The sequence below is a fragment of the Coturnix japonica genome, chromosome 19 (assembly GCF_001577835.2).
Source record: "Coturnix japonica isolate 7356 chromosome 19, Coturnix japonica 2.1, whole genome shotgun sequence".
NCBI classification, from domain to species: domain Eukaryota; kingdom Metazoa; phylum Chordata; class Aves; order Galliformes; family Phasianidae; genus Coturnix; species Coturnix japonica.
The window spans coordinates 3469288-3902004 of record NC_029534.1 but is presented as its reverse complement, the minus strand read 5'-3'; the positions used below and the strand labels follow the sequence as shown (position 1 = coordinate 3902004).

The window sequence follows — 432717 nt, the reverse complement described above, 5'->3', positions numbered from 1 at the left end:
TCAAAATGAAAGCAAAACTACTCAAGGCATCACACCAGAGCCAGGACACATCCACAGCCAGCAGCCCAATGCTATAAGCCACCCCCAGCCAACAGCCCAATGCTATAAGCCCTTCCCATCACCCAGAACCCCACAGCCTGGCATCAACTCCCCCCCTTGCAGATCCACGGGTTTCTTTGCTCTGCTGTTGGAGCTCACAGAGCTGCACTTCAGATGACAGCACATGGTATCCTCGCTGGGGATGGGATAGTTCAGATTAATCTTAAATGTCACTACCAGAGTTGGGTTAGCGCCGCGTGGGGAAGGCTAAGCTGGCTATCTGAAATACTGCTTTCAAGATGGCATTTAAAGGGATCCCAGAGTTAATGAGATTTGGTCACTTACTTAAAAAAGCAGCTGTGCTTTCAGACACCATCAAGCCCAGCCAGAGGAGAACCTGACCCATAGAGGAGAAAGGCCCAAATGAAAACGTATCTGTTCAGAAGAACAAACATCTACCCACATCCCAAGCTTCACTCAGTTTGGGGCTGACAGCAGTGAGATGGTGCTGATAGAGCACAGAAAGATGTAATTGTGGACAAAACCCAACTCAGGATAAATGGGGCAATACAATTATAAAGAAACATTACACGTACTCAGAGCAGTTTCTAAGGAGAAACGAAAGAATCTCGCACAGATGCAGTACATTTCCTCCAGGCAATGGATGATGTTTCCCCTGTACACCTCGAATCTGTTCTCTCCATGATCGGTTTCAAGTAGAAAAGGCAAACAAAAAAGATGAAAAATACATCCCTGCCTCCATCTCCCACAGCAAAGGGAGCACAAAGGCAGCAACATTGGTGCAATCCAGAGGGGAGCCTTCCTCCTTCTCCTCCTCCTCCTCCTCCTCACTGTCTGAAGGTGCCAAGAGCTGCTCCCACCATCCTTCATGCTCCACTCCCAGGTGTTTGTTCCCTCCATTGCCACCTCTCTCCAGTCCCACATTTCTCAGGCAAAAATATGTCCATACTCAAACCCTTAACCCCGAGAGAACATAAAAATACTTAAGCTGCCGGAAGCAATACATCTCCCCTTCACGTGATGGCTTCGGCTTTTTTCCACTCCACGATCTGGATGCTGTGTTTATAAAAGCAGAAGACTGTTTACACAGGGTCCAGAAGTTGTTTAGCAAGAGGTTGGAGCTGCCAGCAGGGCTCGCTGGATGTTTGCATGGAGACATCTCCCAAACCACCCTCTCCTTTCCCTCCAGCTCTTTACAAATAGGCAGGATTGAAGCAGATTGGATAGCTGTCTGCACTTTGGTCCACTGGGAAAACTATAGCCTCGCTTCGCTGGATAGAAATAATCAATGAGCATTTTAATGGGGAGTCATCCCTTGGTGCTGGTAAGATTTTCTGCGGAGGAATGGCCAATTCAATGGGTCAGAACCCCTGAGCTGCATGCTGGTGTTTTTCCATAAGGCTGCTCCATGCCTGATCACCTCCCTGTCCCTGCAATGGGACATGAGCACATCCCTGTGATGCTGATGTCTTTCATTCCTTCCAGGCACTCTGTTTACACCCGGTGCTCGTCCTTGGGCCATTCTCTATTGATTTGACCCCCCTGAGCCACCCCAATGCTTGTAGGGCATTTTGGCAAGCTTGAGCTCGAACCTTTCCAAACGCTTCCCAGCACTGCACGGAGACAGATGGTTTGGAGCAGTCAGCCCCATCCATCCCACCAGCTCAGCTCCCACCGTGCTGAGATTCTGGACACGGGGCCATCCATCATCATGGGAGCTTCTTCCACTGAGCCCATTGAGCACGTGGCTCTGGCTGACACGCTCCATTTATTTCCTCCGCTGTTTCTCAGGGTGAGAAATGTTCATCACAGTGCTGGGGTGGTTCTGGGGGACAACACGGAGCCACAAAGCCACCAAAGACTTAACTCATATTGCACCAAGGACAAAGCATGTCCAGCCATTCCCAGTTTGGACTGGTGGCTTCAGAGAGCTTCAAACACCACCAGCACCAAACTCATCAAATCTCAGCACCAGAGGTAGCGATGCTGATCAAATTACCTTCCCAAAGGCACCCACTGATTGCTGGGGGGGCTCAGGCTGCCTTTTGTTAAAGGACAGACATCTCCACCACCACTCAGCCTGCAGGGAGGGCACGGGAGGGGCTGAGCTCAGCGGCTGTTTGTCAGAAACAAACTGATGCAAATCCTATTTGTGCAAAGCTGCTTAAGTGCTCTCACTCAGTGAGCAGAGACTCCTGGCTTGGTGTGGGGCAGGGGCTGGGCAAGCATGGGGAGAAGGCTTGGGGATGAGCAAGGTTACAGCCCGAAGGTCACATCCCACAAAGGCTGGGAATACACAGCTCTCCAGGATTAAAGTAATCATAATGTACAAGGTCTAGGCTCAGTTACCTGTTTTTCAATGGTGCCTGAAAGGAAAATAAGTGCAGATGGGATGGGTGGGTAATAAATAAATCCTCATAATTTCATCTCCCATTTGGATTGTGCGCGCCCATTGACTGTCTGTGTCTCCATTAAGCTGTGTTGCCATCAGGGGCTTTATCTGGGATGAAAAATTATTTTCAGGGTATTTGAGAGAACAGAAAATTTGGGCTTAAACTCTCAGTTATGAGGAACAAGATCCACACTGCACAGCACAACAGCACAGCCTTGGGTCAAATGCAAAATACAAGCTTGACCCTCCTCATTTTAACTTTCTTAGAGCTATTATATGTATTTATATGTATATATATCTACATACACACCGTTCTGTCGACAGAAGAGCCTGGGACAGCACTTTCAGGCAGTAATGAGACCCCTGGTTTGGGCTGCATTAAGGTCCCAAAGCTCAGGGCGAAGCTGAGATCCAACATGGCCACCTCCTCTCTGTCCATGAACCAGAAGAGATCCATCTCCTGAGAAGGAGCAGGTGAAGATTTTGTGTCTGCAGTTCAAACCTCTCAAGCCGTGGTGTAGAACTGACCTGAATCCAAAATTTCCTGGCCAGGGTGAGGCTGAAACCACTGTATGTTTCGTTTTTTTTCCAGCATAGAGTGAAAAGTTGCTATTTCAAAACCAGCTGTAAATCAAAGTTGAGCTTGTGCAAGGAAAGCTTTCTGATTTGGAAAAGGCTGTTTTACTTGTTGGCTCCCTGTGACAAAGCGACTCAAAGCAACTCAGCTGCAGTTGACACAATGCCGTGTTTCTCTTTAATATCACATCTCCTTATGCCTTCCTCCCCCGGGAATAAACAACAGCTTGCAGCAGGCAACGCATCAGCAGCGAAATTCAATTTCATTTCATTGAAATAATCAAATGCTTTGGGGTCACTTGGGTAGAACACAGCAGTGCAAGTCAGGCTGACCTAATCCAGAGATCCATCCATGCTGTGCTCCTGGCAGACGACACAGCAATGCTCAAAGTGGGATTTGCAGAGCGCTCCAAGGACCAGTTTGCTGTGCTCCTTCCCTCCTGCTGCAGCAAAGCACCCAGAGGCCTTACAAGACCAAATCCACATGTGGTTATTATATGTGTGTATCTGCAAAACCACCTCATACCCATCCAGTGCCACCCATCATCACTCCAGTGCCCTGTGAACGCAGCTCTGATTTCAGCCTTCCCAATGAACCTGCTCCGACCAGCACTTCCCTTCTCTCTCTCTTCCCCATTGGAGAGTGAAAACTTTTGGTAGGATTGAGGGTTTTCCCATTTCCAACCCAATGCTGAAGCCAAGAGCCCCATTCCCAGCTGGTAGCTGCTGATCCACCTTTGAGCCAGTCTATGGCATAAAATATTACCTTCTCAGGAAGGCAAGGAGGGCAGAAGCAGCTTAAAATATTCCCTGAGATGTCTAAACCATGCAGCCAATGTGTTTGTTAAAGGAAGATGCCCTCAAAGAGATGGAATAAGACAATAATAGCTCAGTCTTGCTAGAGAAGGCAGGAAAGAAGCAGCAGATCTCTCAAGGAAGCATCCGAGCAGCTGAAGCTGACACAGATGGATAGTCCAGCTCCCTGCACACGCAAACAGTGAAAGTTTAGGGCTGGGAATTGGAAGATCAAGCTGAGTACACATCTGACATCCCTTCCCTGGGGGATTTGGGCTCTTCGGCCTCTGAACTTTGTTTCACAGCCATTTTCAAAAGATAAGCTGTGCAGATGAGCTGCAAATCAAAACATATAGAGTGCCCAGAAGTCTCAGTAAGGAGACATGAGCACACAGCTCCCCTGAGCACCAGATGGCAGCAGGGCTGACCAAACACAATCACCTCTTCCCTAGTTAGTCTTCTCAGCCCTAATCTAAAGCCGATGCATCTTCAGCAAAGAGCTTACTTTCCTCAGTAAGAAGATGAGGTTGTTACATCTTGTAGACCCAGGGAAAACCGCTACATGGAGGATCAGATGAGACATCCCAAGACCCAACAGTCTCAGGCCTTGCACCAAATATCCCCAGTGGGAGCAGGTCAATAAGTAGCCTATGCTGAGCACAGAAGAGGCAAAGCACTTCAAAGGAATTTCAGGTGACCCTGAGCAGAGCTCAGAGCTCCAGCATCACTCTTTTGCCAACATGCATTGACATTCATGGACATTTTGGGGCACATCAGGCTTTGGAACATCAACCTACAGCCACCCCAGGCTTCCCCCTGCTGTTGTGCAGGATTGCCCTGGCCATAAATAGAAGGAAGGAGTCACAAAAGAATCAGAAAGCTCCACTACCAGGCACCTTCTGGTCCTCACTATCAAGGCAACCATCGTCACAACCAGCCCCATTTCCAATGCGAGCACAAGAGCGAGGCCAGCTGCCTGCAGATAAGAGATAAATGGAAGGATGGGTACTAAGGAGGGAGGGAAAGTTACAGGCATGATTCTTAAAAGGTACGAGAAAAAAGAGATCAAATCAAAGCTAAATGCTGCTGCTCTTCCTCTTTGCTATAACCTTTGGTATGGAAATAATCCAGGAGTGCTTTGAATTCCAGCTGCTCCTGCAGAGAAGGTTTGGAAGCGCCTTATTTGGGATTCAAGCTACAGTGCAGAGCAGTGAGCATCAACAGCTTTCACCCGCAACACGTGGGATACATCAGACCCTGCCTTTCTACCTTGCCAGACAGGGCAATTGTATTAACCTTGACACCCCAAGAAACCTTTCCAATTTAGAACCACTCCTTTACCAAAATTGGTGCAGAGAGATGCACAACTGCCATAAAACAACCACAGAGCCTCACATCAACACTGCTCCATGCTGCTTTTATCCACCCCACCCCCCCAGCAGGGGCTGTTCCTCTCTTCTCAACCATAGGGCAGAGGGTCTTATCCCCATTTTGGACTCAAAGCACGAGGCATGTGTAGGTCTCCAACAACCCAACTCAGGGTCTCCATCAGCCTCACCCTTCCCTGAGCTCACTGAGCCAGAACTGCAGAGCTGATTCCTTTATTACAAAACCCCAACTGCAGAGAGACGGCGGTGCTTATTCAGAACTGCCTTCTCTTGATGCATCCCTCGCAAGGCATTTCCCAACTAGCAACAGCAGCCTTAAATTCTTCATGAACAGCAGTCAGCCTCGCCATGGTTTTCATTGTGTGCCATGAATTTTAATAGAAATACACACAAACTGCCATCCCTGAGCACCAAGCGATCAAGAACACGACGTTTGTACAAGGTGAGAGGTCCTACTGTTGTTTTTTCTTCCCTTTTTTCTTTGTTGCTGCCTGCTTTGAAACACAGTCACAGTGAATTGCTGCAGTGGGTGAGGGAGAGTGCGGCCTAAGCAGTTTGGGAATCACCTTGGTTGGGTCATGCATCACAACAGGGCATCCCGAACCAGCATCTGTCCAAACCGTGACAGGCAAAAAGGAGGAAGAGGAAGAGGAAGAGGAAGAGGAAGAGGAAGAGGAAGAGGAAGAGGAAGAGGAAGAGGAAGAGGAAGAGGAAGAGGAAGAGGAAGAGGAAGAGGAAGAGGAAGAGGAAGGCAAAATACCCCCAAACGTACATCCTGAGCCAACCCAAAGACACTGGAGATCTTAACTGCTCTCTCTACCGCTGCTGGGGAGCTTTTTGGTAGTAAATAAATCAATTGCTTTGCTTTCCCTTTATGTCAGTCTCTAGAATGGCCCTGTTTAGACACTGTGCTGGTACCACACAAGCGTGCCTTCCCATGGGCAATGGTGATTCACCCTCTGGTTTCAGCACCTCTGGAAGTATGAGACATTAAATTTCCCCAGCATATCCTTAGCATCTCCTCCCAGAAGGTTAAAACAAACTAATAAGCAGAAACAAACACTTTCCTTGCCAGGAGGAACAGCAGTCTATGCTCACGCTCAGCACGCTCCTAATGTTGAAGCCTGAGTGACGTGAGGGACTGACAGTCAGTTTAATGAAGCTCTTCCCATTTCCAGGAATGGGTTTGCTCTCAGGCATGTTGAAGGTTGCGTTCACTTCAGCAGCAACAAAACCCTCAGATGCTTGTGGTTGGAAGTGACCTATTTTGGACCGACAGAACAATGAACAAAGCACCCTCTTCTCCAGCACACACAGAGCTCCATGGAGGAGTGTTTCGCAAAACCTTTTGGCAATGAGGGACCCTCTGGTTTTGCAATCCTCATTGCACTTTATTGGCAAAGCTGTGTGTCACATGAAATCCTGCTGGGAGAAGCTGGAAGCAGCCAGCATCACCAGGAAGCCCCCAGACAGACAGACAGACCCCACCTCATGGGCTGTTCCAGCACAGACTGGATATTAGGAATGCATTGGCACAGCTGCCTAAGGAGGCAATGGGATCCCCAACCCTGGTTGGTGTTAACCATGGGGATGAGGCACTGAGGGCTGTGGTTGGACTGGGGGATATGAGAGCTCATTTCCAACCTGAATGGTTCTGTGATGCAGCAGCTCTCAGGGGAACACCTGCAAGTTGCTCTCAGGAAACCTGGCCAGAAATAGCAGCCGAGTTGTGCTACCCCCAGACTCACATCAAGAACAAAAGTTGATGCTCCCAGCACGCCAACAGAGACCACTCGGCTCTAACCCAGCACAGTTCAGAGACTCCTGCAGGCAGCCAGACCAGCACAGCAATAAATGGGACCTGGAGAACCCAATCATGGGAGAAGCCCCCTGTGTACATATCTCTGTCTCCTGAGAGCTCCACCACATCCTCTCCAACTCACCAATTGTGGCCCAATAACAGAGTCTGGATTTCCACAATGAGTTCAAGCTCAGATTTAGCTCTACCTCCTGCTATGAAGCCACCAATGAGTTGAAGGGAAATCCTGATGCTGCAGTAGCTGGCGCATTAACTCAGGGTTGCATTATTCATTGTTCATACTCAGCCACTCAATTTTCAGCAGATCTGCTCAGATCCCAATTACTCAGCAACAGGGAAAAGCTTCTTTAAGTACTTTGACTTTCTCAGGGCAGCTGTGCCGGGGGATCATTGCCTGCCCTGACACTGTGCTGCCCCAGTGAACCTGAGCAGCGCTGGGCTCCAAACAGCCCCAAACAACGGGGACTCCTTGCAATCACTGTGCTCAAGCACAACCTTTTGCTGTCTGCTCTAATCAACAGCGGGGCCCCTGCTGGCCTCCAGCTGCACCCAGCATTGGAGATGACGATGGCCACTTATCATGCCAGGGCTTTGCACTGCACTGTGGTCACTTGTTTGCTCTGGACATTCACAATCACATCCGGGCAGAGTTTTTCTGCTGCAAAACTGCTTCAAAGTGATCCATACAGACAGCTCCACACCTTGTGTGAGCACACAGCCACGATGGGCACTGCCGGGACACCTCCATTGCTGAAGGCTCCCCGTGTTCCTACAGACCGTTTTGTTCATGTACAATAAAACAGCACAAATAATTCCAACTCCCGGAGCAACAACCGGGCTCTGGCGTCCCCTGGTGGCACCGTGGGGAGCACCAAATGTGCTCCTTGCAGAAGCTACGGACATCTAAATTAACACATTTCCCCCCATTTCTAGGTATTTACCAGCCCGGTTTCGCTAGGGATCGCCTCGCAAAGCATCCCCTCCGAGCAAGCTTTCAGGCTCAAAGCGCTCAGCCAGTCCCGGCTGCATTCAGCCGAGCTCCCAGCCTACAAAAGCCCACCTTCCCAAAACACTTCTGGGACCCAGCTTTGCCACCCGTACAAACGTCTAACCCGGGACAAGCCCCCTGCCCAGCACACCATGACCACCACTGTATGACCACCACTGTATTGAGACTTACCTGGGAGGAATCCAGCAGCTTCATCCCCTTTCCAAGCACTTCTCGCACTGCACCCACACCAACTTACTGCCTCAACTGCTTTTCCCCCTGTGAAAGGAAAGCCTCAGGTGTCCGCAGTGCAATCACGGCCTCCCCCAGGCAGCTGAGCAGCAATCAGAGGCGATCAGCAGCTCCTGTAGCACACACAGATGGACCAACCGGGCAGCAACCCGGCCTCAGCTGCTCAGCAAAGAGCAAGGAACAGCAGGAACCAGAATCCAGCCCTAGGATGAACATCCTCCCGTTTCTTACTCACTTAGACCAACTAGATAGTGATTTTGTTTATATGGGGTTTATAAGGATGGACAGGGGATATTGCATATCATAACCCTGCAGGTTAGGAAGCCTCCACCAAGGTCACAGCACTTCAAAAGCCCTTTTGTAAAGGTGAAAACCGAGACCCAGGAACACAAAGCAAGTTGTCTGAGTCACCTGGCGATGCAAAGCAAGGAATCGAAAGTGCTGATGGACAGGAACACTGCCTGCATCAGTGCTGAACAGAGATCCAAACCCAGCAACTCTGCACCATGCTTAGCATTTCTGCCATGCATTTAGCTGACCTGCTCTCAGCACTAATGGGCACCTCAAGGTCAGTGCTTCACACCTGAGCTGCTGGCAAAGAGGAAGGCTGCTCGAGTCAAGCAGAGGCCACAAAGAAACCTTTGTCCACACAAAGTCTCAGGGATCTTCCAGGAGGACATTTGTGAGCTCAAATATCAAGTTCTGAAGTCACTGGTTAAAGGCAGACTGACCCAAAAGGGTTTAACACACACCTGTGGCTCCCTGCTGCAGATCTCTCCTTCCATCAGGCAGTTCATCTCTAGCAGCATTTGGATTAAGGCTGGATGGCAGAGAACAACTTACAACCTACGTTTCAGCAGCTGCCAGCATACTTACATACTTACACATAGAACTCCTGAGCACAACGTCATCCCTTGGGCTGCTCATGCTATGAGGAGCCAGGAGAGGTCCTGAAGGAACCCAGCTTAATGCTTTGGTGCTCTGTCAACTATCCCCAACAGCCTTTGCTCTAAAAAAGACAAAGGATTAAATCATAGAATGGATGGAGTTGGAAGGGACCCCCAGAGGCCATCTGGTCCCATTGGCTGCAATGCACAGGGACACCCACAGCTCCATCAGTGCTCACAGCCCGGTCAGCATGACCTTGTCTGTCTCCATTTATTGTTAGTCCCGGTGGGAATTCACAGCTGATCCTCCTTGCAAGTTCACTCATGTGTAATGCTGTGCAGTAACAGCTCTAGAAACAGGATTTTCTTCAAGGAAGTTTCTTGTCTTCAGAGCTTGCTGAACATACGTGTGCATTTCCCAAACAAGTTATGAAGGAGGGTTTGTTTAACTGGAAACAAGCACAGATGTGTCCTTGTGTTTCTCTTCCTCACTGCTGATGGACTGAGAGCAGCAGAGGCCAAGAAGGAGATTGCTCCGCTAACTCACAGTGATGGATGAACTCAGAGAGCACACTAACATGGAGCATCAATGCTAACTCAGGGCAGACATTTCAGAATCAGCCAGGCTTCCTAAAGCCAGACCAAAGGGATTTGTCACAGCTGCTGTTAAATTCACTCCCCTTCCACCCGCACCCCCCAGTTAATTCTCAGTTTCTCTCCCCAGCAAAAACTCTACAACAACTTTACAGCTTTGCCTTGAAACAATGCTCCCATTTGTCACAGGATTTGAATAGGCCCCATCTGGAAACACCCAGAGTCAGAACACGGCATTGAATGCTTTGAACCACATCCTCTAGAGAGGCAAACACTGGCCTTGTGTCTGCACGACACTCGGTGCCCAGCTTGTAACAAGCTTTGAAGGACAACCCCAAGTACGTCTTTCCTACTCTCTAGCACTGAAAACACACAGGTGCAGCTTGTTCCAGCTGCATGGTAATTGGAGCTGGAATTTAACGAGTTCTATTATGTTGGTTTCAGCAGCCACCCATAGATGCCCTTTAACGATCCCAAGCCACCTGCAGGCACTGAGGAATGCTCAGGAACAGGTTTGGGGTCAGCTGGGTAACACCTACAGCAAGGAGGCTGGGAAGGAGGGCCTGATAACCACCAAGGCCAGCAGGAGGCTGAGAACAGAGCAAACAAGAATTTGTTTCTGTCTTAGGTTCCTTTCAGAGGACCTTACTGCAGCCAGAAACCTCAAGAACACAGACAACATCAAGGACAGACCACTTTTGCTTCACCCATGTATTCAGAGCAGAGACCTGTACTGTATCAATAAAGCACCTGTGACTGATAAGAGGGACAAAAAGACAACCAGAGCCCCAAAAAAGCAACAGCAGAGATAAGTAGGTCATCAATTCTCCATTATAGCAACCACACAGTGTTATATTCCCTGCCACACAATACATAAAGAACCTCTATATCAATTCTACATGCCCTGTAAGTACAGCAACGTTTGAGATTCCAACCCATTACAGACTTCACTACCAATTTCTTCCAAGGGTCGACGTAACACAAAGGATTTATGGAACCTCCACAGCAACTGGTGAGGAGAAATAAAGACAAGTGAGTAAACGTCATCGTTTTTATTCTGCAAAGCAATATATGCACATCATACAAACACAAAATCAATCTAGGAGAGAAACGTCATTTCCAAATCAGCTATGAACCGTCATGCAACAAGGCAAGTGAAATGTAAGAGCAAAACAAAACAAGCCATCTTAACCCTACGACCACCTGCAGAGGGTTGGAAACCAAGGCTCAGATTTTCTGTGTAATGCCAAAGAAAAAAAGCAAAAGAAAACGGCAGCTTTCTAAGAACAAGAAAACACGTACAAATAGAATCAAAACTGATTCAAGTCGTAGTTCAAAAGAAAAAGAAAACAACAACAACAACAAAGGAAAGATCAATATGATCTGAACTCTAATATTTAAGTTCTTATTTTTCTGTTTGGCTGCATTTAACTTGTTTTTACACCTAGGAACAACCTGATATTCCTCAGGATTGCAGCAACCCAACCTGATGGACTCCTTCCTCCCCGCTGCAATAATGGGGCAAAGGGAAAACTAAGGCCAAAAGCAGCTCTTGAACATTTCCCCTTTTGCTTTCGTTGCTCACAATCTCAGTATTCCTCCGTATTTCCATACAGTGGGTGATGAACCACAAAGCAGGCTCCTCTCATTAGCAAATAGCAAAACCAGATTCATATACATATATACACATACGTGTTTTACCCCAACAGACTGATTTGTAAATGGGACACCTGGAGGTGGGTTTGTCCTTTTAAAGGAGTCACTATCAGGTATTTCTATCACCTGCAGCACCAGCCTGATCTCTTTCCTCTTCCTGCCTTTGGTCCCCACATCAAGCCACTCTCACAGGCAACTCTCACAGCCAGCACTAAAGCTGAAGGTGGTTTGCATGGATCAGGAACAGCTCGGACAGTTTCTATAAGAAGCTGTTTCTCCTCACTGACCCATGTTAATGAAGCAATATCAGCCCCAAGCAGCATCAGGAGAAAACTGGAAGCTTTGTTTTATCCCTAGACTTCAAACTGGGCCACCTCTTGAGCTTTGCTTTAACATCACTGGAGAAAAAAATATATATTAGTTACCACTGCTTAAGTAACTGAATTCAGGAATGGAAACATTCTGATCAAAAAGTGCAACACTTGGCTGCTCTTCAGAGCATGTGAAGCAAACGAACTGAGTGCTGAAGTCCTACAAATACAGGCCCACAGACCAGCAGGGTACCATTCACAATAGTGTCTATTGGTAATAAACTAAGAATCTTATGCCAGCACAACGGAGACTGTAAGATTTTGACTTGAGTCGTTTTGTGTAGTTTAGAGTGAAATTTGCCAAAGGAAGAGAGAGAGAAAAGAACCCATAAGTGTCTCTTTGCAGACCTACACTACAAAGTGAAGATGAAAGGTCAATTAAGGCAACCAGTGAGATTTTAAAAGCAGTGGTGGAAATGTCTGCAGGAAAACCACAACTCCTGAAAATTAATGAGGTTACTGAATAACATGAGGGAAATAAAAAGCAAAAGCCAGAACGGCAAAGGGAAAAATACACATAATAAAGCTCCTCTGATTGAAGAACGGACACAGAGAACTGTACGAGTTTCACTGTGTGGTTTCTTTGACCTTGATCACGACAGCCCTAGCTCCCTCCTTGTCATCTTCCCCTGAGTGGACAGCATTAAATGGAGATTGGCTTAAGCTTATAAAAGTGTCATTTTTCCGCTGCCCTTCAGAGATGGATGGAGAGCCCCAGAGTGAGGCTTTGTAACAGAGGACAGGATTTCTTTTTCCTTTCATTATTTGCACTCGCCCGAGGCTGTGCAGAGCCCCGGCAGACAGACAGCACAATGCATCTTTATGCATCTTTTTACCCAGTGTCACTTTGTAGAAAGAAGGCTGACAGAGAGCTGCTCTGCAGCACAGATGCACGTTCCGGGTTTGAGGGCTGCGGATGGGAGGCCAAGCAGAAAGCTTCCCAGGCAGTCTCAGTGCTGATTGACCCCCTGGTATTCAGCAGGCCAAATGGAAACAAAACCAAAACAACACTAAGAATCCAACTTAGTTTTCAATAAGAAAAGATTTTAAAATGGGACTTCACTTCTTAAGTTTTTACTAGGAATAAAAGCACAAGTTTGTCCTAAATACAGCACTATTAAAATGTGTATATGTATTTCTTTTCTCCAAAAAAAAAATTAAACTAAAACTGTTGATATCTTTTCTCGCAAGCAAGGAGCAAATGGAAGAAGGTATCAGGCCACACAAACACACATTTAACTCATGTAGTCGATTGGTGGCTCTGGAAATGCAGTATTATATCAAAGGTGCATACTGTTTCAAACACACTGTACATATCATTGGGCAAATAACAAAGATCCATTGGTTTGAGACATTTGCAAAGGCATCTTAACCTGCCCAGATGCAGCTAGACAAAAATATCTTGCTCTGACTATATGTAGCCATATCACTAAACGTATCTACACGAACATTCAGCTATGTCCACAGGTAAAGACTGAACGCTTCTGGCCGCACTACAATGCGGAACAAGTGCATCATCTGACCTATTCTGAATATACCTTTATAAATATGTACAAATCAATTACAGGCACTTGAAATGTCTTTGGTTGGAATAAACCAACATTGCAAGGTAATGTATTCACAGAGTGTTAAGACCCATTCTGGGTTCAGCAGGCAATGATTACGGTTCTCAGTCATTCTCAGTTAAGATGAGAGGATGGATTATGCTTCTGACAAAGCAACCTAAACAAAAGAGAAAGAAAACAGTTCGTTAAAGTCAAATTCTTAATCAGGAACCAGTGATACTGCTTATCTCCACACAGCTGGCATATCTGCCCTCCAGCTTTACAAAGAACCTTGAAAGTCTAACTTGGAAAGGATCAAAGTGAGTCTGAAAATGTTTTGTACTTTGCATAATCTGTTTAAAAACAATACAGAACAAAACTGCTTATACTATACAACGTCACTGAGATCAAAAGGAGCCAACATTCACTTCCTACTTAACAATAAACACGTTCATATTTAATCCTGCAAGCAATGTGCAGCTCTCCAATGCACTACTGAATAATGACTGTTTCAGTACCTTTGTGGTTGCTTTAGTTCTGATTAGCAACCACTAGAAATACGTAGTATATTTTATTCAAAGCTTTCAGTTAGTTGTGGTGAAAGATAAACCCATTTGGTGCCATCTATTCAATGCAACATACAAAATAATAACACAAGAATTGGGGCAGCAGAGTCACATTATGGCACTGACTGAACTGCATTTAATCCACCTCTGCAGGAGAGAAATCTACCTGGGGATCTACACAGCACTCATCTGTATTTTGCAGCACCTTTCCTTACTGCCCACCTCGTGTCCCTTTGAAAAGGAATTCAATCTACATTGCAAGAGATAAGAACAACCAGTCTGCAGTACATACAAAAGGAGGCTTTGTGTTATCAGAGTCAGTACTTTGTTATTACACAGACTCACCTTTTCAGAGCAGAATTCTGTATTGCTTTGCCTCAGTTTGCTTGGTCTGCCTTTAATAACTGCATAGCAGAACATTGTAATCACCATCACAAAAAGAAAGTAACTGGTATGCATGAGATGTAGGTTTATTAGAGAGCGATCATCCTGCATAGGGAATTAAAACCATTCACTGACAATGCACCAGTAGTTGACACTTTCTATTAAAGCAATAATTACCAGATCAGCACAGAAATTACTTCATGAATCAGCTTTCTCCCCTATACAAGGCTGGCATTGTAATGAAACTGATTGTGGCACATAAAGAGCCAAAATGCTCCTCGTGTTAAAAATCTGTCCTAGAGATCTCTTCCCAAACACCAGCAGTGCTTTTTGCCAAATGACTTCAGAACATAAAAGCTGGTTATTACAAGCTGTAAGAGGCATGGAGATAACACAAAGAGCATCACACCCACCACAGCTAAAGCACACCTAGCTCTGTCTCAGCCCCTGCACTACTCAGTAAGCCATCACTACATCTGACTGTCTTAGGACATGAACAGAATCATATTCACTTAAGCTACAGCTAAGTATTTACTCAATATAAGACAAAGAAATGTTGTGGCACTTACATCTGGAACTATAACAGTTAGTTTGGGATTTAAAGCATGATATACTTTTCCGATTGCTCCTTTGTAACACCAGAAGGGGTTATAATCCTGTGCATACTTGGTATTAGAGTCCCTTGCTGTGGTAAAGATCTTGTACCAAAGCGTAGCATTGCTGTATGTTTCAGGAACACAATGTGGTGGCTGACTGCAGAAAAACAGAAATAATTAGCACACTAATTGCCATTCAATCTACATTCAGAAAGGCTAACTTACAAAATGGAGTCATGCCTAAGTCTTCACAGCTGCATAAAACAGTTTTACTCTGGATCTTCCAAAACAGCAAAAAAAAACACAACACCCCACAATGATTAGCCAAAAGAGTTTATAAAACCATATGATTACTATCCTAACATTAGAATGTAACTGCATGTTGTGCCAGTAAGCCAACACCGCACAGCTTAATTAGAAAAAACATGGCTTTTATATGGCTTCATACAGTCAAGAGAACCTGTCTGATGGTATTCCTGAGTACACTGCACCGTGTCAGGGGTTCAGAGGAGACAAAGGGAAATGATTCTGATGAGAGAGCTGTGCTTAGTGGGTTTGGCAGCAAAGCAACATTCAGCTTCTGCTGATCTCTCAGCAGGGAAGAGGATAAGAACCTCCGAGTGAAGCCTCAGCTCTCATACCAGGCAGAGAAACTGCATTATAGGATATCTTAAATTTCATTGATTCTGTTGTTCCTACTAAAGTTTAAATCACAGGTTGCATGCTGAAAGGCCTGGAGTCAAAACACCCTCTGAAAAATCTAGCATTGTTAAAAGACAGCAAAACACCCTCCAGACTTGAGACAGGGCTCTTCCAATGGGGGAAGGAAAGCAGGCACACCATTTACACAGTCACAACATCATCCATCAGGATGTGCCAGCCTCAGAGAAGCTGCCGAGAGGTTAATCTCCCAGCAACCAGCCTATGAAAGTGTGTAAAATCCACTTACACTGTGACAGGGAATACATTGCTGGCTGCTGTCACAGTCATGCAGGTTGTGAACACAACCTGCTCGCAGTGACCATGAAGAACACAGTCGTCTGAATTCCAGGCAGCCGGCAGTGTGAAGGTAATGTTTATCTCCTCGTGGGATTCTCTGCCTTTGAGAAAGAGAGGAGAGGAAGAAAGCTGGTTTTCAATCACAAAAGTATCTGAGCAACAATCACTAGGATAAGGACAGCGTGCAACTGATCAAGAAGGCAACCCTACCCTGAGTCTATACCTTTGAAGTCACCCAGGCATCTCTACTAACAATGCAGAAAGCAAAGAGACTGTTTAAAACCAAGTAAAACCAAATAAACAAAATGAAACAAAGCTGCTGCAAACAAAGAAACTGCTAAGCAAACCAACAAAACCAACCCAGGAGCAGCAACAAAAGCCAACAGCTACTGGCCTGTCTAATCTCTCCTGCTCCCAAAAGGAGTGAGGGCATCAGTTTGCTTTTTCAGAAGTTCACATTTCTGTGCTAACAGATACTGCACCGCAGACTGAGTATTGTACTCCATTCGTTCTCATACAGAAAACAAATCCAGGCTACTTGAAATGGAACTTGCATCTGATAGCTCATAAAGCAAAATAATACTACATGATATAGGAACACAGACTTACAGCTGTGGCTCATGTTTCTTTCCAGATCCCTGGGGCTAAAGACACCTTCTGACATGATTATGAAGTGCAACCTTGGCTAAAAAGCTTACATTGACTAAGGTTCTATTATTAACAGTATAATATCCTGCCAAAACTGTCAGAGCAGCCACGTAAGAGGTCTTCACACCACAGAAATTTTAAGCATTTGTTGCTGTCTGCAATATTAGGATGCTGTACACACTTGAGATATACTCTGTATTTCTTAGAAGACACAACTCTCCAAAGAGTCACTTGTTGAAGGCTTTTGTTGCTTAGAATTTTTTGGCTTCAAAATAAACCTGCATTGTCATTAAGTTTGTTGCTCCACACTGCGAAGCCTCATCCTGGTAAATCTGAAGATTCTTTCCCACCCTGAATGCAGGGAAAAGTTTCCCTAGCAAACAAGTAAAGGGCTCTGCTTAGGACTGTACTCACAACACATCTGGTAACACACATTTTTGGAGGTAAATATACGTTTTCAAGGCTAAAGCTGATGGTTGGACTAAGTGATCAGTGGTTGGCCTGGATGATCTTAGTGGCCTTTTCAACCTTAACAATTCTAATTTATGACACTGGAGAGTTTAGGTTATCATTCAAACTCATAGAAGCCAAGTCTTGCATACCTGAGAGTCCAATCTGGTGTCCAAAAATGGTGGAACTTAGATGTGTGATGTTGCGGGAATATCCGCCAAAAGGTCTGAGTGGGTCCAGTGTCAAAGTGATTGTAACGGAGATGTTGATGGGGCCGGAGTCCTCAAGAGTCTGTGGGGACTGTGTGGAAGATCTGGCCTGCCCGCTGGTCACTGTACTTTCTGGAGTTGTGGTATCATTGATGAGATGCTTCAGGGTTTCATTCTCAGATATACAGAAGTCCAAATCATTAAATCTCAGAAGGAAAGTATTCCAGTCCTTAAAACAAATGCAAAGATTTAGCCCAGATCAGCAAGTTAACATCAGGCTGCCCCTCCTGCAGCACAGACCTTGCTACGTACCACCTAGCTGCAGTTCCAAGCCACTCAATGTGAATTACACAGCTCAGAAGTGAGCACAAACACCTCCATGGCCATCTCAAAAATGGGCACGTTGTTTATGAATGTCTGGTGCTCAATCCCAACCACTGCCTGGCTGCTGCTTGGTGCAGCAGAGGAACATCCTCCTTTAAACTCCAGAAGGAATCTACTGGCTCGGTCCATTCTCACCACGCTCAAAGTATGAGCACTTTCCAACAAGGCTTTCCTCATTATGGAACGGCAGTGCTAGATAAGATCAGAAGTTTCACAAACAAACTAGCTGACAAAAGGGATTAAGGAAAAGAAAGGCTCCTGGTCACTCTAAAGAAGATCCAGGTCAGATGATTCGGCCTCACCCTGAAACTAAAATAAGCTATTCAAACATTCACACCAATGTCAGTTTCCTAGTAAAATCAGCAGGGAGTATATCAAAGACAGTCTCTCATAGGACTGTGTACTTCCCTAAAAGGGCTCCTCAGGGGGGAAAACAGAATTCATTAGCATTGGGAATGTTTTACAGATGAGTATTTCCACTCAGGAACTTTTTGTACCGTACCTCTGTCATTTCTGGTGACTTGATCTCCTTGATCTTAAAGAAATAACCCAGTGTCAGAAAAGCTATTGCCATAGCGCTTACACTGATCATAAACACCACGAGAGGAGGTCGGCTGCTGATGTAAACCTTCAGGTTCTCCAACAGGTTTATGTTGAACATTATTCTGATTGTTCACCTGGAAAAGAAAGAACATCACAACAGTGACTGGGCTGTGTACACTTCATGGTGGGGTGGTCCAATAGCAAAGACAGAAGTTTGGCAATAAAGCATCAAACTGCATACTAAAAAGGAGATTAAATGACATAACTCTACTACTGGTCACTGAACACAGAGCTGGTATGTCTCAGATAAAACAAATCAAACCCTGTTCACATGAATCAAAATACATTCAACCTCACCATCCTCTGCTCCCCAGGAAAAGAAATGAGAACAACTTCTATCACAGATATTGGTGATGAGCAATGAAACCAGCCACCTCCCCACTTACCCATGCAGAATATACTGCAACTCTTTAACCCCAGTAATATTCAGACTCCTCAAATGCAGGTTGTAATGCAGCCCCACAGATCAAACTGCGCACATCACTTCTTCAACTGCTCTTCAAGTCTAAGCTGAAGCCTTAAAACACCTCTCTTCCCCCCAATCCCTAAAGAACAGGACCTTCAAAATGGGATCGAGAAGCAGCTCAGGGGTATTTTAAGCTTCTGCATCAGGAATCCTGCTGTCAGAAACAGCTAAAAACAGCACTGGTGGGGAGAAGAGCACAGCTCCTTGATTCAAACAGCCAGGGAACTTCTGCTAAAGTCTGAACAAAGAGAGGACTCCAAGGTGAAGTAAACCTTACTGTTGTCTGACAGCATGTGTTACAAAGGCTCTAACCCCAACTACATCCATAAGGAAGGTGGCTATTCCTAGTTACACACCTCCTGCCCTAAAAACTCCCAGGAAAAAGTAAGCTTTGAGACCACTGTCTGAAGAATTCAGCACTGAAATGGTTAATGTTTGAGCATTCATACGGATCTGATAACCTTTAATTAAGCTGGGGACTGCTGCCTGCAGGTCTGTATGGTTCTCATTGACTCTTATCAGGAGCACATGTCACTTCCAGCCCAGCTGGAGCCTGACCAGTGGAAGGATGCAGGGGGACAGGTTTGGAGGAGGGAGAGTGAGATCGGTGCTCTGACACAGGGAGCCATAAGAAAGCAAGAGCAGGAAAAGGACAAGCTTCCAAAGTTTCTTCAGATCCCACCACATACAACAACTGCAACTTTCTTCTGTTCGTTTCTGACAGCAGAAACATCGACTAAATCTGCATTATCATTCCAGAGAAGAGATCATGAGGTGTGTGAGGCAGCCCTGAGCTAACACAGAATAGAGCCATCCCTGTCTGCAGCCCACACACTGCAGAGAACCCTGCTGAAACAGGGCAACAGGGCTCACTGCACAGCACAAGGTCACAGCCTGGGTTTATTTTTCACACCATTTTTCAGCCCCTCTGCAAAGCCCAGGAAAGCTGGGAGCACCAAGGATGGGATGCTGCAAACACCTCGTGTCCTGCACAGTGCTGAGAAAGCAGAGAGAAGGGAAGGAAGGAAAGGTGAGAGGCGATGACAAGCATGTACCTTACCAGGACTGCTGTCCTCATCCAGGAGCAGCAGCACCTCCACAAGAGAAGCCTTGGAGGTGGCAGAGGGGGGCAAGGAGTGCTGCCGTTGGGATGTCCCATGTTGGGGCTGCTCAGCATGTCCTGCCTCCCATCCTCCTGCTGGCAGCCCATCTCCTACCCTCATTAAACCCACCCAGCAGCTCATCTAAAAGCACAGTGGGATGGAAATAGATCAAAAAGACAAACCAAAAGCAGGCTTGTATTCAGTGTTCCCTCCTGGATTTCCTTGGGAAAATAACAACACAGATGCAAGCTTTATTACAGCCATTAATCAAAGCTGAACGTCACCCAGAGCACACGCAGTGCCGTGATCCTCTTTTAAAGGGGCTTCCAACTTTTCCATTAGGGTTCTTGTTTTTACCAGAGGGTTTAAACTTGGCCATAAAAGCCGATGTGCTGAAAAGCACGCACACAAAAATATCGGGGCTAATATTTTTATGTAAGAGATCACCAGCTTTACCAGCGTCGGTTGCTTAATGTGCCCCCACAAGTCAGCAGCTTTGCAAGCAATTAGAAAAAGCTGTAAGCTGAACCGTAATGTGCCTTCGGAGAGAAAAGCAAATGACTGTGGATTTTAATACCCGAGCTGCCATGAAAACAGCAATTGGACACAGCTTGTGCAGAGCGGAATTAGGAGCAGCATCGTTGCTGCCCCAAGAAATGATTTTTAGGAAAACAATGTTTGAACAGCATTAATTACCAATGAATTTGTGTGAGGAGAAAGCAAACTGTGTGCTCCCACAGCAGCTGTGGGTTCAGGTAATGCTCCATCCACTGATACTGCTCCCTTCTGCTGAGCCTGGTTAGGAACACAGAGCGACTGCGCCTCTCCTCGGAGCTCACAGCTTCCCCTGAGTAAATGAATAACCTGAAGGATGCCATTGAAACTTCCATTTCTCTTTCACACGGTTCAGAAAAGAAACGGGATGCTATTACCTCCTGGCAGGTCAGGGAAACAAGATCACATTTCACTTTTAGCTGAATGAATAAGTAATGGAGAGAGAGGCCCGAAGCGCTGCTGCCGGCTGCTCTCCCTCTGGTTCTGCAGTTTAAGGCACTTTTCCACCACGATAACCCAGGGGTTAACACAGCAACCTCAGGAAAGGAGCACAAGCAATCGCTCCTGGTTTGTACTTAAAAGGGTACGGAGAAAAGGTGATAGCTGATATAGACCTGTGAGTTGTTCAAGAGTAAATTACCGGTAAGGGAAATCCTGATGTCCATTGCTAAGACCAAAAAGTGAATGGATTAAACCACAGCAGAAGGGTAGAAATTCACTTTGTGGGGATTCAGTATCAAATGAGCCCAACCCACAGTGACAACAGGACCTCGTGTTGTGTTAATACAGGTATTAGGACCAAAACTACCGCTGCCAAAAGGAAAAAACAACAGATGAATTTCAAAGGGATGAAAGTAAACACATGACATAACTTCTGCACGTCTCTTGCCACGATGTTGCCTAACATCTTTTGTACAGAGAGCTTCGAATCAACTCATTTCCTTCAAGATATTTCCCCTTCTCCGTGTTCCACATCTGCCCATCTCTCTGCATTTAAAAGCACATCACTCTCACTCTGCAGTTTGTTTTTATGATCAATTATGTTCTCCAAGAGGCACCGCTCTGGGTGCTGGGCATGGGTCAGCTCAGGGTTAACCACCCTGATCCAAAGTGATGTTCTGTGCCAGAAAAACCCTTCAACACAAATCAGCTGAGCTGTGATTGCTCATGAGTGATACACAAAGGCACAGCGCTGATCTCAAAGCAAAGCACTCCTCGTTTCAGAAGAGTAAACAGCAGCGGGCACCAAAATTATCTTGGATTTAATTTGGCTTCCTTCTCTTCAAACAGAAAGGAATGCTCAGCACCTAAACCGCTGCAAGCTGCAAGATAAATATTTTCCTTTCTTCAATCAAAACATTTCCAGCCTTTAGCAGAAAACACGCAGCTGGGAGAGAAATAAAAAGGAGAGCTTTCCCACTTACGTCATAGGAAGACTTACTTTGCATAGAACCATTAAGGTTGGAAAAGACCACTAAGATCATTAAGTCCAACCTTCAACCCATCGCCATTTTCCATACTGATGGCTATGGAAGAATAAAATAAAGGGGGTTTTTCAGTTCATCTTTTAGGAGCCATATGGGGACACTATGAGGTGAAGCTGCTTGGCTTGCTGACATTTCTGCCCTGGGACTGAGGAATCCACGTGCACAATGCTTTCCCCTACAGCTGATTCTCCTGCCCTCCTTCCATCCCTCAGCCTCAGAGGAAATGCCATTGGTCTTCTCTGGGAGTTGGACTGGATGACCATTAAGGGCTCCTTCCAACTCAAACAAATGACTCTCCAGCAAGGAGAAGACTAACAGCAAGGCAGGCTTACCGAGGACAGGAGATCACATCCCCTGGTATCCTTCCAGCAATGGAAGCACAATAACCCCGAGCACAGCAGGCTCATGGCAACATCTGCGTGTCCTCAGGCCTATTCCATCCCATATATATCTTTCCTGATAAGGGATAACATTCCCAGAAAGGAGGAAGCACACAACACTGCCATGGAAATGGCCAACTGAGGAGCACAGACCAAAGATGCTGCACGATGCTGAATGACCATGAGAGCATTATTGCTGAAAAGGAGATTATTTCCTGATATGACTGTGGTAATGGGGTCATTCCACAAGCAGATTATAAGTGTGAGAGCCCTGGGACTCAACAGAGCCAAACCCTTCATACTTGCACCAAGTGTATTTTTCCACCTCTTGAAACACGTTTTGAAGCACAATTAAACATTTCGACATCCTCAAGAGCTACGGAACCAGCAAACATCTCAGCTCCACCCATCAAACAAAGGCAGAGAATGGAAGCAATCTGGTGATCCTTAGAGTCAACCTGAAGGCTCCAATGAACACCAAATCTCATAAACCCAACCTCCTGTATGTAACTTCTGTCAAAGGCAGAAAACACGATAAGGACAGAGGGGTTAAAAAACCAAAAAGGAACGTTTATCTACAACCTTTGACTCATCCAAACAGCTGTCAAATAAAAAGCGAACCCAACTTCGGCCTGAAAACAGCCATTTTGCTGCCAAAGTGCAGAACGCAGCCCTGTCTGCCAACCAGCTGAGTGACGGGAAGAGTGTGTTTTCATATGCAAGAGTTCTGGCTTGGGCATCTCTCAAACCTTCCAACTGTTAGAAGCCAAAGTGATGACTTACAGCATGACTTATAGTCTGGATCACGCAGACTGCGGCGTAACAGCAGGGTAACATGAAATAGATTAGAACTTCAAAGTCCTCACATCTGAAATTTATATGTTACAAATGATATATCACAGAATGGTTAAGGTTGGGAAGAGCAATACGATCATCTAGCCCAACTATCAGCCCAGCTCCTACATATGACAGCCTAGGAGTGGGATAAGCAAAAGGCAGATGATTTATTTGTATAGGATCTGCTCAGTCATAAAAACTTCCATATAAGAAAACATATTATGTTTATGGTACTAATGGCAGCCTAAAAACCCACAGTTCACAGGAAGGTTCTGCTCAGGAAGCAATGAAAATCTCAGTAACATTTTAATACACACACTGGTTTAGCAAACAGTGCATGCAGGTTAATGGTTGACTTCATTAAGGCTACACATTAAGGATTGAGGTATGGAAGTCTACAGTAAGAATGCCCAAAAAAAAAGCTTTTTCAGACAGTTTGTAATGAGAGCTGTAATGAGACAGAGAGCAGACAGGTCTGCAGCCTGAATCCCAACAATGACAACTAAGGAAATGGTGTTAGTGGAAATAAATGGCAAAGCAGAGCTCTGAATGTGGACAGAGGGTAATGCTGACTGCTAAGAGAGACAGGAGCAGAGGAGGGAAAAGAGTGCAAATATGGCAAAAAGGATGGAAACATGTAGGTAAGAGCTGATAGCAAGATCAAATATCAAAGCTGGGTTAGTAACGTTGTGTCGGTATCCACACCTGGCCCAAAGAAGTGGGGAAAAGCAGGATTGTGTCTAAAAGAAGTTGAACTGGCAGGCAGTGGAGCTGCAGCCCTGGGTCTGAGTTCTGCCTTGGGACGATGCAGTCCCAGCCCCTGCCCACATGAAGGACACCTGGTCACACAGTTACTGCCCTGCTCCCCACTCTGACAGCACAGAGACAATCCTGCCCCGTCAGGTGGTGGTTCAATTCTTGTCTTTCAAGTGGAAAAGAATCACATTCCTCTGTGCAGAGCCACCCCTCAAATCATGGGAAGCAACAGAGCTGCAGAGGCCTTAATCCACCTCGGGGGGAGTGAATGAGGGGTCAGAGAGCACTCAGTTCTCCACTCCTATCCCCACTGGCAATGCTGTCCCCCATTGTGCAGGTGCTGCAGGTCGATGTATGGCACAGGATGAGCCCACAGCCACCCCACGCTCCCAGCCTGGCAGCAGCACATCCAACACCGATTTACTCAGACACCAACTGCTTATAAAACCACGTTAATAACTGACTGGGAAAAGCAGGCTTAAATACCATTTGTATTTCAGGACACGTTACACATCACAAAACTTCCTTCAAGTTCAACGAGGATGCAGAGAGCAGCATTAGGGATTCACAGCCAGAGCCACGGGTTGTCCCACAAAACATAGGCAGAGCAAAATAGATAACAGAGGCAGAGGAAACTTCAGGGCATCTCCTGAGGAAGGCAGAGCCTTGAAGTGCAAAGGAGAGGAGGAATAAGAGGCAGGGAGCCCTGGGCTCTGTCAGTTCATCCCCTTGGAATTGAAGTGCTCCCATGGTGTCCATGTGCAGTTCTGTGCTTATGATGGGTCCGAATTTGGGACACGCAGCACGGTACAGCACAAGAAATATTGCTTTTAAAAACGAATAACACCTTCCGATAGAGGTTAGAGCAGAAAGAGAACGCGACAGGGAAAAAATAAAGAAATAAAGACAAAATAGCAGCAGGATCGCTGCTCATTAACGCAAATATACACAGTGCCCCGCAGGGAAGGCCCGTAGAGACCCCACGGCCCGTCCCATCCCATCCCATCCCATCCCATCCCATCCCGTCCCCGTCTTACCGGCGCCCGAAGGGTGAAGATGCCGCCGGGCCGGGCGGATGGAGGCCCGGAGGCGGCGGGTCTCAGGGTCGGCGGGCCGGGCTGTGCAGCATCCTCCTGCCCTGCCCTGCCGGGGGCTGCGGGGCGGGGAGGGCCGCTCCCGTCCGTCGCCGCGGCCCGTTCACCCTCCGCCTCCTCCCTCCGCTGCCGCCGCCGCTTCCGGGGACGCAGCCGTCACCTCTCACCCCGGGCGGCCACGATGACGGCGGCTCGGGGCGGACAAAATTATGGCGGTGGTGGAGATGCGCGGCCCTGCCCGGCCCCTCAGCCTCAGAGCGGGCGGAGCTACAGCACAAGGCCCGGTGTGGGGCTCCCCCCCGAGGCCCGCTTGGCCCCGCCGCAGCCCTGCGAGAGGGTTTGCGCTACGTGTTCAAATATCAGCCGGAAAAAAAAATGGCTATTTCATATGAGCTGGAGTTGGGTGCCCCAAGGGTGGCACGGCCATAGCGCTCACCTACCACAGCCCTCAGTGCCACAGCCCCATCCAGGCTCTGTGACCCCCCTTCCCTGTGCAGCTGTGCTCTTTGGAGATGAAACCATTCCTAACACACACCCCGACCCTCCCCTGGCACAACTTCAGGCCATCGCCCCTCACGTTATCACTGTTAGATGGAAAAAGAAGCCGACCCCCTCCTCAATCCCACCTCCTTTCAGGAGCTGTAGCCCGGAACGATGCTCCTTCTCACACCAAACTTCACTAAAAGCTGCTGTTAAATAACACTGTCAATCTCCGTCCTTCCCTTCCTGAATCACAGGGTGCCCACAAAGAGCATCACAAAGAGAACACGTAACCACGAGACGGGGAAACATTCGTGGTTACTAGGCAGGAGAATCGGTTTAATTCCATAACTCAGTTATTCCATAACTCAGCGAAACAGAAGGTGTACAGGCTCAATTAAAACAACGCGTACCCCAAAATAGGCTCCTTACTACAGCAAAATAAATAGGTAGTTCACATGCAAAGTAGCTTATCGCATATTCCTGGTAATTAATGTCTCAATCTCATCTGAGGGACCAGAGCACCTCGTGTCACAGTGATGCACAGTACTGAGCACCAAGCCCACCTGGTGTAGCATAGGAGAGGGATCATCATCTCAGGTGAGGTGACATGGCATCCTCCAGCTCAGCACCTGCACGATGGCTTTGCCCGTTCTGAATCTTAAATACTAGAAAGACATTCTGTAGTTATTACTTCAGAGACTGAACTGCCTTGTTTTTAAGCAAGACAAAACTATTTATTGTTTTACCTACAGACAAGTTGGTCACCTGGTAAAATACTGACAAGGTATTCAGCTGGGATATGGAAATCCACATTATGTGCCTTACAGGGATCTGTTTGCCAACACCACTCCTGCCTCAGTGGCTGATAACAAGATGGCACATGGATTAGAGATACCTTAGTTACAAAGGCACCAGGTCAGTCATTCTAAAGTATTTAACCACTTAACTCTCCGCAAAGAAAAAGACATTGTTACCAAGACTTGCACTTGAATTATAAGGAATTCTCTCCCCCCCGGACACAGATAAATCAGAATCAGCCACAATTATATTCATATTAATCATTAACACCATAACAAAACCCAGTGACGAAATGTTTTAGAGGCTCATTAACAAGGGCATAACGTACACACTTTTATTTAAACATGGCAATTTACACAACAGCTAATTTCCACACCTCCCCTCCCCCCAGAAAGCCTGAAAACAGGATATCAGAATTAGCACCTAATGTTCATAAAACCAATAAATGCTTCGCATTATGATTTACTGCAAGCATTGGTCAGATCCTAAGCAATGTGGACAACATGGATATATGAAATAACCCAACTTGCTGTCAATGTCTGGTTCACTCATTGCTTCACCTTACCAAGTGACTGGTTCTCCCCCAAAGACCAGCAATGCATAGTTTATACAGCTGAGTATATGTGACAGAAAGGAACAAACCACAGTTTTGGTCTGAAGTTATTGCAGTGCAGATGTACAATATGTGTTTACAGAGCAGTGGGACATACAGAGGTAGGTGACACTCCTCCTTCTTGCTAAGAATTTAATGTTGCTTAAGAGTAGCTCAAACTAAGTGGCTCTATGTTAACTATCTCAGCTATGCTGCCAGGTCTGGATGAACTGAGAGATTTAAAATGATATATAAAGTATCTCACTGGCATTAAGAAATTCCACTGCAAGAGGTTACTTGTTTTTTTTTATATGGGGTGAACTGTTCTTAATTTGAAATTCACTGATCTGAACATGTAGTGACATAATACTGTATTCGTCTCGATGCTCAATAGCTTCGCAAGGTAATTGAGGGTCAATGGAGATCAGAAGAGTGATGTTTCGTGAAAATAAAGTGCACTTTTCTGCTCAGAGCCATGGCTCACCCTCCTGCTAAAAAGCAGCTTCTAATTAGATGATCTCATTTATCAACCAGGGCTGTCAGAAAAGCAATCAAGACCCAGTCCAGTGATGGAACCTGATGGAAACTGCCAGGCAAGGCCAGAAAAGAAAGCCACTTTGGGCATAATTCTCGCATTTTCTCTTTCTCTCCCCATTTTTGTTCTAAATTATGCAGTTCTTATTAAAAATCTTCCCTCCTACTTATGAAGCCCGGCTCAACATTCTCTTCACAGGTGCTACCAGCAAAGCTGTCACGTGTACCGACACACCAGAGAGAATGTTGACATTACATGAAGAAACATCATATTCTAGATGGCACTTGGAATAAAGAAAAACAAAACCACCAAAACCCAGGAGGCTGACATGAAGATAAAGCCCTCACGTGCAAGAACACCCTCTCTACATTCATCACTTACACCACCGAGCTGATTGAAAGACTAACAGCGTACTTGGCTGTAGACTGCAACATGATTCAACCCAAAGGTGCTAATAAGAACACATCCATCTCATCTCCACTAATACACAAGACATCATCATGCACGGCTGAGACATGAGATTTGAAATCTATTTACAATTGTACATATTTTACAAGATACATTTCATCTTTACAGCTACAGAAGAAACCAAACTAACATCGGTAGCGTTCAAGTTGCAGCTGGAACTTGAAATCTTTATGTTAAACTTAATGATTAAAAAGGTTTAAGTGCATGCCAATGAGGAAGCCTTCAGGAAAGATACCAATCAGCTACTGTTGCTTAAAAATTACACTGGTTTGTGTAGAAAATTGAAGTTCAGTTCAAAAACCTCACAAAAGCCTAATAGAAATCTAACCGACTAAAATAAATAGAGTTTATTACACTTAACCAAAAAAAAATGCACCTTTAAAAATGTATTGATTTAAGCTCATCTGATTTTTAGCCTTGAATTTACTTCCCCTTCCCAAACAGCAGACGGTGCTAAATGAGAACAATGACGCTGTTCAAATTTAACACCAATTATTATCCTGCATAAACCTGAGGCTGCAGTGGTGGGGGCAGCTTGTCATTCTCCACATTTTCAGAGTCAATAGCTGCTAAGGCTTGATTTTTTGGTTTGATTTCTAATGGATATTTCTCAACAATATCTTGGACTTCCTTTGCAACTCCATCAGTCCAATCTATTAGGTCTTTCTCAAGCTTCTTGGCTTCACTGACAATTCTATCCTGTCTCTCATTCAACTGAGACAGGAGATCTAAGTTTTTATACATCTGCTTAACACCCAGGCACACATCAGGTGACCAGCTGTCAGATTCCTGCTTCTTCGGGGACGTCTGACCAGTCATAAAACGATCAAAATCTTCTTGGCTTAAGTTTAAGGACTGAGCATCCAGTTTTTCAATGAAGGCCACAGCGCAGCACTACAAACAAAACAGAAAACAGTATCGTTGCAAGCTACAGACTGGAACCTTGGTATTCTATTTTTTAATCCTGCTGTTAGACACAAAACTGGTTATTTTATGCCTCAAGAGATCACTCCTAAGGAGCTCTTCAGACAGCTTGCTCTATTAGGCAGTTCCCAGGCCTTTGGGAAGGAATGTTGAAACACCCACCTTACCTTACAGACAATACTTCTACCAAAAGGAATTTCTAACATTCCAAGTATCTCATTCAACTACATATTTCCCTTGAGAACTGCTTTAAGATGAAATGCAGAGAAGCCAAGTAGTTCGTAATCACAATTCTTTCTAGCATAAACAAGCAAATGCCTCCTGCAGAAAGTTTAAGAAGTCTTTTCACCTCCACTGTCTAATTTTGCAGACCCCTGATGAGATGAAATTGTCTTGAAATTATATGGGGAACTTTACACCTGTAACATCTGCAGTGCCCAAGCCCAGGGTCTTAGGAATAGAAGGCACTTATCTCCTTATAGAATAAAAACATACCCAAGTCTCAGCACCAGACTGTTCAATAAAGAGCTTCATAATGTGAAGAGCAAAACACCGTCTGGTTTGGAAAGTAAAGAAGGAAGAGAGAGAAGATACACAGCAAAAGAGCTCCTTAGAGTCTAAACAACTTTAAGCATTACTGGGAGAGTTGTTTCACTTTTCCTTCTGTGTCTAAATAAAGGACAGTCTCCTTGTATGAAGTGACACTGTTGGTCCTGTACTTACCAGGTTGGTAAAATAGTAGCCATCTTCTCCTGTCATCAACCTGCTTGGATTACAAAAGCGTGTTATATACTGGATGTTGGACTGCAGACGGGGTGGGTTTCCCTTCAAAACAATGTATATAAGTGTTGGAAGGAAGTCATCAGCAGAAGCTGGTTCGTTTTTGGTTATCTTTATAGCATTAAAGATGTGCTTGCTGCACTTGGTGATGCATGCCAACTTATCACGAGGAACACGCTTTGAATCCATCTCAATAATATCTGTAAGACAGAAGAGTTTTGTGAAATGGTTCATACCATTTTAATCAGTCACTCAACCAGGCAGAACACAACACTGAGAATTCTAAGTTTTGGTTTTCAATCTGTTTATTCAACAACTTCTTGGCTGAATCCAAGCATCTCAAATAGATTAGGTAAGCCTAAACACTTCTCTCATTGCAAAGTTATTCCTGCTTCACAGATGACAAACTCGTCCACCATAACAAAGACTATTGCCAAACTAAAAGCCTGAACCTCCTTCTGAAGGCAGCAGAAAACCTCTCTGACCAGGAGACCTGAAATTGAAACCTGTAAGTGTTATCATTCACAAACCTGTAATTGCTTTTACAACCATATCAGAGACTTCTGGAATCTCTTCATTGACAGGAACACACAGCATTTGTGGAGTTACCCAGTGCAAAGCTCTACAACAAGAAAAACAAAAAGTGAAACCATTCAGTGCCAATTAACATTCAGGTATATAAAGCCAGCTGCTTCTTGAGTTCAGTGCACAAGGAGTGCTTTGTGTAGGTGAGGCACCAGTCCAGTTATAAGACAGTCTGTTCCACTGAAGTAAGTGGAAAAAGCAAATCCCTTTTTGCTTTAATTTCACAAAACCATACCAAGTCATTTTCCTAGTGTAGCACAGCTTTATTTTATTCATTTCTTCTATTTCTAAAATAAAATGCTTTTAACACTTTCTGGTTAAAAAGCCTTTTGTGTACACAACATCAAACTCCTCATATGTTTGACTCAGAGCCCCCTGACAGACTGTGGATTACTTAGCTGTTCTTTAAGAGACTCACCTGATCCTCTTCTGGACAGCGAGATCCTTCTTCTCATCATCAGTTGTTTCAGGACAAAAGACGTATTTATACTGTCGAGTCATGATGTATTTTTCAATCTGATCCATTGCTTTCTCAACTTTCTCAGGTGGCACTGAAAGGTACAAACCCCCCCAGCCCCAGTACAGTGAACACAGTATTTCACAATTCTTTGGAATATTCCATACAGTTTGATTACAATGTCACTAAATCACCATTACTGACTTGAGCCAAGTCATAGAAATGTTCTTGAGTTGATAGACTTGGAGTATTTCTACTCTTTGCAGCAGGAAAAGCACCGTGATGAGAAGCACTCGCTTCTCATTCACTTCTTGTGTACTACAGTGCAATGCAATGACCACAGCCTGTGAACTGGGTTGAAGCTACACATTCAACCTCGGTTCTAAACAAACAGCACTGAATTAAACACAGGAAATGAAAACAACTGAACCACATTTAAAGAAAACCTATAAAAACAAATCATTTAGATTGTAATACTCTGCAGAAATGGTGCTGCAGGGAACAGCAGGTAACTTTGGGACTAAAATTGGTTAACATTATCAGAGGTGTGGTTCTGAAGACCTTGTTTTTACTTTAAAATACAGCTTTATCCTCACAGTGTTACTTTTTCAGCACTAAGATATGAGGAAGGAGAACTCGGATACCTTTCCAACGCGTCTGCAATTTCTCTGCTACATTTTGATAGAAGTCCTGGGCACATTCAGATTGTTCCTCAATACTTAAGTCCTGTAACAGAACACTGATTAAGCGTGCACGTGTGGAAGAAATGGCAGCAATGCCTTTGATGGCAAGTGTCCAGCTGCAATAACAGTCTGAGAATGCAAATATATCGTACCCAGAGGTGTTGATGTTGGCTTCATTACATTCAAAAACTTGAGAAACTGAGGTTGGCTCCTTAACTTGTGAAAGGCTTATACAGCTGTTCAGCAAAAATACGTACTAGCAATGAAACTGGACAGGTGCAATTTCTCCCATCACATTCTGAGCAGTGGTAAGAATGCAGACTGTTAAAGCACAACATTTGCTCTCAATTCTGTCAATAACTTCTCATAAATGAAGTGCAGTGCATCAAGAAAATCAGCCAAACAAACAAGGATGTAAATTATAAACTTCAAAGACTGCCTACACAGTAAACACTCCTAATAAAGTTACTATGACATATATACAGGATGTTTGGGAATTAATATTGTACTACAGTAGGGTTAGAGCTAACATTGCTGAGCCATGTGGCTCCATTAACACCGAGCCACTTTTCCCTACTAAATGGAAGCACAATAGCATAACTTTGCAACAACAAATGCATGCAGAGAAAACTGAGGCCAAACTCGAGCCTGAATATGATGATACCTCAGCTCTGACAGCAGGGCTGCATTTTATACCTGGTTTATATGTAACAGCAAATGGTGAAGTTTAGAGAAACTTCTTTGATGAGCACCAACTATCAAGGAACCGGGTCACTAAGAGCAACTTAAATGGTTAAGACTAATAATAACTCACTATTTTCACTAACTCTGTGTTCAGAATGAATCAGTTCTAAAAGTAAAGAAGTAAAAGAAAATTAGGATGGAAAGCATATAAGGTTCCTTCAGAATTCCCTGTTAATTTCCAATTGAAATCAAGGATACAATTTGAGCAGCTATTCATTAAGTAGAAAAGGTAGGGGAAAAAAATAGTACTGAATACTGACTCATTTCAACCATAGGTGGCACTACAGATCCACTAACACTTCTCTTAGGGTACCCAAGACACTGAAGTTTGGGACACGTAAGATATCAAACCTACAAAAAGCAGTACATTCAGAACTGCCACTACAGCTTCATTTGACCAAGGACATCAGCTTAAAGCTCTTGTACATAATACACCAAAAACTACTGGAAGAAGTGCAGCATTTTCTCAATTTCTCCTCGGTTTTCCCTATTTTATGTATGTAAGAGGCATGCTGATCACTTACCCTTTTATGATTCATTGCGTCTAAAAATAATTTACATTGCTTATAGATCTCTTGTCCTGGTTTATGGTAGGTCTTGAGGAATTCTATGAATTCCTTGGATACTCGGTCTGTCTCGACACTGGCCTGTCTGTTTATAGAAGGGCTGGGAGCTTTGGCTTCTTGGATCTCTGCTGGGAAAGATTGGACACAACAGATGAACCTTTTCACACCAGCGTATGAATTCAGAAAGCATGTGATATGCATTCAATTTTTACAATGTCTTTTCCCCTTCTATCCTGCAGTCGAAAGAAACCATTCCATTTCTCAAAGTTTAGCAGCAAAATGGTGTGATAATATTAAATGGAACAGTGAAGTACTCAGCTTGTTAGAGAAATGAAACACTGACAGCCACATGCCCACTGAAACAAATGGCCTTTTCATTTCTGCATACTACTGCAGTATTCGTTTGCTTTCAGGCTTCTTACATTTTCCTTCCCAGATAAGAACCTTCCATATGAGATCAAGGCCTCCTGATGAGATTCCACAGCAGCTCAAACTAATGGTGTAGTCCCATTTTCATTCTCCCTCACCTTCAAACTCCTGCTCCTCTCCTGCGCTTCCATCATCACAAGCATTCATTCAATTGGCTCATTAGCTTGGGGAGAAGCAACTCAGAGTAACCCTAGTCAGAAATCAGTCTTTCTTATAGGTTTTCCAGCTGAATTAGGCCCCAAACTGGCACACTAGAAGGCCACAGGAGCACCAGTAGCAGCACAAGACAAGGAATGGGAGTGTGAGGTTGGTGCAAACACAGCAGCCCTCTATGGCGAGGCAGCAGAAGCCACAGGGCCACACCTGCAGCCCAAATGAGAACGCGGCCACTTGCATCTCTGCAAAAGCAGAAGCATCTGTTCAAGGAAGAATCTGCTCGGCTCTCAAAGAGGCAGGAACACAGACTGCACACAGCACTGGATGCAAGTTTACATAGCTGAAAGCACAGGTGTTTTTTTTCCCCACAAACACATCTGATTTTCCAAGGTTTACATTCAAAGAAGTTAACTGTACCAATCCAATACCTTTCCTACCCAAATTTAGTTCACCCACCTTTCAACTTGCCAGCCAACACTGCTCAAAAGGAAGGATTGAACAGAGGTGATGTAAATGAACATGATGAATAGCAAGCAGCAAAGAAACAGAAAACAAATATATTCATAATCAATGGGATACACACACGTCTCTCAAGCTGAAAATACTAACACGCACAACAACAGCCCCTCGTTTCATCAAGCACACATGCAGAACTCCAAAGTAAAAGAAAATAAATGGGCTTAGTGTATTTAAGTTGCTATGTTTAATTTGGACTGAAGTAGCTTATTGCTTTGTTTGTTGTGTTTCAGAGCTCTGTGATCCAATGACTAACAAATACAAACCATCTGACCACAGCACAAGGCTTGTAAGGGCCTCCAGGCTTCAGCACAACCTTCTCTGCATAATGATTTGGTCAGGCACCATCAGAGGATTCATGTTATTTAAGCATTAAGGAACGTAAAAGGCTTTACAGATATTTAATTTTCAACTGTAGTGATGAAGACAGAAATGGAAATCATCCTCCTTTATGGTTACACTGCATCACTTTTTCAGAGGGAGTTACTCCAGTCTTTATAACAAACATTCAGAGTGGAACGTCTGTATCGTATTCAAGTTGAAGGCACAAGAATTTCTATTGATTCAGTGCTGTTGCATTTAATATTTCATGACCAGCACGTAGAAAACATCTCTTCAGAATAACAAACAAAGTAGGTCCACCTTCGACAGGACAGAATTACTTGAGGAATTATTTTTGACAGTTAATTAGTGGTTTAATTGAAAATAAACCTTCAGTAGCTCTTCCATTTATTTCAACGCTGACCTCACTACATCACAACAATAACGAACCTCATTCTGCTATTTGTGCTTAAGGAATATGGACAGGAATTTTTCAGTTGCAGATTTAAAGCAGGACTAGAGAGATGCAGACAACAGAGGCAGATTGTTGCTAATAAGGGCATCAGGAAAACCAAGTGTTAGAATGAACTGCCTTGGCCACAAGGACTCCATGGAGTTACTCAAATACTTCAGCTTCACTGATCTGCGTTGAAATCCTGATCTAAGGAAAATGAATCTGCAGGAACCAACACAGCTCCAGCAACTCCATGTTTCCAGCTTTGTTGCATATTCTCCAAGCATCAAATTGAAATAAAAAGCAGCAGATTGCAGGAGGGAAATTCCATCTGAACAAGAGAACCGACCAGAGGAGATATGCCAAAATGGCAGAGTTCAGGAAGAATTAAGAAAGGATCATCTTTTACCAAGAATAACCATAATTTACACTAAAAGCTTCCTCAAGGCTTTCTACCATGACACTCGTTGTCACAGCAGAACATCAGCACTCCAGTGATTCACTCTGGTTGTGCCACGGTTGTGGATCCAAGTCCAAGTATAGAATATGAAGTGTGTGTTATCAGCTTCACTACACAAATACATTTAGAATCTTCACGTAATTTGTAAAGCAGAGGCACAAACATCTTCACTTTTGTTTAGCAGGCACAACAAGACAAGACTGCACACAAGTAACACAGGACAAAGGCTGAAGAGCTGTCAGCATCACAGGTTTTGGTGCTCTTTTGTTTACGTGAAACATGTTCATGTGATATAAAACTGCTTTCTTAACGACAGACACCTGGAGATCTTTTGAGATTGTAAAAGCTCTTGAAGTGTGAATCCTTCAACTGAAGTACTTTTATCATCAGATTTATAAAGGCAACCTGGAAACCTCCCAATCCTTCAGATGTCAAACTAAGGCAGAGCAGAAAGAAGCTGCAGCTGAAGATTCCAGACTTGCTTTTTGCACCCAAAAGCACAAGGTATAACTGGCACAACCCTAGTTGGTATTTTGCAAAGCCCAACTAAAGAGTAAGCTTACTACAACCAAGCAGACAGCTGGCTCGAGCTGTGCTGCATTACCTTCAGTAGGGGAAGCCAGTTCCCAGGAGGGAGTAAAAATCTCCTTCAAATCCCTGAGAATGTTATCAGCATTTCGCTCCCTCCCAAGCTGTCCTTGCTTAACGACTTTCTCTTGAGTCACTGAAATAAATGCAAAATCAAGCAAGACACCAAGAGCAGGAGCACAACAGGAGAGATGGTGAATGGGATTAAATAAAAGGGAAATATGGGAAACGAGAAGAACGAATGTTAAAAAAAAATGGTTTCCATAAATAGCTGAATGCTTCATTTAGCCAACTGCTGCTTACGTACGTAAACATGTATATGCTTATGTATGTATATTTGCAAGGCAAATTCTACAATGAAATGATATTTAAAATTACCTCCTAAGGAAATGCATCACCTATAAGGCTAAGCTGTGTTAGTATCATCTTTTCCCTCCTGGAATTCCTCCTCCACAGTCCAATAGTATAAAATACTGGCCATTATGGACTTCACACTGCATAATATCATTAAAAATGAAGCAGAAAACTTACCCTTCTTAGCTCCTGTTCTGGAGGAAGCAGTGAAGAACTTCTTCACAGTAGTGACCTTTCGTGTTTTCTCATTGGTTTTCTTCTCTTCAAACTTCGAGAAGGTCAGTGACTGTGCCCCCTGGGTACTCTGACTGCTGGCATACGCTTCTTCCTCCTCACGCTGCAGCCTGGGATTAGAAAGACATGGTCCAATTAAACTGCTTAATGCCGGCACAAATGAGTTAACTTTCTGTGTAATAAATTAATTAGACATTTGACGTGCCAATCCTCTTCTATGCTCACCTTCATTTCTAGCTTCCTCTCGCACATCCATTCACTACACTGAATCCATTCCTACACTGTAATGGGGAAAGCGAAGGAAGGCTTAAAATAGGGAAGGGAAAATGATAATGTTGAAAGGAAGGAGGCTGAAGTAGAGATAAGAGGTGAAGGGAAAGACTATAGAAGCATTTCCAACAATCCTGTAGGTAACTTCCCTGCCCATGTCCCAGTCTGGGGCATCGCTGCATATCACCAGAACTACTTTCTGTTTTAAGATGTCTCCAATTGATGTTTAATCCCTTCCAACCCCAAAACGCCTTGGCTGTCTTAAGACAAACCCTCCATTCTCATCAGCTGTTACTGTGTGTTTCCATTCACAGACAGTCAGTCATCATCCTTTATCATCTGACTGAAGATAAACCATGGCAGGCAGCTGAGGAAGTGAAATACCCTGCCACAATCTCAAAAACAGAAACAGATTACAGCTGTCAAAACTTGCTTTCAATCCAAATACATAAACTTGCTTGAATGAATGAGTCAAACCCTTCACTGCAACACCAATAGGTGTTGTGCAAAGTCAAAGCTCCTTTTAATATACGAGGGGGGGATGCATAGTAATCCTTCAACAGCTTCTATTCTTCTTATGCACAATGATTAAAGTCAGCTCAATTTATTGTTCTTCACGCTGCCCAAAGGTTGAGCAACTTCAAGCTCCCGTCCAACTCAGAATGGCCAACAAATGACCTTGCATGATGTAATCTGGAGGCAGGAACAGCACCTCATCTGTGCTGCGAAGCCTTTCTGCTCACTGCAGCAAACAGTCACAGCTTATCTGCTCCTTGTTACTCAAAGAATCAAGAGTTGCTCAAGTTAATAAAGCAAAAGCTTTGACATCTCTGGGCTTAACCCTTCAGTTTAACAGAATGACCACAGATGAGACAAGCTATTTTTTAAGCAGCAGCTGAAACACAGAACGGCTGTGCTGGCTGTGTCCAGGACAATAACTTTGTCTCCAGAGGCAGAGGTATTTTAATCAAAATTGTCGCTTTCACCCCTCTAACTGCTGGTTAAGAGTTACAGATTCCAGTATGCAAATTAGGTCAAAGTATTTGTTGAGAGGTTGGGGGGGGTGTTTACATTTCTTACTTCAAACTGTCATTTGAAATGCCTTAAATTAGAACGCCATCAGAATTCATCTTTGTATCAACATTAAGGCTTTCATTGCTGCTGGAAAGGTCAAGTTTGAGAACTGGTGGTGAAACAGCCACAGCAAACAGCACCAGAAAATGTCAGACAGGGACAGCATTTAGTAAAGTCACCCTACTGTGAAAGACAAAGGAATAAAGAGGGCTCTTTACCGCTCTGCCAGCTCCCAATCCTCTTGGATCTGTTTCTGCCTGGCCTTATGGTATTCCTCTCTCCAGCACTTGGAGCAGAAGCCCTGCCAAGCAGGATTGCCATAGTAGCCACATCCCTTCTTGCACAGGAGCTCTGACTGATCAACGTGAATTCCTCTGCGCTCCGATTTCAGGCTCATTTTCTTCCTGTTTAAAGAGAAAAGGGTTAAAGACAGAATCAGCAACAACCCGCTCCAACCAAGAAGGCTTGTCTCTTGAGGAAGATGTCGCCCCTTTTAATTATTGAACAGTTAGTTCCATAGTAACAAAATAAATTCTAAAGAAGGAAAGGCGCAGTTACATAAGCGCACGGTGCCAAAAGCCAACTGCAGCATTAGCATACGTTTGCATAGCTGTGACCTGTAAACAGTGCTCTGCAGCTGGGCGACAAGCAGACCGGCACTGCCAGCCCTGCAGCAATGGGTACGTGTGTGTTTGTGTGTGTGTGTGCATAGGCACAGTGCTCTGAGCTCAGCTCTGACAACCAGAGGCACAAAGCAACTGAGGGAAACAGAATGACAGCGACCATCACTAAAGAGAACTGAGCCAGCACGACTGTTGGATTTACACAGAGATACTGCAACACTATGATTTACATTGCAGCTCTGCAGCCTTTCTTCTTTTTGCTAGACAGAAACCTTCCCACGTGTCAGCTCAGCCCCATTGCAACTACCAATCTGAAATGCTGCATTCACTTTAGGATAAAGGCAGCACAGGACCATCCTCTCTAGCAAGTTTTATGGCCTGCATCATAAACCATTTGAATTGCAATACTGACATGCACAGACAGTCGGAATAGTGCAGCACAGCACTGCAGGGCAGGTCTCAGCCTTCCAAACCTGCTTCTTCTCACTCCTGGATCCACACCAGTGCCTCACATACGCTGGAGAAGCATCTCAGCAGGTTGGGTTCCTGCTCCTGTGCTCGTTAGTAAAGTTGTTCCTCGTATCATAGAATGGCTTATGCTGGAGGGGACTTCGAGATCATTTAGATTTGCCACATGCAAATTCCTGCATTTGAAGAATGTGGATCTCTTTGCTTTTGCATTTCTGCCCAGCAAAGGTTGCTCAATGCTGGAAGTTCTGGCACTCAGCATCTCAGGAAGAGCCTCAGCTCTGCTCTGGGCCACCCAGCAAAGCACACACATGGAGACACATGGCTGCCAGCAGCAGTTTCCCACTATGGGAAACAACAGCAAGATGATCAATTGCTTTTAAAGACTCGCCATGTTAAAGGCTTCCTGTGAACCTAAACAAGTTATTTTAAGTAACATGAAACATATGATTTTGCTCTGAGGGAGGAACAAATGAAACCCTCCATCACACCCATGCAAGGTTTAAGGTTCCCTCCTCCAACAGTAAAGTAATGGCTTCCTAAAATAATGTAACAATCCTTGCAGGGATCCGTTTATCAGAAGAACCCACTTCACAACAGTGTTATTTCTAATGACAAGTTTCCTCATTTCTTTATACAGACCCAGGAGCTGTACAGGCCCTTTTCCTCCCCTGTCTTCTCCAGAAATGCCTTAAGCAGACACCAGTGTGCTTCCACAAACCAAAGAGGAAAGCACCACGTTCTAAACATCCCAGACAGCTTTACATCCCCCACTGCCTTTCCCAAATTGTCTCCATTTCTGCACTACTACCACTTTATCCTGCCTCAAATCAGTGCCCCGTCAATGATGGTGCACAGAACATCGTATAACAAAGACCAGTAATTAGAAGTCACAGTTTTGTCAGCTGCACCACCTGAAGTTCAATGGGATAATAGGATCTGGAAGCACAGCCCTCTCAGTGCCAGCACTTGGATATTCCACCATCCCCACAGGCACAGAAAGCAGCTCCCATCACCCTCAGGGCTGGAGCCACATACAGGCACTGCAGTTGCCTTTGGCATCCCACTATCCCTTCTACGTTTGGACTGAAATTGCTCTGAACAGAGTTCAGCAGCTGACACTGCAGGGAGCAACATGGGCTCTTGGGGGTTTTTTACATTCTTTCAGGAGAGGTTGGTATGAAGCTGCAAAGGCAAAGCACAAGCAAACAGCCTGCTTGTTTTCTTCCCCTTCAAGTAGTTTCAATTGCTGTTACATCAGTTTTGGATTCAGGACAAAGGAGGTCACCCTGAATCAATAGGAAGAAATCACATGCTGCACTCAGAGCACAGCCAGTCTTCCTTTAAAGACACAGGGCCACTACAAAAGGCTTCACAGCCAAGTTCTGTATGTCAGCACTTACAACAAATTTACTGACCCTATGAACGATCCACCCCGCGTCAGCTTTCCTACAACTGAATCACTGCTTCATTTACCATCTTACACCGCTCCTAAAGAAAGCTCTGGTGGAGCTTCCGAGCTTCTGCTCCATGTATTTGCAAGGCCAGAGCTCTTCTTTACACTCACACTCCGGATGATCTCAGTAACACAACCCAGTGTGTTCTACTGGAGCCAGAGGGTGAAGTGACATCAGTTGGGGTCCTCGTGATCCGAGCTGTGCCAGATGCACATCATTATTATTAAACCTCATGTATTTTTTCCCTTTATTCAGTAATACTTGGAGGAAGCACTTTCAGAGTGCGATACCAGCTCAGAGCTCTCAGCATCTCCTCACACCCCTCGGTGTCACCTGTCAAGTTTATCATCCAAAAATCCCATTTTCTGAAGAAAGAGATGTGTAACTCGTGTGATTCATAGAGCACAGGGCAGCTGTCTGCCCAGCAGTTCCTCTGTTCCTTTGTAGAGCTGCAAGTGAAAACGTTTGGGGAAGCGATAGAGGGTTTGGGTCACCACAGGCACAGAAGGAGAAAAACCAACTATGTGCGTTGCACTGCCCTGAGTCACATTGTTTGCTGTGTCTGTGAAGGTTTGTTAAGAAAACACAAACATGTAGAACAGGGGAAACTTGAGTTTTGGTGCAAGCATTGCAGAAGGGAAAGAACCAAAGCACTAAGGCTGCTTGGAATGTGCTGGGGATGGAAAGGGAGGGAGCTGCCTCTGCTTTTAAGACATACTTTCTGCTGACCTGAAGTACAACAGTACACCTTGAGTATGGATGCTCAATATAACACTTCTATTGTCTATCAAGGATTTCCATTTTCACGTGCCCAACTATCTCATGAGATGCAATAACATCTCCAACTCTACAAAGGGATTCCAATCAAAGCCTTCAGTCTTCAAGCACCCTTCACAACCTGCAACCTACACACACTGGGAAATACCTACAGTCATCCAAAGGCAACCTTTAGCACAGCACAGCACAGCAGCACACTGCTCACAGCACACACCTGCACCCTCTCAATAGTAAGCCCTAATTTTCCACGCAGACCAGGTTACAAAATAGCTGGACAAACTCATGGGGAACCTGTTAGAGCAGTGCTGTAATCACCACAGAGCAATCGCGCTCGTAGCCTTTATGTAACGCACAAAGTAGGATCTGTCACCAAGAACTGATTTAATGCACACATGGAAGCTTCCACTTATGTAACACATCCCTTTCAGCAGTAAACCCAAGATCGTTTTCCTACCACGTTAGGGTTTACAATGGCTGCGGGCAGAGCTGCGGCTTTAGGATGAGCACTGTTTGTGCAGTGAGGTTTAGACATGGTATAGATTGACCGTGAGCTCCAACACCACCTGCTTGTTCCTCTTGCTGCTCTCTTAATGCACACCTACCTCAGCTCCCAGACTCCTTTACTGCCTCACCACCACCACCACAAGATACTGACTTCTTCATCAACTATTCATTAGCCCTGGATTGCTTACCTGGAATGGAAGCAGGAGCTGGCAGGGCTCACATAGCAGAGCTGAGCAGGCCTCGCTTCATCTACAGGTGCCTTCATTAAGATGTAATTGCACGTCAATTCACAATTACGACAGGCTATGAGAAACAGCTTCAAAGTAACTCTGCATGTAAACCCTGCGAATCAAAGCAGTGGCTTCTATTCTATTTCTGGACAGCAAGGCTTCTCACAAAAGCACAACCCTTACAAATAACCCACACCAGTCTTCTCTCAGGACAGACATAAATGCAATTTGCTTCTCCAAGTTTAAGTCTCTGTAGCACTTTGTGAACAACTCGTATTAATTCTTCTCATTAAAAAGTCATCAAAGTGCTGCAGAGTGTGTTCTCTGAACGCCTGACACAGCATCGCCCACTGACTCTGTCTGGTCTTTAATGGCCATCCCAGGAATGGGATTTTAGAGCAGGAGAAGCAGGAAAAGCCTAAGGAAATAATAGTGCAGTTTGCCTAAGGAAGGTGAGAATAATAGGGGTAGCCAACGGCTTCAAAGCTGCTGCTGCATCCCACATGAAGTGCTCAGAAACAGACAAAGTGCCTTATCTCAAAGCAAGAGAAAATATCTTTCTGGGTAAATGGTACAAAACGTAATCAGTGCTGAATCTGAAGAAGGAGATGATCTTTTAAGTGAACACCACACTAAAGTACCAGCTTGTAATGAACCAAAATACCATCCATCGTGCAGGAGGAGCTCATTCCAAAGAACCACCACTGACCCAAATGCCACAAACTTCTTCAGAGCCATCGAAGGGTTGAAAGAGCCGTGACTCACGTGGAGCCCTAAACGTTCAAGCGTGTAATTAGCAGAGAGCTAATGAAGCATGAGCTGGTTTCTTCCAAAGGAAAGGGTGGGGCAGCGTGATCTAACAGAGTCAGAAAATACAAGAGCCATTAAGCAACTTCAGAATTCAGAAAGAAATGCAAAGAATCTGTGTTTGCAGAACAGATTGCTTGAGTCTTCACCAAGTTGGGAGCATCTTCCTTGCAATTATGAGACTCCAGCTGTAACATCTGCATCCCAACATACACAGCAGAGGTTGTAGATTAATACTAATGAGAATATAAATGGTTGTTAACTGCAACCACAGACCCAGAGCATGATCAGCCACCTGAAACCAAGCAAACAGACTCAGACTGTAATCAAGCAGGGGAAATGGCAACCACTGCTTTAAACTCCTGGAGCCCAATGGCCGAGGGGCTTCAATGTCCTACCCACAGAGCTCAATTTCACAGACCGGTCAGGGCATCCCCCTTCTCCCCTCCCTGCATCAATGCAGACCTCAGGCTACAGTTTTACTTGCCCACATCAAAATCTTACATTGTGCCTGTAGCAATGACTGCTCTGCTGGAGGAGTGATGAATGAACAGACTCAGTGTCACCACATCCACGTGACTCATAAAGGCACTTTGAAATGAAATCACAAGAAACTGGGAATTTCAAGTGAGAGGGGGAGCCAGAACTTCTAAAACCTGCTCAGAAATAGCAGCTACCGGCTTCCACACACTCTGCTTATTGTGCCTGCACATAAACCTTACTCACTGGATACAAGTTCGGAAGTGAGAATGCTCCTGTCTCAATGAAAAACCTGAAATCACCTCACTTGGTGATTGCTTGTTGTGCAAGATGATATGAACTGATACCATTGACTTCATGTTCCTATTATTCTTCTATTTGCGTGCTGTTTTGGTGGGGTTTGCTCAGCAAAACATCATCCGAGTTACAACTGTCTTCCCAATCTTGTCTTCCCCTGCAAAACACTTGTGCAGCCCCATCCAGAAGGCTGACATGTATATGGTCCTCCCGGCAGGGCTGCTGCTGCCATGCACTGTCAAAGAACCACAGAATCATGTGGGTTGGAAGAGACATTTAAAGGTTATGTGGTCCCTCAGGGAACTCACAGCTCCATCAGGTGCTCACAGCCCCATCCAGGCTGAACTCCGGCTGTCTGCAGGGATGTGACATCCACCACCTCACTGGGCACTGAGTCAGAGCCTCATTGCCCATACAATAAAAGGCTTTTTCCTTACATCCAGTCTAAATATCCCCTCTTTTAGTTTGAGACCATTTCTCCTTGTCCTGTCACAACAGACTCCACTAGAGTCTGTCCCCTTCCACTTCCATCCACCTGCTGGCTGTGCTTCTCTCAGTGCAGCCCAAGAACACTGTCAGACACACAAAGGCACAGTTATCTGTGCTGCCATGCCTGGAAGGTGACCCAAATGAGCAAGAGAAGCCAAGAGCTTCTCCATACACATCCCAGACACCAACACAAGGAGCTGCCAACACACAGCGACGCTTCAAAGAGTTTCCCAACAGCGACAACAAAGCAGAACAGTGTCACCAACAGCCTTAAAGCTGAGCTGCTATTAGGAGCTATGTTCCCAGCACCGTGCAGCTCTACCAGCTCAGCTCCAAGCTCCATCCATCCCAAAGCACCGAGCGGGCTCTGCCACAACGTGCCCGGCTGACTCAGCACCGCACCCTAAGGCAGGTCATAGAATCACAGTGTTGTAGGGGTTGGAAGGGAACTCTAGAGATCATCCAGTCCAACCCCCTGCCAAAGCAGGCTCCCTACACCATGTCACACAGCTCGGCGTCCAGGCGGGTCTTAAATATCTCCAGAGAAGGAGACTCCACCACCTCCCTGTGCAGCCTGTTCCAGTGCTCCGTCACCCTCACTGTAAAGAAGTTCTTCCCAAATTCATGCAGAACTTCCTATGCTGTACTTTCATCCCATTACCCCTAGTCCTATCCCCACACACTACTGAAAAGAGACCAGCCTCACCACTATGGCTCCCACCCCTCAGGTATTTATAAACCTGGATCAAGTCCCCTCTCAGCCTTCTTTTCTCAAGGCTAAACAGACCCAGTTCCCTCAGTCTCTCCTCACAGGGGAGATGCTCCAGGCCCTTCACCATCTTAGTAGCCCTCCACTGGACTCTTTCCAAGAGATCCCTTTCTTTTTTATACTGAGGAGCTCAGAACTGGACACAATATTCCAGATGAGGCCTCACCAGGGCAGAGCAGAGGGGGAGGATCATTCGAACCACTGGATCACCTGGGCTCGGCCCTCACCTCCCTCACCCTCACCCTCATTGCGGCCCCGCGAGCCGGGCCTGGAGCGGGACAGAGAAAGAGACAGCCCAGGAGGGAGCGGCCCGGCTCCATCCGCTGAGGGCAGCGGGCAGCAGCTCACCGTTATCCCGGGGGTGGCGGGGCCGTCCCCCCGTCCCGCTCTGCTCCGCTCCCGGCGCTTCTTCCGATCGGCGGCCGAACGAGGAAACGGGGTCGGCGTCACTTCCTGGGCTGGGCCGGGCTGGGAGGAGCCGTTCGTTCATACACACCCGGCTGGGCCGGACACACACAGACACTCAATTGGGAATACAGCGAATCAAAAGGCTTTCGTTAAAGTCACAGTGAAAGTGTAGGGAAACCTAAAGAATGACTGAATTGAAATATTGAAGAGTCAAATAAACCTGAGTGATGTTCATCTCCCCCTTCCCAACACTGCTGTGTTTAACTATTCCAGCTCTGGATATGAAACTCAGCACCTGGCAGCCTTTATTCCAAATAAACACTTGGAAAGGGCTCATAAGAGCTTTACATCCCCATCTCTGAGAGGCAATTTAATAGCAATTCCTTAACCGCATAGAAGCGTGAACATCAATCAATGCAAACCATCAGCCTTTTCTATACATTTTATCATCAAGTTTTTAATCATTATTCTCACGTGAGTGATGCCTTTTAGTATCGCCATTAGTACATCTGTAAAGTCTTTTGGTCAGATGTTTAATTAAGAATCTTGGATGAGCGAAGCCAATGGGACACAATATGCAGACAAACTTCCCCTTCCTCCATAAGGTCACTGTGAGGCTGCCTCAAGTTGGGTCTTTTTGGACAACAGATGCATTTTCAGAGCCCCAAACAGCAGCATCTTCATATGGCTCCATCTATCCTTCAGTTTTGGACACATAGAAATGGGTAACTGGAGAAATATCAGGATAGGGATGAACAAAATGGGCTGGTATTGCACAAAGTGTCAGCAAGAATGTTGATGGAATGATGGAAGATGATGGTTTGAATGATGGAAGTGAGGAACGAAGCACTTGTGTCGTATCATGACTTGACCAGCTCCAGAACAAAGTTTAATAGCACAGAATGTAAAAAGAATCAGTAATAAAATAATACACGTTAAATACTCTTAATACTTCTGCTAATAGGAACATACACACGGAGTTACTCATTCACCAGAAGCCTCTGCAGATAGTCCTGATTCTATAGAGTTTCTTTTTGTAGGTACTGTAAACATTCAGAATTTCTAAGGCTAAAAACAGGCACCAGTCCTTCATGAACAGTAATTAATCCAAAAAGCAATAAGGAATATTCTTCCCAATCTGCTGTTCCTCTTAATAACGACAGAAACAACTAAATATTGTACTTCACAACGCAGGATTCTTAATTTAGAAAATATGCATATAGCTTCATCTTCACAACAATACTCCTCTATTGGTTTAATTGTCTATGACACCAAAGTTACACTTGCAGGATCTCAGTGCGGGGTGTTACTCAATCCATAAAGTGACAAGCTGAATGTAGTGACCGAAACACTCTGAAGTGGGTAAAATGGAACCACGTCCTGTCAGCATTCCTAGCACCTGAGGCTGAGATCCATGCCATCCACTTTGCAGACAACGGGACTGCAGCCACACAGTAGGTGGCACATTAAAACATAAAGGTTAGACACTGCTCTCCATCATTTCCATGAGGTGATTTTGTTTTGTGCCTCATTAAGGTACCTGAGCCAACAGTCTTGTTTCAGGCTGTTTGGTTGGTTGAATATTGCAGAGGTTTTTTAACCTCTGTGGCAGGTCCCTCTCTGCTGACCAGCTAAGCACTGGCTGACGTTTCAGCAGACTGATTCCAATATACGTTAGCAGCAATGCATTTCCAGAGACAAAAATATTCAAAGCAATTGTCATCTAGAAGTCCTTTCATCTCCTGCACCATTCTGGACTAAAGAACTCACCACCAAGTGATCTTGAACTCATAGATAGGACGTTTGCAGTAATAGTGATTTATCAGGTGTTTATCACACACACCAATACACTGATGATCCACAGTTATCCCTCTATCAGACAGGTCTGTCACAATACAGTGCAGAAGGTCATAGACATCAGCCACAGCCTCCCAAGGTCCGAACGATACATCCACCTCGCAGTGATGTTCAAACAGCTTGGCCTCACTTTCACTTCTTTCAAAACGTAAAGAATTGAAATGTGGGCACTCATAGGGAGTGATGGGCATCTCCTCTTTGAAGACACAGACTTTCAGTTTGGCAAATCTTGCTTTTCTTTGCACAGCTCTAAGCTTTGCTATTTCAATTATCCGCTCCAAATGATCTAAGAAACAAAAGTTGAAAGCAACAATGAAACACCGCATGAAAGAAATTAAATCCATTTTTTTTCCCCCACTTGAAATATATTACTTCAGTGTTCACGTTATTCTTAATACAGTATTAGCAGTAACAGAGGGATGGATGCAGCTAGATACATTCTATATTAATTACACCAGTCTCCGTTATCTTGTGAGCCTGGTGTCTTCACCACGTGCCTCAACTTATTCCACTGCAGGCTCTAATGGAGCAAACAGGAGGCACAGAGACTCTCCTGCTCAGTGACAAGCCTTGAATTTCATGGCCTAGATCTGGCTCCCTTTTAACACAGCATTAAAAATTCACAACCTCAGATGCAGCAGGAACAGACCTCATGTGAAAGCCTCAGAGGTCTAAGCAGCATGGAAGGTACATAAGAAACTTAAGACATACAATGGAACTAGGCTGAAAGGAGGCCTAAAAGCAGCACATCTACTATCTGAATTGTGGCAGAAACAACAGTGGGTACTGCTTTGTTTATTTACCTTTGTAGTACGGCATTAGGCCCAGGAAAGCTTGCCTAACTTTCTCTCCTTTCAGAGGCTGGATGTCCTCTAGATGGTCTAGCAACGGTCCTATGGAATAATACTGAGCTTCCTTGTAAACTGGCCTCACTCGCTCTCTTGGCGGCAGGTCACCAGATCGCAGAAAGTTAAGGATGTCTCTGAAAGAAGAACAAAGCACTGAGAATCAACAAAGCTGCAGCAAAACTGTTACGCGTGGGAAAGGAAACGCTGCGTGTTCGTTGTTTACTCTACTGAGACAGAAATCCTTAAACTCCAGTAACTGAAATAACTGAAATATTATTATTTTCACAGTGGCTAAATCTATTTCTGTCCCATGTTAAGGTACAGTTCAAACGTGCCTTGAAAATAAAGCAGTCCCTTCAGCAGAGAAGGACTAAGGGGATGTCAAGGACAAACAGGTAATCTAAGTTAAACAGCAAAGTGTGCTTTGTAACCTCAACCTGTGAACACTGCAAGAAATGATATCTGTCTTTTCTAATCTCACACCATTTCAAACAGAACTGAAACATAAGGTTATTCTTATACAAAATAAAGCTACACAAAGTTCAAAATGAATCCTGAAAGTGAAACTACAGGGCTCTGTCAGCAAGAACTACTTATAGATGTACTTTTTAAGGTGTTGTTTTCCTCTCTCCAAGCTGTGCTTTAATCCAACGTACATCTGAAGAGCTCCAGAGGTAAATAATTCCCTTACCAGACATGTTATGTATTTGGGTTGTTCTTCTTGGAAAGCTACAACCCATCACAGGCACAAGATACTGCATCAGAAGTCCATTTTCATTGTCAGAAATGCATTAGTTAAAGACTAATGATGTTTCCCTCAATTGAGGGGAAACAGATAATGAAAAACATGATTAAAATGAAAAAAGATCTTCATTAAAACAGGAATTTGGAGGGATTTTTTCACTAATCCCTATAATTTTAATGGGGTAGATCGGTATAAACCAGCCAAGCATTAAATACATTCTTTTTTAAAGCAGCAAAACAGCTTGATACTCTGAGAGCAGATGTTCCAAAGGAGATGACGTGAATTTGTCCAATAGAACATTATCAGCTGCTTTTCCTTCTCCACGGTAAAGCTTAAGCCCTTAAGAACAAAATAAACCATTTTCAATGGTGACGTGCTGCAATTCATTTTCTCTCTGGGATGTTTTCAAGGCGTGGACGGACACCAATCCCATTCTCCTACAACCTACTCCACGGACATCACTCAACTAGAAGAAATGGTGACTCAGTCACTACTTTGGAAGCATATTGAGGATGGTGCACATACCCAAAGTAAGTTCCATCCCTGTCAATGAAGTATCTGCCTTCAGCATCCGTGGGGATGTAATGCCTCCCGCTGAACATCGCCGCCAACATGGTGTCCTCGTAACGCCGCAGCGTTGACAGCCTTGTAGTGAAATACGCACCTCCTACATTCAGTGGGACGACTTCTGGGAACTGAAATGCAATCACAGCATCAGAAATGAGCCCCCAGTGCTCTGTATTACACACAGGACAAGGGAGTGGGGATTTGTACAAGTCCCAGCATAACAATCTGTGCCATGGTGATAAAACTTGGTTGGACAAAGGCCTCTGCCCTGCTGCCACAAAGCAGGGAGCTCTAAGGGTTAATGCCTTCTGGGTTAATGGTTTCTGGGTGAATTTTAGATGGAAACCTGGAACGATAGCGGTCACTACAGCTTTAATATTGGATATCTATGAAAACTGTGAGTGCCTTCTTTTGGCTCTTAGAGAGGATGAAAATAAATCAGAAACAAAACAAAAACAACTCCTCCTTTCCCATGAAGTCAAATAAGAAGGGGAGGAGGTTCACACTTCAAGGCCAACCCCGGCACCTGCACTTGGCTGCTGCTCCATTGGTTCCCTTACAACACGCTGGCAAATCAGCGATTCTGCGCTTCTCCGAGGCTGACAGCAGGCCCCAAAACCTCAGCATCACGTTGCATCACACTAAGAGCCGCCTCGCTGCCAGAATAAAGACCTATTTGTAACCGTCGGGCTCCAGCAGGGATGGAGATGGGGAGCAGCGCTGCCAGGTAAAACGCGAAGGATCCGCTGGAATTGAAGGGCTCGGCTCCAAACCCACAGCAGAGCCGTGTTGGTGGCTCTGAGCAGCCCTTACCTGCTGGGGCAGCAGCGGCAGCGCCTGTCCCGCCTGCGTGGCCGTGGGAGTGGCTGGCTCTTGGAAATCATCCTCTGCATCCGAGCTCGACATGGCCTCATCCGGGTCTCCGCTCGCTTTGCTCTGCCCTGTGACTACCACCATCCCTCTGGCTCTGCCCAGCGGCCTCGGCGCTGCTCACGGGAACCGAGACCCCGCTCAGCCGGGCTCCCTCCCACCCCACGCGGCTGCGTTGTGTCACGCGGCTGCACGGGACCGGCCCACGGGCAGCGCCGGCACCGGGCGGGGCTGGGCCCGGCGGGGCTCCACCGGCCGCGGGGTACGAGCCCGACGCTCATTGGCTGCAAGGAGCACGGCCGCGCGTTGTGATTGGCCAGCGGCAAAGCGCGCTCCCGCGCCGATCCCGCCTCCTTTTGGCGCCGGCGCGCCCGGAGCAGGGGACACCGCTTGGGGTCCCGTCCTGCTCCCCGCCTCTAATCACTGTATTATTAATTAATTGCTATTAATTATTAAAAGAGGATCAGCATCTGCTACCTGGGTGCTGCTTCTGGGCTACATCAATGTTTCATAAGGACGGCTCATAATGCCCAGGAACAAGAAATAGGGACGTGAAGTATTTATTCTCTTATCAGCAGTTAACCAGGCACAGCAGCTATCACCATATCACAAAGGGGAAGGTCCACTTGTCATCCTCCTTTAGCAAGACACGAAGGTTAAGGACCAAGAAATGAGTTTGTATAAACCACATATAAACCACAGTATAAACTATAGACCACAGCCTCTGGGACTGCTGCACAGCCTCCTGCATAGCGAGGGTCATAATGTAAGGGCTCAGCCCATAATTAGTGCTGGGCTTTATGGGGAACACACACTTATATCAACACCGCTTCCCTCTACTGAAGGCACAGGTAACCAGCCACAACAGCAGCATGGCCCTATGAACCATATACAGAATGAGCCCTGTGACTTTAAACCATGTAAACGCATCCATTTCATGCTCAGGGATGTCCAGGGCTGATTCAACAGATAATGAACCAGAACACATCGTCACTCAAAGTGATTTCTAAATCCAATATGCCACCCGACGCTACCAGAGATTCCTCCTCCTGCTTTATGAGCTCCTCAGCACTGGAATGGCCTGGGCTGCTTCCCCGACACATACACAAAGGAAGGTGACTGAACTGGACCTGCAGGTCGTGCTTCATTCCCTGTGCGATGGCAGCAGCCCCAGAGCTGAGCTGGGTCTGACTGTGTGCTGACAATGAAGACAAAGCCTCCCAAAGCACTGCTGGACCTCCAGCTCTTCTATATGGGCTGCAGCAGCTTCCTCCTCAACACCTCCTGAGGTCACACTGCTGGTCCCTATAGAAAAGGGACATAACCAAGGACTTGTGATCAGAGCAGAGATCTGTGAACACAACATAAGGGATGTGCTGACCCACATGGGTGCTCTTAAAGCCAGCCTTAAAGCTGTATTTGGGGCAGGCACCTTGGGGCGGCCAGTAGGGAGCGCTCCAGCCTCACTTTTACCTCCATTCAGTTCTAAGGGGGATCTGGAGCCCAGATGGGTAACGGAGGGGGTTCATCAAATGCAATGGAGTCACTGCAGAACTGGGGTAAAGAGAAACAATTTGGGGGGCAGGAGGGATAAGCCTTTAGGTAAACTGAGTGTATAACCCTGCGGTACCAGCTGAGAGAATACAACGAGAACAAAACCCCAAGCCAACACAACTTACCTCCATAGGGCTGTTCCTGAGTGGCTGGAGGAGCTCTGAGATATCCATCCATCTGCACTGTGCTATGAGCTGGAAGGAAGGTCCTTTATTAGCAGTCATTTCCCCACCTGCCCCAACACAACTGCTATGGGATCTCCCTGTGGGAAACCAATGCCACATTATAGCCTGAACCCCTCTCAGCAGGCACCCATGTTCATTACGACTCATTGCTCAGCTCCTAAAGCAAAAAAACCTCACCCAACAGCAAACCTCAATGAGATCCACAGCCAAAACGTGAGACAGAACCACTCATAGAATCACTAAGGTTGGAAAGACCACTCAGGTCACCAAGCCGTGCTCAGACTGCACCACAAAATGGCATCCTCCACCTCAGCCACCATCATTCCAACCCCAAGGAAAAAAAAGTCACATTTAAAGCATTTATTTTGAAAAATAAAATACAAAAGATCATTGGATTGTAATTATACATGTCATTTATCTTTGTTTTTGTTGTTTTTCGATGTTTTTTTTTTTAAATAAAAAGATATTTAAACCATTTCCACACGCCGATAAAACAAAACCGTTCCACCAAAAGCCGTTTAAGGACGAGCACAGATCACTCCTCTGAAAGCTTCATACACCAAAAACCAAACTGCTAAAGGGAGAAAAAGACCAAAGAAAGGGCCCTTGAGGATGGAGGATTGGGCTGGAGACGACAGAACAGCAATCTCAGACACAGGCCTTGTTCTGCATTTCTGAATCCCTCAGAAGTAGCTGTTTACATGTAATACGGCTCTACATTTAACTGTGATATTATTTTTTTTGTAGTATTTTTCTTTTAAACAGGCTTGCATGCGCTCACAACAACGAAACCTTGAACAGAAAGAGAAGAGCACGGAAGGAACGGGGGAGAGATCTGTGGGAAAGGCAGGCCATGAGCAGTAGGCCCCATTGATCCCAGTGGGACAGTCCTTGTAACATCACTTCCATTGAGAAGGCAGCAGCGTTCTGCTAAAGAAAAAGAAAAACAAAGAGGTTTTTTGGGGGCTCAGTGCAGTGTTGTTCTCATCCTTTATAGCATTATTAACTGCATGACAACAAGCAACCACCACTACCTCAGTGTGTGAAGCTACAGTTAAATGCAGCGGAGCCATTAGGAGCTGCCTTCCCAGTTCTGCTGTCAGACTTCTTCCCATAAACACATCCAGGCACAAATCTGAACTTCCACTTGCACTGTGTGGCCACACATTGATATCTACACTGGCTATATTCAAGCTGCACAGTGCTTTTGGATATAGAAGGCAACCAGTTTAAGTGCTATAGACTGTAATGAGCCATGCAGGTGACTCTTAAACCACAAACTATGCTCTTGTAGCTCTCACCTCAATGTGATTTTAAAGATTCAGAACCAAGACCTTTGTTTTCTTATTTTTCTTACCCAAAATCTTGAGTGGAGTTCAGTGAGCTTAAAAAGATCATTTCAACTACACCAAGAGCAGCAAATAAACAAGACGGCAAGCATTTCTATTACCTTCTGTGCAAGAAATTCCCATTGTATCTTCTATTCCATGGGTTCAGTCTGTTAAGTAAATAAACAGAATAAAATGAGCAATATTCCATTGGAGAAAAAGACAGCAGCAGCACCAATGCATCATTCAGCTGTTTGGTCACATTACGTTAATATCATTTTAGCATGACAGTGAAGCAGAACACGTCATCAGTTAATTTCACCTCCAGCTTCAGCATCTATCTTTTAAGAAGCCTCCACTTCAACAAGCTGGGCTTTGCTCTTTGCAAGAATCTCTTTGGATCAATGTGCTGCCAATGAGGTAAACCCTGCAGTCACACCATGCTACCTAAAGGTGGCCTTTAGGAGATTCCCATTTTGCACCTTTCCTATTATATGGACCGCAAGATGACACTCTCTAGAAACACTGGACTGTGATCTTCTGACACAACACAAAGTAACTGGAAAATATAGCTTAATCTAATGGATGCTGCAGGCAAATGAAGGATGATCTGTTTTGCCAGCAGACCGTCATTACACCACACACTCAGCTTTCAAGATAGCTCACCCCTGCATTTGCCAGAAATCCTTATCAGCAATATTTCATCTTTTTGTTCTGACACACCCTTGGTTTGCAGCTGCAACTGCCTGTTACACTGCAGGCAATCTTGAACTAAACACAGTAACTGCACTTGAAAGCGTTATGGAATAACTGCAGCACACTTCCTCAACGCAGCCTGCTAACGACAACTTTGAAGCAGCACATACTGAAATAGTTTTCTTGCCATTAAGCTGCATAGACACACTGGCCAGCAGTGAACAATGCTGTGAGCAGCAGCACACTTAGCTGCGTGGTGCCAGATCCTTAATGGTGTTCTATTAGCTGAGCACAACCAGCCAAGCACGAGCGCTGACTGCTGGGAGGGTGAGAGCACGCAAACATCCAGTCAGAGTGCAAAGCCCACATTAAAGATCACACACAGGTTTATCAGAACGATTTGGTGCCCACAGCAAAAAGCTACGTTCCAAAAACATGAGACACACACTACAGCTAATCGACTTCACTGATCCACGTTCACTTTATCTTGCCACGAGACCTCCTTTCTACTGTCTTCTTTAGCTGGAACAAAAGAAACCAGTTTTCTTTTTTTAATAAGCTGATTTTCATTTGAAAGGCTTGAAGAAGTCACCATGTCTGTGCATGGCAGACTCTGTGTATTTCTGAACCTTTATACCCAATAGAAGTCATATTCAAGGAGTCTTTTCCCAGCATTTGGGAACCAAAGTCAAGAAAGCTCACGCCTGATGCTTGAGTTAACACAGGCTGCTTACATTTACATTCTCAATAAGTTTCTGTACTGTCCGTATCATTAATGATGGATATAGAAACAAAGAAATACGGGCACTGTAGATAACGTGTCTACTTTGGCCATGGTCACAAAAATCATGGTCACTCTAAAGGCTTCTGCTGGGGCTAATGAGAGGTGAGGGTATCTCACTGCACACTTAGTAAAATATGGAGGCAGGGAGCCCCTGCAGTGTTTTCTCTCCAAACTTCGTAAAGCTGCACTCCTGGATACGCAGGACAAGTTGGAGGGGGGAAAACAACAAGGAAAACAAATATTTTTCTACTTAGCTTTACTTGAACACACCCTGAGACAGTAACAGCGATGAGCTGCTTCGCTTCCTGTTTTTCCTATCTAAGCACAACAGAGAGCACTTTAAACAGCACTTGGACATTCAGCATCAATTAACAGCTTGCACAAATGATACCTCTAGTTGGTTTTGCCAGATAAAGTAGCATTTTTTTCCTTTAAATCCTCATTATTTCTCTCTGCTATCTGTGCTGTATTTGGCTTTAAAGCTTTCAGTGCGTAACAACAAAAGGTGACATTCCTCTACAAATAACAGCTTGGTCTATGTAAGAAAATATACCCAATGCCTCCAGTTTCATGGCAGTCTTCAATCAGCTGAGGACTGCAGGCTCAGCACTAACATGAGAGTTAAACCTGCATCCCAAAAAGCCTCAGGGCAGCTGAGTGAAGGACTGGGAGCAATGGAGATGCAGTACCATAGAAAAGCTGTTCACAGCCCTTCAAATCCAACAGCAAATCAAAAGTATAACGTGTTAATAAGGCTGTTTTCAGAGTGGCAGAAAGGAAATGAACTGAGCACCGTTACCTGTGGCACTTCTTTAAGAAAGTCAGGAAGCTGAAATTCACCTTTAAAGACCTGAGGGAAAAGAAAACAAACAAAACTATTTACTATTCCAAGCCAGCACTCACTGATGTTGGAAACACTAAAGAGCCTGTTAAGGGGGAAAAAAGAAAGGATTATTCTGGTTTATTACAACTGGGATTTTATTATTACCTGGGAACTTCCAGTTCTTAAACATTCACGTTTTACAGCTTCAAAACTTGACAGTTGTCACTCACACAAACACAGTCATTGCTCTTGAACAAATGCAACTCCCACAAAGGCTGGGAAAGCCCGTAACAACTTCAGCTGAAATGGCCGATGCTCAGCATCACCTTCCATCCCGTTTCACACACATCCATCCCTTTATTTACACATCCAGGTCTGTCAGAAAGTTCCAGCAACTCCCACATTGGTGGATTCCTACAGCTGCAGCCTCACCACCAGCCTGACTTTGTGTGTTTGTCACGACCACAATTCCTCACTTTTTAGAGCACAGCATCACTATTGAAACACTGCTCTGAAGAATGAGAGAGCAGTAAATACTCTCAGACATACCAAGAGCCACACCAAACAACTGTTCTCACTATCTGACCAATTAGGAAATAAGCTGGTGATGGATTGCCTTCTCTCTTGAGGATGCTTCTTAAAAGCTGTTTGCTTCTGAGATCAAACTGGAACACATTACAAAGCGGGGGGGGGGGGGGGGAAGGAAGAAAAAAGGGTTCTGGATTTGACAAAAATAAGAAGAATAGAATGGAGGAGTTTTACCACCATCCTTCCTGCTGAACCAAAAGGACTGAACAGCAGTTTTTGTGTGGCTGTAATCACATACAACCCAAATCCACAAACCTACTTCAAAATGCCACAAAGCCATAGCATGGCAATGGAGCTGCTCCAACGCATCACTCTGAGTTCAGATGCCTGGTCTGCAAGCTGCTTCAAAGGAAGACAACTCAGGAACTCCAGGGATGCTTATTAACAACATCTGCTTTCCCTGCCTTGCTCTGAACAGATGACCAGAGCCTGAAGGCCATTTGGTCAGTGCCCTGCAGTGGCCCACATCTGCTGTGTCAGCTCCCAATTTCCTGCCTGTAGGGCTGCTCGCCCCAAAGCACATCTGCAGCATTAAACTTGGTGCATGACTCATGATGGAGGAGCTGGAAGCTCTCCTTGCTCTTTATCACTAGGCTAAACACACCCAAACAGCCAGCCCCAACATTAGGGTTAGGAATTATTACACATGTACAGCACAGAACGCTGCTCCTCCTGATATCTCATAGAAATAGAAAGACTGACTCAGCGATGGGCAAAGCTTTCATTTACATACAGTTTGGGGATACAGTCATTCCCATGGTAACCTTAATGAAAGCCACACCGGTCAAAAATTCAGCGTACAGCTGTTGGAGCCTGGATACGTAATAAATAGTTATAAATGAAGAGGAGTATTTCACATATTTAGGCTTCTAAGCAGAGCGTTAAGATGCAGGTTGAGTTCTGGAGAGCAGGAGTGGACATTACAAATCATCAGATTCACCACATCAAAATGCTGCACAACAAGCTGGGCAGAGCTCACTGCGAAATGCAATCCTTTATCAGACCTATAATCCTTTATCAGAGCCAGAGGGTGCAGACAGCCTTCACTGCAGGTCTGCTGGAACCCACTGCAATCCTCAGCTGAGCATCTTTAACAGCAATACTGATAATGATGCCATACTATGGTTTGTGCAGAAGTGAAGTGACCAAAACCACGTCTTTCACCCTGAAGGACTGCTTCTCTTTTCCTCTCCTGCAAATATGATTTCATCCTAATAGAAATACGTATCTAAAATGCATTTTTTCCCCCTTCTGCCCTAAAAGCCGTACCATCATAATGCCCTTTTACTCCTAATAAGCATCAATAGCAGGTAGTCAAAGGTATCAACCCAATGTCATTAAGAAAAATAATGACAGTAATATCATAGCCTGGAAAAGTCAAATGGCTTTTTAGAGGCACTTGATTATACTGACATGAAGTATCTCCATTCCACATCAGAACCTGAGCCACGACAAGCCTGAGAAGCTGCTGCTAGATTAGGCTTAAGACAACTGTATGCAATTCTCATTCAAAAGCAACATTATCTACAATTCTGGTTTTGTCAGGATTCAGACCGCATACAAACTAGTTTAAAGGAGTTCCAAAAATGGCGAGTGGTCCCTTCTGGATGAGTAACCAGGGATCAGCTGCAGCCCCGAGATCCGTAGAACAATGACTCCATTTGCAGCCAAAGAAATTAAGAGGTTTCAGACTCAAATTTCTTTTCAGGCCAGTTTCTAACTCTAAAACACATTATTTGGAGTGTGGCAGCACAGAGGCTGGAGCAGGATATTGGAATGGTTTCCATCCCAAGCAAGAATTCAGTAAAATAGAGAAGTTGTGTTTACTATTTCTAAGGGAATTATTTTGCAAGCCCAAATGGATTTCCAAAGGGAAGGAGGGAATAATGTGAAGTCCAAGTCAGGCTGCTGGTCACATTATTGAAACCACTCTACTTAAAAATAATCCCCAAACAGTCTTCTAGCTAAACTAAATGCACTTTTGTTCTCAAAAAGAGATCAGAATAAAGCAACACATTCAATTATCTGAGAAGAGCCTCAGAAATACACGAGGAAAGATGAGAGAATGAAGAGGGAACTCTGAGAGGTGCAACCTACAAAGCAGCAAAGATTTCAGACAGGCCATTACAAATCCACCAAGAGGCAGTTTGCAGCCTGACTTCACCTCATGCCTTATTTGTTAGCAGCTTTATGCCTCAGGAAGCACACGGCTGTGGGGATGGTGAAAAGCAAAGCAAAAAGAAAAACATAACTCCAGAGAAAAGCAACGCAGCTGGGAATGTCCAGGCTGGAAACAATACCCACCAAATGTGCTGTTAGGCAAAGAGAAAGAGGATGCCCCCAAGGCCAGGATGCCCCATCCCTGCAGGCATTCAGGGCCAGGCTGGATGTGGCTCTGGGCAGCCTGGTCTGGTGGTTGGTGACCCTGCACACAGCAGGGGTTGGAACTGGACGATCACTGTGGTCCTTTCCAACCCATGCCACTCTGTGATTCTATGATATTGAGGAACTGTTGGTAGTCCTACAACCAACCAAGCAGAAAAAAACCCACTATTTCTTATTATAAATATCAGATAATAGCCAAAAAGCTCATTGCCTTCATGCTTACCTTATGCTAACCAACACAAATAGGGATGGGTGGCTTTTTTCTCCCTAGGCTACTTGAGCAGCCTCTCATTACCGCATACCTCTACAATTACATACGTTTGACAGCACAAGTAATTACGCAGCAGCACAGACTCACTTCACACCCTTTATCACAGATTGCATCTGGGCTTTTAAAGACAGAATCAAAGCCCTGAAATCATGTTCCTCCTGGACGTCTCAACACTTAACAGCAAGAGGCATTTCCTCGCGATTTAATATGGGCATGAAACAGGAGTTTATAGAAATCTGTTTCCCTGTAGATGTTAACTGCAGAAAACACCATCAACAGAACATAAAACAGAGACAGATAACAGCTTTCGAATGTGAAAAAGCAACGTACATTTAAACAGCCATGATGAAAACCATAACTTCTTCCTCAGTTCTGTACATTTCCGTCCCTCGATCTCCGCAGGGCGAGCAGCAAAACCTCGTGAAATAAACGACTGGAAAATGTATTCCTGGTGCTCAAACTCACCCAGAGGGAAGCGCGTGCCAAAGAAAATCTGATGTAAGCCATTGCAGATGTGAAAGGAAAGCGCTTGGCCAACCATAACATAACAACACGCCAGCTTCTGCTGGGCAGCATCAGAGCTGTGCAGCCACGAGCCCGTCCTCCCACCTCTGTGTGCTCTGTGATGCTGCTGGCACAGGCTTCAACACACACTCGTACTGATAAGGACGGATCAGACTCTGCCTACGTGGAGTGTAATATTTCAGCATACAGTGACTGAGCTTCCAGCTCAGGCAATTTGTTTGCGTTTTCTGCTTCATTTACACCCCAACACTCATTTGAGCAACCAGATGTTTGTTTCCTTTATGTTCAGGGCGTAGAATTTGTTCAATTCTAGGGGGAAAAAAGAGTGGTTTGTACCTGTAAGGAATGGAGCTGTGCAATTATATTAACAAAATTAACAGGCACAGCATTACTCAGAGCTCCACCCTGCACTCAGCTCCTTCTCTGAGACAAGGAGTGTCACACAGGACAACGCTGTCAGCTCTAACAAAAAGCAAACAAGAAGTTAATGGCGTCATTTGTGAGAACATCAGAGGAACCTGTTAGATTTGTACTCCACAAACACCAACACTTACAGACACACCGTACTCCATAACACCACATCGCACACTGTACACTGGAGGCCACCATGCAAAGAGATGGAGTTGCTTCAGGCTCTCTTTAACTCCTAAAACAAAACCAGAACTAACACAGTAGAGTATAAACACCACTATCATCTTCATGGCCTTGTGCTGCCACAGCAGCATGGCAAACCAACCCCAGCCCTCGGTGTCCCAGATCAGTAACATTAAAGTGAAAAAGCCAAGTTCAGCAGAGATCATTATTTTCCCTGCATTACCTGCAAACACACAGAAATTCTTCCACAAGTGCTGTCTTTTAGATGGTGAGAATCATCATTTTGCTTCAATACTTAAGGGAAAAAGTATTTAAACCTGTACATACATTAGTCACCAGAAGGCGGACAGAAGGAGAGGGGAATTAAAGCCAACGGGATTTAAGTGCTTGGAAAGCTCAGGGGAAACAACCAGCATCACGACAGCCATTCCCTTCCATCTTCCCAAACAACAGCCCTATCGTGTTGTGGGCACACTTCACACTGCTGGTTCAGTGCTTGAGTTGGAAGGGACCTGAAACAAGAGCTCTCTTTAACAATGAGAGAAACGTTGCTCCTTTAACACACCTAATAGCAATGAACTGGATAACTCAGCATCAGCCCAAGTCAGTCACAGTAAGGGTTACCACACTAACACAGCTCAGCTTTAGGAGCCCTAACTGCTTTAAAATCTGTTTTCAATAAGTGAAGTTCAAGTTCTGTACTCAGTTTAAAGTTCCCAGAGACCACAAAATACAAATATAATAGAGCTGCTTCCAAAAAAGTGAGGCAATAAACAGTCGCTTGCAAGATTTATATGTATTATTATGACTGAAAAATAGCTGGAAATATTTCATTTAAGCAGCTTCACCTCCAGCAACCCATACAGTACAAAACTCTGCAAGGCTGTCCCAGGTGAAGAAACTTTAAGACAGCAAGGGCAAAATTAACAAGTGATTTACAAATATTGACCCTTCTTCTCCAAGCTGATGTATCAAGAAATAAAGGAGTGTAACGTTCCAGAAGGGAGAAGCAGACATTCATTCCCATGGCAGCCTATGCTACCTGTGATGGGTACATGAGGACACACCACAGCTCCCCTCCAGCTTTTCCCAAACACCTTAAACGTGGTTTGAAACACACAACCCCGACGCCAAACGTAAAGAAAAAGTTGTTGGGAAACAAAACAAAACACAGCATATCTCAGGGATGAGTCAGCTCCTGCTATCACCAAGCAGGATATTGGTTATTTCTATTAGGGCCGGCGTTTTGGCAGTTTTCTATGCAAGATGCCTGATGGCCAGGAAGTCTGACAGTGTAAAACTGTTTCAATTGTATCAGTAAGAGATAATCAACTTTATATTATTGAATTACAGTGTAAATTCTTCATCCTAGTCACTGTTTTTCACTATGCCTTCACCGGTACGTGAAGATTTTGTGTTCCATTCTGGGCTAACAGCTATTCAATAAGTCAACCTACCATCCTCTAATGCATTTCTAACTGTTCTACAAGGGTTTTTCAGAAAGGGCTCCTAAAAAGAGAACGCAAAATGTTTAAAGGTTACATAAAACACCATTTTCTTCTCAGCAAAGCAAACCAACCAGTTCTTAAACATCAGAACACTGCTGAAAGTCAGTCCAGTCCTTTCACATGGCTTAATTCAGCTTTTCCAGTGCTGAATTCACTGCAGCAGCAAAAGTCACCTTCTTTTAATACAGTATACATCCTCCAAAGGACAGAACTGAAAAGTTAATTATTCTTATTCCAAACAATGGTAATGAGCTTTTCAATGGATACCTCCGGGGGTAAACAGTTGTATAGCCGAACTATTCAAATTCCAGCTACATTAAATTCAGGCTAAAATCCTCATGTTTAGGTTAATCAGCACCAGACTTTCCACCGTCTTTTGTTTGTACTACAAAGGAACAGCAAAGAATTGGAACATTTGATATTCTGGTCATCCTGGGCTGTTTTCCATGGGTCACTTTGTAAATTTGACCATGAATTTGGAGAACAATTTTGTGAAAGAGCATATCCCAAACCTTATGTATAAAAAGTTGAGCTCATGAATCAAGTTTGATAATGGGACAAGACAGCCAGCTTTTAACCAGGGCTATCTGGACAGTTCTCAAAAGGCTCAGTTACATGCAGCAAAGAACACAACACAAGCCTGGGGTTGGAAGGAAGAGTGAAATGGGAGATGAACAGGAGCTGGACTTCCAGTCCTATGGAAGGAGGGTATCAGAAGGTATTGGAAGGTACTGGAAATGGACTGGAGGGATCTTTGACTCTAGAGCTCACATCCACTGGGTCAACAAATCAAACAAGAATGCCTTACCCTTCTGGTATTTTCCACAACTTTTTGATCTGGCTTCCCATAGTTTGGTGGGTTGGCATACGGATCATAGCCCAGTTTTGCCAGCATGGGTGCGATCACCGGCATGTCCTGCAGAACATCAGCAGGGATCTTCCCAACCCACTTCGACAGCGCTTCCACATTGACTGGCTTGATGACTTGGTCAGTAGATCTTTCAACTCTGCAGGGGGAGAAGGAAACGTTACATTCTGCACTCAACCAAGAGTTGCATCTTCACTGGCAGTAAATGAACTCAATGCCTTTGGTTTTCTTTCCCACCTTCCTTCTCTTTCTCAAAACTTCTGTTTCCACAGGGCTGCTGGGAAGTTTTACTACACAAGGCTAAAATAAGAATGATTAGCACAACATCCATCCATGCTTCCTGATTTTGGCTTTGACAGAGAATGTGCTGAAGCAAGTCCTTGGCAAGTGCAAAGCACACACACACCTACATACAAAGCTGTTTTCCCACTGACCTACTCACACATTTAATTGGCAGTAGTAGAGTCTTAATTGCTCTTGAAAGTTGTATGCTAAATTAAAACCCATGTTTCGTTTATTCTTCCCTTCATATCATGGCTAAACTCTTCATTTTCTTTCATGGGACACACATAACATTTCCAGGGGCACTTTCGAACACCAAACCATGTTCACACGAAACTCAAATGAAAGATGCTTTATGAAAGACCAGCTGACAGAGATAAAGGCTGTCATCATATTCTGTATGATTACTTTAAGTGACTGATGGTCACACAACTCTTAAAGGAAGCAAGTGAATGATCCCAAATATCACACCTACTGTATGTAGAAAATGGTTTGTTTCTCATTTAAACCAGCCATCCAAGTCTTTCATTCTTGCACCCCCCTTATTGCTGTGTGGGGCTCTTTCTGTTTTATTTTTATTTTAAAGGAAGAAATCTGGCACTGCTTTGCTTTCCCACGTTCCTTGCTTCTTTTAGATAAGAAGATGCCAAACCACCTCCTCTCCACAGGCCAGAAGCACACAGAGCAATCTGAGGCTCTCAGACTTTGTTCTGAACTCAGGGCACACAAGGATTTGGGATGACAGGGGGCTCATCTTTCCTTTAAGGCTGGTTAAGATGAGATCTGTTTTTACAGAATGCCCAGAGGAACATCTATATCTGCACTGCAAGTAATTGCAAGTGTGCCTTGCAAGAATTTAATCTCAAAAAGCCCTACCATATGGAAAACAAAACTAAAAGAGACGTACAAAGGATAACAGCACCACCTCATCTGCATGAGACAAAGCATGAGAATACAAAGATTCAAATTAACACTCCGGCAGCTAATTATTGAGTTCCACAGCAGGCAGAATGTGAGAAAACATTCTGAGAACAACACTCCTTCAAAACACTCCTTCATTCTTCCCAACAGTTTGTGAGACAAAAAGCCTGAAGTCAGACTGCTCCTCCTCAGCCCAGCCCAACATCTCTTCACCAACGCTGTGAATTTGGCCACCTACAGCAGCACCACAGAACGGCTTTGGTTGGAAGGGAGCTTAAAGATGATTGAGCTCTGATTGCAGCTCAGGCTGATTGCCCCCACATGGCCTGGGCCACCTCTGGACATAGGAAGGAGGATGCCACAATAAGCAGGAATGGGTTTGGCCAACAGCTCAATGGAACCCCAAAGCAGTAAGAGCCATGCAGCAACTCGGTCCTACATTAGGACGCATATGGATATCTTGTCCTGAAGCAAAAGCACGTTCCAAATGCGAACACTGTGCCCCACTGACATTCCAATCCTTGGTAACAATAAGCTCAGCACGAAACAACTCCCAGCAGTGAGAGACAGGCAGGCGGCTGCAGAGCTCACCCAGAAACACAGCACTGCACATCCAGTCTGCTGCTGAGATCCTTCTCTGTCCTTTCAATTCAGATGGATCAGAATACAACAGTTAATGGGGAAGACCCTTCAGAACAAAGAACATCAGAGGACTATGGAGGGCAGAGAGAGATGGGAGACATCACAACAAAGCAAAACAAGAAAATACAGCAAGCCTTGGCTAATCTGGTTGTGTGTGTATGTAGCAAACACTGCCTGGTCAGCGCCTCCAGGTTCCATGTACAACTTCAGGAACAGGCTGGGCTCTGAGAGCAGCTGGTAACTCCAACCACTTCCACCACCGTCCTACAATAACATGGAAAAAAGGTATTCACTAAAAATATATTCTGAAACTATTCTGCCTAGACAGCTATTTTCACAATGAGCCCAATAAAAATGCTATTAAAGGCCTGACAGCTCTTTGCATCAGTGGTCACCACAGCTGTTTCCAGTTAGCAAGCAAATGCCAGAGCTATATTAACAATGCTGGTTACAGCATGCAGCCCAGCCATAACACATTCCTCCAACAGAACGGCCACGCTGGCAATTACTTCAAACAACAGGTTCTGCACTATTGGTCATTCCGTGATGCACAACCTTGCAGCGCTCCTTAAGTAAGAAGCAAAAGAAGGAGGGGGGAATACTCAGTAAATAGAAACGCAGTGAGACTAGAGCTGGGTCAGCAGTAATCGGAGATTGCTGAGCAAATGTAGGAGAGAGAGCAGCCAAGTTTCCTTAAGCCAAGCAGCCAGGAGGAAGACACAGAGTCAGATTCTTAAGTACGAAGTGTCCAGTGCCTCTCATTGCTATTGAAACTATTGCATAAGAGCTGCTGAGTTTGGAGTAAGAGAAAACGGAGACGGTTCACTTCCTGAGGAGCTGTGCAGGTCACCTGGTGGCTGGTTTAGCTTGGCAAGAGAAGTTACGTGCTTTAAGGCTGTGCAGAGCTGCAAATAAAGCATCTCATGCTGACCCAGAGCCCCATTCCAACACACACATTGCATATCACAGTACTGGGTAATAGCACTGCTGCAAGATCTTACTGAGACTCTGCAATCCCCTTCTTGAAGTGTCTGTAAGCATTCCAAGGCAACAGGCACTTGAGACATTTCCAAAGCCCCACAGCAATCCTGACACCTCCAGCCATCTCACATGGGGCCTTTCCATCCCATCTAACACACCCAGCCATCTCAAGTGGGGCCTTTCTGCCCCATCCAACACCTTGCAGGACGTGGGGAATCAGTTCAACCCAGCTCTTCCCTGCTGTGCTATGAGGCTACAGCTACTAAAGCAATGTCACACTGAGATTGCTCGGTCCTTGTGAGATGCTTCTCCTGCCAGTAAAGCAGTAATGTGATTTGAGTGATCTGATTTGAATGCATCGTTACAGAACAGCTTGAATACGGGGCCAGCAGGCTCCGTGAGAAGACAATGTTGTGTGTGACAGACAGCTCTGCTCTGGATTTCCTCAGATGATCTCAGAGATCATTTTCAGTGCTGCCCTTTGGAAAGGCAGGTGGGTAAAGCTATGGGCAGAGTGTGGAGCCAGGCCTGGAGCCAGCTGCTTCAGCTGAAAGAAGGTGATATTCACACACTGCAGCATGGAGCGCTCCCAGATAAACCTCAAGGGAAACAACGAGAACAACGCAGAATTGAACCCGAGCCTGGAATTCAACACCTGAGGCCATAAGGAATCTGTCTGCAGCTGGGAATGTGCCAAATGCAACCTGACAGAAGGGAAGCTAAGTGCTGCGAGGTGTGTTTTGTTCAGCTGTCAAAATCTGATAAGCTGTAGCACAGCCCCTGAAGCTCATAGTAAAATGTGTGGGAAGGATCCATCTGCAAAGCAGCTCCAGGGCAGCGAGGAGATGGAGATGTCAATGGGGTACAACAAGGAAATCAGACTGGGGAACCTCGTGCTCCCTTTGCACAACTTCAATTAGCATCGTTTAACGACACAAAACAGACTTGCAAGTTACAGAATTTCATAGGCACTGTTTGTTCTACAGCCCTCTAAAGACTGAGTCACTACAATCATTATCAAATTATAAAGGTCTCTTGCAACTGGAAACCAAATCTCGCCATGTATTTCCAAGGGTATTTGATTAGACAGAAACACCACAGACATAACATTAACAACCCCTCTATCCCCTACTGCCAAAGCCTCCTGAACTAACAAAGTACTTCCACGTATAATACAGCAAGAAATAGCAAAGCCATCCAAAACCTGAACTGAGGGTCCCAAAGAAAAGAATGCTTAGAGACAAATTGAAGTCTGGCCTGGATGACCTGAGAGGTCTCCTCCACCCTTAGCAATTCTACAGCTCCATTCAGTGGGCAAAGTGGGGATGGGCTGGTGGTTGGGCTGGACACTCGGTGGTGTTTTCCAACCTTAATGATGCAATGATTCGATGATTTTAAGTATGAAATCTCAAAGTTTGATTTGCGAACATTCCCAAAGTCACGTTTTACTCTCAGCATTACGTTCTCCTGACTTTTAGGGACGTGAACAAACATTCTCAACTCTTCACATCCCATTCCTCCAGATCCAGCAAGAAATACTACTTGAAACCGTGTGAATTCCGTAAGGCTACTGAGTTTTATAGTCTAGAGGCCCATTAATTTTTACAAACCCTGATCTGTGAGCCGTAAAGCAGTAATAATTCACTGCAAAAGGCCTTCAGCATGGCTATTTTTACAGGATGCTTAACAGAACTTGGCAGCACCTATTTATGGCAGTAAAAGTCAGCCTGCTTCCCCCCCTCAGCCACCACTGTGAAGCAGTAACATAATACAGATAGCAGAAGAGTGGGTACAGTACAGATACAGCTTGCAGAGACACACAACAGCACGCGGCTCCACGTTAACACCATCTGAAGGCTTCCATCTGCTAACAAACAAGGCTGCAAGAAAAACAAATCTGGTTAGGATGCCTTCTCGATAGCAGCATCCAATTTTATCACTGCTTTCAATCGTAACCCCCCTACAGTACACTGAAAACCACACACAACAAAAAGGCACTGCCCAAAATAAAGGAAAAACCTTCTTCTAGCTTTTATCTTTCAAAACTTCAGCTTTAGCTGAGATCCCAAGCCATGCTGCCTGCTGAGCAAGGTGCCTCTGCTATTCTAGTGCACTTGGTCAGTGATGAACAGTAGAAAAGCAGAAGCTGGGGGATTTAATTGTGAACGTTTTGCTGCTACAATATGGCTTTATAATCAACACTTTAGAACTGTAAGTGACACACAATCTGTCAGATTGATCTGCAACAGCAAAAAGAAAAGCCAAAAATACCAATAAATAAGGAAAGCAAAACATAAACACCCCAACCATTCCCCCCCTCCTAAAGACTGATGTTTTATAAGCACAGCTGGATTTCTATTCCTGAAAGTAGTTAGGTCAGACACACAGATGGTGTGACAGACTACTAAGATTCGTCTCCAACGAGGTTAATTTTATTCAGTGTTCGTCCTCCGAGGAGCACAACAGAACAACGTGCCAATTCTGCTTTCTATTTTGCTGGAACCATTCCTCAAGTTTCCTGGAAGAGTACGTCCTTGGCAAATACACCTCAAGGGCCATTCCTGCATTGACAGCAATAATGAAGTTCCTGAAATCACATGGGTGATCTCGCTAGGGCTAACAGTGCCAGTCTAGACAAAAACGGTCTAAGTTTATTTGGGGGCAAAGGGGAAAGCAGAGCTCTGGTGGAGGAAAGGCTGATGCGTGATTAAATTCAAGTTAGAGTGACCTTAAAGTACAAGCTAGTTCACATGGTCCATACATACCATGTTGGAGGGACAACTGCTCAGAGTTTACCCAAGACAGCAGAACAATAATTAACAGTCATTCCCATTTTGCATACAATCTGCACCACAAATCAACCCCCCAAGGTATTACAAGCTACTAAAGAACTGAGTTGTGACTGGTCTTTCATATGCAAAAGGCCCTATTTTATCTTTCAGATCAATAAAAGATAAGAGAGGAAGGCTCATACTCACTTGGAAAGAGAAACACCCCCGGCTTTTCCAATCATTTCTTCGTGGTGCAGCACTGCTTGGTTCCATGGGATGCGAAGGAACTTTAAGAGAGTTCTCATCCACCTTTCAGGATGCAATACAAGCTGTTCGTAATGTACCAGCATACATCTTTCAAAGCCAACCTCCATACACTGGTTATACATAGTTTCTATAGCACGATTCCACTTGGTCAAACAGTCTCTGTAGCTGTTGAGGTCAAAGCCAGCTATTGTGACTTTCCGAGATATCATGGAATGTACAGACGCGCGACCATCCCGCACCATTAGAAGAAATTTGGCATTGGGGAAAATTCTAGCAAGATAAGTTAAGGATTTCAGAGCAAAAGGGTCTTTGTTACACAAATAAGGTGCCGGCTCCCCATGCTTCACGATGATTTCCAATAAAAACGCTTGCATGGCTGAGTCCAGGACCTCATCTGTGACTCCAGCTTCATCCAGCCGGATCTTCTCTTTGCTTGACCTTGCCCACATCTGCTTCACTGCCAGAATTCGTGGGATAACCCTCGTCTCCTCACCACATCGAATATCCGGATGAGCATCAAGCATGGCACGCATTAACGTAGTGCCGCTTCGAGGTACCCCTCCAATAAATATTAAAGGCATGTCTTTGTTGTAAGCAAAGGTTTTGTTTGTGTTCCCATTAGGAGCAGTTCTCACTGTGCTTCTCACACTCTCCAGCCGTGCCGGCTGGCTGCGTTCCTCTATGCGATGGTGACACTCCATGGCGTGCTGGCCCAAGTAGAACACTGTCACTGAGCTGATGACCAGGCACGCCAACAGCAAGTTCTGCTTGAGTTTCCCAACCATTTTGATAAAGACCGCCGCTTCAAAATGAAGAGAGCTTCTATTGCAGATTACTTTCTAGCTCACGTGCCATGGAGATCCTGATCCAAAATAAATTTGGGTCTGGGGAGAGAAAAAAGAAGAATTAACGACTACAGTGATACATCAGCACCAGAAATACCTGATGGCATTCAACACAGTTATTACCTCCTGATGCTGCATTAAGGCTACTAAATGCAACATCTAAAATACAAAGAGCCAATCATGGAAAGTCCTCTTGTCTACCATGGCAGCAACACAACAGATAAGGAGATGCATGATTGTAAGTGCTATTTACATAGAAGTTCCCTGGCATAGCTCAGCAATATAACCATTGGATAACTTGTGTTACACTCTGCAGTCAAAGACATCATTTGTATGGGACTTTAGAATAGGGAAAACCAACCATTAAGGCACTTTTCTTCACTAAGTGAGGAACCTGACACACCCCATTCCCTTCAGAGAACACCAGATGACAGCAGAAGACATTTCACACCTACTTCATCTGACTGTGAAACTCCAGTTTTTGATCCTGGGCTTAAAGCAACAAAGAGAAACAGTTCCCAGTAAGTAGAGGACGAATCTATTTTCATTTCAAGAGAAGCTTTGGTGAAAGAAGTGGACGGTCACTAAGAACTGAAGGCAGAACCCAAGAGTGAAGTTGACTGAGATAAAAATTAAGACCAGTCTTCAATAGCCGACATACTGAATATATTAGAGAGAAAAACAGGCCCTGTTCTCAGCCAGAACACCAGCAGGAAGAGGTAAAGCCTTGTATAATTTCAAGCCTTGTATAATTTCAAGCCGTGCAATAAAGCATTCCCAGAACAAAGCATATACTGCATTCTACCTTCAAAGAGCAACTGTGCTCCTTTCAAGCATTGCTGCTGCACTTTCTTTTAGTCTCTTCTACATTACCTAGACAGATCTGCATTCAGTGTATGACAGTGGGCATGGCAGGAATGTGATGATCTCAGAGGTCTCTTCCAACCTTACTGATTCCATGACAGCCAGCACCTTCCCCCATCCAAAACCTAACGCTTGGAAGTTAAGAATATGAATGCATTGTTATTTTACAAAGAGGTTTATGGCAAGTACTCCCATGACAAATCAAAAGGCAATGGACAATACTAGTAAGACGACCACGCTCCATAAAGCATCCTGGCAGTCACAGCCAGGAGTTTATAGTTACACTCATCCCACATTTATAGCATGGAATGGAAATACATGCTGTACAAAAAAGGTTTAACTGCTACATCACAGCATAACCTCCCTTCTGGTTCTACAGTGCAGCACATAAATCATTCAGTCGGTTTTAAACCCTTCCAACTATCACAAAACAATGGAGAAAAGGCAAACTAAGGATAACCCCTCGTCTCTTTCCTGAGGTGTCAATAATGTTCCACATTAAGCTTGCTCTCAGCTCTGTGAATTAAGCAGTTACCATTACCTGGTGACAGAGCATATCTCAGTACAGTTCAAAGTGAATTCAGCCACAACTAAAGCTCTGCTTCTCTCCTGTAATTTATTTCCACATAGTTATGGTACCATCTGCTACAGTGACGGGACAACTCAGTGCCTGGAAACAAGTGAGACATCAGATCACATCAGCAACGTGCATAAGTCTGAACAAAAGCTTCAGATAGAAACAAAAGGGTTAAAACCTGTTGCTGAATCCCAACTCAGACACCTACAGGAAGGATGAAGAACAAGCCATGATTTACAGTGGGTACCAATGGTTCTATCCAGCACCGGCTGGGACAGAATTGCAACCTCACCTCCCAGCTGACTTCATTTGCTCACAGTGCCCTCAACCCTGAACATTTACCTTTTCCTTCCATGTAAGTTATTGCACAGTCAGCTCCCTTACCTGTGCTCTGTGTTTCTGGAGACACGAGCCAGCCTGAAAACCGACTCTTCCTCTCCAAATTCAAATGAAATTAGCCTTCTAATTGCTACTTTAAACACGAGCTCGCTTCTCAGAGCCCAAACAACTCACTGAGCAGCATGAATCACAGATGCTTTTCATTGTGAGCAGCTCCGAGCGCTGAGGTTCTGCTAACATTTGGATGACAGCTGCCTCCATGCTTTTCCATCCCCATCAGCAACAATCCTCAATGTCCAACCCCAACCACCCCACCATGTCCACAGCCCTCAGTGCCTTGTCTGGTTCTGGAACATCCCAGGGGTGGTGACCCCCCTCCCTGTGCAGCTGTGACACTGCAGCAATGCTCTTTGGAGAAGAAATTGTTCCTCATTTCCAACCTGAATTTCCCATTATAAAACCCACAGCCACCACCTCATGTCCTATGAAGTCTCACTATACTTCATGTGCTGCTCCCTGCTAAAGAGGTGGCTTAACTCTACCTTAAATATATGGATATGGGCAGAAGTACATATACACACACAGTTCAACCCACAGCTCCACAGCACTGAAAAGCAGAACGTCTCTCTCTTGAGCAAACCCAGCATGCACACAATTTCCAGTTAGGGAAGGAAACTGTTCTGCTTAAACCAGCAAACGACACCCAAAATGTCTTTAAACGCTTTAAGAAACAGCAAAGATTTAGTTAAAAGTGCTCAGAAAAGAGCTAACGCAACAGCAGGATATTCTGCTGCAGAGATAGAGATGTGCAAACATTGACACCAACCCTGATGTGATTTGGTTTGAGTACATTCCATAAAAGTCACTTCTCAAACGGAACCTCCAAGATAAAACACCAAACCAAGGACATCCTTCACCTTCCAAACAGGCAAACAACCAACCTGAAACTGCTAATGCATAAACTCAGAGCATCGCTGAGTGCCCACAGTTGGTTGGACCCATCAGGACCATTGAATCCAGAGTTCAGTAGCTGAACACTGCAGGAAATCCATCACTCTGTGCATTGGTATCGGACCAACAGAACCAAGCTGAACAACAGCAGCAGGGCAGGTGAGCAAAGGCTGCAACACTCCATCCCTGGGGTTGGTGAGGCAGAGGGATGAGTCACCCCCAGCAGCAAACACTGTGAGCACCACAGTCTGCCATTGGGTTCCTAAATTACCATTGACTGCTCACAAAAGCAGCAAGAAAATATAATGCAGTAACTTTTGGGAAGCTCAGTGATGCCAAAAGCTGAAATACTATAAGCAGGAGGAGTTATGCTGCCCTATGACCTTCCATGCTGTTGTGTGCCTGCAAGCAGTGCTTGGAGCATGCAACTGTCATAAAGCATAGCAAGACCAGGGCCCTGTGAGCCAGGAAACCAACAGAGGAGCTGACAAAACAGCACTGCTCAGCAAACCAACGTGCTCTGCAAGCCAGCAAACTCCCTGCTGGGCCCCAAGATACGCGTCAAGCTCTTCAAGATAAGTGTGACAGATGGAAGTGACTGCCCTGCCAGCAGCTCACAGACCCCACCTTCGTCCTCTCCATCCGTGAGAGCTCTGGAGAGCATCAACACCGACCTGCAGGAGAGCTGCAAGCCAATAATGCTCTGCTAACAGCTGGCAGCATCTTACAATCACAGCCAGGCAATCTGCTGGCCCTTGCATAGAAGTTGAGCTTTGAAAAATAGTGGGCTCTTTACTCCACTAAAGACACAGACATGATTATTAACATGAATAGAAATGAACCAACAACTACAGGAGCACCACAACGTGAGCTGAAGGTGAATTGCAGCGTGCTCAGCAGCAGGTTTTGAATGAGAGATGAAAACAAACTTCCAGCAAATACACATGCAACAAAAGCACACGGAGCTGGGATCCACGCGCTGCAGGACGTGAAAGCACAGCTACACAGCACTGCATGCAAATGGATTTACTTCCAGAAAAGTCAGACCTATGAGTCAGCCCTGAGATGTCAGCAAAGCAGAATGACCGCTTTGTTTCCTCGCTGTGCACACTGCAGCTCCCCCCGTGCACTGGGTCAAGACCTATTTTCCTCAAGTTCATCCAAAAAAAGGCTGAAGGTTTCAGTATAGAGAAGCAGCAAGTCATTCATTGGTATTTGATGGTTAAACAGTCTCGGATTTGTTTAAAACACTCCTATCAGGGGAATAAAAGAACAGCCATTACAGCCCAGAACTAAGCAGCTCCCATGAGCTCTACAGGTCAAACTCCCATTACAGAAACCATAAAGACCACTGACCATCAGCTGATGGCTGCCATGCAACCAAGCAGCTTTTCCTAATGCTAAATCAATGGGGCAGCGCCACTTGCATCACCCACCTCAAAGAAAACCCACGGACACAAAGCAGTTGTCAGTGATCAGTTTATCTTTGGCTTCTGCCTCTCAAGCTTCCAGCTTCACGTTCTGTCAACCAGACCTTCTTTGGTTTCTGTGGGACCACCGAGATCACCCAACATATGGGTCCAAAAAACATCAGTAATAATAATGATAGAGGTCTGGGTTCAGCAGTTCTGAACTCATTTTCCCCTCAGGCATTACACTCTCTCTATATATACTAGAATGGTAGATGGATGTTGTTAGGAATCCTCTTTGAAACAACACAGTATTTTTGATATGCACTTAGAAAACACAGCAGACACAACACAGTCCCCATGGAAAGTTCTGTTTTAAGCTCACCAAGTGGTTCAAGCAGGAAGGCAGTAAATACAGCAGCAGTCTTTTAGGGTTTCTAAATGAAAGCTGAAGACAAACTGCACACAAATCCCATCAGGGCTGTCCTTCATCGCGTTGGTTTGTTGCTGGTTGTTCGCGTTTGCTCGCCACAAAGAAGATTGCATAGGAAGGCTGGCAGTTACATGATAATGGTATAGCACAGCGCTGAGAACACAACCGAAACATTCCCATCACACCACTAACAGAAGGGATCCAGACCGCCACACTCAGGGTGTTTTAAGTGTCCATCAGGTCTCCTGGAAACATTTTGATGCCTTCAATGGGCTCATTGCACTATGATGTCCCCCAGGGCTGGATGCCATGTGCTGCTGTTAGCGGACTCAGTGATCTTGGTGGGCTTTTCCACCCTTAATGACTGTACCAGCCATGTAACAGCATCACTGTAAAGCACAAGAACCAACCCCAGGGCAAACAGCCAGCAAAGCCACAAATCAAACTCAACACCTTCACACTCAGCGCTTCGTCTTCAACCTTATAAGCCAGCCCAGCTCCCGAGCTGCAGCTGCTCTCATTGCATTAGTTACAAGAAAAACCATTGATAAAACAGCATGAGTGACTTGAATTCAGCTCCATGAAGGAAGGAGCAGCGCTGCACAACAGATGGAACAGCAAAGTGGGACCACAGCGCTGTATGGAAAGATGTGAACAACACCCCTGCAGGGACAGCACTAAGCTCCCCTCAGCTTTATTTGTGATCTCAGACTGAATTCAGCTCCACGGACACTGAAACCTCCCCGTGTGAAGGCAGCACCCAGCACTGGGCTCCTACGGCATCACATCCAGCCCCACACGGCATCACAGAGCCATAAGGGTGTGAAAATCCCTCTCAGACCCCCAAGTCCAACCGAACCCCAACACAGCACAAAGCCCAGCTCCACATCCCCACAGCCCCGGGACACCCCACGGACATTCCCCCCTCCCCTTGTAGCTCTGCTGTTCCCAACGCCCAACCGGACAGAAGGCGGCGGAGCTTTGAGCACGAAGGGCCGAATAAAAGGAGCTTTGATTGTAAAGAGAAGCAATAAAAGCGATTAAAGGCAGAACGGCTCCGCTCTGTGACGCGCTGAGGTGGCACCGAGCCTCGAACCCGCGGAGCCGGCGGACACACTCACCTGTAGCACCGCCACCGCCTCCAGGCCCGGCCCGTGTGTGCACAGCAGCAATAGGAGAAGCAGGAGAAGGAGAAGCAGGAGTAGGAGCAGAGCGGCCGCCCCGCCGCGGGGCCGCCCGGGGCAGCATGGCGCTGGGAGCCGCACCGGCAGCGGCCCCGGCCGCACCGCACCGCCCCGCGCTGCCATGGAGATCATAACGAATCCCGATTGGCCGCCGGCTTCGATGTGTCGCTGAGAGTCATTGGGCAACGGGTGGAGATTGACGGGTGAAGGGCGGGGGGATGGCTTTAACCCTTTCGGGTTTGGGGCGCAGCTGGATGAGCACAGCTGGGCTAGAATGGCCGGCTCCGTCCAGCTGTGCCAGATGTGTGGGTTGGGAGCAGCTGGGATCTGTCACTGCATCACAGAATGACCCGGATTGGAAGGGACCTCAAGGATCATGTAGATCCAACCCCCTGCCTGGCAGGGCCACCAAACATACACCTTTACTAGATCAGGTTGCCCAGGAGACCCCATAGATCCCCATAGAGACCCCATAGATCAGGTTGCCCATGGCCCCGTCCAACCTGGCCTTGAACACCTCCAAGTTCAGGGCATCCACAACCTCCCTGTGCAGCCTGTTCCAGGGCCTCACCACTCTCCTAGTGAAGAACTTCCCCCTGACATCCAACCTAAATCTTCCCTCTTTTAACTTAAAACCATTTCCCCGTGTCCTGCTATTGTCAGCCCTTTCAAAGAGTTTACTCCCCTCCTGGGAGTAAGTTCCCTTCAGGTATTGAAAGGCTGCAATAAAGGTAAATAAAGGTATTGAAAGGCTCCAGCTGTGCAAGTCCCTCCAGGTGCCACAATCCTTTTCCTGCTCCTGTCCTCAGGTGATAAAGGCCGAGTGCTGCCCGTTATCCCTGGGCAGGTGATTTATGGCTGAAACATCACACCCCGTTTCCACTCGGATTGCCTCGATCCATAAAGCAGCGTTTTTAGATTGCTTTATTGGTTGGGTTTTATGGCTTCGGATCTCTTTATTGGTTCTTTCTTTCTTTCGTGGCTTTAAGCCATGACTCACACGGATCCATTTTCAAGCTGCAGCCTCCATACGGTGCATAAACAGGGAAAGGAGGATCAAGAGCTGGATGTGGATACAGCACCAGCCATGAGCTGGGATGTGCCTCAGGGACACAGCACTGCTCTGCTTCCCTCCCTTCACATCCAGCACAGCGCTTCTTTCATCACATTAAATCCACAATATTCAAAAGCAACAAGTGCGTTCCTGATCCCTTGGCACTCACTTGGTGTTCTACCCCAATCTCACCTTCCCATTGCTAAGAATGCAAAGCATTTCCCTCTCTGCACAGTTCGTTCCCAGCTCTGGAGCTGCCTTTGCCCCGTCCTGGCAGCGCTGCGGATGTTTTTCTGTTTCCTCGAATGCCTCCACAGCAGTTGCACAACAGGGCTGTGGGATCTCCTCGTCTGCAGCTCCCCATGCCCTACAAAAGGCCTTTCTGATCCTAAAGGGAGACACACAAGGGAAGGAGCGGGATGCATCCCTCCTGCCTGGTGCACAGCTGGAGCTGAGCTGAAGCACTGCTATTATGAACTGCAACACGTTTCACTCTGCATAGTGAGAAAGGATGGATTTGGCACCTGGCTGTCAAAGCTGGGAGCACCACATGGCCTTGGTTGGGAGCCTGGAGATGGTATTTACTCATATCCCACCACCCCAACCCAGCACAGAGTGGGACGGATCCCCAGCTGTGAGCACCACTCCAACCAGATCAAACCCCATTGATGGAATTTGGGGCACAAACGTCCACTTCTCCCCGCAGCTCAGCACAGAGCCTGCATCAGCCCTGCAAGGTAATGTTGGCTCCATCACCCCACCCCTCATCCCATCCCTCATCCCATTCTTGCATGTGACAGCCGACAGCCCACCTTCCCCCTGCCTGCAGAAGCCATCACGCTGTATTCATTTCATAGCAAGATTTGTTCCCCAGCTGTGAAAGCCGGAGAGCTGCAGCACCCTCAGAGCTCTGGGCAGGTACCAGCCCTCCCTCCCCCCCTCCATCACACACCACAGGCAGTTTTTCCACTCGAAGCAGGAGCTGAGAGCTCCTCTCTCACATTTCTGGGCACCTTCCCATGCTTCTGGCTCACAGAACGCTGTCGATGTGGCACGAGAGATGTGTGCGGGCTGAGCACTCAGGAACAGCTGAGAGCAAAGCAGAGCTCAGCTCCCTCCTCCCTGCTGGGTTTCTTCTGAAATAAGAAATAAAGTCCAATATTGCAGGGAGCCTGGCTGCGAGCAGCAAACAGAGCTCTGTTACACGGGGATGCTCAGCACATCTCATGGCATTAACCCAGGAAATAAATCTCTGCCGGGCACACAGCACCCTCCGTGCAATGGGGCAGAGCTGTTGGCTGGGGGATTTACTCCAGTTTAATGGCAGGAGGTGCTCAGGTTTGTAAAGCACGGCCCTGCACTGTGCATTGCAGCCGTGAATTATCTGCTGGAGTGTTTGAGATGTCAGCGAGACAGGAATGATCTCATCTGTGTCTGGAGAGCAGTGCGAGGAGGTGCAGGAGAGGCTCCCAACCATCCTAAAACAAAATACAAACAACCCCTGACTCCCAAATCCTGCTGCCAAAGTGCTGCTCATGTCAGGCTGAGGGTTCCCAGTGCTGAGCCCTGGCCATGAGCTGGAGCACACAGAGGCTCCTGCAGCACTGTGGTTTCAAAACCAAACCTGTGCTGTGCTGAGTCCCATAAGAACACAGGAAGAAAAAAATGGGGTCCTGTGCTGGGCCTCTCAGGAAGGATCCCATCCTGGCAGTGGGTTTTCCCCATTCACAATGGCTAAAGATCAGCTCCTGGTGCTACCATAAAGATACTTGGGGGTGGGGGGGGAACCCGTTGGTTCCCCACATCCTGAGAACATTTGCAAGCAGCACAGCCCCCAGGCCAAGGTCAGGAATAGTGCATGGCAAACACGGACAGGACAGCAAACACGGCCCCGTCCCACATAGGCTCTGTCAATCATTTATTCCCCCAACGGCAAAAGCAGCACAGGGTACAGTGGGACATGCCTGGGGAAAGGAGAGGGGCACCCATAGGGAGCTGTGGGGCTGAAACACACACTGCTCTCCTCGTGCTCCTGCACACGTATAAGTGCATATATATATGTGTGTGTGTGTATATATCAACATGTGTGTATATAATATATAGATACTCCGGTGTGATTATATGCTTACATATATACAGCTATATTGGAATATTTTAGGTGCCTAAGTGCACTTTCAATGCACACATTTAGGCAGATATATAAAAGCCCATTAATTTGAAGACAGGACGTAACAAGTATTTAGGTATTTAGATATTTCAATATGTATAAATGCATTTATACAACTAAATATCCAAACGAAACGTACTAAATTAGTACATCTATAAATGGGACGTGGGGCACTCAGGGCTCCCCAGTCCAAAGTTGGCCACTCCAGCATCGAGACACAACAGAATGGTACCCAAACCCAACCCCAACATGTGGCTCACCAAAGCTGTGTGCTTGATATATATATCTGTATATACAGATATACTTCATACCCACACGTGCTCCATGCTCACACCCTCGGCCCATCGCCCTCACTCACCAAACTGCTGAACTTCACCTTTTCCCACTCAAATTCAGGATCCCATCAGCAGAAGCAGCCCCCGGCCCCCTGCCCTTCAATGTCAGCACAGGGGGGTGGGTGCAGAGCCCCCAGAAGGGCTGGCAGCTCTCCTTAGGGCAGCACCCAGCCCTTGGGTGCTCAGCGCTGTTCCTCCCCACCCACTTTTATAGGAGCCCGATAGCTCCCATTGGCTCCAGGCACACTTATTATAGTGACTGCTATGACCCATTTAAATGGTGTTAAATAATTTCTCAGTTCGTTGTCCTGCAGAGAGTAGTTACACATAGGCACATTTTAATGATTAACTCCTGGGCTGTGCTGTGGCACCGGCAAAGAACTCAGCACTTCCAACTTCCCACCCTGTATCAGATGCCACCAGGGCTCTGCAGCATTTCCTATTGCTCCCCATGGGTGCCACCAGCCCAATTCTTACAGAGAGCAGCACTCCAGCTCCCAGTGCAACAGAGAAAGGTGTGGAAAGGGGATGAGAAAAGCCCTAAAAGCGGAGAACAAGAAGAGGCTTCAGCAGGGGGGTATTTTGGGGCTGAGTTGGTCTATTGAGCCACTCTGGGCTCTTCAAAGCACCCACAGAACACAGGGTGGGAGTGTTGAGATTGGCTTGCTCTATGGGTCCCCCAGTGTCGCTGTGTGTGGGACAGAGCCCACAGGTGTTTGCGTTGGCAGCAGGAAGGGGCAGAGTGATGTGAGGAAGTGGTTGAAGTCCCTTTGGGTTTCTGTGCTTCCTTCTCCTCTCCTTCACCTCCACTGCTTTGTGCCAAAGGGGCTTTAATTGCTGCGTCCCACTGAGGTTTCTAAGGAAATCGGTGAACAATGCAAATGGGGAAAAATAACCTTTTTTGATGAATTTGAATGGAACAAACAAACCAACCAACCAACCATAAAAACAACCGCCATCCCTTAAAGGAGAGGAGCAGCCCAATGCTCCCTGCTGGTCTGGACCCCCCAGGTTACATGCAGGCAAACCCATCACTTGGGGCTGCTCCCAGCCCAGACCCCCCAGCACAGGCTGACCAATGGCTGGGGACAGCAAAACATTGGGAGAAAAGTGACCGAGCTGAGGGAACAGCACCCAAGCTGAGCTTTAATTCTATCTCTTTTAAGAGGAAAAACCCAGACCAACTGGGGACCAACAAACCACCCTCTGCTGTCCCCAGGATCCAGTAATGGAGGAAGGTTTTGGCTCCAGCAGCCTCCATCAGCACATGGTTTGGGTGTTATTTTATTTTTCAAACGAACAATGAAATTTCTGCCTGGCCCCATAGAGAAGTGCTGGATTTTCTTCAGCAGCTCGGTGGGGTTCACACCACGCAGTGCAGGAAGGGGGGGAGGCTGCCCTTAAAGGAGAGCAAAGCATGGAATTGACAGCAGAGCCATCAGCACATAACAGTGCCCCAGCTGGGAGCAGCCTGGTCCTTTGCACAAGGAAGAGCAAAAATCCCAAATAAAAGCAGAATGTCTTCTCCCTCCTCCTTTCAGATGCTCTCTCACCCCACTGGGCTGGTTTATTTTAACCATCTTCAAACTTTAACAGCACCTCTGTAACCCATAGGTGACTTTTCATAAACACAAGTGAACAAAATAAAGATCATCGACGCACAAAGAAATCACTTTAAGCTCCATGCACTGGGACACTCACACTCATGGCATGTAAAGGTCCTCAGGGTTTAACAAATGTTTCCTAAGTGCTCTCTCCGTTTTAGTTGCGCCTTGGCCAAGGCTCGGATTTTTCAGTGTAAGCATTTCTTTTTGCTCAATAAAACCCTTGCAGTGGGATCACTCACTGTGGGAACACAAAACATTTTCTCCGTCAGCGCCTTCAGTGGTTCCAACCCCAACCCAGCTGGATAAGTCCCAGTTGTGCCCCAACCTCTGCAGGGCTCACATTGGGAGCCCATCCCCACGGCAGGACCAGAGCATCGCTTGTGCTCCATAAGGGTGTATTGGGCCTCTCAGAGAATTCCCTGGGCCCCTCCAGGGTGTGGGGGTTGGACGGATCCAAGCTGCTGTTGAAATATTTTGATGAGCTGTAGCATCCCGCAGACAAGCAGCTCCCTGCCTGCCTTGACCCCAAATCCCTTCCCAAAGGGATCCAGGGAAGGGCAAGAGAGCTGGGAAGGGTCTGGAGTATGATGAGGGGCGGCTGAGGGATCTGGGATGGTTCAGTCTGGAGGAGGCCTGGGGAGATTGCACTGCTCTTGTGTCCCAGAACCATGGAGATGTGGCACTGAGGGATACAGGGGGAAGGTGGGGAGGGTTGGGGATCTTAGTGGGACTCAGTAACTGATTTTCCAACCTTAATGACTCTGTGATTCTATCATCCAGCTCCCTGCCAGCTTTGGGATACATCACTTTTGTCTCCTGTCAGCTCCGTGAGCAATGGGCTCCAGGGAGGTTCCTAAAGGAGCAGAGGGGACAAGTTAGAGTGGGGTGCCCATTCTCAGCCCCTGGAGTCTCCCTCAATGTCAACCACAGCACTCACTTGGGACCCAAGCTGGGCTGTAGGTCAACGCTCAGGTGCATTAGTGCCACTGTGGTCAAGCAGAGCAACGTCCACATCTGCCAGCCTGGCACCTGTATCATTCAGGTTCCCCACACCAATGTCACCCTGTCATTGCCACTAAGCAAATTTAACTGCTCTTTCCCCTGCTGAAGGGGGCACAGGCAGGGCTGGGCAGCCCACAAGGGGGTGTTCCCTTTGGCTCAGCCCCATACTCAGACTTGATCTTGTGCCCAAACCAAGAGCACAGATGTTCTCATTAGAAAATAATTTCATCACACAGTTCGGCTCCATGTTATCTCAGTGACAAGGGACGTGCAGCGTACACAGGACATGCCTTTATGGTAGGGTAATTCTCAGGAACATGAGGCTGTGAAGTCTGGCACTGCTCTGTGAAATCCATAACTCAGCTGTTTGTAAGGAGAGCACCTCAAATACACGAGCACATGGCCACGCTAGGACAGCTGAGGGAAGGGCACAGCCTTGAGGCTGGTACAAGAGATTTGCTTGTCTACCAGGATATACAAAAAACCCAACAGAACAGGACAGAACTGCCACATCACCACACCAGAAAGCTCCCAAGCCTTGAATTTATAAAAAGAGAAGCCAAGGCAGATGAAAATCCATGTACTTTGAAGGATCAAAGTAAGAGAATTCTGACAGCTTTCTCCTAGAGAAGCGTGTGGAGCAGAGCACTGCTGCACCCAGAGCTGTCAAGCAGCCAATGCTCCAAAGCTGAATACAGAATAAACACGTGGAACACATAAGAAATGAGCAGTGTGAAAAATAACATGTGCTTAAATATTCAGAATATTGAGCATAATCTATACTTTCCTTCCCAAAATTACCAACTGAACTGCTAAGCCTACTTACGTTTTCACGTACACTTGACACATCACTGGGCTACTCTTTCCACACTGCCATGCCTCCAAGAGAACTAACAGACCGCACTGATGGTGTTGGGAAACTCGTTAGTTAGGAAAGCAGAAAGCAGCCCTGGAAGACAGGCAGATCCTTTCAGTAATATATAGGACAGTGGAAAAATGGAATCACATCAACAAGACGACATTTGCTTTCCATTAAACATTTCTGAGTCTGGGGATTCCAAAGAAAGCATCTGAGAGTGAACACCACAACATGAGAACTGTTCAGAGAGAAAGCAGTTCCTCACCTGTACCATCAGCAGCTTCCAAGATGGGATACCCTTATTAATAGATCTGTTAAAACATTCTTTCTGGGTAAAGATACTTTCAATCTGGTCCCAATTGCTCCTCCTAAGTTTAGGAAATGCTTCAACAACTTGATTTGAGAGAATACAGATAGAAATGTAAACACTTGCAGCCCAAGGCCACAGAACAACAAACATTAATGATTGTGGAATGAAAAAATGCTTATTTTAGATATAATTTCACCTAATTCTGTGATACGGTCTATTCATCTCTTATGGTTTATTTGCACATTTAGGGAGAAAATATAGACATCAATTTATCACAAAAAAGCACTGTGGATTTTTCACTCTAATGCACCTAACATGCCCAGTCAAAGCGCACCATCAGCCTTCAGTCTTGGGGAGCCTTTAATGTAAGATAAATCACATTTAGGAGGACACAAATGTATTTTTCAATGCCTTCCTTCCCTCTCCAAACATCAAAGCAGCTTAAAATACCAAGGCAACACATATCAAAAATCCTGCAAGCAGAAGTTATCATCACTCCCTCTCCTATATTGCATAACTAAGGCTCAAAGAGGGTAAATTCCTCACTTAGGATCTCCAAATAAAACCATGACAGAAGTGGGTATAAAAGGCAGATAATTTGATTCAAGCTCTTGGATCTTCAGGCCAAAAAAAATCCCAGGATGTGCTTCAAACTTTATTTCGCTTTCCAGTCCATTGTAGCAGTTACAGAAGAATGGTCTGAAGTATAAAACCAGCACCGGGTGTAACTCATGACTTCATGGATATCTATGTAAGATTTCTTATCATCATCAATGCTATCAACGTTTAATAATTGATCCTGAAATCTTTAATCAGACAAAGTTCAGTACACAAAAAATCCTCCTCCAGACATGACTGATTTTCATTCTTAGAAAACAGTGTTGACTCATTCATTTATTCCACGGTCAAAGCCCATTGGCAGGACAGTGACTTGTATATACACAAACACTGGAGCAAACACTCAAAGGGAAAACACAGACCTCACTCTCAAATGTCCTTTTGTTTGTATTACTAAGAACTGTAGCATTACAGTCCAGAGCCTCAGCTGCTGCAAAAACTGGTCAAATCCAGCCATGCTCAGGGCAGTACATTTATTTAGTTGATCATCTGCATCTACCATTCATCTATAGGTTGTCCGACACCCCTGAGATCAGTTACCCAACCTACAGACCCTCTCACTCCTATGATGCCATCAGATGACTTTATGTGTTCCAAACAGACACCAAGCAGTTTCTGTACATTACTCCACGCACAGGTCTGACAGCAGCACTATTCCCTAACAGCTCCAAAAGCTGGCTTTGTATTGTAAATCACATTCCGAAAAGCAGTTGGGCAATTCAACATCATCTGAAAGCAATTATAATTATAGTACTGCTGTGATAATTAAAACATTGCCAGCTGTATATTAGCCTACTCAAACGTACAGCTGTTACATGGGTAATGTAAAAAATACAAATACTTCCCATTTTGTGCCCTGTAATTTGTCTGCTACATTGCAAAGTCATTCACTATCACCCCAGTATAAGACAATATGCTGGAAGAATAGTGTCTTCTTCCACGCCTTCTGGTAAACAACAGGTTCCCTCACCACCTCTGAGTAATAGACAAATTTAATCCATTTTACAATGATGCCCAATACAAGCTGAAACTGGTATCGAGTAAAAAATAGAAGAAGATTAACCAATTCTCTTCTGCCGAAATTGTTGCTGGCTTTGGTCTAGATTCCTCCTGCTACTGGCCGCCTCCGCCTTCAGTTTCCATTGCTGAGTCTCTCTGCTGTTCTTCTGGATCCCCTGGAAGAATGCTGGCGACTGTCTGGAGAAGCGACTCGATCTGCTCCTCTGTCAGCCTTTCCTCGCTTTCTTCTACCATCTGTAGGTCAAGAACAATCCATTGAAATCATTAAACCCATACTTCTGCCCTCAGCTCCAAACCAAAGGACTAAACTAATTGGGAAATACTATTTTCAATGGATGAAAGACATTGTAGAATGTTTTTGTAACGAGCTCCGACAAAGTGGAACTCTTGGAATTTACAGAAGAATGAAGAGCTCCATTGTTAACCACGACAACAGGCACTCCATAATGAGACCCTGCCTTCTTCAAAACAAGGAAAGCAGCACACATAACGCAACCTTTAATCTGCATTTCTGCTAAAACCTTTCCCAATCCATACATCCATATTTTGACTCAGGCCTTTCATCAGCTCATGTGCAGAGCTGCCTTCCAGATTTCTTAAGTTCCTGAGCAAACTGTGTGTTCTTGTGATAAGTGAAACGAGATAACACGACACTGGTTACCTGAACCTGGGTATCTCATCCAGCACCTCGAAGGAAAGTAATTGCACCATAAAAGAAGCCACCTGTGCCTGGAGCAGCCGTATGTTATTAGAACTTATTTTGATTGTAGATTTCCGGAGTATGAAAGCATATAAAAAGCTCTGAGCAACACAAAACGTGCTGTCATGAATCAACAATAAAATTCTATAAGATTAATTAGGGACCTACTCTCACTGTGGAGCTGCGGGAACTCTTATATCGCTGCTACCAGTAAAAACTGCTGCCCTAATTTATAGGCAGCTGCTAAAAGGAAAAGCTTGTCAGAGGACTGCAGGCATAAGCCAAATGAACTCTTCAAACGCAAATGAAACCAATTAAGACTGCAGGGTTTGAGATTTGCTTTTTTTATGCAAAGTCCTTTAAAATGTCCTTTGAAGTGTGGTGATTTATATTAATTACAGTTCCAAGTCAATGCAGGTTTAATCATTTCTAGCTGCAAATTATCAGTCATTCAGACACATCTTGCCTTCTAAAAACCAGATTGGTATATTCAATTACCTTCCCCCCTCCCCTCCGTGTCCTATGACATGTCCTATGAGTCCTCTTTGCACAATCGGGTCATCTTTCAGCAGCCATTACCCGCAGCCCCTTGATGAGAGGAAAGCACGCATGCTACAAACCACTCATGTAGCAAAAGGCAGACGAAGATCCATTTGTAGATGACTGTTTCTGGGAGCTGTGCTGATCAAAGGATGAAATCCTCTGTGGAGTGGCTTTCAAATCATGGTTAGCTCAGGAACTACTGTAGGACCCTGGCTTGAAAAATAGCTTTGGCTCTCATTCCTGTCAGCTGTCACAGTATATATTACAAGTTAAAATATGCTAAGAACACTCCTACCATTACCCTTCTGTGTAAGCAACTGCTGCAGCTATTGAAGTGGTACCAGATAACGGCCTTCAGGGCTGCTTCTCCGAGGTGACCATGTGGGCAGGTTAACTGGAATACCTTGGAGCATTAGCACTACGCAATGAAATGTGTTACAGTGCATAAATACAGTCTTTGTTGCCAATACTGCTGACACAGCCATTACTCCCCAGATGATCTATGCTGCTCAGTTTTGTAGAGGGCTGTGAGCCTGCTTTTTGGACAGGGTTATCAGTGTAGTGTCATTAACGATTGCTGCATTCAGCTTTGAAGGTGACAGCACCACAGCAGCAGGAGCTGAACAAACCTGACAAAGAAAAAGCCCACATCACAGAATCACAGGTTAAGGCTGGGAAGACCACTAAGATCCCCCACCCCAGCCCAGCCTCACCATTACCACCAACCCAGTCCCTCAGTGCCACATCTCCACAGTTCTTAAAACCTCCATGGACATCTTTGAGACAGGCAAAATCACCTAAAGGCTGATTTATCTCTCAGGGCCAATGTGTCCTGCACTTGTTATTGCTTCCATATCTTCAGAAAGCTGGCACCTTGCCTGGGTTAGATCTGATTTATTGGGTCATTTGTAGTCTGCTCTTCTTCCCTATTTAAATTTGATCTCTCCCTGGGTTAGCTCCATTCCCTTTCTTTGCCATATACTTCTTACAGAATCAGAGAATCATCAAATCACTTTGGATGGAAGGGACTCTTGAAGGCCATCTGATCCCACTCCCCACAATGCACACAGACACCCACAGCCCCATCAGTGCTCAGAGACCCTCCCAGCCTGACCACGAGTGTCTCCAAAGATGGGGCATCCACCTCTCTCCAGGCAGAGATCTCCTGTACCTTCAGGTACTTCACAACTCAAGTTAAACAGAAGGCTTTGATCAGAACTTTAACAGATAACAGTATTTCCAGATCAGCAGCAACCCTTCTCAACTTTTGCACTGATGACAAATTGTACTTACAAGTCTGATCACTGCTTCTAACATGCTGCTGAGTGCTGAAGAGTAATGTCCCAGCTCTCACTATGAACACTCATGTCAATGTCAATTGAACCGGTTGAACACAAGACTGCAGGACTCAGACACTGCTCAGGGCGCTGACTGATGAGCTCCTGTGGCTGCTCTGGCAGCTTAAGAAATGACACCCTTGCAGAAAGTTGATGAAAAAAAATAGCCTTCCATGTTCCAAGTGCATCAGTGCTGTAACTGATGTCTTGGATTGAACTGCTCAGAAAAGCTCCTTCAAAATAAGATGCTGGATCCAAGAGGCGATGCATCTCTGAATTCCCTTCTGTTGACAGATTTGTAGCATCTGTCAGAGGGAAGACGTCATTTGTTCGGTTGCTGCAGCAAATTCATTGTGGACTCACCTCTCGGTGCCTGAGATCCATGCATCCTCACTGCCAGCTCTTCCACCAGAAACTACTGATAAAGGTCTGTGTTTTGGCAGGACAGACAGTGCTGATATTTCAGTGCTATTTGGCTGCGATGCTACTCAAAAGTACAAAGGATCAAAAGCACCAGCTATAAAAATCAGCTCTTCCAAAGAACCAGCGTGAGCTTTAGGAAAACACAAGCAGCAAGGAAGCAGCAAAGCAGCACAGCAAAGAGAAAAACTCAAACATCAAGCACAGAGAGCGTGCAGACAAAGAGACAAATGAAACTGCTCTAAAGGAAAACAGACATCACAAGCGAAGCAGAAGGTGACTCAGATTCAACAGATGTTCGCAGTGTTCACTGATTTGCAACTGTAATACCTTTGCTATAGAAAGCAGAAGGAAGTAAGGTTATGATACTCAGAAGAGAAAACATGCACAAGGGAGAACAGAAGAGGAGAATAAAGGAACAACTGTGTTCAACATCTGACATTTCAGCAAGAATTTCAGCAATACAGGAAAAAAACATGTATGAAAAAGCCCTGCTAACCTCCAGCTTGCAATTGCCTGAAACTGCTCGTGCAACAGATTCAGACTGTAAGCAGTCAGGAATGCAAAGTTTATACTAGGGAAAACAAAAATGCAAATGTTTTTAGTAAGTGGGTGATGTAAGATATTTATGTTGGCAGTGCCACATAAAGCAAATGGAAATGGTGTCACGTGCAAATGGTGGGGTACCATCCCCAAATTCTGAAATCAAATCCACTGAAACAGTGGATTTTTGATATTCAGGCAAGTAACAGCATTGGGCAATGTTACAGTGCCACAGTTCATGGATAAAAGCATCTTCATGCGCAGCAAGACAAGCATGTCCCTTCCAGAGGGCTGGGAGAAGGCTTTTCTTGACATGAGGATAAGAGAAAGGCAGTTGGCCACGTCATCTGTGCTGCTCCTTGTAATAAATAAATCCCATGTCATCACTTCTTCAGCATTCAAGTTTATGCTACTCCAAAATAACTAGCGTGGGTTGTTTTAGCAAATATTACAGCCTATCAACACTAATTGTAAATATATACAATATGAATTTTCCATGAAATGCAACTATGTGGTTCAGTTCAACTCAGGCTTCAATAGTAACTTCAGTGTCAGTTCACTCTCACTGCAATCTAATCATGCACTAAGCGATTTTTCCCTCAGCTAATGCTCTATCCAGTATGATGTATAAGACCAAAGAAGGACAGGGCAAAACTTTACTTGGTAATGTAATTGCTATGAAATGCTCATTGATTAAACAAATGGAAGCACGTTCACCCTGCAGGTCCTGGGTACTTTTCAACCCAGAGCACCTACAGTTAAGTTTCTTACTTTACTATTAAAAATGTATCAGAACTGACAAATACATACAAATTCCTCCTAAGTCAGATGAAGCTGCTGTGCTGCTCACCTCTGAGAGTGCTGCTATCTTTACCTAGAAGCCTATTGATGAGTACTTCACCTGCTCTCACCTTAGTAAATCACAGCTCTCAGATTGATCTCAAGTGCTTGAGAGGCCCAACAGACTTTAAGCTCAACTGCTCAAAATTAGGCAAATATTTACTAAATGGAAAGCACGCCCAAAAGAGAGCAACCACACACACTCCATCTTCCATCCCCCCTGAGCATCTGTGAGCAGCCAGCATCAAACTACCGAACTCTACTCCCATGGACTGGGCTTTCTGAGAGCCCATCACAGCATCTCTCGTTACCTACCAGCTCCATTCTTCCACTCCACGTACATCTGCACGCACAGCTTTTCTATGCAGCAAAACAAAACACGCACTCATCATCCATCACTCGACTCTTGTTAGAAGAGAATGGAAAGACAAATCATTCATCAGCTGCAGAATTAAGCTGTGGCAGATGCCTCGCTCAGCAATGTAACCGCTACTGGGAACCAGAGCTGTATTCATTAAACAAACGCGTATGTGGGATATTTTACTACCATGCAGCCCTTCCCAGCTGCACAATTTCATAGTAGTTGGGTTTTTTTTAATCCAATACTATATATAAATTTCTCAGAGACACAAAACAACTGCAGTTTCCAAATCAGAGCACTAACTGAATTAAACTAAGGCGTTAAGTCCCGTCACAACGTGCTGATAAGTCCTCATGGCAAGAAGTGAACTGCAGAAGGTTTTATAGAAACCAGAAAATAACCCCTAACCTATCAAGGTAATTTCAGAGATCAACAATGGCTTTGCTATTCAGAACATAAACATGGAAATGTAAATCTGTACGTTCACAGTGACGGGCACGTGTGAGCACACAGTAAGTACACAGACATATACATAAGTATAGACTTATTTATCACACATTAATTATTTCAGGGACGTGCTATCACTAACTATGATCATACCTCATCTTTTCTGCTAACCAAAGTAATGTCAACATATAGACTCCATCCTCACTGTGCTTATTTGAAGCTTTCAAACACAGCTCTCCTTCCTTCAGCCTCCTGAGGTGAGGCCTCCTGGAGGATGAGTAAAGGCACACAGCAAGGAACTCTAAAAAAGCCCTAGAAGAACAGAGAAACTCCCAAGATAAGTAATACTTGATGGGTAACAAACATCAGCAGCCTTTGGGTTAAGAGCTATTGTTTGTTTGAATAATAAGCTAAGAATTCTATTTAAAAACATGCAAATCAGTAAATTACAATGAAGAAGGAAATAGGAATCCCACCACTTTCAAAGCTATCAAGCACGTAATTCACCTCCAGTATAGAAAGTACGACTTCATGAGGAAGTAGCTGCTATTTTCTCCTTCAGCATTAATTCCAAGCAGTTCAGCACCAATATGGTAACAGGCAAAAAATAAGAACATAAAGAAGAAATAGACTGGGTGATTGAACTAATGTTCCTGAGATAACTGACTGACTATGCAAAATGAGAAGCAAAAGATACTGCTGAAATAAATGAAACATCTCAATTCTCTAACATCTTCCATTTCCCAGCAGAGTACACTGCATTTTTATTTCCTGTTAAATAATAAAAGACGATCTTGTGCGCTCTGTGTAACCAGCTTGACATCAAGAATTACGAACCACCCCGAGATGGAAAACTTGTTTTAAAAAGCACAGAATTAAAAGTCCATTTTTCCAGTGAGAGAGAAGAATGTGGAGCAATTTGGTCATTAGAAGATGCTTCATCTACAAACCCATTAAGTGTGATGGTTAGATCAACATCACCAGCTTTTCTTCTCCTCTGTGAATCACTGAGCCAGGAACAACATATGTTACAGATTAAAACAGGAGGTCAAGAGAGCTGTGATGTGTACAGTGTTTTACCCAGTGGGATATGGATTAGAATTTCATGCTCCTTTTGTTGCTATTGTTGTTTGGAAGTAAATCCTGGCACACAGGCCAGAAGAGACAAATAGGAACAATACAGCAATTTATGTAAAAAGAATTATGAAAGAACTTGACAGTAAAATATCGTAACAAATTTTCTTGTTAATGTAACTATCCTCTTCCATCTGCTGTTAAAAGCACATCAGGTAAATCTGACTCTATTCCATGGACAGGCAACCACAAATACAAGTTGGAGGCAACAAAACTATTTGGGCAATGGAGTGACAGAGATATGGCTCATATGGTATTTGAAAACTGGCTTAAGAAAAAAGAAATGGATTTGCCTCTATTGTATGAAATGGTCAGAAATGTCTGGTTTTAAATCCAGTGAAGGAGTCCAAGCTTCTGAGTCATTCTGAGAATCAATTTTACACCTAGCATCCACTGCTCTGAATGATGTGTCATCCATCGATCGAAGTGAATTGACTTGCCAGCATGCAATCTATGCATGGGTAATCTTCTCCCTGCTGCCATCAAAGAACAGTGCCCGTAAGCCTCCACAGCTTGCTATTACCGTATACTCAAAGATGCTCTGAGAACAGAGGTTTTCTGCATTCAAAGGCATTGCGTTGCCACGTCTGTCCTCACCAGAAAACAGAAATGATTCACTGCAGCAATCCAAAGTCACAATCATTTCCTTGCTAAGGCTGCTAGGCTCAGTGCCTTGCCAACAAAATGGTCTGAAGCTTCTTAGCAGTTGTTTTGTGCTCAAAAGATTTTGATGGGCTTTGATGAAGGAGTTATATACTGCAATTTAGGGGATAACTTAACATAGTGTTAACCAGTCAATCTAGCCTACTGTAATACTAGCTTTAGAGAAACCTGCACTGGAAATGACAGGGGTACAGTAATGTAAAAGAAGTAACTGCTTTTCCAACACCTCGATGCCTGTACATACTCAGATCAGTGCCCAAATGCACTAAAATTACAGTTTCTACAAGTAATTTTTGATCATCAGAACAGTTACGCATTGATATCGAACTCAGACTGAACACCAACCTCTTATCTGTATTCTGTAAGTCTCACCACAGAGCTCTGCCTCTATTTAGATACTTCCTCTACTATAAAGCTTCTTTTTTTAATACCTGCCTCCTAGACCTCAACCATGACAACAGCAACACTATTTCCTATACCTCACTGATAGGTAGGAATTGTGAACTGAAGGCAGGAGGGAAAAGAGACAAAAATGCAGTTACCTGAAAGCCACTAAAAGATTATTGCACTTCACAAAGGCAAAAAAACCTGAAAGACAAGATACTGCTTAGACAGCCTTACAATGGACCCATGCCTAAAGCACATGCAGCAAACAGAGCTAGGAGAGGGGCTCAGCACCACTCCTTATTAATGACTTCCTAGGCACAACTCAGGAAGGCCTGATGCTCTTGGTCGGGTTGATGACAAGACTGACACTGATCTCTTCAGTAACAGAAGGCAGAACAAATTCCTCCACTGGAAGCATTGAAGAATGAGATGCCCTCAGCACAGCAGCATCTGCTCCATGGAAGGAAAGAAAACAGCCCTACTGGTATCTCTTTAATCCTTCTTTTTTATTCAGCAAAAGATGAGCCTGTTACTATGAAACTGGTTTCAGGATATGATTATAAGCAGATGTTCTGAATGTAGGAGATCTTTATTAAAATATCTTTATTATAATAATTTCTTTATGACGAGATTCTGTATCCCCCAAAGAAATACTTCAGAGAACACGGTCCATCTATTTCTACTTAGCAACAATCCTTCTTTACAACTGAATCATGCTTAACAGACTGATGATAGTTACTTTCCATTCTAAGGTCGTCTCATACCCATTTCTCATTCTGCACAACTGCTCAGATATCGTATCTATCATTGCTCCTTCCGTTTTAGTGAGCTTGGTTTTACCCTAAGATAAAACCCTGCTGTAAAAACAATCGTGTCATGACAGTTGTCAAGAAGCAAAGTCCCTGATTATAGAGCAGCAACAAAGACTTAGGTAAATACAGTCTAACAACACTGTAATCAGCCTTTAATGATTCTGTTGGGCATTTTCAATATGTGACCATGATGCAAACACAGGGGTGGAGAATCTGTCCAAGAGAAAGATGGGTGAGTCCCTATGGGAAGACTCCAAGAGGAAGCGGAGGGGATTAAGAACCATGAATGTAAAGAAGCATATAAAGGGATGCATTCAATCACCGACCATGAGAAAGTAATTACTCAACTGATCTTCAAGGTTAAAGCTGCTTTCATTTAAGCTTTGAACAGTCAGGAGCATTGTTACTTACCAGCTGTATTTCAACTGCTGTCACAGGCCTGTGGTTCAGCAACTGCAGCTTTTCAGCCCTGTGTGCAAACAAAGCGTCAAACAACGTTACCATATAATTTGAGGATCCCCCAAAAATGACTGTTAAGATACAAACACATTCCTGATAATTTAAGGATGAAAAGCCACTGCCAAGGGTAATTGTGACAGGGTTTGTGGTATGGTTCCATACCTTAATTGCCACGACATTTAGGGCATTTTAAGTACAGACATTCCTTGTGTGTACAGACACACTGTTGCTGCCACTTATTCAGCAAGAAAGAAGCCCTTAGATCTAATACTTGCCAGTACAATCTTTAATAAACACACACTGTTGTGTATTATTCTGCACAACAATACAGAACAACTCGTCAAAGATCACAGCAGCTTTCGCTATAACAAACGACCACAAGAACTATTATCATACCTAAGAAGTCACAACCCAGCAGCCAAATGGCAATAATTTATTGATTCCTTTAGCACAATGAAATTGCAATGGTGAGAAGAAAAAAGCCTGTAACCACACGTACTGTCTGCAACCCACAAAGCTCAGGCCAATGCACTTCTGCTACTACAATGGGCTAAGGCAGATACTTTTGCACTTATGCCTTTGGATTGAAGCATAAGGGAAAAAATGTCAGTAAAATCAGTCTGATGTTGGTATTTAAACACAAAATGTTGTAATATTCAGTGAGAGAGCTCAGCTCCACTGAAACCCACAGCAAAATCCCTGGTACATCCAGAACCATGATTATGCTCATCCAGCCCTACTGTTCTCTGGATTCTTCTTGGCCAAACAGCCATTAGCTCTGCTTCTGCATCAAGCAATCTCATGGACATCATCTGAAACACTCTGGTCATTAAAAACAGGAAAAACCAGGTACGAGGGGAACATGTCATTGGCATTCAAACATCTTTTTTGTGGGGAAGGGGATGAGGATGTGAACAAACAAGTATTTGCCTGCAATTCAAACCACAACATTTGAGCAACAGCTCCAAATTGCTCACTTTACACCCTACTGAAATAGGGAGCATCCCAACAGCAAAGTCAAAAAACAACTGACTTATTCCAGCACTGCATATTTCATTAATTTCAGAAGCTTAAAACATTAACATCGCCACAGAATAGCAGCCCAGATAACAACCTGAGCCAGGTTTCGTGTTTTAGAGCAGAAAAACACAATACCATTGCTTAAGATATAACAGATGGTTAAAAGAGTACATGAAACAGTACCAAAGGCACTTCATGATAAAAATATACAGCCAGAGCATAAGAATAGATATAAGAGATTAGAACAAGTATATTTTTGAAATAATCATTACTGATTATTACTCAGCTGCTAGGAGAGATTATATCCTATGTTTACGCAGTACTTCTTTATCACATACTAAAAGAGGAGGTGCAGTTCACACGAAGTGCAATTGTCAAGAGCTAAAACCTGACATTTACCATTATTCAAAGGGCACCTTTAATGCATGCTTATAGGGATTCTGGAAGAGTTTCCCTGTGATTTATTGGACCTGCGGGTGGTTTAGAAAGGAAACCTTGCAGCTCTCAGGAGAACACAGAGGCTGTAATCTCCAGCCCAGGCCTTTAAGAGCAGCAGGTCAGTGCCTACGTGTCTGGAGACACTTCAGAGGCTGCCTCAGTGCACACAGCCTCTGACACCAGCTGCCTCTGAAACCCAACACCAGCTAACAGCTTCTAATGTTGTAAGGACCTGGATAATGTACCATTCACATATGAGCAGCAGGAAACCTTCCCAGATCATGGTGTTCACACTCATCAGGAGGATCCTCTGACAGCGACATTGCTCTGGTGGCTGCACTGAATATGGAGCTTCCAAAGGCCAACAGCTGATTCTTAAGAAAAACTACTTATTAAATTAGTTCCCAGAGTTTGCCTGGACCTACCTGTGTGTCTTCCACAACATCATAAAGGCCACTAAGTCCATTTTACAGACTGAGGGGTTACGATTAATGGTAAGCACTTTACAGCAGTGTAAGAAAGGGAAAAGATTTGGCATGGGAGGAGAAAAGAGAAGGTCCTTAAGACTGTGCATGGCAGCAGACATTGGTGTATTCTTTGAAGGTGCCGCCATTAATTAATGGAGAAAAGAACCCTGTGGGCATGGACCCCAGCCAGCCTTGCTCCTTCTCTCTGGAATTTTGCACTGCTCTGAAAGGGATCTATTCTTCCATTCAGGAACATAAGGCACATCCCAACCAGTTACCTGAAACATAAAACAGTATGCAGAAGGTCCTTTGTGTGAACTCCATTATAAATCAGTGTCTTTAAGGACAATTCCTGCAGCAGCGACTACATTCTCTCTTCCCTTCTGTGGAATAACCGTTTACATTTTCTTCCCTCTTCTGTTAACAAACTCGTTGGCAGTGCGGGATTTAGTCTGAAAGTCTGAAGGCTGTGGTTATACAGACAACACAAAGGGAACACAATTAGCTCGGTGACCCCGAGCTATGAGTTTGCTTTGGTTTTGGAGAGTCGAGGGTGAAAGCCAAATATGCTTCCATTGGTAGGAAGCAGTGAGCAAGCTGCCTTTGTTTCCCCTTTCTAATCTCTCCTATCTATTTACTTAGCAGCTTGGTGTTTACAACAAGAGACTATGCTGTGTTGGCTGCCTTAGTGTCAAAACTAAAATATTAATAGCTGTGGCCATTTACTGCTGTCAAAAGCAAGGAAAGGAAGAAATAAAACCTTCACCCAGATGGGAGACAAGTACTGAAAACCCTTAAAATTTATTGTAGATCATTTCAGGAATCAGTAAAAGGAAAAAAAACAACCCTACCCCTGTCAGATTGTAACGAAAGACATCCCCTCCCATAAAAGCAGGACAAAACCAGGTGAAGAATATTAAGAACATCTTCAGCACACAAAGAACCTGTCTCATTCACCTGAGTAAATGTATGGAAGATTTACTGCTTTTTCCTCAAGAGCCAGGAAACTGCTTGGTTCAGTGCCTGCAGCACGTGATGGAGACACAGAAGCTGGTGTTCTGCTCATGGCTTGCCATGCTATTTGCTTTACAGGATCTGGCCAAGCACACATCTGTGCCTCCGACTTTTGCTGACAAAAAAATATCAGAACTAAAGAATCAGGATGAAATAACTGAAGTCACAATGTGTCTGTGCTAAGGAATGCACACCTCACTTACCCAGAAGTATTCTACAGCAGGTAGAGCTCCATCTTGTTTATTACAGTGAGATTACTGGCAGAGTGGGCAGCAGTGGAAATGAATTAAAAGCAATTATACGACATGACTGAAACAATCAATTAGTGAAACTGCCCTTGTTTCCTGAAGACAAGAAACACAGCAGAGAATAAAAGGTCACCTCTCAAAGGTTTACTTGCTTATAAGCCATTAACACTGTTATAAATTATTAGGAAATAGGCAGAAGTTACACAGACAGGACAAACTGATCTCAACAGGATTACAACAACAAGGACTGCATGGTTCAGAATATTCCCAGTTTTCAAAACACATACAGAAGAATGAGAGCTAATTTGCAAGTAAGTAATTAAAATGTTTTTCTCTGAAAAGCTTCATGCCTGTTGTAGACCTGCAGAGCTCCCCACTGGAAAAATGACTCAGAACATCAAAAAGGAATTAGCAGCAGGGTGCACAGAACCAAAAGAGACGTAAATGACACCTTGCTTCTGAGGGTGCTCGAGTAAGGTTGCAGGGTTTTAGAAACTACGAACACTAATTAATGCTGAAAAATAACAACCTTTAGGCATATTAACACTATGTAATACAATTTAAGCAATGCATTTGCTTTATTTATAGGGAGCTTGAACGTGGTGACACAGAAATGACCAACCATCCAGTGCTGTGTGGAAAATGGTACCAAGCCAGACAGCTGCTGGTCAATCCGAACATCCTGATAAGGATCATTTAAATGAAGATGGACATTATTTTATTTTGGCGAGTCAATTATGGATTTTTCAGGTGACAAAGGGATATCTGACAGCAAATGAAGTCATAAGAACAAGCACACTGATATTAATGTGGCACACAAGCCACCAGCATGGGTAGATGTTTTTGTGCCCTTCTGCAATGAAGACCAATAACATCTTCTGCCTGTTCAGTAAATATCCATCCACTCAGATTACTTAAGAAACATCAAGCACACGTGTACAGGACATCAATGGTTACTGCTGCTTACTTGGGAGGTCCATGGCAGCAGCACAGAAACTCCAAGCACACATGTAATCTGAGCTCACCTTGGGGGATGCTCCTGAAGCTTTGCTCCTAACCCTTCTTCTTGTGTGTGCTTTCTGATCTTCCCCACACACCATAAACACGCTGACCAGAAGGGCACCCTCAGTGTACCCTCACAGCAAACACTCACAGAACACCTCTGTTCCTCCACAAGACTGCAATCCTCAGCCTCTGCCATTAGCAGCAAGCAGCATATTGCTCCATGCAACACCAGCTGAAGCTCAGTACCCACTGCACTGATTTTGCTTGATGCTGATATAAAAAACTGACTGTTCTCTGCACACCACTCATTTATTGGTAGCACGTACATAAATCAGAACATGGATACTCACAGCTCACAAGAAATAAGCTCTAAGGAAGTCAAATGCTGCAAGCTTGCACATGAGTTAGTATCAGTGCTGACTGCAGCATTTTGCATGGGCACAGACAGAACATGCCTGAATTTAGCTCGTGCTTCATTACATCTAAAAAATGCAAGGAACTTTTTCCAATGCAGATGAATCTACCTTTTCACTTTGTACAGTAACCGTATTTACACTCGTGCTCATTAAAAAGAAAGGAGAATTGTTTCATTCATCTAAACAGGAGGTGAGAAGTATTTCCAGCACCATTTCCCATGGAAGGTGTGTCTTTGTATCTCCTCCAAAACGTCTGGATTTTACTAACTCTGTTTGGAACATGAAAGCTGTTTGTTCAGGAGAGGGATACATACAGAAGGTGAGTGACAGCTGAAAGAGGTTTTCTTACATAAAATCAAGATCAGAGTTAATCACCTGCATGCAGCCTCCTATGGGATCCGCATAGGATGGCAGTTATTATATGAGGCTGAGCGTGGCCTCCCCACCTCCACCTTCTGAACCCCCAGACTGTACCTAAATACACATGCACATATATCCTGACTTTCTAGGAAGAAAAAGTTACTAGGAGGATCTATAAGCATGGTTAAGAAGAGAACAGAATTTGTGCCAAGATACAGCACACAGAGCTAAAAAAAGCCCTAAAACATCTGCAACTGCAAAGCCAGATTTATCCTCAGGAATGTGTATATTTCAGTTGCTGGGAAAATTACAAAATAACAGCAGTATATGTTAGCAGTGTGTCTTATTACTAACTGAAAACCTCAGATCTGTAATGGAAGATCCTATGGCCTCACGTCAACCAAGACAACTCCTGTCTGAACCAAGAGGCCAGGATCTGGATTTTGGATGAGCTGCTGTTCGTACACTCACAGTCTCAGTCCATGCATGCTCAGCACAAACCTACCAGGCTGTACTCTCCATGTGGGTCCTTGGTGCAGGCACAGATGTCCAGGATGAACTCTATGGGTTGACAACTGCACCAGAATGTAAAAAAATAAAATGCTACAAAGCAAAGGATTAATTTCAAGCACATTGATTCAGTGGGAAACAGCCGCCCTCTTTGTGCTGTTATTTATCTAACATCACCCTCCTGCCCTTGTTGTTGAATATTCACTTTGAAAGCTTTAGAGGAAAAAAAAAAACTTACAGAGGAAATCATTGAGTCTTTAGTATTGTAGAGGTTTATCTTTGTTGTAGTTTTTGGCAGCAATGGAGGAAAATACTTTCTAAAAGCACTACTGACTTTCAGCACAGTAATTCCTTGAATGTGTCGACTTCCAAGTCAAAAAGGGCAACGTCTATGTCCTGTTTTTTAAACACATATAATATTCAGTGACTGAAATTGATTATTCCTAATTCTAACCTGTCTTCAGGATCATCGGGAACAGGCAGAAGTACCAGTACAGCCAATTTTCCTTTAATCACAACTACAGAACACAAGCTTAATAAATGTTCTTTTCATGCGATGCCATTCACACCACCTTAAAATCTATTCCAGAGGCTAAAACTGGAAAATTAGCTGCTTTATTTCCAAATACAACACGGCTTACTGTACTGCAGCACCAGCCAAAGCTGGAGGCCTCATCAAGGTAAAAATAAAGCTTCGCTATGATGTCAGTTCTGAGCTTTTTCATTTTAAAAAAGAAATCCCTCAGTCCTACAGCTGCAATGTCTTTTTTTTTATACCAAAATAACTGATGACAAGGAAAAAGCCTGTGCTGTGCCATACTTTACTGGCTGCATCAGTAAAACACGTTTAGTTGTCCTGAAAATTGTTCCTTTGAACACGGCAGCTTTCTGAAGTTACCCCAAAAGGTGTAAATGTTTTTTACATGCACTTATCTTTTAAATTGGAGAACCGCCTCTTCTTTTTTCCTCCCCTGCCTGTGCCATTGTCAAGAGAAAACATCACAAAGTGTCAGCAGAAAAGAGGTGTTGGCTTGAGATGTTGGTAATTACAGTAGCAAATATCAGCAATAACAGAAAGAAAAGGCTTTGGGGGGTGATCTTACAGGAGCTGCACAATCTGCCAGTACAACACTATCAGCTCTGTAACAGCAGCCAGAACTTCTATCTTGGGTCATAACAAGCAGCCTGACCAGCAGTGAGTTCTGTACTGCAGTCTGCAGGAGGAAGGCAGGAAAACAAGAGAATTTGCTTAATTAAAAGATCCATTATTTAAATGAATGTGCTTCAGTCCACAGACTGTTGCTTCTCTGGATAGTGTCTGTTCCTCCTCTACCACCCAGACATTTTCAGATACTCTAGCACAACCTAGTGCTGGAGGGCAGCAATAGCTGAGCAGGGAAAGTCCCATTGCCCTACACACCTCTATCACATCTTTAGACACAGAGCTGCAAATCCTCCTTGTCTTAAAAGCCCCGTATGGATCAACAACTCTCCAACTCCTCATGTAAGAAAAGAAGTTGCAGAGCCTACTTAACAGCCTGGTTCCAAACCAGCCACATCTATTCCTCTCAAAAGGAGAGGACAGAAAATGCTGCTGTCCCCTCAGCTGGGGCAGAGAATAACTAAGGTACCTTAAATCAGCTGCTTCAGAAAACTAACAGAAATGGGGTGTGAGCACCTAAGAGGTTAAGTGAGAGAGAATCTCTCTGAATGCCTTATGCAGAAAGGAAACAGCACCGACAGACTCTGGAGTTCATTACTTCCAGTGGGAGGAAAAGTCATTACAGTGAAATGATGGAAGCAAACACTGCAGATTCTTTCATCTCCAAGGGGAAGAAAGCTCTCCACCAGCTAACTGGAAAGAAATCTCAAGCTAAGCCTTTCATACAAATAACACCTCCAGTCCATGGAATGGAATTGATTAAAGCCTTTAGTTTTTCATTTAACAACTGAGCAGTGTTGAAACAGTCTTGGTTAAGAACCAAAGGGAAGCTCAATATTTCCTTGGAGACATTAATGCTTCAGAGCATTCAACATATAGTGCATTATATAGTAATTGCATAACATATGCCTTCTGTGTTTGGTAAGAAGTGGTGCCAGATGGGCTTTGACAGTTCTAGCTTGAAGTGTTCGAATGGAAAAGATTAGAAGAAACAAGAAGTGCCAAGACCACACTAAACAATTCTGTTTCTCATTTTGTAAAGTACGTGGCAATCACAGTGTTGGCAACTTCCCTGCCAGAGGACAGACGTTAACTGAAAGTACAATTGTAAAGGATGCTCAAGAAACTGGAGTATCGCAATCCAATCTGAGTTCTGATAAGTGATGAATGCTGTAAATTTGTAACCTACCCCAGCGGTCTGCTCTTTGCTCTCCCCCTTTTTCCACTTCTAAGAAGGAAATTACTGGGAACAATTCTTTTGCTTGCCTTACGACTCTGATTCACAGAAAAAAAAAGAGAAAATGATACCTACAACCAAAGGCGCCTCCTGGAAGCCATGAAAAGAATAAATAGTTAAAAACTCATTTTATAGCTTGTAACAGTTTTGACCTTTGCAGCAGTGCTATTCAAGCTCACAGAACAGCAGGCTTAGGAAGGCAAATATTCTGGTAGATCTGCAGAACAGTGAGGCCCTATGGGAGACAGTGAGAGATTCTGTAGCTGGAAATCTCTGCATTATGACCCAATATCACTTAGTACTTCACTCTCATAAATCAGATGGATAATCCTGGGAAGCAGACGTATCTAACACAGCAAGAGAGCTCCCATGCTTTTTTCTAAGAGCTAACCAAAAGGTCCTGGTCAAATCCTACCAGAAAGAAGTTGGATAGTAGGAAACGTTTCCTCTGAGAATGAGAGGTGCTGCAGTGGCACAGCTGCACATGGAGGTGGTGGGGTCAGCATCCCTGCAGGTGTTCAAGAACTGCAGAGATGTGGCACTGAGGGCTGTGGGCATGGCAGGGCTCAGGGATCTGAGAGGTCTCTTCTAACCTTAATGATTCAGTAACTCTACTATTTCCAGACAATCAGCTCATTACAGTAAACAGAGTATTTTCTCCTTGCCTGAATACAGAAAATAGCTTGCCTACTACATAAATTAGAACCATATTTTATGAAATGAGCTGCAAGAAGCTAGACAGCAATGCACTGACCTGGCAACTTTTGTTCCACAAAGGAAAGCACTTACAAGCAAAGTTACAACAGTCAATACAAAGCTTCCAAGTTCCAGCCTCCCCCCATCAGGGGTTAGGGACACTGAGATCTGAGCTGCTGATATACTGAATGGGAGGATCATGGTTTGTAGAGAGGGGTCACTGTAAAGTCAACAAACAGCTGGCTGAGTCCGCTTTCTACTCAACTGCTCTTTGTCAAGGATAAACCCTCTGCTCTCAACTTGCATTTCTTTTTGTGACAACCAAATCAGCAAAAGCCCCTCCCCAGAGGATGAAATCCTTACAAGAACCAACAGCTGAGAAAAACGCAGTCAGCGTATATACAGCATGAACTAATCCCTAACAGCAGCCATGTAGGAGCAACTGAGTCTTTGCTTTTTGCTTTAAAAAGCAAATTACTGATTAAAGCTCTTCAGGCAAATAGCCCACTGATTCCATTTTGTTTGGCTCTAGTTACTTACAACAGGCTTCGCTTACACTCCAAAGAGGTACCTGACAGCATTAAGCACTACTAGTACCACAAACAGGCATTCACACCAAAGAGAAACACTACCCCTGAGATTTCTCACAACTGTGATGGAAATCTTGTATTTTCTATGCAGGTCTTCCCACAATAAGTGACTGCATGTTCAGCTTTACAAAGGACTGCAGGGGTAGGTGCTGGATTGACACGTGTCAGTAATAGAAACATGCAACTCCAAAGTCCTAGAGAGCTCTAACAGCAGGTGACAAATAGCACAAAAATGGACAATGAGTATCTTAGTTTGCTAAACTATAATTAGCAAAATCCTGGGGCTGGATGTGGGGTTCAGGAGACATGTAGCTTCAGAAGACCAGGCTTCCCAAACACACCTATACAAGCATTTATTACCTCCCTGTAATACAGCCATTTTCTCCACCTCTTCAATATTAAAGTATTTTTTAATGAAAAAAGTCCATAAAAAATAATAACGTTTATAAGAAACTGAGATTTTATTTTGGGTTTATTTTTGGTTCCTTTCTCTTCATTCTCTCATCTTGCTCAAAACCCACTTACAGCTTCTAGTTTCTTCTTCAGAACATTTCATTAATTCTACTTCATGCTTGGACCACGAGAAACCACACTAAAAACAAAGCACTGACAAAGCAAATCAGGACTGAGAAATACATTTGTGAACACAGCCATAATCAAGGGAATCCTCATCTGAGCAGGTGTTAATGAGTGAGGGGAAAGATAAATACTGAAACAACAGAAACCACTTAGAATACCTTAATCAAAACCAGACAGACTGCATACTGTGTATATGAGAACCACTTAACATCCCTATTAACTTATACTTTTGCTCAAGGATACATCTCTACTTACTTGGTCAGCTTATGGCCCTTCATCGCAATGAGGAATTCTCTGACAATCTCAGGACTCTGGTATTTGCACGGTGTTTTTGAGATGTACTTCAGTGTCTGCAAAGGATAGCAAGAAAGTATGCATTATTCCCCAGTTACCCTTTTCTTCCAATGCTGCCTATGAAATTAAGCATATCTGAAAAACACTCGAAAAAAATCAGACTGTCATTTCAGCTTTTGAAGGTTCTTTATTATTATTAATATTATTTATTAATTACTTTTTTTTTTTTTAAATTGGAAAGCTGTCACAGATCTCACACTTCCTTCTTCAATAAGACTGATACTGATGGAGTAAGAAACAGGCAATGCAGAGCTCCAGTTTCACATAATGAAAACTACATCAGTACTTATCCAGAAAACCTCAGTGAATTCATTTTACAGACACGACCCAGAGAGCTCACAACACTTCAGGTTGGAATTAACACTTTGAATATTCCCCCTGTGGCTCTGGATGGTCATTTCCCTGCTCTGCCCAGAGCCCAAGGTGCCAACTGAAGGTTACAGACAAGGAGTGATCTTCAGAAAGCATTTGCTTTCTTGATTTGGTGTTGCACAGACTGTGATACAGCTGTGCTGAACGCCATCACTCAGACTTATTTATCATTTTAAAAGTCATTCAAGATTCAAAGCCAGCTGAAAAAGGTACAGGTGCATGTGTTCATTGCTTTGTTGTAGCTTCTAACACTTGAGAAAAGCTGAATACTGTTCATCTTTAAAACCATACTTATAACACCTGCCAAGTTTTAATGAACTCCGTGCCAGGAATGCTCCCACTGCTCATCCATAAAAAGGTCCTGCAGTTGCACAATGCTAGCAATGCTTCTCCAGTCTATGGCTGTTTCCATTTGTTATACATGTACTTGGCAGCACCTTCCTAAAGCTGATAGAAGCAGGTTAGATGGGCTGTCGTGAACATCTGGCAAGGTTAGTGCAGTATCAGCAATGTTCATCTGCCTCGAGACCATTTATCTCTGCTCCATTTTTAATGTAAAACTTAGCAACCTCAACTCACCGCTGCAGCATGTTACATCTGCTTTCTCTGTTTAGAGCAACACAACGCCTAGCAGACAGATCATACATTATGGAATTGGAACTGAGCAGATTAAAGAACAATACTGGTAATATAACTCTTAAAAAGAAATAAATCTGAATTCGATTTCCTGGCTGTCTGTGCATGGAAAGTAGCTCAGAATCTACCTGAACGTTGCTTGGATTAAACCCCAAAATGAAGAGCTGGGAATAATGAGAAACAAAAGAAAGGTCCAGGAAATCCTCACATTGTCTGCACTGTGTGCGTCAGCAACTGAAGGATTTGAAAGAGCACTGGCAAAGTCTGCTTTGAATTAAAAAAAAAAATCTTCAGCTGTTGATACTGTGCAGCTACACACAAAGCCCAAAAGTGCCCATCCAGCTAATGGCACACTAACTGGAGCAAGATGACAATGAGACACGTTAATTAGGACACCATGTTAGGATACAAATCACCTATAATAATAAAGGATCTATAATTCTGTATTTAACACTCTGCTGTTTCTTCTGTGCTCAGAAAGTCTTTAAAGTGAATACTTCTATTTAACAGCCTGAAACCAAGTAAGCTGAATGAGTATTTACACAGCAAATGGGGAGAAATCATTTAGAAGACCATCAGGTCAAATAAGATGATGTGCAAATGTATTTCCAGAATATTTCAGTTAAAATTTGTTATTTTACAAGCCTGGGTAAATAAAACCAGGCTTCAACAGCACAGTTGTTCTCTCTACTTTAAGAGAGTTGATCGGATATGGATTGTTGTATTCTTAATGACCAGGTTCATACTAAATGGACTTCTTATTTTCCAGTAAAGACAGCTGACATCACATTGTCACCCAATACAATTATTTAAAGGACCAGCTTCTTTCCCAAGTTTTCCTTTTTATGCAACTTCAACTAAAGTGCCAGATGTGCATCAAAACACAGCCCCTCATTTAACAAGCTTCATCCGGTTACTTCAATACCAATGGATGTATGCAAGCACAGAACTCAGCACGACGTACCCAGTATGAACAAAAACAGATGACAGATCGGGTTTTCTTTCAGTCTAACATAGGAAAATAAATGCACCCAGAGTTTATAATAGCTTCACCACGGGATAAAAAAAAAATGAGCATCCTATTGGTATTTAACATGTAGCAATACAACAAAGTAATAAAAGCTTTAAGCTACATGCTGACACACAAGAAAATTAGTATTAAAATATATACATATACTCACAGGGTCTTTCTGAGCTGTTTGAAAGAGGCAGAGGAAGAGACTGTTAGTCTCCAGGAAGATTTAAATTAGCTTTTTTGGTAAGCCACTATTTCGTTGAATCTGAGGCTTAGGAATTACAGCTCTACACCTACCCAAACAAAGGCAGAACTAATACAAAAACAAAGCCTAGGCCAAATCTTCTTCACATGAGTAGTTCAGCACTCAGTGGGGTTACTCATGCAAGCAATGCAATCTGCTTTCAACAGGCTGCCAATCACGGTGCTGCTCATGCAGCCCTCCGATATGGACACAAGAGGTCCTATGGCAAGAGTGCTGTGAATCTGCTAGTTTGGTATATTTTAAATGTTATTATCAGTGTTATATAATTTTAATAGCTCTTTCTAGCAGTAGGTTAAACATTTGCTACCAATCTGACATCCAACTGCTGTCGATATTTGTACATGTAATTTTGTGATTCCAATCGTGTTTTTTATCTTGCCCTTTTGATAACATCTATTTTAGCTGGAAGTTATTAGTTTAATTCTGTTTATAAGAAAACACCCCATGTGATCTGTGCCTTGGCTTTGAAACCATGCTTAGGGGGCATCATCTATTAATCACACGATAGCAAGTTCCGTCCTGGGTCTTAAAAGTTGTGCAATCTCTAAAACAAATATGCAAGCAAACACTAAAACAAGAACAGAAGAACTAATTTTTGCTTGTTCTTTTTGTAAAGAATTTTAATCAGAGCCAAAGTCTGTGATCTGCAGCAGTCAGCAAGTGCATCCCAGTTAAAGAAAACTTCCAGATCTCTGAAAATGAGTTTGCTTAAGGCAGGACAGACAGTGTTCTGTTATCTGGGAAGGTGGGATGCTGGAGCTTCTAGAGAAAGGAGAAGCCTGGCAATGCATATTTGGTGTTTGCAGTTTCCAAACTCCTCCCTGGCAGCACTGAGTTGTCTCAGCCCAGAATTACCTGTGCCAGACTTATGTCTCTGCTTCGTTACTTGTTCCCACTGAACGGGAACATGTGCAAGGAGAGTACAAACTTACTGGGCAGTCAGAGTGGATCCAGTAGAATCCAACATTCTACTTTATGCAAGGAGATCTCAAATGCAGCCAGAACTGACCCTAGAAATACTCCAGCTATGATCATATCACAGCGCACCTGAGTTTATAAATCACACTGACAAAAACGTCTGCACACGGAAAAAAATACGAGGGTAAACGTGATGCAAAATGACTTAACTTTGATTCACTGCAGCTTATGGTATTTTACAAGGGTGATTTACGGTGTCACCCACCTCATACATGATTGTGTTCAGATTCTGCTGACCGGAGCTCTGCTTGCTTTTTCCACTCTCTTTGCGCTGCTGCTTAAGATCAGTGAGTAGCTGGAACACCTGAAAAAAAGCAAACAAAAAAGCTTGCAGTCATTTGAGAGCGTTTTACCTACACACATTGCAATGGGAAAACAAGCAAACAACTCAAAATCCTATCATGTAAGTTAAATTTAAAAAGAAAAAAAAGATTGCTTCTTTGCTGACTGTACCAGCAGGTAAAATGAAAGAATATTCAGGCAATAGGAAGGTGAATAAGGAGAAAGGTAAATTAATGAAACTGAGAGCAAACAGATTCCCAGCTCTTACTACACATTATCCAAAAGCTGCAAGGGAGAAATCAGCAGGAAGAAGAATCTATTCTGTTTATCTTATTCCACATCCCGTTATCCAAAGCCAATACCCACTGCACAGTAACACATCACTTCTTACTGCTGCTTCTTGGTAACTCGTTTAATTCAAGTTCCAATGAAATTATAAACTCAAGAAATGAGAATGCAAACATTTATAGGTGATGAGAAACACCAACGTTGGCAGCTAGGAGCCCTGCATTTACTTTGTTTGTACATGAACATGTACATGGTGTCCATGAAGCAAAAGCAGTCAATCTTTGAAAGCCAAAGCTGAAACTATGCATTGAGCAGCTATGTGAAGACAATATGACTGCTGACAACGAGACATCAAAATCCAACTCCAAGCTTACAAAAGAGATTCAGGCATAGGACATTAAATGCATCAGTCTTGAACACCACTTTCAAACACCACTTTCTGTGTAAAATATTACTTTGATAATGTTAGCCATGCCACCAAAGAAAAGAGGAGCCAACAGAAAAATGTCCATAGTTTTAAAGGCATCAGTAACTTGAAGAGCAGTAAAAAGCCATGCCCAGTGTAGCTGCAGGCACTGCAAATCCCTTCCTGCAAAGGGCTGAAAGCTGCACGCATGAGAACCGTGCCCTGAAAGCTGAATAAGCACTCATCAGTAACTTCATATTCCCCACTTCCTTCTGCTCTTTTTCAACATATGTAGTACATTTGCCAACATGAAGACAAAGCTGAACAGAATTTTGCCCAAAGAATTGATTCTTCAATTCTCCCTGCTCCACACCATCCCCTTGGGACACCCATAGATTTCTCATTACAGGGCTAATGCCACTACTGAGCCACAATAACACCAAAGTTCCAACATCCAAAGAAGGAAGCAGAGATGATTTAGCAATAAATAACCTCTGAAATACTTGCTATCTTCTGTACTGCAACAATACATTTATTTTTGAGCAAATATGTAGTGCCAGTGTGGCTAATATCTATTTCTTTGTGAGACAGTTCTTGCCAAGTGCTCTTCTAACAGCCACCAGATGGTTGTTTTGCTGCACACATAGAGCCCAGGCAAAAACATTTTAATATTTGCTTCAGAATAGGATAAAAGAGCTGTGCAGCTTTAAGCTTCAGCAGTAAAACAACAGAAAGAAACCATGGTTTATTAAAACCATTCAAAAGCTCCATTCATAAACACTGCATTGAGAGCTTTCTGTCACCTGGCTGAAGGGAAGCCAGTAAGAACACCAAATTTCATCACAGAACACCCTGAGTCAGAAAGGAGCTACATAAGGATTAAATCCCACTCTCATTTCTCTCTGCTCCACTAAAAACAAAACAAGTCAGCAATACATCATTATTCTGGAGATAGGAGAGTAATCAGGAACTAAACCTACACTAGAAAATAAGACTTTTTTTTTTTCCTTAATAACAAATAAATTAGGAGAAAAAAACCAATCACAGACAGGTCTCACTTCAAAAAGAAGCATATGGGCACTGAGCACAGTGCAGGTCCAGCATTGGGATGGAGACAGACGTACCTCAAAGTTACTGAGCAGTGCAGCGTTCGCATCTTTTCTAAGAGAAAAGAAAAAGGATACAATTATTTATGGTCCAAACAGAGAATCACAAGCTCTAAAAGGACATTATTTTCCTATTTCTTCACAAAATCATTCAGAAAGTTATCTGTGAGGAATCCATAATTGCCACATCAGGAAAACAACTGTTTTACCATATCATAATTGTTCCATGAATATACTTCATATTTGGTACACTTTGTCCTGTCAGCCCTCAGCACTTCCATTTCATACTCCTTTAACCCAGACACCCTCATCCAACTTGACCAGTCAAACCCCGACCTCCTTACTTCCCCCTTACAGAGAAAGGCCTCCAGTTTTATTTGACAGGGAAACTCATTAGGATTGCACACACCATTTATTAGCGAAGAAGAAGGAAAAAAAAATACAATTGCTATTTTAATACAGCGTGCATCTCACACACAGCTACGTGTGGGCATAGTTCAATCCACACACAAACAACCACACAGAACCTTATCAAATTCCCTCTTTATTTATTATTCCAGCCCTTATGTGACTGCTCCTTCATTACCAGCATGAAGCTGTGCCCCATTTCCCACCAGCCCTACACTTATTCTGTCCTAATTAAGAAACGATTACTATCCACCACTGGTTGACTGCATTCTCTTTGAGTTAAACGTGTTGTTAAATGAATGGTGCCTATGTTACTATAATTTTACATTGGTAAATTAAATAAAGGGGATAGAAAAGCCTGACCCAGAACACCATACATTCCCCTCACAATACATTGTGCTGAGCAGTCAGCAGCCACAACAACAGCAAGTTTCCATACAAAAGGGGGAGGGAAAAAAGCTTTTCTCAGGTCTGTGCATATAACAACAACAACAAAAGGTACAATGTATTGTTAAGCACCATCCACTGAATAGAACCGTCCCGTTCATCGCTTTCAAACGCTTTAAATGCATCCACAAACTTCCACAGGTTCTATCATTGTTTTTAAATGAAAAGGACCTCCTAAAATACGCTGAGATGAACTCCGACTTCCACTTTGCTGACTCGAGTGAAACTTCAGCCAGTGAGCTCACAAAGCTGCCATTCATGTTTTACAAACCCTATAGCTTCTGTTGTGAGGTAAATGCAAGTCTTCAGAACCTTTGCATCCAGGCTATGCTACACAAATCCCTATGGATCAAAGACATCCTTTGTTAGAAATCATAACACCAAGGGAGGGGAAAGGCAGGGAATCACCGGGTGACAATAGGGAGAGGATCGTATAGAGTAAATACATCGCTGGGGAAATGGGCCCCTGGAAACCTGTCAGGAATTGAATTATTGAAGACAACCACTGTCTTTTATTTTTTTAATTCTAAAACACCGTCATGATTATTTTTCTTATTATAATTGATAGTGAGTCAGCCTAGATCTGAAGCCTTGAATGCTGCCTGAAGAGCTATAAGCTGATCAGCAAACCCTGCTTCAAAAACATTACAGAAATCACATTTATGGCGTTCAGACTTACCAGCCACAGACAAAGACCTAAAAAGAAACTCACCCAAAGCACAAACCACCTTTCTTAGAACCCAAAGCCCCCCTGGGCCTCAGCACAGGACACACACCACCACCCCGCACCACACAGCGATGCCAACAAGGTACAAAGGCTCATGGACACACACACAGGTCTAACACACCCCGCAGGGCCAACAAACAACCCCGCACACACAGAGCACGGCCCAGGACCCCGCACATAAAGCAGGACAGACCCCCACCCCAACCCGCTCCTTACACCTCCATCTTGTCCCGCCGCCCCGCGCAGCCGCACGTTGAGCTCAGCGCCTCACCGGGGGCGGCCCCTGCTGTAACACAGCGGGGAGATAACGAGTGCGAGGAGCCGCGGTGAGGATGGAGGAGGTTCAGGTGTGTAGGGAGGAAGCGGAAAGCGGAGCGGAACGAGCGGAGGGAAAAAAAATACCTCAAAAATGCCCAAACGAGAGAAAAAAGTAGAGTATGCATTGGCCGGGAATCGAACCCGGGCCTCCCGCGTGGCAGGCGAGAATTCTACCACTGAACCACCAATGCTCGCTCTGTATAAGCAGTTCCCGTCTGCTCTGTTGAATTGCACCTTCTATGCTGACTGCTGTCTCTCTCACATTCCTATATTCAATTTGCTCTGCAAATAGGTTTTTGACACTTGCAAACTGCAATAAAAGACCCCTCAGGCATTCACAAACCTTAAAATAGACGCACCCACCAGATGACACAGAGGATGAGAATATACCATCAAATCACACAGAATATCCCGAGTTGGAAGGGACCCACAAGGATCACCAGGTGCAGCTCCCAGCTTAGTGCAACACCACTCACAAACAACAGAATATTTGTTTGTTGAAAGGCAGATTTCACATGCACAACAATAACTACTGCAGGCAGCAAACTTAGTATGAAGAATGCTATTTGGAGTGGAAAATAGCAGTGCTGTAGTCCTTCCAAATCAATATCGGGTGTTTGCAAACAGAAAAGTAGAGCCTTATTACTGTATAGATGTGTAGTCCTGCTATGGTCTGATTTTTGTGTGATCCCATGTGGAAACAGGAGTTGGACCTGATGGTCTTTATGTGTCCCTTCCAACTTGGGATGTTCTCTGATTCTATGAGTCTCATACAGCTGCTTGTTCATGGCAGGGCTGCGAGAGCAATAGAGGGAAGAGGATGGGTTGGACATCTTGTACCCACCAGCTCCTGTTATGGCAGGAGCACAAGATCCACTACCTCATATTCTCTCCAGAGTCAACCCAGGAGAAAATCTACTCTCAATCTGAGTCTTTGCCTCTCCTTAAGGCATTGCAGAAGCTGCTGTCTGACCCAGTGGACAGGCTGCAATGGATGCTGGTCTTTTTCGTGTCGGGATTAACTAACCTTGCAAGTTGGCCAAACCAACACAACAAATGCTCTGCAACTTCTTCGCCATGTTTCTAACCTTGTCCATGAAACTGCCTGTACACCATCTCCCATCTAGACTAAAAGGAAGAAGAATTAAAAAGCTTTCACTTGAGAATGTTATTTCCAGACCTTACTAAATTTCCAGACTTTTGTTCTAAAAGTCTATGAATCCTTACATGCCTCTCCTCGCTCTCTGTAGATACGGGTTCAAAATCTTCAGCATATTAATTATATTTCCCTTTTGTTGTATTTCTCCTCCAACACCAATTTATCATCTTTATGTTCAGTGTTACTCCAATTTGTTCCACAATGGCAGTGCCCAATCCCAGCAGCTAGAAAGGATGAATATAATACAAATGCTTCTCTCAATGGCCCTCAACCTTTTTCTTACCAAAAGAAATAGTCTTCCTAAATTCTTCCTAGCAGACACATGCAGCCTGTTAGGGTTGAAGTACATAAATGATCAGCTACGGGTCCACTGACATCATGTGAGGGGAACCTCTAAGAGAGAGGAATAACCATTACACACAACTTTGCAGGAGAGATGGAATGATTAGCTCACTGAACTCTGTTTTTAATTGCTGCACATTAGATGTTAGACAGTTATGCTACACCATCCATAGGGAATGCAGACATAGGTTTTTCTAAATGTGCTTAGCATGTCAACATTTTAAGCATTGGCTTGTGATTGTTACCACTAAGGCTTGGTAGAGAGGGGCCTCGGTATTAACTATTGAAAGCAGGGGGCCTAGCAATTGCTATTGAAAGCAGATCTGCGGGGTATTTGTATTCTTTGTCATGAAAGATGTTTACTGTATTCAGCATTTCGCTGATCACCCTATAGTGTCTTTTTTTTTCTTTTACATTCAAAATTCATTAAACAAGGTGGTTGTGTTTTGTTTTGTTTTTTAACAAAAAAATGTCAGCACTGCTTCACACCAGTCTAGCTGACGGTGCGTTTAACCAGCATGTTCAGCCCACAGCGCTTTTTTTCCCCCTTTTTCTAAACCAAAATGACACTAAAAAAGAATGTTTTTAAAGAATATATATTGTAGCTGTTTGTTGCCCCAGCCTCAGTTATGAAAACTATGAATAGAGGATTTCTTTACACCACTAAAGCGCTTTCAGAGCTGCACTCCGCAAGTATTGCGCTCTTCCAGCAAAAGCAAAATAAACAGTGTAAATAGGAAGGATGTGAATGTGACTGCAAAAGCAAGTACAAATAAAATCCAAATCTTAGAGGACATTAAAATATATTCAATTCATCCTCTCCATGCCGCAAAATGGAGATTCACTCTTACTACTTCATTGTATGTCAGCTGGGAAGATAATAATGATGAGGATACATTCCAGTGTTTGTTAGAAGAGACCTATTCTGCAATGCTATTTCACTATTTTTCCCTCAAAAACAACCTCCCCAGCCCCAAGCATCGTTAAGTCATCTGTTTGTTCAATCACATTAAGGATTTCTGATTGGCTTTACAGCTTCACTTCCATTCCTACTACAACTGTATTCTATGTTGCCCGCTGTACAGAAGAGATCGGTATGAAGTGTTTCATCTAAAAACAGGAAAAGAGAGAATTAATAACCTCCTAAATACAAACTGAGGCAGCGTTCTGTACACAAACTAATCTCTGTGAAGTTGCTTAGTGCACAGTGATAACACTGACGGATCCCATGCGGAATTATACATGTCCTTGCCATGTATAATTCCAGGCATAGATTAATAAAAGTGGGATCACCTGATAGCAAATACAGAAGGCTTCTTGATCACAAAACTAGATTTGTGGTCAAGGCACAGATTGTGAAAGCACCAGAAATTCAGCTAAGTCGTTCCTGTTGATTAATACCCGGCTGCATGTGGATTGCAGATTTTAGTTCCACAACATCCATTAGAACAACTTATTTCAAGGCCAAAACCTGCAATACATCACCACAAATATTTGACATGAAGACAATGTGTTACTGATCTCTCATCTCACTTGGGCACCTGGGATCTCTACTTTTCCCCTTTTTCCTTCTGGGCACATCCTGCTGGATATCCTCAGGCAGAAAGACATGTAATCCTCACTCAGGCTGTGTGTTAACCTACAGTGATATAACAAACATGAGATAGAGATTCTCTCTGTACTGGGTACACTTGGGTTGTAAACTGAATGCTCACGATTCTCCCAAAACAACAACAATTTCCTATCAAAGCCAGGAGTAAGGACAAGGACACTCGTAAAGGGTGAAAGAGACAAGAAAAGTAGTAAAAAATGATGGATTTCAAAGCAAGAAGGATGTGATCACAAAGCAATTCAGCAGTTTCCAAGTGTAGATGCCCTGGAATAAATGGAAAAAGGAGACAAGTTGAAGAACTGAGGGAACAGAAGAAAAAAGACCAGACAGTCAGCTAAAGGGAAGGAAGAAATGGGGACAAGGAAATGAGAATATGTTTCCTGAGCTTTGCCAAAGGTCTGTGCCATGCAGATGGAAGCATACTACACTGTAGCAACACACAGTAAGGGAAACCAGCAAGTGCTTTTTCAGAGCAGAAATGCATTGCGTCTAAAGAGAAACTGGAGCTGGGGAGCAGCTTTGTGAACAGATGTTCCCAACGCTCCCATTTTTTAACCAATTCTTTAAAACCATAATATTCAGAGTCTGATGGGAGTTAAGACGTGGGCTATTTGCCAGGGCCGCAGACCTAGTGACCGCTGTGGCACTGCACTAAACTCACATCCCACAGCCTCAGTCTCATGCTTACAGGAACTTCTCAAGATTGACCCAATGCAATTGGTGACAGCAGAAACCCTGAAAGCTGAAGTGGGGTGGGGTGAAAAGGCTCATCTGCACAGGAACTGGAGACAAATTAGCTCCCAGATGTTTAATTCTCATGTGTTGGTGGCAGTGTAGATGGAGTGTTGTTGATCCACCCAACATCCCAAGTACATTCATACCAATATAGAGGGGGATGCCAGAGTAAAAAGACTCCTTCAGCACAACGATACTCCCTGACAAGGAGATGACCTGCCATTGAAACCACACAGCAGACAATCTCCCATTACAGGTGCTCTTACACCAATAACTTTACAAACAAGCAACATGAGGGCATCTTTACCAGCTCTCTTCTTCACAGCTACCCTACCCACTGGGAAACCTCTCCCTGACCTTTTCCTGATTGAGCAGTGGCCAAACACAGGACAAGGGGTGGGCAGCATGAGGGGGGCCAGGGAGGGGAAGAGCTGGGCTGGATTAGGGGACACCCCGCCCCAATGGGGCGTGACGAGCTTCCAGCCCAGGCTCCGAGGCACGTAAAAGCCGGGCAGTGAGACCGGAGAGCACAGAGCGACCAGCCAGGGCTGAGCTGTGGACACGGTGAGCAGGGCTGTGCGGGCAGCTGGGGAGGCTCTGTGCTGCTGTGGGGCTGGGGCAGAGCTGAGCTGAGCCAAACAGAGCTGAACTGAGCCTCACCTCGCTGTTCCACAGGTTGCACCAGGCGCCAGGATTGCTGCAAACACGAGCAAAACGTCGTCCGAAATGGCAACCGAGGTGAGGCCAAACTTTGCTTTTCCTATGGGGTGCTCTTGGGGTGCTCTGATAGATGACTGATAGCTCCACGGAGCATCCAGATGCATTTGATAGGGAGCTTCAGGGTGATTCTCTCTGCCTTTTTCTGAATTTTAGGAAAATTTCTTTTCCTGAAATTTTAAATGGAAAGTGAACAGCAAATTTATTTATATAATTATATACTGCGATAATTGCTTCTCTACTACTTATATACTGCCATATACTAAGATATATTCCAATACCTCTTCTCCATCCAAGCACTTACCTCCCAGCACTGGCCTTCAGCACCCCATCCATTCACTGCAGAGGGCTGTGCTCCCAGCGAGGCTGCAAAACCTTGCTTTCACAACTCGATTCCTCCCTTGCAACTCCTGCTGACAAACTGCTTTAAAGAGAAAAGATAAAGAGACTTGAGCACTTCGTACCTACAGGTTTCCTCCTCTCCATCGTCTGCCTGGAAAGGGCCATCGGAGCCGCCCGCTGTCCATGGTACCAGCAACCCCGCAGCTCAGCGCTGCTATAATTTCTAAGTGTTTGAGGATTTGGGATAGAAATATATATATATTAGAAAAAGGGTATATAAAACATATAAATAAGGGATATATAAAACATTCCCACAGTTTTACTTGAACGTGGCATTGAGAGATTTTTAGGAGAATATATCAATAATGCATTTGAATGTCCTTTAACTTCATTACTCTCAGGGGGATAAACTATTGGGAGGAAGATTTGTTGGAAGTACAGATCCCATCCTGGAGATTCTCAGCTCTTCTATATCCACTGAGCAGAGACTGACTGAAGTTGATATCCAGGCAAGCATGGCTTATGCCAAAGCCTTGGAGAAGGCTAGCATCCTAACTAAAACCGAGCTGGAGAAGATCCTGAGTGGCCTGGAAAAGGTATTTATTTCTTTCATAAACTGCCCTGCATGCTCAGAACAATTCCCACAAGAGTACTTTGATGAATAGCTTATCCGATAGCATCTGTTGTCACCTCCCTGGGTCCATGCTCTAAAGACAATCTTTCTGTATCCCCACATCCTATTTCTTAGTACTAGGCATGTGGAAAAGTGCATTCCTGTAAGGGAATGCTGTCTGAAACCAGGAAGAATTGCAGAAGCCTGTGTGTATTGCATTTGATACTCTAGCAGATGTTCTGGACAGGAGATAAATGCTTAGAATCCATCTAGCTGCAGCAAAAATCCCTACTGAGCACAGCAAGAATGCTGCTTATGGAAACCTGGTGCCTCAGTGAGGTGTGCTCAGCACAACCTGCCTGCCCATCCTCTTCAGACTGAACGTACCTGAGGAATTGTTTCAGTATGAATTAGAACTATTATTTTTCCAATGGCACTTGGGATCCCTTTGTGTCCATCTGCCTGACTTAGTAGAAGGCAATGCACGGTATTGTATAGGGGTGAAGAAGAGCCAGCCACTAAGCACTTTTTCTGAAATATTCATTGTTGTTGCTCACCTACCATGGATAATGGGCAGCCTATACAATGTTTGTATAGGAAAATCTTTACGGACAATACTAAAGCAATGACTGCCACTTCAGCTCACTTTCTCACTGTGATGCTTAAGTCCTGCCATAGCCAGGAGTGCAGGATCAGCAAGGATCAAAAGATGAATCTCCACCAAGTGCAATACACAATATAGGGATAGAGCAAGCAGCCAGCCTTGGCCTGAAAGAACAGGAATGCAGGAGCACCTGTGAGAATGCTTTCATTTCCATTTGGATGGCAGAACTTGGTATTTCCTGGGGATAACTTACAGCCCCTCACTCAGGGAATCAGTATGAGCTGACTTGTGTTTCTGTTGATATTTATAGATCTCTGAGGAATCATCTAAGGGAGTCCTTGTAATGACCCAAAGTGATGAGGATATCCAGACTGCCATTGAACGCAGACTGAAGGTTTGGGTTCTTTAACCTCTTATTTCTCTCCCTCTCTAGTTAGTGCTGCCTGACATTGAGCACATATGCCTCTGTCCCCAGCATGGTGAAATTCCTCAACATCTTGCTATACTGACATACTAGGTTTACAGCCAACAGTATCCAGGACCTCTTTTGTGTGGAAGAGAGGCTGTAAAAGTCTAGAACCCAAACTTCCCCTTCCCCAGAAGAGAACCCTAAACCTGAACCCCTTGCTTGAGTGGCAGGATATCTGCTCTTGCATTAATCTCTTGCTCAGAATAGAGGCACTGACAGACGTTATTCTCTTGTCCTCAGGAGCTGATTGGGGATATAGCTGGAAAGCTGCAGACTGGAAGAAGCAGGAATGAACAGGTATATATGGAACTATTTGTTTTTTTCCATTGTGATCCTCCCCTCCTCATTTCAGGAAATCTCTGAACTGAGCTGCCTCTGATAAATGGAAGATTCATCTTCCCAACATATAGAACAAGGCTATTTTACAATGACAGTGTCAGGCTACCATCTATGACACATTCTCCTTTATCTCACTGTGGCCAATCTTGTCCAGGTTGTGACTGACCTGAAGCTGCTCCTGAAGAGTTCCATCTCTGTCATCTCCACTCACCTGCTGCAGCTCATCAAGACCCTGGTGGAGCGCGCTGCCATGTGAGTCCTTTAACACGTCCATAGTCACAGCCTTCTTGGGACAGGAGACTTCTAGACTTGCTCTTTAGCTGACAACAATCACAGCAACAACAACATCTTCTGCTGCAGAAGTTACAGTCAGGCACTGTGTGATAGCACAGGGAATAGCCTCTCTTTCCTCACAGCCCACATCAGAGAGACATTCCTCCTTCCTCATTGTATCCTGGGGATACAGCGAGAGGAAGGCAAAGATGAAGTGCCGCACAACAAGATATTCTCCTCATGACCTTGCAGAAAACCTGAGAGTGTACCTGCCTCTGCTCTCTATACTGACAGCTGTCTTTCTCTCCTTTCACACACAGAGAAATTGATGTTATCATGCCTGGCTACACCCACCTGCAGAAAGCTCTGCCCATCAGATGGAGCCAGTTCCTGCTCAGGTAACCACCTTTCACACTGGGCCCTAGGAGGGGAACCTTTCTCCATTCCTGGAGCCCTGCTCAGATGGAGCATAAAAGTGCATCATTCAGTGATGGGGCAACTGGGGGAGACACAGCAGAACTAAACCTGAAAGCTGCCACAGGAAAGCTCCATGTCCATTGCCTCTTGGCTCTCACCAGCCAGAGATGCAAACACTGAGTGCACTGTGGAGGCCAACTCTCAGGATGCCCCATCTTTGGACAGAATTTCCTCTCATCTCATGCAAGGTTTCTTGGCTTCATCTCCTTTCTCTCATGTCCCCTCCTAGCCATGCTGTTGCACTGACCCGTGATTCTGAGCGCCTGAGTGAGGTGAAGAAGAGGATCACTGTCTTGCCTCTGGGAAGGTAATGTCTGCTTTCTGTGTAATCCCTGGGCATCACTTTGCTAACATCTTGAAGGATATCTTCTCTGCTTAATAAAGGTCAATTCTGATTGGAATTTGCAAGATAATATACATGACTTCTGTTTCCTTCTCCCCTTGCAGTGGAATTCTGGCTGGCAACCCACTGGAAATTGACAGAGAGCTTCTGCGTAGCGGTAAATGTCTACTGTTGTGTAGAATGGATCTACTTGATGTATTTGGGAGGGAGGGAAGAAACAACATGTGGCTTCCCAAGGCATTATCATGCACTGTAACCCTGTACCAAGTGTCAAGGATTCATATGTTTTTTATAATCCAAAAAGACAGGCTATGTCTGTGAGGTGGTAGCTCCCATGCAGCATAACACAACAGCATATGTGTGCTGTTGGAATTACTCAAGGACTCAGTCACCTGTACGCTGGGGTAGTCTGCTAACTTCAAGCCCTGGTCATGCTAAACCTGACCTTATTTATCTGTCACTTTCCTTTCAGAACTGGACATGACTTCCATCACCCTGAACAGCATAGATGCCATCAGTGAGAGAGACTTTGTGGGTAAGTACAACTCTATCATTCTTCCCTCCCCCATATTAGAAGCAGACGTTGGACACCTTCCCAGTTAACCTCATTTAACAAGGGACCTGAAATCCCACAATGGGAAGTAAACAAAAAGAAAATCTTTGCACACATTTAAGCTCCAGACAGAACTTCCTGGTTTGTCAAACACAAACCTTCTTTTCACCTCCTGATATTCTGCCTTTTCTGCAGTGGAATTAATCTCTGTTGCCACCCTGCTGATGATCCACCTTAGCAAGCTGGCTGAAGATCTCATCATCTTCAGCACCACTGAATTTGGCTTTGTGACCCTCTCTGATGCCTATAGGTAGGTGTCTGGTCATGGGGCAAACAGCCTTTTCCCTCAGTCTCTCCTCCATTATCCCTTCCTAAGAGAATGAGGAAGTGGGTGTCCCCGCTGCACAAGACTGACACATAAATCAACACTCCAGAGGATGCAAAGCCTGAGAGAAAAACAGCCTGAGGGTGAAAATTCCCCATTAAGGATCAGTGATTCTAATTCTGGCGACTCAATCACATCTCCATTCACTGGTCACTCCTCCCCAGCTACTGCTGGCAGAAATATGCTGTAAGAGAACAGGCACAGAAAACTTCCTTCTCTGCTGGGAATTCCTGCCAAAGCCCTTCCCAGCACAGCCTGGGTTTCAATACTAACAGACTTCCTCTCTATCAATCTCAGTGCAGCACAGCCACTGCCCTGCCTCTCTGAGGGCACAGCAAAAACAAGTCCTTCCTGCTCATGCCTTCTGTGGAACAGGGCCCAGACTGGGGTTTTGCTCACCATTCCACTTCCAATTCCTTTCTTCCAGCACTGGCAGCAGCCTGTTGCCTCAGAAGAAAAACCCTGATAGCCTGGAACTGATCCGCAGCAAAGCTGGTCGTGTGTTTGGACGGGTGAGCCTGTTAAAGAAAGAAAAGGGGCAGGGAAACTGCTCATACTGGGGCTGAAGAAGCTCCTTCATGCTTCTGTGTAACAATTAAAATGATGCCAGGTTTAGGCTGTGAATCTCTGCTGGGGCAATGTGTTTCTCTTCCTGTAATTAACTGTTATACCTGTTTCTCTCTGCAGTTGGCTGCTATTCTCATGGTTCTCAAAGGAATTCCAAGCACCTTCAGCAAGGATCTGCAGGTAAAGCAGATATTAGCTTCCACTCCTGTTCTTTGAAGAGACACAGTTGTCTTATTCTCTGCAGGAGTCTCTTGCACTACATTTATTGCACAAGTACAGCTTGTGTGCAAGATGATAAAACTGGGGCTGCATCAGGTCATCTAACAGCAATTTCCATCTATGCTCTCACTCAGGAGGATAAGGAAGCTGTCCTTGATGTTGTGGACACTCTGACTGCTGTGCTCCAGGTTGCCACTGGAGTGATTTCTACCCTCCAGGTGAGGCTTCAGCTTCTCATTACTGAATGAGGTTGGAGGACACAGTTTAAATGTAGTACAGATACAAGATCTAGTCTGGTCCTAACATGATGACTTGCTCACTCCTACTGCTTGTTAGGGCTCCCACTACAAGCAGCTCAGATACACTTGGGCAGAAAATCCTTGGAGAGCCTGGTCCCTCCTTGATGAAGTCCATTCTTTGGTCCCCGGTGTGTCCCCAACAAGCAGCAGATGATAACATCTCACTCTGCCTCTCCTCTCTGCAGATCAACAAGGAGAACATGGAGAAGGCTCTGACCCCTGAGTTGCTGACTACTGATCTGGCTCTCTACTTGGTTCGTAAAGGAGTAAGTATCAGACGAAGGCCTGGAGCTCTGACTTCTTTGGATGCAGAATACTGCTCAATGAGGGCCTGAGATGAGGCCTTCTGTTCTGTCCCCAGGTGATGGTCAGTGTGGGTCAACAAACACGAAAGCTGGAAAAACATTCTTTACATGTATCCCAAGTAGTGGAACTGCTGCCAGGTGGACTTGATAGTAATTTACAGGTGGAATTTTCCGTCCTAATGCCTCCCTTCTTCACACCCCAGAAAACAAGGATTCGGATTTCAGTCTCTAATTAAAAACAAACCAACCAAAATGAGAGCACATCTATTCTTGCCCAAGACTGAACTTCACTCACCTGGTTACTTGATTGTGCTCTTTGCTTCTTGTTGTAGATGCCGATCAGACAAGCCCAAACTGCTTCTGGGAAGGCCGTCCACCTTGCTGAGACTAAAGGCATCACCATCAATAATCTCACCCTGGAGGACCTGAAGAGCATCAGGTTTGTACCACATTACCATAGATCCGCTCAAAAGACAGTTGTCAGCCTGGCTTCCTCGTGATCCCTTTCTGTGTATACCCTGGGCTTGATGGCACTGCAAAATTCTTCCTGGTCCGTATACTATTGCTGCTAATGCCAAGCTTGTACCAACTGAAGTTTGGTGAGGAAGACAACAGTGCTGCCTTTTGACTTGAGCAGGGTATGGGCCACAGGTACTAGAAGGGTATGGAGAAATTCATGCCTTGACCTGGAGGCACCAGCACTGTAGAGGAGTTTGGCTTCAGACTTCCTCCCTCTGCTCTTGCAGCTTTGTCTTTGGAATGTCATTAACTGCTCCTGTCAGGCACTAGAAGTGCAGAAGCAGAGCTTCATGAGGCTTTCTTCCTTGAAAAAAGGATCAGCCTCCACTCCTTTATCCTCTCCACAGGCAGAATAAAGCCATCAAGCAGTGCCCATCATTCCCCACTGATACCTCTTCTCTTTGCTTCCCTAGCCCCCTGTTTGCCAGCGATGTCTCCCAGGTCTTCAACACTGTCAGCAGTGTGGAGCAGTACACTGTCATGGGTGGTACTGCCAAGAGCAGCGTGACTGCCCAGATCGAGCAGCTGAGGGAGCTGCTGAAGAAGCAGAAGGAGCAAGCTTAGAGTGTGGGGACATATCCCGTGGCTGCAGCGTTGTGCTTATCACACTAATCCAGAGTTAATAAACACTGTGGTGTATTGTAGTTCACTGAAAATCCTGTGTTGCGTATTGCTTTCGAGGGACAAAATTGAGCTGGGATTCCTCAGCCCTTCTGAGGCTGGTCACTGGTGTGAATGAACTCTCTCCTTCCTGGCAAAAGAACTCTTACTGGGCAGCAGGAGGGCAGTGGAACATACTTAGTCTTAAGCAGAATGTGGTCAGCAGGTCAACCCACAGCTCCTCCTCATTCATCATTAAACCACCTTCAGCTCTGGTTTGCTCCAAAGAACAGGAGTTGCATGTTTTCAGGAAAGCTCTTCTTTCTGTGTGACACAGGCCAAGCCAGCTGGGGGCAGAGGACTTGAAAACAAGCTGGCATTGCTGGCTGACTCTCAGTAATTATCTACTATCTTCACTTCTGTCCTTGCAAATATAAAAGCAGGACACAGACAAGAAAAAGCATTATATGAGGAATGCAAGTGCAGCACCCAGGGCAAATTTCATTAAACACTAACTTGGTACTGACAGTACAATAGTTCTAGTTGTCATGGACAATTTCTCTTCCGTCAAAACATTTTAAAGCTGGTAGTTTGCTCAGCCCCCTGCTCTCCATGCTGATACAGCAACACGTTATTGACTCAGAGTACTGCAAGGCTCTGCAACACACGTAGGTAATGGCAGGAACACAAGCATTGCCTCACTGTGTTTTGGTTAAGGGCTGTAGCACAGACAGTACAAAGTACCATAAACTAAATCTCCTGCCATTAATGATGTATCCCAGAAGACACAAGTGATTTCAATCTACCTTTACAGCATTTAAATACATGAAAAGCAAAAATACAAAATATATAGAAGCACCAGCAACATAAAATTCTCTTTCTTCAATGCTTCCTACCACCCTCAGTCTCTGTATGGGAAACTGGTAATCACAGCCTGAACCTCTGATTAATCAGCTGAGGCAAGTGTCAGGTCAGCTGTGGGAGCACAGGTGAGGGTAATTGACTCCACTTCTAAACTTCATTTAAGGACTGACCACCACTGAGGCTGCACCTCTTAGAGATTGCCTCAGTGTTTTCCAGCCAGACTGAAGGCTTCTATACTGGCATGTTTTTTCCTATAGATGACCTTTTGGATACTTATCACAATCCTTCTTGTATTATTACCATCTTCGCATTATTTTCACCTTACAGTCTCTCCTTACTCTTAGCCTTTAACGTGACCTATTCTACAGCCACGTTAAGAGCACCATGTTTAAATTACTGCTCCAAAAATCACCTTTGTGTTTGCTCTGTTGCTTTGTAATCCAAAACAGAAACAGAGCGTGTGTCTCAGTCTCTAGATAGGTCATCTGTGGAAGGGAAACCACTTCTGCTTGCTTAACTGAGAGGAAAAGGTGTAATAGAGGGAGAGGTGACATCAATACTCAACGCTAACAGCCAGAGCAAAAGATCTCTCTCCATTTCTTTCTCATATTTCTTTTCTTCTCTCCCATAATCTTTCTCAATTCACACCACTCCCCTCTTTTTCCTTGTTTGTATCTCCTAGCCCTGCTCAATACCAGCCAAACAGATTTCCTCTTGCTCCTAGCAGCAGGAGCCAAGCGCTGCTTCTTATAGCTGTACCGAATGACATTGGGCCTTGCCAAACTGAAAGCAAAACAAGAGCTTTTAGCAGATTATCACATCTCAGCCTCCTACACAGACAAGTAGTTCATAGTCATTGCTGCTTCCTACCCATCCACCATTTTCTTAAAATTATGGGATAACATTGGCTGGAACGAAACTCTGAAGATCTCTGAAGTCCACAGATGTTACAGGAGACTGACCCAGAACATCTTCACGCTTTCACTATCACTCTATGACACACTGTGATTTGAGTGCTTAAAGTCCTGTCTGTCATCTTAAGGAATTCTGCACAAACAGAAGGATCAGTGTCTTGGGCAGTACTTGGGAGGGTCTGGGGCTTAAATCTCTGCTCCATCACAGACAACGGGAAGGCATTTAAGCCAAGAATTCAAAAACTATCTTTTTAGATAGACATTCTGATATGTAGCTTTTTCATGAACTACTGAAAGTCTCAGCAGATGGTTCTGTAACTCTGGTCTGACACCCAACCAGATAAAAAGAGGGGCTCTTAAACATTACACCAAGTAAAGAGATATTCACTTAGTCTCCTCAAGGAAAATATCTCTAGCCTGCTTTCATGCTCCAAAAAAGTCCCACTGAATATTTTGTCTCCTAATCACATTGCTATGCATGGCCATTCTGCCCTCTAGTTCTCAATTAGAAAAACAGAGCCACTGTCACAAGAGTAGTGAGATGAATTCGTATGACAGCAACGTCCCCTGCAGGCACCAGGGATGAATTTGAGACAGCAATACCCAAGTGTGCCCATGTAGCCTTCACCAGCAGCAGCATGAACTACCTTCACTGTGATTCCTCCATCGTTTCTATGCCCCATGTTACAGAGAGATGCATGTACAGAGAAGTGGAAAAAATTACTCAGAGGCCTAGAAGTAGAGCAGAAATTGGAGCATTCACTGTTATATTTAACCATGTAGCTAAATACAGGTAATATTTAGAAACCAAACTTTTCATTCATACAAACATAGGGTGCTTAATGATGTAAGAACTCAAATTATAAAGTAGACACAGGGAAACTCAGGAAATGCCATAGAGATCCCATCTTCCCTTCTCTAGCCCTGTGGGTATAAAAAGAAGCCTCTCAGGGAGAGGTGCCAGGAGCAGCTGGGTGCTCTCTAACCCCTCCTGACTTCAGTGTGTTGAACATCCTCCTCCAGCCTTCATGGACTTTGGGCAACTTCTCTGCATCGTCTTAAGAGTAGAGGTACATCCTTTGTGTGTGTAATGCGTGTTCCATATAATCAATATTGAGCCTGTATCACAAACACTAGGATGTAAAGCCTTTCCCTGTGTATAATCCATTCTGAATGCAAATGTGACGCTTACTGTTTTGACAGCTTCCCAACAACCTTCAGTCAAAACCCAGAATAAGGATAAAGACACTCAAGAAAGATCAACAAGGCAAGGGCAGCATCAAGCATGGAGGGCTTCAGAAGAAGAGGGAAACTCCAGACAGAATGTGAGCCTTGTTCTGGGCTAATACTGAAGGCAGTGCTCTGCAAACCCAGTGACAAAATATATCTGCTCATTCAGGATGGGTAGTCAGAGCCTGATGCTAAACTGTGTCATTGCCAGAGTCCTCTCTGCTACAGAAAATAACATACCCTAATCATGCAACCCCACTGGGCCCCAAGGTCCTGTGACAACAGGGATGGTGAAAGGCAAGAAAAATCCTAAAGGGGACAAGAAAACTGGGATGCACTTCCTGTATTCCCTCAAATACTTCTGGTGTTGTACAGATAGAAAAAAATATGTGGTAGCAGCACATTCCCAAAGGCCAAACAGAAACAAGCCAGTTCTGCGGGATGCTACAAGGGAGGGGGAAGTGGAATGGGGCCGGTCACAGGGACACCCCGCCCTGCCGGGGCGGGACGAGCTGCCAGCAAGATTCCAAGGAGTGTAAAAGCAAGAAGGACCGGGGAGCAGCACGGAGTGAACAGCCGGGCTGAGACGGTGAGTGGGGCCGTACTGCTGGGCTGAGGTCCCTGGGAAGGGACAAAGCTGAGCTGTTCTATTCTGTTCCACAGGTTGCACTGGGAGCACAGTGCACACGAGTAAACTGAAATGGCATCTGAGGTGAGGGCAAATTTTGCTTTTTCTACCTCTGCTCTGGCAAATGCAAGCTCAACTTTGTTACAATCCAAGTCCCTGCAGCCAGCTATCTCCCTCAGATTCCTGCCTTTAACCCGGAGAGACTAATTTAACGCCCTGCTGCACTTCACTCAGGCCAGCTTGTGCTCAGGCAGATACTTCACAAAAGCTTGTGTAACTACTTCTGTATACAAAAGCTTCATTTTCAGTTTCTGTGCCTAGTGACTAATTGTTTTAGCAACTCCTGCCTTCAGAATGGCTACTACAGCCCTGGCTGTTTCAGCTGCTGGTTATAGACAAGTGTCCATCAGCTGTCAGACTGTGCAAGCCTGACCATAGTTCTGTTGCTATCTAAAGTTAATCCTTCTGTTTTGTTTTCCTGATTGCAAATGTATCTGTTGCAGTTTCGGCTGAAAAACCACCTCTTACTTTTGTGGAGCCCCATAGCACAGAAGATATGCCTAAAACAGAGCAGTTCCTCACTCAAGCACTTAGCATCTGGTACTGGCTTTTAATTGTACATACCTATGCCATAGTTCCATGGGCACTGGATCCACTGAGGACCTGTAACTTTTCCTTTCAGATTCTGATTTTCCTCTCTGCTTCCCTTCAGCTGGATGACAAAGCTGCTGTAAAGATGTGAAAAAACTAAGTGCAACACTTACCTCTGTAGGCTTTCTCTTGCTGGCCTCTCAGACACGCTGTTTCAGCAGGGATTGGCAGAGATGTGGAGACAGTCACTGGGGAAAAAGGTTTCCAGGGTTACTCAACAGTACTTTGTCTGACTGATAAAACCCCAGCACAGATTAGTTTGCAAATGTCTTGGCCAACTTTTTGCTGTCCATGGTAGTTAGAACGTACAGCGTGAGAAAAGACTGTCAGGGGTACTTAAAAAAAAATCACACAGATTGGTGATTATTTTGCAATTCTCGGTGGCAAATAAATTTAGGCCCTTCCTTTAAGTGTTTTCCAATTTATTCTTTGTGCCTGCTGGTACTGGAGAAATGCTTTGGAATCTTGAATTAGTTGTAAGCCTTATGCACAAGTAACATTCCCAGCTATTTCCACTCAAATTTGCCAGAGCTATGGCTTCAAGGGGCATCATACCCAGGTAAGCAATGATCTGACCAAGTGTCACATATGGCTCTTAATTCATTCATTCAGTTGCTAAATCACTGATGCAAAAGGTTTACACGCATAGTGTCACGACATATGGCAGCAATTACGTACCTGTCTTTGGTCACATAGTGAAGTAATTAGGTAGATGACTTGTTCAAAGCTGTGAGATTAGAAAACCAGTCTGGCTTGGGTAGAAAAACAAGTTTTCTTCTTACATATTTTAAAATCTTCTTTGTGTTTTCTGGACATTCCTGATGCTGAAAGGTACTCAAGAGTTCTAGAGTCTGCACCTTAGCTGATTTGATGCTAATTTTTTGGTAAAGCTTGGAAGCACATCCTGGACTCTGGAGGTGCCTGAACAGTAACTTCAGTCACTTGTTATGTGGCTGATGCTGGCCCATAACTACTTGTCAAACAAAGAAAAATCTGCCTCTATTAGACAACAATAAAAAAGGACCGCACTGAAAGGACATACCTGAGCTTGGCCTCTACACAGGATAAAGTTCTCAGTGAAAATTACAACGTTCTTAAAACTATAAATGAAGTTATTAGGCCTCTTTGATTTGCCTCTTCCTCTCTCTCAGGGAGATAAACTTTGGGGGGGAAGATTCAGCGGAAGCACAGATCCCATCATGGAGATGCTCAACTCTTCTATTGCCTATGATCAGAGACTGTCTCAAGTTGATATCCAGGGGAGCATGGCTTATGCCAAAGCCTTGGAGAAGGCTGGTATCCTAACTAAAACAGAGCTGGAGAAGATCCTGAGTGGCCTGGAAAAGGTATTTATTTCTTTCATATACTGTCATGCATACTCAGGCCTATATATAATCCCTACATTACTACTAAGATGAATAGCTCCTTATCTGAAAGCATCCCTGAGTTGCACTAAAAAGCATCTTTCTCTCTCCTTATGTCCTATTGCTTAGTTCTAATTACGTGTGAAAGTGCCTTCCCAAAAGGGATGCCCGCTCATCCTACTGAACGTACCTGAGGAATTGTTTCAGTATGAATTAGGAGTATTATTTTTCCAATGGCACTTGGGATCCCTTTGTGCCTGGCTGCCTGACTTAGTAGAAGGCAATGCACGGTATTGTATAGGGGTGAAGAAGAGCCAGCCACTAAGCACTTTTTCTGAAATATTCATTGTTGTTGCTCACCTACCATGGATAATGGGCAGCCTATACAATGTTTGTATAGGAAAATCTTTATGGACAATGCTAAAGCAATGACTGCCACTTCAGCTCACTTTCTCACTGTGATGCTTAAGTCCTGCCATAGCCAGGACTGCAGGATCAGCGAGGATCAAAAGATGAATCTCCACCAAGTGCAATACAGAATATAGAGATAGAGCGAGCAGCCAGCCTTGGCCTGAAAGAACAGGAATGCTGGAGCACCTGTGAGAATGCTTTCATTTCCATTTGGAGGGCAGAACTTGGTATTTCCTGGGGACAACTTACACCCCTTCACTCAGGGAATCAGTATGAGCTGACTTGTGTTTCTGTTGACATTTATAGATCTCTGAGGAATGGTCTAAGGGAGTCTTTGTGGTGAAACAAAGCGATGAGGATATTCACACTGCCAACGAACGCAGACTGAAGGTTTGGGTCCTTTAACCTCTTGTTCTTCTCCTTCTCTGTGTAGAGCTGCCTGACATTGAGCACATGAGCCTCTGTCCCCAGCACAGTGAAATTCCTCAACACCCCATGATACTGACATGCCAGGTGTACAGCCAACAGTGTCCAATACCCCTTTGTGGAAGAGATACTGTACAAGCCTAGAAACCAAACTTGCCCTCCCCCAGAAGAGAACCCATAGCTACTTACTGGATCCTAGAGCTAGGAGGAGGTCTGCTCTTACAGTAACTCTTTTGCTTGCAATACAGAGACACTGACAGAAGTTATTCTCTTGTCCTCAGGAGCTGATTGGGGATATAGCTGGAAAGCTGCACACTGGAAGAAGCAGGAATGATCAGGTAGGTATAGAACTACTTTTTTTTCTCCCCCTGTATTACTCTCACACCTCAGGTTCTTATCAAGCTTCTTTCTGTCCTCCCTTGCATACAATGATGCTCTCCAGCATGTGCTCCCTATGGCTTTAAGCTAGTGATGCTGCAGTGATTCATAAGCACAGGGGAGTGGTTTCTGCAGATTAATGGTATAACTTCTGCTGACATCCCTTGGAAAGCCCACAGAATTCATTACTTTACTGACTGGATGCCATGCATCTTTTGGGATCAGCCTTTTGCTAATGACAAACTTTGGGGAATATTATAGGGGATATTCCATCCCAAGCTGCCTACACCTGAGAAGTCCACTGAAAAAAAATGAGCTTTGGAAAGCAATATACAGCAACTTTCATGAATCAGAGACGTGGGGCATAGCTGGTAAAATGTCCCTTCATATCACACAGAATGAAGAGTTGGTAGCCCTACCTTGCCTTTCAGCTTAACTGTATTTGGTCACTAAGCATGTCACATTCTCCTTTATCTCACTGTGGCCAATCTTGTCCAGGTTGTGACTGACCTGAAGCTGCTCCTGAAGAGTTCCATCTCTGTCATCTCCACTTCACCTGCTGCAGCTCAATCAAGACCCTGGTGGAGCGCGCTGCCATGTGAGTCCTTTAACACGTCCATAGTCACAGCCTTCTTGGGACAGGAGACTTCTAGACTCGCTCTTTAACTGACAACAATCATGGCAACAGCAAGGTCTCCTGCAAAGGAAGTTACAGTCAGGCACTGTGTGACAGCACAGGGAATAGCCCCTCTTTCCTCACAGCCCACATCAGAGAGACATTCCTCTTTCCTCATTGTATCCTGGGGATACAGGGAGAGGAAGGCAAAGATGAAGTGCCACACAACAAGATATTCTCCTCATGACCCAGCAGAAAACCTGAGAGTGTACCTGCTTCTACTCTCTATACTGACAGCTGTCTTTCTCTCCTTTCACACACAGAGAAATTTGATGTTATCATGCCTGGCTACACCCACCTGCAGAAAGCTCTGCCCATCAGATGGAGCCAGTTCCTGCTCAGGTAACCACCTTTCACACTGGGCCCTAGGAAGGGAACCTTTCTCCATTCCTGGAGCCCTGCACAGATGGAGCATAAAAGTGCATCATTCTGTGATGGGGCAACTGGGGGAGACACATCTGCTTTCTCTCATGTCCCCTCCTAGCCACGCTGTTGCACTGACCCGTGATTCTGAGCGCCTGGGTGATGTGAAGAAAAGGATGGATGTCTTGCCTCTGGGAAGGTAATGTCTACTTTCTGTGTAATCCCTGGGCATCACTTTGCTCTATTAAATGACCAAGAGGCAGACCATTACATCCTCTGAACCACCAGCGCTTGTGTGCTACAAGAAACTGCAGAGTTTCAAAATCTCAAAGCCTTCCTTCACGCATAGAAAGGTGCTGTGATTGACATACCCACCAAAGAGATACTCTTCTCCCTCCTATTTGAAGTCAAGAACTACAAGGCTTTCATCATGTCAATCTTTTTCTTTGGAAGAGAACTTCTGGTTTAGTCTAGAGTTCAGTTTGCTGAGGCTCAGACCATGTTTCAAGGAGCAGTTTGACACCAGATTCTATTGAAGAGAGAAAGAGGTGTCATCCCTCATTGTTAGAGATCAGTTTTTGTTGGATTCTGCATGATATCATGTGTGACTTCTGTTTCTTTTTCCCTGGCAGCGGAGCTTTGGCTGGCAACCCACTGGAAATTGATAGAGAGCTTCTGTGTAGTGGTAAATGTCTCCCTGACTGAGTAGCACAGGTCTGATTATAATATCTGGGAATGAGAGAAACACTGACACAATGTCGTAATGCTATTTTCAGATACACTGTAGCACCTTAACATAGAGAGGGAGGGTAATAAATACAAAAATAGAATATTATCTGATGACCAAGGGCACAGGGCGCAAGCAGTTCCCAAGGAATTAGTAAGAAATAAGACTTTTTAGCAAATTAAGAAAGCATGTGTCAGTATGGTATAATAGTAGATATAATTGAACAACTTCTGTTACACACTGGCCACCTGGGACAAATAATTCCTCAACACAGCTTATTTGTCCTCCTTGGACTACTAAAGGGCTCACAGACACCTGCTGGGACAAGCTGCAGACTTCAAGTCAGTCTAAACATGATATCTTTCATCCACCACTTTCCTTACAGAGCTGGACTTTGCATCCATCAGCCTGAACAGCATGGATGCCATCAGTGAGAGAGACTTCGTGGGTAAGTACAACTCCACCATTCCTCCCTCCCCACATTAGAAGCAGATATTAGACACCTTCCCAGTTATCCTCATTTAACAAGGGACCTGAAATCCCACAATGGGAACTAAACAAACAGAAAATCTTTGCACACATTTAAGCTTCAGTCAGGACTTCCTTGTTTGTCAAACACAAACCTTCCTTTCACCTCCTGCTATTGTGCCCTTTCTGCAGTGGAATTACTCTCTGTTGCCACCCTGCTGATGATCCACCTTAGCAAGCTGGCTGAAGATCTCATCATCTTCAGCACCACTGAATTTGGCTTTGTGACCCTCTTCTTATGACCTATAGGTAGGTGTCTGGTCATGGGGCAAACAGCCTTTTCCCTCAGTCTCTCCTCCATTATCCCTTCCTAAGAGAATGAGGAAGTTGGTGTTCCCGCTGCACAAGACTGACACATAAATCAACACTCCAGAGGATGCAAAGCCTGAGAGAAAAACAGCCTGAGGGTGAAAATTCCCCATAAGGATCAGTGATTCTAATTCTGGCGACTCAATCACATCTCCATTCACTGGTCACTCCTCCCCAGCTACTGCTGCAGAAATATGCTGTAAGAGAACAGGCACAGAAAACTTCCTTCTCTGCTGGGAATTCCTGCCAAAGCCCTTCCCAGCACAGCCTGGGTTTCAATACTAACAGACTTCCTCTCTATCAATCTCAGTGCAGCACAGCCACTGCCCTGCCTCTCTGAGGGCACAGCAAAAACAAGTCCTTCCTGCTCATGCCTTCTGTGGAACAGGGCCCAGACTGGGGTTTTGCTCACCATTCCACTTCCAATTCCTTTCTTCCAGCACTGGCAGCAGCCTGTTGCCTCAGAAGAAAAAACCCTGATAGCCTGGAACTGATCCGCAGCAAAGCTGGTCGTGTGTTTGGACGGGTGAGCCTGTTAAAGAAAGAAGAGGGGCAGGGAAACTGCTGAAGAAGCTTCATCTGTGTAAAAATTAACCAACTGCCATACCTGTTTCTCTGCAGTTGGCTGCTATTCTCATGGTTTTGAAAGGACTTCCAAGCACCTACAACAAGGATCTGCAGGTAAAACAGAAATTAGTTTTCACTCCAGATCTCTGAAGAGACACAGTTGTCTCATGCTCTATAGAAGCCTCTTAGGACTATATTTCCCCTGCATGCATGTGTAAGATGATAAAAGATGGAGCTGTGATACTGCATGCTGTAAATCACACCCAGTCCAAGATTCTATGATGACATTCCTGCTCTGCTGGCCAGGCTGCTCATGCTGGTGGGCTTTTTCACTGCATCAATTAATCTAACAGCAATTTCCATCCATACTCTCACTCAGGAAGACAAGGAAGCTGTCTTTGATGTTGTGGACACTCTGACTGCTGTGCTCCAGGTTGCCACTGGAGTGATTTCTACGCTCCAGGTAAGGCTTCAGCCTCTCGTTACTGAATGTGGTTGGAGGACATCTTCAGTGTGTAACAGCTCTAGTCTGGTCCAAACATGATGACTTGCTCACTCCTACTGCTTGTTAGGGCCCCCACCTCAGGCAGCTCAGATACACCTGGGCATAAAGCCCTTGGAGAACCTGGTCCTTCCTTGATGAAGTCCATGCTTTGGTCCCCAATGAGCAGCAGATGATAACACCTCGCTTTGCCTCTGCAGATCAATAAGGAGAACATGGAGAAGGCTCTGACCCCTGAGTTGCTGGTTACTGATCTGCGCTCTCTACTTGGTTCGTAAAGGAGTAAGTATCAAGAGGAAGGCCTGGAAGCTCTGATCTTTTAAGATGTGGAGTACTGCTCAGCGAGGCCTTCTGTTCCCAGGTGATGGTCATTGTGGGTCAACAGCTGCAGGTTTAGACTTCCTTGTTATAAGGAAAAATAAACCAATCAAAATGGGAGAATATCCATTCTTGACTTCAGCACAGACTGGACCATCATCTCTCCTTCTCATTGCAGATGCCATTCAGACAAGCTCACGCTGCTTCAGGGAAGGCCGTCCACCTTGCTGAGACTAAAGGCATTGCTATCAATAAACTCACTCTGGAAGACCTGAAGAGCATCAGGTTTGTATCACTGTTACTTTACCATAAACCCCCTCAAAATGCAAGTGTCAGCCTGGCTTAGTACAGGCTTCTTATTGTGCCCTTACATGAACAATCCAGTCCTAACTGCACCCCAAAATTGCTATGCATAAATGTAATTGCTGCTACTGCTAAGCCTGTATCAGTAGAAGGGCACAACATCACAAACTACTGAATTTAGCAGGGTATGGACCATAGGGTATGGGAAGGGTATGGAGAAATCATGCCTTGACCTGGAGCACCCAGCACTGTAGAGGAGTTTGGCTTCAGACTTCCTCCCATCTCTCTTGCAAGCTTTGTCTTTGGAATGTCATTAACTGCTCCTGTCAGGCACTAGAAGTGCAGAAGCAGAGCTTCATGAGCTTTCTTTCCTTGAAAAAGATCAGCCTCCACTCCTTTATCCTCTCCACAGCAGAATAAAGCATCAAGCAGTGCCCATCATTCCCCACTGATACCTCTTTCTCTTTGCTTCCCTAGCCCCCTGTTTGCCAGCATGTCTCCAGTCTTCAACACTGTCAGCAGTGTGGAGCAGTACACTGCTATGGTGGTACTGCCAAGAGCAGCGTGACTGCCAGATCGAGCAGCTGAGGAGCTGCTGAAGAAGCAGAAGGAGCAAGCTTAGAGTGTGGGACATATCCCGTGGCTGCAGCATTGTGCTTATCACACTAATCCAGAGCTAATAAACACTGTGGTGTATTGTAGTTCACTGAAAATCCTGTCTTCTGTGTTGCCTTTAGGAGACAAGATTGAGCTGGGCTTCCTCAGCTCTTCTGAGGCTTGAGGAATCGAGTTCACTGGTGTGATAGAACTGGAGCTCTCTCCTTCCAGGCAGGAGAGCTTTTATGGGCAGCACACTCTAGAGGTTGCTCAGTATCTGCACCCCAAAATTGTCCTGTGAAACTAAAATCCATCAGATGGCATTTCCTTCCTCCCTGGCCTCTGTTGATAACACTTTCCATCCTATTTTATTTCCATTTAAGCTCCGAGGACACTTCTTGAATAGTAAACATTACCACAGTTCATAGGTCATCCAAAACATGACTTCCTAACACACCAAGCACCTTCCTCGTGGCTGAGCTGCCGCCAAGTGATGTGGGGCTCTTTGCCACGCCTGATGCTCGCCAAAGTCTGCTGGGTCACCTGCTTCTATAGTTGTTTATGGGAGAAAAAGAAAGAAACAAAACAGGAAAAAAAAGCAACAACAATTAAATGAATGAATAAGTGAATAAAGAAAGGAATAAAACACAGCGGCTCTCATCCTCCTCCTTCCCACCTTCCCACCTTCCCACCTTCCCACCTTCCCACCTTCCCACCTTCCCACCTTCCCACCTTCCCACCTTCCCACCTTCCCACCTTCCCTCCACCTCCCACCCGCACGGCAGCAGCTCCCCATCCCTCCCGGCCCTATACAGCAGCAGTCCCGCCCCCTCCCCGGCCCTATATAGGGGCAGCCACGCCCCCCCCGGTCTGGTTGCTGCCCACAGCGAAGATGGCGGTGGCCGCGCCGTGTTGCTCGGTGGGGCGATGCCGCCTGCAGCTGCTGGTGTTGGTGGCAGCGGCTGCAGCCGGGCGGGCGGTGGCGGTGATGGGAGGGATGTTGTACCCACGGGAGAGCCCGTCCCGGGAGCTGAAGGAGCTCGGAGGAATTTGGAGCTTCCGTGCCGACTTCTCTCCGAGCCGGGACGCCGGTTTCGAGCAGCGCTGGTACCGGCAGCCGCTCCGGCAGGTAGAGCGGGGCTGGGTGGGATCTACCGGGAGCTGGGGAAGCGAAGTTCAGCTGCTCTTTCCTAAGTGCAGATAAGCAGGTTACAGTGTAACTTCGATCTGCTGTTTAAGTGAACCCCGGTTCCCTCTCCATGCGGTGATGGTGCATATCCTGTGCTGAAAGCTCCATCCTTCTCCTTTTAGCACTATAGACTGTTTTCTGGCCTAATTCTGGGAGGATGGGAGAGCTCTGGGATCCCAGAGGAGAGGGATCCCAGGCAGTGCCCCCAGATGGGGCTGAGAACTGAGTCTCCTTGGAGGACAATAGCAGGACACGGGGAAATGGTTTTAAGTTAAAAGAGGGAAGATTTAGGTTGGATATTAGGAGGAAGTTCTTTACTAGGAGAGTGGTGAGGCCCTGGAACAGGCTGCCCAGGGAGGTTGTGGATGGCCCGTCCTTGGAGTTGTTCAAGGCCAGGTTGGACGGGGCCCTGGGCAACCTGATCTAGTAAAGGTGTATGTTTGGTGGCCCTGCCAGGCAGGGGGTTGGAACTACATGATCCTTGAGGTCCCTTCCAACCCGGCTCATTCTGTGATGCAGTGAGATGCACACTGTGACCATCCTGGCCAAAGGTTTTATAGCACCAGGTGCTACAACATCAGCTTCGCCCCGAGTCCTTGTTTCCCTGTGAGGATTTCATGATGTCTGCTAAGGATTTTCTCTGCAGTGCCGTACATGTGAGCACTGAGTCAGCCCTGCACATGGAGCTCATGTTGGGGCCTTCCTGGTTCTGCTCTTCATGGAAAGGGGAAGCTCCAGCCCTGAGCTGCTGCAACATCACGAGTGCAGGAGGTGCTAAAAATGAATGGCTCGGTTGTGACACAGCATCCGGTTGCTTTTAAGGAGTGAGAAAGGCCACTCTGCCCATGTAAAGAGCTACAAACAGTGCTTCCTTGGGGTGCTGACCTGAAACACCCACAGCTTGTGCTGCTGTAACTCATGGCCTGGCACAACACATCACAGCGGTGAGCTGACACCTGGGCATTGCCCTCCTCCCCTTCCCACTGTGTGGTACCAAAGCTGTTCATGAAAGCATTTCAGGAGGTGAAAGGATAGCAGCAGCTTCGTCCTGTATGAACAGGGCTTGGTGGGAAGGTGATCTGTGTGGGGGGCTGGTTTCTAAGCAGGTTCTTCTAAGTATCTCCACTTGGAGAGGCTGTCAGTGGAAGGAGATACCTCCAGCGGCACGGGCTACATAACCTAACAGCAGAATTACTTCTTTTTAATGCTTTGCTCCTTCCCATTCTGTTCAATTCCTGCTAGACCGGTCCTGTTATCGACATGCCGGTGCCCGCCAGCTTCAATGACATCACTCAGGACCCCCACTTGGAGAACTACATCGGCTGGGTGTGGTATGAGAAGGAGGTGCAGCTTCCTCAGCGTTGGCTGCAGGACGACCTCAGCACCAGGGTGGTGCTCCGCTTTGGCAGTGCCCACTACTACTCCATGGTGGTACGTTTTACGGGTGGTTGTGTTTGTGTTTCCAACGTCGTGCCACACTAAAACCCCAACCACCCATTGCTGTGCTCCTTCCCTTCCTTACTGCTACAACTGCCCTGTCCCCGGGACTCACGGCTCTGTTCTGTTGCAGTGGGTGAATGGAGAGCAGGTTGTGGAGCACGAAGGTGGTCACCTCCCTTTTGAAGCAGATATAAGCAGGATTGTCCAGCGCAGCCCTGGGGTTCCCTGCCGCATCACTGTCGCGCTGAACAACACCCTGACGCCGCACACTCTGCCTCCGGGCTCAATTCAGTACATGAATGACAAAACAAGGTGAGCCATTAATGTGCTGCACTGTGAGGTTAAACCAGGGCTGAGAGAATGGGGATTTATCCAGCTGCTGTCTCATAGGACCCTCTGAGTAACATAGAAGAGCAGAGGTGGTGTTTTTCCTAAAATTCATTGGCCAAGCAGTGAGAAGCGTGATGAGGAATCTACACTGAACTATTGCATCTGTTTTATACGCAGGGAGCTGAGATTAAGTGATTTGCCAAGCTGAATCAATGGCAGATTGAGAAGCTTGAGTTCAGCTGGAAGTACGAGAGCCTGCTATCGTGAAGGATCAAACCCATTCAGTGCAGTAGATGTTTGTTAACTGGTAAAGCCCTTCGGCATAGCATCAGTAGCACTGCTGAAATACAGACCCATCCTGTTGTAAAGACTGTTTCACCAGCACGTTGCTAGCATCCTGCCTTCAGTTCTTGCGTAATGAAACATAATGCAGCCATTTCTCCTGTCTTGCTCACTCAGGTATCCCAAGAACTATTTTGTACAGAACACCAGGTTTGATTTCTTTAACTATGCTGGAATCCATCGCCCGGTTGTGCTTTACACCACACCTTCTGTCTACATAGATGATATCACTGTGACAACTACTTCATCAGAGAGCGTTGGTAGGTTCCGAGCAATTACAGCAGCTCCAAACTGAGATGACAAAGGCAATAGAACAAATAACCCGCAAAGGTCCAATTGCATTTGTTTTGTAGTGGCTTTCTTTTTAACCTCAGCTGGTCTAGTGCATGGCTCAGCAGCTGCTGATGAAACAAAATCAGAACCAATAAGCTAAAGGAAGCGCTTATAAGACTGTTATTAAACTGAGAGGACAATCAGGTGTTTCTAGAAGCAGAATCCCTCAGCAGAGACAGTCCTTTCTGCCAGTTAAAGCAGGATTATCTCTAAGTAACAGATATTCGTGATGTACAAATCTGCCTGCAAACTTCTGAACCTCAAGACAGGTCACGCTTGTTATAACTTGTACCTTTCTATTGTTGTTGCTGTTTTCCTATGCTATTTAATGCTGCTGTGTGTGAAAACCGTCCCATATGATGTTTGTATTTTGCCTTTCATGCCAGTCTCTGATTGTGTTTTGTTGTCCTTTGAACCAGCAATGGTGCAGTATCAGGTATCAGTAGTTGGCAGCGAACTCTATTCCTTGTCTCTGAGTTTACGTGACCAAGAGGGGAGAGTGGTTGCTACAGGTGATGGACCATCAGGAGAGTTAAAAGTGCCAAATCCAAACCTGTGGTGGCCTTATCTGATGCACGAGAGCCCTGGATACCGCTACTTCTTAGAGGTAACAGTGACATCTCTTCCTCTCTGCATGCATTTCTTCTCACTATATAACAGCATTACATATGGCCCATCTTTCTTATTTTTGCTTGCTCTCCCCTGGATCCTGTTCACAACTCTAGAATGACGTTGCTAATTATGCTGTAAGCAAATCGAGCTTTGGATGCTGAATGGGAAGGTTGGTTGTGAGAAGAGCAGGGCACACCTGGAGTGCATGCGTGTGCTCTCAGATGTTTGCCTCTCACATCTATGGCCTGATCTGCCTGTTGCAGAAGGACTGAGACAATACAAGGGAGGAGATGCTGTATAATGGAGGGTAGTCTCTGGGAAGCAGGCTGAGCTCCTCTTTCACATATATTGCCATGCAATGAGCTTTCTGCAGCATCCATAGACAGCCTGGAGGGCTCTGCCACCCCCAGCACCTCACACATCCCTTCCCTTTGGGAACCCAGGTGAAAGTGCAGGCGCAGGCCAATGGTGTGCAGCAGGAGGACACCTACACGCTGCCAGTCGGCATCCGCACCATTCACATCACCAGCACACAGTTCCTCATCAATGGAAAGCCCTTCTACTTCCACGGGGTCAACAAGCACGAGGACGCAGATGTAAGTGTGGACCTTACCTCACCGCGCTGCCACAGCCGGTATATTCCTATATTCCTCTATGGGAATAAATAGCGGTTTTTCACCTTTATAAGCAGGGAGGGCGCTGAGCTTTGAGCTTTGGATCTGCGAGGCTCAGCCTGGCCACGGGGCGGCTCCTCAGCCCCAGCAAACCTCCACACGTTCTCGTTCTGCTTTAGCCCCTCGCAGGGAGCGCTGTGGAGGAGCAATGCAGGCAGCTTGGTTACGGCTACTTAAACTATGCACCCATAAAAACACATAGAAAGGTCTGGTGTGCTGAGGCTGTAAAAGTTCAGTGCTGCCCAGCTGTGCTGTGAGAAGCCCTGCCCTGCAATGCAACACGGTTTGATTTGTTGTCCCCCTTCAGATTCGTGGCAAAGGCCTGGACTGGTCACTGATTGTGAAGGATTTCAACCTGTTGCGCTGGTTGGGGGCAAACTCCTTCCGCACCAGCCACTACCCCTATGCTGAGGAGATCATGGACCTGTGTGACACCTACGGCATCGTGGTGATCGACGAGTGCCCAGGAGTGGGGATTAAGATGCCGTAAGCAAAGCACAGAGCACCATTCCCCTTATGTCTCTCCCTCCCACAGCTTCCCCCTCCCGTCCTGAAGCTCGTGACACCCTGATAATGAAGGCACTTTGCTCTCTTTAGAAATCAGCCTGTCGCGTTTCAAAGCCTCCCCTGGTGCCACGTCTGCCCACTGAGGTTGGGCAACCAGAGGGCGTTCTGCCACATGGCTGTTGTGTCATCAGATCTGGCTCCATTAGTGAGCCCAAACCACGGCCCTGAACTGTGCAGCCTTTGGGGAAACAAGGCAGAAGCCACGTTCAGTTTCAATACTCATCAGTGCTTACTTACCACTGAGGCTCGAGTTAACATTCCATTTGTATGTAGAATCATAGAATCATTAAGATTAGAAAGGACCTCTAAGATCATCCAGTCCAACTACCTACCACCAATATTGCCCACTGCCCACATCACTCAGTGCCATATCTCCACTGTGCCACTGCAGCGCTGCTCTTTAGGAGAAGAAATTGTTCCTGATATCCAACCTGAACCTCCCTTGGCACAACTTACCTGTGATTTTATATCCTTACCTAATCTTGTTTCCTTTCCAGTGAGAGCTTTGGGAACAAATCACTACAGCATCATCTTGTTGTGATGGAGGAGCTGATCCGCAGGGATAAGAACAGGCCCTCAGTTGTGATGTGGTCAGTAGCCAATGAACCAGCATCAGAGCTGCCCCCAGCAGCTTACTACTTCAAGTAAGTGCTCGTACATAGAGTTGAGGCTTGAATCTGGGCAAGTGGTGCAGCTGTGCTTTAAGATGGCACAGAAAAGTAACTCTCAGATGCAAACTAAAAGTGTAGCTAATGAATATGTTGAACCAATGCTCAGAAACACATAAATGGTCTCACCTGTTGTTTCTGGGTCAGCAAACCTGTGCAAAACTGCCAGGAATCCATTTGGTCTGAGCATCTCTTCTTGAGATAAGAGTCAAACAAAAGCAGATCTGATGGGAACAGGTTACCTTGTTACTTAAGAAGCTGAATGCTAAATTCTCAGTCTGAGAATTACTGCAAAGGTATAAAATATTTGCTCTTTAATTCTGTAGACGAGGTTCTTCAATTAAGTATTAGTTATTTGACACCCTAATTCAAGGCTACTGCTTTGTGTCCCTACAGACCCTTTGATTTTATTCTGAAGAGATTTAAGCTTTGGATAGCCGAGAATAATCCTGCAGTGGGGGCAGCAAACTGTCACTGATAGCTGTAAGTGCATTCAGGGAGAACTGGGAATTTTCATTTCTCAAAATGATCCACCACCCTTCTGCAACGCTGGGGTAGCTACAGAACCTCACCCTCCCATTCTCTCACTTCCCTCGTTTTGGGTTTCCTTAATAGCAGCCTACCTGTGCCTACTGTAGCATAAGGATAAGGCAGTGTTTTTGGAGGAACGTTCCCAAAGCTGTAGCAGATACTCAATCAGGATTCTGCAGTATTTACTTACTTAAAAAGGCTCTGCCTATGAAATTAAAAGCAGCTCTAAAAATCTGAGGGAGCAGAAGGACAGGGAGCTTGGAAAAGTGAGCTTATTCTTGGCTGCATTGCTTTTCCATGCTGTTATTGAACTCTTGTTGTATTATCTACAAACAGGACACTGATAGCTCACACTAAAGCTCTGGATCCCTCCAGACCTGTAACGTTTGTGACTGATTCTAACTACGCTCTTGATCGTGGTGTAAGTTCACTTTGATTTCTATCTTTTTTTATAATTCTTATGTTAAATTTGTTCTCAGTTCCTTTCCCTTGCCAAATTTACTAAAGATATTTATGAAGAAGAGGTAGGAGAAAACTTACATTTTGGTTCCCAGCACAAAGCCCTTTATACTGTAGTGGTAGGCCAGCTAAAAAACCTGAAAAAGAACAGTTCTTGGTATTAAGTGGAGTATGTAGGATCAGCCCACTGGATTCTGTTAACATTGTGACACTTGGCTGTCCCAGTTATCTCATCTATTAATGCTCAGGCTTTCCATTTGCAATTAAACTAAAGCTTAAGCCCTTTAAAACCACTAACAGCCTTTATGGGAATCTAAAGAAGGAAACTGTCTTAAATTCCTTCTTTAAACTGCTCTTGTTAGACTTTGGCAGATGTCTGTTAATAGTGAATAGTCTAAAAGTGCTTCCAGCCCAAGTTCAGCTTCATACCTCAAGTCTTGTAGCTGTGTAATTAACCAAAAGGTAATTCTGCTGGCTGTCTGTGCCATAAGCAGGCCAGAGTATGAATCAAGGATCTGTAACACACACAAAAAATTTCAGTGGTAGTTTCCATGTCACTTTTAGCATTTAGTTCGTGTCACTACTGTACAATAAGCACTCCAAGCGAGTTTGTAGGTTAGCACATCCCTGATACCACCAGCCCGTCCTTGTAACAAATTATACTCTGTATTTCTTTGAAGCTGTCCTACAGTTGGTAGGAATGGACTTCTGTAACTCCCCACCCGAAACAAAACCCTGGTAACCTTAGTTTCAAAGGTAACCAGCAAGTATTTGCACTGGGATATTGCTGTTGCATCAGGCACAAACACACACACAGGCTTTTTCCAACCCTACCAGCAGATTCTGACCAGCTTGAAGGGACACAAGGAATATAAAACCAAATAATAGATCTCATACACTGCTGTGATATTAGAACTTCTTTTTTTATTACAAAACATGTTAAGAGAACATTGAACAAGTTACATACAACATCACTTCATCTTTAGTAGGCTTTGTGCCCTTTTATCATACCGTCCATGTGGTAGAAATGGCATATAACTTGCAGAATGCTTAGTATTGCACCATTGATGCACAAATTTAGTTGCTAGTCAAAAATAATTGACTACTAACTTGACCATCATATTCCAGTATTCAATAAGTATGTCTAAATGTACCAGCAAGTCAGAGACATCTTGGAAACACTAGAATTTCTAACAAACCTAAGGATCAAATAGGTTAATCTTACTTAACATTTTTACTGTAGCTTAAGACTGTAAGGAATTGCCAAATTAATACACCGTTACCTTGTAAAAACTGACATCTTTTATATCTCCTTCATGGGAAACACGTCATGTTGGGAGGGCCAGAACGATAGGAGAAAAGGCTGAATTCCATGGAATGAACCAAAACGAGGTTCATGAATGTTTGCATACATTGAGCTCTGTGACAAAACACTCCTACCTTGTTTTGTTTTGTAGGCTCCTTATGTGGATGTAATCTGTGTGAACAGCTACTTCTCCTGGTACCACGACTCAGGCCATCTGGAAGTTATTCCACTGCAACTTACAGCACAGTTTGAGAATTGGTATAAAACCTACCAGAAACCCATTATCCAGAGTGAATATGGAGCTGACTCGGTTCCTGGACTTCACAGTGTAAGTGTTAAACACACTGAAGCCATTCCCTGCTTAATTTTCCCCTAGGTATGCAGTTTCCAACAGCTCTGACTGCTGGTATAGCTGCACTCCATGTATAAAATATAAACAATAACACTTCTATGTTTGGGTTCTGAACTACAGCGTGTTTCCCTTTATAATTCATCATTTTGGCAATCAAGGGATAAGCGAACTGTCAGCTTAAACTTACAGCATTCAAACCTCTCAAAGAAGACTTAAATCTGAATCTGTACTTTGGCATTTGCAGAAAATGCCTAAGTGGAAGATGCAGCACTGGGGGGTGGACATTCATGTCACAGTACCATCCCATGTAAAAAGGGATGGCACTCCTATACCTGTTACGATAAAGCACCATTAATAAAGCAAACCCACAATCCCCGAGGTAAACTTGGCATTACATTTTGTTTCCTCTTGCAATTTCATTAATTGCTAATCTTCTGTAAATAGCCATCGTTAATGCAGTGGCAATGAAAAGATCAAACAATTGTAAAACTCGTTTTCAGGAAGCAGATCTCCAATAAATAGGAAACTAACACACAGAGCCTTTGCTGAGATTAACTGTCACCTTCATTCAAAGTCACCTCTTTTTTCCTGGCTGCAGGATCCACCTGCTATGTTCAGTGAGGAGTATCAGAAAGCTCTGCTGAAAGAATATCATTCTGTGTTTGACAAGAAGAGGAAAGAGTATGTGATTGGGGAACTCATCTGGAATTTTGCTGATTTCATGACTAACCAAGGTAAGCTTAGATTTACATTCTGAACAACTCTGCATTCTCCCTGCAAGTGTAAAATGGTTTATGACACATAAAAAGAACACTGTTGGAGAGTAGGACAAAGGGACCCTCTGCTTTTGGAGATGGAACACAGCTGGTTTCTGTGACAAAAGTCCAGTGTGACTAGAGCCAGAACATGGGACACTGCAGGAGGGCAGAACACAAGGGAAGCTTCTAAGCAGACACAGATTACATCTCTTGGTCTCTCTCAAGTCAGAGCTTCAGTTAGCTTTTAGGGAGTGGTCTCGCTTCATATTTCATCTGCTACTGCACTTAATAATGCATCATTATAAATAAACGTATTAACTTGGTGTAGAGATTTAGCAGCGAAGGGCCAGATACTATAGTGTTTGACAGTGGTCTATATGACACTTAACTCACTATTAATAGAAAGTAAGTGCATTTATGAAGTATGGGGCAGTACAGTGCAGCCACACAAATTAAACTATTATAACTCAGAAGGAGACCTAAAGAACCAATTACTCATATGCCACCTACAGCAAGTTAAGGTGGTGAACTGTCAGTGGCAATATCAGGCAGATAATCACCATTTAAAATAATTTGTAGAGCACCAACATAGGTATTCAAAAGGTAAGTTGTCACAGAGGAGCAGTCAGACAATGGAAAAAACATGGACAAACTTACATACACGGATGCAGTTCCAGTCTCTCTATGTTGCAGTCACTAATTTGAGTTTCCTATCAAGTCTAAAATAGGCAAAAAGGGTGTGGGCACCACTAAAGGATACAACAGCCAAGCAATTAGTAACTGACATCATCGTCAAGTTACAGGGTGGTATTAAGAGCAGAAGTAGCATCTGCTGTGAATGCAATACTGATAGAGTTAATAGACATACCTGAATTAACTGTCATCGACTTGTAAATACAATGAATTGCAGCTATATTGCTCTGTTTTATCAGTTATTCTTGCCACGATCACACAAATTACCTTTGCCAAACTCCCTGCTGTATCTGACGTGTAGAAGTAAGTGCACAGGTCGCTCCCACTTAACCTGATTTGGAACATACATTGAAACAATTCACAATAGGGGCCAGAAGAGCATTTTGTATAAAACCGCTTTATTTTATAACTTCTCTACAGGGATCACACGTGTTTTGGGGAACAAGAAAGGAATATTTACCCGCCAACGACAGCCCAAGTCAGCTGCGTTTGTTCTGAGAGAAAGATACTGGAAGATTGCAAATGAATCAAGCTGCCTTCCTCCTATAATAAAATCACATATCCTCTTTCTATAATGAAATGAAAAGACATTAACAGCTGGGTACTATGCTGAACTTTTTAATTAAATTTGTTTAAATAATATCTGTGCCCCACACGAGTCTTGCAAGTCTAATGCAATTTCTAGTCCACCTAACGTAGTTACTATGACACAAAGTAGATCAGAAACATTAGTTTTACTATGCTCAGCCATGCCCGTAGGCTTCCTGTTTCCAGGTAGTAAAACAAATGTTCAGAGTTTCAAGGAGCTAAGTTAGACATCCTGACTGAGGTATCTGTTTATAGCAAAAACAAAACATAAATTAAAAAAGATTACAATAGAAATCAATGTAATAGACTTCAAAAGTCCAAGCTAGTCTAAGCGAGCATCAATTCCCTCAAATGCAAATGAGGTTTTCCAGTTACGCTTCCCTAACTGTTACCACTCAGCTCACAGCACATCGTCCATGTAGCACTGACTATGTAATTTCTCTTGTTTAAACCTGGATAGAACACATGCAACTGACTGAGGAGTTCTGAGAGTTAACAGCAGCTCAGGAAGCGTGTGAACTGCTTGTTCTATGAGGATACCCAACATACTCCAATACAGTATGGAACGCATACCGCAGCAGCAAGGTGGAATATGTTGGATAGGTAGGTACCACATCAACTGAACTTTGTTTAGAGCTATTTAATCACAGTACCAGAACTGCCACAATTAGATGCAGCTTCACCTTGCAGCATGGAAGAGCTTCCTTCACGTGAAATTTCTATTATGTCCTATAGGAATATTACTCTAGAGGGCAAATTAAATCTTAAGCCTTTTTGATAGGGGCCTGAAGCATTCTGGGGTAGAATTATGTGTAAGTTAATGTGCACATACTACTTTAGACAGTAATGTATATTAACTTCCCTTCTAGGCTGCACACCAGTCTTAGAGGACTCTAAGGCCAGATTTTAGGCTATAGTAAGTAGTGCCTGTACTCACAGAAGAGCCCAGAATCTACCAGCTTCTGCAGGGTCGCAGGGAGCAGCAGCACCCACAGAAGTAGGAGCTGCCCACTGAATTTTGGGACAATGTCCTGGTTTTGTTACTCCGGTTCACTGATACTGTGTGAACCTGCTGCTATACCTGCTTTTTCTATAACTGGTCTTTCTGTTAGAACCTCAAGAAAGAATTTGCTCTTTTGTGGTGGCCAAATGTCACATCTAAAGAATGAGAATATTAGAGACCAGCGCCACTTTCCATTGCCAGGTGCAGAACAAGCACATACAAGTTTACTGCAGAGTTCAAAACATTTTTACATGAACTTCTAGGGAAAAAAGAAACAACACACTATACCAGCATTCATCATGGTTACACCTGTGTTAGGTTTACAGACCTTCTCATTAACTAAAAACCCAGAATAGAAAAGTTTATCATTATTAGAAAGACACTTGCTCAGATGTGACCTGATACAAGTGTGAATAGTGTACTCAAGCCCACTACCAGCGTTTAAAATCAGTTTCAGCTTCTTACCCTCTAGATGATTCTTTACAAGCCATTCTCCTCCCTATTTCAAGACGGTATGACATACCAACATGCCACATCGAAATACAGATCAAGATTTGACACTGATAATGCATTATAAACCAGGGCTGAGATAGCTACAATAAAACACAGGACTTGTGGTTTCAGAAGAGAATGCTATCCTTCCATTCAGTCCAACGAAACATATGCAAAGTTTAATATCCACACGTATGGAAAGCGCACACTTCAGACTTTCAGTTCCTGCTTGTTCTCAACAGCTCAGTGCAATTGTAAACTCAACCCACCTACCCAGCCCTTCCTCCCAAAGCTCCCATTCTTGCTCCCCACCATCCCTGTCCCCCCAGATCCACAAAAATGAACAGCAGTTTCCAGATACTCCGTCATTCTGTCAGAGTGGAGTTCAAACATACCTGAAGAACCGAGGAAAGAAGGAACTGATTAACACACTTCACGTTTTTTTGCATGTTACTGAAAGAACTGTAAACAGTAAAGCCTCAGCTCAATGCTGCTCAACCATTATACACTCATGTGCACACAACATCCAGCAAGACGCAATGAAGCCGCAGAAGTTTGATACAAGAGTGTTCTCTGAGGACCCAAGTGCTTTCACCCTTGTACTGCTAGCATACAATTGCTTTGACAGAGATCACAACTTGGTACATCAGGAGAAACAAAATTACAGTACTGACTTTAAAAACAGTTTCTAAGGCTCAGACTGAGTCCATAAAGGCCTCTGATTGGGTTCATTCAAGCTCTTATGTTCGGACTGCATGAATGCAGCATAAGAATGATTGCAGCAAGACATCCACAGGTAATTTCTACATTTATTTTTTTTTTTTATATACCAAAAAGTTATGTGCAACAAATAGAATTCGTACATATTTACATTTGTTTGACCTGTTAGCAAAATCTTATCCTAAGCCTGCAATAGAGAATCTCTCCATCTATATATCGATAAAAGGAACATCTGCCCAATGTCTCCATTTAAAGGGATGTTTAGTTTGGAGTTTAAAGCACTGGTGATAAATAGTTGATGGAACACACTATACAGAACACACACCTAATATTTAGGCCATGCTTAATACGGTTTTATGGTAACAGAATACTTCACCTTTTCTGGACCAGTTTTGTCTAGATCACATTTAAACAATGTTGGCAGATCTGAATTATTAGATCTCTCCTTAAATTTAACCAGTATGAATTAGGAGACCCAGGCGCTGCCCGAAGCACCTCACCAATCTCTGAACAATCCACAGACTGTACAGCAGAAGGCAAACGCGTACTACAGGACGCTGAAATCTCCTGCTAAGAGACACTCGCTGTCATGTTAGCTATTGGAAGCGGTAGGGAATGTTTTGTTGGCGTTTCTTAGCATTGCAAACACTTTACAGTAAGAAAGAACACTTGTTTCCTAAACAAGACTTGGTCTTAAGAGTTTCAAGTACCTTACAGTAAGAGGATTTCAGGAATGTTTACTTCCTAAACAGCTTTTGGGATGAAGTTGCTCTTCCTTGAATCAGCCCCTCCCTGCAGGGCTTGAGAGCCAGGCAGGGCTGAGGGCAGCAGCCCAAATCCAGAACCACTGTATCTTTTCGCCCTCCATTCTCACGGGGTTGAAGCCTTATATAACCAGCATCTGTATAACTGTCTCCCCTTGTCCCTCTGCCAGACCAAGTATTATTAACTAGCATTTAGGTGTACCACTGTATCCCCTAAACTTCCCTTTGTTTTATAAACGTTAAGTTCATATAAATCACATCTTTGCTATGACACTTGTTCTGGCTGAGGGTGGCAGGCAGGAGAACAGTTGCATGAAGCACTCCTCTGATTTCTATCACGTTACTAATGGCAATCTGAGCCATTTTACTGGAAGAAATATGCTGTTTCTATCCTTGGTAGCAACGAGGAAAAAGTCAAAGATCCAGATGCAAAAAGGTCCAAATTTTTACTGCTAGTATTAAGTGCCCTTCATTCAGGCCAACTGCATTTCTGAAGCATAAGAAAGTAGAAGAGTTAGGGCCATTTCTAGCAAATCGCTTCCAGTAAAAAGGAACTGCAAGAGAAGCACACAAGACAAGAGAGTTCACAATTAGGATCAGATGTGCAAGACTGTGCACAAAGTACAGCGGCAAATTCTTCCAGAGACCAAACAGGTTTCCCATTTGACCCCTATGTGCACACAGACATGAACTGCAGACAGGACTGCTGAAAATCTGGCCCTAAACAATTTTACTAAACAAACTGAATTAACAGACTATGCCCACACAGACAAGCACAAGACACAGTGAGTTAGTCAACACCGATACTTCCCACTGATGGGGCTTTGTTCCTATTTGTTTTTTTCCCCTTGGGTGTGCATTACACCCTAAAATTGGACCAAGTAATCATTGATTACACTTGTCTCAGTTGCTGCTTGCTCGGAGCTATTAGCATTGCGACTAACCGTGTCAGGCAGCACACGTTCACCTCTTCCTTCAATGGAAAGATCCGTTAGTGTGGATCACAGGAATGCACTGAAATAAATCCATACAACATATGAACCAGTGATACTGGTGATACCGCCTCGAGGCTTCTAAGAGCACAGAGGAAAGCCTTGAGGGACCAGTTCAGCATCATTCACTCCTCTCATGTCAGAGTTCAAGGCATTTGAGAGACAGAACTAAACATCAAGACAAGCTTTAACTATACTCTGGTCAATACAAAATGCATTTAATGAATTGTCTAAAACCGTTAGACAAGAGGGACAAGTAATTTAGTGTTACATGCAACAGATGTTACTCATACCACAGAACTCTATACATAAAAGCAGTTTCCACCTACATCCTTGATACAAACCAGATAATTACTTCAGTAGCAAATACTATTTTGTGAATTCAACCTAAAAACTCTATTTTCTCTACTGAATACTGTATGTTTCACAGTCAAGTTCATCCTCAGCATCTTAGTGTTTGTAATCCACTTAGCCATACAACGTAAGTGTCTTTCTGACATTCATGTTTAAGAAACAATCCTAAGATTAGTTAAACTCATTCTTTAAATAAACAGGTACGCAGTTGGAATTCTTTGTATTTAGAAGCTGACAAGGGCAAAAAGCAGCACAGCACCAATTACAGAACGTAGCTGAATATTCTGGTGTCACAGAGTTCCAAACACAAGCGTTTCACTTTTCCAAATGGTGTCACTGACTTCCTATCACATGGGTTTAGTATTGCTACCACTTCTCAGTCTAAAAACTAAAATAGGTTTCTTAATACTTCTCTGTGTCCCAGCAAATTCGCTGGGGCTTTTGTTTGTTTGTTCACTTTTAAAGCAAGGACACTTCTGTCTGCCAAGTTCAACACTAAGTATTTGGTTTAAGATTTTAAGACAGAAGGCACTTTTAACATTCGGCTTCAGAATACTGCGAGCAGAAACAGCATTACAATTTTGTTCCTTTGTTTAAATCTGCAGTTTAATTATTTTTTTTTTTAATTAGTTATTAGAAAGAGCAATGATAGCGCTGCATCAGATTTCCATTTCAGGAGCACGTTTACTTATCCCACCAAACAGATTGCCCTTCCAAAGGATCTTGTGTGTGTCAGGCCTAAAGTTCACTTCCCAATATAGCACAAACCAAAGATCCTGACAAAGATCAATTCAGTATCTGCTTATTCGGAGCACTGCTTGGTTATCCCGCTCAGTCAGTGGTTTCCACTGCAGATTGCAATCCTATACTGCAGCATTCATAGAACATCACACGTTAGTAACACTGCCTGTTTGACCGCAATTCAAAATGAAACAGCACTGCGAGGAACAAGAGCACTCTTTGATACACCGAGAGCCCACACTGTATCTCATATCCTGGTGGCAACTTTCTATCGACCACACTGAGCTATTTTCATTCTGTACAGAAATGAATGAAATTGTGGCTTAATGAACACACTTCAGGTTTCAGCTTTAATTCCATTTTCAATAGGGAACAAGGGAAATGGAACCAAACCCAACCGTCATTTTGTGAAAGCACCAGCAGTGAGTGCCCCAACACGGTGCTCCACAGAGGTCACTTCTTCCATCACATCAGTTGAGTGTTAGCTGAACGCTCCGAAAGCTCCTAGGCTAACAAAACTGATTGTACAGTGAGTTCTCCAGGGATGAAACCAAGATTTCTAGTTTTATTTACAGCGTAAGTCCTACTCAAATCGTTAAGTCCATCAGCTAGAAAAAAAAAGAATGTAATACACAGACTGTAAACATGGCAACATTAAATATCATAATGCTATTCTAGAATATTTAATGTCATGATCACATCTCGTTATACCTGAATTTATATACAGGATATTTTATAGCAAGTGTTACCCACTTTACAAGTGGAGGGGGAGGAGAGAGTCTAGGTTTTGCTGTGGCTAGAACTCCTTCAAAGTAAAGTTAAAGCTTGTCTTTGATTGCTTTACAGCTTTCTTTCAAAACCACATTTAAATTGAAGATTAGCACACCAAAAAAATAATAATAATAATCTAGGGCCCCTTCCAATTTCTAATTAAAAATTCAGTTATGAATCTCAGGGAAAGCGTCTGATATGGAGAATAAAAAATTACTGCAAAATAAACTTAATGGAAGTTGGGTCTTCAGGCTGTCAGTCACAAGTTCGAACGGGCGCTACTCCTGTTTGGGTTGGAGCTGCCGTTTCCAGGCCTCGTTCAAATAAACTAGTCGTTTGTAGTTGATGATAAAGAGAATGAAGTTCAGCAAATATGTGATGACGCAGACAATGCAAAATTCCTTCAGCACGAAGTACAGAATGTACGCCAAGTACAAGGACCCTACTACAGACACTATGGAGGATGTCATGAGGATTAGAGCTGCTACTGCACTTGCTGTCATACCTGCAACAAGAGAGAAAGAGTTACTACTGCTGCTCTCCTTCCACCTTCCACAAAGCACAAAGCACTGCAGTTCCAGCTCAAGGCTGCTCAGCAAGTCTGTATTACATAAAAGTCGGTTTAATGTACCACGAGCTCAAGATGGCTGACAAATCACTACTGGGAGAGAGCTGCTACATTCTGTACAACAACCCTTTGGTGAGAAGCATGTTGCATTTAGCATCTTCCATATTGCTGAATTATGGGAAAGTTACAGGTTGGTCAAAGTACGGCTGCCCGCATAACCAGCTGCAGCACGGTGCAGTTCCAAAGCCATGCACACACTGTTACATCGCATGCTGCCCATATTACTCCTGCAAAACTTCCAAATTCCATTTCTCTTTCCTCTCTTTTCTACCCTCAACACAATGCTAACGGCATCTAAGTGAAAATACCAGTGCAACATCATTAACAACAGCAGGAGAAAGTAAGATTGCTCTTGTTAGCATTTGGGCTTTTAAGCCCTCTGCACAGATGTAGCATAAGACAGCTAAAAAGAAATCCCTTGCATTTTATCTGGTCTCTTGCAGACTGTGCAATGCATAACATGCTCCTCTTATCACCACAGACCTGTTATATAAACCGAATTAATACTTACCAAGTAGCATTTGTAGTATATAAAACACGAGCCCAAAAACACTGTTGGACTGATTTATTGCACTGTCCTTTCCAAAGATGGAACCCAACAGACCAAATCCTCGACCCCATCTGTAAAAACAATGAAACATTAATTTGTATATGGGCACCTATTGCTTTGCATCAGTATTTTCAACTCATCACTGTCGAGGAAAAAGAAATTAAGAAGTTACATATATCCCAACATGACACGGCATCCCATATGAAGATCAGGGTACCTCCAAGCAGCCTGCAATAGGCTGTGCTCCAGGTATAACTTTATCCCACATACTGCTGATGGAAGTTATTTGATACACCAAGAGCTATGAAGCTCACAAAGCTGCAGCTTCACCAAACTCCAGCTCTGCTTCCTTGGGTTGTAATTCAAAGCTCATTTACCAAATAAATACTTTCTTCCTCCAGCAGTTTGCTCCACTACAAGAGTTGGATGGATGCTCCCTTCATCTCCAGCTCCATGATAATGGCAGCACTCAGTAACTAACCTTGTGTGCTTCATCTGTGCCAACAGAAGGGCAGTTTCTACATCTAGACAAAGCAAAGTTTGCTCTCCACATATAACAACACTGCTGATGCAGATCACTGTAGATCTGACACCACCACAGCTTCCTACATGAGAAAGGTGCCGCAATAAACACAACAGCTCCAAGACACCGCATCACCTCAAAGCCATTTGTGCAATGTTTTCAAAGCAAAATCAAATTTATCATTTTAACTCAAGCTCAGTAACTGTCCTGTGCATTTCTTTCCGGGACACTGACCAGAATTATGCTCTGATTCCTAGCAGTTCTTACTGCACACATGGAAAAAGGGAAAACCACCAAACTTTTGGTCTCGAGTCCTGTCAATGACTGAAGTGAAACCTCTGCACCAATTTAAAGCTCCAACCCAGCACAGAAAAGACTGAAGGTTCTGATCCTAGGGTTATTCTGGAAGTTAATAAATTGTTCCTAATGGAAAGATAATGAGTTCAAACCCTGCCCAACAGTCAGTGTCTCCACATGATGATGCGTCCAGAGCCACAAGAAGGTCACAGTGTGGTAAAAGCTTTAACCACAAGCACAAGTTCATTAAGGACCTCATGGGCCCCGTGGCTGCTTTAAGGACATCGTTTATTGCATTTCAGCCTGCAGAGTTCAGCTCCAATCTCATCCCACACAACTTCAGGTGGCTGGGAAGCCTGGAGCTTAAGACACAAAACACCTTTTTAGCTTGATGAGGTTTAAATTGTGAGGAAGCTTTGCCAAAGTTTTCTACTGAAGAGGCTCAATCATTCCCTTGTTCCCACACAGCTCCTAAAAGCTGCCAAAACGTGCTATGAACCAAGTCAGCATGCAAGCAGTTGGAGCAGAGACTGTGATAAAACCTTCCTTCTCACACCTAAATCCCAGCCACTACCCCTGATCTGTGTGTGATAACCCAAAGCCTAAAATCACACAGCAAACAGAACCAGGAGACAGACTGCAGTGCTCACAGGGGGGAGAAAAGAAATTAAACATCAATAAAAACTTAACCAAGGACAAAGGTTACAAATTGCTCAGGGTTCTCTAGGGAACTCATCTTTCTTACAAAGCGTTTAACTTATAAATAGTTCTTATAAGTCTGGTGTTTGTATTGGAGTGAGCTGCAGTGCATTGATTGCAGTTTGCACAGCAGCTGAAACCACAGATGAACGTTGGTGACTTCCTGGCACCCATGGGCTCTGCTGGGGAAACAAGGCTGAAGCCGCCTGTGTGATTCATGGCAATGATGAGCACACATGGTAAACCTGCTTTTACCACACCCAAGTTTCACTGCTGTTACAAAGGAAAACAAACTGCACACTGATCTGAACCGACATCAAGGAAGTCCTAAGGTAGACCTCAAGGATGTCTTACTGTGTGTCTCAGCTACCTGTGACGGCAGCTCCATCCACACAGCCTGCCTCAGCTTTCATTTGCAGTTCTAACTTTGAAAGCTCTTAAAAAGATCCTCCATTTTTCAGCACATGGATCCAAGAAATCCAAGACAAAGCCACGTTCGTGTGCTTTCCCAGCATCTAAAACAGAATAGGACAGTGATTTTTATTCACACTATATATTCCTTCTACCAGAAGTCTTGAAAGTCATTATCCCCCCTCTAAACAGCCCCTTTTGGTTTCTGACACTGACAGAGCTCATTGTATTGAAAGTTTAAAGCAATATTTCTATGCACTTGATACTTCTTTTCTTCCTCAGTTAGAAATAAGGTCATCTTGATCCACTGGTGTCGTACCTCCATTAAACCAGGTGCTGCTCAATCATTACCTCTATTCACTATTACGAACATCCTCTGCATTCCAGAACTTACTGGATGCCCCCAGCCCATTCTGAGTGCATCCTTCTGACCTCTGTGACATCCTCCAGCACTGAGATCCCAAATCACCTCAGTTTCACTTGGCAATCCTTAGCTCTCATGGCAGGAGAGGAACCAAGTGCTGCATGTTCATGTTGGCATGACAATAACCAGCCTAGGTCAGGTGAAGCCCAGGTGGCCTCAACACCACGTCCCTGTCATTGGAGGTGCCCAGAACAGGGCACACACACTCGTGCAGCTGATATTCTCCCAGATATCTTGATAATGCTGCCACACTTTGAGGGGCTAATGTTATCAAATGGCACAAGTGAGTGAAAACCTGAGAACGTGGAGATTGGTGCAGCAGCAGCAGCAGCAGCTTTTCCCAGCACTGTTCTCTCCCAGTGTTTAGGTTTGCTGTAACGAGAAGGGCAAACAAGAACGAACAAACCAATGCTATTTTCAGAGAACTTTAAGTAAAGAAGCCAACACCTGGTTTTTGAGTAGCATCACCTCATTGAAATCCAGTCGTTCCACTATGACTGTCCAGAAACCAATTCAGATCATTTACTTACAAAAAGAAGTAATCCTATACTTCACAAGTGCTAAGTTCACTTCCTTAAATGCCACCCGACCTCTGAGATAAGTGACAGCACAGAGTGAAAGCTCCAAGGAGGGGAGCAGAGCTGCCCTGTGCTCACACCTCACCTTCAGCCAAAAGCTGATGTAAAGGTCAAAGGATATGGAGCGTTTTAATGCCAAGCAATGGGAAGGAACTCTGGTGCAGCTTCTTTACAGCCTCACTAGAGGATTTCGGATTAAGCCCAGTTTATTGTTACAAGGTCATTTAGGCCACTCCAATAATTGTAATAAATTAAGTAAAAGCCTCCAATTAAAACCCACAAGTAAGGAGATTAAAAATCCCTATTTGTAAGCTTGCCAAGAGTGCTCCACAATCTTGATTCTTCATTTCACATTTAAATCTATCGGCCACATTCACCATCATCAGCTCAGACTTTGTCCTATACATCCTTCAGCTCTGTATCACAAAGATGATGCAGAAAACCTCAGCATCCAGATGAACCCAGCCTGGAACAGGGAGCACTTAACGACCTGCAAGCAGAGTGCATGGATGAACTGGTTATTCACACTATCTGTATGTTCACAGATGTGCGCCCACCATGGCACATTACACCACTCTCAATGTGAATTCACCCCTTTTACACTAAAGCATGAGATGAAATTCACATCACCAGCAGTTCCTGCAGTCCCTGCAGCCCCTCCCAGCTCGTCTCCTCCAGCCTCACCCAGTGGAATCCAGCACGCTCCAGTCCTGGCAGAGCCCTGTTTGCACATACAACCCTTCAGCAGTTCAATCAAACTTGATCTTTTCCCCATGCAGAATCAAATACGCCTGACAAAAACAACAATGTGGCTCAGATTAAAGAAATTACTGCCTAACAAAGACGCACAGAATGACACAAAGCGACCAGGAGTGAGCAGACAAGCACAGCACTACCTGCACCATCCCTGACCACAGTCACTAACAACTGCAACTGTCAACTTCAAACACAATGAAACATTTGCTGTGGGTAGAGCACTAGAAAGATGCTGGGACAGGAGGAACTTGCATTAAAAGGGAAGATGCAGCAGTGCAGTTGGACTCAGGCATCGCAGCACTGAAGTGCTACATCACAAGACAACAAAGCAACACGTCAGCATGAAGCTTTGAACAGGAAACCCCTAAAACATCATCTATCGAACTATGGCCAGATGAACACATACTTGAAACTCTGAGTAAGTTGGCTAAAGGTAGAGACAAACACTGAACCCAACCCCCTGCACAGCTGGTTGAAAGCTACACACACAGCTGAAGGTACAGTGCCATGTTATTGCCCATTCATGCCAGTTATCCTGAGGCTGTATTAAAGCTGTTACAGCATTAACGTATTCTGGGCTACAATGCTTCCTTCAATAAAAGCCAGCCGTTAATTTGCTGGGCCCTGCAGGTGCCTTAAATCAATGAAGAGAAAGCAGCAGCGGCCACAGGACCCAAATCTCCACGGCACAGCAAAGAGCAAAGCAAGGAGCCCAGCATCTCCATTGCTACTCAGTGCTGTGTTTCATTTCAAGCCCTATCACTATCCAACCTGACATGTCTGTTAGTTTGATTTCCTCTGTGAAGCCACTATACCAGCAAAAAGGAAAAGATGTGTCAGGAGCTGCTACCAGCCGGCTTCATTATAAGTAAAGCCATTCTTACCACTTCATTTTTCTCAGACACAAGAGATCAATTCACTTACAACATCCACAGCAACTGCCAAAGGAAAGCATTTCTATTCCCTATGTCTTATCACCACTTAGATAACGGCAGTGACCACTATATAGTCCACAGCTGTTTTTCTTTCCAAACCACCTCATGATAAAAGCCTGAGACACACCTGACCACGAGCGTTCAGAATAATAAGGGACACTGGGAAGCTCTCTCTCCTCTATAATCTTCTGCATGAGTCAGTCTCCGATAGCAGATTTCCCATGCTCCTCCCTCTGCGTGCTGTTAATCTTCACAACATCTTTCCTCATCCTTGTGCCAATATCAGGTTTGGCTCAGAAACAAGAGTTGGGAATAACAACAGCTTATTAGAGGAAAAAAAAAATCCTCCCCAAAGACCAGCACTGAGTTCCAAACCAACTGAGCTCAAAGAAAAAATACACCAGTTTATTCCAATTATCCTATACAATTCACGTTAACACCAATACCATGACTGTGCTTTATCCAAGTTCCATCCCCTGCTGGAGCCATCACTGGCAATGTGACCATTTTGACCTTCCAGGTCCCATTGCTCCCATTAACAAACCTGCCTTAAGTCACACGACTGAAGGAAGCTGTGCATGCACCTGTGTCACCCCTTTAACTCTGCAGAAACAAATCACACGACCAGCTGTGCAACCATCACTGAGAAAGCTCAATGAGAAGAGTCCAGAGCTACACGCTGCATACCAGAAAGCTGGAACAGCACACCTGAAATCCTATTACCCAGGTGAAGTCTGAATTTCCTCCTAGGAATGAAGTTTCTCATTGTGGCAGCAACGAGAGGCACCGCATTGGAGGGGGAGAGGAGAGCGACTGATGGAAGGGATGCTGTGGCAGCACAGAGAGTCGGGTTAATTTCTTCCACTGTTATCCTTCCTTCAAAGGTTCATAGCCTGCCCTCTCGTCTTGATTTTAAAGGAATATCCCTTTCTGGCCTGTGGCCGTACACAGCTGAAAGCACATTCCTCTCCAAATATGGTTTGACTGCACAGAACTCGCATGCTCCTTCCCCACAAACTCTTCTTACCACCTGTTTCCATTACCACCAGAGCTACCCTGACATTTGCAATACTTCAGTCGCTAAGCAGGGCTCTCCTAGCAACTGCTGGGGAGATTTCAAGTCAGATCTTTGTGGATCTTATCCCCAAACACTCAGATTGTTATTTAAAACTCCTGCACTGAAGTACTGACAGGTCTTACCACGGCATTACTAACCAATGCTATAATTACCCAGCATTATTCTCTAATTATATCTTTAGCTATTTCTGATTATAACCATTTTGCTTTTGCAAAGCGCTCGGTAAACATACATTAAATCTGCTATTTGAAATTCCCCATCTCAAGGGCACTCCTTACAGTAACAACAATCCCTGAAGGACCAAGAACAGAACAGACCACAACAGGGGGCTCAGAAACCCCCATTATCCTCCTCTCACCTCTATGGTGGCGGTGAATGACTGTGAATTACTGACAATACTCACTTGGTTTAACCTCAGCAGCCCACACCTAATGCTCATTTACAAGTTGAAGTTACCATGCGAGCGTATTGAAGTCCTCTTTCTGTTTAGATTGAAACTGCTGGTGTTTGGACCACTCTGAAGCAGCACCATGAACAACCACCTTCACAAATTAAACATCATCTGACCACAGAATGAAAGGCAAAGGCACAGCCCTCACTCAGCCACAGCAGCCTCCTTCCAGACAGCAGCGGATTCATCTCTCTGTAACTCAACACACAGAACCGATTTCAGCAGAAGGATTTCCACGTATGTTTCATCTATACAAACCAACCAGCATCCACATCAGCAGGTCACTCACATCTCTCCACCACTTTGCTATGGCAATACCTGTGTATGGAGTGGGATGACTGAGAAAGAAGAAACCTGATAAACCCACGTAACATTCAAGGATTCATCCGACTGAAGGCACAACAAATAAAAGGGAAGTGCTCACTACATCCATTTGCTGAAGGACCCCAACTCTCTCATTCTCAGCTGTCCACCCATGTACGTGCTTGTATGTCTTTGTTTGCACACAGAGCAGCCTGCATCGCTCTGCAGTCACCTCATTCCTCCAGCTGAAACACAGCTGAGGCTGTAAGGCAGCCGGACCTGCAGCACAGCGATACCCAGCAGAGCCTGCACCTACAGCAGGCTGAGCCCTGCCCTGCTATCGACCTTCAGCAAACAGCTGCCACGTTGATCACTGCAGGGAATCCCACAGGATAAGCCAAGATGTGAGCAGAGCTTTTCCTCTCTCGATGAATCCCTTCCCGTGCATCACACACACACGTATTTACACACTCCCAGGTAACAGCACGATGAACAAGCACTTTGGATTCGCCGTTAACACCTCGTACACCACACTGTGCTGTGTGGGCCCCGGGCCGACTCACACCCACCGGTGCTGCCCCATAGCCTCAATGCGGCCCTAAAACAGTGCCGGGAACGGGCAGCACAGCACGAGGCCCTCATAGAATCACAGAATGACCCGGGTTGGAAGGGACCTCAAGGATCATGTAGTTCCAACCCCCTGCCTGGCAGGGCCACCAAACATACACCTTTACTAGATCAGGTTGCCCAGGGCCCCGTCCAACCTGGCCTTGAACACCTCCAAGGACGGGGCATCCACAACCTCCCTGGGCAGCCTGTTCCAGGGCCTCACCACTCTCCTAGTGAAGAACTTCCCCCTCACATCCAACCTAAATCTTCCCTCTTTTAACTTAAATCCATTTCCCCGTGTCCTGCTATTGTCAGCTCTTTCCAAGAGTTTACTCCCCTCCTGGTTATAGGTTCCCTTCAGGTATTGAAAGGCCGCAATGAGGTCACCCCGCAACCTTCTCTTCTCCAGGCTGAAGGCCTTCATCATCATCATCATCATCATCACCACCATCACTATCATTATCATCCTCCTCCCGCTCATCCCATCTCTCCGTTCCCATCTCACCCCCCACATCTCATTCCCTCCCCCGGCCCTTCCCCTTCTCCCCGTTCCCGTCCCGTTGTGGCCGGTCTCTCTGCCGTTCTCCCCCTCACCTGGAGGTGATGGCGGCGGAGCAGCGGACCCTCTCGCTGAGGTCGCACAACGCCTGGTAGTGCAGATCTCGTCCCTTCTCCCTCTCCAGGTGACAGGCGTACAGTGACAGCAGGATCCCGGCCGCACACACGGCGGATCGAGCCACCCGCTCCCATCGCGGCACCGACACTCTGAGCAGGACGGGCGCCGCCATCTTACCCCCTCCCTCCGCCTCAGCCCGCGACGCGCGCCCGGCGCCCACCGGCAGCGCACGCGCGCCTTCACCTCATTGGCTGCCCGGGAGGACACGCCGGACGTGGCGCTTCGCGACGACGTCACGTAACGTCGGTGTGGGGAGGGGCGGGGAATTGCGCCCCCTGGTGGTCGGAGGGAGCGTTACAACCTTATGGCCGCCCCAGCGCCCGCCCCTCCGTGCGGAGGAAGTGACGCAGCGCGGCGTGTTCTGACCTTCAGTGTCTGCTCGGTTCCGCTCGTGTCCCGGTTCTCGTCCCGTCTCGTTGCCCGCCATGCCCAGGGGGGGACGCAGCCGCTCGTCCCGCGTGGCGCCGCCCGCCAGGTGAGCGTCAATGGGCGACCGAACAACCAGAGCTAATGATCGGGTCACACCGCACCACGCGGGACGTGTAGGCCGCAAAGGCCTCGCAGCCATGGAGGGGGATGACGCAGATGGGACGGGGCTGTGGAGCGGGTGGGAGATTTGATGGGGGGGTGTATATAGGGCACTATAGGGGGTGCATATAAGGCCCTACATGGGGTTTATATAAGGCCCTACATGGGATGTATATAAGGCCCTATAGGGGGTGAATATAAGGCACTATAGGGGGTGTATATAAGGCCCTACATGGGGTGTATATAAGGCCCTATAGGGGGGTGTATAAGGCCCTATAGGGGGGTGAATATAAGGCCCTATAGGGGGTGTATATAAGGCCCTATAGGGGGCGTATATAAGGCCCTATATGGGGTGTGTATAAGGCACTATAGGGGGCGTATATAAGGCCCTATATGGCGTGTATATAAAACCCTATAGGGGGTGTATATAAGGCCTATATGGGGTCTATATAAGGCCCTGTATGGGGTGTGTAGGCTGTTAGGCAGGATCTGTTGGAGAACAAGAAAGAAAAACAGTCTGCAAACGGCCCCTGCGCTGTGTGAATGACTCCCTGGAACACCACGTCCTTGCATTGTGTGTGTGTGGGGTCACACGAATTGGAGCTGCCGCTGTTTGCTCTGTGAGCTGGAGGCCGCAGCCCTTTGTGATGGTCTCTGTTTCCCCACAGCCGGGTGCCGCAGATGAGAGCAGCGCCGCCAGCTCCAGCCCCAGCACCCGCCAATGCTGTGGCCGCTCCTGCCCCAAAGCAGCCCGGGCTGATGGCACAAATGGCCACGACCGCGGCTGGGGTCGCTGTGGGTTCGGCCGTGGGACACACCATCGGACACGCCATCACCGGAGGCTTCGGGGGAGGAAGTGCCGCTGAGCCCGCGGGGCCTGATATTACCTACCAGGTAAGGAAGGCACCGCTGGGTGCTGAGCTGGGGTTAACCTGGGAGAGCACATGCAATAGGTCCAAGTAGTTGCTACAGGGTTAAAAGCTGCACAAAGCTCTGGCTGGGGATTCTAGAGCAACGTTCTTGACTCAGCCTCCAACTTCAAGTGGTTCAAAGGGTCACACATGCAGTGTATATGGATAGCAGCACACACAGCGTGTTGTTTTTATCCCCTTGTGATTCACAGGGGACTTCTATGTTCCAGGTCTGGTAATGATGAGATCTACTGCAAGATTTTTGTCCTGCAGTCACTTCTTGTGCTGCTGAGACATCAGTACAGTGCTATTGGCACATCAGTACGGTGCTATTGGCACATCAGTACGGTGCTGTTGCCTTGCTCCGGTGCAATCCAGACTTACTTCAGTGTGTGTAACCTACACAACTGCTCAGCACGCCTCATGTCAGCACTGGAACCTTTGTACTTTGGCCCATAGGTTTCCATTTAAAAAGGAACATTCTGTAACAAAAACACAGGGAAGAAGTGCACTGAGAGCAGCACGGGGTATTACAGCTCCATGGTGCTTACAGAGGTGTGTGCTGTTTTAGGAACCCCAGGCTGCTCAGCCTTCCTACCAGCAGCAGCAGCAGTTTGCTCCTTGCCAGTATGAAATGAAGCAGTTCCTGGAGTGCGCACAGAACCAGACTGACCTCAAACTGTGCGAGGGCTTCAGTGAAGTGCTGAAGCAGTGCAGGTTTGCTAATGGTAAGTAGACAGCAGTGCCAGCCCAGTGCTCTGATGGGGGAGGACAAGAAGCTTCCAAACACAGGTGTCTGGATTGCTGAAATCTTCATCATGTCAGCAAATATCAGGGGGTGAGGGGGGAGGTCTGAGCCTGTGTGTGCATTATAGCAGGATGATGGAATAGTTTGAGATGGAAGGGACCCCAAAGGGCCATCTGGTCCCACTGCCTGCAATGCACAGGGACACCCACAGCTCCATCAGTGCTCACAGCCCTCCAGCCTGACCCTGGGGGTCTGCAGGGATGGGCACCTGAGTCTAAAACCTTCTAAAATCTCTCTGGGTCTAAAACTTCCCATGATTAACTGCTGTAACTTCTTGCCTTCCAGGTTTAGCTTAAGCCTCCAGACCGAGGCTGCTGAAGACCACCTTAAAGAACTGACCTATGAATGAAAAAGCTTTGCTAATAGCCTAAAGCTCTCTGATATCTTGTTACTTTCGTGTAGTCACGCTGTTGTCTTTGTGGCCTCATTTCTGCAGTAGCCTCTACAGCTGTGATACAACTGCAAACTAATTGAGCACAAAATGGAAGTAATGATCAATAAATTGTAATGAGTTGATTGGGGCTATTTCTTAATTACTGCGTTGAATGGGAGCGAGGTGGTGTACAAATAAAGGTGTCCATGGAGGTACCTTGCCCTGGGGGGGGGTTTGGGCTGCTGGGTGAGTTGAGTTCTGAAGGTGAGCGGGCAGGAACTGATTTTAGCAGGCTGAGCACGTTCCCAGCCCTGCTGGCAGGGAGGGCTGAAGGGCTGGAGCTGCAGGCTGCCAGGAGCAGCTTTGGCTCAGGGTTTGGTGACTGACATTTCCTGCACTATTTGAACCCCGGGGGCAACTTGTGCTTATTGCAGAGTGTGGGGAGGAGGGAGGTTATGGCTGACTGCAATGCTGGGTGTGCAGCAGGTCAGCCCGCATCCCATCCTAGTTCTGACTGTGTCCTCTGTATTCAGTTTAAAGAGGCTGAGGAAATGCCATCCCTCTACATGAAAGCTCTGCGTAGCAATACACACTTCCAAGACAAAATGGCTGAAGCACCATCTTAAAGGGAACTCGCAGCCCCCAGTAACACAACTCCTTTACAAAGACCCTAAAAAATACCTTCTTGTTTCCTGAGCTGCTGCGCTGTGTCCCACCGGCTCCTCGGAGCCTCATCTCTGTGCAGCATTTCCTGGAAGAGAACGGATCAAATCAGAGCTTGGGGCCGCCCCGCCGTGGAGGGACGGGGCAGAAATAACGGGGGCAGGAATAACGGGACAGGAATAACGGGGGCAGAGATATCCACCCCCCCCCCCACCCCAACCATCCTCCGGGCCGCTGCGGCGCTGCGCGTTATTTTCAGCGCTGCTCCGCTCCTCCCCCTCCCCGCGCTCCTCCTCCCGTCCCGCTCCGTTTCCGGCCCCGATGGCGCACGGCTGAGACGGCGGCGCTGCGGGAACCGAGGGGAGGTGAGGCCGGACCGGGAGCTGAGGCCGCCGGGGGGGACGGGAGGGCGATATGGGGCGATACAGGGCGGTGCAGCTCAGCGCGCACTGAGACCCCCCTCATTCTCTCCATCCCCCATCGATGTTTTCTCTGCGCCGCGCACGTAGGATTTGAGCCCCAAATGGGGTCAGCGCTTCTCCCAAATCTCCCATCAGCTGCGTTTTATGGCATAACGTACTAATAGCACGCGTTAATCGGTGTGCTTACTAATCCAAAGCAAAGCAAGCGGTGTCGGATCGCCCCCAGCCTACAGCCAGCCCTGCAACCCAATGGGGGCTGCTGTCAACAACGAGATGTGGGGCAGCATTGCCTGCAAGGAGCAGCTTAAAAGGGAAGGAAACAAAGTGCTTCTAAAGGGAGGTTCGGGGTCTGGGCGCTGCTGGCACCCACATTGTGTTGCCCTGCCCGACCCTGCAGCTCGGCCCCAGCTGACCCCACCGTGCTGGCAGCGGCTCCAGCTCTCCCCTCCCTTCCCTTTTCATGCCATTTTCTCCTACTTTTTCTCAGCCAAAAGCCATTCGGGACGGATTTCTCATAATAATCAGGGGAAAACAATTAGTGTTAGAACCAGAAAGAACAGGGCTGGGAGGAATTGAGGTGGATCTCACAGCTCAGCGGGTCCCTGGGCAGTGCCATGGGTTGATGTTTTGGGTCCATCAGAGCTGTTCTCTCCCCAGCCCAGTTCCACCTGGCAGCACCCAGCCATGACAAAGGAGGAGGAGCTCCCGGACTGGAACACATCCAAGGAGTTCTATGAAAAATATGAGCCCAAGGAGGTTCTGGGCAGGTAAAGTTTGGTTCTGGGAAAATGTTTTGCTTGATCACAACAGGAATCTGATCTGATGGGAGCCCACAGCACCCACCCACGGGTTAAAAATAGCATGAAGAAGCACCTTCCAGCTGCACCAAGTTTGTCCCCCTGAGCCAGGAAAGCACCACGGCCCCAACGTGTGTCTGTGCTGGGTGGGGGGAGCCCAGACAAATGGTTTGGGGTGGAAGGGATCTTAAACATCATCCTGTTCCAACCCTCTGCCAACCCACGATGCCCCAACTTAGGACCCATCCCAGGAGCTCACACCGCATCCCTGTTAGTTCATAGAGTAGAAGGGACCCATAAGGATCATTGGGTCCATCTCCCAGTTGTGGGAAAACGATTCCATCCTGATCCTCCATAGCATGTCATGCAAACAGGGGTGGGAAGTACCTCATTGTTCCTGGGCTGTTCCTGGCAGGGGGGTGAGCAGCGTCGTCCGTCGGTGCATCCACAAAGTGACCAGGCAGGAATATGCGGTGAAGATCATCGACATCACAGCAGGGAACATCTCCCCCCAGGAGGTGCAGGAGCTGCGTGAGGCCACAGCCAAAGAGATCGACATCCTGCGCAAGGTCTCGGGACACCCCAACGTCAGTGAGTCGGGGCAGGAGGGTTTCTGCCACGTTTACTCTTGGAGGTTCACCCAGGACGGGCTTTGGGGTGATGGATGTCAGAGCTCTGTGGGATCCATGGTCTGGCATGAGGTGGAGAAGCTGCTCAGAGCATCCCCTGCTCTGCCTCTGCCCAGCCATCTCCCTCCTGAGCTCCTGATCAAAGCATTAATTAATTCACTTAATTAGTTAATTCACTTAGCAATTAGATCAGCAATTTTTAGGCTGTTAGTGGAAAGGAGCTCTCTGTGCATGGGGTGTGTGCTGAGGAACACACTGCACAGAGCTCACAGCTCCATTTCATTGCAGTCCAGCTGAAGGACAGCTATGAGTCCAGCACCTTCTTCTTCCTGGTGTTTGACCTGTAAGTACCAGCTCCCATTTGCCTCCATTCCTCCACATTTCCACCCTGCTTTTTTCTATGGCCCCAATGGGCAAAACAGGGCCACGACTGGGTCTTGCTTGAGGTAGGAGGGAGCCTGCTCACTCAGCCTCAGCTCTGCTCCCTCCATCAGCAGCAGCTCAGGTTTCCCCATAACCTTTGGTGGGAGCTTGGGGTTATTTATATGCCCAGCAGGACCAGGGCTGGCACAGCGCCGTAACTCGTGGCATCATGATGAACCCATTGGTCCCTTCCAAACCCTGCCTGCTCTGTGCACAGCTTTTCCTCCTCCTGCCTGATATTTTGCAAGATATCAAGGCATCTTTAACCCTTTCCTATTAGCGTGTCAGCTTGTCATTTTGTGCAGCGAGCACCAAAGGGGCAGTAACTCCTGGCAGTCCCTGGCTTGAGGCTGATTTTCCCTCCTGCACGCAGGATGAAGAGGGGGGAGCTCTTCGACTACCTCACCGAGAAGGTCACTTTAAGCGAGAAGGAAACCAGGTAAGGCTGAAGTTGTGCTGCAAAACCAAAGCCTGAGTTCCAAGCACAGTTGTGCAGCCAGCACAGTGTGCATGGACAAAACGCCACCCGGTCTGTGCCTCTGTGCTTGGGTGTCAAGGCTTTTGCACAGGGGCTGAGCTGTGCAGCCCCTATTCCTGTCCTTGTCCCCATCCCCAGGAGTGCAGTGCTAATGGGCACTGGGAGTAATGCTGTCCCCCCCTCCTTAGGAAGATCATGCACGCACTGCTGGAGGTGATCGAGTACCTGCACTCCATCGACATCGTGCACCGCGACCTGAAGCCGGAGAACATCCTCCTGGATGACGACATGAACATTAAGCTGACAGACTTTGGCTTCTCCTGCCAACTGCGTGAGAATGAGAAGCTCAAAGGTGGGTGTGCAGCACTGACACGATGCCCATGGTGAGCTGGTGCGGCCCCTCCAGCCTCACTCCTTCCCATGATGAAAACACTACAGAGTTCTTCCCACTATTTTATCCTCCAGTTGACCCTCATTGCTCCATTCATCAAGTTTTTCCCCCCTCCTGCCCTGCAAAGAGCAACATAACAACAGGCATCTCCTTCCAGCAGCATCCCCTCACTGCTCTCCTCACTATTATAACTCATTATAACTCACCAACTTAAGTCAGCAGCCAGATGCACACAAGCTGCAGCCACTCCATGCCAATACCATCACTGCAAGGATCTGACACATCTTGTTGCCTCTCTGGGACAAACTGCTTCAGCGTGGCACGGTGCTCCCTGTGTCCCTAAGGGGATGCTCTGCCCCTGTTTTGCAGAGATCTGCGGCACTCCTGGCTACCTGGCCCCCGAAATCCTGCAGTGCTCCATGGATGATGAGCACGAGGGCTATGGGAAAGAAGTGGACATGTGAGTGAGGTGCCCTCAAGTCTTTGGGGTGCTTGCAAAATGAGCATGGTTTGAAGCACTGCAGGAATCGCTCCTTGTTGGGACCAGCTTTAGGGTTTGTGAGGAACTGAATAATACACCCCACTGCCTGCAGTGTGGGGTATGGATCCTTTGGGTGCTGCTGGAGCTGGTGTGTCCCGCTGGGTCCCTGCAGGTGGAGCACCGGGGTGATCATGTACACACTGCTGGCTGGCTCACCTCCCTTCTGGCACCGCAAGCAGATGCTGATGCTGCGGATGATCATGAATGGGGACTACCAGTTTGGCTCCCCGGAGTGGGATGATCGCTCCGACACCGTCAAGGACCTGGTGGGTGCCGAGAAATGGGGAGATACAATGGGGAGCAGGTGGCTGGGATGCCATGGGATCAACCCGGTGCTGTCCTGCAGATCTCCCGGTTCCTGGTGGTGGATCCACAGCGGCGGTACACAGCGAGGGAGGCGCTGGCACATCCCTTCTTCCAGCAGTACGATGTGGAGGAGGTCCGACACTTCAGCCCCTTCCGGAAATTCAAGGTGAGGCTGATGCTGGGAACAGGGACATGTTGGCACCCGGAACTCAGGAGGAGAACATGGGATGGGTGTTCTGGCTGGGTAGGGAGAAATGGTGCTCAGTGGGGTTGATCCGTCCAGGATGGGGACGGCTCCCCAAGCACTACTTTGGTATTACTATGTCAATCACAGCATTGTCTATAAGATATGCAGAGCACTCAGGAACACAGTTACTGGTCTACAAGTAAATACCATTACTTTCATGCATATACAACCCAAAAGGAGAGCACAGTGTGTGTGTGTGGGGGGTGTCAGTCTCCTCTCCCAAGCAACAAGCAATAGAACAAGAGAAAACAGCCTCAAGTTGCACCAGGGAAGGTTTAAGTTGGACATTAGGAAAGAGTTCTTCAGAGAGAAGGTTAGGAACAGACTGCCCAGGGAAGTGGTTGATCCCCCATCCCTGGAGGTGGTTAAGCAACGTGCAGCTGTGGTGCTCAGGGACAGGGCTGAGTGGTGAGCCAAGGTCCCAGCTTTCCCCTTCCCCCACAGGTGATCTGTCTGACTGTGCTGGCGTCCGTCCGCATTTACTACCAGTACCGCATGCTGAAGGCAGTGACACGGGAGCTGGTGGTGCGGGATCCATATGCACTGAAACCCATCCGCAAACTGATCGACGCCTGCGCCTTCCGCACCTACCGGCACTGGGTGAAGAAGGGTGAGGCACAGAACAGGGCCGCGCTCTTTGAGAACACCTGCAAGGCTGTTCTGCTCACTCTGGCGGCTGAGGAAGAGCTGTTTTGATGGCAGCATCGCTGCTGCTTGAGTTGGGTTTGCTTAGAGTTAAGGCAAGTAAAATATTTCCAAATCAACCAGTGAGGTTTTGATGCTTTTTCTTATAAGCTACTGGCCTCATGCTATAGGTGCAGACGGCTGTCATGGTATAGCCCAGTTTGGGTTCTCTCCAAACTTGATTTGAGATGTTGCCCTCAGTGGAGCAGCAGATCCTGCTGGACACATGAGATGAGCAGTGCCTGGCAGGATGTCCTCAACCCGCTGTGCTGGGGCTCCTGTGCCATCAGATTTGGAGTTGGACTCGCACAAACAGGCCTCTGATTGCCACAGATACACCAAAAGGAGACATGTAATGTCTGCAGCACCCACGGCCTGTTGTTTGCAGTCGCTTTGTTTGCAACCTGGTGTGCAGAAATGAGTTTTAAGCCAAAAGAATTTAGTTTTTGGTTTTTTTTTTTAAACAAACTTCACTGGTTTAATGAAAATGGTTTCTGGGGGTTACTGTCCATCTCCACAGGAGAAACTGCCCTCAGGTTGTGGCAGGAGCCCTCCTCAGAGCTCAGGTTTGGTTCTGCTGCTCTTATTGGTGTGACTCGGGATGTCGGCAGCGCAGCGGAAGCTGAGGTTGTCGGAGGCTGAGTCTGGTGTGTTCCCCATCCTGGGAAAGATACCCCCGTTAGGGATCCTGCAGTCAGTGCTCAGACTGGCGAATGTGACCCTGCGTAACGTGTTCCCACTTAGCTGAGTTTTAGAAAGGTGTTTTAGTACTTGATGGAAAACAAATTATTTGAGAAGCAATTAGGAATTAATTTATAGCAGTATCCATAGAGCTTTTTCCTAAATGCTTCTCAACAAAACTAGATAGGAACAGCCAAACAAAGTAGCCCCTTATGCAGCTGAAGGAGAAACCACAAGCAGTGCTGGCACTGACCTGGTGGTGATGCAGGCTCGGTGGTTTGCAGACCCATCTACAGTGTCGATCCACGAGGCTCCTCTCAGCACACGCATCACCTCAGCATGTGGCCGGGGAGGGCCTGGCGGTGTGTACTGCGAGGCCGTCCACTCCCAGGTGTTCCCCAGCAGGTCATAGAGCCCTGAGACAGAAGGTTCCCACAGAATCAATACTGTTGAAGAAGATTTCTAAGATCATGAAGTCCGACTCCACTCCACCCCATCATCCCAGAAAGATCCCACCAGAACAAGAAGCTCCTCACTGTACTGCAAACCAGCCCCTAGGTAGAGCTGGACCTTCAACTGTCTCATCTTACATGGTCCCCATCATTTTCCACCTGCAGGAGGGAATGGCATTTGCTGCCCCTCCAGCACACCTGCTAACAGGCATGGGATGGCACAGTGAAGTGCTCCAGCTGCAGTAACAACACTTTCACTGAGCTCACTCACACTATCAAGATGGGAATGAGATCCCATTTCACATTAGAAACTCCGTTACAACTATGGGGTTTATAATTAGTGTGGAAAGGTGAGCAGATAAGAACCCAAAGAGCTGGGCAGTGATGCCTCTCCATACCGTAACTGTTCTGAGGTGAGAATGCTGCCACTGGGGACACGCCATGATAGCCATCCTCAGCTGTGTCCCCCCTTGGGAAGTCACCCTGGGGGAGGAAAGTTGACATTAAGCAAAGGCCCATTGCAGAGAAGAAGAAAAGTCCTGTTTCTTAAGCCTAACTACACTTAAACAGTGGAAATAACTCTTTGTTGGGGAGCAAGACAGCTGGTGGGAGCTCACCTGCCACAGGTTGGTGCGGTTTGGCTGGAACTTGTTTCCCCAGGGATACAGCCTTTCTGTCAAGGGAAAAGAGAGCAGTTATCCCAGGATCCTCTCATTTGTTGTGGCTGCTGTTTCCTGCACACTTGGGATGCTTCTATACACCCATCAAATGGCATTTAGTGCTTCGCTAAGGGAGGCGCATTGAGCCACTGTTTATCCCATTTATTCCAAGGCTGAGAGAGGTTGTTCAGTCTTCAGATCAACCCCTGGAAACATCTCTGTATGGAGGCTGAGGCATCTCAAAGGGACAGACAGGAGCTGGACTCAATGATCCTTCTGGTTCCTTCCTACACAGGATATTCTGTGATAGAAAGCCACTAGGTGTGGGCAGGGAGGGGGTGCCTACATACGCTCCAGCCCTCCCCGGGCAGCGAACTCCCACTCCTCCTCAGCTGGGAGCCTCTTCCCCTTCCAACTGCAGAATGCCTTCGCGTCGTTCCAGCTCACATGCAGCACTGGATGGTCCAGTCTGTCTGCAATGCCAGAGCCTGGACCTGCAGGCTGCAAATTGCAGTGATCTTCATCAGTTTAACTCATCATTAAAAAATACAAAGAAAACAAAAAAGGAAAAGGATAGAACAGAGCAAGGTGGGGAGCCTGCACAGAGGAACCAGGGGTGCTATTTTCCCCTTGGTTTTAGGAAAGAACTCACCACCATGCCTGATTCACACCCACCTGTCGCCAAAAAGCCTTCTCAACTGGCAGCCACCAAGGAGCAGACTGGGAAAAGAAGCAACATCACATTAATACTGTGCTGCCCCCCTCCTGCCCCCAGATACCCTTCAGTCATCCTCCAACAGCGCAAGGGAAGAGAATGTGTTAGTTTGGGAACTGTTTGATCTGGTTTACTGTGAATCACAGAATCATTAAGGTTGGAAAAGACCTCTAGGATCCCCAAGCCCAACCCCACCCCACTGACCACGTCCCTCAGTGCCACATCCCCACAGTTCTGGGACACCTCCAGGGACTCCACGCTCCCTGGGCAGTCACTACTTCCCCCATCACCGAGATGTCCCCACACTGTCACCCACGTACTGAACCCTCTTCATCTCCCTCCAGGCTTCAGATTTACCTCCAGTTTTTTGGTGACTTTTTTTTTCAGCTCTTCTGATACGAAATCCTCAAAGACAAAACTCCAGCCAAACGCTTCTGCTTCAGTTTTGTATTTCTTTTCTCTAACAAACTCCCTGGCACAAACACAACACACTTAGGTACCCGTGGCAGAGCTCTCCAAGAGCTGCACCAGCAGCCTTATGACAGCAGCTCACCTGAAGTCCCTGTTGGTAACAGGGAACTTGTCCATAGCGAAGGGCTTCACTGTCACCTCCCGGATGGGCCCATCCTGGTCTCTGCTCTGAGTGGAGCTGGAGCCCATCTGGAACTTCCCCCCGGGCAGCTGCACCATGTGCTCATCATTTCCAAACGCTGAAAGGGAAGCAGTGAGTACAAACATTAATGGGTAAATCTAAACAGCACAACATAGCAATGGCAAAAAAGCCACTTCACATGCTGGATATGCATTGCAAATGACTGCAATTAGCATTTATATAGACCTGCTTGTGTTTGTTTTAACAACGTATTGTAATGGTTTCCCAGCCCAGCAGTGCTCCCAGCTCACCCAGCAGAGCGCGGCCGCAGCCCAGCACACAGCAGCAAAGCAGCACCGCGCTGTGCATCTCCGTGCGAACAAAGCCGGGCAGCACCAGCAGCGCCCAAAGCAAAACGGAACCGCACGGCTCTGACCCAGAAGAGCTTCAGGACGGGGAAGTGTTTCCGGAGGAAGAGATGCCATTTCCCCCCCATGCCACGCCTACTGCGTGTGCTTTTTCCTTTCTTTTTAAAGAAAAAGATATTTTACGTTGCATGTAATTGTTGATATTTCACTTCCACGCATGAAAAGCCCCCTACTGCCCCCAGCTACCGACAGAACCACTGCACCAGTTGTGCTTCATGTGCCAGAACAGCGCTGCTACCCCATAGCACCACAGGACATGGGTATCCCCTCAGAACCCAACATCTCCTCTCCTCACACTGGATAAGCATAAGCAAGATAAACATCCTGACTCCCCAGCACTAAGTCCACACAAACCCAGCACTCCAAAAGGAAGCGTCCTGAACAGGACTTCCAGGCCATCCTCTACCCCAACAACTGGAATCAATCACAAAGACCAAGTACTGGAATCAACCACAAAGACCAAGTACTGGAATCAACCACAAAGACCAAGTACTGGAATCAACCACAAAGACCAAGTACTGGAATCAATCACAGACCAAGTACTGGAATCAATCACAGACCAAGTACTGGAATCAATCACAGACCAAGTACTGGAATCAATCACAGACCAGCTGCAGAGCCAGCAACCAACACAACACAAATCCAAAGTGCTGAACAACGTCCAAACCTTGGTCCACAGAATGGAAAGTTCTCAATAAGTGACACAGAAAGCACAGAACGGAACAGTTTATTGGGTAAAAAGGACAGTAACTTCAGTCGTACAATTGAGAGAAATTCAAAATAAATAACTGGCTTTTTAGAACCGATTGTTTCAATAGTTGCTAACATTTAGAGTGGCCGCGTTTATCAAAGAGGTGCTGCCAGTTACAGCACAGTGATTCCACTGCTGGGAAAACCCACCACGGCTCAAAATAAAGCACTTTCAGGTGGAGTTCTTGAAGACATTCTGGAGGGCGCTACTGGAGCTGCCCACCACCACCAGCAGCAGCAGATCCAATTCAGCCTTTAAGGGACGACATTCCAGCCCGCATGATTTCATCCACCAAGAGAATGTTGCTAGCAATCACCGTGCTGGGAACATTAAATAAATAGTTAGAATGGTTGTTTTGACACAAACAAGTCAGCTTTATTCCTACCCTGTAAAACAGCTTCCTCTAATAGAGATTCCTTCATCCCACCCACATTACGGTATCAATTTGTCAGCCAAACACCCGTTACTGTGTGAAGTGCATTCACTACAGCACTTACCACGAATGAAGCAGCTGCTTTTTGACATTGTAATTGTCCCAGATTCCAGCTGCTGCAGCTACCATTGGCTCACCTAGGGAAGAGGCACGACAGTCTTTGAACAACCAGTCTGCATCATTCAAGGAGGACATCCTGATGTTTAACTCAAATTAACTTGCAATGTACAAAGTGCACATGGTTCAGTTAAGTTATTACAATACCACCAAGGTATTCTGCATTGCCTCCTTCCATGAAGAGCTGAGCTTTGTGCACTAAGAGCAATCCTACACTTTACAGAGCTGGCCTGTGATAGGTTCAGCCTCCTACAAACCCTCCTCTCCCTCAGCAGCATTGTTTTGCTGCTTTGTATTTACTGCCAAGCTGGTTTTATGAGATGCCGTGATTTCAAAAAGCTCTTACCAGTGTTCAAGTCAACCCCGATGAGCTGCCCAGATTCTGCGTGTTCTGCCTGAACCTTCACCAGTGTTTCCTGGGGATCATACCCAGAGTTCTGAGCAAGAACCTTTAAGAAAACAACAACATCACATTAACGTAATGACCTCCTGCAGAAAACACTAAGGATCCTAGGTGTGCTATAGAGTCCCTTTATTCTATAGGTCCTACCTTAGGAATGATGAGGAGAGCATCAGCAAAAGCTTGAACTCCAAGCTGGGCTCTTCCTTTTACATTGGGTTTATGCTTAACAAGAGCATTAGCTACTGCCACTTCCAACGCACCTGCCCCTGGAATCACACACCCTACAAGGCAAAGCAGTAATATTAACACTTCACAGTAAGAACTTATTCCAGTCTGAAGAGCTAAATTATACAAAAGCCATCGGTTCTGAGGAGAGTTGTTGCTGAAACTTACCATCCTCAATAGCATTTTTAACAGCACGCAGACCATCTCTGACTGCATCCTTTATTTGTGTAAGTGTGTGCTTATTCGGTCCCCTGATCAACAGGGTAACAGAGCGAGGGTTGTCACATTTCTCAATGAAGGTGTACTTCTCTTCCCCCTGTAAACAGCGTTAGATATTCACCTGACATGTTTTAAGCAAATATAAATAGAAAAACTGGACACTTTCATTCAGTTCTGAGTAACACCCAAAGAAGCAATGAGAAGCAAAGTCCAGTAGGAAGAACCCAGCAGAATCTTATTTCCATCCTCTCAATGTTATGATATTAAGATATGGATCTATCAGTAGAACTAAGCAATGTGACAAGTGCAAATATCAAGGTAAATATTTACATACAAATGGACAGTAGGGTTTAAAACCCTATTAGCATTTATTCATACTGGTTATTCTAAGAGCCATACTGCAAGGAAACTCCACACACACTCACACCAAAACAAGAGTAAACTTGGGGCCAAGCAATACCAGAAGCATTTGGCTTCAACTAAAAGCACAGCTGTACTCACCAGTGTGTACTCATAGACAAGACCTGCATGTCCCAGACAGTCAGGAGTGAGATCCTCCACAGAGTTCATAGCAGTGCCACCACATGCAAGAGTCAGTCTGAAAGAGTTCATTTACTTCTTAGCAATTGTTTTATATCAAGTAAAATGTGAAGTCATTAACACAAACAACAGTATTTTAGCATGCAAAATACTACAGTTCTTGAGTTTGCAACAGTTTGGTTTGGTGCTCTTCACCAAAAAAATAAAGCCTACAGAATTAAGCCTCTAGAAGAGGCATCTGCTCTTGGGAGTACACACAGCTTCAACTCCTACGTCACTCCTTGTACTGAACTGCTGAATTCTATAGAAACTTCACAGTTTCTATAGAATACTCTGAGTTGCTCTAATAACACTCAGATGATGATTTGCCTTTAAAGCTGATTGAAGTCAGATTCGATTCGCTGTGTGAGTCTGGCAGAGCAAGCCATCTACCCGCCCTCCCCCTAGGAGCTTACCTTTCCATATTCCTCCTTTTAGCTCTGCGCAAAGCAACAATTCCTTCTTTCGCAAGTGCATCCAAGGAAAATGGGTCAATTCCCTAGAAACAAAGAAAGGGGCTATCAAGGTAAGAAAAACAAATCCTCTCTCAGACTGACATTACTAAGTTCTTCCTCAGGACTCAAAGAAATCACAGGAAGCAACTGCATGTGTATATTCAGTTCATCAACCTCAATTCAGTTACTTGCATCCAAAGTACTGTACTAACTGAATCAAGTAGCACAAAGCTTGCCAAAAAAGCCAACATTTCTGGTTATTTTCCCTACTAAGTTATACCCTTTCTCTCACCTTCTGGTTAATCACAACAAATCCTTTATCTGAATCACTGCAGACTTTTCTTTTCAAGTCTATGATTTTGCTCACTCTATCTTCAATGAACTTCCTTTCTGCTTTCACTAGTTTCTCTCTCTCTTCTGCGCTTTTGTAGAAGAATCCAGCGCTCACCTCTCTGGAGAGGGAAAAAAAAGCAGTAAGTTAATTAGCTGTTCTCTGTGTTGTAGAAATGAACTGTTAAAAGAAGGAAACCTTTCAGTAACATGCTAAAAATTAATACTCAGATTTAATCTCATTTCCCTTTTCCAGGAAATGAAAGCAGAAGAAACTCAACCTTTTCTACCCCACCTTCTACATTATCTGTCATGCTCCAGAAGAGCATCTGTATGGACCCTCTGGTTCTTGTTTAAGCACACCTTAAAGAGTTGAAGAACAGAAAATACTTGTGTCTTACATGCTAGTGCTGCATACTCACGTTTTCTCATATTCTAAAGACACGTTGCAAGTAAGAATATAGGCATCTTCCACTCTTTTCTTCATGTCAGGATGGCGAGCACCATGATCCAAAACTAGCCCCCTAATCAGCCTGAAAGATTAATGAGTATTTTGCATGTCAAGATGGTCAGAGATGAGCACTTCATGGAATTACACATTGGTTGAGATAACTGAGTGTATCAATCTAGCATGAATGGTCTGTGAATTTATGTTTGGAGCAAAGAATGATCTTGTATCCCACTTCCAAGGGCATGCCCACTCGCATATAAAAAGCATGCCACAGTGTAAAACAGGAATTGGTTCTGGCATGGTGTCTGACTGCAATAGCTACTGTAGAAAGCTAGAGCAGAATTCGTCCATGCCACTGTGGAATATAAGAGCATGAAGAACACCCAACAAGACAGCTACAACCCAGTATCCATGTACTGATGACCATTGTCTACACAGATATATTTAAAACATATTAAGCATACTACCAACAAACAGTTATAAAACAAAAAAACCATGCTCACAAACAGCAAAGCATAAGTCTGAGCCAGTGTTACTCCTTGCTTTTCAAAAGCCTTGTCAGGACATCAAGTTCAGCAGCTGGGAACCTTCTGCTGTCGAGATCACTCATGGCCAAAACTTCTATTTCTGCCTTTCTTTCACTCTCTCCCTAGCAGTTTTTCCAATAGCAGCTCTGAGACACCCAAGTTCTTTTAAGAGGAAAATAAAAAGCACAAAAACCCAAACACACGACAACCCAGGCTACTCCATGTCAGGATACCATTAAGCTGAAGCATGCAGATGCTCATTACTTACGTGGTGTCAGTTTCTGATTTATGCTTCATCTCCATAATCTCTACCATGTGAAGGTCAATAGGTTCACCTGGTTTTCTGACTGCCAAAACAGAATCTACTACAGCCTGAAAGAGAGGAGAAATCCCCAAAAGGGCCATCAGACTGTGCAAGCTCATTTCTTTCTATCCACTCTTTGCCAAAGGAATAATACCAGCAGCTTAAAACCTGGAGCACAACACACAAAAAGGGGATGAAGATGCATGAGTACTTGCCTCTGTTAGGATGTCAGCAAGTTCAGTATGAACTTTAGTACGAAGGGATGTTTTGGCAACATCTATAAGGGTCTCCCTGTCCATTTCCTTGGAAACTTTGACCTTCTCCAAGACTTCAAGTGCTTTTTCCTTTGCAATCTCAAATCCTTCTGCTACTATTCTAGGGTGCAAGCCCTAATGCAAGAAAAGGGACAGCAGCAGACAACAGTAAGATAAAATAGTGATTTCCCTGTAAGTGAAACAGAGAACATACATGCTATGGTGATAAAAAAATGTACTGTTCTTCTGAATACATATAAAAGGAATGTCAATCCTTCCAATGCAGAGGAAAAGCACAGGTTTTTCTAGCACAGAATTAAAACCAAGGGAACTACGAAGCACACTTGGGTGTTCACTGTGCAATATTAACGTCTATTCTGCAACTTACACTACAAAAATATCTATTACTGTGGAGCATTTCTTTGTTAACATGCAAATATGAAATATTTTCATTCAAACAAAACAGTCAGAGATAACAGCATGAATCAGCTGCACATTATTAGAAGCTACAGTATCCCAAATAAGAGAAACAAGCCTTAGGTCCTCTTTTAGCTTTTTTCCATTTTACAAGTTCTGTGACATGCTCACTTTAAGCACAAAGAGGTGTTTGATTTTCACCTTTTTGAGCATCAAGCACACAACACAAAACCAAAGCAGAACAGTCTCAAGGGGAAGCTTTTTTACTTGCCCTTCTACAAAAGAAATGCTACATACATACCTCAGAAATGTAGAGATCTGCCTGCTTCAGCAGCTCTCCAATGATTAAGACGTTTGAGGTGGTACCATCTCCAGTGATGTCATCCTGTGCTGTTGCTACTTTTGCTATCAAGGAGGCTGTAGGGTGTTGTATTTGCTAAGCAAAAACATAAGAAACTGAACAGTAAGCCTTACAGCACTGATACAAGTAGCAAGTAATCTAAAATCAGCTAAACTAGATCTTGAATGAATAGATGATGCTTTCAATGATTCCTGTCAGTTTGGCTGGTTTCAACACATAATCCCACTTCACAAAAGAAACCTCAGTACATTTCTTTGAGTTAATCAGCACCACAGAGAACTGCAAGGAGCTGTGATGGGGATGATCAGGGAGGTGGTGGGTACAGAACAGGCATCTCAGGGAGCAGCCAATTCAACCCAAACTCCCACCCCACACAAAGGCAGTCCGATGGAGGCGAAGGGACCCGGCCCCATCCCCACAGCCCCACACACGGACGCCCAGGATCAGGCTCCGCGCTCCCTCCCCCCTCCACCCTCAGCTCACCATTTCCTGCAGCAGCACGTTGCCATCTTTGGTCAGCTTAATGTCTCCGGCCCCCGACACCAACCTGCGGGCGGCACGAGGCGGGTGAGTGACCCTCGGAACGGCCCTTCCCAGCCCCAACCCGCCCAGCCCCCATCCCACCCTCCAGCTCCGCGTCCCCCCTCATGGTCCCCGCTCTCCCCTCAGGCCCCATCGGCCGCCCGCGCTCTGAGGCGCATGGCGGGAGGGCCCGGCCCACCCCCTGATGGAGCCGTGTGGGGGGTTCCTCACATCTTCATGGTGCCCTTAGGGCCCAGGTTGGTCCGCAGCACGTCCTGCAGCCCGCGGGCCGCGCTGATGTTCACCGCCAGGGCGGCCTGGGCGCGAGCAACCTCGGCTTTAGGGTTGAGGGCCTTGACCGCCATGGCTGCAGATCCACGCTAGGCCGGGCCGCGATGGGGCGGGAACCAAGAGAGCCGCGCCTCCCCGCCCGCCCCTTCTAGAACACTCCGGAGGGCGCGCGTTCCTATTGGCTCGTAGGTCGCCAAAACGCAACGCTATTGGCTGAGCGGTCTGTCGCTCTACTCGGAAGCTCCCGCCCTCTCACTGAGGGGGCTGACGGGAAGGAGGCGGGCGCTCAGTGCGGGGCTGCGTCCCTCAGGGATGGATGTGAGAGCCAGGCTTTAGAACGGGCTGAGTTCATTGGCCGTGCTTATCCCACTATCATATAGTCATGGCATCATTCAGGTTGGAAAAGAGCTCTCAGATCCCTCAGTCCAAGCCCAGCCCGCTCACTGTCACATCTCCATGGCTGTATAACGCCTGTGGTGGCTCCACCGCCCCCTCATATGACAGACATAATGTGAATCAATAATTAAACGCACCCATTTAACCTGAGGTTGATGGAATTAATAGTTAAGCGGGGTGGATTAATAATCCAAGTGATTCTTGGTCAAAATCCAGAGCTGAGGTTAATCAGAACTCAACTTACCTAACAAGGCTCCCTCATTGCAGCTCCTTAATGCAGGGGGAAATCACTGCAAGCAATGCTGAGACCTGTGGAAGTCAAAGATAGCATTAAGGTTACTGCATCTTGGTGTTCAGCTTACAGGGCCAGTCCCTGAGGTTACACAATGTACATGTGATAATGGTCATAATGGCTTTGAGCTCCCAAAAGGCAGAAGATGGGTGGTTGTACCTAAGAGTGGTCCTTACACACCCCTCAGATTGCATTGCATTGCCCCATCCAGCCCTATTGCCCCCACACACCTGCCTGCTGCACCTGGGGTGATTGGCAATACCAGGCCTTGCTTCATTTTGTAAGGTGCTTGCCCCCAAAATAATGGATAGCACAAAATAAATCCCCACACGCCTTCCCACGGTTGGCAGCAGCAGTTCTGCAATCCACTGCATTGATGCTGAGCAATGCAATGGGGCCACTGGTGTATCCATCCAGTAGTGAACGTTAAGCTAAGGCAGCAAACTCCAAGCTATGATAGTAAACCCGAATTGTTGGGTATGATTTTGTACTCACTCTGTAGAGTTTTGGGGAAGCTTGACTGAGGGTCAAGCTTAAGGGCAGGCTCACCAGCCCTGCTGATGTTGGCAGTGGGGTCTTTCTTCCTTTCTTTCTCTGTTATTTTTCTTTCTCCTGCTGCTGTAATCATTAAAAATAAACACCGAACATTGCAAAATTGCAGGAAATTACACTTGGTGTTTCATAACCGGGCTCTGGAATTCTCCTGTTAATGTTTATTCTTCACTTTTATGCTACTGTCCTGCTGAAAGCAAAAACAAAACCACCCAGCCCTGAGAGTGCTGATATTTCGGGTGCATGGCCTCAGTGCCCAGCTACAACACCAGAACTCCCAGCTCTGCCCCAGTTTCTAGAGCACACACTCAACACACAAACATTCTGCTATTGCTTCTCTGCTTTGTAATTATTTTTTGCCTCAATCCTTTCTCCAGGCTGTTCTCAGTAGATGGCAGCCTTGTCAAACCCATAGGCAGAGCAGCAGGCACGGTGTATTTTCATGTTTTCCCTGTTGCAGTTGTGACCCTGGAATCTTCCATCCTGCACACCTGCAATGTGTAGGGCTGGCTGCTGACACTTCAGGTTCATGGTCTCCACATTTAGAACAGATGGGGAGGCTCCATAGTCATATACAAGAGTTAGGTGCTGCATTTGTATTGAGGTCACGCATCCATATAACCCATGCTGTTAACTCCTGAGCATCCCCTCCATGCATCCAGGCAGATCTCTGTGGTTCTTTGCTGGGTCACATCTGCAGGTAGTTCATGTTAAAGGATGGTAACGTTTCTCATCAGCATTTTCACAGCAAACACCCACTTTGCTGCGTGTTTCAGAAATCACAACAGGCTTTTATTCACTTTTCAGTCTTGTCATCGTGGTTGTTGAACTGTTCCACTTACCTGCTTTTAACGCATAGCAAAAATGCAGGGCAGAGGCTTAGGAGGCCTAAATTATCCTTTGGAATCACTGGAGCTGCAACAAATTACACCAGCTTAGAATTGGTAACATGGTAATTACATGAATGAAATCCAACAGTTTTATTAAATTAAGCCAAGTAGAGGGAATATCCAGCATGAAATCCCCAGCAGTGATTCTCACAAGTGAAATAACGCACTGCTTATCTTGGCAGAAAGTAAGAGCAGTGTTCTGCCATCCTTATCAAGATCTGTTTTTATTTAACCTTATTCACGGAAATGATTTCTAAATCTGTTTAAAACGTACGTAAAGGAGCAAAGAAAACAGCAAACCACACCAGCAGTCTTCAGCAAAGGCTCTTTGCCACCAACATGTCCTGATATGAGAAGTTACTGATAGATGCTTACATTGACAAGTGTTCATACAAGTACTACAAACATTGGAAGAAACATAAAAGCAGGCATGGGCAGAGAAGCACAGACGGGTATTGGTTTAGTTCACGCTCACAAGATTGAGGAGCAATAGTGCCAGAATTGCAAAAGAGATCATGCATAGAAAGTGAGCGGTGTATCCAGCGGTGCAGAACAATCTTTCCAGATGGGCAGCAGTCATAAGACTCCTATCACAAACAAATAAAAGCAGCTACATCAGCAGTCTGGCTTTCTTGACCTTGAAACAACTGACTGGCTTCAGACTTCTGGCTTGGCAGCCTCCTGTTTGCTCACCGGTGCCCACAGCCGTGTTTGCAGAGATGCCAAAGCACATGCACAGACAGGCTGTGCAGATTTGCAGTTGCTTTTGACATTTTATCAGGGTAAACAAAATCAGAGTCTTGTTACAAAGCAAAATGAATTTTGCCTTCAAAAGTCATGATGAGTTTTGATTTCTGATTATTTTTTTTTTTTTTTGGGGGGGGGGTGTAATAATGCACACTCTGATTTGCTGTCGATTAACAGCTTCAATGCAATACTGCAGTTTTAATGCACAAAAACTTTCATCTGCAGGGAAAGCAAGCAGTATCCCTCTCCTCTGATTGCACACCAAGAGGAACTCCTGTCTGCCCCTGCTTGGCTCTCACCCCTCGTCCTGCTCTGCAGAGGTACGTGTGTGCTCAGCCCTGCCTTGCTTTGTGCCCAGGCTGGCAGCGCACAATCTCCCCATCCCGTTGTGCTCTGCCTGCTCCCTGCCAAGCCATGCCTACCCATGCTGGGAGTGCCCGAACCGGGCCCGAGCGGCTCCTCCCCCAACGCAGGCAAGGTTACACCTCTTCCCTACGCCTGTCAGCGAACAGCTGGACTTCTCTGGTTACATGTGTGCAACCATTTAAAAAAAAACCATCCAGCCCGGCTTACTCAGCAGATTATAAAGAGTGATTTACAAAATGCGGCTTTCTTCCAGATCGGCCCGTGCCGTTGCATTTATGTGACTGAAGGTCTCAGCTGATCCGTTCTTTTCTGGTGCAGCCAAGAGGTTTGCGGCAGCAGCAGCAGCCACGGCCAGTACCATACTGTAAGTCACTGGGAACATTTTCTTCTCTCACTTTGGAAGGGGTTGGCATTTGGTGGATTCAGTTCCATAACACTTAACATATTTTTCTCGCATAGAAAATGAACTGTATCTCTTAGGCTGGGGCTGTGCGCTGCCCAGCAAGATGCAGAAGCAGTGCGGTGCCTGCTTTATAGCAGCAGCATGAATGAATGATGCAATCATGCAGGGGGGAAGCATCATCATTTTGGCAGGAAAGGCAAGAGGAGATTGGAGAGCTGGGAGATGTCTATCAACATCCACCAGGTTCCCTCCAGCCCTTTTCAACTACCTTTTAAAGTGTGCTTCAATCCATTTGTTGTTAGGCATTGTTGTACAGATACATATAGTTGCTAATAATCCATCTCGTGACTTGCATGCAGGTTTCTGATACTACCTTTAAAATCTGAACATAAAACCTGGAAGTTAGAAGCAGCCTCAGGGAGCTTAAGGACTGGATGTTTCTATTTTCACATTGATAACTACAGAAACTCCCAATTCTGGATGGGTTGAACTTTTAAAGTACTTGCAGGAATACATAGCAAGAATTTGCTGGAGTACAGCTGATCTGTTTCAATATATAATCTCTCTTCTAAAGCTTTCAGAACACACTGCTAACATTGAGAATTAAACCTCAGTGTAACAAAGATGCATTACCATTCTAATTCCATTTTACAGAGGTAGGACTAGCAGCAATGAAGGACTAACAGCTTTGTTTAAGCTACTACCATGGAAGCTCTGCTGTGGATATTCTCCCCAATGGAATTGTATGTGGGGTGGGAAAGGTCCTAAGAAAAAATTCAAGAACAAACTTCTGACTCTCACACTCTAAGCAGCAGTTTCCTATCAGTGCAACAGGAACAGGTTTATATGGTTGCATTTCTGTTAATTTCAGTGCGTGTTCAATGCAACATTACCCTGCTTGTGAATGTATCTCATTCTTTGTTCTCAACCAAACCAGTGAGACAGAGTGCACTGATGCCAGGAAAATAACTCTGGGCAAAGTGAGAACAAAATTGGTCTTCCTGTGCACCCGTAGCTAGAGTGAAGTGCTCATGCTCACACTGTTAAATGTGAAAGTGAATCACAAACACCAGACCGTCTGCACACTGAATGATCCATTTAAAAAGATATTTCGAGCAGTATTTCATCGAGATCTACTTAATCTTCATTTTTTTCCCCACAGCAGTAGGTGTGAATGTAATACAAAGTGGCAGCATGACAGCAATTCTGCAAGCTAACAAGTGGAGACACATTGGATATGTTAAGATCTCATCAAATTCTCATCAAAACGCAGCTGCCATAGAACACACAGAGTTCTGAGTGTCACTGCAGGTTCCTTTTCCATTACAGCTTGCAGATACTGCAGATGTTCCAGCTTTTCACAGTGTGCCATATGCCCTTCTTTGACCCGTCAGCAAACAGAAAAGATTACAGTTGTTTTCCTTTAGCATGTGTTCTTACATAATTGTTAGGCCTGCTTCTGTGACTCCACCCTCTGTTACGAAAGAGATCCTATTTCTTGTGGAAATGCCAGTTTTTTTCCATGTGTTCTAATGCAGTCCGAAGGCACGGAGATCTCATGGGAATTAATTCCATTTTCCCTCCTGATTTCCTTTTCGTCCATTTGCATCTCAACTTTCATGCTACCTCCATCCCTTTGTCACTCATTTCTTACACACTCTCTAGCTTTTTCTCTTTCCATTGCTTTGTCTCTTTCCAATTTTCTTCATGTTTTCCCCACTATATTTTATTATCAGACCTGTTGAAATGTTTACTGCTTGAATACTTTTCCAGCATAGAAATAATACAATGGAAATAGATTTCCTATTTGAAATACAGTGGCTGAGTGAGCAGAGATTTTATCCCCAACTTTTCTTTTTTTTTCATACAGAGACAGAACTCTGGAATTCAGAACAGGATTATTAGTTGTGGGAATTTCTTTTTTCTTACCTTCTCATAGAAGTATTGATGCATCTAAGCAATCAGATGGTCTGTGTTTCAGAGTAACTCAATCTCCCATCCACAGAGACCCATAACACTAGAATTAGAAACTGTTATTCCTTCACTAAATCTTTTAAAGATTTGCCCATGGAGGGGTTTTGCAGAACTTCTACTCTCCTTCCTCATGTTTCCAGATGACGCCTACCTGCAGATAAGAGTCATAGAATATCTTGAATTGGAAGGAACCCATAAGGACCTTCCTGGCTCCAAACAGGGCCACCCAAAAATCAGACTGCATGACTGAAAGCTGCTCAGGCTCTTTTTGAGCTCCAGCAGCTCAGTGCTGTGACCACTGCCCTGGGAGCCTCTCAGTGAAAAACCTCTTCCTAATAACCAACCTGAATTTCCCCTGTTGCAGCTTCACTGGGATCATTGAGCCCAACTCCTGAGTTCGCACAGGGCAACATAAGAGTTAAACCATATAACAAAGTGCTGTCCAAACACTTGAACACCTAAAGGCTTGGAGCCATGCCTTGACCACATCCCTGGCCACATGAGCCACGTGCCTGTCCTTACTTCCCTTGCAAGGTTACCTGGAGGTGAATTCTAAGCAGCTGCCTGGTCACTGCTATGGCAGGATGGCCTAGTGAAAATTCTGAAAACAAAGAAAGGAGCAGACCCTCTTCGACCTGTACTTCATTTACTCCTGTGGCCTGTTGCTCAATCACGACTAGCCTTGCCTTATGCTCTCATTTACATTTAGGCCTGGGAAAAAAATGTCACAAGTCACTGAAGTTGGCATGTTAGTGTTTGGAGTGGCATTTGCTAACCTCTGCAATTGATGGTCAGCCCTGGAGCTTTGCCGACCAAAGCAGAAGAACTTTATTTCACTCCAAGCTAACAACCTTTAACTCCTAATATTTGTTTTTCTCATGAGCAAGACTCCCTGCAATAGCTGAAACTTCCTTAAATGTTTTCCTCTTTGATCCAGTATGAACTTCACTATTTTACAGTTGATCACAATGTCTCCAATTTGTGTGATGATACGTTAGACACCATTTGTGTGATGACACAAGAGTTATTGTGTAGAACAAAGAGAAGATGGCGTTATCCATCAAAGTGAAGCTCAGAGCAGTGTTTTCATCATTGTAAGGAATATTCAGAGGAGAATTAAGTATGAGAAATGGGGTAGCAGGGAGAAGGAAAAGTGAATGTCTCCTCCTTCCTCCTCCTCCCAGCCTGTGTCTAACCATAACATTTTTATCAGATTAAAATTGTGAAGATGTATCCAAAAATACATTTCAAGTTCTCACCAAGGAATCACATAACAGTGTTGTCACCATGCAGCGATATTGCATCATAATATGGTAATGTTGCAGTGCAGCCTCAGGTTAACATGAGGCAATGTGACTGCTTTGCATAATAAGGAATCAGTGTTGGAATAACATGACACAAATGTCACACAACAATGATGCAACAAGTTTGTCCAGTAGGACAAATCCTGAAAATTGGCACCAAACCCACGGCTAAATTCTTCATAATTTCCAGTAAGCTGGAAAAAAAAAATAAATGAAATGCTATTTAAAAAATGTTACTGCACAAGTAAATGCAAATGGTTGCCAAGCCCTGAAGTCAAAGCCCTCCTGCTCAGGAAATCAAAATCTTCCACTGAAAGTACAGAACAGTGCTGTGGAGTCAATGTCAAGCCAAGGCTTACGCAAAGTAAACTTGGAATTCATGTTTCACGTGTCCACCTGCTGCTAGGTATTAGCTCAGAACCAGTCTCTGTCCAAGAGAACACACGTCACTAAAGAGATTGCTTTCTCTTACGTCATGTTGATGGCACATAATAGTATCTCTTATATATACAGTGCTACAAATGCAGCAATAATTCATTTGTGAATGAAACTTTTAAGGCTGTACCAGTTTTACAACATGTCTGTGCAAGGAATTGCTCCAATGCACCAAGAACAGAGACCTGTCAAACTGTGGGCTGAGTGGGAACTGCGCTCCAAATCTCATTCACACCTGTAAAAACAGGAACATTAGGGAAGAAACAGTGTCACCTTGGCAGTCTTGTGCAAATGTTATGAACCCATTTTGGTTATCAGAGCCAGGGTCATAGAATCATATCACGGAATCACAGAACGGCAGACCACAAAACGCAAGAATAGCTAGAAGACCTTAAGTAGTCCTGTTTCATGGCTTTGCCTTCTATCTGTCACATGACTCGCTGTCTTTTGTTTCTTGCTTTTTCATATTTAACATTGATATCTACCTGGTAAACAGAGATTAACTTACAAATATGGTTCTTTACACAACAGGTTTCACTCTTTAGGTTTGGTTGCTTCAATAACACAGCCTTTTATTTTACCTTTCAACGAGGAACTGAGACTGCAGTTAGCTCTGTTTGATCCCAGGTTTCTAAGCAGTAGTTAATGCATTGGTCCTTAGTTAAGCAGAGTTGTTCTGATGCTGACTTGTGCATCTAAGAACTTAATAGAAATGAAACCTTTAGGAGTTAGCCCAGCGATAACAGTGCAGATTGAACAGCAGCTTTCAGTCTGAACAACCCAAAGCACTTAGACAACCACTTCTGCCTTATGGCAGGAAAAAGTCCATCATCTACAACCAGGCCTAGTGGGAATAAATGCAAAGGCTTCTATTTGTTGCTTTGACCGTTAGCTATTGAGCTGTGACCTCATAGTAGGCACACAGAAGTCACTTCAGGAAACAGCACTGATGCTTAGCATTGGCACAAGATTGGTAGGGTTGAGAAAGAAAATCCAATTAACATCTTGAGCTTCTCATCTGCAGAAGTGCTCAGCATCTTCAAGTGAACAGATGTAAAAAGGTAGAAAGTAAATTTCTGCCAGGTATTGTTATTGAAAAAAGTGGCTGTGGGCTTTGGGAACTTAATTCAACCCACATTATAGTAATCAAGACAGAAAAGGATTGTAATCTTAATGATTTAGGGACTACCACTCACTGATCTGTTTAAGGGGCACATGGGATCTGATAAGAAATCAAGATGTATTTGAGTAGCTGAGGCAAGATGAGAGAATTTTGAGTCATGCACAGTAGTTGGCAGTCTGATGGTTCAGCAAATGCCAAGTACTACAGCCTTGAACCCGTAATGAGTATCAATGGGCTGAACCTACCAAGAACAAATCAGCAGCTGTGCACAGCTCCACGGCCCACCTATAACGTAAATTGAACATCAGTAGGCAGCAACAACAGAGAGCAAATCAGCAGCCGAGCCAGACCTCCACCACTGCTCACACCTTGATAAAAGCTGGCTAGGAGGCTGTGCTCGACCCTTCTCACCACGACCAGACCAGTCGCTCCAATGGCTCAAGACGGAGTCCTGTACTGTGACTCACAGAAAGAATGTATCTTATCTTCTTACAGTAAGAAGGTTCCTAAAAGGATGGCGTCTCTTTTGGAGATGAAAGAAATCTTCCGCAATGCTGACGCAGTATGCTTTGATGTGGACAGTACAGTCATCAGGGAAGAAGGCATCGATGAGCTTGCGAAGTTCTGTGGAGTTGGAGATGCTGTTGCAGAGATGTACGTATATTTGCTGTTTACTTCACATGAACAGCAGTAAAAAGTAAGCATGGATGAGGCTGAGCATAATAACTCTACTTTTTAAAATTGCGAAGCCACTTGATAAGACTATACTAAAATAAATTTTCTGAAGTACATTTCTTTGACGTAGCATCATAAGGTCTCATTGTTAAACCTGGCTAAGCACTAGCAGAACCTGACTGTGAGACGGAGGAGGGGGGACGGCCCTCTTCACCTCTTTGAGGCCGATGGCTCCACTGAAACCTGCAGCAAAAGTCCTGTTAATTTCAGAGACTTCAGTCAGCTGGCAGCTTAGGGACAGTGTTTCCAATGGTTCACACTGCACTCACAGAGAGATTCAGTTCTCCTTTGTGCCACTGGTTCTTAAAAGAATCTGATCACTTCCACCAGTGATTACAACCAACCTTTTCAGTGTACCAATCTTGTCCTCTACAACATAGGTAGCATGGTATAATTAGAACCAATGATAATAAACTAACAGTCCTTGGGAGAAACCTCAACTTGTTAAGTATCACTGATCTGTTTTGTTTGGATCTCAATTCAGGACCCGCAGAGCTATGGGTGGCACTGTGACATTCAAGGCAGCTTTAACAGCACGACTAGGACTCATACGGCCCTCCTATGAACAAGTGCAGAAGTTAATATCTGACAATCCACCTCAGCTAACACCAGGAATACGGTAAAAAAAACTGAAATAACCTAACCTATAAAATACTTACTTATATTCAACTTTGGGTTTAGAATAAACATTAACTAATTCAACTGGAAAGGTTTTTCTTGCTATTTAGATTGTTTCCTTTATTGTGAATTCTTGCCATAGCTGTAAATCTAAATTCTCTTTGGCACATACATTAGTTTTAAGACAACATTGTGCTTTTATTTTCTCCTTAAAAGGAATCATAGGCTCAGCTTTCTCTGTAGAAGGCATAGCTAGATGCAGCCACAAAGGGAACACTGTTTCTGCGTGTTTAGAATCACATGATTTTCCTTTTCACTCCTTCCCTTTCTTCCTCCCTCTCTATGCAGTCTCTTACAAGCCTTCACTTGGCTTTCCAGTATGGAAGTGTAAAGGAAACATTTCTAGGCAGTGGCTGTTTCTGAGCAACTAAATACCTGTTTGCCTCTAGACAAGATGGTTTTACTCAGCTCTTTTCCAGCACAAACTTGCAAAGAAAATATGGAAAAATTTCTAGGAGAAGATTAGGATGGAGCTGGAAAGCAGCACACACCATAAGTAAACTGTATAGCCTTGTTTAGAACTAAAGATATAATTTGGTTTTCTGGGTATCCTTTTACACACCTAGATGCTGCCTGACACTCATGCTCGGTGACTTACTTTCTTCCCAGGGAGCTGGTGAACAGGCTTCATCAACGAGGGGTACAGGTCTTCCTGGTCTCTGGGGGTTTTCAGAGCATCGTGGAGCACGTGGCCTTACAGCTGAACATTCCAACAGCAAACGTTTTTGCAAACAGGCTGAAGTTTTACTTTAATGGTGAGATTCCCCTAACAGCTATGTCCTCTATTAATCAGTGCCGTTTTTTTTGTGTGTTCAGAAATATACTGCCAGATATTGTGCTACAGATATTGTTCAGACTAAACTACCCTGTTACCAATCCAGCCAGCTCCAAGACCATGTCTGTCTCCAATTACAAGACTTCCCCCCAAAACACGAGTTTAAGTCATTACTCAGATACATGAAATAGAGCAGTAGTCACTTCTAAATCGCAACTTGCGCCAAAGTTAAAAAGCTTTACAGTTGCTGACAGCAGAATTTCATTCTCTCTCACTCTTTCAAGTTTAAAGATCTTTTTACACTTACCTGCTTTCAGAAGCAAACTTCACTTTCAGTGACTTTGAGGTATGTATGGTGACCAACAAACTTAACTTTAGTACAGCTGCTCTGGACTTTAAGCTAGTGTAATCAAGCAGAACAGTGGTTAGTGAGGTTGGTTCTTAAGAGTTTTATACGCTGTTTATACATCCTACTGCATGCTGCTTTTCAAATGCTTAGACCAGAATAACTGGGAATGGATTTGACACACTACCTTACAGGGTTTCTACTTTTGTCTTACCATTTCTGCTCATAGCCCACTGAAGACTTAGGTACAATACTAATTTTTCTGCTTACCTTCTGATTACTTCTTTGGGATGCTGAGATTGTGAGGCTTACAGGACTGCATGTAATTAGCTGTATTCTGAAGAAAACACCATAGGCATTCTTTCAGCACTGACATGAAAATATGCTATGTGTCTCACTCATCCTTCTTCTGTTCTAGGAGAATACGCAGGATTTGATGAAACACAACCAACAGCTGAATCAGGGGGGAAAGGAAAGGTTATCACTCATCTGAAAGAACAGTTCCACTTTAAGAAAGTAGTTATGATTGGAGATGGAGCTACAGACATGGAAGCCTGTCCTCCTGCTGTAAGTATTAAAAGTGCAGCTTAAATTCCCTCTAGGACTTCAAGAGCTGCAGCACTTCAGGGATCAGTGCAGGCAGTTTCCTCTAGAAAAGCTGCATCGTGCAGTGGCTGGTTTCTCTCATCTGAAACTCAGCAAATGTTCCAGGGTGCTGGCTTTGTCCAGAACTGCATAAAGCCTTGCACCTTGTCGCAAATCAAGCTGATATGATGTCTGCCTTTCCCATCTACACTGACAGAGCGGTTGCCTCCACACCAGGCCCCATACCTGTAATAGAACCAATAGAGGTTCTATTACTATCAAGATTCCACTTCTGAACACTGATATTGTGCTAAGCATGAAGATCTGACACAGATCTGATGCAGAGTTTACTTGATACCAGCCTAGCAACAGGGTTCATCTCACTGCAGAGTGACGACACCTTTGAAGACAGCCCTATCTCAGGGACAGAATAAAAATAACAAACTAGAACAACAGCTTTTATAAGTGGTCATTTCAGAGATGAGAGATTCTAATTATGTCTCATCTCAGGCACCTCACTCTACAAAAAAAATACCCCAGTGCCTCTGGTTTGCCAGTGTTAGGGGCAGATATCGTAATGCACAGAAACAAACTTTAAGGGATACTGCGGATTAGCATTAAATATATGCGTGATCAAAAGAGCTTACTATTTGCTTAATATTTTCTACCCGAATGCAAAAAAGCAGCAGTGGAAATTTTAAACATTATTTTCACCGCAGTTTGTTTTCTAAAATCTAGAAACGGTGACTGTTCGTGGTTAATGATTGAAATTGTGGTTAATGTTTACTTTTGGTATCTATCAAATGAGGTAAACAGAGTTAAGATAAACAGAATAGGGATAACTGTGAGATGCTGCATGCACGTTCAGCTGTTAACTCATTCTTGCATAGTAAGGCTCTATGTTGCATCACAGCCGTATCAGATTCTCAGTATAAATCTCATATCTGAACAGTCTGGAAGTTACAAGGTATTGAGGCACACCTTTGCTGTTAGAACAAAACTCTAATAACCAAAGTGGCATGAAATTAGATGTTAATGAAGTTCCTGTTCATAAATATGGAAATGAACGTGCCAAGTAAAATAGAGGAAGAGGTGGGGAAGAACACTGTAATTTTAAAAGACAATCTTATAAACAAATTTAATTGCTGAAATGCTCCATAGCTTAAACAGGACTGCAGTAATATATGTGCCTGTTCTTTGTGTTTTGAAGGACTGCTTCATTGGATTTGGAGGAAATGTAATCAGAAAGCAAGTAAAGGAGAAAGCCAAATGGTACATTACTCATTTTGATGAACTGCTTAAAGAACTGGAAGAGCAATAAATTATACAGTAAAATAATATATTTAACAGCTGTAAGACAATTATAAAATGCAATTAAACATATATTTGTTTGCAAAATTGTGTTCTGGATTTTCTAATGATTCTGAGCGTTGGGTACTTCTCTTACATGAAACACCTGTTGCAAATGGCACCATGTTTATAAAATAATTCGTAATGAAAATATTAAGAACTTTTGAAAACATCTTCTCCAAAGTGGAAAGGTCAGTTGATTATTCACTGAGCAGTGAAGACCCAAGGTAAGTATCAATAAGTTAATAACACTGTAATGGATTGGTACCTGGTTAATGTTAGGTACCTACTGCTGCAAAACCACTGAAGCAAATATCTCTATCTAGGTGGGGCAGCAAAAGAAAAACAAGGTGGCTACCAAGAGAAGTTTGTCTTATCAACAATAACATAATCTAAGAGGTAAATAGTTTCCATTCCAAAGAATCTCCAAACTACGTTAAGCAGTGAACATTCAGTAATATTTCCTACCTATACAACTCTGATTTCATTAAAACATGGTTACAGGAGAACCTGAGCTGTCATCTATTACTCAACATCACTGTTACTCAACCTAAAAAGACATGAGATGCATGCAAATCCAAGGTTTATGCAATATTCATCAATAGTCCACAGAAGTGTATTTTAAGGCAATTGATGCTTCACATACCTCATTAAAACACTTACAAGCAAACTCTGAAATTGTGGTTTTGTCAGATGGTAACACTGTTTACTCAAGTGTTTTATTTATTTAACGATCTCTTCTCTGTCAACCTATAACTGGATGGAAGCTGACTCACCTGTCTTTACAAACTGTCTACTGATTAAGAAAACAGTGGGAAACTTATCCGGTCTCTGCCTCAAGTGGGGATCAACCACCCTCAAACTGTTTGTGCCAGAAGTCCAACCTGTTCTAAACAAGTATTTCTCTGAGGTTTCAGCTAATGAACCCTTGTTTCTTAAGAGTTTCTCTTCTATTGCTACAGCGTCTGATCCAAGTAAGACCTTATGCAAAACTTACTCGATAAACTGTGCTTTTTTTTTTTGTCAGCAAATCCCTGATATCTCTTGTGAGTGCGTCTTTTTAACCAGCACTGCTGACACATAATGGTACATTTATTTCCCTGACTTATAAGAATCTCATCTGAGGTAATGTAAAAGCTTTACTAATGGCAAAATGAAAGATACGTCCTCCACTTGCATCCACATAATAACATCACAGGAGAAAGATGGGCTGATATGACAGGACTTGTCCTGGGGACAAAACCCTCTATGTAAGCTCATATGTTCTGTGCGCTTACAAACAAACCTGAAAATGAAGATCAGTCTGAGTGCTGTAACTCTTATGCTTACCTCTTCCATCCCAATGAACATTTTATAGATAGGAAGATTAAAAAGTGACGTGCTTACCTTCCAGAAGCTCAGTGTCTCACAAGATAAGCACCAGGTTTGCACAACTTGCACAAAGTTTTCTTAATTTAATACGATTAAATCAAGGTGAAGTGATCCTTTCCAATTATTTAAGCATCATCAGCAATTAAAACAAATACTTGTTCTGCCCATTTTGCTACGTCATCAGAAAAGGTAAGTGTGAAAATGGGAGAAATAGAGCCATGGAGAGTGATGAACAACAGCTCTCAGTAATGCCATCTCATGCTTTTGGTTAAAAGAAAAGGCAGTAAGTTACAAACAGTATTTCAACACTAGGAAAGTAGAATGATTAAAAAACAGTAACACAAAAACCAAACAGAAACAGATGGATACCTACAGTTATACTGGGTATTTGTATACAGTTTAAACATCTCCATGAAACACTGTCACTAGATCTCTTCTGGGAGCATTAAACATAATCTCTTTTGAATTCTTCCTGAGAAGAATCTCAGCCAGCTCCAAGGGCAGCCCATTTACAATCACTCTTTTGTTTAGGCAAGAGTGCATGGGTAGAACAAGCGTAAACTCCTTCAGCTCTCATTCGGCTCATTTCTATACAATTGTACAGCTATGAAGCAAAAAAGTGCTTCTGTTTGTTGCAGTTTTCTACTGAATTAAAAACACTTTGCTACTTGGCTACAGTTAGAGGCCCTAATCCTACAAACATTATGACAAGCTTCAAGTATAAGTAATTCCACTAACACCACAGTCAGAGAGACAGCGGTACACAGGGCTCTGTGCCACGGAGCTGTTAACATTCACAACAGTACCTTCTGCCAGTGTGACTGCTATGGAAACACGGCATCATGCCAATGATTTCACAAGAGTTCTTTAGGTCTGACTGTTTAGAAGAAAGTAACACCCCCTCCATTGGGCCAGCAGCAGGCACTACCCTCCTAGAGAAGGAAGCACCGGAAGGATTAGTTAATTTAGTGAGCAGCTTTTGTCTGTAAAATACTGAAAAACTTAAAAATAAGAGAGAATGAAGCAGCACAAGGGAACTCTCAGTATTACACCCAAGCTACTGGTTTACTTGAACACAACTCATCACATTAGAGCTAGAGAGTATTGTGTTATGAGGCAGATAACCATTTGGTCTTCAAGTGTGTCTCCTGACTAAGAGCTATAGGAAAGTATATTGCTTCATATAAAACGTTTTATTTCAATGTGATTATTCATGAGACAGAGTTACTTTTAGCAGTATCTTCAACTTTCATGAGGGGACTTTTTAAGAACAATTTGTTACCTTACTAGGTTTGTGTCTTCATTACGGTGCTATGATGTTTCTCATTCTTTTTCTGGCACTGAGATGGCTGGTTATGAGGGTTAGATTACCTGGTGAATCCTCTAGAAACAAGAAGCAAGGAGAGGATATTGGGAGAAATAACAAGAACGGCAAAGTGACGTTCTCTCTTTTTTTTGGTAGTTAAAAGTAGCTCCAGAAGTCTGGAAAAGTCCCAAATGATAGCACTGATCACATAATTCATTTACAAGAAGGAACAGCTGAAGTGATGTACGTGGCACATTAACTATGCCAAGCTGAGAACTTTTAGCTAATACAGTACAGTTTACCCAGTAAAATCCCATCATCAGTTGACAACACACACAGGAAGCAAATACAAAACCAAACAAGAATCAGATTAAATGTTGATTCTGTCTAGGAAGGTAAGAGTGTAGTGTGTTTTACATGAGAAAAAGGAAGAAATTAGAACTGAAAAAGTATGCAGAACTTATGGAGAAAATGGAAAAGAGAAATGTTTTGTATTTATCAGCATTTAGAACAGCTAAGAAAATGGCATATAATGGCAATATTGTAAATTGACTTTGGAGAAGTAGAGCTGAATACTGGGAAATACTGTTCCTGACACAGAAGTGATACTGGAAGTGACGCTGACGTGCAAAGCTGAAACGTTCTGTGCAATTATTGGAAGTGTTCATCAGAAACACTGCAAGATGAGAGAAACGACAGATGGTGCAATAGGTATACGGTGCCAGTAATGTGCGAAAATTAAAAGGATTTTATTGACTGATGTTTCTCCTGAAACTCGCTAAAATGTACAAATTGGACATTCAGTAACTGATTTGTACATTCTCTATGTTACACTGATTCTTGTAGCCACTTTGAAGAAAGAACATTATTGTCACTTACAGGATGTTCACATCATCGCAGACACTAAGTGTTGATATTTTCTAGTCTAAAAGTGAAACCAAAATAGAACTGGACATAATGGTACACTGCTCTATGCCAATCCTATTGACTCAACATGCGCCAGTTTCACACATTAATTCTTAAGTACCTACAGTACAGTTAGTGAAACATCTGACCAAGCATATGTCTGAAGGCATGACTGCTTATTAAATAAAACCCCTTTTCCTAGAGTTATATCTAGAAATAAATGTATTTTGCTGAAACTGATTCTCTGCAGAATGTTCAGACAATCATGTCATGTCAGTATCTCTTTGAAAACAGTGGGACATATTTCTTAAAAAAGGCTCCAAACAATTTCACAAAATTAATTCCAGATGTTGATATCTAGAAAAATGTGTAGTTAAGTTTCAACAAGCTTCAACATCCTTGTGAAACGGAATGCCCTATTCTCTGTCCATAAGCTATCACCTGACAGATAATAATATCCTCAATTAATAATCGTCTATTCTTAAATTTAGAGCTACTTAATGATTTCGGCCCTGCTAGAAAGTTAGGTGAGCTGCCCAAGGGTTTCAAAGCTCCTGCTTTCAGAACTTCCCCATTCATTTTTGCAATCTGCAATGTCAATATAAATGCTACACAAAGGCCACAGCAACTATAACACTCCATTCTATTGCTGTTGTGAACACCAGGCATTTTCTATCTAGGAGATATTAAATACCAAATGCCATACTTAACCTGAGGAGTTTCTTTACAATTAACCAACCTTTTAGCTACAGTCCTGCATTTCCTTTTTTTTGTGGTACAATCCCCGGAGCAAAAGGTCATTAGATTCTGAAGAAAAGAGGTCTCCTTTATAAGCTCAATACAGTACTTTTATATTTTTGACTATGATATACAACGTATACCATAAAATAATTAAGACAAATACTTGTCACTTTATCTATGTAGGCACAAGTAAATCAATGACTTTACTGAAGTGGAGAAATCTTCAATGGTATCATGATTCTGGACTCCATTTCCTGAATAAGGGGCACTGAAAAGAAAAAATGAGATGGGGTTTAATTTCACTAACAGAGACCCATCAACAGTTCTGCATGCTCAGTTTCAACAGATACTACTGTCTTCACATTATTCCCCAGCTCACGTATGCCAAATCATCAGTAACCACCAACAGTCCCATAACTGAAGCACAGCCATTTTGAGAAACTAGTGATTTTTTTTTTTCCATATAATTTGTCTGCACCTTTGAAGACAAAAGATATCTTACATTTTTTTCTGGTATATTTGCTTTGAAACAAAGCTCATGGAATAAAATCTGACATTTTCAGCAAACTTCTGAGTTCTATAATGAAAGCTATAATCAAAGATTTGATCTGAGCAATCTCCAGGTATCAGTTCTAAAGTCTAACTTTCCATCTCAAAGGAACGTATTTAACAAGGTCCCGGTACTCAAGTGAAATATTAGAGGTAATAATTTAATATACAGATACATTTTATTGCTGGCTTCCTAGATTGTTGGACACAACTTAAGAATTTACAGAAATCTGCTCCTCTCCCATGGAGGTATTTGAAATGAAAAGTTACAATTAACAACAGAATTTTTTTTAGCAATTATGCAAGGCCTTCAAAACTTTGTACAATCAATTGCAAAACTCCCTTTACAGCTCAGTGAAATGTCCCTCCTTAGAGCAGCAAAACTGAACACACACAACATAGAGATGTAAAACTTTACAATGAACAATGTAATGAAGAATGAAATTGATGACCTGCAGAAAAGTCTGCCTCCAGCATTCCAAACAAGTTAATATGTTACCTGTGTAATAGACTAGCTCATCCCAGCCAGGTTTATGCCACGCAGCATTCCTTATATCTTCTCTGGTCTGGAGATCTTTGTAAGCTGGCAAGAGACAACAGCAAGCACAAAGCTTATAAGTAACTCCTTTTGCTTCTGTATATGTACAGCTCCCTTAAAAGTATTCTAGTGTTTTGTTAGGAGGCTACAAATTAAGATGTTCTCCACAAAAAGGAACACTCTCAAACCAATGCAAATAGAAGGAACTGGGGAAGAGAGCGAAATGTACTCTGCAAATGTAAGTACTGCATGGTTGGAGTGTTTTGGGTGGTGGTTGGTAAACAGACATCAGCAAAGCATTCACCTGACTGTGAGCATTGCTGTAACAGAAAAGGCCCCTAAACTAACCAGTGTACTTATGGTAGTTTTTAAATGCAATAAAGGTTATCAGGGGCAGCATGAGGAAGCCTAAATGTGATGGGGGGGAAATGTCTTAAGATTGATAAGAGAGATAACGTAACAGAGTTCTACATGGGTGGTGGGGAATCACATTTTTAAAGTTGGAATACAATATTCTGAATTGTCAAGATTTAAAGTTAATACTGCATATTTTCTAAAATAAACATTAGACACTGAGTTTCTTTAAGGTAAAGTAATCCCAGAGTAGAAGGAACCTAAACATCAGCAGAAACTAACAGGTGGAGTAAGCCACAACACTGTACTGCTTGCCTTCTCTCAAGTGTGGTTCTTGAAACTAAGCTGTAAAAATCTGACTTCAGCATGGATGGGGACAGAAAAAAGAGATGGCAGGATCTGAGTTTTCTTTCTTATATTATTGAAAGCAAACAAGTAGATAAGAAAAACCCTTAAGAAACTTGAGAGAAACAAGACAAAGTATAAAATGTTCAGTCCTGCTTGTTTCTTTCACAAATGAAGTTGTCTGCGCAAAAATATAGAAACTCAATAGAGCCAATGTAAAAGAAAAATCCCATTAAGACATTCCTCTGACTTTTTAAACAACCTTGTCCCCTGGGCAAAGTCAACAGTCTGTTAGGGACTGACTGAGTGAGAAAAAAAAACAGTAAACATAAACAAGTTTACCCCAAAGGTGATGAACCATATACAGCTGTCCAATTTGTGAGAAAAAACCTCCAACTGCTTCGTTGTTATCTTGTCGGAACCGAATTGCACGGGCCCTACAGAAGAGAGGAGGAGTCTTTAAAAACAGCAGATCTGGTAGCAAATGAATGATAATTGAAAAGAAAGATGTGAACAGAACCCCAAACATTAAACAGCATTTTCTGTATATTTTATAAATTAAAAATAGGGGGAAAAAAAACAAACCCATTGATTTCTAACACTAAGTAGTTAAAAGATACCTACATCTTGTTAGAATGTGTTAAAATTTGAGGCCTGTGGTTTCATCACTGAGCATTAATCACTGTCTACAAGATTAGATCTATTATGACGACAACTACTTGAACAGTATACAGCTCTCTAACTAAAACCTCGGACTTCTGTCATATCACCTCTGTCACACTCATTTACCACAGATCTGGCTTACCTAAAAAATCCAAGTCCTCACATTTGTCAAAATAACTGAAAATACTCCAAGACAGTCAACTGTCAACCACAAGAACTGCATGAACTTAATGAGTGTGAACTGAAAGAAACTTACATTAATGCTGAACAAGTCAAAATTCAAAGCATAAGCTCAAGAGGATGCTATCTCAAATGTTTTTAACCTATATATTAGAATACAAATGTGCTGCTCAATAGGTTTTCAAGAAGCAACTTGACTTTTAAAGATTAAGAGTCAAGATTTAGAAAACCTGGAAGAAAAATAAGTCAGCTTCTACTGGTGCTGACACTGTTGGAAGAACACCCTCTTAAGGAGTGAGCAGCATCCTTCAAAGATCAGTGCTTTCTACTCAAAATAAGTTATTTTTGCTGTATGATATCAAACTAAAAGGCTTATGTAAAAGAAAACCAAACCACTCGGCCCACAGTGTTGTTTGCACACAGAATTCCTTTTCCTTTCCTCAAAGGATAAACTGAGGGTCACAGAACTATTTTACAAGTTGCCTGAGAACAGAAGCAGACCATTAACTGGTGCCTGAAATGCTTCAGTACCATTCTGTCACTTCCACTTCATAACTTTTAAACACACATCTCTCAAAGACAAAAACTAAAGTGCTAAGGCAGTACTTACCAGTAATTTCCCCACTCAATCATAGTTCCAGGCTACAAGAACAAAACAGACTGTTAAGATTGTAGCTTAAGGAAAACTGCAGTATTTTGATGATACGCACATTTACATATGGAAAGCACTAATAATAAAACCACTTCCTGCAAGTGATAAGCACATTATAATCATTTATAATTACTCAGTTTACTTACTGTATTAGTTCTTAGTCATTTTCCAGAAGTTTTCCCTCAAGTTAAACATAGGATTTCCAGCCCTACATAGGAGACATCAGTATCTCGTTGGAGCCTGCCTTCATTTTGGACCCCACACTTTGAAAGCAACAGTAACTCAGCCATCAGCTCTGATAAGAACCAGGTTTTTAAGACGAGGTCTGTTTTCCATCCGCATTATATAAACACTCTTTGAACATTTTATGACATCATATAGCTTAAAAAATAAAAAAAAAAAGAAAAGAAACTTACTCTAAGTTGATAGGATCTCAGTTCATAAATATTCGGCCCCGCTCTGGGAACAGGTTCATTCCAGAAGCTGAATTCCAACAGTAATTGGTTCTTGCGAGACAGAAGCATGTTACCTCTTTCTTTGCGAAACTCTGTGAACTCCTTAAAAAACAATGTGGTCATTGTCAGACTGTATTTTATGTTTCAACAACAAAAAAAAAACCCCAGAGTATATCCCCTCCAGTGGTTTGGATTATTCAATACTGTACTGAGATTTTGGATACTGAAATCCTTTAAACTGCAAAGGCATCCAAATTCCCCTGGCACCTTTGAAAACTTCAGCTGGCACTTTTATAGAGCATCTGAGAAACTCTAACATTAAGATTCAATATTTCTGAACCTGAATTTCTTCCAATCTGTTTCTAAGCTTGCACAGAAAGTGGTAAGTAAAAGCAGGTGTCCAAATGTGCACTGTTTTACTCTATTCCACATTTCTTTTCTTTAACCATCTGTAGCAAAATCCAGGAGTTTTACCTTATTTTGACGGAGTTTATTCATGACCTCATTGAGAGCTGGGTAGCCTCCCTCATACCTCCACAGATGAACTGAAACAGAGAAAGGAAGTATTTTCATGGATGTTGTGTGCAAACCGCAAAACTTATGGAATATCACAGTACAAAATGCTTTTCATACAGCAGAATTATACAGTCGTGGAACAGCTTCAAACAAGATTTTCATTAAAGAAAACACTACACTTTGAACACTTTAACAGACTCATCTGCTTTTTGGAAAGCATTCATTCAAAAACTTTACAGTTTAGAATGAGAGGAAGATTTCTAAAAGGAGGTTTTGTTGCCATGCTAGTAAAGTGTGATGGCTTTACAGGACTGTAATTTAAAATGAGATTCAATTAAGAGGCTGACTTAATTCACAAAGATGTTTTAAAACTATTTCATCTAAGAGCAAGGGAACAGTAGTCTTTTTAGCTTAGTGAGTTACTCAAGCAAAAAGAGCATAAGAAACTTTCAGCAGGACACACAAAAAATGATGCACTTGTTATTGCTGTAATAAAGGTTAAATTAAAAATGCATACCAGAATTTATCTAAATGTGCTACAATTGCTACACTTTTGCTAGGATTTTCCCCATAAAAACATAATTTCAGAACAGGTGTTTGCATTTGACAGTCTTTTCAAAGTATTCTCTCTTTAATAAGGCCTACTAAATGTCTCTAATAAATCCTAATGAGATTTACTTACAAGAACTTAATAAAGCAAGGCAACAATATTTCAACTCAGAGAGGCAGAAAAGCAATTTGCTCTTCTATACAGAAGTCCTGAGCCTTTTCCAGGAGAGTGAACTCGAGACTAATGTATAAAGCACTTCACTACAACAGCAAATTCATCCAGTATGCCTGCTTCTATTGCCTAATCCCCAGGGCAAATTTGATATATCCAGACAGTATTAACACAGCCTGGGCAAAGTACTGAACAAGAAAAAAAACCCCATAATCTGCTTTATTATTCTGCCAAAACTGTTGCAATAACATTTTCAAGCCAAGCTGTGGATGCAATTACAGATATAGTCTGTGTTAATACATTACAAAAACAATGAATGAGATTTGGCTAAGCGTTTTTCATTTCAATTACTGCCCACTTTCCCTTCAACTTTCAAGAATTCTTTCTCAGATATTGTTTGCTTTATCTACAGTTATTTCCTCACATTTGTGCAGTGTCAATATTCCAATATGCTGTGAATGCAGGGAAAATTACTGTGTGTATTGAAACACTGAAACGCGGAACAGCTTGGGTTGGAAGATCATCTAGTTCCAACCACCCTGCTCTGCACAGGGCTTTTGGATTAGAAGGCAGTGACACTGACACTAGCACAGCTCTAACCACAGAGCTCCTACCACAAAACAAGCATTGGCACACCACTTTGTATGTGTGGTTTCCCATTCTTTCCTTTTCCCAGAGCCCAGGAAATTGTTCAGGTTTTCTTTCTGCACATGCCTCTTTGCAGTTACCTCTGTAGCAGCTCTTCAGTGCTTTCTAGTTCAATGTATTTTCAATCTGCATTGTTAGGTGGTATCCTTATAAGAACATGAACAGAAAACCCCCAGTAAAGATTTAGATTATTGTGAGTTTACAATGCAATCCTTTTTTCAGATGGCATGTATGATTTGCATTTCATTATCATATAGCAGTTGCGGTATGAAAGTCTGAGTAAAGCTTTTTATTTCTTTTTTTTTTTGGCTTATAAGCCAATACAACTCTGTGTTTGTAAGCCTTTGCCTCTGGCTTAAGTATTCAGGAACACAATCCGTGCCTGCAAAATATTACAGGAGCAAATTTGACCAGGGTTTCTCCAATTGTTAATCTACCACCTGGAAAACAGGAAAGTATTAACGAGAAAACAAACTTTAGGAATTAAAAGCTTCACTGTCAAACTCAACAAGACAAAAAAAGCAAGCACTGCAAATGTTAATATGACTACTGATAACCGATGCACACACATCCTCACTGTATACATTGCTAAAGGTTTACTATCAACAGAGATGATTTAAAGAGAAGAAACCTGCCAAGCACACGTTTCACTTGTATGGTTTTACATTCTGTTGTACTTCTATCTCCTACCAGCCTGATCTTGCTCTCCGTACCACGTGTTCCAAGTCCCCACCAGTGCACATGGGTAGTGTTTTTCTTCATGAATCTTTGGCAGCACCTCTTGACTTGAAAACAAGGAATACAGACACTATGTTGCATTTCCTTCAGGGAGGCTACAGTTGATATGTATAACAAATCACCACACGTTTATCATTATGGTATGAAAATTCACAAGCTCTACATTTCAGAAGAGAAAGCTGAAATACAAGAATCTGCTATGCAAGGGGAAAGATAACTACAGCTCTACACAAAAATAAGGTGAGCGTTATTATTTCTTACACTGTATGACAAATGCACACCATGGTAGAACACTCTGGATGCAATGAATTATGTGATATCACCTACGTCACCCAACACTTTAGGAAAATAAACATCAGGATGTCTCACTTACAGAAAGCACAGCCTAGCTACATGGGTGATTCTGCTTTAGGAAAATGTTATCTTTATCAACACAATACAAAACAGTAGAAAAGGACAGACTTTCTTCTTTACCAATATAATATTATTAATAGTTACTGAGCTGAATGAATAAAAACAAGTATTTTGATTGATCAAATGAAGACTGTGCTCAATGCCACGCTGCCTTACTGCTTTCTCTTTGGCTTCAGAAAGCAGATCTAGTTTGAGGCAACTCATCATTGAAGCAAATGGTGAAACTGCCTTAAAGGTACGTCTAACACCGAATTTCTGTTTGACCATTTCCAGTATCAATAAAGCTTTTTCAAACTTTAAAAGGTGGCTTACATTAACATCAGGAAATCAAGTTTTCCTGAGAGCTAACTTGGTTAAGTCAGCTTTCACTGCACTGTATATTGATGAATGCCTATAGGGCTGGTAGAATTTTGCCTTTTAATATTCTCCCCTGAATAATTACTGCTCTTACTCTGCAGCAAACAGGCACTACTTCTGCAAGATATCAAATAATAGGAAGTAAATAGGAAGTAGGCTGGTCTTGTCCTGACAGTCAGAACAAGTTTTCCTCTTGGTTCTACCACTGACTTTCTTGATGACCCACAGAAAACTTCATTACCGATTTATATTTCAATATTTCTCATTATGGTGGAATTTATACAATAGGAGACTTTCCAATGATGTTTTCAGTCACTATCAGTTTGTTTTTTCAAAGTATAATGAGATCCTGAGTGGCAGCATTAAGCAGGAACATTAAACTATTACCACAATAATCATTAAAGGTATTTTTCCAAATTAAATTAAAAATAAGACACAGTAGGTTGTCATTCATAGACTTGAAAACCATCTCGTTCCTTTTAAAAATAACTTACTACCTCTTCAGAAGGGGATCCTTAACCACAGTGATTCACAAAGTGTTCTCCTAATTGCCTTCGTTATGTTCTTTCCTTACGAACACATGATGACTAATCCTTATCAGGAATTTACTTGTTCATGCTTAATTTAGGGGGAGGGAATTTCAGAAGTTCCTCCATTTCTTAATTACTCCCTTCTCAAGTTTTCTCCTTCCCTGGGATACTTTAACTATCTTTAGTTTGGAAAGAATAAATCTAACCCCAGGCACTTCACCTGGCTGCTATCAGTAGTTTCCTTCTCTGCTATCATTTCTCTCCTTGAAAAGCCTCTGCTTCCATGCTACATCTAGGTAGCTCACGAGATACACAGAGAAGTCATTCTCTGCCTCATGTAGCAGACTTGTTTATATTAAGCTTTTAAACAGGAAGGTGGCTGAATGCTACTCATGCCTCTCTGTGTATGTATTTTCTAAACAAAAAGGTTAAAAATACCTTCTGTTACAAAGTTATTCTAGCAGATTTATTCAATTGTATAAGAAGGAAAACAGGTTTGGGTTACCTAGACCCACTCAAAGCTTAACATGGCTAAGTTAGGCTATGATGGACAAAGAACTCCTAATAGAGTTGAGGACATAAATAAGGAGGCGTGAACTTCCTCACTCTAGCCCTACTGGTGTCCCAGTCAATACACCACTGTTAAAATAACTGGTTGCAGTAGGCTACCATTGTACTGAGAGCGTTTTATTTCAATGACAACATGATCAAGGACAGTGGGAAACCCTGATGCTTCCAAACATGGGAGTTTTACTACACTTCCAAATTAAACACACAGGTCCTTAAAAATGCAACTGTTCTGGCTCCAATGGAGTCATCATCTATGCAGGACAGGGCTAACACTTCTGTAATGTGGTTCTTCAGTTTTAAATGTTGCTTGAGAGAGCTGTGACAGGATAACTGATAAGAGCACTGCTCTCTCTGGAGGTTATCACCCCAACACGCAGATCCTATCCAAAGACTTGTGTAGCTCTTTAAGAGTAATCTCAGTAACGTAACTTCATAGAAGGAACACAGGAAAAAAAAATAATCAAACCCTGCATTTTCAAAATCTCCACCAAACCATACTTTAACACTAGCATGCAGCTTTACTTACCAGTGATCTCTCCCTTTCTATTCTGTATGAAGACAATAACCCCATCCAACAAGATCCTACATGGAAGCAGGAGTTGGGAGGCATACTAGCATAGAGGGATCTAATTGCAGTTGTAAAGCTAAGGGTGGGAAGGAAGCTATTCCAACAAATTTCTCCTGTGTTTGCACAAAAGGCATCACCCTAAACTGCAGATTAGGAAATGACACTTCCAAAAGTAAGGGGTGATCTGAGTCAACTACCTTTTGCCATCTTTCTCCAAGAATAACAACATCTATTTACCATCATACCCCAAAAGCAGAATCTGCCCACCTCCCCACTAATATTTTTTGCATTTGCTAATTTTTAGAACATTTGTGGTCAAATCAACGTGTCTAAAAAGTGAAAACATAACACACACACTTACCAAAGCTTGTTGTAGGCCTCTAGGCATTCTGGTTTTACATTGTGAACTGAAACAACAACATTAGATGAGAAATGCAGGAATGGAACAAAGAAACGGTAACGTTAAACATAAGAATATCACTCACTCTGTAGTTTATACAGACTGCTGGTCTCTCTTTTGGCTAGAAGGTTGGAGTGAGCATCTTTCCTTGGATCGACTTTGCGAACAAATAGCGATTTTAACCAACTGTCTTCACGAGGTCTGCTAGCTGAAGATACCATCCCCCTACATATTAACAAGTACATTACACTGTCACTGAGCACGTCTTGAAAATGCCCACAACGCAGGGAAGACGGGCACAATCAAGTATAATACAAACAAAATTATAACAGTTACACCCAGCTCTGTCCCTCAGTCTTTCCACTGAGCCACTTGGCAGCAAGGTAAAGGCAGCTCTTTTCACACTGGGATTTACCTCCTCACAAACCATTTTATGTGATACAGAGCTGAACACTTAACCACGCTCTCTCTGCTCTCATTCTTTGTAAGCAATGCAAGAAATGGGTAGGTGGCTGCTTTTGTTGTCTTTTTATATTCTTTTTAATTAAGTGTATTTGCCCAAGGTCTGTCTTGATGTATACAGACGGGAATGAAAAAGAGCAAGAAGTGGCATAAGGAAAGATTTGTACAGTGTAAATAAGTGCCATATGTTCCTATGTATGCTTAAATACAGCCCTGGAAAGGAAAAGTTAAGTGACACATCTATGGTATTTAACTGAATCTTTATGCCCCAAGCTTGAATGCTTTTTCTTCTTACTCAAAGGAAGCACTTCCTTCAGTCCACCCCTTTATGATATAGAGTTTCTGCTGAAATATTAAACTATTTATCTGAAGTACTAAGGAACCAGCAGCCCAGGTGGAAATTTAAACCATTTTCTATCTCAGAAGTCAACTTAATACCCTGCACCACTGACTATGAGATCCAGATGCCAGGTTTCGATCTTCAGATACAAAGCTTTCTTCCAGTATCAAAACTTTCTGACAATTCCTCAAAGGAAAAGAAAAAAATAGAAGAAAATATCAACTTCTTTTGGTGGAAAAAAAAATAAATCTCAAAGAACACAATTGTCTGTATTACACAGAAGGAATTCGCACCAGCAGCACTCCTCAACAATCAACATCTGAAAACCTAATGAACTGGGATACCCTGTGGAAGCAGAACAGATGAACTGAGAAGTATTTCAGAGCAAAGAAATAGTAAGAACCAAAACAACCACAGCCAAGACAAATTTTGATGCTAAGAAGTAATTGGTATTTTGTCTTATTTATTGAACACAGGGGTCTATTCAGCCCTAAACAAACATACAAGCACATTCCTGTCCAGTCAATACAGCTGTTGCCAGAAGAGGGTGGTACAGGAGGAGAGGTTTGATCTCAACTGAGGGAGGAGAGAGGCACAGGTGACAACACACCTACTAGACACAGAACTGGGCTCCAGGAGGTACGACTCCATTTCAGCCCTGCAGTGCCTGTTCTATCATCCTGTACACTACTGGTATATTCTCCCATTCAGAACGCTCTTCTATGAGGAATAAAACAAGTATTACAGATGATTATGCAATCATTTACTCAGGAACTATAAAGTTCCGTATCAACAAGGACTAATATACCACAACTAGCCATCTAAATGTTTACTTTACTTACAATAAAGTATGGTAACTGCTGAAGTTGATTAAAACAGCATCTCAGACGAGACACACTGAGTGTCTACAGCCTTAATTTTCACCACCATATCCCTTGAGATACACTACTGGTGTCCATCTGGACACCCACAAACCAAAATGCACTAAGCTGACTGCCAGCTCACCTGCCTGGGCCACCTGTGCCCATAGTCACCTCAAGAAGAGCCAGAATGCTCAGAATGAATATGTACACACTATAGGGAATGTACACACTATAGGGAATTACCATCACGGCTCACAACTTCTTATTTTCTAGGAATGATGCTTATTAAAGAGTTTTCATGCAACCTTTTAAGGCACTGCTTAACTTTGCTAGCCAATGCTTGTCCTGCAAATGTTATCTAAAGGCTCAGATTTCTTGCTACAAAGATTGGGCTGAGACCATAAGAGGAGAACAATGAATAACTTGGTCATATTAAATTAACAATGCTGCTGAGGACATTTCCATCTGCCTTTTGCGTTAGCATACAATATAAAGTGGGTAGAGTGGGAGGTATCAGGTGAAATATATAGATTCAGTAGTAATCAATGTCTGCCTGCAAGAGAAAGAAAAACAACTTGTCTGTAACAGGCACTTTTTAATTTGCTAAACAGACGTCAAAGCTGATTCGGAACTCAATAAGTACAACACTGTGTGCACCTGCTTCAACAAGCTGCTGGCAGCGTTAACCCCACGGGCATTGCTGCCCATTGTAACCCCGAGGATGTGTGGAGGACACACAGAGGTGCTGCCCATTCTAACCCCGAGGGCCCGACGCGGCGCTGGCCGCGCTCCTGACGCGATCCCCACCCCTGGGCGGACTCGGGGGAGGGGTCCGGCCTCGCTGCCCGTGACCTTGAGGGACGCCCCATGGCCGCACTCCCCGCCCTACATGAGGCGGCGGGCCCGGCTGCGGCCCTTCAGCGACAGAGGGGCGCCATTTCCAGACGGGAGAGGGGAGGCCGAGCGTGTGTGGCAGTGGGATCCGAGCGGGCGGCGGCTGCTCCCTCCCCCGCCTCCCCCTTCTCCCTGGGCCGCCCTCTCCCGCCCGCCTCGCCCCCCTCAATGCTCACCTGAGGGTCAGGCCGCCGCCTGACGGGAGACGCGGCCCCGCGCCCGCTCCCGCCGGGCTCCACCTCAGCAGCACACGCGCCGCCATCTTGGCTCCGGCCGCCTCCCTCCTGGGCCGGCTCTGGGGCTGGTAACGCTGTAGCGCCGCCGCCGGCAGAGGGGGCAAAAATGGCGGCGGGGTGAGGGGGGTCCTCCAGCCACGCCTCGGTGGCAGCAGCAGTGCGCATGCGCGGAAGGCCCGAGCCTGGAGCCCGCCTCCCGCTGGGGGGTCGGGGTCCCACGAAACAGCGAGTCGGGCCGAACGGTTCCGTTCCTGTGCTGGGGATGGAGATGCACGATGTATATTCACCTGACTAAGAGCCCACATTCCTTCCACTCAGCTGCAGGTCTTAATCAGCCAGCTGTAATTAATGACCTACATCAACCACCTCAACACACAGATCAACAACAGAACTACAGCCCCGGATTAAAGATGCCTTCCCAAAGTCACAGAATCACAGAATGCCCCGGGTTGGAAGGGACCTCAAGGATCATGTAGTTCCAACCCCCTGCCTGGCAGGGCCACCAAACATACACCTTTACTAGATCAGGTTGCCCATGGCCCCGTCCAACCTGGCCTTGAACACCTCCAAGGACGGGGCATCCACAACCTCCCTGTGCAGCCTGTTCCAGGGCCTCACCACTCTCCTAGTGAAGAACTTCCCCCTGACATCCAACCTAAATCTTCCCTCTTTCAACTTAAAACCATTTCCCCGTGTCCTGCTATTGTCAGCCCTTTCCAAGAGTTTACTCCCCCTCCTGGGAGTAAGTTCCCTTCAGGTATTGAAAGGCTGCAATGAGTCAGACCATATTCTTATAAACTTCCATCTTCCCATCAAGAGATCCATCTCTCTCAGATCTAAATGCTCTTTGGACAGGCTACAAGCAGCAATGCTAAGCTACCCAAACATTCTCACTTTACTGCCATAATAAAGGCAAGTGGTTGTAATTCCATCAGATCTTAGAAGTTAACACAGTGGTGGCAGGAGGAACTCACAGAGAAACTGAGCACACATGCAGGTAAGCTCCTTGTAAAGCTCCTAAACTTCATTTCAAAAGGTTTAATAGCATTTTAAAGCCTACAAATCACAAAAGATGGCCTGAAATACAGAACAATTAAAATAGAATGACTCTCCTACCACATATGGTAGTAATTTCATCTCTCGGTATAACAAGAGTCATTTCAAGTGAGCAGCTGGCTTTGGAAAGTGTCAAGGCTTTGGGCAGAACTACATGCAACAAAACAAAGCGTTAACATTTAACTCACATTTTCCATAGTTTCATCTGAGGCACCAAGTTTTTCCCATCTGGAACATCCTGTTCTTAGAAGCAACTACATTTGCTACTTATATTTTGACTACAGGTTTCACCAAAACATTTTTAACATACAATTTCAGGGCCCCAAACATCCCTGATAGAGATGAGCTGGAAAAGCCCCGTTTGATTCTTTTTTCTCTACTATTTGTCTGTTGAACAAACTTTAAGTTCCTGGAGTTTTTCACTTAGATAGGTGGTATCTGCCTCTGTCAGGTTTTCTGAATCAGATAGATTTTCAAGGAACCTGGTTCCTGCACAGGGCTTCCCTGTGATTGGATCGATGACGTTTCCAACCTTGAAAACTATTTCAGCCAGTTCGTGTTTCACGTGTTTGCTCCTTCGCTCAGGCAAAGCTTTAAGAAGAACAATGTCTCCAACAACACACTGCTGCAACGGGTCGTGGGCAAAATAGGTTTTCCTCTTGTTAAAGAACTGTGGGAGGGGGAAAAAAAAGGAAACCTTGGCATTAGGATTCCAAACAAAGCACATTTTTACATCACCTATCTGTTCTAGTGTTCTCCACATAAATGGAGAAAATTGCTCCCTATATGAAAAGCATTTACAAGTAAAAATGCTCTTATGGCACATCAACACATACATTCATACCCCAAGCATGCTTACAATTATGTATGCAGAAGAACACCTACAGAAACTGTTAGAAAACTAATTAAACACAGTGTAAGCCAGCAAATCTCACCTTTCCAACTCAGCAGTGCATTAACAAAGCACTTCAAAGATACATTTAGCACACAGCCCATATAGGGAGCATCCTGACGAAACACACTGCTTGTCATCCTCATCCTCACTGCCAAATCATCACACAAGTCCCTTATGGAGCTGGCATTGATGTTATAAGCAATTCTAGGGGTCAAATTAATAAAACATCCTTCTGCACAGCACAAAAGTTATCTGGCAATATAAGATAAGCAGCTTTTACCTTTAGTAAGTAAGGATCCAGTACAAGCCTAGTCACTCTCACTTTGGCAGTCTTCTGCATTTTGGTTCCTATGACTTTCCCTACTATCCATTTTGCATGGACAGCTCCACGTGGTACAGACATGGTTTAGTTGTGGTCATCCAGTGCCTGGGAACAAGCAAGCAGACATGTTATCTTAACAAAGAAATAGCCAGTTTACGATCAATATTGAAATTATGATTTAAGCTTTAGACTAACAGCTTAATTAGGCTGTGCAGGAAAAACAGGTTAGATACAAGCAGTTTAAAACACTTCATATGGCACTCCCTCAGTCTTGTGTTACATTATAAGAGGAGAAAAACATGCCTGCATTTACAGGGAGTTACTTCAGGATGGCAGTAATGCTGGAAGTAACTTTTAGGATGAAACCTTACCCCATAGGTCAAAAAATCCCTTTGAATACCTCCATTTCATACATGACAGAGAAATATGTACCCACTGAAGTTAGTATGACTTTACTTTGTGCTCTAACAGCATATTTTGCTGTAATAGTTAAGTATATTCTGCTCAGAGCTACCCCAAACACAGGAGCCCATAAGTGCTGCTCACAGAGTCACTTATTTGAGTATATCATGTGGTTTTCAACCAAGCTAATGCAACTTAAAGTAATAAATTCAAAGCATTAGACATCGTGCTGCCCCACCTACAGCACAACCATCTGTTGAGTTCACTTCTGCAAGCCACTGCACTTCCTGACCCTATTAGTTCGGTTTAAATAAGGTGTTTTTTCTGTATCACCCTTCTGAGAGTCACTAGAACAGCTGATGGCGAACATTACGATAATTGAATCTATATTATAACCGCTGAATGCTCATCCCCCCCATAAACTCCTCTCAGCCCTACACAGGCCGGACCGCCAGGCCCAGCCTCCAGCTCCCTGCTCACCAGTCAGATCAGAACGCCCCATACCCCATATCGCCTCCCCAGCCCCGACCCGCTCACAGCACAGCCCACCCTGCCCCTCTCCGTCCCCCATCCCACTCGGTACCGGGGCCGCCGAGCCGCCGAACCGGCCTTAATGGATCGAAGGCGGAAGGGGTGGGGGAACAGGCGGAAGATCCGCGCGGCACGGGGCGGGGTGTCCCGGGGTGGAGTTAAAGGCACCGCATCCCTCGTGGGTAGGATGGATGTACCGCATCACTGCGCGGCTTGTGCTCGTGTATCATCGCTATTTTGGATCATACCTTTATCCTATTGCCCCACCCCTGCTTCCATGTGAGGCCGTCCTCTCTTGGCCTATTGCTGGGAGCAGAGGCTGACCCCACAACCTGCTTTCAGGGAGCTGTAGAGTGATGCTGTCTCCATTGAGCCCCCTGTTCTCCCTACTGAACCATCCCATATCCCTCAGCACCTCCTCATAGTACCATGTTCCAAACCCTGCACAGCTCCATTGCCCTTCATTGCCCTCCATTGCCCTTCCCTGGACATGCTCCATATCTCAACATTGGGGTTTTTCAACATCAAACTTGAATAAGGGAACCACCTGAATCGAGACCCGGATGGTTGTTATTGGTTATGCTGCTGTGTTAGAAATTCAGCTTCAATCTGTTAAATCAGTGGGTAATAAACGCCCATTTTACAAATGTAACACTGAAAAAGCTTTGGCTGTACCCTCAGTTTGAGGCAACATGCTCCTGGCAGCTCCCGTTCCTACACGCAGGTTATCTTTCTTTTCCTTCCCCGTTCTTTTAAGTCTTTATCACCTGCATTTGGGCTGCTGCCCACTTCCCAGCCTTTACTGTGCCATCCTCTGTCACCACGGGCAGAGGGCAGTGAGGACGGCTGCTTTGTGTGGCTGCAGGCTCTGAAAACATTTGATCCAACTCTGTCCGGGGAGTCATTTGGGAGTTCATTATAGTTCTTACAGTTGAGGCTCCTGGGCTGCTGCTGGAGTGCATTATTGCTTGAATTACAGCAGAGCAGGGAGGAGTCTTACTGGCACAGGCAGGAAATGGTTAAGAGCCCTTCGTATCACCTGGGAAAGCGATTCTTTGATTTTTCAGAGGGCGCTAACATGCTGCGCTCCGTGGGAAACAAAGGGAAGGAGATCAGCTATAAGAGTTCCTGGGTTTTATTTTCAGCGGTACCGTGCAAGAGCTGGATACTGATGTCTGAAAAATAAGGGATTCTGGGTTAAGTATTCTTTTTCTCCGCTCAGAAAATGATCTGTGAAGTGGATCTGATTCCATCTGGTGCCTTGAGATAACTTCTTTCTGATTGAGAGGTAAGAACGATACTTACAGGACTGCCCTGTTTTAGAATGGGGAACTCATTGCTGAAGCTGTTCCATGGGCAGTGCAAGGAATGCACTCAGAAGTGAGTAAACAGCCGTAAGAAGCCCACAACACTTTCCCTTTTCCTTTACGATGTGTGTTCCATTTGCTTGCATTCATTTCTGAGCTTAAGAACTGAGAGAACCCTAATGAGCAGAGGAACGTGCGACCAAGAGCTGCAGTAAATGCTTCAGCAATGACAGGAGAGTTTATCTGTATTGATGTACTTTTGCACTTGATGCACTGAGCATCTGATGTTGGTTTCTCTTAAAATGCTTCCTGAGCCTTGTTTCTTTATGCTGCATTACATGCAAAAGGGTTTTTCTTCTGTGTTTGGGTTTTGCTAGCAAAGGGTACAGCTGGTGCCCTGTTCGTGTGCTGGACCCAGGAGAACAGACCTGGGGGTGGAACACTGGGATCCCAGTTTTCTTAGCCTGTATGCAGAGGGACGAACAAGGTCTCCCCTTAAAAGGCAATATTGACTTTTTGTGTGTGCCCCAAAAGTATCTGTTCTCACTGAAGTTTGACTTACTACAACGTGACCGTATATTCCAGGCAATCACTGAGAGCAAGTGCCATGTGAAGGGAAATACCCAACAGAGAGCCCTGCAAACCCTCCATTTACCTTGGAAATTCAGAACTGAAAGGGAATAGTACTCTCACTCATAGCAAGGTTAATTGCAGCTTGTTGATTGAGGTATTTATTAGCATCCGTTTCAGTAAGGCACAGAATTCAGGGATTTATTGAACTTTTGGGGACTACTGGTTTCATTTGCTTTGTTTCAGCTTCCAGTGAATGCAGGCAGGGCAGTACTGGCTGATGCAGGGGTTATTTCCCATTTTGATAAGCTGTATAGTACAGTGGTGTAACCCTGCAGCCTGTGAGTGCTGTGATACAGATAAGCATCAGTCACTGCAAGAGTGGCTGTGCCAGTTATTCTGGCTATTGCTCACCGTTCCCAGTTTCCTCCCCCCACGCTTTACACAGGCACTGGTTTCTTTATAACCCAGTTAGAGTTGGTGGATGTCACTTTGGACGTAAAGAAAGGCAGCACTGGGACCGTTTACTTCCTGCAAATCAGATTTCTCATCACTTTTTATCATAGACAGCTTCCATAAGGCACAGGAGAAGCTGTAGACTTTAATTTTCAGAGCTATTTATTCCCAGATTCTGCCTGGACATGAAACTTACTGCCTTTTGGGCAACCCTATTTCCCCACTATCAACCCCCAAAGGGTTAATATTAGGTTAGGAAAACTATACCATGCACTGCTCTGTCCCATTTTCTTGCTCTGGATCTCAGGTTTGGGTGCCTGTGGCAGCAGCTGAAGCACATCACTGCAGCTCAGTGATGGAAATCGAGTCTTGAAAGAAAGGATGCACGATTTGCACTTAAAAGCTGCAATAAGTAGCAGATATCTGGAGACGGATGCACTTAAACAAGAGGTCACAAACCCAGATTGCCCTATTTGGCATGATTTCTTTTATACAAAAGCTCTTCTAAAATTCTGACTGCTAAGTGCTTTTGCTTATGTTGGCAGTATCTGATGTTCATTGACACCATTTAGCATGAAAATCTTCTCTGTTTCTTTAGCAGGACCATCGATTAAAATGCAGTTCACATATCTTGGGAAAACTCGATATTCAAAAATGTCTTTTCACTGAGTCAGAATGTACTTTTCCATGGAATAAAAACTCTGGAAAGGAAAAGGAAGGAAAAAAAGAAAAGCTATTGGAAACACTGAACAAATTATATTGTCATTTCAACCAGGTTATATAAGAAAGTACAAACTTCAAAGTGAAGGGCTCTGGTATTTTTTTTTTTGGTCATATTTGAGAAAATAAGTGCATTCTTCTGAAACAGTTCAATTCTATCTGATCAGCATTTTCCATATGGAGCTCTTTGAGAATGTTCTGTACTGGCCCGAACTCCGAGTTCCTATTTCACTGAATTGGCCGTTTCACGTTACGTGTTAGAAATGAGTTATGAAGTTCCTTCTCTTTTTGTCTCCAGCTGCTGGTGTTTCTTCTTGGGTGAACAGAAGGAGGGTTTGTGACCAACATTCCACTCCACTTTGCAGTTCTACTGCTTTAACTGCTATCTCCGATGGTGAAAGTATTTACAGTAATCTGGTTTTGAAGAAAACTGGACAAGAAAGAGCTTTGGAATGTAACAGGTTAAAACATAATTGTGCTGTTAGCTCTGCTGCAGCTTGCAGATTAGACATCAAGAACTTGTTGGAGTAATTACTGATGGTTTGGATGCTTCCACACGATGCTCTCCCTGTCAGTGTTATTGTGGTCACATTACACCATACTCCTACAGTCATTTTGTGGTTTTTAAACATTCCTTTCCCTTTAATTGAAAGCACCTTTATGTGCTAAGCAGAAGGACCTGAGCTCTGAAGGAGAAGAATTTTGTATTTTCCTGGATTATCCCTCATAGGATAGGACGGGGGTTTGGAGCTTGATGATCCATGAGGTCCCTTCCAACCCAAGCCATTCTATGACAGGATCATAGAATCACCAAGGTTGGAAAAGATCTCCAAGATCAGCCAGTCCAACCCTGCCCTGTGTGACAATCCCTGAAGCACAGTGTCTTGTGATGCCTTCCAGTGTGAATCATTCTTTTCTAGCACTGTTGGCACCTTGCAGCAATTAATTAAGCCTATTACTCCTCATCCTAACCACTGTGATCACACAGAACAGACATGATCCCATCTTGTGACATTTGTCCCTTCTCTGTACTAACCAGTACTTTCCTTTTTACTGCAGATTATTTTCTAGCCCTTGAATCTCTACTTTGGTATCTCCGCCCAGTTATCCCATTATCTTTCTTAAGGTGTGTAGCCCCAAACTGGACAGAATAGCCTTACGCTGTAGGAAATCAATAATACCCCAGTCTCCTCCCGACCTGTATAGTTCACAGGTACTAACTGGGTTGTATGAGTCTGAGCTGTTAATTTTATAAAGCTTTTTTTACAGGCTGACTTCTTGTACTCAAATATAACCATCTGAGGATTGCACAGCACTGATTCGCACTATGATTTAACCCCAGCTTTCAGCATTTGGTTTGCCTGGTATCCATAAACCCCTCACAGCAATGGAAATTGCATGTTTTTTTCCTATGGTATGCAGTCAATTGCATTTAGAATGTAAAATTTATGAAAGGATATTGTGTAGGCTGCTTCAAAATTGAATTAATTTCACTTTAGAAGAAAAAACACTGGGAAAAAAAGTGTTCTAAATGGCTTTCATCATTGTGCATTTGTATGCCCAAGAGAAATGGGTAAAATCAGCTTAATTTCACTGCGTATATTTATTCCTGGTATTTGTATAATTTCAGGGATTTAACATCTTGTAATGTGATGGAATTCAATAGGTTGGTTACCCAGAGAGTCATAAGTGATGGAAAAGCATTGAGTTGCATTTGATACAGTAAGGTTTTGCTGTGTGCTATGGCTCTATTTACAAGCAGAGCTACCACTGATGCATCTCATATAAAGACACAGTAATACATACAGCAAAGACCTTTACTGAGAAAATTTTTTCTCCCCCTCCTTCAGTTGAGCCATGAAAATGTTACTGGGATTTCTAGCCTTTAACATAGCAGTGTTTGGTTTCAGGTGTGTCTGTCCTCATAAACTGAAAAAATATGTCTATCCGAGGCCTGAAGAAGAAACAACCAAAGACTTTTAAAGTCAAGATTATAACAGTGGATGCTGAGATGGAGTTCAGCTGTGAGGTAAGAGTCCCCATGAGAAACCCCTTTAATCTTATTTTCAGCTGGGAGGAACTGTTTGTCCCAACTGAAACTAAGATGCTTCTATTCCTTATGGCTCTCCAGTCAGTTGGACAGCAGAAAGCACCACTGTAGAACAATCCCAACGTAGCAAATGCTCAGTTGATGGATGAGTTGGGCTGTATCAGATTCGTTAGTAAGATTAATTCCTAATCATCCAACAAAAGCAAAAGAAAATGTACAAGTATTTAGAGAAGGGCAGTTAGAAAACTGATGTCTATTGGATCTGGCGATTCTAATGAGGGAGTTGAATGCCTTGTGGGGCACTTAGCATTTAGTTTATTAGGTCACTCAGACAGAGCACATAAATCACAGGCAGTGTGAATTATGGATGTAGAACACTTGCAGACAGAGTTGTGAAAATAAAGAATTTGGAAACCTTGGTTCAGAGCTCAGAGTCCATGTTAACAAATCCAGCTTGATATATTCCTTCCTTTGCTCTCTTTCCTTTCTCCCCAAGTACTCCTTTCTTTCTGGGTTGATTCCCTGCTTTCCATCCAAATAGTGCCCAAAAGTTCATTTTTTTGCCATTAAGTTTAGTGACTGATGATGCGATGAGACAAAATCATCTTCTAATATGTGTCCAGATAGAAGAAACAGATGTGCAGACTCTTCAGTGAAAAGTGAGATGCTACAAATATGTGTGTGTATTTTGGGACCTTTAACCAAAGTTTGCTTTCTGTGTAGCTGGGCCACTAAATTACTCTCTTTCTGCATCTCCTCCATTAAGTTGCTACTTTTTTTTTAATCACCAGATCGAAAACCAATCCTGGCTAAACTATGCATTAAGCTGTACACCTAGAAGACAGGCTCCTGCTCATTTAAATCAGAGTAGTATAAAGGCTTGGCTCATTGCCACTGGAATAGCTGAGGTGTCTGAAAGACAGATTTGCTCTGATTGTTTGGCAGTTCTGCTCTGTGCCCCTTTGATTCCCCCTGACTTACTCTCCAGACTCCATAATTTGTCTAAAACGTTGAGTGAGATTTCTACAAATATTAATAAAACTTCGCCATGTCCTCAGAGATCAGCAGTGCAACCCTCATTCCCTCTGCTCATAAAGCGACCGATGCTGTGATTAAATGACTGCAGCTTTAGAGCACTCGGAGGAAAGGAAGCAGAGCATTACAGCTATTGTGCCTTTGCTGTAGGCAATTTTAGGCGTGTTTCATTGGAAAGCTAAAGGTGTGATAACAATTCTTGGGAGAAAAACAAATGATAACCTGGTTTGCTTGCCTAAAATACAGCAAGATCCTTCAAGATAAATCTATTTTGCTTAATTTTCTTTTTCTCTCCCAGATGAAGTGGAAGGGGAAGGACTTGTTTGACCTGGTGTGCAGAGCGCTTGGCTTAAGGGAGACTTGGTTCTTTGGCTTGCAGTACACAATGAAGGGAATGTGCACCTGGTTAAAGATGGACAAAAAGGTATAGAAAACAGGAATGGTAACTTAACTATCTTCTACTCTTGAAGGACTTGACTTTTTTTTAAGCTCAAGATCTAAAGGAATGGGTTAAGTGACAACCCATACTTCCAGGTGATATATGGTTTTAGGACTGAAATTCATAATGTTAAGCAGTCTGCTTCTATACAGTTTGGTCTAAAGTGTCACCCACCAATTACCACCACATGCCCTCCTGAATAGGATGCATTTTCCTCTGTAATGTTATTCTGAGATGTTTCTGTACAGTTTTTGATTTTATCTTTAAACAGGTTTTAGATCAAGAAATCCCAAAAGAAGACCCCGTTAGCTTTCATTTTTTGGCTAAATTCTACCCAGAGAAAGTAGAAGAGGAGCTGTTACAGGAAATTACCCAGCACTTGTTCTTTCTTCAGGTCAGGACTGTTTTTTAACCATGAAATCCTTCTATGTTCATCCTAGTCCCTTTGTATTATCTTTGATTTTGTTGGCTGCTCTCAGTCTCAAAATGACTCTGCTGGTTTCAGTCATATCATTGTCTCTGTAAACATCTCACTTTTATAAACATCCTTCCTGGATACTATGGCTTTACATTCTGGTAAGCTGAATGTTTGACTTCTGCAAGGGTTTTGTTCACATAATGGCTTCTTACTTTTTGTGCTAGGGAATGGGAGCTAAACTGCTAAGACCTTTGTCTCTGAAGCTAATGGAGAGAAGGCTGCAAAACCAAACATTCTGGAGATGTTTATTCTCTACCCTGCTAAGGTTTGGGGTGGGATAAAGACAAGCTGATCAGTTATATAAATTAGTAACCACAAAGCAGATTTTTACCAGACTTCCTACTCTTACAGAGTACTGCCTCCAATTGTCAGTCTGGGACTGAATTTCCCCATGTTCTCCCAAAGAGTTGTGAGTTCCCCGTCCCTGGAGGTGCACAAGGCCAGATTGGATGGGGCTGCAGGCATCCTGATCTGATGGGGGGCAACCAGTCCCAACCAGGCTTGGGACTGGATGGGCTTTAAGATCCCTTCCAACTCAAGCCATTCTGTGATAAGGCCCTAACTGGTCATTGGTGATTTAGCATAAAGTGAAACCCTCTTTTTTATTGGCTTTGAGAATTATCTTGAGGCCTTCATCAAGTGGTCTGCTGTGGCTGCTGCTGAAGTTGGATGAAGAGCATCTCAAAAGCTTGTCATTGACCTGCATAGGTCTTAAGAAACCGTTCCCTAAGCTAGTTCTTTCACAACAAGAAGGTCTTGAAGAGACCTGTTATTAAGTGTAGGAACCTATGGAGTGCCTACACAAGCAATTATGGTGGCAGTTGTGAAGGTGAGGAAGAGGAAAGGAATGGTGATTGTATGGGAAACTGGTAATCACAGCCTGAACCTCTGATTAATCAGCTGAGACAAGTGTCGGGTCAGCTGTCATCCGGAAGAGATGGAGCTTGAGGTCTAGAAGGAGAGGAGCACCTCTTCTAGACTTCATTTAAGGGCTGATCAACACTAAGGCAGCATCCTCTTGGAGATATATCCATATCCATATCCATATCCATATCCATATCCATATCCATATCCATATCCATATCCATATCCATATCNATATCCATATCCATATCCATATCCATATCCATATCCATATCCATATCCATATCCATATCCATATCCATATCAACTGCAGATTGAATAAGACTCATGACTGCTATCTATCCCTGACACTAAAACACCCAACCTCCTAAAAACAGCCCAGGTGGTTACTGGAAGGTCTTGTGTACGATTATGGATTATAATTATAATCACTAGAAAACAAGAGCCTCATAACCTAGGGTCCCTTAGCCATGCTGTGGCTAAGAAGCAATAACCTCAGTGACCTGTAGCTGTAATGGTAGGTATACAGGCAAAAGGAAGGACACTTGCTTTTTGCCCCAATATCTGTGCCTTCCAGCTTCTCTTCTGAATTTCTGAACTTTCTGGGTGCTGCAGCCTTCTACCGTGTTTCTTTGTTCTGGTATCTGTCAGCAGTATGTGTCCATACAGGTAGTTTGGATTATGGAGTAAAAACAGTCTGTATCTGTAAATAAACAGTGTTCTTATGCTGGTTCCCTGAGGAGGATGTACTAGCAAAGCAAAGGGGAAATGCTGTTAATCCAGGGGTTAATATACTAATTAAAACTTCATCTCGAACCCTTAACCATTTGGGAATTTGTTTTTTAAGCCCAGTTTGGAAAGGAATGAGAGGGGCAGAACACTTTTCCGAGCCTTTTAATCCTGATTTCACTTTCCTCTTCTCTCCTCAAACCTGCCTCGACTAGCAGATGTACAATTAGCAAATTCTTCTCATTCCGAAGTAGAAAAACAAGACAGGAACAAATTGGAACTTGCAAAGTTTCCTGACTGTAAGAACTTCAGATCACACCTGGATGCTAACAGGGAAACATGTACTGACATCTGGATGCCTACAGATCGCATATTAATATAGCATAATGTCTTTGTGTCAGATCTGTGAATAAATGTAAATCTCTAAAGTTAAGTGTTCTTCAACAATTGGATAATTTTCTCCTTTTACAAGGATGTTATATTTATAGAATTGATTAAAACCAACAACAAAACGACCCAAAACCAAACCGAAAGACCTCCAGACAGTTGCAGGGGATTTGTCTCAAGTTGTTCTCCATTCTGAAATGTATTATTTGCACCATGGAATATGAATGCTGGAGCTTTCCAATTTGGAAGAGAAGTCTTTTCATTCTTTCCATTTTAACAGCTTAGAAAGAATTTTCCCTCTGCTATAACTCAGGTTCATATATTGTACTTACCAGAGACTGAATATAAAGAAAAACTTTCTTGATGGTTCATTTCAGTTCATGGTATCTCCAGTTCCTAAATGTGTCTATAAAGGCAACTCAGTACTATCTCAAGTAATTTTTCTCCTTTGGAAATGTGCATTATGCAAAATGTTCTTATCTTTGTGCTTGTTAATGGGCCAAGGATATTACATATGAGAGGTGGATTTGGGAAGATTAATTTCTTCTTCCCTCTTTGGGTTTCCAGGTGGAATTACCCAATGGATTCAAAATCAAGCAGCCTTGTACGAACTGTTACCTCTGATCATGCTAGTACCATAGATTACTGACATGAAAAGAAAGCTAACAGACTCTACCACTTATACTGTGCTTTTATTTTTAAGCCCTGTGTTTATGTTGTGCATATACCACTGTAATTGAATAAATCTAATGCGCTGTGAGGCAGTTTTCCCTTTGTGGGGTGCCCTTTATTCCATCCAGGGAAACCTGGAAGGATCCTCTTAATGCTTTTTAGTATAATGCATCTCGTGCATTCAAAATGCAGCTGTATGCAGCCCTTAGCAGTCCCATTTGGTTGGACCTGCCTGGTCCAGGTGATCTCCAGAGGTCTCTTCTGACCTAAAACTTGGATATTTTTTGTGTTTTCAAGCTGCTTTTTATATGTTTTCCAGCAAAGTTGTGTTGTTGTGGTTATGGTTATGTAGCCCTTTGATGCTATTTTAGATATCAGATCATTGCTTGGTATAGCACATTTAGTAGGATGGTTTTTAATAACTGAGTAGCTTCTGTATCATTGCTCAGTGCTGAAGGTAAAATCGTTACAGCTTCATTCTGGGTAATGAGTTGGTAATAAAAGGAAGCATGAGAAAGGTCCGTAATTCTACCTGTATGGAGAATCTAAAGCAAAAAGCTTAATGAGATGAGATCTAAAAAAACCCTCCACCAATTTATGATGAAGGCTTTTCCCTCTCACTCTAAATTGAACAATGTGATTGAAAATAGAACAGTTCATAGTTCATAGAGTCATGAAGTATCCTGAGTTGGAAGGGCCTCCATGCATTAAGGTGGGAGACAGTCCACTGGCATTGCTATCAACTTGGAATTAAGATGCTTCAACTTCCTAAAGGTCCTAAATACATACATATATATGTAAGGTAATACTAAGGTTTCCTGTGTTTCTGAATGTCACTTTGTTGTTGCTGTTATCTTGTAATGGTGATAGCTGGTGCCAAGTTACAGTCTGGGCATGTCTAACTTCATTTCAGCCTGACGTAAGCCCTGACTTTGAGCTGCTTCTTTAACTTGCTCCTATTTTTTCCCCGCTGTAGGTTAAGAAACAGATATTGGATGAGGAAATCTACTGTTCACCGGAGGCAACAGTTTTACTGGCTTCTTATGCTGTTCAAGCCAAGGTTTGTGCATAGCAGTGCTCATATTTTAGCCAAATGTGTACATAGTGTGATATGTGAAACACTCAAGTGTTAAACTTTGCTGTTAAATTGGGCCATGCTGGGAGGCACAACTGCTGCTGGGGAAAAAAAAGAGCAATAGATGCCATTAGATTACCATTACAAAGGTTTGGAGAAGAGATTAGTTTGTTGTTTTATGCTACGCTTTCACAGTTTTCTCGGATTTCTTTGGATCTAGCATTTTAATGTGATTTTCCTCCCATTTGGAGTTATACCCTGTTATTAAAATGTCCATGGATTCAGAGATGCTGATACCATGTGCAGTGGCAGGACGGTATTCTTTAGCATCTTTCAGAGCAAAGTTACCTTTGTGCCACCAAGAGCCCATGGCTCAGATGAGTTCTTCAGTGTTCTGCATCTAACAAGCTGAAGTGTGTTTTTTCTTTTCCCTTGGGACAGTATGGTGACTACGACCCAAACTTTCACGAGCCAGGCTTTCTTGCCCATGATGAACTGTTACCCAAAAGGGTAAGTCTGTGTTATGTATAGAACCAAAACCTGCATCTCTCCTTTGCTGCAGAGCAGGTGCAGCTTATGGTCTAAGCAAAGTATTAGGAACTGATTGTTTGCCTTGAATGTGGCAAAATGACTGAACTCATTGCTGCATTCACAGTGTCTGGGTCAGGCAGCACATGTATTCGTGTCTTCAAAGACAATCTGCCTCCTTCCTTCCCCTGTAGGTCCTCAGGCAATATCAGCTGACAGCAGAGATGTGGGAAGAAAAGATTACAGCTTGGTATGCAGAGCATAGGGGTATCGCCAGGTATGAAATAACTTCATTTTTTGGAAATCCTGTGCTTATCAGTAACTACTTCTTCACAGCCTTCAGTGAAATGTGGTTTTTGTAACTGAGCAAAGAGATGCTGGGTTGCAGGCTGTGCTGCTGGGAGCTTTGCTGCTTATGAAAGGGAAAAAAAATCCATTCCCCCAGGGTAAAGGTATCATTGCACGTAGGGCAGCGTGTGTTTGTAAACTGGACTAGCTTTGAAGCTCAGAGCTTTCACAGAGCTTCACAAACTAAAAGTCTAAAACCTGATGTACTTTATACCTTGTAAAATAAATAATAACAATAATAAAAATCATGGTTCAAAAAGACGTCAGCATACATAGCAAGGTACCACAGCAGTACAGGCATTAAGCCATCGTTCCAGGACTGAGTTTTGGTGCTATTCCACATGGATGTTCAGCTGCTTCTAACACATTCAGCATACCTGGAAATTTAATTAAACACGAGGTGGGAGCTGCTGGCACCAGAGGCAGCCTGTCTTATTATTTTGGTTCAGTTTTTTGTTGGCTCTTCTAGATTAGCACCGTCTTTCCTGAATATTTTCCTCAAGACCTGATGCCTCAGTTTGGAGGGAGAAGAACAGTGAGTGGGGAAGCTCAGCTCCTCTGGACTCTGCCCAAAGCACTCTTTAAATTTCTCAACCAGTTTTGCTTCCTGAAGGGAATGTAAGGAAAATAGTGGTGGAGGAGGACTCCAAGAAGTGATAGAATCATCATAGAATCATCATAGAATCACAAGGTTGGAAAGGACCTATAAGATCATCTAGTCCAACTGTCCTCCCTTTACCATTCTTACAGAAAACCCCTAAACCATATCTCCTAGCTCCCTATCTGATAATGTTGATAATCCCTATAATGTTGGAGTGGCAAAAGTAACCCACAAGGATAAGACTAGACTTGAATTTTAGTAGAGGTTGCACTATATGTAACTCAGACCAAAACAGCTTTGTCTTCTGTAGAGACAGTGTTTTTATTATCCATTATCTGTTGAGAGTAAGACAGTGAAATTAAAGAAAGTACAAAGGACTAGAATGACTGTTCTTATTGAAATGGGAAATATGCTGTTAGTTAGGACAGAAGGATTGGACACAAGTGTAATCATCGCCTTATTCTCTAGGGATGAAGCTGAGATGAACTACCTGAAAATTGCCCAAGACTTGGAAATGTATGGTGTCAATTATTTTCCCATTGCTGTAAGTGCTGTATTTGAGCAGTTTGCAATTGCTGTAGGTGATGGTAGTGCTGTTCTAAAATCCTTCAGGGTGTCTGGAGCTGGGACTCCTGAGTTCTGCTGTTCTTTGCTGTAAGGAAGCTGTGTAGCAATTCTCCTCACTTGGTTTGCTTGCCTGCTGACAGAGTAGGTGGATACAACAGCAAAGGTTCTGCTCTGTGATTGCACTGAGTTCTTGAATAGCTCTGGGTGTATAATGGGAAGAAGGAGAAGTTTGAGCTGCTTTATTCAACTGGGTTACTTGGCTAAAAGATGTATTGTAGAAGCAGCCATTTCCAAGAAATACAAATAAATATCGGTGTATTAGAAAAGCATGGCTCTTGTCTGTGGATGTTAATGTCACCAGAGAGAGCACTTACTGATACCTGTTGTTTTGCAGCAAAATAAAAACCATACCGATCTCTTGCTTGGAGTTGATGCCAAAGGAATTCATATCTACAGCATTAATAACAGGTTCTCTCCAAATAAGTCCTTTGAGTGGAGTGCTATCAGAAACATTTCCTATAGTGAGAAGGAGGTAGGCTGCATCTGATATATTATTCTTTTAATATGGGCGAGGGTGTGGACTGGGATTCTTGGAACAAGCTGAAAGCAGCCTCTGTTTAAATAATTTGGGGGAGGGGGGAAAATCCTAGGGAGCTTTGTTATAAAAACTAACAGACTCGTCCTTCTGATGTGCTGTGTAATCTCAGAGAGCCCAGGGCTGCTCTCAGCTCTCCAGGGAGAGCCCACCTTTCTGGTTCCTTCCCTGCTGCTTGTCCTTTGCAAAACAAGTGTTGGTCTCCATAAAAGACAGATATTATGCACGTCACCGTGGCTGGCTTCAGTTATCTCAGCAGGGATTAGATGATCCATAAAGACTTAATGCCATTTTTGCATGCTGAAGTTATCCCTGTAAATGAGCTCTGAAGCACATTGGCAAGCGGAGGCATGCAGGGAGATGTACCCGTTTCTCTGCCTGAATTTTTCCAGTCTATCAGTGGTTTCAGCCTTCAGCACTGCCCTTCCATTACAATTCCACTGGGATTTCAGAGCCCATCTTCTACTTGTAGGAAGCACAGTGGGAAATGGGTCTTTCCTTTCTTTGGGCCTCTTGAAAAAACAAAACAACAACCCAACAAACAGGATGAGATCTGCTATCCAGACTGATGCTTGCATACAACAGGCAGGGCAGCCTGCAGGAGAGTTCTACCTCTGAAGGATTTTGTTTCCTTGGCTTTAAATTTCCCCTCTGGTCTGTGAATAACTCCCTGTTGTTGGGGAATTGGGCAGCCCTCTATTAAAGCTTTGCTGTATTTGTTACCCCATTCACAGCCCTGCTCCTCGCAAGGCAGCACACTCCATCAGTTGTTACCTGCAGGCTGAAAAGAGCTGTAGAACGTTAAGATCTTGGTGACTCAGAGGGCTTGAAATTATACGCTGCATTGCAAATGAATTACAGGAATAGAGTGCTAACTCATGAGTCACAGAGAGAAGGATCTTAAAGAATGGGGCTGTTTTTATTATGCAGCCAAACCCAGCACAGCATATAAAGTAAAACAGTGCATCCTGACCTGGCGTCATGAAAAACCTTTTATCTCTTCTGGAAACAGCTTGGGAGATAGGAGTGAAAATGTGAGGAAGCAGGAGCTGTAGTACTGTTATCTCATGGTCAGAAGAACAAATCCATCAGGCCTTTGTGATATGTTTGCACCTGAAATGGTTGGGATTCAGAGCAGGGTTTGACATCTCCCTTACTTTCATACCCAGAAGTCAGATCCTTAGCAAAGCATTCTGTTTTTCCTGATAGCCAGTGCGTGTTACAGTGCTCTCAGTACAGTTTGCAAGACACAGGTGGTGCTATTATGAAAAACATTATCTGAACTGGCATCAGATATGGCTCTGTGGGAGGCTCTATCTTCCAAAATGGTCTGTATAAAGACAGCAGCCCTGGTTCTGATTCTTGTGAGCAAAACACTTGGAAACACTCTCCCTGTGTTTGTGGCATAAATCGCTGCTTCCCTGGAGAGAAGTGGAGATGGGCAAAAGTTTGCATTAGTATTAATAGCTTCAGCTTTGTTTTTCCTCCTCTTCACTGCTTCCTCTCATTTTTTTTTCCCTTCTATCTACCTGCACAGTTAACCATTAAACCTCTTGACAAAAAAGCAGAAGTCTTCAAGTTCTTTTCCTCTCAGCTCAAGGTAAACAAATTGGTAAGTGTCCTGTTTTCCTCCTCTAAAACTGGGCTGGCAATACTGCGTTTGTAAACCTGTGCAGAGCCCAGGGAGCATTGAGTTTCAGCACATGTTTTCCATAGGATTCTTCTGTCTGGGAGGTCAGGGTGTGTGTGGTTATCTTCTCTCTGTGTTGGCAGAGGAATTGTTGGATGGAAAGTGAGATACAAAGGAAGGCCCAAATTGCCAGGGGAAATGCAGGTACAGGAAGGGGAAGGTGTAGTACACAGTTATGTCACAGTCACATTTTCTTTCCTTTTTTGATCCAGATTCTGCAGTTGTGCATTGGAAACCATGACCTATTTATGAGGAGAAGAAAAGTGGATTCAATAGAGATTCAGCAAATGAAAGCACAAGCCAGGGAAGAAAAGGCCAGAAAAAAGGTACATTTTCTGCTCCTCTATTACTGAAAATGGTGATTATTATTCCAGCTGGTGCCCTTGCTGTCCATGCATTGCATCGATATGTGTGTAGGAGGTAAGAAAGCACAGAAGTGTGGGGACATCTCTATGTGTGTATGCAGCATCTGAAGACATAAGTGATGTTTGTGAAGCCAAACAGGTGATCAGAAAGATTTGGGGTACATGGCAGATTGATCCAAGCGTTCTCCCAGCAGTCTGAAATAACTGGTGTTACCAGTTAGCTGAAGTGTAAGTAGCTTCAGCACTGCATCTCTGCTGAATGCCAGCTTGAGAGCAGTCCATCCTCCGTTAGGTTAGTTTCTTATGCTGCCTCAGACCCAGATGTGATTCTGCTGCAAACCCACAAATGTGGTATTTTTCTTTCCAGATGGAGAATCAAAGGCTGGCCAGAGAGAAGCAGCTCCGAGAAGAAGCTGAGCGAGCCAAAGAAGAGCTGGAAAGGCGACTTTTCCAGCTGGAAGATGAAGCCAGGCAGGCCAATGAGGCCCTGGTGAGTAGCACGCCAGCTGAATATTCCTATGCTTGAAGGGCTTTCTTGGTTTGGGAGCTCTTTGCTTTTCTAGAAGTTGTGGCTTACATAAAGCTGGAGAGTTTCTGAAGGAATTAACATTGTGGGCTGAAATTGGGAGAAGAGGGCTTAGTGCACGTTGCATTTGGCACTGACAGCTGGAGGGATCAACCTATGTTAAGTTTTGGTTGATGTCTCTGTCCATCTCAGAACAGCAGTCTCCTTGCTGTGTAGAGGTGAGAAGCAGGACAGAAGGTAAGTGATTCTAGAGCAGTGGAGTAGTACTAAACCCTTCAATTGTTTTTACTTTAAGGATTAACATTTTCATCCCTTGACCTGTTGACAAAAAGCATCTTCTTCCTGATTGACTTCAGGGATGAAATTGAAGATGCTAAGCAAGGTAACTACAACAAATTGCTTCCCCTTAGCTTCGATCCCAGGAAGCTGCAGAGCTGCTGGCTGAGAAAGCTCAGATTGCAGAAGAAGAGGCAAAACTGCTGGCCCAGAATGCTGCAGAAGCAGAGCAAGAGAGACAGAGGTTGGAGATAACAGCTCTGAAAACCAAGGAGGAGAAACGTCTGATGGAGCAAAAGATGCGGGAGGCAGAATTGATAGCAGTGAAGCTGGTGAAGGAGTCTGACCGGAGGTTAGATTTGCTTGAGGTGGGATTGTGTGGCCCCTCCTGAATTGCCTGGATAGAGAGAGTGCTATTTTAGTCAAATCAGGAGTGTGGGGGTGAGAGCGCAGGAGGGAAGGCCTTTTCCCAAAGTCTTTTGTGCTCTGTCTCTATACTGAAAATCACCAGCGATTCATGTCAAAATACTTGTTTTGCAGAGCCAAGGAAGCAGAGCATCTGAAACAAGATCTGCATGAAGCCAGAGAGGCTGAACGGAAAGCAAAGCAAAAACTCTTAGACATAACCAGGCTCAATTATCCTGTAAGTTTCTGTTCTGGGCAGCACTTCATCTTGGGTGATAATCAGATGTTGATTGCATGTTTGTAGCTTCATCAGGGTAGGTTGTGTCATGTTCCATCTATCTGTGGGACAAACACCTACAGGACCAGCTGCTGATTGAACACAGCATAGCTGCCATCTCAGTCAGGCAGTGTGTTGTGAAGGTGGTTGTACTGAACCAGCTGTCTTGTCCTGACATGTGAGTTGCATGTGAGTGTCTTCAGGCAAAGCGAGAAGGTGATGCTGTGTGCCCCCAGATCCTCTTCTGCTTCACTCTTGCTGAGAATGGATTCCCATTCTTAGCTAGAATTATGGAACACTGCAGTCCAGATATTTCTCTGCACTTGGATCTGTGGCTCATGGCAGTTAATCTGGGGCCACTTGTGTAGATGGAAAGGGCTTCAGAAACATTTGTCTCTCATAACCCATGGTACCTCATGGAATGGCTCAGCATGGCACTCTTGAAGAAGCTGGTGAGAAATCCAAAGTCAAACAGTGCTTGTTTTGGCTCTTTCAGCACATGATCAAGTACCCGCACTACTTGCCAACTGACGCCAGAGATGCCAACTTTGACAAAGGGTCCATCAAGCTGGATTTGAAGGACATTGACCTCAAGAGACTGTCCTTCGAGATAGAGCGAGAGAGGTATCAATATGCATGTGGTGTAAATAAAGAAGAATATATTACACGTGGGAAGTACAGAAAAGAAAAATTCCTTGGGAATCAACAGGTCATTCTTGACACCTCAGGACAATCTTCTTATTGTATGTATGACTGGAGGCCTTTTACTGAAATGGTGCAGGTTATGTCATTGTAAGACTTGATGTTGTACACACAGGAAGAGTTTCATGGTGGCATCAAACCATCACAGGTCCAAAAACCTTTTGTCTTAAAGATTAATTATGTCAAGCACTAAATTGTTTGTTTGAGTAACAGCATATTAGAGGACAGAAGTTTCCCTCTAGTGTTAGAGTATGGTATTGGCTTGATTCACAGGCTTTTCCTCTTAGTCTAGAGGGAAATTCTTGGTTAGAAAGTGAATTCTGAAGGGTGGAAGTGAGCAAAGAAGCGAGGCTGACATGCAAAAGACTTAATATTGCATATATATATATATAAAAGGCAAGATTATGCAAAGATCTCCTCTCCTCCTTACCTCATCCTTGAGTTTTGTTGTGCTAATAAGCTTTTTGTCTCTGATGTGTGGACTACAGGCTCGATTACTTAGAAAAGAGCAAAAAATTTGAAGATCGACTGAAAGAACTGAAGTCTGAAATTCACGCTTTGAAGCTAGAAGAAAAACAGGCTGGGCTTTACTCTCACTGGAATGAAGTACTTGGATCCTTGGATCGTTCCTTAGGAAATGTATGTAACCTCAATTCCTGCCACTTCTTTAAGCACAGTGTGGCCTCTCGTGGTTTGCATCACATTCTCATTCTTGTGCTTTGTGGCTGCTATGAATCTGTACTAAAAGTCTTGGCTTTCTTTTTAATTGAGGCAGCAAAGAACTAAACTTAGATTTTGGTTCTTGTTATATACATAAACACTCCTTCTGAACCAGGGCAAGGATAAGGGTGGTCTTTGCTTTCCCATTTTGTTCCATATATAATAAAAGTGACCCTGAGTAAATTGTTTCAGAGAGAAAGGAGGACAGAAAAACTGAGGGAGGATGACCTGTATTCTCTGGCAATGCATTTTATGTTCTTTTTGGCTTTATAAATGTTGATGTAGAGAGGGCATTGAATTTCCACGTGTTCTTTTCCTTTAAAGATCCCATCATGGATGAAGACCTTTGAAACTGGCGATTCATCAGATATAAATCTTCATAGGCCTTTCCCTGCTTACTTGTTAAATCCTACAAGCAGCTGGCCTTGTACCAACAAACTCCAACACACGGTGCCAGTACAAAAGTCATCTTTTCAAACCAATTCCTTGATTGCCAACAGCGTGGGCACAGGAACCAGAAAACAGATTGTAAAGGTAAGCTGATAAGTATATTCCCAAATACTGGTCAGAGGTTTATAGTTCAGAGCAGTAAAGTGTGGTTGGCTTTATAGAATCGTAGAATTGCTCAGGTTGGAAAACACCTTCAAGATCATCAGGTCCAACAGCAACTCACGAAGAATGGCTGTTCAGAGCGGAGCTAATTTTTCCCATTTGCTTTTCATGTAGGTTCAGCAGCATGACTCAGATGTGATCTACATTTGAAGAGCCTTGTTTCCTTACCAAACTGGTGGAACCTGATGGCATCCGTTTGGCTGCTGCAAAATGCAGCAACATGAGAACACTGGACAGCTCTGTCTCCCGACAGTCATCAGCATAGAGATGTGGTTCTATAGGTAGCGGTGCCATTTGGCCTCCAAGCAGGTCCTATGAACTACTAAAACTGCCTGGTGTAAAATAGCTCATGGCTTTGGGTCCAATGGTAACCATACAGCCAAAGGAGCATGGTTTACTTTTTACTGCACTTTTAAAAGAAACACTTTATACTTCTAAGCCTTCCTCCCCTAGGTCATTCTACACACTGACTTACCAAGATGGTTCCTTTTGTGTAGAAGGGATGCTAGGTGACCAGGAGACATTTGGGATGAGAAGAAAAATTGTCCATCAGCATTGTGTTCACCTACAGAGTAGATTAATTCTGCTTTGGGTCCTGTCTGTGAGACACGACTCTTATGGAACTACTCAACCTTGCAGTGTTTGCTTACCAAATATTTTCCTTTTCCTCCCCAAATGTTTCCCTGTTCGCTTAATTGATTTTCATTTCTCTGTGAGAAATCTCAGCGTGTAATTCCAGATGTAGAGCTGGACATCTTCAAATACCTCTTGTTCCTGGGGGAATCCTTTGTTTGGAATGCAAAGCTTCTGTTCTCTCTACATTTCCATCTAGATTGAGCACTTTCTGTTGCTTGCCGCTCCAGCAAACTTTGCATACATTAACTTGTTTCCCAGTTCGGTGTGAAGCAGCTTCCAAATGAGACAAAGACAAAAGACGTTAGTGATGTCTGCTAAAGTTGGACTTGCTTCTGATGGAGAGGTTGCATGCAGCAAAATGTCTGCCTCATTAGCAAAACCTGCTCGTATTTGTGTGTGTTTAAGTGTCTGTCTCACCAATAAATCTTCAGTCTGAGGACTTTGGGGAAGCAGGCGATACGCAGCTGTAGCTAATGTAGTAGCACAGTTGAGCATGTGAGATACGGTGTAAAAAATAGATGCTAATGGTAAATATCTAGTTCCAAACGCTAGGACTAAAGGAAACACATGAAATAAAAAGCTTCAATTTTCACTTGCTAGTAACAGCTTTGAACTGAGTGGCGTGTCAATATTGCAACAGCATTAACAAGGCAACTTGCAAGAACAAACATGCAAATCCCCTCTGTATACATCTACAGCAGGCTGAGCACAGTAGGGGATAGCATCTGTAGCCAGCTTTCTGCTCAGACTTCTAACAGTCATGACAGCTACATGGCAAGATACACGTAACTGCTATCTGCAGCCATGTCCTGCTGTCTTTTCTCCCAGCCTTAAGTGCTGGCAGGAGGAGGGAAGGGTGGTGGGAAGCTTAGAGTGGTTTGGGTTGGAAGGGGCCCTTAAAGGCCATCTGGTCCCACTGTCTGCAATACATGGGGAAACCCACAGCTCCATCAGTGCTCAGAGCCCCTCCAGCCTGACACTGGGGAGGAGGAGTATTTCTGTGCATTGCCCTTCTGCAGCACCATGTACCTGCCCAGATGCTTGAAAAGTGATTAACAAAAAAGGCAAGAAATTATTGCAGGAAACCAGGTGAATGCAGACGTACTGGTCTGTTGCTGGGAAGGCACTGCAAAGAGAAGTTTGCTTAAAACCTGAGTAGATACTTGAGCGATGGCACTTGGATGCTGGTGCTTCTGATGCTCCTGCTCACTTGTAGTGTTGGCTGCTTCATCAAACAAGCAATGACAGCTGTGTTGAGAAAATGGGGTTTTCCTTCATTTAGAGAAAGTGAGAAGCATGAGCCCTGAATTCCCCCAGAGCAAAGTGGAGAACAAAGACACGCTGCTCTCATCAGTCACTGCAAGATCTGCCATCCAAAAGAGCGAGGTGTTCATCAGATGATGCTACCAGCAACTTTGAATGCTTGGGGCTGGAGATGCAGCTGATTGTGGCGATGGTCTGCAGACCTGCAGGCAGCAGATGGTGCTGAAGTGCAGCCAGTTCAGATGTGCTCCTCATCAGCTCAGAACAGCAGGGCTAGGGGGCCCTGCATTACTGCTTGTCTATCTCTGCCAGTCTCTACATTCCTACATCAACCTGAGCCTGCTGCTGTTCTCTTTCTGGAGTTTAACCTATCATAATTTTGGATGGGAATTCAGAATGTGTAAGTGCTATAGTCTGAGGAGTGCAGAAATATCCTCTAATAGTCCTGACACATCATTGTGTGTTATAGAAGCTGTGGGTGCCCCATCCCTGGGGGTGACCAAGGGTGGGATGGAGGGGCCCTGGGCAGCCTGAGCTGCTGGGGGGGCACCCAGCTCTTGGCAGGGGGCTGGAACCAGGTGGTTTTTAAGATCCCTTCCAACTCAAGTCACTCTAGGATTCTATGCTTGTCATCATGAGACTTTGAAAAGGGCCTTGTAAATGATACCTGAATGGATTTATAAGGGTAAAAATAGATCTTCTGAGTGAGCCAAAAGCTCGTGGGACCCCACAGGGCCTGTGCTGCTTGGTATTTTCATCAAGTGCTTTTTGAAACAAGTACAGGCCTGTTAAATTTGCAGGGCATGGAAACATTGTGAGCGATCTAAAGACAGTTTAAGAACAGCGTACAAGTACATACGGGACAACTAAGGAGGGGCTGTATGATAGAGTGGGACAGAATGTACTACTAAGGAGGAGCTGTATGATAGAGGGGGACAGACTCTTGAGCAGGGTCTGCTGTTACAGAACTAGAGGGAATAGCTTCAAAACTAACAGAAGGGAGATTTAGACTGGATAGAAGGAAGGAGTTGTTTCCAGCAAGGCACTGCACAGGCTGCCCATAGAGTGGTGCCCATCCCTGCACACCCCCAAGGTCAGGCTGAAGGGCTATAAGCACTGATGGAGCTGTAAGTGTCCCTGTGCATTGCAGGGAGTGGGACCAGATGGCCTTTAAGGGCCCCTTCCAACTCAAACCATTCTGTGATTCTCTAATTCTATTGCAAGAAAGGCTGAACAAAGCGAACATGCTGGTTAAGAAATTCTGGTGTCATACTAAAACCAAAAAAGGAGGAAGAAAATAGAGGGAACGCCAGAGTGAGGAAGTCTGTTCCTGGAGTGAGCCTTTATCTTCTGTGTGGAAGCTAAAGACTTTCTACAGCCCTATTTTCTCTGTTTCCCTGAAAAAACTCTCACTTTAACCCTGAGGGAATCTCCCTGCCTTCATTAAGAGCACAGAAAAACCACATGCACTTACTCAGCTGGTTACTCCTGGTCTGAGCTGCGAGAGTGAAGAAGTGCAGGTTAGCTGTCACTAGGCTTCATCCAGTGTTAGCAAACAGGGGCTGCATATCAGCCCTGCCTGATCTGCTGAGGCATTACTGCTGTCCCCAACCCCAGTGCCACTTCTGCCACCCTCCCTCTGAGCCATCTCAGCATCTTCAGACCCACCACATCCTCTCTGTATCCTCTGATTCACCCAGGGATCTGTTGTGAAGATCAGCCAGTCTGTATTCACCTTGCTGGCCTACAGGGTTAACCTGGCACCACAAGGTGGGTGCTGCAGTCTCCTGAGTCATCTGCTTTTGACCTTTTCCTCCCTGTGCTGCTGTTTTTAGGGAGCCCAGTCACTGTCAGTGTGATGAGTTCACATCCTGCCTTTGCTGGCTGCTGTTGCAGAATTAACTCTCAGGCTTCTTCCTTGCAAGCAGGCTGTCAGCCCTGCAGCTCATTGCAGCAGCAGAGGCCATGCTGCTGCCTCACTCCTGTCTAGCCATGTACACTCTGAGCCAGCACGATCTGTTGTTGTTTCTTGTGCTTGAGATTTTCACTCTCCATTGCTGGAGGCAGCTGCCAACTCCCTGCATCCTTCTGTACCCAAACATCCCTGCTAAACTCATATTTAAACCTCAGGAGATGAAAGGCATTAAACCATCACCCCTAGTTTAAATGTCATGTCACAAAGATGGTTGGAGATTTCAGAATGTAAACCCATATAAGAGGCATTGGAAAGGGACCTTTGGGACCAGGGCCTGTAGTAACCCTGTTCTCACCTCTGCAAGCAGCAATTCCCTATCTTTCATTTCAAGCTCATGATGTAAAACTGAGTCTGAGCATGAGCCCACTCCAGCTTCTCCCATATTCCTTCAAGAGAAGGGCTGTGGGGTCGGCATGGAGCAGGACTGGCCTGGTACCTATAGAGCATCACTCCAGCAATCAGGAGAACTTAGAAACCAAACCCATCCAGGCTGCTCCTAAAGAGCAGTGATGCAGTGGCACAGCTGCCCAGGGAGATGGGGCACTGAGGGACGTGGTCAGAGGGTAATATTGGTGGCAGGTGGATGGTTGGACTGGATGATCTTAGAGGCCATTCCAATGTCCCATGATCCTATGAAAAACCAGTCCCCTGCAGATGAGAAGTGCTAAAGACTGCCCAAAGAGAGCTTCATGGCTGGCCATGGAAGTAGGGGAACGCTGTGGGTGAAGGTTGGGGGCATAGAAGTGGGAGACCATAAAATAACATTCATGACTCCTGCATCCTGGGGGTGAGAGAAGCAAGGGGAAAGGCATGCAAAGCTGAGCCCTCAAATAACGTGCCAGTAAACCAAAAAGGGAGATTCCAGAGAACAAAAAGAGGAACTCAATAGAAACAGACCGATCATTTAAAGCAGTGTTGTAAGAGTCTTTTGACTCAACAGAGAATCAGCCCAGGAAGTTCTGAGGGACTCGAAAGAGATAATTCATATTAACCACCAAAATCACCTCCAATCCTGGAGGACAATGAGTAAATACAGCAGTTGCCCTGTGATAACAGCCTGCCTTTGTATGGCCCCATGAAACATCTCACTTCAAAACAGCATTGTGGCTTGGGAAAGCTTTTAAAATAGTGCTCCAAAAGGCAGAAAGACAACCAGTCCACATTCAGAGCAAAGTCAGCTGGGCTGCATCCATCAGGATGGTGATGGCATTTTCTGTCCTGCTCACCACCTGAGAAACTCCCTGCTTCCAGGTGAACAATCTCATTTCCCACCTGTTTGCATTCACAGCCAGCTTCTAGTCCTGTATCATCATACCAGCAGTGCTCACTAGCTGAAATAACCCTTTTCCACCTCAGCGTTGGCCTCTGTGATGGGTTCCCCCAGATCAGCCATAGCCCCTTGTGTCCTAGTCCCTGAGCTCACTGTGTTTGCCTCTTCTCATGCTATATAACAATGGGGGCTTGCCCCAGCTCTACAATTCGTAGCATGGGTCTTTCCCTGCCCCAGACATTGCCATGGGCTCCAGCACAGCAATGGCTGCTCTTGCCCTCAATTGTTCCCAGCAGCAGCACTGTACGGTCTGCACTACTGAATCAAACCCTTCCCCATTACTCCAGTCCTCAAGGTCATTATAATCTCTCTCTGTGATATCCTGGCCTCTCCTGGATTGATGATAGCATCTCATTCTGCCTCATCAGCAAATTTGCTTTGCGTTCTTCTGCTTTTTGTGCCAAGATCATTAATGCAAATGTTAAGCAGAATCTCTTTTTTCTTTTTTTCGAGGCAGAAATTCAAGGAACTGCACTGGTAACCCTCCCCTCAGTCCAGCATTTCCCCTTCCAGCTGAAGCTATTACCATGCCCCTTACAGGCAGCTCTCTTACCCACTTTACATTACATATGCCAGTCACATCTCCTCCTCCTTAGCTAATAATTTACTGTGTGGCACCATCTCAAGTGTCTTATTGGAGCCCAGACAAGTGAGATCTACTGCATTTCCTTTGTTGCAGATATCTGTGAACTTATAAAAGGAAGCGATGAGGTTAGTGTTGGTGCATGATGTGCTGCTGATTTATCACATCTTGCGCAGTGCATGAGGGTCTGGAGGAGGTGAGTTTAATGGGAGGCAAATGTTTGCAAAGTACAAGATTATTTCTATCCATCAGGCTTGGAGAAGGTTGGGGTTTAAGGGAGATTAGTGGGCAGTACTGGTGGTAGGTGGATGGTTAGACTGGATGATTGTAGAGATCCTTTCCAACCTTAATGATTCTGTGATCCTATGATTCTATAAACTAAGCAACATGCCAAATGTCAATTTCTTTAGAAAGTTAAACTTAGAATCATCATAGAATGGCTTATATTGGAGGGGACCTTAAAGATCACTTAGTTCCAACCCCCTACCACACACTGATGGCCAGACACTAGATCAGGCTGCCCAGTGGCCCTATCCAACCATAAATGCCTCCAGAGATGGGGCATCCACTCTCTGGGTAAAGTTCTTTACTGCATTAAAATAAAGGATCAATAAAGGACTTAACATCACCTTATTTTCTAAAGCCAATCTTCAGTGCCTCAACTCTAAGAATTAATCCAAATATGGGAAAGCACGAAGGATGGGAAGGAAAGTAACCCTCCAAATCCCATCATGTTGTTGTAGAAACCAGTGAGATGGTCTCCAAATGCCACGTTCAGCCCTGATCACTGTAACTCAGAGAAGGATAGAACCAACACAGAAGGCTTTGAGGCAGGTGATAAAAGCATTTGGAGACTCAAAGACTGAAAAGAGTGGGGCAAATAGATGAAGGGAGCTTAAAAAGAAACATTCAACACTGAATTTTTACCCTTTCATGCGGGAGAAGAAAGGGATGTGGTTAAAACCATCTAAAGTGAGAAATGATATATCAAAAAGAGGTATTTTGACACAAGGCACAATAAACACAAAACTGGTAAAAGGACTCATCAAGGGCGAAGCGGGGAAGAAAGACAGAAGCAAGTGCCTGGCTATGAGATAACCCCAGCTATGCGAGTTTAGATAATTCTTTATTTTTAGCCCATTTTAATGTAACTGGGGCTTATGCAATCTGTGTCTGGGTGCAGGAGGATACTCAGTGTCTGCAAACTCATAATTGAAATCACTTTTTGTAGACAGATTTTTTCCTCCCCTCCTTAGTGTCCTGATAGAGCATTCATGTGGGCAGCTCTCTGCAGGGGCACTGCTCGAGAGCTGCTGCCTCAGCCAAATCATGCAGGAGAGCTACAGGGCTGTACCTGTGGGGGAGACCCGAGTCCATGTGCCCTTGCAAAGCTAAAGCTGCTGAAAACCAGCCCCAGGGCTTTGCTTTACCTGACTGCAGGGGTGCAGATGAGACCCCAGGTGCAAACTCTGAGCTGCTGGAGGCAAAGAGCCGGATGTGGGCTACAGTGGGAGAGTATAGGGGAAACTGTGGGGGCTGTTTGGTGGTAATGGGGTGGGGTAAAACTTAACACTGTAGAAAGATGCTGCCTGTGGGCTGGTGAGTCAGCTTCTGACTTGAGCGTTTTGCTGTACCTTGTGCTCAGAATCCTGCTATTTGTTGAGGGATGTATTTATATTTAAGTATAGTCCTTATTTCTCGTATAAACACTTGTTCCTTGAGCAAAACATTTCATTAGTTTCCCATACTTATACACACTACTCTATTAAATGTATTTACTTCATTTAAGGAGCAAGAGATGCTTGAGTCTGGAATCCCCAGGCTGTAGGGCTGAGGGTTTTCAGCTCAGAGTAGACTCAGGGAGGTGGGAGAACAGGCATGAGTTGGATCTAGGACAATGGAAGAGTCCCTGCTGTGGGTCTCTGCAGGGCATGGCACAAGATCCTGAGGGCGAAGTAGCATCCAAGGCACTTCAACTTGAAAAGATATCAACAGGAGCTGGTTTAGGAATTTAGCTTTGTTGAATTACTGCATAAAACAATGTATGCAAGGGTCAGCAGTATCTTGCTGCAGGGTGAGACTGTTTGGCTGATCTGCATTTTCCTCTCCCTCCAGCCACGGGATCTCTTTGCATAATTTTTATCAATGAGTGTTGCTTCCCAGACGGATGTTGCATAACGTGTGGCTTTCTCTGCACTTGCACGGGATTGTGATGTCGGCAGTTTCTTTCAATTCTTGCCTGTGGTTTCCTTGTTCTGGGTTTCCTTCTGTCCCATACTGGAGCGCAGCAGGACTGCAGTGCACAGGGATCCATGAGTCAGGCAGCAAAAGAGGTGCAGGGCCATCCCTCTGCCTTGACCCATGGCCATTAATTGCATTTACTTCTGCCAGCCAGTGGGCATTTCCCTCTGGGCAAACAATGCAGGGCTGGATAGGGTTTCCTAGAGTCCACCACACACTCAGGCAGTTGTCTCCTCTTTCCATAGATCTGGCTGAGCACCTGTGTGCCCACCTGCTGCTACAACACTTTTAATTGTGCTGAGTATTTGACCACAACTTCTTTTTGGCTTGCCTTCACATTAACAAAAGGCACTTTCATCTTCAACTATCTTTTCCTTGTATTTTTACTTGTAAAGCTGTGTTTTCTGCCTTCCTATATCCCCAATAACTATTCTGAAATTTGCACTTGGAAGTGCTGCCAACAAGAATTCAAGTTGTGTTTTCTCTCCCCACGCTGGCTTTTGATTTTCCTGCCACATTAGAAAGTCGTATGAATACAGAAGTCTTCCACCACAGGAGAATTAAAACCATAAGTCATTTCTTCACTCTCCCTTTAAATCACTTCCTTATATTACATTCTAACACAAGCTTTCTACTTCTGCTGAGCTGCAATTTTGTGTAATTCATCAAAATATCCTCTATTCCAGTTAGAATAGGAACTTCTTCATCAGCATCCAGTAAGAAGTTCCATTCGACTCTCATCTAAATGAAGAAGTGAAAGCTTGGGCAACAACTTCTGCAGTAAAGAGGAAATATTTTTACCATTTCCATCAAAGTGAATGCTTGTAGTTTTGAGATTGACTAAGGTTCACAACAGATGGCAGATTTCCTATGGTTATTCCATAAGAGAGATGATTGCATTGAGAAGCTCTTTGTCTTCTTTTCTCTTTGCTTGGGAAGGCAAAGCTTATCCTCCCAAGCCAGCATCACCCAAATCCCACTGCTCATTTCCACACATGGCCTTGAAACCCAGTTCTACTTGAGTTGAGTTGGACTTTGACTTGGAGCTACTCCCCAGAGGCATCCCAAGCCCTGCCTGGGCTTAGCATCCCACTCCCACAACTGTTCCAAGCACCAATTACTCCTTGCCCTGATAGTAATGACTTGTTGCATGCTTATGCCTCTCCTGCCACTTCTTGTGGCTCCTAGGAGGGCAGGAGAGATGCCAAGGGGGTAGCTGGTGGGCAAGGCACAATGAAGCAAAGGGCCACAGCAACTGCTGTGAGCCTACGTGTGAATGGGGACCATGGCCCTGCTGTGGGGTGAAAGGATGGACACAACCAGTGCTCAACATGAGTCAGCCTCTTCAGAGCATAAGGGCTTACTCACCCCCAGTGAGAGTTGGGAGGTGAAGGGTGGGATTAGTGGTGGCAACAAACCCACTGGGACACCCACAGGGCAGCGTGGGCAAGAATGGAAAAAGGGACAAAAGAAGAGGAAGTGTTGAGTTTCGTAGCACTTCCTGGATGTGTGTCCACAGGGACACTGTGAGTTATCTTGAGGAATTGTCCCTTTTTTGGTCATGCTGTGATTGCCTCCATTTTTCATTTACTGGTCTCAGGGTTCTGGCAAAACCCCCTCTTCTCTCAGCTCCAAACCTCAGGACCTCATCTCCTCTCTGAAACCAGAGTACCTTCTTTTTGGGGGGGGGGGGGGGGCTAAACCAGAACATATAACTGGAATGGGATGGACAAACAGGAATCACAATAACTGTACTGGCAAGAGTCAGGCAGAGAGGTGCACATCCTCTGTCTGTCCTACAGTCATCAGGGTTGCAGCAGACTGCAGCCTGGGCACAGTAACCAGTGAGCAAAACCTGGTTCCTATGGGCTACCTTTGTCTCCATACCTGCAAGATTTCCAGTACAAACCTGCAACTCGTGACATCAAAAGGGATAAAGGTGACTCCCCCAGTAATTTCAAGTCAACTCAACTATACCCCTACACCAGCTTGCCTTTCTAGAAGTCCAACAAAGAGCTGGCACAACAACAACAACAACAACTGAAGGCAAATGTCTGCCCAACACACCATTTTGTAGCCAACTCTGTATCCTTGTGTAATGCTATAAAGGGCTGGAAACAGCAGGGAGGCAAAGTCTTTCACTACAGCAAATAAGAATGAACCCCAAAACAGCAGCCACAAATACAGAAACAAAGGAAAGAGCTGCTTACCTTTAGAAGGCCTCAGGTACACAAGGAACTCCAACAAGAAGTACCCCCACCCTCACTGCCAACCCTTAAATATGGTCTGGGAAGGGGTGAATCCTGGCTCCAGCCCTTCCAATCACTCATGTATTGCTTGCACCTGAGCTGCATTGGGCTGGCCTTGCCTTCTCACCAGGTGTTCAATCACTGTTTCAGGTTATGAATTAACATTTCTACTACACTTTGCTATGGCACATGTTAGAAAGTGGTGTTGCTGCTAGAACTGTGGCTCAGTGCTTTCCTGCCAGCATTAGTGTCTGGGGGTGTCTGTGCTGTGGCAGCGGAGCAGCCCTGCATGGGGCATCCGGCTCCAGCTCCAAAAATGGAATTTGAAAGAGATGGACCTTTGGTCAGTGCTTCCTCTTTTGCTGTTTCCTTTCCAGCTCAGCAAAATTTGGGGTTCCTGACATGATTTCCTTTGTATGATGCACTCATCTTTATTCCTTGAAACCCTGTGCCCGCCCAGCAGCTGGGGGATAAAAGGGGCAGCGCAGCAAGGGCTGAGCATTGCACAGAGCAGAGCCCTGCAGCCACCCAGCTCCAGCCCCGCTCGCCGTGCCAACATCCTGCAGCACCATGAAGGGCTCTGCAGCCGTCCTGTCCGCTCTGCTCCTCCTGGCCCTCTGCTCCTCGGCCGTGGCCCAATTGGGTGAGTCGGGTCTCACTGTGTCCATCTGTCTGGGTGTCCATTCCTGCCTGGAGCCCCATTCTCATGGATGGGTCCTTCATGGTGGGCTGCTGGGGGCTGCCACCAGTGCTGGGGCACAGCCTTGGAGATGGGGTCTCTTAGGGGTGCCCTTGATGGGAGATGCTTGTAAAGTCCCAGGTAGAGCATCTGTGGAGTCTCAACAGGGCTCTTTCTCTCCCCACAGATGGCCTACCCACAACCTGCTGTTTCTCCTACACTCCACGTCCCATCCCACGCAACCTCATCGCCTCTGCCTTCCTCACCAGCAGCAAATGCCGCCTGCCAGGGGTGATGTGAGTATCCAACCACAGCTGGGGTGGTTGCAGTGTGACAGCAGGACAGTATCCCACAGCTCGGAGGGTGGTTGGGAGGGGATGGGAGTGTGTCTGGGGACATGTGGGTGCTGCCTGCAGGACCCAGCGTCATGCGAACCTAATGCTGTTTTTCTCCCTGCAGCCTGGTCACCAAGAAGGGGAGGGAGGTCTGTGCAAACCCTGAGGAGCCCTGGGTGCAGAAACGCCTGGAACTCTTCCAGAACCAAGAAAACTGACCCTTCCCTGCTCTGCCCCTGGGCTTGGCCTGCAGCACCACTCATGCACCAGAGCACTTGAACTGGATTGTCTTCAATAGGGAACTTATTCTATTTAACTTATTTAAGTTAAATTAAATATTTTTTTTCTAAGAAAAGGAAAAATACAAAAAAAAATTTAATACATATCACTGCATAATAATCCAATATGGTCTCCGTTGTTCTCATGCCTAAATAAATCTTTTGGACTATCAGACCCCTTTGTTTGTCTCCTGAATGGGATATCAAACCCCGTTGTTTGTCTCAGCTCCCCTCCCTGCTCTGTCCCTGGGCTTGGCCTGCAGCACCACTCATGCACCAAAACACTTGAACTGCACCTTCTTCAGCAGCAAACTCATTCTATTTTGACATAACCACAAATTAACCCAATTTATCCTGGGACCTCGACTGTCCGGGGGAGGGAGACACAGCCATGGATGCCATGAGGTCTTCTCTCAATTTACTGCTGCATCACACGGCTTATATACCAGCATGGCTTCCACACATGCATGTCCTGTACACCTGCTACGCAACCCCATGCACGACCCTTCCTACTATCCCTGTTCCCTGGTTCTGCTTCAGCTGCTTCTCCCATTATGTCACACCACTGTTATCTGCAGCACAACAGCTTACAGTGCAATACCAGTCAGTAAGAAGTACACGAGCCCAGTCACTATGAAAGCTAAATAGTGGTTTCTGCCTTGAGATGAGGCTGAACATTTCATACTGGAACCCACATAGGACTCCCATTTACTTTCAAAAAGCACCATTTGGGCGGGCGATGGGACCGCCCTGGCCACACTATGCCAATCAAAGGGGGTGCTGAGCTCCATCTGTATCATGGCCAATAGAGCTCGGCAGGCGGGACTTGCCAAGCCTGACGTAGCCATTACCGATCTTAACTCCTTAACTAGCTGCCAATCAAAAGGCTCCCAGATGGGCCGGCCCTATAGCATGGGGCGTATAAATTGCCATCTCCCCTCCTTTGACGGCTCAAAGATCTCTTTGAAGGGCGCAGCTCTTAATGCTGATACTTTTAACAGCCTCTTGGGCAAATCATTCCCCTCAGGATCCCCAGCACTCATTGTCACCCGTGATGCCCCCCAGGAACCGCCGAAGGGATATGCTGAAGAGCAGACACATTTCCTGCTCCAGCAGCTGATAGTAACTCCATCCCTGCGGCTTGAACCTTATCCAGGTCCATAGCCTGTGCGGCTGACTCAATCAGCCTCCCCTGAATCATCCATTCGATGAGCCCCTCCGTGATATTAGAGGACAATGTGCCCCCAGCGTCCTTAACCAGCACTTTTAAAATCTTTACCATCTCTTTAATGGACTGTCCGGGGGAGAGAGACACAGCCGTGGATGCCATGAGGTCTTCTCTCAATTTACTGCTGCATCACATGGCTTATATACTAGTATGGCTTCCATGCATGCATGTTCTGTACACATGCAATGCAGCCCCATGCATAACCCTTCCTACTCTCAAAGTCCTCCCCTGCATAAATCATGTCATCATGGGGCATTCAGAGAATCACTTCTTCATATCCCTATCTATTGGTTCAGCTTCAGCTGCTTCAGCTGCTGTCTTAGCAGTTCTTTACTCAGGCCCATCCCCTGGTTGACGTTGTTCCAACACCATTTAAATTAAATAAGTTAAATTAGATGTTTATTTTGATAAGAGAAGGAAAATAACTTTAAGGAACAATATTTAAACACATAGAATCACAGAATACACTGTTTTGTAGCCAACCCTGTATCCATGCCATGGGGCACGCTGAGAAGTGGTATTTCTGGCAAAGCTGTGCTCAGTTTGGATGCACCTCCTGGCTGTGATTCTCTGCCAGCAGTGCTGGTGTTGTCTGTGGATGTCAGTGTGGTGGCAGCAGAGCAGCCTGCGTGGGGCTTCTGGAGCTGGTGACCAGAATGGGATCTGTGGAAGCTGGACAAGATGATGTTACACATGTTCTCCAGCCATAATGATTCTATGACTGTATTCTAGGATTCCATGAAATTGATGGCCCTGTGAGCTGCACTTCCGCTTCGGCAGCTCAGCAAAATCTGGGGATCCTGACGCAGTTTCCTTTGTATGATGCACTCATCTTTATTCCTTGAAACCCTTCCTTCCTCCCAGTGGCTGGGGGATAAAAGGGGCAGCACAGCAAGGGCTGAGCATTGCACAGAGCAGAGCCCTGCAGCCACCCAGCTCCAGCCCCGCTCGCCGTGCCAACATCCTGCAGCACCATGAAGGGCTCTGCAGCCGTCCTGTCCGCTCTGCTCCTCCTGGCCCTCTGCTCCTCGGCCGTGGCCCAATTGGGTGAGTCAGGTCTCACTGTGTCCATCTGTCTGGGTGTCCGTTCCTGTCTGGGAGCCCCATTCTCATGGTGGGCTGTGGGGGGCTGCCACCAGTGCTGGGGCACAGCCTTGGAGATGGGGTCTCTTAGGGGTGTCCTTGGGAGATATGACAGCCAAGGGGATGGTAGCATGATGGGAGACCCTTGTAAAGTCCCAGGTAGAGCATCTGTGGAGTCTCACCAGGGCTCTGTTCCTCTCTCATTGCAGACAGCTTCCCCACAACCTGCTGCTTCTCCTACGCTCCACGTCCCATCCCACGCAACCTCATCGCCTCCGTCTATATCACCAGCAGCAAATGCCGCCTGCCAGGGGTGATGTGAGTATCCAACCACAGCTGGGGTGGTTGCAGTGTGACAGCAGGACAGTATCCCAGCTCTCAGAGCGTGGTTGGGAGGGGATGGGAGTGTGTCTGGGGACATGTGGGTGCTGCCTGCAGGAACCCAGCGTCATGCGAACCTAATGCTGTTTTTCTCCCTGCAGCCTGGTCACCAAGAAGGGGAGGGAGGTCTGTGCAAACCCTGAGGAGCCCTGGGTGCAGAAATGCCTGGAACTCTTCCAGAACCAAGAAAACTGACCCTTCCCTGCTCTGCCTGAGCTTGGCCTGCAGCACCACTCATGCACCAGAGCACTTGAACTGTGCCTTCTGCAACAGGAAACATTCTATTTAACTTATTTAAGTTAAATTAAATATTTATTAGGTTAACAGAAAGGAAATAATTTAAAGGAACAATATTTAAACACATAGAATCATAGAGTCATTGTATGGCTTGGGTTGGAAGGAATTGCAATGGTCTTCAAGTTCCAACCACCCTGCAACAGGCAGGGCCACCATCCTCCAGATTGAGTCCAGTCCAGGTTGCCCAGGGCTCCATCCAAGCTGGTCTTGATCGCCTCCAGGAACGGGGCATCCAGAGCCTCTCTGGGCAGCAGTCACAATCCGATTCAGTATGTCCAGTCAGGAGTGTCAATGCCGAAATCAATTACTGGGACTATCAAACCCGTTGTCTCAGCTCCCTGCTGTAGCCTGTGTCATCTTCCACGATGCTGGAATCTTGTCAGGGTTCCCACCACTGACTCTTGTAGAAGACGCAGCAGCTCAGTAGGGCAGTGCAGGCAGGAGAGTCACGGCAGTGTTGGTGCTGCACCCTGCACTGCTCCGGCACATCAGCAAACTCTCCGGTGTTCCAACCATCGGGGCTGTTGTGCAGAGGCTGGGAAGGTGGAGCGGCCGAGGTGCTTCTCGTGGGCTGTGCAGGCAGCTGAGCATCGGGGTGTCCCTGGAGTGTTGCAGCCTCTCGTGCCGGAGCCGAAGTGCCAGGAGCTGTGGTGCCTGCAGGGATCACTGCGCCAGGCCTGACGCTGAAGGGGCTGTAAGGTACATGGAGATGAGTGTAGGAGCACATCTCTGTGCCCATCGTGGCTCCAATGGGGAGGACATGTCCCAAGGACATATGGCCACGTGTCTATGGGGACCACATCCCCGTGCTGCGTTTCTTACCGGTGCTCACACCACTGCAGCCGCTGCACTCCCACGATTCAGCGTCCTCAGCGATGGCAGAGCACTGCTGGTGGGTCCCGCAGGAGCCGCAGGAGCTGCAGAGCAGCATCCTCCAGGGCCTGAAAAGTGACAGAAGCCCGAGATACACTGTCAAGGGGGGTTCTGGGGCTGTCGGGTGCTGACCATGGGGGGGTCCATGCCACTCCCACACTGGTGGCTGGTACTGATCTACCAGTGCACAGCTTGTGCCGTGCTGGGCTCAGCATGCTGGCCAGGCTCCATCCCAGCTGCAAGGACGGGATGAAGGCGCCAGGTTGCTGTGGCTTTGGGGTCAGAGCACACTCACCCCATGTTCTCAGAGTGCTGCCGTCCCGCTGGGCACAGGCACACGCTGGTATCACAGGTGCTGTGCCTCTCGTAGAGCTCCTGGAAGGCTTCTGCTAGCTCCCAGGCTGCATCCCTGTGGGAGGGAGCCGGGGACAGCTGAGTGTGGCCGTGCGAGGGGAGGTGGGAGGGGGCCGGGCGGTGGCGGGGCGGTGGGTGCTGACCTGTCTGGGATTTTGATGCCAAGACGCAACATCTCGTCCTTGAAGGTCTGCGTCTCCTGGCAGAGCGGGCAGCGGAAATGGTGCAAGGCCGCACTCAGAGCTTGGCGCTGGGGAAGGAGCAACATCAGCTGGGGGGCCCCGCACGTTGCCCCAGGGCTGGGGACCATGCCAGGGTTGCAGGGTTGGGTGGTGCAGGGGATGGTGCCGTTGTGGTGTGGGGGCGATGCCGCCTACCTGGATGCAGTGCCGGTGGAACATGGCGCTGCGGCAGGAGGGACAGACCAGGGTGTTGTAGCTGGGCCGTGTGTACACCTCCTCCATGCAGATGACACACTGCGGGTGCTGCTGTCGCAGCGGCTGCACCTGCTGCGTTGGGCGATGCTGCCAGCAGAAGGACCTGCAGGAGGGACGGAGGTGGCAGCTCAGCCTCCTGCCCCGTCCCTCCTGCACCCTGCGGGACACAGCCCTGCCCACGCTCACCTGTACTCGCCGAAAAACTGGGAGACACATCTGCGTTCTGTTCCGCAGGGGAAGTGGAAGGTGCGGGAGCATCTCCGGTTGTGGCAGCGGACAGAGGCGCCCTTCTTGCGGCAGATGCAGCAGATCTGGGGACAGCAGTGCAGTGCTGGGCGTCAGTGCCGTGCACCCACAGCTGACCATGGCCCAGCAGAGCACCGTGATGTTCTGCTGGGCCACGTCCCTTCTGATTAGTGCAGCAATGGGGCTTTTTGGGCAATGAGGGCTCTGCTGGAGCTTCCCAGCCACACAGCATGGGGACCGCGGTGGGGACACGTCATCCTGTTCACCTTCTCTGCCACGTGCTGCATCTGCTGCTCGATGTCAGGGAGAAGGAATCCAAAGAATCCTTCATCGTCTGCGCCGTGCTGGTACATCCCAGTGGCGTGGTACTGCGGGAGGCAAGCGGGGACCTGTTGCTGCACATGGGGGGCAGCAGCTGGCACAGGGCTGGGGGTCAGGGGATGGGGTTGGGGCTCACCAGGCAGTTCTCATGGACACAGATCCTGTCCTGACGGCACATCTCGCCGTAGATTTCGGGGTCATCGTCTGTCCGGTGGCACAGACCGCATCCTGCCATGGGGACAAGGGCATCGTCACCTCAAGCATGGCAGCGGGGTGACACCAGCACGTGGCAGAGGTTCATCTGCTGCGGGAATGCTCTGTGCTCACCTTCCCTGGGGTGGGGATGTGAGGGCACAGGGGGCCCTGAGGGCTGGGTTTGGGGTGCCCACATCTCCCCACAGGGCTGTGCTGGGTGGCGGTCAGCTCCTACAGGGAGTTGGAGACACACCAACTCACAGGTCATGGAAGGATGTGGCCTGAAGGCGGTGTCACAAATAAACCACATAAACCCTAATTTCCAAGTGCAAGGGATTTGTTTAGGCATCAGAGCTCCCAACTCCTCAGCAGGTATTCTGATGTGTTCTGCTTCATCTCTGTTTTCTCTTCCTTTTCTCTGGTGGGAGAGCAGCTTTTCTGTTCTGGAAGAGCTCCAGGAGTGCCTGCACCCAGAACTGCTCTGGGTCTGCACATATCTTCCTGTTCTTGGTGACCTGCAAGGAGAAAAGCTACTATTGCTTAAAGGAGAGGAGTCCACAGCCGAGGAGCAGAGTGCCACAAGGAGAAGATCAGCCAGGGCAGCTGCAGAGCCCTTCACGGTGCTGTGGCACATGGGCATGGGGAGCAGGGCTGGAGCCAGCTGGCTTAAGAGCTCTGCTCTGCACGAAGCTCAGCCCCTGGTAAGGTGCCACTCTTATCCCCTGGCTGCTGGACATGTACAGGGCGTCAAGGGAAAAATATGAATGCGTAATAACTAGGAAATTATTTCAGAACCCCTGAAGAAATAAAGCTGCAAAAAGGGGAAGCACCAGCCACAGGGCCACTGCTTTCAGATTGCGTCTTACTGCTCAGTGGGGCACATGGGACATCAACCCTGCTGCTCTGCACTGACCCTGCAGTGAGATCCAGGCTGGGATGAGGAGCTCTATGGCTGCAGCCCCGATGGGAGTGGGGTGGACAAAGGCTGCTCCATCCTCACTGCTCTCCACAAGCTCAAAAGCAGCTGTGCTTTCATGCACTTCTTGGTTCAGGGAATGGGGTGACATGATTTGATTTCCTTCATCCCTGACAGCAATTTGCTGACCCTCATTGCTGACCCTCTTGTAGGATAAGCAGCTCAGCAGGGCAGTGCAGGCAGGAGAGTCACGACAGTGTTGATGCTGCACCTGCAGTGCTCCAGCACATCAGCAAACTCTTTCCTGGTCACTGGGAGGGTGGAGAGGCTGAGTGGTGTCCCATGGGCTGTGCAGGCAGCTGTGGGCTGACTGTGATCCAGCAGTGTGCCCTGCTGGCCCAGAACAACAACAGCACCGTGGGTACATGAAAAGGAGCTGGGCTGCAGGGTGAGGCCACATCTACAGCACTGTGTGCTGCTCTGGCTGATGTTCGGTCATTTCGAGTCAGAAGGGCCCCGAGCTCCATCCAGCCCAGCTGGCTCCGCACAGCAGCACCAGCATTAGGCCGCGTGGAGCTGCTCTGTGCGTCCACCTCCTCCGCTCTGGGATGAGCAATCCAAGGGACCTCGGCCACTCCTCACACTCCTTCCCCCCCAGAGCCCTCCCCATGTTCGGACCCTCCTTTGGATGCTCCCTCATGGTTTTATGCCCTTTTCACTCTGAGGTGCTCAATCCTGAACCCAGTGCTCAATGTGAGGCTGCACAGCACAGTGCGCAGTGGGACAGCCCCTGCCCTCACCGTTTTCAAATGCAAGAATTTTATTTATTTAGGCATCACAGCTCCTCACTCCTCAACAAACATTTTGGTGTGTTCTGAATCATCTCTATTTTCAATACCTTAGCATTGGTGGGGCAGTAGAAGAGAAGGATGGGGTGGTCCTGGCACTGTTGTGCAGAGAGATGCACCAGCCCTGGAGGTGCCCATGACCAGACAGGATGGGCCTTGGGCAGCCTGAGTTGGGGGGAGGAAGAGCCTTGGGGAGGGGCTGGAGCTGGTTGTGCTGTGAGGTCCCTTCCAATCCATCCATTTTATGCTTCTGTGTTCTCATAAAAGTTTTCTTCGTTCTGGAAGAGTTCCAGGCGTTTCTGCACCCAGGGCTCCTCAGGGTTTGCACAGATCTCCCTCCCCTTCTTGGTGACCAGGCTGCAGGGAGAAAAACAGCATTAGGTTCACACTGCAGACAGCACCCACATGTCCCCAGACACACTCCCGTCCCCTCCCAACCACCCTCAGAGCTGTGGGATACTGTCCTGCTGTTACACTGCAACCACCCCAGCTGCAGTTGGATACTCACATCACCCCTGGCAGGCGGCATTTGCTGCTGGTGATATAGACGGAGGCGATGAGGTTGTGTGGGATGGGACGTGGAGTGTAGGAGAAGCAGCAGGTTATGGGGAAGCTGTCTGCAAGGAGAGAGGAACAGAGCCCTGGTGAGACTCCACAGATGCTCTGCCTGGGACTTTACAAGCATCTCCCATCAAGGACACCCCTAAGAGACCCCATCTCCAAGGCTGTGCCCCAGCACTGGTGGCAGCCCCCCACAGCCCACCATGATGGTCCCGTCCATGGGATGAGCACCCAGGCAGAGGGACATGGTCATACCTGTCTCCTTCAGTTGGGCCACGGCCGAGGAGCAGAGGGCCAGGAGGAGCAGAGCGGACAGGACGGCTGCAGAGCCCTTCATGGTGCTGCAGGATGTTGGCACAGTGAGCAGGGCTGGAGCTGGGTGGCTGCAGGGCTCTGCTCTGTGCAATGCTCAGCCCTTGCTGTGCTGCCCCTTTTATCCCCCAGCCACTGGGAGGGGGGAAGGGTTTCAAGGAATAAAGATGAGTACATAATAACTAGGAAATTACTTCAGAATTCCTGCAGTTTTGCTGAAATGGAGAAATAAAGCTGTGAAAGGGGAAGTGCTGGCCACTGGGACACTGCTTTCAGATTCTGTTTTAGTGCCCAGTGGGGACTGGCCAGCTCCTGAAGCCTCGTGACACCACCCGTCTGCTCTGCACCGAACCTGCACTGAATTCCCTCAAATCCAACATTTCTCCATTACCACCCAGCATCAGCCAAAACCAGCAGACTATGGAGTGAACAGCTGTGCAGAGCACCCTTAACCCCACACCCAGGCAGGGTCTACTCAATTGGGTGGGCATACAGGACCAGCCTTCATCTTAACCTTCACCATTCTGGTTTTACGTTTCCTAATGCCTTCTGGGCTGTTCCCAGGTCCCCACAGTGAGACAAACCCCACCACAACCTCTCTTTCCCAGTGCAGGATTCATATCTCACTACAGCCACACAGGTGTAGTTCAGAGCAAGTAGCTTTATTCAATCCCAGTAGAGATGTACAGTAGTGTGAAGTGGGGCAGATGGGGACAAGGCAGAGCTGGTTCCATAAGTTAACAAGACATCACAGGTACCAAAAGGGCACTGCAGGGTACAGAGAAATAGAGCTGGTGCTGGTGGCAGCTCACGTCGAGGCGTTGCTCAGCTTCTTTCCCTGCAGGTACTGCTGGAACCAGCCCTCTGCAGGGTCCACGCAGAACTTCCTCCCCTTCTTCAGCTCCACACTGTGGGTAGAGGGGCTGGGTTAGCTGGGGTGTTCTTCCCTACCCTGTAGCATCATCCCCAGCATCCCCAAAACTTTAAACTTCTAGCAGTCTCAGATCCCCCCTAAACTTTGGTTTCCTTCCCATTTTTATTGCTGAAATGAAGGGCTGCTGGAAGATTTGGAATAAAGCAGTGAGGGGAGGAGGAACATACACATAGAACTCAGCACATTGTACCCTCATTGGGGCTTATTGTGGACATCCCTGATGGGAAGTGAAAGCACAGGGAGGGTGGCTGAGGGTGAGAAGTGTGGTGGGAAGGAAAACTGGGGAGGAAGGGTAGTGGAGGGAGGCTGGGGATGAAGGCTGGGGACTCAGGGACTCACATAATGGCTCTGCGGGAGCAGTTTGGAGGTGTTTCCCGGTAGCTGCGGATGAGCGAGGTGTTGATTTCCCTCTGGATGAACATGTTCTTGTAGCAGCAGGAGCTGTAGGAGCTGCGGACTGAGAGCAGGAAGGGGTTGGTGCCGTCCCATGCCTGACCCCTGCAGCTTCCCCCACTATGAGGATCCCTGCCACGTCTCCAGCTCTGCAGGTTTACCCCCATAACCGTCTCCGACCAGAAATCCCCAGGAACGAGCTGTCATTAACAAACACCTACCAAGCCTACGTTGACCCCTTGGCACCCAAAGCCCACAGCAGAAGCAGGGGCTGATGCTATCCCTCCATCTCCAACCCCGAACCTGTGGCAGGACATGGGTTAAGACTCCGTGTTGGTACTTACAGGACTTGCCCCAGCTCTCAGTCCAGGCAGCAGCCAGCAGCAGAATGACCATGGTCAAGGAGAAGACCTTCATGTCCAATCTGGGTGGCTGTCAGCTCCAGGAACCAGTAGCTCTTGCTGGTTTGGTGCTGCTGAGTGCTACCTGCCTGTACCTCGGCATTATATAGACCCTGGCTAGGATTTCCATGACAGCTCTGGACTCTCCCCGGGGGAAGAACCACTTGTCACTATTACTAAAGGGCATTTGGGGAATGGAAATTCCTCTCCCTGGTCGGTGCTGTTCCAGCCCCTTTTCACACCCAACCTGTGGTGCTGGAAAGTCTGGTGAGCGCAGCCCTGTGCTGCTGTGATGCGTAGCAGCCTGCAGTCTATTTTGGGTTCAGCTGCTGCCACCGACAAACCACACAGGATGATAGTCATGCTCACTGAAGACCTGGGTGAGTTTATGTTCAAAACTCATCCTGACTGTGATGCTGCTCTTGCAGTTCTTTATTGAAGTGACTGGGTTGGCATCGACTGCATCCAGGCTCATGCCAGCCCACCCCAGACTCTGTGGTTGAGTGCCAAGTGCCCATGGTTTTGGCTGTGCCCATGGTGCTTTCTGAGGTGGTGGCCATGGCCATTGCATCTCCTCATGGCAGCCCTGGCATGTGAGATGTTACCAGGGCTTAACCATGCAGCTCAAGTTGAATTTTGTCTGGGGGTGGCTGATGAGGAGCAGGGGAAGAACCCTCTTTTCAGGTTTGGCACCCAGAGCTGTGCCCACCTCTTGCCCCTCTTGCAGGTGGCTTTCCCAGGTCCCATGTGGACTCTGCTTAACCCTATGTACCCCCAGATCCTTCCCAAAAAGGAAATGAGAATAATGACCACAACACAATCTCTTCCCAGCCTGTTACTTAGTTCAGCTCTCACAGCTGATGTTTCTCACCCAAAGCAAGCCAAGATCAGGAACTCTTCTGCTCCCCAGACACTTGCACAGCCAGATGTTTGCATGCACAATGTTGAGTTTAATTCTGTTCACAGTGCTGTACAAGAAACATTAGTGATGCTACTCCCTATTAACCCCTGCACTGCAAAAAGCCCGAGGAGCACAGTGACACTGACATGCAAAGCAGTTGTCCCCTGCCTAAGACCCAGTCCAGCTGTGGTCTCAGGGTGAAGAAGAGCGAGAGATGCAGGAGATATGGAACTGTCTGTGCACGGTGATGCTGAGAGACTCAGGGTCTAACAGTGGGTTAAATGGAAAGAAATAATGGAGGTGAGTGCTGCTTATCCTCACAGCACAGGGCTGAGATGGGGAGGACTCGCATTGCTCCTGGTGTCTCCATTTCTGTGATTTCCCGTGGTTCTTCTAGCTGGGGATGGAATAGGAGCTGACTTGGAACCTCTGCTGGTACCTCTTCACCCACATCCTGTCCGCTGGAGTGCAGATCTCCTTGCCATTCTTCACCCTGAAGCTGCGCAGAGAGAAGAAAGGGATTTAAGTCCCCTAACCCAGGAGATCTGAGGGTAGTGAGTCCTCCAGCAGCACCCACTCACTGCCATGCTGATCCTACCAAGGGGGCAGGGATACTCACATCACAGCTCGGTGTGGGCACTGGGGGCTGGTGGCATAGCAGGCAGCAATGTTGTCCATTTTGATCCTTTTGGTATGGAAGTTGAAGCAGCACTTGTCAGGCACAGCTGGGGCTCCTGAGGGGAGAATGAGAGCTCAGCTCAGCCTGGAGGCCCCCAATTCCCATCCCGGCCTCCATGCATGAAGCAAACCCCATGCACCCCTCCCTTCTCCCTGGTGTTCCCATTCCTGCTCCCGCAGGTGTCTGCACTCACTCTGGGCCAGGCTCTGGCAGCACAGCGCAGTGAGGATGAGGAGGACGCAGAAGGCCCCAGCTGCCTTGGCCATGTCGAGCTGATGGAGGGCTGTTGGCTGCTCCACTCTCCCTTCTGCTTGGGATGGGACCGCTGGGCTGCTTTTATGGAGCAGCAGCAGTGCTGGCTCTCATGAGGTCAGCAGTTGCGTGGTCGGGGGGAGGACCTGCTTGCTGGACATGTCCCAGAGAACAGAGGGTGGGTGATATCCTTCCTCTCCCAGAACAGCTGGATGGGACAGGACAGTGTCCTGAGCTGCACAGAGTGCCACACAGCCAGACACGTTCCCAACAAACATCACAGTTGGCAGCAGCTGCCAGTCCATGGGAGCACAGTAATGGTTTGTGTCCCAGAAAGCTATAAACAGCCTTTGATCAGCTACAGAAGGTACATGCATGGCCCTGTGCTGGTTAAGGGGACTTCGGAGCCCTTTGGGGCTGGGTGAGGCTGGGCAGGTGTTTCCTCTTCTTGTCCCCAAGACCAGAGAAGCAGCTCATGTTCTTGGCCATGATGGGCTGGGAAGTAGCAGAGACTGGACTGGGCTTCCCCAGTTGTCTTTGCCTGCCCACAGCTGTCCCAAATCCCCCTCCCCCCCAGCCCAGACAGCTCTGGCTGCTGGAAGATGTGCAAAGATATGAGTCCCGCTGGCACGGGTCTCAGGTCTGTGGATACTGGTCAGGGCTGTGGTCATCCCCACAGGGAGCTTTGGCCACCTCCGTGGTGGGACCACCAGTACTCCTGTATCCTTCTTGTTTCTCTTCTCCAAAACTATTTCCCAGAAAACAATCTCAAGCTTTTGGCTGCAGAAATCTCCCAGACTGCTGTGATGGAGTGTATGCGTGTGGGGTGCAGTGAGGGAGCTGCAGGATGTCCCAGGGTGCAAGGAAAGGGATGTTCTGTGCTTTTATGCTCCATCCCACCATCAGCCCAACACTGTTTAATTTCTCCATTTCCATCTTGACCCAGCCCAAGGTGCAGAGTTCCTATGCAGATGGTGCTGGGATGCTGTAGGCTCCTGTCTTTATTTTCCCTTCCTGGATCTCTTTCTCCATCTCATCCCCACACCCTGAGCTCTCTTGGCCCTGAGCAGGACAGGCTGAAACCATATTTAGCCCCATTCCCACCCTGGTGACAGCATGGCACAGTGCTGCCCCAGCATCTGCTTTTAGTAGCACAAATTGCCCTGCATGTAGCCAAGGGGAAATCTCAGACAGGCTTTGCTGGACCCTCTCCAGCACAAGTTGTTTCCATACAGGAAATATTTAACCCGAGTGATGGTATTTTCCCTGCATTAAGGAAAAGAAAGTGAAACACAAGGAAAATGAAGAAGTTTCACTGGACTGGGAAAGGCCCATTGTCAAGAATCTCAAGCATTGGATGCTTTGGGTCAGGAAGGTCTGAGGATGCAGCTCCCATCCCTGCAGCCTCCTTCTGCCCTGAGCCTGGTGCTGGATTGGGGCAATGCCTCAGCCCTGCACTGAGCAGAATTCAACAACACGGCTCTTTCCAATGTGTTCACCCAAGCTTTATGGATGCTGCAGCACTCCTCGTTCCATTTGATCGATAACCCCAGGGGACGCAGATCTAAGTGCAGTGCCTGCGGGACAGGATGGCTGCAGCAGCTGGTCCATCCAAAATAACGTCTGTAATCAAAGCCACTCTGACAGGCCGAGTCTGCTTTCCATAAAGCCATAAGGATTTGTTTGATTTATTCTTCTCCTTTTAAACTCTCTATCTCGGTTGGAACAGAGCAGTGTTTCCATTACCTTGCTGGGACCGATGGTGAGATAAGCACTTAATGCACACCCCGCTTGTGCTGTTTCCTTCCTATGGGCTGACACGGTCCCTGCTGTCCCTGTGGCCACCTGGGAGTTCCCCAGCTGCTGGAGGAGATGGTTTCTATTGAACCTGGTGTGAGACCTGTCCACCCTCGCCTGTCCCAGGAAAGAGGTGGCTCTGAGTCACTGTGGCCACAACCCACACTCGTGCAGGGAGAGCAGCTGCAAACCTGCAGACATGCCTTTGCCTTCCTCAAAAAGTGGTGGTTTCTGTTTGAGGCTGGAAAACCCCATAAGGATCTGAGCCTCATCTTAAAACCTGGGCGGTGAAAGGGGTGGGAATGGGCTTGCAGCCCCCCAAGGCATTGCTTGCCCAGAGGCTGTGGGGATGGGCTCATCTTCTGCTCCTAATTGCTGTTGGGAGGTGAAACCATATAGAAATAGTATGGAACAGATGGTGTTGTCCTTGTCCAGGGGAGAATGCACCAAGTCACAGCCAAGTCCTAAATTCACAGACATCAATCATGAGTGACCAGCGGGGATGCAGAAAGCAAAAACTCAGTAAAACCAATGAAATCAGGTTGCTGTGCTGTAAATCTCCTCTGTAATTGGGGCCACCTGTTGATTTTGGGATGCATGGCTGCTGGCCAGGCCGGGGCATTCCCCCTTCCCAGTGCTGGGCAGTGGGTGCCCTTCAATCCCACAGTGGGGACAGCATTCCCAAAAAGAAAAGTTTTCCACCCAAAACAGCAGCCCTGGGGACCACAGTGGTTTGCAGGTTCATAACCCCATAGCAGAGCTGTTCCTAATGCCCCTAAAGCAAAGGCAAAAAGCTTTTGTCCTATGATGATGGCTTCTCTCCAGACCACTTGGGGAAGGATCTTTATTACCTTCCCTTTGGGATGCATTATCCTTGGTGGTTCTCCTATCCAAGCTCTCCCTGGCTGAAGACCTTGCTTGCCCCAGACAACCCCAGTGTGTGTTGGTGACTCATTTCAGTATCCTTTGGGCTGAAAGCTGATTTCACACCAGACTCCTCTGCTGAAGATAACAATCGGGGCTGGGTTGTTTGAGCTGAGTGTCATCTTCCCCCTCCCTAACTTTGGCCTTTCAAAACCAAACCCAAAGGCGCTCCCTGCCTCCTTATCTACACTCCTGACTTCTAAGCCTGCAGGTTGCAAACACATTATTTCCCTGCAGCCCAAGAGGCAAAAGGCAGCATTAATTGCTGGGGAAAAAACAACAACAACAAAAAAAAGATAAAGTAAGACACCCATTAAATCCTCTGTGGTGGGAAACTGGGATTAAAATTGGCTCAAAAATTAACCCTGGGGCCTTGGTGGACTCTCTGTGTACCTCCAGCATGAGGTACATGGTACCTGACATGGCTTCTGGGTGGTGTCACCCAAACATCTCAATGCTTTTTCCTTGGGCTGGATTTTCTCCAGGCACGGGAGCCAAGGTTGGTTGTGATGGGGAAGAGAGAACAGCATCAAAGGGGAGCAGGGAGTGAAGGTGATGGAGAGCAGGGAATGGAAATGATAGGGATCAAGGAATGGCACCAACAAGGAACAGAGAACAGCACCAATAAGGAACAAAGAATGACATCAGTGGGGAACAAGGAATGGTTCTGATGGGGAACTCAGCTGGTTGCTCCCCGTGCAGCCCTTCTGCAGATCATCACTATGGGAAATTTCCCTTAATTGCTTCTGCAAAGTGTTTTCTGGGAAGGCCGTGGGAAAAACCTTCCTGTCCTCTGCTCCTTCAGCTGGACACGTGGCTGCGCAGGGGAAAGTGAAAGCCAAGGGTTGTTGTGCAGCATTGGATGCAGCATTACCGAGAGAAGCAGCACTTTTTCCTTGTTATTTGCCATCTCTTTACAGTTTGCTTCTGCCCATTCTGGCCAAAGAATGTCCTGCCGGGTTGGAAATCTTCTCCCTGAGCCTCAGCTGCTGTTTTTCCTCCCTTTGGCACAAGATGTCAGTGCTGCTCAAGGAACGGTGCTACCCTCCACTCATCACCTTCTGTGGGTGCTGCTGGGGTTCAAGGGTGACACCCACCCGGAGGGGACCCCCGAGGGCTGTAGGGGGCTGGGGGAGATGGGATGCTCAGAGTAGGTCTCATCCAGCCCTGTGGCTTTGTGGCCCTATCCTTGGGGGTAAAGTGGAGCTCATCAGCCCTAATGGATTCATTAGGGGGTATCTTGGGGGGGACAGAGGAGGTGTAAGGACATCAGCCCCATCCCTGTGTCCCACGGCGTTGCTATCAACATGGAATACTGAGATTCAGCTGGGGACATATGGCTTTGCTCAACATCAATGGGAAATGCTGGGTATGGGGGAGGGGGCATGAGCTGCTCCACACTGGGAAAAAGAATATGAAAGAGAATATGGTGTAAAAGGAAGCAGGGGATCAAAAATGAAACTCTTTACCCATCACATGTGGAAAAAGGGAAAAAAAATCCTCAAAAGAGTGTTGACAAGTCTGGAGGCTTCTGGGACCCCGGGTGACCAGAAAAATAACACTTCAAAGACCTCACGTATTCCTGAAGACAGATAAAAACTCTGAGCCAAAATGTTCTATGAATATTTAACTACCATCAATATTTAATTAGGAGATAGAGAAAGATTAAGAGCATGGATACCCATCCTCTGCATGTGCCAGCCCTATGCTGCGCAGCGTGGGCATGGCACCACTGGGCTTGGTACAAAACTCTTGGTACAGTCAGCATGGGGAAAGGAAAAGGAGCCCCAAAAGGAAAGAAAAGGCTCAGAGCTGTGACAGTCCCAAGCATGGACCTTGGTCCCTTCCCTGAAGCCTATCCAGGACACATTAGGGTGGAGGATTGGGAAAGCAAGGAGAGAAGCTGCCCCAAAACTCATGGGAAAGAGTGAAGGTTGAGGATTCATCACCCATCACTTTGCTGGGTGGGCAGAAATAGAGCACACCGGGATCCCCATCCTGGGCTGGTGACAGTGACAAGGTGTGGCAGTGTGATGTCCTCCCTCTCTGCTTTTCCTTTCCTTCATCCTTGCCCACTGTGAGACAGGGGTGAGGATGGGGATACTCAGGGGGCAAATCCCTCTTGCAAACCACTGACTTACCTTGGCCATCCCTGGGGGTGTAGCAGGAGTTTGACAGACTGCACAGCTCAGCTCTGGGCTTTGTGACCCCCTCCATACCTGGGGGTCATTTCCCTCTGTGGGAGTGTCCTTGTTTGGATGGGGACTGGAAGGTGCCAACAAAGCCCATGGTTCCCTGCCTGCTGTGGGGCAGTGCCTTTGCTGCAAGTTTACAGCCCCCAGATGACTCAGACACACCTCCTAGCTCCTTCCTCATCCAGTGGCTCCTTGTGACAGCTGTGAGAGGGTTCAGACCCAGTGCATTTTCTCTGGACCAGGTTTTGGAAGTGATCTGGCATTGGATCACACTGCACTGCCCCATCCCTGCTTTCTGTCCTATTGCCAGTCCCCATGCTCCATCCTGCTGTTTTCTGAGCAGCAGTGGCACGTTCTATGGCATCCAAATGGCTTTAATCTGGGTTTTATACCTTCCACAGTCCTTGAGCAACTCTTGAGCTGTGAACGCTGCTGCACACAAAGCTGTTTCCCACCTGCAGCTGGAAGCTGACAGCATCCCGCATCACACACTCCATCCCCTCCGCAGCGGTGCGAAGCCATCTCCCACTCCACTGGAGGACCTGCCAACCTCAGAGCCCAGCATCAACGCCAGCACCAGCTTTGCCCTGGGAGGACAAGGACGATGCAGGCACTCGGCTATGAAATCACTTCTCGTGCAGCACGGGATGCTGCCGTCCGTCTACGTGGGAACCTGCCTGGCTGCCGTATCTGGGCCATTCACCACTCGAGACTTTTAGCGCCCGGAGCAACGGCATGTACTGCTGATGAGTTCTTTCTGCTCCAGTAATTACAGTGAGGAATTTGTCAGAACGAGCTTTCTAAAACCTTCTTGTCTTGTTCTGATTTTACCTGGAGTGTAAAAAGTCATTAGTATGGTAAAACGGAGGCTGTGCTAAGCCAGCAAGCCATCCAGATAACGCGGTTTACATCCACTACACTCTCAATATGCAAAAAGCAAAAAGAAAAAGAGCAAAAAAAAAAAAGTAAAAAAATCTGGCTTTATATTTTACCCAGATGGAGGTTTTTTTTCCGCAATTGAAATTAGCAGCATGGGAAAGGAAGGGGGGAAGGCACATTGCCCTGTAATTGTGGGCAGTTTGGGTTCCATCTTGCCATCCAGGAGCACAATTGGAGTGGTTCCTTCAGCATCACAGCAATGCACATACCATGCTGCTATGGCACATGGAGGGTATTTTGGTCAGACCCTAAAATGCATTTCCTACACTGGATGGAAAACTGAACCGGAGGATGCCCTGCTCTGAGCATTGCCCCATCCACAGGGACAACAGCGCAGGGAGATGAATCCTATCCTGGCCCTATTGCAGTCCCAAAATGGCCCCATGCACGGCTCCGGATGCTCCCAGCCCCTTTTGGCTCCTGCAGCACTGTGAGGGATTTTAGCAGATGTCAGGGAGCATCTGGGGCTGAGTGTCTTGGGAACTCAGGCTTGGAATGAGCCAAGAAAAAAAATATCATCTCTATAGGAAAAAAAAAAAGGAGCCAAGGTCAGAAGAAGTTGTGAAACACGTGTTTGTCCCCTGGCCGCTACTTTCAGGCATCCCTGGTGTGAAAAAATTAATAATCAAAATTTAGTGCAATATAAAAAGTAGTAAAAGAGGATTGCACTGAGTGGGAAGAGCTGAATATGTGAGCCAGGGAGATGCCCTGGGAGAAGATTGATGCAGGATCCCACATCCTACCTCCATCCCCATCCAGGAGGAGCTCTCCAGTTGGGTACCACATGGGTCCCTGCTGTTCCTCCATCTCTGCTTGCCCTAGAACCCTGCAGGGAACCCCCACCCCCTTTGGGTTTTTATCTTAGTGAGTGTGCTTGAAAATAAAAAAAGAGATGCATCTGTCTTGGGCTCTAATCAAAGCATTTGGGTTTGGATTTAATTAAATGATTAGTTTTGGGGGGCTGAAAGGAAACCTTTTGGAGGGGGGATGCATGGATTCCAGGGTATTTCCAGCATCCCCAAAGGTTCCTTCAAAGCGAAAAAGTGTTTGCAAGGCAGATCATCTGTCTGTGATGCAAAACCCAAAGCATTCCCATTTCCTCTGCTTTTATTTTCTTTGATGAGCCACTTGGCAGAACTCAGACAAGTTTGTCAATGTTTTCTAGTGGTTGTTAGGTTGGTTTTTTTTTTTGGCATCTCCAGATCTGACTTCAGGGCCCAGAAATCTGGGGGAGAGGAGAACATTTAATAGCAGCGTTATCTGCAGGAGACACAGCAGCGCTGTGCCACACATGCGGGGGACGGGCAGGTATCAGCACTCAGATGGGTATCTGCATAATGATGTTTGTAAGCTGGGAAGCAGATGGATCTGCACAACAAGGTGCAGCTTTGCCTTTTTCCCCCCTTCCTTTTTTCTCCCATGGGGTGGGAAGCCCCCAGACAGCAGGTGGATACAATCAGCATGTGGAAACCAGCTTTGGTTTCAGTGGTGGGGAACAGCAGCACTCAGTTTTATTTAGCTGCATAACTGTGGTTTTGGGTTGGCAGAGGGAAATGAGACACCAGTTCAAGGTTGAGATCCCATGAATTTGGTCAAAAATTCAGGAAATAACCCCATAGGGATGGCTCAGTGCTCCCAAAAGGTGGTTTGCTTTCAGCTCTTCCCCTAAATCCCCCCAGGTTCTCTGGGCAGAGGAGCCCCATAGAGGAAGAAGAGGGTGTAAGAATGCTGTGGGATGAAGCATTCCTTGGTGTACAATTGAAATAATACAAATATAGTAGGAAATAGATAGACAGAGAGTATCTAAGGACATGGACTCACCAACTCCGAGGCCTTCAGTCAAGATGGGGGCTCACCAAAGAACTTCACAAAGAAACAACCTCCAAAAAGAGATGCTACCTTAGTGGTGGTCAGCCCTTAAATGGGATCTGGGAGAGGTCCAGAATTGACTTCACCTGTGCTCCCACAGCTGACTCATTTCTTGCCTCAGATGGTTAATCAGAAGTTCCAGGCTGTGATCAATAGTTTCCCTTACACCTGGGTACCCCCCTTATGGTGCCTTCCCCAGCAGATTAGGGTCAAAATGAAGAGAATCTGCTGCCTTGTGACCCCCTCAGAGCATCCCCCCCCCCCCCCCCCCGCTCCTCTTTCCCCCCTAAGCTCACTGCTATGGGCTGGAGGAGGATGAACGCCATGCAGGCACAGCTTTAACACTGGTGCTGTGTTTTTCCTCACCAGATATATACAAATATTACCTGTCAAGCATGTAACCTGTTTACTGAAAGTGATTCGGTCAAGAGGAAATAGAATTAAATTATTTGTCAGCCCGTATTCTTTGCCATATTTATGGCTGGCGAGGGCAGGAGCGCCGGCTCAGGTCTGAAGGGGGGGGTTATGGGGCCGCAATGGGATTTACTCATGCCCTGAATTTTGGGAAATGCTTCCAGCACTCTGCAAAGGTACTTTGCATTCTCGCATTGTTTCCAGTAATAAAGTCAGGTTATTACAGAAATCTATTACCATCAAAAGACACTGATAAACCTCCAAACCTTCTGCGGTGAGGTTTAATATTCCTCCTGGAGAGCTTTCCGCTCGTGACAGCACCAGGCCCTTATCTCCCATCAGCCCACCTGAGCAGTGCTGCTATCTGATGGCGTTTGTCATTTGGTAGGGATGGGTTCTCATGCTTAATCCCCAACTTCATTTCTTTTCCAGCTCTCCCCATTGGCTGGAGCTGTTGGTCCCCACTGGGTGACACATGCACAAGGGGGCACGAGATTCAAAGGGTGGGTGTCTATTGGGAAACCCAACCCACACACCAAACCCTATTATTGAGATTTTAGTGCAGGAGGAGTTATCAAAGTGCATAGCTCTGGCCCTGGGGCATGAGGGCTGCTGCAAAGAGCAATGGGGTTTGAAGGCACTCTGCATCCTTGAGAGATAGGAAATGGGATTGACCAACTGCTCATGGAAGCCTTAGAGAAGAGGGATTTGTTTTGGGGCAATTGGAAACTGCTGCTCCCCAAATTGGTGGCAGGTGGAAGGAAGGTCGGCTCTGATGTTGTGGATGCAGAATAATGTGGGTTTGGGGGGATCACTGAGACAAACCAACCTCGCAAGCTTCCTGCTCCCAGACACACAGTTTCATATTTGGAGAGAGAAGGGATCCTCTCCCCCCAGCAAAATGCAGACCATGTTATTCCTTCGTGCTTTGACACTGAGAAGTGGAAGCAATGGGCTCCCAGCCTGGGGCACAGCATCAGGAAATGGGGCAGTGTGGGGCATTGGGGTGGTGGATCTCCACCTTTTCCATTTCCAAGCCTTCATTTTCCAGCACAGGGGGGAAAAAAGCCAACAAAACCCTTGTCAACGTATTTAATCTGTGTTATGAAAACCTATGAACCCCGCAGGCCATTGGTGTGATGGGGTCTGGACGCTGCGTTAATGCACTCGCTGCTTTTCCTCTTAATGCTCTCTCTGCCCGTGCCTCCTTGTGGGCTGCCCTGCAGCCATCCCACACCAAGAGCAGGGCTTGGGGCTGCCGGGAAGCACCGCTCAATCCTGAAAGAGCAGAAAGTGCTGAAACATCAGGAGATGCTGAAATATCAGAAGATGCTGAGATGCAAAGCAGCGGCTGCATCCCGTGGGTGTACAGGGGAAGGCAAACCCTGGGTCTTCCTGCTATGGGTCAGCCCTGGGGGTTGTGTTCCCCCTCCTCGATGTGACCACTCCATAAGGTTTATATAGGAAATGCCCTCACCTGGCTTAAACAGGGTCTTTGTGCTGGAGAATGGCACCCAGGATAATCCCAGCCTCCAAAATGGACTGAATTCCCCTTGTGCAGAATAATGGAAACCAAAATAGGGAGTGAGATAAGGAAATAAGTAGATGAGGAACAAGAAAAAAAGGGGAATAGGTTAAGGAGTAAAGAGAAAGGCAGAAAGTATAAGGTATAGGGAAAGGGAATAAGGAATAAGATTAAAGCATGAGGATAAGGAGTAATGGATAAGGAATAAGGCATGAGAAAGGAGGAACAGGGCATAAGAGATAAAGCATAAGGAATAAGGAAAAAAGAAAATGAGGAGAGAGAAAAGGAATGTTGAATAAGAGTGAAGCATAAGAATAAGGAATAAGGAATAAAGGGTAAGGAATAAAGAAGAAAGGATGAAGTAGGTGAGGAGTAAAGAAGAAAGGAAAAGGGGGAAAGGAAAGAGGGAAGGGGAGAAAGAACTAAGGAAAAAGGGGAAAGGAGAAAAGGAAAAAGGAAAAAGGAACAGGACAGGCTCCTTTCCCAGCCCCAAGGACAGGACTGCCCTGCTGCTGGAGACCCTGCACACAACAGTCCCCTTTGCAGCCAGGTTTTGGAGCTGTGCACACAGGATGCTGGCAGTGCTGTGCTGGGGGCTGTCAGAGCTCACTTCCAGTCCAGCTAAATGGGAGTCCGGGATGGAGGCTTAAGTGAAAAATTGCCTGCTTTTTAGTGGCATTAAAAATAGCCGGCTGGCTCCTGGGATGGCACTCACGCTCAGCAGATCTGGCTTGTGGCCGCGCTGATAACTCCGGCGCCGGAGTGCTGCCCAGAGAGCAGGCAGACAGACACGGGGGGGTCAGCGGTGGGGGGGCTCATGCCCAGATCCCATCAGTCTGGCAGTACTGGAGGCAGATCCCAATTGCGATGCTGCTATTTAGTGCCCTAAAGGGGCTGCCAGGTCCAGTAGGTTTAGGGCTGCGCTTGCTTCAGCTCCATGACCCTACACCTTTTTGGGGTGAAAGATGTTCAAAAGGGGACAGAAAAGGTCAGGAAACCCCCCTACCCCTTTCTTTCCACCTTAGGCTGCACAAATGTGGTTTTGAAGCACTGTTGGCTGGGACTCCTCACCCAGTTAAGGGGTGCAGGTCCCAGTGTGGGGTCCTGCAGCCCATAAGGAGGATAGGGATGTGCGGGGTTGGGAAGGTCCTTTGTGAGGCTGGGTTTTTGTTAGGGTTTATCCAGAGCCAGCTTCAGTCACTGCTATGCACTGCTTGTGAGATCCCCCTGCTTTGGGCTCAGACGCAGCTCAGACGCACATCGCTACAAGGGGGTGGCATCCTAATTAACCAGGATGATGATTAATTAAGATCACAAATGGATGGAGCTGTGCAGGTGCTCACAGCCCTGCTACGTCTGGGGAATGACCCTACCAGGGTGGGCTCTGCCTCCTGTCCCCAGCCCTGGGGCTGCCCACACCTGTGTCCCCAAATGAACAGAGCTCTGAGGACCCTCCTGGTGCTCAGCACCTGCACGGAGCCGCATTGGAGCCTCATGCTGCCTTTTGGAGAGGGAACATAAATCTTTCAATGCTGCAAATGTCTTTTTTTTTTTCCTTCCCTTTTCCATTTTGGGTGAAGAAAATGGATTTTTTTTCCCAACTCTCTTCAATGTCACTGCTATAAAGAGATGCTGTTGGTACAGCACGGACCCCTCGCTGCCCAGCCAAGCGGAAACATGCTGCCTTCCCTTATGTGGCCTTTGCACACTTCTGTTTTCCTTGCTGCCTCATTCATTCACAAAGATTTGTTGTGCCCCACACCATGGGGGTTCCCTGGGTGCTTCCCAGGATGGGGAGAGATAAGGATCACCAAGGGAAGGAGGTGGAATGTACTGAATGCATTTCACATGTAGGAGCTGGTGGTGCTGAGGGCACTGATCAAACTCAACCCTGTGTGGATGGAGGAGCCCATCAAGACCCCAAATTAGCCCCAAAAAGTTGCTCCCAGTGGTAATTTTTTTCCCTTTCTGCTGCAGACCAGCTCCATATCCAGCCCTGTTTGTGGGGTAGATATATTGGATGCATCACAGCACTAGAGACACCGGGGGCTTTAACTGGGATGTGGACACCTTGCAGCCAAATCCTGAATTACCTTTGATTTCATCAAGGTCACAAGAGTTCTGTTCCAAAACCGCTGAGCTCTAAAAGAAATTGGTGTCAGAAGTCTTAAATGCTGCTGTTTTCTCCCATGAAATGGCCAGCTTTTCCCTACTGGCCCCCAAGAGACAGCCCATAATGTGTCCCCATGGAAAATCCCCCCTTTCTCCCAACTATTTCCCATCCTTCCCTTCCATGCTCTGGTTTTCTGGTGGCTTTCTATTCTTTCCAGTGGCTGCTGCTTATTGGGCAGAGGCTCTGTTGACCCCAATGCTGTTGTTATTCTTACTCCAGCACCACTGAGCAGCTGAAGAGCCTCTTTTCCAATAGACCCCAATTTTCACTGCCTTCTCCAGAATTTGATCCCCCCAGGGCTGCTGAAGGGGTTAATCCACTTTGTGCTACAACAGATGGGGAAATGTTTTCCTCTAATGGTACTAAATACCCTTCTGAAAAATGCATGGTCCTAAGTGGTCTTGTAGGGTATTTTTTTTCCCCCTGGGGTGAGTCAGGACATGCAGCAGAAGCAGAACGGGGGGCAGCAGCTCACATCCCAGTGGGAGCTGCTAATGGCACAGAGCAAAGGGCTTCAATGGGTTTGGGCTCCAGATGGGGCCACGCACCCTTGGGACAAATGCCTGGCCATTAGCTGGATGACCATCCAAGCATCAACAGCTGCTCCTTTGTTATCCCAATGGATGTGCAATCTGGGCTGTGGGTATGGGGGGAGAACTGGGCTGTGGTGCCCACCCCAAGGCTGCATTGGATGCCTCATTGCTTGCAATTAGCAACATCAACATGCCCATTTGTTGGGGTCTCCACAAACAGACGTCACTTTGGACAGTGGTCACCAGCTCGGCTGTGGACATCCTTTGCTGGGGGGGCTTTGGGGTGGGTGGCATTAGTCTGATGGAAGCCCGGTGAGGCTGCTCTGTGGGGAAATAGAATAAGACAGGATCAATTTAATCACTTTCCCCTGCACTGAATTTGCCAAATCCCCTCCAGCCTGAATGGTACCCCATGAAGGACAATGGCCATGGAACAACCCTAGCAACAAGCTCAGCGCTGTGGTGTCCATAACACAAAACCAGGCTGTGGATGCTGAGCCAGGCTCAGCCATTCTCCCATCCCTGATGAGCCCAGCTGTGACAGGTCCAGCCAAGGGGAAAGGGAGGCCCCTCACTGCCCGGCCCCTCGCTGCCCAGCTGGCTCCATCCTCATGATGCAGGTGGCAGAGGGGGATGCTGAGCTGTTGCTATGGGGTCCTCACCCATAAAGGTCATGGGGGCTGCAAGGAGGGAGGGGAAATTGGGTGGGGGGAGGTAAAGAGAGGGGGGTGTGAGGACCCATCCTTAATGATGGCCAAATCATTCCAGTGTTGCAGGATGCTGGGCACGCGCAGTTGGGTACACACCAATGAACAACTTTTGGGGCACCTTGAGATATTCCCATACCCCACCTCCCAGCTCGCAAATTAATTCAGTTCCAACCCGAGCTCTCCATTACCCATGGATTACCCCAGATGGGGTCAAGCTGGAGAAATCCAAATGGGGTTATGGAGATGCAGGAGAAAGAGACTCCAATGGAGTATATAAGCAGGAACAAACAGCATAGGGCTCACCTGCCTTTTGGGTTTGGGGCTCATGGAGAAATGCTTCCAGCCAGAAATGCTGGGGATGGGTGCTCAGAGCTTTTGGAGGCAGGTAGGAGCTGATGGGCCATGAGCTCATCCCCATAGCACTGCCAAGGGCGTCCCCATGTCCTCCCCCGCACAGTCCTTATCTGATTAGGGACTGGGGAAGGCCTGAAAGCCTCCAGAAAATTGAGCTGCCTGAGCTGAGCCAACAAGGGGGCTACTGGGAAAGCAGAGCAAATGGGCTTTTCTCCTCCTCTTAAGTGCTTTTTGCTGTCTATCTTTCCTACTTGGCCAGAGAGGCAGGGAAGGAGGGAGGGAGAGGAGTGGAAATGCCAGCTGTGATGGGTTGTTGTCCCCAAGCTGGAGTGCAGGGATGTATCCACCTGTCCCATCCTCATGACCGTGCACTCTCCAGCACTCTGCACAGGACCATATCCATGGACAATATAGGGAACGGAGATGGAAAAGAAAGGATGCTGCAGGTAGTTTCTATAGTATACACATGTACGGGTGGTAAAGGGGTCTGGGTGTGTGGGAGTTCCCCCAGAAGCAGGTCCCTCTGTAGGCTGGGGGCTGAAGACACCTATCTTGAATCCTCCAGCCTGCTCAAGTCTGGAAGTAATTGCCTGAAAGATCTAGAAACAGATGGTTGCAGGGTCTAGAAATAAATGGTTGCGACTTTTGAGCCATTTGGAGATGATGAATGGCTCCTATTTGGACCAGAGAGAGAGAAGACATTCACAGGGGCTATAGGAACATCTCCTGGGCATCACAACCACCTGGGCACTGAGGCCTGGGGCTGGAGAATGAGGCTTTGGTTCATCAGGTTAGGATGCAGCTATCACTAAAATCTGGATGCAAAACTTCCTTTTGCTTAAGGCAGAATGTGTTGCCTTTGATTTTCTGGCATCTGCTGATTCTTATCTCTCCTCTCATTCATTGAAGATCTGTTATTTGATTTAAGTGTGAGGCAAATCCCGTTTCCTTCTCCAAAATGACAACAAAACGACCCCAAACACAGACAGGTCCTGAATCAGAGATGTGTCCCCGTACTCAGCATCACCCCACACTGCGCTCATCTGGGAGGAGCTGCTTTGTCACTATACATGGCCAAATACTCCCCCGAATCCGCACTGGGGGTTGTCTTCAAGGGAAAGAAAACAACTAAAAGCAAACAGTAAGGAAAGAAAAGAAATGCTATTGCTGTCCTTCCCGGCTGCCAAGATAACCACCCCCTCCTCTGTCGCTGCTGTAATTAGGTGCGTGTATCCCCGGCGCTGGGGAAATGCGGCAGTTGGGGGTTTTCTGTGCAGATGCTGAGCTGCCTGTATGGATGAATGGCACTGAACCATATGCTGGTGGATTGTCTGGGCTGAAATTGCCCCATGGGGTAATGATTTTGGGGGGGAAAGGGGAATCAATCAGTGCTGACCTATTGAGACAATGCCTTTTGCAGCAGCCGCTCCGTGGGGTTTTCAGCTCATGGGGCTGTTTCATTCTCCCTCGTGGAGCCCCAGCGATGTTGGTAATGCCGACTTGTTACACCAGATAAAATATTAAAGGCCTATGATATAGTCCAAAATTAATATTTTAATAGAACGTAAAAGTTGAGGCAAAGACGAATCCAAACAGTAAAACTGAAATGAAACATTTCTATCTCACCAGACCGAAATGGCTTGGTGCTACCGCTTTGATTCGCCCTTCCATTACATTTGTAAGCTATTAAAATATTCATTTTAATATTATAAATATTGCATTTGATACCTAATGCATTGTTATGATGTTTGGGGTGCCTGAAGCCAAACCAATTGGACGGCCATGGGGCTCTTTGTGTCTGTGGCAAAAGGGGAGGTTCAGGTTGGATATTGGGAACAATTTATTCTCGCAAAGAGCAGTGCTGCAGTGGCACACACTGCACAGGGAATGGTGGGCTCTGTATGTTCCAGAGCCATGGAGATGTGGCACTGATGGACGTGGTCATGGTGGGGTGGGCTGAGGTTGGACTTGAGGAGTGGGGAAGTCTTTTCCAACCTGAACGATTCAGTGATTCTGTGTGATGCCACAGGCTCCTTCCCCGCTCCCCAACCCTTCATGGATGAAGCCTGCAGGAACCTCATACCCTCTGCTTAATTAGGGTGAGATCAGAGTACTGCAGGACCAATTATGTTGGAAATGACCTCTAAGATCATCAGCCATCAACCCATCCCCACCATCCCATGTCCAACCTTGGTAGTTCTACTATGATTCTATGATTCTACACCCACAGAACCATGGAATCATTGAGGTTGGAGGGGACCTCCAAGATCATCACATCAAGGCTCACCAGGACATGGGGATGAAGAGCAGGACCGAACCATATGCAAGGAACCACCACAGTGACATGAACCCCTTGAGGAAAGCAGCTGGACAATGACTTACAATAAAACATTTTTTTTTTCTCTCTTCTCCTTTAGAAATAATAACATAAAATGAATTTATGGCAATTACGGGATTTCTATATTTATGTCATTATCAGAACTATATAAGGAAAGCTGGATGATATAAATGTATTTCGGGCGCTGCGACGAAGGGGAGGGAATTGATATATATTTTTAATCATGTTCCAGGCTCATCCATTCCACACCCGCACAGAATTACTTATAGGGCTATGGCCACTTTGCAAAGAGCTTCTCTGGGGTGAGGAACTTCCCTGTATTAATCCTTATTGTGAACCTTTGGAAAATGGGAGGCTATCATCTTCCTGGGGTGCCCGCTGAGCTTGTTCTACTCTACTATTTTTCTGTTTATGGGCACTATATCAGAGTTGGAGGCTCTTTAAGGTCAGAGTATGGACACCCCACAGTGTCCTCCCAGTGCACAGCCCCTTTGCTTTCCTCTCACAGCCCCCAAAAGGAGAGTGGGCTGCCAGCCCTGTGCCCACTGCTGACCCCATGCAACACCTCTGCCTCTCCCACAGGGATTAGGGCCGTATTGGGCGATTAGTGTCAGGCAGCCGCTGTTATCCCAGCGATTAGTGCTGCCCTGGGATTATCAGCAGGTGAAACGCCGATGGGGATTAACAGGGAGAACCAGGCTGTCCCGAGTGGGTGCCTTCAGAAATGCCTTTGCTTGGGGTTCCTGATAGGTTTGGGATTGGGAGCGTGGTCCTGGGTCTGGACAGCACTGGGGATGCAATGTCCACTGATCTGATGCATCCCTAAGTCTGGTCCTTGTCTGGAGCAGGGGGATGGCAGCTCACTGCTCCTGCACACCTTGCCTCTTGTTCCCATTCCATTTTGGGGAGGGGAAACTGAGGTTGCGCCCCATCACCTCGTGCTGGGCAAGGAGGGATGAATCACAGCCATGCCACTGCTTCCCTTCTCCATCCCCAGGGACTGCAGCCCGTGAGTCAGCCCTCCCCTCCCCAAAGCAATTGGGAGATTGGGTTATAAATCATGGGATTTGTATGAAAACAAGCGGTGTGACGAGGCCGGATCACTGGCTGCGTTTTGAGGATGCTGAAGATGATGCTCTGCCCTCCTGGCATGGTCTGGGTGGCAAGTTTGGGGACAGAGCTCACCTCCCATGGCCCCTGCTGGGGATATCTGCATATTATCCCCCAGGAAAGCCCCTCCCAGAGCACCCAGTGGTGAGGGGGGCTGTTCTCCCCCCACTGTGCCACCCACCAATGTGACCACTGGGCCCTTTGCGGGGGCATTTTTGGCTTCTATCACAGCTCAAGGTCAACCCCGTTAATTGCCGTGAATTATTTTGGCATTAATGGAGATGTCTTACGCACTTCCACTATAAATGAGGCTTCCAGGATGAGCGTGCCAGCCAATATTTCCTGGTGGAGGGAGACGGGGAAATATATGGTGGTGGAGGAGGAAGGATGGGAGCACATTGGGGGGAGGGTGGGAAACATGCAGGAGAGGACATGGGAGGCACGTGGAGGTGTGATGATGGGAGTGGTGTATGGTCTGTGCAGCTCCAGCCCTACACCAGTGCCAATGGGATGGGGAAGGAATAGGAGGTTGGTGGGGTTTCCACACCACTTCCTGCAGATGGAATGGGGTCTGGGAATGGGGTGGGAGATGGGGAGTGGGGGACCCTCGTTTTGGGACCCCTGAACATTCCAGTTGGCACTGTGCATTCCTTGGGTGTGTTCCCCCAAGTCCCATTTCCCCATCGGGATGAGGGAAATCCCTGCCCAGCTGTGCTGCCAGCATCTCTGAAGCCTATGGGAACTGCTCCCAATGCACGAGGCAGAAGGGACCGGGGGAAGCTGCAGGGATCCTTCATCTATGGGGTGCGGATCGTCTCCTCTCTGGGGTGATGGGATGCCATGACTCCCCGAGACAGCAGGGAGGGGATGGCAGGGAGGGCTCTGCAGCCCCCACTGCATACTCGGGTGGGGAGGGGGTTCGGCTGGGTAAATGGGGCTGGGGGATCGGAGGCTTCATCGCATCGCGTCGCACCGCAGCGCAGCGCAGCACATCACAGCAGCAGGAGCGGGACTCCGCTCTGCTCCCACCCCCTCACCCAAGGAGGGGGAGGAGGAAGAGGAGGAGGAGGAGGAGGGGGAGGAGGAAGGCACCTCCCCCCGCTGGCACCCACCGGAGCCCGATGCGGCTCCGGCCGAGCGGCCACGGGGGCCGGGAGGGGGGAGAAGTGCAGAGCCCCCCCAAACTCCTGCACGACTCCCGCTCCCCTCTGTATTATTTTTCTTTACGAGCGGGGCACCCCTTTCTCTTTAACCCGGAGAGAGGGGGGGCAGCGGGGAACCCCCCCCATCTGCACGCTCATGGCCGGGTCTCCCCGCTCCCAGCCCCGACCCCCCCGGCCCCGCTCCCCCCAAACTTTGCCTTCGGATGCGGGGACTCCGCCACCGCTGATTAATTGATTGCATCTGCCTCGGATTAATTATTCACCCTCTTGTTTTTTGGTGTTTTTCTTCTTCTTCTTCTTTTTTTTTAATTATCCTTATTATCGCCTTTTTTTTTCTTCCCCCCCCTCCACCTCCCATTTTACTCGAGGTGGGAGCGCTTTAATTCCTATTTTCTTTTTGGAAGGCTGAGATTTGGACGTCTTATCTGTCTATATTATTTTTATTGTGCACTGGGGGGGCTGGCGGCTCGCTAGCCCTGCAGCATCATCCTTCACCGGCACAGCTTTGATTTGCTTTGATTTTTTCATCGGGGGGGGGGGGGGGGTCCACGTGCTCTTCTCCCCCCTGGATCCTGAAGAGGAAGAAGAGGAGGAAGAAGAGGGGGGGGACCCGCCTCCGGCTCGGAGCCCTCCGCGGGCGCTGGGGGGGGGCTGCGGCAGGCAGGGGTGGGGGGGCCGGGGATGGGGTGCTCTGCGCTCTGAGCTGAAGGGGGGGCGGTTAGTCCCCTCTTTCCCCCCCCCACCCCCAATCCCACCCTTGGCTGCTGCCGCCGGTTCGCACGTGGTTGGATTTAGGGGATTTCTGCGGGTTTTTTTTGGTGCTCGGTTTGGATTTTTTTAATTATTATTTTTTTAAGCGGGGGAATAGAAGGGGGGCTCAAGGCCTGGCTGCCCCTCTCCCTCCTATCGCTGTTCCCCCCCCCCTCCCAACGCCTCAATATGGGCTCTCTGGAGAAGATGCTCCCCGGGCCGGCCGCTCTGCTCTGCTGCCTCTGCTCGCTGCTGCTGCCCGGTGAGTGCTGCCGGCGCGGGGGGGGGGGATCACCAATCTGTGTGTACGTTCGTGTGTCTGCATCCCTGAGGGGGTTTCTCCCCTCTCTGCCCCCCATCCCAGCAGCCTCTGCCCCCTCTGTGCCCCCTGCATTCCACAGCCCCCACCTTCCCTTCACCCTGTGCCCACCTCCCCCCGAGCAAATGGGTAAAGATTAAGACTTTTATTCCCGGCTTAATAAAATGACAGATTGCTTCTGAGCGCTGCTAATGGGCTGTTTGCTGGGTGGGTGAGGGGGGGGATGGGGGGCAAAGGGGATACATCTCCCAGCCCCCCGCCCCCCATCCTCCCCCACCCATTTCATTCCTGATGCAGACCGGGGTGCCCCCCCCCCCATCCTCATCCCCATCCCCATTTGACCAAGGGATGCTTTGCATCCTGCGCCAAGTTGGGTGCTGAGAGTCACCGCTGTGCCATCATATAGGGTTGGGGTACGGTGCAACCTCCTCTCTCCCTCTGATTTGTGCATTTCAAGGTAGGGGTTCCCAGCTGCCTCTATGGGGGTAGGAAGGGGGAGCAATGCCTGCTCTCACTTTCCCTGAGTTGCATTCAAATCACAGCCATTACCCCATGCTGTGCCCACTGGTGACATCCTGGCCTGCCCCAGTGACAGCTCTTGGGGTAGGGGAACCTGCTGCCTGGGGTGCGGGGGCTTTATTAGGGTGTGGCTCTTTTGGGGTGGTTTTCCTATAGAAGCAACTCCTGCAAATGCACCAAGCAAAGCTGCAGGAAGCGGGGAGCTGCTGGAAATTGTGGGTGCTGTGCACACCCCGTGCTGTGAGCTTGGGGTGTCCCTAAGGGATGCACTGCTGCAGCCTTGGGGTGTCTGGATCGTGTTCCAGCATCCCATGGACAGAGCACTCTGGGGCTTTTCTGAGCATCTGCAGCCCCTGAGGCTCCCGGGGAGCAAAAATGATCATCAGGGAGGGGAGACACTGAGAGTGCTGCAGGAAGCAGGCAGGGGTTGTATTTTTCCTTTAGCCCCCCCTGTACCCCCTCCCAAAAGGCTCCAGGCGCAGCTCTGGCAGCACAGCTTTGCCCTGCTGACCCCACAACTTCACACAGCACCTTTGGGTGCTGTTCCCCCCTGACACCCCAAAAGTAGGTGCAGAGCCCCGGCATTCTGCCTTATGGGGAACAACAGGTATGAGATGGGCAGCCAGCAGGGAAACGTGCTCATCCTCCCTCTTGAATTTGCCTTTATGAGATGCAGACGTCTGGATCTGGCTTCCCCACGGCACCGCAGGCGGCCGTCAGCCCCGCTGCCAGAGGAATGCTCTGCGATGGGAAATCTCCTGTGCCCACATTTCCTGTGCCCACGCAACGCAGCCCCTTTTCCCCATCTCCTGCTGGGGGTCCTTGAGCTCCCTGTTGCTCCTCAGACCAGCACGGTGGGCACATGTAGCCCCTCAGTAGCCCTAAGGGACCAAGGGGACCCTAAGCTAGGACTGCTGTTTAGGGTACTGGAATCCCTGCAAGGCACCAGCCAACACTTAGGGCTCATTTCGTGCTGCTGTGGCCTTTCTTAGATAAATAAAGGCTTGCAGGGAGCCAGAAAGAGTGGCTGAAGGCTCCTCATTCCCTTATCCTTCCTTGTGGGATGCTTGGGGTGGCTGCTGGGGTCAGCGCACGGCCATGCAGAGCCCTTCTCTCTTGGTGAAGGAGTTATTTTTATTCCCTTTACAATGATTATTTCTTGTTATTTTTAATACCTCTATGGCCGCTTCACCCCTTGGTGTTCCCTTCTTTTTTGGGAGACCCACTTGACCGTGTCCCCCCCAACCAGCAGCTGCCAGAATAAGGATCTTGGCATCCCACATCCCGGATCGGGGCGGCCCCGGGGCTGCATGAGGGTATTGCGGAGGGACGGAGCTGGCAGCTCAAAGCCAGAGGAGCTCTTTGGGGTTGCGGCACAGCAGGGATTCACCTGGTGTTGTGCTTGTGTTGGTTTAGATGCTGTCCGCTCTCCCTGCTGCTCACCGAGCCCCATCCCTGCTGTGTGCCTCAGTTTCCCCTCTCACTGGGTGGTGGGCACAGAAATGTGGTGTTATTCAGTGGGGGGAGCGTGTACCACCATCCCATTGGCAATAGGGTTGGGGCCACGTCGATCTCCCTGCATCTCCGACCCCATAATTCCTAATGTGACAGGATCCCATGTGTGGGGCTGGGGGTGGAGGATGTGTCCCAGCCCCACAAGGGCACACACCGCCTCCCATCCCCATGTGGGCTCGGAGCATCCCCACCTTTGGGATATTTCAGACCAGCAGGTGGAGATATGCCATAACTCGCTGTTGAAATAGGGAAAATGCAGCTGGCGTTTGCTCACTTGAATGGGTGCAATCCCTGAGCACACCCAGCACAGCCCAGAGCAGGCAGGGAACAGCAGGACCACGGTGCTCCTGTCTGTTAGAGGGATGTAGCCCCCGAGCAGGACTGAACCAGGCAGAAAGCAGCAACCCCAGGCCCAACCCCAGGCGTTGGCTCCAGGCTGCCCTTGTGTGACCCCAGCTGCTCCCCATCACCTTTTCTTCCCCTTGAATTTGGGGTTGAACTGTTGCCTGCTGTTTAACCCAGCAACAGATGAGGCCTTTTTTACTGGTGCAGTGTGCCTTGATAGTGTGCATCAGCCTGTGTGCATGAGCCTGGTTGCCCCAGTAATCTGGGACCTAAGTTCCACAGCAGGAAACAGAGGCAGGGCATGGGGCAGCAGCACTCCCATACCTGGGCACTGCTCAGTGCTTCCAGAAACCTGGCTCTGTGCTTCAATTCACTGACTTAATTCCCCAGCTGTTGGAGTCCCTCCTGCCCCCCAATCCTCTCCATGAAAAACCTCAGCCCCTCTCCAGCAGAGCATCTCCTGACATTGGAATGGGCACAGAGCAGCCACCTGCTTGTCTCCTGCCCTGTGGCTATGAAATGTGGCCTTGTCCTGGGAAATACAGTGAGATGGAAGAGGGTTTGGTGTGACACAACCTGAATTTTGGCTCCTGTGAGTGGCAAAACCCAAAGGAGTGGCAGGAGGAACCAGTGTGTGCTCCCCTCCCACCCTGCGCTCATCACGGCTGCTGCAGGAGCATCCCATCCCATCCGTCTGGAAAAGGTCACTCTCTATAATCTAATTGGCATCCCTTATTATTAAATACAGGGCTTTGCTAATGAGCTGCCCCCTGGGAAGGAGGAGGTGGTGGCTGCTTCCATGGGGGGACCTCATGGCGCCAGGCTGGGTGCCTTTGGGACGGGTGTGCAGCACGGTGCCAACAGGGCACTGCTGTGGGAGGAGGCAGCTCCTGGTGCTTCCTGCCATAGGAGAGGCACAAACCCAAGTGAGGGGATTTGTTGGCCGTTGCCTCTCCCACAAAGGACCCCAGTATAGATGTGCCCTGTGCCCTGCTTTCCCAGGCTGCTGCCCCACTTGTTGCTGCCCAGGTCGATAACCCACAGCTCTCTGTGCTCTGTCCCAGGAGGATGCTGCAATCACAGCAGTTTGCTTTTCCTCCCTGATGAAGCCACCGTCTCCCGCTGGGCAGCGTTTTCCCTTCGCTGCTGTGCAATATTTGCCATGCTTGATTTTTTAATCTCTCTGCCTGAGATCTCAGATTCTTTTTGCATCCCAGCCCTGTGAGTTACTGCACCAGGTTCTGCTCTGTCCCTTGCAGGACCGACAGAAGTTCAGCATTTGGGATCGTCCCTCTGCTCTCCAGATTTCTTTTCCATGCTGGACCCCATCCCTCTTGCAGTTTGTACCCCATCCCCCCCACCCTGCTGCATCTCACAGCCCCTGGGCGTTCCTGTGGACATTCATGCTTGGGCAATCCCTCATCCTTTTTATTTTATATATATATATATATTTTCCCCACCGCCCTTTAATTCATTCCTTCATTTTTCTTCCTCCACCGCAGAGTCCCTTCTCCTTCCCGGCCCCCAACCTGTCCCCTGGTGTGATTTGTGGAAATTGCTCTAAAGTAGCTGCTGCGTAAAAGCCTTTCCTGCTCCCAGGATTTATAGCAGGCTGCGCCTGTGTGCGGCACATCCCATTTAGGCCATATTTATTTATTCCTATGGGTTTCTTCCCCCATCCCTTTGATTAGTTTCCTGGGGGAAATGCAGGGCTCAGCACTGCAGCCCGGGGCACCCAGCGTGCGCCCTGCTGGCATTGCCTTGTGTTGCTTCTTGCCACTGTGGAGCTGGAAGGGCTGCTGTACCACCAGCACAATGCTCTTATTGGGAGACTGGGGGGAGGAGGATTTCCAAGGATGCTCCCAGGCAACAGCATCTCCATCCATCTCCTTTGGAACTCTAAAAAAGGGAGAGTCAACCAGTGCCTGCACAGTCCTATATTAGACACCAAAGAATCCACCACTGCCACCTATAGGAAGATTTGGTTTCCTTTTCCCATTCATTACCCACTCAATCCCTCCCCTGGGCTGTAGAGATCACCCTTCTGGGATGGGCATCGTGCTCCTTCTTACCATGGGGCTTCTCAACACCATCACCGCTATGGGGCAGACAGAGTTGGGGACCAGGATGGCCAAGGGATTAGTGTCCCCCTGTCCCTGCAGCCTCCCGTTGGCCATCTCACTGCTGTGCGCCAGGGGAGGTGACTGTACATTTGTAACAATTATTCACTTAATTGACTTCCAATTAGCTAACGCTGGAGATGGAAGCTCGCACTGCGCCGGGGATCTTGTTGTCTTTCATGTCGCCGAAAACAATTTCCAAGGCTCCAGCTGATGGGAAGCATTTTCTGAGTTCCTCATGAGAGCTGGGCTTCCTGGTTCAGCTCCTGTCTCATTGCTGGGAGGGTTTCCCCAATCTGTGCTGTGCTACAGTGCAAAGTGGGGGTCCTGCTGCCCTGTGACCCCCCATAATCCAAACTGCCCCGAGATAGGAATGGGTACTTGAGGCTGTGGCCAATTATAGCACTGCCAGGGCTGAATCTCTGAGGTTTGGGTGGAGGTGGAATGGATGCTGCTGGCTTTGAGGTGGGACATTTGTGGTGGTGGAACCGTCCTCTTGGAACCTTAGCAGTGACCTGGAGGTGACAGCTGCACTATAGGGGCTGGGCTGCGCAGGGGCCATCTTTGGGATCTTGGACCACTAATTAAACCCCATCAGCCTTTTTGTCCCCCTGGGTGATCAGGAACTCCAAGAAGTGCCAGCAGAGCTTCAAACCAGCACAAAACCATCTGCTAGGTGCACTGATCACAATGTCAACCCCAGTCATTACATCATGGAGCTGGGCTGTGTTGGAACAGACTGGGCCACAGCCCCCAGCAACAGCCCTATTTTATTATCCAGTGCTTTTCTATCTGCTTTTCCCTAGTTAAGTGGGGATATATGTGCCGGGAGCCCCCCGCCATATCCCACAGGATAAGCTGGGATCAAGTTCCCCCCTGGAGTGTGGCTAAAGTGATCCCTATGGCAAACAGCTGGGGCTGGAGCTAAGCTGAAGCTCAGTGCTGGGTATCAGTGCTGAATAAGGGGAAGTGGAGAAGGGGGAGGAGGAGGAGGAGGAGGCTGTTCAGCCTTGGGACAGTTAGTGGGAGCAGGGATGGAGGGGCTGAGGAGCCACAACCACATTCAGTCTGACCATCAGCCTTTCTTCCCATGTGTCCATCTGTCTGATCCCAGCAGCCCCAAGCATTGATGATGGAGTTGGGTTTATCTATGGGGTTGGTTTCAGCACTGGAGACCCCCAGAAGCAACAATCTCCCTTAGCATGGGGGGCTCTTGACATCAGTGCATGGTTGTGGGTGCTGCCACATCGCATCCTGCACTGCTGTCCCCATGTGACCCCACTGCCAGCACGGTGGCCCATCTGGCTGCGTGGCTGCGGCGACGTGGGGCACATCTGGCCAGGCAGATGTGGCTGCTCGGGGGTGGGGGGTCATCGCCAGTTGTGTGTTTCTGCCTCCCTCTCTGCCCTCTGTCCCTGCTGTGGCTCAGAGTCCACCCTGGTTTGCCACAGAGGGAGCTGGGAAGGACGTGGGTGTCCTGTCCTTCTATGGGGCTGGGGGTGTCCTCAGTCCATGGGGCCCAGGCAGCCCCTGGGCTGGTCAGAGCCAGCTTTTTGCTCGTGGTGCTGAGCTGCAAGGGTGGAAGAACCATATGGTCCTCCCTGTGCCAGCCTAATAAAATCAGGAATGCAGGTCAGGCACTGCAAATCCTGTTAAATGCAGCGGGCCGGTGCAGAGTGGAGTCAGTGGCCAGGGCTTAACCCATCTGTCTCCCTAAACTGAGACAGGGGTGATGGCAGAGGTACCACCCTCACCCTCCTGGGGGCTTCTGCATTGGGACAGTCTGCTTGGGGTCCCCTGAGCTGATGGTCTTTCCTTCCTCCCTCTCTCCCTTCCTTCTGCCTACTTACTCTTTCTCCCACCAACTCCTCCTTTCTTCCACCTGCCCTTCCTCTCTTCCTTCTACCCTTCTTTCCTTCCACCCTTCTTCCATCCTTTCCATCCATTCTCCATTCTTCTCCCTGGTTCCATTATCCCTCTCCACCCATGTCTGTTTGTCTTGACCCCATGTCCTTCCTCATCCCACTCTCTATCCCTGTTTGATGCAGAGGCTGTAAGAATAAAAGCTCTGGGCTGCTATTAGCCTTGGGCTGGACGTGGCCAGCCAGACCCTGCCCTGTAGGATTAGTTTTATGGCCAAGGAGTGGAAACACCCATCACATCCCCCCTCCTGGCTACAGATTATAGCATCGTTTAAATGCATTTTGTCTGCGGAAGGAAATAGCATCTCAGGGTGCCAGCAATCCGCCTGTGCTGCACTAATCATGACCACGGCGTTAATCTGCAGCCCGGCTCATCCCCCATGGCACTGGGATCTGTGTGCATGGTGCTGAGCTTGGAGCCACACTGCCATCCCATCAGCATTGTCACCCAGGTCCCCTGTTGCTGAGGGGGTCCCCTGAGGGGTGCAGGCCTTTGGGTGCATTTCCTCTGTGGAATGTTGTAAGTATTCTCCAAACACTGGAGACTTTTAAGGGATAACAATTACAGTTTCAGTGATTCAGCATCAAGCTTCATCGTTTTGCCTGGCTCCCCATGCCTCATTCATTCTTGCAGGCATTTGTGTGGTTATCCCAGTGTAACTCTGGTCTGAGGATCTTTCCACAACTCTGCTTTTCAGCAAGGAGTCTCATGGCTTGGAAAGAAAAAAAGAAAAGGAATGGCAGGAGCAGCTGTGGCTGCACAGGGCAGGGCTGTGCTGCAGCTGACCCAGTGGTATCAGCAGCATCGGGTCTGGTCCTGAGGGTGGGACAAGCCAGTGCTCTGTAGCTATGGATGCCAATGGTGCCCCTATCAAGTGCTAATCCTGTTAAGAGATTTCCTAAGCTGTTAACCCCTGCAGCAGTTAGATCCAGACTGAGTTACAGGGCCTTGCCTCACTGAGCCATGTGCTGCAGGAACCAGCATGCCAATTGCCCCTGCATTTTGGGACCAATGTCCTCTCTTCTGCATTACCAGCAGAAAATGAGGCAGAGCTTCAAGCAGCAGCAACCCTACAGCTGTGTGGGTGCAACCACATTGATGTTGCATCTACTAAAACCCTGCCTGTGTATCCACACTCCCTCCCATGTCCCTATGTAGAAAATAGGGGTAGGAGCAATAGATTAGGCAGCCCCCCGGAGCAATCCCCCATTGGAAGCCCCCATCCAGGTGCTGTTCTGAGTGCTGAGCTGTCACATCAGAGCCTTTCACCACCCGTAATTTGGGTGCCACTGGAGGAGGCTGGAGTCACTGGGGAATGGCTGCAATCAGTGCCAGGGCTGCTTTCTGTGCGATGGGGAGCTGCAGGGAGGGGAAGCATCCTGGGAATTGCTGGCAGATGCAGATGAGAAGACCTTGAGATGTCTTCTTTGAGATGTCTGCAGTGAGGGGCTGCGGCACAAGGGCTGGTGGGTACTGGATGGGAGATGCAAATGCTGCCCATGGAGCTGGGCTTAGTGCATCCCGCCAGCTGTGGCTTGGGGCAGGGTCTGTCCTGCAGGCTCCATCAGCATGTTGGCAAAGGGTTGATGGAAATGAGGATTCAGCCTTTTATCCCCTATTCCTGCACATCTGGATCTAATTTTAGGCAGGCCCTTGACATCCTGGATGCTCCATCCCATGCCAAGGGCTGGAGATCTCACTGGGAAGCACAGAGATCCCCGAGGTTCTGGGGTGGTTAACACGAGTGAAACCCGTCTCAACTTTTGCTGCCCTTGCTGGATACTCTGGGGCTGCAGCACCTCATACGTGCTATGGGAGCTCAGAGTTGGATGTCCCACAATAACCATCCTCTCCCTCCCCTTCACAGCCCAGGCCAAGGGGCCAGCCCCCAGCCCTGAGCCCCTTGAGCCCCCTGGTGCCGCGATGCTGCCTCTAAGCTACCGCCTATCCAACACCCGCTTGGCCTTCTTCCTCAAGGAGGTGGGCACCAGCCCCCCGGCCAACAGCAGCACCCCTCTGCAACGATCCGAGCCCTTCGTTGTCTTCCAGACCAAGGAGCTGCCTGTGCTCAATGTTACCCTGGGACCCTTTAGTACGGGGTTGGTGCTGCCCAAGGAGCACCTGCAGCCTTCCAGCACCCTGGAAGTCCCCAACCGCCTCACAGTCAACTGGAAGGTGCGCGCCTTCATCATCCAGCCCCGGTTGGTGGCCAACCAGCCCGTGGTCCAAGTGCTCTTCTACGTGGCCGGTCGGGATTGGGATGATTTTGACGTCACCGATCGGTTGCCCTGCGTCAGGCTTCATGCCTTCCGTGATGCCCGCGAGATCAAGAGCTCTTGCCGGCTGCGGGGCAGCCTGGCCACCTGCCTGGTGCAGGCTGAGCTGCCTCACGCCTGGTTCCGGCCCGCTGCTGTGCCACTGGGCCGTAGGAAGGGTCCTGACGGCATGGAGGTTCCAGGTGAGAGCCAACAAGTGGAGCTCTACTACACTCTTCATGCCCCTGATGGGGCCGGACAGTGCCTTGGGGACACATCGGCATCATCCCCTCGTCGAGGGACTGGAGGGGCAAGGACTGAGGGTCCCACGCAGCACCCACTGTTGCGTATTGGTAGTGTCAGCCTCCTGCAGCCTCCCCCTGCACAGCCCATGCAGGAGCATCAGTTGGATGGCAATGTCTTCATCCGCCTGCCTGACCGGCCGCTGAAGCCAGGTGAGGTGCTGAGCATCCTCCTCTACCTGATGTCCAACTCCACGGTGGAGCACTTCACCCTCAGGTAGGGTCCTGATCCCATGACCCATGTCTGTTGGCAGGGATTGGTCGTTTTGACTGGGTTGGGTGGAGCAGTGACATCTTCACTATGGATGATGTCTCTGAGATTCAAGAGGAATTTGGGGTGAAAAGTCCTTCTGTACACACAGAAGAGTGGTGAAGATGTCTGGGGGGGTACAGGGATATGGGATCCTGCCCTGATCATGGCTCTCTGCAGGGTGAAGGCCAAGAAGGGGGTTAACCTGCTCAGCACCAAGTCGAGGAGTGGGCAGTGGCTGGTGAGCTCGGAGCTGCTGACGGGTGGCAAACACTCCACGGCCACTGTCGACGTGGCCAGGGTGGAGGGCGCCGGGCCCAGGTAACCATCGACCATACCCACTAAATCATGTCTGTCACTTCCATATCTCCACGGGTCTTGAACACCTGATGTGGGGTGCAGGGTGGTGTGGTTGGGTGTGATCTACTCCATGGCCAACACCAATGGGATGATGCCCATTCCTCATGGTTCTGGCTTGGGTGATGAAAGGCTTGAGTTGGCCAAGGAGAATCCAGGGGACAAAGTTGAGAATGATCAGAAGGTCAAAGATGAGTTAAAACCCAGAGGGTGCTCTGGGAAGGGGAGATGTGGGACTGGCCCTTGAGCACAGGGGGGCTGTTGGGGCTCCTTGAACTGCAAGGGCAAGGGGTGGACACTGGTCCAAGTCACCAGCAGGAAGGACTGTGACATACTGGGTTGTTCCCGGGTGGTAACATCTCCATCACCTGGTGCCTTCAGGAGCTGTGAGGGAAATGCCTCCAGGATCTGGGTTAGAGCAAACTGATGCTCTCAAGCTGTGCTGAAAGATGCCAAATGTGGCTATAGCAGAGAGACATTAGTGCCTGTGGCCACAAGCCACCCTCCCCACTGCAGGAATGGCCCTATGCCACCCAGGAGCCATGCACTGCAAGCATAGAGGGCTCCATCTCCTTCCCCAGCCCCCCCTCTGCCTCTGCTGCCGACTCAAATCAGCCTTGAAAGGTTAGAGACGGGAGATGAATTTAAAGTGATTACAATCACCTTTTAGACAAACAACTCGATCAAATATTAACGTAATGGAAATGATGAATGACTCAAAGCCGTTTTGCCCTCTGGGCCGTGTAAGCACAAGCATTTTGCCTCAGGGGCAGCGGGGATTGGAGGCAACCTGGTACATCCATAGCTTTGGGGTGATAATGGCCAATACTAGCAATTTTGCACTCCAGTATCTGCATCTTAAGTCTTTTCCCAAATCCAGGCATCTTTGCTCTGCCGGGGATGCTCGGGGGGATGCAGAAGACATTGGGCTTTGTTGTGCTGCTACAAGGAATCCCTTTCACTCATTATATATTTATAAGTGAGAAACTGTCTGCATCCAGCATCCCCAGATTGATGGGACTTTCTTGATGGCTGCTGCCTGCTGAGATGAGAACAGGACTATTTCAACACTTCTCACCCTGCTCCATTCTCCTGCTCCAAGGAGGCTTTTGCTGGATCTACAGGGAAAAATACTTTCCCTTTGTGTGGGCTTTCAATGGAGCAGCTGTGTTTGGGATGAGCATCATGGTGGTGACCGCTCTGGTCCCTTCATCACACAGGGGCACCCCTAAGGAGGGACCCATTGGAGATGCCCTGCATCAGGGACCATCCAGAGCACCCAACTCACTGCATCCTCCTCTGGTCCCCTGCCAGGGATGGAGAATCCTCCTCTGAGATCATGCAGCTGGATTTTGAGATGGAGAACTTCACCAGCCAGTCGGTGACACGTCGCATCATGTGGCACATCGATTACCGGGGCCGTAACCCCCCACCTGATCTGGAGAAGGTGGTGACAGAGCTGACGGTCATCCAGAGGGACATCCGGGCCATCGTGCCCCTGGCCATGGTAAGAGGCCTTGCACTTGCCTTCTGGTTTGATAGTGGGGATGGTTTATTGTCCCTTGAGGATTTTGCAGGGAGAGATGGATGTTGATGTGGTCTGTCATGCTCCTGGCTGTCTCACTAGCTCATCTGTCCCATATCCCTTTCTGCAGAATCCATATATCCATGCATCCCACTGTAGTTGTACAGGGCTGGAGCAAGAGAAGCAGGAGAGAGACCAGGGAGAACCTGGGCCCAGGGCTGGAGCATGAGAGCAGGCTGCCCTCCAATGACTGTCTCCTTTGCACCGTTTCTCCCCAGGACACGGAAATCATTAACACAGCCATTCTGACAGGCCGGACAGTGGCCATTCCTGTGAAGGTCATTGCAATTGAGTTGAGTGGTGTCATTGTGGATGTCTCAGCTATGGTGGAATGCAAATCTAACAATGAGGACATCATCAAGGTGCGTATAGGGGGTATAACTCCAATCTCCCACCCCAGGAGTGCATCCCTGCTGAGCTTCTGTGGTGGTTTCAGTCCCTCTGTGCCTGTCTGCAGAGAGAAGGCCAATGCACTTTGTCACTGTCCCCACTGAAGGCCACTGGATGCTGTGGTGCTGCTCATGCTGGCACCAGGCAGCAGCAATAACTATGGGTTATCGCAGTACTTAGCGCTGATAAGGTGAAATACTGTCGCCTTGAGATGTGAACCACACGTTTTCATCAGTGGCTTCACATGCATCTCTGGGTGATATTCATCTCCTGTGTGGGATTTAATGCTGGGTTGAGCTGTGAGGGTCAAGCAAAGCACTGGGGACAGTGGGACACAGGAGACCGGGGCTGTGTGGGATTGGGGCTGCTCCACTGAGCACAAAACACGTGCAGGCTCCCATGGCAATAATGGCCCACGCATCCCTCAGCTGACTTGGCAGAATCAGCCCTCAAACCCAGCCACGGGTGTCTATTTTTTTATCACCATACCCATTCAACCATATATATTCTTCTATCATTCTATGTATCCATCCAGCCACCCGCCTGCACTGTTCCATCACCATACCCATCCATCCATCCGCCCACCCACCCCTAGACATCGTGCCTTCTCCCAGCCCTGTCGGTGTTGGGATGTGCTCTCTACATGGGTCCCTGGGAGCCGTCAGCCCTGTGGGAGCTGGTGTCACAACCTGTTTACCCAAGTTTCTCCAACAAAACCCCGATCCATGCGATTTACAGCACCAGCTCTAATTTATGGAGGCCGGTCCTCCGCAGCGTGATAAAACACTGGAGCAATAATACACTTCAGGATGGACTCCAAGACACTTAAACTGTTTAATGTGCTGCCTTTCGACTCATAAATCTATTTACACGCTGTCCCCAGACCTGGGGGGAGCAGACACACACACACAAGCGGGGATGAATAATACATAAAGCAGCCCTCCAGCCCCGTGTGCTCTCCTTCTGCTCTCCATCCACAGCCCCATGCAATTCCTTGCTGAGTTATTTTGTGTTTGCGCTAGTGATGTGTTTCCGAGGGAGCTCTCAGTTTCCTGCTGAGATTGGGCACTATGATTACGGTGTCAGGGCTATAAAGCTGTTACATAAATCAGAGCTTACATGGTGAGATCCACTGTCTGTTACTGTGAATAATTTAGAAATAAGGAGGGACGAGGAGTGGGAAAAGGCTGCTTATCTCCATGCTGTGTGTGGTGTAGTGGTGATCGTTGCATAGACAGAATGCATCTTGGACGTGGAGGACATGGTGGCTGGAGACTGATGATCTTTAGGTCTTCCAGCCGGAGTCATTCTGTGATTCTATGACATGGCAGTGAAGGTGCTGCAGCCACCCATGAAAGCTGGTGACAGAGCGTGGGTGTGAGATGCCATCCTCATCTCCTCTATGGGCACACAGGAATGTGTTGATGGTTGGGCTAGATGAGCTTCGTTGTCTTCCCAACCTTAAGGATTCTATGACTCGGGGCATCTCCTCGTGCTCTGCCCATCCAGGGTCACGCGGTGACCTCAAGCACCACGCATATGCTGAGGGATATGCATGGGGAGATGATGTCTCCCCTTGATCCCATGCTTGAGGCTGTGCCAAGGGAGGAGCTCTGCACAGGAGCGGAGCTGTCGGCTCCTTGGCTCTCAGCCCAGGCAGACCTCAGCCTCGTTTCCCAGTGCCTTGCTGCAAATCCGGGAAGTATCTCCCAACAAGTGTACACTTCATTTAAAAGCTAATCTGCAGTCACTCCATCATCAGGACAGGGCTGATGTGCTGCTATTTTTTGTTGTCATTCCCTCTCCCCCCCCTTTTTGTTCCAACCAACAGAAAAACAAGTGGCCCCCAGAACAAGATGCTGGGGGGATTTATTAGGTAAGGTAATGCAAGCAGCATCCCATCATATTTATTGTGATAAATGGCTCAATATCCAGAGCTGGAGGATTTACCCAAAAGCTCATCTTTATTCAAATGCTGCCCTGTCAGAGCTGAGATTGTCTTTTTAGACAGCTTTGGTACGAGGACAAGGAGTAAACCCCATCAGCTGGGCTCAGGGAAAGCTGCAGGCGTGGAGTGGGAGTCCCCAGCCCAGTGCCTCCTTCCTGCTGGCTGGGAAAGAGAAGGTGTTGTTGGCTCTGTTGCACTGAGCCACTCAATGCTGTGGTGGCAACCTCTTAGCTCCTTAATTGCCTTGGATTGGCTGGTAATAAGTGGCCCCCACAGGAAGTATTTGTTTCATAGCAAATTTAACTAATGACATTTGCATAAATGAGAATTAAAGGAGGAAGAGAGAGAGGAGGTGAATGCAAGGATTCAGATGGACTCTGGAAAGGTTTTTCTGGAGTCAGTAGGAAGCACTGGGATAGTGATGGAGGTGGGCATGGGGCTGTATTCCCTTCCATGGCAGTGGTTGCTGCCTGCTCTCCCTAGCTGTAGGTGGGGGAGATTTGGGGACAGTTGTCCCATTACTCCCTCCTCATTTTCTCCTCTCCCCAGGTCTCCAGCAGCTGCGACTACGTCTTTGTCAGTGGGAAGGAGTCGCAGGGCTCCATGAGTGCCAGGGTGACCTTCACCTACGAACACCTCTCTGCCCCGCTGGAGATGACGGTGTGGGTGCCCAAACTGCCGCTGCACATCGAGCTCTCAGACTCACGGCTGAGCCAAGTGAAGGGCTGGAGGGTGCCCATCCTGCCGGACAGGAGGTGGGTGCTGGGGGCACAGCGTTAGGGGTACCCCAGGGCAAGGGAGGCAATGATAGGCTGGGATAGGTCCACAGCAGGACCTCAAGATAGGGGCATGGGATGTGCTAGAGAACACAAGGTGAAGGTAGCAGAAGTCCAGTGGTTGTGTTTTGCTTCTTAATGAGGGCAGTTTCAAAAATAATGGAACCAGACTTTTCTGCAGTGAAAACATGGATTGTGGATGCAGGTTGTATTTTTTGGATGGATAGAGGAAAATGTCACAATGAAAATGGCTGAACACTGGGACCAGTGAGGAATATTCATCCATGTCAACAGTCAAAATTCCTATGGATAAGGCTAGGAAATTAATGCTGCTTTGAGATCTAGAGACCTTCAGGTGTCCCTCCCAACTTGAGATATTTGTCCTTTCAGCTGATTAGGGGGCAGATATTTTGGCTACCCCATTTTCTGCTAAATCCCTTAGAGACCTCATGGACAACAGGCAATTTCTGACCAGGCTCCATCATGCTTTTCCCCTGCTTTGCAACACCCTGCACTTCTCCATGCCCTGCCACCTGTCTCCTGTCCCTGTCCCACAGGTCAGTGCGGGACAGTGAGCACGAGGAGGATGAAGAGGAGAGGAAGCAGAGCCGGGGCTGTGCTCTGCAATACCAGCATGCCACACTGCAGGTCTTCACCCAGTTCCACACCACGGCAGCGGAGGGCACGGGGCAGGTGGTCACCATGCTGGGACCCGACTGGCTGGTGGAGGTGACCGACCTGGTCAGTGATTTCATGCGCGTGGATGACCCACGGGTGGCCCACCTGGTGGACAGCTTCACGTTGGCAGGCAGAGAGCCAGGCACCACGCTCTTTAAGGTACCCCTGGTTAACTTTCCCCTTCCCAACAACATGGCTTCAGGTTGGCGGGTAGTGATGGTCCCCTCATCCCCTGCAGGTTGTGTCCCCACTCATGGACGCCGTGCTGGGTGAGACACTGGTGACGGTGGCGGAGGAGAAGGTCAGCATCACAGACCTGAAGGCCCAGGTGGTCTCCAGCCTCTCACTGTCCCTCCACCCTAGCCCTGGAAATAGCCACACCATCATTGCTCGCACGGCTGCCCAGCAGACCCTCAGCTTCCTCAAGCAGGTGAGGTCCAGGTTTGGGGGGGACTCAAGTTGGGATGGAGTTCTATCTAAAAAGTCCTCTTCCCACCTTAAAGTAGCTCACAAATCACAAATCTTGTCCGTGTCCATGTGGACAGAGGTATGGAGGAAAACTCATAGTTCGTAGCTCTAGTAGCCCTGATTCATGCCTTGGGAGCTGAGATTTGGGGTTTGTAGAAGTCCTGCTTATCCTGTGGGGCTGAGATTTGGGGAGAACCTCATTTGTAGAGGTCCTGCTTGTCCTATGGCCTCTACCTGGGAGCCTTGAAGCTCTGTCTCCTGAACTTTTCCTTCACACCAAGCCCTAGGTAGCAATGGGGAAGGGGTTGAGCATCAGCACCATCTGATACCAGGCCAGAAAGTGGTCTGCACCTTGTTCCAAACCCTCAGCAGGCTCTGTGTTTGGGCAACTGTGGGGAAAACTGAGGGAAGAACAGGCAAAAGAGAAGAGCTAGGTGCTGGTTGGGAGGAATAAAACAAATCGATAGGCGAATGGGTAGAGGATGAATTGCATGGGGGAAGGATGTGAAGGAGGAGGGATGGATGGAGAGATGGAGGTGCAGATGGGACTGGCATCGTGCTGGGCAACTGGTGCCTGTGTTGGTCCCGCAGGAAGCGCTCCTGAGCCTGTGGATTTCCTACAGCGACGGCACCACAGCCCCCCTCTCCCTCTACGACCCCAAGGACTACAACCTGGTGGTGAGCAGCCTGGATGAGAAGGTGGTGACGGTGACCCAGGACCGAGCCTTCCCCTTGGTGGTGGCAGAGAGCGAAGGTGCGGGGGAATTGCTGCGGGCCGAGCTGGTCATCTGCGAGAGCTGCCAGAAAACCAAGCGTAAGAGCGTGCTCTTCACAGCCCTGGCCAGTGTGCGGGTCCATTTTGGCTCTGAGGAGGACCCAACCTATGACTATGACCACGTTCCCAGCAGACCAGGGCTGGAGATGGGGTCAAGCACCACTCTGCGGGCAGAGGTGGAGAGAAAAGCGGAGCCGAGCGAGGACAGTAGGATGCCCAGTGCGTCTCACCCCACAGAGGACTTCCCCACCATCCCCACTGGCTTCGTCCAGGTGACCCGGGGGCTGACGGACCTGGAGATAGGCATGTATGCCCTTCTGGGGGTCTTCTGTCTGGCCATTTTGGTCTTCCTCATCAACTGCATTGTCTTTGTGTTGAAATACCGGCACAAACGCATCCCACCTGAAGGCCAGACCAACATGGACCACTCCCACCACTGGGTCTTCCTGGGCAATGGGCAGCCCTTGCGGGCTCACAATGACCTCTCCCCACAGCCTGAGAGCCCTGGGAACCCCCTGGAAAACGTGCAGACCTGCTGCCATGCGGACCACCACAGCAGCGGGAGCTCACAGACCAGCGTGCAGAGCCAGGTCCATGGCCGTGGGGACGGTTCCTCAGGGGGTTCCACACGGGATCAGAGTGAGGACCCCCTCAACTCACCCACTTCCAAACGGAAGCGGGTGAAGTTCACCACCTTCGCCACGCTGCCCACTGATGAGCTGGCTTACAACTCCATCCCCATCGCCGATGAGGAGGACTTGGAGTGGGTCTGCCAGGACATGGGGCTGCAAGACCCTGAAGAGCTTCACAACTACATCCGCAGAATCAAAGAGATCGCTTAACGCAGGGGCAGAGGGGACGGGGTGGGAGGGAGGGGGCTGCCACGCCGTGCCACGCCACGCCATGCCACGCCACACCAGCTGCTTCCTGGGGCCCGAGACCCACGTTGGGCTCTCTCGCAGGTTCCCTTTCGCACATCTCACATCCTCCTCACCCCATGCGGAGGCACCTCTGGGGGCTGTTTTTCTTTTCTTGCCCTTTGCCGTCTGCTTGTCCCCAGGGTGGGGGCACCAAACCTGCAGTGAGCGGGATCCACAAGGGATGCAAGCTGGGGGCTGGAGATGGATCTTAATTAAGTGTGTGCAATGGTGAATGGGATGAGATGATGCTGCGGGTCCTTGCAGTGCATGGGTTGGAGGAGGGGAGACATCCCATTGGCCCACTGCAGGGAGGTGGTGGGTGGGGGTTCCCAAAAGCCATCCACTGTACATGGGGGTTGCACAATTGCTGCACCTGGTTGCACAGTTTTGGAGGTGAGCACTGATGTGGGGGTTTGCCATCCTATGGGTTGTGCGGGGAAAAAGTGGGGGCAAAGCCTGCACCCTCACCTCAAGCTTACCACCTACTCCATGTGGGGTGGTGATGTTAATGTTTGCCATCACAGCATCCCTTGGGGACTGCCTTTGCCCTCGGGCTGCTGGTTCCTGCCCTGCCAGCACCAGGCTGGGAGATGCTGTTAGGACTTCACATTGCCCATGCAGCTCCCCTCCTGGTGGGGATTCTCAGTCCCAGCCCATTTCCCCCAGCCCACTGGGGACTCCCACAGCCAGGCTCAGCCTCCGTGGTGCCTTCTGACTGCCATAACATCCCTGGCCATTCCGCTCCCAGCCCCAAAGTCTCCCCTCGCATCACAGAGCATCCTCAGACAGGCTGACCCCAGGGGGACCACCTGGGTACCAGCGGTTGGGGTCCTACATGGGGGCTCCCAGCATCGCCCAGCGGAGGGGGAGGCGGCAGCTGGCAGCGGATTATTTCTGGATTGGAAGTTACCCACCACTGTGTCTATTTTTTTTTTTTTCTTAAATAAAAGACTAGAAAAAACTACAAACAAACAAACAAACAAAAAACCTAAAAAAAAAAAAAACCTAAAAAAAGAAAAAAAAAAGGCAATCTACAACACAACCACAAAGGAAATGAAAAGCCAAAACCAAAATGCACCATCCTGGGAGCATTGCTTGTTTCTTACACCCATTGGAATAGCAAATGCTTTGGGGTCAAAGCTGTGGATTTGGGGCCACCCCTCAAAAGTCCTCCCCACCTCAACAGCCCCATCAAAGAAGCGATGGCACAGCCAGGCCCTGTGCCTCAGTTTCCCCAGAGCACTGTGCAATGTCTTGAAAAGCTCTTAAAGGAGTTTACCATTCTGGGACTGTGGAAATTTCTCCCCTGAGAGGCCTTAAAGCTTTCCTGATAGCTCTATGCTGGTTTTAAATATACATATCCTTCTATAGAGAGAGATATATGAGGAAATTAAGATGTGCTCAAAGACCAGGTGGGTGATGCTCTCCTGTTTTATACTGTGCCCTGTTATCGAAAGGACCCAGCTCTGGCTGCTCGATAGTGATTCCATGCAGTAAAATTAATACAGCCAAATTCCTGCCTGGAGCCACCAAGCCTCCTTGTCAAATTAACATACATGAATATTCGCTTAAAATTAAAAAAAAAAAGGGAGAAGTGAGAAAACTGTTTAACAACATACACCGGATTCCTGCAGTGTGGGGTGGAGGTGGGCAGGGGAGAGGGGAAGAGCTCTGCCCCACCTCCTCCTCCCAGCTGAGTGGTCTGCCCTGGTAGGGATGGTGACAGCCCTGCTCAGGGTATCTTTTCAATGAAGAGAGCAAGATGTAGATAGGTAAAGTTATATACTGAGACATAAATATGTATGTATTTATACATTATAAATACATGTGTATATATACATGCATATACAATGTGTGTCTATCTATCTATATATACACACATACAGAACTATGCACATGTGCATTCCCTTACTGGATTGATGCCAAAGGCTTCGCTTTGGTGCAATGGTGCAGAAATGCATTTACATAATGTGCACACCCATGTGAACACACCAGTCCTCCCGAGTTCCCTTTGGGCAATAGGAACATAAGGGGAGCAGCACACCACAAAGGTGTTTGGGCCCTAATTCCCTTGCAGGAAACATGCCAGGGAGGCACCAGCTGAAATCCTGGGGTCAAAACCTAGGAAAACTGTGTTATGGGATGGATGTGATGATAGGGTTGTGTGGCACCCAGCACTCAGCCAGTCCCAAAGCAGCACTTTTCCTGCTTACTGCTTCAGCACCCGTAAATACAGCAACCGAACGGCCCTCCGATGGCCAAATCTCATTGAAGAAGAAAAGGAAATAGGGGAAAAATAATTAAACAGACGCCTCTCTCCCAGCTCCCCTCCCGCTCTGCCCTCTGTTTATTCTCTTGCTTTTTGGTGTTCCGCTATCTGCTCCCAGCAGGCAGGCACACATTTGCATTTTAATGCAGAGCACAGAGGCTGCATGCAGCTCCGGGGAGGCAGAGCTGGACCCCCACCCCTGCAGCCCCCCGCCTTCCCGGGAGCCAAATATCCCCTTTAAATTATGTGCTAGGAAAATAATTAAACCACTTAGCGCACCCAACCCCTTCAAATCATTAAAAGAGGAGGGAGAGAGGAGGAAAACAGGATTTTTCTCCACTCTTCTGCATGGAGCTCAGTCTCTTCCACACCTGGGGGTCCCACCACTCTCCACCTCCTCCAGCTGTCTGCTCTCCTTCCACACCTGTTGACATTATGTGGGTTTGCACAGCACCTGGGATAATGACTTCGGTAAGTTCACTGTTATTTCTGGTGTCTCTTCACTCCATTTTTGCCTGGCTCAGCAAGGAATAGGAAAACCCATAAGGTCTCAATATTCTGGGGCTCCTGCTCTGCACTGGGATGATGTTCCCCTACTACCAGCCTGGGGGCTGCCAAAATCCATCCCTGGGAAAGGCAAAAGGAGGGAGTTGTAGGATTCAGGCAGCTGTGATGGCTCTGATGGGAGGAGTTCAGCACCCCCAGAACACCTGACGCTCTGGGGCAGTCACTGTTGGGTAGAGCTCCTGGTCAAGGACCTTGCCATGGAATATCTATGTGTTTTCTGGGGATTTCCTGACCCTTTCCAGGATTTTGCTGTCACTTCTCATCAATTCCAGGCTCTCCAGCTGCCTTCCAAACAATTGGCTTCAAATATTGGATAAAAGCATCAGCAGATTGCTGGGTGGTTTGTGCTGGGAAACACCATTAACAACTGGAAAGGGAAGTTTGGGTCTGCAGGGAGCCTTGTGATGCTGCAGATCTGTGCCCAGCACCCAGCGCTGCATTTTCAGCCCCAGCAGCCTCTGGAGGCTCAGCCTCCCCATCCTTCCCAACAGCATCACCCAAAGAAGGCCAAATTTTGTTAGTTCATGGATTTAAAGGTCACAAAAGACCATCTCATCTGACCCCGTGTGACCTGGAGCAGCAAATGTCACCCAATTATCCATCTGCTGTGCCTCTGTGTCAAGACCAATAATGCATTTTTCTTGGCTGTGATGGAAGACAATGCAAGAGATTGCTCGTGGCTTTGTTCACCAGTTTACCCCATAGACACCTATGGAAGATTTTGCTTCTGAAGGTCTCTGCACTTTTGGGGCCAAAATCTACCCAGGTTGGATGAAATGATCTTAGTGGTCTTCTTCAACCTTCATGATTCTATGATTCCTTTGGTGTCAGCCCAAAGATGACAGAGCCCTGTGGCAATGCAGGAAAAAACACAGCTCCTCATTCCTTGCCCATCAGCTGCTTTATGGCCTTTTTTGTTGTTGTCGTCAGCCTCTGTTGGGAGCCCAAAGGAAGATCTGTTCCATTGGATGGACAACTTCTTGGTGGGAGAGAGCAGCTCAGCAACGAGGGCTTCAATGGATGCAATGGGAATGGGAACAAGGGCATTGCTACCACGATCCTACACAAAGGGGTCAAGATGTTGAACTTCAGTCCCTCAAAGCTCCCTGGGAAAAGGCTTCATCCACCTGTGCCTGAGCTTACTCCAACACTCTTGTCCCCATGTGCCACGATACTTTGCTTTCTCTACCCTTATAAGGATGCCCATTTGGGCTCCCCATCCTATGGGTGCCCTATGGAGAGTAATTGGAGGCAACATAGATCACAAAAACAGCTGCAAATCCAATTACCTGAGGGTTAAGCACTCAGCTGATGAAAACCAGGGGTTAAAAGTGCTGAGCCAGCAAAAGCTCAGCACCGATCGATGCCATGTAAATAATATCACTTGTTCCCAGGAGCCCATTCCTTTCTGTTTCTGTGCTGAAATCCATTTGGCCCAGCAGGACCTCACTTGGTTTCTGTCTCTGTGTGGGTTCAAAACCATTTAAACGCAGAGGCTGTGCAATGGGGAATCAGCATGTTCCCGTAAAATCCCCACCCCAGGACCTGCAGAATGCTGCTACTTTACTACATTCAGTGCTACAGACATTGCTGGGTCAATAAACAGGGGGTGAATGGCTGCTGGAAAATCCTTCAGCAGCACAAGGATGGCTTCTGACTGCTCCCAATTGATCCCTGGCTGTGCCCGTGTCAGTGGCTTTCTGATCCCAAATGATGAATGCTTTCAGATGGAGAGGGATGCACAAAGGCAGTTCAGGGTATGGAGCTGTATGATGGCCAGGGTGGAGAGCAGCTGGGGATCAGGGAGTTGGGGCTGCTCCATCTAATCCAGATCCTTCCCCATAACAAGGACGTTCTCACCCCAAATCTACCCAATTCATTCCAATTTCACCCAGTCACTCATGGCTGAAACACTGGGGCACTTTGGACAGGAAGAAACACAATCAGAAATGAAAATATTCCCTTTTGACATATTTGCTTGGCTTACAAAGAGCCTTGTTGACCTTCTGATCTTTCTCCGCCCTTGACATGTCCTTTGATGGCATTTATTTGGGTTTTGCCTTAAAAAGCTGTAAATCAGCCACAACCCTTTTGATTTAAACTGAATGGGAGCAGGATCACAGATGATACCCCTGGAAAGCAGTTTTGTTTTTTCCCTAAACTGCTCCAGAACCGGGAAGCAGAAAAGCCCCAAATAAATCTGTTGTTGGCAAATCAGTGAAGGAAACACTGAGCATGCAAGAGGCATCCCTGGCTCAACCCTATTGACACCTGAAGGTGCCAAAATGCCCCCAATAAAAGCTGGATGGGATCAGGAGCATGGGGACCCATGGAGGTGGGCAGAGGAAGGTTGGCAGAGCCTCTCAACACCCAACTGAGTCTCTCCAGCATGGGAATGGCCCTTTTTGGGGAGGGGAGATTCCGGTGATTCAGACTTGGCACAGGGACAACCATCTGCCTTGGCATAATGGGAAGTAACACTGCTGTTGATTTCTCCTTCTTCCTCTTGGAAAGATGGAGCCTTTGGGGAGCTTTTAACTAGCAAGCTTACTTTTGTCAAGATGTTTCCCTAGAGCATTCTCCTGGTTTTTGGCTTGCGTGAGCAATCAGCACAGCCCAGGCAGGGTGGGTTTGGTTCCTTCTACACCAGGTTGGTCTGCAAGGATGGGAGCAAGGCTGGGCAGGCTGGCTGCTCTTAAGGGGTTTCTAAGAGAAAAGATGTGGACTTAATTCCCCTTTAGGGGGCATGGCTTGAAGGCTGAACCACATTATCTTAAAGGTCTTTCCCAAACTTAATGGTTCTGTGATTCAAAGCCTGTCGGGCACAACCCCCACAGCTCCAGCCCAGCTGGTCCCTGTGGCTGCAGGTCCCAAACCACATGGGCAGCCCCAACCATTTTTCCTTCTTCTTTTCCCCCTTCTCCTTCCCTCCCCCCTTTCCCACCACTCCCAGCACCGTATGATCTATTGTAAGATAACAGCTCCAATTGCTCCAAATTGCTTATTGAGGACTCGGTGGTAAATCAATGATTTTAAATGGGATCACAGAATAGCAATCCTAACAACAGCAGAATAATAGTAAAAAAATAAATGGAGTTGGCCAGCAGAAAGGAGAGGAGTGGCCAGGCTGCTTCATTCATTGCCTGCTGCTGATGTGGGCTGAAGGGGCCATCGAGGAACACGAGCTATCAGGTCCTCAAATAGCCATTTTCTTGCTTTTAAGAGCTCAGGTTCTCCGAATGAGTGAGAGAGCAGCAACGCTGTCACTAAGCAACCTCCCAAGTTTTGAGGATGCGGGAGGAGGTGGGGGGGGATTTTTGTCTTTCTACTGCTGGAATCTTCAGTTCTGCTTGGTCCTGAAATCACTGCGTGTGAGCAAGACAAAAAGAAGATGCAAACAAAAGCACCGTTAGAAACACCAGGGAGAGGATGAATGAATACTCTTCCCTCCACGTTTTTCTCTCCTCCTTGATTAATGCATTTTATTTGCTGCATTAGCAACTATACCTTCATCTGCAAGGTGAGAGGTGGCCTCAGCGCAGCCAAATGGAGATGTGATGGATGGATGGAGGGCTGCAGGGATGGGGAGAGAGCTGAGCTCTGCATTGCCATAGAGCTGGGCACAACATCCCATGGGGTGGAAATCACACTGGGTGGGCATTGCAGCAGTGGGATTGAAAAAGAGATGAAAGAAACCACAGGGCAAATTCTCTGCTGCAATCTGTGATTATTTCCTATCTCTGCCACCCAACCCAATATGGCCACAGCAAAGACCCTGGAAGAGGGACAATTGGGTCTGGCACATCAGATTCCAGAAGCAGGAACTGGAGGAGATGGTGTGAGTCTCAAGGCTGTGTAAATTAACTCCACTCAGCTGCAGGGTGGGATAAGGAGAAGCATCTGAGGAACCAGTGAGTCCCACATGGGTGCGGATTGGGTTTGGGATTCACCTGTAGGGAGAAATTGGGCTGCAAAGCACACTGTTGTGCGATGGCTAAAGAATGTTTCCAATTACAGCCACAAGCACTGTGCTATAACCATATAAATAACCACTGGGTAATTCAGGAGGCAAGGACTTGCCTGTGACACACAATGCACAATTAACTATATTTAAAGGCTCTCTGCAGGGCTGGATTTAGCAAACTCATCCCACTCCAAAGAGCAAAGCTCAACTTCCAGCCGGTCCCTGTCTCTCTGACTCCGGATGAAGCATATGCCTCACTGCAGCGCTTATTCTGTGCTTGATTTATTGACTGATTTATTTAAAGACGTAACGTAGCGCTGCTGACAGCTCAGGCTTCAGAGACCTGTCCAAGAATAATTTTTATGAACAGAGACGGAGGCAAAAATCTAACTGGGTTATAAACTGACATGATAAAGCCATCAGCTCGACAGTGCTTTGCACAGGCACCTCCTGCCTCCCTGTGCAGAATCTCAACTCTGTTTCCACCCCTCCAGAGAGGTTTACCCCTCTTTGGAGCATTAGAGAGAGGAACAGAGACCAAGAGAAGGCAACCTGGGAGTATCCTTGCATGGTGCAGTGCCCACCCCAAACCTGATTCTCATCCCAAAGAAAGGCACGGGGTGGGAAGTTTGAAGGACACCACAGGTCATGCCAAGGCTGAGGGCTTTGCTGGTGTTGCTGGATTGTGTGAAAAGGACCTTTTGCAAACCTGGTGCCACCCGAGTCCATCTGAACCTCAAGGGGAAAAGCTTCACCCACAGCGCCCTGAGCTGCTGCTGAGGCCAGGGACAAAATTAGCAAAGCTTCTTCTCACTTTGCTGCTCTCCTTGCCTGTAAATACTTGGAGATAGCAGCCCTAAAAGTACCTTAGAGAGAAGGCAGCGGTAAAATTACATCAAGCCTAGGGGCTTAAACTGATTGAAGGATACATTTTCCGAGCTGATACAGCGAAAGCAGCAGCAAAGCCCTGGTGCGCCGAGCAGCCTGTGTGGTTTGATCATTTATTGTCCTCCTAACTGGCCAGAGAGCTGGGAAAAGCCCCGAGAATGTTTTAGGAACGTGCTCACAAGGAGGAGTGCGGCTGCCAGGGGTTTGGGGAACTCGTTAAGCCACAGGCAAAAGTCTCTGCAATTTACCATGCAAACAATTGGATAAAATAGGAGAAACGTGGTCCTGTCCCACTGCAGGGTTTCTGCAGCAATTTGTGCAAGGGATTGGTGGTCTATTGGGAGGGAAAGGGGCAAAGCAGCCACCCCAGCAAGGCTGCATGGGTGTTTGGGAGCTGAAGGGACAGCTCTGTTATCACAGAATGGCTTTAGGATGGAGGGGCCCTTAGAGATCATGTAGTTCCATCTACATCACTAATACTGAAGAACACCAACCCCAGAATGGACTCCTGAGGGACACCACTCATCACTGCCTCCAATGGACACAGAGCCATTGCCCACACACCTCTGGCTGCCACCATCCAACCAATTCCTCATCCACTCAGCAGTTCACCCTGCAAATCCATATCTCTCTGTAATTCTATAATGGGATAGAAAGCACCACAATGATAGCAGGGTGGCAGATGAAAATAAGCCCAAATGCAGCAGTCTCAGATGCAGAAACAAAAGATAAGAGTTGCTTACCCTTGGAAGGCCTCAAGCATACAGGGATCTCCAGCAAGAGATATCCTCCCTTCTATTGCCAGCTTTTAAATGCAGTCTGGGTAGGGATGGATCCTGGCTCCGTGCCTTCCAGTCACTCAGGTGAACTGCTTGCACCTGAGCTCCCTTGGGCTGGCCCTGCCTTCCCACCAGGTGCTCCATCACTGCTCCAGGCCATGGCTTAGCATTTCCACTACACTCTCCAACTTAGAGATAAAGATGTAGTGCCAGACCACGTCAAAGGCCTCGCACAAATCCAGGGAGATGCACTTCCTTCTCCACTGATGCTGTCACTCCACCATAGAAGGCCACCAGATGGGCCAGGCAGTATCAGTACAACCTTACATGAATACAAACCTCCCGCACCATGCAGCCCCACTGACTGCCAGTCCTCCTGTCCCACTGTGGGCTGAGGTTGGGGCTGTGTGCTCTGACCCCCACAGCACCTCCGATCAGCATTACTGATGGTTTTCTGCCCAGCCCTCAGGGGATCACTGACCCATCCTGCACCCGCACTGACACCAATAATCGATGACAGCATGCTTGCTGGGAGCAGGAAATGCAGTGAGGGATGAAGGCTTGCTGCACACCGATGGGGGAATTTCCCAGCAGATGGGAAGAAATGTGCCAAAAGGATTGTTAAGGATCTTTTCTCACCCTGTCGAACCTCTTGGCTGCTCACCAGGGGCTGGAAGGACATGGAGCAGGGGGTGTGTGACCCTGAACCTAAAACTGAGAGTGGCCGTGTCACACTGCCTGCAGACCTCCCCATTCCTCTGAGCACAGAAATCACAACGTCAAAGGCATTCAGTATCCGTGGTGGCCTCCAGGGACTGCAGCAGGAGGGGGAACGCGGTGTCACATCACACATTCACTCACCATTTCCCTCCGAAAGCCCTGCTGCTTGCTCATCTTCCTCTGGGAGCAAGGGTGTGCTGTGCCCAGCTCTGATCGATGGGTCAGGGACAGAGCACTGATAAAAGGACTCCAGCGCTGGCTCACCCCATCACTCAGAGCATGAGTAAGAAGAGAGCAAAGGTAAAGGGCAGCATCTCTTTTGGCAGCACGGTAGGGATTTAAAGCATCAATAGCAAGTGTCTATCTATGTGATGGTGTCACCATCCAGGATGAAGACAAGGAAAGGGAACCCAGACATGACACCACGATGGTGCTGAATGGGGCAGCACAGGGACCTGGGTGCCATGAATTAATGCTGCCTGCTGCCAAATGTGGGCACAGTGATAGCAAGGCGCTGCCATAGAGCCCCAAAGGGCTGTAAGGATCTGAGAGGAAAATAAAAGTTACACAGGACTAAATAGCACAGAGCTGGCAACACGCTAATATAAATGCTGATTTAAGTTTGATGAAAGCCAGGAAGAGTTCCTCCAGAACGTATTAATTAGCTTGATGATGAGGTGTTTGCAAAATGAAAATGCAAAGCGGCAGCCATGGGGAGGAAAGGTCTGGAGAGCCTTGGCTGTGCTCCTGCACTGCTGCTCCCACCAGGGTCGGGCAGGGACATTGCTATAATCACTGAGAACTGTCCTTAACAATGCTCTAGGAAGCTTGAGATGCTCTGGGGTCACCCCATGGTGTCCAGCAGCATCAAAGCCAATAGGTGTTCTTGACATCACATCTAGTTTCCCACCTGGGACTATAAGAACCAGTCCCACTGTCCCACTTGCAGCAATAAATGCTTGGCCATACCCAAGCTGTCACAGCTCCAGGCTGAAGCATGGAGAAAAAGACCCTGAAGCCACTTCCCTTGATCTGTCAAAGGCAGGACTGTAGCTGATGGGCACTCATCACTATTCAGCACTTCGTCCTCACACACCTGTCTCTGCTCCTTTCCCTTTGCAGAGCAGAGCCGCAGGTTTGCTCCAGGAGGGCTGGCACCAATTCCCCCAAAGGAACAAGAAGCAACAATAAAACAGCACTGGTGGCTTTCAGCATTTTTTAGGGAGTGAAGTGCTGGAGGGGACAAACCCCAGCTGCCAGCTGGGCTCACTGCAGTGATGCTGCCTGGGCACAGTGAGCTCTGTGCGGCCCAGAGCGGTCAGCTGGATGGGTTTGGTGGCAGACACGACCATATTTTTTTCTCCAGAAGCCTCAGGATTTGTGCACTCAGATCATAGAGGCTGCCTTAATGCATAAAATGGGTAGGAAGAAGTAGAATTGAGAGCTCATGGCTGGAGAAATGCTGGAAATGAGACCATCCTTCACAGCAAAACTGCCCCAGACCCAGACTTTGCCTTCCTCTTCTTTTCCTGCACAAGAATTTAAAGAACAGCAAATGTTCCCAGCTGACACCCTCTTGGAAGGCTGTAGGTTAAAAATAATCCTCCTGAAGGGAGAAGAAAAAAAAAATCCCTACTGATAAGAAAAAACAACAAGGCAATGCTAACTGAGCCCGTCTACAAACCACCAAGCCTCCAATCCCATCTTCAAAGCATCAAGGACACCTTTCCATTCCCCCAGCAAATCCTTTTACTTTGTGGCTTTCCTGCCAAGTTTTCCCTGTGCGATTCATGCCTACTCCCACACCACTCTTTCCTTCCTCATTTCCCCCTTCCTCATTTTCAAGCAATCCCCACAAAAGCAAAGCTTCCATTCCCCGCCAGCCCATGCTCATCTGTGTATGGAGAAAAACCAACTCAGGGGCTTTGGCTGTCAGCAGAGCTTTAGAGAAAATAATGATAAAAGCAGTAAAATATAAACATGAATGTTCTGCAGGGGATGGTTGGATCTGGGGGATATAAAGAGCTCTAAGTTGAACATCAGCACTTGAACTCCGTTCTCTTGGGGTAGTGAAGCTGGACTTTCTCTACGGGGTCAGGGAGATGTGGGGCAGCCCTTGGTTGGCCTCGTTCTGTCCTCACGTTTTATCATAGAATCATTAATTTTGGAGAGACCAATAGGATCACCCAGTCCAACCATCAACCCACACCTGTGACCACACCAAACCACATCCCCCAGTGCAGCAAGTCCCATTTCTCAAACACCTTGAGGCAAAATGAATCCACCACCTCCCAAGGCAGCCAGCTCCATTGCATTGCCTTTTGGTGAGCTGGGGGTCAACATCCAGCCAATCTCAGCAGAACATCCATGTGAGATTTGGAATAGCCTCCATCAATGAATGGCCATGAACCTCCATGCCCTGACATCCCAATCCCAGAAGGGCCGTGACGAAGCACCAAACCCTCTGCCCTTTCATCCCACCTCACCCAAATCATGTCCTGGAGAGGTTCTAAAAGGAGCAGCCAAACATCCCCAAATGGCACAGTCCCTCTTCAAAGGGAAAGACACTGATTCAAAGCGACTGCTCTTTTGGAAATTTCCTACTGCTGAAGAAAAAAAAAAAAAAAGAACATAAACCCCTTTTCTTCAGGGGAAAAAAACAAAACTCAAACCACACAAAACATGGAAACAAAGCTCAGATCAGCACTGAGCCCTATAATGGGAGCAGACACCGTCCTGCCATGCCTGCATGGACCACAGACAAATTGTTCCGGGTCAGTGAGAAACAATACAGGCACTACTGGGGGACTGACAGAGCACAGCAATTCATGTCGGAGTTGTTAATTAAGACCTTCACCCTCCGGAGCAGCAGTGACAGCAAAACCTCATACTTGGGCAAAGAGAGGGAAGTGTTTTACACCAACACTGAAGCATCTCCAAACTGGAGCAGCCCCATCTCTTCCTGTATCAAAGCACAGCAAGAAGGTCTGATGCGCCCAGTGAGCCACTGGTGGGGATGGATGGGACAGGACTGGCTGGCTGCTGGGGTAGGTACACATGGCTGAGCGCAGGAGAGCTGTGCCTGGAGGCAGAGAACTCAATAATCCATCAGCATCCCAGCACAGGCTCTGCAGCACGACTTTAATAGACTTATCTTTACCACAATAATGTATTTTATTTTTTCCAGCGCACATTCATTATTCACACGCTTATTTCCCCACAGATTATGTATGTCGCCTGAGCTCTGTTCTCCTGCCTTATTTTCACAATGTTGGCTCTGGTACCTACTTATTTTTACAGCATTGTCACCTGCAAACGGGTTTCTATTTAATCGCCAAAACTAATAATACGGCTCAGTGGAGATGTCGGAGGTAGGACGCTCTCTTGCTTCTGAAGTCTCTCGTTTCAAAGAGATTGGCTGCTGGCACCAGAGCCGTCCTGCAGCGAGTTGGGGGCTCTGAGCCCACCTTGGGGTGCAGCACCCAGAGCCCTGGGATGGAGCTCACTGGTGGGATAAGTGCTTGTGATGGGTGAGTGGTGGTGGCGAGGGACATACAGTGCCTGCTCTGCTGCACCTGCAAGGCTTGCTTCTGCACGGAGCAGCTGGATGAACCAGACCTTATGAGCACAAATTCTTGCATTTCCTAATCTCCAAGCTGCTGGCATCTTAAAGCAAGCCATGTTCCCTTGGCACAGCTTCACCAGGAGCTTGATTTTGACCTACAGTCCTTGGAGCATGCAGACACATCCAGGTACTCATGCACACAAAGAGCTCTGAGCCTTCCCCATAGAACCATTCAGGTTTGGGATCTATTCTCAGATCCCAAAGTCCAATCCCAACCCACCCCCACATGCCCACTGACCATGTCCCTCAGTGCCACATCCCCACAGCTCTTTACCACCTCCAGAGATGATAATTCCCCCCCACCCCTTCCCCCATACAGCATGTGCAACTGCATCATATTTCAGAGAATAAATATATGCAAATATCCAACCCGAACCTCCCCTGGCGCAAATAATGCATGACCACACACTGCAACAACAGCACCAACCTCCTTAGCACCTTAATGATCTATGTTTCAGCTGACTCTTGGCTAATTTTGGTGTTGGAGTATTTTTGTGGAGGATGATGATTTAATGTTCTCACTTTGATTCACAGGAGAGGGAGGTTGCTTTGCAGCAGAGGACACGAGGGCTCGTGTTTGCACACATGCCTTCCCGCGTTGGGATGCAGCAACACAAACACCACTTCTGCAAGCTGTGCCCCCCGACTTTGCTGCAGAAGTTTCTCCTCTCCTCACCTCTAACCCATGCATTATTCTGCCCACGTCCCTGCACTCTCTCCCTTCAATGAGAGTCATAAATAAGGCATAAGGCATGCTAAAAGGGAAGATAGAACATCTGATCTTCTATTCTTGCTTGTTGCAAAGTCGCGATGGATATGGATGCGCGCTCCCCATGCAGCCTTTCTGCAGACAGCAAGGGCCAAACTGCACCAAGCAGGGACACCCAGCAATCCCAAAAGCAATGGGCTGAGGTTGGCATGAAGCATCGCCATCCTGCAGCCAAAATCCACCTTCCCCCTGGCATAAGGTCCTGATGCAGGGGCCATCTCCCACCTTGCTGCTCACCTTGAGAGTAAAACATTCAGCAAATAAAATAAAGGGCATTTTGTTTCCTTTAAGAGTGGTTTCCTAAGTAAAAAAGAGGCCCAGGCAATCTCTCCCCACGTGCCTGACATAGCTGCTGCTTCTTCTCTCTGAATGTCATAGCTTACCAACCAATTTCAACCAAATCTGACAGTAGTAATAGGAATCTGAAAAGAATTGTGTTACTACAGGCCATGTGAGAACCTGCAGCCTGGCAGTGCAGTAAGAGATGTAATTAACAGCCCCACTGAGGAATGGGCCACATTGCAAGTGCCTTCCCTACAAGACAAATCCCTAACTCCATCTGAAGGGAAAGGCTTTGTTTGCCTCCAAGATTAAAAGTTATTTCAATATTTGCAAGTGCAGCTCTTTTGCAGCAACACATTTTGTCTTCAGTGTCCTTCCTTCTGACGCAGAACTATTGGCTGAAGTTGGCACTGGCCCACAAGTGTTATGTTCTGGGGCCAGCTCCCCCTTACCCAGGGTAAGGGATGAGATATAATGACCTTAAGTTGCACCAGGAAGGTTCAGGTTGGATATATGGAAAAATTGCTTCTCCTAAGAGCAGTGATGCAGTAGCACAGGGAGGTGTTGGGGTCAATGTCCCTGGAGGTGTTTAATAAATGGGTACATGTGGCAACAAGGGATGCAGTCAGTGGGCACGGTGGGGATGGGTTGATGGTTGGAGGAGCCCATGGGAAGCCAATGTAACATGTGCCTTAATTCCCTTCCAACATGTATCGTCCAAATGCTTCATGAGAAATCAAAGAGGCAAAAAAAAGAGGATGATAAATACAGAAGCCCTGGCCTCTTCCAGCATTGCCAGGGATACAGGAAACCTTTCAGCTTCTGGAATGAACACAACAAACCCCAAACCTGAGAGATTTGCTAGGAGGAGAGGAAAAAAAAAAAGATTAATAAATCCAATTCCCAGCACTGGAAGAGCTGCGGAGTAGGGAGAGACCCAGGGAAGGAGCAAGTAGGAATAACATAAACACAGAATCAATGCAGGAGAAATTATTTAAGAGGCAGAAGAAAGAAGTTAAAAAATAAGGGGAAAAAAATCAACTCTTTCTGGGGGGAAGTAGAAAAAACATTAGGGAGAAAGTAGGCCATTTGCTAAACAATAAAAGGGATGAGGCAGATGATGAGTCTAAAATGGCTGAGATGCTGAACTGCTTTAAAAAAAATACCCGCTTTTATCGAGAGAAATGCGGAAAAGTGGTTTGAACAATTAGGAAATAACAAAGGCCTCATGAAAACAGCTGCAGGGAAAGAGAAATAGTCAGGAAGAGGGAGCATGGCCGAGGCATCGCTGTTGGGTGATCAGCTGTAGGGTGAACCCATAGGACTGGTCCACGGGGCTGTATCCTGCAGAGAACCCAAATCTGCCATTGGGTTCAGGAGTGGAAATGTAGGGTTGCATCCAACCATGGAAGCTGCTGTGATATAGAAGAGGTGATGGGAATCCCACCAGGCAAAGCGGAGCATTGCCTCACCTTCTAATAGAGGCAAATTAAAGGCAGCAGAGCAAGTTCTCTCTGGATATCAGGATGTGATATTGCTTCCCAGGGGGCAAAAAGGAAGAATGATGGAAGTAAATGAAGAAAGAGGAAGCTAAAATTGATTATCTGAAAGGGAACATTGCTCCAAGCAACTCCCAGCTCAGCTGGGAGAGCATCCAGGGGCAGCAGACACAGAGCTGGGGTGGGGACAGGTCTGGAGGGAACAGTGAGCATTTCAGAGGGGTTGTGGGGTCTGCTGTAAAGGAACCACGCTGCTCATGAGGTTCTAAAGTCTGACATAAGGAAAGGGAAGAAAAAGGCAAAAAAATAAAGTTGCACTACATCAATCTTCCTCTTACCAGCCACTTGGGTTCTCTCTTTTAACAGGGAAAGACAGAGAGCAGATGATGTAGACCCCAAAGAGGGCATGCAGCCACACAGGACAACTGTCTGCTGCCTCAGCTTCCCCACAGGTGACACAGAAGAAATGACTGCATCTCCACTTCTCTGCTATTTTCACACACAAACAGCCCAAGCACCCACTTGTCCCCAAACCAAGTTTACAACAGTGCCCAAAGAATCATCTTTAAGAACCAGGAGGGACAGCAGGTGGGAACCAACACCCTCCTATTTTCCTGACATTTCTCCTTAAATCTCCCTGAGTCACGCAATTCACAGCCCCAGCATCACTTGAAATGAGAGCAAAGCATCCCCCAAAAGAGCCCATCCCCTCTGCAGCTCCAGACGGCAGACAAAAATAGCTGTGTTCCTACAGCACCAAACCAACTTACCACCAGCCAGGAGCTCAAACCTGCCCCTGTGTCTTGGGCTTCATTTATAAAGAGCTGTGGAAGACCAGAACCCATCACCTACAGGGAACCGAGGGGCTGCAGGTGGGCATTGCCCTTAAAGGAACAGCTTTCTTGGTGAATGTAGGGAATTAAGCAATTGATTTTGAATTTATTTTGTATTATGGCATGTCCTGGTTTGGGGGAAGGGCTGCTGGTCTCTGATCCCTCCTGGAGAAGTGGGGCAAAACAAATGGGCTAACAGGAATGTGTAGGGCTTCCCAAATAGAGGGGTGGATGGGGAAGCTCACTGAGCATCACCTATTTTGAAGCAGTGTGGTCTCTGTTCCGCACTGGGCAGCCTGATCTAGTAGGTGGCAACCAGCCCACAAGAGGGGTTGGAACTGGATGGCTTTAAGGTTCCTTCCAACCCAAGCCATACTGTGGCTATACGATCCTATAAAAACCTTTCCTGACAGTACTTGGTTTGGGTTTTGCTCAGGAATGAGGAGCATCACCTCGCCGTGGTAACACATCTCAGGCGTTCACCTGCTGGAAGTGCCTTGGAAGATGTCAGCATGAGACCAAGACAAGCAGTCTGTGTTGACAGCAGGCATCCGACCGGAATGGGCTTCCAGATAAAGCAAGCTTCCAAAACACAGAGTCCCAGTGTCAGAGCTGTCAGGAGATATGTTGTAAATGGGCCTTGGATGTACCAACACCTTGTAATGCTGTACAGAGAGCTTGGTGGATTGAGAGGAAAAATGATGACTTTTCAGAAGAAATAATATTCTACAAATTGGAGATGAAGCAGCATGTTGTACTGACGTGAAGCCACTGGTTTTATACAAGCTGTGCAAAAAGGAGTTTATCCTGGGAGAAATGGCTCCATGAGAGGGTTGGGCAGTAACCCTGCAATGCTGAACACAGCAGTTGCTGGAGAGTTTGTGTGAGCAGTCAGACCAGGCAGTGTTGATCCACCTCCTCCCCTAGGTCCTCTTTTTACTCATATTTGTTAACTTGGTTCTTTCACTGTTATATACTTATCACAGCTACAAGCTCCAGCCCTTTTTCCTCAAATAACAGTGAGAAACACAACAGCTCAGATGTACCATCATGTTTTTTAATATATTTGCCCTCCAGGGTTGCACAGAAAGCACAGAAAAATTGTTCTGATGGCTCAGCCTGGGGATGGAAAGGGGAGCTGGGGACAGGATGAGATGACAGAGAAAGCCTGGATGTGGCTGGATCCCTGGGCACCTTGTCCTGGGGCTGAGGCTGCTGTTGTGGGCAAGCTGAGACAGAGAGAGCTGGGACACTGAGAATGGACACTCAGACCAGGCATGAGGTCACCTGGAGCATCCAGGAGCTGGATCCACCTTCCAAACCCTGTGGAGTTTGGGCCAGCATCTATGGAAAAAGGCAGCCAGCCAGTGCCCAAGTGTCCTGGGGCTGCAGCCACTGCATTACCTGCTTGCAATGTCACTGCTGAGCCCAAGTGAGCCATCCTGGGGCAAAATAACAACAGCTGAACTCGTTAGCAGCATTGTGATGTTGTGAGCTAGGATGAGGTTTACATAGAGACCAGGCAGAAAAATAGGGCTGGAAGTGGGAGGCAAGGAAAGGTCTCAATTCACACCTTTCCACAGAAAGCCTTCCCAAACACAACAACAAAAGCCAAATTTGAGGCTGTAATTAGGAGTGGAGGGGAGGGGAGGAGAAGGGGGGATAAAAAAAAGATGCTTGTTCTGCATGACATTTCTTTTGAAGTTCTCTTTTGTGTGAAAATGGAGCTCGTGTGCTGCTCGGTGGCTGGGGCCAAGGCTGCAGGTCTGGGGACAAATGGTGGTGGTGGAGATGCTGGATGGGGACATGGGAAAGGACAACGTGATGAAGATGCTGCTGGTAACCCAAAGGAAGCAGCACTCCGTTTCTGCCCCAACCTACACCCCATGGGCACAAAAATCTGGGCTCTTCCCATTGCTGCTCTCATTTCTGATGGAACTCAACCAACACACGGAGGCTGCTCTGCTCATTTAGCTCATGCCTAGTGCTTTGTTCAGTGAAGCAGAGCCCGAGGACATACTAAAGCCACACACTGCTTCCCTTGCCTGCCAAGGGGAGAGCAAACCAAAACCCATCCCTCGTGCCTCCCCTGTGTTGGACCGTCGGCTGAGGGCTTGTAAATTACTTTTTAATTTGCTTCAGTGCAGCAGAGGAAAGCTGGGAAGAGGGGCTGGGGGACTCGCTCGTGAATTTTTCAGAGTGAGCTCCGCTTGCTCTAGCATGAAAAGGACATGCTCCAAGAGTCTGGTTTTGCCTTGGGAAGAAAGCTCTCTTAAAAAATAAAGAAAGAAAGAGAAAAAAAGAGATATGGACAGCTTCTGAATTTTGTAGAATGGCCCAGGAGCTCTCCCATATCAACATGAATAACAGAGTGGGGTTGGTGTTAACAGACTGCAAACTGGGTCGTGCAGGGCTGAGGAGGGTCTCTCCCCTGCCCGACTGCTGGTTTAGCATATTTTGATTATTTTATATCATCCTGGCAGATACTGAAAAGGAATTGTGAAGGAGCTGATTCCTCACCAAGGGGAAAATCCTCCTTTTAGCCAGTGTTGGGAACTGGAGTGCACATAGATCAACACAGTGCAAAAGAACAACCTGAAAATCCCAAACCAAAGCAATGCTTCCTTCCCTGCCATGAAACACTGGCTCCATGAGCACGTGCTTATGGGAAAGGCTCATGGCCCCAGCACAATGCATGAAGATGATTTCCAAGAGTTATATGGATGAGGAGCGAACGGGGCCATCAGACCTCTCCTTGCCATCCATTACACAGCACTGGCACAAGATGCCTCCTGCACTGCCCCAGCTTGGCAGCTGCTTCCAGGCTCCTGCTGCCGTGTTTCCACCCATCCCTCCTGCACCATATGGCTGTCTCACACCGGGTCCCAGGAGGCCCCTTCCAACAGCTGCTCTGCTAATGAGTCCTCGTTAATAGCGGGACTCTGGAAGGGCACCAGTGATGGCCCTCTTGAAGGTGAACCTTCTATGGATGGATTTAGCTTTGGATCTTCACCTTTGCAAACAGCCCAGATCACCTCCAGTGCACCTCACTTGCAGTGAGATGGATGCATCACCACATCTCATCCCACTCATGTCTCATGCTCCAAACAAACACCCACCCCAGAGTAATACGGGGAGATCAGGATGCTACAGAGCCAATATATCTCACCAAAACCACAAAACCCCAAACTTGGCCTAGCATCTCCAGGTCAGGAAGGAACAGCCCTGACACCAGCAGCCCAATGCCTAGCCTGCAGCTGAAGTGACAGCAGCTCTGCCCTCAAAGGGTTAAGACAGAGCCATGTGGGGTGATGGAGTAACAAATTTCACTTTGCTCCTATTTGTAGTTAAAAAAAGCACTAATTCATCCTAAATCTGCCTGAAAGAGCCTTAAGTGGTAATACGCCGATAAGACGACTTTATTTGGCTTAGCATTTAGAAAGTTTTATGTGTGTAAATGGGTGAGGATATTGCAAAGGCTCATTTTCTCTTCTGCCTCTCTTGCTTTTAGAGCTGTCTGCTTCCCTTCTGCTCTGCTGCCGGCAGCGCTTCTAGAACACCATGCTTCCCTCAGCATGGGCACGAACATTTCCTGTTCGTAAGGGTATCATCGTTGGAAGGGAGACCAGCACTTGTTTGGCTGAATCAGAAGAGACCACTTGGGTTCCTCCTGGCTCCAGACCCATTCATCCCATTGGTCCAAGGTTCCAAAGAGCTCCCCAGCTTGGCCATGCCTCTTCCAAACCAACTGCTCCTGTCAGAGCCACGGGTCTCATGCAAAACCTCTCATTTCAGATGGAGATTTCTTTTCATGATCCCTTTATTTGCTCACAGGGTACGGTGCAATAAATTAATAAGGCTCACCAAGTGTTCTTGCCAAAGGTTAGCGTGGCTGCGAAGAGATCATTAGGAGTTGGGAGCAGGAAAACAAACACAGCCGTGCGCTGCTCCGTCCGCAAGACGGCAAATTCTGAAAAGGTCAGTTATCAAATAAATGAGAGATGAGAAATCTCAGCAAAATGCCCCTTTTCTTCAAGCCATCCAAACACGGAGCTCGATGGATGCTGTGATGGGCTTTGGTCTGTCAGCTCCTGGAGTTAATTTTTGCAAGCAAAGACTTGTAGTCAACTGGCACTGGTGAAATCACGGCCAACAGGGGCTGGGGCTGCACTTTCAGCACCAGAGTTGCTTGTTCCAGTGCCCAACATCTGGACCAGGGAGCACCCAACACAGGGACAGCTTGGGGAGCCCAGTTTCAGGCTGGAGTTAGAAGGGATGGTGCTGGGAGAAGCTGAAACGTTTCATGCCGGCACTTTCAGAATGAGATATTTCACTTCAGGACTGCTCCCCTGGGATTGTTTTAAAGTGAATTGTTTTGACTTCTTTTCTTTTTTTCTTTTTCTTTTTTTCTAATGGAAGGGCTTTTTAAAATAAAAATTGTCTGGATTTAAAGACATAAAAAGGGAGATGGGCCCTGAAATGATGTTTATTGGGAGGAAAAAAAAATACCCAACAACCTTTCCCACTGATTTGTAGTGACAGCTTTTATAGTTTTCCTCTCTTACGTCTCCCAGACACAAGATTTGCTCCTTTGGGTTGACGCTGCCAAATAAGCCACATCAGCTGCACTTGCCTTTAACCCCTGTGGCTCTGTGGACATCCCATATGATAAACCTGGGTGCAGCATCCCAAAGAGGAGCATCACCACCACTGCACCCATGAAGAGCTTCAGGAACCTGCTGAGCATCTCCAGCGCTCCATGAACAAAGGCTCTTTCCAGTGTTGCTCCATTGTGTTGTTGGGATTACAGTCACGGAGCCACGAGTGTGCTCGTGGTTAGGCTTGAAGGCTCTGGCAGCACTGCCATGAGCTGACCGCGGCGAGTAGGGGGCTTAATAAAGCACAAGAAATGCAAAGCAGAACGGAGAGCGCAGCTCCGTGCCTGCCCTGACCAATTTCTGACAGCCCAGGAGGAATTGGGATGATTTCAGTTTGGTTTTAGCATTATTCCTATTCCATTTAGCTAAATAAATAGAGGCTGGGTTTAAACTAATTTAATCGTGTGCATGCAGCCAACTTGCACAGCTGAAAGCAAATCATCATTTTTATTGAACTGGTGCAGCTTGAGTTTTTAGAGGAACCGTCTGCGATGAGATGAGTTTTCAGAGGGCTCCCTGCCCTTTTCACCAGGGCAGTAATGAACTGCTTAATGGGGAGAAATGAGAGAAAGTACCAAAAAGAAAAAAGAAATAGAGAAGCAGTGGCCATGCAGCTGGTTTTTCAGGAGATGCCTGCACTTACAGCAATGTTGCATTTGCCCTGGGCTGGATTCTAGACTTGTTGAGTTTATCTGCATTTAGGATTTAACAGGATCTTCCCATAAAGGTTCATGACACAAGAGCAGCTATTTCAATAGCAATAATGTGAAAACAGGTATTAAACAAATATTTGAGATCCGGCGTTGAGTCTCATCGGCTTACAACCAATCCTAATCCAAATGGCTTAGGGGCAGCGATGACACCTCCCAGCACTCTGCATTTCCACCCATCCATCCTCCAACTCACACTACTTATACCTGTAGGACTGACCACGTATTGGTATTAGGAAAATATTCTGGGAGTGACTGAGTATCTGTGTTAGCAGAAATTCCCTACTTGCTGAAGGCAGGGATGCAGCCTGGTGCAGGCTGCGATAACCCGGTGGCGACTTGGTGCTTTGCCACGTCATTACTCACGTTTGTTTACTGCAGGAAATTCATCTTTTCGGCTCATGCTGGGGATTAATTAATGGTTATGGCTCCTGTGACCCCGTGATTAACTCATTTTCACATAATTGCTTGAAGACAAAACGAGGTATTAGTAGCTGCTCTCCCTCCCCATTCCCATTTGCCATGGCCTCAGGAAGGGCTCAGCAGTCAATAAGAACTTGGTTTTCCTTTCTTTCTTTCATTTTTGCTTTCCCCCAAATTTTCTTTGCACATCTCTTGTAGATGCAGAAGAAGAAAATCAATAAGAATCAGGGTTAAGAGCACATCCCAGCAGAACTCTGTTGGCCTTTCAGACCTCTAGGATCTCCATGACAAATACAGACCAAATGTTTCAGACTTGCCATCAAAGGATCACATTGCACAGCAAACACAGAGAGATGCAGCACATGGGTGGGATCCATCCTGCACCAGATTCCTAACATCCTTGGAAGGAACCACAGCAATCATAGAAACATAGAATATCCTGCATTGGAAGGGACCTATAAGGATCAAGTCCAGCTCCTGGCTCCATATAGAACCACCAAAAGAAACCAGCTCATATGACTCAGAGTCCAGCCAGCCATTCCCATCCCACACAACCACCTCAGGCAGACTCAACCACAAGGAATGCTCAGGATGGAGAGCTGGACCACAGATCCCAAAGCCACCTTTAGCGGCTGTCCCTGTGCCAAGCCCCTTGCCTCAGGTCCCACTGGCTTCCAGCAGCACAGAGGAGGCTGAGCCTCCCCCCAGCCTAATCCTGGCCCCTCAGGGAGTGCCTGGAGCTGCTCCCTCCCCTCCTATAAAACCACTTCAATCTGAGATTACTGAGCAAATACACCCAGCTGGCAGAAATAATAAGCACTCAGCAGGCAGCCAGCAGCTCTGCTGGGCTTCCCTCTTCCCACACCCTTAATCTATTTTTCATAGGGAGCCTTCGAGCAATTTAAGCCATCCTTTCAGGCAGGGAGCTTTAAATTCATACACCAGGCCTTACTTTTGCTTATCCCCATCGACCACCACTGTGGGACAGGAAGGTGACAGTGCTGTGATGTCCATGGGGTGGAATGGCTGGGGAGGAAGAAGGGCTCAGGCTGCAGATAAAGTTGGTGCTGACCATATACATGTGGAAAATATGATCATGGGGGATTATGGTGTTGGACTCCAATCCAGAAGCAAGAAATTGAGGGGCATGGGACCCTCAGCACAGTGCAGAGAAGGACCCCAAAGTGAGACCCTGACTTGGGGTCATTCCTTGAGCAGGAAAACCAGGTTAAATGAATGAGATGCATCTCCTTCCTCTGATAGACGTTTCCATCGCATGCAGCCAATCTTGCACAGGCACAACAGGAATGAGAAGAAAGTTTAAATCAAGTAATTATTTCCTTAATTTCTCTTCAGCTTCAAATGGCTTGAAGTGCCAGAGGGTTTTTTGGTTTTGGTTATGGTTTGGTTTTATTTTTCTTTCCGTTTTCATCCTATTCTTCCTCTCCCTCTTTACTGGTTCTAATTGTGTCATTAGTAATTAATGACTTTGGAGGGAGACATTTTCTTTTTAATTAAATGAAGAAAAGAGGAAAGCTGTAGCAATGCACACATCATTCCACCTCTCACATGGATGGGGATTTCCTGAAGCAGATTTTCTCATTTCTGTCAATTGGAGCCTTCTGGGCTGGGGCCATTTTCCATGTCTGTTATGGAGGGTTCATCCTCCCACCGCCTCCTCATCCTCCTAAGGAGCTCTTCAGCACCTCCATCATTCAGTGATAGAATCATAGAATCATTATGGTTGGAAAAAACCCCTAAGACCATCCAGTCCAACCACCAAACCATCCCCAGCATGCCCACTGGCCATGTCCCAAAATGTTGGTCCTTCCCAGCATCTGAAGAACTTTATAGAATCCCATCCCAATGGTGCTCTAAATGCTAAAGCAATAGTAAAGCCAGCACTGCAGCTCATCACTTCCACCAGGACCGATCCCTCTGCAGCAGGGATCCTCTCTCTGCTGCCCAGCACTGGGAAGGAGTGCAGGAAAAATCATGTCCCAGCCCATCTGGTAAATGGCCAATTACTCCTCCTGCCGATGCTCACTGCTCTGTCCAATTCACTCCATTTGTCATTGTTTGTGGGAGTGGGACGGGAGGCCACTGTGCTGAATGGGAACTGATTTCTTGGATGGTGGCTGGGCTGGGCAGGCAGCCTAAGCTCTGGGATGTACAAATTATTCCTGCATGCAGGAGGCACGTGCCGGATCCCAGCATCCAGCCTCTCTGAGCCACTGGGAGCACTGGGTCTGCATTGAGGGGAAGCATCAGCAGGGTGCAACATCAATTTTGGGAGAGGATAACAGCTAAATGCCTTCATTGTAGCTTCATTAACACTTCCCAAATCACTTTCAGCTGTTGGTAGAAGCGAAGGGACAGCAGGGATTTGGGAGAATAAAGGAAGGCCCACATCTGCACATGTAGTGCTGTACCGGACACAGCAAAGCGCAGCTGGAAGGAGGGATAATTGGCCCTGAATTAGCAGCTGATGTGCTGGCACCAGCTCCTGCAAACAGCTTGGAGCAGACACCTGCCCAACAGTCAGAGGAACTAAGGAAAGAAACATAAAAAAACCTGAAAACCTAGCACGGAGTTCAGTTCCATGTCAAGAATACACAAAGAAACGAGCATGAAAGAGCACAGGGCATTTTCTAGGACCATTATCTGAGATTCACAGCCCCTCTCAGCACATCATCTCAGCTCCTGCTGCCTTCCTGGAAAAGCTCCACAAGAAAGTGAGGAGCAGAAGAGAAGGGAAATGGAGAGGGGAGAAGATAAGAGAGTATCAGGGTGGTGTGTAGGTGGGAGATGCTGCTGGCACCAGTGGGGAACCCAGGGATGCTGAGCTAAGAGGGGAGCAGGGCTGAAATTTTGCCTTTCTGCTGGTTACAGGCTGGATGAAGAGCTGGGCTTTAAGGCACAGTTTACTCCTTTCACCCCCATTTCCTTCCTTTTTTTGCCCCATTTTTGTTTTTCCAACTCTCTGGGAACCTCCTGTTAGCTGCAGCTTGGAGAAAGTAATCAAGCTATTTCTAGGCAGAGAACTAATTTAATGCATGGATGACTTTAGCTCAAAAGAAGAAATAAGGACAATCAGGCATCCTAAGGGAGCAGAATAATAGGGTAATTTGCACAAGATAAGGAGCAAGGGGGGAAAAAAGGACCACTACTTCTTTTCAACAATCTCCTTTCTCAGTCTCCTTTTCTTGTTGTGATGGCCACTACCACTGGGTTGCACCATGCCCCATGATTGGGTTTGGTGCTTCCATTGGGCTCCCACCTGGGCAGGAGGGGATTGGGAAGTGAGGTAGATATGGGGCTATTTGGGGCAGTGGGAAAGGGTAAAGGAGGTGCTGATGTCCCAGAGCACAAGGGAAGGAAGAGAAGGGAAGGCATGGAGCAGCCCGAAGACATTCTTCTAGTGTTGAGATCAATGCCTGGAGCTGCGTGATCAGATGGGGAAAAAACAAATGTCAGCATGAAAATCAGCTGGAGGCGAAACATCAAAGTCTTCCCTTCCAGATGTGTGGAATCAGAGAAATTTCCACTTTACCAAAACACTCAGTGATTTATTTTCCCTTTCTCTTCACCAAGAAAATCTGATTGAAAGCAACACTTGCAGGAAGTTTCCATTTTCAGAAAACACTTTTTCCCCATCAATAAAACTATCCCACAGAGGATTTCTGAGCTGTGCATCAATCTACAGGGAAGGCCCAGCACTGAGAGCCCAGGTCAGCATGGTCAAGGCAGGGCTGCTCTCACTGCAGGAAGCTTTTCTGGCTGATTTTTCTCACTTTCATCCTGGATCAGCTCCCGTCGACGTTATTCCCCTGCCTGGCTGCGGCCTCATTGCACTGATGGGGAGAAAAAAACCCACACAAAGTAGGTCAGAGCACCATTTGTCAGCTCCTTTGCACCGGGCGGAGTGAGTGGAGCCAGCAGCTTAATGGATGGAGCTCACTTGTGAAATTACCCGGCACAGAAACATGTGTACCTGCAGGGCTTGGGGGCATTAGGATAGGAGAGGAGCTGGGAGCCCATCGAAGCCAATCCTGCTCCCTCCAGCTCTTTGCTGTGCTTCCAGATGTGCTCTCCCCTTGTTGTGTGATGAATCTTCCAAGCCCTGTGTTGCTGTGCTTGGGGCTGACCCCAATCTGGGATGCCCTCACTTGTTCTCTGAGCAAGTGATAGGAGAAGTCGGGAGGAGACACTTCATTAGTGTGGTAATTTCTTGCCCTTGACAAAGTGAAACTGGGTATGGGAAGGAGTGCACATGGGAGAGCAGCTTTAAGAATAAAGCATCTCCCACAAGACATCATCCTTGTAAACCTCTCCCAGGTGTTGGCAAAAAGCTCCCAAGGAAGAGTGTGGGCTCAATAAATCAACCCTTTGGGGTTCCAGGTGGATGGGGTCCCATACTGTAGCCCCCACTAAGGGGTGACCCCCAGCACAGCACTGGGGATGGGGACCAGTGATGCTGGCAGCCCACGTGATGCTGAAAGGAAGAGAAACCCCAACTCCAGCCCCGGGTCTGGGCGGGCTGGGAAAGGCCCCGTGGACTGAAAGCGAGAGTGCCAGGAAAGGAATGTAGCATCTTATTAGCAAAGGCCATCTGAGCCTCTAATTAAAATTTGCCTAATGACCTGGCTTCTTCGTCATTTTCACTATCACAGATGTTAATTTAAAGTGACGGGTACTTAGGCAAAGACAAAATTAATTTCTCTTTTAGAAAGATATTAAAGGGGCAGAGCCCATGCCAATCTGTGGCCCCGCTGTGCATCCCATGCAGCCAGTGCGGTGCAGGGACAGCAATGAGCCACATGTTGCTGGTGCTCCTTCACCCCTAGACCAGCTGGAGGAATAGATCCAGAAAACATCATCCCAGTCTCCCAGCAGCCCCCACTGCTGTCCTCAAGATGAGGCAGCTCCCGCGTGGCCCAGGGATATGGATGCTACATGTCCCCATGTCTCCTGCACTGCCAGCCCTGCCTGTCCCACACGCGCCCATCTGCAGGTCCATCTGCCAGCATGGGTGCATGCAACAAGATCTTGTAGCTTCATATCCCCATATAGCGATATCAAGCCATTCTCCTTCTACATCCCACCTCTTGCAGCCAGTGAATCTGCCCATGTGTTGCTCCTCTGGCACTGCATTCCTCCTCTCCTGCTGTGTTTCCCCTTTGCCATTGCGCCGCTCCTCTCCCAGTCATAGAATCATAGAATCATTCAGTTGGAAGAGACTGTTAAAGACTACATGGTCCAGCTCCTCCGCAAGAAACAGGGACACCCACAGCTCAACTGAGTGCTCAGAGCACTGTCCAGCCTGACTTTGAATGTCTCCAAGGATGGAGATCCACCACATCCCTGAGCAGCCTGTGCCAGTGCCTCCTCTCCCACTGCATTGCTCCTCTCCATCCTTCTTCTTGTTAAATCAGAAGCTCCAGTGGATTTAGTGTTCAGCGTCTGTACTCCATACCTCATCGTTCATGCCACATTGATTCTCAATTCCAGCCCTGTAGGTTATTTAATTGGGCAGATATCCCTTCAATTTTCTCCTCCAGCGATATTATTGATGGCTGAAGTCTATCCATTTCTTTGCACGGGGCTTCAGAAGGAGCCTGTTAACAATTATAACAATACTCAAACACTTTGCTCTCAATTGTACTTCACAGCCCCAAATCTCAAACAATCCATTAAGCCCATCTTGGAGGCATTAATTGTTCCAGGTTCAGCCCTTCTAGCTGCAGCCACTGCTCTTCCCTCTCCATTTCACGGCCAGCTGCTGGCTGTGGTCACTGAAAGCAATGATGTGTGCCAGGTGAAAGCAGCAGGGATGCAGGATCCTCTACCTGCCCCCAGAAGGACCCTAAGCCCCAACCAAGGGATGTTCTGCATGGAGCACACGGTGCTGAATTATTCTGCCCCCATCACACTCAGTGCCCTAAAGGGCAGAAAAACATTACATTTCAATGCTTTACCCTTATCGCTTAATTTTTGATGGATGCAGCCTCAACCTGAAAATGAATATTTTACCACAGTATAAAAGCTGAAATTACATGAATTAATTATACTTAAATATTTCACAGGGAGGAATAGAGGGAGCGGAAGGGCCATGTCTGGGCCGTGCCCAAGCAGAGCTGTGATGGCCCAACCCCCTTCCCTTTGAATCCCAGGTGTGGGGCCCCCAGCAGCTCCGGTTGGGACCTTTATCCCAAGGGAGCCACCAAAACCCTGGAGACCCCAATATCCATAACAGAAAGCTCGGCAGACACCAGCGGATATAATCAGCGGGTGTTATTCCCTGATTCATTCATGCTTCTGCTGTTTCTTTCCTCATTTCCACATGCCAGCCTCAGCAGAGCGCTGAGCATCCCTGGAGCTGAGGGCATCAGTGAGAAGGAAGAGGAGGAGGAGGGGGAGGAAGAGCAGCCGCCCCGGAGTGGCTCAGGACAGAGGTGTCTGTGCAGGGAGTGCAGCGGGGGAAGCTCAAACGCCATCTGCTCTGCTCGCCCTGCACCCAGCGAAGCAGCGCGCTGCTCTCTTTCCTGGATGCTAAAAATACTCCCTTAAAAAATAAAAAGGGAGGAAAAAAAAAAAAAAAAAAGAAAATCTGGAACAAAAAAGAAAAAAAAAGGAGATGGGAAAATGTGAGGAGCATAAACACAGCCTCCATGGAGGCCAGAGCCGTCCCTGCGCTCTTCCCACTGCATCAGCCCCCTTTCCCTATTTGCTCTCTCTTTGTCTCACATGTTTGGGTATTTGGAAGCACTTATTCTCCTAAAGAGCAGCGCTGCAGTGCTACAGTGGCATTGGCTGCACAGTGAGGTGGGGGGGTCATGGTCCTTGGAGGTGTTTCAGAACTGCAGAGATGTGGCACTGAGGGATGTGGTCAGTGGACTGCGTTGGGGTTGGACATGGGGATCTGAGAGGCCTTTCCCAACCCTATTAATTCCATGAGTCAGGGCAGAAACGTGCTATTCGTGGTTTCCTCCAGTTATGGAAACAGGCACATGTGTGCACAGCACTGTTATCTAATGGAGATGGGACCCATCATGGAGAGGTTCAGCAGCAAACTCAGCAGCTGCTCAGCCTGTGGTCCCTCCATCCCTTTGCCTTCCCCATGCAACCCCCAAGAAGCCATCACCACTCCTCAGCCTGGATCATTTTGCCCTCTAAACACCACCAAAGCCTCACAAGTGGGGATGTCAAGCAAACCCTACTCACAGAAGGTGCAGAAATTCCCCTTCCTTGGGCAGTGAGCAGAAGGGAGGGAAGGAGAGGGGAAGGATGAAAAAATCTCTTCCTGGGGAAATTAAATTGGACTTCAGATTTACAGGGTCTTCATTTTGTTCTGGTGATAATGAATTAAGCTCTTGCTGGCAGTTATATTGCTGCAGGAATAAGTAGCGGTTAAAAGCACTTTTGGAAACTATGACTTTCATTTTAAAGCCGCCACAATTTACATTTAATCCATTCATTAATTCATTTATTTATGCGGCTCAGGTACACATCTCACACCTCCCCGCCTTCCTGGGATCACTGACACGCTGCTCCCAAACCCAGATTGCTCTGAAAGGACCCAGGGTAGGACACATCTTCCTACAACCATTTGGGTTCAGCCCCATACCTTGTCCCCCAACCAAGACCTTGCCAAAACCTCCCTGGAACTGAGGGCATCCCACATCATAGGATCACAGAATCATTAGGGTTGGAAAAGACCTCTCAGATCTCCAAGTCCAACCCCAGCCCATCACATTGGGTCACTGACCACAGGCAATGCCCCCTGGGGAGGGCAACATCCCCCCCAGTGCTGTGCCCCCAGCCCTGGTGTCACCTGGCACAGCTTTGTGCTCCTCAGCCAGGAGCTCGATGTTAATGCTGGCTACATCAGATCCCACTGGGCAGCTGGCAATAGGATCCCAAACCTTGCTGTAATTTATATGGCAGTTTTCATTACTTCCCTTCTCCAAAGACTTGTTCAATAAATTACCAGTTTATGAATTCCAAAGTGTTCTGTGCAGCCTTGAACAAAAGGGAACAGGAAGAAAAAAAAAAATACAGCCCAGACCAGCTCTAATGGCAGAGCTTTTCATCCTGGAAAGAAAGCTGTTGCTAAAATGAAATCCCCACGTGGATAACGCTGCCTTCACAAGCCAGAGGACTGCAACACTGTCATGTTGCAGGCACTGCCATCACTGGAGGGCTCAGAGCATGAGCTGGGGTCAATACCTGGGAGCCTCTGGCTGCCTAAACACCACATGGGCATCGCATGAGGACCTTCCTCAAAGAGCTGAGACACCCGAGAGGTAGACAAGTCTTAAGAAACGGTTAAGCTGGAGCCTTTCCACACTGCAGGGCAGCAAACGTGGGGGAAAATAAATCAATACCACCACCCACTGCATCTCCATCTGCCATTGATTTATGGCTCTGCTGAAAAGCCTTGTTGTCCACAATTATTGGGCAGTCAGCTCCCATTTGCCACGATTCCATCACCTCCCCTTCCCACCCAGCAGAGCGCATCCTGTGGTGTGTGGGGCCAGGAGGTCCCAGGGGGCACAAATGCATGGTGGGATGTGATCAGGGTCAGGTCTCACCCTCCAAAGGGCTGGGATGGCAGCTGGAGCCCAGGGGCAACAAGGGCAACAAGGGTGAAAAGAGCAGCCAGGTGGGTATGAGCAAAGCCAACCAGAAAATCACATCTTGCCCTGAGCAGCTGAAAATTCAGCTTTATCTCACAAGAAAGCAGAGGCTGAGCACAGGGACATTTCCTTCCCAGCCTTCTTGAAAATCTTCCCAGCTTCATTTTGCTCCTTCGATCATTTCTATCATACGTCACTCTGATCCAGGAGGTCAAACCGACCCCATTGCCAAGGCCTAGTGGTGAGAGCAAGAGCTGCTGCTTGCATCTGTAGACCAGACAAAGCCCTGAATGGAGTACTCCAACCTAAACCAACCTGCTGTTAAGTGAATGAACACATGAAATAAACGCGCAACTTCAGGAGCTTGGTCTCAAGAGAAACACACATCATGAAACAAAAGGAAGGGCTTAGTGAGGTCAGCTGGAGAGAGGTCATGGATATGAATATTCAGGACATCTAGAACTGCATGCAGTCAAGAGGTGTTAGAGCTGCAAGAAATAACAAGCAGGGGGAAAAGGGACTAATAATAAAAGCTGGCAAAGAGGAGCAGCAATGGGCTGAGCAGTCACTTAGAGAGGTGTTGGGAGGATGCAGAGACCCTGCATGGATTAGAAGGGAGAAGTTCCTTCTATTGGGTCATGGGAGCCCCAAAGTTTTTGACAAAGCAGAAACTGCACAAAGTCACAGAGTTGGAGCCTGTAAAAAGGCACCGACACAGACTGCTTGATAGAGAGCCCAGAAGCTCTCCAGCCTAACTACTCTCTCTTGCTATTCCTCTTCGTTTGAGATCAGGGAAAGGATTAAAGCATAACTGGGGGCATTGCTTCACCTGAGCTTTGAAGCAGGTGGAGGTTTCCCATGGAGGTAAATGCCATACAAGCGAGTGCAATGGGAGCAGCCATTCCCCAGAGTGGGGAAGAACAGGCACAAGGGAGAGTGTTTCTGCCAACAATCACTTTTATTACATCAAGATAAAGTATTATTGGTTTGGAGTACAGCACATGTGGGGGCTGTATTTAAATAGGAGATACAAGCCCATTAATCCGATCTTGTAGAGGATGAGGTTTCACAGCAGACTCGGATGGCAGAGCTAATTGAAAGCAAGTAAATAGCAGCACAAGGGTTTAACCAGAGGAGATCCCGGCAGGCTGGGTGGATTACCACATCCCATCTGTCTGCAGGACCAACTGCCCTCACCCACCCAGAGCAAAAGGACCCAGGGATGGAGGCTGCAGGAACACACAGAAGAAACTCTGCATAGGCTAAAACAGCAGAGATGGAGGCAGGAAGAGCACGGTAGGAAGATGAGAAGCTTCAGCATCTCTGTGTCAGACCCACATTTCAAAAGAAGGCTTCAGAACATCTGCAGATGGGAACCACCCCTATGACCAGCGCAGCACCGGAGGACCACTGCCTCCACAGAGAAAGCTGCTTTTATTTGATCATTAAAATGAAATTCTCTTCATCTGCCTGAGGCACACAGTGAGACCGAGCCTGCTGAGCACTTCTAACAGCCCTTGTACCCCAGAGGAAAATTCAGATGAGATTGGCTGCAAAATAGGAAGTGAGGATATTGCACTGCAGGACTCGAGTACCCTACAAGTGATATGAAACTGCGTTGTAATGGCAGGAGGTGTAAGGCCATGCATATGGACTGCCCACATTCTCTGCTTTTCTGCCAGTCCCTCGTAAAAAGGGCAGGGCTGATGAAGGCAGGACTGTGAGACAGCAGTGCTGTATGGCTGTGAATGGGACCCTGCATGCACAGAGGGGAGAAGCACGACCCATGTGTAAGGCAAGGATAATGCTGTGTTGGAGGGGACAGCTTGGGATCTGACCACCTGTGTTTGGGAGTGAAACCATGAGGAGGCAGCCCCTGCTAGCAGAGCAGAACCCGGTAGGGAACACTGCTCTCAGCTATAAATACACCAGGAACTAAATACACAGAAGGGAGAAGAGCTGCTGAAGCCAGAAGACAGCTGGCATGAGGACAAATGGGCAGAAGCTGCTGCAATGACTGTTGAAGGAAATCACAGAACATCAGAATCAGTAGGACTGCAAAAGACCTCAATGATCCCCAGGTCCAACCCCAGCCCACCCCACCATGCCCACATCCCTCAGTGCCACATCCCCATGGCTCTGGGACACCTCCAGGGATGGGGACTCCCCCACCTCCCTGTGCAGCTGTGCCACTGCAGCACCGCTCCTTCTGAGAAGGTTATAACTCATATCCAACCTGAAACATCCAACTGCTCCCATGATGGGTGCTGTGATTACAAGACTTTGCCCAGGAAGGGGCTGGAGATGCTGGGTGTGATGGTAGAGGACTGAAGTTGGTGGCCTGTTCTCGCAAAACCTCCCCAGAAAACAGATCGTGTTTGGTCTCTGGGTTCTGTTGTTTAAGTGAGAGCGGGAAGCAGGAGAGGGGCTGGCAGGGTTTGGGTTGGGGAATGATGGCAGAGAACTGCTGGCTGTGACCCAAGTCCCTCTGTTCCCCTGATACATGTGTTCTGAGATGCCAGTCAAGCTGCTGTGATGATCCTAATTGGATTAGGAGAGGAAACACAGCATTTCCTGGACCAGAAAGAGCAGAAACTGTTCAGAAAGAGCTGAGCACTCCTGACACAGGGCATGAATTCCCTTTCCCTCCTCACAGCCTGTCTGGGACCTCAGATTTCCCTTTGCCTGCTCTAAGTGGATTCCTATGGAGCCACATCACCATGAACTCTACAACAAATTGATTCTGTGAGCTGAGACAGCCATCTGCAGAGCAGCCAAAGATGTCCTAAGCACCTGGATGAGAGCCTGAGCAATCTGCTCTGCACAGAGAGGGCAGAGGGCAGATACAAGGCTGTCCTGCAGGCTGGTGTTCTCCTTTCTGCTGCCTTACAATCACAGAATAAACTGAGTTGGAAGCAATCCTTAAGGATCATTAGTCCCTGCTGCACATCAAGAAGCACCCAATTAAGCACTGAGCTTTCAAGCTGGCTTCTTTGAGTGCCCTTTACTGAGGTCAGATGGCTGCCAAGGTCACCCACTTGTGACTCACAGACATACACCCCCTGGTGCCGTCCCCATTCCATGGAGCATCAAGCTCCTACATTTCGAGAAGAGTTCCTGCTCCAGGGCACCCCTGTGCCCATGGGCTCACATGAAGCTTTTCACAAAGCTGCACCTCTGCCCAAAATCAGCATCTTCTTGGCTCCAGTCTCCCCCCTCAACACACAACTCCATTGCCATGGAAACCCAGCAGTGGGAGATGGATTGCCTGGCAACCAACACCCAGCTGGACCACATCGCTGACCCCCAGCACTGCAGCCCTGGAGGGGTTTTGGTGCTGGACCTGTGATGGGGACAGTGAGACAAAATCCCAGCCCTTGGGAAGAGGTGGGTAAAGAGACTCTGTGCAGCACCTCTGCATCTTCAGCATCCCTGGACGTATCCCTCCTGTGCTCTGTTGGAAGAGCTGGCATCAATTCATGACCAGGTAACAGCTTCAACAGCCCCCTAAACAATCCTGTGATGCTTCAGGCTCTGCTTTCACCCTGGACAGCAAGAACCTGATGAGAAAAAACACACTTCATCCCATGTGCACTGCCAGCCCTTGGGATGTGGCGAGATGGACCAACTTCCTTCTGGACGAAGCAAGCAGTGAGCAACCCCATTACAGCTGATAATGAAGGCCAGGTGCACACCCTTCAGCACACAGCCTAATCTCAACCAGATGAAATGCAAAAAGCAGAAGCACTAAGGGAGAAGTCAGCATTTGCAAAAAGCAGCCAGAAGAATCAAACTGCCTGAGATTGCCAAGAGATCAGATAAAAGCCCTCATTACAACCTGCCAACATGCGTGTGATGGAAATAAAGATATGGCCATGAGATAGGGATGCATGCACAGAGCCATCTACAGCCCCCAGCAAAGGCTTTGTCATTGGGATGGGTTACATCATGCCGAGTGAGGGTATGGCCTGAAGTAGGACAAAGTAATTTTGCATGAACACGCACAAAGGCACAATGCATGCAGCTGGAGAGCTCAGCAACACCGTGTTGAGGTCTTTTTGGCTCCGGTACAAAGCAAAAGAATGCAGATAAATAAGGAAGGATGTGATAAAGCATGCATAACTCTCACTAGGGTCAGCAGAAACGCAGAGAAATGCAGAGCTGACAAAGCAGGCTCAAGCAAAACCATCTCAGAAGTGGAATGGGAAGAGAAAAAGAGGCACTGCCATCACAGACAGTGGGAGGGAAAGCAAGGTTACATGCTGGGGGACTGGGGATGGACATGGCCATAACACATCAGCAAGCTTCTGAATCACTGGAGTGGGCTGGAATCCCAATGGCAGCAAGGAGTCGTTGGTCTGGAGGCAGAGAATGTCAGAAGAGACAGAACCACAGCCATCCCATTCACTGCAAAGGATGGGCATGTAGGGAATGGTATATCTCCATGTGGAACTTCTGGGAGCAACTGCAGGAGGGGACACAGAACTGCAGGCTCTAACTGCAGGGAATTATTGAGATGTCTTCAAAGTAAGTAGCAACAATGGATTGCACAGCCCATGGGTGGGCTCCTCCAGCTAAGGGATGATGAAACAGAGGGAGAAAAAAGGATTGACTCTAGAGCCTGGGCTGATGAAGATTGGGGAAGAAAAAGAACCAACATGGCTGAAGATTCTGAGTTATGAAGGACTTACAGCGTGGGATTGCTTGGCAGAGAGGTCACTGCCCTTGAAACAGCCACATAAATGTGGAGCATCAGAGAGGAGGAGAGTACTGTGTTCATCTGTAATCCACGCAGGAGAGCCAGCCCTCAACAACGAGGTGAGCTTCTCACAGCCCAATGGAGCCAGAATCACCTGCAGAGCAATCAGCTCTTCAAGCAGCTCTTCAAGGAAATTCACCTATTTCAGTGCTCTCTCAGCTCATACTTTGGCTGGGGATGTGGTGGGCAATGGTGGGAGCTGTCCTGGTGGGATGCCCAGATGCCAGGAACAAGCCTCAGCCCAAAGAATCCACATCCAAGGGCTCAAGGATGCCCAAGAACAACTCAATGGTATCTGAAAGACACAAAAGGGCTGCAGACCCCATGCATGAGTACGGTGGTTACAATCAGGTAACACTGGATGTTGGGTTGAGAAAAGCCAACCAAACACCCCACATGCCTCGAATCAGCTTTTAGGGAGGGGAGTGCACAGACCAAAGGGGCCCATGACCAAACTGAGCCATCGCAGGAAAGCAGAGCTTGGAGAGGCCTTCAGGGAACCCAATGCGAAGGGTCACTGCTGGGCTCATATCTTATTTATTTGCTTCATGAGAAGAAGTTCTGAGTTTTTTTGTGTGTGGAGGTAAGCACCTAATTGAATTCAGGTTCTTCAACTAATGAAGAAATGAGCTGAATAATTAATTATTGGAAGATAAATTATTCACGGCGAGTTGCCATTCCAGTGTGGGAGCTGCAGGAGGGTTTTTAAAGTTATTTCCCTTATTCTCATCTTAAAAAAGAAAAATGCACTCACAATCCTTGCTGCCACCACAGCACAACACGGCAGTGTTATCATTTCCTCATGAGATATTAAATGACATTCCCAATAAGGGAATCCATGGGAGATGCCAGTTGATCATGGATAATGGAGCTTCTCAAACTAGCACAGCAAAGGAGGCCATTTAACTTACACAACGCACCTGAAGGAAACAAGAAGCCACGTGATACTGAGCCAAGAATCTCACTGACTCCATAAACCACTCATATGTCACCCACCATAGATACAAACCCATCACAAAGCCCCATATCTGCTTGACCTGCTCAGCTTCCCAGCACCTGTAACACTGAATAGTGTTTGATTCGGGGAGCTGCCTCTAAGGACCCCATAGCCAACACATACCACTCGCCCTACAACAGCAGTCTGTCTGCCAGCCATGGTGCTAAATGCATCCTCCTGCCTCATTTCTTCTGTATTTGGAATATCTATGGAGCATTTCTACCTTTCCCACTCTGCTATTTACAGTTTTACCATCTGTCTCTAACAACACAGCCATTTTTTTTGACACATAAATAAATTCCCCAGTGCATTTAAGTGCTTTCTTATTGTCTTTGACCCTTCTGGTCATTCATAGTCCATTAGTTTCTTTGATTCCTTCCAAGTACTACCTATATTTTTAGGTAACACATCCCTTCTATAACATCCCCTAACACCCTTTTTAGTTTTCTCCCTCCTCCCCACACCTGTGCACTCCTGAGGATTCTGAAAGCCCATCTCTACAGCACTGCGGTGGCACAGTGGGCACTGCAATCCAATCACAGCTCCCATTGCAGGCAGCTCTGCGTTTTCTGATTCTTGTGTTCCCTGGTCTGTAGGGAGGGGTTCACCAGCATTCAGGCTGTGGTGGGTACAGTCTGTGTGCTGTGAGATCCCCATCAGCTCAGGTGGGTTGAGCTGTTCTCTAAGGCACAAAATGCTTCACAGGTTCAACCCTCTTCCCACTCCCAGCTCTAGAACCCTCTCTCTACAAACAACAGGTAACTTAGCAACTGGCCCCATTTGCCAGCAAAACCTGACAGCACTTAAGTAGCTTTCACCTATTCCCCACATTTTAAAGCCCAAATCCTTGGGGTCCTGCTCTCAGGGTGCCCCCCCAGTCCCTTCAGGGCGCCCAATGACCACACCAGGCACATTGGGAGATGCTGAGCCACCTCCAGGCTGCCACTAACAACATTTATATGTGATGTCTTCATGTCCACCAAAACACATCAACTCCCTCCCAGATAAGGCTGACACAGGCTCTCTGCTTGATCACAGACCTTATCCGGGTCACCCCCTGCCCTTCCCAATCTATTTTGCCTGGGGAAATAGTGATACCCCCAAACCACACAGCAGCTCTTGGTTAGAAGCTGCCCAAAGACTCTTAGTGCACAGTGGGCATGGTTGGCAAGGTCCATGATGCAGGACAATGAGAAATCCCACAGTTAATAATGCCCCGTGCCCTGTCACTGCATGAATATCAAACCCTCCAGGGACCGTACCAGGCTCCATGGGCGCTGCAGTGCCTGTCTGTGCCACCTCTATCCCTCCATACCCAGTGAGGTATTTAACCAAAAGAGGAAGAAAGTGGTTTTGGTAATGGGTTTTGGTTGTTTTTTCCTCCTTCCTTTAAGTGATTGAAGTGTATGAACGAGGCGGCTGAGAAAAGCACTTGAAAGCATCTTGAGTCTGGTTAAAGCTGGTTATCCATCTTGATTTGCATAATGATTATGCAAATGGCAGTTTGCATAACGTTCCTATGATCTACAATCACTTTAGGGCTTCGTTGCAAGAAGAGACCACAGAGAAAGCATCGAGCAGCTGTCAGTCCCCTGATGGTTGGGGCACTGCGGCGCATCCCCCTCCCACCCAGACAGCTTTGGGTCCATCTGACTTTGGAATCGCCCACGGGTGACTTTGTGCTTCTCAGCATTAATTTCCCCTTCCCTCACACAGTGAAGTTTTAAAATTCATTGGAGGTAACACCACAGAACTGGAAAAAGAGCTTCAATCGTGGTGGCAATTAGTCTTTACCTATCATGTGGGAAGCCATAACATTACTGCCTTTATCCTCACCACAGACAGCACACAACAGGTATCCAGCCACTGTGGTAGGACTCGGTCACAAAGGAACCATATCCTAAAGAACTGAGTCCACCCAAAGGAAGGAAAGTGGCACACTGATGTAAATGTGTGTATTGCACAAAAACAAAAGGCTTCCTCTGCGACCCAGCTGCAGGGGCTGAAGCAGCTGCCACCTGCCCAGCAGCACCTATGAGAAGGTGGGACCACCTGCCCATCTGTTTGATCAATGTGTGATCAATATGTGACCCATATGTGATCAATCCAACACAGCATCACCCACAGTAAGGATGCATCCAGACCTCCATCCTGCCACGCTTTACAAGATGTCCCAGTGTCAAGTTTGCTGTTGGGTCAACCCATGGTGGGTCCATGTGATGCTGGTCACGCTCATGGTCACCATCCTGGTGGCACTTCTGGAGCTGCTCAGTGGCACTGGCTGTGCAGTGCTGCCCATAGTCCCACCACACAGCACAGCATGGCCACCTTGGTTAGTTAAGCAGCATGTTAGAAATGAATTATTGAGAAAGAAAATCACCAAAAACCAGCAAAGTACAAAATAAAGGGAAGGAAGAAAAGAATAAAAGTGTTGTCTCCAATGGTCTCTGTAGGAAGAAAAAAAGGCTGGGGGGGAATGGCAGCTGACCCAGCCCAAAGGCTCTGCTTTAGGTCTGTGAGTTATCCCATAACACAAATGTGCTTTCAAAAGGCTGCTTCCAGCCTCAGGTACATCCTGCTCGTTCTGAACTTATTTGTACCTCAACTTCTCAGAAATTCAACAGGTTCTGCTGAACAAAAAGCCCTTCTTGGAAAAAATTACAACTAAAAATCCCACCATGTCTGAATATATTACTGCAAAACCAAATGCTGTGATGTTTGAGATGTCCTTCCAGGTTAATGTAGGAGAATGGATATTTCATGATGGAGAAAAAGCCACCTGCTCAGCACAGAGCTGAGGTTTCATACAACCACAGAATAGAATCACAGGATGGTCTGAGCTGGAAGGGACCCCCAGAGGCCATCTGGTCCCACTGCCCGCAGTGCACAGCGACACCCACAGCTCCATCAGTGCTCACAGCCCTCCAGCCTGACCCTGGGGGTCTGCAGGGATGGGACATCTCTGCCTCTCCAGGCAGCCTCCAATGCTTCACTGCCCTTTATTGTATAGAACTTTTCACCCAGCAGTTGCACTCACACACAAATGCTTTGTGCCCATCCCCATTTTCAGAAAGCATCTTTGCTCTGCAGTAAGAGATTTCATCTCATACCTCAAGGTTACAGAAGCTGCAGTGAGTGGAGGAGGATGGCAGGCAGCAACCTGGAACCGAACCAAAATGAAAGCTCTTCAGCGATCCATCTGAAATCACTCGGGATGATAACAAAAGCAGGACGTGAATTGGCTCTGCTGGAAAACCTTCCTGGAAATGCCGGCGTTGAAGACACGGAGCAGAAAGGCTTCAGTTCTGCAAGAGAGGGAGAGGGAGGTGAGCACATGTGGGCTTTCCCGCAGGACACAGCTGTGGATATAAACACAAATCACTGATATTGACTTGCACCAGAAGCTCCAGCTTCTTGTTTGGGTTTAAATCCCAATGCTGATGGGATCAGTTGGCACTGAGCTCTGCAGGTCCCAAGCAGCAGGTGGGTGATGGCATGAACCACCATGGTGCTTAGTTAATCTAAGAAGGCCATGCTGTGTTTTAACATAAATTAAACAGTTAAATAAAGTCTCCCAAGACTTGTGTCCCCTTATTTATGGTGCTGGTGGTGAATGATGCTCTGGGGCATGTCCCAAGGAGCCATTCCCCATCCATGTATGACAGCCTAACACAGCATTGCTCACAGGATACATCCAGACCTCTATCCTGCCATGCTTTGCAAGAGAAACTGTTTCCCTTCCCTTCTGCAGCTTTTATCTCTCTTATTTTTTGCTATTGTATCCCTGATGTGAACTGTACCCATAAGCATTCATGTGTGCATGGTACATGAGCCTCCACTCAAACTTTTCCATTAGGAACTGTCACCATGAAGATCTGGGAAGCAGACTGAGCAACCACAGTGATACCATGGGGATAGAGGACCTGAGCAGGAGTACATTCCCATTCCCAGAACAACCCCCATCTTCCTGCCCAGACCCCATGGCCCCCATTCTACTCCCAGCACTCAGTGCCCAGAGGCCAGCAGCACCCAGACCCCCTCCCATCCCGACTGCTCCCACTCTCACTTCAAAGCTCTGCAAACATTGCTGCCGAGCTCGCCAACATCAAAAGCCCCATCTATTTATGTTTTACACAGCACCAGGAAGCCATTGGGATATGGTAGGTTTATTTTTCTTAAGAAGAAAAAAACCAAAACATGAGTTCCTGTGTATAAATTCCTCAGCAGGAATAGCAACCCAAATAAAAGGAAGAGAACCTTGGGGTTGGAGACGTCAGTTTGCTCTCCCCTTGGCTTTTTTTCCTTTTTCTTTAACTCCTAAACTTCATTTCTCCTCATTTGGAGCTCAAATATACTACTGTCCATTTTCTACTCAGTGTTGCAAAGAGTCCCTTCACCTGATGAGCCCTCTCCCCCCCTGCCATGCTCTCAGCCTCCTTTAGCAGCCCAGGGATGCAGCCGAGCCCTTTCCTGCCCTCTCCTTGTTCAATTTGCCTTCAGGAGGAGACCAGAAGAACCAAGGACTGCAGAGAAATCCCACCAGTGCCTCAATCAGAGGCATTAGTCCTCCCTGCTCTGCACTGACGGCACTTCTCTGCGCTGTCAGTGATGCATTCCTAATATTTGTGCTGAGGTCAGGAACCAAATTACTCAATTGTCCTCAGGACTGAACTTCTGCAAGCCAGACCCAGCCGTGTGGTGCACGGAGCTGTCAGCTCTTCTTTAGCAAGTTCGGCTTGTGCTCCCCGCTCCCCCATTAATCCCTGTCCTCATTAATATTTCCCACGAGGCACTGTATCCGCCACCTTACTGAAGCATGGAGAGAAGGGATCTGCAGCATTTCCTTCATCCGGCACCTAACGCGAGATGAGCCTGACATCTCCTGCACTGCATTCTGTGTCATTTCCTATTTAGCTCTGGGTTTTTAATGACTCCTTCCCTCCAAATTTGTTTCCTGTATACTCCGAGGGTTGGACTAATGTGCCTGAAGTTGCTTGGATTGGTTATGGTCCCATTTCTCAAACAGGGAGTGAAATCTGTGTCAGAGCACGGGTCAGTAAGCAGCGAGCCTGGATGATCCATGCATCCCCAGTGCTGTGGTTCATAGGGCCATGGTAGACCCTATATGGTACTGCACAGGGCAAGGGGTTGTGTCTGGGTTGAGCCATCCACCTCTCGTCCTCATTGTAACAACAAGTGGAGGGAAGGAGCCAGCCCTGCTTCTCTGGCTTTCAGAGGAAGACAATCCCGAATCAGAAGTTCTCTTTTCATTCTGGGGCTCACCACAGGGTGCTGGGGCTGCAAGAGGGGACTTTGGGCCAAGCAATGCAGGGCAGATGGGATAGGGATGGGCAGACAGGAGGAGGATGTGCTGATGTATCATAGGTTGGCTTGGGTTGGTTGGGACTTCCATCTGGTTCCAACCCCCAGAGCTGTCCCACCTCCTCCAGTCCCTTCCTTGCATTTTCCCATCCCTATATGAGCATTCTCCATCCTACCCATGGGTATTTCCAGCACTGGGCAGGACGCACAAGATATGCTCAGTTCATGGGAAGGGATACAGCAATCCTTGCTCTTTGAATGTCCCTTCCTCCAAAATTCTTTTCATTACCTCGAAATACCTTCCAGAGGGGAATAACACTCCACACCCAGCCCAGAAGACAACCAGAGGCATTTCTTCCCCATCCCCCCACCTGCTCAGGTTGGCTGGAGAACAAGAAAACACAAATTAGTTCCTCAAAGCCTTCCCCCAAATGAGCACCGTCTGTCTGCTTCCCATTTTTAATACATCCTCTATTTTTTCTTTCTCTCTGTAGGAGGTTTTTCTCTGGCATCTCTGTTTGGTTTTATTTTATTTTAAATGGGAATCCCTTTTAATTAAAAGAATAGGGAAAAGCCCTTCGGTCCCATTCAGCTCAAAGCAAAATGGTCTTTTTCTCTTCCCCGGAGACTCAGACGCAGCTCAGGGTCAGATCTATCTTACAGAGCTACCCTAAAACTCAATGTGAGCACATCAGCTCCACGTCACATCTTCTTATTTCCCCTCAGCACCTCTTCCCCCAACTTCTAAATCTCCAGTTCATAAAGAAAGTTCCCATTGCTTTGCCCAACACAGAACAACAGCCAACACTGCTGGAAACATTCCAGCCCTGCACATAAAGCATCTCTTCCTCTCCCAACTGCATTACACAGAAAGGCTTGCTAGAAACAATGCAAACTGATTGGGCAACACATAATAATAGTAATAATAATAATAATAATAACGTTGAAGTTGAGCAACAGGAAAAGAAAAAGAGCTTGTAACTCCAAACAGTTGATTTCCTCCCATGATGCGGTGCTGCTGGGTACTGGTGGGTGCATCAAGCATGCAGATGGCAGCCCTTATGAAAAGGCCTTCTCCATCTCTGATTCCTCTAATACAACCCAGTAGAAGTATTGACATGTCAGAATGGTCTTTATTATAATCCATTGATGCTATTAGTGTAATATCCTCCTCTTGGATTGCTGGGTTATATATTAACGTTGTAAGGATGTCGGTGTTTCTCTTAGTTCGTCATTGCCTAAAATGAGTCCCAGACTCTATGTGACAGGATGCTGATGGATGGTCATGTTTTTAGCTGGGATCACATCCTGATACTCTGAAATTAGGGATGTGTTTTTAAGATGTTTCTTCTTGTGCACTTTCTCTATTCTTCTCAAGCCACGTCCTGCCTGTTATCATTCCATTTCTATGGTAGGATCATTTGTGCTCACACGGCATCATTCATTTGCTGTTCGTTGTGTAACAAGGGAGAAATAAAGCACGAACGTGGGAAACCCAAAAGCATCCGCAGATGAAACCCATTTCTGGTGGAATCACAGAATCATTATGGTTGGAAATGACCTCTGAGATCATTCAGCCCAACCACCCACCCACCACCAATGCTGCCCACTGCCCACAACCCTGGCTGCCACATCCACCCTTTCCTTATACACCCACAGGGATGGGATTCCCCCACCTCCCTTTGCAGCTGTGCCATGGGGAGAGCAGTGGCCCGAGGCAGGGAGCCCTACACAGCCACACTGCTCCTCCTGGCTGAGGAACGAGAGTCCTTCTCCTTTAGAAATGTGATGGATGTTCCCAATTATATTCTTCCAGCGCTGATTTAATGTAATGTTTTATTAATAGCAACAATCAGGGGAAAGCAAACAGCTTATTCCGAACACGCCATCCCCTTTCTGCTTTTTGCTTTCCCACATCCGTGCACGCGCTGAGTCCTTGATGTCACGGAGCTGGGGGTGTCATGAGGAGGAGGGAGGGAGGAAGCGAGAGCACAATCCACTGAACAGGGAAACAGCTCATTAGTGCACTCTTGACAGAATTAACACAATTGTGACAATATTTGCTTCACTCATCCTGTACGGATTATTTGGAGGGAAGTGCAAATTGCTGGTTTGCTTCCTCGGACGCTAAATAGGCAGAGTAAAAAGATGGGGAAACATACTGAACTGAACTGCTGGCTGCAATAGGCTTTGTGGAGCTAGGGGAGGGATACGGTGCATACATCAGCATTGCCCCTAGGCAGTGTCCCATGGAGAAAAGGCTCCTTGCAATGCACCCCTGGGGCTGTAAGGTGCTGGTGCTGCTGGGGCAGGGGAGTGTCAGACAAAAACAACCAGAAAAAGAAGATAAAAGAGAAAGGAGAGATGCTGGCATAGGGCTGCCCTCCACCCTGACCCTGTAGATTCATGCTCCAAGCTGCCCAGGGCAGCATAGAGGTATCCTCACATCACACAGTGCCACGTGCCACAATACAGGCTTCTCTGCTCCTCGAGTTCTCCCTTCATTAGTGTCTCTCCATCATCTCCCTGTTTGTTTTTGGACTTGGGAGCTTGTTTGCGTATTTATTCATTCGATTGCTTGCCTTAATAACAGCACAAAGCCCTCTGGGCCAGTGGTGATAAACTCCGTGGACATGAGCTTGAGATAGTTTGTTATTCCTGTTTTTGCTCCTGGCTTAAACATGGAATTTAAAGTTCTTTTCTATCCAAAATGCTCTGTATCGTGGTTAAATGATTTCTCTTCCCCCCAGAGAATCATCAGACAGGCTCAAGATCCAGCATCTCTCTCCCTTTCCCCATCTCTTTGGGTGAAGTCGTAAAAGAAAGGAAAGGGGAAGGGAGAAGAAAAAAGAGAGCGATTAAACGGAGCAGGTGTCACATTTATCTTATTTCCAGTGCAAACACAATCAACAAGTGCCAGGCTAAAACCAGACCCTAAACAAAACCTGCAAAACATTCTCCAAACAAACGCTCCTTGGCTCCCTTCTGTTTGTTTTGCATCTGCAGTCATCCTCTGAAAGACTCCTGCCAAGCAAAATCTGCATCAGGATGAGCTCATCGGGGCTGGATCTGCAGGGAGGTTTCTGCTGCAGGGGGTCCCACATTGCCCCCCAGTCACTGCCCTCTCCCAGAGCATCACACAGCCCCTCCTGCAGGTAACACAGAGGCACTGAGCAGAGCTTGGCCATTCAAATCTCTGCTTGGCAGCTGAGAGATAGAGGCGCTTACAGATGCAAATCCCCAAGTAACACTTATTTTAGGATTTCTTTTGGTAGATTCTAGGACTGGGAGACTCGTTGCTCTCTACACCCACTCCCAGGTGTATCTCAGCCTGGGACAGCTGCAGGAGGAGGAGCTGACTTTGCCCTCCCCAACAAGGCCATAGTGGCCAGCAAGCACACAGCTGAGCTACCATGATGCTCAGATGCTCTGAGCTTGGCTGCAGGACATGAAGCAGGATTCCATGTAACCTCTCACAGAAGAACAACAGCAGCCCTGATAATCTGTCCCATAAAATCAAGAGTTCCTTAGTGTGGGTGGGAGAAGCAATGTGGGATGAACACCAGGCTGTGAAGTAGCATGAAAACATCAGGTTCCCATTTCTCATTGCATGCATCATCTCATTGTGAGGATGATGCAAATAGTTGCAAGGGACGCTTCTGTGCTGCCCCAGGACTGGGGATTTTTCCTGGCTTTTTTAATATCAGGTGTTGCAGGAGAGGGAAATCCCAGCTTGCTGCAAACAGCACAGCTCCTCCACAGCCCACAGGTGTTTTGGGGCCATCACCCCCAGTTTTGGGGCTGAATTTGGGAGCAGAGAGGATCAAGCTGATGCTCACTGAGCATGTGCAATTTGTTGCATTGCTGGATACACAGAGAGATAGGAGAGAAAGAAGTGCCACGGGTGCCTCAAGTGCCTTGTGGATTTAGCTGGTGCCAGCAAATCTGCACAGACCATAAACTGTCTGATTGCACTTATGGTTATGTTCTTACTAAGCAAGAGGCAAGGCGGAGATTAATCATGTGAAGGAGGAGGAGGAAGGTAGCATGGGGACCCTAAATCCTATGGAGCTAATACAGGCTGGTATGAAGAAACCCCTTTCTATCACCAGCTCTACCCATCAGCTCCTGCAGGTCCAGAGGTGTTGCCAGCCCCCCCTACAGAACCCATGTTTCATTTAAGTGCTTTTGTCACTTCTTCCTTCCTGTCCTTCCATCCTTCCCATGTTAGGGGATGTTTGTCCCCTCACATAGGAGATCCCATTCATTTTGGGGCCAGGTGATGCCCTTCTTAGTAGGGGGGAACAGTGATTGCTTAACACAGATGGCTACTGGGAGCTCCCCAGCAGAGTTACAGCTGCGTGTGGAAGCTGTGAAAGGTGGGAATGCAACGGAACAGGAGAATTATGTGCAAAATAAAGGTAGTTACAGTTGCTCCAAAGCATTTTCTCAGCTTGGGCTCAGGGCCGTTAGTCAACTTCCTTTTCTTCATTATTATTGCAAGTTCTCCTTTCTGCCAAGCATTTGCAGAGGGAAAGGGAAAATAAGGAAAAGAGAGGAAAACAGTTTTAGCTGCCAATCTGTTGCTCGCAAAGCCATGAAAAGCATCCTGAGAGTCGAGCACATGTCATAAGAAAGGAAAAGGACTTTGTGCATCATCGGTGCTGAAGAACCTTCCCCCGCCACTTGTCCCCAGGCTGCTGGGCCTGGAGGAGGGCTGAGATGCCCAACTGCTCCCTCCGCTCAGCTTTACCAGGCCACAAAGCCAGGCAAGAGCTTAGCTAAGCACGTGGGAGTCCCCTCCCCGAGGCCACACGAGCAGAAGAGTGAAGATATATATGTGCACTTGTCAAGCTAATCGGGGCATGGAGAAGGGAGAGCTGTGCCAGCCTTCCACTGCTCTACCATGCAGGGAAAGAGAATTAGAGGGGCAATGAGGAGACAAACGGAGAGAAACATTCTCTAAAGCTTGTTTTTAAGACATCCCTTCCACCCTAGGGCTTGTTTTAACAGCCCATGCCGCACACTAGCTACAGCCCCTTTTATTTACGATGATTATTACGGGCTGCTGCAGGGTCCCCTGGGTCCCAGAGAGGCAGCGCCGGCTGCTATTAAGGCATTTTGTCTTCCTCTAAAATCACATAAAGACCTTCCCTGTGCTCCTCCCGCTGGGCAATAAAAAGCGAAAGACAATCCACGGCGGAGCTGCTCTCAAGCTGGATGGGCAAAGTGCCTCGTTAGTACAACGCGGGCTCTCCGGTACCCCAGGACATGGCCAAAGCCAGGCACACTGCAGCGGGATGGGAGCACCCCGGGCTGTATTCTGTAGGGCAGCAGAAAGCAGGAATGGAGGAAGCTGCCCCGCTTGGCTCTGCTCCCTGGGATAGGAGCCGAGCACACATCCAAGCCAGCCAAGAGGGATTTTGGAAAATTAATCAGTCCAATTGAAATGTGATTGATTGAGGATTGAAAGCCACAATCCAGCAAGCCCTGGAAAATGTAATAGTCTAAAACCCTATTAATTTTTCATGTTCTATCTGCTTTTCTTTTTTTTTTTTTTTCTATCCCTAGTGGAGGTGGCCTCGTGCCAGGATGTTTGCATGTAAACACTTGAGCTCGCTGCTGGCTCTCAGCAGAGCAGGGATCTGCCCTTCACCCACTCCCTAAATACACACCAGTGAGGAGCACCCGGCTGCTGACCCCAACGCTGGACACAGGAGTTCTTTTCCTCATTGTGATGTATCACAACAGAGGTGTCACACACACAAGCACATTTCCCTCCTGTGTCCCCTGAGCTACTCAGGACCACCGTGAGTTTCAAAGAGCTGAACATCAGGCTGACTGGTGGTACCTCAATGTATTGTCCCCAATGCAGGCAATAGATCAGTTCTTGGAAAGGAAGGGTAAATCTGGTCTCCAAAAAGTGCTCAATGCAAGAAAACATTCAACACAGTGACAAAATGAGGATATATCACATGGAGAAAGTCCAGTGCCAGCATTTGGTGGCTGTCATGGTCATGGTCATGGCTATGCCTATGGTTACATCTCTAGTTATGAATATGGCTATGGTTATGGTTACATCTATGATTATGGCTATGGTTATGATTATGGCTATGGCTATGGCTATGGCTATGGCTATGGTTATGGTTATGGCTATGGTTATGGTTATGGTTATGGTTATGGCTATGGTTATGGTTATGGTTATGGTTATGGTTATGGTTATGGTTATGGTTATGGTTATGGTTAGCTACAGTTTTGAGCTTTACACCAAATCAACCCATCAAGCATTTTGCCAGTGGACTGGCCTCGTAACTGGCAACTGAAGTAAGCAAAAGCTGTGAGTTGTGCTGTCAAGTGTGAAAATATTTCCATTTTCAACAGATCTATTTTGAATTTTCATTCCGAAGTGAAAACATCTCTATTTGTTCAACATTTGTTGTTGGTCTGTTTTTTGGGCACATCTCTCTCTCTTTTTTTTTTTTATAACAGTGATAACATTTCTCAAGTGGGAAAAAACAACACAGTTTAGTTTAAAAAAAGACTAATTCTCTGCCAGAAGCATCGATGGAAATGTTTCAAATAGGCCTCTGATGAAGTAATCTGAACATATGCCATCAGACCCAAGATCTGAACTCATCTAATAGCCCTTGTTGGACTGGTTTCCTGGGGAAATGAGGCTGTAAAATCACACCTTCTCTGTGTCTATTTGTCACCTTTCCACCCTGAAACTTTGGCACACCTGGGCAGATTTCAAGCACAGATGGGATGAAATCTTGGAGATAATTGGCTTGTGACAAAGTTCTCAAAAATCACAGTCCAGATTCAGTTCTATTGGCTTTTATAAGTGAAAAAAGAAAAAAAGAAAAAAGGTGATAAGTAGCAGGCTTTGGCTCTTAATAGGCTCAAGACAATTCAAGGAGGACAAAAGGTTTTCAGTTTGGATTTTCTCCTGTGAGGCTGTGGGGCTGGTGTTCACAGCTAAACTACATCACAACCTCTTGTTGTTGCCGGCATTTTGATCGCAAGATAGATCCAACCCAGCCACGGCCTTAGGGCCCCTGTGCATCCATCACTGTGCTGGGTCCCTCCAGCCTTTATTCGAGCTGTTTATTTATGCCCTGCTCTGCCCTGAGAGCCTTTCTGAAGTGTCTTCGCTATCTCCAGCAGCTCCTGTTAAATCTGGAAGACAAAGCGTTAGTCGTCTCCAGGAGGGTTTTTTATTTTTAATAAAACTTGCTTGTGTGCTTCCCCGAGGGACTTGTTGAAGTTGCAAAAGTCAAAGATAAAATGTTCTACTGCTGTTCCTGGAGAGTGATGCTGTGTTTTCTCATGAAACTCTTTTAATGAACATCTGTAAAGGTCATGGACGGGACTGAGGCACAACCTGCGGTCCGAGTACCTCTGAATGCTGGAGATGGCATCGCCCACATCCAAGTTCATTCATTGCAGCACTTTGTCCAAAATGGTTTCTACTGGACTGAAAGAAAATTTGAAAGGCTACAACTTCAACGTGGTATAAAAAACAAAGCCTGCTTTCCTTCCTGGCTTACACTTTGTGGCTGTCCAGCAGCTCCCTGCATCACGACCTTCAGGTCCTTTGCACAGGCAAGTTCAGCCCACCAGGACAAGATGACAGGGCCAAGGCTGTAAAAGTCACTCCTCCGCCAGGCAAGAGGCAAGTGTCTGCACCTACTGTGCTGCAAAACAACATCATCTGCAGAGAGAAGCCCAGGGGCAGCTTAGTTCTTGGTTACTCATCAAGGCTAATGAGCTGATGCACACGCTGGGCTAACAAGGCTGTGCCTGGCGGGTCCGGGAATGAGCAGCTGCTGGGGCTCTGCCCTGAGCATGGGCAGCAGGGAGATGCCCCCAGAGCAGGGATCCTCATTCAGCCTTCCAACAGGGACAAAATGCATTTCATCCTCATCAAATCCTTGGCAGGAAACACAGACTTGATGCCAACAAGAAAAATAAAATAAAATAAAATAAAAAACAACCAATAAAAGGAGCACCAATTTCTCTTAGATGGTTTGAATTGCCATTTTCTGGGCCGAAAGTTGACTTTGTATTATTTTTTAAAGTCTTCTGTTACAGCACCCAAGCAACAACCCACTTAAATATCCCTGAGCATCCCTGAGTGCACACCATGGGTAAGCAGGCTTCAGATTGCAGGGGCACAGGGCAGTATGTGGACACATCCCTGGGATGGGGGCTGGCCATGGCATCGTGGGGATGCTGTGGCCAGGGACAGTGGTCTTCAGCTAAGGCTGACCCTTGCAAGACGATGGGATGTCCAGGACCTCGCTTCTCCCCACAACTGCCCACCATCTTGCTTGTCAGTCCCTGGGGAGCCAGTCTGACCCCAAACTGATCACCCACGGGCAGGAGGGCTGGTAATGAAGAAAACCACTGTAGAAAACACTACTTTACACAGAGACATAAATGTAAGCCCTGTTCCATGTTTCTATTAAAAGAAAGATGCTGGCAGGTTGAACCTGACCCACTCTGTACTTCACGCAGGCACCAGCCCTAAATTGCAGCACTCCTGGGATTTCCCATTCAGCTCTAAGCAAGTTCATCCTGATTCTAGGAGCCAGTGCAAAGGCTGGGCGGAGAAACGGCTTTCTTGGCACCCAGATCTCCTCTCTGATTATTATTCTGGTCATTCACCCTCTTTCTCTCTCAATCTTGAGGAAGGAGCAGTGATTTTCTGAGTTGGAATTTGGATCTATTCCCAGTTCCTTTTTTTTTTTTTTTTTTCCCCCTCCTGTTAATTAAAACTAATAAATCTGCTCAACAGAGTTTGCAGAGCAAGGGGACAAGGTACAGTTATCTTGACACAGCAAGGCCATCCCGCTCCTTCCCCCCTACCTTTTATTTATTTAATTTATTCATGTATTTATTCAGCGCTTGAGTCTGTTCCAGAAATATGTTGCTGATCTCAATTTCTCGTCTCTGCTACGTGTGGGCTCCTTGCCTTTCTTTCCCAAGGAAGCAGTCCCACAGGAGCTGCAAATAATCAACAATTATCGTGGCACACATCCCTCGGCATAATTACAGACAGTCTGGAGCAACGTGGGGACAAAGGCAGTCTGTCTGACACAGGACCCACACCGTCTTCTCCTCCTTGCATGCTCTGTGCATTCTGTGGTGTAAAAGGAGATCAAAGCCCAGGTTTTGGGGTGCATTGGGGTTCTTAGAGAAAGAAACACAATTTGTACGGATTCTTTCTTTGGGATGCAGCAGGATAAGCCAACAAATGGACTTAGCCCCACTGTGGGGTATCTAATGGAGGTGTTTAAGATCATGGATGTGGCTCTAGGCACCCAGCACACAGCAGGGGTTGGGATGGGGTGGGCTGTAAGGTCCTTTCCAGCTCAACCATTCTATGAGTCCATCATTCTGTACTGCCACCTGGGAGGTCACACAACCCCAGATTGTACCAGAGGACATCCTGATGGACCCCATGCTCTTCTCCAGGAGGATAAGAGAGCCTCCCAGTTAGTGCCTGGCCCAAGTTGACACAACAGACATTTATGGAGATGCTGCCCATGCCCATCTCTGTGCCCATGTGGTGGGGGGATCCTGGATGGCTTTCACAGCCCTGGAGATGCTGCTTGGCACCAAGGCCCTGCGGCCTCTTCCTCCTCACTGAGAGGAAGGCCGTGCTGGTTGCTATGGCAACCAGGCCTGCTGCTCCAGCCACCCAACTTCGGGGCCTAAATGGAGAAGGCCGGCAGAATGCCAATGTTCCGCCGTCCTTCCAAGCCCTCCCAATCAATATCATATTAATTTTAAACGGCAGGATTTAGGCGAGGCATGTGGCGGGATGGAGGAGCGGATCCCAGGCAGTGCAGAGGATGGGGAGAGAATTTAAGGGGAATAACACGAGAAGTGAAACAAGGCTGCAATTCACTTCTGGAAAAGAGTAATGGTTATCTTTGCAATGAACCTGAACTTTCTGCCTCAGTTTCCCAACTGAACTGTCCAAACCATGAAAAGCACTTAAGTGTTGATTTGAAAAAGTTGATTGTTGCTTCTTGGAAACAGTCACTGTTTGGAGAAAGCTGTTTGTACAGATACCCACATCCTTCTCTCTCTGGAAGCAGCAGCTGTTGTGGGAGACAGCTGAAATGGCAAATGCTGCTCTCCATCCATCACCCAGACACAAGGAGAGAAGTGCTACTTAAGTTAAAGGACAATGTTTGCATAAGAGCAGCTCGGCCACAAATCAATTCATGCTGGAAATTGGGAGAAGCCTTTCACAGGAGCAAAGAGTTCCTGGTAGGATGGGGTTGGAGTGAAGGAAATCCCCCTTCTTTAGGGAGCTGAGCAGGTGGGTTCATCATCATCAAACACAACGGAGAGGACTTAGACTTCAGTGAAACAGGAAGATCTAATTCCACATTTCATCTTCTTGCCAGAGGTCTCTGGGCAGCTCAAGCTCTACCTAATGATCCGTGCTGTATGGGAAGAAACTTAAAGAACATTTGCTATTGAATTTCCATAGTCTTCCCCATCCTATTTGCATTTAAAACAAGCTTTCAAATGCTGTGCGTGGGACAAGACACATTTCTGCTCAATACCCATCCAATTTTCCCCATTGTGGATTCAGGCTGGCAGCATCGATTGCTGCAGATACAGATGGAGTTGTGTGAGAATCCGGTGTTTTCTGGCCCAGAGGAATCTTGCAGGGAAATAGCTGCAGCAGTACCAGGTGCTCTGGCTGAGCCAGCACGTGGCAGGGTGAGCTTGGTGTTTCTCAATTCCTGAGAAACAAAATGATGGCATCTGAGGTTTTCAGTCATTTCCCACCAATTCTGCTCCAACCATTAATGGCTCAAGTAACAAGAAACATTTTACTTCAGTTATTTCAAAGCATTACTTTCCACCTTTTGCAGCCTCGTTATTAAAATGCTTCTCTCTCTCCCTTTTTTTTTTTTTTTCCAGAAGACATTGATCTACATTTTAAAATGGGAAAATAGTCAGCTTGAATTTCAAAAAAAAAAGAAACACGACACAACACAGCCAACCATCCCCTTTGAAAATGTCAGTGGCTGAAGAGGGAAAGCTATCGACAGACTGCGCTGAGAAGGGTGAAAGCCTCTCTCAGTTCTGCCCTTACTAAGCAGATCAGCTGTGAGTTGGTGTCTGACACAATCAGCGCTGACGGGTGATACACACAAGGGACAGAGGAATCCCTGCACCTGTAACCAAGGAGGATGCTTCTGTGGGATCTGCCCATTGCCAGCTCCATCCCCAAATGGTCCCAGATCCACCATGCCATTTCAAAGCCAATGAGCAATGCTTGCACACAGGACGATGCAACACCTGCTTTTGTAGAAGGTGGCAAATTAGTTTACCTCTAATTCTGAGAAGCATACTGAGAGCAAACAGAGCCTACGTGAGCACCTGGAAGAACTCAGAAAAATGAGTAATAGCCAACATGAATTCGTAAAGCCCAAATTGGGTCAAACCAATCTAATTTTCTCCAGCGACAGGGTGGCAGGGCTGGTGCCAGAGGAAGAAGCAGAGGCTGTCATCTATCTTTACTTCAGGAAGGCTTTTCAAGCTGTCTGCCATGACATTCTCATCAGCGTGCCGGGAAGCGGCTCCGTATTGCAGTCGGGCTGTACCTGGAGAGGGATTATCAATGGTGTGCTGCCAGCAGGGAGGGATGTGTCTGCCAGGGCTCTCTCTCTCGATCTGGTCAATTTGATATTCCGATTAACCTCCTGGGTGATGGACGAGGGGAGATGTATACTGGATGTTTATTAGATCTGCAGAGGGCTCACCCCAGGAGGGGCTATTGGTGCTCAGGAGGGCACGAAACCGAATTCAGAGCAGATTTGAGACCCAGTGATGGGAAATGGGAGGAAAGGCCTGAGCAATCCCATAAACACACTGAAATTCAGGGAGGCTCGGCAGCTCGCACAAACACCAGATGGGCAGCAACGGGCTGGGCAGCAGCTCGGCAGAAAAAGATCCAGGGCTGCATCTGATGCGAAGCGGAACAGACTGGTGATAACGGCAAAGGGCTGATGGCAGCGCTGGTGTAGAGATGGCTCAGGAAGAGCTTTCTTCGGACAGGGGATGAAGAACAGAAGCTCTCTTGGGCCTTTTGTCCTCATTTGTGTTCAAGGGTTTGGGTCCAGCAAAAGCAATTTGTGCTGCCATTGGGTTTGGTTTAAATACACAGTTATTTCTGCCAGGAGGTTTCCGCTTTGCTTTGTTCTTCCAGCAAAACATCGCTTCATTCCGCGCCTGACACCGCCAGCCTGGCGCTTTTGATCTTTCCTGTAGAGCCAGGGATTAATACGGTTTCAACACCGTTTTCAGAAAATCAGCAAATTGCATTTGTGTCTCAGCAGAGGCTGCAGCCTCGGAGCTGCCTTCTCCTTTGGGGTGATGCAAAGCAATGGGGCTGCGACCACAGAGCTGCCAGGAGGAGAAGATTCACGGCCTCTCAGTTCTGCTGATGGCTCTATCCCTCAGCAGCCCCGCTGTAAACACGCACAGCAATAACTGTGCATGCACACAAAAAAGGCTGCTGCTAATAGATTGTACCGCTTGTTGCCACTCTGCTAAGAATGTCCTGCTAATTTTTTTGTTTTCGCTGAATTTTCCACTTGAAATATGAGAGTGGAAGAGAAGCCGTGAGCTGCATTGCTGAGAGGCAGAGCTGAAGGGATGGGAGCTCAGGGCTGGGGTGGTTGCTTAGGGAGGAGGGGGTGTTCCTGCTGGCATTATAGTGTTGGAAAAACAGAAACGAAACACGAAATGACCCCAACCCAACATACAGCCCAAGTCCCAGAAATAGGCAATGATGAGAGAAAGATGATAACCAAGCATCACCATTTTTAGCAGTGTGGTGGTTGAGCACCAAGATCAAAATGATGAAGGCTGTTCGCATCACTCCCATGCCAAACTTTTTGTCTTCCCAGTGCACCTTCCTATGAATGTACTTCATGCTCAGCCCTGTTCTGGACTTGGCACGGGAGTACCCAGGTGGCAGAGGCACATCCACCCGTGGGTAGTGCCCAGCACCAGGATTTAAAGGTTATTGAGGAGAGAGTCTGTAAATCCAGCCATGGAGTGCAGAAATAAGAAAGGCAAATGGTAACTGGGAAGCATTTTGACGCTGGGAAGGAATACAAATCAGAAGGAGCTTTGCAGTACAGCTCTTGGCATGCTGTTGTCAAAATCCCTAAATCCTGCCATTTTCAATTGACCAAATTCTCTAGGAAACAGCAGCAGGGGCAGCTCACAGTGTTGGGATCTGGGAGACACTCTTGCTGCCCGTGCACCTGAAGCATCATGGTACTGTGGGGAAGAAGACGTGGGTAAGCTCCAGCCCCATTCTGCAGACACCCCACAGTGACCCACAGCACAGTAGGGCTGGAGATTGGGGTGCAGGGGGGGACCTGGGGCTGGCTGCTGTGCCAGGAGAAGCAGAGCAGGGCCATGACCTGAAAAATGTACTAATTTGAGGGGAAAGAGAAGGGGCCCTGCAGCCAGCTGCCAGCAGAGCTGTGGTTGGAGCCTGAGACGCTGCTCATGCTACCTTGGGGGAACAGCCTGAAAGTGCCCAAGCCCAAAAGCATGGGTGAGTGTGCATGGGGCCATGAAGGAGAGTGCACAAGGGGCTGCTGGTGGAGGAGAGAATGAGAAGCAGAGCTTGGAAGTGTTTAAACATGCAAACACACAAACCCTCTTAACAATCAGCATGGATGGAAATATTGATGGTTGCATTAAAAGTAAATATATTTTTAATTAAATCATTTTCCCCTTCTCCATTCAAGGGGCGTGAAAGTACTCATAAAATTAAACTGCTGCATGAATTTCTCTCTCTGCTGCCATGTCCTGACTCCCTGCCTGCTCCCTGCCTTCTCAGCACCTCATGGCCCTGTGGCACTGCTGGAATTTGGCTCCCTCACCCCCCTGCACATGGCAGACCCCATGGGGCAAGTGATACGCTCCTCCTGTTCCCTCCTTCCCCTCAGCCCCAGCTCCAATGTGGCTCTGAAGGGCTCATTAATCAAAAGGCAATTAATTCCCCATCAAAGGGGCAAATAACAGATACAGACATTCCATAGCCGCCCCTTTTCCACGCTCGAGTGTTTCTCTGATTCCTGCAAACTGAAATAAAAAGAAGCCAAAGCAAAAGCAACACTGAATGATTAAACACTCCATTACCACCCTCCAAGGGGGGGTCAGGGCTTCTCTATCTCTGTCACCAGAGAGACAAATAGTTCAGCACTGTCAACACGGTCGCCAAAAATGGGGCACGATCAGTAGGCTCATGAGCATTCCAAAACAGGCCAGTTTCACCCCAAAATGCACCATATGTCCTTTTTTCTTCTTTCCCTCCTTGGCCTCTAGGCTGTGAGCTGGGAAGCTGAGAAATGATGGAGTATGAATGCACAGAACTGTAGGTGTGCTCAACCCCCATGCCCTGACCAGTTTGATGTCCGCCACCTATAGGAGAATTAAGAGTAAATTACGATATTATTTCTTTAATCACTGCACTTGTAACAACAAGGCACATGATTCAAATGCTCAGCTGGTATCATTAATCATGGTTTGCCGAAGAAAACAATTTTATATTATTAAAGCAATTACTATGTAATCCTTTACGTTGGCAAAAATGCATTAATCTTTATTCATTCTTCAATCAGATCGCATTATTTTCGCCTGTCCCACCAAACTCACTGCTCCAAAGTGATGTAAAACCAAAAACACACACAGAAAACCAACAAGACAAGAGAAACTTTTTCTAATGAAGAACTACAAGGCTGGGCAGGAATTACTTCCAAACACAGCGAGCCCCATCTCTGGAGGAGTTTGAGGAAAAGGTGGATGTGGTTCTTGGGGCTTAGTGGGCAATACTGGTGATGGATGGATGATGGGACTAAATGATCTCAGAGGTCTATCCCCACCCTTAATAATTCTGTCATTGCTATTAAGTAGTTGCCAGATGTGATGTTCCAAAACACAGGGATGCTCATCCAAACCCAACCACGAGGACCCGGCTCTGCAGCCACGACTGAGCTTCCCCATGAAAATCAAAGCTGTGTAGGAAGCAGAGCGCTGCCAATCTGGGTCAGGCTCTTATCTGCTGTCAAGCAAAAAAGAAATTGGCCTGACTTTTTTTTTTATCTTTGGAGATGAGTGGAACTGCAGTGCTCATTATTAGAGTTATTTTACTTTAATAGTCAAAGAGGTTACCGGAGATCTTTTGATTTCATATCCATGAATTTATCTTGATAGGTTTTTTTTTTCTCCGTGAGGAAAAAAAAGGAGGAAAAAAAAGCAGGCTGCTCCCAGGAGGCTGCAGATTCAGTCTCCTTAGCACGCCATTTACAGACCGGGTGGCTAAGCCCTGCTTTGGTTGGTGAACAGGTTTTTCTCTCCAGGGAAACACAAATTTGTCTTCAAAACATCACTGCAAAGTAGGACAGTAATGTTAATGCTACTTTGCTGCTAAGAGAGAGTGAGCAGCTTGCCCAAGGTAGGTTAAGGAGAGTGCAATGGATCAAGAGAGGTCTCCAGCTCAATCCCATCTTTAGCTTGATGGGAAGCCATGCTTCCCCTAAAACTCACAGCAGTGACATATACCCTCTGCCTCAGGAGCCACACTTGGAGCTGGATCCTATGGAGGGCAGAGAGGAAAAGAAGGATGAAGTCAGACACTGCCAAGGTCAAACAGCCTCCAACATCTCCAGAGCAAGCTATGGGATCAGTGAGTGCCATCTCTTTCCAGATATGGGATCTCCACTTCCTTTTTCCCCCATGACTGTAAAGCTGCCATGTCACTCCACTCCAGGTTTGCACTCCCTTCTGTTCAGGTATTGGAGGAGGATGAGGAGGAAAAGCAGGAGGAGGAAGAGGTGGGTGAAGAGGAGGAGGAGGATGAAGAGGAGGAAGGGGGTTATTGGTGTCCTCCCCCCACTGCCACTCAGCCCCAGCTCTTCTCAGTGCACACCATGGAGTTGAGAACACCCACAGAGTCTGACCCAAATCCCCACAAAGTACGGTTTGGATTTACAAGGCAGAAGCAGCAGCTTCTATGGATGCAAGAGGCAGCTCAGCCTCAACACAAACAACAAAACGACAACAAAAAAGAGCAATATTGTTTTCCTTTGGCGCATGTAACAGGTTGTCATGGGGAAGGCGTGTGGGCTTTCTTCACTAAGGGAGCATCGCTGGTGACCTTTGGAGAGCATTTGCTCAGAGCCAGCCACTGCATCCAGCACGTCCCCAAGGCTTTGTACATCCACAGCCTCGTCCTGCTGTGAGAGAGGTACTGCTCAACCTCTCCTGCTTCAAACCTCTGCACCTCTGCTGCTCCCAGAGCCAAGAGAAGCCTCTGCTGTGCCGTCCTCAATAGCTGTGTGCATGGCACTGCAGAGTCACCGAGTCCTGGAAAAATGCCCTGTATGGAGATAAGTCTAATGAGCAGCTGGAACTGGTCCCAAATCACAGCTCCAACACAGCTCCTGGATGCAGACCTGTAGCTGAGTGGGTGCACCACGCTGGCAAGGCTGATGGATAAAGCAGGGGATCAGCAGCTGATGGTGCCTCCCTACTTTGGGCAACGGTTGTCCACACGATTTCAGGGGGTTAAAATACTTTTTCCTTCAGTTTCTGGGAAAACTGATTCTTGGCCTCCACCCAGTGCTGGGAGATGTGGGGATGGGACATAAAGGCTGAGGCAGAGCAGCCAAAGGCCCGTCTGCTTGGGGGTAGTGAAAAGTCATAGGGATTAGTGAACGCAGGCAAACCTCAGTGACCAGAAATTACAACAATTTGAGATGACTGAGCACAGGCTCCATTCCCCAGCAGCTTCCCTGCACGTCCCTCTGCAGAGAAGCCCCGTGCCCATGGCTGGGAGTGCAGACACTGATCACCATCAAAGCTGCTGCTGGGACAACAAACCCCATCTGCAGCAAAGCGCACTAAGCTGCCCTTCCCATCCCTTGAAATTCACTTCTTTGGAAGCAGAGCCCTCTCTAAGCCACGCTCTGGGGCATCTCAGGACGGAACAGGGACTGGTGCACCCCCCGGGCATGGGGCTGCAGTCACATCTCCCACCCATTTTGCAGCCTTGGTTTAGTGCATCTGTGGTATCCTCTGCAAGCAGCTTAGAGAGATTTTGATAGCATTGCCGGGAGAAAATGAACCTGCTAATGCTGCTATTTGCTGCAAAAAGGATTCACGCCCAGAACACTTTCTCACAGCAATGATCATTTTTAGCTGTGAGAATGAATTAGCCTTCCACTGAAAAGCCATTTGCATGGGAAAGAGGTCAGCCAGGAGCACGAAAGCGATGATTTGGGGGTAAGGCCCTGTCCCAGCCCGGAGGCTTCACTCTCATTTTATCTCTCCATTTCCAGCCACCCGCTGTGCCCTCTAAAGCTCTTTGCCTCCACATTCCAGCCCAGCACAGGTTGCCCTGGGGCACTGTTTTATCCCACCCATGGGTAACCCACACGGCTCTGAGCGAGGAGCGCGATCCGCACGGCTCCTCCACCAGGAGTTAATTGCAGGCAGAGTTTCAATAGGAAAGAGGCCAAAAAGATAATTACCCCGGGGGCTCTGGTTCTGAGTGCGCCAGCCCTTGTTTCATGAGGAAAGGAGCTGGTGTGGGAATAAAGCTCTGCCAGCATAGGGTTTGCAGCTCAACTTGTAGGGAAGGAACACACGGAGCTGCCCGAAAGCCGCTTCCAGCAGCTGGAAGGGATGGGATGTTTGTGCCAACCTGCATGACAGGGCACGAGGGAAGGTGTTCCTTCTCCAAGGGTGGGCTCCCATGCAGCAGGGAGACCTCTGCCAGGCAGGGTTGGCATCAGCTGTTCCACTGGTACAGGATGTGGGGCAGTCCTCACCCCTCGATTTGTTCCAGAGCCATGGGGATGCAGCACTGTGGGCTGTGGTCAATGGGCACTGATAGGTGGGGCTGGACATTGGGATCTGAGAGGTCTCTTCCAACCTGAATGGTTCTGTGGTTCTGTGACCAGCACCCAAGGCACAACAGACACCAGCTCTTCATTGCTGCTCTGCATTGCCCCGCTGGGCGGTAAGCAAACTTTTCACAACCGCGCCATTTATTTCCTTCTCCAACTTCCTGCATTACTAATTATCCAAAGGAGATTGATAAACCCGCCAGTTGCCGCTCTGGTTACAGGTCACTTACCGCGGTAATAAGAAGTGCAGAAATCAATAGCCATAAATAGCGGTTGGGAATCAAATTCCCTGAACAGTACTTTAAGTAAGGAGAAGGTTTAATTACGCCGTTGCCTGGCTTACTTCTCCCTGCAGAGCAGGACTGGGCTCCAAGTTTTCCGCTGGTCCTGTACTTTGGAGAAGCCAAAGGGTTCAGGCCAGAGCTTGGCTCGGCATTGGGTCCACGTGGCAGCTCCATCCCATGGGATTTGAGGTGTTGGAGCTGAGGGCACGCACATGGGCAGTGTGCACGGCTCTGCAGTTCCACCAGGAGGGGAAATGACTGCCGGATAGGTTAAACTGGGAAAGTGGCAATGTCAGGTTTTATTACTGTTAGTGATAAACTGCTGGAGCAAGCCACGGAGCGAAGGCATTTGCATGCCTTGGAAATCACGCTTGTTTTTGCAAGCTGGTGAAGCGCAAGGCTTTGCCATGTCCAGACAACCGCTTTGGAGGAGGTGTGAAGTTTTCCACAGGGTCACACTTTTCTGGGTATAAAACTCTGTCAGCAGAGCATTTCCTTGGGAAGTTTGAGAAGAAAACCCTCCCACCGCCCTCTGCTCCGCTCCTCCTTCCCTTGGTGCCATCTCCTGGAGCCCCTGAGCCCCTTGGATTCCCCAGGGTGCACAACAGCACTGCTTTCCCTCAGTGCCTGCAGTACCGCTCCAGCTATCAGGGTATAAATGTGGTACGAGATAAATATTGTCACGGCACATTACTCCGGCCCTTCCTCACCAGTACGCGCTGCAGACAGAGTTATGCATCTATTTATGCGCGTGTGTATATCTAATTATACTATATAAACTGTATATTCAGCTCTCTATTGTGTGTATTTAATTTAAACGCCAGCTAATTGCCCTCAGTAAATATATATGGGGATTAACGGTATTGAAATTAAATTTATTGGTAATCCCCTCGAAAATAAACACACAAAATAAAATGAACTCATAAAATAAAAGCAGAGGGCACCACAAATGTGTACAGTCTTTGCCATATACAAGGGTGGGGCTTTGCTGTGCAAGATGAGCAAGGTACCCTACATCTTTCCCAAAGATAAAACCCTCTCTTTTTCCACTCTAAAGAAGGGCTGCTTGGTGGCTGTGGTTTGGTGAGCTGGTGGGTTTGCTTTGGGCCTCACACAGCTTTTATACAGCAGAAGGGGCTCCGCAGGACCCAGATCTGACAGTGACAGTTGGGCTGTATGGAGCATTCCCCATCTGATCCTCTTTTTGGCTTTGACAGCAGACCCGACAGTGCTAAAATTTGCTGTTTAATGGTTTTGTGATGCTATCAGTGTCTGCAGCCCTCCCGGCCGTGGCGCTGCTAATTACACAAGTGTGATCATTTCTGCCCCGCTCCCTCCTGCCGGCAGTGGTTGTGTTGCTGTGCTGGGACAGAGACCTGCAAACATTTCAATCTGGTCTGGAACAGACCATGAACCTTTTAACCCTGCCATAAATCCCCACTTCTAAAATCACCTTTTTTCTTTTTCCCAGCAAGACCACGATGACTTCCATCCACCTACCTCAGCTCATTAAGTTATTCAATCCCATGCCTCACCGGTCTGCAGGTTTCCCCGGGGGGGCTTTACAGACTGTGCTGCTCCTGGACCTGCCCAGAGCTGCCCCACTGCAGGGCTGAACCCTCCCTGTCTCTGCCCATGGAAGGAGCCAAGGGCATCCCATAGAATCACAGAATGGTTTGAGTTGGAAGGGACCCCCAAGGGCCATCTGGTCCCACTGCCAGCAGTGCACAGGGACACCCACAGCTCCATCAGTGCTCACAGCTCTCCAGCCTGAATTTGGGGGTCTTCAGGGATGGGCACCAGTCCTCTCTGGGCAACCTGTGCCACTGCCTCACTGCCCTCATTGGAAACAACTTTTTCCTGTCCATGCTGTGTTCCCTTCTCTGCTCACCACTTCCCCCTGCCAGTCGTCTCTCTTTTATTTTCTTCTTTTTTTTCCAGCAGCGCCCTCAGGGAAAGGCTGTGCTGACTGTTGTGAGCTGCTCTGTTAGGTTTGTGTTCTGGCTGCTCTCCTGGTTAATTAACAGGAGCATGAGGAATGGGGAAGGCTTTGCAGACACACCTGCCCATGTGCTCTGGTCTGTCTGCAGGACAGCTCCAGGGCTCTCCAGCTGTGCCCAAGATCTGTCCTGAGGCTGGAATTGAAGATGCTTCAAGGATGTCCAGATGTGTGCAGGCACCTGCAAGGGGTGAAGGTTGGTGCCCTCCAAAAGCATCTTGCTCTCCCACTCTGCTTCCACCATCCAATCCCTCCTGGATTCATGTGGTCACCCAGCAATGGACCTACACTCATCCTCCCTGGACAACAGCAGTAGCTGATCTGGGGCTATTTCCTCCCATTTGAGCATCTCTCTGTATGGGGGAGGTGCCCCATCCATGTAGCACATGGCTTCCAGCCATGGCATGGGCTGTAGCTGTCCTTCTTCTGACCATTCTCTCATCATGGCCCAGCCAACACTGAGCAACCCATGCCCAGAAGAAAGGCCATATGCTGCTATATAGCCCTGTGCACCAGCAATCTGCCTCCATCCAGCCTCCAAAGTGAGTGGTAGAAAAACCAGTCCATCATTCATGGAAATCTCCTCCCCCTTTAGACCAGAGCAACTTGCTTGGCACTGGAAAAAAAGCCCCACCACCCCTTGGATCTCTTAATTTGACAGGGCTGGGAGCTAGCAGATGAATATCTTAAATAACTAATGGTGACTCAGAGGAGCATTAAACAAAGATAACATTGTCACTTCTTCTCTGTTCCTCTTTTGTTTCTCACTCTTCAGCTTTCCTGCTGGTTTATTATCTCCTCCGTTTTCCTTCTGATGATCTTGTTACTATGACAGGATGTATATTATCTTTGGCAGCCTCTTCCAAAAGTATGACCTGTTGTATCAACGCACGGCAGGAATAAACAAGGCGAATGCGTGCAGAGCAATAAAAGTGCCCTGTGAAACACTGTGACTGCAAGGGAGGGCTGTTTGTCAGCTCGGGGTGGGGGGTTCATGGCTTTGGTGTGTGGGTTGGGTGTATGGGCTCCTTGCACTTTTTGTGCGCTAGAGAAGCTCCAGGAGGGAAGGTTTCTCTCTTCCACCAGTCTATCTCCAGTTGGGAGCTTCCAAAATGGAACCTCTGGACTGGTTCCTCAGCTTGTCATGCATTGCCTACAGCTGAGACCCAAAGCAGCTGCATTTTACAGGAACTGGGGTGACGCATGTGCTTTGTTGCATGAGATCTGCAGCTAAAAGCAGCCTTAGAAACTCTCAGATAAGTTAACAGTACCAGCAGGATCCGCTGGCATCACCAGCAGCGCTCACCTTCAGAGGATTGTTGGCCATGGTCTGTGATCACCAGCCTCCAAACCTCACATAGAGCCAAATCTCAGAGGGACTGTCCCATGTAAGGGTAGAAATGACATTGAGTGACATGGTTTAGTGGACATGATGCTGATGAGCTGATGGTTGGACTAGATGGTCTTAAGAGTTCCAACCTTAATGATTCCACGATTCTATCACTCACAACAACATTTATGTGGCTGTGGGGACGACCCACTGCAGAAATGAACCACCTTCCTTTGAGCTGAGCCCATAGTTCCCAAGAAACCAAGTTCCCAAGGAACTCCTTGCTCCTCCAAACTCAGGGCTGATTGAAATACACATGATTGACAATGTTTGGCACTGCAGAAACTTCTTCAAAGCTGAGCAGCGTCTGGATAAAAGTCACAGGTCTGCTCTGTCTTTTCATATAAGTCAGTAGAAAGCCTTGGGGAAGTAGGAAATCTCATTAGGAATTATGTTGGGATCAAAATGACCTCCCAGGTGACTGTGACAGGCCAGGTCAGTCTGAGGGAAAATTGCTTGATGAACAGAACCACCTCAGCCTTCTTTGAAGATAAGTACCACATGAAATTTTGATATTACTAAGTATTTAATAGATCTAATTTACAAAGCACTGTTGCTCCCAATTCCCAGAGTGCCAAAAATCTTGCAACCCATTTCTTTACAGGAATGACTTCTACTCATTCATGGGTTTTAATGCAGCAAGCTGTTTAACAGCTGCACAAAATGTTTTAGGACAGGAAAACTAAGCCCTACAGAAGCGTACCAGGCTCTGCTCTACCTTCAGCAAGTCTGCAGAGTTATGTAGCTCTGATACAACACGAGGTACTGGGTTTTTTTACTCAGCCCTACACATAAAGTCATCACAGAGATCCCTGCTCAGTTGAGAGCTACCAACAGGACAGGCAACCTCTGCTCAGGGGAACTCAAACTAGGGGACAGAGACAGCTCCAGCAGTGGTGGGAAGCCATATGCTGTACACAGCCCTCAGCTCATTCTCTTTCTGGTCCAACACATCCCATCTGTGCACATCCCAATAGAGACGAGGGCATCAGAACTGGTCAGAGCTGGGTTCTTTGTGATCCCTGCCCAGAATTCTGCAACCCGATGTCACAATGGCACCAAACCACCCCTGCCAGTTTGCCCCCAAGCCAGGGTGGATGGCACCCAGCCCCTTACAGACGGGTTTTGAAGACAGGAATTGCCAGGCAGAACCAAATAGAAAAGTACCCAGGATTTCGGTAAGTCTTCCAAGAACATCAGATTTGTCAGTACACATTTAAGCACTTCCCCATTCCTGCTAGGCCCACGGAAGCTGATGCTACTTGATCAGAACCTCTCCTACTGTAGCTTTCCTTTGAGCACTGTGGGTTTATAGACAATCCTGGGTTTGGGTCCGTACTGGTGAGCACCAGAAATAACTCATGGTTCATGCTTTGCTGCAAACCAACTGGCAGCACTGAAACTCAGTGCAGCCCTCCTCTCCTGCTCTAAAGAGCTGATCAAATGCATCAGCCAGACGCCCTCCTACAGCTTTCCACCATAGCACAAACCTCACCCCCTGTTTTCTACCTGGAAATCTGTTTAAAAGCCAACGCTTTCTCAGTGAACTCAACTGGAAATAATTTGCCTCTTACCCTGACGAATCTCTTATCTGTGAAGGCTGCAAGCACCCACAAAGAGTTTACAGGAGTGCCTTGATCAGTCAAAGACATGCAGTTTCAGAAGCTTTCTCAACCCGGAGTCTCAGAATGGACTATGTGATAGAGCCAGTTGAAAGAAGGCAATAAGCATGTTTAACAAAAAGTAATAAAAAACAACCCAAACCAAAAAGGACTTTTCTTTTCATACCAAACGCTTATGAAGAACTTCAAAAATGATTTCTGTGCCTGCTGGAACAGCAGTGAGGAGATAAAAGAGACAAACCCTGCTCTTCCCTGTTGGATTTCATTTTGACCAAAGAGCAAGCTCTTTTTTTTTTATGATTAATTCTCCCTATTCCCTCTGTTACCATAAGCTGCGGAAAGGGAAAACACAGAAGAACAAGGAAGAAAAATATCACCATTTGTTTCTCTTTGCTGGCTGGTTTGGGCTTGTATTTGCTTTGGAGGGGGAAGCAAACGCCATATGCAGTGCAAGAACAAGATGACAATGGTGAGAAAACGCCAAGTGATTCAGAAGTCCGTGAGCTGCTATTTCTCTGCTTTCAAGGTTGAAGTTGTGAAGGCACAGCCCGGACCATTTCCTCTGCATCTCTTACCCTACAGAGGTGCAGGCTCAGGTGTGAGGCATCTCCACCCCCAGAGCTGTCACTAGGGATTGCTGCCTGAACCGGGCAGACTGCTGATCAGCTCCAAGGTGGTGGGAAAACCTTCTGGGAGCAAGATCTGCTCCTCTGTAGGAGGCAAGGCCAACAGCATGCCAAACTAAGCTGGCTGGAATGGTCTCTGCCTCTGTGATTAAAGGGATTCATAAATATTCCATGTTTCTTGGCAGCTGGGAGTGCTTCAGTTGTTGTGAACATCTCAAGGGGGATGGGAAAGGCAGAATGAGTCTTAGCATATCTGACACCCTGCAGAGACAATGAACCGGGGAAGGAGAGTGCTCATCTTCTTGCAGAGCAGCATCTCACATAGGGTGATTTTAATAATTCAGCCTTCGACTGGTCTGTTTAAATGTTTGATGCCTGCAAGTTGATTTAAGACCTGGCCTCCTAAGAATCGATAGAGCTGGACGCTGGTTGGGTGCTGTCTGCCTTCCTCATCAGTGCAGTAAACATGTTAACATGGGGTGGCCAATACCTGAATTCTGATCTCTTTCATCAGCATGAAACTGTGGCGTTCCCTTGCCGTAAGAGAATGACAACCATCCCATATTGATTTGCTTTTGAAGAGAAAGAAAAGGAGTAAGGAAGAATAAAAATGCTTAGCTACAAACTACACTGGAGAGGTAACAACCAACAACCTTGCCCTAGGAAATGGAATCAGGCAACAGTCAGGGATTGTTGGGATATCGGACCACCTGCTTCCATAGAGTGAATCTGGGATGCTTGCAACAACCTTGATAGACCTGATTTTGGCCATTCTCCAAGACAGAAGACTGGACCAAACACACTTGGCCATCTGAGAGACACCAGCATCCAAGGAACCATTCCCAGCTCTCTCTGCCACACACTGCCACATTCAGAAGCCCTCTGTCCCATCACTAGAGTTTCCCATCAGCTTTGTTCATGAGAGACCCTTCACTTCCATGTGAGATCCTGATCCTGTAAGCCCTTACTCTAAATTATCCATGAAATGTGTGGGCATGAGTAATGCATGAGATGAATTATCCATGAACTGGGTTGGTCGCCTTCTCCCTCTGTCAACTCCATAGGTTTCTGCCAGGTATCAAAGCACAGAGGAGGAAATATAGGCCTCATTGCTATGTCCCCCCCCCCCCCCCCAAAGGAATCTGCATAATCTGGGAGAAGGCTTAACTATTCAGCGGGGCACGATGGAAGAACACAGAAGGCAGCTTAAGAGAGCAGAAGGTCAGCAGTTCCCTGAGGAGGCAGCATCAGACCCCAAATCCACCTGCTGGCAATTCAGTGCTGCAAAGAGGAACGGCTCCAGCACTGACGGCGACAACATGCCTGGCTCTGACAGCACTCCCACTCCCAGGCTGGTGGAAGTGGAGTCAGCGATGAGATTGGAGTCTTCTCTATGGCAAACACAGCAAAGTCTTCATGTTTGCTGGGTAGCTATTTCTGATTGTGACATGAAAATCTATGCTGGAGCTGCTTTGCAAGGTAGTTTTTTATCCAAGTCGGTCTGCTTGAAGAAGCAAGCAGGAAAAAGAATCCAGCAAATCGTTTGGTTCTTTTCATCAGGGAAAATAAAAACACACAAATTCTTTTTTTTTTAAGCGAATTCCTGACTATGTGCTTTGTCCTCAGGAGAAGCCGACCACAATGACAGCTCCAGCACCACTGCCCCAGCGCCGCTGCCACCCCTCCAGGGCCATCCAGTACATCCTGCTGGACAGCTGCAGGAACATCCCAGCATCCCACATCCTAGCCAGCATGGACTCCTACAGGGCCCACAGAGGGTCTGCCTCCTGCCACCCCATCAATCACGTCCCCAGCACAGCCGTGAGCAGCTGCTCCCTACACCCCAGTTACCTCCCAATGTTCCCCATCCTCCACAGGAAGCCAGCCCAGGGCTCAGGGCACTCTCTGGACGCTAGGAAGAGGCTGCCAGTGTTCCTGCAGCTGTGTGGGGACGATGTGTCAACCACAGCCCCCAGAGATGCGCACCTGCAAACCTTAAGCCATGAGCGGAAAGGGCATCCCAATGCCAAAGCACTGAGGGAAGGCAAGAGAGGGCAGAGGATGAAGAAGATGGCGGGGTGCACCCTGAGTGATAAGGCATGAATCACTGTGAAATAGCTTCTGAATAAAAGATAGTGTTCTTGGTGTCCTTACATCAATGAGAGACGTGTTACGAGCTCAGATTCACCGACAGCTGGGTGTTGGCAAAACAGAAGGAAGGAAGGATATATCAGGGTGGGGAGGCCCTGGCACTGCTGCCCAGAGCTGTGGGTGCCCCAGACCTGGAGGCATTGAAGGCTGGGTTGGATGGACCCTGGGCAGCCTGAGTAACCAGTCCATGGCAGGGGGTGGAACTGGATGACCTTTAAGGTCTCTTCCAACCCAACCATTCTATGATTCTGTTATCTACTTGGGGTACCCTTTCACTCTCCTGGGTACCATGCCAATTGAACAGACTGGAAGAGTGCACACGGGTGGTCATCCAACCTCATCCACTTCACTCAATCCACTCAGAGTTCTGAAGAAAACCTTTCTCCACATCCTGAATCACACCCACAGCCCCTTCACCCAGCAGCATCTCCAGCCGCTGCTCTGCAGAAACAAGTATTGATGACAGGCAAAGCGTTGTGCATAGGCTGTGACAGAGCAATGTTGTGTAGGAAACTGAAAAACATGAAAAGCAAATGAGATCTCATGTGAGAGTGTCTAGGAGGGAGTTCAGGACTGCTTAAGTCCAGAGATTAGAAAACTATGAGAACTGGAAGAAATGTCCCACAAAGAAATGGGTAATAAATACAATTGGACTTAGAAGTTATTATGACTCATAAAGGTGTTTCTGAAAGAGGCTATTTACGTGTGGAAGGTCCCAGGTTCAGACCAACGGGGACTTCTGAATGGGAATGTCACATCAGCCCCCAAAAAAGAAGACTGGAGACTGCAATGCCCAAAGTCTGGAGAGGACTTAAAGGAAAAGAGGACAATCAGAAAACAGGAGGAAGACCAGATGGGGGAAAAACAGATCTGCACAACCTTGGAAACAGACAGGTAGGTACCTGCGAGTGGGGACTTGTCAGGATGATGAGCCTGCTGCTTATTTGGGACCACAGAACAGAAGGCGGCAGTGCCTGCCAAGGGCAAAAGGACCTGGAAAAAGATGGTGATGGGTTTAAGTTAAAAGTTATTGACGATCCTTTACTTCGGGCCAACAGCAGTGGCTGAAACCCACAGGAATTGATTGCAGATGTCAGCACCAAAGCAGAAGGTGCACTAGGAGGAGGAGTGGAATCATCCTAACAAGGACAGATCAAAAGAACAGGATGAGTTGGGCTGCCGAAAATAACAGTTGCTTGAGGAAGAACTCTACAACAAGTTCTTAGGTTGTGCTGGAGACTGGGTTTAGATCTCCCCAGTCAGAATGGGACTGAGTCACCACCGAGGCTTTAATTTTTGAGGCACAGATTGCAGAGCAAATGTTGCTTATTGCAGGCACCACTTATTCCTGAGCATGATAATAAACAGACTTTGTCTCCAAATGGTTACTGATCCAGGAAGACACAGAACTATTTTAGTGGTATTTCGGTGAATGTGGAGACGTTACAGACGAGGTTGACCTAGAAAATCAACGTGAGTCCAGCGATCAGAAGTTGATGCCATTTAAATTAAATGGAAGGAGGTATTAAAACAGGTCAGTGGCAGAGGTTTTTTTGCGATGAATTAGCATATAAAATCACCAACGTAGCACTGAGGAATTTTACTGCACGTAACGAACTGGGAGGGGAACCATATGCCTGGAGTTTACCAAACATAGCACCCACGCTTAGGAAATGGGGCAAGAGTAATTGTGACAACTACAGAGCCTTTACTCTGACCTCAGTAGCATCCTTCCATTTCCAGCCAATCTTGATGGTAAGCACAGAACCCCGTCCACCTCAATCTGCTTTTATGGAAGATAGGTTATGCCAGCCCACAATATAACTGGCACCTTGCTCTGGAGAGGAGAGAAGCTCTTTAAGCATGAAGAGCATGGCACACCCAATTCATGCAGGCATCAGTGCAGGCTCTGCACTGGAGGAGATGGATTTGGTGAGTATGAGCTCCTCAAACCATGGCCAAGGGACCTGTCTCTTTGGCACATCCATAGATGGATTTGGTGCAGACATAACTGGGTTTTGGTGCAGACATAACTGGGTTTGGGAAGACTGCTGATTCCCCATAGCTGAGATGAACCAAATTCTCCTGCGGGAGAAATTAAGTGACCTTGAGGAACATCAGTGTTAAAAAATCTCTTGTAAAAAAGTCTTCTGCTTCAAGCTGGGAGCCCATCCACTGGAAACAAGCAGGGGTACAAGAGTCTGCCAGTCATAGGCTGATTCTAAATCTCCAGTGTGATGTGGCTCTGAGAAAACGCAAGTATGATAGTAGCAGGTGTCAGGGGAGATATTCCCTTCAGAGTAAGGAGACTGCTTCTGTCACTGTGGGAAGCCCTGAGGAGTTTGTGTTCAGAGTCCCGTTATGACTCCAATCAACCTTGTTCAACAGAGATTATCTGAAAGCAGAACAGGTGGGATGGAGATCTTTCCTCCAGGACCTGAAAGAGTTTGGCTCATTCTGCCTGGCAAGAAGCAGACTGCAAAGGGAAGGGATGCAGCTGCTGCCTGAGCAAAGAGCTAAAAGAGGAACGTTTGGGGGGAGAAGTTACTGAGTTTGACAGTAGAAGAGATGAGGTTATAAAGCTTCAAGATGTGTTTCAGCTGGAATTAGAGGCTCCTTCACCACAAAAGAAGCAAAGTTGTGGGGCACTCTCCAATTCAAAGGAGATCTGTTCACTGCCACATGAGAGGCAAGGGCATCTCCTTGCCCAAGACCATAACCAAAGACCTCTTTTTCTTCCAGTGCTGAGCCTAGTAGTGTTTTCTTGCCCAAATAAATGGATAACATAGACCTGCTCACACTCAACAGCTTTGTTTAGGGGGCAAGAGCTGCCCTCAGGAGCTGGCAGCCTTTCAACCAGCTGTAGAAAGATGGCCTCACCATCCCAGTATCAGCTTTTCAGCCTCTGTTGTTCTCCTGTAGGTCTTCCTTTTATTCTGCTTTTTGTCCCTTTCCAGACATCAGCATGCACGACGCTGTGCCTCCCACTATTCCCACAGCACCTCCCACCCCTAAGGTCTCCACAGGTGCCTTATGCATGTGTGTGGAGAGCAATCAGTGCCTCACCTCCAATAATTGGAGCTGAACCTCCGGAGCTGAGAGATGAATTTGATCTCTGCTGTTCTGCATGTGAGGGATGAGCCAGGGGCTGAGTGCTGCTGATTGCAGTGCACTTTGCTGCTCAGTTGAATTGACACTGTGCCATGGAGATCAGGACACCCCAACAGGACATGAGCACGCACCTCTCCCCACTCCCTGGGTTCTGCTCCTTGTGCTCTGAGGGGGTCCAGCTCCTTGTAAATGAAAGACACTGATTGCTCTGAAGCAGCTTTATTCCTCTAGCCTCTATCTAGGGATATTGGTATTGGTGCACCGTGCTGCACTGCTCCTTGCAGAGTGGCTTTGCCATCAGTGTGCTGCTACAAGCAGAGATAGCCTCACTGCCTGTGCAGAAAGCCACATAGATCCAAGAACTGACATAGCAACCTGTGCTCATCTCCATGGGCTTGTACATACACGTGAGGCTGTGATTTTAAGGTGGCCTCACCTGCAAACATATGAGACATACATTTGGGTGTGAATATTTGAAGCTGTTTTATCACAACGCATCCTCTTGCACGTGCACAAGAAGGCAGAGCATGCAGGAAAGGCCAACCACAAATCATCTCCTGCCCTTACACAGCACCACCTGCATCCTGATGGGCTGGGATGTGTGGTGGAGGTGAGTCCGATCCCCACAGGTGCCATCACATTTAGGCAGGCAGTGGCATGTGTAAAAACACATTCATCCGTAACACTGGAGCAAATTACTGTCCTGTGATTATTTATATGAAGAATGTTTGTGGATGAATTACCAACCAGCCTGGAGCAGGGAAACCGAGCAGTCACTCCACCTAACATGTCAGCAGGCGAGCCAACAACACACTGGGGGTAATCATTAACAAATTAACTGATGGCCCAGGTCTCTCCCTCCCCACAGGGGCTCCGTGTGCCATGAAGCCCAAAGCAGCAGATGTGCATTTACAACATCAGTGCATCGGTAGCAGGTTGGGCCATGCCAAATCCAACTTGCGAACCACAGTCCGTGAATGAGAAAAGAGAAGCAGAAAAACCCAAGGAGCAAAGAAAAGAAAAGGGAAGGTTCCTCAAGAGACAGAGGGAGGGAGGCTGAGATGAAATGAGGAAGTGAAAGAAAAAAAATTAACAGCCTTTTTTCTTCCTTTTCATTTATAGACAATATTATGCTTCTGCACAGAAGGACTAATTTAGCCCTCCACGCAGCCCCAGTGACCCTTCCTAATAGAAACCATTTAAATCTTTAAACAATTTACATGAAAATGTAACTTTGCTGTGAATATATTTCTTCCCCCTCCTTCTCCCATCACAAGTGCAATCCTTCAAATCTCTGACAGCCTCCATTATCTCTTAATGAAGTGAGAGCATCTTTCTTAGGAGACGCGCCGGCCCCGAGGTTAATCGCCAGAACGAGGTTCACAAATAAAAATCAGAGGAGGGATAAGAAGAGGAAGAGCTGCAGTGGGCAGCTCCATCACCCACAGCCAACAGATCCAGAAGGAGGATCAAATCCTCCCTTGGAGCAGTGAGGACCACCATGGCCAGGCCATAGAGGCCATCCTGGGCTTATCCCATCAGGAGCAGGTCACTGAATCTTGCAGTCATTGAGGATGGAAAAGACCTCAAGGATCCCCAAGGCCAACCCCAACCAACCCACTGCCCACATCCCTCAGTGCCACGTCTCCATGGGCAGCTGTGCCACTGCAGCTCTTTGGGAGAACATGGCACAGCCATCCAGGCAGTATTTACCCAGTGAAGAGTACACATGTCCAAGCTGTGGGCTGTCAGCTCCTACAGGAGACTCAAAGGTTCTACTTAAGTACAGGGAGACTTCACCCACAGCCCTCCCTCATCCACCAGGCAGCAACCTGGTCACAGAAGGAGATGAGGTTGGTCAAGCTGGAACATGAAGTTGGTCAAGATTTAGCAGGAGACACACACACTTCCAGGCTAAGCACCAACTACAAACCCTGCCGTGTATTTGCTCTCTGAAAACAAACAAGGCTTTGGGGCCGATGTGACAGCACAAGTGCAAAGGGCAAAGCAGGGGCTGTGCTCAGGGCTCTGCCCTCCACCAGTTGCTCTCTGCTCCTCTCCAAGCTGGGAGGTTGCTTTGCACGAGCCTTTGTGGTGATGTGGGGGAGGTGTAAGAGAGAGGAGGTAATGAAAAATAAATGTAAAGGGCTGAAAATGAGGAGAGAAAGGCTGAAAAACTATTGAGCTGACAGGAGCCAGTATAGAAAAGGGGGAAAGAAAATCAGGGAGGTCTCAGGGGAAAACAGTCTCACAAGAAGGGGGACTACGGACTAGAACAGAAGAGAGATGAAAGCTGAAAGCAACAGCAGAGGAAAATAAATAGCTATTTCCAGAGAAACAATAAAGTTTGAAATATTCAGGGCCAGAAGGAAGGGAAGAAAAAAAAAAAACACAACAAAATACCAAGAGATAACAGTTCTGGTTGTTGGGAGTTGCTTAAGTAAAGAAGCTCAGTGCATTCCATGTGGCCTCAGTGCAGTTCCCATCCATTTGCCACCAAAGTGAAGGAATGGAGGAGCCTCTGGCCACAACTGGAGCGTATTTACATCCTGTCTGACCTTAACACAACCTCAGTGCTGCCCAGCAAACCCAGTGCTCCAAGAACACCCACTGCCCACCTGCAGCAGGGCTGGGAGCTGCATCAAATCCTGCATCTACAAAACCTGCAGCCCCAAGTGGATGACAGATCTCCTTGCTGACAAGGACAGAAGACAGTTATCAATCACACCTGAGTGGAGGCAAATCAGTCCTTATCTGTGCCACTTGGCTTTCCCAGCTGATGTCAAATAAAACATGACTGTAAGTGCATGACGTGTCACCCAGGTGTCCTATTGTGGGGCTGAGCCTGGGTTGCACGGGGTACACCCAGAGCCCAGACTGCTGGTGTCAGTGCTGCACATCAGCAAAGAGAGGGACCTGGTGCATGCCCATGGCTTGGCATCACATTGGGGTTGCATGGGCTGTACTGTTCATATCCCATACCATCATGCAGTCACAGAACCATTAGGGTTAGAAAAGACCTCTAAGACCCCCAGGTCCAGCCCCAGCCCACCCCGCCATGCCCACCAACCACATCACTCAGTGCCATATCTCCATGGCTCCGGAGCACCCCCAGGAATGGGGACTCCCCTCATCCTGTGCCACTGCAGCACCACTCTTCTAGAGAAGAAGTTGTTCCCAGTATCCAACCTGAACCCCCCTCAGCACAGCTTAAGGCCATTAGATGTCACAGGTTTGCTGCCCTTGCAGGGACTTCATTGCCATTCATCAGCTTCATTGCATGTTGGAGGGTATCAGTGGGGTCCCCACTTGGCCTGGACACAGTTCCTTCATTCCATTTGGGATTTAACTCCTCCCCCAGGGGCAGAGAGGGGCTGCAGGGACCCCATCCAGGAGGGGTTGGAGGGGATGGGGGAAGTCAGTCTCTCCCTCTGCCCCCTCCCTGGCTTCTCGCAGAGCTCTCTCCCCGCAGCACAGAGAGGCACAAACTGCTCTCGTTAGGTGAAGAGGGTTTTGGAGGGTGAGTGGGTGGCAAATAACAGTCGCATGTCAGGCCTGAGTGCCTACAGCCCAGCAGTCAGCTCCAGCAGGGCTTTTAGCTGCTCCCTCCCGCCCACCTTCCCCTCTTCCTGCTCACGGTGAGCGGGAGCGAGTTAACCCCATAACCTTTAATCAAGGGCTTGTGTACACGGACGGGGATTGATGGAGCTTGCCTCCCTCACGGCCTCACACCACGGCTCCGATTACACCATTAACTCCCCGAGCTGAGTGCCTGGGCCAATATTGGCAGCCAAGAAATAATGGGCCTGGAAAATGCATTACGGAGAGATCACAGGGAAGCGGCGGGCTGCAGAAATGGGCATTTCCACCTCGAGGTGCTGAGGGGATGTGGGCAAACCAGGAGCTGCACATAGGAGGGGGAAGCTGAGGACCCTGGTTGTCCTCAGTGCAGGGCTACAGCTCACCCGGGTCTGGTGAATAAAGCACATCCCAGAGTGTGGGGACACCCCATCACCAGCTCTGGGCAAAACACCAAGCCCAGTGAACTGTAGAAACCAGGGCACCCCATGCCCACCTTGTGTCTGAACCCCAGACCTTCTCCCCCTCTGTTTTGAGGACTAATTGTGACCTAAAAGAGAGATCTCTCATCCCCACACAGGGCAGCGAATGCAGCCAAGATGCAGATCTGTGGATCTGCATGTACAGAAAGGGAAGCACCGAGCATCACTGATACTGAAAGTTGTGGAGGCAGCCCAGTGTTGATCTGGGGAAAGCTGAATTATTAAGGTCAGCCAGAACATGTCCAGCAGGAGAACTAAACGGATGCACACAGTGTGGTAGGCAGTGGCTCCGGTCTGGACCACGAGCAAGGACAGCCCTGCAGCTGTACATAAGGCCATGGCTATGGGTTAACTGGCTCTTCTGGGGCTCTGGAGTTCTTGTTCCTCCTGGTTTGGGTCAGAAGTGTCATCCCTAGAGGTGTCACTGGTAGGGAGAAAATCCTGTGCAGGTAAAGGTAAAAGACCAGCCACTTTGGCCAAACTCAATAAGCACTCAGCCAGCTCTGCACGGCTTCAGTGCTGCTCAGTGCATCAGCATCCCTCCCTGCAGCTCCATGGGGTGATAAAACCCAGCCAGGGAGCAGGATGGGGCTGGTGGCACCATATGAAGACAGTCCAGAGCCACTCTCCTGGAGCAGCAGCCCATGGGGTGCTTGGGGATGGCTCTGCTCTCCACGGAGGAGGCTCAGCCTCCTGCCTCCACGTCCACAGGCAGCTGGGAAGTGGGATGCTACTGACACCCAGTGGCTCCCTGCATCCTGCAGAAGGGGACGGGCTCCTTCACAGGTGGGGAAGACGTGTCCATCCTCCCCCCCGTGGTTAATGCTGGTGTCTGGGGGTCCTGCAGCCCTCATCTTTGGGGCTCATCTGTGGAAGAAGAGGTTGGAAGCCCTGGGTCACCACTCAGGGTTGGCAGAGAGACCTCAGCAAAGTGGCTCTGCCAGGTGGCAAATGGGACACGGGGGAGAAGCAGGAGCTGCAGCTCCACTCTCATTCTGCACTATCCACCTCACAGCACAGGATGGGAGATACAGTGAAGCCTCCTCACAGCTGTGCCCACCTCTGCAAATGGATAAATAATTCTCTTCTAGAAGCTTTCATGCGCCAAATAAATGCTGGAGGATGGGAGGAGGAGAGAGGTTGGGTTTTGTTTCCTCTGCAGTGTTCTGGTCAGCGCTTCCCTGATTGCTCCATCAGCTCTGGGCAGCTGCTCCAAGCTCTGCAGGCAGCACACACAGCAGTGGAGCTCCATGGAACGCTGTGCACACGAGCTATCCCCTCACAAGCACGTTGACTGCAGGCAAAGAAGCAGATTAGAGCTGGAAGAGGATCAGTCTTCATCAGAAGTCCCATTTGCATTCCAGAAGAAGGCCATCTACGTAGGGAGCTATTTAGGAGCAGCAATGGAGATTTGCAATCCGCTCCACGTGTCATTTCAGCCCCAAAAATCAAACAGCAAGGAAAAAATAACAACAAACTGCCTGCGTTTGGCACCCCGCAGTGCAAAACCAGAGCAGACACAGCCTCTGACCTGATGAATAGCAACAGATAAGACGGACACAGAGTAGAATAAAGAAGGGGCTTGGGAGCTACAATTCCCAGCTGAGAGAAGCACATTTTTCCCTGGCCCTTCACACTGACAAGCTCTAGTTTCAGCTATGGAGAGCGCCCAGAGGCTGCTGGAATGGAACTGCATTTTTAATTATTTGTTTTTATCAATTGCTTTCCATTGAGAGGCTGCTGATAACAGGAGCCCACCGCGCTGTGTGAGCAGACACTGCACGAGGGCAGAGATTCACCTGAGGAGGATTATCTCAGAGTCCCACAGGGGACTGCCACCACCCCTATGGGACCACAGGAAGAGGGATGCTTTCTCTGCAAGAGCACAAATCAAGCAGTGGGTGGAGAAGAAGCAGCAGAAGCAATAAATGAAAGTGATGGTGGTCACAGCGTGTGGTGCTGTGACAGGTTTTGTGTGCATTCCTTCAGGAAGGTTGTGGCTCTGACTGCAGGACTGGGGAGAGCTCGCTGGAAATACCAAATCTGGGCTGCAGGCAAAGTGTGGAGTTTGTCTCTGTTTCCAGGCCTGCATTACCCTACGTCACGCTTTGAGGATGACTCTGCAGTGTCCAAGGAGTGCAAAGGAACACACTGTCTGAATTAATGCATCACTTCCATCTGTAATTTCTCACCCAAATGAGCCTTGTTGGCATACACTCACACGCACGCACATCTAGTTCTGGAAACAAAGGGGCTGATTAGCATCGACCCTATTATCATTACTATGGGCAGAGACAGCTGATCGATGCCTACTCAATAAGGCAGAGCTGAGTGCCAGTCTCTCGGTGACACCTCCATCCCCCCGTGGGGACAGGTCCACAAAGGACCCACACGAGGAGGATGGATGCCAGCTGTCCCCAAAGCTACAATGACAGCTTGATTTCAGGCATCAGGGTCCTGTATGCAGCTGCCTTCCTCATGGCAGGACCTCAGCAGGACATGGATGTGCCCAAGCACATGGTCTGCACCCAGAGATGGAAGCTCTGTGTTGCTCCACACACCCCTTGCCCAGCTTGGTAAACATCTTGTGCTGAAGGGATTAAAACACAAAGATCCTGAGCCGACCTTTCAGCTGGCCCTGGCTACCCCCTGCAAGCTGTGGCTCAGCATTAATAAATAGCTCTGCTCTGCCTTGCCACTCTTCCCAACCTGACACTTTTTCAATAGCCTTATTTTCTTCAGTTTGTTTTGTTCTCTGCAAGCGCTCCCAAACTCCTCACTTCTGCTTCTTCTGCACAAATTGGCTCTCTCTCTCTCCTGTACTGTCTGGAAAGTAACAAAACCCCCCAAGTTCAGCTTCAGACCCCAGTGTGGGCACAACCCAAATCCCTGTGCTCCTCTGTCAGAGCCTCCATGCCCTTCCCTTGGCTCATACGCAGTGTGGGGCCATCCCTTGCATGGACTGGGACAGGCAGGGCTGCTCAGGGGCTGTGCCTGCAGCTCGTGGTGCTGTCGTCTGGCCAAGGGGCGATGAAGTCATGAATTACTTCAGCCAGGTCATTATCTGCCGGGATGAGGTAGAAGCTCCTTGCCAGTTAGGGCTGACAGAGGGCATCAATCACAGCTGTTCCCATGTGAGAGGAATCCAGAATCACAGCCAACACCGGGTTGTGGGTGGGGAGGTGACCGAGGCATTCCCAGGGGAAGCTGCAGACTCTTCAAACTGCCTTCTCACCCTTGTTGCTCAGATCCAGCCTCCTGTGCACAAGGAACCTGTCATTGCATTGGGCTGCCCTGGTGCCATCACTGCCAGCTGAGGCAGCTCCATCCTGCCTGCTCCAGAAAGCTGCACGAGGACACTGGCTGAGCCCTGGAAGTGGGAGAGCATCCCATTCTAGCTTGGATCCAGCTACTAAGAGAACTGGGCAGCAGCTTGTCAGATGAGCACATCTGACATCATGTTGCTGGCCTTGGGATAGCATTTCAGATCCTGGCTTTCAGGTGTCTGCACAATTCATTGCTCTTCAATAAACACAATGAGTATCCCATCCCAGGGCAATCTGTGCACCAGTAAATCCCAGTCTCTTGTTTCCAGGAAGCTGTAAAAACCAGTAAGACACCAGTGCACCCCACAGAGCTCTGGCTGCCCTGTGAACACAGTGGCAGCAGAGGGGGCTGTGTGGGGCTGTGACATGGCATACATGGCACGGATGCATACAGAATCATACACTCACTACGCTACAATCAATCACCAGTAAACACATTAAACAGGATGGGCCCCAATACCAACCCTTGGGAACACCACTGTCATGGTTTAATAATTTTGTAATTTTTGCTATCAGTATTCCACATCATAACATCATATTAAGCATGAATAATTTTACTGAATCTGCAACTTACAGAAGAAGACTACATCTCCCAGGGAACAACACGATAGGTCACGGGACCTGGACTCTATATTAACTCTGTCGCAGAACAGACTGACGTCTTTCGAGTTCTGGCGTTCAGGGGAGTGTGTGGGAGCCTTCAGCCGTTCGCCTAGATTCACAGTAGGCCTCTCGGTTACGGGACTCATTCTCTCTCCTATTTTGCTTGATTCGTTAGCTCAATTTCAATTATATTGTATTATATTGTGTTATCCTGTATTTCGATATAGTATTTAGTAAATAAGTGTGCCTCCTTAGATCGTTGCCGCTGTTTTCTTTTCCTAATTAATTTTTTCCTTTCGGCCTAGGGCCCCTCCGGGGCCTACGGCCCCCTGTCACGGACGCAGGTGGATTTTTAGTTCAAACCGTGACAACCACTCATGGCTGGTCACCTCTGGGTTTAACCCCATTCACCACCACCCTCTGGTCCCAACCCTCCAGCCAATCTATTTACCCTCGTTCCACGTGGCACGAGGGTTTAACAAATGAATGAATTTTGCTCTCAGCTGCATGCAGCAAGTACTCAAAAGCTGGAAAATAAATGTTTCCTTTTTCTCATTTAGCCTGACTGTTTTGATTTGCCATACGCACAACTGCATACATACAACCTCCCCATATCTCCCCTAGTAACAGATCTGTTGTTTCCCCTCTATGCAGCAATGAACACTCGACCAACTTCAGGCAATGCTTTCAACCATCCATGTCTGCTGTCTCTGGCACCCCACGGTGCCACATGTTGTTCAGGAGCCCAGAACTGATACTGCGTCTCCCATGTGGGTCACTGTGGCCAAAGACAACCACCTCCTTCCTCTGCTGGTCAAATCTTTGAAAGAATTTCCATCTGAAGGGCACTAATGTCCATTTTCTTCCGTGCCAATTTTCTATTTAAGCATCTGCATCCACAGCGCTGTTCAGTGTGATATACACAAGGGGAGTGATCCTGTTCCCACTCAACTTCTGTTTTGCTGGGCTTAATAAGCCAAGAGTCTCCGCTGCAAAGCATGCTTCTCATTGCTCTGTCCAGCCTTTTCTCTTCTGCTGCTGCAAGTTTTCCATGGATGCCACAAAAACGGTGACCATACTGTGAAAACCTTTAACAAACTGCTTTTAATGTGAATGCAGCACAACCAAACCTTTTTTCCTTCATTATAAAGTACATAAGAATGTACCTATATCCCAGACTTGGATGTATATCCATGAGGGCAGTGACTTTGCTGTGGCACAGCTGCCCAGGGAGTGCTGGGATCACCATCCCTGGAGGTGTTAAGAACCGTAAGGACGTGGCAGTGAGGGCTGTGGTCTGTGGGCATGGTGGGGTGGTTTGGGGTTGGACATGGGGATCTGAAAGCTCTTCTCCAATTGCAATGATTCTATATGGACAGCTGAGGCAGCTTCCCAGGACAGGGGCAGAGCTTCAGCATCAGCACAGTCATTTGCAGTCCTTCTCCTAATAGAGGCCATGGGCAGCCTGCTGGAACAATCTCTCCTACTAAACCGTCCCAGACACAAAGCTGCTCTGGAAAGCAAGAAGCTCTTTAGGAAGCACTAATTTGCAAAATCCATTTTCCTCCAATGGCTCTGCAAATCTATTTTAGAATTTGCAAATTTGTTCTAGGATTAGATTAACGGGCTTCCTGATTTACAAACCTTTTCTTCTCTCTCTGCCTCCCCTTGACTTTAGGAAGCAATCACAGACTTCGGCTCAGTCCAGATCTTCAAAACCATTTCTCAGTCACATCTGTTGAGATGTCTTGGCAGGGCTTGGTATGTCAGAGGGGGGAACAGCAAGAAAACCCAGTGCCAAACGCTGCATCCAAACAGGACTCTCAGAAGGGTCAGCCCCAGTATCCTGCATCCTCCCTTGTCTGAGCATCCCTCTGTGCCCTCCATCACCCAGGTGGAAGCAACCTGGACACCAGGAGATGAGCTGCAATGAATCCTAAGGCAACGTGGGCTCCGTGCCTGGCGGAGCTGCTGGAGCAAATCACCCATCAGCCACCAATAAAAGGCCCCGCTGGGCAGCCCCAAAGACACTGCCTCAGCATCGCTCTGCTCAGTGTCCACATCGCTCCCAGCTTGGGCTGATGTATTCTTAATTAGCATCTTAATGTGAGGAGCATATGTAATGAAGCATGAAACGAAAATCCCCATCATTTAAATTCATTAACAGTCATCGAAAGTCTTCAATGCAGAGGTGGAATTATCTCCGAACTCCTTCTGAGAAACCAGCTGTGCTCACTAAACTGTGCTGGATGTTGCTGTGCCGTCGTGCTTATTTATTTAGCTGCCTCCTGCAGATCTGTCCCCAGGTTACTGCAGACCATGCTCACCAGGTCGCCTGCTGCCTATGCCAGGCTGCACAGACACGTGGGGCCACGGCCACCACCCCACACCCAAGTACAAAAGCACAGTTCACAGGTTGGCCACAGAAATATCAGCAATGCTCCCACTGAGGATGCTCGCTGCTTGTGTTTACCACATGGATTACTCTGTCTCTGGTGTTTGTTCTTATACTTGTGGCAGGGAACACCTTCAGTGGCTGCTGTGTGTGATCGTCCCCCACTGTGGCTGCCTTAAAAGGATGGTCCAGCAGCAGGAAGTGATGCTGAGAGGGAGTGGGATGCACAGATGTGCCAGAGCCCCGATCTGTCTGCATCCAGATGTGTTGGTGCCCAGATGTGGCAGAACACAGATGTGATGGTACCCAGATCTGTCTGCATCCAGATGTGTTGGTGCCCAGATGTGGCAGTACACAGATGTGTTGGTACCCAGATCTGCCTGCATCCAGCTGTGCTGGCACTCACACTGGCACTCATCTGTGCTGGTACCCAGCTGTGTTGGTACCCAGATGTGCCAACAGCCAGCCCTGCTTGCACCCATCTGTGTGAGCACCCATGTGTGCAGGGCTGGATGCACACACCTTTGGTCACCCAGAGCAGGGATAGAGCACACTCAAAAGATGCCCTGTGGCTGCCTCACCCTGGGGACAAAGCTGTGCCCTCTGCTTCCCATTGCACATGGTGGGACTGGGTTTGGCTGTGCAGAATTTTCCTGCCTGGAGATGGGAGCAGAAGAGAGGAAAAGCTTGTGCCATGGAGATTACACCGCCCAGCATCCCCTGCCTCCCTCTGCATTTTGTCTGTCCTGAGTGTTTTGCTGGAGGCAAATTACCAGAACCAAAGAGGCAAAGAAATCAGAATAAGCAGCTCCAGAGCAATTACAGGGAAGGTCTCATTTACAGGAGGAATCCTGATTTAATGCAAAATGGGCTTATAACCCGGTGCAAACCAGTCTGTTTAAGGGCGTTTGAAGCCTCTTGAATTTCTCTCACTCAATTAGAGATCGGTTTTATAAGCCGAACCCAAATTAACCATTAAAAAGGAATAAAGCATCCTCGCACAACTTTGAGCAAGTTGAAATAAACCGGATCCGGAGACCATCTGCATTCAATCCATGCCATGTTCTGAGCTCCTGAGCTGGAACTATCAATGGACGGAGACAGAAACCAAGCAGATAAATCCTAAAAGCCCACGGAAACGTCAAATTGTCCACAAATCCACATTCCTGGAGGTCAGCCTCCCTATGCAGCCTACAATCACATCATCTTTCTGGTGACAGAGCTGCAGGAGGATGACAGGAGCGTGTGAAGGAGAGATTCTTTCAGCCATCTTTAAGGAGTGAATGATAGAAAGGGCTGTGGTGGGTTTTTTTTCCCCCCTCTATGCCATAAGATTCTCACATTGGGTTTCAAAACTATTTTTTATTCCCAGAATGGGAAAATGAAACTATTTCCATTCAAAACGACGCAATGAATCACATTTGGTTCGAGTTAATTCAGAAGGAGAGAAAATGAGCCTAAAACAAGAGAAAACTGCTTTAATTTCTGTTACGGACACATTCCCAATTCACTTCAAAGGGTTCCTCTCCTTGTGCACCCTTATGGCAAGAAAAAAGAAGCAGCAAAACTTTCCATTTTGGGGCTACTCTGAAGGAAAAATCAAGGCAATCTCATTTTGCATTTTTCCTGGTTAGGCAGTAAAATGGAAAAGCAATTATTCACACGGTTCTCATTAACCATCCATTCACAGGTTGTTTAGAGGTGATTAGTCAATCTTGGAGGCATGTCCCAGACAGGAGCAACGTGTGTTTATTAAACCATCAGAGGAAGGTGTCGAAGGGGCCTGAAAGCTGCGGCTGAGAAGAGTCAGCAAACCCTTCAGCTATTGATCAGTGATTTATCCGGCCTGTGCTCATCGCAGTGTCTCTCTCCACGTGCTAATGAGCACTTATGAAGAGAAATGGAACCTAAAGCTGAAATGGGGAGCTGGTCCAGCTCCATGCTGACAGACCTGAGCCTCCCCAGGCACAGAGTAATTCTGTTGCTCCCCATGGTTGGGTGCAACTCTCCTTGTGCACAGCCCTGACCGGTGGGTGAGGATCAGACTCAGGCTCAGCTCCATAAGAACAGGAGGACTCACCCTGGCTATAACTCAGCTCAGTGATTCAGTTCTTCTCTCTCCTACTCGCTTTGCCCTCCTTCTTCTTCTCTCTCTCCTAATGAAATAACTAAATGACAAGGACTGAATTCTGCAGTGGGAAATTTTTCAGCCCAGGCCTCCTCCCAGGATAATTATCTTCACAAATTACTGCAGACAGTTCTTTACTGTTTAAAACCTTTTATCCAAATAAATGCATAAACCTTTAGGAAGGGAAGGAGAGAGACGAAGGAAAGCAGCATTTTGCATGAAAAGCACCATCTTCCAGTGACTGGTATAAGCTAAAAAAAAAATAAGGTTATTTAGGAAAAAAAAAAAAAAAACCTGAAAGAAGTGAAAAAGAATAAAAAGAATGAGCCCAGGGGAACAGAAAGTGGTGATCTGCAATGGATTCCATTAGCATCTCCCCCTTTACACATTACAAGTGTTTGTTCTCCGCAGCCTGACAAATATCTCGCTGTGTTGAGATTGAAAATTGATAAGCCATGCAATATCCATCTCCTTCCGAGCTGCAGCCTCCCTGCAAGCTCATCACTTTGGGATGGGCACCGCGTTCAGGAGCTGCTGGGCAGTGTTGTATTGAGCTGCACCCTGACAGCCTGGGAGCATTGCAGCACCTTTATTGGAAACAGCATCTTCCTTATGCTCAATCCAAAGTTATCCGCTGTTAGTTTGAAACCATTTCCTCTCGTCCTCTCACAACAGACCCTGCTATGGAGTTCCATGACACAGTGCTCCAGGTGAGGGGCAGTGACCAATACAGGGCAGAGGGGGATCCCCTGACCCCTTGGTTCCAGCCATTTCCAGGTGAGGGTTTGCCCTGCTATTCCAGCTCCCTGCTATTCCAACCATGGCCATCACTGCTTTGCCCAGCACCAAGGGACGAGCGCTGCTCAGCAGGGGAAATGGCTGAGAGCTGAACACAGCCAAGACATTGCCTGGGAGAGTAACTCCTCTTGTCGAGCCCCAGAGACTCTTTATCAGGGAAGCCTCGTTCACTCTGACAAAGCACAGCTAATGTTCTGTTTATTACCTCTGCTGGTGCATTTGGACTGTCAGGAGACGAAGAAATATCCCCAGAATTAACAGCAACATAACGGAGGGAGAAGAGCCAGGGGAGAGGTTAAGGCAAGTGCTGTTAGCTAAGAAATGGGCTCATAAACCCTCCTCACTGCAGAAGGCTGTGCCAGGACAGCAGCACCCTGCTGGTACCTGAGCATGGAGTGGGGCTCAGCCCAGAGCTATGGCACGATGGGTGCCGGGCATTGCTCCCATCATATCTGTCTTTGTGGATGCTAATGCTCAGATCATGGAAATATGCCTGATCCCACGAAGCCAGCGGGCTAACACAGGGTATTAGGAACAACTTGTCCCAAAGTGTGGTGATGCAATGGCACAGCTGCCCCGGCAGAAGGGGGGATCCCCATCCATGGAGGTATTCCAGGAGGTGGAGATGTGGCACTGTGGGCAGTGGGAATGGTGGGCTGGGGTTGGACTTGGGGATCTGAGAGGTCTTTTCCAACTTGGATTATTCTATATTGCCAATTAATGCTAAGTGATTGAAGGCTTGAGCTGTCTTTGTGTACAAATGGGGCTAAAGATGAGCTGTTGTGCTCCAGCCCGCTGCCTTTGGGTGGCCCATTCGTGGGGAAAAGAAGAAATTAACCTGCACCCAGCACCAGGCTGTAAACTCAGCAAGAGGGGCAGGAGATTGAACTTATATATGGACAGAAGGGAATCTCTGAGCCTCTGAGCTGAGGAAGGTGCCCCTGAGTGCCAAAGAGATGTAAATGGAGAAATCGGGAAGGGTCAAAAAGAAGACATGGGATGAAGAACTCAACAACCCAATAAGACGACAATGGAAAAGCCTTTACTTCTGATACACCCTTCAGAGAGAGGCTTGTCTGGTCAGAACCAGTGCTTTGGATTTGACACCAGGATGACTTTCCTTTCCAACATTTCCCAACCAAGGGCTTCTCACCTGCACGGGGGTTTTCAAGCTCTCAAACTGCCCTGCATGCAACATGTTGCACAAAAAGCCGCTTGAAGCAAAGCCACCCCCAGCACCGCTCCGGAGCGTATCAGCTCCCAGCCATGCTGCACTAATCCTCTGCAAACATGCAGGTTTTCAATTTGGTTCTGTAGTGCCTTGGAGGATGGAGCTGTAAAGCAGAGTGCTGCAGCATGGGGAGAGCAGAGCATTTCTCCCAGCTGGGGTGTTCACATGAGCCCTGCAGCAGACAGTGGGGTCCTGGCACCATGTCCACATCCACACAAACAGCAATGTGTTCTGAAATAAACACTTCCAGGTCTTTTGGTACCAACACATGGTGCCACAACAGTAGATCTATACTGATCTGGAGATGAGACATCTCCTGACTGAAGTAGAGGAGAGTTCCCAGCACATCTCCCTTCTTGCCATCCCCAAGAGACGGAGGCAATAACCCCAGCACGGTCCCACCCCATCCCCATCACAGCCCTATCTGGCCCTTTTCCTTTTGCATCCTGTACAGAGATGCCTTCCTGACACGCTCATGCCCACACATCAGCAGCTTCAATTCCACTGCCTGTCTTTAGGCTGGGGATCTGCAACGTGCTCCCTGTGCCCGCAGCCTGGAGGAATAGCAATGATCCATCAGGCTCAGGGCATGCAGCCTGGAGAGGTTGGGACAGCACATCCAAGCCAGGAGGGGACCAATGGGTTCATCCAAGGGGAAATTCAGTAGCATGGAAAGGTAACATCTTCCTGTCCACCCAGGCATGCTGAAACACCCTTACTGATAGGGTGCTTCTTTGGGCTGGGTGATCTTAAGGGGTGTCCCTGGCCTAAAACACAAACCCAATTTTCACTGTCCCCACATGGGTTGAACCCACACAGGTTGATGCATCCCTGGGTCAGTCGGGATGAAATGTTCTCCAAACACCACTGTGCTGGGAGGGTGAGCAGCGCTGTCAGAACAATGCAATTAGCCACTTAATTCCTAATGTTAATTAACTTTCACTTGCTCTAGCACCTTTGTCAAGGTATCACCCCACTCTCCGGGGTGCTCTTGGGAAAGCAATTATATGCTAGTTACTTGCAATTAATTACAGCTTTAAGAAGGCCGTGGGAGGGCATCTCTTCCCGTTTGATCTTGTAAATGCTTCATTAAAGGCCCAATAAGGAATAGAATATTTTTGTAGTTTTGCTCACCTGGCAACTCTGTCCTGCCCTCCTTTGAAGAGGCCACTTTGGTGTGTATTTACTTTAGAAAAGAAGAAAGAAAGACCAGAACTAGGGGAGCTCATCTGGTACGGACACTGCACACAACCTCCACTGCTTTCCCTTGACAACACAGGCTGCTAAAATTAACAGTGAGAGTCTCTGATATTAATAGGGAAGGATGGGTGACACTTCTCTAATGAAACAGCTTTCTGGTAGGCAGGCTGCAAATGAAACCAAACTTTTCACCTGGATGATGTGGACATGTCCGAGAGCTGAGGAACGTTTTGACTGAGATGCTTGGGGTCAAACACTGCACCGCATTCGATCACTCAGCAAAAGCTTTTAAGCCAAGAAATGGATACTTCGGGGCTTAGCACTGATTAGTATTTAACGAAAGATGCTGAGGTTTTGATTTTTTTTTAATTAGGCCATTGGAAAAAAAAAAAAGATAATAATGGTGTTGAACTTTTCCTCAGAGAAAGTGCAAAGCCTTTCCTGCTGCACAGATGCAGTTCGGTTACACAACGGCTCCTTTGTTTCCTGCATTCTCACCCAGTTTGGCAGCGAGTTGTGCAACGGCCATCAAAGAATGTGTGAAATGAATAATTGAGGGGCTGTGCCTGCTGTGCAAGGCGCAGAGCTGACCTCCTGTGCACACAGGCACCCTCTGATCGAAGTCCTGCAGTGAAGCTCTGCTGGATGGGAAGAGGAGATGTGACGTGTAGATTCTGTGGGCTGGTGACCCTTGCCTGGAGCGATCTGCTGGCAGCACCATGGTATCTATGTAGCTGAGCTGCATCATTCAACTTGGCCAAGTTGGCCAACAGACAGAGACCCTCTGCCAAGTCAGACTTCATCCCATCCTCGCTAGCCCCTGCGTGGACACCTTCCCCCCATCCCTCATGGAAGCACCCGTGCCATATGGAGCCTTCTGCTCTCCAGCTGGTGCTCGTGCTCCTGCCTTTCCACAAGCATCCTCCTGGGGAGGGGAGAACACAGCAGCTCAGATAAACTTCTTGCTTGGATTATTTTCGACGCTGTTGGCAGCTGGAGAGTGTTGGAGGTGCTGTGAAGCCTGGCAATGAAGTGAGAAGGGGGAAAGAGGAAAGAACAGATGAGGAGAAGAAGAACAGAGTGAGCATTCTCAGGGCTCTTTACTGTTTCTGCACCTTGGAGCTTATCTATGAGATGCTGAACATTTTCATGTTTGTTTTGCTAATATTGCTCTTGTCAGCACAAATGGCACAGCTGATCCCTCCCTTCCACCGCCGGCTCTGAGCACCAAGTCAGCACAACAGCTGGGCCGACTGCTCCCCACAACTTGCCATAGCAGAGACTTTTCTTTCCTATCTCAGCTTTCTGCTTTTTTCTTTTCCCTTTGAAATGATGCAGGGAAAATTGAAAGGAGGAGTTGAAAGCAGACGCATGCATGCCTATGGCGGAGTTGGCTGATCCCTGGCTGTGATGGGGTAAAGGGGAGGATGTTCATCCCACTGTGGGATCAGTGTGGCCCTTCCTGTCACCCTGCCACCCCATGACAACGGGACATGTCTGCTTCCAGCCTTCATTAGCCCCATCAGGGCTGCCTGCACCAGGGAATCCTGCACACCCTCCACCCGCATGACGAGGATAAATGGGAGTCATCAGTCACCGGGGCCATCAATCTGCCAAGCTGCATCAAATCTGCCGTAAAAGACATTTAGAAAGAAAATTGACATTTTGTTTTATTGAGTCACAATTTAACTATAGAGGAGCGAGGGATGGAGGTCCCAGGCTTCCTCACACCACAAGGAACGGGTCCTGCTCCCAACTCAATTGGGGTCACCCAGCTTTGGGGACCGGTGTCCACCAGGACTCTGGGGACAAAAGTCATCCTGTGGCACCAAGTTTATTCCCAGCACGGGCTCAGCAGCAGCACAGGCAGAGCTGAAAGCACAGCCCTGGGTCAGTCCCACCAATCAAACCCTGTGTCCTGCCCTGGGGTTACTGCATCACATCGCACTGCAACTCATAGCAGGAAAGCTGGAAGAGATGGCTTTCTTTCTGTGAGGTGGAGCTGCTGGCCGAGCTTTTCCCAGCACTTAGGGCAAGCAAATGCCTTGCTCCCATGTGGGTTCTTTGGTGTCTAGTAAAGGCTGAGCATGCTTTCAGCCTCTCCCTCCACAGCAGTGCTAATACAGCCACTCTGTGTTGCTTCCACCTATTTATTTCCATCTCAAAATGCTTGTGACTGCTGTGGCACTCAGCACTGAGTAGGAGGGCAAATATGAAACCTCCCCCTTCTTCTCCTTGTGTCTCCATCCTCCTCCTTGCCCCAACCAAGGACAGCCCACGTCCTCGTGCTGCCCCTGCTGCAATGCACTGCTTGTAATGAGGGGGAGTCCCTAAGTTCTATCTTCCTGTAAATAATAACAAGCCGTGAAATCTGGGATTTATGGAGTGCCTTCCACTGAGACGCTGCCATGTACTTTACAACCACTGATGAATGAAGCCGTGTGGTGCCCTATGAAATACAGCAAGAGGAAATGGGAGCGTGGAGGAAGGAAGGCTGCAGCCCAACCCCAGTCAAACCCACACCAAGCTGTGATGCCAGCTGATGCCAGTGGTGCAGGGATGCCACATAGAGCATCCCCCAGCAGTCCGCTCCCTGCCCCAGGACATGTATTTAAACCAGAAGGTCCAACCACATCCCATTCCAAGCCTGAGCTCTTATTTGTAGTCTTCAGCTGTTAATTTCTCTCTCCTTCGGCTATTAATTAATTCTACAAAGCACTTTGGGATCCATTTATTATGAATGACACAGTAGCAAATAATCTCTCCCGTTTTTATCAGCCTGTGACTGCACAGATCGCCTGCAGGTGGATGGCTGTGTACAGTGTGGGACAGCGGGCACAGCCAGTGCATCAACCCCATAACCCCACACTCATGGGGAGTCACAACACATCAGTGGAGATCTGGGCTCCATCCAAGAGGGCTGGAATGCTGCATTCCCAGCAATTCACCTCCCTTCGACACCTGATGAATGGGAATGGGGCTAAAGAAGATGAGGGCTTGGGTGCAAATATTGCGAGCCCAGTCCTTATTTCATGGGGATGAAGACTCCATGTGCTTGTCTTGATCATGGGAGATCAAGATGAGAAGCGAGAAAGGCCCCAAGATGCAAATAAAAAGTTCCATCAGCACAGAAAAAAAGAAGCCAAACGATCGTCGTCTTGATAGTAAATCTAATTAGGCTTGTTGCTGATAGCTCCCTTTATTTCCTCCAGCCCTTTTTCAGGCAGAAGGACAGATGTCACGACCAGCCTCACAGATATCATTACCAACATGAGTACGGATATTGGGGAGCAAACACTGTTTATGTTCCTTCTATTTAATAGCATAAAACAATACTCTTTACAGCAACTATTAGCTGACTAATGGCATCCCATCATTTCTCATATCAGTTAAGTGACAGATGGAGCTGACGGCATAATTAAGCCACTAAGAGTCTCATAAATTACAAAACTACCACCAAAGCACCAACCACACCGAGAAACCATTGCAGATATGATGTACAAGGAGCGCGAGCGAGCAGCCTGCATTAAGTGACTGCAACAAAACCATTGTGGGGTTTGGTTGTGTGGTGAAGAAACCCCAACGTCAGACCCACTAATGAGACTCACAGTGCTGAGCACAGGAAGGTGGATCACAGTTGTCAGGTTGCTCCGTGGCTGCAAATTCAATCTCTTGATCCTGGAGGGAAGTGTATTTTGGCAGGAGACATTGTGGCAGAGCACACACTGCAGTTGTTGGCTGAACAGATTTGGTGGGAGCGGAGCAGTTTTCAATACCAGTAAAATTCCGAGGTCATTACAAACCTAAGTTGTTCTCCTCAATCTTTTTTTCTTTCATTTCATTCCGATATATAATAGGAGAATGTAATAGCAAAGAACCCAATTACTCTGGATACATCTGTCAGAAGTTTTTTGCTGTTTCCAAGATGTGAAGAGGTTTGAAATAACAACTTTATATTCGCCTCCCTGGAAAGTCAAACTTTGTGCTACCAAGGAGCAGGAACACGGGGTGCTGAGTGCTGCCTCTGCTTGGAACTGCAGTGTTAAAGGAAACGAGGAGCAACAGTGGGATTCCTACTGCTGGATTTCCTTTAAGTACCCAAAGCACAACACTAAGGAGCCAAGTTAAGGCTGTGGGGAAGAGGGAACCGCAAACAATGATGCATTAGATTTTAAACCTACTCAGGTAATCTGGATGCCACGGGACCAGGAGCGGTGCTAACACCTCCCTCTGGCCATATAGAAAATCATAGAATCATAGCATGGTTAAGTTAAAAGGGACCTAACAGTCCCTCCATCCCCATCCCTGCCATGGGCTGGGTGCCTCCCCCAGCTCAGGCTGCCCAGAGCCCATCCATGGCCTTGGGCACCTCCAGGGATGTGGCACCCACAGCTCAGGGCAGCAGTGCCAGGGCCTCCCCACCCTATGAGTAAACACGAGCATCTAACTTAAAATCTCCCTTTAAAATAATCCCCCCTTGTCCTAAATGGGCTCCTCTCCTTCCCAGCCCATCAGGTGGTTCCTCCTGCTGCACTGCCAGCTCCCGGGAGAAAAACTGGCCGATAAATGACAAGTTATAAACAGGCTTTTATATTACAGTCCAACACTGTGACCTGCAATGCTGCAGCAGATCATTTTATCAGAACATTATACCTTTGAATTTTAAATGAATTTAATTTACAAGACCAAGGATAGAAGGAGAGAACTATCCATAGAGATATTATTTCATCAGAAAAGAAAATCACACAGAGAAATCTGTAGCTCAGACAAGTAGAAGCACATTAAGGCTGACAGTGAATGATGTGAATTTACCAGGGAATTGTATAGAGAGGGTAAGAGAAGTGGCAGAATTTACATTTGGTGCCTGTGTTTATTGCTTACAGCAGAGCATTATAAATAATAAACTGTGTTCGTGCTGCCTGTGCTGTAAAGTTGTATTTTTCCCCTTCCTCCCTCCTCAGATCTTGTGGATGTTGTGACATGCAGGAAGGACCTTGGAGAAGGAGCCCAAGGAAGAGATTTGTTGGAGAGGAGGAGGAAGGTGGGGGTAAGGGATAGAGCCAAGGAGCAGCTGGAAGAGGAGGAAACCCACATTTCTCCACTGCTGTCCCTCACTTCCACCCTCTGCGCTCTGCTTTTCCAACCTCGCTCCTTCCTGGTGGCCCCAGCTCTGTCCTCCCACCCCTCCCTCTCATCCCCATGGCTTCTGCTGCACGCTCTGCCCATCGCAGAGCCCTCTGCAGACCTCCTGCAGCAGCTAATGGCATGTTATTTTCCTTCTTCCCTGTGGCAAGAAAGAAAAAGGAAATTTGATACCAATTTATCTCCAGTTATTGTTTGTGCCTCTACCAGCGGCTCATTCAGAAAGTTTAATCACTAGGTACCTTGTTCTGCTTCCTAGCTGAGCATCTTTTGTGCTGCAAGACACGTTGCGCATTGTGTTCAGTCCCCAACACAGGTTTCGTGGAGAGAGCTTTAAAAATCACTTCCCTGGCCACTTTTCTTCTTGAATCTTTAAAGAGCCTTTTCCTTTTTCCAGGCTCTCCTCCCTCCCAGCTCTGCTTTCTGGAGCTGCCCTGATCCTTCATGGCCCCCCAGGAGATGTGGGGTCACTCCCTGAGCAGCCAGAGCGTGTCAGAGATGTGGGCAGGATGGGACTGCTCCATGCAGTGTGATATTATGCTGCTCTCAGACAGTGCATGGGCACAGGCACATGCTCCAGCCCTGCATGCCCACTGCAACGAAGGCTCAGCTAAAGAAACAGATTCCTCTGCCTTGGTGGTGTTCCACTCAAAAAGCTGCATTGGAAAACAGGATCCCACCCCTCCTCCCTCAATAACTAATTCTGAAGTAGTTTAGTGTGACAGTTTTCATAGGGACCACTCTAATTTCTCAGCACACACAGCTCACTCTTTTCATGCAGACTCCCATTATACACAACCACACTTGAAAGGGTAAAGCCTTCCCACTTTTCATTTGGAGTTGAACAAAGCATTTCATTTAGTCCCATGTGAAATCCTTGCTGATTTCTCCATCCACTAAAAATTCGAAACCACAAAAGCAAACTACCCACTCCAGGTCTGTCTGAAATGAATTCATTTCCCGGCTTGTTTAGGAGCAGCAGCTGTTAGAGCCAGATTGCAGCGCAGGTAGAGAATGAGCTCATCAGACCTGAGGTAGCAGAACTTCCACCCTGGGTTAGTGAACCCAGCCCTGAGTCCTGGAGTCAGATGAAGCGGGGCAGCCCCAGCCTGGAGCTCCATGCAGGGTGCACCAGGGGGCCACGAGGGCAGGAGATTTGGGATAAAGGTGCAGGAATCCCACTGCAAGGAGAGGTAAAATGAGCACCAAGCAGTGCTGTCCCAGCAGCCCTGCCCATGAGCATCACCGAGATGCCACCAGCACTATCTGCACTGTGCCTTTGTTTCTGCTGATGAAAGGACTCCTGCATTTGCACACGGTGCAATTTATTTGCCTTTTTAACATCTCCACACCTCTCTCCTCCTCCCTCGCTCTCTCCTTCCCCGAGATAATATTGACACCAATATCCATAAAGGAAAATATTAGACTAACCTCTTCCATTACATCCTGATTTAACTACGTCCCCGTGCTGCGCGACACACCTGGCTGTCTCTGGCTGTTTGTAATGTGCTCCTTCATTCCTTTCTGAGAGCCCCTCTATTCCATCAAATTCCTCCTCCTCGCACACTAAGCTGCAGATTACTTTCTCATAAGGTGCAATTTCACCTAGATCTCATTACTTACACTCTTAATATATTTTCTGTATTTGTTTCATCTACAATTTCTCTCGCGCTCTGTTCTGCTGATAAAAGAGGCAGTTGAGGTGCAATGCAAAGCGACTTGCTGGAGTGCATTAACTACAATTCTTCTTGTTCCCAATTTGATATGCATCCTCTGCGCCTCCAGCCTGCCAGGCAAAGTCAGTGTGGTGCAGGAAGGTACCCCAGGATGCAGCCCACTTGATTTAGCAGCTCCTATTTGGTAGTAGCATTTAAGTAAACCATGAATGCAGGGCAAGTGGAAGGTGGGCAGGGAAATGCACTGAAAATGCTGAATTTTCAGGCCAACCTCAAAGACGCTGAAGTTTTTTGGTGCTCCAGGAGCAGGGCAGCTCACTGCAGACACTCTCTTCATGTGACATATTATGGTCTCCCTTGACACACGCCAGGATGTGCATAGCAATGGTACCTGCAGCGCATCACTGAGGATGGGAGCCTCCCTGGGTGCTCCTGGTGCAAAAGAAGACTCAAGGAATCAGCTGCCTCCAAGTTACAGGTCTTGCTGGCATCACATCAACCCACCTAGATGGAAACTGCCACTTGCCTGAATTACAGCAGTTCTGGGCAGACATCTTGAGCTTTTCAAGTGTGTGGGGGGAAGAGTGAAAGCAAATTTAATGGGGAGAGATGACAAAGTTCAGGAAATCCATCAATTAACTGAGAAGAAAGGAATGTGAGAGGAACCCCTCTAGTTGGGAAACTGCAGACAAGCACTGCACGGTGCAGCTCCAGCTCAGCCTGTAACACATTGCTGCTGGTGAAAGGGGCTGGGCACTGAGGTCCCAGATCTAACACAACATGAGATGTAACACAACAGGGGACGGAACAGCACAGCCTGTCCTCAGAAAAGTCCTATTTGCCCTAAGAGGCTTAAAGCACAAGTTTGGGGTTTGGCCTGAACTCAGGCCAAAAAAAGAAAGAAAGAGTGCTGTAATTACAGGCAATATTTTCACCCCACAGAAGATTAACAGGGCAGGAGAAGAATTTAAGTCTCCTTCTTTCCTGAATTCCAATTTAATAGCGAATAATCCTGCCCCTGAATGCAAAGCAAATATATTACCCTGGAGAATTGTGTTGAAGTTCAAAGGAGGTCAGACAACAGAAAGGTCAAAAATGGCACAGATGGCATTTTGTGATGGGGTACAGGAAACAAAAAGGGTTCTGCCTTCATTCCATCCCTCCTCTCCTGCCTGACCACCACACTGACACTCCTCCTTGTTTATACTGGGCTGCAATAGGAGTCCGGAGTTGCTCACACTCCCTGCTGTTCGGTGGTGTTGAGCAGAGTGCCCCATTTTTAATGTGTCTGGAGGGAGGAATTTATTAAAGAGGCACTGCATTAAAAATATGCAAATGTTCCCAGTAAGTACAGGGGCCCAGGAGGAAGGCTGATGAAATGTCAGCCCTCCCTTCTCCCCACCCCGTTTTTATGCACTGAGATGCTTTATGGCTGCTCCTGTTTTATACTGTAACTGGAGGCACGGCGGATATTTAATCTGTTTGGAAATAATTGCAGCAATAATGATTATTTTATTGGTTTTAACTACATTCTGGAGGAAAGAAAGGAAAAAAAAAAGAAAAGAAGGGAAATGCTGCAGGAATAACACCAAGGAAGGGAGAAGGGAGGAGGAGGAAGGGCTGAGCACAGTGTGTGTGTGGCTCCATACCCAGGTCTGCAGCACATGGGGGGTGGTGGGAGGCAGGGGGAGTTCCTGGTGCACACACATGTTGCATATGTACATCATAGGATCCTCGCTGCCTCTAATCTCCAAACAGAGCTGCATTTCTAACATGAATTGCTGCTATGAGTTTCCACAAGTTCTCCCTTAAGAATGAAGCAGGACTTGGGGGGGGAGCAGAGGAACCACGGGCCCGTTTGCTGTTTGTGCTTTGAAGTTACACAGCCTCAAGGCAGCTAAAAGCCACAGTGAGATGGACTCTGGTTTTAATCCCAGAGAAAACGCCTCTCTCAAGTTCTTTTTATATCTTCCCAACCTTCCCAAATCCTGCCTAATACCGAGATGCAAAGAGTTTCCTTTTGCACAGTTCCCTAATTTCCCTCCTGCCTGTTTCTCCCTCTCACCCAGTTGTTGAAGGGAGCGAAGCAGCAGCCTCCTGAGCCCTCATACAGAGCAGCCATGTTCTCCTCCATCCCCCTGGCTGCTCTATATTCTAAGATGTCTAAGGAGCAGCACAGCTCAGTCAGAGGAGCACCAGGAGAGACCCAGCACCCTTTGGTGTTTCCCCTCCAGGAGCACAGCTCAGCCACAGCGCCGGGATGAGTCAAGGCACTGAAGATGCAGCACCTTTCAACACAACCTTATCCCAACAACGAAGCTGTTTTCCTTGCCAGCAAAGCCTTTCCATCATCAGCATCCCATCCAGGTCACAGAAATGTCCCCAGCACCAAGTCCTGCCACACTCTGAGGTTTTATGGATAGCTGCAATACGTGAAACCCCAATCACTTCTGCTGCATCTATTTATCTCTCACAGCCCGCAGTTAAACCTCATAAATATGTTTCCTGCCAGCAATTGGTGCTTAATTATTATATAATAACTATCTTAATAAATAGGAACGGGAGTCTTTATTTGAGGCACTTCATTTAACAGATGAGGCACCATCTTCCCTCCCATCAATCCTGGAGCAGATTGAAATGTCAGAAGGTCCCGAGGCTGCAGCGGGAGGTGAAGCTGACATCCATGTCTACAGCAAAAAGGAACAGATCCAAGAGGTCTTCTCTGATGAGCACAGCACCCATTCCTTTGATTGTATGACAGCATTTGGAGCCCATCAAGCCCAATCTGCCCAATTTAGATGTAAACTGTATAATGACCAGTGTGATACAAAAAAGAGTTTGGGAGTAAAAGTGGCCAGATGATCCAGTCCCAAAGGGGCTTCCAGTGAGGAGGATCCCTTCCTGAACCCAGAGCTGCTGGGTCTATGAATGAGACATGAGAGGTTTCCCATGACCATGACAAGCACCGACCTTCACCAACATGCGTTAACCACCATTCATTGCTTGGTGTCATCTTTTTTCATCTCAATTAACTTCTTTTCTTTTTCCTCCCTCCTGATACTCAATTAAAAGTGTGACCAGAAGTTAATTACTGTAATTCAATTTAGCTGCAATTCCTGTAGGGGAATGGGGAAGAGAGCATGGGTGAGGGGCTGGGAAGGCAGAAAAGCCATGGTGGAGACTCCTGAAGCACAAGCAGAGCTGGTGAGCCATGGCTCTGCTTACCTGCAGATGCCCAGTATGGCTTGGAGACACCCAGCTGGTAGGACATGGCAGCACACAGAGCCTGGGCAGCAAGACACAACCATGCCACTGTCAGTGTGCACAGTGGTGATGGGCTGACGGCTGGACCAGAGGATCCTAGAGCTCTTTTCCAACCTTCACGATTCTGTGTTTCCATTATTCTATCCAGGGGAGGAGAAGCAAGAGCTGCCTATGATCAGCAAGAGAAGGCCAACAATGAGGCTGCTGGCTGGGTAGGTACAGGCAGACAGGTATGCACAGAGAGGGCTGTGAACAGGGATGGATGGACAGAGGAAAACACAGAAATCAGAAAAAAAAGAGGTGAAGCACAAGCCTGACTTTCCTGGCAAGACATCCAAATGGATTCTGCTAATTAACTTCCTTCTCACAACATCCTGGCAGGGTTGCAGACTAATTAGAGCCCCCTCTCCTATGCTGGGAAGCTATCTTGTCTTGGCCACTCACGGCCGCAGCCCTCAGATTGAGGACATATGGCAGCTGAATGTGCCAGACGAAGCAGCATGTCTTGTCGGAAAATGTCGGCAGCTGGGAATGAGCAGCTCGGCTCGGTCCTGAGCCCTCTCCAGTCTGCTTCCCCCACTGCCTGCAAACAAAAGGGCCTTGAGTGCAAAGCAAAGGAACTTCTTGGCAGTGTTGCTGGGCCAGCTTAAGTCAGAGGTGGAAATCAGGACACTGGGCTCTCATAAAGTTACTCTTCTGTCCTTTTTAGTCTTGAAAACAAACACACACACAAACACAAAGGGAGTCATTGGCAAACTTATCTACCTCTCCAGTCAGCCCCATCTGCAACCATTAGTAAATAGACTGAGCGATACTCCCATCTAAGGCTGACCTGCACGAACCCCTCGACAATCACAATTTCCCTTGCTGAGAACTGCCCATTTCTTCCTATTCTCTCCAATAGCATTAATCTGTCATAGGGATTTTAACTTGCACCCCCTGGTCACCATCATGCCTTGATAGCGTTCTGTCGGGGTCTTTATCAAAAAGAGCCCTTTGAAATTCAGAAGGAGGAGTGTGTGTATATATACTTTCTCATTCCCTTTTATCCACTGGTCTCTTAACTCATCCAAAGGCTTTAAGCGGGTCGGAGAAACACAATTTTCTACAGCAGAAACCATGCTGACTGTCCCTTATCCTATAGAAAAGCCTAAATATAGAGCCTGAAAGTCCTCGCAGCCAGAACGTGAATGCAGCCGTCCTGCTTTGAAGCTGTCTGAGACTCGTGCACTTCCCAGATGAAGGGCTGGCTGGCTCTGCCAAAGAAAGAGACAAGTCTTTTGGAGATACCAGGGAAGATGTCAGCGACCCATAGACTCTCCTTCTCTTCCCACTATTTTTTATATCTTCTGCAGCCCCTTTAGCACCTTGTCTGTCAGTTTGTGCCGAGGAGGATCGAGGCAGTTCTGCAGCCTACACCCACCTGAGAAAGGAATACAGAAAGGGATAGGAATACAGAAAGGGAAAAGAATACAGAAAATGTCGGATGGAAACAACAGAAATACAATAGAAGGGACAGTCTGGAGCTGGGCTCTGCCCACTCAATTGCCTGCTCACTCACTGTGCTCTCTCAGAGCTCAGAGGCTCTCCTGGGCAGCCCAGCTGTAAGCACACAGTCTCCCTTCCTCCACGCAGATTACTGCACTTTGCTTTTGATAAAGGCAGGCTATCAGGATCTGCTTTGCCACCAGGGAACAGCTAAAAGTAATAGTTATTGTTGGATTCTCCGGCCAGTCAGTGACACGCTCACCAGGACAGTACTTGGATTAAACTTCTTCCTCCGCCCAGAGCTCAGATGTCTCTAGGATCTGCCATCCATTTTCTTAATGCAACCGCCTGACAGTTAAATCCATGCCTCTGTCTATTAGGGAAATGCATGTGCTATCAGCACCACAAATTCAGGCAGCCCTGCTACATCAACTTGATGTATTCATGGCAACCCCAACCCCTTCCCCCAGAAGTTACCTGTCGGCCGGGCACTGGAGCTGTCAGGTCGTGAAGGATAACAACGTTATGGGACTAAAGGAGAGCAAGGCACCAGGGAAGCAGACTCACTTCGTGCTGCCTGCATTAGGCACAGGGCAGCTCTGGGAAAACAGCACTTCTGCATCAAGTGTGCGGGAAGACATCGGCTCTGCATGCTGATCTGGAAGCACTTTGGAGATGTTCACTAATGGAGATTATTGCCCTGAGGGGAAATGGGAAGTCAAGGAAGGTAACAACTTGCATTTTCAGATGATTTTAAGGCACTGAACAGAGGCCACCGTTGGCTCTGCAGGAGCCAGACCAAAGAAGACTGGAGACCATCCCAATAACGCCTTTATGGGCATGAGCATCCACAGACTTCCTGGCCCACAGCTGACTACTGCTTGTGCCACTTTAGAGTCCAAACCAGTGTTACAGGTTGTCACCAAACAGTTTCACAGCTCAGAGTTAATTCCCTCAGGCCCTGGCTGCAATGGGCCAAGATGCAGCAATTTCCAGCCCAGTCACGCCGCGGTGGCTCCAGCATGTGGCTCTCCCTCCCACTCCAAGCTGCTACCAGGGCTGGGATTTTTGTTGTTTCTTTTTTTCCTTCTTCTTCTTTTTAACCTTTCTCTGAGCTCTCGCTTGCTTCCTCAGCACCTAGTGTAATTGCTTGCAGTCTCAGAGGATCCTGGTGAGGATTTATGTAACGCGCCAAGCAGCAATTTGAAAGGCTGCTTTTGGATATAAGAACTTAATGCTACACCAGCCTTGGGGAAAATGAGCTGAAATCCTTGGGTGGGTTGTGCAGTGTTTGCTGCACGCTGCTGAAGCAAAAGGCTGTGGGGCAGCACGGGCAGCTCCGAGCTTCCACCCGCACACTGGCGAGGAGGGGAGGTGAGCAGCAAGTGGCTGCTCCTTCTCCATCTCATTATGCAGCAGCTTTATCTGGAGGGCGATGCAGAGGCAGCCAGCAAATGCTCAGCATTGCTAAGCAGTTTGGAGTGGAGACAGAGGGAGCGTGGTTGTTTCACCCGAGCGGTGGTGTTGCTGGGGCTTCTCTCTCTCCATTGTGTTCCCGTTTGTATCAGGGCCAAACAGACTTGGGGTGTTACTCTGCTGGTTTCAGGATGGCCAAGTGGGAAGGGAATGGGGACACTGGGAGAGATCCAGGCAGGAATGGAGAGAGCACCCTGCTCTGAGGGACCCCCTCTATCTCCCTCTGTTTGGCAGCAGAGGGGACAGCAGCACAGGCAGCAGCAGGATGCCCCCAGCTGCTCCAGACCAGCTCCACTTTCAAAACCCTATTTTACCTTAATTTAATTTTCCATCAGTTTGCTGAAGGAAATGGCACTGGAGCTTTTGAGCCGACTTCAAGTGCGTTCAACAGAGACTTGAGCACCTTACAGCTCAGCAGCACTGAGGAACAAAGTAATGCACAGCATCCGAGCAGAGCAGGACGCTCCTCTCATGGATGCTCTGAGCCAGTCAGCAGGGAGCCAGCATGGGATAGGAGCACACACACACATCATTTCTTACTTACTTAGCCACGTTTTCTTCTCACTGACTTTGGAAATTCATGGCTCAATGGCTTTCTAAGGGTTGTTATTTTTTCCTTTTTATGATGGAAAGGAATAGAAAAGCCTTTACTGAGTGATGCAAGCTGCTGGCTGGAGCAGTTACCAGCTTCTCCTCCTCTGAGCCTCCACACTTCCACCTCCCTGCCCACAGGAGCTAACAGCACTGTGTACCACCCGCAGCATCACATAAGCTGCCACATCCCTTCTCTCATCCTTGGATCTATAAAGAAATCGAGTGGAGGGGGGTGGGGGGGAACAGCAAACAACAACAACCGAACAAAGCCAAGTAAATTAACATCACAGCTGAGGTTTTACACGCACCAAAGTCAGAAGTTCAAAGTTATGGTTCCCCCTCCAGCTGTAATTCTGGCACACTGCACGTATATATTAAGACATTAAAGTTAGCCCCATAAACTGTAATACAAAATACTACACGCACGCGGGGGGGACAATGTACGACGGCCATGGGAGCCATAACTCCTGCTGCCCTGACTCCGTGCGTGCGTTTCTCCCTTAAAAAAGGAATAAGTCAGCTCTCATTCACTTGTAATTCAAAGCGCTGGGTGCTGAAAGGGAAGAGAAAAGAGAGATTGTTCTGTCTGCCTCTTCTTCCTCCTCCTCCTTTCTTTCCCTTCCTCCTATTGCACAGGCTGTTGTCTACTTGCTTGCGATCAATGCTCCCCCTCCGTCTGACTTTGATATATCGGGAGAGATCTCAGATTTCTGCTCCCATCCCCTCCTGTTCTGTAACTGATGCAGCTCTCCGAAGCACCCCGGCAAGGCACGCGCAGGCAATAGATAAGGGATAGCCTCTGATTGAATTTACTTAATTTATACAGATGATGGGACACAAGAGGAATATTAAAATACAAATGAGCGGCTTCCTATTTCACGTGCATGGAAATCTCCCCAGCTGATAATGAGCTGCAGGAAGCCTTTCTGCCTACCTAGCAGGCCCCCCCTTGTGTCAGTGCCAGGGAAGTTGCTAACTCTGGAGTTAAACTTGAAGTCCTTAAAGGGACAGTGGTTCAGGTTAATGTTTTTAAACAGGTGTGGGGGAGTTGTAGAGAAGGCACAAGGGGATCTTAGAGCCTGAGATCACCCTGTTGTCTGCTGAAATGGGTGGGGAGAAGGCTCCAAGGTGCTGGAAAGGAAGGAGCAAGCTCATCCCACCATGCAGGAGCTCCTCCAATGGAAGCATTGGATGGACCTGAACAAGAGCCTGCCAGTAGAGCTGACTTTGCCTACAGGCAAATTAAACCAATGATAGCATCAACCTGGGGTCAAGCTGGCACTGTATGCTTGAAATAAGTTTTAAAAGACCCTGATGCTTCTTGGTCCAAGATCTTTTTACTTAAATAACAGCCAAAGCCAAACAGAGATGAAATCCTCTGCTGTTCAGCTCTGAGGAAGGCAAGTAAGTGTTGAAGTTAGGCCAAGGAGTATGTGAGTTCTGCATATCAGGCCAGAGAGCATTCCTCCCACAGCAGCTCTGGGGATGATTATCTTTGCTGAGCTGAAGGTATCAGTAAGATGAGAACCTGATCTGCTCCAGGAGCTTCAATACAGCTCGAGCCCTGCTGCTGCTGGTGCAATGGAAGGCAGATGATATTCCCAGAAGTGACGGATGCCCGAGAGCGGGGAATATCCCTCATGTCCCAGCTGCCCACATGCAGGTCCCAGCGTCAGAGCTGTGAAATAGGAGTGGGGTAGGGGATGTGCTGACACATCAATGGGAGCTGGGGGCAAGGGGACTGCTCTGCACAGGCACGCTGGGAGGGCTGGCTCCAATACAAGCATGCAGGGCTTGGAGGGATGGGGTGGGAGCTGACACAGCCCTGCTCAGCCTGCTTGCTCTGCTGGCCCAGGGCACGCTTTGCTGCTCACAGGTGGATCAGACTTTCTGTGATGTGAAGAACTATGCAATGGTTTTGCAAGTGCTTTCCTGACGTCCCACTGGAAAGCTGGGACACAGCCTTGCAGGCAGGCATGATGATGGGGCTGTACCAAAGCCTGCTGGGCACAAATGGGGCACAACCAACCACTGACTTTCAACCCACCTCCCATCTTTCACAAGTGCATCCCTTCTCCAGAAGCAGACAACAGCATGGAGAGAACCAGGATGCTCTTTCTCAGACTGATCCTCTGACTTCCCATTGGAAAGCAAAATGACCCAAGGAATGGTGAAATTATGCTGTCACAAACAAGACAGTCACTTTGAAAATCAATATTACCCCAAGGTGTCACCGCGAGCTGACAGCTCTCTTTGGAGCTGTATTAATGCCGCTCTCACCGCCGTTCCAGCAACATCCCCACTGCTGCCGTTACCCGAGAAAATCTCTGACATGGAATTCTACTTAAAGCAGCACGAAGGATGGATTTTTCAGTTCGGTGACCAAACCGAAAATCATCAAGAGAGACGAGAAAAAGAGAGAAAAGGAACGTGCTACATAAAGCCTAAATGCTTTATTATCATTTTACTTTGGGGTGATTTAACAGTTACTGACTCCCACTCCTTTGTTTTTGTTTGTTTGTTAAAAGCAGCCTTGGAGGAAAGGTTACTTTGGAACAGAACATGGGTCTGTGCAGTGCTGGCAGCTCGCATTGCCTTGTCCCTTCCTCCTGCTCAGCCCAACTGATGGAGCTCGTTGGGCTGTGCCCAAAGTGGGTCAGGCTGTCCCACAGCTCTGGAAATGCACTTTGCAGCCAACTTAAAAATGAACCCCGAAAGTGATCAGCTCCCAGCGTATGGATGGTTTCAAGAGAGATGAAAGATCTGGGATGTCTGCTTGAAGCCCCTTCTGTATCTCCCAGAAGTTTAGGGAAATGTGTGCCCGTTGGAAGGTACATTTGTGCATGGACAGGTACAAGCTGCTTTGAGTACCTCTTCCATTTCTAGATTGCTCAGGGGAACTCAAATAGCCACGTACACAGCTGGTGCCACCGTGCTGGAGAACTCCAGGTAGCACAGGAGGTGGAGTGCAGCATGGGGAACCCATTAACCCCCACCCCTGGGAATGGCCACTCAGCTGCTGGGAAGGCAATGGTGCTTTTTCCATCAGCACTCAACATGAGCAGACAGGGCAGCTCTGGTGAGGGCTCCTTTGTGGCTACTTTCCATGTGTGGCAGAGAAACACGGTCCCAAGCTGTTGTAGGCAGGAAAGCTCCTGATGCATTTTAAAGCGTTAGATCTGCCATCCTGTCCAGACATCAGGCAGGGGGTAATTAGCTGCTGCCTATATCCTGCACTGGGACCTGCAATCAGTGCGCACTGCTGTCATCTCCTATGGAGGAGGGCAGGGAAGGCCAAGCTCGCGGAACAAGCTCAGAGAGTGATAACATCATTAAAGCTGGAAAAGATCACTAAGATCACAAATCCAACCCCAACCATCCCCAATGACCACGTCCCTCAGTGCCACGTCTATCCTGACATCTGCCCATGTCATGTAGCTGCACAGGTGTCCACTACCTGCCAAGGAAACATAGCAGGAAAATGGCTCAACTACAAGATGGCAAGAAAAAAGCAAAGTGTCCCTTTCCTCCATCAGTGCAGGTGAAAGGAGCAGAGCGGCCTCTGATCACACATCCCCTGGCATCAATGTGGGGCACCCAAAGCTACAGGAAGCTGCACCATTGCAGGGTCTGTGCTGCTGTGCTGGGATCGAGCACCCACACACTGAGGGCTGCAGGGGCTCCCAGCTGCACAAAGGTCCTGCTGCAATTACATATTAGTCTCAAAGAACTAAAAGGTCTAAAAGGGCCTCCTCTCCTCCTCCTGTGACCAAGGCAACAATCAGAGGATGTCTCCCGTCTTGGACTCCTTATTAGTTTAATTAGATGATTTTCTGCATGATTTATCCTGAACACTGCAATTGTGCAATCAAATCACAGATCGGTTGACATCTTCATTTAAAAAATTAGCGTTTAGCAGCTCTGTGGGCTCTAAAAGCTCTGGGGACATCTGTCAGCAGTGACCCCTAATGATAATGACAAACAGTCCCAGCCTGTGTCCCCACCTCCTGTCCTGCTGACAGCCTGAAGGGACCTGGGAGAACACAAGAACCACCCCGTGGGCCATTCCCACTGTGTCTGCCCACACTGACTGCATGGCCGTCCTGCTCACATGTCAGCTTTCCAGCATCAGTGGGTGTCACTGACCTGGCAGGAGGAGAACAGATCCCAGGGCTCAGGGCTCAGCATGTCAGCCTTGTGGTTTTGCTAAGGGAGGTGGGAGCTGATGGTCAATGTGATGGCCGTGCTGCCCAGCATCCACCCAAGAAGCTCAGGAATCAGCGCAGCCCCCATTTCAGATCTTCAGCTGCCTGACATACTGATTGTAACAATCTTTGCTAATTAGTCCGCTCTATTCCAAAGGCCAGCAAGCTAAAGAGATGTGAATCACAGGAAGTTTTGTGAGGCAATTGCTGGGATAACAGCCAGCCCAGCTCCTCCAAGCAGCCCCCTGACAGCCCTCTAGTAAATGTATCCCCTCCCACCTCGTCAGAGCAAGTCCTTGGCAAGGAAGGACCAGGAAGGTCTCCAACCCACCAGGCAGACCCCCATTCCTTCTACTCTCCATCAGCATCCCTGAGGAACCTCCTTCTCTGCACTGATGGGAGCACCCATCCCACCCCCCTGGTACCCGTGTTCAGGAGCACTCAACACCAGCTGCAGCCCTGGTTCAAGTCCTGCTGTGTGACCCATCAAGCTTCATTCACAACAGAACTGAGCTTCATTCACAACAGAATTGAGCCTGTGCTGCCCTGGAGCTGTGACCACGAGGCACGATGTCCCGTCTCCTGCTCTACAGATGAGTGGAGATCTCCTGAGCTTTCGATCCATCACATTGCGGATGGGATCTGCAGATAACACAGCTATCTGTGATTGCAGCCTGTGCTAACAGGCTATGGCTGGCTGGATGAATGCCGTCCCACTCCTGCCGGCTAATCCAGCCTGGAGCCACGTCTTTTCAATCACAAATACAACATAATCCTTAAATGAAGATAAAGAGACCCTAACTGCTGGTAGGCCTATGTACCTGCCAGCAATGCTAGAGAGTTAAGAAACAGCTAATCGCAGTTTCAATGGGAAATGGAACAACCTCTGGGGTCTGCGTGTCCACAGGAGGTACCTATGGTACATGGGAGAATGGATTCTAATACAATACCAAAGGAAGAACAATGATGTGATTCCCACTAACAGGAGAGGAAGAGCAAGAATGCACATGGGACAAGAGCATGTGAGCCAGCCCATAGCTCACACAGCAAAGCCAGACCTGCCACTCGTGCCTCAGACACACCAGCCTTCCAGCAGGATGCTCTGGGAGCTGCAGGAAAAGCTGCTGATCCTCTTTGTGCCTCCACTTCCTTTTTTAGTTTAGCCACATCACACTGTACATACCCATAGTGACCGACTCCTGCCATTACCAGGGCTCTGCATCCCCGAATTCATCCCCCAGTGCAGCTGGCTGTGATGAAGCAAAGCACTGGCCTGCCATGCCAGCTCCTTCCTCGCCATGGCAATATCTCCTCCTGTCTCCCCTGCCTCTCTTCATTACCAAAATCCCCTAAAGACACCATTGATGATGGAGAGCCATTGGAGAGGCAATTAGAAAGAAGTTAGAGTGAATTACATATGCAGGGTTTATTTTCTGTTTTCTGCTATAGCTGCTGCCAATTATTGTGCAATTAGGCTGCCTTCATTAGCAAATGAGATTAAAATTAACATCGTTAATTACTCGTTCTGTTAAACAGGGGAAAGCAGGCATTTAAAGGGAAGATGCAGAGAAGGTTGTTCTTGGAGCAGATGCAGTTTTGCAGCGCTGTTTCTTCAAGGCTTGCATTGGGTGATTTGATTTCAGCTCGTACAGCACAGAACAGGAGCCTTTAAATGCAAGCCAGCAGCACAACGCCTTGCAGGAATGCACTACGTGCTGCTCAAGAAAAACCACCAGCACAAACTGCTAAACATCTCCTGATGGCCACAGTGATCAGCCACGGGGCTGGAGAGAAACCTCTCTCCTGTTGCTGAGTGAGCACAGAGTGATGCCATCAAATGGTCCCACTCTGAGGGTCCCGGAATGGAAAGGATCACAGGAAGACCCCCAGGCCAGGCTGCTGCCTCCATGTGGAGCTGATGAGGCCATATCATTTTTATCTGCTGTCTGTCTCCTGATTCTCGGTGGCACAAATGCCCGTCCTGAGATATTATGCCTGGCGTTTTGCTTTCATTACTTTGCGAAGGCGTCTCTAAGGGTTTAATTCAGATCCCAGTGGCCTGGTGCTTGCTGCACTGCTCCCAGATGAGATGGAAAATGGATTATTCCCACTGTGTTTGCATCGAGATTTTTTCATGTTTATGTTCCTGTTTTGCCTGCATTCCTCCTCTTTAGACTACACAAGCCCAGCTTTCTCTGCCTTCCTTAGCAGATCATGTCTGCTACTCTTCGGACAGTCCTCCTGGAACTGGGCTCCCCCCTGTTGCTCTGCATCACTCTGGATGAGCTGTGCCCAGAACTGAACCCAGCTGAGGTGTGGGCAGAGCTGGGCAGAGCAGCAGCACTCACCCGCCTCACCTGCAGGTGACACTTCTACCCAGCCTCTCCTGTTTGTCATTTCTCAACAACTTGACATCACTGACTCTCAATTACCCATTGATCAAAAATGATCCCCACTCTTTTCTGCAAGATTGCCACCCAGTCACCTCTGTACTCCTGCATCTTGCATGTGAACAGTTCATTATTCCTGTCTAGATGTAGAATCTAGTAGTTATCCCTATTAAATTGCATCCTATTTCTTCCAGACCATTTCTTCAATTTGTCAAAATCATTTTGAGAGAGATAGAGAGATTGCCAAGGTTCCCTGCAAAACATGGAGAGCAGCAAAACAGCCCTGAATTCCAGCCTGAACCTTGCCAAGCTGACTGCTCCCCTCGGTTTACGTCTGTCTCACTTCACTCTGCAACACCTGAAAGCAAAATGTGGCCCCTGTGGGGGACATTTGCACCAGCTAATACACAGGTTGCCTCTTCAAAGCGTGCAGATGTGCAAATCATGTACCGAGCTATGATTTCAGAACCGCTGCCCCTGCTGCTCTCTCTGTATGCAAACATCAGCTGATGCTAAGTCCTCACTTGCTATTCTAACAACCTGGGAGCTGCAAGCAAAAGCAAAGACTCCAAAACTGGACAGAAGACTTCAGAAATAACTGCTTAAACTGGCTACTAAAATGCCAGCAGGGCTCTACTGAACGGGTTCCCTGGCAGCATGCCTACCCATGTCGTCTGCTGGTGCTTCTCATAATGGGTTCCCCCTCCTGATGCTATTTCTTAGTCAGGGGAGACTTTCAGCGTGGATCATCTGTGAAATGTTTGCCTTGAACTTCCTTTGGATCCAGCACAGAGCAGCATCTGATTGAAAGGCTGTATTTAAGGATGGCACTGAACTTCATTAGCTGCGTGCTGACAGCTTCATGGACACCTTCAATAAGAAAAGCAATCGGGCTCCGAGCATTAGGATACCTTGTGCATAGCAACAAGCCAGCTGGCTCCAAAAACCGTTTCCTCAAGCAGACTTCATCAAAAAATGAAATGAGAAAATAAGTAGACATGACTAGGTGGGGAATTCTCCTGCCCTTGTGCTCCAAGGGGAGTATATCCAAATTAATAGGCCTTTTTTGCCGCTAATGACTCAGTGAAGATGTGGGAGACAAGGGCCACATCGTCAGCTCGTGCAAAGCAGTAATTGGGGATATAGGAGAATAACATCAGCCATGCCCAAAGCCTGGTTCAAAAGTCATCCCAGCGGGAAGATCTCTGCTAATGCTACATCCCCCAGCACTGGGAATTCTGTGCTTCTCTCTCAGGTTTGGAAACTGCTTGGAGAAATGCAGGACTGAGGTTGGCAGAGGAGGAGAGAAAGAATGAGAGCTGCACAAGGATAAAACACAGTGTGATGGAATCAGTGGGCTGAAGGGACCAAGGGGACGCACAAAAGTGTGCGCAGGGAAAGAGAAGATTGATGGAAGGGTGTGAGAGAGGAAGCAGAAACAAGTGATACAAAGCTTTCATGTCAGACTCCTCCACGAGGGCAGATTTATCGTCCTTCCTTCTCTGGAAAATTCATTCAGCATTTGTGCATCCCTCTCCCCCATGGCAATATGCTCGAGGAGTGAAACATAACTCATGGCCTTGTGTTCTCCTCCCTAAACAGCTACAGAACAACACAGCATCCTGCAACCCAGCTCTGCTCCCTGTCTTATGGGCAGTGATCACCATGGCTGGGTGCTGAGTGCACCCTGGAGCCAGGAGCCATTCCTTGTAGAGCTGCAGGACAGGAGGCAGGAACTGCACTCACAGCACAGGTCGGTGTGAGATCTGACCCATGGAGAGCAGCACTGATGTCACCCTGGAAGGAGGGAGGAGGCTCCAGGAGCACGACGTGCTCTCTGCTTAGCACGGATAATTTATCTATCACTCAAGCTAAAGAAAATTGAAGCAGCCTGTACCAATAGTGCTTAGTTTGCTGATGAAATGGCTATGGGAAGAGATAAGAAATAAGGCCTGGAAACTTCAAGGAAGCCATGAGGACAACACAGAAGTGGAGACCAGCCGAAATAAAGCCAAATGCATGTTTGTCAGCCGATAAGACTTCTTTCAGCAGCTGATAGCCAGAGGTATCAACAAGGTAGACAGATTAAATTCCTACAGGCATTAATTAAAAGAAATTTGATGAGGAGAGAAATTAGGCCCAGACACAGAGCACAAATAACTGCTATTTTCCCCTCTTCAGAGGATGTTTAGCTCCGAAGTGCTGTGAGGGAAGAAAGTTTGTGGATGTCAAGGTGTGAGATGCAGATGGGAGATGAATCCGTGGTGGTGAAACAGTGCTGCAGAAAGATGAGAAGGGAGGGATGGTGCAGCCAAGACTCGTGTGATGCTCGAGTGCTTCGGCTTTGCAGCAGGAGCACGGAGCCCAGGAGCACATTATAATGCAGCTGCCATGTGCTACACATTAAGCACCAACTTGGAAGTTCACGCGAGTGAAATGTCAGCTCGGAGGTTGATTTCATTCACCTGACATTCCTGTTAATAACAATGCCTAATTAGAAAGGCTTTTAAGCATCCGTTACATTAATTTAACGTGAAAATCTTATGGAGCTTTATTGGAATTTTTTTCCCCTGTAAAATTAACCCTGCAGGCTTGTTACACATGTTTTCATTAGGGACTGTGAGCAGTGGGGATATTTGATGAATTAGAATCAGCCCCTCAGTCTTTGAGCTTAACTTTGCTTTGTACTCCAAGTTCTTTTATGCTGATCAAGCCCTGATTTGATTTTTTCCCCTCTATTAGTTTTAATATGTGCTGCAGACTCCTCACGCTGTGGTTGTGGGCTAGAAATCCAAACTCACAGCCACCAGTTTCCATGTGAGGTGGGACACAAGCCCATGGCTCAGAGCCCTTCCTACCAGCTGGCGTCTCACTCTGTTCTGCAGCCCAGCTCTGCTCGGCCGAGCGCTCACCATTCACAGCTTCCCTTCGTGCTCCCAGCTGCCAAACCTCCTTTAAGGGAGCTGACAAGCCACGACAGCACTGCCCTGGTGTTCTTTTCCTTTCTATGGGGGATAGATGCCATTACAGCCAGAAGTGAGACTTCCACCGCCGAGAGACAAAGTGCTGCAGCGGGAGATAAAGCATCAGCCTCTTTTGCTGGGAAGGGAATAGCGGGGCTGTTAGAGATCACACAGCAGAGGAAGGGCCCAGCAGTCCTAATGGGCTCCGCATCACACAGACCGCTCACGCTCCTGCCACGGTCTCACAGTGCCGGTAATTACGCACGGCTTGGGCAGGTGCCTGTGGGACAACTCTAAAGCAAGTCCACTTTGAAAGCTCTGCTGTACCCTGAGAGCCCAGGCCTTTGAAGAACAGCCTGGGTTATTTCTAGCACTGGGATTCATTAAACCACGTTTTCATGTTAAAGTCTGGACCTCCGTTGAACCTCACAGCTTGCTGGGACACTGAAAATGCTAGAATGATTTTAATGATGGATCCTCTCAGGGATTTGAAGGAGAAAAGTTGGAGGAACAGGAACAAATACTTGACTGGCATAAATCTATGGAATTGTTTGACATCCAGTGGAAATCTGACACGAAGCTGACTCTGCTGCCACACACACCGTGCGACTGAAATTGAACCTAAATGGTAAAAGAATCACATTGTCACAGTGATGGAAGAGAACGTCCCCATCACCTGGTTCTCTGCCTGCTCACCACAGGATGGTTTCCATCCTAATGTTTTATTCTACTGCCGCCGTAGATTCCCCACATCTACAGACCCCCCATGAACTACTCTATTGCCAATGCAACACATGTAAGAATACCTTCCTGGTACCCACTGAGATTTCTCCTCTTGTTCAGACTCTCCCTCGAGCCACTGAACACGGATATTATCCATCCGTGGTATTTATTCCATTTCAATATGCAGACGCTCACCACGTCCCTCCTCATTGTCACTTTGCCAAGCTGGTTGTAATTAGATTTTTTAATCTTTTCTCATTAATCAAACCTTTGAACTCTTCCTACCCCCAATTATTTGTGTTGCTCTTTCTCACACATCCCCAGCTTGTCAATACCCATCTGGTAATGAGGTGTGCCGAGCTCAGTGCTGTCTCATGCTGTCTCACGGTGACCCCATCCCTCTCTGCATGCAGTGCCACCAATCCCATGCAGTGCAGCACGTCCCATCTCCACCCCAACACAACCCCAGACCCCCTTTGGGCACCATCCATGGACCATCCATGGCTGTGCCAGAGATGCTGCAGATCTCCTCCAGCCCAGTGCCCTTCTTGCTGCCCATCACACAGCTCAGGGTATTAACTCAGAACTCTGCAGTAAATGGATGTACAAGGATAGGAACAAAAGGCACGCAGAGATCTGCTAAGCGAGTTTAGCTCCTCTGTGCACTATTGCATTGGCATTGCCTGAGAAACTAGTTCAGTTTGCTCCCTTCTGAGAATTCGTTTCAGGAAGCCTGTCCTGCCTCATTTCCTGGGCTTTCCAAAGCTGTATCCTTTGAAGAACAGGCTCCTCAACTCCCCTCTCTGGAACCACCACCCTCTGCTATACAGCTTCTCCCCGATCCTTCCCCAATGCTCAATACTTGCTGCCTCAGGGTAATACCTGCACAACTGCTCTGTGCAGGAGTAGGTCTGGTCTAAGGATCATCATTCCTGCTGTTTAGACCGAGGCAGAAATACCACCTGAGCGAGATCTACTTGTGACCTCCTATAAGGAGGCTTTCAGAACCCGCTAAAAAAAATCCTGATCCACTTCTAGGCCACTCTCCCAGTTTGCCTGACCAAGGTCTGGAGCACCGTCACACCAGGGAAACAGGGGCTGTATGTAAAAGGAGCAGGACTGGTAAGGAAAGATTGCTGTTTGAGCAGCTTTGGAGTCTAGAGTTGGGTGAAGAGCACTGAAAGTGGGGCTGGGTTGAGCTTTCGTGTCACTTACATCCTTCTGATGGCACTGTCTCCCATCCCTGCTGCGGATGCTCTATGTTAGAGGCTGAATCTCACCACCTGAGCTGACAACGCTTTATCTCAGCAGCTCAGCCAAGCAAGAGAACTCAACACAGGTGACAAAGGCAGAAATGTGCCTGCTAATTGCGTGCGTGCTGCTTTTCCATAGCTTGGCAGGGCCTGAAAAGTGAAGGACTAAAAAAAGCTTGAACCTAAAAAAACCCTGACCTACAAATTGCCTAACATGTCTTCAGTCATTTTGGAAGGGGAGAAAGGCTGTTTCTGCACATTTCCCCAAAATCAGGGAAGAGAGGAGGTGCAGGGGCATGTCAGAGGCTCTGAGATGAGACAGTAGGAACAACCCGGAGGCTGAGCTTCTCCTATGGGACTCGTTTAAATATCAGAGCTAAACTGCACCTACCAGTTCCCTGCCTGTCAAACAGGGCGCTGATCCTGCCTTATTTCCCAGCAGCAGTGCAAGGATAAATCCACCTAGGAAAGGAGGAGGCAGCAGAACCTCCCACTCACCAGGAGGTGGGAGGACATCCTTCCCCAGGGCTCCCAGAGCACCCCAGGGACTGCAAGGCTGGGGTGGAGAGAGACAAAAGGTGACTCAGTGCTGGTGGAGGGGCTGAAGGTCAGCAGGGACGGACCCTGGGATCATGGATGGGGATTTGTGCAGTGAGAAGCTCAGTGCTATGCGAGCAGCTCCTGTGCTTGGCAGCCAGCACAGCAGCAGCCCCAACCTGGTGTTGTGAGGCCCGTCTTCTGACAGCAGGCAGTGAAGGGATTTACATCAGAGTGTGCCTATGTTAACTTTGCTTCATTGGCTCCTGACAAGATACGATATTTCTGATTAAGCAGCTTCCCAGAAAGGAGCTGCTGCCTTATAGCTCGCACTCTCTCTGACCCCATGCAATCTCATTAGTGGTCTTCTTCAACACCACCCAACCACAGCCCAAATTCCTCTTCTCCTTGTTGCCCCCAGCAAGCTCTGCAGCACTGCATTGTGGCACTGCTGCATCACACCGCTGCCTCCCAGCCCCATCACTCCTTTGCTCTGTGTTCTCTCCAGACACATCCCTGGCTCAGTCCTTCTCTTCCTTCTTCCCTTATCAATCTTTGATCTGCCTTTTCAGTTTCTCCTTATCTCAAACTATCTGTCTCTTTTCTTTGTGCTTTCCCTTTTCCCTTCTGTGCTGACCAGCCCAGCGCAGACAGATAAATCTCTCCAGCCAAGGAGACCACGTCCTCCATATATATTTGTGCGACAGTCAGATGCTACAGCAACAAAGATCAAATCAGCAGCCAGCTCGACGGAGAGATTCAATAAAAGCAAAGAGTTATATTGATAGGAACAAGGCAAATGGATAGTTTTGATTTTAGGAGATTATTGACTGCTCAATAGAGGCAAAAAAAAAAGGCTTCCCAGCAGCACGGCTTAGAGAGCAACTCTTCGTGATGCAACACGGCCAAAGAGAGGAGTGAAATATGAGACAAGGAGCAATTTGTGGCGTGTCTGACAGCCCCATCATCTGTGTGAGGGATGGCCCTCCCTGCCGGAGGGACCGTGCAGTGCACGGGAGGAAGGATGAGCTCTGCACCAGCTCAGCATGAAGCACAGCGCTGTGCAGAGCCGTGCACTCCCACAAACCTCCCCCTATTTGTGTGAGCATCAAGCAAAGCCTCCTCATCCCTTGGAAGCATCCCATCAGCATAGGTATGGCTGGCATGAACAGCTATACAGGGTGCAGCTTCTCTTCCATCTGACTCTAAGTGCTGTGTGCCCAACACGTATCAGTGCTCAAACTGCTGCAGCCTGAGTGCATCCTGCTGCCCCCCAGCCCATTTAATGCCTCACCTGCAGAACTGCAGACGTGCCCATGCTTCTGGAGGAATGTGGGTCAGGGCAAGAAATCATTTTTTGTTATGGCTCTTTACCACCAAAACCGCTCGGTGCAGCTAACTCTGCATTCCCTCCGTGATCACATTTGGCACACAGATTACTTCCTTATAATCCTGCTGTAAGAGAGGAACAAACTCAGACGCAAAGCCCAGGCAGCAGGAGGGGCTGGGTTGCCCACACACACCTCCCTGGAGGGGACTCGCACACACAGGGAAAGCTGGGGCCTCCTGAGCACAGCCAGGAAACAGCAGGAGAGGCTTCAGATCTGTGCTGTGTCTCCAACCAGAGCTGGGCACCTCAGCACTGCCTGGCAGGAGGATGTACATTGACCTCCAGCAGCTCACCCAGCCCTGAACACAGGCAACCAGAAGAGAGGAGTGAGGATCAAATCGTTTCCCCCCCTGCCCTGGCAGCCACCAGGAGCTGCAGCATTTAGGGAGTATTAAGTAAACAGAACTGACAAGGGGTTGCTAAAGCATCTCTCTGAGAGCCTGAGACACTGCAGACAGGGTCAAAAGCAACGCGGAGCCATCTAGCACATCAAACGGGATTAATTGAAGCACCAGCAGGCTGAAAAGCTGGGGAGCGAATATTGGGTGTGAGGAATTTTCAGTGCCCTCTGCTAAATATTGGCCAATTAGCACTCAGCCAAGGAAACAGGGAACCCTAAGTGCTAAATAACAAGAGTGTGAGAACAGTGGGGACAAGTAGGAACAGAGAGAGACTCTGAGCAGCATCTATGTCAATAATAGAAGGGGAAAAGCACCATGAAATCATTTCTTCTGCATTATAGGAAAGGAAGAAAATCTTTCATACAAACACACTAATGGGCTACGCGGGGATCTGAAGGAGGATTGCTGAGGTATTAGAGCAAGTTGCATTAGGGGGAAAAAAAAACCAAGAGCAAGAGAAGAAACAGGGTTTTTCCTCCCAATCGATTAAGTGAGGAGCGTAAAGGGGCAGCATTCCACGGGGACAGAACTGTAATAGGCCCACGCAGTCCCGACAGAGAAAAGCACTCAGCAGGTGTGCAGGATGGCAGGCACGAGGCTGGCGTGCTCCCTGCACTCAGACCAGAAGGGCCCTCAGAGAGGAAAGTTTCTTTGGTGTTAATCCTCTGCATAAACTTACAAAGCCTCCCTTATCCCTCTATAAATCACTGCTACTGCAGGGCCCATAAAGCAGCAGCAATGCCCCAGCAATGTGTGCAGTGTGGGTGCAGCAGGGTCCCACAGCAATATACCAGCAGGTCTGCAGGGATCCCCGTCTGTGTGCGCTCAGCACATTGCTGCCATGCCCAGCAGCGAGGTCTCAGCACAAGGGTGTCAGGATTAGGGCTTAATTTTGGCAGCTCTGGCTCTAAATCCCCCAGGTCTGACTGTGAAGGAAGTGCTATGTTGACATGCACTACTTTTGGTTGTGTTTTCAGTCAGGTGTTCACAACACAGGTGATAAAAGGCTCGTAAATGATGGATGGGTGTTCCCATGAATGACTAATCGATGCTTACAGATTACTACAAAGCCCAAACAGTCACTAGGTTGCTTATAATATTTCATAATACCTTCTCCTAACATGCTTATAATCACCTGTTAAGTTATGCTTCCCATGTCTATAATGCCTATTAATCATTTATTAATCTTTTATAAGCCATTCGCAAATGAAAGCACAATATAAACCGTGACATCCTTTTCCTTCTGCCATCCGCAATCTCCACTTGCTGGGGGCTTAGGGAGGAATCAGCCAAGAAACGACATGACTTGAGCCCACAATGGAGCCTCTGTCACAGTGCTGGGCCGGGGTCATTCTCCCCTTTGTTGGGATTTCAGGTGCAGATGGGGACGGCAAGGCAGCGGACAGCTTAGAGGTTCAGATGGTGCCAAGAAGTTGCTCAGAAATAATGAAACAGTCACGCACACAAAAGCGTCAGAAAGAAAATCCTCACAGAGAGAAGGAGGAGGAATTAACTTCAGGAGTTAAGGCAGCCGTGGACAGAGAAAGGTATTGAACCTGGCTTCACGTGGCTCCCCATGCACAGATTTTCCAGGGTCTCACAATATGGTTGAGGTCCCAGAGACTTCCTGCTCTCCAACAGGACACTAATTTAGGTCTTTCTCTTCTGCCCATTGCCATCAAACAAACAGGAATTTCTCTTCAGCCCTCTCAAATTCATTTGAAGAGCAGTACGTTCTAAAAGTGTGCATCTGTGGGGTGTGCAAAGCAGACACACATACACCGAGCTGATTTAAAGCTCTCCTTCCTTGGGGTGAAGCCTCCAGCCCTTCCGCTCCCATAGGACAACGCTCTCCAAGCACTGCAAGTGGCCACCAAATCCTGTTACTTCCTGCAGGGCAGCACAGAGGGTTTGTCAAGCACGTGTTGTCATTTGTCGCTCCTTCGGGATGCAGAAGATGCCCTAATTGACTTGCATTAATCTCATCCCCTCGTCTCATTCATGCTCTGCTCCCTTCTGTGCCTCCTGGAGGCATCTGTCTGCAGCAGCACGTCATGTCAGCAGGGAGGGAATCTGAGTAAGTCAAAATTCAAATAAATAAATAAATAGAAATAATAAAGCACAAACCCCCCCTGATCAGCATGCCTGTCATTTTAGCAGCATTTAAAGGCATTAAAACGGGATCTGCGCACCGACTTTAATTAAATGAGCCAATTGAAAGTTCTTGCCGAGTATTAGTTTAAGGAAAAAAACCACACTTATTTTGGAGCTTACGCAGATTGAATCTGTAGTGCCTTGTGGGAAACGCGGAGCTTTTTGTTGGAAGACTCAGTTTGGAAATGGATGGAGGCGATCTGAATTTGGTTTCATTACCAGCGAGCGTCAAGCGCAATCACAGACAGAAGAAGTCTCTTGGCTGGTTCCCAGGTTACAATATCCATTCCAAATTGATCTGTTCTTCAAAAGTACTGCTGAAACGTATCCGACCGTCAGCGCCCAGGGGCAGATGACTCATATTTGCCCACTGAAGAGGCATTCCAAGTCCCAGAAAAGAGCGATTACGGTATTAAACCTGAGAAGGTGCTTTGTGTCGGGTATCACCCTTTGATCTCAGCTCTCACTTTGGGGATGCGGGGCCAGCTGCGATGTGATTACTGAAATGGAGCTCCTGGAACACGCAGCGAAGCCCATCATTTATTCTGGCCTTTTCTTATCCATGTAACGCTGCAATCAAGAATTAGTTGAATAGCAGAACAATTGATTCGAAACTATTTCTGTAAATCAAACCACCAATTGCAGCTCGCTGTCCATCTCGCCTGGAGATGCATCGCTTCCCTGGCAGCTGCTGGAGTCCCACAAGGTGCTGTGCTATGCAGGGAGTTGAAATAAGCACGATGCTGTAACCCAGTGAAACTGCCCTGTCTCTGTGTTTTCTGCCTTTGATACATAATGAAACTGGTTATTATTTTTCAGCTGTAGATTTGGAGATCTGGGTGTGTTTTCTTAACAGGAAATTTAACAAGCCTTTAAATACAGAAGTCATTCCAAACTGATAAGTGGAAATGTTTCGCTTCATGAATATCAGATGATTTCATTTATTATTTCTTTTCCTGATGTTTCATTTCCATTCTGCTCTGAAAAGAATCATTTGGGGTTTTCAGCATGGATCAACCACCTGCCTGCAGGCCTCACCACATGAATACAGCTTGTTTGGGACACTCTGATTTTGCAGCTGATCTTGAAGTTGGTCCTGCCTGCCCTGCTCTCCTAGCACTGTTTCCAGCCTCTGTACAGCTTTGCCTGATTCAAATTGGACACCCAGAGGTTACAGAGCTCTGCTGCTCCTAATTAATCACCTCCTGAGCTGACTCGTCTCTGCTGCTCCAGAGATCATTTAACGAGTGTGGCTCATTTAGCCAATATGCTGCACAGCACCAGCAGAGCAGCTGTCCAAACACCACCTCTGAGCACACCTCAGGTGCAGCAATCAAGGAATTGCCTACCTGAATTGTTCAGAACACTTCATTTGATTCTCTCCCAGAGTAAAATACATTAGGAACGTCCCAAGGTACATCAGGAAGATCCCAAACTAAAGCCACAAAGTTCACTGAAACACAACCAGATTCCATCAGCTCTTGGGTGTTTGCCTGAGAAACCAAGATGTGCCAGGAAATGGCATCATATGAAATCCTTTAACGTGCAGATGAAGAAGTCAAGCTGCTTTTCAACTGCCACAGCCTTCTGGCACCAAGAGCTGGGCAGTGACATTGCAGAGAAGCTCTTCTGGACAAGCACCACCTCAATCACCTCTTCTGACAGAGAAGGCCTGTGCAATCTGCCCTAGGAAATGATGCTTTAAAAAATGAGCAATGTGGAGAGTTGCACAAAAACATGGGCATCCTCTACACTGCTTTATCTGCTCAATAATGCACCACTGGGGCTGACCCAGCTCCAGCCATGCCGGAAGAGTCCAATGTGTTCTCGAAATCTAACCAGTTTGGTCTCACATTACCAGCACAGCCAATAAGGAAATGACACACAGGATCAAGAATTAGAGAATGAAGAAGGTTATGCAAAAGAAACCCAGGGTAAGCACATTAAGACTGCGTATTTGTGTCCTCCCTCTCTGATCTTCACCTCTCTCTCAATCCTTTCTTCTTTGCTCCTCTTTTCCCTGCCTAAACCTCATCAGAGACAAATCCTCACGCTGCCAGAAGGGGAGTTATCTGTACTCCATTGTCTGCTGATCCCTCTGGGGAAAAGGCAACTTCAAGGCAAGTCTAAACCCAGGCACAGCTCCCTTGATCCCACCTCTACTGTCTGGGTTAGTCCTCCAACCAGCTCAGCATATTTCTTTCAACTACTTACAGCTGATAAATGGTTTCTCTGCTTACCATGGGTGAGTGAACACCAACTGCTCATCCCAGACCCAAAGAAAACGTGCAGAGAAACCATAAGATTGTGTACTGACCTTTCAGACAATATGCATGCCAGTAAATACCAGACAGCCTCTCGAATATTAAGCAAGCCACAGCCAGCCCTGCATTTCATATTACCCCAAAGTCCTTCAGACCGCATCTTCAATTCAGCCCTGCATGTGTAACGACCTACCTTATCTCACACTCTGCTCTGAAACTTGGGGGGCTGCCTGGCCCTGATGCAGTGACTCTCCAAGCAGCCTCCCACCATGTGCCATGGTGTGGATGTCAGCTCAGAGTGAGCACCTCACTGCTGGTCCCTCTCTGCCCTGACCGTGTGCAGCAAGGAATGCATAAATGGAGGCAGGGCCAGCCCTGGGACACACAAGATGCTCCTGAGAAAAACCAAAGCAAACAGCATCCAGTGCAGCTCTCAGCTCTCTCCTCGTGCCAATTAGATTTCCTCCACCAATTTGTACGGAGAAAGACGAAGAGGAAATGCCAGATGCTGCTGGGCACACAGAGCAGACTCGATGTGTGTGTTTAAAGCACTAATAACTCCCTTCCTGCTGAAAGAGGGAAAAGACTTTCTCTTAATCCTTTCTTGCATCAGTAATCAGAGAGAGGAGCAGATGGTGCCAGAAGTACAGTAATATGCCCATTAAAATAACCTCAGTTGCTGATGAGTTAGCACCAGAGCCCATGCAGCAAACACCTTTATGAGAGCCCAGCTCCAGCAGAAAGCAGCGGCTCATGCCATGAGACAGGAAATAAGAACTTGCTAGCAATGACCTAGTTAAATTTCACCAATAACACCAGAGCTCTCACACATAAACTCCTGGCTAACAGATGTGCTCAGCACCATTTATCCTCCAGGTACATCTAATCAAGGTGCACGTCCCATTCTCCCTTCACCAACACCAGCCCAAGATCTGGTGACACTGCAGTGCCCAGACAGGCGATGAGGCTCCCAGCTGAGCTGTGAGCATCCCCAGCACCGCTGCTGGTTATTGCAGAGTCCATTCGTTCCTGCAGAGGAACAGGCAGATGGAGAAGATGCCTTCCAATGACAAATTTCTCTTCTGCACTTCTCAGCATAAGGTCTGTGTACAGGCCACCTTCTTTCAACCACACACAAGTCATGTTTTTAATATAGTTTACTTGCAGGTTTTTGTCTGACTGCATCTGTCCGGATTGCTGTTCTTCTAAAGGGGTCACCTGAGCACTTTCCTGCTTGTTTTCTATGGCAATTATGAAGTACAAGTGTCAGCCACCACCATACAGCCGACATTTTAACCTTGCATGGCCAGACCTATCATCTGGTGCTGGACACATGGTAATGATGCTTAAACCACATCACTGATCTCAGCTGTGATGGACACTGAGAACCAGCAGTGCTCTGGTCTATATGGTCTGCTATTCAAGGTTTCATTTACAGCAGAAGTGCTGCCATCTCCCAAAGCAGTACTTGGAAAGCAGAGTCCTACAGTCCAGGTAACAACATGCTCTTTTCTTTTTTCTTTCTCTGACCTCATAAATCTTCCTGGCAAGATTTCCATCCAAATAGATGTGCTCCTACAAACATTTATGCCAAGTCACACTTATGTCAGGCGGTGTTTTTCAGCAGAGAAGCACTGCATCCAAAGCGACGCATCAGCTCCAGCTCTGTGCCTCTAGAAGGGTGAACGTTTCGTTATCATTAATTAACTCTTTATATGACGTGACATTCATTTCATTATCTCACTGAATGTCACTGTCCAATTAGCTCATCCCCATGGAACGGGACCTAATTAACCAAGATAAGTAAACTGAACTCTACCAACCTTCTTCCCTTGCAAATAAGTTGCCAGCGTGTAAGTGCTCAGCAACAACCACCTCATTAAAGCTTGAATAAAGATTCCTTCTCCTTTTCTTGGCTTTCTTTTTAAAGACATTTCTAACCCTTCTATTTCCATTTTGCTTGCCACAACATCTCAAAGCTCCGTAGGTTCAGAAAAGGCTTCCTTCCAGCATCAGCTGTATGGAAGTGGTCATAAATAATGATAGCTCTCCTTCTGTGGCTAATGGACACTGATTAGCACTTGAGGCAGTGGAAGCTTTCCACTGGCTGAAGAACAAGGAGTGCTGGCCCAAAGTCGTGCTTATAATGCAGGTGATGCCCCACTCACTTGCTGGATAGACTCTCAAGTACTTCCCTTCCCAGATCAGCTGAATTCAGCTGCAAAAGAACAAGCAGGAGGATCACTTTCAGCCCACAGTCTGCCCCCCTGAGAGCCTGAGCTGGTTGAGCACGTTAAAAATCTGCCAACATACCTCCTTGTTCTCATTATGCCTTTCCTCATTGCATTTTTCAGCTTTTTCTGCCCCCATTGAACAGCAGATCGGGAGCAGAGCTGTGTCCCTGCCTGTCCCTGTCCCTGCTCTGGTGCACGCTGTCAGGAACAAGGCTGGAGCCCACCCTGGCATCCCCACCCATGCAACTACAAAGGACGGAGGGAAGATGAATAGCTCTCCCCAGGTTGATGCAATGCACAGGCCTTCACTTGCAAACAGGTTATTTTCTTTGATTTTTTTTTTCTCAGGTAGCGTGCCAGGGGCTATATTTTACACGGTACCTGATTTGAAACACAGAGATGAAGGTTCGTGAGATGAAAGGGAAGCATTAATCTCACTTGTTCCCTCCGCATCACAATAAATTTCATCCCTTGATTGCTTTTGCTCTTGGCTAGAGGTCAGCATTTTCAGGGAGGAAGCTTCCCAAAGAAGACGTTGTATTGAAGCACCGACACACCACTGCCCACACCACATCCTGCCCTGCAGTGCCTGGGTCCCAGCAAGTCTTCCACAACCCAAAGCTGCAGATCCCAAATATCCCATCATTACAACTGGCTTTGCATGGAATGATACTGCAGCCCATAAGTGCTGCTATGTAGCAGTGACTAACAGTGACCCAGCAGTGCTAGATGTGAACACTGCATGTGGGAAGGGGAGCAATGGGAGGTGGTACCCATTTCTACCCATTTCCCTCTGAGTTCCATTTATAAACAGTTATTCTGTTGTATTTTTGCTCCTGGTGGGAAGCACGGAGCCATCCCTGATGACAAAAAGAATGTGTGTAATGGCTGTCAGCATCACTGGGAAGGTAGGGTCAGTGTGATCAGATCTCTACATATGTTATTTCCTTGTTCTTCAGCTTAATGGGGCGTTCCACTTTATTATTGTATTTTTTTTATTTTTTTTAATTTTATAAGACATGTTTCATTAAATCTGAATTATGGCAATTCGGGGAAAGAAATTAGCCATTAAAATTACAATGAAAACATCTTATAAAAAGAGCTGTCAACTGCCATTTCTGCTCTGCTGGGTGAGGGAATAAGGAGAGAGAAACAGCATCTTGGAGCAGGAACGGTGCCTGCCAAAGCGGGATCTGCCTGCCAGGGCTCTGAAAGGAGCTGGTGCTGGGGGGAACTGACTGAGATTTTTCCATCTAAAGGTCTATTTCAGGTCTTTTAAGAGAATAAAGAGAAAAGGGGATCGCTGTCCTGCATTCATGTTTGGTCTCACCTCCTTCTGACCAGCTGGGTAGTAGAAATGAGTGGGCACCTTCTTGGGTTTCCCTCCTGTAAAGCCCTGGCGAGGATCTCAAAGCACAGCTGATGTGTGCTGGAACCAACCCTGCCCTGGTGCTCATTGTGAGGGATGTAGGGCTGTGCTGGAAGACAAGCAAAGGCCTGGGCTGATCAGGAGCCAGAAGCAAGGAGTGCCCCGAGAGCCTCATTTAGGAAGGTTGTGCATTTTCCTTTGCAACTGATGGTACTTCTTGTGGTCACGATCAGCTTGCAGCACCGAGCCCAGGCTCAGGCATCCCCATACACAGCTTTGTCTCTTCTGCAGCAACAACATTCTCAGCGGAGGAAAGAGATTTGTTAAAAATAAAAGTGGAAAGAAAAACAAAAGCTCTTAAGCTCACTCATTCATGGTCATGCGAGCTCAAAAGCTCCAAGTCCAACTGCTGCATGATTCCTGCCTTAAACTCTCTGAACCCTCTAAGTAAAACAGCGCAGCATCTCCCTGTGCTTTTCAGCAATGCAGCAAAGGTATTGGCTGGAGAGAAAAATCTGCAAGGGAATAAAGGTCAGTTCTGCTGAAATGAAATAGATTTTGAGACTGCATGTCAATTAGACACACACAAAAGAAACTGATAAAGTTAATCCACTAAACTGGAAAGCGGTGATAAAACAGTCATGCAGGATATAAAGAAAAGAAGGAGGGGAAGGGCTGGTAAACAGAAAGGGAAGTGAGGAAAAGAATAAGAGAAGGTGCAGAAGAAGAAACAGCGACTAAAAGAGGAGATGGGGATAACTGTGATAGTAATTCCTGGAAAGATAAAAGCAAACAAAATGAGATCCAGATGCAAAGCAGAACCTCAATAATCCACAGCACAAAGCTCTGCTGTGCCAAACGAAGCACCAGCAGCTGTCAGGCCAATGCCACTGTGAGCCTGGGGTCCCGGCTTCAGTGATCCAGTGCTCTGACTGGCTGCCCAGGGCAGAAACAGGCAGATCCAGTGCTTCAGGCAGCACTTCCACCCATGGATCCATGCAATGAGCCATAGGACACATTAAAGAGCAGTTCCTGCAGAGCTCAAGGAAGGCTGAACCTCAAAGAGGCCGCTGAGGACACCAGAAAACCCAGTTCTAATGGAGATGTCTGAGCTGGAACCTGGAAATCTGCCTCTGTCTTTTCTGCTGGTGCCTCCCTCTGACGCATGGATAACACTTGTTAGAGCATCTCAGACACCTTGTCTTCCAATTCTTTGATTCTTTTAAGTGAAAATGACGCACTCAGGCTCTAGCAGCACTTAGTCCTTGAAAGTCTGTCTCACAGTGGTAACTGCCTTTGTCCATTTGATCACCAATAAGCAATAAAATTCAGTGGCAGTTTACATGCACTGGAGAAATACGCCTGTAAAAGTCCCATTATCATTTATTGGATGTTTTTACTTCCTTCTGTGGGTGAAGAAGAGTGGAAATGGTTCTGCTTAATGTACACACAGTGGATGTGGGGCATGGTGAGAGCTCAGCCCTGTGTGGGGAGATGTGCCTTGCATAGAATTGGTGCAAACAAAACTTACTGGGCACAACAAGCTCTCCATCATTTCTTAGAGACGAGTCATGTCCAGGAATTGTAGTGGTCTGGTCCTCCAGCCTGGATTCTATCCTCGTTTTGGGAATGCTTCTGGACACGGAATGTGCTGGCTGGAGGTATGGATCACCCAGCATATGGACAGCCCGTGCCTTTCCAATTCTATTTTACTGTTGCAATTGTTACTTTGCTGCAGGGCATTTCCTGGGTTTAATGAACATCAGGTGGGCCTTCTGCCTGATGGTTCGTTAGTGCCTTCCAACAGAGAAAGCGCCATGCTGAAGTCATGATTAATTTCTTACATGCGCCACTGAAGGATTTCCATATGGAGAGGTAGTCAGCTGAGGTGACCCTGAAAACATGGAGCCTCACATCAAACACCGAATGGATGACATATGAAAGAGCATCAGGGAACTTGGTACCAGCAGCCCAGTGCCTCTGATTCGGCTTCAAGGACAGAATGGAGGCTATGTGTGGCCTATGCTCTCCTCTGACATTTGCGGACCATGCCAGCAGCCATCACTCTGAACTGAGTTCCTCAGAGATTTCTCCATGGACACAGCAGTGAGAATCCTGGGTACGTCACTGTGTGAATAAGGAGATTATATGTTTCTATCTGGCTCAGGCTCTGTGACAACACCATACAGAACAGTAACATTGTGAATTCTCCCCACATCCTGACCAGCCCAAAAAGAGAAGCAGGAGGATGAACCCTCAGGACGTCACAGGCTCTGCAGTGTTGACTTGCTCTTCTTTCCTTTTTTCTTTCTCTCCTTTTTCCTCTCCCGTTCACCCATCTTTTAATAATAAATAAAGGCACGCTCGTGCTCAATCAACGCCTTGACTGAATTCCGAGTTTTCATTCGCAGAGATTGGGATGAGTGCAAGAAACTGCAAGGCAGCTTCAGCTTGCAACAGTCATCTGCGATGCAAGAGCTGAGGGACACAGACTTCTTCACTGAGTCGTTAAGTGTGGATTTCCAGTGCAGGAAAAAGAGGGAGATTATAACACTTCACTGCAAGAGGCAAACATCTCTCTGAGTGGCTCATTAAGAGAAAAGAAGGGCAATTAAAGCCGGAATCAAAGAACTGCAATACTAATGTTATAAATCTATGTGCAAAGCGGTCCTCTAGCCTCACTCTCACATTCTCATGCGCCAGGTTTCTGTTCTGCCCCATCTCCTTTAAAAGGAGAAGTAGGAACAGGCTGATTAATAAGGCTACAGAAAAACAGAGAACAACCTCCAGAGAAAGCGATACATTTTATTTAAACCCATTTCCATATTTCCCCTCCCCCCCCCCCCCTAAATGAATTTGTACACTGATCTTTTCCCCTTTTTCTCATTTATTGCCTTAAATTGTAACTTTCTGCTTTCAAAACAACTCCTTCCCATTTCCCCCCTCTCTTTTCTGTTAAGGGTGCAAGCAGCCGGGAAGGCTCCCCCAGCAATGGAAGGGTTCAGTTTGAATTTTCTCATCCAAACCTGATAGGTGCTTATCTGATTATTGTCCCTGGCCATGAGCATCCTTTGGGGCAGGGAAGGAGCTGTGCTGCAGGATGAGAGGGTTCACAGCTCCCTGAATCATATCTGCACAGAGCTATGGGTGCTGGATGGCCCAGAAAACATGGAGAACACAGCTTCTATTTCTCCCTGGAGAGACACGCTGCAAAATTACTAATGCCAATGCTTTGCCTTGCTTCTGTACCTCACAGACAGAAGAACACACACACTTACTGCTGTACTTATTAGCTGTCATCCACACACAGTGCCGTGGTGTGCAGGCAGGCAGCACAGTGAGTCCTGCTCACAGCACCAGGCATCCCCCAGCCTGACCCAGCAGGGCACAACCAGACCCAGCTGTGCTGGCTGCCCCAGTGCTGTGCCATGCAGGGCTGGTGTGGGACACCCCTCTATCTGCAAACCTGCTTCTGCAAGTGCTGCTCTGGCATGGCAGCACCTCACAGAGAATCAGACAACGCTGACATCTGGAATCCAGCCTTAATTTAAGATGCATATATTGAATGCAAAAGCATGACCCATTATTTACTAAGTCGGGCCATGTTAATAAAGATAATACATAATTATTCCTGAAATAGTTCAATGCAAAGGTTCCCTGAGCTATAAACATATCACATTTCTCCTTCCCCTCTTTGATGTCCTAATTACAAGTATCACCGTCCATCTGAGTTAGAACTAGATTAAGGCCCTGCTTGCATTTAAAGCAGCTGTTAGCACTGCTTAATAGTGAGACATGACTAATTGGCCATCTCGTTGTGATGAATGAAGCTGAGATGCGAGGCAGCGCATGAAAATTACATATGATTATTGCCAACAATTAGATTGAAGACAAACCCCGTGTACACCCGGATGCACTGAGGTTGATCTGAATCCCTCCAACAGCACTGAGCACTACAGGAGAGGGGCTCACACTGCAGCAGGCAGCTGTGTGCCATGTGTGTCCCTGGGTGGGACGTGTGTGTCACTGCAGGTGTGAAAGGAGCTGTTTGTCACACTGCAGTTGGTTCCATCCCCACTCTCTCCCTACCCTGTTATTTCCAAGGCTGCTTCCATCTCTGCAGCCCTTATGGGCAGAGCTCAGCTGTCCATCCAGCCCCAGCAGCGGCTGTATGATGCTGGGCTGTGCTCACCTCCAAGGTTCCAAAGGCTTTTTGCTGTGAGATGCTCACAACACATGTACCTCTCTCACTGGAGCACATGCTGTGCAATGAATTGCTAACAGGAATATTTTCCCTTCTCACCTCCTCGCTCTGCCCCTCCAAACTGAGCAGCAGCACTTCCTCCCCTGTCTCTCTCGGCTTACTGATACAAATCTCCCTTGGTTGAAAGGTGAAGAAGCTGCTAGTGAAGCTATGAAAAGACTTTGTTCTCCCTCAGCCCCACTGCTGGGACACTGGTGACTGCAGATACCTGCAGCCAGGCAGGGGCTGGGATGGCCACTCCAGCACTATCTGTTCCCAACATGAGAACAGTAAAATCTTCTGGGGAAATTGCTGAGCTGACCCTTAGCTGAACCATTTGGCCAGGCCAGTCTGGGGTGTGTGATAAGAACCCAAAGCCTGAATGCTGACCTACTCCAGCAGTTCACAAAGAGCAGTTACCAAAGCACATCACAGGAGGTAAATGTTTCCATTGCAGGAGTCTTAATGCTCTCTGTTGCTTGGTCCACCCAGAGCGTGCAACCTGGAATTTCCCAAGTAAAATTGCAGAGACTTGGCTGAGTTCTTTCCAAACTGTTATTAGGAGATAAGAAGTGAACTTTTGCTGAAGGACATCCTCCCTGCTGATGGTTTCTGACATCTCTTCACAGCAAGCCCAGAGTTCAGAAAGGAGTGAGGGACAAGATCATCATTCTTATCATCCCTCCTGCTAATACCACCCACAGGAGAAAGAGTCTGGGGTTGAGAAATCAATAGGTGAGTCCATTAAACATCCCACATCACACACCACTGGTGGAACGAGGCCTGAGATGCTGGGACTGTCCTGGTGCTCTCCCTCACCCCCACCTCACTCTGCTCCAGGCTGAGGTTGCACATCTGAGCACAGGCTGATGGGGTCTGTGTTGTTCTCTTGTGCTGAACATTGCTCCATCTTGGATGCTCTGAGCTCGTGCCTCGAGGTTTTAGCAGTGCTGTCAGCATTGCAGGGATGCCTACGCTCCAGCCTGAGGCAACAAGCTTGTTGTGACCTCCCAGAGGTGATTTACAGAGGGCAGAGATACAGCAGTCTCTTGTGCTCTCAGTCTTTAGTTCTGTGTGGGGTAATTTTCACTACTGTCTGCAAGTGGGAAAGAAAAGTGATTGTGATGTCAGTGTCCCTAGGGTCTGCTACAGCCCGTGCTAGATGCCAGCCTATGTGAGATCCACTTAACAGTCCTCTGTTGTCTGCAAATACACAAAGCTCCAGAATTATCCTATTGACAAACTGAAATCTTAAGAAAGCCCTTGTTCTTTACAGTCCTGTGCTGTGCTGCCTGGCATTCAGTGCATCCCCAGGATGTGAGGAAGCGCCCGTGTTTGCAGGGTGGGGGTGGGAAGAAACAAGCTTACCCATGGAATGATTGCCAATTGTACCTTTTATTTCACACATTTAGCCACTGAGATGAAACAAAACTGCGTAGAAAACTAATTTCATCTGCTGCACAATACCATTATTGCCATAATCTAGTATAAAAGGGTGAACTTCACAGCACTGGTAAATACATTAGGAAAGAGTCATTTGAGAGCGTAGCTCAACAGCTGAACATACACAGAGGCCCCAGCTATTGCTAAGCTGCCCACACTTCCTCAAACATCAATGCCTTCCTCCTGCTATGATCTAAAACCTTGGGCTCAGAGTTACCTGAGGAATAACAGGACACCTGAGCGCACCGTTCCTTTTTTCCCTTTTCTTGACTTGAAATATTTGTCTTTCCACCTCACCTGTAGCCCAGAACTGTGTCTTAGAACAGCAGCCAGGAACTTGCAGGAAGACAACAAAGAAACCCTCATCTGTGCCTGCATCCACCACCACTTGCCTTGGCAGTGCTGGGAAGATGAGTTCAGTGCATCTCGTCTGCTGTGCGGCACCCCAGGGCTCTCGCTCTGTTTGTACAACTGTAGTGCGGTGGGGAAAGCACTGTCAAAAGGTGCCTGCAGCTGAAACCATGCTTGTAATTAGTTGTAGCCCATGGCTCCCCGGCTCCACAGCTCAGCAGCTGTCAGCTCAGCGCCAGCATCAACTTCTGTGCCACACAGCCCTTCTGCCAGGACAGGATCCAGGGCTCCATAACATGGACCCAGTGGGACAGAAGGCACACGCTGCTTTAACCAAGCACTACATCACTCCTTGTTGCTTCAAATGAGATGGGAATAGTTTCTTCCAAGCCACCAACCTCAGTCACTTGCCACATGGCGCTGTATTAATGCCTTCTTCAGTACTTTTTATGTGCTCTGTGGAAGCACAGGGCCCTTTGGGGACTGCAGCACAGTGAATGCCACTGGGTCTCACTCCTCTGCCTTGGCTGAGCGCTGTCTCTTGTTAATCTTGTGCTGGAGATGATCTCGGAAGTAGCAATCATGCAAAAATCGACTTTATGTTTGAAGGACAAATGCAAAGTCTCTCTTACTCTCCTTTTATAACACACACTCCATCATACCTGACACAGCCACTCCTGTCAAATATTGTAGTTTAAATAGCTCTGTTGGTAAATAATAAATGGAAGACCGTACATTTGGATACCCTGACACCCAGGAGAGAGGAGGGCACCCTGGATTTATGGTTACAATGCTTAATGTCGCTTCTTTTTGTCCCAAGCAAAATATTGGTGCTGTTCACAAAGGTGAACCCTGTAAATCAATAAAGACATCCTTGGTAAAATCTGATTTTCAGCAGAGAAAGATTTTAGTTATATTGTTAAGAGGAACAGAGTGGGGGGAGCTGTTCTATCCAAAAATAAGAGCACAGAATGGAAGGATGTGTCTTCTGTTTTAATGCCAGGCAATTGAAAAAGTCTCCTGGCCTGGAATATCTTCCCACAGGTTGTCAAAGCCTCCGTGCTGTTCAGCCATAGTAATGTGCACAGAAAAGCACCAGTATCTCAATGGAGTGCCCACACTCTGCTTTCCTGTCCTCAGGAGGAAGACAGCTGGTCCGCGGGAGAGCCCAGGATCTGCCCTTGGCACCAGAGGGAAGCATCTCACAACTGAACCTTCCCACCCAGATTCCACCTGCCAGGGAAGGATGTCCCTCCCTGCTTGGAGGAGGAAAACAGGAACGTAAACCCAGATATCAGCATGTGATAACACAGGGAGCTGAGGTCATTAACAAACCCATCCTAGAAACTAGTGGGAGAGCTTCTAATTGTACTCCTACAGCTTGTTTATGTCGGGCTTCACTGCTTGCTTCTTTGAACCTCCTTGATTTTGAAGGCTGGTTTGCAGTGTTTTTTTGTTGTTGTTTGTCTGGTAGGCTATGTACTGCAATTTACTCTGTATCACAGAAAACAGAGAAATATCTCTGAAAGAAAGACAACTCATGCAAGGAATAACTCAGGCGTACGTCCCATCCTGCAGAGAACAATGCTCGTGCCATCACAGCGGAGCCTGCTCAGATCTGTAACAAGGCTGCTGGAAAACAAGAACAACTTTGGATGAGTTATAGAAACAAAAGCCAAACCCTCTGATCAAAGAATCGAATTAGAGACAAGAAGGAAAGACAGGACTGGCTGGCATTCAACCAGATGCCCTGCGGGACTTGGAGAACACAGTTTCATTTCTCTTTGCTTCAGCTCCCCATCTGTACGATGGCTATTAGCCACCTCATCTGGTTAGACAGCAGGGGACTGGGGTCAGGGCAGTGTCTGAGTGTGGACTGTCTGTGAGTTCTTATTGAAGCCTTTTCTCCTCGGGACCTCTTTCTCATGGGACACACAGAGGACATGGGGCTGTGGGCCTTTTCTCTTTGCAAACCTTAAAGTCCTAAAGTCCCGTCCCTCTGCCTCCCTGCTGTTGTAGTGCAACCTGTACAGGGATCATCCTCTTAAGGCTGTTTCCCCTCTATCAAATCAGGCTGGAACTGGATGAGATGTGCAGAAGTTGGTGACTTGAAGGATGTGCAGCTGCATAACCTGTTTCCAGGGAAAACAGACTCAAAAACCTGGCTGGAGCAAAGCCAAACCACCTCTCCAATCTCAATCAGCAGATTGGTTTATATCCTCCAAACAGTCCTGTCTCCTTTCCCATTCAGTTGAAGTCTCAAGGGGAACTTTATCACCAGGCAAATGAGAAGACAATCTGTTTTTTGATTTTCATTCAGTCTCCATCGCCTTCCTGTCTTAATGCACCAAGGACCTAGTGACTCCAAGATGAGCCTGAAATATTTAAACAGCATCTGGAACATGAACATCAGCAGGGGAGGAACCATCCCCTGAAAGAGCTGACCAAGGAGCACTTAAGTGTTAGAAGCCTTTGGATTCAGACCAGGACAGCACAGGAGAAACCACAACTTATTAGACAAGGTGCAAAGGGGAGTCATTGAGCTTTTCTGAGCCTGAGGGATGCCGAAGGCCAGGCAAGAGCAACACATGGGCTCTTTGTCACCAGGTAACCTACCATACTGACACTCACTGGTGCAGAGTTTCTGTTGCATTCACATCAACCCTGTGAGATGTACCTGCAACGCACTAGAAGGTCAACAGAGAAACACGCAGTAGAAAAGCACAAGAGACACACAAGTAGGAATTCAGGCCAAAGTTGCATCATTCACACGTGAGCGTACCATCCAACACAGGCTGCCCAGCTTCCCCACGCTGCCTCCTCAGATGGGCAGCCATTCCCAGGGACACAGAAGCAAAGCTTCCATGGCCACGCTCCCAGGATACAAGGCACCGTTTTAAACACGGGGATGTTTGGTGAGACACAGCTGCTGCACAAAGGACAGAGCCTGGCGCTCAAGGTGTTAATGCAGATCCCTGCTGGAGACCATTCATTGATGTTGATAGCAGTCCACAAGAATCTTAACCTCTGTCTAATACTGTCACACTGAATAGATGGTTTGCCCTCGTGTTTGCAGCTTTCACTGCCTTGTCACGTAATATCTTCAGGGGCCAGAGGCCACACCACTGCCTCTATCAATCCAGCTGCGTGCCCTGCCTTATTGCATTAGTTCTCTACATCTCTGTCAAGCTCTGGTAGGCAGTCAAGGATGTTTACTGATATCCCCTGCACAGTCAATCTGAGAGTGATCTTGATATCTATGACCCCTCTCCTTACAAATCACATTGGTTGAAGGCTATAATTATGGGTTATAATTAGAAGTGGAGTTTCGTTTAACGGAGGCAGCAACATGTCAAGTGCCCCAAGAGTCCACCGAGCTGTAGGCTCTGATTCCTCACACTTCCCTCTGCTGCTGCTGTTGCTGTTTTGGAGCACATGAAATGCCTGTTGCACCAAGGACAGCCTTGATGTTGCTGACCATCTTGCTTCAGGTGCTGTATTTCCAGTTAACAAGTAAAGCTCTGCATTAAAAGTTGATGTATTAAATCTGCTGCCTTTCACCTACTTCCATGGCCCATCCTTCCCTCTTCCCTTTTTCATCTCAGTTGTATTCATTGTCTTGAGAGAGGTTTGTTCTGCCTCTGGACAGCCATGCAAATAGCCCCAAATAAAATCCATGGGGCAAGGTAAGGAACATCACCACCACTGCCACAGAGAGATTCCCAAGTGCTGTCTCATCAGGAGTTTGAATGGAGCAACCTGAAATGGAGAAGAAAGGAGCTGGAGGAACCAACCCCACCAAGATGCTTCTCCAGAGACCTGGATCATCCTGGTGAAACTGTTCCAGCCAACACTGGACTCCATTCAAAGGGGAATTCTGGAAGCAGCTTCCCAAATGTCGTGTGTGATAATCCACTTCTCTTTCCTTCATCCTGACATGGCAGACACTGGAGAAAATGATGAGGATTTTATAGCTCTCTGCGGCAAGCAGTTAATAACTCTCTAAGGCTATAGATCTGGGCTCCACTGCAGAGCTGGCATAATTCACAATAAAATATGACTTTTCATTTATCACCCTGGCACTCAATATATACTTCCTGGTGAAGCCCAGGATGAGAAGGAGGGAGGAGGATACCCCATGTTTATGTTTAGCAGGTGTTTTCATAAACATGGCCTATGGGGAAGGACGATGAGAAACAAACCAGGAAATGGCCTGGGTCTGTTAGAGGAATGGCCGGAGACACTGCAAGTAGTGAAGCCTCTGCTTAACAGGGACTTTTCTGCCCATAACAATCAAAAGAAGTCCTTTTCAAGCTCAGGCAAGGCCCTTTATCAGTGTAATACTGATAATGAAGATCAAAGGGCCCAAATACCGAAGCAAAATGGCATGTATCTCCATCTTTCTCGTGCTGTTATCAACCCAGTGCCACCACATGAAGGGCACTGCTGTGTCCTTTGGGCTGCGTGCTGATGGCCCTGTGCACCAACACGCTTCTGTAGGCACACTGGCTTGGGTTCAGAAATGCCTCACGGACACCCAGTGTTGTGTCTGTGCAAGGAAATGCTGTCTGTGTTCTTTGGGAAGAGAAATAAACCTGAGGCAGAGACTTGCCCTGAGAGAACCGAAGGCATTTTGCCTGGAGCACCTCTCAGGAGCTCCTCCACCAAACCAGCCGGCCTCCAAGTACATCTCTGCTTCCCCTGCAGGTATCAGTGAGAACTGAGCAGGAATCGGACCCTGGTGCCTCCAAACCCCACCTAGTCCCAGTAAGGAGATCACCCTGAGGGAAGGGAAGGCAGCAAGTAACTGGCAGATGTTGGCAGGCAGCAGCAGTCACAGCTGCCTACCAGGTGAGCAGCTGAGGGGCTGCTGGTAGGCATGCTCCCAGGGCAGGTGCTTGCTGCAAAGGAGAAGCCTTCATCCCCTTGTAGCTTTTCTCTGCTGGATTCCCTCTGCCTTGAGCTATCAGTGGGAAGAGCACAAACACCATCCTTTGTAAATCGGATAGCGAGGCATGGGTTTACTGTGAAACAGAAAGCAAAGGAGATTGGTGGGAACTGTACTTGCATGTGGCTCTTTTATGTGGTTGCATTGCAGGTGGTTAGTCCACTGCATCACATCTCTCGAAGGCCTTATTATACATAGCTGCAATTTCCCTTTCAGTTCCTTGCACCTACACACTTCATCAGCCGATCAATGGAAGAAACTCTCATCTTCCCTGAGGAGACCTGCAGCAGCTGCTTCTGCAGTCACACAAAACCAATGGAGCACGGAGCTGTGGAGGCTCCTGGTTCCTCCTCCCCTTCCCCAGTTCAGAGCATTGGCATCCTGGCTTTGCTCAACCTGACAGGGAGGGTGAGGATTTTTACTATATTGCTCTAAACACTCTGGAAGTGTTTTAGCAACAGTGGCAAACAACAAACATTATCCTGTGCACAATATCGACTCAGTTAATTGGCAAGTGAGGTGTTGGACTGGCCTCCTGCTTGGCTTAAATTGTATATGCACCAAACACTGTCTCCGCTCATCATGCTGTCAGTGGGAAAGGCTCCATACAGGGTAATCACATGCTGCTGCAAACACGGTGCTTGGTAAAGCTGCAAATCAAAGAAAATAGCAGACAAACAACGAGGGGAGATGGAAGGAGGGGGCGGAGGGGGCCATGCCAAGGAACACAAGCAAGCTTGCAGCCCGCAGCCACAGCTGCGCCATCTGGGAGCTCAAGGATTAGTAAGAAACTTCTCTAGGATGGATGTGAGGCCCGTGCATGGCGGCTGTGGACAGAATCTGCAGAAATAGGGAGCCAGGCAGCTGCTCACATCTTCAGCCATAGCACCAGTGGGTGAGGGAAGCACCGACCTGCAGAATGGAGGGAAGAGGATGCTCTGTGCTGCCTTCTCATACAGCCTTGGGAAAATCACTGCTACCTCCTGTGCCACAAGTCCCACATGGCAAATAAGCACTGCCAACCTTCCTGTGCCTCTGCCTGCTGCTTGCTGCTGAAGGACCAAGTTTTCTAAGACAATATAGACCCTTAAGGATGCATGTGTGCGCCCAGAAGTATTTAAAATTGTTCTAAGCAATTACATGCCTAACTCACTTGGGTCTTGTCCCATTTCAGTGCAGCCTCAGGCAATCAGATGCCTCTCCAAATCTTGCCCTTGGACTCTTCGAGGCAGCAAATTGTCTCTTAGTATAACTATCTGTATAAATGAAAGTATCTGTGTATGCACGCACACGCACATTGCTGTCTTGTTCTAAGGCACAAGTAAACAAAGGGCTACAAAGGTCTGAAACGAAAAGCTGTCTCTCAAGAGGTTTCAGGCACGCAGTAGGTTCTTACTGCAGGTAGGAACAGCTTGGCTAGAAAACCAAAGGTCTGATTCTCTTTCCACTTTGCAGCTTACCTGCTCCTCCCAGCTGGCAGCCCAGCAGCCAGGCAGAGCCATGCTGACAGCCCCAGGGGCTGCGGCCTCTCCAGAGCATCACTGTGTGCTCTCAGCCACCGGACACTTCTCAGGAGCCAGTGAGTCATGCAGGCACCAAAAGAAGGCAAATCGACATGTAACCCCTCCTGCCTGAACCAGGAAAAACAAAACCCACACCCAGCCCACATGCATTAGCAGTAAGGTGGTTGCTAGAGGAGCTTAATGAGCAAAGCTACTCTTTCCTTGAAGACAGAAATTTAATTTATAGCTGCCAGGAAAGCCCACACATTTGGAGATCACATTCCTGGTGGAAGCAGTGTCACATTGAAGAAGCACAGGGCAGTTTGGCCACTGGGGACAAGTGCAGATCTCTGTGATACCAAGTCTATTAAACTCCTTTCCCCTCACCCTGTACATGCCAGAAAAAACAGAGTCTCCAGGGCACTATAAATGTACACTTTGGGCTGTGACAGCCTGCTTGCCTAAGGTTGAGGCATGTTTGTTTGGGAGGCGCATGGACACGGATGTTATCCTTCTTGTTAGGTTCTTGTTCAGAAAAGATAACAGAAGGAGAAGCATGTGGGTGAGAGCAGTCCATAATGTAACGTACAGGTTAGTCTTTCACTCAAAAGCTGCAAATTTAATTTGTTAGTACAGGACTATCCTCTCTGCCTGTGTACAGCGCACCTAACCCCGCTTCCCAAGATCATCTGGAAAGCAGACATTTCCATTAGCAGCGCTTAGATCTCAGCTCTGTCAGCACTTCCACTACAAGTTTGGAGGGGTTGTTTTAAGTCCCCGTAAAGCATCCGCTCCCAGCTGGAGCGCAGCACACAAGAGGGGGAGATACATGTGATACATCTGCACAAGTCCCATTAACACAAAGCGTTTTGTGATCTCCTGGGCACTGCCATTGGAAAACACCTCCTGAGCTCAGCGCACAAGCCAACATCGTTACCAGATTTACTTCACAGACATTTGGCTGGGGATTTTACTTAAGGTTTAACTCGATTGGCAGACATTGTTTTGCTGAGTGGCTTCTGTTCCAGCTCTAGGTTTCTTGTAAAGCAAGTATGAGATGCATTGGCAGAGTGCTGGGTGTTAATTACCAGCCACAAGCACGCCCTCGAACGCAGTAAGATTTTTCATTCACAATCTGGACTGAAAAAAAACGCTGCAAACAAAGCAGTAGGTTGAAGGAAGGGGGAGGTTTTGCCATATCCTTCATCGAATTGGATGAGAGCTCAGGAGCCAGGCGGGGAGAAGAGAGAAAAGGCTATTTAGTGTCAGGACAGCAGGGAGGGATAGATTTAGGGAAACACCATGAGTCAAACTAAATACACAGCCTCATGCGTGTGAACATCTGCTGCAGAATGAGGTGCACGCTGGTACCCTAAAAAATCTGCCCAGGGATGCAGGAGATGCTACAAATCCACACGCACTCGCTGCAGATGTTCTTAGATCCTACTGTTGCTCTCAGTCCTTTGTTTTGTTCTGTGTTCTTCAGTTTGGTGAGCAATGAAACCATGAATTACAGCCCCCTCATTCATTCATTCATTCCTTAGGTTCTCTGCCTGCTGGCCTGGTAAATTTGGAGTCAAGGCTGGAAACGTCCCTCTGAGAAATGCTGATGGAGGCAGAGAGAAGCACAGAGATACGTCAGTGTCACTGGTGGGGATTGGAGGCTGCAGCAGAATTTCTCTCCTCTCCCTCCTACCCTTATCTCTAAAGCTCTTCATGTTGTGTAAAGCCTGGGACCATGTGAATCCTAGAGCAGAAAATGAATAGGGAGCATTGCCAGCAACAAGATTTTAATAAAGATCCACATGCAACACATCTTGGAGAGGGAAGGGAGAAGTCTGGGAGTCTGCCAGCACACGGGGCAGCTTTCCTTGAGATCCCTGGCAGGATGCTGAACTTCTCCCTTTGCCAGCATCATCACTGCTGGAGGGCAGAGATCACACCTCTCCAAATCGCTTCTGGGAGGTTTCTTCCCAAGGGCAGTGGGGAAGATGAAGGAGAACTGGCTGTTCATGTTGGTTCACACAAAGCTGCTCAAATCCACTGTCCAGGCTGGAGGGAATGAGACTGCCAGGCTCTCACTGAGCACTGAGCTGAGTTTGAGGTCATGGTGCTTCAAGCAGGACATTAATTAACAACAGAAACCAGACAGGCCACTGTGGTGCTGCAGAACATACCACAAGCCTCCAAGTAAGCCCATTCCAGCCATGCATAGTTACTCACAAGTCAGAGCAGGACTTAAGCCAGTCTACTACAAGGAAAAAAAACCTTTAAGAAGAAAACTGGCAATTGCTACTAATTCATTAGATGAGCCTCTTTGAGACGCAGGTGTTAGAGGATGAAAAATATCATTTTGGGAACAGAAATCAACTCATTCCCTGCCCTCAGCTTCCACCTCTGTGCTGTATTTTCCTTCCTGCAGCTCCAGGCCTCCTGAACCTTGCTGGAGATGCTGCCTATTTTTACCCTGTCTTGGCACTTATGTTATCGTTCATGTCAGAATGAGGCCAGGCATTAAATATATCTTCCCACCAAAACTCCCCAGATTTTGTTAATTTAGGCATTCTAGTGTGATGCCAACCACACTCAGAGGAACACTCAGAACCGAATGCTGCAGCCCTGTGCTGAGACCTGACTCCTGCTGCTGGAGCACTGGGAAGTCTCCTGATGCACATGGACACAAAATGTGCCATGGAGAGGGAAGTTCTGTTCTGATGCAGACAGTTTCTGCTGCCCTCACAAGTCTCACCCCAGAACTGCATTTCAGGGGCCTCTATATATGTCAGCAATTTGTCAGCTGCCCTGTAACATCTGCTATAGGTAGTAAATCAATACATGGCCAGTACCACATCTTTTTGTATTAAAACCTCTCTAGATTTCAAGGCTGAGAGGGAGTAAGAGCTTCCAAGGAAATTCCAGAGGTCTTGTATAAAACTCAGCAGCCTGACAGGCTAATTACCCTATAATTCACACACAATTGCAATCTATACTGGAAGTGATTTTACGTAGATGACTGGGGTGACTCTCATTTCCTCTCCTATTTCTTCTAAGCCTTTTTTTTTCCGGTATCAATTCTATTGAAAAAGAAAAATATCTTGGAAATTATTAACACACAAAACCACATTTTATTAAAGCTTATTCTAAGAGCTGCGTGTTAAATCCACATATAGATACAAAGGCTCACGAGGAATAGCTCCTCCTGTTTAAGGTCTCAATACAAAAGTCTTCCTGCATTACCTTCTGGGAATCGTGCCAGCTGAGAGCCTGAGAAATGGTGTAGTAATAAAAATGTAACACACTGTACCGTAAATTATACACAGGATGGGACTGATGAGGGAGGTGGTGAGTGTATTTGTCTTTCACCCCTTGCAAAGAGCTCAAGTGCTGCCTAAAGTCTCTTGACCACCGAATTCAGATGTCTATATTACCACTTGTCCGCAGCCCCTGCTCCAGGGGGTGCCTGCAATAAACAGACTGGATAAGAGATGAACATCACACGCGCCACCACCATGCTGTCACCCATGTTTCACCTGCAGGAGGAGGTTGAACACCATGACCCGTGCCCACTGTCTGCAAGAGGTTGGCTCAGCACGAGACAGCCCAGCTGCATTCAGAAAGGAGACCATCAGAAATGCCTCACAGAAAGGATTTTTTTCTCTAAATTATTATTTACAAAATAAGCCAATCCCTCGCTGCTTAATTTCATTCTTCTGTTTATTTTGCAGGCAAGATGAGGCTCCAGCATAGTCAGCAATCCTGGAAGGGGCGTTCCTTCCCCTCACAAGGGAGAAGATAAGGAGGTTTAAGGCTCTCCTCCTCATGCAAACTTTCGACCTTCCCCAGGCCTCCTTCACACTCATTTTTTTAAGAAAATACTTGATATATAGGATCCCGCTTTGCAATGTCTCCCTCACAAATCTCCACTTGTATAACGTTCATGCATCCGCCTTCCAGACTCAGTGACCCACCTTGAGTATAAATGACTGGTGGTCAGACGCCCTAAGGGACAACTCTCACCCAGCTCTGAGAAGGGTCTTGGCTTTTTGCTTCCATATTGCCAGACCTTCTTATTGCAGCAGTTCCTAAAAGCAACCCAGCAGTTCACTGCGAGACGGCCATTTTCTGTCTCACTGAAGTTACATGAAGCAAAATCTGCTTTCATTTGTCAGTCTTGACTCAAATGAAACATTTGTGGACTGAACCTCAGCCTATCTTAAAATGGTTGTTCTCTACCCCTATTAAAACCATCACTCTAAGTGGAACGCTATGAGAGCAGCTGACAGGGACTGCAATCCAGCCTCTGCCTGCAGCACCCACTCCCACCTCTGGGCAGGAGCCCTGCAGCCCATTGCAGTGCTCAGAGCTCCCAAGGAGACGGCAGAAGGGACAGGGAGATGGAACTGGATGAGTCAGTGCTGGGTCAGAGGAGATAGAGGTGGGAGAAGGATCAGATCGATTGGGTCAATGCAGCCTGTAACAGGGGAGAAGTGAAAGAGGAGGTATGTTGGCACATCTCATCTCCAGCAAGTAAGGAGAAGGAGGGAAAGGCTGCTCTTACGGGTACCTCCACTTCCCCTGTTGGTAAGGAAGGGAAAGGTAATTCTGCCTTCCAAGGATGTTACAGGAAAGCTACCGTACATCATGATGGAGGAATTGGTTTCGGTCCCTGCTTTTATATCTCCCCTGCAGGAAGGGCATTCTGCACCATTTTTTGCAGTATTCATGCACATAACTTGCCGTGAAAGGGGCAGGTTATTGCTCTACGCTCCTTTTAGTCATTAGATTGATCAGCAGCCCAGGGGTTGAATTTAAGAGCTCTGCATTATTCTCTGAAGAAATCTCTCTAGACTCCCAGTGTCAAACCGAACTGTGCTCGCTAAAGGGTCCAACGCCCTTCCCTCAAGGCACAACCCTTTGCTCGTGGAGGTACAGCTACACAGAAAGGCAGAACCATTTCACAGACCCACACTGCAGACAGAACAGATTTCAGCAGCTCCCACTCGGGAGCACATAAGGATGTTTTTTTCCTAGACAGAAAAGCAATGGAAGCAGAGCAATGATCCGCCAGGAAACAAGAATCAGCCCTGCCGGCTTTGGAATGAGATTGTTCTTCACAAGCAGCACAGAGGTCCGGCAATTACAATTAAAGAACGGAACCTGCTAATGCAGGTGATGCGTTTTTTTTTTTTTGCTTGGCGGTGTCCCTGATAATGGCAGCACTGCAGGGCTGCACTTGGCTAGTGGCCACTTCCACGTGCAGCCTGGTCATGTCAAACCGTGCTGCTTTTGGTTCTGGCGCTCTGGGAGACAGGCAGGAGTCTCACAGTACACCCAGTTGCCAGACAGGTGAGAAAGAACGAATCTCCTGCTTGCAACGGCATGCTAAAAGTCTTTCCAATTGTTAAGCCAGATGGAGAATATATTTTTTCTCCTCTCCTTTTTTTTTTTTGCAGCTCTCATTCATATTTCCTTCCTTCCCTCGGGTGCGGAATATGGACACAATGCTGATAAAAGCCCAATCACAATTAAATGTTTCACTCCTAAATGAACAGCTCAGTTTGCAGACAACAACAGTGACCCAAACAATGCAGCTCTCAGCAAAAGAGGCCCAGCTTTCTTCTCAAGATATCCCAGCTCTTCTGTAGGGAAACTGCTCCTCCTGGCACCATTCGGAGCCCTCCAAAGGTGCCTTTTGCCCCTCCAACCATTTCACCCGATTTTACGCCTGTCAGACCAATATGAGAAGGTATGAGGACTGGACACAGTGCCTGGCATAGCCGTTTCTTCTGAAAAAAGCCTGGCAACCTGGCTCTCGTTTAGATACTAATAGCCGTCCAGCTGGCGGACTATCCCGCAGCACTATCTCGATGCTCCGCTTGCAGAATTCCATGTTCTTATTTGCCCGACCTCCTAACGCGCGGCAGGTTTATGTGCCACTTAAAACCAACCTATTACTAGCAGCAAACTTCTTTCAACAAGTTCCTGTGTGCTTTGACTCAAAACGAAACCATCATGATGCAGCCAGACCAGTGAGTGTGGCTCATGCTCCTTCCCAGGGCATCAGGGACATGGGGGTGTTGTCCACAACAAAGGGAGGATCCTCCAGCACTGTGGCTGCGGGCAGTCACACCCAACTGACTACAATTACAGCACAAGATCGAACCCAGCATGCACAATTTATTACGCTGCAAGACATAAATGATGTTTCCCCATAGGCTATGCATGAAGGGAAGCAGGTTTTCTCAAGATGGAAACAGACATTGATATCTAAGTGGTAAATAGATGCTGTATCACGCCGGCATGCTCAGGGGCTGCTGTGCCTGAGGGACATGAAGGATGCCTGTGTGCTTTGCAGCCCTATAGATACAGGTTTTAACCTTTGTTTGGAATGAAGGAGCTGCACTAATCTGCTGCTTCACAGGCCCTGCAATATGCAGTGATCTCTGAACAGGGAGTGGGAAGGTACCTAATTCCCTGAACCCTTCCAGCCTTCCCCTATGTTGGTCTGCAGTCAAAACACTGTGGTTTTTTATTTTAAGATACTGAGATATGTTTTCTTCCTGTCGTATACAATTATAGGGGAGAGCCAGTCGCCCCAAACTGTCCCATCTGCTTCATGAGCAGATTTGATGCGACAAAAGCTCGAATATTTGTTTGATTTTCAACGAGCATATGGTTTGATTTTGAAAAAGCTCAGCCACTCACCACCAGGGCCAGCCCCATAGAGAAGCCTGATGTGCAGCAGCTCCGACACATGGGACTTTCTGGAAGAGCCCATCAACCAAGCTGGGAATCTGAAGTCCATGGAAGAGCTGTCCTTGCTGGGGGGAGCTGAGCAGCAGAGATATAAGCTGCCTGGTGTGGGATGTAATCCATCTAACAAAAAGCAAGGAAGACTTTAAAGTGGAAGGAGGGGGAAAAAAAAAAAAAAAAAAAAAAAAAAGAAGAAAAAAAAAAAAAAGAAGAAAAAAAAAAGGCAGGAATATAATAAAACAGAAAAGAGGGGGAAAAAGAAAGGCAAGAAAGGGTTGAATAAATTTCCCCTTTGGTTTTAGACTAGTAACACCATAAACGCTACTGAATAAATCACCCACAGACCAGAGAGCTGAAATAATGCAGGGGAAAGCCTGACTTCCTATTCATCACACTCCCCCTGACATATAATAAATGCTTCTCATTCAACCAAAATGAATTAGCATAGTCGACACAGCACGCTTACATACCGATGCCCACAGATTGCTCTGCTCTCTGACTGAAGCCTCCTTTCCTGCCATTCTCTGCCCTATGCCACCTTCTCCCAGGGAAAGCAGAACAGCCTGACCTAGACTAAGGGGTCCTTAATGCCCACAGTCCCCAGACACTGGGGTCTCACTGCAGTCTGGAGCACCTATAAGCCCCACTGAGTATGATTGATCATGTCTGGTATGAAAATATTGGCCATGACAGCCACATGTCACCGCTTCTTCCTTTTGCCCTTTCTTGGGGAGCTGACAGATAAGCAGCAGAACTGGAAATGGCATTTCAGAGCCCCATTACAGCATTTTGGCCCCCAGAGAGAGATGTCTCACTGGCGCCCTACCTTGTAAGAGCCAAGGAAAAATGATGAGCTGCTTGCTTGGTACAATGCACAGGCCCAGGAGAGCCCAGAGAGGTGTGAATGTGCATTTATGGAGTGGAGTCACCTTCACCCAACTCAAAGGGAGCCCTTCATGCTGACCCCAGCCAAACTGCAGCACTGGAAGGACACTCAGGAGCTTGGGACACAGCAGGAGAGTTACAGGAAGCCAGATGTATGCTGCAAAACCTCAGCCAGCACCTGCCACACGTATTTTCACATAAAAATAGCTTTTCTGTGATAGAAACTGGCTCCGCTCAATGGGGAGACACCCAGGGGCAGCACTGGGGCCAAGACATGATAGGCAACCTTTGCACTGGCTCCATCTCCAGACTATCCACATGAGGGTCCAGCAGGTGTTGGAACACTGGGAGCAGCACCTGCACAGCCAAAGGAGAGCATCCATGGTGGGGAATGAGCCCAGCCCATAGCAAACCATGCTGGGCCCCGTTAAAGCAACTGGAAATAGCCTCTGCTAATGGTCTGAAGGTCTGAAAACACCATGGGTGGATTACACCCATTTCAGGAGGAAATACCACGCCAGGCCTGAGTGATTGCCCAAAGTAAGGCTAGAGTGATGTGAAAATGGGTGATAAATATTAAGAGACGGAGATGAGAGACATATAATGGAATGTCTGACAAAACCTTAATTAGAGCCTTGTTTATACTGAGAAAATATATTTAGCCGATAGCAGCACTGGGGGTTTGAGGTTTTCTATAATGTGCTTAGCTTTAAAATAAACATTTATTTTAAACACAAGTAAGTCATTCAACTAGTTAGTTTGAAGTCAGGGTAGGTGAATAGCTTTCAGTAAATAATCTACTGCATGCATTTATTCAAGCTTCTTTTTACCCTAAGGAACAAAACCAGGCTGCTATTGCTCTGTGCAAGTCACTTCCTCCCACTTATTCTTGAATCTCCTGCCCAGTTTCTCTGAGGCTGGAAATGCTGCTCTCCTCCAAGTGGAAACAAGTGGCTGGTGATCCCAACTTGTGGAACTGCTGCTAGAAAATCCAATCTGGATGCCTTCGGGTTTCTTAAACCCATCTTTGCTTGTTTGTAACTCTCCTGTATCGTAGCATAAACAGAAAGCCCAGCAATGATCCTAGATGAATTCTGGTCAAAAAGTCATTTTCATGATAGTTTCTCATGGCCTCTTCTCCCTCCTGCCCTTGGCTACTTCAAACCAGAAGTCCTCAGAGTGATCTCTGACTCAAATACTTCCCAAATACCCAAATACTTTCCCCTGACAACCTTTGCTGTTAATTAGCTGTACCACCAGTTCTGCCCATCACAGCCTCTGCAGAGACAAGGGAGGGAGCTGTGTGTATAACCAGTCCCTGCTCTGAGTCACTGGGTCAAAATTCGGCTATCACAAAGCAGACAGCAGTTTCAAATAAATAGTTCATATAATGGCTTCAATGGCACCTCACCACCTCTGCCTCTAAAACAACACAGGCAGCTCGTGACATCACAGTGGATGTGGGATGGCCCTCAGACAGCTCACAGAGCTGGGCTCTTCTCTCTCTGAGCTAATTGCCCCTAATAATGGATTGCCCTGGACAAAGTGTGCTCTCCAGCAGGATGAGCAAAGGCTTCGGTGGGTAAGTGCCCACTGCTGCAACGTCGATCACAGCAGGAAGAGCTGCAAAGGACTTTGGTGGGGAGATATCTTGTCCACTCTTTGCTCCAAGGCTGGAGTTTTGTCAGACACTGTTTGTCAGAGCTGTCTAAGCTGTCCTTAAATACTTCTGGTGACAGCTGTCACACCACTCTTCTGTGTTCTCTTCCTGTCGCTCACGCTGTCACCTGCTGCCACAGTCCTGCAAGACTAGCAGTGTTTTTCCTGGGGAATGAGTAAATCCATGATGAGGTTTTCAGTCCTCTGATGTGGCAGGAAAGGTCACGCTCCATTTGCCTGCCTGTGCTGCTTGCTCCATCTGTGACTTCCTCCAGGCTATGAGCTCTAACAGCCCCACTGTGCTCACCATGGGGAATCACCAGCCAGGTCCCACATAGTCCCTTTTGGCTCTTTGTAGACTTTTAGGGCTTTTATAGAAGCCTGGAGAGACCACTGTACTCCCTTCATCAAGCAGCTAAGGCAGGGAATTCCCTTCTCTCCTCTCCCAGCCCCTTGGTGCAACAGGGTCTGCACCAGGCTGTCCCCAGGGGGAGGTGACAAGCATGCTGAGCCACACAGCAGCTTGCAGCAGGGCCAGTGCCAGCCCAGGCAGCTCTGGAGAGGGGAAAGCTTGGGGATTGATGGTGTTGTTGCCTTTGCCTACTGCTCCTTGGTTGCCAACCAGCAGAACGGATGTCCTGCTTTGCATAATGCTTGTACTGCAAATATTATTAACCTCATATATCACTGGGGAGCGCACACAGCTCCCGTTTGCAGGGAGCACCAGGGCCAGCCCTATTCAATCTACTTCTATAAACAGAAACAGGGTCCATTTAATAAGCAGGAGGCAGCTGGTCTCTTTAGAGGTTAAGGCTTTGTGTTGATTTTTTTTTTTTTTGCCCTAAACAAAAAGATAAATATGCCCAGTAATTTTTTTTCACTATGGGTTTTCATCTTCTCGACCTCTCATAAACTATGCAGGGTCAAGCACTGGTCAGTTCTTCAGCAAGAGATCTCATGGGAATGAAAAATCCACAGTACATTAAGAAAAGAAATACTTGTGGCTCGTGACTTGGCTTTTTAGTGAGTAATACTACACTGCTCCAGCCAACAGCGAATGGCCATTGCAGGCAGGGCTGGGAAGGCAATCACAGCTGCAGGAGGCTCATTCTTCCTTGGATGTGAAGCCAGGGTGAGATGGCATCGTCAGGGAACCAAATGGAGTTAGGAACCAGAACTGTGTGAGAGTCAAGCATCTTTCAAGGTCCTGTAAGGAAATGCCAGTCACAATAAGAAAACCTCCTCTCTTTCTCCAACAGTTATTAGCCAAGGTGCAGCTGTTTAATGCCTCAAGTAAAAGGCATTCTAGTCTGCTTCCTTCCCTAAATTCATGCAGTAACTTTGTTTGAATCCAGTATGTTTGCTCCCCCTACTGAACTGTGCCACGTGCTCAGTTTGTGTCTTCCAACAGTTCCCCAAGCAGCTTTCCTACACTGGCTGAATTTCCCCAGTGAGTAAAATGATTCCTATGTTCAGCAGCCTGTAAAGCACTTGGAAATCTTTCAGATGAAAGGCCCTCATCAGAAAGTGTATAATAAGATTTCATTATTGTATCATTTATTCTCATTATCGCTAATAGCTGTGGTTGTATAAAATGTTCTTCCTGTGATAAGAACGGACTATCTAGCAAACACCCCAGCCCACAGAAGCTAAGGACAAAGAAGGCATCAGGGAATAGGTGTCCAGAGTTCAC

At 46.9% G+C, this 432717-nt stretch overlaps 24 protein-coding genes, 4 long non-coding RNA genes, 3 other non-coding genes and 1 pseudogene across 47 annotated transcripts; 12 read left to right on the top strand and 20 right to left on the bottom strand.

The window, feature by feature from the left end:
- Positions 1-10788: 10788 nt before the first annotated feature.
- Positions 10789-25587, bottom strand: TMEM248 (transmembrane protein 248). 3 transcript variants are annotated; one of them, XM_015880592.2, is made up of 7 exons: positions 25466-25587; positions 18061-18235; positions 17118-17403; positions 15818-15968; positions 14842-15025; positions 14234-14377; positions 10789-13500 (listed from the first exon to the last, which is right to left on the bottom strand). In XM_015880592.2, exons 2-7 carry the CDS (start codon positions 18217-18219, stop codon positions 13480-13482), a joined length of 945 nt encoding a protein of 314 aa, XP_015736078.1. In that variant the 5' UTR covers positions 18220-18235; positions 25466-25587; the 3' UTR covers positions 10789-13479. The 3 variants fall into 3 exon arrangements, with proteins under 3 accessions (XP_015736078.1, XP_015736077.1, XP_032304341.1); XM_015880591.1 differs by lacking the exon at positions 25466-25587 and adding an exon at positions 24783-25065; XM_032448450.1 differs by lacking the exon at positions 25466-25587 and adding an exon at positions 19688-19710.
- Positions 25588-25658: 71 nt separating this feature from the next.
- LOC116654251 lies at positions 25659-27647 on the top strand. Its single transcript, XR_004309322.1, has 2 exons — positions 25659-25919; positions 26075-27647. It is a non-coding gene; the product is annotated as an uncharacterized LOC116654251 (long non-coding RNA).
- On the bottom strand, positions 26441-44679 carry RABGEF1 (RAB guanine nucleotide exchange factor 1). Of its 4 annotated transcripts, none has more exons than XM_015880578.2 (10): positions 44560-44679; positions 37529-37714; positions 35910-36076; positions 35395-35514; positions 32413-32582; positions 31106-31187; positions 30423-30555; positions 29950-30041; positions 29363-29619; positions 26441-28609 (listed from the first exon to the last, which is right to left on the bottom strand). In XM_015880578.2, the coding sequence occupies exons 2-10, from the start codon at positions 37705-37707 to the stop codon at positions 28211-28213; spliced, it is 1599 nt and encodes a 532-aa protein (XP_015736064.1). In that variant the 5' UTR covers positions 37708-37714; positions 44560-44679; the 3' UTR covers positions 26441-28210. The 4 variants fall into 4 exon arrangements, with proteins under 4 accessions (XP_015736064.1, XP_015736065.1, XP_015736066.1 ...); XM_015880579.2 differs by having other exon boundaries at positions 32413-32579; positions 44560-44678; XM_015880580.2 differs by lacking the exon at positions 35395-35514 and having other exon boundaries at positions 44560-44678.
- A 228-nt stretch (positions 44680-44907) lies between these two features.
- On the bottom strand, positions 44908-51470 carry KCTD7 (potassium channel tetramerization domain containing 7). Its single transcript, XM_015880593.2, has 4 exons — positions 49450-51470; positions 48595-48764; positions 47280-47458; positions 44908-46762 (listed from the first exon to the last, which is right to left on the bottom strand). The coding sequence occupies exons 1-4, from the start codon at positions 49591-49593 to the stop codon at positions 46386-46388; spliced, it is 870 nt and encodes a 289-aa protein (XP_015736079.1). The 5' UTR covers positions 49594-51470; the 3' UTR covers positions 44908-46385.
- Positions 51471-51590: 120 nt separating this feature from the next.
- Positions 51591-78485, bottom strand: TPST1 (tyrosylprotein sulfotransferase 1). Of its 6 annotated transcripts, XM_032448449.1 has the most exons (8): positions 77661-78485; positions 76088-76271; positions 67420-68363; positions 61556-61754; positions 54853-54903; positions 53716-53791; positions 52696-52743; positions 51591-52175 (listed from the first exon to the last, which is right to left on the bottom strand). In XM_032448449.1, exons 3-6 carry the CDS (start codon positions 68262-68264, stop codon positions 53747-53749), a joined length of 1140 nt encoding a protein of 379 aa, XP_032304340.1. In that variant the 5' UTR covers positions 68265-68363; positions 76088-76271; positions 77661-78485; the 3' UTR covers positions 51591-52175; positions 52696-52743; positions 53716-53746. The 6 variants fall into 6 exon arrangements, with proteins under 6 accessions (XP_032304340.1, XP_015736071.1, XP_015736070.1 ...); XM_015880585.1 differs by lacking the exon at positions 76088-76271; XM_015880584.2 differs by lacking the exons at positions 76088-76271; positions 77661-78485 and adding an exon at positions 74019-74208.
- Positions 78486-81626: 3141 nt separating this feature from the next.
- Positions 81627-114032, bottom strand: CRCP (CGRP receptor component). Of its 2 annotated transcripts, XM_032448451.1 has the most exons (7): positions 113913-114032; positions 113552-113778; positions 107162-107198; positions 105267-105365; positions 101697-101791; positions 91652-91709; positions 81627-83287 (listed from the first exon to the last, which is right to left on the bottom strand). In XM_032448451.1, exons 2-7 carry the CDS (start codon positions 113713-113715, stop codon positions 83147-83149), a joined length of 594 nt encoding a protein of 197 aa, XP_032304342.1. In that variant the 5' UTR covers positions 113716-113778; positions 113913-114032; the 3' UTR covers positions 81627-83146. The 2 variants fall into 2 exon arrangements, with proteins under 2 accessions (XP_032304342.1, XP_015736081.1); XM_015880595.1 differs by lacking the exons at positions 113552-113778; positions 113913-114032 and adding an exon at positions 108942-109068.
- On the bottom strand, positions 109164-109234 carry TRNAG-GCC. Its single transcript has one exon. It is a non-coding gene; the product is annotated as a tRNA-Gly (tRNA).
- On the top strand, positions 113389-120571 carry LOC107322497 (delta-1 crystallin). Its single transcript, XM_015880583.2, has 17 exons — positions 113389-113455; positions 113567-113629; positions 114352-114546; positions 115478-115561; positions 115877-115933; positions 116130-116227; positions 116569-116646; positions 116955-117032; positions 117173-117225; positions 117541-117603; positions 117817-117931; positions 118434-118518; positions 118694-118753; positions 118927-119010; positions 119277-119357; positions 119729-119835; positions 120329-120571. Exons 2-17 carry the CDS (start codon positions 113618-113620, stop codon positions 120477-120479), a joined length of 1401 nt encoding a protein of 466 aa, XP_015736069.1. The 5' UTR covers positions 113389-113455; positions 113567-113617; the 3' UTR covers positions 120480-120571.
- LOC116654250 lies at positions 115786-127849 on the bottom strand. The gene is made up of 7 exons (XR_004309320.1): positions 127193-127849; positions 124916-124990; positions 119692-120934; positions 118678-119270; positions 118406-118524; positions 116187-116429; positions 115786-115910 (listed from the first exon to the last, which is right to left on the bottom strand). It is a non-coding gene; the product is annotated as an uncharacterized LOC116654250 (long non-coding RNA).
- Positions 125609-132387, top strand: LOC107322502 (annotated as a pseudogene).
- LOC107322503 lies at positions 127944-131555 on the bottom strand. 2 transcript variants are annotated; one of them, XR_001558970.2, is made up of 3 exons: positions 130592-131555; positions 130397-130516; positions 127944-128078 (listed from the first exon to the last, which is right to left on the bottom strand). It is a non-coding gene; the product is annotated as an uncharacterized LOC107322503 (long non-coding RNA). The 2 variants fall into 2 exon arrangements; XR_004309321.1 differs by lacking the exon at positions 127944-128078 and adding an exon at positions 128335-128949.
- Positions 132388-133130: 743 nt separating the features above from the next.
- On the top strand, positions 133131-143167 carry GUSB (glucuronidase beta). Its single transcript, XM_015880480.1, has 12 exons — positions 133131-133400; positions 134703-134891; positions 135031-135212; positions 135690-135832; positions 136325-136512; positions 136961-137113; positions 137499-137677; positions 138256-138402; positions 139294-139378; positions 140874-141050; positions 141673-141808; positions 142946-143167. Exons 1-12 carry the CDS (start codon positions 133164-133166, stop codon positions 143098-143100), a joined length of 1971 nt encoding a protein of 656 aa, XP_015735966.1. The 5' UTR covers positions 133131-133163; the 3' UTR covers positions 143101-143167.
- Positions 143168-147280: 4113 nt separating this feature from the next.
- Positions 147281-158109, bottom strand: VKORC1L1 (vitamin K epoxide reductase complex subunit 1 like 1). Its single transcript, XM_015880493.2, has 3 exons — positions 157787-158109; positions 150090-150199; positions 147281-149455 (listed from the first exon to the last, which is right to left on the bottom strand). Exons 1-3 carry the CDS (start codon positions 157978-157980, stop codon positions 149229-149231), a joined length of 531 nt encoding a protein of 176 aa, XP_015735979.1. The 5' UTR covers positions 157981-158109; the 3' UTR covers positions 147281-149228.
- Positions 158110-158191: 82 nt separating this feature from the next.
- Positions 158192-160631, top strand: CHCHD2 (coiled-coil-helix-coiled-coil-helix domain containing 2). The gene is made up of 4 exons (XM_015880494.2): positions 158192-158343; positions 159065-159290; positions 159879-160035; positions 160401-160631. The coding sequence occupies exons 1-4, from the start codon at positions 158294-158296 to the stop codon at positions 160409-160411; spliced, it is 444 nt and encodes a 147-aa protein (XP_015735980.1). The 5' UTR covers positions 158192-158293; the 3' UTR covers positions 160412-160631.
- Positions 160632-161409: 778 nt separating this feature from the next.
- Positions 161410-166149, top strand: PHKG1 (phosphorylase kinase catalytic subunit gamma 1). Its single transcript, XM_015880486.1, has 10 exons — positions 161410-161516; positions 162231-162340; positions 162786-162961; positions 163288-163342; positions 163796-163861; positions 164089-164252; positions 164661-164751; positions 164945-165098; positions 165179-165304; positions 165830-166149. The coding sequence occupies exons 2-10, from the start codon at positions 162258-162260 to the stop codon at positions 166079-166081; spliced, it is 1167 nt and encodes a 388-aa protein (XP_015735972.1). The 5' UTR covers positions 161410-161516; positions 162231-162257; the 3' UTR covers positions 166082-166149.
- Positions 165511-170202, bottom strand: SUMF2 (sulfatase modifying factor 2). Its single transcript, XM_015880489.2, is given in 10 exon segments — positions 165511-166730; positions 167004-167166; positions 167601-167685; positions 167820-167875; positions 168212-168362; positions 168537-168581; positions 168934-169048; positions 169130-169286; positions 169480-169537; positions 169539-170202. Coding segments are annotated over 10 exon segments (1062 nt in total). The 5' UTR covers positions 169665-170202; the 3' UTR covers positions 165511-166624.
- Positions 170203-170307: 105 nt separating this feature from the next.
- Positions 170308-176385, bottom strand: CCT6A (chaperonin containing TCP1 subunit 6A). Its single transcript, XM_015880485.1, has 14 exons — positions 176176-176385; positions 175906-175969; positions 175363-175497; positions 174606-174779; positions 174355-174458; positions 173531-173641; positions 173071-173230; positions 172740-172822; positions 172246-172342; positions 171694-171841; positions 171448-171581; positions 171244-171346; positions 170845-170917; positions 170308-170667 (listed from the first exon to the last, which is right to left on the bottom strand). Exons 1-14 carry the CDS (start codon positions 176307-176309, stop codon positions 170595-170597), a joined length of 1593 nt encoding a protein of 530 aa, XP_015735971.1. The 5' UTR covers positions 176310-176385; the 3' UTR covers positions 170308-170594.
- On the bottom strand, positions 173781-173912 carry LOC116654262. Its single transcript, XR_004309357.1, has one exon. It is a non-coding gene; the product is annotated as a small nucleolar RNA SNORA15 (small nucleolar RNA).
- LOC116654263 lies at positions 174876-175007 on the bottom strand. Its single transcript, XR_004309358.1, has one exon. It is a non-coding gene; the product is annotated as a small nucleolar RNA SNORA22 (small nucleolar RNA).
- An 8667-nt stretch (positions 176386-185052) lies between the features above and the next one.
- On the top strand, positions 185053-189229 carry PSPH (phosphoserine phosphatase). The gene is made up of 5 exons (XM_015880492.2): positions 185053-185371; positions 185937-186071; positions 186740-186885; positions 187670-187818; positions 189047-189229. Exons 1-5 carry the CDS (start codon positions 185151-185153, stop codon positions 189155-189157), a joined length of 762 nt encoding a protein of 253 aa, XP_015735978.1. The 5' UTR covers positions 185053-185150; the 3' UTR covers positions 189158-189229.
- Positions 189230-192588: 3359 nt separating this feature from the next.
- On the bottom strand, positions 192589-205633 carry NIPSNAP2 (nipsnap homolog 2). Of its 2 annotated transcripts, none has more exons than XM_015880487.2 (10): positions 205444-205633; positions 202794-202933; positions 202670-202715; positions 199822-199916; positions 197721-197791; positions 197208-197348; positions 196750-196781; positions 195639-195733; positions 194559-194642; positions 192589-193778 (listed from the first exon to the last, which is right to left on the bottom strand). In XM_015880487.2, exons 1-10 carry the CDS (start codon positions 205527-205529, stop codon positions 193714-193716), a joined length of 855 nt encoding a protein of 284 aa, XP_015735973.1. In that variant the 5' UTR covers positions 205530-205633; the 3' UTR covers positions 192589-193713. The 2 variants fall into 2 exon arrangements, with proteins under 2 accessions (XP_015735973.1, XP_032304267.1); XM_032448376.1 differs by lacking the exon at positions 205444-205633 and adding an exon at positions 203623-203659.
- Positions 194649-228946, top strand: LOC107322443 (merlin-like). Of its 2 annotated transcripts, XM_015880483.2 has the most exons (19): positions 194649-194835; positions 209932-209997; positions 213673-213791; positions 215146-215271; positions 215558-215680; positions 219393-219476; positions 219933-220001; positions 220214-220296; positions 221437-221512; positions 221930-222067; positions 223668-223742; positions 224033-224146; positions 224553-224675; positions 225122-225339; positions 225528-225630; positions 226166-226293; positions 226860-227010; positions 227416-227625; positions 227818-228946. In XM_015880483.2, exons 3-19 carry the CDS (start codon positions 213702-213704, stop codon positions 227851-227853), a joined length of 1947 nt encoding a protein of 648 aa, XP_015735969.1. In that variant the 5' UTR covers positions 194649-194835; positions 209932-209997; positions 213673-213701; the 3' UTR covers positions 227854-228946. The 2 variants fall into 2 exon arrangements, with proteins under 2 accessions (XP_015735969.1, XP_015735970.1); XM_015880484.2 differs by lacking the exon at positions 209932-209997.
- Positions 206507-208883, bottom strand: MRPS17 (mitochondrial ribosomal protein S17). Of its 2 annotated transcripts, none has more exons than XM_015880495.2 (3): positions 208762-208883; positions 207735-207881; positions 206507-207229 (listed from the first exon to the last, which is right to left on the bottom strand). In XM_015880495.2, the coding sequence occupies exons 2-3, from the start codon at positions 207855-207857 to the stop codon at positions 206939-206941; spliced, it is 414 nt and encodes a 137-aa protein (XP_015735981.1). In that variant the 5' UTR covers positions 207858-207881; positions 208762-208883; the 3' UTR covers positions 206507-206938. The 2 variants fall into 2 exon arrangements, with proteins under 2 accessions (XP_015735981.1, XP_015735982.1); XM_015880496.2 differs by lacking the exon at positions 208762-208883 and adding an exon at positions 208335-208584.
- A 9408-nt stretch (positions 228947-238354) lies between the features above and the next one.
- Positions 238355-239447, top strand: LOC107322419 (C-C motif chemokine 4-like). Its single transcript, XM_015880441.2, has 3 exons — positions 238355-238623; positions 238847-238955; positions 239119-239447. The coding sequence occupies exons 1-3, from the start codon at positions 238551-238553 to the stop codon at positions 239210-239212; spliced, it is 276 nt and encodes a 91-aa protein (XP_015735927.1). The 5' UTR covers positions 238355-238550; the 3' UTR covers positions 239213-239447.
- A 1947-nt stretch (positions 239448-241394) lies between these two features.
- On the top strand, positions 241395-242295 carry LOC107322421 (C-C motif chemokine 3-like). The gene is made up of 3 exons (XM_015880443.2): positions 241395-241547; positions 241793-241901; positions 242066-242295. The coding sequence occupies exons 1-3, from the start codon at positions 241475-241477 to the stop codon at positions 242157-242159; spliced, it is 276 nt and encodes a 91-aa protein (XP_015735929.1). The 5' UTR covers positions 241395-241474; the 3' UTR covers positions 242160-242295.
- Positions 242296-242383: 88 nt separating this feature from the next.
- LOC107322420 (PHD finger protein 7-like) lies at positions 242384-244727 on the bottom strand. Its single transcript, XM_015880442.2, has 8 exons — positions 244629-244727; positions 244410-244539; positions 244112-244256; positions 243866-244028; positions 243632-243738; positions 243430-243543; positions 243084-243202; positions 242384-242953 (listed from the first exon to the last, which is right to left on the bottom strand). The coding sequence occupies exons 1-8, from the start codon at positions 244725-244727 to the stop codon at positions 242925-242927; spliced, it is 906 nt and encodes a 301-aa protein (XP_015735928.2). The 3' UTR covers positions 242384-242924.
- Positions 244728-246402: 1675 nt separating this feature from the next.
- LOC107322728 (C-C motif chemokine 3-like 1) lies at positions 246403-247429 on the bottom strand. Its single transcript, XM_015881056.2, has 3 exons — positions 247268-247429; positions 246960-247068; positions 246403-246808 (listed from the first exon to the last, which is right to left on the bottom strand). Exons 1-3 carry the CDS (start codon positions 247347-247349, stop codon positions 246694-246696), a joined length of 306 nt encoding a protein of 101 aa, XP_015736542.1. The 5' UTR covers positions 247350-247429; the 3' UTR covers positions 246403-246693.
- Positions 247430-247967: 538 nt separating this feature from the next.
- Positions 247968-249880, bottom strand: LOC107322730 (C-C motif chemokine 3-like). The gene is made up of 3 exons (XM_015881058.2): positions 248996-249880; positions 248598-248715; positions 247968-248232 (listed from the first exon to the last, which is right to left on the bottom strand). The coding sequence occupies exons 1-3, from the start codon at positions 249066-249068 to the stop codon at positions 248133-248135; spliced, it is 291 nt and encodes a 96-aa protein (XP_015736544.1). The 5' UTR covers positions 249069-249880; the 3' UTR covers positions 247968-248132.
- A 101-nt stretch (positions 249881-249981) lies between these two features.
- LOC107322729 (C-C motif chemokine 13-like) lies at positions 249982-250978 on the bottom strand. Its single transcript, XM_015881057.2, has 3 exons — positions 250826-250978; positions 250573-250687; positions 249982-250452 (listed from the first exon to the last, which is right to left on the bottom strand). Exons 1-3 carry the CDS (start codon positions 250896-250898, stop codon positions 250347-250349), a joined length of 294 nt encoding a protein of 97 aa, XP_015736543.1. The 5' UTR covers positions 250899-250978; the 3' UTR covers positions 249982-250346.
- Positions 250979-269608: 18630 nt separating this feature from the next.
- On the top strand, positions 269609-287356 carry TMEM132E (transmembrane protein 132E). Its single transcript, XM_015881034.2, has 9 exons — positions 269609-269940; positions 278287-279193; positions 279407-279547; positions 280898-281090; positions 281387-281530; positions 284056-284261; positions 284840-285119; positions 285199-285390; positions 286020-287356. The coding sequence occupies exons 1-9, from the start codon at positions 269868-269870 to the stop codon at positions 287043-287045; spliced, it is 3162 nt and encodes a 1053-aa protein (XP_015736520.1). The 5' UTR covers positions 269609-269867; the 3' UTR covers positions 287046-287356.
- A 5580-nt stretch (positions 287357-292936) lies between these two features.
- LOC107322707 lies at positions 292937-295703 on the bottom strand. The gene is made up of 2 exons (XR_004309318.1): positions 295555-295703; positions 292937-293324 (listed from the first exon to the last, which is right to left on the bottom strand). It is a non-coding gene; the product is annotated as an uncharacterized LOC107322707 (long non-coding RNA).
- A 55802-nt stretch (positions 295704-351505) lies between these two features.
- LOC107322379 lies at positions 351506-354868 on the top strand. 2 transcript variants are annotated; one of them, XM_015880359.2, is made up of 3 exons: positions 351506-351643; positions 354340-354491; positions 354591-354868. In XM_015880359.2, exons 1-3 carry the CDS (start codon positions 351518-351520, stop codon positions 354814-354816), a joined length of 504 nt encoding a protein of 167 aa, XP_015735845.1. In that variant the 5' UTR covers positions 351506-351517; the 3' UTR covers positions 354817-354868. The 2 variants fall into 2 exon arrangements, with proteins under 2 accessions (XP_015735845.1, XP_015735844.1); XM_015880358.2 differs by having other exon boundaries at positions 354340-354868.
- The last annotated feature ends 77849 nt before the right edge of the window (positions 354869-432717 follow it).

Bases quoted from the DNA above. Each gene is read 5' to 3' on its own strand.
- TMEM248 (XM_015880592.2), bottom strand. From the start codon at position 18,219: ATGTTCAACATAAACCTGTTGGAGAACCTGAAGGTTTACATCAGCAGC. The intron at 17,404-18,060 runs GTACGGTACAAA...ATTTGTTTTAAG, and splicing joins AGTCACCAGAAATGACAGAG to GACTGGAATACTTTCCTTCT. The intron at 13,501-14,233 runs GTGAGTCTGTGT...TCTTTTGTTTAG, and splicing joins CAGAATTCTGCTCTGAAAAG to GTTGCTTTGTCAGAAGCATA.
- RABGEF1 (XM_015880578.2), bottom strand. From the start codon at position 37,707: ATGAGCCTGAAATCGGAGCGCAGAGGAATTCACGTTGATCAGTCAGAG. The intron at 32,583-35,394 runs GTAATGCAGCAC...AATCTTTCCCAG, and splicing joins ACTGGCTTCCCCTACTGAAG to CAGAGATCCAAGAAGCCAAA. The intron at 30,042-30,422 runs GTGAGTCTCTTA...TTCTTGTTGTAG, and splicing joins GCTGTCCAGAAGAGGATCAG to AGCTTTGCACTGGGTAACTC.
- KCTD7 (XM_015880593.2), bottom strand. From the start codon at position 49,593: ATGGTGGTAGTCACAGGGCAGAGCAAAGCGAGCGGAGACCCGGATGAG. The intron at 47,459-48,594 runs GTATGTGCACCA...TTCTTCTTTCAG, and splicing joins AGGGATGGAACTTACTTTGG to AGACATCCTTAACTTTCTGC. The intron at 46,763-47,279 runs GTAAATAAACAA...TTTGTTTCTTAG, and splicing joins CCTAATGCCGTACTACAAAG to ATCATTTGGAGCGGATAATT.
- TPST1 (XM_032448449.1), bottom strand. From the start codon at position 68,264: ATGGTTGGGAAACTCAAGCAGAACTTGCTGTTGGCGTGCCTGGTCATC. The intron at 54,904-61,555 runs GTAAGGCATTCT...CTTTTCCCTCAG, and splicing joins TTGTGGAAAATACCAGAAGG to GTCTTTAAAGGTGAATTTCA. The intron at 53,792-54,852 runs GTAACGGTGCTC...CTTTTGTTCCAG, and splicing joins TTCTTAAAGAAGTGCCACAG to CTAAAGAAGACAGTAGAAAG.
- LOC107322497 (XM_015880583.2), top strand. The intron at 117,033-117,172 runs GTAATGTCTGCT...CTCCCCTTGCAG, and splicing joins ACTGTCTTGCCTCTGGGAAG to TGGAATTCTGGCTGGCAACC. The intron at 117,226-117,540 runs GTAAATGTCTAC...CTTTCCTTTCAG, and splicing joins CAGAGAGCTTCTGCGTAGCG to AACTGGACATGACTTCCATC.
- CRCP (XM_032448451.1), bottom strand. From the start codon at position 113,715: ATGCATCTGGATGCTCCGTGGAGCTATCAGTCATCTATCAGAGCACCC. The intron at 105,366-107,161 runs GTACGTCTGTCT...GCTTTTTTTCAG, and splicing joins CACTGCTCAGTAACTTTGAG to GTGTTCCAGCTACTCACTGA. The intron at 101,792-105,266 runs GTGGGTGACACC...TATCCTTTGCAG, and splicing joins TGAACACAATCATGTATGAG to ACACTGAAGTACATCTCAAA.
- GUSB (XM_015880480.1), top strand. From the start codon at position 133,164: ATGGCGGTGGCCGCGCCGTGTTGCTCGGTGGGGCGATGCCGCCTGCAG. The intron at 134,892-135,030 runs GTACGTTTTACG...GTTCTGTTGCAG, and splicing joins CCCACTACTACTCCATGGTG to TGGGTGAATGGAGAGCAGGT. The intron at 141,051-141,672 runs GTAAGTGTTAAA...TCCTGGCTGCAG, and splicing joins CGGTTCCTGGACTTCACAGT to GATCCACCTGCTATGTTCAG.
- VKORC1L1 (XM_015880493.2), bottom strand. From the start codon at position 157,980: ATGGCGGCGCCCGTCCTGCTCAGAGTGTCGGTGCCGCGATGGGAGCGG. The intron at 150,200-157,786 runs GTGAGGGGGAGA...TTGTTTTTACAG, and splicing joins TCCGCCGCCATCACCTCCAG to ATGGGGTCGAGGATTTGGTC. The intron at 149,456-150,089 runs GTAAGTATTAAT...CTCTTGTTGCAG, and splicing joins TATACTACAAATGCTACTTG to GTATGACAGCAAGTGCAGTA.
- CHCHD2 (XM_015880494.2), top strand. From the start codon at position 158,294: ATGCCCAGGGGGGGACGCAGCCGCTCGTCCCGCGTGGCGCCGCCCGCC. The intron at 158,344-159,064 runs GTGAGCGTCAAT...GTTTCCCCACAG, and splicing joins CGCGTGGCGCCGCCCGCCAG to CCGGGTGCCGCAGATGAGAG. The intron at 159,291-159,878 runs GTAAGGAAGGCA...GTGCTGTTTTAG, and splicing joins GGCCTGATATTACCTACCAG to GAACCCCAGGCTGCTCAGCC.
- PHKG1 (XM_015880486.1), top strand. From the start codon at position 162,258: ATGACAAAGGAGGAGGAGCTCCCGGACTGGAACACATCCAAGGAGTTC. The intron at 163,862-164,088 runs GTAAGGCTGAAG...CCCCCTCCTTAG, and splicing joins TTAAGCGAGAAGGAAACCAG to GAAGATCATGCACGCACTGC. The intron at 165,099-165,178 runs GTGGGTGCCGAG...GCTGTCCTGCAG, and splicing joins CCGACACCGTCAAGGACCTG to ATCTCCCGGTTCCTGGTGGT.
- CCT6A (XM_015880485.1), bottom strand. From the start codon at position 176,309: ATGGCGGTCAAGGCCCTCAACCCTAAAGCCGAGGTTGCTCGCGCCCAG. The intron at 174,780-175,362 runs GTATGTATGTAG...TTCTTGCATTAG, and splicing joins CAGATCTCTACATTTCTGAG to GGCTTGCACCCTAGAATAGT. The intron at 170,918-171,243 runs GTAAGAGCTTTT...CCTCTTCCCTAG, and splicing joins CGGGGTTGACTTGAACACTG to GTGAGCCAATGGTAGCTGCA.
- PSPH (XM_015880492.2), top strand. From the start codon at position 185,151: ATGGCTCAAGACGGAGTCCTGTACTGTGACTCACAGAAAGAATGTATC. The intron at 186,072-186,739 runs GTAAAAAAAACT...CTTTCTTCCCAG, and splicing joins CAGCTAACACCAGGAATACG to GGAGCTGGTGAACAGGCTTC. The intron at 187,819-189,046 runs GTAAGTATTAAA...TGTGTTTTGAAG, and splicing joins TGGAAGCCTGTCCTCCTGCT to GACTGCTTCATTGGATTTGG.
- NIPSNAP2 (XM_015880487.2), bottom strand. From the start codon at position 205,529: ATGGCGGCGCGTGTGCTGCTGAGGTGGAGCCCGGCGGGAGCGGGCGCG. The intron at 196,782-197,207 runs GTAAGTTTCTTT...TTGTTCTTGTAG, and splicing joins TGAGATCCTATCAACTTAGA to CCTGGAACTATGATTGAGTG. The intron at 193,779-194,558 runs GTAACATATTAA...TTTTCTTTTCAG, and splicing joins TGAGCTAGTCTATTACACAG to TGCCCCTTATTCAGGAAATG.
- MRPS17 (XM_015880495.2), bottom strand. From the start codon at position 207,857: ATGTCTGTACCACGTGGAGCTGTCCATGCAAAATGGATAGTAGGGAAA. The intron at 207,230-207,734 runs GTAAAAGCTGCT...CCCCTCCCACAG, and splicing joins TGGATCCTTACTTACTAAAG to TTCTTTAACAAGAGGAAAAC.
- LOC107322443 (XM_015880484.2), top strand. From the start codon at position 213,702: ATGTCTATCCGAGGCCTGAAGAAGAAACAACCAAAGACTTTTAAAGTC. The intron at 215,681-219,392 runs GTCAGGACTGTT...TCCCCGCTGTAG, and splicing joins AGCACTTGTTCTTTCTTCAG to GTTAAGAAACAGATATTGGA. The intron at 226,294-226,859 runs GTATCAATATGC...TGTGGACTACAG, and splicing joins TTCGAGATAGAGCGAGAGAG to GCTCGATTACTTAGAAAAGA.
- LOC107322419 (XM_015880441.2), top strand. From the start codon at position 238,551: ATGAAGGGCTCTGCAGCCGTCCTGTCCGCTCTGCTCCTCCTGGCCCTC. The intron at 238,624-238,846 runs GTGAGTCGGGTC...CTCTCCCCACAG, and splicing joins CTCGGCCGTGGCCCAATTGG to ATGGCCTACCCACAACCTGC. The intron at 238,956-239,118 runs GTGAGTATCCAA...TTCTCCCTGCAG, and splicing joins TGCCGCCTGCCAGGGGTGAT to CCTGGTCACCAAGAAGGGGA.
- LOC107322421 (XM_015880443.2), top strand. From the start codon at position 241,475: ATGAAGGGCTCTGCAGCCGTCCTGTCCGCTCTGCTCCTCCTGGCCCTC. The intron at 241,548-241,792 runs GTGAGTCAGGTC...CTCTCATTGCAG, and splicing joins CTCGGCCGTGGCCCAATTGG to ACAGCTTCCCCACAACCTGC. The intron at 241,902-242,065 runs GTGAGTATCCAA...TTCTCCCTGCAG, and splicing joins TGCCGCCTGCCAGGGGTGAT to CCTGGTCACCAAGAAGGGGA.
- LOC107322420 (XM_015880442.2), bottom strand. From the start codon at position 244,727: ATGGCAGGATGCGGTCTGTGCCACCGGACAGACGATGACCCCGAAATC. The intron at 244,257-244,409 runs GTCCCCATGCTG...ACTGACGCCCAG, and splicing joins GATGACGTGTCCCCACCGCG to CACTGCACTGCTGTCCCCAG. The intron at 243,739-243,865 runs GTAGGCGGCATC...CTCCTTCCCCAG, and splicing joins TCCACCGGCACTGCATCCAG to CGCCAAGCTCTGAGTGCGGC.
- LOC107322728 (XM_015881056.2), bottom strand. From the start codon at position 247,349: ATGAAGGGCTCTGCAGCCGTCCTGTCCGCTCTGCTCCTCCTGGCCCTC. The intron at 247,069-247,267 runs GTATGACCATGT...CTCTCCTTGCAG, and splicing joins GGCCCAACTGAAGGAGACAG to ACAGCTTCCCCATAACCTGC. The intron at 246,809-246,959 runs GTGAGTATCCAA...TTCTCCCTGCAG, and splicing joins TGCCGCCTGCCAGGGGTGAT to CCTGGTCACCAAGAAGGGGA.
- LOC107322730 (XM_015881058.2), bottom strand. From the start codon at position 249,068: ATGAAGGTCTTCTCCTTGACCATGGTCATTCTGCTGCTGGCTGCTGCC. The intron at 248,716-248,995 runs GTAAGTACCAAC...TCCTGCTCTCAG, and splicing joins TGAGAGCTGGGGCAAGTCCT to TCCGCAGCTCCTACAGCTCC. The intron at 248,233-248,597 runs GTGAGTCCCTGA...CTCTACCCACAG, and splicing joins TGCTCCCGCAGAGCCATTAT to TGTGGAGCTGAAGAAGGGGA.
- LOC107322729 (XM_015881057.2), bottom strand. From the start codon at position 250,898: ATGGCCAAGGCAGCTGGGGCCTTCTGCGTCCTCCTCATCCTCACTGCG. The intron at 250,688-250,825 runs GTGAGTGCAGAC...TTCTCCCCTCAG, and splicing joins CTGCCAGAGCCTGGCCCAGA to GAGCCCCAGCTGTGCCTGAC. The intron at 250,453-250,572 runs GTGAGTATCCCT...CTCTCTGCGCAG, and splicing joins TGCCCACACCGAGCTGTGAT to CTTCAGGGTGAAGAATGGCA.
- TMEM132E (XM_015881034.2), top strand. From the start codon at position 269,868: ATGGGCTCTCTGGAGAAGATGCTCCCCGGGCCGGCCGCTCTGCTCTGC. The intron at 279,548-280,897 runs GTAACCATCGAC...GTCCCCTGCCAG, and splicing joins GTGGAGGGCGCCGGGCCCAG to GGATGGAGAATCCTCCTCTG. The intron at 285,391-286,019 runs GTGAGGTCCAGG...TTGGTCCCGCAG, and splicing joins CCCTCAGCTTCCTCAAGCAG to GAAGCGCTCCTGAGCCTGTG.
- LOC107322379 (XM_015880358.2), top strand. From the start codon at position 351,518: ATGGCACCAAACCACCCCTGCCAGTTTGCCCCCAAGCCAGGGTGGATG. The intron at 351,644-354,339 runs GTAAGTCTTCCA...CTTTGTCCTCAG, and splicing joins GAAAAGTACCCAGGATTTCG to GAGAAGCCGACCACAATGAC.